We start from the raw sequence: 423,785 nt of genomic DNA on the forward strand, positions 1-423,785 counted from the left end.
AGAGAGAGAGAGGGAGAGAAAAAAATATATAAGATATATATATATATAAATATATATGACACTGATGTTATAGGAAATACCAGTGCCGGACGCTCTGAAATCGCGACGTAGCCCCATCGATCACGGAAATGGACTAAAACTTTTAGCAAGACTAAACACAAAATAATAAGTATACAAAATGTGGATTAGAAACGATGCTGATGTGTACAGAGAACGGTGGTGCTCTGCGGGAATGCGTGCGATCTTTCTCTGCGACATAGTTTGATTGAACGAGATTGAGAGAGTTTAAAGGAAAGAGAGGTTTTAAGAATCGATCATCTCGAGACGATCTATTAGAATTATCTGTTGGCTGGGGCATGTGGTGGATGCACGTATTAAGATTTTCTCGGTCCGTGTTAAACCGTTCGAAATATTTCGATCACGTGACCAGAGGAAGGAACTTGGTTCAGCCATGAGTCGATTTCGTCAATTCTCATATTTCGAATGGAAAGATTGCTCGTTAAACTTTCTTTCGTTTTCCTTTCTTTTTTGTCGTCCTTTTCTTTCCACTGTCATCAAAACTTAAATTGCAACCACAAAAGAAGAGTTTTTATTTACAATTCTCGAAACTTAATTTAAAATGAAGAAAAACGAATTTTGTTTACAGTTAACAGCACAATTTAAGAAATTTCACTATGAATATTAACATAAGAAAATCGTCAAATTTGTTTATGCGCGTAATCGTAATTTAGAAAATAGATTTTGATAGAATCGACTAAAACGATGGCGAAATAACACGAACCAAGTATCTAATTTAATAAAGAGACGGAGCCCGAGTTGTAACGTTTTCTTGGAATACATCACGCATTATTCGACTAAACGTTGTTATTGTAAATAATATTGAATAATAACACCAAGATTGATATGAGATTTTAGTTTTCTTTTCACGGAGATAGAAAAACAGAGTGGCCAGTACTCGGGATGATTTGAATTTTTTTTTTTTTAAGCAAGAAACTTGTCAAGAAGACGTTGAAAAAATTGGTATTGTAAATTTTTGTTTCAAAATTCTCGAAAAAGAAGAAAGAGACAACAGAGAGAAAAAGATACGAATCAAAAGAAAACTCGGGAAAACAGCGAGGAAGAGATAAAGCCAACGACAAAGGGAAACAAAAGAATCATAAGAGAAAGAAAGAACCGCATAGAAAAACGGATTTATTTAGGCTTACTCCACAGCAATGTATTATAGAGAAGCGTTTAGTTAAAAAAAGGTTAAAAGAGGAAAAAAGAAACAAAATGAAAGAAAACAGAAACACATTGCCTATGCATTATGAGAGAGAGGGAGAGCGAAGCGAGCGAGAGTGTGTTGTTTGTAATATCTGTACATACAAATTTCAAGTAAAGTATCTTATTTTCTTACAAACTATATAGTGATGACATTACGAAAGAATACTTAAAATTTTGTTGTAATATTAAGTATTTATTCAGAATTCATGTTGTCCCAATATAGTTTGCTTTATGCACACAACTCGTCTTTTGGTGTAATTGAATAAACAAAAAAAAAAAAAAACTATCGTTTTTATACAAGCTTAGAAGTAAACAAAATAAAAGCAGAGAACAAAAAATGTGCAGAATGAAAAGTAAAAGGAAAGAGGATACAATGATGATGAAGAATTAAAAGGAAAAGGACGGATTTAGTAACTTTCGACAAGGAAATGAACGAAATTATTCATAGGGATGGGGGTGGAACGAGATGAAAGAACAAAGCGAGATAAGAAGCCGGGAAGAGAGAACATTGGAGACCCGTAAAAACGCGCGATCGAGGGAGGAACTTAAGATCCTCGACGGGTTACGCAGCTCTTCGACGATTCGTTTCCTTTGTGAATCGCAGCACATGCGATTTTGACTGTCCAGGAACGAGAGTAACGGCGTTAGTCTAATGCGTGTAAGCGTAAGGCGATTCTCATCGATTGTCCCTAATTCTAGAAAATCAACCGCGCAACTGTGATCTTTAGCGATATTGAAGCGCGGACAGGTGCGTCGCGGTATAATTCGTCTTTTTTATACGTTTATAGGAATTCCATCAGCCATCATCAACATAAAAACATTATCGAAACAGAACAATTCAAGGTATCTCGTTGTCCTGGATGGTCGAATATTATATTCGATACATTCACATACATATATGCATATTCCGGGTCTATGATCTGGTTAGCGAGCCGTTTAGAAGTTATTAATCACATGACACTCGATCGAATCTTCATTGAAAGCGAACCAACATGCGATATCATCGTCCATAACCTTTAGATCGCTAGCTTGAGACGTTTGTGTCCCTACGAGGCAAGTACACGAAGGAAACGAGTCGATTGATCGATGAGTAGCTGCATGAGCCGCGAGCCTTGGTTAACGATCGAAAGATTGCGACAGACATGGATAGAAGGAGAGAAAGATTAGAGATTTTTACTTTCTACTGCGAGAACGTTACCATTTTACGATCATTGTCAATCATTATTGCATTTACAAGTTGGTCGTTCATTTATACAAGAAGAAAAAGAAATATAAGAAAATTGCTGACTGTTCAACGGATAAACGTTAGTCCGCGGAACGTTGGCGAACGATCGCAAACAGAATGATCTATTAGGTGACATACGCTTCTTTCGTTTTAATCTCGATTTAAAGTAGCTTTATTGGGGCCCAGATGTACCTTCATCTATATCTCATCAATAAATCTGGCAGTAAAAGGAGTATGGAATTCATTCGATTAGTTATTAAGAGTCTCAACTATGCTCGCAAGGAATGTACGCGAATGCTGTTTTTTCAAAAATTCATATCTTTTCTTTGTTTAATATTTATGAAATTTCGTTCGTTTTATGAAACCTTAAATTTACGTATTAAATTAATTTCCTTAATCATAGAAATGAGAGACGTTAAAAATTCGCGTACATTCCTTGCTCTTAGATTAGTCGAACGTTCTCGAAAACCGTCGCGAATCCTTAGAAACCCAAAATTCAAAGGTTTGTTCAAAAGAGGAATCAGTATACACTTGCACGAATCGCTCCCATCGATCGCGTTCCCTTTCATCTTAGCCCGTGCCTTTCAACGGCGCGATTCTTCGCCCAAAGACGATCGATCCCGTGTCCGACTCTTTGCCGTCCCGAAATCGTGTGCAATGTTAGAAATTAGAAAAAAAGAAACTCGTAACTAAGCTAACCGAGCGTCGAAGTCTTGAAAATATAATAACTCGCGGACGTCGTGATTCGACGCTGTTCTTGGCGTCCCTGAACGAAGAAAGGGATACGCACAGTTTTCGATCGTCAGGAGAGGAGAGTCGTGCGTTCGTTGAAATTAGCGTGGCGGACTTTTCGATCGATCGTGGTGGTTCGGTCGATCGATACGAAAGGAAAAGAGAAAGAGAGGAGAAAGCGATATGGAAGGAGAGAAGAGGAAAAAAAGCAATTGAACACACACACCTGTTGCATCTACGGTTTGCACGAGAGAAAAAGGATATATAGAGTTGGAACAGAGAGAGAATGAGTGACACGCTACGTGTGAGGATATCGATGGCGAATATTGTTAGACGGGAGGTTCAAAACGACTAAACTAATCGTAGGGAGGAAGATCTTTGACCTGTACAAATGTTCAAGTGTGTACATATTTATTATAAAAAAGAAAAAAAGAACAAAAAAGACGATGTTGGGTTACGAGAAAGAAAATGGCAAACAATGGGAAAGAAAAACGTCAATCGTCCTACAATGCTTGTTGCTATGAAGGATAATAAGGGAACGTGAGGATGAGTACAGTGTGCGTGTGTATGTTTGTGTAGGCGAATACAACGGAGAAATATGATCGTATGAATGAGCAAGGTGGGAAAATTGAAAGCGTTCAATTAAACGTTCTATTGTACGTTGTAACAAACTTCTAGAGAAACGGTATAACAATTATTGAAAAGAGACGAATTGTAAGCAGTTTCTTTCTGCATATATACACATATATAGGCTGACATATATGTGTATATATACGCGGCTCGAGGAGAAAGAAAATCGGAGGGATTATCGATATTGCTATAGCGTGACGTCTAATTAGTAAGAACGAAGATGTGAATGGTAGGTAGCGTGATTGTGAATCATAATGATCATAATGAGCGTGATATCTCATAATGATCGGTGAGAAAGGGGTAGCCGAGGATGTGAACAAAGGAAAGAAGACAAAATACGTGAACAAACAGAAGGATAAAATATGAATTATCAACGGTCGTCGAACTTGATTGATCTATCGTACTCAGCACAGTGCGAGGCACATTTGTATTATAACATTATACATATATATATAGTATATATATTGTATCACCTATGTTTTTGTATTTGGTCATCTAACGAAAGACGAAGAGGAAAGAAGAAAAAAAATCTACAAAAAAGAATATCGAATTAACGAACAGAAGGTTAATAGAAAGTATATTATATATTTGAGTAAAATCGTCGAGAATTGGTATTATCCACGACTGACCGGAAGAGGGAAGCGGGAAATCATCTTTTTCGTTCTTACTTATATGTTTGTTTAAGTTTGCCACTCTTCGTTCGTTCTCTCCGATCTTTCTACGTATGTTTGTTTCCACGTTCAATATATTCATACAGATAGACACACGCGTGCGCGCGCGATCGCTCAGGTAACGTGAGGTTTGGGTGAAGGAAGAGGGTTAATCAATTAATTAATTAATTAGTTAATTAATTATTAACAGTTCATTCTGAGCAGTCGAATAAATTGACGGTCCTGGATAAAGCCAACGCTCTTTTACTCATAACTTATTATGTACATCGTCTGAGAAAAACCGGTACGTTCGTAAAAGAAAAATAAACTTAAGTATATATCAATCGTTCATTTCGTTCATTTCCTCTTGCCCTCCATTATTTCAATTATCGCGCTCGTCCGATATGGCGTTTTTATTTTTCGTAGTTTGAGAAATATGCAAAATCAAAAGGAGAATTTTTGAAAAAGATATATCCATCAACTCGTAACGTTGCGTCGTGTTGTGCTGAGGTCGCGTTTTCAGGATGTGTCCAACACGTTGAAATAATTTTTCAGAGCGGATCCATTTGTATAGCCGACACTTACGCCGTCGCTTTTGATCGCGCGAATTTCCTCGAGGCCGATTGCCAACAAGTAGCACACAGGCTATTTGTAAATCGAAGATTTTAGCGATTGTAAATAAAACAAGAGAAATGACAATTTTTTGGAGTATAGTGATTCGTGGATGGCGGATCGATCACGAGGGATTGTCCTCGTTACTGCTTATGTTCATGGAGTCGCCGTGTTCGTGGATCATTTCCTATGAAAGACTGTTACTATAGGAGAATATACTTTTAGTATACCGATTCGGAAACGAAGTACAAAACAGATACCGAGATTTCGTTCGGCTCTAATGAAGTGATTCCAGAGTTTGGGAGAAGTTCGAACAGGAAGTAAGTACAATTACTGTAAATACCTTGAAGTATGATTATTACGCAGATTATTATACAGAAATTGCGCTAAAGATTCGCCGGTCTAGAAGTGTGCTCGGTTGGTTAATTTATTAAAAATTATAATATTAAATTAGCGGAGGAGTAATGGGAAACATATCGTATATTCTTTAGCCGTAAACATTTGTTTTCTTCCTAAATATGTGTACACATAAGAATTGATCAATTAACCCTTTCAGGATCGGATATTTCTTTAGGAACGCACATTTTTTTTCTAATACTTTGCAAAGAAGGCTTAACGCACTGAAATTGAAGTTTGATTTGTAAAGTGAAATTAGAATTTCAATGGGAGAAATGTAAACTTCGTCGAAACGCAACATCGATCATGAAAGGGTTAATGAAAATAATTGTACTTTCCTTAAGTAAAAGATAGACACCTTTTAAGTTGCGTTCGGGTTATCATAAATTGCATGATTTATTGCTGAACATTGTTTCAAAAATTATAAAAAGATGATGTAAAGTTTACCAATGACAAAACTGTATATTTATACGTATTTTGATTCGCGTTAGTTACCAAGTTACACGTAAACAATAAAACTTGTACGAGTATATACAATAAATTAGGCATACGATAACACGATCGTTTATACTAACGTCTTTTACATTTTTTAATCGATATATTTCTTGTTAGATTTTTAGATCCTCCGATTCTTCGTTCCTCCATCGGATACACCTGTAATACCATCCATATGTAAATAAATAAACAGTTTAATAATTTATTCGGTTACTCACATTTTTGGGACGTCCTTGATATATTGCAATTCGTTAAAACGCATCGTCGAATCTTCTACCCTACATTTCTCTCTCCAAACTTTTGTAGTATCAAACAATGTTGAATAGCTCCTTGCTTCTGCGAGCTCTATCCTTCTTATATTTACAGATTCGCATTTGTTTGGCTTCTTAGAACGTAGAATTAAATTTTTTCTTTTTTTAGTAAACTCTTTGTCTTGCTCTCTGCAAACATAATTTCTGTCTTTTATTCGTGTAACTGAATTTTATTTATACAAATTTATATACTCAATTTCTATTAACTTTCTGTCCTGTTTCTAATGTTCGAATTTGTTATAAATTCAGCATAAATTTTACCTAAATGCTTTGATCAAAGTTACATTGTATGCACATTTTTCTTTAAATTGTTCATCCCTTTCTCTTAAAATGTTTTCCAAAGATTTCTTCTTTTTATATTGTTCCAGAGCTTCCTGGATCTTTTCTTTACGCTTCTTCCTCCTATTTTGCTCTATTTTCTCCTTCAATTTCATTTGCATTTTTACCTGTTCTTCGTCCATCAAACGCTTATTTTCTTTTTCCATTTTCCACTTTTTAATCAATTCCTTTTTCTTGCTTTCGGTCGAACTGGCACTGCTGTTGGTACTTCTGGTTTCCGTTGTAGATGATTTTGTTTTTCTTAAAATACATGTTGCTTTCTCTCTGGGGATTTCATTTAGAAAATCTTCATCCTCGTAACGATTCCCGATTTCTTTATCTATTTCCTCGATATTTTTCTTTTTTTCTGATTCCTTCTTTTGACGCCATTCTTTCACAGCTGCCTTCTGTTTTTCTCGTAAATCTGTGTATTGTTTGTACCATGCCTCGTGGTTTACTATAGTTTCAGTAGATAGATCTGGACACCTTTTTTGGATCGCTACAACCAAAGCTGGTATATTTTCACAACTTTTTCGCGTTTTTAAGAAAAATAGATGATCCTCCATGGTCCAATTTTCTGTGTGTCCTGTTACATATTTAGAGAAATTTAGAAAATTTTGTAATGATCTTCCCAGTGTTTAAATGGCTTTCTGAGTGTCTTAAATGACTCCTGCGATATTCGAATCTTTTTATGTTCCAGTTCCATTTTCGTTTTAACCAAGAAAAGGACATTTAATATTCGAAGAAAATCATTAGCATAATATTGAAACAAGAAGTCAAGCGTGTCAATAATAATTTTTTCATGTTCCCTTGAATTTAAGGAATTTTTAAATAATAATTATAGAAAACTATGATTTGGCCAAAAATGATCTAAAGAATGTAAAAAGGTTAATTAATTTTCTAATTGTTCAACAAATAATTCCGTTACCTGTTACTGCAACCAGAGCATGAAAATCGTCTATGTCTTTGCATTCTGTATTGTGTTGTCTATTTTCAATTTTACTTTTGCATAATAACGATAAACGTGTCCAATTTTTCTGTGCTCTTTCATATTTATCTAAATTAAATTCGAATTCACGTACTTCAGTATTTAATGCAGTTCCTTCCTCCATTAATGTTTCAATAGGACAAGATTTCTCGAAATCCTGCATTTTTTGCGAAAGTTTGATCAATTTTGACTTGTACGTGTTCACATCTAAATGAAAATATGTATAAAGGTCTTATAACTATAAAATTATTACAAAGGAAATTAATCTTCTAACTAGTTTGTTTATTATAAACATAATAGTAAGAAGGTTGCGAAATATTTATATTTACCTAGTTTTTGCAAATCTTCTGGATTGTTCGCCACATGTTTCGCAGAATCCAATTCAGAAGTAATATCTTTAATATTTTTGTACATCGTGTTCAAAAAGTTTCGTCTGCCAAATAGTAAATTAATATTAATGCACAAAATATTAAGAGTCATTAAATTTCTATTACTTTTCCTTTGCTTTTATACTATGAAAAGTTATCATTTATTTAAGAATGGGAAAATTCGAATCTTAATTCAAATTTGCTAAAGTAAAATATGGTCAAATACCTTTTCAATGACAATTCCTTGTGTTCATTTATAATATCGTGTAACAAATTCGAGTCTATTTTCATGTTTTCAATCGCTCCAATAAGTCCTTTATCAAAAATATCTTCTTGTTGTTTCAGCCTTAATAGTGGTCTGATATATAAATCTCGTTGAGCGGAAGTCACTTTCTTCTTCGATGTATCGTACTTCATTTTAACACTATTTCCGCTATTGGCGCTCATTGGCGTAATTAATTATCCGTAAATGGACGTTAATTGAACTGAGAACTTGGTTTTAGCAACCCTTTGAGCTTGACATTTAACGTCAAAGTACATGAAGCAAGGCTCGTTCAACTTCCATTGGTCGACTGTAGCATTTTATGGGTTTCCATAGCGATTCCCCATAACGTAACTTCGTATATACTCGATGCACCTGTCGTTTGGACGAAAAAGTAGTCATCAAAGCTACGTGATAATTACGTTTTCACATGGACTTTGTTTCTTAATTAGTGATTGAGATGATAGGTACATGAATTCTCCCTATAGAATAGTAAATATTTTTTAACGTAACTTACTAATTATTACTGGTAACAAATTTCTTACTAAAATCAATTAGAGTTACACGATATTGTTAAAAAAAATTTTGTTCGTATGTTACATCGTGTTAAATGCATATTAAATTATAAGTAATACCTATAAGATTGTTAAAATATCTACATATTGTGGAATCAATCAAAAAAGGTATAGAGCAAATTTTTTAAATACCTTTTCATGATTGCAATATGAATTCAATAATGTGAATTTAAACTGGAATGAACTTTTTAATGGGTCAAAATTATCTCTCATAAGCTATAAAGAAATCTGACATATCTACTTAACCACCGTGGATAAAAAATATCTTTATAAATACCTCGTCCAAGTAAGCGCTTAAAAACCAACCTTCTTAATTTTTTAGTTTATCTCCATTTCTAGTTATATTTTGCCTATTTGACATTATAAGCTATTAAAATCAGTACCAACTAAAATCTACAATTTTCCACGGTCGATAATGTTATTCTTTTAATTCTTAGATCTTCTTTACCTACATTTCCCACTTTTCCACTATTTCTCTACCAGAACCATAAGCTATATCATGGCGCCCCCTAATGGAAGAAAGCGACAATATTCCCTTCCAAGCTCCCGAACCTACGACTACATTCACGCTGCAGCGAGGCATTTATACGGGTGGAGAGTAACTAGGCGCTTTAGTCTCTAGTTGGGACGCGACGCGTGAGTGTGGGGTTTGAGTGCACCCCCTGAAGGTGTGAACGGTATCGTGCATTGAAAACAAATCGTCGTGACGCGACAGGAAGAAAAATTGTATGATACAGAAACGCGCAGAAACGGACGTATCCTCTGGCCTGGTAATTATCGAGCTTTTGTCTCGGTGGCATCGTACCGTATCGAAGTGAGAACTGTCACTCCGCTGATGTCCGGTGAATCGATCGTATAACACAGGACTAGTTCGAGACGATACGTCGCGATCGCCTTGATGATAATTGGCGGTCTCGCGCGCGACTGATCGAGACGATTTCGGGATTAAATCGTTCGTCGATGCGACACCCGCTGTCGCGTGTGCCTGTCAGGGATACGTGAAGAAGGTTTCCTCTTTGTGGACACGGCTGATAGGTGAGTGAGAAAATATCAAGTGTTTATTGATTTATTTGGTCAGTATTGCGCTGTAGCTTTTTGTCCCGCGTTTTTTTATGTATCTTGCGATCGTTCCATAGCGCAACGGTCAGCTGCGTGGTTCGATTTAACGGTCGCAGTCGATCGTCAAATTAACAACGGCTTTTTTTAGACGTGTCATCTTATAGGTCTAAGAAGATAGATTAAATTGACATTCTTGGATCTCAAATACATACTTAGTTATTCGTCGAAATATTGAGATTGTCGTTAGAAAACATTTGAGTTCGATTTCTATTCGTCAAAATTACAAAATGGCGGAGTTATTAAACGTTGTCTACGAGACCATGTCTGGCAAAATCTTGTCAATTGGTAGAAGTGTTAACAGAGAAAAAACGAAAAACTTTTATGTTACATTGTAATATATTCTCAAGTACGTGTGTTGTGTATGATTCTTTAATCATTTCAAAGGACAAGTGAAAATGTTGACTTTCTATTGAAAAATATATTCTAGAAAGAATAATCTTTGAAAGTATCTAAAAATTTCACTAATAGAAGCATTGAAGAAAACACGAAGTGTGATATATCGAGGTTTGTTATTAATTAAATAAATCGTTCCGAATATCTGTTGCGTGTTAGGATAGAAAGCATGATTTCAAAAAGATTGCGTTTAAAACTAGTTTAATGTAAAAATTTACCTAACCTAACACGTAGCTCTTGTAAGCACTGTAACTTCGCCACTTATATGAATCTCAAAATATTCTCATTCAAACAATATTCTATGCATATGAAGTATAAAGAAACATGCAACAAAATTCCTCTTGTATCTTTGAAGCTAACTAAGCGGTATTCCTTAACCCATTAATACTTAACCTTGCTACGTGTTTCGTTTTGTTACGACCATTCTCGACCTAATTATATTTTCTATTATTATTTGTTTTGATTTTCTTTTAGCTATTTCTTTAAATCATTAGAAACCTTGACTGATTACTAAGATTACAGTCAGATCAAAATATAATAATTCCTACCGTATACACTGCATATACATACATAGTTCAATGTGATAATATTATGACGAATAATACGATCATAGCTTATTATACAATGTGAATGCATGTAATATAGTTGCGTATTAGCGTTTGTATAAAGAAGTATAGAATAGTATTCGTGTACGTTGAACGTGTATGTGCATAGATTATCAAAATTTTGATGGATCGAACAGTGTTGTGGCAGGAACAGGTCAGCGATTTTTCGTATTATCTTGGAAGCCGCGAAGAGAGATAGACGATAGGCTTCTCGATGATTGTGCTTTAAATACACGCAACGTTATATCTCTTAACGTCTGAACTGGTATTATCAGGCCATTGGAGATTATAATAATTCAGGGCTGGATTACTTAATTTTGGAATTCTTAATTTAATTTCTTTTTATCAGAAATCCCTATCACGGTGGACGTAGAATACAAAATAAAATTATTTTCCGTTAACACTAATATTAAGAAGCAAAATGATTTATATCAATATAAAATACTCTAAATTTTACTAAACTAATATAAATTATTATATCGATTTATAGTCTAAGAATACTATTTCAGAGTTGATCTAATCGAAAAAGACACGCTACCGCGAAGGTGTCTCAATCGAACAACGTTTTTATTGATTTAGCGCGACAAATGTTTGCCTTCGCGGTTACGCGTGATTGATCGTCAAACAACCAATTAGGTGTTGCTTGTTCTAACATCCAGATAATTTTTTCTTAATAACAAACGCAAACTCTGATTTTAAGTAGCCTCGAATTACATAATTGTCATAATCCGAATTTTTCGTTCGATATTAATAGTCCTTTTCTTCGTAAATTATCATTATTTATTTTTTAATATAAATCATAAAAATATGTGTCAACAACGATTTCATTAAGTAAAACGAATATTAATCGTGCTTGGTATCTTCTTCGCTTTCTTCTAAATCATTTTCTTATTAGCTATCAAATTTTTAATTCCGAAATATTTTCCACGAAATGTGTGCCTACTTGCAAGAGAAATATTAAGCGATAGAATGGAAATTCGATAAAATATCCTCGAGTAATCTATATTTGATCTATATTTGAATATTATAATACCTGTTGCACAATTAATAGAATTATCTCAGATACCAAACGATCAGATAACAAACGAGAGTACAAGAAAACAATATTGAGACAAACAATACGACGATAAATAACAACGATATATTTCAAGAAGATGTCGAACATATGTAACGCCGAATTTAATAGCGATTTATGCTGGAAACATTCTGTATCCTTAGCAAGATCGTTATTGACGTCTATTTTTAAGTCGCTTTACCTTAAAAGTCTTAATAAATTTTCCGAGAGCGCGACGCTGACTCACCTGTCCTTAGCGCGTTTAAAAAAACACGCTTAAAAGGCAAATGAGGCGATTAACGTATCAACGTGCAGCTAGGCGAACAAATAAATCCCGTACGCAATGACACTTCTTTCCAGCGAATGTAGCGCTGATCTCTACAGTCTGGATCAGATTTAATCACGAATTCTCGTCCTATGGAATCGTCAGGCTTTGTCGCTAGCAGCGATACATTATATCGGTAATACGATCTAGACTTCGTTCCATTGTGAAGTAAACACAGATCGTGGAAGATGGTTTATTTATTTTCGTCGAGATTTGTATCGATGTTTTACTTTAATTCTAATTTATGTTGCTTTTTTTACGGACCTCGTAGATATCGTAGGTTTTATATAAATGTTGTAGAATATTGTAGATATCGTAGGTGAGAAGTTCACTGGTCAAGCTTGTATGTTTTCGAGATTTATTTTTAGGATTCATAGAAAGGTCTGTTTCTTTTAGATTTTTATATGTTTCCGAAATTTTCTTCGATTTCTTTGAACAAATTTTAACGGCTAGATACTTACAGGGTGATGTAGAATTTTCGGACGTTCTTCAAACTTTTTCCGTGATTTTTGCTTCTTTAATGTTTGCTGTATTTCACGTTTCTTCTTTTCGATTTATTTCGATAGTATTCCTTATGAAGTCCCCTATACTTTCTTGTAATTATTTTAGGATCTGTTACAGGCTGTTTTATATTAGGTTGTCCGAAAAGTTTCTTTCGTTTTATAAGGAAATAATAGACGCACCTTATGAAACAACTTAATATATTTTCTTGTGATTTTCCCTCTTAAACTCTACGTTTAAAACTACGTTAACGAAATTTAAATTCAGATTCAAAATTTCTTCCCAAAAGAAACGAAAGATCGCCCATGTACATATAATATGTCTATATAAATATCAATCAAAGTAAATATCAATAAATAACAAGTTGGCTCTTCATCCGTAAAATATCGAAAAAAATCAGCCGAAAGAAACAAAGCGTGAAATATATATCGAGATACATCTATCGTAGATCTTAAACCAGAAGGGGTTGATTCTTCCATGTCTCTCTCATCCCCATCTCTCTCCAAAGCGTCCACCCTCGTCACCGTTTAAACCGATTATCCGACAATCGATGCGACGACTAGTTTTATTGAATTCTCAACTCTAGGTGAAGTTCTCGATGCTGTTCGATGTCGTGGAAATCGAGATGAAGAAGGGAGGACAAAGAGGGAGGGCATTCTCGGTGAGATCTCACGCTGTAGCTCGATGGAAACGCGAAACAAACAGCCGAGATAGTCGGATGATAGTCCGAGGCGCTCGGATGCGCTCGCCAGATGCACTTTTGCGATAATCGAGGACCGGCGCATCTTTCGAAAGCTGCTTGCTTACCCTCCGTGAAATTCGCCTCTAAACGGTGGATGATGAATCACTGATGCGCTATAGCGTGCGGTAATTTGCTCAGTGCTTGATGATGGGGGAACCCGATGTATGGTATTCTTGGATGATTATGGGCAGGGAATAGGGAGAATTAAAGGTTTTCTTTTCACCATGGAAAATCTAAAGGGTTGACTTTTTAAAGTTATGTCTGAGGAACATTTAATATTTCTTTATTTTCTAGGATATTTATTTTGTTCTTTCTTTCTTTAGTAATTTAGTAAGTTGGTCAATTTTTGTTGTTCTTGTGTTTTGATTTTAATTTATTTTTAGATTAAAGTGTATGATATCATAGGCTTTATTTTTGCAATTTTTTTTTTTTACAATTTTTAGCGTAATCTGGAGATTTAAGAACGTTCTTTTTGAATATTTCGCATTGTTAAATGTACTCTGTTACCTCGCAATTTTCATATTTCATTTCTTATTATCGTTAAACTTTATGGTTTTTGTGCTACTCTGGTGTCCAAAAATTCTTCTGTAGTTTCCTTTGTGTACCTTTTTCAAAGTTTTTTTTTTATTATTATTTATACCTCCAGTATCAAGTTTCTGAATAACGTCTGGGTAAAATCATCAACTTCTTTTCCAATCATTCTCGTATTTCTTCTAGGATCCTTACATTTGTTTTGTTCTCGTTTATGCTGTCTCTATGTTGTTAATATATTCTACGAAAGATAATCTACATTGATTTGATCTTCTATTAACTTTCACGATACTTGAGCGTATCACGAAAGTCTGCGTCTGGAAATTTGCTTGGTTCGCAAATAGAAAAAATTTCACGGATCATTATCCTCCGTTGATTCGACGACAATGAAAATTAACGTTCACTCTGAATCACGTATACTTAGGCCGAACAATAACGTAATCTCGTAGGATTCACGTCGGATTACTCGGCACAATAGAGAAAGCGGAAGAGATTAATGGAAACGGAGAGTGAAAATTATAATAAATAGCGATAATAAGAAGAAAGGAGGCGCCGGATGGGCCACCAGGCTCGGTTCTACGAAGATGGATTCTCTGTTCGAGACTTAAGCGATAGAGAGAGACACAGGGACGGGCTATTTGCATATTATGTCTTGATACACAGGTTCCGGGAATGCAAATAAGGCGGTTAAGAAAACTAGTAGGCAACCGTGCGCGCGTAAACAATGGCGATGAAAATATTTGCGCGGCCACAGGGGAAAGTTGCACGAACCGGTAAACACACGATGACGAGAAATTAAATGTACAAATCCCAATGTAATAAAAAGTTGAATACGATTGCATAATATAGCGTAACGCGAAAGGAAAATATACCGGTAATTGAAGTTCCCTTTGTTTGGATCTTATGTCAGTGTTACGTGGTAGGAAATAAGCTTTGGACTTACTAATTCATCGAATCTTATATTATAAATTCTTTTTCATTGTTGATTTTTTCTTAATAATTAATATAGTTTATGTAGCTTACATAAAAATTACTTCGAATACACTTTATGGATATATTGGGTTGGCAACTAAGTGATTGAGGATTTTGTCATTAAGTGTCATTAGTTACCAACCCAATATTTACAGTTCAGTGATCAGTTCAGTTCAGTTCAATGATATGAAGACAGCAAAAGGAAAGCTTTTATGGGAGAATTTACGAGAAACAAATTGGAAGATTTATTTATATATTAACTTTATATATTTATTGACTCATCGCGTTTAAAGTATTATTAATCATATATTGGATTCAGTTAGAGAATCTAATCGTGTAATAGAAGATGTATGATATAATGTAATAATACATGTACGATATAATAGCAATGTATATACATGAGATTAAATTAGAGAACTTAACAAAACATCTTCGTGAAAATGCATCTGTTTTGTATAATAATACATCGTTTATCATTAGGCGGAATTTTTCCTATAACAAACAGATTACAACTAATTTGAAAGTTTTTATCGAGCCAGGCCACCGGTAAATTTGCGATTAATCTAAAAATATGCTCAGCTATCCGCAGCAAAGCGTGACTAGGGTGTTGTGCGCGTGTTCCGGCGAGTCCGGTTTAAAAGTGAATGGAGAAGCGGCTCATTCACAAGATTTTCTGTCGGGCGGTCGGTCAATTTTGCGGCGCGCGCGTATAGGCACGGCGCATGCGCAGTTAAAGGCTGCTGCGCACGCACGCACGCGCAACCGCGGGACTATGCGCGCTCTTCGAATAAATTCCGCGCGTGTCTCTTCGGGTTCGTCGCGAGACGATTATTTTCGACACAGCAGGCATGTTTCTCCTTTTTTTTTCATGGCATTTGTCAACGAAGAACGTTGCTGTCTCTTCGTTCTTTTGTTTTCAGGTTAGAGACGCGATTAGAAGGCTGAAGGTTACTCGAAGGGTTCTCAATTTTTAGCTTTGGGTTGCTAATTCTTAGTTTTCGATTTTTCATCATATTTTAAGTTATTTGGAGGTTCTGTCGTCGGAGATTATGAAGATCAGGAAGTTGTGAACATTTATGCAATACATATATAACTTTTATACTAAGAATACCATATTTTTATAAATATGAGTGAAGAGTATTGCTAAGTAGAATTAGCTAAAACTAATCAGTTAAATAGTCTATCTTCCTCTTGAAATCTTCCTCGAAACTGAAATTCGGTAGATAAAATACTTCCCAATCATCAAATATTCCATTTCTAAGCAATCTCTGTCATTTTTACCACACGGAATTGCTTAAATGAGCGGAAAATGGAAAGCATTAAAAAGCAAAAAGATTATGATGGATTACATAAATAGTGTTGACGTTATCAAATCGGAGCCGTTGTAAATGGTATGTCCTCCGTCGACGAGTTTCTGAGTACTTTATCGCGTTGCATAATTTATAGTCGAAATCAGCGGGGTATTATCAGTAAAAAAAAAATGGGGTGGATATCGATAACATCGGTGCATTCCATATTCGCACAGCGGCTAAATTTGTATTTGTTTACCAGTGCCATGCGATCGATCATTTAAAAACGTGCATAGTTCTAACAGGCTTATCGTGTCGCTGTATATTTTAACATTTTGCCAGGCGATTTTTCTCGTCTTATTCGAGCTGTCGAACACCTTTCTATTTTACAGTGTGTATCTTATTCCGTCTGCATTTATAATGTGTCCAATTCGGCTACGGTCGATGGATTAGCTACTAAAGACATTTCTGTGGAACCAACGACAGACAGTAATAAATTTCTAGAAATAAATTGTGTTTCCGTGACGATGTTGATTGATGTAGTATTCTGTAGAATAAGAGGGGAGAATGTAAAATTAAAATTTCACAACACCTAACATTGGTATAATAAAATATTAGACACGCAAAATCTAAATGCAAAATATTTATTTAAGAAACAGGACAAAATGATATCCGGATATTTAAAGTGAAAAAAGTAGACTTTTTAGAGAATAGGAATAGGCGAAAGCTTTATAAAAGCTAAAACTAAGGTATTTAATAAAAAACTGAAAATTTAATTCCTGTAGGAATTGAAATGGAAGAAAATAATATTCCAAAGGAATATGAATATAGAAAAGGTGAAATATCCTTAGACCCACGAATAGAATAGGAAATACAAGCAGACGAAATCCACATAATTTCGAGAGACACGACAAAAATAATATCCTTAGAAAATAATAAAGAGAGAAAGGATTTCCATAAAGATATAAAAAATAGAAAAAATCTGAATTTTTCTACAAATAAAAATAATCTACCTACAATGAAATAAAACACAATGTTTAGGGGTAAATAAAGAAAAATTCGAAATCTCGGAAAACGATAAAGCATATTCCAGCCTCCGTTATAAAGCATAGGTCCAGCTACGAAACGAGATATTTAATCGAATTACGTCCCATTCGGCGAGAAGTTGCTTGATTTACGCTACTGACAAAGTCGTTAAGATCGAACTTACGATTCCGTGGCTTTTATCCTCTGCTCTCGCGTTCAATTCTCCTGGCTACGATGGTTTCGTTTCAATGAAAACGGAGTCATACCAGCAATACAGACAGATAACGATCTCTAAGCTGAGCGCTGGTCGTTAAGAATAAGGACAGCTTTTGCATAATCCGATTCACGAGCGTAGAACGCTATTCTAGACGCGATACCTCGCTCTAGGAATTCGCGTTTCCCTCCCCGCTGTGCAACTGTTGCAAATTGCACTTGCCACCGCATTAGAATTTATAAGATGGTTGTATGTAATTGTCGGGAACCGAGGTAGGTTTCTAACGAGAGCAATTGAATCTTGGTAGGCTGGTTTCTTGATCTCGAGGACGACAAGCAGAGAGAGACATAATAATTTATACCTGCATGGTGGATTTTTCTCTGTTTATGGGAAACTTAAAGTTTCTTTCAAAGTATCCCAGATATAGTATCTGTATTTTCGAGCTTTCGCGGGGAGACGCGGTTGCGAGAAAACGCGTCAACGGGAGTCGTAAATTCCCGTTACGATTATAAGAATCGACACCACGAATAGATCGATCCCTTATTTCTTATGGGATAATAGGGGTGATTGATGTGATATAACACTGCGATTAACAGGGTTATAAAATTTGTATTTCCAATACTTAATACACTGAAGAGTTACACCGTTACGTATGATATAAATGACGTAGACGATACTTTGAAATACGACACTCCGGTAGATGAGCACTGAATGTTCTTTCGTGGTAGAGCAAGGCCCTTACAGTTGAATATAAGAAGAAGAAGATGAATTTCCTGATGTAGCGGAAATAGCGATTGAACAGACTAAGTATAGATAGAACACCAGTCTAGAGGGATGAAGTGACTGTTCTGTCGTGATGAGAACAAGTTTAGAGCACAAGTTGAGTGTTCTGTAGGCCCGAGAAAGTGAAGTTCGTTCTTGTGTGATTACGGAGGAAAGGTTGGCGTGGGTGTGTCTTTTGAGCTAAGGACGTGGATTCGTTGTTCACACTTTTCGTTAGAAAAATAATGGTAACGATCCGCGATGCCCATTGGTTATAGCTAACGTTAATAAATGAAAATCGGAGGAGTAAGCCTCGTACTGACGTATGGCTAGGGGGTGGCCTTGTTCACGGGAAAAACCGGCAATTGACTTTTCTAAAACCGGCCATAAGCCGAAAACATTTCTAGGATTAGGAAAACCTTCAGGACAAACATATGAACTGAAAAACATGTGTTGAAACAATGACGTTGAAAAGTTAAAGTTTTATGCTGGGTGCTTAGGTTTATTGAGGGTCGGAAGCACGGTACGTGGACCGTCAAGCAACGTGGGATGGAGTGCAGATGTCTTACGCGGCATGACAGTACCTGTTTTAATATTTGGTAAGGCAAATCTCTGCCTAAGTCCAGTTTACTATGTTAGTTGCGCTCATAGAAATATGAATTTCGTGCTTGTAAATATATCCACAGCCTAGTAATTTGTATGGTAGACGTAGATGTTAGGTCGACAAGATTGCAAACAGTATTATTGGAAATATAGAAAGGGAAGGAAACGAGAAAAATAGAATTAACGAAGAATAAGTTGGGATTTTCTATGGATTAGAGCTATTCTGAATACTTAGGAATTGTCGAACGATGTTAGGAATTCATTGGAGGGGATATTATTGAAAATCAATAAACTGAATTAAATTGAATCGGATTAAGTTAATATTTTGTATTGATTAGAGTTGTTCTGGGATTCTGAGTTGTTCTATTTATTCATTTTCGACTAATAATAGCAAACAATCGGAAGGAATATTATTGGAGATGGAAAGGAAAAAATATGTAGAAAGAATGAAATTGACAAGAAATAATAAGTTAAAGTATAGAATCATAGAAAAATTACTTTCATTCCATGTACCATATCTTAATGGAACAAATTGTTAAATTAATCGAAGACTAGTTGATTAGAGAAAATACTATTATAAATACAAAAAATTATTTTCGTTTCGTGTAGGATATTTTAAAGAAATTACTGGCGATTAGAGTCTCATTTGTAAGAAGGAGATTAATATGCAGCAAGCGAATAGTCATCGGTGCGTGTACAATGACAAACGAGTACAGAAATGTTTCGGACGTTATCACCATTCGGTTGATACCGGTTCCAGATATCCCGTAGCCAACAACGAGTTGCCGCGTTCTACGGCATTATGATGCAGGCATTTCGAGAGCTCGGCTCGAGCCTCTAGGCGATTTGCATTCGACGCGCATGCCACCGACGACGTACGACGAAGCAGGTTCATTTTCTGGTCGCGAAATGAATGAAATCGTTGCCTGTTACGACACACACGAAACCTCCAGACACGAGTTTCAATCGAGCTCGTTTTTACATGTACCGGAATATAATTATGGAATACGTTTCCGGTTCAATTCTAATATCATCGTTGTATCTTACGGTTAAAGTGTAAAGTAAAATTAAATGGCTTAATTTTAAAATACATAGTTGTCGCATATGACGAGGTAGAATTTAAAAGCCTGTAGAGTTGAAATCTGTGAAGCTACATAAAAATTTGAGAAGGAAGGCGAAACATAGCAGTTAATAGACTTATGCGTCACAAAGCTGATTGAATGTCACGCGCATCTAGCGCTATTAATTATCGAGATGTCTCTAATCAATAAGTCTACGCTGTAGAATCGCGTCACTGAGAATTAATTTGTTTAATTTTCCGATTTTCTATCCTTATATAATTATAACCGGAATTTTCTAGACGTTTCGATTCTTCTTCCGCCTTCTTCTCTTTGAAGAAAAAGAAGAAATTATTTTGTTTTATATATCGCTATATAATCATCCAGGTTTCAGAATTTTATTGCTGTTGTTTCTTCTTCTTTCTTCACATCCTCTTATTTTCTCGTCTGCCTTTCACAGATTATTCTTTGTTTTCTTCTATATTTAGTATTCTGTGTTACTTATCTTTATTATTCTTGTGCTGGTTTATTTCTTCACTCTCGCTTCTTCTTTACGATACTTCCAATATAGTCGTCTAGATTTGCGCAATATAATCGTCTAGGTTTTAGCATTCCAATTTCAGAATTTCTTTCCCATTTTTATATTTTTCTTCCTTTTCCTTGTTTTTTTTTATTTTTTCACTTGTATTTTTTCTTTCGCAATATGCGTATTCTTATACTATGATCACTTACATTTGGTATTATATAACGTCCTTGTTTTTGCTTTCAATTTCTTCTTCTTCGCTCTTTTATTTTATACACACGTTATCTTACACAATTGTTTTAAATGTCCGCAGTACTCTCGTTCCAACATCCATATACATAAAATTTCTTCGAAAGAAAAAGGTGAACCACTATAGAATCACGTTGGTAATTTACTTAACAGCCGAGTCACGTACTCAATAACAACTTCTCATTTATGACACGATCTCGACGATCGCGGGGCTGGCATTATACCATAAAGATAATTATTACAACGTGTCGAACGAAGGATTACGTGAACCCATAGTCAAAACCAATTATGCAGAATCCCGATAATTTACTCAATTGGGTAGGATCCATAACGAAAAAGAGAACGACAGGTGATAAGGGAAAAGAAATCTAGTTGACATTTAACGGCCAGTAAAAGAGCAAATGACCGTTAATTACGCGCCCGTTCAATTCGATCGCGTTTATACTTTCGTGAAATTATCGATTTAACCGGCGCATATCGCGATTTTACGTTGTTATTGGCTACGGTAAACCGATTAGGAAAATCGATATGATTAATCGAGTTACCATGTTTCAACGTACGCGTACTCAGTTTATCAAACTATATATTACTAATTGACTGTATAAATTAGAAAATTTCAAGTTTCACGGTAGAAAGTTGTATTTTTACAATTTTCATTTCTACCATGCGAGATCTTTTTTAGAAACGTAGAAAGTTGTACTTTTACAATTGTTGGCTTCTTCGATCCGTACTTCTCTTTTTAAAAGGATAGAAAGTTACGTCTTTACGATTATCGATTCCTTCGATTATAGAATTTTCCTTTAATTTGTTCTTTTTTTTCTTTCTTTAATTTCAAATTTTTCTTAACGCGGCAAATTGCATCTTTCGAACTTCTACGATCGTCGATTCCTCTCAATTTCAGTTCTTCTTTCTGCAAAGTGGAGTATAGCATTGTTAGAGTTACCCATCTCTTTCGTTCGCGATTTTTTTAATATTCTAAAGTTACATTGTAAAGACTGTATTTTTTAACTCCACGTTCTTACATAATATTCGACTGGCCATCGTAACAGCTCGTCGACAAGATTCCAATGGATGAAGAAGCAAGTATAGTCGCGCCCGTAGGGTTTTTATTATTCCATTGAACCGCGCGAAAGGGACGGAATATCAAAAGGTGCGTGGCCCTCGGTATGAAAGAGCCAGTTCCTAAGTTTACCTACGTGAGCGTACTTTAAAGGTGTACTTAGCCCGCTGTAACGGTATATCGCGCGATGTACACTACGAGCAGAAAGAAAGAGAGAAGAGTTGTCAAGTGTATGCACGCCACTCGGTGAACAAGTGGAAGAGTAGATAAGAATAGAAACAGAAAAATGAGAGAGAACATTGAGCAACGATAGGTCCCTCCTTCTCCTGCGTCTTGTTAGTTGGCGAATTTCTTTCTCCTCTTTTCGTTTCGTTTCTTACAATTAATAGTAGTAAATAATTATAAAAAATATCTCCATGTTTTTATTCGTCTATTATTATTCACATGTTCTTTTGGTTAACAGTAATAAGAGATGATATAGATATGAACAAATATTTGTTTTTAAATAGGAATAAAAATAGGAAAGTGGACGATGAGGACGTTGAAGAATGTTTCTCTTCTTCATTCAGATGTTCTTTTGGTTAATAGTAATAAGAGATGATATAGATATAAAGAAATATTTGTTTTTAAATAGGAAAGTGGGTGATGAGGACGTTGAAGAATGTCTCTCTTCTTCTTCTTCTGCGTTTTGTTAGTTAATGAATAGCTTTCCCATTTCTATAGTGTACAAGTTTCTATAGTAAATAAGTGGCTTTTCAAATTATTGTTCTATGCATCCCAGCATTTTGACGTTGCACTTCTTTATGCAGAAATTTGTTTGTAAAAATTGTACCTTTTAAGTCGTATGTAATTTATCAGGATACTCTTGGAACCGTAAGTTATATTTTTGCGGATACAAACAGAAAGAGTAAATGAGAAAGGACCTATCATTCAGGTATAGAATATTCGTTTTCAATTACCGGTTGACACAAGAGTTAGAAAATTAAAAAATGATCGATTTGTCATATTTATCCCGACGTTTGATTAAAAAGAATTTATTACTTTTAAAAGAATACCAATTATAAAATAGCGGTATATAGAACAATAGTATAAACAAAAATTATATCGGTTTAATAATATATATAAAAATTATATGAAAATTACAGGCAAAGGAGAAAAAGTAAAAAGTGAAAATAACATGACGAAACTTGTAATAGATAGGAAAAGGCGGCCGAATGCTAATTAGCGTAAGAGAATTGCCTGGAACCCTCTTTTTCATTCATAACAGCTGATTCATTCATCCGTTCATTCATCCGTTCGTTTGTACGTTTCCAATTAACCTCATTACGCGTTCCAGGAGGCTCGAATCTCGAGGGAGAGACAATGACGAGAAACCAGCCAATCTACTTACGCAGAAAACGAACACGATCACGATTTCTTACGCGTTCGCGATTTTTAGTATACATACCGATGTCTTTATTACGCGATAGAAAAGGCCGAAGTAAAAGGAAAAAGGTTGATACGATGAAGTCGAACGAAGTTATGAGTGTATAAATCACGACTGGGAAACGCGAAGGTTATCTTGACGTTTCATAGCACGTTAACGTAAATGGAATAATTGAATTTCTTGCGAGTTACTCACGAGTTTAATCGCACGATGATTGTTTAGTCCTTTAAGAGTTATTTCCAAAGCAATTTCATTGTCATTTCTTCCTTTTCTTATTTAAGGCGTATTTTATTGCAGGAAAATTGAACGTTTCAAGTAATTCTTTTTATGGAGTTTAAGTTATTATCGATAATTGTATTTAATTATACTAAATTTGATATTTAATAAATAAACGCTTTTCTAGAAGTGGGAAAGAATGATAATAAAATTGCTTTAAAAATGAAATTCATCGTTAATTAAATTAGACATAAATCGCGAAATAGTATTTACTGACATTAGCGATACACACTGAGAAAAAAGAGGAAATGAAAAAGGAATTTTGCCAATTTCCATTTCCAACGAGTGTACGTAACAATTAACAATTTTCGCTTATTTTATAACGATATTAAATAATTCTCCGTAATAATTTGCGTAGTATCTTTTTCTCAGACGGTTGTTTTTAAGGGATTTTAATTACTGAGGCAGCGTAATCAATTTCGCAGTGTGTACATATACAATGTGTGTAATGACAAAAACACAGTGTAATTTATTTCGAGAATTTTTATTGTATCCAGAGGAAGGGGGGTGAAAGTTTTTAACATATTGAATAAACAAGCTGTATTTACGCAATATTTGTCTATGATGTAATTTTATTGTTAGTATCATGCTACTGAATACAAGTTACTTTCACTTTATTAAATTGAAACGAATATCGATGTATTTCATCATTGTAAGAAACATCGTTCTTTAGCAATTTCTTTTACGAACACATGCACGATAACTTATTACAATTAAATATTGTAGTATCGTGGACGAAAGACCTAAGAAATATCGGCCGAATTATAAACAATGTCACGAGAAAGCCTAGAAAGAAATGCCGACAGGCCCATCAATGTATCGTCGGTCTTTCAATCGAATAGTTACGGAAAAGACCTGCCTGACCCTGACCACGAACGGTTGTGCAACACGTTGGTGGTGGGGGTAAAAGAAAAAACAAAGGGATGCTAAGGGTGAAAGACGAATTAACAGTCAGTGTTAGTTAATACGTCAGAGAGTGCGAACTGCGTTGTCAAGATAGTGTTGCTAGTGTTGTCAAGAGAGTGTGGCCCGCGTGAGAGAGAGCGTTGGAACCACGATGACGAGAGTTGCAAAGTAATTATTTAGTTGTCTAAATTATTATATTTAGTTCACGTTAAACAATCATCGTTTCCTGTTTAACTAACACCTATTTAATCCATTTTAAATAAAATAATTGTAGTAAGATCCTACAATATTCTTAACAAATGCAACAATTTTGCAACAAAAAAATATTGAATTCCCATGACTTATTTGATCAGGTTCGTTAATAAATTATCTAATTTAGGATTTTAATTAAAAATTTGTATCTCAAAGATAGTCTGAATTATCATATTGAATGCTGTATAGATTTGGAAGCAGTTTATTCCCATTGCTAGTCCTCTGCAACCCGCGTAGCCGAAGCCACTGATTTAGCAACTCCCTCGTTTGGTTTCGCGATAACACGCGCCTCTATTGACTACGAGCTAACCGTAAATTAGAGGCTAAACTTTCCGAGAGCTGAAGCTCGTCCGCCTTGTCTTTCGTTTTCTTTCCCCGCTTCCTTGCCAAGGAAAACTCGTCTCGACTTGCAACCTTTTCATACAGTACCTCTTCTACGAACCATAAACATAAACATCTACGGTGATGTCTTGCGGAGAAATAATCGACTGACGGGCTGTTGGACACATTTTCATTCTTGTAAACATGCGAAATATACTTTGAAAGAACTTGCCTTCTGAATTAGAAAAAGTACTTCATTATCGATTATAACGTAACGCGCGTTTTTCAAGATTTTATTTTTTGAACGGAACCTTAAAGAAGTTTGCAATTTTTAGCGAGATAAATGATAATTTCCTCATTACTTATAGGGTGATATGATACACGATGTAACAGTTTGAAAATTTTCACTGAAAACATAATAATAGTTACAGTGGTTTCGTGAATAATATCGTAGTTCAATTAGCTTTTTATCTTACCTCTTAAACACGTTGAAAATGCACTAACAGATGTAACATTCGATAATTCAGCATCGTAGTTCGATTAGTTCCTTATTTTACCATTCAGAATGAAAATACTTACTTGTTATATCATTTATCATGGTATCGGATTTAAAATTCAATAATTCAATAACTTAAAGCCCGAACAGAAACTCCAACCGCTACCATACGCGATAAACCATAAGATGGAAAATAAATCTGCAAAGGACGGAAGACCGAGTGAATTCGCGACGATCCATAGATCATCGGGAAGCATGGAAACCGCGCGAGAACGCGAAGGGGCATAAATCGATCCGCTCACTGCGCGCGCAGCTGTCCGACTTGAAAAATCGCGCGGGACGATGCGCGCGCACACGCCGCTCGCACTCTCGGGGAATTACCGCGAGATAGCGATCGCATTTTGCCACAACTTTGTGAAAGCGTTGCTCGCTCGCGCCACGCTGGTAGGTGTATGGAAACGAGCGTGCCTCGTTTTACATCGTGACACACCACTTCCTGCATCCTCGCCTCCTCGCCGTGTCCAATTGAAATTTTCCAGCTCCGCGTATAGTTTTCATTGAAAGTAGCTCGTTTTACGAGCCATAAAGTCTTCATATCTTTACACCTGCAGTCTTTGTCACTTCGATGTGAGAAAGTTTTGCGTAGGGTTGATTACTTTGCGAATTATATCGATGGTATAGATATTTTTTTTTAGAACGTTTGAAGCTTTAGGCGACTGAAGTTAAGGCTTTGTGGTAGACGTTTTAAAATCGTTAAATATTAGATGATCGCTTTTAGCTTGGATATTATCTTGTTTAAAGGGCATCAGTATGCGCTGTATTCTTCACTGGTTTGATGATGAAATATTGTACATAATGAATGGAGTAACAAGTTCGTTGGGATTTTCTTAAAAGAGCACGTCTGTCTAACCAAAGAGTCATTTATTTATCTCATTTATTGGTAACCGCAGATATATCTTCATATCATATAAATGATTCTTGCAACGTTCCTCGAAATGTAAACATCGATGAAAAGCTAGTTAATCTTAACATTTCTTAACGTGATCTGCATGTTAAACAGATCTTTAGAAAATTCTACAACCAGTGAAATGAACAATAATTCGAAATTAACCATGAATTCACGATATCACAACCCATGAAATTTCGCTTATATCTGTAGCAACGTTTTCATAGAAAGAAAACTCCTAGAGAGACGTAAGTTTCGCACTTTGCCATTTAAGAAGAAAACACCTGTTAGCACGTGAACCACGGGGTCCCCTGAAGAGCTTACGGGATAGATACGCTGTGTAAACGACGAGTAAATCACGCTTGTTGCAGCCGAGGGAAACACGAGACGGGTGACATTTTAAAGCCACCTTTTGCCAGCCTGTAATCCACAATCGCCGATGTTGGCTCACGAACCATCGACCTCGCCTTTATGATTTCTTCCCTCTCGAGCCGCGTCTCCTTTCTGCTACGTTTCTTCCCTTGCTTCCTTTCCTTCCTTCTCTTTATTCGTTTTCTCTGTTCGTATTTTCCGCCTCTATTGTACTCTTCGTTAGCTTTTTATTGGGATTGATGGTCGGTGAAGCGTTTGTACTGCGATTCTATGACAGTGATTCTCATTGTTCAAGAATTTTTTAGATTCCTGGTCGAGACGATAGGAGTCTGAGGTTAGGGTTGGATGACGATATAATGGAACGATTTGTTGCCTTTTTTTCATTGACTGATTAGGTATCTTTTTATTAACTTGGCCAGGAATCGTTTCTATTATGTTTTGAAATTATTAACAGTCGTTTTCGTTGACTTGGAATTATTGGAAATTTGTTCTGTAGTTGGTGGAATGATTTTTTACAACGGTAACGAAAAATAATTTTTCTTACTTCTGAAATCATCGGGAATAGCTTCCGTTGACTTGAAAATGTTCGACAATTGCTTTCATAGATTGGTCTTACCTTAGAAACGATTGACAATCATTTTCATTATTTGTGGATTAACATTAACTTTACCAGGCCCAGTAAAACGACCGGTTTCAAAATTTAACTTAAAATCGTACTCTGTGTACAAAGAACAAACTAGACAGGAGAGAAGAGATCGTATTTCGTTAACGTAAAAGCACATAGAAAGGCCTGATGGTCCCGTAGCTCGTCATAATCGGCCCTTCAAAGCCGAACGTTCGTTTGGAAAGGGGCAATCGCACCGGCGGGTCCATCGTTTTATGAAACCAATGGAAATTTATAGGGGTAGCCAGGGGAGTTTCGTAAGGGATATGGCACGAGTTTAGCCACATTGTTCGATAGCGTTTTCTGGGGTGGTTTAACCGGTAGTAGCCACCAGAGGGGAGAATTTTCTCTAGGACGATACAAGCAAACGACCAGGCCAGGCCATTGTCTTGCAAATCCCTCGAAATTTTATTGTTCATCGACAATGTGTTTCACTGTGACACGTCGTTCAATCGGTCACTGGTGGATCGTCCGGCTTGGGAAAACGATCAGTCGTATTATAATTGCAAATTGTGTTCGCTGATAAATGATCCTATTGGGATACTTTGTTCCAGCCGGACCTGTAATTATGGTTTTAGCTTTATTTGAGTATTTCTCTACACCTTTATGAAAGGGACACCTTGATGAATTACTTGTTCCCTTTTTAGTTCTTTTTAAATACTTTTTTAAAAATTAATATTTCTATTCATTGGTGTTTAATATTTTTAATACGATTTACTCTGTATTATTAAGTATAGTTTTAAAATATCCTACAGTTAATTGAAATAATTTCTGTATAATTGTATGCGCCCCTTTAACGATTAACTAAGGTCTGTTGTTATTTAACAAAGTATCGATGAGACAGTTAACAAATTTGTTAAGATCGTAGAAACACCTAAATTCGCGTATATGTAATCACGAATCTCACAGCCGATAAAAAGACATTTAAACACCTACCACACAGTATGCACATGCTAACCGCAAAGCCCATAACCGTTCATATTCAATCAGCCGCGACCCACTCGTATCCATAAACCAATCTATAAATAAAATCGGACTGAATTAAACGTTCGTGCTCGATCGACTTCCACTTCTAATAAAGTAAAAAGAACGGACAATTACAGAGAAATAAAGACACAATCATAAACAATATATGTATAATATGAGTATAGTATGTTTGGAAGTGTAGCATTTCTGCGTCATAGTTGAAATGATTAGACAGTAATGATATTTCTCTAACTTTTTCTAATGATGTACTTCTATACTCTATTAATTATACACTACAAAGATATTATTATTTTCTTTAATACTAAAAAATTATATATGCAATTTCATTTATTTTAGCTGTGAAATTTAGTTTCAAAAATACTTTGCGGGCTTCGCAGATAAAATCAAACAACGACGAGTATACACGTCGAACGCAGTTAACTGGTTAATAAACTACTTATTCTGTTAATCTAAATGAAATATCCAAAATGAAATCCACGCACATATATGTATATAGCGTAATAATAAAAATGAAAACAAGAGGAATAATAATAAATAAAGTCATCGCTTGGTGGCTATTATTATTCAAAATTAAATACTTGGAAATTTCATGTGTAATATAGCGACAAAAATTTGACAAGCGTGTGATGAAGCAGGATCAATTGGTGTTTCAGGTATCGACCAAGCAATATGTCGGTGCTACTGGAGGCGAGGTCTTACAGGCCCTTCAAATCCTCGGAGGAGTATTTGGTCGCGATGAAAGAGGACCTGGCCGAGTGGTTGAACGCGCTGTATCCGGAGCTGAGAATCAACGTTGACAATTTTATGGACAGGTTGGACACCGGCGTCGCTCTTTGCAAAGTAAGTGGCCGTAGAACGATTTATACGTTCCCAGAAGTACATATAAACTAGCTCCAACTGTCTATCTTCGCGCGTATGTATGAAACTATATACAGGGTAGACCTAAATAGAACCATGAAACGGATAAACTACCACGACGATATACGACGATATATCAAAATTATGATTTATGAAAGGAAAAGTAAAAGCTGGATACATACGCATAGTTGACTATCTTCTATTTCCAATGAATTTATTAACATTCGTAAGATACGAGTATTTGTTCTAGATCGCGTCAGTTGCACGGCGTAAAATTTAATACAATTTTATAATGAAATAGTAAATAAAAATATCATAGTAAATAAAAATCGATATGTAGAATTTATGTGAGATAAGATTCGATGAATATAATATTGATAGACGTGTGTATAGGAACATTTCGTGTAAAATCAAAAATTAAGTTGGTACGCGCGTGGAAATTGAAAAAATCCTACGCAAATTATTATGAAAGAACGTCAATCTAAGTTTGGCAAGTAAAAATTAAGAGTTTGCCCCCGTTTCGATCAATGATCAATCTTATCTCTTATGTTTGCCAACGGTAGTACCCTATTTATTTATTTCTCCTCTTATCACAGAAAACAAGGTGTGTTCAATTCCTCCACGACTATGAATCGTGAAGTAAAGGGAAGATATCTACATGCACGATGGATTGAAAATGAAATAGGACGAAGGTTCGATTGTAGGGTTTTGTTTCTCAGAAGTGTAACGTTTGACTCACCATGTATATGCGCGTAATTTACAATTATTTGCTTTAGAGACGTATCGTAAAGCGGGTTTATGGTATTGTGAGGACTTTTAGTATTTGTAGGGTGAAGGAAGTCTTGTTAAAAGGAAATTCAATTCCGTTTGATCGTGTCGTAATTCAATTTTATTACCATGGCATTTCCGGTTATTAAGTGATTGCTAGATTGTAATATACCTAGGATCGTGTGTTAAAGAGTACAATAGGAAAATTGTTCGTAGACAGGTCCTGTATTATTGTACTAACAGTTTGTGGTTACAGTATTTCAGGCACTTAAAAACTCGACTTATGGTAGAATAACGAAAGAATAAAGGTTCTCGTTTTATCGCCTTAACGGTTTAAATTTAAAAGGAAAGAAAAGAGGAAAATAGGGGCACCGAGCAGCTCGTTTCAGCCGCTGCTCATCGTGTCACAGAGTTTCTTGCACGCGCCGACTTAATTCATAATTCAAGTGGCGTTGAAGCAACAGCTTCCGGTGGACGTCACACGCATCCTTCTTCCTCTGTTTCACGATCCGCGACCAAACTACGTGCTCCATGCGGCTTCTATGCATTTCCATTTAACACTTCACTGTATCAGTAGCCGTATTAGTATAAGTAGCTGTATTAGTATAAGCGTGTGTATTTGTTGCACGCGTCCTTTTCACGTTACTCACGCACAGAATTTTCAAGAAGCTACTGAGAATCACGGGTTGCGAACCATCACCTCTCTCGGTCTTCTTTTTTCAATTAATAAGTTGTTTCTTATTTTAGAACGTGGCTCGAGATCTTTGAACTTTCTTAGATTCTCTTCTAATTTCGCGAGTAATTTAGCTTCCATTGAAATTGTGCGAACAACGACACTTTTATTCTCATTACAAAAACAACATTAGAGCAACGGTAAAGAGTAAAAGTAACATTAGTTTGCAAACTGTTAGTTCATTACCATGTTAAATATCAAAATTTAGTAAACGTAAAATAAGACTAAATACAAGATAGAGAATGATATTTAACAATCCGAATCGTTCCGTGTAATATTCTAGAATTTTAAGTTTTAAAAGTGGCTCTATCTGGCTCTATCTCTCTAACAACATACAAAAATGAAAAGTGGAATTTTAATCAAACGGAGAAGAATTCCTCGAACGCAACTTTTATTCTTGCAGATGCACTTTCGTTCGTTCCTAAAAACACTCGACCGTAAAAAGTATCGTGGAAAAAATCGAAACGTGAAAATTTTCGAGCGATAGATTGCTAACAGGCAAAACGGTAGCCTCATAATTGGAATTCTTGCACGAGCCAGCGCGTGGTAAAACCGTTGAACGAATTCCCCAGTAAAATAATCAAAGGTCCACATCGAGCTCTCGAAACGAGTTCTCGGCGTGCTTTTGCGCGCGATAAAGCATTTGGAGAGCAAAGGGAGAAGCGGAGAATGTCGTGGCGAGTACTGGAACCGGAGGCGATCATTAGGCCGGATCCGAATGGTCGCGAAAACCGTGAAAAATCAGCGTCTGCAACTGGAATGCCGATTATTATTAACCACGCCACCATCGATATTCGTTTCTATTCTATCGCGTTTTAGTTTAGGGTTACGGGCGAATAGGCGTGCAAAACAGAAACGATATCCGCGTTGCAGAGGGAGGGTGCTGGCTGGAAGAATCTGCGATAAATTTCACGGAATTTACAATCGAGATAAAAGGCGAATTTGCATCGGGTGAAAATAACTGGTCGTCGCGTGGTTGCGATCATAGCGGCGTAACTTAGCTCGGTTTATGGTCAACTGGGACTAGTTTAACGATACACTCGGCTACAGAAGTACGTATCACGAAGACCTGAGAATTTATCACGAGACCATCTTTTAATCGTTGCTATTAAAGTAATCAACAAAACGTCCAGGAATTATTATCTCGTTCGAAGAACTATTCGAAGTCAAACACGTTGTTGGTTTACATGCATCTAATCTTATCGATTGAGACACTCGTGAAAATTGGACAGTTTATTATCAGAATATCTTTCAATCGTCATTAGCAAACTAATTATTATCTTATAAGGTCTCGAACGATTATCTTGTTTGAATATTGTTACAATATCCAATGTTTTATAAGAGGAATCTCACGATAAGTGCAATAATACTCTCGTCAGTTTGATACGCGAGTAATATAATAATAAAATCAACTACTTTTTCTTTGCCTTGTAGCTGTCACGTTTGTTCATTACAATTTCCATCGATTCTGATTTTTCAAAAAATCCATCGATACCTTCGAAACGTCTCAATTGTCGAATTTCGTACGAAGATCATAAGTGTCTTAATACTTACGAATGGGACTGTATCTTGATCTTAATATAAAGTATAGTCGTCCAAATGTTTGCAACGATCGATACACCTATAATTGTATCATTTAGTAAGATCGTGTTCCGCATGTTGGTTTTTCGATGTTTCCCGCTCCGGCAGCTGCTACTACAGGGTGTGTTTAAGATGAACAGATTCGATAGGTCTGAATTACTGATCGAATGGTCTCGATAAAGGTATCTAAGTACACATGCATAATATAACCAGTATGAAGTATTTGGTTTTTATCCGTCGGATATATGTACCTAAATGAGTTAAAAATTTGGATATTGGGAGATAAATAAGTTGTCCAGTTACACGGCTTGAGTTTCTAATGATAATCATGATATTTGCATATCTTGAACTGCCTACGATGTTCATACGATTTTAACGTAGTTATTTCTTCGAAGCAACTTTTATCGAGCTTTCAGAACTTCGTTTATATAATAGATACGCTTGCTATAATTATATCAATATCGACGATATTAATCGATTAACTGTAGAATATAATAAGAGCATTCTTTCAATTTGCAAAAAAAGAAAAAAGAAACAGAAGAGACAAACATGTGGAGTTAACGATCGTTTTTGTTACGAACCCTTCAATTGTAGTCTCTAATAAATATTCGATCAACGTCGTCGCGGCGGGAGGGTTGAAATCCAGCCACCCCTTGATTCTATAAAATTCACGAAAATCCAGCGCGATTAATCAGAGCAACACTGTATGTAAGCTAATCGAAGCGGACAATCGAAGCGTTCGAGCGATGTGCCCAACACGATCTCACCCGATCCTTCGCCAAACTGTCAAACTAAATGTCGAAATTGGAGCCCCGTGGCGTCGCAACTGTTGGAAGGCTGCGTGTCGAAAGAAACACGGGCCTCGTATCTGCCGCGCACGATCGCGTGTGCCATTGAACAGCGCTGATAGAGCAGTCTCTCGTGTGTCGGATTGGCTGTCGGCAGCGCGAGCAGCGAGTAGCTGCTTCGACTTTCACTGATCTACGAGGAGTCGATCGCTGGAACTCGACTCCTCGCGAACTGTCGCGGTTACGCCGCGTATAATCGCCGAATCAGACTCGGAGTTAGGCTCTTTTTACTGATATAGGTGGATTGCGGTTTTTTGTACTTTCCTGGAAGATTTGCGGATGCAAAAGTGCACAGAATGCACTTTGATAGATCGTTCCATGCAGATCTCAATGGACGAATTTTGCCAAGTCGTGTGGGAGGATATTTTGAGCATAGAATGTTATATATGAGTCGGTTCGTTTTCGAGATACGATAGTGAAGTAGAATAGAACAAGTTTGTAATCAGATGCATTCGAGCTATCTAATTTTTAATGCAATTAATTAACATCGCTGTCCGGTGTAAATATTATTGACGAGGTCAATGTTTCCCTCTTATCAATACAAAACATAATCATTATAAAAACGTGCAGCTCATATCAGCGAGTACGAGAATAATGCCCTAACTCGACGACTATCAGTATTTCTGTTTATATCTCGAAAACGAGCACGAATCGTACGTAAAATAGTGCATATGTGGATGTCTGAGAAATCGTTTCACGAGATTTTTTTTAATTCTTGCGTTTTAAAAATACCGGTGCTCATATGCAAAATGCATATTCTCAGAAGTAATATAGGTAATTGAGGTGGATGAAGAGGTTGAATGACGATGAACGAGGAATTGAATTAGGCTTCAATTTAGTTCAAATTGTCAGATAGTTTAATAACGTCGAGAATTCTAAAATATCGAAGAGATAGAACAAGTCCTTTTAAAGCTATGTATTAATACCATATAGAAAAATTGTTGTTAAGTGGTAGAGAATGTAGAACCAACTATGTACATTAGAAGGTTTCATTAAGGTTAGTCCTCGCAAGTGTGCGAGGCTAATTCTGGCAATAAACGTTTCGTATATTGAAACCAGTTATTGGGAAATTTAATGGCACTTCTACTCACACAGTCACTGCCAGAGTATTTTTAGCAGTTTACAACTTCTGTTTAGCAATATCGACTTGTATCGGATCGTGTTAATCGCGAGATAAGTCAGAAGTAAGCTGTAGTGCAAATAGATTTAATCTCAACGAGTTAATCTTTTAACCATCTACTGCCATTACATTCTACTTTTCTGAATAAATTTCACGAATCTTTCAGGTTTGCCATCATCTAACGGACTGTGTGTTAATTTCCAATCGAATACACCAGTACTTTTTCTTCCCTATCAAACTAATTTTGCAAATCTATATTTTTCTCAAAATCGTTGAATCGAATCTTTAAAAATGGTTCTGGTATCAGCTTCTCGGTTTTAATTCTACAGACCCTGTCCCTTTCACCATTGCGATTTCTGTAATCTACTTTTGTTAAATGAAATCAATTCTTTAAATCTTACATCGCTGTTGAACCACGCTCGTCTCTTCTTTTTATCTTCTGTTACCATCGAATCGAACTCGCTTCTTCCTATCTAGCTTTCATGTCGCATTACATTTCATTCTTTGAATATTCCATTGTTATCAAACCAAACTGAAAAACTTCCTCACTTTTCAACTACCGATTCCAACCATCGAATATCAACATTATTTAGTATCAGTTCTGTGCACTTCCTCTACGAATGCATCAACAATCCCCAGTCTACCATTTACGTAGCTCGCCCTTCTCTTCTACCTTGACTGTCGTCACGGCTCGTAAAGTCTACGTAGTCGCAGAAGGTGATTCGCGAACAAGCCGCGAGGATTGGAAATTCTATGCGACTTCGGCCGTATCGAAGAGAGAGAGAAAGAAAGAAAGAGACAAAGATGTCTGTAATCCTTTGCTGGCGCAACGGGGGCGAGTAGCCGATGTACCGACTCGGTTGCCCCTTTGTCTGCTCCTTTATCGCGGCTGCCTACTCTAAATATTTCTCTGGCATGAATTTATAACGACGACAATCGCTAATAACGAGTCACGATAACCGTTGTGGCTGCTCCACAAGTCCACAAGCCGCAACCTATGGCGATCTGCGGTGGACGATCGTGGGCCAAGCTTTAGGTGAACTGTGCTTGGTTGCGTGAAAAGTGCAGGTGCTCGTGGGTGTTGCGTGTCTGCGCGCAGCTTTCGCGGAGGGTTGTTGAAAAGAATCTGAGATATTGGCCGGCAAGAGTACCAGATCGTAAAAGATTTTTAATTCTCGTAATCTACATTTCCTTACTTATTTATTTAATACCAGCCTTGCCAGCTTGTACAGAAATGGATTTAGCTTACAATTGCTTCCATACCGCCGTTCTTGTACTATACCTGTCGTGTTTATATACCAGTTGTCTCGCTATCGTTGCTTAATCAACCGACTGCTTATTTACTCAACTTATTCTACTCTATCATTACTTCTTCTAATCAGTATAAGATTTCTTGGAATTGTCAATAGCTCTTGACATACCTAGTACGATTTCAATTTTCAATCTTTACGATTTGTAATCTTCTTTAATTCCAATCTTTTCAACGAAAAATCTTAATACTTTAGACGACGAAAGATTTTTTATCCTCGTTCCATGAACGAGGTTTATAATTAATTGGACTAAACTTCTGATTATATTTAATTTATTTTTAATTATGTTTTTTTCGCGAATCTCAGTCAGATCTAAAAGGAGGCAATCGCGAACTATTCAAGCTCACCTAACTCGAAGCTTTATTATCTAGTCAGTTTCAATTTAATCACTTCTGTCGCAATAAACAGCAGGTACACGAGACATACCTGGAAGGAAAGTTGGTAAATCGGTAATAAGGACGTCTGTTGGTAAAATAGGAAGCCGTTTCATTAAGACTCTTCCAAGAGAGAATGGCCAGGCATTGGATTAATCAAGCGCAATTGTCGACATCTGCTTTCCTTGTCTTCCTTCTTTCACAGTGAATTAGAATTTACGGCAGCTCCATCGAGGTCTCGACTCGCGTAACGCGGCATGTCCCCCTTTTTCAACTTCCAAGAATCGCTTTCCTGGACGAAGATGATTTTTTACCAATTAGCAGTTGGCAGAAACTCGAACCGACGCCGTAATTGGGATTAAACGACGCTTGTCCTTACCCGATCGACGCGCGAATCATGCAAATTAATTGTGTCACGCTTAGAGGGAACAGGCTAATCACCGCGGATATATGTTGCTTCGTTTTGGACGAAGCTGTCCGATAAATCACTGTCGTCTTAAATCGTGTCGTTTATTTGCTGGAAGCTATTTCGGGATTGTTGCTCGACCAAGAATTATTTTTAGGCCGAGTGTCATTTTTTAATATCGAGTAATTGTGCATATAGTTTCATGATGACATCTCTTTCCTCTTTCCTTGGGATTACTTTTATTGGAATTCATATTGGGTCAAGTATCTTCTTTTAAAGTTTATTATATACAGAGTGTCTCACAGCAACGATGATTCATTTGTTCGACTGGATTCTATAATACGTATGAAAATAATTTAAAAAACTTTATGTTCTTAATAACAGAACTTACATAATAAAAAGTTCATGTAATCATTCAGACATGTCCTATTTCATCCTACTTTCAATTCAAAATAATCTGCTTGCGTATGAACGCAAACCTGCAGACGTTTTATCATCGACTGGAAGTGTTTGCAGGGTCAGAATACAAGATTCAACTTTAAACATTCAAATATTGGATTACGTTTGTAAATAAGTATGCGAGATTAATTCAACTATCTACCTTTCGATAGAATTATTTATTGTAACTTGAAAATATGGTCGAACGTACAAAATCTTTTTATTGTTTCCAAAAACAGAATTCGGGATGCTTTGTATATATTTTTATGGCGAAAGTCTTTATTTTGTTTAGTTTGAGCTTATTTTTATTACTACTAGCTTTGTGTCAAGTGTCTTCTTTTTTTTAAATTATGTGTTTTTTCTTTAATGAAACTTTTCACCTTCTTGAATTTGGGATTATTCTTAGCCCAATTACACAATACCTAAAAAATAATAAATAAATAAATAAATAGGTAAATAATACCTAAAAGCATCAGAAATTGATTTAGATGAGTGATCAATGAATGCAATTAAGGATCGCGAGTTACAATGTCATAGGAATTATTGGGTTGCCAACCCAATATCATAAATTCCTCTACGATTTTATCTTTAGCGATTTAAAATGATTAAGATTGAAAAAACCATTGACCTGAAATAATCTAAAATCTAAAACAGCGGATAAAAATTCACTCGTTCAACCCCGTAATCCACAAACCCACATTTCGAGGCCGCTTGAAACGCGAAATGTCCTCTGACCGGTTTTATCAAAATTTGATCCAGTTCGTTCGTATGGGAAAGAACGGCGAATAAGAAATTCCACGACGTGAAACTGCCACAGGAATCGCGTAATAAGGACACGTGATCGTTCGCGACCCGCATTCTGACACGCGTGTTTCCCTATCTGCCCCAGGATCTCTTGTTTTCCACGTACACCGCTGTATCTACGACTCTAGGCCATTTTACATGCATTTGCATACAAAAAGATATTCAGCCAGTCGTCCTTGCCAACTGATTATCCTTTTCGGAAGGCCAATCTATTTTTGCAGCCAGCAAGAACGAATCTAATCGAAAGACTATCTTTTCTGCTAACTTTTATCAACCCTTCGTTATAGTTTATCAATAGCGTTCATTAACAAACACATGTACATACTTATGCAACTCTGTTGTTGTGGTATACTGAGCTTGATATCTTGTGCATAGCGCGTGCACAATGAAATATATGCTACGATATTATATCTGCATCATTTGCATAATGTATGCGTGCATTTGTAATTTTACATCTGATCTTTTTCTTCCTTCACGGAGAAGTGGCTTTTTTGAAATTACAGCTTCGTGGTTTATAAAATTTATGCAATATGTACGTATAATTTTACTATTATGATGATTTATTCAAATTCTTACTTTCCTTTTCTTTTTTTGGAACAACGTATCTTTTTATGTATTTATTGGTATCCATTATTATTTTAGTTTGCTGATTATTTATTAAAATTGGTATTTGTTCACGGTGAAATTTTTGGAAACGGGTTCTTCAAATTATGGCTTTGTGGTTTATGAGATTTGTGTGGTATGGAAGGTTTTATTGTGTAATTTTATTATTGTGATAATTTATTTAAATTCTTTACTTCTCGTCTATATTTTTTTGTCGCAATGTAAAGTATTTTATAGAAATATTTAAGCGACACTTTTTCACAACGTTGTCTTTTTAATGTTATTCGAATGGTTTCGTCGGCCTATGGGATTTCACGATACACGTCAGCCTTTATGATTTTAATTTCGTGATAATTTATTTAAGTATTCACGTCTCGGAATTGAACCGTTTCTCGAAATTGAAAATTATCCAAATGATGTTATAGCCTTTATATATTTTTGTTTTCTTGCACTGGGTATTTCTTCTCCTGCCTTTGCAATTATTCTAACAATCTGATCTTAAGATTCTAGAAAATCTCGAAATAAATAATTTAAAGCTACCAGTACTTTTCAAACTCTACAAAATTGCCTTAAAAAAAAAAAAAATAAAAAAAAATAAAAATAAAGAAACACCAAAATGAAACAAAACACTCGAGGAAAAGATCTAAGAGATGATAATTCTCTACTCCGGATATGACATCTTACTTTTCCAGTCCTACAAAATTTTACACGACGTTCTAAAAGACTTATGACCCTTGTGAAAGACCTCCAAACGTCGTTACCAGTTCAAAATCGACTGAAAAGACCTTGTACCTATTATCCAGTGGATTCGTCAAAGGAATTCGACTTGGAAATGGATTAAAAGGCAACTAAAGATATGTAAATCCCAAAAGGTCCTAGACAGTCGTGCTCCACTACCATCATGGTCGCTCGACATTCTATTTTGGTCGATTGTTTTTCCAGCGCAGTCCTATGCGCTGTGTTGCATCTCGGGGGAGGAATCGGTATATTTAGACGTGAAAAAGGCCGGATGAAAGGACGACTGACTGTTTATTTCTGCTATTCCCTGAAAAAAAAGGAGAAAAATTCGGCTAGACCAGCCGACAACAAATCGTTTTGCTTCTATTTCCCACGCTCGCCAAGGGTAGCTGAAGTAGAAACACGATTCCAGGGAACGTAGATAGTCTAACAAAAGGTCCTGCTACTTTACAATTCTTCCTATTAAATCTTTTGTGTCTTATTTTTTTTAAAGAAACAAATTTTTAAAAGATAGACACACGCGTGAGTAAAATTTGATAAAAATAAAGGTTTGCTATACTTTCTTAAGTTAGGTGTATTCTCTGGAGTATCATATCTTTGATAAGTTTGATAATCTTCTTTACGTTGAACGATGGTTACTAAACGGTTTACGTTAGTTTTTACGCTTTTTTAAAAATAAATTTGTTGGAAAGTAGAAAGTGATAAGAACATTGATAAAAATACAGATTTTGTACTTTATTTGTACAGGGTTCAGGTTGTTCTATTGTAAATCGTTTCGTATATTTTTAGTAATTTTACGAGTAATAGTATGAAAAGTTTATCGTTATCGGTTATTATTTTTAGTGGATGGGTTTATGGAATAATGAGATAGATATGTCGTGATATACGAAGAGGAATGTTAATTAATACAAGAAGCAATTGGCCGGCAGACATATTGCCGTGTTTGATCTTTCACCGGTTGTTTGTTATCAATCTCCGTTATGCTTCGGTAATTAAGATTAATCACCGTGATCTATGGCAAGTATATTGGCGTACAACTTTTTGCGATTGATCGAGACCCAGTTGGATGTAATAATACGATAGTGAAATCGAAACTGAATCTATCATCTGTAAAAATAATATTTTTTTGAATTCCGTTCTATATCTGGTGTAAAAATAAATGTACACTTGTGATACAGAAATAGAAATTCATTTTCTCTCGAATGCTACAGAATTCAATTTCTCAGTTCGTAATCCGTACAATTTCTAGTTTTGTCAACATTCAATTTCCTCAATTGGCAATTCCATCTCGTTTCTCGTTACCTTAATTGATAATTTACCTCATTCCTAATTCCCTCAATTGGTAGTGTTCCCAGGTCCGGATTTTTCTAGTAGACAAATGCTCGAATTGCCAATGTTATCAATTTCTGAAAGCTGAGACCTACATCAATCAGTTGATAATTTTTCCGATTCACAGCCTCTTCAATTGATAACTTTCCTAAATTTTCCAATTTGCAATGATTTTTCCAATTTTCGAATTATCAAATGGAAAATTGTCTGCTTGTCAATTTTTCCAGCGAGACATTTCGAAGAAATGTTTCAATTGCCAAATTTTTCGCAATCCTGATTTTTCAACTTTACGATTTCCAATCGTTCCACTTACCTGCACTACGCATCTTTCTAACTTTGATTTCGATATAAAATCCTCCGCTACGAATTTAGCTATCGAAATCGGATTTCCAGCGGTCACAAAGTCCTTTGGGCGCCAATTTGTACAGCGCGATATCTAACGCAAAGCCCTGTTATCTCGAGATTAAACCAAATAGCGAATGTCACCGAAACGTCGCGTCGGTGTCGTGTCACGCAATTCACAATGCTCTTGTGACGGGACATTTGAATCGTTGAAACGCTCCGCTTCAAACGCCCGTCGAGACGGATTAGCCGATGGAAAGTGTGCTTTATTCGGTGTAAAGTGCTGGTGGCATTTGCACGAAAGCGAAACGAGACACTTGCATATGCGAAATTTGCTCCAATAGAAACCGTTTCTCCTATTCTTAAGCAGTTCCACTTTATCTAGTTAGTGGATCATCAACCGTTTCCACCATCCAAATCCCAACTAGGAAACTTAGACAACAATTAGAAAACCATAAATATATTTCATTCTTAACAGATCATATCACATTTGTATGAATCAAAATACAGATATGTTAAATTCCCATTATTAATCAAACCACCATACGATATCTGCATAGTTAAATTCAATCATATAGAAAACCTGTTTGTCCCATTTATCTCACCATCCACAGTTACAGTCATTTGCTGATCTTTCTATCTATAATTTTTATAAAAGATATCTGCAAACCTAATCTCAATTATATAACGAACTTGAAATTTATTCCTTTTTCACCAGACTGTCCCATAGTCGTATGAATTCAAATTCGAACACAATATCAAAATCTTCTGACTATCGATCAAACCAGCAAAGATACGTGCAAACCTAACCTCAACCATATAGAAAACTCTAAATGTATTTCTTTTCTACAAAACAATTCTCCCTTCTCATAACGTGGAATTCACATTCCAAACTCTTCTGTATCATCAATCAAATCACCAACGATATCTACAAACCTAACCTAAGCTAACCTAACCTAACCTAACCTTGCCTAACCTCACCTATCACGACTGGACGCTAACTCAATTAACTCTCGAACGCGGTGGTTCTTGGGACGCGTTCGGCTCGTCGAGATGAATCAAACTTGTTGGCAGTCGGTCGATATCGCGTCATAAATATCTATTTACCAATGGGTATTGGTTTCTCCGTAATGTATTGCGGTGTTCGACTGGTTGAAGGCAGTTTTCCCACAGTGTACCGGCCGTCGCGGAGTAATCCACATCAGCTGGCTATTAAGTAATTGAGCGTACAATTGGCTGCGCAAAATAATCCGTAACGTAATTAATGGCTACATATTTAATGGAGATAGTGTATCGTGACCCCTTGTTGGATAAGCGTGACGAGATAATTATGTTTAAAAAATTCAGTCTACACGTGTACCAGCTGCGTATGCATAGGTGCGCGCGACAATATACCAGTCATAGAAAATTGCGCAGCAATTGCACATGTTCTAGCTGTCTCTCTACAATTTCGATTACGTTTGTCTGTTTCATTAAATTCTGTTATTATCGTGGAAAATTGCACGCAATCTAGAATTATCTAGGTTAGATGGCTCTTCATAGAAATTATTTTTAAAAGTTTTACGATAGATCGATGATGAGTGTTAAGATTAAGCTTGATTGCTTTCGATATAAAGTACCTTTAACAATACTATAATGGATGAATCATTGGAAGATACGCGTTTTTAGATATGGGAGAAACTACGGGTGTTAAGTGATTATGTGTCGTAACCTACTGTTGTTAGCGATTAGATCGATACGGTTCCTGTTATTTAATAAAATTGATTAGTAATCGTTTTATTCCATATTTTTTCAATGGAGAAAGATAAGCAGAGAAACGTACGTAGAGATTCGTTTTGAAGAATCTTTTCTTTGATTTTTTAATATATAATATATGAAATATATTTATTTATCTTATCAAGATAGGAGTCTCCACATAAGGCTGGTTTCAAAGTGTGCCACGAGCAACACTGATAATATATCTATTAAAAACTTCTGTAAGTGTTTGAATACTTTCGCAGACTACTGTATAATTTCACAGTAGCGATCAACCACTTGTGCATCCAATTCCTAATCCCGTTGCGATACTCGAATCTTTATGTTTCAATCTTGCTCTTACCTCAGCAAACACAGACATTTTTCAACGCGTCAAGAAAATATTTAACGTAAAATTGAACGAAAAAATGACGTACGTCGATAACAATTTCTTCATATTTTATCGAAGATTGAGATATTGCCTGACGTTAGAGGGACGTCAACCGGGCTGGAAATGATCAAAACGTAATTAATCTCGAGTTGAAGAATTTTGCATGGAAATTCCTAATTCCGGGTCGAAGTGAAAGGAAAATGGAAGTTGGTGGAGAGGATTCGCTCCAAAACGCAAATAACGAGCCTGCCATATAATAAGCACGGCTTTCGACCGTGAAAGAATAGCTTGTAGTTTCTACAACGGGCCAGGGAAAATCTTGTAACGGTAGAACGAGTTAAAAAGCGGATGTTTTCTATTCTTAAGGGGCACGGTGTTTCCTATTTTCACCCATAGACTCGTCTACTTTACAGGAATGCTTGCTTTTCCGACTCTCCTTTTCCCATGCGTAAAAACTACCAATTAAAGTTGGCCATTGTGCGACCAGTTATTTCTCGTGCGCGCTAACAACGACAAAAACGGAAGAGGTTCTTCTCGTCGACTTCCGTGACACGCGAAAAAACCATGCAGATGATTCACGACACGAGTGTCAGCCACAAATTACAGTATGCAACGTGAAAGTTCCAATATTTATCGTCTTTGAGTAGGAGGGATACGCGAATCAAGACTTTTTTGAAGTATAGTTGCCTCGAAGTCGATTAGTGTCTTCCTCATCTTTAGGCTATCTTCCTTTTTTCTTCAGATTTTTCATCAATAGAATTTTTTACATTATTTATTACCAAGTTTATTATTAATTGGTTAGAAAGCTTGTCTTTCCTTACTTGTCCCTTTTTATTTTTTAGATATAAGTCTGATATTGATTTACTGTTCGATTTATCCTATAACAAATTAAATTTCCTTTCGATTTTCTATAATTTCTTCGTATGAGCTATCGATCTGCGTGAGTAATTCATTTGGGAAGAAGACGAAAGAAGAGAAACAAGCAAAATCGATGGAAAACCGAGAGAGGAAAATCCGTACGATCAACGTGCGGGTCGAAGAAAGAAGCGAGTACGATCGAGAGACTTTTCCGGGATTGAAAATTATTTAACAACTTTGCAATTGGGAATTACCGATTGTTTTACAATTTTCCGACCAAGTCTCGAAGAACGTCCAACGAATTTCGTAATTAGATTACGAGCATATACTTGATAACTTGATTAACGAAGATTACCTTGAAATATGCAAGCGAAAAATATTTTACAGCTTCCTAGAAATCGACCATTATTTACAAACGAAGGTTACCGTAAAACCTGTTGACTATAGGACGAAGGAGAAAAGACGGAAAGAAGAAAGACAATTAATGAACACAAAAGAAGACAAGAGACCATAAATAACCCAATGGAAGGAAAACGAGAACAAAATTCAAAGATGAACGAAAAGGGGAAGATCGGACGATCGGTACGGGGTCGAGAGAGGTCGCTTCCTCTTCGCAGCGACAGCGTTCGTGTTTGCGACGAGCAAATAAACGAAACCGCGGTGCGTTACGCTTTTCTCCGTGGCATTACGGTTAACGATGCCGCGCGCGCTTCTCTCCCCTGCGATCGTACGTTGCGCGTCTCTCGCGAGGCTCCGCTCTAATTTACGATGTTGAATGTGTACCAGCCATTTTCATTAAGCGCGTTTGCCCACACCGTCGGCGCGGCCCAGACGACACCATGTCAGAACATGAGAAGAGGGGGGGAGGGGGTCAAAGGCCACATAATGTGACATCCTGCCGTCAAACTCTCATCTGCTCGGTTATATTACCATATGTGGCGTTTCTCTCCTTTTCTACTCTCCTGCACGCTACTCTTCCTCTCTTACGAACCAGTGACTCTCATTTTCACAACCCCTTGTCACGTTCTCAGATACAACGAGAGTGGAAAGCGAGTACAGACATATCGAAAATCGTTGCGTATAGCGTCACGTAAAATTCGTGATAAAAAAGGAAGAGCTGAGCGATAGCTTAACTAGACTGTCCTTTTATATTTTCATATTAAAAATTAGTATTAAAGTATTAAAATAGTTCAAATCGCGGCCAAGACTGTACCCAAGACTAATCTCATGGTCGAATGGCAGTTTTTATATGTTCAGTTTGTAGGAGTTGAGGGGCAAGGAGAGGATCCTGAGTGTCCTATGTAATGGGGAAAATTTGGTGTTGGGCCATGTGCGAACGTAAGGTCGAAGCCTAAAGGTTCATTGTCAGGTAGTGTGAAATGACGTGCATTTGGGTATGGTAGTTGTCGCAATACCGTGGTCGTAGAAAAAGCTCCATAACTTAAAGGATCATATTGGGTTGGCAACTAAGTGATTGCGGTTTTTGTCATTAGGTGGTAATGTCAAAATCCGCAATCACTTAGTTGCCAACCCAATAATACTTGCCGAGAGGAGCAGAGAATGGTCTGATCAACGTGGAATCTGGAAGCAATTCTTTCGATGTAAAATCGACTTTTATTTTCCAGTGGCGTTATCGCGAATTCGAGCGAACATGGTAAACGAATGGTACCTTTTATATGTATTAGTTCGAGGTTGTAAACTCGACGTTCAACGTGATGCGAAGAGAACCAGCTCGCTGTATGGGACGCTAATGAAGAATAAGAGTCGATTTTACATGGAAAGGATTCACTTTCGTACGTACGTTGCTTGAGCATTTCTTGCTCCTCTTAGCAAGTATTATAACCCTTTATTTTATGGGCCCTTCTTTACGACCACTCTATAGACAGTCGGATAGCAATGAAATTTTGTTAAATATATGGCTTGTTTACGCAAGAATGTAAATATTAATTTCAATCATTTTCTAAATAATCTATATATTACGAGGGTGAATACGTAATAAATAAAGCTTAAGTATATAACGCCAGTACAGATGAGATGTGGGACGATGTGGGTACAGTGTGGAGGGACGAGTGTCTATAGAGAACATTGTAAACCAAGTCTGTTCTATGACCCCATGGGGCAACGGGATTACAAGAAATACCCATCTATCTATACGACACTGTTACTAAATTAAATACAAAATTTATTCATTATTCAAAAATAAAATTAATTCATAAAATTATTCCATTATCAATAGCAATGATTCATACTTATATAATACCAGATCCATTTAAATACAGAAGTTATTGACATCGCAAATCGAAAAAATGTAAAAAAGTTGCCATGTAGGAATGCAAATTAAATGGTAAAAATACGTAAATAAAAATCTGTAGATAGGTCAATATTCGACGAATTTCATTTTTGGAAGGTATATACTCGCTTTTGAATCTCACTGTATTTCAATGACTTTCCACATATTTTACGTACAGTCTTATATAATTGATACTTCGAACACTCTGCTAGTGTGACGTTTGTGTCTATACCTGAGTCCTTTTAAATCTCCTGAAGACTTACGGTTATACGGTTATGTAGATTTAATTGAAGACCTTTATAGATAAATTGCTTGATCAAGATAATAAAGTTCATCCTTCGACATGTTGAAAAATTCGAATCTTTCAATTTACTCTTTGAAGCTTTCTAGAATCGAAGAATTTGATCATCCACATTTTGCGATATAATTAAGATGATTGAGAAAATTAATCGATGCATATTGAAGAATTTAGGGCAACTGGATCGTTGTAGACGTTGGAAGGGTTCGTATCTAGTAGTGGCGCGCACGTGGAGCCCATAAGGCGATGGTATGCGAGCGGTTCCACGGCTGGAGCTGTTCAACACTCGTAAAAATTCTATGTAACAGCATCCGGTCGGCCGTCCCGGCTCGATACCTCCCCGAGGATAATATAGAGATTAGGCGAACGTGTCAACGGCCTAACCAGCCGTTGTTCCGTTCGCCTTCGCGTCTGGAAATCCTGCGAATGCGACAAGAGTGGGCACAATCGTTTTTGTCACGCTCCATACTAGTCGAAATTGATTGGTTTTATCGTTGGGTCGAGAATTTTTTAATTGACCATCGTGGTTACAGTTAAATAGGACGAAGAATGTTGTCTTCGTTTAAATTTAATTGCAACTCTTCACGAACCGAAGAGCATTTGATACTCTGTTTTAACGAATCGAATAAGTTGCGTATTTTAGAAAATATATTTTTTGGAAATATTTTAAAGAATAAAATTTTAGCAAATTTTAAGTAGGTTACGTGATAATTGAATTGTTTTATAATTTCTCGACTACGATGAAATGTTTGGAAATTGTTTGTGGAAGTTTCTACGGTGAAATTGGGTTGCTTTCGACACGAAGAACGAAGCGACCGCGTCACAGATCGATTCTACGTCGCCGATTTCGGAAATTTGCCGTTCGCAGGTGAACATTCGGAAATTAATTCGAGAAACAGTTATGTCCTATTCCGATTTCCAGCTGGCCGTCGCTTCTATCGCCCCGTTTCTCGCATTTCGCGGATGTTTGACTTTGGTTTTGGTAATGTGACGCGCTCCGAACCTCGTCTGACGTCAGTACAATTTATTTAGGAATACCATTAACGACGATGACTAGAAATCCTATGTAAATTAATCGAATTTATGTATTAAAATCGTCATAATTCATTTGGTAATAACGATAATTATGTTACAATACAATTCGTTATAAGATACGCTTCAATCTTTGAAATTCCTGAGAATTTCGTAACACTGAATTCACCTCTGATCTATGACAAAAATTCGAAGCTTTGAATTCAGTTATTCGTTAAAAAAAAAAATTCTGCTTTTAAATTTAGTCTTTGGTATTTTGGTAAACTTGGAACTCGTAATTCAGCCTTTGAAGCTTCTACAAATTTTTCAAGTTTCAATTTCACTCTCTAAAATTTTACGAAATCCGGAACAGTGAATTTATCCCTCGAATTTCCAAAAAATGTTTGTCATCTTTCTCAAGTTCCGACGATTCGAACAGAAATTTTGTAACAAAAGGAATGCCAGCAATTATCTTAGGAAAAGAAGAAATATTTGTTCTTTGAGCGAACTGAACAAGACTGGAATATCTACGTAAGACTAGAAAACAAAGAGGATTCTTAAATTGGTTCGAAGAAAGGCTGTTAGACTTGGGTTCTATGCCATCGTCGGGAATTATTGAAATTCATGGTAGCGTATCGTGGCAGGAAATGAAGAATTACGGAACAATCGATCAGCGTCTGCCAGTTGACCTCTTTAACTGCTTTATCAAGTCGCCTGTAGTCGGATTAACAACGACGGTGCCGGCAGATACGCGGCATGAATGGTACGAGAAGTTTGCTCAATAGAAAACGATCGCTTCTGTGTAATTGAGTTTTGAAATGCTCTAATTGCATAACTACCAACTTGATAGGTCGCTTCTGTTCTTAGAAATTCGATCTTATTTTATTTTATTCCTCGAAACTTTAGACAACATTTAGGAAATCAATCTCATTTTCAGAATTTCTTAACGTAGGTGAAATCGCCTCTTGTCGTCGAATAAAACAGCAAAGTGTACGCGTATGAATATTATTATATTTGTAATATCTTGTCTGGAAAAAACTTCTTGATAAATATTATAAAAGGAGCATTTTTAAAAGGAATCGTTGTTTGTCATTAATAAGAAGAAATTTACTTCCTGGCAGAAATTTAACAAAATGAAACCTAAAATTGTTTTTTTATCGTCGATAAAACATAAAAGGTGTACACGTGAATATCATTATATTTCTAATATCTTTCTTGAAGAAACTTCTTGACAAACTGTTCCCTTCTTTTCTTAAACGAAAGAAATATTTAAAGAAGAAAAATGATGCTTAAGATAATCGAGCTTTCGTAAGGAAATTGAAATTCTCATTGACGAGTTAAGCGAAATTTTATTTGACAGTTTCGTCTCTCCGAATTTTAATGTTCTATTTAAAATTTAACTTAACCTCTGAAAAATCGATTTAACTCCGGATAGAGAAATTTTCTCGTATAAACGAAATTTAATTTACCAAATTACATAGCAGAATTGGTAGCTTTAAAATCGCGAACAGCCGAGCATGTGGTACGGTGAAAGTGAGATGAGAAGGCATTAATTCGCGTAACATTGACCTCGTGAGCCCTCGGAATTAGGCAAACAGACGACGCTCGAGAACAAAAAGCAAAAAGAATCGACGCGTCCAAAAATATCGCAAGATATTTCGCAAAAATTTCGCAAGGTACGACTAATTAACTCACTGTCGTACCGCGATCTATTCCTTTCTTTTTTTTTGCCTCTCGATAGAAATAAGGCGAATAATACCGAGTGTACCTTCTGTTGCGGTGGAAACCACATCTGTCGATAGAAGTTTCGTTTCATTGTAGACCGAGTATAAAGTTACTTGTAGCTGATACGTTAATGGAAATCTCTAGCGATACTGGATATTTTCTGGCCACTGTTGACCTTTCTAGCGAATATTTCTTCTTTTTTTTTTTATTTGTTTTATTAAGCTAACTCGAAGTTGATAGAGATTGAAGATAGAAAAGGCGACGCTCGTGCACTGAAATGGACTATGATCACAAGAGGGGAGGATGATATTTGAGTTGATAACGTAAATCTTTCGTTTGACTCATATTTCGAATATTTCACGCATTTCACTTGGTTTCACTGCTACGAATTTGATTTACATCGAACGTTAATGTAATTTCGTTTGGTAGTTTCATTTTATTTCAAGTATTTCTTCTTCGATGAATTTCGAATTTAATCGAGAATATTCGAGTATTCGTTTCTATTTCGATTGAAATTTAATTCCAATGTAGATCTTTTGTCAGCGCGATCCTTTGTGCATCGGCAATCCAATCATAAAGAATTCAGTGCTCACTGTGGCTAGCGAGTTCTTCGTATCGATAGTTATAGCACTGAGAATAAGGGCGATCATTGTTTCTCGCTGAACGGGAGACTTTGAAACGAGATTTCTTTCTTTGGACGTGTGACTGACGCGCCAGGGTGATAAGAAAGGATCGGGAAATGGTTGGATCGATGATTGATTAACAGGAAATTAACAGAGTATACTGGAAGCTTTGCTACAGGCAGAGTTTGAGAATTGTGAGCAATTCCGTTGCTACAACGAGAATTGACTCTAAATTTAAATGAAAGTTGAGATTCGGATTAAAATTCGAATGGAAATTGGTGTTTTATCGAGCGGCCTAATAATTCGAGATTTTATATCTTGATAAATCGTTTCATTTCTAATTAACCTAGAGAAATGAAAAATAGAGAAAAGGGCGTATATAACAGGTCGTCTGATTGTAACAGGCGCACTACTCGATATTAAACGATAGACCACGCAGCAAAACCTGTTATTAGACGTAAGCTCATTTACATCATCTCGATATCCAATTATCAGCCGGTTACTTAAGCAGCTCATAGTCGATGATAAAATCGTATACGTCTTATGAATACATGGACGTTACATCGTGCAGACGTTGAAGATTCCTCGGTGCCTTGTACAATATTTATCGCTCGCGTGAATGTTAATCGCGCCAGAGAAGAAAGGTGCGCGCTGTTATTAATGGAACAATTAGTTTCACGGGTGTTAAGATGTTATCGCTGGTGTCTGTTTGACTGTTTAAATGAGCGCCAGCGAACGGGCCGCGTTCCTACCGGTGAATGCCAGTCGTGTGGCTCTAGAAGCCAGTAGGAAGGAGAATGAGATAGGTGCGAGCCAACTCTATCATTGTTTGTTCAACCGAGACAGATAATTTGAGTTTAATTTGGATTTGATATAGTGGAATGAATTTTAAATAACTGTTACGAATCGTAAAATTATGTTTGCAGATTATTTTCCTCGTGAAATCGAGCATCGAGTCTTTACAAATGGTTCAATTAGTTTCAATGCTTTCAGTGATCAATGGTCAAGTAGCTTCTTATAGATGAGATCAACGCAAACCGAATCAAAGAAAACAATTCGTCTAGATTTACTGACGCGCGATAGCCACTATTTTGGCGGTTGTCAAACAAAATCAAATCAAGTTAAACACAGACAAACATACGAAGATTTGACTTAACATTCATTGACTCATCGAAGCGACAAATTCGTCATTCTCACTGTATCAAACGACATCAAACCAAACTACGATCCAAATCAAATATACGGAAATTCAATTTATTTTGGTTCATTAAAGTATCACATTTGCTGATCCATTAAATCAAAGCAGTTCAAACTAAACCAAATCAAACAGAAAAATTCAACTAAAACCATTACGACTAATCAAGTCGGTATGTTTGCTTCTTTCTTAAATACAATATACTCAAATAAACGAATATCAAATCTCTTCCGGCTCGTTAGAGCATCGCATTTGCCAATTCCATTGAATCAAACCAAAGCAAACCAAGGCAAACCAAGTCAAACTATATCAAACACAGGAAAATTCAATTCAAAACGATCGCGATTCTTCAAACCAGTATTATCCAGTACGTTTGTTGTTTCCTCACGCGCCTCTAACCAGTACCGTTTTATCTTCTGTTTGCAGCACGCGAACAACGTACGCAAGTCGGCGGCCGAGTACGTGGCGCGGCGTCAAGCGCGCAAAATCTCGATGACACGATCGATGACCTCGTCACTGGCGTTACCGATGAGCCAGCTGAGCGACGTGGCCTTCCTGCCGAACGCGAAGGCCGGCACCTTCTTCGCCCGTGACAACGTGTCCAACTTTATCGGCTGGTGCCGCAACAGCCTCGGTATCATCGAGTGTCTGTTATTCGAGACCGACGACCTGATTATGCGCAAGAACGAACGACATGTGATTCTCTGTCTATTGGAGGTCGCCAGACGGGGCGCGAAATTTGGTATGCTGGCGCCAATGTTGGTACAAATGGAGAGACAAATCGATCGAGAGATCGCAGCGGAGAATAAAGCGGCGAACGGAGCTCATGGAAATAATGGAAACGAGGAGAGCGACGACGATTACGCTGATATGCAACAGGAGGAACCGTGTCTCATTTATGGACCCCAGCCGCAGATCGTCACCAATGATCTGAAGAGCCTGGACGAAATGGTGAGTGATCTTTTGTATTTCGTTATTTAGTATAAAATGCTGTGATTTAGCTTTCTGATAATAATTCGTCTTTCGAAACGTCCCACGATGTAATTTCCAAATCTGCGGACTTTTGTTTGAAGCTGTACCAAGAGACTGCAAAATATGTATATAGATATCATAAAAGTGATTTTAAAAGTAGCTTTTGGTTTCAAGCAACGTATATTCACTTTTTCCTGACTTGGATGGAATCAATCAAAATTTATCATATATAGTATAGTTATTTGGAAACGAACTTTCGAAGAATTACTTTTATTAGTAAAATATATATAATAATTTCGATATAATTTTCGATGTAGAATATTATCTACAATATTCTATATTGTTTTTAAGTAACTAGAAAAGTAGTCCAATATACAGCCAACTACGTTTTTATTGATGATTTTATAGACAAAGCGCTGTCTGTTTCAACCCGTGGGATTCCAGAGTCGCAAGTCAGCTTAGGAAACGAACTCGTATTTTTAAAAAGGTGACGCGACTGTAATATTCCCAGACTATGAAAATAACTCGCGCCCTTAGGTCTATCGGAGTGTATTTATGGCGTTGCTCCCCGCTGACCGTGAATATCACGAGATCAGGAATAAGAGAGTGGTTTATTCGTATTCCGGCGTTGAAAGGCGAAAGAAACGCGTGTAATTCACGTTCCATAATTCATCGTTTATCGGTGGCTCTCACAAAATCACATTCCTTTCCCATAAACCCCGCAACAAGTCATCTCTTCCCACAAAGGGAATTCGCTATTCCGCGAAGGAGATTTCCTATACCGCAAAACCAAATTCATCGTCGCGTGCAAGTAAAAATCGAAAATCTCGTCTACGGACGTTTCACACGGAGTCCCGTTTCCATAATTTTCTCACTCTGTAACCTTGCCAAATCCACGCTAAAACGCATACACGTTCGACAATCGCAAAACAAAAATTCCCAACCTTCGTCAAATTGTTCTCTAACCAACACGTGTTACGTGCGTTTCAAAGCGCACCGATCGTCGCAAGTAGCCCGATAATTAAAAAAAAAAAAGAAAAAAATAGAAGAAAAAGAAATCCCTTGCATAAAGCCTTAACCAGTGTTCATACGCTAGGAAACGACGGTTTGAACGTCGCCTTGATAACTCTCTTCCGCTGGCGGCTCGCCACTCGTAAATCGTATTAGCATGACACCGGAGCAAAAACCGTCTCGCTTCCAGTTCCACTTGCGTTTTCCATCTCTAAATGGATTAAACGGCCACTAAATCAGCCGGCTAAACGCAACGCGTTCGCGTCACGTGGGCAGAACAAGCGTAATTGCCCGCCATGCACGTATCGCGAGACCGATTTCGTTTTCGTTGCAATTCGATCGTAAACGGTTGGCGTGTGCTACGTGGGAATCGATCGTTTGGCCCCGACTTGTCCATTTTTCACGCACTCTACCGTCGGTCACGCGTGTTAGAGGTTACCGTACTGCTAGAAGTTCCTCTGAATGGTCGCTAACGGAATTTATAGTCGTATTGTCCGATTCTTGTAACGTTAGAGGCTACTTTCAGACTTTTAGTTAGGCTACATTAATTGAATCCTACGGCTGTGGCCGTTGTTGACTCGAGCTTGTGATTGGCATTATTTTTAGTTGTACTTTGGTCGCTGGATAACTCGAGGGATTAATTTATGTGAGCTATAAAGTGTACCTCTGTAGTTGTATAATGGTACTTGAGACAATAGTTAGAAAAGGGCGTGGTACGTGCCGATGACGGACAAAAGCGATGAAAATGTGATAGACTGAAAGAATTCAGATTAATGTGTTCATTTATATCTACTTCGACGATGTCAATCGAAAGCCACGGCAGATTTATATCTTCGCTTTTACTTCTCCGCTTATCGCTCGCTGTTAGGCTTGATGGAAATTGAATTACAAATTCCATTCATTCTACAAATACCACGTTATATGAGATGTGTACAGGGAAGAGAGTATCAAGTACAACATGTTTCTCACGATCGCAAGAGTTTTAGAATTTTCTCAAGAGTCGGCCGCGTTCTTCTCTCGGAAAAATTAAAATAACAAAGCTGTTCCATTTTCCAGCATTCTTTGTGTAGTTATCCGCGGTATGCGCGTCAAAACACGCTTAGGCATCCCAGGGATTTGCCCGGTTGTTGTTTGAACATAGTCGACCCCGGACTTAATGCTTGCGCGTCGACTGAATGGGAAAAGAGCAATCTGCTGATACATGTTCGCAAGAATTCATACACTGGCGCGGCGCCAACAAATCTGACGTTGTGCCTAACGGCTTCCAGGCTCGCGAATAAAGTTTGCGCGCAAGAAAAACTAATCAAAGATCATACGATAAAGTATAAAATTGAATACGCGATGCACAGACCTGTAATATCGATCCATTAAGAAGCAAAGTTGCGTTAGCGTAATGTTTCATTTGAAGATGATAGGAAAACGTGTAACGAGGCTATTCTCGTTGGTTTTTTAATACCGATGTTACTTGATAACTAAAAGGTTAAAACTATTTTTATATAAAATGGATTATACAGGAATATTTGCGTTTAAATTCACGAACTTTTGCGAGAAGCCAATAGCAAAAATACCTGACAGAAGTTCTTATATCGTAGTTACACAAAGTATCGGCGCGCTATTTATTATAATATCTATACGCTAATTAATCGAGTCATTTATGATTGGTAGTTTCATATGATTACAAAAATTTGATACTGTAAAAGTGTAGAGGCTGACGTTTCAAGCTTCGTTGGAGGATAAGGATATGTGCCGCTGTATATGTAACAATTTTGATTAGGGCCAAGGTAACGATAACCACAGTAACAAAGAATCATTGACCCCAACATAACGACAGAGATAAGGTACGTGAAACGCGATAGCACTAAATACCAAAAGTAGCAATTTTTTAAAGAACAAAGGATACATTAAATCAAACTGGGTATTATTACGTGACAAAGTGTGCGTGTAGGTGTGTCGATAAAAGTTCACTATACATGAGCGACGTTCACCGTGGAGTTCAAAGACTAACCAAGGGAAAATGTGCGGCAATTCTCGGAGAACCGCGCGGCGATAACGTGTCGCGCTAGTTGGAAATTTCTGCGTCGTGAAATGCCGTGTGCTCGCGCGCACATCGCTGTTGTTTGAGAGTCGGCGCGCGAAAAAAATCGACTAGAAGGTGTTTTCCAACGTGTTTCAGCCGGAACTAACGGCGTCTGGCGGGCTTAATGCGACTGAAAGGCCGCGTGTGCTTTCGAAAGCGACAAGAAACGCTCGTTAATTTGTTCCATCGGAACGAATGCAGCCTTGCATTTGTTATTTTACCGCGTGAAACTTTTCTTTTCCGTCTGATTTCATCGTTATTCCCAGGCAGACTCGATACATCGTTTAGATTCTTAAAGTCTGGAAAGTCATAGGGTGTGTACAGGAAGTCTCATAAATTTAGTTGTTAACATTCTGTTGAATTTTCCTTGGCAAATTAAGGATTTTATACAGTCCAAGATATAATATCTAAGTCCATCACTCCTTAATCGACCACCGCTGGTTAAACGCGTGACTTTTGAACGGACCCATATACCCTTTCCAAAATCATGCTGAAATCACCGCGATATTTACCCATACGAAGTGGAAAACTTGTTCGATATTTATCATTGAAAAATCCTTAAATGCAGTCTCTCACAGTGTTGCAACGTTTTCGTTGCAGTCGTGTTGACGTACTGTATAATTTAGAGGATAGAAGAACTCCCCTCACACCTTCAACTTCTATCTCCTCCACTAAGTACCTATAATTTATTAAGCGTTCGGCTTATGAGCCAACCTATTCACCCTTCTCAAAGCTGCATCGAAGCTACATTTAAAACTACAATCAAAATCATCACAGTATCCATAGAAAATAGGAGAAACGTTTCTCCTATTTACCATTGGTATATCATTCTCAGCATTCTTTCACAATGTTGCACAGTGTCACATCTCCACAGCCTACACTGCGTGTAAGGCATATTGACATATCGTTAGGCACTTGATTTTTTGACGAACCTATCCATACTTTCCAAAACGGTACCGAAACTACACGCAAAATTATATCGAAAATCTTTTTCCATAGAAATTTTCAACTTCCATACAAACTAGAAAACGTTTCCCTCATTTAACAATGGAAATCTCTTTATAGTAGTCTTTCACAATGTTGCAACGTTTCCTTCGTATCAACTTACCGTATAAAATAATGGAATATAATCGAAGAGTAAAAAGCCTCCAAAACTCTTTGTTTTCTTCGCACCTCCAACTTCTACCTCCTCCGCTACGTATAACTGGTTAGACGCGCGATTTTCAGACGAACCCAAGTCTCTACTCATCTCATCTCACATCTTCAACTTCTATCTCCTTTGGTAACTACGTGTAACCATAGAGTACAGGACAAGAGTGCGCAAATTTTGAACAAACCTATACACGCTTTCCAAAACAATGTTGAAACTATCACGGTATCTGTACCAAGTAGAAAGACTTTTTCGACATTTATCGTTGGAAAACCCTTGAGAGCGTTGTTTCGTAACGTGTTGAAACGTTCCCGTTGGAGTGAGGTCGTCGCGATACCCCGCGAATTTGCATTCGAGAGAATGGCACGCGTGGCGGGAAACGGTTTCTTATGGAAGGATCGTATACGGAATCGCAGCTGCGTGGCTGCTCGTCCAGCTCGCGATTTATCCACGGGCACGTCCGCATGAATACAAACGGGCATTTCTGCGCGGCGCGATGTCAATTCGCGTGCGCGTTCCATAAAGGGCAATTACGAAAGGGAAATCTGTACAGGTCGATCGGTTTCAGCGTAAAGCGCCTCGTTCACGTGTTCCTGTTCGCCTGTGCAAGTCGCCTATGGCTAATTAAATTGAAAAAGTCGTGGTGAATAGACGCGATACAGCGGAGGCTTCCCTTTTTCGATGGCGCGGGTGTGTCGCTAGATGGAAATGGATTTTAACGCTCATACGGCGTGTTCCAAGCTACGTAGCTGTACTATGTATGTACAGTGTGTTGGCGCTATTAGTTCCCAGCGTTTCTCTCGTAAACGATAAGTACGTGGAAAGAACGAAAGAGAGAAAGGAGACAGCTACATATTTACGATAATATTATTTTTGTAAGTGTAAAAATCCATGTGCATTTTACAGTTGCATCTTTCTTTTTTCAGTAGAAAACCTTCCCTTTCTTTATGCATATATCGTTCATGCAAATATATTTTTGCACTTGTGGAAAAAATATTATTCCGAATATGTAGTTCATCTTAAACTATTCATCTTTTTCCTCTTTGGTTTTTTTCTTGTGCTTATCGTTTACGAGAAAAACGCTGCGAAATAGTAGTGTGACTACCCTGTACATATGTACATATGTGTTTATTTAATCTCGACCTTGCGGTCAAAATATCGGGCTTGGTTTCCAATTTCTTTTTAATTACCATACACACGTATCTCTGTAACACATTCTAATCTTTCTACGTTTACCCCTTCCATCCTTTTTACTCCATAACAACCATACAATTAACGCTATACCTTCTATTGCACATATCATCTATTCTTTGGTATCCATTCCTCGTCTCTTTTTATTTATTTCTTTTTTTATCCTGTTTATGTCCCTAAACTATTCTAATACTTCTCCCACCCTTCTATTCTGCAATATTTTTTCAATACTTATATTTTAATTCTTTCCACGTCTTTGTTCCCATTCTTCCATCCGGTGTTTAACATTCTCCATATTCCTTTGACATATCTCGCGCATCTTCTCTCTTCTTCTTTCTTTCAATATTTATTCCGTCCATATTATGAAATTTTGCTCTAACCATAAGACTTTGACCCGTTTCATATACCTCCTTTTGCCAAGTACTGTGCCATATCTGCCTTGCAAATATGCTTGCACGTTTTATCATATTTTGACCGAAATATCTTATTGTATTGTAATAAACTTTGTTAAAGGTACTTTGGTATTTTGAATCGAAGATAATTAAATGGAATTTTCGAAAGTTTAAATTTTCATAATGTGTCATAATTATACGAGGTTGCAGAAGTATCATGAGCGAAAATGAGATTTAAGACATCATCGATAGCTTGTTATTGCCGAATGAAACAAGAGCAAGAACTTTTAATAGTATTAACGGTCGCGTAAACAAGAGTGCTTACGTAACCCCATAATCACGCAGAATGCTGTATGTGTATCGTTTCTACGATGGAATTTTATTCCTCTGTAGACTCGATAATTGGCTATAATTTAAAGCTAACGACTTTATTGATTCATTAAAGAGTTAAGTGGAAGTGGGAGCGATCGCAAAAAAATTAGCTGCCCCGTTGGATAAATCGTTTAAGTATAAATGATTCACGATCTCGTTTCGAAATTTTATATTCAAACACTCAGACTTGATCTTTGTCACTTTTTTTGTTTCGAGATTTAAACAGAATTAAACATTAGATAGATTATTTCTCAGAGCTAAGATAAAATAGAGTATCGTAATTAGATCGCGGATTTCTGTGCAAATTCATGCTTTCGAGAATATAATTAAGAAAATAGAACCTCGGTAGAAAATTATTTTACTTAATAAGTATTATGAAAAACACTATACTTTGAATATTTCAATGTATATATATATATATACTTTTATACAATTCTGCACTTTCAAATTTCCTATCGATGATTAAAAATCCGCAGTCCAATTATAATATCATTTTTATAATTAATATTATTTTAACAACACTATTCCCTTAAGATAGAAATTTAATTTATACGACATTTAGAAATTCTAGAAATTTTATCTCATACAATCTATATGAACGATCGCGTCTGGATTTTGCATTTGCACTTGGCATTTGCATTTTGGGTCGGCGTTTCGTATACACTGTCTACTTCGAGGGAAACCTGAAACCGTGTTACATTGCCCAAATTGTAAATGCCAAGTGTAAATGTAAAATGGAAACGCGATGGGTTATCCAAAAAAGCTGATATCAAAATATCTCGTAAAAGTTCGACATCCAAAATTTATACGAAATTGTGTTAAAAAAGCAGCACCTTATCTTTCATAATTATATATTATATACCAATATATTAAAAATATTATAAATACCCTGAATACCATGTTAATGTAATGAATAATGTACCGTGTTACGCGAACGTATTCTTAAGTCGCGAATTACGTTGAACACAGAATTAAATACGAAAAACGCCGAGTACTCTAGTGGAGTATCGATTAGGGAAAGGCTGACAAGCGTGCTTGTCTAATCTGAACACGGTAAAACACGCTGCGTTGGTCCTGTTTATGGTGAATCATTGGGACAGCCCAAGCTGGAGTTCTGTGATCGCGGAACAACACGTTGGGCTCTTACACTTTGCTTAAAGATTGTGTAATTGTCAAATGGATAGTCATAAATCAAATAAAGTTTGGCGTAGAGAGTGTTTCAATTTGTTCGTCGTAAAATTGCTTTAAAAATTCTATCGATTTTCTCGTAAAAATCTTCTTTGTTGATATTTTAACATAATTATTGGGTTGGCACTTAGTTGCCAATAGAATAGTTCCTTATAAATATCTTATTTATTGTTGATTTTAAGCCTCGATGGAAATTTTCTTAACAAACATCAATATTTCCCCCATTCGTTTGTCTCTGTAATTGAAATGGTAGTTTCTTATGAATATCGTAGTTATATGTGATACTTGATCAATAATTCTGTATAGTTCGATACACATAGCGTTTTAGAATTATTTCAAAGAATTCAAAGAACGAAATCATAGAAATCTTCATTCATCTATTGTTACAATTGAAATAGTTCCTCGAATACGACGAATATCTTATTTATGCTTCATCCTTGATCATTATCTCGTCTAAGTCTAGAAACTCTTATCTTTTGAAGTGCCTTATCTAAGGAAAGAACCTGCACTTATCTGACAAGCTAAATTACTATTCGTAGTTTATTGCTATTAGTAAGTTAGAATTATCAACCTATTTGCAATGTGAATTTCGAACAATTAACCAAGAGGGAACCACTTAATTTCTCATATTTCACGTTTAAACACTTAACTGTAGTTTCTGCCATATTCTCCTCGTTTGCTACACAAGAATTCCTTTAAAAATGTAAATTCTTTTTTAAAGAAGTCTAAATTTCAAATACCATCGTATGTATATCTTTAAACACATGTTCAAACAAAAATTACAGCTATTTCTTTGAACAAACTTAACTTCCTAAACTCACTGTCACGTTTCAATACTTTTATTCCCTATTCACAGATTCTCCTTCGTTTAAAAGGTGAAACTTTCTTTAGAAACATTCCTATCTCAAAATTTAAATGTCGAATACCATTATAGTAAATTGAAGTTTTGCTCACTTCCGGTCTAGACGTAGTTCCTTGGTATTTATGGCTGCCTATGGCGATTCCCATGCCGATAACAAGCATGGTGGCTCGTAGCGAGCTTGCAGGGTGGTTTCTGCTGGCCATGCCAGCCGGAGCTTTGCCTCGCAAGCGCCGAAAGCTCGTATTGATCGCTTTTAGCCCATTTCGTATCAAGTTCAAGCGCAAAGTCCTTAAGTTTCCTACGAAGGACGAAGCTCTCCTTTCTCCTCGAGGATATCGACTGCACAAAGTGGCCCGAGGGTTGCTCGATAGAACGAAGGAAAAGAGAAAGCGTTTTCTCCCTTTCCTCTTCTTAGCTGTTCCTTCGCAAAGGAATAACGATCCTCGTTATTTAATCGCCATTTCCTTATCAAGTTTTAGGTTAAGTGGAAGTTATTGGAAATGTTAGATCGGTCGGTCGATTGGCAAAAAGGTTGACTCCATAGTGCCGTTACAATTGTTACTTTTTTTTATTATTGTAACTAACTGTTATTTACGTGAAGTTTAAAAATGCAAAGATGGATAGAATGCGTTTAATGTATGAGATATCCAAAGTAGAATAGTCATTGTAATTTTTGGGGAAGTCTGAGTTTATAGTGGTATTATCCTTCATGAGAATATGTTTTATGAAAGATTCCTATTCTTCGCAAAATGACGTTTTCCATCTATTCTCATGCAAAATAAGCGCAGAGTGATGTTACAGTTTAAGCGGCCATGGAATTAAAGTGACGTTATCTTTATTCTCATTGATTAGAGTACATGATTTAACTCGAATTCTTGGTCTGGAAAATTTTGGTTTGTTCCACTAGATGGATAGTGATCCTTAGAGCAACCGCGTTATATCATATACAATTATATAGTTTTCTTTCTTGAAAGAATTCTTTTCTCGCCTTTATTTATTATATTCTTTAGAGAACCGTATTTTAACAGCACATAATACGTACAACCTTATTATTCCAAAAATAGACAGTTTGCCCTGGTTTCTGGCAACTAATGATCCTTCGCTATCATTATAGATGTGTCGAGACTCTGGCTGGTCATTATCTATTCATATATTCGTTAACGATAAAAGCTTGACCGATTTTGAAATCCGCCTCTTATTAAAGAAACGTTTTATTATCGGAGAGAAAATATTTCCTCGATATCCCCAGGTTTTTCTGCGGATATTTGGCTTACGCTTCATTTCTGACGATAAGTGAGAACGTGTGCAAGCATACGTGTTGTCGAATACCTGTAGCCTCTCGTTTCCATGTTTTTTAATACGTTTCCGTAAATATTTGCTCTCGTCGATGTTGAACACATTTTTGCCTTCACTAACAGGTTCGGATGTACACTAAAATGCGTGAATGGAAGGCAATGAATTATAGTAGCATGGTACTTTAATAAAACCAGCGTTATTCTGTTAGAGTGTCCATACTCATTTCAGTCGTTAAAATGATCGAGCTTTAATGTGTACTTAAATATAATTACGTACATAGTGGCAGACGAAAAAGAGTTCAAAAGATAAATGGTACGAAAATTTTCATTTTCATTTTCATTTTACGTAACTGAATTATATTTGACGAGAGCGATGGATATTATTGATTTTATAAAAAGATGTCAATATAATGTCGATCGATAATTTTATATAAATTACTGAGTTTCTTGTAACATCGTTCAATTTTTTTCATTTCCTTCCGCTAAATAATTATAATCGAAGAGACATGATGAAAATAAATAATATAATATATATATATATATTATAATAATATATTCTTGCTTCAATAAAATTCAGTGTTATTTTTGTCGAAAGCATATGTTTAGTAATTGTAAAAATAGAAACTAATCCGAAACTATCGTAATTTCATTGATAAAAATCGTTTTACGATATTCCGCTGTCTTTTGATCGTGCACTACTTATGAAACTTCCTATAGGTACATGTATGTCCAACGTTTACAAATGTGACTGGCGAAAATTACATAAATATACATTACACGCTACAAGACGACAGTTTGAAAACGTTATCGTACAGGAAACGACGGATCGTGTTCACATAACTGATTGATTCATAACATAACCTCTCGATGTGTACAACTACTTCATTTGCTCGTCAAACATACAAGGATTTCCCGTCTACAATTTTCTAAATATAATGAAATAGCAAGAATGCCATTCCGAGTAGCCGTTATTAACAATGACGAATCCGACTTTTCTTAAAATTCGTATGATTCATTTGGAGCATATCTTCCATGGCGTCTAAAGTTAGCGGCCATGCTCTATATTAGTATATCTCGACACGTTTTATCGTAAATATGAATCGTATTTGCCGTGCTTAGTCATCGAAAGAAAGAGTGAACGTTTTCACCGAAATCCTTGCGTATTATTGCGCGTCGCAATCGTTCCGAGTACTTGAAATTGCCATTTATCGTTCCCATCTAATTAAGAGTTTAAGCGATATCGATTTAACGCGAGTAACAAGTTCTGCAATAATCTGCAAGTCCAGGAATTCTTGGCTAACTTTGACGCGATGAAATGTAGCTACATTGAAGTTTGCTTGTAAGTACTTAGAGTTGAGAAACTGGTCTAGTAACTTTCAATTCTCGCCCATAATTCGGAAGATCCTAATTATTATTCATTCGATATATATTTCTATATTAAATGTATTCTGTACATCTATGCAACTTTGTATCTTCCACACGTGCATAAAAAACCGCGGTCTACTGATTTACCAAACCAGCATAATATGCAAATTTCAACAGAGAACATTTTCTGAACGACGAGGTAACATAACCTCAAAATTCCCTAGATTAGTTCAATAATCACCAAGCAACCACAAATCACAGCTGCCCGTCACAAGTCGTGAAAAGCAATTCTCACGCAATCTGAAAAAGCCCCGTGGATGGTCGAGTGGTCGGCGTATTCGCAATATGGAGGCGAATCTAGGTCGTTCGCGCTAACCCATGCCCAAGGCGGCGAGCGCTCTCGTCATTGCTGGCCGTTAATTACTCCGGCGAAGCAAGGGGACGGTTCGTGACGCGATCGAGAGAAGAAATTGAAGAATTCTTTCCCTCCTCTATTCTCCCTACTCCATTTTCCTTCTTCTTCTTCGACGTTTACTTGTTCTTTCTCCCGTTCGTTTAACATAACCTATCGCGATGAGGCGAAAAGAGGAAGAAATAAGTACGAGAGGAGCTTCGTAATGTCGAAGCTGCGTTCTTTCTATTATTTTCGTGTCAAACATATTTTTCCGATATTACGTACCATCTCGAATGAAACAATTGTTTTTGGTATGCATTATGATTTCTCGTTTCGATCGTGTGTTAAACATCCTCTTAAAATACCAGGAACTTGTTTTGTCGGGTAGTAGTAGGGTTGACTATCGCGAATTATGAGAACAGGAAGAAATGTTAATGTACAGGGTATTTCATAAGACGAGCCAGTTTAGAAGTCGGTATGGGACATAAAATCAATGAAAAAACTTCATACAAGCATGTGTCGTGTTTGACCCTGTTCCAAAGTTATAGCCACTTTTGTGTTACGATAATCCACGACAGCTTATCTTGATAAAAGGTGCTCGAAATGACCATCCTCGATTTCTATACCAACCTGCAGTCGTCGTGTCAAACAATATCGCCATCTTTCAAAAATTGTGTACAAATGATACAGACCAAGGGTAGCCATTTCGAGCATCTACGAAGATAAGCAGTTGCTTACAGAGATTATCGAGACACATAAGACTATAACTTTGAAAAAGGGTCAGGTAGAAGACACGAACTTTTTTCACTGCATTTTTGTGTTTCCTGTCCATCCCTGAAGCAGCAGGTCTCACGTGTTAGGGAACAGATAGTATAACAGGGAAATCATCTTGATTTATTCAATTGTTTATTACAATAATGTGACCAACAAGTGCGCTAAGAGACACGAAAGCCATCCCGAGCCATTAGAGATGATGGAGAGTTTCGTAAAGGACAATATAAAAGTGGTACGAAACGGAGGAAACAATAAGCTCGTATTTCGTTAAAAAGAAGGTAAAAGAAGAAAATGAAGAAACATGTACGCGTCCCCTTTGATCCCGCTAGCCTGTCCACGAGAAACTACCATAAATAGCATTGAAGTCTCGAGTCCAGGCGTGTTAGTTATTACGTGCAATTAGCCCGAGATAGCGCGGAGAGAAAAGGCTACCGAGCCGTGCAAGGTCTGGCTGCGGTCTGAGTCTTAGCTAATCCAGTGTTTATCGGCGACTTTCAACCAGCCAGAGACACACACGTTCGTCGTGCCAGCGTTCGGTTCCCTGGCCTCTGTGTGGCTTGAGTCACGCGGCTGCTTTTCGTTGCACTTTAATGGTGTGTTGTTGGATTTGTTGGTAGATTGTTCTTTAGATTAAAAAAGAATAGGATTTGGCTTACAGAACTTTGAAAGTTTAGCTTGAGAAGAATAACACAAGCCATTTTCAGCAGAGAGGATTGCAAATCTTGGTAGTAGATGTTCATAGACTTTGTCAGATAATACAGCTATAAATGTGTTGCTAGATTAGCGGAAGATTATCCAAAGTGAAAGATAATGGGTTTTGTCGGGAAGAATAGATGGGCTTATTTTAGCAATAGGGTGTCGTATCTTAGCCTCGGCTGTTCATAGATTGAAACTGTAGGCAACTACTGAGAAGAGAAACGCTATTTGTATTTAATATTCGTAAACAAAAACTGAAATTCTGAATAGACAATTAACCGAATTAAATGTTTGTGAAGTCAAAGAACCATTGGTTATAACACTTTGAATAAAACGGCCTCGATTAGACCATGTTCTCATTACTGAGAAAAAGATACTTAGAACATACAAGAGATTCATTCATTTAACAAATTTCAACCCCACAAGAATTTTTTGCCACGTTTCGCCCCAGAATCCCCATTCTCGACTTTCCCTCAACGAACACTCGAGTTAAAAGAAAAATCGTGACAGACAAACCGGGTAACCCCCTGTGTCCCGTGTCCCCTCGAGGCTTCACGAGGGTCCTGAAGCGGAATCGACGTGGTTGTCACCTTCCGCGCACCGTTCGATCGACAACATCTAGGTTATTCCAATAAAGTGCACTCGAAGAGCTTCTAAACAGCTTTGATTGCCGACCTGAACCGTGGCATCGAGGGTGCGCTGACCAGAAATCAGATTTCACAGCGTAAGTCGCGATCGTCCACTGGAAAACTGCATCCAGTTCGAAATTTATCGAAACTTCGTCTGTGAAACGAATGATTCGCTTTGCTCTAGCCGAGTGTGAAACGATGTTACGTTGATTGGAATGGTGTTTTTGACGATGGGGTTGCTTTCGTGTGCTTCGTTTATTTTTTCCTCTTTTTGTGTACTTTTAGAAAAATTTTCTCGAAAATTCGTATAGAACTAATTTTATCAGAATAGCTGATCACCAGTCATCGTACCACTATACGCTCGTATTTTATTTTCTGTCTCACTTTACCTCCATTCATATGCTGTGCTATTTCTCTCTTTTGATTCTAAAGAAACTTATGAATATTGATGAATGTTCTGTGGGTTATGAACGAGAAAAATTTAATGGAAATAGAATTTACATTTTCTTTTCAGATATCACGTTTTATCTCTCGCCCTACTTTGTATTCATTTCTCACTTTTACTCCACTATGTTTCATCATACTCTTTTAACCATATATTCTTCTTCTATCGTATTCGTTACATCAACCAATTTCTTCATTCTTAGTTTCACTTTTCGTTTCCAACATCTCGACAAATTAAATGGGTAAAATTGAGCTTCATTGACATTAATCTACGAATAATTTTAATGAAACTCCATTAAATTTAACGTAAATGGAAGTTGAACGAATAAATAAATAAATTCGAAAGATACTATTAAAACAACGTGGATCTTGTCAAATCAAAGGGAATCGAATCGACTAAATTGAGAATGTACAGCGTGCAACCTGTGTTCGCGGGTTTCGTCTTCAACCGAACAAGCTCTATCATCATTCGAGGCGACGTCTCGAGAAATGTTTATTCGATTGTTCCGACAGATATTTTTAAGACTCGGGAGCTTACACAGGCGATTCAATTCGAATCACGATTCGGCCACGATAAAAAGGTGATGTGAAATATCTTCTTTATCAAGCGAATGACAGTTCTCAATAAAGGGCGTGACAAATGGCACTTTAGGTTCGCATCATTGAAATTCACCTTTCTCATTGGCTTTCCAATCTCATACGCGATTTAACATACAATGTTTCGATTTCTAAAAAGCGCGCTGATGAGATGGTAATTTATTTTTAGTCAAATTTTTTAAGAATTATCATTGCTAGCCACTGTTGAATGTTAAACAGAATATGCGAGTACATTGGATGTTATACAGTAGCGTTGAAAAGTAATGGTCCCCGTTTCCTGCCTGGCATTTGCGCTAAAAATATCAAGTAACATGATAAATATGTGATTTTAAATAGCAACTGAATATGTATTGAGTTGGCAACTAAGTGATTGCGCATTTTATCATTAGGTGGTAATAACAAAATTCGCAATCACTTAGTTGCCAACCCAATAGCTGGTTGAGCAAAATTAAATTTTCTCTTCAGTAGGTTACTATATTGTCGCTATTGCAGTATTCAAGAACACTGTAGTTCTTTAAATTATTTATTTCTTTATCTTCCTCTCTTTGCACTGTTCTCATATACAAAATTATTTATTGTTTTATACACTAAATTATTTAATTGTTCGTTTATACTTAGCCTTATGTTTAGAACGATACATTGGAAAGATGTGTGTTAAATAAGAGGAAAAATAAGAACACAAACTCTGCCCAGCTATATTAAAGAAAATGCGAAATTGCATAAAAATTCTTCTTAACAAACGCGTTAGCAAATTCCACTGTATCTCGTTTACGATCAAATTCCAACGTTGCTACTGTCTGGACGCATGTCTCTAGCGTCTGGATGTCTCGATAAATTCGAGAATCGGGCAAATTGGACATCTCAGAGTGGAGGAAACGGAAATAAGACGATCTAGGAGTTAGGGCGTACGCGAAGAGAGCGAACAGCTGAGGTTGGAGCACGCGGAACGTTGCGCCGCGACGTATTGATTGCAGAGACGCCGGCGCCGCGACGCTGCCCTCCGCCATAAAACCTGCGCCGCGGGGCGTCGTATTTGCGGGAATTCACCTGTCCTCCACGCCATCCGATACCAACTGCAAATCGGAAACCACGAAAGTAAGAATATTCCACCGACCGACTTGCTTTCACCTTATTTTCTTACTCTTTACACCAAAATTTCTTCCATATTTCTTCCTATTGTCGTCTTTTCCGTTCCTTTGGAACTCGAGCGAGGAGATACGCTTGGCAAGGAAGAAGGAGGAATAATAAAAGCACGTTGGAAACGTGCCTTCTATTTAACAATTGTAGGTGACTTCTGTGATATTTTTTTAGATTCGTACCATTGGAAAGGATGGGTCTTTCTTCTTCTTCCTTTTTTTTTTTTATATCAGATTGTTCTAATATAAAACTAATTAAAAATAAGAATATTCCAGCGACCGATTTCTTTTCACATTTTTTTTCTTATCTTTGTTAGACTGAAATTTCTTTCATATTTTTCCTTATCATCGTCTTTTGTGGTCTGTTGGAATCCAAGCGAAGAAATACTTGGAAAAGGTGAATGTTTCTTAGAACGTGCTCTTGTATGGACTTCGGTTATCAACGTTTCGTAATTTCTTATTTACTATTTATGAGCGACATTTGCTGGCACTGTGGTAGATTTTTCTAATACCAAATTAATTAAAAAGAAGAATATTTGGTCGATCAATTTTCTGTTGCTGTCTCTTCTGTCTGCCTGTGACTGGGATTTTTTCACGTTTCTCATCTGCGGTATTTGTTGGAATCAAAGCGGGAGTAAGTTTGTAAAACTGTTATTGATTATAACATTAACAATCTGTCAAATGCGAGTTGAAACGTATATTGAAACCTTCTTACCGTAACTTTTGGGACGTTAAACAGTTGTACAGATTATTTCACCTATACATAAAAATGGTGATCATTAAAAATAAATTTCTAGAGAATCTCAGACTTCTAGAAAGGAGCACGTTAAATATATTGGAGGACTCGGGTACTGAAAATTACAAGAAGGTTGCGTACTTTCCAGCTAAGAAACTTCCACTTTAGGTTTGAGAACGCACGGTCTTACATTCTTAAAGAAGTCTGAGCCCGGAATTTTGTATAAGAAATTTACCGTCGAAACTTTGTTTACGATTCCTCAATGTACCATACGCGTGGGTGCAGAATTCGAGGAATCTTGTAGAAAGAAACTTGGTTGAAACACGCACATCTCACAGTTTGTGTCTTACAGTTTTCTAGAAACCTTCGACAACATGTAAGCCAGAGTGGTCGTAAAATTACAGTAACTCCAATAATAAATAAAGAATTCAAAGGTGGAAAGAAGAACGAAAGATCTTCACGAGTTTGCCAGACAAACTTCCAAATTTTCCTTCTTATAGGATTTTCGATCGCCGAAAAATCTTCACAAATTTCACGTCTGCTTCGCATCTACTTCAACAAAATCTCCTAATTTTTGTCGTCTCATTTGAATCAAAAGAGCATAAGAATTAATAAGTAAAATAAAAATACGTAATTTACGTGAGAAGCCAATCATCGAGTCACTGATTCGTAATTGATAACTAAAAATGTATCAAAGTATCTTATCGACTAAGAAAATATTTTTGGTATACTTTTATGGACATTATACTAATGGAACCGATAAAATTTTCATGTTACCATCGTCTACAATTCCACCTAGTGGTCATTTGTTAACTGCGCGTGTTTTTTGCCTGTCCAGCGTTTACAATTATCGACTAATTAGTAATTATACAGGTATCCATGAGCAGCGGCTCGCCTTTAAAATCAATCGATTATAAAACCGGTATGTGTACTGGATATTTTCCTGTGATTTGCATCGGCTATCGTGGCTGTAATTATTATCCATTGACCATGCCGGTCGAGGAAAACCCTGAAAAGATTACATAGTGCGATTTCTTTTTAATGTGTCTTTTTCTTTTGTAGTTCTACTGTTGTATTTTTCTTTCTTTTTTCTTTTATTAAAAAAGAATAGAAAAATAAATGTCGTTCGTGAAATTATAAAACCAGTTGTATAGTTATATGTGCATCTATGTAGTCGAGAAAGGATCAAGAAAAAAAAATAAAAAAGTACGTTTGCGTAAATTTACGACTCTTATTTCATCAGATTTAAGCACGAAAGTGTAGACTTATGTTAACTTATCAGAGATCAAAATATGTACCACTGATTACGATTGTTTATTTTTAGACATCGAATATTTGCGAAACAGGCAAATAGTTCGATGGAAAGCGCAGAGATTTCGTTGCACAGAATATTCCGAACGGTATTTCTGAGGAAACAAGTGGAAGAGATAATTTTAAATGGAAGATGCGCAAAGACCGTAATCTTTGGAAAATAATGTATACACGAATTACTCCTTTCTGAGAATACCAATTTCGAAACTATAATACTCGCAGTCATATCTACTTTATTATTCCGTGAACTTTTTTTCCGTGGTATCGCATAAATCACTATATTCTTTTTCCAACAGAAGGACTTTTAAAATCAATATTAAGTTTCTTAGAAATTTATTAAACAAACGCTATTGCAAGTATCTTAGAGAAATATTGTTACAAAGACAGATACATTGAATACAAGATACGTTAATTTTATGAAGCATTGTGATAATTTAATTAATTTTATTATCATTATTATTAAATATTAATATTGCTGAACATTTAAATTAATCAAAAATTACCAAGCTATACTTTAGCACGCACGGACTAATATTTTCAAATATTTTATCACGGATTAATTTGTTTCGTTGTTTCGACGCGTGTTCATTTAAAAAAAAAACCATACTATAAATATACCATAAATGTTGTTTCAATGAAAAATCTATTAAACGCTTAAAATGAAGGAAAATTACCAAGCCACGTCAAACATGACATTAACAGATTAATTTTTTACAATAATATCTTTGAATAAAGTTGCGATAGAGTTGAATGTTTCGTGAATGGTTGCTTTGGTAGAAATGTCGTCTAGAAACCGTATTAATTAACTCTTGCTACTCTCCATCGTAACACATAGCGTGGTAGGCGAGGTTGCACGAACGTGCCCCATTGTACGGGATCGATCGATCGGCAATCATCGAGAGGAATGCACGGACAAGTACTTGGCGATGTTTTTCACGCAATTCCACTGCGTTGACATGGTGTTTCACGGAAAAAGAAGTCGAGATTCTGTTGAAGAGCTCGGACGTGCACGTGACACAACAGACGTTTCATTATATTTCTTCTCTTCGATTAATGAAATGGTTATCTGCCCTTGCAAATTTTATTCCATGTCTGGTCTAGTCAATGTTAATCATTATTCGCTTTTCATTCCAACAACACCATAAACAGTCGTTTAATAAAATCGTCGTCTGCTCTGGCGAATTCTATTCGATGTCTGGTGTAGTCAATCTCATTCGTTGTTCTTGTTTTCGTTTCGAATAAACAAGATCGTAGATGGCGAAATATCAAACTCTTATATTTTTCAATATTTTATGATTTATAATACATTTTTGTTTTTAAAGGATATCAAACCTTTTGCTGATTTAGAATTTGATTTAGAATGTCAGGATAATCGCAGGAAATTTCCTTCGTCATGGAAACTTTTTCCCAACCATTCTGAAGATTGGAATATCATTAAACCCTCGGAAGCTTCTAAATTATGGCAAATATATACATAATAATAAATATTATTAGAGGTTGGTTGGAGCATTGGCGGGAAAGGGCGTAAAAGTCGATGATGTTACAATTATAACATTGTAATATATATTGTAATTTATTATTATTTAATATTAAATATTATAAGTCATAATATTTTGTGATAATATTTAAGCCATAAGAGTAGAAAATACATGTACAATGATATACAGAATGCAACGTTATATTAGAATACTAAATATATTAGGTTGTCCGAAAAGTGTCTTTCTTCTCCAGACACGTCTTTTACAACGATGCATCTCTATACAAAATTAAACCTAATCTGTCGAACGTTGTGATCTTTATTTTGATAGAACGAAATGGACCATACGTAATTCGGTAAAATAATATAAAACGGGAAACGTTGTGCATCCATTATTTCCTTATAAAACGAAAGAAACTTATCGGACGACCTGATAATTAAAATAGAAGAGAGTAGAATTAGAATTAGAATATGATGTGGCAAAAAGTACAGATATACCATATAATTACGACCCGTATATTTTTACGTTTAATAAATATAAGTTCGAGTTGAGTTGCCTATGGTCTGTGTGAAGTCCCACTTTTCATTCTAATTCTAACTTAGCAAGATTATGAGGGTAGGGAAACAGGTTTTGTGGTGAGAATAGCGCATAAGATGAGACAAGCCAAGATATCGTAAATACGGACACGTAATTGGAAGCTATCGAAAGGCGGAAGACGTGGATCACAAGGAAATAATAAAAAAGAAGTGTAGCGAAATTGAAAATACAATGGGAAAAAACGACACAGGTGTAGGAAAAGGTTGGAAAAACTCAAATAAATAGATATTACTATATCCTCCAAGCTTTGAGAGATATCGCGCTTTCTATATCCTCCTGAAGAATCGAACGAACCACCCCAATTCGAAATCCTCGTCGTACAGTCGCAACATATCGCCTGGAGATATCGACAAAGCAGCCATCTCCACGCGTATACTTTCAATTTTTACCGCCTCACAGAGAAAGCAAGCATACAAAGAAGAAGAAGAAGAAGAAGAATCGAATAGGATCGTCGGTTCGTTCCGCTCGCGCGATTTTTACCAGCCGCAAAAACCGCAACCCGGCCATGGATAACAAAAAGAAGGAGGCGAGAAAGAAAAGGGTCGTGTGGGCGGGCCACGCCTTCGCGTTCGTACGACTTTTAATAATCGGGCCGATTTATCAATGCGCCGCGGCCCTAATTAGTAAGCAGCGCCGTTCTTTTTTCAACATGCTCGCGTTCCACCTTCCCTTCGGGGCCTTTCTTCGCCTGGATCAACGGAAGGAAGGGGTTGAACGAGCCAGCAGACGAGCAACGAACCGCCATTTTTTACTCTTCCAGTTATCGTCGCTTCTTAATTAAAGGATATCTTCCTGGGATGGGTAGAGACAACTAATTGATTTTTATTTAATAGCGAGGTTCGTGGTTGGTGGCTGCTGACGGGATACGGCTGAGGGATGTTAAACGGTTCGATGATTTCTGACGAGTTCTTCTAGAGAGTTTAGGGTGCTTTTTTATTTAGGGGTATTGTGTCTTTTGTACTTAATTGGGAATCTGAATGTTGGGTGTTTTAGAAAGAAACGTGTTGCTTGTTACGCGTTATGATAATCTGCTTTCGTTGTCTTTCTAATTTACTTGTCAGCTCTATCTCTAAAGAAGACAAATAGGAAGTCTATTTCTTTTTTTCTTTTTATGATAAGTAGAAATTATGTGCTTTTGACGTTGTAAAGGCTACTTTTTATTTGTTCCCCTGGTAGGAGTTCTTTTCGTTCTCTCAACGATACATGGAACGAAAATTTACAAATTTTCCTTACCCATTGAAATTGAAAAAGATTCTTCAAACGATACGCTTGTACGAAACACACTGTACTAAAATCCAAACTCTAAATAAAGATATTAAAATTCATGTAAGTTTTTAACAAATTTAAATTTGGTATGTAGACAGATAAATTAAATTTTAGCTAAATTTCAATTCAATACTCGGTTTAACAAAATACAAATTTTTAAATATGTACGTAATTCAGCGCATCGTTAATTTCAAAGATAATTCTAGAGGTCCAGTCACTTGTTCAGAGACATATGAAACACGTAAACAGCTGATGGAACAAATGGTCGCACGTCGAGAATATTTATCAGAAGCAGAAGATAAGGCGAGAATGATCTAAACGGCCAGCTGAAAAAGCCAGATATCCGTGCAGTATACTTTTCTCGGTGCAACTGCGGCCAGATTGTACTTTTCTTATCTAAAAGTTTATCCCAACGGTGTATGTAGGAGGACAAAAGTTCCTTTGTGCACGTCGTTCAACTGGAACAAAGATTTTTTACCGGCCTCTGGTCTCGTCTTTTAATGTGCCATCCCTGAAAAATAGGTCGATGTTTTAGCGAAGTAGGACGTTAAGTAACTTTTAGAGAAAACGTCGAACAAAGATGCCTGCAAAGCTGGGATTATTTTCAATTGAACGTATAACGCTTAATATCTGGGACAAGATTTTCTACAATGGTGGGAAAAATTTTGTAGAATCTAACGCAAATCTTAGAAATTTCTAAATTTCTAGATTCTTGAATATTTAAATTTCTATGTTTCTTAAAAATATCTAAATCCCGAAACGCACAGAGATTCCAAATTCCTAAATTTCCATATTCCCAAATATCCAGCTTCCTAAATTCTTCAATTTCTACACTTCAAAACTGTCAGGCTTCTAAATTTCTAAGCTCCTAAATACACGGAGCTTCTTCCCAGATCCTCAACTTTCCAAGCTTACTAAAATACAAATTTCAAGATTAATAAATCACCAGTGAAACATCCACATCACCGATAATACACATGTACTTCTTTATCCTTCGTCTCAACGCAAGCCCAAAGCCATTAGTGAAACCGCGCTATGTAGTGGGGGGACCGTGCTCGCTATCGACCTTGAACGCCGCTCGATCTCACGCGAGCTATAACGAAACGTAAGTACAAACTCGCAACGACATGATCGATGTCGTTCGGACTATTCCTTCGGGACTTTCATTCTCTCCCCGGAAAAGAAGCGGCCGCTCATTTTCATGATCAAGAATCGCAATCACGGAACTAAGCATCGCTCGCGGTTCCTTCTCTTTCTCTCTCTCTCTTTCTCTCTTCCCACGAGAGCTTCCCCCGATCATCATGGGAAGATCGGCTGCCGGCGATAGCGGCGAGATAGCGATCGAGATGTCGACCGTGGAGGTTCCGTCACTTTCTCCGCCGTGTATACACCGTGTTAATAAGTGTTGGGGACAGTTTTTTTTTTCTGGAGCGCGTCGATGTGACGTAACGATAGAGATTCATTTGTCCGTCTGTCAAGTATGCTCTCTTTGTCAGAATTGACGTTGAATATCGTCCTTTCTTTTCATTACGCTCTCCTTTCGGGTGTGCGTTTCGTGTGTGTTTGGACACGCGTCTGACAGACTGAAAGTCGAGAATCTTTATATGTCGATGTTTATTTTGTACGAGTTTAAAGTAGCCATTTTTTGGCTGGAAGATTCTCGTTCGAGAGAAATGTGGACAATTTTAGGAGAAACATAGGAAATTTGGGGAGGTTTTATTTGAATTAATATATCCTTTATACGCTATGTGAGTTTGGTTATTTATATTTATACTTTATGTACTTTATTTATATTTCACGTCAGTTGAGGATTAGCGTGTTCGTAAGATGAAATAAATTTAAAGCGGGAGGCGTTTCACTGCTGTACTCGGTTGGTACGATAGTGACCTACAGAATTCCACGAAGTATCTTCGATTTCGTAAGTATCGTCGAAAGAATTTTAATGAAAGTTATCGTCTGTCGTGTTCCACGAGAAAGCGGATAGTTCAAAATCATAAAATAATGAAACAAGAATGATCAACTCTAGATGGCCTTGAGCGATCGATTCATCATGGTATATTTGCAAAGGTAACGAAACCGCGACGAATCTTTAATGGAATAGAATTGAAGTCTTTCTTGTTTAACGATCTCTAGATTTTCCACGATTTTACACGTGTAAACGTGTTACGATGATTATCGGTGAATAGAGACCAATATGGCAGGCTCGTTTGTTCGACAACCTTTCGTATCCTTGTCGCGATGGTACTTCCGCGTGTCGACGTGTCCATTAACATAACAACGGCCGTGGAAAACTAATCCCACCGGAATTTAAAAGGAACTTTCCTTCCTTTGAAGTCTGCAGTCTGGTCACATGACCTCGCGTTTTTTCCTACGTGAAATGTCTTTTTCGTGCACTTACCATATTTATGATGGTCGCCGTACGAAGTCTCCTTGTGACTTACAGCCTTCTTAATTAGAGAAAAATGTATTTTATGGTGCTTGGAGGTAACAGTCGAAAGAACGAAAAGGTTAAAGTTGAGTTTGCTGAGAAATAGGAAGACTTGGATTCGTCCAAATCGTTAGGACCTTACGAAAAAATAATATAATATAATGGTAATAATTAATAATCGATTTTGTACCGAACATATTAGTATAATAGAAAGGGAAAGAACGAAGGAAGGAGAGTTTGTTAACTCGTTCAACACCTACGCACACACTAGTAGCGAATTAATTCCCCGATTTTTCTGCCAGCCGTTTCACCTTACTCGCGGAATTATTTCACTTCCGGTATAAATCGCGCGATTTGTTTCGCCCCGTTTCATTTCCTGTTACGACACAATGCATGTACATTATATTTCGTATTAGCGATAAGAAACGCTAATGATGTTTATAAAGCTAAAATTGTTAGGAACTTAAACTACATTATAGAGTATTAAAAATTTATTTGAAATTTTATTAATTTTATCTCTTAACTGTTAGTACCTGAAACGTTAAAAAATATTGTCGCGATTATGATCGTTTCATATATTTCAAAGACACTTGTTTTCTCTTTTTGCTCTGTTGTCTTCATATGTAGAAATTTACGTGAAAATAGTATAATATTTGTAAAGAATTATATATACATAATATTTAATAACATAAATGCTCAAAATTATTTATATTTTTAATGTATCAGATCCATGTAATCGCAGTTGGAGGGGTTAAAACAAAGAGTTAAAACAAAGGACGAGACAGAGTCACCAGAAATTATTCTCAGATTCGATAAATTTTCCATTTGCGTCACGATTCGAGGGAAAGTCGATGCAACGAGTGGACAAAAAAGAAAAAATGATTTCACAAGAAAACGGAAGGCAGAAATTGACGGTAATGGCACCGGGTAATTCCTCGTATAGCCAATAATTACAATTTATGCGATCTCGTGGTGTATAGTTGTTGCGATAACAACTCGGGATTCGTGCATTTTTTCCATTAGCTATCGATCGTTGCTGATGGAAGCTGTCAATGTCAATGATCTTAACTAGAGCTTTGTGAAAATTGAGAAACTAATGCGCCTTTGAAGGAAGACCGACTAGAGCAAAGAACAAAACTCGCAAGAGAGTTAATGCGCAGGCTTGTCAGATTTTCCCCCTCGTGGCCAGAGAAGGAACTAAAAAAATTCACGCGTAGTCTTTAATTTCTGAAGCATTTCGAACATAGGTTATGTTTCTTCAGGTTGCCTGACAGGTGGTTTTTTTCTGATAAAATTGACGAGTGGCTGCTTATGATTAGAGCGAGCTCTCTCTTTGATAAGTCTCTTTTGATCCCAGTACAAGATACAGATAGAGAAATAGGATTTAGAAATTCTTGGAAAGGTTAGGTTTTTGATGATTTTTCGTATTTCATTATACCTACTGCTATATTTCCATATTTTATTCTGTTCATTATATTCGTGAATAATTGTTATTAAATTATTTAATACTTATATTTCGTGCATTAGATTTTTTTATACATGCAGAAATATTTTATATATCTGGAAATCTCTGATATACAATTCCATCTTATTATGATTAGCAAAAAGTCAGATTAGTCTTACTGAGTAAAAAAAAGTAAAAAATTAAAGTAGATTATTGATTAAATTTAAAGATTACAATAGCTTGGTAATTTTATCGATTCCATAATTGAATGTTACCACCACAGAAATAAATTTACCATCTATTCCTCAATTTTTATCTACCTTATCTATGAATGGAAACCTAAATTAATTTGCGAAAGTAGAATTCAAGAATGCTCCACAGAATTCTTAAATGCCTTGCAATTCAGCGTGTTCGTATGACAAATTCGGGGATGATTAGGCTTGCCAAGCACGAGGCTTCTCTTTCTATACTTACGTATTTCCAAACGATTGCACCGATAACGAACCGTGTTCCGTATCGTTGGGTTAGGTTCTGTTACGTAACCCGTGGCGGCCTTGCATTATAGCATCATAACCATTCATCCTGTCCGCTCACCTGCAATGCGCCACGCTGTGTGTTCCAAGCGATACACGAAACACAATGTAGGTACCGACTAAATTGTGGAAACTATCACCGCAGTCTTAATGTCAATGACACTTGAACATAGCCAAAATCTTTAATTTCTACAATTTCTTTTTAAACTTAATTAATAAATTTCATTACTTCTTTTTACGAGTATGTTACTAGACATCTAGGAATAAGGACATTTTTCAAATATCAAACCCATAGATGTACCAAAGTTTAGAAGATTTTATAGAATGCTTTTATTTAACTTGCATATTCTGTTTTTCAATTGTTGAAGCAAGTGGGCGTATTTGTCATGTTAGTATAATTTTTATGTGACTGGTGATTTAAGAACGTACAGTAATATACTTAATAAATTAATAAATTAAAATTAATTAACAAACACTGAGAAATTGATTTCTTGTTTTACATACGACGGATTGAAACGAATGTTACCAAGCAGAAAACATACAGCCTAGAAAGTTACCGAGTCGTAGACAATTGGTGTGTCGCAAAAGCAGAGTAGGAAACGTCCACGCCACGATCGACGCTATTAAAAATTAAAACCACTGTCGCCATACGCATCCAAATAAAATTCTCTTAACCAAAAATTCCATTCAATTCTAAACACAATTAACAACAATTAACTCCAATATCGATTATTATCGACTTTGCAATTTGTAATACACTATTAGCTCGATCAAAACGTTGTTCGTTAACGTTAAAAGCATATATGATGTCCTTTCGTGGGTTAGCATAATCCGGTAATTACTATGGAGTGGACACATCCTGTATGGCCCGCGTGAAATGAAATATTTGGAACGAGAAACGACGTGACGCAAAGTGACCACGTCAACAGGAACAACGTGTACGCTTCAGGAATTCCAATCGACTGTTTGCGCCGATGATTTATCGTCCATCGTTTCCTTTTCCTCGATTATCGTGCTTCACTTTTCTGATATCTGTGCTTGGACAATGATCCCTTCAGATGTATCTGTAATTTTAATTAATACTATAAATTCTTAAGTTATCTCTTTTAAACACTCTGTATAAGACAGTTCAATAGCGCCGTTAAAATTTAGTGTAAGCGATTTGCACGAAAAATGAAGTACAATTTGCTGTTCGTATCCTTCTTACTTTATACTGCGTGTTTCAAAATGGTTAACCAAAATGGCATTCCAGACCACGCCCCCTACAAAATGATAGTTTAGAATTGATACATTACGGATATATACGAGTATATATACGCGATGATATATACATATGATGTACATATGTACATATATACTTATGTATATGTATTTATTTATTTTATGGCTTCGTAGCTTGGTAAAAAGTCTTGGCTTACATATAGTATCTAATTGTCATTCATTCCCATATCCAGCTCTTAGAGCACTAACATATCCAAAGATTCTAACCTATCTATGCATCTAATCCAAACACGTCCGTCCTTTCTGATATCTAACATTACAATTAAACATATATATCTTTATTTCGCTTAATCTATATACATTATCTTATACTTAACCTATATACCGTCACATATTTACCATTGGCTTACAATTAGTTCCATATCTATATTCTTATACTTTTTCCCTCAAACCTCTCAACCAGCTTATCATTAACATATCTTTTTTTCAAACCGCTTCACTTATCCTACTTTCTACTTATCATCTTCCTCTCTTAATACGCTAGAATCTAACCTGTAGCAATCTCAATAAATGCGATTGGGGTTAGGTTGGGGTTATGTTATTGTATATAAGTTATGCTATAGTACAAATATTTCATCGTATCTGTAACAGGCACATCTGTTCTGTGGTATATATCTATTCATTGCTCTTATTATATTTAAATGGATCCTATAAAATTATCATATCTCTTTATATTTCGTATTTTAGAAACTTCCTTTCGTCTGCCACCGTAAAATAATTTTTTCCGGGACTACTTTTTTAATAATATCCCCCAAAACATGAGTTTGCATAGAAATCCGCAGTCTAACCATAATCGATTATCCCGGCAGAAATTTGCACGAGGGGTTGCTCACCGTGAATATCAGAAAATCGCCGCGACAAGCATTTACACAACGCGGCGTAAATCATTCGCGGGGAAAAATGTCATTGGCAGACAGAACAGCAGGGGGAAGGTTGAATTGGCGGCGCGAGCGCCACCACGCTCAAGAATCCTGAACCATGTGGATACGGCCGATCCGGCGATAAATAATTTTCACCGTTCCGCTGTCAAAAGCTCGCCCGTGGGTGTTCGCACGTAAATGATATATATTTATCCCGACCGATTCGCCGCCGCGATAACACAGCGTAATCAATAACGCAGGCGACTTAATGCGCCGGGAGAAGAAAGTCGTGGACTGGGATAACGGAGCTGCGCTTGTCTCCCCAAGTGATTCCAGATAATTGGTTCGAGTCTTTTCTCCCAATTTTTTCGCGGTCTCGTTGTAATTCACTTTGTCTGTATTCTTAGACTCGAGTGTACGAAGTTTGAAACATGGGAAACGAGCTTGGTAGATGAACTTTTACCAGTTTTCTTAATTCTACGTGTTTTAGTTTAAATTTAGTAACTTTTTTGTTGATTGTAAGAAATTGGAAGAGACACAGCTCATCTGTATATTACACGTTAGCAGTAGTACGAAAATTTGCTGCATACATTTCCTTTTGCATTTGAGACTTTCAGTCTTAGGTACATGCTCAACCCCTAAGTAGTGGTGGTCAATTTTGACTCAAATAGAAATGCCTTTGAATAAAATGGAGCATTAAAAGATAGGAGATTCGTAAATAAAGAAATTACATCTAACAGTTTGGGAAATCATATGATGAGTTAATTCGTCTTACAAGTTAAATATCGCAGACAAGCATCAAAACCAAGTCAAATTTTCGATTCGATAGAAATTGTTTGCTTGTAATTTTCGTTTGTAGCTGAGAAGCAATTGCTCGTGAGTTACTATATGACAATTGACAATGTTTAGTGTCCCCTAAACTGTCCTAGGGAATTTTTGATAGGTTAAGTGATTGAACCCATACAAAGTACTAGCATTAATAGTGTTAAATGCGTGAAATACGATCACCATACCTAAGCACAGAAATAATACGTTCTCATGATTTTCTCTCGAGCATGATTTCCTCGAATAGTGGTTCGTTTCTCTTCTGTAAAGGAAAAAAGATTCTAGAGAGATTAAAGAAGGAAGTGTGTGCGTGTTGCTCGTGTCATGGCGGGCGAGAACGAAATTAACAAGCGGTTAAGAGCCGATAGAACTCGAATCCTTCGGAGGGATCTTACGGAGCCGCGAGCGTTTGACGGACGGACAGATAGGGCGCAGTCCTGCTTTCACTTCACTGCTTTGAATACTAGCAAAAACGTAGATATAGCCAAAGGCAAATAGTGGCGGCGCTGTAACTCGGCGTTGCCCGGCGGAAACTGGCGTCCATGTCACTTTTGTTTCTGTTATTGAATCGTTTCGTCTAAACATGTTATTCGAATAATTTTTATGGGTATCATGCACGAACATAAGTCGGGAAGGAAAGTGTGCTGATTCGTATTTTTTCTCTTATTCTGATCCTTTTTTTTTTAGCCGTCGGTTAGAACATAGCGCATTTTCGAAATATATTACGAACGAAACAGGCATTTAAGGTCTGCATTATACAGCGTGTTTGGAGCGTAATTTGGCTGATAAAGTTTTTCGTGTTGGAGATTGAAAGCAATTGTCAAATTAGAGTTTTAATCTGATTTGCAACATTTAGTTGCAAGACAGCAGTATGTAGTCTATTAAATATATGGAGATCAAGAGCGTCTAGTGTTTCTTAGACTGACAGGAGTTTATGGGATTGAGGACAAATGTCAAAATTAAATTAGATTCTTTTATTCGATATGAACATTCTACACGTGGCTTCTAGCTGTAGGGGAATAGCGGACAGATATTTATGTGTTTAATCTAGTCAAGTTTTCCAGGCTTTTGTATCTCTAAACATCGCAGTTTAGATTAGAATCTAAATCTGTCGCACGTCGAAGTACGTGTTGTAAGAAAACGTGAAATATCAGTCGGTCTGATTACGTCCGCAATCTAATTAGCCGAGTATTTCGAGGTCTTTCAGAACGATCGTTCGAGATTCCATAAGAATGTCTTGACGTCAGCTCGGATTTTCCCATAAAACCATACTCGTGCGTAATTGAATAATTACGGGAAATTGAAATCCATTTCATCCAAAGAATTTATAATTTTCTAACAAAAATAAAATACGTTTAAAGAAATATTCTTTATGGCAATTTAAATAATAAACATTACGTATCAAACACGTATCAAAAGAAGTATACATTTTTATATTTCAACGAATTCTCTCAACTTTAGCGAACTTTCAAGAGACTCTTCGTCTGAAAATATTTTTCTTCGACATCCTTTTGACCGAGATTTTCCTATTTTCATGCTTCAGGTTCGAGACTTGGTGGAAAGGTGCACGTGTCCAACGCAGTTCCCCATGATCCGCGTTTCCGAAGGGAAATACCGTATCGGAGACACGAAGGTGTTGATCTTCGTGCGAATTCTTCGAAGCCACGTTATGGTGCGAGTGGGTGGCGGCTGGGACACCCTCAGCCATTATCTGGACAAGCACGACCCGTGCCGATGCAAGACCTGTAAGTGAACTTTCAATACGTGTCACGAATTTTTTTCTCTCCTCCTTCCTTTTTCTCCTTTTTTCCTTCTGCATTTTTTCCGTAAATCCTGTAGGTACTAGTCGTTGAGACAGATAAAAAATATGGGACGTCGGTGACAGTTTGAACAAGGATGAGCTCATTGTCGTTGAAAATAAAGATGATGATCGGAGACTTTCGATTTTGTTACGTGTTACGAGTATGTGAAAGATGAACCATCCTTCTTTCATCTTTTCTTTTTCTCTCTTTCTCTTGGTTACAAATTTACGAAGTGTCAGATGATTTGTGTTTGTCAAAGAAGCACGATGATTTAACGCGTTTCTTTCTTTGCACATAGAGAAAAAAAATAATAAGATTGATGGTTTAACGGGATTTTAATTTGATTTAGCAAATTATGTTTCTTTGAACGATATGCTACTCTTCTTAAATCGTAGTTTTATCGAAAAAAAAAAGGAAAAGGAAAAAAAAATGTTTAATATTCCTGTCGTTACAAGATGCAGATTATGGTCCTTTTAACCTCTCTTCAATTATGATATATGTCACTTTATATTTGGATGTTCCATTACGTCATACGTAAATTACATGTTGCTGAGTAATAAAATTGATGATTTAGTAGAATTTAACTTCGCTTTGATAGGAAATTATGTTTCGTTCCATTATGATACGCCTCCTTTAGTAAATTTAAATTTTGACAAAAAAGCTTGCATCATTCGATGCACAGTTTACGGATCCTGTAATCCTTCAATTATAATATTTTTATTGTATTATAAAACCCACTCATAGCTTAATGCAGCTTTAACCTCGATGATAAATGATATTTCATCGAATGATATGTTCGTTTCATTAAATCACGGTTTTGCTAAAAATTCCAATTCGATTCAATTCCCAATTATTATACTTCTATTATGGAATTACGCTGTGTCACACGCGTAAATTACACACCTATCTCTTCTATTTTCATTATTTCATTCAAATTATCCTTCTTTTATCTACTTTCAATCACTGTATCTTCGTCGAAAACCACGCTACTCAAATATTCCCCTCTCAATTTTTGATCCAAACTTAAGAAGAAAAAGAACAGAAATCTGAGAAAAAACACGAATAATATTTCTATTCGTTTTCCAACGTATTCCATCTCGTAACACGCTTAACTCTCATCCACACGCGTCCCATCCTCAACTTTTCGTCTCGAGGCATTGAAATCTCCATGCTTGCAGGTGCCTATTAACTCTAAACGATGCGACGTTTCAATTATCCTTTAACGAGTATGCAGCGAAAACTGGACGAAAAACGTGTATCGTGGCCGATTGTGCAATCAGAATCACGATGCACGACACTATACATACTCGTACACATAGGCTACGTGTTTTCACCATTTTATTATTTATCTTTTATTGCAGCGCATCGCTCGATGATCTCAGCGAAGTTGATTCAAAAGGCTGGAGGGTCGTTCGACCTTGGCAGCGCGCAGGTGCATTACGAAAGGTGAGTAATTTTCTGCCTCTAACGTGTCATTTGTCTGTCTGCAGTCATTCATTCTAGAGCCGAGATTTTCTGCCGCTTCCTCGATAAAAGGATGCTGCTCGAGAAAATTATGTTGTGCGTCTCTTAGAAACCCAACGATCTCGGATTTAAACGAGCACGGACTGGTCTGCTTGTTTTCTGGACGATGAACTGAGCTTTTATTGTATTTGAAAACATTTATTTTCATTTGCATTTTATCTGAATGTGTTTGATAAGAGATGTTTAATCGTTGGAATTTTAAAGAACTTAAGAATCTCGAGCAGCAATTTTTAATGGACTTCCTTCAGCTTTATATCTTCATCAATAGCTCTTCTTCTTCTTGAATATCATTTCCTTTCAGTATTCGAAATATTTCATTTTTTATGCAAATCCCTCGCAAGTAAAACTGATTCCGCTCTTTGTACGTATGAATGTAGATAGATTTGAAATTTCAAAATAATAAATGTTCTATTTTTATAAATTTATCGCAAATGATAGCATAAATAATTGTACTATCTCTGTTTCGTATTTTTCTATTTATTAAGCTGATCAGTATGTCTGAGTGACTGATATAATCACCTTATCTTATCGCAGTGGACCTTACTCCTTTCATTTCCACTCTAACTTATTATATTTTACACGTATTATATTAATCTTCTTAATCTCTAACAACTAACCTCTAAAGATTCTTGAAATATTAAATTAGAGGTTATGTGAACCGAAAACGCGGCATCCATTTTGTAATGGAGGGGTAGGCAAAGTGTGTGTTGGCCTTGAAAATTGTGAAAAATACCAAAATTCGTTACAAGAAGTATAAACCTGAGAAAACTGTTAAACGCAAAAGCGCCAAATTTCTGTACGTAGTGCAGAAACTTGAAAGATACCAAAAATTGTAAAGTTCGTTGGAAAGATGACAAGAGATGTGTATAGAAACGGCCAGCTTGCATAGTCGTCTGCTCCTAACGCATCCGAAAAAAAATTCGGCTACTGATCCGCAGATCACCTCCTAGAACACGACGGAGTTCGGCGTCGAGCGTCGGTTCGTGCGCAGGCACGATGCAGAATCAGCAACAATCGACGCAGCTGCACGCGGCCAAGAGCGTTTCCAGCAATCGGTCACGATCGCCCACGCCTCACCAGCCTGCCGGCAAGCAACAGCAACAATCAAACAGCGAGGAGCAACGAAAGATCAACCGATCGAGAAGTCCAACGCCACAGAGGAAGTTCTTGGGTAGCCCTAGTCATCAGCCAGACTTTGGCAAGCAACGATCGAGATCGCCAACACCGAAGGCTCAGCTAAGGTCTAGCAGCCCCACGACGAAGCTGGAACATGGAAAAGGTGGATCTTACGTGGATTCGCCTGGCAGGAGTTCGAACGAAGATTCACGTTCGCCGACTCATCATGGAAGGCATCAGGAAGCTAAGGTGGGTGACGAATAAACTGCGGATTTTTGTGCATTCATGGGAAATTTGAAGATATAAAAATGCATAGAATCCACATAATACACAAAAACATATGAAACGTGTCTCAAGAATGGCACTTCTTTCACATATTTAGGGATACAGTTCTAAAATTTCATTTGGACCCACCGCAGATAGAGATGGAGAGAGTTATTTAGGATTGGGTTAGGTTATCTTGGGAATCTGAGAGAGGGAAGGTTTGAGTTAGGTTTGGGGTGGAATTATTTATGGGTATAGTATGGGGAGGGGTAGAGATTTAGGGGATGTTGATGGATATTTGCAGATATTGATAACTGTTGGGGTACGTTTTAGGGGTCTTAGAATCGTTAAACAGGATATAGTTGCTTTATTATATATTCATTGATACTAATGCATGTATTCTGGAGAAAGTTATAAAAATTGAGACACGTATTTGAATCGTTTGATATATAAAAATTCTATATGACAGTAGTAACCTTTGACATGGTCTTTTAAGAAAACGTGAATGAAGTTATCGTTGGACTTGATAGATCTGTGGTAAAAAAATCCCTAAATTTGTCCCTAGGATGCAAAGAAGGACCCCCAAGAGATCCGTACGAAAGTTCCCCTAACAGAGGAATTCACGAAACGATACGTCGTCGACGGTGGCGTAGCGCGTAGAACAGTAGAAAAAGACGACACACCGAAATACGAGCCGACAATTTACAACTACAAGTGTCGCGAGGACTCCAGTAGTCGCAGTCCAACGCCGAGTCCTCCAGCAATTAAAGAAGAGCCAGTCTTGGAAAGTTTCAGCAAGGATGTAACCGGGAATGCACATTACACAAAGTCACCACACGATGGAGAACATTCAGACAATTGCAGCGAAGTATCTGACGAGGGTTATCGAAGCTTGGGAGCAGTTCAGCCAACAAGTGGAAACGGAAATCCCGGGACGTGCACGCAAGGATCGCCCACGGTTGCCGATTGTCAAAGTGAGTATAATTTTATTTCTCTTATAAGGGCTATCAAACTATTAAGGACCAAGCAATTGTTTCTCATGACGTTATTGAATTTAATATTCTCCAAAATTCACAAAATTGTAAAATCCAAATGGAATGTTTTCGTAGACTCAATGTTAAAGAACAGAAATCGATAGCGTCAATTAATTGGGAAAAAATGACGAATGAAATGCGTGGAATTTTGTGACTAACGCAATGTTGGCCCTTAATGAGTAAAAAAACCCTAACAAAATATTTAAACTCAGCAAGGTTTAATTCTATTTTGTGTTTCAAAACTGTTATGACAGTCTGAGTAAATCTTTTATATTACATATGGCTTTTTATACCGAGATTATGAATATTTTTAGATTGGTAATTGCAATTATTATGAATGACAGAATTAATGACAAAAATGAATAAGCCAGAGTTTGACTATTTTTATAGTAGAAAAAGGGAGTTAACGGTAAAAAAAACATGTTCTTTGAGCGCAACTTTAAAAATATAACACAAATATCGATGTTTTGGTAGAATTGCATCAAATGTTAGAATGTAACTAGACATTTTGCGCGAGAGTAAGTCCTGCGCGAAACGATGCGCATTAATGTAAAGCGCGCCAGGTACATTTTACTCTTCGGATCTGGTTATTTTCGACGTGGCGAGTGTTTTTTTCGATGTTCGGTCGCGCGATCCCGTTTATTCACGCGCTGGGATTTATGGGCTGCCCCAACTGCGTGGGTTGGCACGCCTGTTACGCGAGTAGCATGTTGTAATGCGCCGGTCAGATCGAGGCTGCCGCAGGAATTCGTGAATGGCGAAAGTTTTTGGGGGAGTGTGTTGGTGTCTCGATTGTTAGATACTTTTAGATTAGACTTTCGAACGTTAGGAAATTTCTTTATGATTGGATTCTGTTTGGTCTTCTCTAATTAACTTTTAATCGGGAGATTAGAGTTTAGGCAAGTTACATCTTTTAGAACGTACTTGATAGTTGAGAATTCTTTTTACTGATCTTTTCTTTGCTTTCTAATATGAAAATTTCGAAGTGGTCTTTATACCTACAAATTTTATAATGATCTGTTCCCTATTTGAAACATCAGAAAGATTTTTTGATGTGTTAACGAAAATTAAAAATCTTTTTATGAATCTGTTTGACGAATGAGTAATCATTTCTGAAAACTGAAGCATCAGCTTTTATCTTCTTTTTATTTCCAATATATTAAATAAAGTAGAAGAAGCGAAAGAAATGGAAAAGTAAAATAGGTATATACAATACAATTCAAACTATAAATTTCGAAGCTGTACTGCTTTCCAAGGAATATGTAAAGATGCAGGGATAAAATCTGAGAAGTCAGTGACACGTTTCCGTAGAGAACTGTTATTTAATAGAACATGCTCTATCGTGTAATAAGTTTACTTTAAAGACCACTTCTGTCACGACTAAAATCTCTGGTATGAATACATACTTACAATGTATCTGGTAACAGTTGAAGAACTTGGCGAGATTATGATAATGGTGGGAGCGAGCAGCAAACTTCGCAAAATTGCTGATGGTGGGGAGAGTGTCCTTGAGAAGCAAGTTACTTCAGGCGAACTATATCCCACTAGAAATTGTAGATTCACGCAGAAATCTCAATTATATCATCGATCATCATTGACGATTGACATTAATTTATAGTAATATCCAATGATAAATTCTATTAATATTTTTCCAATGTGATTAAATTTTCTTTATAATAAACAGTGAATGCTGTGGATATCGGTACTTGTAAAAGCTGTCCTCGAATATTAAATGACAACGCCAAGTAATAAGACGGGAGAGAAAAGAAAGAAAGCGTGTTGGCTAAATACACTCGTTTAGCGTATAGGTCGTTTCATAACAGGGCTCCGAGTGAAATCGCCTCGGCGATCGCGATAATCGCGTCCCGCTGCGAAGAAAACGCACATAGCTCGCATGGCTTTTCGATCAAAGCCAGTCATTCAGTTTAATACGAGCGTATCAGGGATGGACGAACAAAACGAGCTATTGTGTGTTTACTTATTTTTCTGTGTTTCAACTTTCTCGACGTCTCGTATCTTTTTCATTTCCTTTTTTCTGTTTCTTTCTTCAATAGCCCTTCTAACAGGCTCCTTTATTTTTATTCACACATTTTAAAAATAATCTAAATAAATTTGCAATATAGAATTTGTAAATTTTATCGATTGATCGCTGAATTATAAAGTATCTTAAAAAATGTGGAAAAGTGTAATTACATTTGACTGTGAAACATAGAAAAGGAATTTCATAAATATTTTTGTCTAGTATTTAATTCTATATATTATTGCCAAATCTCATAATTATTATATTTAAGAGATTATTTTATAGTAATTCTCTTTTAATATATACTTTTATATATTCGTAATTCATCACTTAGTGACACGTATAGATAGATTCAATGATTTTTTAGTCATTTTTTTTGAAGATCTGAAGACTTCGGAAGTTGATACAGTAAAACGAGTGTTTATCTGGTAACTTCTATCTAAGATTGTCAAACCTGACAGCGAAGAATTTAATTCGCGTCTGAGCTCGATGAATCTTTGCGATACTGCCCCATCCTTTCAACTCTTTTATACATAACAGCGCATAGAATTGCCTCGTGTGCTTGTTTTTATCGCGTTTTGTCCCATCTAGCCACTCCTCACCGTCAAACCTCTACATCTTCATCTAGAGAAGAGAACTCTATAATCTGTTCTACTTTCTTCAATCATAATCCTGAATCTAGGGGAAAAACCTTCTAGGGTAGTTACAGGAAACTACAAATTACACATTACACAAATAGTAATTTAATGCAGCATCAAGTATGATCAAATTCTAAAAATAAACATTTATAAAAACTGAAACACATATATCTATATTTGACATGGTGACAATACTTCAGCATTTCACACATTTTTAATAAAATTGTCAGATGTTAAAAATACCATCAAAGTCAAATACTCCCTACAATTTTAATTACAATCTTAATTTCCGTGAGTAATTTAAAAAAGAAAAGATTCGCTAGAAAAATACCCCAGTTATCTATCATCTAGAAATAAAAACCTAATAATTGGATTTAAATTCTCGAATTACTGCCATCTTCATTTTAGCGAAACTAACCTACGTACCAATGATTCTTACCTAAAGCTAATCTAAACTAACCTAACTCTCTTTTTAACAATTCTTCCTTCAGAAAGACGAAAGAAATTAAATGTTCAAAGGCAGCCACAGAAGCTATGAAAATAGTAGCACAGTAAACCGTAATATATTCAAACCTAACCTAACCTCCTTTCCAAACAAGTCTTTGTTATGGAAAAGGGGAGAGAAATGAAATTTTCAAAAAGCAAATGCAGAAGCTGCGGAAATGCTAGTATACGAAACCGTAATTTATTCAAATATAACCTAACCTCCTTTTCAAACAATTTTTCGTGATGAAGAAAGGAAGAGAATGAATTTTCAAAGGCAAATAAAGAAGCTACGTAAGCAGCGGTACGCGAAACCGTAATTTATTCAAATCTAACCTAACCTCTTTTTCAGACAATTCCTCGTTACGAAAAAGAAAAGAAAGAAATTGAATTTTCAAAGGCGAATAAAGTAGGTACGAGAGTAGTAGTACGCGGAAACCGTTGCTCCGAGTGGAAAGATCAGAGTATGTGTCAAGTGCGTGAATCACGGTATTCGAGGCAAAGCGTTATCGAGGATCGACCGCTGGTGATTGTTCCGTGGACAGGTTGTTGTTGAAGATCGCCCACGCTTCGCGATATGCGCACACAGATATCTCATTCTTCGTGTAATCCTTCACAGCCAGTTAAATGTCAGGTTAGGTGTATGTATTTGTATACTTTGAATATTAATGAGCTACAGGGTGGTCCAAAATGGGTTGCTCGATTACTATGGACGATGAAAAGAGACGTTGTCGATTACGTATGTTATTGCGCGCGTTTTGTTTACGTTAGAAGAGCGATGGGTGTGGAGCTACCGTGATTGGCTTCTGTAAATGAATCGATTTCCTTTTCGGTTGAGACTGTGGGTGGAGAAGGTTAGGGAGAAGTGATTTTGAAGGAGAAAGTAGATATGCGTTGAAGCGAGCGTATCGAAGGCATAAACATGGAAATGTTAAAATGTTGATGATTCAAAAATGTAGAATTTGTCAGTCTTGAGACGGTAGAAGGGATTTTAGTATTTACAGAGACCAAAATTTTGGAATTTTGCTAATTTGTACAGTTCGAAGATTGGGAATTTGGAATTTTCTAAAATCTAAATAAATATTTGAGACTTGGCAGTGTAAAAGTTTGCGAATCTGGTAATTTAACAATTTCAATAATTTTCAAATACAAGATTACAAATTCTGAAATACTCGGCTATTTTAAGTATTACGTGTCGTTAAAGTATATTTCTGCAAAGAAAATTGTATATAAAATTCGTTTGTATGTCCACTTTGAAGACATAGTTACTTACTTGAACTACTTCACTCGACTAGTCCTGGATTAGACGCACTATAAACAAGCTTATGTTCTTATAAATTCTTTTGTTCAACCGATAAGTTTCTTATCATGGATTATAATAATTTACTTGTTATATCTGGTTCGTAAAAATTCAGTAGTTCGAGTTACTTTTAACTTCAATATTTTCTCAATCTCTTACTTTTCTATTAAAGTCTACAATTCTCTCGTCCGGACTTTCATTTAATTCTCAATTTACGTCTCCAGAGAACTAAAAATTGCCGAAAAATGTGTCAATTATCTTGGAACGCGTCCAGAGCATACTAAATGCTTCTTCCGAAATAGCATTTGTAAAAATTGTTTTTGGCAACACACCGAAGATCCCGCCAGCTATTAAGATGCGTTTTACGATTCCTTCGAACTGGTCCTCGCGACGTAAAACGCATTTATACGTCTGTAATTGGCAAACCTCCACTAATAGCTTCTTTTACGCCCAATAAGACCGTCCCGGTGTATTCCTTTCTTTTAATGAGGAGCGTACACGTGAACGATTCCATGCGCTATTACAGAAATTACGCAATCGTAATTCCTACGATTAAAATTGCACAGTTACACCGAACAAGGAAATCGTAAAGATAAGAAAGTGGCGAGTTAAATTTTCCTCTTCGAGAAAATCGTAATTATATCGGGATATTGCGCGTATTACAGGTAACGATCGATTGCTGAAATTTGTCTTGCATTTGCAAGATACTTTTAATCAAACGCGATGGTATAATTCGATGCTTTCTAAATTAAATCTTATTTCCTTTAAGAAATCCAACATTTAGAACACTCTGAGCAAATTATAGAAAGATTATTATAAATTTTCTATACAGCAGTGTAATTCATTTATAAAATATTTCAAATTCATCAGAATTCAAAAAGACCGAACAGTCATACTGTGCTTGGAAGATAAATATCCTTTTGAATAAAATTATTTTTGCATTTTTTACCGATTAAGAAATCCACGGAAAAATCAGCCGACAATGTTTATTAAATAAAGAGTTGGCGAGAAATGTTATTGGCGATGTCAGCTGGGTAGGGGGGGGGGGTCAAAATTGTGATATAAAAAACTCAGACGCGATTATGTCGACCGTATATTCGGCAGGTTGCCCACGCAGTGCTATGCGATGATCGTCGAATCCTAAATCCCGTCGAAATCCACTCGAGTACGCTTGAATAAACAGCGAGGAGGGAGCTGGTGACGCTCTCTGGTTGACATTTGCATGCGATTGCACGCGGAAACAACGCGATTCGTCGTTACGCAATCGCGATTGCGTATACCGAACGCATTCATAAACTAATTCTGCTCTTTCAAACCAGAATGTATATTTAATGATTTTAGAAGAGTTATAAGTAGAGATTATAATAAGACTTGAATTGTAATGTGAATTTTAAGGCGTTGAATTTTTAGAAACGTGCTTTCAATAATTTAAACAAATCAGAAAATGGAATTTATATTTTATTGAAATTAGAATCTCTTCATCTATTCTTCTAAAGACTTTTATAGAACTATGAACCTATAAATTTAGCAACGCGATATTAAAATTATTTTACCTATGATAAATCCCACACATTATACTCAAATGATATATACAGGCAAAATATCTCTCTCGTTTCTCAAATCCATCTTCAGAAATTCTGCAACAGCTAGGTCGAACCCTATGGACTGTAACGATCTCTACAATAAGATGGAAAATATATTCAATAATAAAAGAAAAGAAGAAACACCTCTTTCTTCCCTTGTTTCAGAGCAACCCGTGAAATCTGAACCTGAGGAGAGGTCCTGCGTGGAGACAGAGAGCATCGAGACAGGCCTTCGAAAAACTCGCATAGGCCCAGCCAGTCCTCTCCGCGCTTCGCCTTCGAGAAGCGTGGCCTCTTCCTCCGGGGACCGAACTCCTCGAGCAAATTCCATCGTACGCGAAAACAGCAACGTCTCAAGAGCTTCCTCAGGCAGTAAAACACCCAGAGACAGCAATTCCAGTCCAGAAGGAAGTCCTCTCAAACGAGGAACCATCAGAAACAGCCTTCGAAAACCTCCAACAGGCAGTCTAAGCAAAGCATCCCCAATACCAAAAACCTGTCAGAGTCCAGTGAGTGGTAGTAACACTTGGAACGGTAGACAGACTCGACAGAGACCCAGTATCCAATCAGACACCTTCCTGAACCCTCAAGTACCAGCCACCTGTGCCACCACCCCTAATTTCACCAGGAAAAGTCCAGCCAGGCAAAGTCTGCCTAGGCAAAACTCCAACGGTGGTATCCAATATGACAGAAATGGAAGAAGAATCAAAGTTACCACTGGATCTCTTCAATCTTCGCCCACCAAGGTGAATCCTCTCCTGGAGCAGATTCTACAGAAGGTTGGCCATTTGCAAGACGAACGCGAAGTGGTTCAGAAGCTTCAGGATCTTTTGAGGGATTATCAGTCGCATAGTTCTGGAGATGGCGTGGCGAATATGGAGTTCACCAGGGCGTGGATCGATGGTAACGGGACCGTGGCGTTGCCTCAGGACAATCAGATGACGGCCAGTCCTAGAAAGGATCCCAAGCCTGTCTCGGAGAGGGGAGGTTTCTCTAGGATACCGGCGCCAGTTTACAAGAGGCCGATGTCTGTCGCGTCTGACAGCATGTAGAGCTTCTCTATGAGCTTCGAGTAACGTTTAGAGGGCGACGATGATGCTGGTTCAGAGCGTGTCCTCGAGGTCATCGGGCTCCTCGATCGCCCATAGGCTGGACTGTGTGTACGCGGAGCCTCGCCAGTGCTCTCGCTGCTTCCTTGCTCGTGACGCCCTAGATTTAGCAGATTCTCTGTTGATTATACGTGGACACGTGACGAGACGTGGGTGTGAAAGGTGTTGCAAGGTGAGAAATGGTGATTCCGAAGGTGTTTAAGTAAGGGAAAGAGTGAGGTTAGGATGATCCTAATTTTAAATGCAGTGTTTCCCGAATTAGCGTAACATTGGTGTCTCTGTTGCATCGTTCAATGATCAACATTGGTCGAAACAGTTCTACATGCAGATTTCCTGAATTAGTATAGACTACTCATCCCAATTGCATCGATAAATGATCGCTGGTCGAAATGGGCCTAACTGATGCTTCGGGGTTAGATAGTTCCCTTTGGTCTAATTCTGGGAACCCTGTAATTTCATGAAACGTGTCTCTATGGTGCTTGGGAGATTTCTTTTCTCTTGGAACATTTTGTAAATAGCAACGCTTTTACTGAAAGAGTTTTAGAAAAATTATTCCCTTTTCTATTGTGAATTATCTTAGAGGAATAGAAATCACGTTCTTTTCCCCCTTGAAGAAGAGAAAATCCCTTTATACCTAAACACCGCGAAACGATGCTTAAAGGGTGAATCAGCCTTTTCTCACCTGTGCACGGTTCACAAAAATCCCAAACATCCCCGTTTTGAAATGTAAAAAAATCCGCGTTTCCACGTGTCGTGCGATAGCAGATCGAAGGTGTCCGATTAGAGTGGAAGCTTAACGGGCCTTAACGGTACGGGGTCGATCAGTTAGTTCGTAGGAGTCACGTGTATATCGAGGTGGTGCTTGGATGGTGCTGAACGAGATGACGTTCGTGATGCAAGTAAGATTATAAGGTGATCAAAAATAAAAATGAAAAAAATTGAAAAAACAGATCAAAAATGAAAAAAAGAAGAAAAAAACGATGGGAGAGAAAGAATGACAGAGAAGCTGAAATGATGACATGGAAGGGAACGAAAAAAAAAAAGAAGAAAGGTAGGTTAGGTAGGTAAGGGCGAGGGAGACTCGTCTCGTCGATGAACAACAACGATTTCGATTGACGAACAACAGACAGAATTCAAGCAGGCAATTAGCTGGTGTACGGCTCTTGCGTTAATGGCTTCCCGATCGATTTGCTTCCAGTCAGTTAATTGCACTCCGGCTGACAGCTCGTCGATTCATCCGAGACGAGAGATTGCACCTTTGCACCGTGGACACACGCGACGCGATCTCTCTTTTTTGTCGTGATACGTTCTTTTTTCCGAGTGTCTTGTGATCGATACTTCGCAGCCTTCCCTTTTGCTTTATTGAATTCTTTTACCGGGAATTCTTTTTCTTTTTTTTTTTTTATTGCGGAGCTAATGGACATTCTTCGACCGAGGAATTATAGGGGGCTGAATATTTATATATTGGAAAAAGATTTGGGGCATGTAATATGGTAATAAAAGAAAATTACAGAAAGTTTTATGAGAGATTAAATATAGAATCATGAAAGTCGTACATGAACATAAAAATTGCATGAAACTTTGCAGAAAAACGAATACACAATCTTCTTCGATATCGACTTCAAAGCTTTTTCTTCAAACCTAACCTAACAGAATCTCACAGATCGATCACAAGTTACATCGAGTTATATCACAACAAGGAAAGGAAAGGAAAAAAGAGAATCACGTCGTTTCGTGATCATTTTCATTAGCTTAGTACGTATAAGAGGTCGACGAGCGTAAATCGCGATCTTCCGACGATCGCGGTCGCTGAAGAAGAAACGATCGTCGGGGGATCGACGAGAAGATCTCGGGTTTCGCAGTCAGAATTTCTACGTTCGATCGTTCACCACGGCCGTCGGGCCGGCGAGAAATTATTTATTTATATAGTCTATCGGTTATATTTATTAAAGACGATTTATTTGCGCGTTGCGAGTTCTCTTGAGGATGGGAGGATAATAAACGACGAGAACAATGCAGAGTCGAGGAGGGAATAGGTTAGAAACGGAGTAGAAGAGAGAGAAACGAAGGTTTCTTAGCAAGAAAGAAAAAAAAAAAGAAATCAAATTCACCCCAGAAAACAGACTGCATTATTGTAGATAGCGACGTGTCGTCGAACAAAACGCCATTCCAATGTTTCAATGTTTTTTATACCAAAACGCGAGCGTAGCGGCATTTTGTATCAAGTGTCTTGAGGGGAAAATGGCGTCCGGGCGGGACGTGTTTCAGTTTTCGCGTGTCAGCTTCATGGAAACTAGAAAAATGAAAGTTTACAGGGAAATTTTTGCATAAGAATTGTACGTAGTGTCCTTGCTGCAGAATTGAACGTCTGTAAATTAATTATATATTGCTCAACAGAATGTAACTCGAGTGAGTGAGTATTTGGTACCTCGTGTGGAAGAGTCAATGTCAATTAGGTTATGTTCTATTTTTAAAGACACATATTCCTGATTCTGGAACAAGGTCAAGAAATTTGATGAATTTCCTTTTCAATTCTACAATTTTTAATTGTAAATTGAAGAGATTGGAAAAATTTTCATAAAAGACATTGCACGTAGCGCTGACTCTAACCTTTAAATCTTCGATCCTAACTTCTCGATTTCGCATTTACAAGAAAAGATCGAAATATTCGAAAATGAATACGAAAATGATTATCTGTTACTTTAAGCTTTTTATACTACATATATTCTAACCTCCAAATTTGTAATTCCAAATTTTCAGTTCTATAGTTGCAAACGAGATTTGGAAAATTTCTAAATATATAGAATAAAGAGAAAAGAATATTACAAAATCTCTGTGTCCACCACCGATTCAAAATACTTCGAGATATCATAATAGCGTTTAATCAAAAATTGTTTCGAAGCGAGACGCGCGAGTGAAACTTAAGCGAACTTAAGATGAAAGAGGCTGAAAGTGTGGAGCTAATATTTTTTATAATAGCCTAGTAGAGAAATCGTGTCCTTACGGCCTAAGGTCGGCCTCTCCAAGTTTTTCGATGTTTCGTTTCCTCTCGAAGATTCTTCGATAAGGACTACGTCCCGCCACGGAAACTCTGGTCCCCGCCGATTACGAATTAAGAGGTACACTTCCGGCAGGAAGACAGAGAAGTTTATTTTGTTGACCAGATGTTCGAGTAGAGATTGTAACGCGAAACGTACGTATGCCCGATATAAGGAAAAAGAAAGAAAGGGAATTATTTTTTAGTAAGACGCGTTAGGTGCACTTCCGGAAGTTACTGTGTGTCGCCTCTGTGACGTTCGAACGATGCGTGGATTATTTTCATTTGACATTTCTTTAATTTTACTGCGTTTTTATTTTAGTTTGCGGGCTGTTTGCTTTTCAAGATTTGTGAATGTAATATTTAAAACAGGAATTTCTTTTAGTTTTTACTTCTTTTGTATTTTTATTTTTTATTTTTTTGGGGGGGGGGGTACATTATGAAATACCGTATGATCTAAAAATTATGTTTCCAATCAGATAGAAAATATTGTTTCGTTTAAAAGATTTCTTCGATACTTGAAAAGCGAAAGGTTCCAAGTATTTTCTTCCTTTTTTCTTTTTTTTATTTTTGATCTTCGGGTAATTAAGATCGGCGACCTATTTGGAATTGAGATCGCTGTTGAAGACGTTTTTTAAACCACGTGGTACCTTCTTATGAAAATTTTCTTTCTTCTTTTATCTCTTTGTTCTATATAATGCATGCCAAAGATACATACTTCGTTTTAAAGTAAGCGTTCTTTATATCGTGGTTAACGAAAAACGTCTTCAAAGATGAACAATATCAATCGGTTTCAAGAAAAATATTTTAACTCCTACTTAGTTATAATTTTACTTTATAGAAGCGCGATTTTTTTTACAAAAAAATGACAGAAAAGCTTGCAAAAAAAATTAGTGAATAAACAAAAATACGTAAAAAATTGCACGTCCAAGAAAATATTGTAAAATATTTCCCGTCCAAAAGCGGTTCTCGGGCAAAGATTTCCAATTCGACAAAGCGCTATTTCCTCGAGGAAATTCCATCGAGGAAACGTCCGAACTGTTCTTCTTATAAAAGAAATGTAAAAAAAAAAAAGGAATAAAGAATATTAGAGGCCACAGTTCGTTCCGGAAGGCATGCTACAAAATTGCTCGTAGATATTCAAAGTCTCGAACGCGGGGGTGAACATCCCCATTCGTATTTTTAAGCCTAAGCTTCATAACCCCATGCAGCTGCGGTGTTTGTCCGCAAAATGACAAGAAATAAATAATATCGATGATTACCAATATTAATATTATTATTGCAAGAATTGCGGAACTATCGCTATTATTCTTATTAAGAATGATCATTATTATTATTGCGATTATTATTATTACGATATTATTATCATCATTGTCAGAGATGGTGACGATGCTGATTGATTATTATGATTATTATACGCAACGTTGAGTATGTTACGTTATATCATTTTATCTACGAGAAGTTGTAAATTGAGAGAAAACTTGCATAAAAAAAAAAAACAATAAAAAGCTTTGACAAAATCATCGTACCGCTTTTTCTTTAAGTAATTGTTCTATTACCGTATGTACATATATAGTTTCTAACATAATTTCGAATATAGTTTATTCTTATGCTTATTTCCATATAAGTTCCAATGTTCATAGCCACTGTCATTTATGGCATTATTTTACTATATATGCTATCTCAAAGTACAAGTACTAAATATTTTAGTTCATATATTATTCACACATACGATGCTATGGAAGATGATACGGTACCACACCTATCATATTTATCTAACTAAATACTTTACTTCAAGTTTTCGTCATCATTACGCAATATTATTTCTCCAAGATACTAAACATAATAATAGAATTCTAATAATTCATACACTGTCACGTATAGAACCGACTATGTTCGCATCAATATCCAAAGTATTGGATACAATACGAAGACCATGAAACATCGGTTACATCCAATACCAATATCGAATTCTTAATTCCCAAAATATCATCAAACACGACACCCAGTAAACATATTTATACGTCCAATACACCAGCTACATCCAATGCCAACACCTGATATCTAAATCTCTCAAAATATCAAATACCCAGTAAACGAATAATTACGTCCAATACACCAGCTACATCCAATGCCAACACCTAATATCTAAATCTCAAAATACCAAATACCCAGTAAACGAATAATTACGTCCAATACACCAGTTACATCCAATGCCAATATTTAAATCTCCCAAAATAACAAACACGATAGCCAGTAAACGAATACTTATATCCAATACACCAGTTACATCCAATGCCAACACCTAATATCTAAATCTAAATACCCAAAGAATACATACATCCAATACACCAGTTACATCCAATGCCAATATTTAAATCTCTCAAAATATCAAACACTCAGTAAACGAATAATTACACCCAATACACCAGCTACACCCAATGCCAATATTTAATTCTTAGTTCCCAAAATAGCGAACACGATAGCCGAAAAATGAATCATCATACACAATGCTTAATCCAGAAAACATTTCATCATTTCAATGACATCGGATAAGGTGTAAAAGAAATTGCAGGCACGTTAACGTGTCAATAGCGAATTTTGTTGCGATAACGCAAGCTCTAAGCGGAGGTAAACAGGAGCGTGAGGTCCGTTACGAGGCCCAATAGACAGGAGTCATCGGCGTCCTTGCCGCATATGGCGAGACGACTCTTGTTCTCGGACAGCCAGCAGCCGCCAACAATGGGCCCAACATTGGCGGCGTGAGTCCGCACGCGTGTATACGTGAGTCAGCACGCGGTTTCCTCTGTGTGTCTGGGGCCTGCCGGCTCCATCCACTATGATACACGAGGATCTCGGAAGGGAGCCATTTTTAAAACGTCCGGCCGCAAGCCGGGAGATTTATGACAGGCCCCGGTAGCCTCGATAATAACAACGACGATTCCATCCGAGGAATCGTGTACACTGCAAATAATGGAGACGATTAGCGAACGTTTTGTGAGACATCGCTGGTAGGTACACACTTTTTTTGGATTGCCGTTGATGCTCCATAGGTTGAGCAATTTCAAGTATTGGGAAATTGGGTATTTTAAATCATCGAAGCGTTCAGATATCGCCGAAGCGTACAGAAACTGAGAGTTTCGAGTATCGAAAGTGCATACGTACAGGAAAATTGCAGGTTTGAGGTATTGGGGCGTTGGGAAATCGGGGCTCTGAAGTACTGAGATTCTGGGAAATTCGGGCTCGTGGTAATTGCAAAATTTAAGCACTGCAAGAGGCTACAATTGTAAATGTAGAATACGAGAACGTAAGGAAATTAAAAGTATTTGAGGAGCGTGGAGCAATTTAGACGTTCGAAGTGTTAATATAATACATAAAATACTCGAAGCTATGAAATATTAGACTACAACGAGAGTAAAAGTTCCAAGTCACCAACCTCAGATCGTACGTCTACTATTTGGTCATGGAATGTAAGAAAATGATCGACTATATTAAAGTAGCAAAAAAAAAAGAAAATTAAAAAATTCTCGCATTGTAATTTTGAATTATTGCGTAACCAAACGCGTATTGAACGTATACGTGCACATATTGGCTATACATATTGGAAAGTAGAAACGCTTAACCACAGAGACATTGAAATATCGATTTCTAGAAACCACTGTAACTGTTTTCCACTAATAAATCGCCATAGGTCCCGATGGTCATTTACAAGCGGAAAAAGTCACCATAAAAACATGTTACACTTCATTCATCTCGTCGTTCGCGTTTATCACGGCAGCGTTGCGACAACGATATAATTCAGTTCGCGGCAAGTTGGTTCACAGTTGCCAGAGCAAATTGTTTACCGGAGCTGACTCGTAATTGTCGATGCAAAGTAACCGCAGGAAAGTAATGGCGGCAATTAGAAAATCCACTTATGCCGCCCTAATGATTCTCATTTAACACGCTGAACGATACGTATGAACGAACGTGGCTGTTCATTTCGCATTCCGTTGGCTACTCCGCGGGATCTCATGGAAATTGCAGCATACGTTCTCTGCGTACGCAAATCCAAACCTGCATACGTATATATTTTCGAGATTCCATGCAGCGATTGCATGTTTGATTTGTCGTCGCGCAACCATTGCCATTTTCTACTAATTTCGGCCCTGAAGGCCGAAAGTGTTACACAAACGGGCCATTCCTTGTACACTCGAAGGTGATTGTTTATGCAAAAGTAGAGCTCTTTCCATGCGAAGCTTCGTTTTTGAGAAAACCGATTTTGAAAAATCGTTGGACACGCGTCTGTGAAGATACATCGTCTTTTAACTTGTCTGAATTTCACTATGAATTTTCGATATTTCTTTTTTGGGACTCACGATGCAAACTTAGATCGATAATGATCGACTTCGAGCAGATTCACCTGGAAAATTCACCTCACTCGCCTTCAAACATATTCAGAACTGTACGAAGATACATCGTCTTAAATTTCTTCTGAATTTTACTGTAATCTTCCAAAATTCATTTTCCATATTCTGCGTGCAAAAAATGGATCAAAAATGTGGAACGAAGCTTGTGCGTGTCAGGCTTTTCGAGAAAACTGATTTTCGCGATCTGTTGGGTATCCGAAGACAGCGTCTACGAAGATACGTTGTATTGAAAGAGGTGCAAGCTTCTCCTAAAGTAACAAAAAATCTCTGGAATATCTTGATGTGACTGATGTTAGGACAAAGGCGGACGATAAGTTGTGACTGGTGCTTGCGTGGATTTGTCGACGTTCGGAATTTTAACGACGGCCGGCATTATGTTTCGCGTTTTTACTCGGTTCTTAATGAACGTTTGAGTGGCGAGGTGAAAGTCCTCCCACGCTGTCGGGCCTGGGCGACCTCACCTCTGGCCAAATTCGATCATTTTCATGTATGAAAATTCGCCAGAAAAAAGACGACCCTCCCCAGGACGTCGGGTTTCACTTACGCAGGATAAATATACTTTATTGCGTAATCTCTACCGTGCATTTATCAACGCGGCCATCTTGCAGACGTGTCTGCTTCAACGTTCAATTGGGAAAACACTGGAGATAGCTTTTTAATTAAAGTTCCACCGCGTTTTGTTTTATTATCCGCGACGTGAGTAAAAACTGATGATACGGTACAGTATGTGTACGTTCGATGTTGATAGTAAGGTCGCGGACAGAATTATAGGCTCAATTTGTCACGCCCACGAAGTGGACCAACACACTATCCAACATTATGGTATGCAAATTTCTTAATAACTTCTTCCACTGTCGTGTCTTCGTTTTCTTCGCTCTTAACGCGCCACGTATCTCGGTCGAGGTGCTCTGCCTAATTGGTCAAATTCTCGACAAATGTTCGTCGATCAAGTTTTAGTAAAACGACGTTGGCCAGGCCAACGTACACTATCGTTCAAAAATATCCTCACGCTTCGCCTATTTGATTTTCTCGAAAGACAAATCAATTAACTCCACTTTCTCTGACTGTAGCGATCTCATTATCCTGATGCACGATTAGTATTCAATTTTTGAGAAATAGGCGGCTGATTTCCATAAATTTAATATGCGATGAATAAGGATGTAGCTTATGATAAATAAAAGTGAATATATATACAAATTGCATGGAGTGTGCAAATACTTATGGATGATAGTGTCTACATTATAAGTGTTCATTATGATAATACGTATACATTAGCAGAATTGCCTAAATCTTTCATAAACGCAGGAAGGAACGTTAACGTGTCTAGAAACCGGCTACCGTTGCAGCCATAAAAGTTTAAAACCTCGATATATCGGATAAATTAAATCGTCAATGCCACTTTTTCTAATCGATTCCTAGGAATTTGGGACAGACCACTACTTTCCTGTCACATATTTCAATCCAGGTGTGCTTGAAACCACTAATTCAAGCTATAAAGTGTACGTAATCTTAGGCAATCTACGTGATAATTACTCGATGTTTATGATTTCCAAATAGCCTAAAAGATATTAAGACTCTCCCCTTGAAAGTCCATAAAAATCTACTCGCAAGAACTTCACAGATCTCGTCAATTAACTGGACCGTGAATGTTCGTGCAATATTGCTCTATTATTTTATTATAATATAATAAAATATCCAAAGGGTACTTGATAATACTTGGCACTACTAATGTTTCACATTTAAGTTTCATTCTTTTTATCTTGTTTCGTTCGGAGGAACGTAATATTGCAATTCAAACTCATTATAGTCAAACTCGAAGATGGTATCCCGCTGGACGTAGCCATCCACATATTATTTAGCAATTAAGTTAGACAAATTTACCAAGTGTACAGCTGGACAAATTGTAAGTTCAAATTAAATAACAAAAAAAATATTATATGCATTTCGTGGATCCTCGCACTCTCAGATTTGTAGCAGCCCATGACCGTGGAGAAAGTTCCAGGATTGAAGGATATGTGTTGGCCACATAACCGGCGAAACGATATCCGAGGACAGCACGTCGTAAAAGAGTAAATCCTGGAACTTACTAAACAACCCATGGGCCTTCGAAGGGAAAACTTATTATTTTATTGCCTATGGACTCTTCTCTTTTCTTCCCACCTCGGAAACAAACAAGGAAAAGCTCGGGAAAGCTCGTTGATAGTGGTTCAGAGTCGTTCAGAGTCGTTCAGAGTCGTTCAGAGTCGTTCAGGGTCGTTCAGGGTCGTTCAGAGTCGTTCAGAGTCGTTCAGAGTCGTTCAGGGTCGTTCAAGGTCGTTCAGGGTCGTCCAGGGTCGTCCAGGGTCGTCCAGGGTCGTTCAGGGTCGTTCAAGGTTGTTCAGGGTCGATCAGGTCCGTTCAGAGTCGTTCAGGGTCGTTCAGGGTCGTTCAGGGTCGTTCAGGGTCGTTCAGAGTCGTTCAGGGTCGTTCAGGGTCGTTCAGGGTCGTTCAGAGTCGTTCAGAGTCGTTCACGGTAGTCGCTGGTAGTCGCGCGGTTAGTCAGACAGACCGATAGTCACGGTTAGTTGGTATCAAGTCTGTATCAATTCTGCATCGTTATCGTTCGAATTTGACGTGCTTCACGTTATGATCTAAAACGTCGTACACTCGACATGGAAATAAACATTGTTGAAGTTAAACACCGGAGTACTTTAACAACACCTAACACGTCCTCACCACCTCAGATTGCCCGCCGAAAGTGCACGAACGCCAGTCTACCGATAACCTTACCGACATCTGTGCAGTACGCTATAATCATCCTCGAATCAACGGAATCAAGGTTTGTATCGAAGCAATTTGTTTCAGGGAGGATGAAAGTTGGATGTTTGTCGAAAATACGATTGCTAATTTCACGTAGTCGCGAAGGAAACGCGTTATTTATGGCCACCCTTAATAACATCGTTTCGGCACCGCCCCCCTATTGGCCATCGCGACCAGCGAGGGAAAAGGCCAGGCAAAGTGGCGCAACGGATGTGATATATTAGCCAGTTAAGGGTTAAGATGTTCACCGTTTCTCGAGTAATATCGAACACGACCTCCAGCGTCTGGGATAACCGGCCCTTGGCGTTTCTCTCCTCGTGGGCGGTGTGCAGGTGCCTCTGACTCCTTTTACAAGTGGTGCCAGACCGCGTAACAACAGCCTACGCCCTTCTTCATCCTCCAGCCTCCATTGCACCTTCGGGAACAGGCCGACTAACAGCCGCGGCTTTACGATCGAACATCGTTTTCTTGCCTCGCGTCGCGTTTTATGTTCCTTTGTTTCGTCCACTTTCTGCTCTCTCAGCTTTCGTTCTGTGTCGAACGAATGCCTCCCGGAGGAATGCGGTTTTCATTCATAGAAACATTGCTATATAGCGCGATATTAATAGGACTGCCGAGACAAAAACGGGTTCCTCGGGCATGAAATAATAGCCACGTCGAGGTGTCTGAATGGATCGGTATGCGGTGTTAGGATGATCGGTATGTAATGTTGCATAGATGAATCTTTAGGGTATTTGGCAAAGTGAGATAACCGCGTGATGTGGGCGAGCGAAACAGTATGAATGAAATTTTGATCTACAGGATAGGTACGCTAATATTTTCTACGTTGCTGTCTTTTGTTTATGACAGTGTCGGGTGAAATTTTATTTGTCTATTGTATAATAAATAACAAGTTAAGGTGATATTTTACTTGAGTTTAGCGAACGAAAATGAAATTTCATATTTAAATAAAAGTCACTTGAACAATGCCAGAAGTAATTTATTTATTATTTATTTGGACTTCATTGGGAAACAAACGATAACACACGAATAAATAATCTTTAGAATTTAAAGTCTAGGATGTTGAAATATTGAAAAGATTGGTAAATTAAAACCTTTGGATATCGAAAATTAAACTACCGCAGTTTTTAAATATAAAATTCTCGAATATCGGAATATTCGGAATTTCTCAGTATCGAAGAATGATATAATCAGAGTGATGAAATTTTTTAATATCCTGGAACTTACTGTAGGAAAACTTCAAATGCAACCAAAAGAAGTTAAAATCTTGTCCAATGCAATAATAACGAAGAAAATTGAGTACAGCACAAAATTTATGAAAACATTGAAAAATGTCTTCGATAAATTTCTTTCAAGGAGATTTTATTGTATCACCGTATACGTGTATAGACATAATTTAATTTCGAAGCATAGGTATAACGATGAATACACTGTTCCCTGTGCCGACCTACGACAAATCGACGTCAACGACCCGCTGTTAATCGACTTAACATGATAATAGGCTGAAGAATCGTGGCACGCTTGCCTCCTCGAGAAAGTTCGATTCACGTGTGCAAGGAAGTCGATTACATGAAGAAGCAAGACTCCGACTTGAAGACCTACGACAGAGGATAGTCCGTCTGTAATCCGGACTAACACGCCATCGCTCTTTCACGACCGCGAGCATCTTTCTATTGCGTGGTCGGTGCCCTCCCTTTCGTACACCCTAGCCATTAGTAGATTGCGGATATTTATGCAAATTCATATTTTAAAGATCATCTGAGACTATTTAAATAATATTTCTTATTCTAAGATAATAACGTAAAAAACAAAAGAAAATATGACCCAGACGTTTGAAACGTGAAAATTGTTTAACGTTGAAGAAACTCTACATCTTGTTTTATTATATGTATATCCGTGACCTATGACCTGGAGACTGCTATTACGCAGAAATATTCTAAATAACGAGAGGTGCATATTATTGTACCCTTGAATATACATTATGTTTTGGGTTGCAAGGTCTAGGAACAAAGGAACTAATTAAACAGATTTCTATTTGTGCTCCCTGTAGCCTCTAGCCAAAGTTACAAGCTCTCTATCTTTCCATTGTCTAGTGAACACTAAGAGTGTAAGGATCTGAATCAGCATAAATTCATACATTATACTTATATCTTTAATTATTTCAATATACTTTTCTATTACAAATTGTCTAGTGAACACTAAGAGTGTAAGGATCTGAATCAGCATAAACTTATACATTATACTTATACGTTTAATTATTTCAATATACTTTTCTATTATAAATTCATCCATTCAATCTCAACATTTAATATATTGAGTATAACGAGGAATACTCTAGGTATTTCAGGTATTTTATATGCTTTTGCATATTATTACTTTGTCCAATAATTTGGTAGTAGAATTAAACAGCAGATACGATACTTTCTTGTTGGAGACAGATAAGAATTTTGATAAACGTGGGATTGTAAAACTGTCCGAAATATGAGAAAAGAATATTAATTAGAATGGACAATACATCATTGGACGAAGATATTTCCTATAATAGAAAGAATTACATTTTATTAACACGTAGAAACTACACGAACTTTTCAGTCTATATATATATACTAGATCATCCGAAAAGTTTCTTTCGTTTTATAAGGAAATAATGGATGCACAACATTTTTCGTTTTACAGAACAACGTTCGACAGATTAGGTTTCATGTTTGTATAAAGATGTAAAAGAAAGACTTTTCGGACAACCTAATATATATTCTCTGTACTGTTGCATTTTCAGATCAGTCTACGAATTAAATCTCTTAAACGTTGCCTTTCTGCGACCGCCATTTACATCTCTGTAATTTTCCCCATAATATATAACATTTTTGGAAAATTGATGACAAAACAAACGAACGATTAGAATGTCGAAACTATAAACTGAAATCTTGAAACGGCGCATTCTAAGCTCCAATATAATGCGATTCTTCGATTATGTGCACACCGAATTGCCAACGGCAGTAGACCAATACGATCGAACGTGACCCGGAAGTGACGCTATCGAAGCGCAGGAAAAAGAAAAGGCGAAGAAATATCGTAGAAAACGAAAGAGACGACGCGCTGAAAGAGGGAAAAATCGGTGTCCCGCAATCGGCGAACTTTACTGTCTGTCGGTTGCACTCAAGTGGCAGTAAACACCGATAACATATTATGATATAAAACAGCAGCTAGCCACGACTCGTATTTTCCAGCGGACTCGTGGGAGAAATGTTTTTCGCGTGTACCGTTCCGCCAATGATCTCTGGCAACGATCTCTGCCTATCCACAAGTGACCAGTGTCTATCCACGATTATTTGCATATCCCATGCATTTCAATATCTGTCCGATGTGTGTAGCACATCTGGCGTTTCGAGGTAAGTATCACAATCTCCTTTGACGCGACACGCGTACACACACTTACACACGGCCAGGTGTCGTTTCCAACGCGAAATCGCTCCCGTTGCGGACGATTGTTTAAGAATCGCGGAGGAAACACAGCTTCGATAAACATTGTTTATCGGTCGTTAATCCGTAGACTTATGCAAGCGATTGGATGATGGATAAACTGCGGATGTTTGTGCATTTATGGAAGATTCGAACGTAGAAGAATTTACAGGACGTGCACGATAATACACAGCAGTGTAGAAAATATACAAAGTATGGATTTACGCGTATACATAGTTTTAGGAATGGAACTTGGATGGAAAGTTGGTTTATCTATTAAGTAGCGTGAAAAGTAGGATACTTTGGATATTTTACGTATTGTACTTTCGCATACTCCGCGTATTCTGTGTATCTTCGCGTCTTCGAATCTCCTACAAGCGTAGCAACGTCCGCAGTCTGGTTATGGTATTTGCAGGATGAAAGAAATCTCTGTTTAGATTCACTTTTTTAAGCGGATATCAAAATTTGAATTTGCGTAAACACGGTCAAGGTGTAACTATGGACGATGTTGAACATTTTTGATTGCAATATGACCTAGAAATTTATCCTGTTTTGATCATTCTAATACCATTAATTCGTAAATTGATCGCAAAATGAACTCGATTTCCTATTGTGTCTATGATCTCTTCCTCGTGTCAGTTGGAAATTGTAGGAAAATCTGAAAGAAACGTATATGTTGAGTAAAAAAAAAAAAAAAAGAAAAGAAAAGAGAAAAGAAATCAGAGGATTTGGAAAATGGGAGATTTCTCCTCCGAGATTGAAAGTTGCAGAATATTAAGCTGTTTACGTGAAATTATGCTGATTTAGTTGGCTAATAACTTAGAGATTTTTTATCGAAACGAGGCTAAGAAAGATAGGTAGTTTTTTTTATTGAATATTAATGATAACGTTTCCACGATGAAATATGATTTGAAGGAATGTTTTGTAGAACAAGAAGCTGCAATACGTTTCATCTACAAAGTAATAATACGTTCGTATAATTTTGCATAAGAGGATCAGCAAACGACGAATAACAGTTATTACTGTACGAGCCTGGCATTAATCGTGGCTAATAAGTTGTTTTAGAGTCGATGCTCGTGTTAATCTTTCATCAGCCACGGCTGAACGACACACGTTTCCACATACTTTTTACAGTTCGGTGAGTTTCTAGTTGTTTTGTATTGCGATACACACGTTGCACCTTTTAAACGATTTTCCACTGATTGAAAACTAGTCTTTGATATTAATGGAGATTAACAGCATGCAAGTTTCAACCTTCTTTTCATACGTTTCATTCTTTCCAATTTTTTGGACGATACAAAGTCACAATTTTCTGTTTCCCACCTGGGAAGAACGATTAACAGCGTGTGGTTTTCAATCTTCTTTTGCCACTTCGACTCGTTACAACTCTTACGTGTGAGAAAATATTAGACGTATACAGATAACATTTTCTATCTTTGACACGATACAGGCGAGTGACGACACGTGCATTTCATTCTTCTTTTGATATTTCAAATCCTCATAGTTTTGAAAACCACGCGAAGATATTGCTTTCTGTCTAATTTTTTGAAAAATATGGCCACATGGATACACGAAGCGTTAACTTGGCAATTTTTCAATCCAAATCTCTTCCTGTTCCTAGTGCATTTGGTTGTCCGAAAAGTGTCTTTCTTTTACAGACACGTTTTTTACAACGACGCATTTCTATACAAACATGAAATCTAATCTGTCGCACGTTGTAATCTTTATCTTGATAGAACAAAATGGATCATACGTAATTCGATAAAATAATATAAAACGAAAAACGTCGTGCATCCATTTCCTTATAAAACGAAAGAAGACCTGATACTATGCATCCTACGAATAATCAAAATTTAACAAAAACATTCCAGAACTTTTAACTCTAAATTCTCTCCTTTTCTCCCTTAGATTTATATTCAACGCTTTTCTCTAATTTCCACCCTAAATTAATTCCACATGAATGCAAGTAAACTTCAGCAAATAAATATTCCCTGTTATATCAAATACCAGAAAGTATAAATATTATACAAAAAATTCTCAAAATCCTCTTCTTTCCCCCCAAAAATTTCTTCCCCTATGGGGAATCATGGATCAGTTCCCTTCGTCAAAAAAGTCAGTTCGATGCCTTGTTATCTCAGGATACTCGAATAAAGCAACGAAAAAAGAAATAATCAAAGAAACAATTAAAAAATATCATGCAACTGTCAGGTGAACAAAATTCCACAGATTTTCTGTTCGAATGCTGTCTCCGGCAGAGTTGTTGTTTCAGACAGAGGTCGTAGTTCCCCGGAGAACAGAGAGAGACTGTCAGGGTCGCCGATGACAGACGGTAAAGGATGAGGCTCGTAGTAGGTTACGTGCTTGCCATATCAGTCGAAAGAACAGGCAACCTTGGGGGTCCTTGCTCGAGCGAAGGCCTACGAAATCGCAAACAACCGGGCGATCGCGTTGCTCGACAAGTCATTTTTTTTTCCACACTCATGAATTTACAATCGTCGAGAGGGCGCCCGTATAACTCATGAATGAAAGAGCCACGTTGCGCCAACAGAGACTCTTTTTTCATTCCTGTTAGAAGTATACTAATCGCGACTAATCGTCCCTTTGTCGGTTGAAATTTCAATGGTAAAAAAGGAATTAACCTTCTTCTCCCTCTTTGTCTCCTTATTGATTCTTTCAGGATAGTTTAAGACCTTTTTTCTATGATCTTAACGCGAATAATAGGGCCATTATTCCGTGGTTCTTTTGTGAAGAAGATTTAGAGATTGGATCATTTCGTTGTCTAGTATAATTAGTAGAATATTGTTGTAGCACGACTGACTATGAGATTGAGCAATTTTTTTTTTATTCAAAGATGAATTAGCCAAGAATATTTCTCATATTTCTTATTAAGATGTTAAGGGTTATACGCGTTCATGGAACACTTTATTCGCGTGTTATTTTCATTATTTTGTCATTCGCTTTGATTGGACGTACGTCATTGAATTCTGCTTTTTATTATTGAGTTTCAAAGTTTATTTTGACTTCATTTCATCCTTCGTCTAGATCCTACGACCTTTTTCGATCTTCTCTCTTCTTTAGATCGAGCAAAGGATATTAATAATATACAGTATAATAATATTTATTGTACTCTAAACTACGTGTTTAAACTTGCACGTCTATATCGATGGTTATTCACCTAAAACTTAATACTTTTCCCTGGGTTCTACTTATATTCCAATATAAGCTGAATTATATCAACAAATTTCGCTGGACGTACATCAACCCGACGAAAGACTTGAATGTTTTAAGAAAATTCGTCCTAGAGAAGATTTAAATGTTCTGATAATAAAATTGAATAAACGAGACAGCAATCTGTCGATTTTTTCCTCCAACGTAGGAAACTTTCTAATAGCCAAAGATACGATTTGGTCAGAAATGAGTGGAAGAAAGCGGTAGAGTGGAGCAATTTTGCAGTCGTGTTGAACGAGAGCGCAGTAGCAATTTTCTGACCACTTTACAGCGGAACTGCGCTATATGGGACCCCATATACTTCAATGAAATATGCGCGAAATATGAAGAGGAGAGACGGTGTAACGCGTTAATAAGAAAGACTTCCGCGAGTTCACGACCTTCCAATTAAAACGTTGACCCGAGCTATCTGTTGGTGAAAATACAGTCGACGGGGGAAGCTGAATGGTCGTAGCATGGTTTCGTGGAAAGCGGTCGCGACGCTAATGAGAAGTTAATGGCGCGACTCTGTCTGAACGGTACAAGTGGCGTTGGTTCTTCAGACTCGGACAACAAGCTACTAAAGAGGCCTTCGAGGACGGTGTACATCGAGAAAGTCATCAGGGCTCGTGTCAGACGAGCGCTGGATACCGGAAACCATCGGTTCGATGATTAAAACTCACGCTATTTATAACTCAATCTTCTAATTAGTCGTTATCATCGATAACAATTGAAGAAAGGATTCATACGGAAAGATAAGGGCCCATAAATTGGGTAAATTGCTATGGAAACGTTGGCCCTAATCAAACATGGTATTTCGTTCTCTTAGCATTTACAAAATACACGAATAGCAATTTTGTGATAATTTGACTATTTTATTAGAAAATAGGATATTATACCTTGTATTACGGTATGAGTATATCATAGTGTAATATTTAAAAACATTCGCATGATCTATAAGCTTTTCTTGAGAGAGTCCCTCAGCTGCAAGTGAGATACTCGATTAAAAAATTGTTGGATTCTGTTTGTGTGGTGACAGTGGTGGATTCTTCAAGTTGGTTGAAATTATTACGCAGCTTAGGGGTTGCATTGAATTCAATTTAGAGCTGTATTTTACTCTGATTATCGTGATATCGTGTAATTCCTTCGAATAGGTAGAATATAAGCAGGAAGGGTATATACTTTGAGAGATAAAGCGTGGAAATAAAAAGTAAATGAAAACGAAGTCTAACGTAATTTAAAGTCAATTTATTCGCGTTCATTTTAAAAGGAACGTTATACGGCAACATGCACTTAGTGATTCAATACGCGTGCATATATTCGTCATAGATTTATAGGTCCTTTTTTCATTGAGAAAACCTTCTCAATTAGGTGTAATTGGGGTACGACGATGATATTTTATTAATAATAAAGTTCGATATGTGTAATCGTGGTCGTAATTTTGGTAAACAAAGTATGACGATAAAGAATGGCTGGCTGCGAGTATATCTCAAATATTTTCTCTTTTACTTTCGCACGATGAAGATTAATAACGTAAGTACGAGTACGTTCAAGGCAAAGGATGATTTTAATTGTAAATGAACGTATAGGTTATAATTAAAAGGGCACGGATCGATGGACGATGGATGATTAATAATAATCGCCATTGCACGTCGACACATACTCGTAATGAACCTTTATGTGGCTTATTGATGACGCGGTAAATTGCAGTGTCTCGAAGGAAGCTTTGCGCGTCACGCAACAAGGTTACAGAGTGAATGAAAAATGGAATGAAAAAGAGAGAAAAAATGGGTGGCGAGGTTCGTTGTTCTCTTTTCGTTCGAGAATGTATACCTGATTTACACGTTCGCCTTCCAGCTCGTAATTCACTTAGACTCGCTTCAATTTATTTTCAATTTGCACACTCGAGTTTCGATATTCGCCTGTTAACATAGATACAGCTAAACCTTGTTTCAGAAATATCAAACAGATCTAATTTAAATTCAATCGTAATTTAATCTGATCTCTCGTACAGCGAACCAATATCTAAGCTGCCATTAAGTAGCAAACTGTGAAATAATGCGCGTAAAAGTAACGTAAGCGCGGACATTATGAGAAAAAAATACATAAATCAAACGGGATATTATTTTGTCAAGATACAAAAATGTATTTGAAACGTAGATGCATTATAGAAACCCACAATATACAGTGTTGCGAATAATTATATAAACTCGAGCGCGTTATTTCTTCGACGTTTCCAAGAAAATGTAAAACCGATATTGTCTTCTTAAAAGGAAAATTGAACGCTATAGAATATCAGACGTCACACGGTGAATTATTGTCTTTGACAACCGAAATAGAAGACGAGAAGAGAATTTTTCGACGAGAAGACGTTCCTATTCGCAGAGTCCTGATCCGATGAGAACCTGTGAGGAATTGTAGGAAGGAAAGTTTACGATCAGGAGAATCCATTTTTCCCCAGACTTCAACGGATTTTTCTTCTATTTGCCCGTATCCACGTCTGTTCTGTTCTATATTATGGTACAAAATCATACAAACGATTCGGTTCATTTTTGTTTTAACGTTCCAAAAAATGTAAAAATAGTTTTCACGTTTTCTATAATTCTTCACGCCCCTGTACGCGAACCAGAAACACGAAAACGAAGCCTACCATAGCTTATAGCGTTGAAAACGCTCTAATTTTTCCGTAAGATTCACATAGAAACACTTCGAGCAATTTCTGCGCAGCCAGGTGCTTTGCAGAATGATTAATACCGTACACGGTGTGTACCACGCGTTTCAACGACGTAGCGGAGGTAGCGAGCGAGATTTCAATGAATATCGTTGGCGTCGTTCGTGCAATTAGAATTGACAGACGGAACAATGGCGTTGGAATCGCGATGGAGCGCGTACTTACGTACTTTGATTACGTCGAAGGAGCCGCTAACAAACATGCCGTGTACCGGCCCACGCGGCGATCGGAATTTTTAGGCAACTGTTCCTAAGCGCGTATCGTAATCTGGTCAGCGGGGCCGGATGTCGACATCCAAGACCCAGTTTTCTACGGACTTCGGTGTGCTAATAACAGGTTCCCCGAGAGATCGTAGGAAGCTGATTCGTGCAATTTTTCTTCCCAAAGAAAGAGAGAGAGAGAGAGGAACGAGACCCGGAACATACTTGGCGAATGAGTATTGGTAGAGGATTAGGACTATCATAAATGGTATCGAAAGTTTGCTGGAATACGCTGGAATATTGCTTGGAGAGATAGTTATGTAGAACGTGTGTGACCGAGGGTTTGATTCGAGTGCACGACTTGGACCTATCATTAGTCTATAGGCCAGTTGGACTGCTGCAAGTTATTCGATCTGACGCTAGGCTGATTTAAAGTAACTTATGTTCAACCTGGTTCAGGTGTAATTTAATCTGACTTTACTTGTCGTATACCTCGATCCATTTAAGTTAGACTTAACTCATTGTATATCAAGATAGAGACATTCGTACGATGCAATTATACCTTATGTGATAGGCATATGACGGTTGTAGCAAATAAAACTCACGGTTCTCAATGGTATCGGGTTCGATCAGGATACTGTCGTATGAAAAATTCAATTCTCTAAATTAATATAACGATAAACGGAATCCTCGATCGGCACAAATTAGATCAGGCCATATGACTAAATTTTTTAATTGCACGCGAAAATTGTTTCTATATCCAAGATTACGCTACATCTAATTTAATCGCTGCTCCTCACGTTCAAATCCGTATGAGAATGGAAGAAAGAATGTCGACCTGGACGAAACCCATGAAATAGGGTTGCCTATAGGTGCAAGTTACTCAACTGTAAAGCTAGAATCTTGAAAAAGTACCACGCAAGACTGTCTTCCGTATACCAGATCGCACCAGATCTGATCTAATTGGTACAACTTCTGATGTACTTACGAGCAACGCAAGGAAAGGGAAGAAAGAAAAGAAAAATTGATTTGCGCGACACGTACGTTCCGTATCGTGTTTGTTAATTAACCAGTCGGTGATATCGTTCATTATTTGCATGCACCGGATCGGACTGTCGCGTCGTGTTGCGTCGTGATTGACGTCGATGATGCATGCTGACGCGCCATATGGACACGCCTCGATTTTGTCGCGCGATATAACCCATATATATATATACGCTGCAACCGTAATAAATACAAACGAGCACCAGTGGCGAGACGACATTTCCGTTTTCATTCGACGCAGACCACTTTTCTCGCACGCAAATCCATCGCGTGCAACAGCCAGTCCAGCGTCTCGCTTCGACAAATCACTCGGTCATGCCTGCCAAGCCGCGGAAAGTCTACCCTGATCGAGTAATTGCTTTGAACTCCGTTTCTCCGATTCGTCGTGCCGATTTGTATCTCGAAAGTAACTTCCACCGGTAACGAAATTCTTTTCGTTATAGGACAGCAGTTCTTCTCATAGACAGCTGCCGTCGATTATTCGCGCCTGTCCAACTCCAAACAAACTAGCCAAATCCAAATTCGATTTTCTCGAAAGCAAACCTTTAAACGAAAATCTCTTATTCTACATTTTCGACCTGTTTTATACGCCATCGATACCGGCGCACATTGTGTAAGATTCTAAGGAGCATCCCCGTCGTCGTCGTTGTCATCGTCAACCTGAAACGCGGCGAAAGAAGCTGGAATTCCTGTGGAGGTGCGCGTGGCACACGCGGAACAGGCCGATTAAAGTTCGCCGTTCTATTTCTGCGTCGCCTCGAACGAGCGCAGCGCGGCTCGATTAAATCGAGCTTGATCGTCATCGCGACACGATGCGCGCGCGCGCGAACATGTTGGCGCCTGTAGAACGCGTATATGGCAGTCGAAGGTCCTGCGGCGTGAAACGATTCGCGCGCGATGACGGGAGCGCGAAACTCCGCGGACCAGGAGGATCAAGAATCAAGAGACACGGGAGGGGAAAAAAGAGGAAGGGACACGCGGAAGTAAGGAACCTTGAAACCGCCATTTCGAGACGTAGTCCTCGTGCCGAGCCGTATAAAGCCTCCGCGTGGCTCACCTGCTGCCATAATCCTGCCTAGAATTAGTTCTCGCGAGGGTCACACCGATGATTTTAAAAAAGGAAGCAATCCGGAACGATTGAACTTCTCGCCTCTTACGGGTCTCGCGAGGATAATGTGCAGGTTATGGCGGTGATCGAGGAGTGTGCAATAGCGTGCATGTTTGGAGGCTGAATATTTGGCCTGCTTGAGAGAAAGATCGTGGGAGTCAGATTTGTCAGCAGACATCGTCATACGTATGAGATGTAAACACTTTTGCCACACATTCTTCTAAGCCTTTTTTTGGTAGCAGAAACATGTGGATGGTGGCGCTAGTTCGTTCGATGCCAAGGATTAAGTTTCGACAACGACTTGAACAATCGATTATATATTCGATTGAATTTGTATTCAGATAAAACCTTACACGAATAGTTTCTTATTCGAATAAATCTTTATTCTTCAGATAAATACTTGTTCAACTGGATATTTATTCATTAGTATCGAATGAAATTTCATTTTTTATTTCTATTCGTTATTTGCTATTCGAGGAAAATTTTGTCTAACATTGGTGCAGAATAGTTAAAAAAAGAAACTACGGAACAAGTTACGTAATGGAACGTAGTTTGTTTTATGTAGTAATCATATATTCAATTAATTAACGATGTAGTATCGTTAATCATACATTCAGAAGTGGACGTTTCGTCGCTGTTTTGATAAATGGACATATTTATCGATTAAATATGAAATCCAATTAAGAAGAAAATTCTTGGAATTCTACAAAATATATGAAAGTTTCTTTCACGTAAATGACGACTCGGTAGGAAGAGAATGAGATAGGTTGTGGTTATCCTTGAATGGTGGCGCTAGTTTGTTCGACCTAGAAACTTAAGTTCGGATGGACGAAATGTTTTATAAACTCAATATATCAAACTTTCGAAAATTAAAATTGCCATTTCCAAGAATAAAACCGCCTATATACAACTTGTCAAACTCAAAGCGACGATATTTTACGATTATCGCAGCGTTTCATTCGCAATCTTGCCCGTAATAGCCAAAAGGCTGAACTATTGAACGAAGTAATGGGTCCATTTACTCGCTTTACATGGTAATTTTTCAATCGTAAACTGAAAACTATACGTTTCATCGCGGCACAGGCGATTTATAAAGCGCGGCGTTACAAAATTCGCCTACCCTTCGCGTGAGAGCATAAATCTCCGGAACGATCGCTTGCCGAGACGTCCCGTTCCTTCTTCGATGCAGAAGGATCGCGCCTCTCGTTCCCTCTCGTCCGGCGTAATAAAAATTTTACGATAACTCGCTCGTTAGCGCGATTTTACGGTTCGTGAAATCGGCCCGCGCCATGTTGAAAGGGACGCTTTCGTGATCCTCGAATCCGTCGCGCAGCCAATTTGTCCAGCCAGTTTGACGTCGTTTACAACGTGAAATTGGGAATTGTTTACTGCCTAACCTCTTTCATAAATTAATAAAACTAAATTGAGGTACTTAGTGTAATCGATGGTTCAACGTTTGTAACGTTAAGACGTTAACTTTGTTGAAAACGTATAATTCCGAGATTTTATTCTCACTTAAATAGTGCGGTTGCGGAAGATATTGACACGTATCTTCTTTCTTCGACGAAGCGGATTTTGTATCGGCGTTTCGTTTTCACAGTATCAAATCCTTGCGATCGCGTGGCTGTACTATGACGTGGTGGATGAAACTTTGTAGGCTTGAAAAGTGACCAAAAGTTATAGAAATAGTAGTCTAGATGTAGATCTGTTACAAGGTCGTTCACCAAATTTGTTCAAGCCCGTGAAACCAGAAAACAAGGCAATTTACCATTTCCTACTAACACTGAAACACGTCGAACATCCAAATGTCCCTCTAAACGTCCAACGAGATTCGCGAAACACGAACTCGAATAATACGAATAATAATTAGGGATACATGGAAAAACTCGTTCGTAAACAAGCTTCTAGCACAAAAGCATCCGACTCAGCTTCCTCGAATCCTCTAAGCCAAAGAACAGCGTAATTTACCATACTTCTGGGAACAGTGAAATGACAAAATTTTCAAAGAGGGATGCTACGAAAGTTACAGAACGTCGACTGCGATGATTACGAATAATGGTATACGTAGTCAGTAGTGGTCAGTAGTAGTGATTAGGTATACGTAGAAAAACACGTTGGTAATCAGGCCCAGTAAGTATGTTAGACCGTGTAACTCGGTCTGTATCGCGACAGACGTTCATTGACGTTTTTACTTTGCTGCTTGATTTGTTATTCGCCGCTGTATGGCGTTGCGACAAGTGGAAAGGACTACGGACCGGTCTTCGTCCTGTACAGCATCGTGTCACCTTCGTGGCCACGGCTAAAACAAGATATTAAATCGGTCTCTTCGGTTCGTACGGAGATATGTTAATTAGGCGGATCGTGCGGCGGTGTAGCAACGCGCGCGCGTCACCGACTTCTTTTTGATCTGCTTTCAGTAACTTATTGCTTCACGGTTAAGGGGGATACGCGTGGAATGATGAATGCGACGCGGACACAGCTGTGGAACACACGCCGTGGGAAACGCCGCGCCGGTCACGTTGTTTCGCCAAAGATCAGACCGAACGATCGACGAGGATTAACCTCTTAATTGGTGTGGACGAGTTAACTCGTCGCTCGAATGTCGGTGATTCGGGATAAAGCAATCTCTTTATCGAACCTTTGGTTGTGTTATGTTGTTGTTGTTGTTGTATCGAGTTTTATTTTACGAGGAAAGTTAGGCAATAAAGAAGACTGGAATGTTCCATTACTAGATTTTTTCCTCTCAAATGTCACTTGGGTCTTATCAGCGAGTTTATGATTTGATCATTGACTTAATTTCAAATGGGTTTTAAAGCTGATGACACGAGTTACTGATAAAATTATGTAACTAGCAATGAGTTATGCTTTTCCTTTTTCTCTTTTTTTTTTTTTTGACGACGTATAACTAACTTTAACAATTTATTTTAGAATGTATACTGACATTATCGCGGACATTTCGCTACAGGTGCGGTTAAGAGGCGCGTTTTAAATTTTAATACTCAGACGGTTAGCATTTATTATATTAGACTATTAGATTAGAAATTTATTTTACAATGATAGTCGGATATTCTGCACCATATGAATATCATATCTATTCCTTGCACAATATTCATTAGGTATGAGTATTGTACAGTAGTTGAATACGTGTTTGCGATGACACAAGAGGCACGTGAAGAATGAGGAAGACTTATGCCGTGCGAAGGATGCATATGGAATGTGAGAGGAAACTAGATCGACTTCAATTTGCAGTTTCTCAAATTACCACCGCAATTGTGCAATCTTTGACTATTGCACGGTGTTCCTTCGTGACTTTAATGAAGCTGCCAGCACGAATCAGCCATTCCAAAATGTTCACCCTTTCGCTGAATAGCCCTCAAAATAGATGTTATTTGGAACAAACGTTCCTCGGTTGCTTCAAATTCCTAGAGATTACCACTTTTACTGCTATCTCATTAAAAATGTCTACTGTAATAATGAAGCATCTAGAAGCTCAGCAAGCCGTAGCCTTGGTCGAGCCGTGTTTTTTTTCGAAGAAAATGAAATGCTACACAGGGAATGTCACCGTATCAGACAGTGTCTGTACTTGAGGCTTTAATTTAGACCGACGGTGCATCATACACACTACTATCCGAAACGTAGCGTCGAGTCTCTTCCGGCACGGTCCATGGCGTGCAGCTGGTATGCCGAGTCGCGATTCGCACTCCTTTTTGTCGTTCCCCTTTTGGCGGACGTGCATACGCCGCAGGTCGAAAGTTCGTGCGACCGTGCTCGATTATTTTCAACCCGGAACGAGCTGGCCTTTAGAATTCCTTGACGTGTCTCGTCAGATACGACCCTATCTTTCGCATCTGCTTCGTAGAGGGCAGGATCGAGCTTATCGATTCGATCGAGATCGCCGTGGCACTCGGTATGGAACGTCATTCGATTATATGAAGAATGAGAGATATTTTTTTCAAATATACCTTTCAACATTTGTATCGATTGTACGGCGTTATGGCTGTCGACGAGGTAGTATTTATTGCGACAAACACACGTTAAAAAGGAACACCTTGTGCCAGAAACACACAAATGGAAATTAATTCGATCGCGCGAACAATGAGAATGTTTGAGAAAATTCTTATGGGAAATTGTTGCATCTTTCAAGACGAGGAAATATTATTTACCGAATTTTATGGGTATAGAATAAATCGACGATTGAATTTGGTAGAGTGAACATTTGAACAAACCATGATATAAAATTAAATTTTGATTATATTCGTGTGATATTGTAAATTTAATTCCTGCGTCAGTTGCAGAGAACTCGTATAAAGAAGATTTAGGTTAAATTCTAAGCAGAACAATTTAAATTAAGACCGAACGCACAAAAAGAGAAACGACCTGTCTTCGTGTTTTTTTCATCTACGAACTATATCCATCGTATTCAACGATCCTGGCCTGCAAATATGGATCACCAAATGATTTGATAAATCTTCCTGTCGTTTTGCATGTCAGCCGAAGATGGCGATTTGGAATTAGTCTGAGGTACTGTACGCTGTTCGTCATTCCTAATATAGCAGAGGAGGGAAAAACAGTCAGTTAGAAGATCTGTGGGTGCAAACGTCCGACAAAGTGAGACGGCAATATGACTGGACAGTTGTAGGGGCACCTATGTAAGGATAACCGTATGCTATTTAACGATTCTAGCTCGAGTTTCCATTACCGATATGCTTGCCCGAGCAAGATTAAAGAAATCTCATAAAAATTTCATGAGGCTCACGCTAAAAAACAGAGATTTTTTTCGAGCGTTGATTGTCAAGCGATAACGAGACATTTGTTTTTATCTGTTCACTTAAAACTGTTATTAGTCGTCCTGTTGATTATTCAAAAATTTCACTTCGAAAGTAACCGCATAGTATACTTTCCACGAATACTTTCATATTTTAAATACGCTGCCTTTCAAGATGTCTTTTCTCTAAAAACATATCTATAAATGCAACTATCCCATACTAATCAAAAATTCATCCACCATTGCCATCTTCCAAATAAACTTTCATATCTTAACTTTCTTTTTTTTCGTGGAAGAAACCTTCATAGGTTAGGTTGGGGTTAGGTTGAGGTTAGGTTAGAAGATTTCCAATATGTCCTCTCCACAATTATAATCCAAATTCCAACCTAACCTCCATATCCTGACCAAACTCTAAGAATGTACCCAAATTAGTGTATCCCAAACTAATTGAATATTCGCTCACCACGGACATTTTCCAAGTATATCTTCGTATCCTAATTAAGCTTGCCTAGTATTCTCTTTCCAAAATTATTGTAAAAGCCCATTCATCATTGTCATGTTCCAAACGAACCTTCGTATCCCCAGGAAATTCTGAAAACGTATTATACTTGAATCAGAGTATTTCGTATTAACAAAAAATCCACCTAACAATGCCATCTTCCAGGTACGTCCTGCAACTTTCACACTCTACCTAAGCTTCTCGAAATAATCTTCTCAGAAATAACCTAAGATCTAGAAATCATCGTCATCTTGCGGACAAGCCACGATATCCTAACGAAACTTTCCAAGACGTCCTTGTCGAAAATTCTCTAGGGACAACTGTGAAAAGGAGAGGATTGTATGGTGTCCAGTAAGTTGCATTTCGTAAGCATTTGGTGTTCCTCGTGGCGGGATATTTCGGAAGTGACCTTCGGCCAGAAACGACCGGTCGTGTCGCGAGATACGCCTTAAGCCATATACGGATCTGCTACGGTGGCGCTAATAGGAAGTGTATCCTTGCCAGGTGATCTGTTCGCGGCCACCATGGGCAATTCCTCTAAAAAAATGCTGCCATCTAGGGGAGTCCTAAGGACCGCGTTCGCTGGCACCGCGGCGTGTCCTCCAGCGCGGCCATAGGAATCGCGGGCAATTCTTAAAAATTAGTCACGCGGTCAGCGCCGTGTGAAGGACGATTTCGATGACTCGTACACCAGCTCTTTAGGACCATTTTTCTACCATTTTTGGTACTAGTTTCACACTATGCTTCGTTCTTTTTTTTTTTTAAGGCAAGACGTTATTGGAAGTAGATCTCGTGAAAATTTAAGGAGATCGTGGTGTTTAACCCTCGGACGGTGACACTGGCATCTGACAGAATTCTGACTCACGCAGATATCTCGCGCTTATTGCATTCTACGTTACGCACTTACGTGTCACACATTTTTTATTCGAAGATATAGAATTGCTTTATTTTTAGCCTTTCTCGCGTTTATTTTTATCGTTTCTTTTACCTTCATTTTATTCTCTTCTCATTCTACGAACGAACCATTTGGCTTCTTATGGAAATTAGGTCGTCGGAAATTAGAAAAAGCTTTTACATCCAACCTGGTATTATTTACTATGACCAGTCGTCGAAAAGAAGGACATGAAGCGTAGCTCCGCTGCGTTATTTCGATCACTTTCGACCCAGCCATATTTTTCTAATGTGAAAACATCATATCTCGCAGAAGTTTGAGTGAAATATGAAAAAACTGTTATCCACTAAAATCATAACTTGTGATTTCTCGTTTCGGTTTTATGTGAAGCTTTCTTTTAAAAATTAGAAACCTGTTTTGTTCGCCAAAATGAGAACACGATTGAAGTATAAAAACGTGGACGATTGCAATAGGGTTAAGAGAATAATGTCGTTTAAGATATGTTTGCTTGTCGTGTTACGCGAGCCAGAATCGTGGCCGCGACGCTGGAAAGGCGGCGCGACGAAGCGCTCTTTAACGAGCGCAGAAATTACTGGCACATAAATTCATACTGCGGTTTACATACCTGGTAGCTAAAAGTCACACCGAGGAATTAAGTCTGTCGTACGCGCGACTTAGACATCGCGTTATTAATATTAAAACGTGTTCGTTGCGTTTGTCTCTTTGCGTGTAAAACATTTCCATAAATTTCCTATTACAAATTGAATAAACAACATTGAGTCAATCTTATCCTGACAAATATGTAAAAAACAGTACGCTCAGTACATCGTTTTGTGGTTTGTAAATGAAACAAGCAATCTTCAACCTGAATATTCAAAAGTGTCGCCCCCTTTGTCTCAAATTGAGGTTTTTCTAAATTTATTGATTTATCTACTTTATTTTCGTGCATTCACATTTTACTATTCCATCAAGCTGACGCTAATTGCAGCGGCCAATTGAATTACAAAAACGAGGAGCGGCTAGTAATTTGAAGTATCAATAAATTTCAAACAGATATTTGTCGAAGGGTCTACCTTCTCAGAAGGAAAATTAAATCTACTTTCAACTAAATATTTCTCCATCTCATCGGGTGATCCGTGTCTTCGAAGAAGCTGAAAAACCGATTAGTTCGTTTATTATATGATACTGTACAAGAAACTACGAGTTTCAACGTAAATTTCGAAGAACAACATCCATAGCATCGTCGTTCCTCTAGTTCGCGATTTATGTAGTTAATCAGCCCCTAATCGACTTTGAGATAAGCTACTACTCAAAAGAAGATCTACATACAACAAGATTTCGCTATACCTTTCAAAATGATAGCTTTTTATTTTCGCCATTAGGAGATCCTCGTTTAGTAGAACCAAACAGGAACACGTATAATCTAGGGGAAGAAAAGTCCTTGTAGCCTCCGCCCTATGTTTAGAGACCCTCCATACAGGAACTTGCTCTATCTTCGAGGCTCTTTAGGGGGAAGAAACGCGTTTGTTACATTAATGCTCGCGTCAGTGACAAAAACGAGGTTCGAGCTCATTACGCTGCGCCAAGTTACACGTTTGCCAGCTATTAAGTATCCCTTACAGTGTGGCAAGAAACGTTCTCCCCGCGGTGGACACCGTGAAACAGAAGACAGAAGAAAGGATGCGGCGGCGTGTTCGAATCAAGAGATCATTTGGAGCCACGTGCGGGTCTGTCGCAAGAAAGTTTCGCGTCGTTTCGTTGGAAATCGTCGTGTCACGGCGCCGACGCCACATAAGGACTTTTTCTTTTTTTGAAGTTCGTTTATTGGCAGGATGCTAGGCAGGGTTAGTCATCATCGGTAGATCGTGTGTTTTCATATATTTATGGGAAGTTTGAAAGTAAAAAGTTGCACGGAGCGCGCGAAATGTCAGGAATATGTAAAATAGAATACTCGTTATAGTGGAACTTGTTAGGTTTGGTTTCTTTAGCAAAGAACCTGTCTATTAATACAGAAATTACGTATGAAGATATCAATTTGTATTAATGTCCACAGTCTTGGTCATTGGAGACAGAACATTAACTCGAGTCGTGGATGACCCGTGAGATTTCTCTAATTTTTATTTGCTGTTTCACGTAGATTACTAGCGTGTATTTAATAGTATTGTAATTTTAATAATTGAGTATTTCAATGTTAATAGGTATAATATAGGATAGTAGAGAGAGAGACAGAGAGAGAGAGAAGAAAAGCCGAAGAGAAATAGGGGATAGTTCCACAACTTATAGCTCTATATTATATTTTTATATTTGTATATTTTACATTATTACAGTTACGTTATTAGATGTTAGTTATGTTACACTAGAGTTATTACATAATTATGAAAATTCTGACGCTGAGAACATGAAAAATAAAGACATAGAGAATGAGAAATATAAGAGGTACATTTCCAAGTTAAGCGTAAGTTGTAATTGTTTTAAACTAAATATGAAGTAATTAAGCTCAGTGATTGGAGAAGTACACCAAACGATACGTAAACCAAAGGGAAGTGTAACTGGATATCCAACCTGTCCCAAGAGGAAGCTTCATGAAAATAAATCAAACGGAAGCTATAAGATACGATATTTCGTTTACCGGTTAAGAAATGTTCAAACAATCGATTTGGTTCCTAGAAATCGCTCGTTAGGGTATTCCGCGTCTCTTTGACAAATCCTGTACAACGTGGAATCCCCTTTAGAAAATCTCACGGTCGACTCGGCATCAGAAAGTCTCCGATGGCTTTTCCTGCGGCTAACGATCGCGATAGCATAAAGAGAGCCAGAAGAAGAAGGAAGAGTAAAAGAGAGAGAGAGAGAGAGAGAGAGAGAGAGAGAGAGAGAGGAAAAAACGATGGAAAGAAGGCGGCTCTGGTTTCTTGCGATATCGGTGCCCTTCAATTACCCGAGTGTATTTTAAGAAACCGCCGCCTCCCTTTTCCCGAAGCATGACTTTTCGCATTCCGCTCGATTAATGGATACACGGAGACCGCGGCGAGCTACCTTCGCGGCCACGTATACCGTTAAAATCGAAATAAAAGAAACGAGTCGAAGAGGCGAGGTGGAGGGGATGAACGTTCGTCAAGACGGAGCAGCGATAATTGGCACTCGCTTTAAGGCTCTTGGTGGCTGAGTCGAGTGCCATTATAATCCGTGAACCCTCGCGCATCGCGACAAATGAGGCGAAACGCCGGCAAATAGTCTTCGTACCAGCAAATAGTAGACACCAGTATGTCTCACTATCTGGCTCCTTTGGTGAGCTACGATTTCAGGATACGATAGTTCATAGGGTACTATGGTTTCTAGATGTTTGTTCTATAGGGTGTTCCGAAGCGTTATTTGATATGACGATGACTTAGGTTTGGACACATACGTATTGTAGTTTATGGATATTCGTCGCACAGGTTGTTCCGAAGCGTTATCTGATAAGACGATAGTTTGGGATACGTTTGGCTACGTATTATGGTTTCCAGCAGATGTTTGCTCTATAGAGTGTTTTGAAGCGTTATTTGATATTATGATAGTTTGGCTTAGGTTTGGACACATACGTATCGTAATTTATAGATATTTCTTGCACTGTTTGTTCCCAAGCGTTATCTGGTAAGACGATAGTTTGGGATAGGTTTGGCTACGTATTATGGTTTCTAGCAGATGTTTGTTTTATGGGGTGTTTTGAAGCGTTATTTGATATTACGTAGACTTCAACTTGGACACATATGTATTATAGTTTACAGATTCGTTTCGTAAGTTGTTTTTGTTTATTTGTTAAGACCCATGGCTTGACATAGGTTTGCCTATGTATCATGGTATTTGGCAAATGTTTGTTCTATAGGTTGTTTCAAAACCTGTTTGGATTCGGCTTGGGTCTAGGTTTGGATACGTATTATGATACAGCAGTTTCAGAAGATTCCAATATCTACTTGGTTTCTTTGGTGTATTATTATTACACAATGTGTTTGTGTTTATTCGTTACCTATTATGTACGTATTCATTAGCAATTTGGATTAGCTTCGAGTACCAATTATGGTTCATAGCAGATATATGTTCTATAGATTGTTTCGAAGTATCCTTTCATGGGATAATGATGATTTGTATTAGATTTGGCTAGATCGTTTATAACTCGACGTGTTTTCAAAATTACCTTCCATGTCTCTAATATGCCTCTAATCTACGTCCGGCAAACGATTCTCTGCACGATTGCAACGATTATAAACGATATCCCTATTGAAGCTTATTGAAGATTGTGTGAAGAGGTTTTCTAGACGAGGTGTCCGGGGCGGCATGGATTAACAGAGCAGCGATATTGCCACGGCATGACGACGATCGAAGCCAGCGATCCATGGACCCGTATCGATATTACGAACAGTTTTGCGGCATCAAGGCCGCCTCCTTACTCGAGATCTTGTCTCTCACGATGACTCACGCCTAGGCTGGCTGCTGCCTCGCCGTGGCACTCTCTTTTGCCTTCCTTCTTCTTTCTCTCTCTTTCTCTCTCTTTCTCTCGTTTTAAATCGCCAGAGTACGGAAAGAAGCGAACAACAACAACAACAACGACGTCAACGGCGACGACGACGTCGACGGGTAAATAGAGGCCGAGAGATCCGGCGAGCGAGACCAAGATCGTGAGAGAGAAAGAGAAAAAAGTGAGAGCGGTTCTCCAAGCGAGCTTACACGTTTAACATAGTTTATAGACACATCGTGCACCACCGTACATCCTCTAACGTAGTTAGATCGATTATGAAACGAACCGACCCGGTAAAACCAAGCTTCGTTCTGCTCTGGGCGCAATTGAATCGAAGAAAATCATCTTTCGACTCGAAGCGTTTATGCCATTAATAGAATAAAAAATTATCTATTGATAATCGATCGGTGATGAATTTTCTCGTACTGTTTGCAATTCGTTTCCTATCTTTCCTATTAAGTTTTCCATTCCAATTTTTCATAACTCCGATAACAGCTCCTATTGTTTTGAATAGAATTCTTAAAAAGAGCTGTATTACTTATGGGATGGCTCTGTATTTTCACTGCTAATACGTGTGCTATTTGTACAGTTTTATTAACGTTAATTACCAAATACTAAAAAATTATGTAACTATCGCAATCGTAAAAAATATGATTTTGATTATTCATGATGATCGATGAAATACGACTTTGATTATTCTGCGAGAAAGCTCAACATTGAATTTCAAGATGTTGGGAAGCTTACACGACTACTCGGATCGTCTTCGGATAGACCTACTTTGCTATAATTTGCTTATAATTTTGCTAAAAAGAATTAAGCTTTCAACAACGCGTTAACGCTAATTTCACACACTTTGTCCCACATTATAAATACACCACAACGTTTAATGTGCGCACTGTTCCTCCGACAATCTGCAAATTAAATCTAAACCATCGGCATCATGGAAAAGTTACTAGTCGACGAAATTTATCTTATTCTCATCATTGTGAATGTAAGGTGGGTCACCTGTGACCATCGTGGCAGTGGACGTGGTAAAAAATCGTGTTCGCGTATTACAGGTTGTATTTCTCTCGTTTGGAGATTTAGAGAGAAACTTTCGCGATTGCAAATCCCTGCGATGATAATCAGTGGATGCAGATTGCTTCCTGATGGGAAATCGGAGCGGGATTTATTTGGCAGCGCGTTCATTTCCAACGGTTGTAAACAAGGCAGCCGTTGATTCGCGATTACGCGGAAAGGTGAAAGTCGCGATTAGCGTCGCCGGTCGGTCGAGTTCGGACTGTAGATTAATCGAAATGCAGATCGAAAAGCCAGGGGAATGTGGGCGGAGATATTATCCTTCGAACCTTCGACTTCTTCGTTCGATGCGCGATTTTTGCGAAACACTCGCGCCGATTTGCCAATTTTTGTTATTAAGTCGAATATGAAATGGCCGATTTCACAAATAAAAAGTGAAATCTTTCGTATAAATATAAAGTATAGCGTGTTGCGCCCTCGAGCAACAATGTTACAAGGATCGCAGGAAGTGAAATTTGCAGTCGCTCAAGGAACCGAAGTTCACCAGGTTTCGAGCAATTTTTTAGGCAGATCAATTTTTAGATCGAAAAATAAATAGTTTTAAAAGGAGAACGACGTGTTTGCTCGTCGTGATTTGTTTTCAGCGAAAGTTTCCTTTTTATGAATATTTTTTTCATCGATCCTTCCAGGTCGGATCATGAAGGGAATTAGAAACTTCGTGAATTTTGAGAGAAAAGGGGCGGATTCATTTCTCAAATTTTATTCCTATATCGTGCAACTATATCGTCTAAATAATTGCCACAATACCACAACTATTCACCAGAATGATATTACGAAGCAACGTCTCGTTAATTGAATTCTCCTATCTTACAGTACTTTTCTGTCAATGTATGTTAATTTTCTGTGTATGTAGGACATATTAAGAGGCTGTTTAAGCAAATAAATCAATACTACTTTCTACAATTCAATAATTGTATCCACTTCAAGCTTGTTCCTCGCAGAAGATCGACTTGGCTGCTTGAATGCATCAACATTGTTGGCTGACCAGGACCAGTCTTATTCTACTTCTTTTTCAGCTACGTCAGGTACTATTTTAAATGAAATTGTAAATAATAATTTTCAAAGAGTGCAAAGAGTTAATTGCATAGAACTTTTGCACAGAATAGAACTGTGCTACTATAATTCTGTATCTAAGTGAAAATCTGAACTAGTATATAAACTAATTTTTATCAATAGCTGAAAAGTTCCATTATATTACGTAATATTTTATTATTATTATTATTTGTATAATTTATAGAAATAGATTCGGCTTACGATTCCTTTCATACCTGCCTTACTATCGCTATTTAACTTATTTAACTAAATGCTTATTTACTTAATCTATTCTATTTCTACTTTATTACTATCTAACCCAGTCTTCACCCTTGTTTCTCTTTCTTTTTCTCTTCTAAATCCCTCAGACGATCTGCCGTTTCTTCCTCCGCTGTTCCCAGGCTGCCTCTTGGTCCATCTACCACCCTAAATTATTTATGGTAATGTACCACGGTTCTCTGCTATAACATCTAATTATGTTTTATTATTTGCTCACTTATTATCATATATTATTATTCAGGAAACTCAACGGATAAGAATTGGAAATTTTAGGATCGTTTTATAGTCGTGCGACCCAGTCCGCGTCTTTTAACGTTCAATATTCCAAAGTTTACCCGCGACTATTGGCGAATCAGAATTTTATGCGAATGTACTGGCTGCGTAACAAAACTGGTGACTGATCGGGAAAAAAGGACACAGTTTCGATCTTCTCGCTTGTCAAAGCGAGAGACGAAGGCGCGCGGATTGCGACAAAAAGGCGGGAAAGTACGCGGCTACGAAGGTTGCCCGCGAAATTTCGTCAAGTGACAGTGACACAGGCATACCGAATTCGTGAAACGAAGCGCGGTGATTTCTATGTTACGGTGGACGAGACGTCTCGCGGACGTGATCTCGCATACGAATGCTTATTTGTCGAAAACCGACGGGATGCACTTTAAAGTGGCGTCTAAGAGAAATGTATCGTTGAAACTAGTTTCAAATTTCCGTTTCGTTTTTAATTCTCCTTCTTCTCTTCTGTTTAACTTGCCACCTTCTTTCACGCAGTTTCCATCCAATTACATTTTTCTATCGTTGACAAATATCTTCATTGTTTGAAGAAAATATCGAGAAATATCCGTCTGATTGGTATGCAGGATTTTATATCGAAGAACATCTTAAAACGCTACAATGAATTTTCTGACGATTTCATGTAGAAAACAATTGTTCACGAAGACGTTCGTTGACATTGCGATTGCGCGACAGAAAAATTAAGCTTACACGTATGTGTTATTATCTGTCGAGAGATTAATTTGATTGGATCTATGCTGTGGATTAAATTGAACGATTACTTTGCTCGATGATTGTAAACATAAATCTACCATTAAGGAAACAATAGAAAATCGTACGCTTTAAGAAAGATAATAAAAAATTACGTGTTACTAATGAATCATTTCGTTCTGTTGAAACTTTACGTAAGCACCTTCTTTCGATCAGAAGAAATAGGATTGTACGTAATGCAGCCACGAAGTAGAAGATGTACACTCATTGTTAGACTTACTTAGTGACTATACTTCATACGATTGCCACGAATCTACGACACACTTCTATTACTGCAAACTATGTCAGCTGTTCGATTCACTTTTTCCATTTTTACCTTGTTACAATCAAAGCTTTTATCATTTTCTTTTATGATGATATATCTAGCGGTTCAAGACAATCAAGGACCTTCCTTATCACAGTGTGTATCAAAGAAGATAATGACAAGCTACACGTTTCCGTCATATTCAGTGAATCATCTTATTTAACGATGCCACTGTGTATATAAACTGAACGATTGCTTAGAAGGTTAATTAATCAACTTTGAAAGCAAACGACTCTACGAACACTGAATCACACACAAAAAAAAAAAAGAAAATGATGTTTCGTGTGACGCAACGTGTGCGTCTCCGTTAATCCAATCTGCTGTCGCGACTTTCTCGCTTCATTAGTAGATATTTATATAATAGTTGGAAAATAGTTGGAAAGAATACAAAAAATCTCTAGATTGTAAATTTCACAAGTGCATGAAGCACATAAAGTAGAATTATTTATATTTATTTATATTTTTTGAATGATTAAAATACACTAAAGGACGTATGAGAATAAGAATATGTACAGAGAGGAGATAAGAATATGTATCGTATTATTTATACAAAATTATTTGCTACACTCACCCAATTTCGCAACTTGATCTTTGATAGTTTACCGTCTTAATATTCCACGACTTAATTATACGACGAAGAGTCATTTCCTTTCATTTCCCAATTTCATTTTTAATTAAACGTTTCTATTGCATCAATCCATTCGTACCATTGGCAACTACATTAATTTACATAAGAATAAAGGTATAATATTGTATTTCCATAATTTTTATTCGCCTTATTATTTGATTCTTAATAAATTAGCATTTTAATTAATACTAATAACATTGCATTCTTCGTCCTTGGTAAATTAACGTTTTAATTCACGATCTAGGTATATCTCATCGGACCATACCGATCGTCAGTTTCTACAGCACTGCTGCTGATACTAATAATATTGCGTTTGCACAATTGTTACGTCTTATCGCGTTATTTGTCTTGCAATAAGTCGACGTCTTAACACTTTACCGACCGATAGTCTATTAATCGGTGTTTTGTCACCGATGTTTACCGACCGATAACCTATCAATCGGCTTTTTGTCGCTAATGATTACCGACCGATAGCCTATTAATCGACTTTTCGTCGTCGACAGTCTTTCTCATTATTTGAGCGGTAATTTGTTATTTAGTACTAAGGTACCTTGCGTAGGTGCGTTGCTTTATAAGCACCCACAATTTTACACCAATTTGAAAAACTTACCGTTCGCGATGAACGGAAAGAATGGTATTGGAGAGTCTAAACCGAAACAGAACCAGGGAAAATCTGCGCCTGAGATACCGGTCGGACGCGCTTATGCTGTTGAATCGCTAGCGGTCGGTAAAGTGTTAAAACTCATCATCTGGCTATATCTGTTCGAGAAACCATAGGAATCGTCAGTTTGTATAGCGGAGCTGCTAGCGCTAGGCTGGAGAAACGGCCTTGCGAAAGGCAAATCGCAGCAGCACGCGGTACAGCCGGATATACGTTCGTAGGCATCGTGGGCAGCCTTGTCGCGACGTTCATGTCGGAAAACACCTGCGTTTCAACGGCCTAGAGCAGCAGACAATCCTTTACGTCGGCGACCTTCCGCGAACCATTGCGAAACCATAGTCCATGGTAACTGCAACCGGCATCCAGATGCATAGGATGCCCGTTCGATTCTCTTTCTAACCAGTCGAATGTCACCGCTGCTATTGTCACCACATGACAACCGACCATTTGTTACGAGACTAGTCCGACGTTTGTTCAACAACGTTAACCGCTAAGAATGTCCTGTTGCAAGCGGAATCTTTAGCTTTAATGATGTTGCTCGATGGTATTGCAGGAACGTTGTGAGATTGCAACGGAGTGATACGTTGGATTTCGAAAAATCCCAAGTTACCTAAGAGTCTATTTATTTACGGTTGCTAACATGATTAACGAGTATAGGGAAGTTGTTTAAACAGGACAAACTGTGCATGCTATCGTTATTGTCGGTCGTTGAATAGAGAAAATTGGATTTGTATATAAGGCGAGAACAGCTGTGTATTTGTGACTATATAGAAATTATTGTAATATTTTTTGTACTTTCAAGTCGTGCAAAAAGCAGAAATGGTACACAGATACTTCTTTGACTTTGTCATTCGGTAAATCGTCGTGTACATTCGCCAAAAATTACGATAGAAACTTGTACTAGAAATTCTCTTATTACGCTGTTATTTTTCTCTAATAAATAAAAACGTATTTTAATTTCAATTCTTTGGATTTGGAATTACTAAATACTGTTTCGATCTATCAAAGACAGCGTTGGACTTGATAAACTGGAAAATATCAATATGATAAAACTGTAATATTTTTAATAGAGTTTCAGAAATTTGTATTTTTAATAAAGCAATACCGAGAGAAAATATTTCTATCTTGACCTCTTTATATCAAGACGTCCAACAGTGTTCATTTTCTTTAATCGAGAATTTACGAGCGATACGCATTAGGGTGCATTTTATCAAAAGCGTTGCTTGTGTTAGTCTCCGGCACCACCCGTGGTGAGAGGTGATTCTAAAAAACTCCAGACAACCAGGATTAAAAGAAGTAAAGAAAAAGCGGTCGTTGCCAAAAAAAGACGCGTTTTATCGGATATAAACGATGCTACGGAAAAATAAGATACATCAATGGGTTCATTATCGATTCGGCATCGGAATTGCTCAATTTGCCCGTTCTGGGACCTACATATGCTTTTGCCCGGTGGAAGTATCTCGGAATAATGTCATGTAAACATGTTGTCTTATTTGTAATTTGTGTCTTGATATATAAAATTCAGTCTTCCTTTTTTCCATGAAAAATGTTCAAATATACAGTGCCGTTCAAAACTTTACAATTGTTCTAGTGCATGAAATTGAAAATAAGATTGAAAACTATGTAATTGAATATGTGCATCGCTTTAAACAGTAGTTTATTAGAGTGATTTTCTGATTTTTCCAAATAGTAGTTTTTTGGCCCTTTTTGATACTATAAGAGATTTTTCAAATTTTTCCAAATTATTTGAAGACGCAGTAAGGAGAGATAATATTCCATTAGATAATTAACTGTCCATTTCGTTTACTGTTAAGTATAGAAGATGTAATATTATAATGCTATTGTAGAATAACATATTATAAGATGTTGTTATATAATGTTATACTATTAAGTACTATATAATGTTACTTGTTGATTTATATATATGCTGACTATTAAATACTAGTTGAGAGTATTAAAGTTGGTAAAACGAATCCCTGAATTTTGTATTGAAATGTTTTGAACATTACCGATCGGTAAGAAATCTGATAAAACTCGGTGTTGCGCGAATGGTAACGAAGCAGCACTGAGAAGAACCGATTGACCGGTATTATCTCGATCGATAATATAGAAATTTAAAGACTCCCTTGCCTTTGCGATAACTAGACAACAGTTCGTAAAGATCTATGTAATCGTACTGTGAGAGGTAGATGGTGCGTGGAGTACGCTTATTTTTAAGTTTTTTTTAGGCTCAGTTTTAACACACGCTAATGCAAAACATAATATGGATAAAATTTTGCTATGGTAAATATTGAAATACTTTTGTAAACCACTGTACACAGAAATATCTATATCCACTATTAACCAATTTCAGTGATCGAATTCGATATATATATTTGTAACAACTCTTTTGAATAATGCTCATTGTTCTAAATCGTAGACGAATTAGATAATGTAAAAACAAATCTAAAGACTATTGATTGTATTCTTTACCTGACATTTAGATGAACTGTTCACGCTTCTTCTTGTTGTGCCTTCTACGATTCCTGTTTAACCATTCCAACTAATCACTCTAAAACTGACGCTTTTACGTTATATCTCAATACGATATATCGATCGCGAAAAATTATATCGATTATTGATTAAATATCGCGATATATAATTGCGTATTTCGTCGTTTCACCGGCGCTGTAATCTTTAGTTAAAAGATGTGCGCGCATTTCATGCATTGTCTAATCTAAAACAAAAAATTTAAAAAACAAGTAATATATATCCAGAGAATATTTTTATATCAAGTTAGAACAGTCTTTATATCAATAAGGTCTTTGTATGAAGACATTAGAAGTATAAACGTGTTTAGACCTTGAAAAGACAAGTTTTGACTCACTCTACCTGTTACTCATTCCATAAACCATGCTACCACTTAAATCAGTCTAATCATCTTTTGCTTTTAAACGCGACCTTCTTTTGTTTGCTAGAAGAAGATCCTGATATTACGAGCTATTAATAATCGCACCATATTTCTAATCATCAACAAAAATAAAATTGTTCATACAAGAACAAATAGTTTTTAAATAAGATTACGACTTTCAAATAATTACACCTAGAAAATAGGATCATTAGAATGTTAGTTTAAATAATTTACAGCAGTAAAGTATGAAAATCAGTAAAAATTTTCTTTTATTAAGAAAAAGGAAATATACAAACACATTATTACATGTCATAAACATTTTTTACACGTACAATATGTACAAATTTTTGGCATAGTCGCATAAATTTTCTTTGCGCTTTTTTGCACGAAAGGGGGCTTAATTATTTCCGCATGCAAATAGAATGATGGAAATTCTTAGTAATTTACTTTGGCGGGAAGATTTTGTTCAGTGGCACGCGACTAAACACCTCGTTGCTGAATTGGGTGAAAACTTGACTGAAAGTTTCCTCGTAGGGGGCCTGGAGTTCCTTGAAAAGCAACTCGGAATTTTCATTGATGAAGCTGTTTAATTGTGGTCCTACAAAAGAAGAAGAAGGCAGGTGAAATATTAAATATGTAATTCGAAATCACAATATTCAAGTCTTTGAAACTCGTGTAAGATTACAGAAATTTTTAATCACATCAGTCTAGGTTATATTTTTGTTAGTTTATTAGGTTAATTATTCCATTTCTTTAATTATCTTAAATGTATTCTTTTCTATAAAATTTAATCCAGACCTAACCTCATTTAACCATTAAATGTTATCATAGATAAAATGTCATTCGATACAAATTTTATTTTAATATTACCATCCTATAATAAAACTATCACACTGTTACGTTTCAATCACTGCAAACGATAATTTTTCTCACTTTTTATATAAAATATTGAATTTCATTCGTGATAGCATTAACCTAATTTTATTTCATGACGATCATAGAGGTAATAACTGTCATTAATTAACAATCCTGTATGATCTGTCATACTTTACATAATCTAACTTAGAACTGAATAAATCTAATAAATAATGCATCGTAGCATCGATAAGATAGAAGATATTTATGTTAGAATTTCCATATAATCATGACTGACTTAGGAAAAGATCAACTGTAAAGGTGAACGTCGTACATAATCATAAATTTATAAGTCTATGCACACGACACATTATTTTTCCTTTATTCGAAATGGTGACCTCGTAAGATAAATAAGATCATATTTCTATTTTTGTGAGTAGCATAACAAGTATCATTATTGTAATCTGGTCATAAACAATGATTCTAATGCATGGTTTTCCTATAATTTTATACAAAATTGTGAGTCACGATGCATTGGACATGTAAATACTACATTAAAAGTTTTCTATAGTATTATTAGTAGATTATCAAATTGAATGTATTTATGAAAAATGTATTATTAGAATTATGAATGATTGAAATAGAAACTTATACCAAAGAAATCCAAATGGAAACTATTTAGAAAACTATATAGCTTTTATCTCACTAAAAGTCCCTAGAAACTCATCGTTGTAAGTTATAAAATTTCTCTGACAAATTCTGAAATTAGTCAAATTGATCGTTCTGCTAGCTGCAATATTAATACGCAAAAATGTATAAAAAGTTCGGCTTTTAGTTAATATTTGATAAATAAAACAAATTTCTGCTAGGATTATGATAAATAATTCTGCTCAAAAGTTGAAATTTGTATAGACATGCGCAGTAATTAGTATGCTGCTATTGTATGATTTTTGATAAATACCTAGTATCTTGTCACCATCGAAGAGGTTGTCGAACTGCAAGTTGATTCGAGCAGGATTGAATTTCACTCCGTATTTCTTGATTTTCAAGTAAGTCTCTCCGTTCTTTTCATATTTCTCGCAGTATATTTCGTTGTGCGATTTCAAGTCGTCTAAATATTTGAATAAAAATAATGATTGAAAGAATATTATTCATTATTTATATTTATCATTTAAACGCAATAGATATAGATTTCTACAGATACAGGAAGAAATACAAATCCTAAAAAACGGAGAGAAGAGAAGAAAATATGAATAAAAGGAATTACAGCTTTGCAAAGATCGGAATAGACGAAAATTTAATTTTTATATTTTCGAGATGAATTGATATCGAAGAGATAGATTTCTAGAAAAGCGAAGAGCAAGAGGTCGTGAAGAATTTGGAAACGTTATTTATCATCTACAATGTTAAGTTTTTTAAATTATAAGATGTAAGTAGATAATATGTAAGCAAAAATATATTTACACATGGTGATGTTTGATCTTCCAGATCCTTTGACAGGCAAGAGTAACACTTTTCCTTCGATCTTGTAATCGGCGACAAAGTCTACTTGAGGATTAATCGAATCGGACGTCAATAAACATCCATTATCCAGATCTAAGCTAAAAAAAAAAAAAACGAGCGTTATCGCTAACCATCGTCTTGGATCGAATCGTAAGATTCATGTATTTTTCTTCAATGCCTATAACGTTCTATTTCTTTATTTACCTATTTTTTTTCTTTTTTTTTCTTTATTTATCTATTTTATAATTTATGAAAAAATATTTCATCTCGTTTAAAAGATTATGCGTTCATTATCATTTACGATGTAAAGTAGCTTCGATACACGTTTCGTGCAATATCTGATAGAACAATCTACTACTACAATTATAAGTTTTTCCAGTTTTTTTACTTTCAATATTATCTCTATATGGTCTCTATATACTCTCGTCAATTTAGAATAAATCTTTTTATTGGTTCGATTTTTTCGAGTTCAAGTTTGATTTTAACGAACAGGACACAACTTTCAATTTTTACCAGGCGTTTCTTTCTCTTTTTCCTTGTTACTTTATTGTACATCGTACCGGTTCTGTCCATATTTGGCCAATTCTTATAATCCGAGCATACGATACATTTCTTTCCTTAAATTATTATGCAACCGTTCTACTGTGCTTATTTATTTTTATTCGATTAAACTTGTCAATGTAATTCTCCGTAATATCATACATAGTACAACTTTTTAACTACGAATTGACTAACGTAATTTCTATTAACCAATCGCACTAAACGTACTTATTCTGCTAAACGTCACGAAAAAGTTCGCCCGCAGTAAAATATTTTCTAATTCTCGGAAAGCAATTAATTGTCCAATTATTGAATATCAAATAAAGCAAGCCTCTTTTCAACTTACTGATTATTGTAGAACTTAATACCATTCGTAAGTCCATGTAACTTAATATTCTTATATTCCTGCTTCAAAGTGACCGATCCTTGAGTTCCTCCAATACTCACGCTGTCCACGGCCAATGGATCAATCGGCAAAATCCTTAAACTCTTCAAGCCTGCGGAAGAAATTCATCTTTAATTTCGATTCACTATGTGATCTTTAACTTTCTTTTTTATTTTTATTAAAAAATGTTTCAAACGCTTGACTTAATGAACGATTATACAATCGTATAATATGACAAGGAACCAGATATATAGCACAACATTCTTTTAGCTGTTTTAAAAACCTAACGTAATAAATAAAATTAGGTTTAGACATAAGTAACATAATTTATCCACAAAGGATGTGAACGAAGTTCGTTCAGGCAGTATTAATAAATTCTTTTAATCGCATGATCTCTCTAGATAGTCAATCGACCGGTCACTAGAAACGATTATATAAAAGTTCTTCCTGTTGCGATTGCAACCAATGAAAAGCACAGTTGCCGCATTTTTCACTTTATCTAAAAAGAAATAAAACTCGAATAGATGTATATTTTAGTTGGCAAGAGTAATAACATGTATTTCGCTTTGAACATTTTCCGCGTGTAATTGTTTTTATTCTTCTTTTACATATTTGCATAAATACATACGGTTTATAGTTTAATTATCAAACGTCAAAGTCTAAGCAAATCTTCACAATTGTTCAGCAGAAAATTAAATTATTCTTCACTGAAATTATTAAATCCTGTGTCTTTGTTTAAGTGAAATGAGCGATACCGAAGTACCAAAATTATTAATTTATATGAATAAGATCTTTGTATAATAATTGTTCCAATACTAGCCGTTCGTATGAGAATTAAGAAGGGTGCGTTAAAATTATTTTATATTTCGAGAATTATGTTTGAAATTATGTTAAGCATTCAATGTTTTGGGTCTTATGAACGAGAGTATGTATACAGGTAAACATGTGTGTGAATTTTGATTAGGGGTCCAGAAAGCGAAGGGAGTCAACTTGAGTCAAGGAGAACCTCTGTAAATTGCCACACGTGATTATACCGGAGAAACTAATGCCAGTTTCAAGGAAACGCAGCGTGCATTGCTCTTGTGAAATCAGCAAGGAGTTGTGCACAACGTTTACCGATGCATCGAAAATTGTGACAAAAATGAAAAGTAGCAATAGGGTCAAAGTCTGTTTCAGTCGATTCTCTGTCTAATTTGAATCCGTGGAAGATATTTTTCTTCAGGTTTCTTTGGACAAACTTGCAAATGTGACAAGTGGTTGTTCAATGATACAGGTTTCTCTCCTGCGTCCCTATGAAAAGTTTTAGCCTCTAGTGAAACCTGTAGAAAACTGAATATCAAATACTGATTGTACTATTTATAAACAAAAACATATTCATTATTAATACTTTCAAAGGAAAGAATAAAAATTTAATAACCAATTCTGATGTTGCCATCTTAATTGTAAACTAGCAGAGGAAATTAATTGTTTGATGCTGATATTTGTAATTAACAATTTAAATAACATTTATAATTAATAGTTTCCTCCAAAAGGAATGAAAACTTAGCCTATGATGTTGCACTTTTGAAAATTTAAGCTTGAAGATATCGTGCGTGGAGGGAGATAGTAAAAATATCAATGAAAAATGATTGATTGCTAATAACATTCATAATATATAATTTCTTTAAAGAAGGGGATGAAAATTTAATAATTCATTTACGATATTACTAGTTCGACTTAAAGAAGAAAATAGAAAAAAAAATGGAAGAACAGATACTATTCTTTCAATGAAAATTACGTTGGATTAGGAAATCACGATCGGTCAGGTGAAATGGTTGCATAATTGTGCAAATAATAAATATTCATCGTAAACCTTATGCTCTCGGTAATGACGATAATTATTTGAATGGTTGATTCGTCTTCCAGAGAATTCAGTAATACAGTAGACGATATCTTTATTCTATATATATTTCTATTAACCAAATTGAAGTTAATTCGATGCATAATGTTTGACGCAAATATGCCACATTCCTTGCTAATGACCAGACAGCATATACGTAAGAATATATTACAAATACTCCTAATAAGGAATAAAATGTTTTTAAAAATTCTTACACTGTTGTAAGAGTTTCTATACGGGAAAAAAGCAATACAGGATGAATACAGATCAAAATAGAGATCAATTTTCCAATCTTCTGATAAAGAAATAAAGGGTAAACCTTACCTCCAGCCAATGAAGTCACAACATCTGTAATAGCCTTGTCCAGGCATTTGCTAAGCTGTTCTGCTGGCAATGATCTGCTACATACCTTCCAATTGCTTGCTACAGGAATTAACGAAAAACAAACAAATAAATAAATGATACATACTGAGACTGATAATGAAGGAAAAAATGTCGCATGCAACAGTTACGTAAACAGTTACTACATTGCAGTGGATCCAATAAAGTGCAACGCCAGTTACGAAGCCGATCTGAAGCTCGGAATTGACTTTCTCTTTCAGACCGTGATCATGTCTCCATGATCTGTAATGATTTTTCGATTGGAAATCTGAAATGTTTCGTCCAGATTCAATAATTTCATTGTTTGCTCGCGGCACGAATTTCTTTTTCATCGACACTGAGTTCAATACTGGCATCTCTTTGGATCCACTCAATGATTCATACGTTTCTACATACATGATACTTGATTTTGCTTTAGTTAAAGTATTAATAAGAGTTAGAAAATTAGTTCTTTTACTTTGAAGTGTTTCATTGTATCTTGTAATATAATTGTATGTAAATTTCATTGTTATTAGATGGTCGTTGAGGACAGATCACATGGAGTTCGTTCGAATACAGAAGAATGGCTAGAATGTCTGAATTATTTTACAGCGATTTTCTTTCTTTGTACTTTGGGAATCGTTCTAAGCCAAGTGTGTAGCAGAGTGTCGTAAGTTAAGAGTTACCAGCCAAACGTTGTAGCAACAAACAATTAGGTGTGAGTGAAAAATATTAAAGCTACTTACGCAGGTCGGCGGCGATGGCCATGGTCAATGACATGACCACGATGAGCAACTTGATTATCGCCATATTTCCCGTGAAAATTTCTATTAGTTTGGTTGAAGAAGTGGTTCTCTCCGGACTGAAAATTACTTCGGACAGTTGAGTGTGAACTGATGGAAACAGTCATTGATGCAGTCTATTTAAGCAGCAGGATCGCCCCACTACTACTTGTCTGATCAAGTACGCGTGCCTCTTCCTTCGAAATTATGCAAAAATGAAAAAAGCCATTAAAACAATACCTGAGGACATACGAAGTAGTGGCGACACATGAGCTCTAAATGTTCAATAAGATTTTTTGTTGTTGTTATTGGAAATTCCATTCCACGATAGAAAATCTTCGATCTAAATCACTACAGTACTTAAAAATCTATTTATCCGACGCAGTCGATGGACAGGACGTGGACAATTATAATTATTTTTCACGTAATTGAAGAAAACAGAAAAATTAAACTGAATAAACAACTGAGACAAACACTTATTCATGCAAGCAATATACAGCGTGTCCTGGCATCGGATAGCAGAACACATTCGAGGAACACATTCGATAAATCGGGCTTTGTGATGACAGTTCAGATAAATGCAGTTCTACCGTATTTATCTACGTGCCTTCATTCAGTAACTGGAACTGTTGTCAGTGGTCAATGTGGACTGGAATTTTTATCCTTTTTTTCTTTTTCTTTGTCGTTTAGATCTAAGGTACAGAATCTTAATCTTCGATTCCATTATTAGATCTTCTCACTTTCCTTTCTGTTCTTACTTCTTTCTTTGTTTTCCTATCTTTCTATTAACAATCTGCAAACAGGTGTTTTAATAATTTAGCTGAAATTCTTTTTTGTTTATACGTGACAATACACGTTGTTCGTTTTCCAAAAACAACTCTGATTTTACTAACTTTCTTGTCCTTTTTCTTCCGAGCCTCTCTTCTTTCTTTGTCTCCTCTTGTTTTCTCAGATTTATAATGTAAATCATGATTCTTTGTTTACTTCTACGTTTTCTCTCTATTATATTTGTTTTTAATCTTGTCTTTCTTCTTTCAATTGTTTCTGTGTTTACATAGAGATGTTGATGAAGATGATTTGTAGAGATGGAATGTCGGTTGTGAGTGCAGTTGCTGTTTTATCCGCTCGTTGAAAGTGTTCACTTTAAAAGTAAAAGTATTTTGCATATACAGGTTTGTCCCTTATCTATATTCCTCGTTTCTTCTTTGCGTTTAAGGGAACAACCTACTCCTCTAGAAATTCTCTTGACAGCTTTTATGGTTCAATTACTCTACGATGCTCTCTTGAATTTATTGATTATAGGTAATTGAATCAGGTATCACGTTTAAGTACATATTTACAATTAATGATATATTCAGTTGGAATTACTCAGAATGGAACTTATTAGAATTTCATAGGAACCTTTGGTAAGATACAGATTTGGTAGGATATAACATCATAAGCTGATAATTATATAATAATAATTTTCATATTTATTTGCAATCTTAATAAGCCACATCATTTTACATTGATTTTATATGCAGAATACATTACATTTACTTAGAAACAAGTTTTTCTCTCTTTGAGTTTAAGCAATCGTAAAAAGTTATTTATTATACTAACTTTTTTAAGGTAATAAAATACCAGAAAGTGGCAAATGATCATGGTTTATAAAAACTTTTGCAATAATTCTGATCTCGGTTCTCCAGCGCGATAAAAGTCTTATACGGAGCATCGACGCACTCGATGGATGTTAAAATTTTCCTTTCATCTACATCTCGAATAGAAAACTCGAGAAAAAAGTCTCTTCGAATGGCTGAGACGGAATTGCTCGAAGCGAACAGCTACCATTTAGAGGCAACAAAGGGAACAACAAAGGGATTGTGGAAAGCTCGCATCGCCATTAACAGCCATCCTGTACGCCTGCCATCGAATCGGAAGAAAACAACCGTATGCAACTGTGTTGATATGAAAAAGAGCAATATTTGGCGACAAACATAGTCAGAAATGTACTTGTTAAATATTGTAAATCTTTTAACATTTTGAAAGATTCAAGTTATCGTTACAAATTACTCTGAATTAGCTACAGGTTTGGTAATTCAGTTAGGTAAAAAGCATTTTCAATAGAGAGATACATTAAGGAGTATATGTGAAAATCAATAATGAGGTACTTAAGTACTTCCTTTTAAAAATAGTAAAGTGAATCTCTGTTCAAAGTTCAAGAGATGGGTAGATATTAATTGAATTTTAATATCTTTTTTCTTTCTTAGGCAATTCTAATTTCTTGTTCGAAAGTTCGTATAAACCAAAATTAAATCATAGATTATTTCTTCACTACTTAACTTTACTTTATTCTCCTCCTAAGAAGAATAATTCTTTGATCCAATGATAAAATCATTCCTCCGCTACTTATTCTTTACACTTTAACACTATTAATCTCCTCTTTTTGCGATGAAATTGTCGACTTTGTTAATATTCACGTGACATTGACTGGATGTTGTCAACCAAGACCTAAATCGATAACATTCGCTCGACCATTCGATCTTTCAACAAAGTGAACGCGTTTGTAAAATACTTTCTCGATAAGATGTGAACGATCGATTAAAAATGCACATGATTTCCTCGAAGACAACTAAGGTTACGCGTTCACGGTCGTCGAAGTTCACTGCTTCAAGGTTCACCGCTTCGAGGTTCACTGATCTCAAAACCGGCACAATTTTCGCTCGAGAGCAAGTTTTTACTTTCGTTGAATACGAAATATGTGAAACATTTAATGCATTTAACCAGTAGTCATTAAACTACTTTAACTGTTTGTTACTACTGACTGATATTACTGACTTATCCGACTATAAGACTATGATCTATCTAATGGGAAGATATCTAGCATTTCATCCAGCGACTTTCGAATTCGACAGAAATATTTAAAAATATTGAAGTTCCAAGGACTTGCTCCGCCTGTTAGATATTGTCATGGCCAATTTAATGTTTGCTTACGTCGACGAATAAGCAATTTCCGTGTAGCGACGACATCTAATAATATTTTGAAGGCTTTGACGTTCATCTATTAAAAAAAAAAAAAAAAAAAAACGAGCAAAAAGAACAAAGATTACAATAGCAGCAAATAAAGTACGTTACTGACATCAGCAATTAGTAACGCTACAAATTGTAAATTTTGAGCGATGACCAGCATGTTCGATTGCTTGTTCAAATAACGACAGAGCCGACAAAGAACCGAACGACAGCTAATTAGCTAACGCAGACTTTTATGGAATTTCGTCAAGACAGACGAACGCATTCGTAAGTTTTTACGATTGTTCTCTTCTCTTTCTTTTTAACGAATCTTGATTAGCTTTGACTATTTTATGACGTTTAATAAGTAACGTTTAATTGTCATTTTGGTCTCGTAATTTCTAACGTAATTTTATGTCAAGATTTCTGCGAGTTAAAAATGTCGAGGATCTAAAACTATAGCTGTTATTTGTTTTCATTTCTTCCAGATTCTTCACATTAATAACGATTGTATTGTAACGAAAGGGTAAATAATTTTTCGAGAAAGCGCATTTTTAGTATCTTTGTTAAGTCAGGCTCAGAAAATTCGACGGATGTGTCTTGCGTAATAACACAAGGGAATAATAATAATATAATAATAATGCAAGGGAATAATAGATTGTATTTGATAAATAAATTATACGATATAAACACGAATGGCGTGATTAGGCTGATTGATGTATTTATTTATGTTAAATGAACTATGTCGCAATCTCTTCTACCTTTATTCTACCGATTAACATTTTGTTTCGTGTCGTCGCTTGCCAGCAGACAGTATCATAATAATCAATGTTTATAATGAATTTACATTCGTCTCGAACCATTAGATTAGATCATAAAACTTGTAGCCGTTTACATGAATATGAAAAATCAACTGCTTTAGAACGAAGCGGTTAAAGCACGAAAAGATCGATGAAAAACGAGAAAGACGATAGGTAATTGGTATGCGTAATCGTAACCAATTTACTGAAAAGAAATCTGCAATTTAGAAACACAATTGTGATTTGCTCGAGTCCAATTGTTACGCAATAATAATATCTTCGTTACTTTTATAACGCACACTCTTCGTACATTCAAAAGAAAAAAAAAAAAAAAAGGAAGCGAGCAAAGAACAAGCAAGTTCTGAAAAAACGGCGAATATTTGATTTATCACTATATATATTCGCTATTTCCTTAATGATCGTTTTTTAAATATTCATGAGACAAAAAGGGGACATGATAGAGATAAAAACATTCCGTGAGAAATATGATATCTGGTTTAATATTATGTGTATTCATTATTTCTCTAATATATACCGTTTCTACGTTAAAAAGAGAGGAAGAACCCGGAAACTTCTGAAATGAGAATATCTTTAATTTGGTATTTCCAAGTGATAAAATCTTATTTTATTTCGCCCATAGCCCTCTTCCTTCGTCATTAAATCAACGTTTGTAGCTCTGTGACCCTGAATCTTCATTTCAAATTATTTACCTACGAATAAAATCCTAAATTTTTTTACTCTATCTCCTAATTACCTTCTATGCTTTCATTAATAAAAACAACCACGAGAACCATAATTATTCGCATATAAATAATCGCTAGAAGATTAATTTGTTTTGAATGGGAGGATAGTATCAAACGATTAAAAAATTATTAATAACTTTAAGAAGAATAGAAGGACGACTATAAATGGTGTAGAAGTAATTTCTGACTTAAAAAAGTTAGAAACATTTACGTGATATCACTTGAACGGTATACTTTAAAAGGAGCAGCAAATGATTACTGAAATGGACAGAAGACAGATAAAATTAAACATTTTTTTACAATTTTTTTTTACCTTTCAGAGAACTTTTTACATTATGAAAGATTTATACGAGACATAAAAGACATTTGGATTTTTTTCAAACACCAAATATCTTCAATAATGAATACCCACAAGGGCAATGAATCTCAAGTGCACTTCTCGTTTCGTGTTTTGCTGCCGTTTAAGGAGACAAAATGATCGTTAAAGTATTCGTGATGTCGTTAATCACGAGGAACTACTGTTGGTATAAAATGACGAAATTTTTACCCTCCTTCCACGTTCTGCATTAAATCAATTAATTATTGGCTACGTCCTCTCCTTCCTTTGCTTGTCCAATGTCTATTGTCCAATTTTTGTCCAATTGCGTGTAATTATTACATGCATGAATTTGTATTTAGAAAACCGTGGCACCAAACATTCGTATTTCTAAGGCTTTAAAGTTGAAAATTTGTTATGCAATTGCAAATCAGACAATTTTCGATATAAACTTAAAATGGATTGTAAAATTCAAGATTTTAAATTCCCAACTTTCCGATATCATCGATTCAAATTTGTAAATATCGTTAAAGCTCGAAACTTTTAATAGTAGATATTGAACTGTAAAATTAATCGTTTGATATACGATAACGCAACCCATCTTCGTTCGCCAATTCCTAAACTTTGAACCTTCATTTAGAAGCGAAATTTTCACGATAAAAATAGACCGATTGTGTACTACGTACAGATTCATGAAATTACTAATTATTGAACTTCGCTTCGTAAACACAGCCCGAATAATAGTCTCTTTTCTTCTATCGGCTCTTAGAATAAACACGCGATTATTTCTCAACTTCTTTGTCCGTTGAGAAATCGAGAAACCAGTTTCATGTGTAAGAAATATTTTTCTTCGATGGCATTAATCTTTCGGTGAAATCGATATTTAATGAGTCTACCAATGCTCGTCAGGTTCAATGTTCTTCGAACGAATATTTAATTACTTCCGTCATCATTCAGATTTTCTGTCATTATTACTCACTATATCATTGTGCTTTATTATACATAAATTTCGAGAAAATATTTTATTTCGTTCAATTTTTACATAGTCTCGAATTACAATATCTAAATAATTAAAAAAAGGAATCGTTTACAAGATTTTCTCGATTTTATGGATTGCGCGCATACTGTAACAAAAATATATTGAAGTTTCTAGAATCTAAATGACTCCGCCTGTGAGTAATTAAAATGCCACATAGATTTTGTAATCGCTTGCAGTTGCATGTTACTTAATTATGCAGTAATCAGGGAAGAAAATTGTTCGCCGAGTTAGAAAAACTTCGAATTTTTTTGTTCGATCGAGTAACATTGTAAACAGCTATAATTCTCATAAATCGAACTATTCTTTGCAATCTTACAATCCATAAATATCGAAGCTGCTTACCTTTCAAATTGAACTTTCTAACTTCCAATTCATTAAATATCCCTTATTTATCTTCTTTTTGCATATTCTAATTTTGCACGAGAATTTGTGAAGTAGCAAGGAACTATATCTTTTAAGTTTCTATGACTAATTCAACAAATTAAAAATTTGTAAAGCTTTCGTCAATCGTTGTAATCGGGTGTTCATAATTTACAGAATGATTCTGTCTGATCTTCTTCCTTTAAATTCCTGAGGTTATATTTTTATTTATAAAAATATGAATTTACATAAACATTCTCAATCCAATAATAAATAATACGTATCTTATGTAGATTATTAAATAAATAAAATTTTATTGGTCTGTTTTAAAGCATGTGGGCCACAGTAAAATAATATTACAAATAAATATTATTAGAATTGTATATGTGCTGTAGAGTTGTAGAATAAAAATCTGACGATAAATGTTCTATAATCCCATCATTTGTTCATTGAAAAATCAGTCAAATGATCTTAGTTAATCGCATTGATAAATGCTTCATGTTTACGCATCTTTTATTCAGTAGAAATTTGCATCTTGTAAACTTGAATTTGTCAAAGATTTCCGACTCATCATGGTCGCAGAAGAGATTTGATTTATGAGATTTTATGTTCTTGTGCGAGATCACGTAGTCCATCATGAATGTACTATATTCTATATTGTACTTCTATTGTCGAGGCTAATGTTTCATTCAGTTACGATCGCATTACTAAACACTGAATCATACTGAAAGCCATGGCTTCTGAAAAATACGCTTTTCCGAGGACATTAACGTGATCATATCGTTGTACTAGTTTCCGATGAAAGTATGTGTCAGAATTTTATTGTTTTACATTCGAAAATTTATAGTAGTTAAAAAAATAGAGCAAAGTAAATGAAACTAATTTTTTAGAAATCCTTGCGGTAATGTTAAAAAATGCAAATGACTAAACCGGAGTTAATTATCAGAACTTTCATTTACTTTGTTTCCTCTTAGAGATATAGTTTTATTTAATTAAAATATTAATAAAAATAAAATTAGTTTTAGTTAAGGCAATCGTTTTTGGTACTTAAGGGCTAAACTGTTCAAGGGAGGTCTTATTTTCGTGATGCCAAGATCTATGGCATGGCCGGTTAGAGGACAGGTCTGACATCGCTTCTTCTTGTTATTTGCGTTACAATTACCCTTTTCTTGACGGACGATGTATCTAGGGAAATAGTGGATTCGTTTTCGTTGTATCGTGGCACAAGCTGGCATTGTTACGACTACGTCCTTCTTGTGTATCCTTCTTGCTGGTTCAGGGAACAGTCTGTCATTTAGTAGACACTGCTCTAAAGAACCAGAAGATTTAGATGACGCTAAAGTATGGCTGGATCCATGGGTGTCAAAATAGTTTTGTTCACGAAATATCTCCAATTCTCTCATTTCTCTATCAGAGAGGTATTTCCTACTAGTTTCATCTGGTAGTTTGTTTGTACAGACTGTGTCTTGATACTTTTCTGAATCAATGTAAGTATCCTTTTCTAATATAGATTTGGAATGTTCTAACTTATCCTTCTGACAACACTGGCATGCTGTGCCAGATATTATCTTTTTACCCTTAGTTGCTACTTTTGAACTAGATTTAGACTTTTTTATATCAGGTACAGATGTTTTAGAGGTAAGAGTTCTTTTTACTACTACTTTTGGCTTGAAGTGTTTCTTCAACGATACTTGAACTCCTGTGCTACATTTCTCTATATCTTCAGCTTCAGAACCTGAATATTCTTCACTGGTTTCTGATTTTGTAGGGACAGATTTTGCTAAGTGATAGCTAGTTTCTGATTTCTTATCATGAGCTTTCAACTGACGTATGGAATCAGCTTTATATATATCCTTCTTGGCCATGAGATCATGATAACGTGGTGATCTGTAACATGTCTCTGGACAGTCTCCTCCTCCTGCTTGCAAGAGAGAAATTCTGCTTCTGACATTGCGTAAGAATTGAGATCTAGGTGCATAATCTATTTTCTGGACTCTCCTCAATGTTTCACAACTAATAGGTGATGATAATGCTGACTTTTCACAAGTATCTTCTATCGTTATAGCAGGAGAGAAGGAATGACTCTTGCATCTTTTACTGGGAGAACATGGCTTATACTGTGTCCTTGTGGGTCTTAGCTGTGCTTTTTTAATTTCAGGATTACAGTAACACTCCTTGACAGGTTTTCGGTGAATGTTTCCCAAGCAATGCTGATTTTCAGAGTGTTTTTTTGAAGATATTAATATCCTCTTTGCTGTTGATGTATTAGGCATTGATGCAGGTGTCTGTTTAGGGCTATTACAGAAATAATCTGATCGCAAGACTTCACCAACCCCACTAGAATCATTTCTCAATTTCCATGATTTGCTGTCTTTCTTATAAGACACACTTGATGCGTTTGCCTTGCCAACATGATTTTTAAAATTATCTCTGAATGTCCTACATTGAAAAATCAGATTATGAAGATCAAATTATATAAGTTTATACCAGATTATCATATAAAATATAATATGCGAAATACTTACAAATTTTCAGAATATAATTTCTTAATTTCGTCTTTAACTTTTTTAGAACTCTTATCTACTTGAGCTAATAAATGCCTGCTTTGTTTACGTAAATTCTCTATACGCTCGTTTAAGCTTTCACCCATATGATTACATGTTTATTTATTAATTAAATAGAAATCTTTTAATCGATATATTCAAGGATTACCCAGGAAGGATTTATGATTCATTTTATATTTGGTGAAGTATTTTTCTATAACATTCTCGGAGATGAATTAATAAACAATAACAAGTCAAGAAGAATCAAGTATTCTGATTAGAATTTCGTGGTCACGTTCAAGTCCTTCTCCAGACCATTAATTATCTATCTTTACATTTTTAACTTCTCAAAATCATGAACAGTACACTCTCGTTTTGACTTCAAGATATCACAAACAAAATGTTTATTTTTATTTTATCAATTGAAGTTTACCGAGCGTCCACTGTAAACAGAGTGACGCAATCAGGGTTGCCATGATAATAAATACCATTTTTTCTTTCCACATTTCTTTCAAATTAAGTAGAAACTATTTAATATTTCACACATATCGCACATATTGAAGGATGAAAATCTTCTTATATTATATAATAAAGAACGTATCCCAAATATATTTTTTGGAATTAATTTTAACTGTTCGAGAAATGTGATTGAATTTTGGAGATAGTGCTTTAATGCAGCCATGTTGGAGCGAGGCATAGGACGCGGCGTACGTTACAATGTGTCGTCGTTCGACAAGTATTATCTAATTTAATTAGCCGTCTCGTGTTTTCTGTCGATGTCTCGTCCGGATATTAGTTTGCGTTTCCACATGTACGAAATATGAAACTAGAAACGTAATAATTGAATTGTTGGTTCGTCGCTCACGACGAAATACTATAGGTTATAAACGTTCGCGTGTTTTAATTGGAAACGCGCGTACCTTTCGAGTCTATTCGCGGTAAAATGGATTTCTCCGGAAACAATATGACCCACGGTGCGCTCCCGCAATTTTCGGAATTAACGTCTCGATCGAGCACGGTTTCCACATCGAAATTCACCAGCAGTGATAATACTCAAGCGGAACAAACAACTGTTACTACAACCGCTGCTGGCCTGAATCAAACAAAACAAAATTTATTGGTAAGATTTATTATTGTTTCATCTTCGTTTATAGCTTTCTTACTTAATTATGTATTTTTTTAAAGATGAATTCAACGAACAAGTATGCAGCACCGATATTGGCATGGCCGGATCCAAATACTTTGATGCAGCTTTGCGAGAAGCAAGGCATTCAAACAATTAACATTCCTAATTACAATCAAAATAACACAATACTCAGTGTCCAATCGAATAGTTTACCAGTAAGGATTATACCTAACGTATACTTGCCATCAACCTCACAATCGGACGTTATAAAGCAGGAGTTAGATACAAAGACTGAAAATGAAAAACAAACATCTACAATGGTACAGAATTTTTCTTTTAGCCAATTAGAATGTCTATTGAGAGATTTATATATTTCTATGTAATGAAATATTAATATTGCAGCAAGATTCTCAAGTCCAACTTCAGCAACAAAGTGCCATGGCAGAGTATTTTCAAAAGTTGCAAGCTACTACTCTTCCATTAACATTGCAGCAATTGATTAAACTCCAAACGGAGCAAGTGAAAAAAGAAAAGACTGAAGAAGAGAAAGTGGAGCACACACAGAATAATATTCTCAACATTCCTAGTGTTCCAGTATTTAGAAATACTCATACACAAAATGGAAATAACACCTTCATAAATTCAGATCAATTGATAGTGTCCATAAATCCTAATGACCTAAATATTCAAGTAGAAAATCAGCAGGAGACTGAGAATGCAGTACAGACTATTAAGGTTGAACAGCAAATACAAACTGATTCGCCAAAAACTGAGAAGAAGATGAAATTCCGGGCGAAAACAGGAGAAATAAAAATCAGTGTTGCTTTGGATGGTTCAACACTTTACTGTTGCCCAGAATGTAATTTAGCATTTCCGGATAAAACAGAAATTGAACAACATATACAAGCTCATATACAAGTATGTGTTCTATGTATATACAAGTGTTTTAGTATTTCTGATTATGAAAATAAATGTAGTATACCAGTATCAACTTCTTTTTATAGGAACGCAAGTATCAATGCAAAGAATGTGGCGCCATGTTGAAACGAAAGGAGCATCTCGATCAACACATGCGTGGCCATTCAGACGAAAGACCATTTAAGTGTCCAGTGTGCCACAAAGCGTTTAAAAGAAACGAACACCTAACGAGGCATTACGTTATTCATTCTGGTGATAAGAATTTTTCGTGTTCGGTATGTCAGAAAGCCTTCTCTAGGAAGGATCATCTGAACAAACACACTCAAACGCACTTAGGAATTAGAAGAAACCGAACGAAGAAGGATTCGTTCTTCGTGGAGCAAAAGGAGTCTTTTGAAAAAGCTACTGAGGTTTCCACGACGCCTAAACAAGAAGTGAGCTTTGTTTTAAAAGATGGGGGCTTTGTGAAGCAAGAGCCTAATTTTCTGCAATATATACAGAATCTTCAAAAGGATCAAAATCTGATCCATACATTCTCCTCGTTTAAGGAGCAAGCAACGGCCGTATTGCAGCAACAGGCAGTAAACATGAACGAGATTCTGCCTCAGAATACAAGGTACTTAATGCCGTCTTAGTCGTAAATGAGTTCGTATAAATCCAAAGCATAAAGGCTGTTCACGTGGGAGCGTCGGGGTTAGCACAAAATAGAAAATTGGTTAGGCATATGTTAGGAATTGAAAACGTATTTTAGAATTTAAATTGTAAAATCTTTTGAGAAGGCAGCACTAGGAAACTGAGGTGCAATTACCAAATGAATATTTATCAGTGGTAGATTGTAAATTTTCATAAAAATCGGCGGTGATCGGGTCATTAAACTGTAACTAGATTTTGAATGAACTTGAGACGTTCATTTATTTTTTTTTGACTCTTATGAACAGTACCTTATGTTTCCACTTTTAGTGGACACATTATGAACCATAAATAAGTTCCGTTATTTGCATGAAATAACACTTAACAATAGTCTACCATAAAGCCTGAATGAGTCTAATAATAACTTTAAATAAATTAAATAAAAAACATACGACGTTAATTTAAAAAGAAATGAGCAACCTATGTAAGAGCACACTAACCGTCTTATTTAAATTAGTTTTAAAGCAAATAGTTTGTTTACTGATTCTAGTCTACGATCACAGATGAAAGCCGAATGTAGTTCGCTAAACTTGAGTTTTTTATTGTGACTTGCAATAGAAAATCTCTTTTTAGTTTTTTCTTTTAATGAAGTCGAGTTTCGTGTATATGTTTGTGACCTAAATTGGAGTACGTTTAAACGATAATCAACAATTAGTAGCATCGAAATTGCCAATCTGTCGCTAGGTTAATTTCGAAGCGAGTACCTATAGTAGGTAATAACATACTGCCAATAAATATGGTTATAAAAGTTTGTAGAATAATTATGTATATAAGTGCTATACAAATTTTACCTGATAAAGACTCAGTAGGTACATATGTTGTTTGATCTCTGATTCGTCCGTGTTCATCTTTAACAAGTATGTATATATATATATAATATATATATACATATATATATATATATATAATAATATAATATTATATATAATATATAATATAAAATATATATATATATATTTTACATAAACATTCATCATCACTATAATTCACCTTTTATTTTTCTCTCTACTTTCTCATGCACGAATTGGACAAACAGATATTTTTTATACGTATAAATATTTGACTATCTTTCAGTGAAAGATATCTTTACTATATGATTATTTTTTATTCTTTCCTTTTACAGATGGATTTTTTTAAGGCAAAAGCAATAGAAATTTTTAATTGAAAATATTTTTACTCTTAATTTAGAAAATATAACTTTATATAGGAATTTTTTTTAGTAACGTAGCTTATATCTCACGTTGTAATTATGTATCATTTTCTTGCAAAGGTTTAAGAAGTGATTTAGAGGAAAGGAAGATTACTTTGCTCAATGTTTCAAGATTTTTTCTTTTCTTGTACCAAAGAATATATATCCCTTTAATAGTGCTCCCGAATGAAAGCAATATATTATTATTTAAGTAACAATGTTTCATAGACTTTTTCTTATGTTTTTTATTTTAGATTCGGAGAAGTTCCCATTATTTTTGACTCACTCGCGACTCATTTTTACTGAAACTCACACCATTATCCACGAAAGAGTTTAGTCACATTCTTCATTTCATACAGAACAAATTTTCCAAAAAAAAAAAAAAAAGAACGTGTTTGTTGCACGCTGGATCTTTTATATTTATTCGATCATCTTTTAACTATGTAATAAAAAGGATATGATAAAAAATTGCTCAAGAATAATTTTGAAATGGAAACGGTAAATTGTCGAAAAATTAAAGTGAATGAAGTTTTACGAAACCAGTTTTAATTCGTCTTTCAGCTTTGATAAAAAGAAAACTTCTATAATGGGACAGTCTTTTAATAATATGACAACATAGTTTAACTATAAATTCTATGTCTTTTCCATTATTTGTTAGATAAATTTCAAATACATTTTGATCTAGTTTCTCTTTTACATTGACTGGTTTTTTGGCAATTTACCGAATTATCTATGGTGGAACATGCTTTCAAACATTTCCACACGCTGTAGGTTTTGGAATATGTGATTACAATTTAATTATGACTAACACCTTTGAAATGTCTGCTAGATACACATGAGATTAGAGTGAATAACTGCGGATGGCGCTAAAGATAAGACTAATAACCCGGTGTAATAGAACCAAAGATCTTCGTGAGAATAGCAGTATTTTGTCTCTTCCTCCTAAACTTCTTTCAACTTCCTGTTTTACTTAGCCCTGGATGGTAAATAGTTAAATATTCTCCTAAATTTTGATGCAGTTTTACTTACGATACAGTGATGAATAATATAATTCGTTAAAAAAGAAAGGAATAATGCGCTGTACAAAATCTATCAATAGAATTCACTGTCCTGGGTTACGAAAACAGCGCTAATGTTTCCACTAAAGTTAATGAAATAGTACGTAAGTTTTCGATGTCCACGTATGTGGCCATTTTTCGTGGGCATCGTATGTAAGATGATACAATAACGAAATATTTTAAAATAGATACGCGTTTGCGGCAAGGTGTTACTCCTCGATCTATTGTTATGTATAGTAATACGATGATTGCCAAAAAAAAAAAGAAAAGAAAGAAGATGAACGAAGAAAAAGTAACACATGTATTTTTCAAACCAAGATATTTTTGAATAAAATAAGTGTAAAGAAAATGTTTACTTGTATTATCTGCGATAGAATTTCATTTATCTGAACTTTCCATTTATTGGAATGATATTTTTATATCAAGTAATTCAATTCCTATTCGACAGGGATTGAACTTTAGTTTAATTTCAATTCTTTAAGTTAAAGATTAATGTAAGAATAAATTATATACGTGTAATACTTTTATATTATATATAATAAATTGTATACTATATACAATATACCTTAACATGTTTTACATCATATGCAATAAATTGACGATATTTTAAATTATATATAATATTCCAATAGTCAATTCTTACTCGAATAGCTACTAAACAACGATCACGAGACAGAAGATTTAGAATTGAATCTATTTACTTTGATAAGTGACAATGAATCATATTTCTTTTTTCAACATAGTCAGATAAATGAAATTCTGCTGTGTCTGCATATTATTTCAGCTCCTGGGATAATCATCTACATTTCCTTCTACTTCTCAATAATCTTTTAATACAAATGAAAGTCCGTCAAGCGGTATAATACATGTTCCTTATAATTAAGAAGCTATCGTTAATTATAATTAATTAACACGTATCGTATTATTGGTATAAATAGCTCTAGCCAATTTAGAATAGACACCATAAGTGATTCCTAAAAGTGATCCAAGCCAATCGACAAGATGACGACTGAGCGTCACCGGAAACTGGAAAGCGGTTCTCGGTGTAATGATCTCCACTTCTCGGTCTCTGTCATTTTCCACTTCATCCTGCAGTTCCAATGGTTCCAATGGTTCTAAGTCTTCCAAAGGTCGAATATCGTTTACCCAATCATCGTTTGATGGTCCTAAATACGTGACTTTTAATTCAGACTTCTTTGCTGAATCTTCTTTGTCCTTCGAGTTCTCTTGCATTCGATTGGACCAGATTAATTTAAGCGCCTCGGCGTCTGGATTCGGTGTATCCTTGGCCAAAATTTTCTCCACGTTACTCGTGTTCTCTGGCCTTCGAAACACGAAGTTGTACGTGGCTCGCAATTTCCCGAGCAACTTATCCAGTGGTTTTGCCTCGGTGTCAGTTTCTTGCCTCGGAGTACTCGTTTCTTCTGGGATCGGGAACAGTCTCGTGATTTGTGGCTTCGATTGCACTCTCAACGTGGAGAGCTGAAATACAGATTTTTACTTTTATTCTTACGGAAACCTTGATAAATTAATATTGGTGAAGAGATTAATGTTTTTCTTTTAAATTCCCTTTCTTTCTTCTTTAGAAGATTAAAGTATTTATCTAGTAGCTCGATTAATTTATTTTTGGAAACTGATACGTTAATTTTGCTGCAAAGAGTTGACGTTTCTGAAGTATTAGGTTGTCGCAGAAGTTTCTTTCGTTTTATAAGGAAATAATAGATGTACAATATTTTTCGTTTTATATTACTTTATTGAATTATGCATGATACATTTTGCCCCATTATTGTTCTATTACTACAAAATGGATCATTCATAATCGAATTTAACGTTTCTCCGTCGCGGCGATCTAATATTTATCGAGCCTTCATACAGAGCGGATGATGGAAAATTATAAAGCGGTTCTTTTGACCACATTTGCATTTCTTATCATCCTCAACTACAATCGCAAGCTTTGTATCATAACTCAGAAATTTCGCCACTGAATTTCTACTTTTAAAACATACGAAACACAAATGTGTCCCTCATCTGGAAAGATGAAACCTAAGAAGACATTTATTATTTATTTATTGTAACTTATTATAACTTTGAATATTTTACATATTTTTGCATCTCGCATACATTTTCCATCTGTATATGGTAAGCGTGCGTATTTTCAATGCAATTTCGTGAGCCAATGTATGAATAAATAACCTGATACGCGAGAAAAAGCAAAAGACGAAAAGGAAATAGAATTCGTGATCGATAACCATTGTGTGATTGAGAAATGACGACAGAAACGTATCTAACAAAATAATTTATTACGATACAAGTTTACATTTGCAGATAACGCAGTGCACTCTTGACCCAATCAGAACCGTCTCGACGAACTGGGAGACCGGTTACCATCTTTTAATCATCGTCCTTTAATCGTTATCTCTCAGAGTGACCGTAGCTTGTACACAGTTTACACAGCTCGTGAACGCTGTATTACGTGTTGTTAAGCTTTGTTTTATTTCAGTTCACACGCTGAAAAGTTAGGAGGTGTGAATCCTATAGTCTCGCGGGTGCCGTAGCGGACAGTTGTCGTGTTTGTCATCGGCGTGTTACGGAGATAAACGCTTTCTGCCAATAAATCGTCGAATAATTGTTCAACAACGCAGTTTTTTTTATACCATCTGGAATTCACCAATAGTGTTGGTTTAGTTCTGGATCTGGTTTGACGCGATAGACCGTATCATAAGGTGCGGACCTTGAATCTTAAATTTTTTATTTAAATGGTGTGATTTTTATTGAGTTGATCGGAAAATTCGTTGCGTTTAGTTATTCGTAAATTGCTGCTGATACGTGTCCCAAAGATATAATTTCAAGGGAAGAGAAAATTAAGTTTTTTTGAAGAAAAGGCACTGATTCTACGGAAGTAAACTATTTTTCGTTTCTTCTTAAATTTCGCTACGAATTTTCTGAACGATGTAGTATCAGTCGCTTGGTTTTCTAAAAAATAGGGAGACATTGGCATTTTATATATTTTATGTACGTGTTTATAATATCAGATTGTAGATTTTTATGCTCCTATGAAAAATTTAAAGATGCATACAGTGCATACAATAAATAGAAATAGATAGAATTTCCGAAGTGTAATTGTATCGGATCGAATAATAAATTCGTTTGTTTTTCACTAACGCGTACATGCATTTCGGAAAACGTAAAAATGCACGTATCGCGTTAATCTGCCGGAAATAATCTATGATTATAGACTGTTACGTAACTAGTAATGGTTAAATAACGATAATTATGGATGGTTACGATAACTGATGTTTCTCATTGATATGAAGTTTCCATTCTATGCAACGTTGCATTAATGTTGCAGTAGAGGCTATTTCAGAGGAGGTGAACATAAAATTTGAAGCTGAGTTCAGTATACAGAAATTGAACAGACACATATCAAGGTAAGTTATCCTTTTTTTAAATTAAGTTAGGTCTAAGTTAATCAACCACAACATTATATGATTTAGAAGTAATGGTAAAGTATAAAGGTATTCATTTACTTCTTTTTTCTCCTTTTCTAAAAAAGACAATTTATCAATTGCAAAAATCTCGTGTACAGGTTATTTCACTAAAAGCGGTCGCCAATTTGTACATTAAAGACAGTCAATTACGCTCCATACTAAAGGAAGATTCCTAATTGAGAAGGTAAAGCAAGCTTTAAGATCCTCGTTACTATACAGGTTGTTACATGAATAAAAACATCGTGAAAATAATACCGCAATGTTTTCATCCTATTTTTCTTCTTTTTTTTCATGTTAATTTACTTCCACTTCAAGGTCTAAGAAGATACCACAAGAAAGATGTTGCGATTTTCTCGCTTTTTCCTCGCTGTCCTCATGCTCGTTGTACTGATGCATATCTCTCAGGGAGAAACGACAACAGAGCTACCCTTATTGTTGGAGAAAATAAAGCAAACCATTAAAATAGGACAGGCTAGAATATACAACACTGTGTTCGATTTAATAACACGCACGACTACAGAGATGACTACTACGACGACGGAAGAAGATGATTTTGAACTGACTAACAGGCAATTAATTGTAGTACCCAACAGATGCCCGTCTGGCTCTGATTTCATACGGGGAAGCTGTCGTACAAGAGTTTACTGAGGTGAAAAATGTAAAATCGAAATTTGGAAACGTCCTATATATCATACCATATACTTTTACAAAATTCTAATAATTTACTTTCTTTATAACTTTTATCAGGAGCGGAATAAAATATAGTAGAGTCGGGATTTTGGAACGCCTTATATCATGTGGTAATATATTTGTACGAATATTCTGTTAATTCTGTTCTTTTATTTCAATTAAAATAAAATATATCAGATAAATAACAGTCGATGTACAATTATATGCATACTTTCGTCTCCATTTTGAAATATCTTGTACTTACCAAAGATCGAACAGCATCACGTTCGATTATCTCAAGGGAGATTGAAGAGGAGACCGGATACTAAATGCGGCATAATTATCGAACACTTGTCTCACGCGAGTTTCATGAAATTTGACAAGAATGTGCGATGGCTTTACTTTGTTACTTTTTTACTTTATGGTTACTTTAAGGTTATGTATCCATTTCTGTCGGCCATATTGTATACAGGGTGTCTAATTGAAACGCCGATGATCCCTCGTGTGAAAAAAGAGAGAGAGATGTACGTAAAATGCGTTTGATTTTTGGGAAACTACGGCTGAGTGTTTCTTGTTGATTTTTTTGTTCTATTACTACAAAATGGATCATAATTCAATGAAATAATATAAAGCAAAAAACATTGTGCATCTATTATTTCCTTATAAAACGAAACTTTTGGCACAACCTAATACTTATTTGAGATGTAATTAAATCATTGGAATTTCTCACCTGGAAGAAATTTTTTTGAAAAATTTTGTTGAAAAATTAGATAACTCTAAAAAATTATCAGGTGGAGACATTTTTTGAAATGTTTATTCGAAGGATCTAACAATTTTTTAAAATCCTTGCTCAATAAAATTTTCCAGAACGATTACTCAGAGTTTTAAAATATAAAGGCAGATGTTCATTGTGACGGAAGCAGGGAAGTTTCGCGATTAAACGACAGGAAGGTTGCGAATGTTGCAAACAGTCTGCCTCTCAGATTCCTTTTCTTCTTCTCTTTGAACTTCTTCCGCTACTTTCATTACTTTAATTGAATGTTAGGAAATTAATCCCTTGTCGAAATCAAAGCTACAACTATCACTCTGTTCAATGAACCAAAACTTGCACAAATTCCTCCGAAAAAATCCAAAGAAAATCAAACTTCTCCCTTTATAATATTCCACCGTTTGAATGTCACATTTAATTAAATCCAATAACTATAATGAAAGAGTAACGTTCTCTCAGGCAAGTTTTATTTTCTAACTGTACTTCGCATTTTGTATTTGTATGCATCTTTGCACACTTACACCTGTCATAAATGCATAAATACTCGTAAAGGTATGAAACCCCAGGAAAATATCTACGTGTTACTAATGCAATTAAGCTATATAAAATTGTCGAATGTTTTCAAGACAGATTACAATTTCGAAAGGAGATATTAAAAAAAAAAAAAGAAAAAGGAAGAAAAAAGCTAATTACTAGACTGTGCATTTTGATGGTTTGGGGAAAGTTTGAAAATGCAGAAACACGCAGGGCGCGAATAATTAAGAAAAATGTAGAAAATATCCAAGGTATAGTAATTTCTATAATATTTAATGGATAAAACAATTTCCTATCTAGGTTCCATTGTTTTAATTATATTCATAAAAATGTGAATTTTACTTACAGAAAGAAGGAAAAGTCCAAGAAGTAGAGTCTTCATATCGTCTTAAGCTGGGTCAAGTGTTCCCTTTCGATGATTCCTTGGGTCGAAAGCGAGGCAACAACTGAAGGACTCATTGATTTCAAAATCCATTTATACGGGCGTGCAATGCAGCGGCGTAGCGTCTCGGCGCATCTAATTCGATCATAGTAGCGAGGCTATTGTTTTCTGTCCGCGCCTCTGCCTGCTGGACAAACCATTGACATGGTGTTGCCTAATGGAAATCGCTATTCGACACACGTAATGCTGCTCCGTGGACTCTGCCAACTCATATTGTTCAACCAATAAACAATATCGTGCCGCGGGTCAAGGTGGATCGAAAAAATTCATGGGATCTGTGGTATGGGTTCGATGGTGTCGATAGATGGATCATAGAACACGACTCTATATTGGTTAGATAAAAGTACATATGGATACTAGGACAGGTATATATACAGTGGCTATAAAAGGCTATATTGGCACGAACCCTTATTTTCCAACGAAGCGTTCCCTTTTCTTTTTTTTTTATCAGATCTGCATTCCATTTTCATACATAGTAGTGAATTTTTTTAACCGTACGAGAGTAAATGTATATACTTGGACCTAGTCAATCAGAATAAACACTGCCGTTTAAAATTTTCCAGCAACCTTTGCTCTTTAGATGAAACGAACTTCTCCATATATTTTTCCGAGAAATAAGAATATTATAATTTTCAGAGAAACATCTGAAAATAATCCACGTTCATCGCATACGTATGTAGGTGTGAATTTGAATTTAATATTGATCAGTATGATTTGGTAATACTGGAAGATTGATAACAAAACGATTCCATGATGTTTAGGTGGATATAATAGGTGGTTGGTAGAAATTGTACACGGATGTTATTGGCATTAATTAGTTCCCTGGCGTTCAGGCGAAGATTTCACTTTAATATTGATCGGTCTGATTTGGTAGTATTTGAAAGCGGATGGTAAAACATGATTCTATGGTTGTTCAGGTAGGTATACATATACATAAGTACGAGGTAATAATAGATGTTTGGTAGGAGTACATGCTATATATATAATATGTATATCGTTTAGAAATAATTTGTTCCATGACGTATAGATGTGGATTTGATCTTCGTTTGATGGATTACATCGAGCTTTGATTTGGGTACTTAATATGTATGTATTATGTAGATTATAGGTACGTATATGTTACGTTAGTTGATACGTATGAGTCAACGTCGTAACGAGGCTTTACCAAAAAATCGGACGTGAATCAACTTCATTGTATTCTGGATTATTGAGTCATCCTACGGATTCTTGTGGTTTTGCATCCTTTTTAGCTTGCGAACGTACACTGTCCTCTTGAAAATTTGATACTTTGATGTACTTACGTTAGTTGCACTCGAAAATAGTATCTTCATAAATATTATTAAGAAAATGGGATCTAAAAGGGAGATTTGTTTCAATACTTGCATTAAATATATTATAACGAGTACTTTATTTTGTATATGTTTTATATTTTTGCATATTATGTACATTCTGTGCGTTTTCGGATCCTTGAAATTCCCATAAATCGTATTTAATATTTTGCATCCTACGTTTAATCTCGCGCAGTTTTTACCGGTTTGAATTTCCTTTTTAATTTCCATTTTAATTCACAAATGCACGAAAATCCGCGATCTAATTATAACTAGACTACAACTTTGGAAATTCATATTTTTCAAAGCATAATTAAAAACGTAGAACCTCGGTAGAAAATCGCTTTTTTCCCATTAAGTAATTATGCAACCTATTATATTGGACATTTTATATGTTTCCTCATAACGTATGCATTCTGTGCAATTTTTTGCATTTCAAATATCCCACAAACGCATAAAAATCCGCATTCTAATTGTAACCACTAACATTTATTCTATTTTCGATATTTCATATTAAATTCGCCATTTCGTATAAATCTTACGCGAGTTTCGTGCATTTTTACATATTATGCATGCATTTTGTGTATCTTTACATCCTTAAGTTTCCCATAATTGCGTAAAAATTCGCCGTCGATTAATCGTTTATCGACACATGTCATAATGTCATGTAACGTTAATGTCGAGCATTATGGGGAATAACGCAAGGGTAACAAGGGTCTTAGGTCTTTGTTCAGCATGCTCGAAGGGTTGTCGAGATCTCGAATAGCCAACGATGTCCTCATTCTTGCGTCTTCTCTCGTCAACTCGTTTCGTTCCAGCAGCTTCGACAGAATCTTCTTCAGCTGTGGTCCGATACCACCCTCCGCGGAACTTTGTAGAGTATTGAGAACATCGTCAGAGAAACCTGTGTATTTCCCGAATCCCTGCTTCCTGGCATCCTTGCTCAACGAGTCGTACAGGTTGGCGAGTTGCTGAAGAGTCGCACTCGGTGGCACCTTTGAACGTCTTAGGTAACTGCTTAGGCTTGGCCTTGGCACTTGCGTCACCTTCTCGCCTAAACGCGTGAATCTGTCGAGGAATTGGTTGAATTGGAAAGATTAGAAAGTTAATATATTCGGTAAATATAATTCAATATTGACTTGGATTTTTTAACGCGTTCAGTCCAGCTTATTTTCTCTATCTTGTTAGTTTATTTTATGATATTCTTTATCAAGAGTTTGAAATTTTCCTTAGTCTTGGGTCACCTCTGAATTGTTGTTAATTAATTTTCTTACCCAGTCTTCTACTTTGATTAACCAAGTTTCTCTAGTATACTTTATTTCTTTTTTCTCGCGAATTAATTAATTAAATTACCATAGGATTTTTGACGATCTATTAAAAAATCGGATGTCCTGCTTATTTTTAAATAATACTTGCATTGTTACAAATTTGCTTCATTAAATTTCATTTTGCTTTAAATTTCTATCAGAGAGGGAAGATGCTATTGATCTCGTTTCTTCTCGATTATTTTGTCAGTTTTTAAATTCTCATGGTATTTGGAATGCCAAATATGGACACGAAGTGGTAAATTATTCGATTGAATTATCGTCGAAATCTCAGATGTAACGTAATAAAATTTTCCATCGAGGATAGACCTTTCAGTTTCGTAACGAGTATTTGTACTCGAAGCATGCTTGTATCTACGTTTAGTTAAGCAGACTTTTCAATGAAATTTGAATTGATCCCGGCAACCGAACGTCGAGCAGTGACAGCCTTGTTACGGCTGTTGCATTAGACTACGTTTATTCTGCATTAAGTTTGCCAAAGTAAATTTCAAACTCGAATGGGCACCAGTTCAATCTATAAACGTAGCACATTTGCTAGACGTTTCTGAGATGTCAATGCTGTTCCGATATCGAGGTATTCAAATTTTTCTCGGAACTTATGACTGCTAATAATACAAAACGAAGTATAATAATAAAAAAAAAAAATACTCAGGCTGCAAATACATCTCGATTTTTAAAAACGAATTACGAATTTAATTTATTCCATCGTAGTTTTATCCTAGCACTTTCTTGCATTGTTCTGTTTTATTAGTAAATCTTTGCACCATCGTCATTTATTGTTTGTTTACGATAATTATAATTATTATTATTTTATAAACTGTATATACCTGCTGCATACCAAATTGTAAATTTTGAAAATACCAAGCAGCTTCATCTCTGTATCAAATCTGTCTTCTCTTTCCAAGAATCTCTTCCATTTCTTATTATTTATTATCATTTCGAAATAGACCAAACTGAATATTTCTTCAAAATAAGATGAGATTGTAAACGAAGATGTTGAAAGACAGGAATTTTTGGACCTCCTTGCGAACGAAAAATTCTCGCAGGATATTTAAAAGCGTCTCTCAAGGGACGAAAAATGTTATTTTAGCCGAAATGTGATGAGAAAGTTGGAAAAAAATGAGTTGGAAAAATGAAAAAGTGCCGAAGCTTATCCGTGTATTACGTTCAATCTTAATTTTCTTCGAATTCTGATCCAGTTACAGAATAATTATTCATCTGTATCGACATAATAATTCCTCGGCGATTCTGCTAATAAATCAATTGCAGTTTGAAGTCGAGTAAATCTGAAGTAGCACCAGATCGTTGCTACGTGAGAACAATGGGCAGCAATAATCTTGTGATACTTTGGATTTGCTCGATTCCAAGTTTCGATTGATTTATCGGCTGAATTTTCAAGGAAATATTTCATAAATAGTTCAGCGTCTTGAGAAGATGAAGTTTAAGCGTAGGGTAAGTTTGATCGCTGCCACTCTTTCATCTTTGCACTCATTTTTTTCAGCTTTCACGTTCCGGACAAATGCTAATAACGTATCTTCTCCTTGACAGATGCTTTCAAATATCCTGCGAGAACTTTTCGCCCTGAGAAAGGCCAAAAAATGGCCATTTTTAACATCCAACCTTCTAAAATGCGATAAATTGCCTCGTAATCGAATCGCGAATTTTTATATATTTATGAAAAATTAAAAAATGCAAAAATGCATAGCGTGCACGTGATAAAAGATATCGTTGCCCTAGTTCTTAACTCTTCTAACTGCATTTCTCGACGATGAAAATTCTGCTTGGGCAGCAACGAATATTCAGTTCTTTTAGCTCCCAACTCCGCGTAATAATATTAAACTTCATAAACTTTAAACTCAGTTTTCTCGTATTAAAAGCTCGCGGAGATAGAACAATCAAGAACCTAAACGAGGATACAGAAAATAGCTAAAGTACATTGTTCGGTATAATATTCTGTGGATGAAGATCTTCCCTACATGAAAATGTGAATTTCTAGAAATATCCTCAGTCTGCTAATCAAGTACCTAACAAACGCTCAGCAAATCCCTTTCTTAAACCCTGTCATCTATTTCTCCGCCAAAAAGCAACAAAATTTTCCAACCAAAGGCTTCACCTTGTCTCGTCGTCCTCCTCTTCCACGTTCTCCATTTTCTCCACGGCAATTCCCGCCACGCTTTTCGATTCCTCGAAATGATCCGCGTCTGCGAACTTGGACGGTTTAGGTTTCAAGATCTGATAGACATCCTGCACCACGCTATCGATAGTCGGTTCTTCCTTCTTGTCGACGTTCGCAACGATCGATTCGGGTCTCGTGGAATCATCAGGATCGCTCGACGCGGTCGTCGTTTCCAGCTTCGTTTCCGTGCTCGTAGGAGACCAGGAGATCCATTCGTGATTCTCCTCGGGGACTTCTTGATTCGTTTCTTGCACGGCGTGCACATGTTCCGGTTCCTCGTAATTCGTCTCCGGCGTCGCGTAGTTGGTTTCTGGCGTTTCCTCGTTCACCTCTGGCGACTCTGGCTGCGTCGAGGGATCCTCCATCGATTGCTGGTCAATTTCACCTGGCTTTGACGTCTCTAGCGCCACCAAAGTCTCCGCGCTGTCCTTCGACGATTCCTCCACCTTGGAGTCACCTGTTCTGTCCTTTGACGCCTCCTGCGTCTTCGATTCGTCCATTTCGTCGGTCGACGTTTCTTGGGTTTGGGATTCTTCCGTCTTATCGTCGAACACTTCTTCGACCTTCGACTCCTCCACTTTGTCTTTTTCCGTTTCTTGCGCGTTTGATTCGCCCGTTTCGCCTTCCTGTGTCTTTTCTGCACTTGGCTCTTCCATCTTGTCGTTCGTTGTTTGTTCTACCTCGACTGCCGAATCTTCGGTTTTATTTTTCGAAGTTTCCTTAATCACCGACACTCCCGTTTTGTCGTTCGACGAGTTATCCGATTTGGATTCGTCCTCCTCCCCCTTTGACTCGTCCAAGGATTGGGATACTGCGATACTGCATATGGTCGAAGGATCTTGAGAAGCGGTCTGTTGATCTTCAGCTGTGAAGCTAATGGGTGAAGTGGAGGGGCTTTCTGCCAAGGTGGAACTCTGCATAGCCTCTTCTGATTGAAGAAGTTTCAGTTGTTCGACGGCGTAAAATATCACCTGCGTTAGAGAAGCGGATCGTTTTAATTCGATCGATTTGATAGTTGTGGAAATTTTGGATCTACACGTGTGTTTTAATATATTCTTCCGATATTAACGTCGAATTGACAATTACCGCGTATTATTATACGTATATTTTACATACCTCTTTATAAATATGGATAGTAAATTAATAATTAACCTACGAGATGACTACAAGTATAATAAATTATTAACTAACATTTAATTCTATAATAACTTGGTTCTGTATTAATGTATAAACTAATAACAATATCTCTGTTTAGTGGGATGTTTCGTATGAAAATATTTCTTCATTAAGCAGCGCTACTTGATATAATTAACGATGATTCTCACCTGCATGGCTGCCGGAAGATAGGAATCCGAGTAATCCGGCTTCGAGAAGGCTGGTGGATTCCTAAGGATTCCGCAAATAGCCTAAAAGGAACAGTTATAATTATCACAAAAGTATCGTCAAAAAATATAAGCGGAAGCCTTGACGCAAAGGTCAAAGGAGGTTCGTGCGCAGGTTTATCATATCGTAACGCGTGTCCTACTTTGGACATATCTTATTGAACATATTTTATCATGTTTTTTTTGTAAATTTTTCCACCTCTAAATTTTCCGTAAATCTAGAAATATTCGCGGTATGATTATAAAGTACAATAGTACGGCGATAAAAGCAATTAAACGTATCTGACACTGCGAAGAATAGTTTTAAGCAGCAAATAACCGCGAAGATCTGGCTATCAACGAACGCAGAAATTCGTGAAAATATATCGGAAACTATGTCTGGAATGGAATGAACGACTTCACGGTTACTTTGGGGGATATAATTAAGAGGGAGGAGCGAGGGAAAAGTTCCGGCTTCAGAAAATCGTCAGCGACGATTCCTGGAGAAACGACGAAACGACACGAGAAACGGCTTAAACTCCGGTGAAACTTGTTCGTGAGTTGGTTAATTAAAAGCCGACCTTTTATCTGCCTCCGAGCAAGTAACTTTCGGTTTACCCTTCTTATCGTAGCGCTTGATTTTTTGGAAATGGCGGAATCGGTCGATTAACGCGTCACGGACTGGCCAATGAAAATTTAACGAGAATATTATGTTTGACGTTAATTCTGCCAATTTGCAAGCTTCAGTCGATTGAAACGAACTTGCTTTTAGAGAATCTAATTAAAATTTAATAAGGACCTGTTATAAAATCTGTTTCACAATTTCCTCTGATCGTCTTCGTAATGGAAAATATCGACGTTCTTTTTCATACTAGAATTTCTTTTCGATAGATTGTTTGCAGTCGCATTAATCGTTAGAATAAATCGTCAGCGATACGTAAATGAGACGATTGGGATGAAATTACGTAGGCGCGAAAAACAAACAAAAATAGTAGAAAAGTTTTAGTTGCGGTAACGCGAGATTTAGAGGGTGAAAACGCCCCTTAAGAGGTAACTCGAAAACGGTTACAGATGGAAAAAGATTTTGTCAACAAAGATCGAATGGCTTCTAACATGTCGAAAGAACATGCTGTGACTGACGAACAATCTTGAAAAATGTATAAAAAATTCCTTATCAAAAGGCTCCTTACATTTATCAGTAAACTCGAACAGATGTTACTTCGCTGAATATTCTACCTTACAAAATACAGATTGATACGATTAAGCAGGTAAAGTGGATCAAACAAATACGAATGAAAGAATAGATTTATGACAAAATATCTGAATCACCTGTCGAGCCAGTAGAACCACCAAAAAGCAGCCAATAGTCTTCATATCGCCTCCTTAAATTTCCAAACTGCGGAAGAGATCTCCACTCTGAAACCTCTGCCAAATCCGCCAAACTCCAAAAGTACTTCGGTAATGCTTGAAAAATACTCGAAAAATATTGCAAAAGTGCTTCGTGAACGTCAGAGATGTTTCACTGATTTCAGGCTATCGTGTTTTATTCGTTGAAAAAGTTCGTGAATCCGCGTCAGAGCGTCGTCGAAGAGCAACTGGAGGATCGAACCGGTCCAGACGAGAGCTCGTTTCGTCCGATTCTTCGATTTTCCACACTTTGGATCAAGGTTCGCGGCCGAGCGTCACCGCCGGACTGGTCTCGAAAAAGGCTTGTAACGGTTCCATCGTCGCACTTGTACATTCTAAGCCGCGAGTAAAGCAAGCAGAAGTGTTAATCGGAGGAGGAAGAGAACGAGAGTCGTCGGTTCGTTCGCGAACGTGAACGCGTGACACTTGAATTAAGTTGCACTCGGTATGCGTCGCGTGTCCGTGAACTGAACCTCGGCTTCCCGCTATGCAGCCGCCTTCGAGAATCGTTCTCCTCCGGTTTCCGGTTCGAATAGTGCGCGAACGATGACTCGTTTCGACCGTTCGATGGGCGGCTCTTGTGAACTTTGGGTGTGTTCCACTTGGTGAGTTGAATGGAAAGCAACGATACAAATATTTTGTTTTTATACTTTGAATGCATATTATATTTTTCCATATTTTAAATTGCATTTGTACGTTTTGTAGGTTTCCACAATTCATCGCGAGGAAATTTCGTTTGAGTAATTATCCCAATTTACGCGACGAATATTTCGTTAAAATATATTAACATTTGTTGGATAAAAAGGTTAAGGATTTTTCGAAACGGGTCATTTTCCATTAGGAATTCTTTCATTTTTCTGTACGTTATCTATTACGATAATAAGTAATATAATTTATAAATAAATAATTCCAATCTACGGTTATACATCTGAAAACGGAGATGCTCGTTAGAATTACAATTGTATGAAAAAGATACTTCAATCTAATTAGTAGAAGCACCATCGTGATTAAATGAACATCGTTTATTTTTATTCAAATTATAGTATCAAACTGGAACATCAATTTATGAAAAATTATACCTATGAAAACGTGAATGTTTAACGCATAATATCAAATCCCAAACATTTATCTTCAATGATTTATTTTACCTCGACGTCCTTCATATCTGGAACCTCTCCGCTTCTTTCTTTTTTTCCCACTTCCTTTAACGACCAACGCTGTATTTCGAGATCGCGCTGCCGCTCTGGGCGAAAGTAAATCACAGAAGAACGATCCCAATGATCGTGACTTTCGTTCTCGGAAGGCTACGACCCTGGACAAGGCCGTTGCGACGATTTCACGGAGGAGCATAAAAAAGGACAGGAACAAAAGCGAACACTGTTCGATGACTGCACCTTCAAGGCGATTGGGTTATGGGTCCCGGTTGAACGCGATCATGAAAAGGACAACTGGTTCTCGATATGTGACTGGATCTCTATTTGTGGATCCATTATTCGTCTCTCTTTTACGAGATTCCTCTTGGACTTTAGGAATTTATTTCATTCGATCTGTTATATTTATTACATTCGAATTTATTATATCTATTAACTTGAAATTTACAGATATGTGAAATTTTTATTATTTTTCTGTTTCTTTCGTCAAATATATTTAGATCGTTGGAACACACGCGATGCCTGTAACGCTATCTGAGGATTCGATTAATAAAATCGATCAAGGGACGATAAGAGAAGAAAAGATCGCGAATGATATGTGAAATACGACGTTTCTTATCGATTGTTAATTCTGACGATTGTTGATATGTATTGTGATTTTTATATGATTTTTATGTATTCGTGATTGTTAACTGTGTATGTGTTTTGGCTAAAAATCTGGAATTTAAAAAGTCATTTTTTTCTACAACGTTTCATCCGTTTTGAGAATTTCTTTCAAAATTACTACCGAGAATTACCACGTTCCTTTCGTTTTCCTTCGTAGGAGTACGAGATATTCTTCTCCAGGAAGCTGCTTAAGAAACATAGTGTTTTGATATTTAGCTTTCGAAATCTCGCTAATTAATATATAGTTTTTACATCTTTAAAGTACGAGCAGTTTGCTTACGAATTTGCGAGGACAGTAATTAGGAGATAAACAAAGACGTAAAGCTAGTTGTAAAATCATACCGCCCACGTCTAACAGATCATGCAAGTTCGTAGAATCCATCTTAATGAACTTTTAGCTTTAACGTAGCTTTCCGCTTCACTAAAGATTCCTTCGATTCCGAGAAGTTTGTTGCAGTGAACGAAGCCCATTTGGCAAACGTGGCGAAGGTAAGAAATCGAATTGAATATTACGACAGAAAGGTGGAAGTGGAGTTTTCACTTTTTAGTTGGGTAGTGACTGATAACAAACGACGAGTTGGCTCGTCTTTTCGATAACGCTTGTGAATATTAAAATCGTTTCTCATACAAATAGAACGCGACTAGAAGAACGAAACTCGCCAGCAGATAAATGTACTTAAATCGCAGAGTGAATTTCAGTAAATAAAAATTGTATTATTAGATTTCAATGTCAACAGATTATTTGAATATTATACCATTAACTATACTTCATATAGATTATAATTATAGTGTTAATAGATTTCAGGTAAACTACAAAAGATTTAAAATAATAATTTTACATAAAAACCAATCTACTGAAAATATATTATTATTGAGAATTTGAATTTTCATTTCAATTTATCAGTTACATGTCCAAAACGACTATAAAACAATACAAACCTTTTGCGATATTCATCTTTTCGAATAAATAGATTAGAGAATTTTAATAAAATTTTCAACAGATTAGATGTACAAAAACAAATTTAGTTTTCGTGTATTTTCTATGTATCTGTCCTCAAGAAATTAGTCACGTCGAATTACGCCCATACTCGGATTATATATTCGATATTTATCTTTCACACGTATCAACAATTTGAAGAAAATTCGTAATGATCGATTTAAATGAAAAAAAGAAATTCTGTAAATATATATATACGTATATTTGATATGATTTATTCAATATCATCAGACGAGCTAACTCGTCTTCACCAAACAAGATAGTTCGTATGTATTGTAGTAATTTAAAAGGAGAAGCTAACTCGTCTTGGTGAGTTAACAGATTTGAACAGGATGGAAAATACGGCTGGAAGTTTCGAACACGCGAAGCATATATAATTTAGTAATAGTAGTGTTATCTAGAAGGTATGAGGGTACCTCCATTCGATAAGAGGAATCCTATGTACGGGAAGCGTTATATATTCAGGCTCCCAGTTGCGGCATCGCTTCACGCAGTTGCATTTCGATTATTGCGCATCGTGGAAACTCCTGTGAACCATTGGAACGTGTTTTCCCTCGACGGAAGTTGGGATTATCGTGGAAATCGATTTTCGAAACGATGTCGCCTGTTTTGCTCTTGATCGTAGTGGTAAGATACACGTTGATCAGTTTCTTTTCTTTCTAACTAAAATTACTTATGCATTAGGCTGTTATCGTTATCGTGGAAATTTTCTAACATTTAGTTAATAATATTTACACGAACAACGTTGTCTTTGCGTCATCATGTTTTATGTATAACAAATTTTGTCGAGACTTTTTCTTCAATTTTAATCCAACCATCGAAATGGCAGATTTCGGATATTTTATTTTCCTAATTATTGAAAATGTGGAATTCTTAGTAAAATTAATATTGATTTTCTAATTAATTGACGTTCTCTCTTACTCTTGAATTATTCAATTGTTGGTATTCACGTATTATACCTTTTTATGTACTTTTTATGCATATAATATATTCAATATATTTCAAATATTACTTTTGAACACCTAATGTACATAAAGCGTTAGTTACACAATAAAGTGTTATAGATAATTGTCTAGACACCTCTATTTTGATAATAAAATATTGTCATATTTATTTTTCTATTCCATTTGTCAAATATATTTAGATTGTTGGGACACACGCGATGCCTGTAACGCTACCTGAGGATTCGATTAATAAAATCGATCAAGGGACGATAAGAGAAGAAAAGATCGCGAATGAAGACTCAGGTGACCCGACAGTTTTCGAACACGTAATTGAAAATGTAAGTTAATACCGAGGATAATAGTCGATGACTCGAATAATATAGATTTAAGTATAACACAGCACGTACTGTAGGATAATTCCGGATGGGATCTGCACGATAAAGCGCACCCGACTTTATAGCCCCTTGTTCGTAACAATAAAGTAAAACACTTCCGGCAGAACTATAAATCGCGTTTTATGCTCTACATAACGTAGACCATGAAACGAGAGCAACAGAAGTTCTTTATACGCTTAAAAAGATCTACGGTTGTTACCTTGAGTTTTTCTACTTCTGGCGTACATCCTTAAAACGGAACCCAAAAACTAAGAGGAATATAAAAAGTTTCTTCGGCAACGATCGTAAATTTCTCGTTTCACGTTAAGACGTGATCTAAATCTAATTGGAAATTTTAAAGTAAAAGTAGTTTTTCTTGCGAAGTAAGCAATCAAATCTAATCTTAGCTCGTGCTGCAATCGATTAGTATAACTCTTCGTTATATATGAATTTTTATTTTTAACTTGTTACTAGCAACTTATCTTTCGACTTTGTTCCGTGCATAGTATTTTGTTTCGATCAAAATTGCTATTAATAATCGATAAGCAAACTCCTATTAGCAATCCAAAAGATGTTCAGCCTTGAAAGCTAAATTCCAGTATTCCAAGAAACAACTCATTATCATATCTCAAGCGAATAGATTCCATTCCAAATTCTTCGTTGCGAACATCGAATCGAGTTTCGCTATTCCAATGAACAGTCTACTTGATATTAATTTTCAGTCTGAGACCAACAACACGACCAAACCAAGCCTACTCGCCTGGTTTCTCACGCCATTGACTCAGAATCTGCAGATCAACCCCCAAACTCTGCAGAACCGTGTCATTCAGCTCAAGGAAGCGCTGAAGAATTTTGGACTTGGAAATCGTAACGACTCGAAAGGAAAGCAATTGAATAACGCAAACAATTTGCTACATGTCGCGAGTGTAAGCGATTCTGGCTTTTACACGGATAGATTGGAACCAGCTGGATTCTTCGGTGGAAATGGCTGGCTGGCGAATAAAGGTGGGATCTTAGGTCGTCCTGGAGCGATTCTCTCTACTGGTAGCATCCTCACAGATTATCCATCGGCGTATAGAAGAAAATAGACGAATTTTCAGAAAGATATTCCTTCGAGTTTGATGAGGGATTAGTGAACTTCGTAGCATGTCAGAGAGAGAGAGATCGCAACGTATTTTATTTTATATTTGATCGAGGGAAATTAACACAGATGAGTTATGTGCAATGTCTTTAATTTAACGTTATTTCTCATTTATTTGGAAATTAGAGATAAGATTTATGTTGCCGTGTTAATTGAAATAAGCGTATCTGTTCAGAAAGTGGTTTGGGGAAAAGTGACTTTTAAGTGTTTGACAATCAGCCGTTGATTTCACATACGTCCGAAATATGAACCGTTATATCTTCAACATAGATACCGCTTTTTTATTAAATATACACATAGATAGATGATCTTTGCGCTACCCGACAGCAATGATTCGATTTAAACGAAAATTGCAGATAAGCCCTTTCGACTTAACACGGCGGAATGATTAACCCAATTTTTACATTTTGTATACTGTAAATGTAATATTCTAATTTTTAAAGGAATAGTCACTCTATTACAAGAGTGTTGTAGCCTGAACAATAGGTACTTTCATAAATTTTTAGAATAATACATAATCACGTTCCTGGAAGGATAGTAAACGCATGTACGCTAGGAGAATAGTGCGAATTGATAGTAGTTTTATGTTGTTTTTTATACTAGAGGAGGATCTTAGATCCGTGAGATAGTATGAACATATATATAGTAATGTATCAGCAACCATTGTTAAATAAAAATTTTATAATTTTCTGATTATTTCTGAAATTTAGCTCATTTCTAACAGCCCAAATTCCTAAAACATATAAATGGCGGTATTCATCGCACGATACATCACTCGAAACCATTCAATTCCATCTGATAAAACTTCCACCAATTCTCTATCTGGTTTTAAGGCTATGCTTTGGCCCACTTTCCACGAATATTCTATATACAGCGTGTAGCAGAACGTGTGCAATCCGCTTGAGGAGATGATTGTAATGAAAAAGGTCCATGAATCATATGCTCGCGATAAACACAACATTTGAGCAATACTACGACGTCCACAAATTTGCCTTGAAACATCGGATGGTCTTCTGAGCATCTTCTTTTTTCTTGTTTTTAAATGTACACTCAGTTGCCGAAGTGGGCCTCACTTGTATTGTTACACCCTGTACAACATCTTTACTCTTTGCAACATACTCAGTTAAGCAAATACTGGGCGTCGAATGAAAAAGAAAAATTGCCCGATTTGAAGTAAGAACGAGGAAGGTAAATGTTCGATATTAAACGAAGTTAAGTGACATTTCTCTATGATCGAAATACGAAGGAAACGAAACGAGGAGGACTAAAAGGTATTGAGAGCAAATAAATTAAAGTACTTAGATAATTCTGGTGGAACGTGCGCGAGAAATTCTTCTGATAACTGGTGGTTCTTAGATCGAGGATGAAGACCGTGGAGAAAGCTTCCGATAAATAAGCAGCTTTCGCGAGACGAAGAAATTCCTTTGGTAGCATTCCCCTTCGATGACATCCAACTCTTTTTGTACAGAAGCTTTACAGTTTCTGCGCGATGCTTCAACGAATCAATAACCTTCCGGATTTTTTCGCTCTCCAAGTTACTAAATGAGGAATTTTGATTTTCAAAATTCGCGGAATTCCTTGTTATATCTACGATATTACGAACCTTCCGTTCGCAGAATTTGCCGAGGGTATCGATTTATTTGAAGTTCATGTAAACCGAGCAGGCATTTTAAATAGGGATTCCAGGTAAACTGTTTTCGTACGTTTTAAACACAAATTTAAGGTAGATCATATAATAAATGATCTTGAGTTGGAAATTCTCGAGAGACGGAGAATTCTGCAGGGATAGGATATTATGAAAATTAATGTGGAATTTTGATATTTCGATCTTGCTCTTATTCTAGTAACAAAAAGGATTTGTAACGTTTTAAGAAAATGTTTAACGTAAAATTGAGACGAAGAGTCACTCATACCGATAACGATCTTCTCATGCCTTGCTCGAATTTGAAATGTTTTTCAATATTGAAAGATACTATTGGGTTGAACATGTCTGAAAGAACAGGGTTAATCAACGAATTCTTCTCGTATACTTGGAATTTGGTCGATTTACAGTAACACTATGAAAAGTTTTCATCGCAATAAATAGCAAATTACGAAGTTTCTACGATTTACAAAATATCGATAGTTGATTTTTCCCGTATGCTGTTAAACCTGATTTCAACTAGATATTTCGACTATAGAAGACGATGTCATTCGAGGCTCTCGTTTTTATCTTTGTAATTTTCGTAATTGAAGATTTGACACGCCGTCAAGAACGGGTATCTATCCTGCTACAGTTTAACAGCAGCATGTGTTTCATTTAACATTTTATTTCACAGATTCAACAACAAACGTATCAAACGCGTTAAAATAATTTTACAGAGGTGAAACTGTTCCACATGAAAGTTTTAACAAGCTATCTGCGGTTTGAAAGTGCCACATCCGGAAATGCGTTGCATAATGCACACGCGTCACTGAATTTCCCTAGAATAGTTATCGTTGATGTTGCATCGTCGAAAACGCGAATCGGGACAGAGGAGGCCTTTGATCATCGGAAAATCATCAGATGTGTGCTCGTTTTGGCTAATAGTCGTCAATTTACTGAATTGTTTCCGGGTATCGCAACATTCAAAAGGAATATCTTCTCCCTTCAATTGGAATTCAATTCGATTAATGGTACGACAGAACGTTTCGTATGATGCCAATAATGATTGATTATCGATTTCTTTGTAATTAAATGAAAGCCAGCGATCACTGTCTTTTTATGATTTTTATTTTGCTTGTTAATTACTTATTATTGTACAATACAGATACAATAATTATTATAAGAGATTATCAGAAAGCCAAAGTTAATAGTGATATAATTATTACATTTTTTAAAAGCAATATCGATTTCATTAAAATCAGTTTATTCCTGTAAAGTATTAATTCTGTGTACGATGGAAATTCTAACATGACCCGGTTAACTGATTGGCATTGTAATTATCCCGTTGTTTTCTCTACCGTGAAATTTTATAGTTAATTTTTTACCATGATGTATTTTGTACATTGTTCATGGATGATGTAGAAAAATGAATAATTTCAATCTCTTGGCATTGGATTTATTTCGCGCAGAAAATTTGAACAAAACAGCCCTCTTCAATTTTAACAGTTGGATCGCTTCTGAATGAAAATATGTAGTATCATAGTAAATCATTATTAAAATGTGAGTTTCAGTTCAGCAAAGGAAAATTATTTTTTTAATGAAGTTTAATTTGAATTTCAATTTCAGTTTCAATTTTAAGCCCAATTTTTTTAGTCTTCTGGGCTTCCAATAGACTTAGGAAACTTGTAGGATATTTATAAATATCACTATTATATGATATCAGTTGTTGCTTAAACCGAAGATTAGAAATTGTGCAATTTGCCTTTGATTATAATACTACCATAATATTGCCATCTCACATATTATTACAGCAGAGTATTGTTAACGTTCACCAAAATTAATTGAATTAATTTAATTACAAATGATATCCGCACACTGTGTAATTACTAAAGCAACCATAAATTACCAGGTTTTTGATATCTTTTTCTGACATGACCACCCATCTCTAATGCTACAAGCATTCTATAATAGTCATATAATAACAGTCTGTAATAGTTCTTGATAGTATCATCTATCTCAGAGTCGTCTCTAATTCAAACTACAGAAACTACTAACCACAAGCTTCTCACCTAAAAGAGAAAAAAAAGAAAATTGGCAAAGAAATGATAACCAAGTCATCTATACGTACAATAAGACAGTATATATTGAATAGTACCTATCTAATACTGTAACAAAACAGTAGAAGTGTTGTATTTGTGCATTGAATAAAAAGGAACAAAACAGTCATCTAGAAATAGTTCATAAGCTATAGAGAGGAAAAATCTAATTTTTGGAATTTTTGTCTAGTTTTCTCTATTGCGTAGTTTAGTGTCCGGGTAAGAAACCAGGGTATATTGCATCTCGATCTGGCAGAGGTCATGCAATGGTAGTTCACGTCGTATCGGTTCTGAAATCGAACCTTTCTATAATTTAATATTTTTACTACGGAGGATGATCTAACTGTTAGTGTAAAACATGCATAGGTACATCACTTGTAAAAATTTGTGCTTGAAAATTATTTTCCATATTTTAATAGTTCACGAGATCGAAGTCGCTGGAAAAAGCTAGGTAGTCAAACACAGAAGAACGATTCCACGTTTACGAGTTACGTTTCGACAGCCAAACTTTATTCCACCCTGAAGGTTTAAAGGGCAGCCAAACTCAAGGAAGCTTACTGCCTTACATATGCAAATGTTTGAAGCCATGGGCCCTTGGCGTGGGGGAAGCGCACTTAAGTGGGGATAGCACGAAGCGATCCTGGCTTTGGGGCGGCAGTCGAGGTTCGTCAGTCGACCAAGTAACACGTATTACGGTGATCGTCGTCGGTAGAAACGCGCGACGAACAACGTGTACGGTCCAATAACCGCGAATCAAAACATCAAACAACGAACATAACCGTGTAACGTTCCGTGAAAATCAATACTTTAATAGTTGGAAATTTTTAACATTAATTTTAGTTCGAAGTTTCTCCGTGATTTCGTATGCGTGTGTTTTTTCGTATCGTTTGTATTGTTTATATACATACATATTTCGTGTGATATCTCGTTTATAATGAAGACTTTACTTGACGAATGACCGTGCTTTTTGAATATAATTCGCTTCCTTTTTGATCGAAGAAGGAGACTTTTCGATCGGAGAAGAAAAGAGACTAGCTTCTTTGGTCTAGTGGGAAGAAGGATGGAAGGAAAACAGCGCGTGTGACGCCGAACGTATCGTATGTGGTAAGTGATAACATTTCGCTTTGTAGTTTGATATTCGAAACTAGTCGAAACTGTGTTTGTTATTGTTTTCCCGGAACACGTGCGCCTACCACGCATACCGTGTTTATATTGGCGAAAACGCACAATGCTCTTAAATCAACGAAGGGCGAAAAAATTATACGTATTTCGCAGATATTTTCTAGATTTAAGATCCTCATCGACAAACCAATATAACTTGTATTTTAACAAATTAGCAACGTAATTGTTAATAACAGCATATATTTGATTGGCAATGGGCGAAACAATTATACGGATTTCAGCAATAAATCAACGACTTATATTAATAATGTACGACTATGTTTATGTATATCTGAGTCTATAACGGTTTAATGATTCTATAATGCACGTTCGCTCGTCTTTGGCGTGTGATCCTATCCCGTCTGTTTTTCTTTTCTTTGTTAACAAATTTTTTTCCAACGCTTGTATCCTTCGTCCCAATTGGCTTCAATTTGATTATTGAATTTGATTTAGGAAGTAAATATGGCGGGTGACAAAAAGCGCGCGTTTTTGTATCTGCTTGTGTTTTTTAGTTAAGTGCGTACCCGCTAGGGGGACGTGTTTTTTATACAGAGAAATAATAAAAATTGATAATATGGAATAATAAGTCTTTTTTAGGAGATTCTTCGAAAAGCAGTGAATTGATTAAGATTGATGGTGTTTTAATATACTTACCATTGAGATTATGATTGTATACATATACATATAGGGAAGTTTCAATTGGCAAATTTTATCTTTATTTCGAAAAGGGAAGTTTTCCTCTTACAAGTTTTAATACGTTAAAGGTCTCGAGTAAGAATTCCATTAAATGGAAATATTAATTGTTATTTTTAGTAAATTCAATGTTATATAAATGTACATATTATATCACATATTATTAATAGATCAGATTAGATTAGTAATTAGTAGATTAGCAATTTGCAAAATTTATCCTATTTACGAAATTTCCGTTATTTTGAGATTTTATTTATTTGATTGATCCTATTTTGTGAGAGAATTTTCGCAAAATTTCGGTAATAATATCATGCAAGAGACACTCAGCCGTGTTCTATCCGGGAAAAAAGCATAATATTGCGTCAGCAGGGCAACCATACATGTCGTAATAATATTATGATGTGTATGGTAGTTTATTTTGAACAATAAAGATAAATATGTAGGTGTAGGATAAGAATTCATTTTTCGAAATAAAATTACGAATGAAACAAAAGAGGGAGGATTATAAATGAGATTTTGGTATTCGATATAAAAACGAATATGTAGGTTTTAGGAGGAATTATGAGATTGAATTACGCGTATGAAATTCCATACAACGAGATCTTTTTCATTGGTCGACGTATTTAACATTACGGTTTATTTAATATTAATAAACGTTCAGATATGCATAACAAATAAAAGTTAGAGAAGGAATTATTTTACATACAATTTTCTCCCACTGATTGAAAATTCGTTATAAAAATTGAATAACTTCCAGCCTCCGAGAATATACAACGAGTGTTATAACTTTATGTTCGCTAGAAATTTGGCCGTTTTCTCAATTTTCATTCCATTTTATCACAACTGAAAAACCATCTGTCTTCCCATGACAAATTTATATCTCTCTGTTCCAATAAAAATCCTTTTAATCCCGATCACTGTCGTAATCAAATTCTTTTTATTCGTTTCTTCTACACACACACACAAAAAAAAAAAAAAAAGGAAAGGAAAACCGCATGATAAAATTCTGAGAACCAAAAGGACCGTTTTGCAAGCGTAACATAAAAGTATTATAAAAAAGTAAAAATTCATCAAAGCTACTCGCTGGAATTTTGCGACTCGGTTTTTTCCCTCCTTTTTACCACAATATGCATTGGGAATTTTTCTCCGGGGAAATCGCGGAACTAGCAAGTTTCGTGTACAAATCGACATTTCATGGATTTATCTCAAGCAACGGGGAGCTATGATTTACGAAAAGGCTTCCGAGAATTATACTTGTTGACATTTATGCATTTATGCAAGTATAAATGTACAATAATATAGAACGGCATGCCAAAATGCACAAATGTACAAATATCAAAAATAAAGTTTCTTTGAAATTATTCTATAATCGGTAATACTTCACGATTCAGTCGGTATCTGCGATTATTTTCAATCTTCGATACATCGAAAAGGGATATCTAAAAAGGTGAAATGTCACAAAAAAAAAAGAACGTGTTGCAAACAATTTCCAATCGCGTTGAAGAATATTTTTTATTTTCTAAATTAATCTTCACTTCAGTACGTCAAAACGTGCGAAAACTCTTATTGGAAGATAATTATTGGGTTGGCAACTAAGTGCCAACTCACTTAGTTGCCAACCCAATAATTGCCAACCCAATATTAGAAAGTAACTAAAATAAAATAAAATGAAATTGATTACTCGATAAAGTAAATAAATACCATCGAAGTAAAATTATTTATTTATCCGATCGTTCGTTTGTAAGCGTTTTGAAAATTTACTTTAGATACAACCGCCATTGGCTAAACGAATATACCAACATGTAACAAAAATATAACACTAGTCATACACGCCATGGAAATGAAGACGAATGTAAAGCGTTTTTCGCATGTTTTTTAAACGTAGGCAACGATTTACAAAAGGTCCAACTGGTGTATGGGTGAGTTGGCGTGTTTACATATATGTATTCGATTAACACAACTATTGGGGCATAGTTGGTCCTGTGGTTGGATGTACAGAACGAGGGAACGAGGATTCTCGGACGAACATTCAGTTTCAACACTAGAACCACCACACTAGTCAAATTAACTGGTTTTACAATTTTATTTTAAAATTCCTACTTCATGCCATATTTTTTTCCCGCAATGATGTAATGACTTTCGCAACGATAACTAAAAGAATAATATAATAAATTTTATTTTCTTTTTTATGTATTCAAATTGAAAATAATTTTGTATCAAGGCTACTTATACCAATACCAGTCAAAATGGCTGGCACTTGTCAAAGTGTAAAAGGGTCCTGCAATCTGTTTATCGAACCGCAATTAACCAGTTTCCTCGTTTTGAAAACTTCACACACGTTTTAAAAACTTTTACCGTGTATTATTCGATATATGATGATATCAGTTATCAGGAAAATTCCGGATCGATCGCTAGATGCTAACATTAGAAATACTACAGCAGTCAAAATGACTGGTCCTACAATTTTATAAATGTGTCAACCCTCGTTTAGGGATCATGGTCGCAGATATATTAATAATACCAAAAACGTACTACATAACATGGAATTCCTTCTGTAAGAAAGTAATAAATCAATGAATATAAAAATATTCTATTATTACGTATTTTTTTAAGACCAGTCATTTTGATTGATTTTGGCAGAAATAATTTCGTGTTAACGATCGGAAGTTTTAGTGTTAATAGCTCCACCAATATAATATATAACAGTTTACAAAGTTGAAGGCGAACGGGCAACATCGGCAACGAGCCTACGCTCTTCTAATCTAAACATTCCGAGAAATGTTAAAAGTGGATCGTAGTTGTGGGAGGTTGTTGGAACGTGTTTATCAATTTTATAGAAAACGGAAAGCAGAGATCGAAATAAATTATCAAAATAGATACTTGAGACTCGTGTCACGTATTACAACACTAATGGACGATTAGCTGAAAATCTAATTACTTAAATATACGTACAAGTGAATTATCGAGGAGTCACGTGGAAGATCGTGTTACTCGCGGAAAGATCGATTCGTCGAGTATATTCGTCGCGTTTTACGATGTAACTGGCTGTTTGATGACACGATGTCTCGCGTGACCAGCTAAATACCTTTACCTCGGATGACGCCTTCGATGTACTCTTGTACAGATTCTATTTGCCAACGAGAAACCTTGAAACATAGACAGAGCATGAAGATCTTTTGCGATGGGTGTTTGCGGGTGTTACCTTGTTGAACGAACAAGGAAACTCGTTAACACCGACGTTACGAGGCTTTGGCAATGAGTTCTGTGTAAGGGTCGTTGAAAAATTGGAAATTAGCGACAATGTCGAAGAAATATAATTGATGAATTGAATGTAGGTAATTTTTGGTTTATTTTTCAAATTGTAAGCAGAGAGATTATATGTACAGTTGGTGTAAGAAGTATTTCTACACCACTGTGTCTATTATTGTATTTATATATCGTAAAGTAAAGAAATATAAGAAAATCTTTATCGATTCACATATTTCGATTTTCCTCTTTGTGTCTTGTTTCATTTTTCTCCTTCATATCTGTTTGTTTCAATCGTATTGAATATTTAACGTATGTTTAAAACTCTTGGCTTGTAAAAACAAGACCAAGACGTTGATATAAAAATTCAAAATTAAAATCCAGAAAATTTAAATTTGCAACACGTACTTTCAATAAAATTATTGTTTATAATGAAAACGCTGCTTACGAATAGCTTGTAATAGCAATGTAATAGCTTGTCGAAATACAGTGTCGTATATACGCAGTGTCAAATGTGAAAAGATTAAAGGCTATTACGATGCCAGGTTCTGTTCGTCTCTCATTTCTCTCGAAAGTTATCAAACTCATCATTTCTTACCCTCTCGTTTCACTAGAAGTCGCGAAAAGCATGACAAACATCATAATATATTGTTTGTTTATAAAGATAATTAGGAAATATACATATTTTAATAATATTTCAGTTTCATTTGTTATTCTGCTTTGTAATTGCATAATTTTATTCCGGTGAAAGAGACGTTGCGTGAATTTTTAAATAAATATCGATTCCACCGTGTATTTAAGTGCTTTTCCCGAGCTTCTGCTGCGAAAAGTTTCCGTTCATCGGTTATCGGTGCGAATATTTTCACGTTCCGTGACACACGTTACGATACGCCAACAGAGAAATAGTACAAATTGCGATCGTATATCCGACGCGCTAGTTCCTGCGCGACGATCTATCAATTATTTCGTTTATTTCAATGTCCGACGAGTTTCGCATTCCCGGCAAGAGAAAAACAATTTTTCGATCGATCTGTTTTCGATTCGTTTCTCGTCGACAGCCGAAGGAACGGCACGGTTCTCTCTGATGCGTATGAATTTGATTAAAATGGATGTGCAATAGAAACTCGGTAAACAATCTGACGCAAATGTGATGAATTTTTGTCAGGTGCCTGTATTTTCCAGATTGGTGAAGAGCATAATTGCATTCCATTTTATTTCCCCAGCTTTTTTTACCTTATAACGTTTCTCTTATCTTATATTTTTTTCTATTCCTGCATTTGTATTTATCGAAATAAATAAATAAATCAATTTTTATGTCAGGCAGTTTCATACAGAAAACTAATCTACGTATTTCTAATTGCCTTCTTCCCATTGTCTTTTCCCATTTTTCATAGAGAGATGCAGCTTCTAATAATTAATATTATACAGAATTATAAAATTTCTAACGAAATAATGAAATCTCCTAATATCGTCCAAATAAAATCAGTTTCATTTAATTCTCCACATAACTGACTCAATGTAATCCATTCAGTTCATCCGTCGAAGACTACAACAATCGTTTCATTTGTCCTATTTTTGCATATTAAGTGCATTCTGTACATCCTTGCACTTTTATTATGAATTTTCCGTAAATGTATAAAAAATGCGCTGTTTGATACTAACATCCAATAAATATAGCAATATATTGTCGAAAGAAAAAGGAAGCGTGATACGTTTAACGAAGACTTTAGTTGGTCCAAACCGTACTTTCACCCCAATAAACTGACCCAATAAAACACGAAGAGAAACCTATAATCGAGTAACCCGATCAACGTCCAACTCTGCTAAAAAAATTAAACACTTATCGACGGCTTGTCTTCGATTTCCCATCTCCATCGATTCTCCTCCTTCAATCCCATAAACTTAGAGCCACTATCGAATCTTGAAAGTATCGACACGAGCTTCCAAGAGAAACGAAGTTTTCTTTAGAAGCAAACTTTCTTCTTCGAGTCACGTTATCCGGGCACACGGTATCACGTTATTTGGTTGTTTAATTAAAAATGCATGGAACACGGATTGGTTTCTCGCGTGAAAAACTTTTCCAAAGTAGAACGTGGGTGGGTGTGTAACTTCCTGTAATCGTTCAGCGATGCGTTTGATGCGCCATCCTGTATATATTTTGGCAACGTGGGTGTCGAATTTTTCCGAGTTCGGAGCCCCGGATGATCCCTTTGTAATCGAGAAGCTGAAATAGTAAAAATTTGAATGACCGGAACGAAGATTATCAATGGAAATATGTAGAAAACCTGAAATCTCGTAAGATATGTATTTGCGATTTTAGATTCAATGAAATTATTTTTGTTCTGGCCTAGTAGCGTTGTAGAATAAATAAGAGATACAATGTTTTACATTAAGTTGATATTTGTATATAGAAAGGATAAGGTTTCCGAAGAAGATTTTCTAAAGAAATGAAATGTCAGAAAGTTTCCAAAATTGTAGAAATATATTACATATTTTTGAAAATGATACGTAAAATTTCTCGAGTTTGCGAAAACTGATTAATTATCTTACGACTCTTAATTAAAATATTACGAGTCATTCCACTACTTACCTAACCTTCGTTCAATAATCAGAAAGCCAGCAAACTGATATATCCATCTATTCATTAAAGTGTCAAGGACTATACAAAAATTTTAAATTAATTATCCCATAATTCTAAAAAGAATTATATCTCAGCCCTGCTTATCTAGCCTTCGTCAAATTAATTCTCAGCTAAACGATACTTAAAATTCCTCCACCGCTTCGTACCTTGAAGATTAACAGACAAGATTACCCAAAAATAAACAACGATCTCGTAACTCCGACTAGCTACTCTATATGAAATTTCCTGACCAACTAAAAAAGAACAGGATAAAAATAGAAGAACTTCGTTTCATGATGGTACGATAAAAATCTGCGAGTTTGACGAAGGTTATCGTGTTGGAGAACCAAAAGTGGTGCGTGAGCCACAGGTATCCACGGCCGATGGACTAACGTTTGACTATCGCTAATAACGCATAGCGTAAAAGCGGATAAGTTGGTTAACGTGGAACCTTTTTTTTTTTTTATCAATTTACAGTGAATTAATCCTGAACCTCGAATTATTTTTATCTACGTATAGCGTGACCGAGGGAAATAAGTCGCGGTCGAAAGGAGCGGCATTTTGTGATCCCCAACCGCGAATTATCGTTCCTTGAAAGACTTTTTTCAGACACGCTATATCCAGACCTCGAGATAACAAGTTCGTGTTACAGCAAAACCTTAAGCACCGATACATAGTTACACGTGTGAATATCTTCTCAGAATTGAAATTCGAAGAAACGTTTTGCGATGAAATGGATCGTCTTACACTTTTATTCGCGTAAATATTTTTCGAATTTTGCAAATTGTTTTTAGCAGCATTGATATAGTATAGAAGTAAATCCAGAGAAGATAGTAAATAATTGGTAAGATATTCTTGAAATATCATACGGATACGATGTATAAATTTATATAAAGTGAGATAAAAACAAACAGAAATTATAAAATTCTATATAAATAAAGAATCTATATATATGTATATAATTGTATAATTCCTAATTTATATATTTGAATAGAATTTTATAATTTAAGTATATAGAATTTTGTAAGATATATAGTATGTTATACAGATTCAATATTGTAACAAAATTAAATTTTGTTTGTTTATGTCCACTGCGTATCTAGACCAGTGCTTTAAGCAGTTCTTGATATTTCTTGATACATATAGAAGAAGGTACGTTTCATTTTTATTTCTTTCAAATTAAAAGGCAAGATTTCTAATTTATATGTTTACAATATACAATTACATGTAATCGATAAGAAATGTATCTCTTATAGAAGGCAATAATGCTATAAAATTACAAAGAGTGGTAGGAAATTAAATCTTGCAAAAAAACTAGAAGATATTTTCTAATTGTCAAAATATTCCTAATTTTTCAAAAATTTGTATCTCACGAAAGTCGTTCGAACCTCGTATCTCATAATCCGATGAAAGTAGACAAGAATCTTAGGGACGAACTTCTCTCAATCTTCCTTGGATTTTCCGCGACTCGAAGAATAAGTCGAGAACTATTTTCCAATTATTAAAATATTCCTAATTTTCCATAAATCTTCATTTTACGAAAGTCGTTCGAACCTCGTATCTCGTAGGATAAGAATCATAGGGAAGAATTTCTCTTACATTTTCTATGATCTTCTCGATCATGTCGAGCAACGTCGCTTACATTTTACATAATATTTTACCGACTGTGCTGAATCGGTCGGAATATTACGTCGTCGTGATTTATCTCGCCATCCTTTCGGCTTTCGTTTGCGTAACCAAAGGATTGTTTGTAGTGGCGACGATCTTACGGAGATATGTTGGAGCCCTCGAAAGGAAGCAGCTCATCCATCTCGAAGATCTTTCGCGTTTCTTCTTCATCGTCGTCTTTCGTGTCCTTTGTATGACGTATCGATTTATAATAAAAGTGGCTATAGTCGAGAACGGGGGCTGATCGATGACACGACATTTTTATCTATTCTCATTTCCGTTGGTTTCGAGGAAATGGAATGACTATCTTTGAGAATGGAACAGGAATGATATTGTTTTCTCGGTCTTCTTTGAAATTTATTGGATGAAACGTCGGTGTCACTTTTTCGCCGAGATGAAGCGGAATTGGGGTTGGTTTTTTTTAGAACTGGAAGCTTCTTTTTTTTCTAGAGATTGCATTTTTCTATGCGGAAATATGTGGTCTGATAACACAGGGCACTGATTAGTGTCTTGCATACTTTGTACAGAAAATACAGTAATTTTCCTTTTGAAATTTAATGGACGTTGATTTTTTTTTTAATTAAACGCGTGTATTTTAAGAAAAGATTGTATTCTACTTTTGACAAATTTATGTCTTGGTGGAAGATTGTAATGAAATTTTACGTTGATATTTGTTGCGGCCTTTTCTTAGGAATCTTTTTCTAAAGAAGACAGGAAGATCATTTTTAGATAGAAAAGGGTAGAAACCGTCTGTTTGATTTCGCTCGAAACATAGTCAATAGAAAGTTAATGTGGATTTTTCTCTGCAGTGAAAAGGAATAAAGGATGATTGTTCAAAATTAGAAATGAAGTGTTCACAGCGAAGACTCTATTTTTCTTTTGATAAATTTTTAGATTGATAACACTTACTGGTATTTTTTATATTAATTATCACTTTAATTAACTCGTAATGCTTGCATTGCGATCGAATAGAGTTTCTTTACGATATGATATGGTAGCGATCATTTTCATTAATTCTTCCTTTAATATTTTTCACTGTACCTTTTTTTTTTCTTTATCTTTTCCGTTTAATCCAATTTTATCTGCAAGCAATTCGGATTAAAACGGAGCTCTCAAACTTCTAATTGAATAATCACGCAGAGACCATTTTTGCCTGTTAGATTTACGAATATTAAAGTTATCCTTTAATCAGACCGTATTCTTTGTTTATACGTAATTACTGTTTCCCTGGATAATGAACGCATTTTAGGAAGCTATGAGAGAAATTCCACTGTCAGCGAAAATATCGCAAAGCCTGGACGAGTAAGAACGAATTTATAAGTTAATGTAGAATAAAAAATATTTTAAAATTGCCTGGAATTATAATAAACAGAAGGGAATTATCATAAAGCATTCAGAAAAAATAATTCATCCAGTATCTTTTTAATTCGACAAATTAAGAATTCTTTTTTCTCCAGCTATTTCCAGATTAAAAATACTAATCTAAAGTTTATCTATACAGCCATCCAATTAGCAATATTTTTCCAGCAAGATTTAGCAATTTTTCTCTTCCCATTTAAAGTCACAAATTTACGAAAATATTCTACTGAGCTTTTCGATTCACAACCATTCGAGCAGACTATTTAATCTCCGATCTTTACGCAATTTTTATGAACAAACGGGCTTCTGAAGAGAAATTCCCGAAGAAATAAGATCGCGGAAAATTGCTAGAGAAACGTTTCTAAAGTTTCTAAACGTTTCGTATATTTTTTGTACAATTTATGCATTCTGAAATTCCGCGTAGATACAAACTCTCGTTCGAAAATAGAACAGTCCGCGATTGACTTTCATCAACCTACGTTTCTTTTAATTCCAGAGACAATCTCTGTTCGATCGGATGAAAAATAAAACGACGAATGCGAGAATGTAATCCGCTGTTAGTATGACGCTCTACAGGGGGCAGCCGATCGAATTCCGTTCAATTATCAATGAATTACGTCAGTCGGCCGCCTATTTGCCGGTGGCAAATGTCAAAACAAAGAAAAAAAACTATTCGTTCTTTGACGCAAGCATCGTGTACATGCGTCTACTCTACGATGTAATTTTGTTTCGCAACAGGGTGACTGTACTTTCTTTTAAAACTGGTTCACACACGGCCAATATCATCGATATTGGTTAGCGATAATCACACAAATTTTTCCTTATCGATAATGATTATCGGTAACCAAAATAAAATTCGGATCATCGATAATAGTTACTAGATAACAAAAAAGAAAAAAAATTCCAGACATTTATATTAGTTACTGATAACCAAACTAACCGATAACTACCAATAATGAAAGAAGTTTTTATCTTTTATAATTGTTATTCCCAATGAAAATTTGTTATTCAAAGATATGATCCATTGTACCGGGACTTGTAAAATTTGCCACAGAATAGTTGTGATGCCTGGATTAATATAAATGAAATGCCGCGTTAATATAAATTAATATTTGACAGAAACGGAGAATTTAATGATTTTATTTATATTCTTCAATCCTTTCGAAGATCTTCCTCTTTGTTGTTTTCGAAAAATATTCAAAGTTACCTGAAAAATAATTTGTATACTATTGCATACGATCATCGAGCATCCTGGTTTGAAATAATGTAAATTCCAATCAGCGACCAGCTGTTGGCTTATTTGATCAAGAAATCTAAAAATTTGGAACGACGTTGCTCTAAACTGTCTGACTAAATTTTAGTGTTCACACGCGACATTTCACTAACGTTAATTGTTTGTTGCCCCAGCTACTGGAAAGTCTTACTCGACTATCGGATTAAAATCTTGGTGTTCAGTCACGGCAAGTTACTAAATTCCTTGCTACTCGTCTGCTGTACTGGTCGTGTCTGAACCAGCCTTTAGAGATTAACAATAAAACGCGAAAGATGAAAAGCTCGACGTGACGGTGAAGGATCCTCGAGGCTAGTAGTTTGATCCGTGCGAGGTCAGACGTGGCTCGATAAGCCTCCGACGGATATGCGCTCGGCTCAAGGTCGAGTGTTTGGAACCTCTTTCTGTAATTGGATTAACTAAACTTTCCACGTTGAAGGAGTGGAAATTTTCTTTTTTAATAAATCATTAGTGGACTGCGGACTTTTATGTAAATGCATATTTTCGAGAATATAATTAAAAAGGTAGAACGTCGGCCAATATACATAGGATGACATCGATACGCTTGGTGCATCACTGATATAGTGCTAGAAAAATTCTTTTAAATTGTTGAATAATTTATAAATTAATCCGTAACCGTGCGTGGAAGATTTTTCTAATCTTTCTAAATTAATCCACCTTACTTTAGTTTAGTTAGAAAAATTGATTTCCAATCAATTACTAATCAATATAGAATTTCCTTTAGTTTGAACTTTTCAGCAATATCGTATCTTTTTCAAGAATATTATTTTAATATACTATCCGCTTATCTCTCTATCTCCTTGAAAATATCTCGCACGTCCATTTTTCAATATTCGTTTAGCGTCGTTTATAGCATGTGCTATATTTTAGATATCTTACATGCTTTTTCATATCATTCTATGCATTTCTGCATCTTCAATTGTCCCATAAATGCATCAAAATTTACTAATTAATCATGTAATTATCAGTGTTATCGAATATTTAATCATCCGATGATATTCATGGAAAGCCAATATTCTTAAAATAATAGAAAACGTGCAGTGTTTTTTTTTTTTGTTTTATTTCGTTTAAAGAAGAAGAGGAAAAAAGACAAAGATAACGAAGAGACAGAGGAAAACTCATCGAACTGATAAAATGTTTGGATAGTTGTTAATGGTGCCTCGAATGACGGAATTCCAGCGTATCGAATTCCCATTTCAGGAACTCGACTAGTCTATCGTTTCACCTGGACGATGGATCACCAAGACAACGTTAACCAGAGAAAAGTTGGATCGAACGGATGTTTTTCTCTCGAATTACAGGAGTAGCTGTATTATCACAGTATCATGCGCAGCATCGAGCAGGAGAAACAAATAGAACGAGATAGAAATAGAGATAGATAGATAGATAGATAGATAGATAGAGAGAGAGAGAGAGAGAGAGAGAGAGAGAGAGCTGGGTTGGTCGAGAATTTCGCTTAGAAATTCCATCCACGGTATTCTTCCGCATTTCGTGACACAGCGTTACGATCTATACCTTTGCTGGATGCAAATGACGAAGTAATATACGTGCTCTGAGATGCATGAGAACGTGCAATAGCGATGACGACATCAAGCAACTCTATGTAGCTCGACAACTTTTCTTAATTTGCCATTCGTTACACTTTGTTCTTTTCTGGGAATTTAAGCGTAGTATTCTCAAGTCTGTAGAGAGAAAGAGTTTCTTCTGTTCATTGTCTTTCTTCTTCTTTTTCTTTCGTTGCAGATGGTTGCACACAAGCAGAACAGTTCCTTCTGAATAATTTTTTATTTTTGGCTTTGAACGATGGAGTAGAAACAGTTTTATATATAGATATGCATATAGTTTGAAGAGAATTTCCCTAGGTAAAAGTTCCTCCTGTTTCTTATTTCTTCGAGCGAACAGCGATCCGCAATGATATTCGTGCACTATTTCTTGCATAATTTCTTATTCTTGAATTTGAAAGATGGAATTGCAACGAACGGGTTAGCGTTCGGTATAATTTTACATACTTTGTTAACTTCCTCAACGAGTATTTCGTCAATGTCAACGAAAAATGTTATGCTTTAAGGGTGTGCGATACGAAACTTGCATCTATCGTCCATTGGATGTATCAAAAATTCCCTTGCGAAGCTGGTTAGCAACTAAGTGATTGCGGATTTTGTCATTAGGTGGTAATGACAGAACCCGCAATCACTTAGTTGCCAATCCAATATATGTACATAGAATATGTATAGGGTTGTCCGGAAAGTGTCTTTCTTTTACAGACACGTCTTTTACAACGGCGCATCTTTATACGAACATGAGACCTAATCTGTCGAACGTTGTGATCTTTATTTTGGTAGAACAAAATGGATCATACGTCATTCGATAAAATAATGTAAAACGGAAAATGTTGTGCATCCATTATTTTCGTATAAAACGAAAGGAACTTTTCGGACGACCTAATACTACGAAAGTACGTTTCCTAAGATTGTAATATTATCTCTTGCGAATGAATGCTATAGGAACGAAACTGGAAGATTTCTTGGAAGCAGTTGGCAATATGTGAAGCATTATTGCTTTTGTTGCAGGAATGTGCACATGTGGATAGACAAATCGGAAAAGAGAACACGCGTATCTCGAACTTGAAAGAAGACAAATGCGTACGTATATTTAAAGGAAAAGAAATTCATATATTTGAAACAGAGAAAATGATACACGAAAGAAGGCGAAGATAACTTTCTAACTAGATCACCAACAAAGGGATAGATACAAGCCTTTGCTACTTACGTTTCACTCCACACACTTGAGGCAGCCACTCGAGGCGCCTTCTGGCTTCTTTGTCGGACATCTTTTTACGTTTGAAAATTAGGTTTCTTGGAAATTACAATTTCTCAGGATTTTCTCCTTACTCTTAGCTTTTCCTGCTACACCACCAATGTTTCTTATTTTGCACATACTATTAAATATTAATATTATATTTTTAGATACACACCTCTGTTCATAATTGTCGATATTAAATAAATCTGAAAGATCTCATGCGATACCTTAAACTATAAAAAATTCATATATTCAATATATATACATCCATAATTTTCGTGTATCAAAAAATTTATTCTAAAAATATTTACAAAAATTATTGCATATTTGTAAGTTACTATAAAGTGCTATAAAAAATATTATAAAATACTATGTAGCGGCATATGAGTCAAGGGAAAATTGGAATATTATTGTGCCTTGGAAAACCAACGTTGTTTTCGTTTGCTAGGTTCAAAGGTAAACGAACTCCGGACAAAATATTATCATCGTTATTTGTGATCGTCAACGGGAGCTACTTTTTATAATAACAACTGTAGGTATAAATAGACGAACGTGCTCTCTATGACAGTTCAATGGTAGAGTAATTAGCGAGTATTACGACAAACGTGAAACCAAGTCTGTGAAATGTCGCGGTGTTTGTCTCAACGAATAAATATGTTCGTAAATAATAAATAAAATAATAAAATGGTTCGTACATAATTCGACAAAATAATATACAACAATATAAAACAACCTTGTGCCTCTATTATTTCCTCATAAAACGAAAGAAAGTTTCCGGACAACCTAATAGTTACAGTGATTTTAATATAACCGACTATTGCAATTTTATCACTCGTCTCTTTATTAAACGAATCGACACGTTTAATCTCAACTGTATCCAAGAACACGTTCTGTTTTTCCAAAGGATGCATTACAGACATCATTTTCACTTATCAGGGTGAAGTTGACTTGCATTTTAGGGATAACGGAATTATGGAGATGCGGTAATTAGAAGTTAATCCAAAGTTATGAGAGCCGAGAATAACTGAGAAATGCAAATTTTGGTTTCGTGTAGCTCTTGGTATTATCGGGCGCGTTTCAACTTGCAACGGGATATCTTTGGCAGCTTCAGACTTCCGTAACTCTGGTTCGAAATTCAACGTCTCGGGCCATCACGTATTTCTGATAAATTGCGTCGTTACAAATTTAAGAGAGTCGTGTTTTATTACGACGTTATTGAAATTTCAAGATGTTTCGCGTAACATACGTACCTCATGCACATAAAATAATTTCGCCAGCTCTAGATACACACAATTACGATTATTACTATAGCTGGTATTTTTATGCATTTATATGAATATAAAAGTAATACCAAATAAATATTATAATATATATATTTATTATGTGTTACTATACTTTACTATATATACGATAATACAAAAAATACAGAATGCACACAATATGAAAAAGTATCTAACGTATTCAAAGAAAACCACAGTTCATAACATTTAATAAGTGAAACGAAGCTGAATTTCAATAAATATCCTCGCTGTAATTATTATGTACATATGTATATTTCCTATGAACCTTTATGAATACGCGACGCCGTGAAATGTTTGAGAATATCGCAAATTTGCATGGAAATTGACGTTAATTGTTGGTATGTTTGCTTCTATTTAATTGTCTGAACTGGCCGCGGTCAGTTTTATTCGCAATTTGTTTGATATGTGTTTGCGATACGTAGCACCAACTCGCGATTCTAATAACGTTTCATTGGCGTTTATCAACCTTGTTCAGCAAATATTAGGCGATCGCGCGTATCTCAACCGCGTTGCCAATGTTATTATATAAGTTGTCGCTTTCATCGTTTCACGAAGCCGTAAAATGTTCGTTTTAAGACCAGAGGAAAATTAAGGAAATAAAAGTGATGGAAAAATAGGAATTACGTACAAGAGATTTTTAGGATAAACGTAAGAAATGTAAAAACAAAGATAGCGCGTATTTTGGTAGATTAAAAGGCAAACGATAAAACTCGCAAAATAACGAGGCGAAAATTAATTAGAAAGTATAATAAAGTTATATAATAACTTTAATAAATAAATTTGTTTCCACAATTATCCTTTTACTTGCACTCGCTTTTACTAAACACTAACTACCATTCTCGACATAGTAAACCTGTTCGATAAATAAATTCGCTTAATTTCTCCTCTTTACGTAATATTTGACATTTTCTTCCTCGAAATAAAACACGAGCGATTTTCCAAAGGAAAAATTACTCCACAAAACCTTCAAATACCACCGACTGAACACATCGCTCAGAAAGGAACGTATGCTTAAATGTAACGTTTGATTTTCCGTGGAGACAGAAATTGCAAGGGGAAAAAAAGGTAGGAAATAGTGCTGCTTGTCAGGCAATCCGGTTTTCGTTGGTATCACGATTGCCACTGGTATAACTGGTCCGATTTGCAGTGCTAAACAGCATTAAAATTCATGAAAACCCCTGGAGTAGCCATGCTTGGCTGCTCGTCTTTGCGCGTATCCCCGTCAAAAGAAATTCAAACAAACGAGTGCCTGTGGCGAAGTGGCTTACACTCGGCTTCTGCCCATAAATTTCCACGCGCACTGATTTTCACGCGCCACGTACAATCTCACGCGGAAACGACCGTCCTTTCCTCGTGTTTTTCACTCATTCACGCGTACGCAACGTTATCCACGACTGAAACGTATAACGCGTCTTTGTAATCAAAGTCAGCCTGGAAAACGTCCGATTCTACTTGAAACAATAAGCCGAGGATGTGGATGAAAATATTTTTACGCGATTTTTCGTTTTCGTGGCAACTGAGTTTGAATATTGTTCGGATGTACGTTTGTTTCACTCGTATGAGGATCAACCAAGGATTTATCCTAACACCGCAAATTTTATAAAATTGTAAAATGTTGGTAGAAGGAACAGCCACGAGGAAAATATTAAGCGAATCCTTGAAACTCTCTTTCATAACCACGATATTAATTAACGATCGATATATATATATATATAATAGCGATGGTGTAAATCGATTGAAGAAGATTGGAAACGAAACGTGGATTCATAATGGGTTAAGGGAAAACGAAGTATAGTACTCGTTTGGAAAGTTCCATCAGTGTCTCACAAGAACAATCTGTGTATCCAATTCTCAGAACTTCATTTTATGTTATAAAAGGTAGAACAGAAAGGAAGAAATTTTAAAGGCAAACAATCGTTCCATTCTCATCCAAAAGATTCATCTTCGAACTTTTTACAACTTCCATTCTTTCTCCCTCCCTCTCTCTCTGCCTCTCTTTCTCGAGTCATTTTTAATTTAATATTTCTCACACCTGGCGTCTTTAAATCGTAGAATAAGACCAATTTCAAGGCCGCTAGCATGGATTCCATGATATCGTCTGGAAGGAAATTTCGAATCAGGAAAACAAAGGCTGCCTCCAGATGTAGCACCTACATTTTTGTCGGCAGTAAAGTATAGTCGATTCCTTATGTAACACTGAAAATATTCTTCGTATTATACGAGTGACACACGTATGTTCTACAAATATGAACATTACGTGTGCGATTGGAACGAACTATTTATGAAAGTTGCAGTTTTTTATTCGCCTTTTTTTGTATTGCAAATAGTTTAATAATCTGTTATAATCGTATCCTGTGTCGTTAGTGAACGTTGCCGATCTGTTGCTTTATAGAAACTGCCTGAACGTTTCGATCGGAATAACGTATTAAAATTATTTCCGAATTAAGAACTAAATTTGTGCAACGTGACGATATAAGAAGTAAGACGCGTTTGTGTTTGAATTGTCCGCGTATTAAAAAATATTGGAGAAGTTTATGAAATTGTAGTTAAAAATACCGAGGCCACTACGAATCATCGTTCTCGTAAAGTGGATATATATCGTTGAATTTTATATACGAGTTAAGAAAGGATGTACATTTGAATTTTCATTTGCATTTTCATTTGCATTCATAATATATTCCAGCCGTAATTTTTCAAGTTTCATTAAAAGATTTGTACTGGAAAGACCCTTGTCTCGTATATCATCTGAAAAATTTAAGTCAGTCAGTTACGTATTTTTCATGTCGTACAATTCGTGAACATTTTTACCATAACATTACAGATATGATACATACTTCTCATACATGGTAGACAAGTCCAAATGAGATATAGCAGGATTCCGCGCGTTAGGACAAAATTGTACTCAATGCTTCGTTAAACAACCCTCGATAGATGGAATCTGCACATCCAAACTCGTATTATTTAACCTGCAATTACTATAGCGGTCGTTATATCACGTACTTCTAACTGGTTCTAATTTGCAAATATCATTAGTAGACTACGTTTATAGGAAATCTAAAACAGTAGAAACGTACAGAGTGTAAAAAAAATACCTGTAATAAAAGGTGATAATAAAAAGCGGTAATAAAAAAAAAAAAAAAAACAGCAGCTGTTATAATCTTTGATGGGCGACATAAATTTTAAAGTAACGTCCCATTGCCATAGTCGCGTCAATAAAAATATGAAATTACACGAAATGCAGTCTGATCTAGCTCACTTACAATAAATAAATTATTGCTCCGGTGTAAACAGATTTCCCTATGTTTTCCGTAGGAATTCCTGAATAAAGTTGTACCTTCGTGATATATACCAGCCGCTTTTATCTCTTTCGTATGTTGCAATTTTTCTCGTTTAGTTTCCTTTCCATCTACCTTTGTTTCCGAATATCTCACTTTGATCCTCCAACCCTTACTTTTTCTACGGTTGCTTCATTCCCTTCTGTCTTCCCTGGCTCATCCCTTTCTTCTTCTTTCGTTCTCACTCAGACCAACTGGTTTCTTACGCCAGCAGGTCCCTCCTTATCTACTCTGACCCGTGGTATCCTTTTTACCGCGTACAATATCGTGAAACGCAAGGAATAGCAACGAGGTCGTGGTTCAAGGCCACGTCTTTTCAACCACACGTGTCTCGCAATTTTTTCTTTCCTTCTCTCTTTTTTTCCCTCTTTTCTCCTCTTTGATACTTGGCGACTTTTATCGAGGTCCTTTCTTTCCTTTCACGTCGGCCATTCGTACTCTTTGTTCGGCCGTGAGGTTATTACCACGCGAGCGAGAAAGGAACTTCTGGTTTCTCAGGCTTTCGCCAGCCAAGAAATGGGTTAAACGAAATTTTTCGGGGCCAACGAAGGGTTTCCTAAGGCTGGCAGATTCTTAAAACAGAAGAAATTTATATACCGCGCTGGATTTTCGACAGTTAAGAGTATCTTTTTTCATTTTTATCCCGTGTTTAAGGTCACGTGCAGCTTTCATGGTTATCGATGTCCACGGTGAGAATGATCGGTGGAACAGAACGTATCGAACTATTAGGTTGTCCGAAAAGTGTCTTTCTTTCTTAAACGTGATTTTTACAACAGTGCACCTTCGTACAAACGTGAAACCAAGTATGTGAAAATAATATAAAACAAAAAACGTTGTGCGTCTATCATTTCCTCATAAAACGAAAGAAATTTTTTGGACAATCTAATAGAATAGACCGTACGAACCAATATCTTGCAGAGCTTGGAAAATATGCAACTTCATTGCCGGAGTCCTGTTTTTGTAGCACGTTGAACGAATTAATTGGGTCATACTGTACTGTCGTACCCTTTTAGTATTGTATTTAGGCAATTAGGATATGTTTAGTAGAATCTAGTAAATGTCGTATTTATATTAACAAAAAGATACATTATTAATAAAATTAAATGTCGTTTATATTTGGTTTACTTTTAGCAATAGGATGTGTACAGTTTGTATGGTCTGTAGTTAAGAATTTTGTTCAAGAGAAATAAAGAAACGAATATTCGTATAAACAAAGATGCAATATCAACGGCCTGAATTTTTGATAGAAATTTCACGGGAATTCCTGGAAATTAGCAGCGGAGATTTTAATTCGAGAGGTTTTCAAAGGGAGAAGGAATTTGCATATTGCGAAAAATTCTTTTGTCCTGAGAATTTTGCTTTTGGGAAAAACGTAGGATGTAAGTAGTCAATTTTTAATCAACACTTTATACAGGAATTTTCTGTCGGAATTTTTTGGATATCAGCGATGGGCATATTAACTCGAGAGATTTTTAAAGGCGAAGGAATTTGCATATCAAAAAGAATTCTCTTAGCCTGAGAATAGTTGCTTCTAAGAAAAAGTAGCAAGAAACAAGTATTCAATCTTCAATGAAAATTTTCCAGAGAAAGTTTAATTTTTTTGGAATTTTTAACTTAACTCTTTATACACAACGCTATATTTGAATAAATTCTTAAATTGACTAAACAGTAAATATATTTTTAATAAAAATAGTTCACAATTTTGTGTTTTCTTTACAGAATCATCCGAAGAAACATATTTCTATTAATAATTATTGAAAAAAAATCTTTTCTTCACAGAGCGAAATATATTTGATTCTGAAAACTATAAATTGTAAAGATATCAACGTATAGTGAAGATTTCATTGTTGTTTCGTTCTTCTCTGACGACAAATATTTATTAAATTATGCACGAACATAATAATAGAATATAACAAAATAGATCATACCTAATTCAATAAAATAATATAAAATAGAAATTGTCGTTCATTTATTATCACCTTATAAAACGAAAGAAACTTTTCGGACGACCTAATATTCATTTTATCCTTCTATGATATCCCGATAGAAACAAAGCGTTCAATTCCACGAGTTTCACGGCCGTGAAATAGTAAGCACGTGAATTTAAAGTTTCGTTGTATTAATGTCACGGGTCAGGCATTTCGAGATTGAAACAACGTATTGTTACGGATCATTGAAATCCTTTCCTGTAGGGTTTTATTTACGTCGAAAGTAATAACAAAATCTAGTTAAAAGAATCTCGCTCGTAGGTGTCGTGGATACAGCTAAAAACAGAAATATTTGATTAAAAAGATCAGTTTGCGTCAAGATGAAAGGTTTGATCTTATACACTTGTTGACATTCTTCCTTTACATTCGTTCTAATAAATACAAATTATCATTGAGATTTGTTTCTCGAGCTGGCTTCAGGCCATTAAAGGTTCGTGGAATTCCATGATAACGAGAGGATATTTAATTTTCACACTGAGTGTATAATGAATAATCATTTCACGTTGCTAGAATATTAAAATGCAACATATTAATTAATTAGCATATTGGAGTTATTTTACGCGTTATACTTCTGAATACCGAGCGTTAATTACCCGATATTTGCCATGTTGCACTGGAATCGAACGAAACTCAATTCAATGTGTTATTGTCTCTCGTTCATCAAAATGTAAATTTCTACGAAGAATTTACGGTCTAATTATTACTTGTTATCGATTTATTCCTATCTTTGATTCCGTAGCATGATTAATTTCTACGTTGTAGATTTTTGTATAAATTCGTATCTTCATGGATACAACTAAAAAGATGAGATCTACCCGGAGATTTGTTTCATCCTATGAAAATTATAACGAGTACCGTAATTTTCATATTTTCTGTACCTCTGTTCATTAAAAAGTCCACAATCCACTAATTATTATTTCCAAACATCTGAACTTCCCCAATCTGAAAATTATTCTCTAAAATTCACCCCAATTTCAAATTCAAATTCTGCCCGCAACCTCACACTGCCATTTACAATGCTGATTTATTTCGAGTTCAAAGATCTTAGCACGGTTATAACAAATTAGCTTCAGAGCTGGAAAACGTTAAGTATTCCGCCCATTTCAAATTCAAATTCTCCCCGCGACATCACACCGCTATTGGGTTGGCTATTTAGCACCGCTATAACAAATCAGATTCACACTTTGGAAATATCAAGTACGTAATAGAGACACCAAGGTATTTCCACGATGAAAGGAAACGACGTACCTACCAGGTACGAACGATTTTCTAAAAACACTCGTGCAACTTAAAATTCACCATCTTCGTACTACTTAGGACTTTCTGACAAAAGTGTGACAAAATTGTCTCCGTGCTAATAGACGCCGGATAAAACCTAATACACGGTGTGCATATCTCACGAGAAACTCTTGTAAAAGTGGCGTTCGTGAACCCATCAAGAATAACCCTGGTCGATAACTATCCCTCAGGATTAAGTTTCGAGGTAAAATCACTACGTAAGTTCCAACATAGTGTATCAGCAGCGTCTTCCATTCAGCTACCGGCATCTTCTATTATGTATGTAGCTCCTAATATCGCGGAACGCTTTTCGTATTCCGCAAACGTTCCAAGTTTGCCGTAAATTTCGACGAGCTTCGGTTAAATAGCCAGGGGAAGCTTCCCTAAAGTACACCAAATGCCTAGGTCCGCTCTGTGCGTGAACATACACGCGTCTCAAACGCTTGCTGATGGCTCGAGGATCGCTGATAATACGAGGGATGCCTGTAGACTCGACGCTGGTGATTTAGAGATTTATTTAACGACTTATGCCACGAACGAGTATCGCGAATAGCTGGCTGATGCTGATCGTGGAAAAAATTTCTAATAGAAACACATTTGTGAAATTTTGTTTCCTTTTCCAACCTTCCATACGACCATTCCCACTCGCCCTCCTGGTCCTCTTCCATAGAATACGGCAGCGAGAGTGCTCGTAGCTCTGATCCCCGAGCAATGAACGCGGAGTACGTCTATTGAGAAGCTGAGAATTTCGATACACCGACCAGTGGTAGAAAATGAAACTGTCGAGGGTGGATCGAGCGATATGATCGCGATGTTTAAATGGAGTGAAAAACGAGCGTTACATTTGTTTTAATGGTTTCACGTCGATCGGTATAATAAGAGTCGTAGGATTCTGTGACTTGGTGTAAGAGGTACCAATGTCGTAGCTTTGCAAAAGTGAGTTAAATCTGATATGGAGTTAGTGACAATTTCAAATTCTATGTAGAAACGACGATAAGACAAATGTCAACGTTTTTCACACAATAAACTTTGCGTGCAAAATACCAAAGTCAACATGGAATACATAAAATAACGTAAGCTTTGATTCACCAGTTTTGTGTTAGGAAAGAGATTTGAAACAACGGAAACTTGTGTGTTGCAAATTACTCGAACATGAATTTTCTAAACATAACTTTAAATATTAATATCTTGTAAATATATTGATACTTCTTGTAAAATTTATGCAACAGAATTTTCTCCTAGAAAAAGTAGAGGCAAGGCACGGTAGCTGATATTAATACAGATATGTACAATATATTATACTCTTCAATATGGAACAACTTTTTCGAGGTTGGACCAAACTTTGTTTGAGGATTTAAAGGGATTAGTTTACCAGATGTCGTGTAAAAACTTGCCCAGGAAATTGCAATTAGTCGGTAGAAGCATAGTTCATTCTTTACAGCTTTTTTTTATCTCAGCCTGTAATGAAAATTTAAGCAACACATTTCGAAGATTTATGATAGTTATACACACGCTGAAAATTTCATCGACTAACCGTCGTAACCTCGACAGCAAAACCCCTGGAAACGGACATTTCTGAAACCTATAGCGTTTCCGTAGAATAATCAGCCGATGGTCTGATCGAAAACCTTTGCTACACGCATCTAAAAATTGCATTGTTTCTTCAACTTCAACGCAGGATTGTGTATGGATAAAATAAGAGTTATTGTCGAAATTCTGTATTTTATACGGGATTAACATTTTTTAAAGTTGGTGTTGCGGAAATCGAGGTTTGGTTAGTTTCACTAAAGGGATTTGCAGGATAGGACGATTCGTATTATCGGGGCCGATTAAAAATAAATATTGGCTCAATTAACGCGACCCAATCTGGCTCAGTTTGAGCCTGTTTCGATAGTGCCAGCTTCGATGAATTTTTGTGTTAATTGGCAATTTTTTAATGAGATCTTGAGTATTATATTCCATCGCTATTTTTTTTTTCTTTAACTCCTGTTGCTTACATTTTTATTACACTATTTTATTATCTTACCATGCTTTTACTATATTGAGAAAGAATTGGGTCAAAAGGGCTCAAAAAAATTGGAGATATCGAGCGAAGATGGAGCTTCCAGGGATTTTTGTGTTAATTGGCGATTTTTTAATGAGAAAATCTAATATTATATTCCATAGCTATTTTCTGTTTTTCTTTTCTTTAACTCCTGTTGCTTACATCTTTATTACACTATTTTATTATGTTACCATGCTTTTACTGTATTGAGGAGGAATTAGGTCAATGTATAAAGGCTCAAAAAATTGGAGATATCGAGCGAAGATAGCCACGAATTTTATGCGATACGGAGATGTATGCCGGTTTGCGGCAGCATTTTTTACAGTCGGATATAAAATCACATAATTTTCCAGCGCTTTTACCGTCTGCTGGAAATTCAACATGTTTATCATTCTGCAAAGGACGTTCCAAAGCAAGGGAGAAAAAAGGACGAAATGCTGGTCGTTTGCCAAACCTTTCAAATCTTTATTCTGATTTTTTTAATAAAATAATACCCAAATTCTGGGGACATTAAATCGATACGAAGAGTAGAATGTAAGGAATTTCATTGAAATACTACCCCGTATATTTTACGTCTGAATTATTGTTGAATCTAAAGAAAAGTTCTTGGAAATTTTCTTTCCATCAAGAAGAATGAGATAAAATGTCAGAAACGTTGTTGGAATATCAATTTACAAATCTTTCGTTCCAATAATTCTAACATATAAATAAATTTGTTGTCAAATTCTTCGCTCTCCTGTGTTTCTCGAATCATTTTTTTTTTTTTTTTTTATCACTAAGGAATATCTCATGTTTAAGGAAAAATAAAATAATTATTACGTTAATATAAAGTTAATAATATAGAGAAATTTTCGTTTTGTTTCGAGATATCGAAAATCTTGTTGTTTCCTAAAACGAGATACAGATTCAGATATAAAAATTCAAAGAAAGTAACGGGGTTCATTTTGCAAACTTGTAAGTTCGTTTAACGAAACAAATTTCTCTCAATGATAATAATATTCCTCTTAGAAAAATTACGAATTATCGAGACATAAAAATTCAAAGGACGTAGCAGCATCGATCCACGAAAGTAACAAATTTATTTAATATTTTATCTTCTTTAACGACTTACAGCAAAATGTGTATCATCGTTAAGCGATAGCGGTTCAAAATGTATATTTCTAACCGCTTTCATTGAGAACCGATAGCGGAAGCGAAGTCACGTCCGGAAATAATAAACGATGAGCATCGTTCGAACACCAGCGGAACACTTTTAACGAGCCACGTTAGATGCTCCGCTTATCAGGATTTACTTAACGACTCGAAAAAGCCTTTCCAATTTTACGCGACACGCGCTTCGGATCCTCGTTCGTTGAAATGTACACGGAATACTGAAAATATCACCGTTGTTGTTCTTCCCTTCTCCCTTATTTCTTAAAGGGAAATATAGTCTGTAAATGTTACTTTGTGCCTCTGGTTTTTCTGCTTTTTCGCCTTTCAAACAATCAATGGAAACGAAAAATGAGCTTGTTTTATAGGAAAGCCTCGTTTCGTGTATCGAAGAAAATAAATAGAAGATTTACGATAGAAGCGTTTGATCACAATTGCTTCCTTTTGACGAAACTAGAATTACAGCGATCTTACAGTCGAATGATGATTTGATGGTTGTTGTAGTCGTGCATATGCTTAGCCCAATATTGTGACGAATGTGCAAGGATAAGTAAAATTATAGGAAATGTGCTTGGGCTTTGAGAACTTTTCGCATAATTTTTCTATCGCGTCTAATTTCTATTTGAGCGCTTATCAAGGAAAAGTGTTATGTCCATGTCGTATGTATTGTTCAGAACATTTGAAAATTTCATTTGCGCTGTAAAAACACACTGTCGTGATTATATCGATCGAGTTTGAAATCAATCTGAACATGTGTACGGAAATCACAAGATATTTAATATAAAATTAGTATACAACATGAGTAGCCAGCTTAATCCTGCATACTATTAGCCTCGATGACTATTGAGGTTTGTTAATGTAATTTATAATTGGCCGTTTAATTATTTTTATAATTTCTACCAAATATATACAACAAATATGTATCCTGTAGTTTGTCATAAACATTTTCATATTTGTTTCAAGCTTTACGAATAAAATCACGATAGTTGAGTCTCGTTACATCGCCAATGGAATTTTTAGGCTTCTGCCATAAAACACAGAATATTCATAAGAGTTTCTTACAAGTTTCGTAGGTAAAGGAAAATTACTAGGATTTGACGCAGTACAACGAAGTACCTTTCGATGTTGAAGCATCGGCAAGTCCCTTTTATTAATAGCAGCATCGATCCTCGTCAATCAACATTATGCACATCGTGGTGCGCACAATCTAACGCATCAGAAATTGTGTGTGCATGATGCGTGACGTAAACCTGGACAGATTCACCTTATCCCGTCGATATACACGACGAACGAACTAAATTCCCGGAATTCCTTTGGAACAAAGCGCCTGGATTATGGTTCCGTGCCTTTTGGTCGAACCGAGAGTCCATTGGATTCCTGTGGCCCAGTTGCCTGGATACTCATCGATGAGAAATGAATAAAAGGCCGGTGTAACGTAATACCTACGACGTCCATCGAATTTAGATGAATTTTCATTTAAAATTCTTAAAGTTTTTTCAGACACGGTGCTTTCAATTTTCTATGCTTTTTATATAAAATACGGCAGAGCTGTGTTTATTGGGGCAAAGTTTTAACGAACGCTCGACGTGTGGTCTTTGAGTTCTGTTTCGTTTGCCGGATAAATTATACTCGGATCAAACGATAAATCAGACAAATTATATTCAAACGCGATTCAGATAAATGAAATTTCACTGTGGCGGATTTTTGAAAGTCTTGTTTCATTTATTTGCCACAGGTCTATTTTTATTACTTTTAGTAGCATACTTTTAGTAGCGTTTCATTGTACTAGTAGCAGTTTGAAAATATGTTTTGTATATAAAAAAATAAAAAAGAACTGAGATCAATTCTTCCTTTCTTCCTTCATAAACGAGCAAGCTTCTGGTTATAGAAGCTTAATTGACTAAGAACCTTGGGATTCCAGGGATTTCATTGATAGAATGTCTGCCAGGTTTCTTTATAAATTTAAACTATTTACGAACTTGCATACGTTCACCTAACATCGTCATCCTAACTTTTCCTGCAAATATTGTCAAAAGTTTCTCTGGGAATATTACCACATTTAGGAATTTTCATTTAAGAAGCCATGCAGCCATATCGGCTTCAAGAAATCTAAATCTAAATCTTTTTTATATCTTTTTAAAGCTGCATATATCTAGAATACCATGGTAAAAGGTAAAAGGTACTTTGAAATTTTAAAAGATACCGAGGTTCCAACGCTGAATACGAACGCATTCTTTTACTTTAGAGGAAGGTTAACTTAAAATTTCGAACACGTTTTTCTCGAAACTATGTTCTTCGACCTTGCACCCAGTAGATCCCCGAAACTCTCCATTGGATTAACTCGAAATTTTTAAACGTTATTCCCTGAATTTTTCCGAATGTTTAAACTTGCCTTTCGTCAATGTGAAATCAAATGTTTTCCTTAACAAGCTACCATTTCTTTATTTTCCCAAACTATGAACAAGTTTTATGCTACATCGAGGATAATCTGTTTTCACCACCGTCATTTTCTAATTTTATGTGATACAAAAAAATACGAATACAGAGTTCAAATGTTGTTGGAAATTTGCTATAAAAATCTTGATCCTTCAGCAAATGTTTGTAGGCGAGAAAAAATGTTAGATTTACCCTACTTTTTTAAGCCTTTGCGCCCTTAAATGGCTAGATTCGCGATTGCACGCAAGAAAGTTTGCAAGATGATCTTTTAAGCACTGTTTTAACGTTATTGTCGCTACACGAAGTCTGGGCGAAGTATTAAAATTCTATGGAACTCGTGTGTTCTTTGAAAACGCGTATCTCGCGGAACACGCAAAGTTTTGACTCTCCTGTGAATATCAATTTGGACTAGACGTTTTAGTAACTTGCTGCTATCTTAATGTTTAAATAAAACTAATATTCTTCCTTTGAGAAAGTTTTCTGAAGTGTGTCGAGGACATAGTTTATTCGTGTACTTTAACCGTAGCCGATGGGAAACGTGTTTCCATCGAAACCATCTAACTCATCTATTTTATATACGTAACACGAATAAAAAGTAAATTGCATTTTCAAATTTTAAATTTCACTTTGTAATTTCATTCCCTAACTTTTACTTACGCAAACGTGTCCTTCTTAAGACTCGGACATTCTTTAAATGTATTTCTAAATTTCCTACCTTCTTGCAAAGAAGTTGATCTAAAGTTGATCGTCCGGCTAGACTCGTGTACGTATTTATTTACTAAATATTCAGATACTTGTTGATAAAATACTAAACGCGACGATGAAAAGCAGATTGTCAAAAAACCGATTCAAATGCAGAAGCCTGAAATAGGTGACCTCGACATTGAACGATCATGCTTACGGTCTCCATTCTACGTCAGAATATTTATCCACTCGCTATACGTATTTCTTCTTTCCAATGAAAAACAACCACTAATTTTAATATAAGACAATAATATATATATATATATCATTCTATGTAATAAATACAATATAACATCGTTTCTTTGTTTCACAGGTCCACAATGAACAGTTCGACCAAGTGTCCGTAAACTCTGCTCCGGCTCTTGCACGACAACCGAATCAAAGATCCATCGTGGCTCTATCGACAGAATCAAAGCGAAGATTTTGCATTTGGAAGGAGGTACGATGACCTTGCAAGAAGCGGAAGGCTCGCGATCGATGGTGACCGAGGGAACTCGCGACTCATCGACTGGTCCGTGTGTCAGCAGCTTGTCGAAATCTTTGATAATTCGATTGTCTAATCTCGCAACGACACGTTGACCATGACGTGGGAAAGGCGTGCGATCGTCGGCACGTTGGTTGGTCGCTTAACGAGGACGAAGAAAGCTCGTGGAGGGAAAAAAGGGATTGTCTAGAGGTCCCTGGTAATTGGATACCTGCGATTTACAGGCAACAGAAATAGAGAGAAAAAGGGAGAGAGAGAGAGAGAGAGAGAGAGAGAGGGAGGGAGAGAAAGTGACATTTCCAGAGAATAATCGCTCGTGTCTCCATCGAGCGATTTGGGAAGGTTCGATTGACGGCTAGTCGGCTGGAACAACGTGGGACCATCCGGAACAGTGAGCACACTGAGCACCGAAATGAAGCTCGGGGATAATATAACGATGGAAGGTGAGTTGGATCGTGTTCTTTTGACCAGGTGATGGTCGCGTGGCAACGGTCGCAAAGAGCAGAGAATGGTTTGGCAGAACGTGGAAATGATATTTTGAATATCAAACGGAAGATATATCATAGATGGAAATAATATGAAGGAGAATATGATGTAAAAATTCTACTTTCTTCTTTGTTTTGTCATAAATTAGGCGAGTAATTGGTTTTTGGGATAAAGTAAGCAATGATAAAAATAAGATGATAATTATCTATTGGAAAATGTCATCAGAATATGTATAGTCGCTTTTTTGGAAAGATTTATTGTCAAAGCTAATTTGTTTGAATTTATAATGTGGATTCGTAGTCAGGTTGCCTTCTGACGGCGAGTGGAAACACAAGCGTAGAGAATAACTAACACGTGGTCGTGGAATGCAAAGGCATTGATTAATAGGATGTTAAAAAGAAAAAAATATATAGGTGTAGAGATATACGTGAAACTACCAGTGTAATGCAATTTTCCATTTTGGAATTTCGTGTTTTCGAAGAGGTTTAAAAAATTCATAAAAACTTTGTTTTTTTTTTATTTCTATGGTATTTTGTTAAATATCCAGACAACAGTTTGTTTCTTCCTTGAATTACATATTTTTGCATATATTTCTTATTTGGAAAAATGTTTTTCTCTAACGCTTTATACTTCAATTATTCTACCTTATTTGTAATAATTTTTATGTTCAATTAAAAAAAAAAAACCCTGGACGTCGAGTGCAAGAATTACAACGATAGAATACACGAAGATAAAAGGGACAATCGTTACTCTTATTATTTATTCTTTTTTTGAAGTGGCATCAGATTGTTAGCGACAAGGGCAATCATATTACATCTTTTTCTTTTTTAATCAATTTTAAATTGAGAAAAGGACGCGCAGTTGCTTGCTATTCAACTCGTTCTTAATTGTTTCGCTGTTATTGATTTCCGGAATGTGGCCACGTTTCCTCGTCAACAGGCTACGATCGTCGCAGTTTGCCTCATCAGACTTCGTTGACATACTCTCGCTCGTTAGCCAAATATTCAGGCAAACTCTGATGAAGCAAACTCCTCTGTTTACGAAACGTTGGCAGAAGCATACGAGACGTGACTACTGTTTCGAGATCAGATGATACGATTCCAACTTCAACGTTCTCTTGTTTTCTACCGTTTGTCTTGATTTCCTTCGCTCGAGAATTCTACACAATTTTTCCTGCAAACGGAGTTATTCGACTACAGATATTTCTGATTCTCTGTCTGCCTTCGTTTTTTGACGTTGGAGAAACGTCTAATTTTATTATTTTTTCCATCCTTACTATAAAGAAAAATTAGAATGAAAATATCCAACAATATTACACAGGAGTCGCCTTTACCGTCCTCTAATTCTCTTTTTACGTTTTCTATCTTCTTATTTATTTGTCTTGGAGCAAATTTTATGATTTTAGTTAGCATAATCGAACAAGTTGTTTTGATATTTTTCGATTTACTCAAAAGTTTATCGTGCGGATGTTTTAGAAGAGAGCAAGAGATTTCGAAACCAGAGAATCGGGTTCGTTAAGATCATCTCGGTTTCTCTTTCTATCTTTGGATTAATTAATACCATTTAATCGACATGCCGAGGAGTAATACATGCCGTTGATTGGATTATCAGTAATCAATAACGACGTTTCATTACGTACGAGTTCATGCACATTCATGAACCAACGCAATGCGGATCCAACCGGTCGCAGTTGATTATTTTCTGATAATTTCGCGAAATGGAAACGGAAGTACGTGATTCCCACTAACCAATTCCTAGAAATACACAATTTCCTACTAACATTTGAATAACCTAATGTCCATTATCCTATATCCTTTCAAATCGAGTTCGATTCGAAACAGAAACGATATTCGCATGCTTTTGCCTACTTATTATGTATCTGTTCTATCATTCCTCTGGTAAAATAATAACGACGTTCACTATCGTATATCAGCGATTCTCATTTCGAATAAAAATTGTGACGAGGATTTAATATGCAAATAAGATGGAAAGAAACTTACTAACTTTCTTTGTTCGTTATTCGTCCATCTTACAATAATATCGATATTAATCATCGTTCCACATTTTTCGTTATTTCTCTCAAACTTCTTTACTAAAATGAAAATAACTTTCTGTTTGATTTTAAACCAATAGGATCTAAACCTCTGTAAAGCCGGTATTCTAATCATCAAAGGATTTCTCCAAAAATTAATAAAGAAATACTACAATTTTCTACAATTTCGTCTAATTTTTGGACATCCTGATGTATTTTCCGAATAAAATTCTTGTTAGACGAAAAATAATCCCTTAAAATAGTTTACGATCAATAATTCATACATTTATGCAAAAACGAATTTCCTGACTATCAGAGAACTTGAGTAAAAAGAAAAATAAAGGGATGGACAATTTTAGTGAATTTTAGGTATCTCGATGAACTGAAAATTGCTGTGCCAAGGGTAATCTCTCGATCAATTTCACCCGATATATTCTAAACCTTCCTATATACAACTTAAACCTCAGCAAATTCGTAGATTTCAATTATAGCAGCTGTGGCCGTTGGTTTCAACCCCTAAACGCAGCGTGCCCTCGGGGTTCGACCAGCAGGAGGGTCGCAGAGGGTCGAAAGAGGGTTGCTTCGTGACTCTTAATCGAGTTTACGTTGATTAATGGAGCTGACTGTCGATCACAGCCAGGCCTTGATATAAGCGCCACGATAAACTCGCCCTAAGCACGTAAACACCGATATCGATGACGATTCGATGCTCGTGTTTCCATGGAATTATCCCACTATTGCGTCGATGCATTTTTCAAACGTTGAAACTTGAAAAGTAGAGGAATTTAGGGATATAAGAATTTCAAAATGTACGAGTTTAGGGATTTAGAGAGATCTAAGCGTGTAGAAATATGGGAATAGGAGAATACAGGAATGTAGAAACTCAGGGATATAGGAATTTGGTTACGCAAGAACGCAGAAATGCAGTAACGTGGAAATGTAGAAATTTAGGGATTTCAGGATATAGAGGTAGAGAAACATAGAGATATGTATAGCAATATAGGGATGTAGGAATTTAGGAATCTAGAGATTTAGAGATGCACGCATTTAGGAATCCAAGGACTTAGAAGTGCAGGGAGTTAGGGATCTAGGGACTTAGAAGTGCAAGAATATAGGAATTTGGAAATATATAAATTTCAAGAGAGAGATATGGCAAGTATAAAAATATTGGAATTTAGAAATTTGACGATTTAGGTATTTAAAAACATAGAAACTTACTAATATAGGAATTTAGGAATCTAGGGAGTTAGAGATGCACGCATTTGGGAATCCAAGGACTTAGAAGTGCAGGAATTTAGGAATCTAGGGACATGGAAGTGTAGAATTTAGATATTCAGAAATATAAGAATTTGGAAATGTATGAATTTCAGGAGAGGGATATGGCAAGTATAAAAATATCGGAATTTAGAAATTTGACGATTTAGGGATTTAAAAACATAGAAACTTATTAACGTAGGAATAGTATATAGATTTAGGAATATAAGGATTCAAGAATAATATTACGTTGTCTGGAAAGTTTCTTTCGTGTTAGAAGGAAACAATAGATGCAACACATTTTTATATTATATTTTATTACACGTATTAATATACTGCACGTAATGCAATATGGATCATACGATATAAATTGTAGGATAAAAAAGCTAATGGTCAAAATAATATAAAACGAAAAATGTTGTGCATCTATTGTTTCCTTGTAAAACGAAAGAAACTTTTCAGACAATCCAATGGAAACATAGTAATGTAGATATTTAAGAATATAGGAATACAGTAAAGTAGACATTTAATACAATAGTAATATAAGCAAAATTAATTTAAGAATACAGCAATGTCTTATATTCCGATTGTTCACAACAGCTAATAGTGAATTTTTAATAATTAATATTTACTTTAATGAAACTACATAAATTAATTATTTCATTTATTTTTTAAAATTAATTCATTTGTTCAATCAAAATTAACGTTCAATCTTATCAATATTTAATATACGTAAATTCTAATAAATTTCTATTTCTCAACATAGTTGACGAAAGTTTTGGTAGTAAGGCGAAATTAGATGGACGATATCAGTTTACAGAAACGACGTTTCATATCGTGGATATATCAATCGGATAATTTGAAGCAACGAAATCTCGGATGAGATGCAGTTATGCCTCTGTATAATTGCGAAAATATTTCATCCGGTAGGATGGATGATAAACGAGCTCGCGTATTCGTTGCCGTACACGCATCCCTTTAATTCTGCAAGTGTGTCAAGGTGATGTGTGTGCTGTGCACACGTACTCGCGCAAATGCTGGCGTTCGATTTGGAAAAGTGCACGTGCCGAGTCGACGATAAACTTAATGGCGAGCAGATGATTTACGAACGTTTCAAACTGTCCATTTCTTGACACGAATATCTGTATCGATATTATTCAAATTTCTTATTTGCTCATTTCGTTCGATATACCATGATCGAGCCAAATTCCCTATCAAATAAAAATACAATTCTCACTTATCTTATTTACTTAAATATTTTTAAAGATAGCAAATACATAAAAAAAAAGAAGAAACATATCAACAGTATTTAGGTTATTTCTTTCGTTGTTTGTCATTTATTTTCGCAACATTATTTAAATTCATTATTTACTCGCTTGGTTCATATTTCACAACTAAAACAATTCTTGTTATCTAATCTACTGTTTCCCCAATAGTAAGATAAATGCATGGAACAGATATATCAAGAGGGAGATTTTCTCATTTATTCATTTCGTTAATACACCGTACGTAAGCGGAGTGTGTATATTTATGCAAATTAATATTCATGTAACATAAATTATATCATCATCAAAAACAACAACAAAAAAAAGAAAGAATTACAAGAAAAGGGAACCTAGGTAAGAAATCTGTTTTGTCCATTAAATATCATAACGAGTATATTCTATTTCGGATATTTTATATATTTTTGCGTCTCAGGTGAATTTCCGCACCTTTAAGTTTCCCTTAAGTGCGCAAAAATCCACGGATTAATCATAATCGATTTAAATCCATTCGCTATCTTTCTATTCCCTGCAACAGGCAAGATAAATAAGTGACATAAGTATATCAAGAGAAAACTGATGAGATTTGTTGTTTGCCCATTTCAGTGAACGAACGAAACGAACAAACGTCTCGAGCAGAAGCCGTGCACGTGAAGTAGAGCGATCGCAATCTTGACAATTATTTTTCCATCGTCATCGCGATCGATATCTCTGCACGTGTGTAGTATATAGATGTGTGTGACTGGAACGATTCCAGCTAAGAGCAGCCAGAGAGTTAGCCGGCACTAGTTATGGACGGAAAAGAGGATATGACCGAGATAATACGAACACAGATCCGGCTCCAAGCGATTCGTGGACCCTTGGCGATTTAACAATTGACTTGTGCCTACGAGTCGTCTAGCGGAGTAATTGGAAATGACCCGCGACTCGTTCTCTGCTCTTCATACCGCTTTTCCCCATTCAATTCTTCCTTCGACAGACGATCGCCGAACGTATTGTTCGCTTGCTCGGTCGAGAGAAGACCAGCAATTTCCACCTTTCAAATTCCTTGCGGCGTTTAACGTTAAATTCCTTCCTCTCAAATTTTCGCCAACGATTAACGTTCTAAAGTTTATTGGGAATCCTTTACTCGTCGATAAACAGCCAGTGCCGTGGTTAGGTCTTTGAGAAGTCGACTGAAACGTTCCGACGTGAATTTTGCAATTTTCTATTTAATTGTTTATACCTTTTATTTCAATGGTCGTCGATTGAAAAACGTAGAGAAAGATTGAACATTGGCATTAATTTAAGAAATTGCCAATTGTGGCTAAAATCGGCATTAGCAACTTCCTAGAATTTCATTGGAAAATTTAAAAAGGTTTCGCGTTAACAAAACGTTAATGTCTTTGAGAAGTCGAATGAAACTTTCCGACGTGAATTTTGCAATTTTCTATTTAATTGTTTATACCTTTTATTTCAATGGTCGTCGATTGAAAAACGTAGAGGAAGATTGGACATTGGTATTAATTTAAGAAATTGCCAATTGTGGCTAAAATCGGCATTAGCAATTTCCTAGAATTTCATTGGAAAATGTAAGGAGATTTCGCGTTAACGAAACGTTAATATTCTCGTTATTATCTCGCGGATCTATCAAGAAACAAGTACAGCAGCTTTGTGGAAACGATAATTATAGACAAATATAAGATTCAGAATCGATCTTGAAATAAACGACTGAAATCAACGTTAGAAACATTGGAATTATTGTTTGATCGCAATAAGAAAATATAAAAAGAAAGATTGCAATTTCTTTGACGAAATTGCGCAATATTATACCTGGAAAACGAGTATGTCCTTCTAGCTTCTAGATATCCCTCTTGTCGACGAGAAAATCCAACAGAATTCTTGATAATGGAAAATACGATGACTCCATGCTCGGTCGAATCTTCCAGCGGAGGGATTAATTATCGTTTAATTATCGTCTAGCGGGTGCATCAGCGCGGTAACGAAATTTCTCACGGGAAACGGGGCAACAGGTTAGCCTTAGGGGCACGAAGGACGCCGACCAGAGACGATGGCAATTTTTTTAATACAGTTAGTTAATGAATCTTACCGGAAGGTAAATTTGCTTGAGTCGGATGGCGTCGTCTGAGAAGTCGATGGCTATTAATCGAGTTAGCAGCCGGTCGAGTCACATTAACGAGCAAAGTGTGAATTCAAATTTACACCTGTCTTGCCCATTCGTTCTGTTATCGTACAAACTTGCTAGAAAAATCGACTTTTCAATTAAAGTATTAATATTTAAGCGATTAACAGGATGTCGCTTTTCCTTGCATCCAATCTTTCCTTTAATTATCTCGTTTATTCTAATTTCTTGCTATAATTGTATTAACTCTTTAATTTCGTTTAATCCATGTCATTTTAGATATTTGTAATTAGAGCTTGAAGGGATATAACCTTTCTGCCTCTCGTCTTTTAAATTTTAATTGGCTGTGCAGCGAGTAGCGTTAGAAGTTTTAATGACTTTATAAAATCAAGTTGTAGAACGGAAGCTGTACGTATAGAAAAGCGTAGAAAACAGTATTATGATGACATAAGTTGATATTGTCAAAATATTCCGAAGCTGTCCTGGGAGAAAGTAATTAAGTTGGAAGTCGATTCTTATCTATCATCGTGTGCTTCATCTAATTTCCTTCGCTTCCTTTAGATCCATCGCCTCGTTCCAATCGGACGAAAAGCTGTCCGGCTTTGATCACCGACCTTTCAATTAATTATCGTTCGCCGAGTGCAATAACGGGGTAACGAAGTTTATCGGTGCACAGAGGGCGAAGAAACCGCGGATAAAAGGAGAAAATGAGCGATTCTTAGCTGCCGAATCTCCATGTCTATGTGACTAGGGAAATTGAGAAACCGAAACTACGTTAGTATGAAAATCGAAGACTTTCAATAGAACTAAAACACAAATATTAGATTGGCAACTAAGTGATTGCGGCTTTTGTCAATAGGCGGTATTGACAAAATCCGCAATCACTTAGTTGCCAACCCAATAATTGTCTGTTCGATTTGTAATGCACTTTAATGATGTATCACCTTCGAACGACTGTAATCTTAAAATACTCTTGTTTTCTATCTTGTAAATCAATCCAGGCCTACTAGTTCTCAAATTAATCAAGTGATCTGTTATTTACTTAACTTGAAGCACGAATTGCTCAGAAGCCATATTGGTTAACTGGATAAATTAAGAAATAGAGACAATTGAATATTAATTTCTTCCGAATTTACGTTTATTTATATAATTTTCTCGCATTAAATAAATTCGTGGAAGTAAATAATCTCCGTTGAAAGGCTCAATATTAATAGGAAAAAGTTGCAGTTTATCGAGTTTTCTCATTAGTCAAGTCACCTGACATCGTGTTCCTTCCATTCGAATAATTCATCACCTTTTTCTTCATTTGGTAAAAAAGATGTTCGATATTTCGCGTAAAACGTAAAGAGGCAAAAGGAAGAAACAAGGAAAACAGAAGGGAAATAAGAACGACAGATGGTAAAGTTCGCGTAAAAACAACCACAGTACCAATTCCCCTGCTCATTAAAAATCGACAACGGATCAGTAATCCAAGCGTGGCAAGATACTTTGTCACGTTATTAAGCTAATTTATCGGAAGTAATCAAATCACGGATGAAATCAAGCCGATGATTGAAAACAGATACTAATCGTGGCCAACGAACCCCAATCTCATCGACATTCATTTACCACTTGGAGCTTTCAAACTTATTGATCCATAACCATCCGCACTTGCAAGATGTTCACATTGTGTGTTATACGAGGAAAATATTCTTTCAGATTTTATTGCAAGATCAATTATTTTAAATAAAACATTAGATTTGTAGCGGCACATCAGTTACAGTACAATTCAAATCATGTTGTTGTTTTGCCTCGGAGTATCAGGATCGTTAGGATACACGTAATCTAAGAATAAATAAACTCCGGGCAAAACGATATCGCTGCTACATGCAACCGTCGAACGAAGACGAATTCAAATTTTCCGATTTCCCTCCGGCCAGTATAAATAAACGGACGCGATCGCGAGCATGAGAGTACATACCGAGTATCTAACAGTATCATCGAGTATCTCCGAGTATCACGAGCGATCTACCGAGTTACATGACGAACATTTATCGAGTTCCCATCCGCGATTTTATTCTGCGATTTGCACTTTGTATTAACGACTCAGTGATTAATGGCCGTACATTAATTTATTATTTTAAATATATTCGACGATTTCAACAACGAGCAATCTCGTGCTTTAAACCTCACGTACCAACCATCCTCTACACGTGAACCTCCACGGATTATTGTCATAAATTCCGACACTACCCAGCCGCTTTCAAGAGCGGGAGGGTGGGGGAGGATTTCCCCACGTATAAAAAAAGAGAAAAAGATTATTATCATAAATTAAATTAATTTTTTTTTACAAAGCCTAAAGAGATACGACTCTGTTTTGTCAATGTGCGACTATTCGGAGAAGCTGTTCAGTTAGAGGTTTTTCTGAAAATGTGCGTAAGGTTATGGTGTAATGTTGAAAGCTGGTGACGAGGTATGTGGCCGATGCTGTGTGGCTAACGTTGACGCGATTTCACGCTCAATTTGTCAAGAGAATAGAATTTTTCCGATTAATTCCCGAGGCATCCTCGCGATATATATATAAAAGCAGCCTCTTAGCTATCTGAATTACGATGCAGCGGTCAATTAGGGAAAAGGCCTTAAGGGCACGAAACTTAGCGACAGCGGAGAAGTGTGACGGTGGCCAGTTTATAAGGAGCCCAGGATCTCAATTGCCAGACGTAATACAAGTCTCAATGTTCTCCTTCTTTTTTTTTCTTTTGCTCTTCCTAAAAGCAAAAAGAAAAATTCACAGGCAAGAAATACAAATTTTGTCGAAATGGAATGTGAATGTAATGAAATTGATAGTTTGGAAAGAGCGACGAGAAAGGAACATATCAAAATCATTTCGCTATATTTCGTATTTTTGGAAACCTGGTCAAAACTATCCAAGTACTCGCGTTCCTAAATTTTATCCCCGACCTTCCTCTACACTCTGCATATGTACACTGTTATTTTTCCAATAAAGAACGCAACGCAATTGTTTTTATTAATATACACGGTCGTTATGTACACGTGTGCACGTTATATACAGGTATTCTTTTTCCAGTGAACATTCAGCCAGTGAAATTTTTTAACACGTTTCCAAAACGTGTCTATCGACATTTCCTTGGTACATATTAAAGAATCACTCAATTGTTATCGATAACATTTTTCCCTTACGTAACCCTGTTAAACTCGAGTTATCGAGTATTTGCCATTTTTTGGCTGATTTTCAAGCCTACGGAATTTCATCGAAATGGAAGCCGGCTCGTTCACGATTTTTCTTCGCCAGTTCGATCTTACGTACGATAACGAGCAGATTCGTGACGATTGGATTCGTTCCAAGATCGGTTTCCAAGAATCGCCATAACCTGATTCGCCTTCTGTGCCCTGTAAGAAACTTTTGAGTTTACGATACCTCTGCTTTCCATCGTCGGAGCGGAAAGCCAAACTTTCCAACTTCTAGCAATAAATCGTGTTTTACCTCGACGAAATTCGAAATAACTGGAAATGCTCTACTAGTCGAAAAGATGATACGCAGCCGAGAATTAGATTAAATCTCGCGATTTCTGCTTAAAACAAGCAACGATTAAGCTTAAGCAAAAATGTGATTTGCATCGGCTAATTTCCTTCAATTGTTCAATTTTTATCTTCTTCTTTTTTGTAGACAATATTTAATATTCTAGATTAAATGCAAGAGTTTATTTTGAATTTAGGTTAACTTTATAATCAGCGTAAATTTTATTTCGCGTTATTTGCGAGCTTTTCTTTGAATCACGCGTAACTTTTCCCCTTTTCATCGAATAATTCCACGGTGAAGAACATTTTGTGCGTGACATAGCTTACGCTTGCACAGCATAATTCAAAGGGATATGAGACTTTTTCAAATGACAAAAGAAAAAATTTTGTCGCAGTGACGAGTACATTTTGCGTTAATCCCCTCATCCCCGGCGGGACGTATGTGTCGCGTACAGTTTCCAGGAAATAATTTTACTTGAACTTTGTCTTAGTTTTATCGTAATTAACTTTAGTCTCATTTTTTCTTTAATTTTAATAACCACCCATTCTGTTTAATAAACTTTGAGCTCTTCACGTTTTTATCGTTTAAATTTTACATCATTTTATATTAATTCCATGTTTAAAATGAAGAAACATATATAGTCGTAAGAAAACTATTTTTTAATTAATAGAAACATTTAAAAAATTCTAATTTTCATACGTTTTGTATATTTGTCCATATTATACGCGCTTTGCTTTAATTTTTATATACTTTCCCATTTGTAACATTTCCACAAAAATGTATGCTAATTAATTCGTTAATACCTTGCCAAAGAAAAATATTGCACCGTGTAGCATCGCCAAGCTAATTTGCAGTGGAAATAAATTGGCCGGATGTAATGTTTAACTCTTCATGGAAGGATTAAAACATAAAAAATGAAGGGTCGCAGTTTAATCAGAGTTCAGAGTTTGGAGCACGGACAGTGGACATCGTGCATCGCAAATGTGTTCAAAGTGAACAGCCAACTTTATAATTAGTAAATGTCTTTCGAGATGAGCGATCGATGAAAGGAATAAAAGTTGAACAAGCGAGCAGGGCATGAGGGAATGAGAGGGCTGATGCGTAACAACGAAGCACAATTAACACGGATATTTCAGTTTTTCGAATCGAACGCTTTCAACGTCAATGTCCGCCTCGATTTTCATCCTATTTTCAATAGCACCGATAACAAACAAGCAATTATCCTACGTTGAAAGAGTCGATCAGGAAATAACTGGACCGTTGCGTTATTTCAAAAAATTTATCACCGCAAACAAGTAGCTTTCTTTTATCTTTCAATTCCCATAGGAAGCTTTATTCAATGGCAATATTTATTTATTTATCACATAAAGTAAGGATTAACACCGGTGTTAATTTTATATAGCTATATACCAGAGTACATTTGATCGGGTCTCATTGCAACAAATTCGCCTTGTTTAACACTAGAAACACCACACCAGTCAAATCGACTGGTTTTACAATTTTATTTTAAAATTCCTACTTCACGTTATATTTTTTTCCACGAGGATGTAATGCCTTTCGTAACGATAACTAAAAGAATAATATAATGAATTTTATTTTGCTTTTCATGTATTCGAGCTGAAAATAATTTTGTATCAAGGTTACTTATACCAATACCAGTGAAAATGACTGGCACCTGTCGAAGTGTAAAAGGGTCCTGCAATCTGTTTATCGAACCGCGATTAACCAGTTTCCTCGTTTTGAAAACTTTACACACGTTTTAAAAATTTTTACCGCGTATCATTCGATATGATGATATCAGTTATCAGGAAAATTCCGGATCGATCGCTGGATGCTAACATTAGAAATACTACACCAGTCAAAATGATTGGTTCTACAATTTTATAAATGTGTCAACCCTCGTTTAGGGATCATGGTCCTAGATGGATTAATAATATCAAAAATATACTACATAACATGGAATTCCTTCTGTAAGAAAGTAATAAATCGATAAATATAAAAATATTCTATTATTACGTATTTTCTAAAGACCAGTCATTTTGACTGATTTTGGTAGAAATAGTTTCGTGTTAACGATCGGTAGTTGTAGCGTTAAACAAATAGATAGCTTGTACAGGTATATACAGTGTGTACGAAATTTTAACGACCAAACTTCTCTCGTTTAGAATTCATTCATCAGAGAATACTTTTTAGTGAGAAATCTATCGCAGGTGATTACGGTGCGATGTTAATTTCGTGGCAATTTCTGGATCGGTAGAATGTTGAAACTTGGAGTAACTGAATTTTGGAAATTCGCTGAATTTGGATATCTTCGAAATTTCGTTCGGCTGTGTCTCGAAATCCCTTCAAGCCGCTGACACGTCTGCGCGTCTAACTTTCGCATACCTTCGAGACTTTGACAGGAACTTTGAAGTTTTGCGAAGTTGAAAAGTCCGCGTGTTAATTCAGAAGCTGAGAACTCGTTAAGGCTGAGCCGCTCGATTATCGAAACTTCACTCCATGACGAAAGCTAATTCGAACCCATTTTAGAATTTTAGCTTCTTTTCTAAATTGTTTCGGACAGCTTGTTTGTTTCAATTTGTGCTTGAAATTCTTGTAGAAAATTTGATGAAAAGCAAAGAGCTAAAATATCGTAGTCGTACAGTTCCAATCGACTTTTCCCATTAGGATGTTAGAAATTGAAAATAGATATCTTTTTACAATTTCAATTGCCTCATTTTCATTCGACTATCGTAGTTAAAAATAAAAATAGCAAAATGAAAATAGATAAATAAATAAGGACAAAAATAGCGTATTACAAATACTACAATTTTGCAATCCCAATTAATTTTCCTTTGATAGAATATTATGAATGGAAATGCGGATATAGTGTTAAAAAATATTGTTTTTTTTTTTTTTACAGCGTACAACATATGGGGCGACGTTCCTGCGCGAAAATGTCGGCCACCGAAGATCGGCGACATCCCAAAGTGAGTACTCTGGTTTTTTTCCAAAAAAAATACTCCATCTCTTGTTTTTTTAAACTAAACATAAGAAGGAAAACGCAGATTTTCAGATGCACGCGCGTCAAAGCTATTTTCAATTATAAAAATGAATCCTCACTGTAACTAGCATTTACAAATTCTCATTCCAACTAATATTTAGAATAAAAATTTTCGATACAAATAGCAATACGGTAATCGGTATTTTAAGCGAATATTCTCTTTCAACGAGAAAACACAGAATTGAAATTGAAATTGCGCGTCGATTTCCGAATCCTTTGGGCGTACAAACTGTCGATTCGTCTACAAATCGTTTAAAGATCGGATCGAAGTCCGATAAATTCGGAAAACCAGTTCTACGTTACCTGGTTATCTGATTTCTCTCCTACACCTACACCGACGATTTATTTTTCGCTCAACGAGAATTATCGACGTTGATCCCGGAAAAAGCATGCAGTCTTCGCGTATCACGATATGTCACTGGAAATCAAGATCGCAACTCGGCTCTTAGCCTTTGAAAAGCGTTGAAAGTATTACTTGAATGATTATTAAAGCGTACATCTTTTATTAGGTAGTTATTAATAGGTAGTTATAGGTAGTTATATATATATAGGTAGTTATTTTTCTGTAATACACGCGTTTAGAGATTTCATTTCGTTTATTAACTTCTATCCAAGTTTAAAATCATAAGAAGCTTAAAATTTCTGTCGGATTGGCAACTAAGCGATTGCGGATTTTGTCAATACCACCCAATAGAAATTTTAAGCTTCTTGTGATTTTAAATTTAAACAAAAGTTAATAAAGAAAATGAAATCTCTAAACGCGTATATTATAGAAAAAAAACTACCTATATCGCGATAATAATTGTAGCAAAAGATTTTGCCATTATATGCTTTGAAAAATAAAAATATTCTCATGACTTCCTCAGCGAAACATGTGATTTCGGCGTGGCAGTCAAAGTGTTAATGTTCATAATCTAAACGATGGTTTTGGCATTACCACCTAATGACAGAATCCGCAACCACTTAGTTGCCAACCCAATACTTCGTTTAGATTATGAACGTTATTAACACTTTGACTGCCACGCTGAAATCACATGTTTCGCTGAAGACGTCAGGGGAGTATTTTTATTATTCAAAGCATATAGTGGATAAATAATAATAAATTGATGATCTAAGACAACATTCTTCCCCAATGGACCGTTTATCTTATTGGTAGTCACGGGTGGCCACCGTGGCGTCTTGCTTACGGTTGATAGCGACATATTATAACGAGGCTTCGTTTATTCCAACAAACCATTCGCATTCGTTATTTTGTCGTAAGCAAAACGTGCAGAATATATTGTTGAAACGTGTAGAAAATATTAGTAAACAGTATTTGCTCATTGTATGTATAATAGTAAGGTATGTTCACGTTTCTAACTTCCATTATATGATTATAAAGCAGCATTTACGATTATTTTCTAAGCTGTGTTTATAATAATATTCGTAGATTAGCCCTCAAAGATATGGATGCAAACACAGTACACCGTTAGATGCAAGATTTGTTCTCATTTTTCTTTTATTCATGTTCTAATAAAAATGTGTAATTGTTCAATGGGGCACTTTTTATTTCAAAGTATCTTCTATTTATCGGTTATATTCAAAATGCCCTAACTGTCAATTTTCATACAATTTTTACAATCGTAAGAACGTGGTAGTCAAAGTGTTAATAACATAAACGAGCTTAATTTATTATTAGCTCATAATCGCTTCGCTTTCATCCTACAACATGTTTCTAAAGATCACTCGATCAAGTTTCATATCAAGTATAAAACAGTTTACTCTACATCAGATTTATTTATTACGTGGATAAAATGCTCCACCGAAATGAATTTAGTCGGTTAATTCAGTTCTGTAATATCACGCGTGATATTATCATGCGAATAAGATATTCGACCACGATAAATTTATTCGTGTAATTATCTTAGACAAACGTTTACTGAAAACAATTCCAATAATGTTGAACTCTGGTTCAGGTAAATACAGTTCTACCGTGTAATCGAATCGCAGTCAGCAATCTGCCTTCCATTCACAAATTTCGCTTCCATTAACATTGACCTTCGTGCAGCTGTGGAACGACCACACGAAAAAAAGCGACACTAAGAGTCAAGGAGCCACATAGCCTAATCTACCATAATGCATCTCGACATGCAAATAGATATTTTTAACCTTGTCTCGAAAGCGATCGATAGCCACGAAGGCGGCACGAAACTCGTCTAAATAATTGCTCCACCCCGATGCCACGTCAGCCGCAGAAACGCTTCTGTTCTTTCACGATTGCATCGAAGATTCCGATATTCTTCTCTTCTTATACCCACGGAACGATTTTCTTTTCCCCTTCGTTCGTCGACGATAGGAAGCTCCGTAGGTGACTGCTTTCTTCTACGACTTTCCCTCAACCGAACCTGTCGTACCTTTTTGCCACCCCCGTTGCACGATCAGCGACGTTTAAACTGGTCGCTTTCCATCCACTACGATTCGTTGTTCGATAGAAAATTCTGAATTATTGCTTGGGCGAGTGTAGAAAAATTACTTCAGGTGGATAAAGAGTCGAAATCTGGGATTTTCGACAATTTATTTCGTCATGTTTTCGTTCTTCGTCGAGAATGATCGTTATTAATATATTTGTTTATCCAAAAAGTATCTCTCATTTTACAGACACGCCTTTTACAACGATGCATCTTTATACAAACACGAAATCCAATCTGTCGAACGTTGTGATCTTTATTTTGATAAAACAAAATGGATCATAGGTAATTCGATAAAATAATATAAAACGGAAAATGTGCATTCATTATTCCCTTATAAAGCGAAAGAAACTTTCCGGAGGATCTAATACCCGTGGAAATAAAGTGCGAGTTAAGAATAACGCATCTGGGACAAACGTGTTTATACGCAGACTACAAATGTCCGTGGCAATTTACATTTTGATGGATATCAATCTATCGCTGGTTTCCTAGAAGAATCGCATAAATTGGGAAAGTAAATTTTTAAGAAAATTTCCGAAAAATGGGCAATTGTTAATAACTTCACCATTTAGCCATGAAATTTTTCTTTCTTTCATAATTTAAGCGATGGTCTGTAGGTTTCGAGGGTCTTCGATAAAACTCTAGAATTAATTTCCTCGTATAATTATTTCATCTAATTAATTCGTATAATTTTCTCATACAACGGGGAGAATTTTCTTCAAGTTTTCCATGAAATCAAAGGTAACAGTTGTCCGTGATAAATGTTCAAATACTTTCGCTAGCCGGTGCATTTACCGACTATATATAGCGGAAGCACAATTTGTAAGAAAACCTGGAAATCGTTATTCAACGACCGTTTCCGGCAGCGACGAGGCATGAAACGCGCGGTGAAAGCTGAAGGATCGATAATTCGGCGTCTCGCGATGCATCGCGTAGCTACGGCGAAATCATTTATAAGCATTGCTGCTTCTTGCGAGCGCGCGCCTCCGAACGCTGAATTATGAAACGTTGGACGATACGCGACGCCCTGAATTATCGTTTCGTAAATGCGATGCATCACAGTTGCAATTCCACGTTCGAACGTTCACGCGGTGAATCCATCGGGAGAAGGACAGAGCTTCTATTGGAAAATCGTCGGAAAAAGTAAGCCAATTATCACCTCGCAATGATCGAATGATATCTCGCGTCTCGCACGATTAGAACGCGATCAAATTTGTCAAAATTCTACCATCGAGCGACTGCTCGCGATACGAACCGGGTTGCCGTGCGTGGGGCGTGTTTATGGGGTTTGTTTCGTGTATCGATTTCAGGGTGTTGCGGAGAAATCGAAGCTTTAGGCGAAGCTTGGTTGCCTTTAGTATACTACCCATGCTCTTTCGCTTTGGGAATTTTTCTTTCATGTTTCTTGTATTTTTAGTACAATAGCATTACCTATGGTTTCATTGGCTTAGGAAATTTTCTTTAGAGTTTCTCGTATTTATAGCGTACGCGTGGCTTTATCGGTGTAGAAATTTCTCTTTCAGTTTTCCTGTATTTTCTTTAATAGATTAATTCCAGGAATTTATATGCCGTAATCGGAAACTTGGAATGATTCTAATCGAATTAGCGAACACTGTTTCTGATAACCGTATCGAGCGAGTCTTAAATTGAAAAATTAGTCGAAATCTGACGTTTGAAGGATAAAAATCAAATAGATAAGTAAAAATTGAATATTTATATGTTAGATATTAAATGGATAGTGTAAGATACTAAAGACACCGAAGACAATAATTAATATAAAATATTAATGATAATACAGTAGTAACAAGAACAGTTAAACGACAGAGATACTAAAGATAATAAGGATAATACGGAGTGGCAATAAAGTAACGAAGTGACGCTAGTAAAGATAACAAAAGCTACGGAAGATAATACAGCTAATAAAAATGCCTACTATGGACGATAAAATTGTCTTAAAAATCTTTCGAAATTTTTCATCCGTAAATGAATCAATTTCTCCAGAATAGATCTTGCCATACGTAGTTGCGAATCAGTAAACTGCTCAAGGTCACATCTCTCAAATCCAATACGACAAAAGTACAAAGAATCGGGAATAGTTAATTCTGTTCAGCGTTATTTTTACCAGAGAAAACGAATAAAAATATTAATGGCGAATGAACAAAGATATTTCTTCGTTTAACCTGCTTTTCATCGCTGTTTTCTCTGTTAGCTAAGCGACTGTATATTCCATTTCCGTCTCAAGGATTTTCCTTCTTCCTCGTACGTCCATATAATGTAGCCTCGACAGAGATAATAACGCGTTGTTACGCGATTGTACATGGTTATCGAAGTTAGTCTGGTTGCGATGGTTTTAATCAGGAAACGAACAGCAACCGGAAGGGACAAATGGAAGGGAGAAGGAGATACGCGCAGCTTAACCCCGTATACGTTTCGTGTGTCTTTTTCCTTTTCTCCAATTTCCCTCTTTTTCTCTTTTCTCGTGTGGTTTTCCATTACTCTTGACCTTTTTATTTTTGCAGCCATTTACTTCTTTCTATGTGTTTCATTTGTCCCTTGATTGCACCGTTGTAATAGGTTTCAGGAACTTTTTAAGGTTCTCAGTTTATCGTGGATTGTCAAGCTCGCGCGTATTTCTTAAATTTTGTAGAACTTCCGTTCTGTCGATTCGCAAACTTTCATTTGTATCGATGGATTTCGAAACTCCTCTACTTTTATCTCTGCAACTTCTACGTTTGCCATTCCTTCAATTATAAACTATCTGTACTTGGCAGTTTCATGGAATTTCCTGCAATCTCCAGCTTCCTCCCGACCCTTTAAATCTCGACAGAATTATTAGCTTGACCGAAAAGTTTCTTCCTTTGATACGGTGATAATAGATGAACAATAATCTCTGTTTAATATTATTTTATTGAATCAAGCATGATCCATTTCGTTCTACTTTTATTATTACGTTCTTGCATAATCCAATAAACTAATATAAAACAAAAAACATTGTGCGTCTGTTATTTCCTTATAAAACGAAAGACAAACTAATACAAACGTACCGTTTCACACGATAACGTAACAACGTACAGCTTCTATCCGATAAAAGGGAAATTTGAAATTCTTCAAGCTGTGCCACTATCGATGTGAAGCAACGATATATATCCTAATACATCTATTGTAGACGATTAGTTTATGACTTCCCCAATTAGCCTCTCTGGGAATATAGAGACAGTCGATACCCACACGAGGTCTGCACTGCGTGAAGCCGAATTTACACTGTTTCAGTTTGCAGGAACACGCCGGATAAACACTGCTTTCGTTCTCGTTTCATACTCGGACGAAAGCAGTGTTTATCCGCCCTGTTCCTGCAAACTGAAACAGTGTAAATTCGGCTTAACGTGAAACGTGTCCATTTCGTCTATCCCGAGGCAAATATACACCCTTAAGTGGATCCTGACTGATTCAGTTGGAATCCACACGTCTCGGCGAATCTTCTGACCTTTCTCTTTACACTTTATATTCATCCCGATAATAAAAGTTATTTGCCCGCGTTATATTAGGTTGTCCGAAAGGTTGCTTTCGTTTCATAACATTTTTTGTTTTATGTTATTTTATTGAATTACGTTTGATACATTTTATTCTATTGCTACAAAATGGATCATACATAAATCTATAAAATAATATAAAGTAAAAAATGTTACAAGAAGAGCGTCACCCATACGTCACCACGGAAGTATACCTGTCACATAGATAAGGGTGACGTGGCGACGAACCTGTTATTTCATTTATGAAACGAAAGAAACTTTTAGGACAATCTAATATGTTGTAATCTCTTCTTTCATGTAAGCTCTCATCGTCCTGCTATGTCTCCAATTTTCCTATCTTCTTATTTCTAACATCGCCACCCGATACTTTCGCCGGTATATCTATTTAACCATCGTACCATTCCACTGTAAGTATTCTTCTCTCTTTCTGTCAGCTAAAAGCTTGGTGAAGGCGCGCTTGGTCGACCCTGCATTGGCTCTCGTGATGCTTCCAGCTCGCTGGACCGCGTTAAAGGGAGCTTTTCACCGACCTGTTCATTCATACGCGAGGTAAATCCTGTTCCAGCTACGTTGGATGCATCGTTTCTATCTTTCACCATCTCTTTTCCTTGTGTTCACGAGTTGTCACATGCAGCTTGTCGTTCCGTTTGATCGAGACGAATCGATAGGTTAGACTCGTGCGATCAAATTCCCTGTTATCGTATCATGAATTTCTGTAATAGCGAGCAAAGGTTTGAAGTTGGAAGCGTAACGTCGCAGGACAGAGGAGAAGTTAATTGGATAATGCATTTTCTGTCAGTCATTTTTGTTACGTACGTAACAATATTTTTCTCCTGGTTATCAGGTTACTGTTTGCTATGCAACACCGTCCATAGTTCCACATATTGTGGCAGACTTTTTTAAACGCGATTTCAAATTATGTCAGAGAAATTTTGCATGACAAAGCAGTATTTGTACGTGGCTTCTTCGCGCGTTGATGTAATGTTTCGATATCGTAGCAACCTTCTAAAATGTGATTTCGAATGAAATCTTCAGAATTTTATATGCAAGAACGCTGTTTATATTATGATTGCTGGTTAACGCGACGAGTAACGCGGAAAAGACGTATTTTTGCGTGGCTTCAGTTACTATTGCATTATTACTACTTTATTATTATCCTAATTATATTAATTACATTTACTAGAATATTGCGTGGCTATTTAATTATAATGAATACATTAACTCATTTTTCGTAAATTCTTTATTTTCTTTATTCAATATAAAGTTCCTCGATATACTCTTTGTTATTATCCTAATTATATTAATTACATTTACTAGAATATTGCGTGGCTATTTAATTATAATGAATACATTAACTCATTTTTCATAAGTTTTTGATTTTCTTTATTCTATATGAGGTTCCTCGATATATAACTAAAACTTATTATTATGTTTCAAAGATCAGGTATTTAGGAGAAATAAAGTGACACAGATACGCGCCACTTGCCACAATATCTTTCAACTAATATGCTCGCGCAAATAAGAAGAAAATAACCACTAGATGCCGATACGCAATATTAAAAGCAATAAAAATTACGAGGGATTTATTAAAACACTGCCGTGTATATGAAGCCATAAAACGCATAAAAGCGTCGATAAATCGGCTGGTTGGCTCGTTGGCCGCGATAAAATGGCCTAAAAGAAATTTAAACACCCTTCACGGCTAGCCACACGTTCGTCTAAGTGAATAATACGACGCTGCCGGATAATTCAGTAAAATTTACGAGCCACCGTAAACTCGAACTCGTGGCCGATCAAGATACGCTGCGAGATCGAGCGGAATACGTGAAATTTCGCGAATTTGCATCTTGCGTGACACTCGTGCGAATTCCACCGCAATTTCCTTCCTTCCTTATGCAAATGAACTCTCATTCAAACCGTGCACCGTGTATCGCACTCTAAAATCACACCAACCATTAATTTTATAATTCAGCCTTTCATAAGTTATCTGTTTCATTTTAATTAAAAACGATCCGATTGCGTAAATCGTTAAGAGAACACGCGTTCCAGACGAAGATCTTATTACGTGTCGTGTTTTTCCTGTTTGCTCTGTCGATTAATAATCAGTAAAGTGTAAAGTAAAAAATTACTAACGACAGATTAGAATAAGTATCGTAATGTACGCGAGTAATAATTATATTTTGTTACTTAGTTATACAATAATTATATATGCAAGTATATATAGGTAATTTTATAATAAAAAAAACACGTGAATTTCATCAATTTATATCTTTTTTCCAAGAGCTAATTTTTTTATGCTTTCATTGATTTCCCGGCCAATTTAACAAACAATGGCTATTAATGGCCAACAAGATACCACTGCGAACGAGCAGAGTAACTGAGTGAAATACATAAAATAAATTGCAAAGGTTGCGCGGATGCTGATACAAACTAAAACAATTCCTATTGTTTTTCGAGAATATGCCACAAGCTGCAGGAATAACAATAGCCGATAAAGTTGCATAGACCGTTGGAATAAACGCGTCATGGTCCAGTAAGTTGGTAGATGGACGTTGCTTTGGTGCAATGGCACGTGGCCAGCAGGGTCGAAGTTGTAAATTCTTCTTCTTTTTTTTTTTCCACCGACCACGAACCTTTTCCACGATTTACGATCGCGCCACGCGATTCATTTCTTGGACGTGGCTTTAATTTCCTACGGATCTTCAACGAAGACAACGTCTGACAGTGTAGTGATACGACTACTTCAAAGTACTGGCGGTAAATCGTGAAGCAGATTTACGGTTCCTTTGTAGCTAAAAGCTTTCGAGCAACGTTTCACGAAAAGTCCTCGCTATTCACTTCGTGGGAATCGTAGTTAGCACCGTTTGGATAATTAGAACGTAACCATCGATGCGGATATTTAAAAAAATAAGGCAAATAAGCTGACGTGCTGGTCGCCATTCTGTGTTAAAATTTCCTTTTGTCTTCTCTAGTTAATATAACGCATATTTTTATTTAGACATATTACAACAGCTATAGTATAAGACACAATTTAATTAAGCTTAAAATATAATTATAAACGATGTCATATATTAATAGTTATGAATGTAACTATAAACATAATTTAATTTGATTAAATATAATTATAAGATACATACAGGACGAGTTAAAAGAATATGCGATATACCGAAGATCACAGTGGTTTGTATTTTATAATTAGCTAGTTTCCCATTTTTGTATAATGTAAATAAGAATTTAAATTCACAGAATAGATATGCCACACCTACACATGCCTCCTACGCTCGCTGTATTTTCAGAAAATATAATTAGTTGCCTTTATGGAATGATTAAAATTTTTGCCCAGTATACTACATTTGTTAAGAACATTAATAATTATCCGATACTATCCTTATACTTATACGAAATACTTGTAGCATCTGAAAGCGTTAAAAGGAAGCAAAACATCCCTAGACCAGTAAAAGCTTTCGTTCCCTAATCTTCTTAATGTATAACGCTTTTTTATCCGTAAAAGAAATATAGCGCTTCTATAGCTTCAAGAGAGTCTTGAGAGTCTCAAATATAGAGATATTTCCCTTAAATCCTCGGTGGACATTTTCCGTAGAAACAAACATTGTTAGCAAATTTTAGATTATCTTCGTTTTCCATCCAAGTTGTATATATTTATATATATATATAACAAGAAAAGTCACTTTTCTGCCTAGAGTAAGTAGGTGTTTTTCCAGAATTTCCCAAAGATGTTGCGTGTTCGAAGGGAATCAGCTTTTGCAAATCCTATATTTCGAATCTGACGTCGGTGGAGCTTATGGCGTGGCTCGTGAATAGCGAGAATGGCAGCTGGATACGGTCGACTTGGCACAATACCCTATTTCCTATCGAAATTCCTACATTTTCACAAAAATCACCGCTAAAGTCACATTTTAAGGAGCATCGACAATAAATGTTCCTTTTCACGCGAAAATTTGAAAGAATAGAAGCTGGGAATTCAAATATTAGATCAAGTTGAAGAGAAAATTCTTCTTCGTTCTTTACACACGATTCTAACTGTCGCGTCGATAATAATTATTCCAGGAAATTGGCTTTAGTCTCATTTCAAACGGAATACCTATGCCCATAACAGAACAGAACAGTCAAAGTGTGAAATCAATTTTTCTGCGTTTTATAACCCGTCAAATACCAAATCATTTTCGAGTGGCTTCCTTTCATTCAGGCTGCGTAAGCCATGGTTTATACAGGAAGATTATACATCGACCTATGATATTCCGAGACATTTCACAATCGAGTCTTGTTCTACAACGGTTCTAAATGGAAAGCCCACGCAATGTTTTATGTGTTAGCCCCTTTTTACCACAGCACGTCACACACGACTCGTCGAGCTGCAAGAACTATTGACCCCACGCAACAAGAAGCAGAGATGATTGATGAAATCGTACAAAACAAGTTTCAGCATTAAAATGTCAAACAGCCAAGCTAATCGCTTTACTTAATTCCGTAAGGAAGGGAAATGGTCCGCTCGTCCCTGTGCCATATCTACTCATAGACACATTCTACTTGCCAAATCTTGGAAAGAAAACGTCACGTTTTAACCATTCATCAGTATCTCCAGGAGAATCTCTAAATCTCCATGATCCAGCTCTTCTAACGTCGAGACCCTGATCAGAGTCTGTCCTCGACCGGTAGATGGTCCACGGTGAGTTCCACGGCCGTTCTATCTTCGTAAGAAAAGAAAAAAAGAAAGAGGGAGCGCAGGTCGATAGGATGACCTTACTTAAGCGCAGAGAAAGATCGTCGAGGCTGTATCATCCGCTCTTTCCTTCCCGTTGTTACGTAATCGGCCTCTAGGAGGCTCGGTTGAGACGCGACGATAGCTTCGACGGACGGCAATGATCGAGAAACGAGGTGGTGGGACGAGCCACGCGGCCGCTACGCGAACAGCGTGGTGGCACGTAGTCCACGAAGAAGAACACCACGAGTCTGCCTCCGATGCGACTGCTGGCCGGAAGTGGCCACTGTGGATCCGGTCACTCGACGTCGATGATACGTGTACTGTGTTTTCATCGGTATCAACCAGATAATCGACGATTTTCTTCAGACGTTGAGCGGTTAGTGAATCGTTTTCTTCGCGAGGACGACGTTTGGAATTGTTTGAAGCGAACATTGGAGTTTGACAGACGACGAAAAATTTCAGACAGCTGGAGGATTTTATTTCTCTTAAGATACCGAACAGTCGGTGAACGTTTTCCCTTTGTGAAGAGAACGTTTGAAATTGTTTGAGGTGGACGCTAGAATTTGATTATCGACGAGGAATTTCCGGCAGTTCGAGCATTTCCTTGCGTGAGAATCGTTTTCTGTAAGATATTGAACAGTTAGTGGACTCTTGGGAACAGTGTTCGAGTTTGTTCGAAGTGGATTTTTCAACCAAGTCAAACTTTGGATAATTTGAGAATCTTTCCTCTTAAAATACTGGACAGTAAGTGAATTCTTTTCGTTGCTAAAAGAGTGTTTGAGTTTGTTTGTACAGCCTGGCATCTGATAGAGGATTTTGAATGGTACAAGGATTCTCTTGATTCGGAATCTCATCCTTTAATATATTAGCAGTTACTGGATTCTTTCCTCAGAATTAATAAGAAGAGTGTTTCACTTTGTTCGATGTGAAGACTAGAATTTGGCGAAAGAGCAGTTTAAACAATTCACTGATTTTCTTGAATAAGTATCTGTTTGTTTAAGACATAGAATAGTTGAAAGATTCCCTAGGAGGAATGTAAACAATTAGAAGATTCCACAGGAAGAATATAAACAATTAGAGGATTCTGTAGAAGTCTGAGAATGTTTGACTTAGATTGAAGTGATCACTCGTGGATGTTCAATTTGGAGGTACACGTTTCTACCTTGGAAGAAAAAGGATGGAAATCTTCGAATACTGAAACGTTGCATGGAAAAGTTGTAAAACAAATCTTGAACAATTAGAAAATTCCCCGAAGAAGATTGTTTATGCTAATTAGAGGCAGATGCCGGCAGACCTTGAATCTCGAAGAACAAACGAGTATCGTGATTTAGGCAGAAGAATGAAAAATACACTGTGAAAATTGCGGAAGAACCTGACGAATTTGAAAAAACAGAGAAGAACATAGTCGTGGTTGTTTTAAGGTAGAAATAATCGAAAATTATTTATAATCTTTTAATTATATAATTTTTGGAGATAGTTGGATAGAGGATGGAAAATTCAGAAAACCAAATTAATTTCACTTTCAGTGAAATGCAATATAACGCATAATCAAGACATTCGCAATCTAAACGACGAGTTAGCTCGTCTTTTCAAGTCGACGGAAAAGGAACTGTCGAGAGAAGGCGAATCTTCCGTCGAATAGAATTGGGATAAAAATACATAAATATAGAAAGAAAAAAAATCTCAATGGAATGTTATGGAAATGTAGAAATAAAATGTGACTAATCTGATAAACCTTGAACTTTGTCCAGTAACGCTGGTCAGTTTTCTGTGATCGATGTCGATTCTCGTTTATCACGAAGTCACGGTGTCACAGCGTTTGATTTAAACAAACAAACATCGTGAACTTTGATGTCCGATCTGAATTTGTCTCTCTCTCTGTGTTTTCTTTTTTTTTTTTTTATTTTTTTGTCTTTGCCTGATTATAAAGTATGATTTAGAAATAACGAAAGACGAATATTGACTCGCGAGCTTTCCTCTTCTCCGAACTTCTTCGGCCAGGTAAACATCATAATTCCTAGAACACGGGTGAGCTGATATTTGGTTTGAATATTATCGAGTAGACGTCGATCAGAATTCCATAATTACGATAAATTTCACAGTCCATTGAAGCTCAGCGAGCAAAAAAGGAATTCTGTATCAAGAAAATTTAAATTTTCACCAGGTATATATCTTTCCTTCGATTTGAAATTTCAATTCACTCGTCGAGATTTCTTAAGGCCCGAAGCCACAAGCGCGTGTATTATTCTTTTCGTGTTTATTGTTCCTTTTGGAATTCTTGACGAGTCGAATGCACGATCGATGTTGGCAATAGAAACGTCAGCTTATTTCATAAGCGTGACGAATAATATTTACGATAATCCGAAACGTTGAACGTCAGTTCGAGACGTCAAACGTCATAACAATTTTATCTCGTCGAGTTATCGCGAATTCTGAAAAAAAAGAAAAGAATTTCTGAAAAAAGAAAAGAAAGAGCAAGAGGAAACGAAGAAAAAAGAAACGAAAGATAGAATCGCTTAAAATATTCGACTGGGTCGGACTGGACGTTAATTTTCGATGATTAAATAAACCCCGCATACGTCACTAAATTGATATCGAAATGTTGTCGGTTTGTTTAGTTTCCCCAGCTGTGTTTAACATATAACGCGAACGTTTACACATGTGTTGCGGATATTCGCAACGAACCGATGCAAATTTCACGTGTAATCGATGGCCGGTACGAATGCCAGAGAAAAACGAACATTGCCGTCTAATGGAACGAAAACGAGGTAATGCGATGGGCAATCGGTACGATACTAACCGACGTGTTCCTACGTGTGAGTAAATCGAAAAATGGGTATTTCCGCGATATGAAAATTTCGTCGCTGGCAGAGATGTCTTTTTTTATCGTTGTTTCTGAAATTGTCAATTAAGATCGTTGTTCACCGTTTACCGACGTTAGAGAGCTTCGAAGCCGTCGCCAACAATTTCTGCGACTCTTCGCGACAAATTTATACCTTTGGATTGTTATCATTGCACATTGACGTGCAAAATCAAAGGATCGCTAAATTTTCCATGAAGAATCGTCGGTTTTTAAATCGTTAGAATTTCGTGAGAAAAGATCACGGTGTATCTTGGATTATTATAGTCCGTCGGTGGCAAACTTTTCATTTAAATTCCAATAAAACGACGACAGAAAATCGTACGTCAAGTTGGACGAACTCGTTCTAAGGGGATGGCTTCGATTTTCGACTTCACGTTGATGAAGAATATTTTTCTGTGTCCACAGAGACGTTTCGATTTGTACAACTTTCGACAAGTATTTTCACTTTCCGATCGGCTACACGACGTAGAAAAGCATCATTGTGAAAAATGTACCCGAGGATCGTTGTACGATTTTCTTTATCACGAAATTGTGACAGTTTCAACGTGGATAATATTTCCTTGGGAATTCCGTGATTTTTTAACTTTGCCACGATGGATTTACTTATATAGTTCGTTTCTCGTTTAATTTTCACGTTTTTGTTTATTCGCGGAAAAATGGCTTGTAATTGACGTAATAATTCGAGGTTTTACGGAGTCAGAACGATTTTATATTCTCGTAATTTTAGAATTCTTTCTCCACCCAGTGCCGATTTACATCTGAATGTTTTGCGATCTCGGTGTCTCGTGATTTTAAAATATGAAATTTCATATTACGAAGATTCATAGCTTGCATATTACCTTAAAGAGTATTCAACGTTGTAGGAAGATGGTGACGCGAAATTTCCATTGCCGGAAGGTTGAACGGCCTGAAAGGACGGAAAACATCTTTGCATATAAATCGATGGTATACATACAAATAAGACGAGATAAATTAGCGTCACCAGCCGTGGATCCTTCAGACGCGCTCTCCGACTTTAATTAATACAGAAAACGAAAACGTGATCGCGAGATAATACGATATCTTCTCGAGGAATTCCTCTCGCGAACCCACCGCGTTGACCTAACCTTTCGATTAGACTGTGAGACAGAGTCGTCTGTTGCGACGAATGAACCGTGTTTTCACAGAAAAAGTCAACCGATATTTTAATTCGACGAGATTTAGATGCAACTCGAACGGACGAGCAATATTTTCTGCCGACAAAGCAACATTCGACTCTTTACGAGTCTTTGAACAACTTGCAGTCGCGATGAATCTCCTTTTCTTTGAACTTTATCGAAACTTCGCAACAATTTGTTTGGATTTTCGAAATATTTTGAAATGCAAAGATATCCTCCGTTTCAATCGTATCATCCGTTTTACATGTTTGCGAAGTATTTACGACAGACGTAAAAATAAATGAAACGAATCTGTTCTACATTTAAGCATTCGAATGTTATTCTAGGAAACGTTGGTTTAAGTATTGCGTTTTGTATGAAAGAAGATGTTCTTGCGAGCTGAAATTTCATGCATAATACATGGAAATGGTAAGTAGCGTGTGCATCGATATCAATCTAATCGGTTCACTGACTGAACGTTATTCAATGCGTTGCATACCGGGCACGATGCCGCTAGGGAAGACAAATGGTGTCACACGTACATACTTAATTGATACGCGTCGGTCTGCCTATGCTAGTTATCGCCATTCCGTGATTTATTACGGCACCAATAAATCGGAGCATAATGCGTGTGACAGTCGACGGGTTAGTGACCAACTAATCTCGAGTTCCAGAATCATACTATTCGAAAGTTCAAATGGTTTACTCTAGAATTCTGGAGTTCTGCAGTTTCTCGCAGCTTTTATAATTGTGCAGTTTAATATTTTTCGAGTCTCAGGATTTTTTAATCGCAGAGAATTCTCGGATTTTAGAATGTCCAATTCTAAAGTTGTAGACCGCTCGATTTTTAGAGTTTAGACGCTTTAGGGTCCTAGAGTTCCCGAGATATCGGGACTTGGTTGCTAGAGTTCTCAAAGTCCAGAGTTCTGATATTCCCAATCAACAATGTTTAGAGTTCTGATGTTGTAAAATTCAAGAATTGCAGATTTTTGAACTCTTCGCATTCCAAATTTAGAAGATTTCAATGTTCCAAAGTTTCGGCTCTTTACAGTACAGAACTTTGTTATTCGAGTTCTAAAGTGCTGGATTCCAGAATTCGAGAATGCAGGCCACTTTAGAATCGTGAAGCTCGAGTTCTAAATTTCCGAACTTCTTGATTTGATAGAACTTTCGAGTTCGGGAGATCAGAGCACTCTAGAGTGCCAAAGTTCGAGTTCCCGAGTTCCAAGGTAACTTATCGAGTTTGACCGTCCAGAGCACTCTGTGGTTCTAAAATTCGAGTTCTCGAGTTCCGAATATCAGATCTCTAAAATTTACGTGTTCGTACGTCCGTAAATTTCGAGATTTTTAGAATTCTGTATAACATTACCTACCTCAAGAATTCAAGATTTATGATTCTAAAGTTCCAAAGTGCATCAACACTCGTGTTTTCCAACTTGTCGTACTCTCGATCAATAGAATTTCGAGCACACGATTGTCGAAGAAACCAACGAACGACAAATTGACCGCGACGCGATTAATCACCAAAACTAATTAACATCGGCGCCTCTTCGATAGCAATCAGATCGATAATTCATTAGTGCAAGGTTGAGGAGAAATGGCGAATGCGTCGCGGCTCTATTATGCTTTTTTCACTTCGTGATATTAATCGTTGGAAACCGGATCAATTAACAGTGCTAATTAGCGTTCGCATCTATGCATCTCGCTTTCAAATTCAGATAGAAAACGATATAATACTTGGTTCTTTGTCAGACGAAGAAGATCGCTGACGGCAAAAATATCTCTTGCACAGAGAGAACTATATTTTGATGGAATTGTTCAACGATGAGTGCGAAGAGAATTGAAATGATCATGCTGGTGGAAAATTTCACTCGAATATTATACCGAATTTGATGATCGTTGCCGGAACGCTTCTCGTGAAATTGCGGCATAAGTTCATCTTATTTCTCTGTAGGTATACAGAAACTTTCACAATGCAGAGTATTTACATAAACGAAAGTGGAATTTAATAATTCTAGAACTCGGAAATTACGGCAGATATTGTACGTACGTCGTACACATCTCTAAAGGTGTTTCTCAAATCTGTTTTTACTTTCCTTTTAGCCATTATCAGCGATGAAATTGGTTGAATATTCCTCTATATTTCAGCAGAATTAAACTTTCCAATAGAGCTTATCATCTTTTGGATAATTTTGACGTATATTTTAACGTTAAACGTAACAAGAGTAAATCAATTGTATCGTAATATATACACAAAGAAAATTTCTTCTGCCTGTGAAACGAAGATTATTCTAATAGCTAATCCGAATAAATGAATATGAGAAAATAATGCAAAATTATTTTCACGAAACTCAAACGATAAACAGTGTAATACAGAAATAGAAGCTACTTATAGCGCTGAAATAGAACTCAGAAATTGTACGCCTTCGAGTGCGCACGGAATTTCATCCTTGTAGACAGTGGATATACTCTCGAGTGCGTTTGTATGTTGGCTCTAAATCTGGATCTCAAGTTGAGCGGTCGATAAGTGCGCGATGATTCGTCTTAATGCGTTTGATCGCTTGTATCGTAACACGGATAAGTGTTCGCTGAGATACAGGCCTGAAACAGATGCACAGAGTTTAATTTTGGAAACAGGAATAAGAAGTGCTAAAACCGGGAGAAAAATTACATTCGTCCATACTCTTTCTACCGATATCGATTCCCTTACTTTTCTTCATGCTGTCGTGTTTTCTCGTTTATTTTCTAACATTAAGAAATATCTTCGACCGGAACAAAATATAAGAAAGACGTTACTGGTGTACACGATCTCTCGCTTCGATCTTAAACATCTTCGAAACGTTACGAATTCCTTTCATAAAACGAGAGCGAGATCGGAATATTAAAATTACAGGATCATGCAGCAACATCAACGTAAGAATTGCCAAATCTTTATCGAAATTCTATGTCATTCCGTGGATTCCAGTTGGATTTTACATACATAAATTAGATTTTACAGACTGAGTTTCAGAAATATTCAGAAAGGACGCGTTCGAATAAATCTCTTTCTTTGCATTTACTCGTCTGTCTTATTACCGAGTACCTTTCGTCTGCTAAAATAAGATCGAAGCACAAAGCTTGAAGAATCGTGGCGAGGCTCAAATTTCAGCATAATTCACAGCTGCAAATCATGGCTTAACCGAATCGCATACAGTATCCCGTATAATCCAATAGAACAACGACAGAAACACTCCATAAACCGTGCAGACAACAAGTCCCAGTGGCCGTCATCCGAGGTCTGGCTTCAGCAATCGCAGGTCAAACTCGGTAAAGCTCGCTCGGATAAGAAACTCGTTAAGGATAAGAAATTCGTTTATTTAGAGAATAGTAGCGTTTCCACTACACAGACCATAGTAAAGAGTAATGTTTATTGCCAAGCAGAGAGAGTTACGGAAGTTGGTTGCAACTGAACGCTCGGAGGGATCCCGCCGTTTAGACGGTCTAAATAGCTGGAACAGCTGCACCACTTCCACCGAGTGGCCGTATATCAAGTTCTTAACAATAGGAGGACAGGAATTCTCTCGGTGCCAGGGATGTCGGATAATGGGTTGGCTGGCCGCGAACTTCCACGTGCGTGCTTTTCCAAGGCTGCCATTGGTAACACTGACTGATGGCAATTAGCTCTTTTACTATCGGAATGGGTTTTAATGCTTGGAGGGGCCGTGTGTTAAGTTTGATCAACTTGCTCTTACAATTTCTTCTCGCCTTCCTGTCCTTCATCTTGCTATTGGTTCACGTACTGTTTCACAGTGGATCATGAGGATATATGAAATCTTTGACGAACGTATCACGATGTGTTGTAACTCCGCGTTCTGAGATTTTGTTAGCACTCTCATGTTTATCGTAGCGATAAAGTTTGGAACTAGAGCGAGAATGAACGTCAAAGCTGCAAGATTGTTAACGTGTCATCAACTGTCGATGATCCGTTAACTGATAAGTCTCGATATTCAACGAGATTATCTTTAACAATGTACAGTATAGTAGTTAAGAAAAATATTAGCACAACGTTGTACCTATTAGAACATTTGTATAGTAATTGATCAGGCCCAGTGTTAAGTTTCATATTTTCTGGTAGTGCTTTTATCCAACTATGAAGGTTTGGTATCACGAAAATGAAATGTACAGAACCGGATGGAAAAACACTGTAAGTGGAAAATAAGGGTAGCACAAGGCGTCGTGTAGGTTTGCGGAGTAAATATCTTGTAGCTTCTATGTAGATTTTCAGATTTGTTTGAAATTCGAACAACATAATCATGACAGTCGTGTCTCATTACAAATCCAATGAAGTTTCAAGATGTTTTCTATAACACGTGCGACCTATACGCGAAAATTTTCTACCGTAACTGTTCAAACACATTGGTGAGTCATTGTATATCGACTTAACCGCAGCCTAAGATTTCCACATGGTCGAAGGAATATTATTAAATGAAAAACTTCTCGTTCAATTGTCTGACCCTTCACGGCGATAGACTTCGTGTCGTAAATGTTTAAACGCGCTTAAGTACACCAAGGCTAACGCCTTTAAGGCTTGACGGTATTATTATTCCCACGGGTATAAGTCAGAACTTTAAACGGTGCTGTATCTATCTAGTTGTCTGTTTAGTAAACCGTTTGGCAAGTGTAAACCCGGCTATCCACGGTTTCCTCTGGAATCAATTTTCCCGTCAGCGTTTTCAGACGTTACAAGCAACCGTTGGAATTTATGCGATGCCATAAAACGTGTGTCCCATAGGGGCCGCTCTTGCGTCAGTATCTGTCGCAATAATCTAGTAACGCGACGTTGATGGCGCGGCGTCTTACAGCGCGGTATTCGAACGAGGATTCGCGACAAAAATCAAAACTCGCGGGCTACGTTGGCAGACCACGTCCGCAGAACAGATTCGCACGTTCACGGACCATATTCGCACATTTTCACGTTCCACTGTACGGCATTTGAATGACGATTCGGGACAAAAGGGCACGTTTGCAATGTTCCAGGCCACGTTCGCAGTTATACGAGACACATATCGGGACATGCATCTCATATATGCGGAAGTAGCGTGTGTTCCGCTGCCTCGATATTGAAAAGGATTCTTAAGCTATTCATATATCTATATATGCGGTATATGGAATTATTCATATGTACATTTGTTTGTTTATTTATTTATAATTACTTAATATATCGTCGAATTATACATGTATAATTTTTAGACACTTTTGCCTCGTATTAACTCTATATATTTATATATTAACACTTTGACTGCCACACAGAAATCATGTGTTTCGCTGAGGACGCCAAGGGAATATTTTTATTACTCAAAGCATATAATGGCAAAATCTTTTACTACAATTATTATCACGATATAGGTAATTATTTTTCTGTAATACACGCGTTTAGAGATTACATTTCGTTTATTAACTTTTATCCAAGTTTAAAATCATAAGAAGCTTAAAATTTCTGTTGGATTGGCAACTAAGCGACTGCGGATTTTGTCAATACCACCTAATGACAAAATCCGCAATCGCTTAGTTGCCAACCCAATACTTCGTTTAGATTATGAACGTTATTAACACTTTGACTGTCACGCTAAAATCACATGTTTCGCTGAGGACGTCAGGAGAGTATTTTTATTATTCAAAGCATATAGTGGATAAATAATAATAAATTGATGATCTAAGATAACATTCTTCCCCAATGGACCGTTTATCTTATTGGTGGTCACGGGTGGCCACCGTGGCGTCTTGCTAACGGTTGATAGCGACATATTATAACGAGGCTTCGTTTATTTCAACAAACCATTCGCATTCGTTATTTCGTCGTAAGCAAAACGTGCAGAATATATTGTTGAAACGTGTAGAAGATATTAGTAAACAGTATTTGCTCATTGTATATATAATAGTAAGGTATGTTCACGTTTCTAACTTCGATTATATGATTATAAAGCAGCATTTACGATTATTTTCTAAGCTGTGTTTATAATAATATTCGTAGATTAGCCCTCAAAGATATGGATGCAAACACAGTACACCGTTAGATGCAAGATTTGTTCTCATTTTTCTTTTATTCATGTTCTAATAAAAATGTGTAATTGTTCAACGGGGCACTTTTTATTTCAAAGTATCTTCTATTTATCGGTTATATTCAAAATGTCCTAACTGTCAATTTTCATACAATTTCTATAATCGTAAAAAGTTCAAGCGCACGGGTCATCAATGATCACAGTGGCGTCACAGGAAAAACCGTAACTGGTTATATATGACCAACGTGGCAGTCAAAGCGTTAACTACGGTTATCATTGTTATCATTATCATCATTATTATTATTGTGATTATTATCGTTATCAGTTTTGTATAACCAAAGCTGACTTCAAAATATCGAGGTCTCAATTTGAAAATATTGCAGAGGACGTTTAGTGGCTCTGATAGAGAAATCTTTTCCGGGACAGGAGCACCAGAAGTTCTCCCTGTATGCGACAGCCGGCCGGAAGGAAACGAAAGGATTGGATGGAGGATTTAAAGAAAAACGGCCACGTTTGCAGGTTTTCACGTTCGTGTCGCGTTCACAAGAACGATACGCGACGAGACGACATCGTCTTTTTCTTCAAATTCTTTGTTCTCTTTGACAGATTCTTCTAAACCAATAGCGTTCCTCGAAATTGGTTTTCTTAGAGCGTAGGTGTGCACCGAAGTATTCGAATCAACAGTATTATTCGTCGCTAGATTTCCAAATTACATGCATGGTCAGAGCAATGGATTTTTTATTTTAATTTTGATAATTGACAAAAATATACAAGCGAATTTTGACGCTGAAAATTTATGTCGATTTTTCTTCAAGTGGAAACATGATTGTGTGTATGTCGTAGTTAATAATTATAACTATTAGTAGTAGCTAACTATAGTTAACAGTAACAGTAGCTAATTCTTGTATGCCAGAATGAATAATTATCGTATAACATGTGGCATAAGTGTTATCAAGATTTCGAGAATTTCAATCTTATCTCTATTTGATGCTGTTTCACTTTGTTAACATTTAACCTTTACCTTGGCAGTTACTCATTTAATTTAGCATAATTGCGATAATATGCATAATTTATCGTATTGTGTTTAAACACGTTGCAACACGTCAACTTTACCAACGTTTTTAAATCTTAACTGTTGCAGTTATTTCTCGTTCTCGTTGAATTTCAACGTTTTATTAATGTTTCAATATTCCAGTATCTTTAATATTTATTTAACCTTAATAACATCGAAATATTTAACGCTTATTTTGATAATAATTCTCAAGACCATTACATGCCGAAGACCATTAACGTTATCATTTTTGCTGGATCACCGGCCGCCTTCCATTATTTGGAGCGACACGACATTAATCAATCTACCAAGCATCAAGGTCACTAATGACGTAATATCGCCAAAATGTGTCCGATCGAGGATGAACGTTATTTGACATTCCCTGATGTCAACGTCGTCGAAAGACACGCTTTCCTTTGCCAATATTTCGCAAGCATTGTCGACGTCCCGTATAATAAAGTTACAGCTTCGAGGTTATCGTTTGTCGCGTTATTCGTACCATTTTAATTAGTTATAATATTTAACGACGCTTCTGCTAATTAATATTTAGCTGGAAAATACAATTTCTTAAATGGCAATGTTCCGTATTACGAATAATCTAATTTCTAATTTTTATTCGAATTTTCTATCTCAGTTGTGCCTACGAAATTCTGTTTTCTTTTCTTCGCAAAAAGATTATCGAAGTCCTACTTATTATCGCAGCAGGTCGCCTTTTTCAAAGGAAGAGGATTAAAATCGATTTGCTTTTTCGCTCGGAAGAATTACTTAAGTGTCACCTATAATCACGCAAAACGACTCACTCCTTTTTCGCAAGAAGATTACATTTAAATGCAATCTGTAATCACACGGAATAATTGTTTCTCTGATTTTTTCCCAAATCCACTTTTCTTCATCTTCCAAAGGAATCGTAGCTCTTCTCCGACGGAGAAAGAAATAATCACGTAAATCGCATAATTTTTCTTCTCCTCGCAAGAACAAGATTATTCGAATACATTTGTAATAACGCGATAGCGAAAACCACGGACGAGACGTTTTATCGCAAGAAGAACTCTATTTCTATGGACATAATGGATCACGTGCAGCCTTATATTGCATGATTCCTCGCATAGTTGGCGCACCAGGTCGTGCAGTTTCCGGCGGAAACACGCGCAATTAGCGCGACCCTCGGCTTTCTCCTCAAATTCGATATTTCATGTCACGATAGTACTTAAACTTGAGTCAGTGCTGGAAAAGAAACATCGAAGAAATGAATCGAGTAAATGCCTCATGGACGTTACACGTGTTCATTGGAGAAAAGATCGATCGTGACCGTGCTTATGAATACTGAAATTTCCATACGTTCGTGGGCGTTCTCGAGCCGAAGTGCGAATAAGAAAAGAAAATATCGTCTGAATTCTTGGAACGTTTTAGGAAAATTGTCCCTTAGGCTCGAACAATTTGTATAAATAAAGCGATCAGCTTGGACTTGGTAAACATGACTGGTCGATCAGAATCAAGCGGAATTTTCTATTCCCCATTATCTTTATGTAGCAGCTCGTGAAAGTGTTTGAGCGATAGTAATTGAGCAGTCAGAAGTTATTGGGTTGGCAACTAAGTGATTGAGGATTTTATCCATACCACCTAACGACAAAATCCGCAATTACTTAGTTGCCAAACCAATAGAATTTTTATGTACGACGTGTCGTAGGAAACTTTTGAAATTTCATTAGCGTCATAATCGATAGACCGCGAATTTTTATGCAAATTCGTATCTTGGAGGATATGAAAAGGTGGTGTCTCGGTGGGAAATTATTTTACCTAGCTATAGCTAGTTTCACCTGGTAAGTATTATAGGAAACACTGTACATTGGATATTCTATGTATTTTTTCATATTGCGTACAAAATTCCTATAAGCATTTCCTTTATAATATAAATCGTTTACCTAACTTCCATTTTTATTAATTGCATTTATGAAAATAAATTTATGAATTTGCGTAACCATCCACGGTCCATTTTGTTATTTATATTTTATTACCACATTTTACTATCTGTAGATATAACACGAAACGTAGGATTGAAGGATTAAATAATAAATTAAATAGCAAACGAAATAGATGTTCTTCTACGCTAAGATCATCGAAGTGACTAGTTTAGAACGACCCGAACATCTTGCAATTGGTATTCCTTGCGAGTGATCCAGCTTTCTGATCACGGCGTCACCACCCACGAGCACGTCGATTAATTAAACGGTGATATTTCCAGACGGCTGACAAGGCCTTGGCGAACATTCTTTTTAATCAAAATTGCGACATGTTTACGCGTAATCCCACGCATGCAACGATATCGCCTTGTTTGTCTCGTTTGTCTGTACGCGTCCACATGAGGCAGGAGGTCAAATTCAAACGTCAAACGTTAAGGCTCGTTTAAACGCGTGCAACCGTTTAGTCGAGTGGCGAGTAATTTGCTAACTTGTTGTGTGTGGGCGCTGAAATTTAGTCGAGTAGATCGATAAAACGATTTAATCGAGTAGATCCATTTGATTAGATTTGCCTGGTTGTATACGGTGCTTCCATCATACTCGCTACTAACCAACTAAACTTGTTACTAAACTCTACTAATTCCAGTTACTTTCTACGTACTAAACTCCAATACCTAACTAAACTTCAATAGTAGTTGCCTTATAATTGTAATTGGCTCGGATCATTGGATGGTGGTTGCGCGTCTGAACAAGATCGCTTAAAGACGATCGATTTAGAAATTTGCCGTGAACGTGAAAAATGAATCGATTTGTTTGTAGTAAAACAGTTTAATCGGAATTTGTCTACCTCAGCAGGCTTCTTCTTTGACCTTACTATTAACCAACTAAACTGTGTACTAATTCACTTTCTATGTACTTGAACTGTTTAGTTAGCAACAGCAATTGGCTACTCGTCGCTCGGCTAAATTATTCGACGCGTTTGAACGGATCTGCACTGTTGACGTCGATGTTAATTATTATTCCATCGTTAGAAATTATCTCGGTGACGCGGCAGAAGCTTCTGGCAGGCGTGAACGAGGTCAGAAAAGCGACGTCACTTTACGGCATGCTTCGCCTCGCCATAGTGGAAACTTTTTGAATTATGTGTTGCGTGAAATAAACACTGACAACTCGCAATTAGAATTTTATTTATAGCCGTACGTACGAAGTAGTATGCTGATACGCGGTAATAGAAATTTATTGCTATGGGAAATGTCATGAAGCCCGACGTTTACAAAGGTTAGCAGAGTGAAAATGATAAGATACGCAAGCTGTAGTCATCACGTTCTTCCCTTACAGTCTTCACCTTCCATATTTCCTATGTAATTTCAATCTCTACGTCATTTATTTTTAACGATCCTCTTTAACGATTTTCTATTTTATCCGCCACACTACTCGATACTTATGTCACCTTCGTTTCGAATACTACGAGCTTGTTAAGATCATGTCGGCCAGATACTCGGAGCCGATCGGATCGTATTTCGCGGCGGATATCGTAAGCACAGGCATCGAAATCACCGTCGAATTTCCTAAGGGGCTTCGTAAATTATCGTTATATATACAGTACTTACACGGAACCAATTCCCCAAAGGGAATTGCCCGCCGCAAGACGTTTGCGCGCCTGTTTCGAGGTCTTCGCTAGCAGCATGTTTCACTCGCCTCCTTGACAAACGCTGCAAATGGCAAATGATTTACAACAGGAACGTTAATCGATTGGATCAATCCATGAGCGATGTACAAAGAAACTTGTTAGCGTTAATTAGTCGAACTAATGAGTTACTATCCGAACGCGTCCAGTTTATTCGTTGCTTTTTGTGTAAACGACTTTATTGCTTTGGTAAAAAGCTATGTATCTTCTCGTGAATTTTACATGGACGTGTTTTAGATGTGGCTGTTTTTGGATTGATATTAAATAGCTGTAGTCGTAGTTACAAATGAAATAAAATGGCTGTATAATTCTTCCATATCTACGTACGATAAAAATTATAATAAAAGATACGAGCAAAAGGAAGAGGCCAACAATTATTAGGTCGTCCGAAAAGTGTCTTTCTTTTACAGACAGTCTTTTACAACGACGCGTCCTTATACAAACATGAAACCTAATCTGTCAGACGTTGTGATCTTTATTTAAATTAATTAATTAATTTAAATGGATTACACGCAATTCGATAAAATGATATAAAAAGGAAACACAAACAGTTTCTTCTGAATAATCTTTTATTTTCGGCTTTGAACGATGGAATAGAAACAGTTTTATATATAGATATACATATAGTTTGAAGAGGATTTCCTTAAGAAAAAGTACCTCCTGTTTCTTATTTCTTCGAGCGAACAGCGATGCGCAATGATATTCATGCACTATTTCTTGCATAATTTCTTATTCTTGAATTTGAAAGATGGAATTGCAATAAACGGATTAGCGTTCGGTATAATTTTACATACTTTGTTAACTTCCTCAACGAGTATTTCGTCAATGTCAACGAAAAATGTTATGCTTTAAAGGTGTACGATACGAAACTTGCAACTATCGTCCATTGGATGTGTCAAAAATTCCCTTGCGAAGCTGGTTAGCAACTAAGTGATTGCGGATTTTGTCATTAGGTGGTAATGGCAAAACCCGCAATCTCTTAGTTGCCAACCCAATATATGTTCATAGAATATGTATAGGGTTGTCCGGAAAGTGTCTTTCTTTTACAGACACGTCTTTTACAACGACGTATCTTTATACGAACATGAGACCTAATCTGTCAGACGTTGTGATGTTTATCTTGATAGAAGAAAATGGATCATACGTATATAACGATAAAATAATATAAAATGGAAGATATTGTGCATCCATTATTTGCTTATAAAACGAAAGAAACTTTTCGGACGACCTAATACAATGAAAAATGACAAAAAGAATCCGGCAGCGTCACGAAACTGTTCATCGGTACTATACGTCATTGCGAAAAATTTGCCAAGAGAAAGACGCGTCGGTTGCAAGAACAAAGGAGCGTAAACGTCTGGTCGAGCTTGTACTTACGTACGACGAGCACGTAACGGACACGGAATGTGCATCACGACTTCTTTGCACCTGTCTGATTTATGAATACCATTCGCGTGTACGCGGATCTAACGTTTGTCCAACGAAGAAAAGGCCTCGTTACAGCAATTAAAAGCGAATGAAAAAAGAAATGTGAAACAGTAAGAAGGAAGATCGTCGTGTATTCTCGTGTCGATCGTCGATAATTTGTCGGCAAATTAACGTCTCGATTTCTCCCTCGTATTGACCGCGTTTCCTGCTTAGGCAACGTGATGATGATTTGATCGCGACAGTGTATTATTCACCTTAGCAAGCTATATGTCGCAACTGTGCAAAAACCGTGAAACGACTGGCGCATTCCATGTTACGAGGGAATGCTGTTACGCGAGACATACGTGCGTCGCGTAACCGATCGAATCTTTTTCGTTTCTGATCTCGTTCGCTGTGTTTCAGTTTGGCCGAATGAATCTTTGTAAAAGTAAAGAACGAAATTTTAGTTGTTGATTCAATCTCTCGTTATCGAATTCCAATTTCTCGTTCGTTTATTTGTTATCCAATTTCACTTGTTTCGTCGGTTATTCCATTTCAATTTTCAAGTTTGTTCTCGAATCTTCGTAAAAATCATCGCAGCATTTCTTAAGCTTCTCGCGAAATACATATTTTGTACTCTACTAAACATTATTATTATACAGAACAGTGTATTATTTGTATCATAACATTCAGTATTACGTTACAGTGCTATACATTTTACAATGTAGTTGTTTATTAACGTGGTCAAATGAGAAGAAAAAGCACTTTACGTAAGCCGACAACAATGTGTTAATATTATACCGTGATATTATACAGAAGAAAATCAATTTAATATAATAAGCGTCTTTCAAAATCTATTCAACATACAATATATAAAATATTACTAAATATTAATCTCCCTAACATCTTCCTTCCATTCGCTTCATACACCCATCATCCGCGATTGCACATCAGCAAAATGAATCCGATTTCATGGTACTGCGCTAGAAAAGTCAAGCTACGAGTCCAAGACCAACGAAACCGAGTCCTGCATTCGAGATTACGTACATTTGGCGAAAGCCTGAAATTTGAATTATCCAAATCGTGGAAATACAGCTTCTTAAAGCATTGGACGCGTTAGTGGCGATTGAGACGTCAATTGGCTATGGAGAAGTGGCCGTAACTAATTGTCAGCGAGTTCAAAGCTGTTCTAATTCAACTAGATACGCGGCGTGATGAACGAGCGAGCTGATATATAACTGTGCGATCCTCCGCGAATGCAGATCTCGTTGTCAGTCGTATTCATTGGCCTAGTTCGAACCGAACAATTGATTCGCCTTGCGGACGTTATTTCCAAGTCAGATCGAGCTTTTGTACGTGTAGGATGGAAAAAGCGGGATTTTTCTGATTCAACGTCTTTTAAAGCAATCGCTCAACACTTTGCTGTTTAAAATTGAGAGGAAAGCGGACCGCTGTTTAGTTCCTTAGTAGGAGAGTAGCTTGTTGGTTGATGTGTTCAAAAATGTACGAAATACTCGTTCAAGCTAGCAATTGTGAAAGGAGAAAGTATTGTCACAAAAGAATGTCCAAAAATTTCTTGGATGCTGATACAATCAAAATTCGGGATGTCAACAAATTCAAAGTAAATTGAGAAACAGGTGCCATAGCTATTGGAACGTTGCAAGTCTTTGAAGAACTACATTAATTTGCGTCAGGCAAAGGGAACGTCTTTTGCTCTCGAAGCTAGTCGTACGTCGAGCTTCAAACAATTCCGTCGCCAATAGCATAGAGCGTCATTTAAATTTCATATTTTCGTCATTTTAACCGGCACGATCTCAATTGCAAATCGCCGACCCTCTAAGGAACATACGCCGGGGCGACACAAATCTCCTCGTTGCGGATTTAATGAGCTTCACACTCCCCGGAGACTGACACTTCTTTGGATTGTTAGAGAAACCAATGGCATGGTCGTTGGTTTTCGAATATACGGCGCAATTCTATCAGAAACTTGATATTTTTGTTATATTTTCACGGTTTCGATAGAAGAGCGTTGCTCTTTTTAGAATTTTGTTTTCTTTCTATGTTCGGTCGCTTGGAAACGCTATGTTGTGAAATGGTTTTCAAAGAAACGCTGTACAGAGAACTCGCGGAACTTTGCTTCCATATATTCTCTATATACATCTTTCTATTTCATACAAAATAATCAAATTCGATGGTTTTCATCGAATGATCATTCCTTCACTCGCCTCTTTGTGATTCTTTATAAAATAACCAACTCATTACACAAAAAGAAAATAGAAAAACCAGAAGAGAAAAAAGATAAGAATGCTATTTGTTTGAGTTAGGAAAGCAATTCGGTGATTTTATAACAGAGTAGATAATATAATATATGGCACAAATAATCTAATGTAAATAGACAATAAACAAAAATCACTGTTATGGTTTGTAAACAGTGAAAGAGAAAGGAAAAAGGAAATGGTCGGTAAAAATTTACTGCGAGAGCATTTCCATCAGTTCGTCAGTAGGGTGGCGTTGAGAAACGAGGCGAGGCCGGGCTCGAAGCGGCGATTAAATGTCAAACGCAGATCGGATTGTTGTTTCGGTGGACTTTGGAGCGAATGCTCGAAAAAGTTGGCCAGGCTGGTTTTCGAGGAAAATTCAATTCAACCTAGTACCCATCGTTGACAGTCTCGTCACCGGTTCAAAACGCGATCTGCTTCTCTCGATCGTATAAAACGAGAGATCTCGAACCGATTGAAATCGTCGAACCCACGCGTGTCGTTTATATGCATTTGCCATTGATCGTTCAATGTTATTTGCTCGAATATATACACATCGCTTCATAAGTATTAGAAATATACATAGGCTCGCGAAAATATCGAAAGAATAATCGTACACAGTTCTTACGAATATATTATATGCGTTAGATGAAATATTTTGCAATTTCATTAATACTCCAATGACTGTCATAATCATGTTCGTAAGATTTGACACAAATTCGAGTACGTAGAAGAAATTGCAAGATATTTGACGGAAGTTTATACGTATTTCGCGTTGTAAGATCATTTAAACGATCAGTTATTCATTATGTTAATGAGACTTAGTATTCAACGAGACCATCTTTAACCGAAAGGTACAAAAGATTAAAATTATTTCAACGAATAGAAGGAAACTACCAAAAGAATAGAAAAATGGAACGTAATTCGATCCATCGAAATCCATCTCATTCGTCAAAAAAATATAATCGCCAACAAAAACGAGCTTCAAAGTGATTTTCGTTTTTCAGACACAGCGCGATCGACGAAGAGTCCCCAAGTTCGATCACCAAGTCGTTGACAGTGGCCACGCCGTCTCCAAGGGACGCCTCACTTGACGATCCTCTGGGTACTTCCACAAACATCAAACAAATTTTCCCATTACACTCCAGCGCTTCGAGCGACCAATATTCTTCGATCCGAAGATTCGAAAGAAAAGCCAACGACCCCATTAGGCTCCAATACCCACAGATAAAACGAGACTCTCAATCTCCAAACATTGTCAAGAAATCCTCTTGTTCCCCGGAACAGACTACTCTACCAATCGATAACTTAGGTCTACTAAAAAAATCGCCACATCTGGACAAATTGAATGACCTGGACAGACAACTACCAGAAGGATTCGTAGATTTGGAAAGCAAAGTGACCATCAAGTTACCTCCCGAAGAAGCTACATTAGGGTCTATAGATCGCGAAGATTCCTTCAGAATCCCGTCAAGCCCCGAAGATACTTCTGATCAAGAAATCGTTGAGGTTAGAAAGGACAGTGCTCTGTTCTTGGAGGAACCTGAAGGTCTGCCCACTCTTCGTGAGATCCTTAAGTCTAGGAGTCCAAAGATCGTCAGACCTAGAAGAGAGAGTAGCGGGTACGGAAGTAATTTGGGAACTTTTGACGAGGATAGAAGAAACTCGTCGTCCGCGGATGTTTTGCAAGATTTGTCGTCGTTTTTGAAAGAGAGACGAAGGTCTTCTACCGGTCCTAAACGGTTGAACTCGAGGGTGATTTTGGGCAGAGCCGAGGAGAGTTTGGCTAAAGACGGTGAAGTTGGAAGGATGCCTACGACCGAAGTTCACAGGAAGCTATCTGGGGCTGGACTCGAGATGCCGAATATTGAGGAGGTTAGGGAAGTTCTTAGAGACGAGGTCCCTTCCAGACAGGAAAGCTTGGATAATCTTTGTAATCTTGTGAAGAGAGTTAGCTCGGGTAAGTTGGGGTGCATAACGATTGGTTGGCTTATAGAATTTTTGTCTTTTTATATTTTTATAGTTCTTCGCGATAACTTATCAAGTTTTAATATTTTACAACTTATGTTTATATCGTACAAAAATAAGTTGTATCTGAAGCTTCTTTTCTGTTCATCAGAAGACTTCTCCATGCGCTGTCGCCTTCTCGGAGATTCTGCGGACCAACGTATCTACCCAAAAGACACTTCAGGCATATCAACCATCAAACACCAAGACTCGTCAGCCCTCTTCGATTCTTCTCTCAGTGATTCGATCAACCGTCTGTCGATATCTCCAACCTCGAAGAGTCCGACTCAACCAGTCGCACGTTCCACAACGCCAACGTTTCTCAGTTCCAGTCCACGAGACATCAACAGGCTCGCCAATAAATCTGACGAGTCTTTTGATCGATCAAAAGACACGAACGCTGAAAGACACAAAATTGTCGCGTCCAGAGTCAACGAAGAATCTCAAAATAAGCTCGTCGCTCTTCAAACCAGAGAGGGAACGGTACAACAATCTGTGCAAAACGATGACCAATTTAATGTTCTTCCACGATCGATCAAGATGTATCAGTTGTTATCCACTCAATCTGAAGATAGATCCGATGGCGAGTTGCATTTGGACAGAAGGATATCCTTTCAAATTTCAAAGCAGGAAGATGTGGCTGCAACAATGATGTCATCGGCGGTATCAATGAACGCATCTCTGAACAAGTCTTCGAGCGTCTTCACGTTGAAAAGCAGCGTTTCTGGAGATAATCAGACATTGACGTCCGGCGAAGCTGTTGACAGCTGCAACGTGAGGAAGGCAGTTTCACCTGGAGAAATTGGGACGAGTCAAAGGTTCCTTGGGGATAGTGGAAACGTATCTGCGAGACCTATTTATCCGTACTGTCCTTACTCGCCCTATGGGAGTCCTCAGGGAAGTCCCAGGAATAGGAGGAGACCTTTGAGAGAGAGTAGGAGAGTTTCTATCGATAACAGGCAGGGAGCTCTTCAGCTGAATCAGTATAAATTGTTGGATAATATTGGCCAGGTAAGTTTCTATCCGTTATGCGACTGTTTCTATGATTTGTAAGATTTGCAATGTCCACTGCACCTCAAAGCTTTATGATATAGTTCATTTTTATTAATCTGAAAGTCAACTCTAAATTAATTCATGTAACCAATTCACAAACACAGATTTAGGTTGTCAGCAAATAAATTACAAACGTAACATAGAAGTATCCGCGTGATTGGTAATTAATTAAAATATTTTCAAAAAATCCACCAATTTAATTCTCTAATTTTCCAAGTTCACCGGTTTAAAAAAACACCAATGTGTTTCGCTTTTATTAACTTTGAGGGTAAATGGGAATTCATGTATGTAATACCAATTCATATTTGTGTGAATATAATTAAGAAACTAGAACGTCATGGAAAATTTGTTTTACCTATAGAAACACTACTCTTTGGCTACCTTTTTATACATTTTTTTAATATAATGTGCATTTTGCGCAATCTAGCATTTTGAAATTTTTAATTTAACCTCCCTTATACATATCTCATTAGTAGAACAACCAGACGAATACCCCTTCCTTAATATTCACCAAAGGAAATTCTACTTTTTGCCCTTATCTACCCACGTAAAGTACCTGTAATAGAACGAAACTGAATATGTAAATGAGAGGCAACCATAAATGAAATATTCTTCAACGGGATCGGTCATAATTTTTGTTCTTCCCTGGCAAAACGTGTTCCGTTTCCCACGGGAGTTTAGTCCGGTGAAACTCATTAATCGCGAGAAATTTTGACGCCAGTTTCGATGCACGGCGATTCGCTTTAATCGCGTTTAATTGAACAGTATCAGGAACTGCGCCGCGGGCGCGTGGAAAATCACGCGTTAGCGTATTATTTGCCATCGAAACCGATTAAATATTCTGATCGATCATACGAGATTACTTTGCAGCCTGATTTATTATTTTCAATAACGTCGCGCTGTGTCGTTACGATTATTATTCGATATTATTCTACATTAATTAAAAATGAATTATGACATTTGTTACATTTATTTCACGCGAAATCATTTGAAAAGATGATTGCCGAACGTGAAAAATGTAATTATCAAATGATTTTTAGTTGATGATAGACGTTGAAGAAACATGGTAAAGGCAGAGAGTACTGTGGTTTCATTTGTTTTCTGCTTCTTTTACTTTCTTTTTCTTTTTCCTTTTCTTCACTTCGAAGTGGTGTCGCGACATCGTATAAATTGCTCCAATTCCCTAAATTACCATTCATTCTCCTTTCCATTACACTTGCGTCGTGATAAAATTCTTTCTCTGCATAAGAAACAGCTGATGAATATATTGCTACAGAGCTTAGATTTTTTTGCTTGAACTTGCCATTACGTCGATAGAAATTGCTTCAGTTATTCGATTATTTTAGTTCTGGTAAGAATGTTGCATTAGAATGTTACACGCAGATTTTTCGGACATTATATCTTTCTAACGTTAAAAAATACCTTCAATTCGGACAAAATGGCAAAAGTTGTTTGCTAGTACTTATCTCGTTATGATTCGAGGGTCGTAGCAGAATCGTATAAATGGAGAAATATAAAATCATGCTATATTACACCTACATCTAAAAAGATTCTTGGCATCCAGTTTGAATTTTCATTTTTGCCAAATTGCTCGTTTTCCTCGTTCCATCGCTTGCCAGGCAGAATAAAAATATCTCACTTTCCAACTAAAATAAAAATAACACAATTCAGCATACAGAGGGTTGAGCAAGTGGAAGAATAAAAAATCTGCGACATATCATCTCCGTTGATTCTACACTTTTATCGCTAACAATTTCTTGACGCCCAGTTTGTATGTGAATTTTCACCATTTCCGAAGTGCACGTATCGCGCGTTCTTTCATTTCTCAAATAAAATAGAAATAATACAATTCAGCACAAAAATAGAATTGAGCAAGTGGAAGAATAAAAAATCTGCAGCAAATTCTACACTTTTATTGCACCTACATTCTAACAGTTTCTTGGCGTCCAGTTTCAATGAGAATCTTCACCATTTTCAAATTGCACGTTTCGTTTCTTCTGCCCACTTTTCCGCCCCTCCAAACCATGCTCCCCCCATATGCACAGTTACGTTGGATCCTAAGTGGTCAGTGCCGATCGACAAGTAGCCGTCATTTGCCTCGCAACGAAAAACTGATTTTCATGGATCGAACGTGGAATTCCATTCCTCCGTACGACACGAACGTCGCGAAAATTAGACGGAGGTGGACAGAACGGGGCGTGGTTTGGTTAGAAGTTGGAAAATTTCGTTCGCCGGTGTAGCGAGGTGAATCCCAGGAATCCCTAGGATCGAGGTAAGAAAGTAAAAAGGAGGAGGCAAGGAGAGTTTGCTCTGCGGGAAGAAACGTCGTTTCACGCTCTTAAGCCGAACGTCGGTTTCGATTCGATCTCCGCCTCGGTCACTTTACTGCTCTTTCTCAGCTACAAAGTGCAGATCGGGATCAAATTTCTGCCAGATACTCGGCCAACTGCAACCTGGCAAATTGGAAATTTTATATTTCAAGTATACATTGTACGATGGAGCTTGTCGAGTTTGATGGAGCGATATTTATGCGACGTTGGTCTATTTTGTTGATACGAACGATGGTAAAAATTATTAGTGCAGAGGAATTTGTTAACGACGAACGAAATAACGTCAAATCAATAACAAGAGAGACGAGAATGATAAATGTACAATGACGAAAGAAAATTGCAACTTTAAGTTAGACATTGTTCGAAATGATCGATTGATCGTCTTGTTTATTAAGAGAATAATAATAATCTCAGCTTCTCGAATAGAGAAGCATATTGGTAAAAAATAATTAATTAAAGCAATGAAAAATAAATTTATATGATTTTTCTGTTGCTTTTACACATTTTCACGATTTATTGGATTGCCTGAAATATTCATAACATGCCCGACAATTAATATAAAATACTACTGCGTATTTAGCGAGACTAAACAGAGGTGAAATTTTTTTATTCCACAACCAGCAGTGCATCGCCGTGAAGAATAAAACACGTGAAACTTTTTAATTAATTTATCTGAATATTTTCATGAAATTTTTTTCATTCCTACGAACGTTTCGTGGAACACGATATACAATTTACGAGTTCTCGGAAACCAGTAGTATATATCAATGATATCACTTTCAAGAGATGCGGATAAACAACTGAGTTCACAGAAAATCTGCACAGAGAACGCTTTCAAAGATTATTCCCCGTATTATTCGTACCGTTTTGTTTCTATTAAATTTGCCAACATGTATATTTTATTCGGCAATAAATTGTTTAGATTAATGGAGAAGGTTTTTTTAAGCAAAAATCACTAATGAAATTTGGTAATTTGTGATCGATCATTTATTTCGTACATGTCACGAAATATCCGAAAATCGATAATCACGGATCCGATTGATATAGGAAATTGAAACCTTCGAGCATCAACTGCTGTCCAGCGGACGCGAAATTTTCCGAAGCAATGGAAAGGATTCTCCATTAGGATCGAACATTGCTAATGAAATCTAATTTTTGTTAATCTATGGCTTCGCGAGGAGTTATAGAATTTCCAAGAATCGATAATCGTTCGTTCAATTAATCAACGTTGAAAATTGAAATTCTGTGTTTCAACGCGCACCGCCAATTCGTCTTTATGCGACAAAGAAATTTTCGAGACTACGAGAGGGATTGTCAAAGAAAGATCGTCAGTTAAATGTAATTATTACTTAACAGTGGCTCCATTTCCAAGAACTGGTCGCTCTGAACGTAATTGGAATTTAAAACTGGACGCTCCTGGACGTGTAAATTTCAATTTATTATCGAAAATTTCCAAAAGAAGTGAAAAGGATTCTGAAAGGAAGAACTTACGATATAATTTTTAGTTAACAATGGCTTTAAAATCTCCAAGAACTGATCGTTCTGAGCGTTGAAAATTGGAAACTGTAAATTTAAAAACCTTCAATTTCTTATCATCCCCCTCCAAAAAAAAAGAATTTCCAAAGCAATCAAAAGCACTCGAGCTTCTCCGACGCATTGAAGATGTCGAGCTACGGTTATCACTAAAATCCAATGTTTGGTTACCCTGTGGTTTTACGAAGGACTGCACGTGTGACAGAATTCCCAGAAATCGTTAATTGCGAGTGTAATTAATATCGAAAATTGAAGGCCACTGTTTCGAACGTACCATAGTTTTCTGTGCCACAAAAGTCAAACCGAAGAGGCAACAGCCAACTAGAAAAGGTAGCGGCGAATAAAAATCTTGCGAGACAACAGCCACGATACCGTGGAAGTTAAGCAACAACGTTACTGGTAATTTAATGAAGGTTCATGCAAAACAATTGTGTTTTGTCGTTCTTTGTTTTCTGTCCAATGTTCTTTTTTCGTCGACATCTACTTTTGAGGCTGCAACCGCTATTTTTCTAATCCCGCGGAAACATCATGCGCGACAACCGTGAAATAAACGAAAAGAAAAAATATTGTACGAAGTTTACGGAACGTGTAGGCACATCGTGTGCTTTCCATTAGAAGCAACACTTCTGCCGGAAGATGTACCTTGTTTTTCTTTTTTTTTTTTTTTTCAGTTTCTTTCTTTTGATATTCCCATGGGAGAAGAAATAACGAAGGGTAAAAGAAGGGTGGTGTGAAAAGAAAGTTTCTGTGGACGTCGACAAGACGAGAATTTAACTTTAATGAACTCGTATTGTCTTGCAAACTACGTTTTCTTTTTTTTCTTTTTTTATTTCGTGAATGCGACATTCAAATCGGGGAGATTGTTTTTTTAATTAGGAATTTTTTATAATTAACTGTCATCCTGTTAAAGAAATGTAATTTCTTCGGATTTCTCGCGAAAAAGTACGAACTGTTGTGTGAAGTGAAAGCGAAGTGACATTCGTTTAAATTTAAGTCCTTCCTTTTCCAGGAATTTTGAAAGAGTAAATTACGAAATTTTCAGGAACTATCTTGTAATTCAGTCATTTTTATACTTTCTTTGGATTTCGTTTAAAAACAAAACGAACATACAAAGCGTACAATGAAATGCATAAAATGAAAACTTTTGCAGTAATAGAATAGAATTGTTAAATCAGAGAAACTTCGTTTAAATTATAATCCTTTCGTTCTAAGAAATTAAAAAATAATTAGGTAAAGTACTCGCGATAATTGTCTTTCAATTTTCCGTATATATTTTCTTTAAACTGCCGGAGACGTGAAAACATCCAAATTCCTTTAAATTTGAATCCTGTCGTTTCCAGAAGTTCTTAATAATTTTCTATCGGTCTACCAAAAGAAAAAGGAACAAATTTTTCCGAAGCACGGAATTGTATAATTCTTCGCAGCAATAAAACTGTGTCAAACCAGGAGAAATTTGTTCCAGGAATTTCTAATATTTACATGTCAATTTACTAAGAAGACAAACGATTATCGAAACACAGAGCCATAATTATACCTGCAACAATAAAAAACTGTGTCAGTTCTTTAAGATTCTTTTAAAATTTGAATCCCTCTATTTCCAGAAACTTTGAATAATCATCCATCGATTGGCTAAAATAAAAAGAACGTGTCTTTTCGTAGCACAGAACTGCGTACGATTCTCTGCAACAGTAAAATCGTGTCAAATAAAAAGAAATTCGACTAAATTCAAATTCTTCCATTTCCAGGTTCTTTTTTAGTGTCGACGATCTCATATCCGTCTTTCTTTTTTTTTTTTTATTTTATTTCTCATGTTATAGGGTTCCTACGGGATCGTAAAACTAGTTTACAACGAGGAGGACGAGACTCACTACGCGATGAAGATTCTCAGCAAGAAGAAACTGATGAAGAAGGCGGGAATCTTCGGTAGAATGGCTCCAGGGAAGAAGGGTGCGGCTAACCCTTTGGCGAAGGTCTACAGGGAGATCGCGTTGTTGAAGAAATTGGATCACCTAAATGTCGTGAAACTGGTGGAGGTTCTCGACGATCCGGACGAGGACAACCTTTACCTTGTTTTCGAATTGGTCCAGAGGGGCGAGGTACTTCAGGTACCTACCGATAAACCACTCGACGAGGAAACTGCCAGGAAGAATTTTCGTGACGTTGTAATGGGCGTCGAGTATCGTAAGTGATTTATGAGGACTTAATTAAATACGTTGGCTAACCATAGAGAATCTAAGAAACAATTTAAATTTAACTAAATTTGGTAAAAATGTTTCAAGTGTTTTATTTTATTATTTATTCAAATATGTTACATTGTTACTTTATCAAATACTTTAACCTTAGCAGGTGAATTTCTAGCGTGAAACACAATTATTTGTAACTTGAAAAATAAACCGCGAAAGATAGTTTCGTATAAGAACTATTTTCATTGTTTCAATGTTTCAAGTCGACCACCTAATATCTTGTGACACTCAGTATAATTACTAGATTACGAATTCTTATGCAAATTTATATTGTTATGAATATTAAAGAAGCGAAACCAGATTTCTTTCACGTGTACATATTATAGTCAGAAGTTTACGTTGCATGTTTTGCCTGCTCTTTTACAGAATACATTCTCTGAACATTTTTATACATTCAAATTATTCATGGATGCATAAAAATCTGCAATCTAAAGCCTCGCCTCCACCGCAGCAACATCGAGCAGCCTTTTGTCGCCTCTTGTCACTGCCCGTGCCAAGTTGCAAGAAATTTCCGACGAACAGCAACCTATAGAGACATTTTGTCCACAACGAACAAGCGGCTATCTTTTCAAGAAGTAGGAGCAACAACAGAAAGTTGCTCGATGTCGGTACAATGGAAACGAGGCTCAGCCCCACAGTCCACGAGGCTAAGCTTCGTACACGCGTATTAGATGCAACAATGCTGAGAGTAGATACGCTTCCATTCAGCGGTCATTGTAGCGCACACCTGTCCACGAAACCGCAGCGAAACCGTCTTCATCGTGACAATTGGCGTTAACATTGCGTCAGTACGTTGTAACCTCGCGTCATAACACGACGTCAGTGGCGAGACGCGGGCTACAGCGATACAATGAAACGTGGCGATGAGTCAATGCCTCCTCGTCATCGTTTGATATTTTCATAGCGATACAAAATGTATTTTACTTCACGCTTCGTACGTCAACGATTGGAATACAATTGTGGCGTAAACGTATCGCCGTATCTGACCCATTTGCATCGTTGTCCTGCTTAAGACGACTGGTCCCTATCACCTCGCGCGGTCGGTCGTAGGTGCAGTAAATGACATCCAAATTCTTCATGGAGAGAATTTACTGTTCAAAACGATTCACAGACAACGTTACTTCGCAAACATCGCATCTTACATTCTTCGTAACAGAGGAAAAAAGTAAAGATTATTTATTTAAAAAAAATTATTTAGATTAAAATGGAAATAAAAAGAAGCAGTTGCAGCGCGCGGATTAATCCGCGCTTGGATGCAAATAGGCTAATAAACTTCAAATAGGCTTCTGTAGGGCGACGCTTCGTGGACAGTTGGTCGATAATTATATTTAATTATATTTAATATATCTCGTGGGTGTTCTTAAAGTTCATTGACCTTGCATTGCCGCTGTTGTTGTTGCTGTTTAGTGCACTACCAGAGGATAGTTCATCGTGACATAAAGCCGAGCAACCTGTTGGTAGATAGCGACGGTCGCATCAAGATCGCGGATTTAGGTGTCAGCGCGGAACTGAGAGCATCCGGAGAATTATTGTCCGGACCAGCCGGGACTCCAGCGTTCGCGGCACCCGAAACAACCACGCCTGGCGCCCATTATTCTGGAACGGTAAGTACCATCGGCGTACGAGGCTATCGTCTGATCGATTTTCAATTTCGCCCCGTATTTATAGGCGGCGGAGAATTATGACGCCGGCTCTGTCCCTCTCTCTTTCTTTCTCTCTGTTCAGTCGTGTCGGTATCCTTGGCTGCCATCGTTCCACTTGAATTTCGCGATGCCAATTGTGATCGTAAATGGAGGACATCCATGGCCGATCTTCTTTAGCAAGTGAACATAGGAAAAAGGATATGATAAGTCACATTTTCGGTTGTTTGTAATAGGATTTGGTGTAATTTTATTGGGTCGTTCGAGAGGCCTTCTAGGATGATTTTTATTAAATAGCTGTTAAAATTGGTTTTGTAGTAAATTTTAAAAATTAAATGCGAAGTGCGATACTCTATTTGAAATGAGACAAATGAGATTTGAAATGAATTGTCCGGGTAAATCTTATTTGAAATAAAGGCTATTATTATGTAGAGGATTGGCTATGTTAAATAAAATAACAAATAATTTGCATTTCAAATGTCGTATTTCGCACGCATTTGAATAACAAACATTATTTCGCAATACGACAACGTTTGCTCTCAAAACTGTTTTCTTTCCATTTGCTCATAGTTGATACGACTTTTTAAGATAAACATACAACAGGTTGTGCAGTTAAAATAGTTCACTGTTTCAAATGGTTACTCTTTATTTATTTCTAAAATAAAACTTAACCATCCACGTCGTTGAGCATCAAATTGATCGAAGAAACAAACATTTACTTTTGGAGTTAAGCATTTTTATCGTCCTGTTTATCAACACCTCAAAAATATGTTTATAATGTTTGTGTCTTTTTGTAAAATTCCATACATCTACTGTCCAGTTTTAAAAGAAATCTGTATCTTTGTGTAACTGATCTAAAATTATTCCTTTTCTTAATTACGTTGCATTGACATAATTAGATTATGACGTTAACAGCGATATCGATTATGCCATATTATCTATTACCGTATTAGCGAAAAACCTGTATGATCACGGAATTAACGGTTAATGAAGACAAAACAACTTTAATTAAGAACGTTTGGCATAAATGCACGAGTGTACGCGAACTAACTCTGAAAAGAAGAGACGAAATTTGTTTTACAAATGATACGGTGCACGTGCTTATGCAAATGTGTAATTTATAAAAAAAAAAAAAGAAAAAATCTAGGAATACTTTTTCCCCACATACGAGGAAAGTGACTCTGGGAATCTGATTATGTAAGGTAATTTACATAATACAACTGCAACAGCGAACACGCGAATCTCAAGTGAATTCGCTTAACTGCTTAAATAAGAAAGAATAGAATTTTCCATAGACGTGTCATAAGTCTTCTGCTGGGTCATCATCATTTGGAACTCGTCAACAAAATCTATCGATCGTATAAAAGACAAATAAATCTTAAGATATTGTAAAAAAAAGCCAATTTGCAAAATGTAGTTTAAAAGAAGCACGATCTTAAATTTTTAATTCATACAGATATATCATTTCTTTAATTTAACACGTTCAAACATAGAATCCTGTGTATGTATATTTCTAAAATTATCATCTACACTGTCAGAAAATGCGAAAAAAGAAATGTTATATTTTTCATAGGTTTACAGCTCAATACCACGTTAAATGCATAGGCTGAAAAGCATGATCAAGCTTTGGCCTAATTGTCCAATCGGAAACGTTTCATTGTACTTCAAGGTCACTTGCATATTTTACGAACAGTATAAAAGATCGATGTCGCTCGTACCACGTACTGACTTCGGTTTGAATGAAACCATGTGAGCCTGACCAAACAACCATAGATAGTAGATTTGAATTTCTTTTTTTTTAGCTGTGATCAAATTTAAGGGGTGAAACTACCCTCCAAAGTACGGTCCTTTAAACGTGAACTTGGGAAGGTTTACGTAAGCGGGACAAATTTTTTTGAAGGAAAATGAAATGATTTCTAACATGTTGAAAGAAAACGCTGTGATCAGTAAAGGATTTTGAAAAATATATAAAAAATATTGGTCGTTCAAAAAAAAAAAAAAAAAAAGAAGATAAGAAAAGAAGGAACAGTAACTGTGTATAAAATAAAAAAGATGGCATTCTTTATTGCACAAACAACGATGTACACACACGTAGTGAATATAAAGTTGACTCGCTGTTTGTATATGTGTGGCCACGTTACACGTACCCTGAAACTTTTTGATAAGAAAGTTGGGTCACATAGGGCCACGCCATTTTACTTAGATTGACCGTGACACGTTCGACGTAACAATTGTGACATCGAGTTTAATTTAACTTTCTTTTATGCTGAATCGTGCCTGAATTAACTTTGAGTCCAGTTGATAAGTCGAGTCCAGTTCGGTTGATATAGTATTTTTAACTCGATTAATTTTTCATTCCACCTACATTCGACGATCAAACTTCGAGTTACTATAAATTGAAACATTGCTAGGTTTTTCTAACGTTCTCCCGTGTAACATAAAAATTATAATATCATAAATTATTGTATTAAAATCGTATTAAATATTATCAATATTATTATTAAATACAACATAATATTTCTCTTGAAAACGTATTCGGTTTTCAAGAAATAGATAAATCACCGCCTACAAAAGTATTAACTTTAATTCTAACACCATTCTCTTTAATACCATTGACTCGTCCAGATCAGGTCCACGAACTTAAATGGAATTAAGATCTTCGAATCTCTTTAATAATTAACCAATAATTAACCTAATTTAGAACAATGTGGGCGTACTTAAACTAGCTACGGATTGTTAATCTTTGGCTAAAATCAGAACGGTGGTGATACAAGAGAACGATATAGATATATCTGATTCAACTTAAACAGTAAGATAGGATTGACGATCACAACACATTATTACGCCCTCTGTCATACAAACGACCGAACGTGTAATTTGACGTAGACTGGAGTAATTTCATCCCTTTCATGTGTATTTCCATGATTACAACGGGGACGTATCGCGTGACCTTATCGACAAGTCGATCGATCTAGCCAGTGGAGTTGTGGAAAATTCAATGTCCACGAGAGTGACACGTTACCCAATTCATTAGCTGTTCAAGAGCTGTAATTACTAATCAGTTTCTTAACTGACGATCTTCGAATTTTTGTTTCGTCCTAAAGATAAAAGAGAATTTCAATGGTTTGATAAAAATTGAATTCACATTTTATGTTTTCTTCGAGCAATCGGGAAGAATTATAATATTTGAAGAAAAAGCTTAATCAACCATATGATCGGCAATTCTTTCGAAAGTTACGAATATTTAAGCATGAAGTATATATTTTATGACACGCTGTCCCGGAACAATTTATAATCCACATTTTGTTGAAACTTTACCAACTCTGTCATAAAGAGAGCCAGTGAAAATATTTTATGAGTCTCTAACATGGAAAGCTTCCAGATAATAAATTAGTGGGGATACCAACATTAATCTTCCTCGCTAAAAGCTAAAAAATAAATGGAAAGTAAAATAAAAGTGGAATTAAAAATTGGAAGCATTTAAGATAATTTTTCATTAAAAATGAATATTCCATGTGTTTCAGTTATGTGACGTATGGTCAATGGGCGTGACACTCTACTGTTTAGTGACCGGAAAAATCCCTTGGGATGGCGCTGGGAGTATAATTGGTGTCCAAGCGGCGGTACGCAGCGAGCCGTTAAAATTTCCGGAAAAACCCGTCGTTTCGGAAAATCTTCGTGAATTGATCACGAAAATGTTGGCGAAAAACCCAGCTGAGAGAATCAAGTTATCAGATATCAAAGAACATGCCTGGCTGACCAATTGTGGCACTGAACCACTGCCAAGCGAGGCTGACAACTGTCGACTTCCGGTTACTGTTACAGACGAAGAAGTAGAACGAGTGGTCACAAGGATACCCAAACTCGACACGTTGATTCTTATCAAAACTATGTTGAAACAGCACAGTTTCCAGGTAAGATTCTATCGTTTAAATTTGCCGCTATTTCTAACTTGTTGACTTAATTTATTATATGTAAATAAAAATAAATTTCACAATTATGTGTGAATGATTCGTGGCATAGCCAGCTTTGCTTAGTATGGTTGAGAAAAAGAAAATAATATAATTCGATAATTAATGTTTACAAAAACAGTAAGAGGAGGTTAATATTTTATATTTGGCGCCATTAATACACTATTCAAATAATTTGGCTCGCAATTTGTGAATAGCAATTATCGATATTCGATAAATTGTAGATTAGTTCTAGCTCGTACAGTGAAAACTGCTATGGCGCGGATCTGCCAACCAGTATCAGGCTTTAATTAATAAATCCCACAACTAGTTTGAAGTATTATGCCACTGATTTAGCCTTTGACAATCCAATTATAATTTATGTGTTCCGCTTTACTCGAACATAAAATCATGCAACAAATTGCATTTAGTTGACGCACTATAATACCCTTTGTTTCCACGAGTGTTCTATCTAAATATCTTCTAACTCGTGGCTATCGGTAAAGTAGAGATCGTCCATAAGTCACATATACTTTTTCATGTAAGATTAACAACTTTTTATGCATTTGTTCATTTATTTAAACGTCGTACTGCACTATTTATAAACACTTCGCATTTTTAAAAGTACAAAGAATTGATATTCAATTATATTCGCTATTACAAGGTATTTATATATTAAACTATAGCATTCTAACATAGACATCGTCTTTATAATATCATAGAATTCATTAATATAATATATTTTATGATGTTATTGAAACTATCTTTCCTTCTTTCTTTTCAATAAAAGAGTTATGACGAATCTTTTAGCTGTTTCTTACTTTGATAGTTTTAAACTCTCATATTAGTAGAGAGACGCGCGCATAAATTGATCCTGACAAATGCTCGATTGTTAGCTAATTTCTCTAAGAGGAAAAGGTTAGAAGGTGAATTATTATTGATGGTCCCAATTGACGAACTTTTCTATTCAACTTGTAAAACTTTTTTTGCCATTCTTTCCTTTTACTTTAATGCTCGAGGTCGTTAAGGCGCCGTTCTATATACCGTGACAGTTTTCTTACCCCACCCTGGTTATCTCTTCACCGTAGTTTGGGTGATATTAGGACGAAGCGCTAGTTATTGCCAGCTTGTCCCGTATAATTGCATTAAAGGGAAATGGATCCTTTACATTCGCGTGAGATTCTTCGCCCTTCACCATGGCCAACTGTACGTCGATGCGATAAAAGTCGGAATAACGCAGACCTCGCCGTTAAAGTGCAGCCAACTGTAAAAATTCACTTGACTCTTCGTGATTCTCCGAATATCCCGCGTCGGCTGAATACATAGATCCTTCGTGGCTGCAAATGAAGCGATAAAATGAAAATACGAAAAAAAGTGGTAGATATCGTTCGAATACCGTGAGACCTTATTTTCCCATTTGCGATTAACTTTAACGAATGAAAGATTTCGAAGATATGTAAGCTAGAAAATAATAAAAATCGATTTTTTATGTTTTTATTAAATAATTGTGAAAACTCGAATCCCAACTTACAGGAACTTCCCAATTCTGCAATAGTCAGTACCAAATCTTTTTATTGTCTCCGAAGCCCCTATTTTATAATCGTCAGTGAAAAGTTATGAAAGGGCATATAGAATTCTATGTGGTGGGGATAGTAAATGCTCGACGACCTTAAACGATTCAAACTTTGTCGCGAGCTATAGATAGACTGGAAATCGTCGTCGATTAGGCAACTCCCAGATTCGGATGGGTATGAAAATGAATTTTTTCTCCCATAGAGGCTTTTCATCGAGCACATTAAGCACATTTGGAACAGTCATTCGCGATCATGATAGAAGGCTGTTAGTAGGAATTTATGAAATGGGAAGTGTGATGAAGACAATAGCAGTTCAGTGACTTCGATCTGTTAAATCTAGAAACTAGTTTCTTTTTCTATAGGGACCTCAGCTTGAGTACTATGAAGTCGTTTAGATCAATTCACTCCTAACCATCACAAAAGTTCAGCAATAAACACAAGAGATATAAGAATCTAATCTGTAGTGATGGCTTGGCGATTTTGAGTGCATTAAACTTCGTTACCAGCTATAGAATCAGTGCAAATTGGGATTAGGCAATTGAATCAGACCTTGTTGGACCAGAGTTCCTTCTCACAAATAGACTGTGCATCGAGTATCATAAAATCGTTCAGAGCAGTTCGGTCTCCGTTGCGATAAAGGAATCGGCCATTGAATTTCAATTGAGACCGACATTTGATCTCGCGCTTGGGGCGGCGAGCAACGGGAGGTCAAGCCTCTCTGTTTCTTTGTTTATGACGCGATACTGGCCGCTCCCGTAGCGTGGAAAAGCTACCTCCTGCTCTCGCCACGGCGCCACGTCTCTGGCCTTATTATTTGACGAGCACAGTCAGTCGATATCAGCCGAGTTCAAGGAAGGTTGACGGCTCCGTAAACACGGCAATAACGCCGGTGGAGTGTCGATGTCATAAAAGCGTAAAGCGTTTTTCTCGCTTTATTTCTCTCCCTCTTCTTATCTTTCTTTTTTGTTTTTTCTCCTCTTCTCTTATCATCTTTCACCAAAGGTTCAAACAATCTCGCGAAAATAGGTCGGAAATTCGCAAAAATTTCACAAGAGGTCCTTTGAAATCCTACCCTTAGAATCGAGAACAATGTTCGAGCAATGGTATTCAGAATTAAACGTTCGAAGGATTATCTGCTCCTCGAGAGGTCCTTTTTATTTCTGCTCACGTTTCGTAAACGTTGTTGTTCAGTGGAGTTGCGAAGGAATCGAAGCGTGAAAAAATTATCTATTCACGTGTGACGTTTTTCTCTGATTTTCTCATTGCTTCTACAAATTGTCACGACTCTATTTCTGGTGCACTAGCGCTCAGAAGTATCCGGACGCTTTGGCCAATTTGTAGCAACACTTTAATCAATTTGTGACACGGAATTGATCGTTTTGAAGAATATATTTTTGAATAATGTTATTTTCAAATTGTCAGGGTTTGTTTTCTGATGTTTAGAATCCCTTCCTGCCGAAGAAAAGTGGGAAAACGACGGGTACCGATGTAACGGTGGATAACATAGAACTATCCTCATCAGGAAGAGCTGAGGAGACCTCACCAGCGAGGAAAGCCATAAGAAATGCAAAGTCGGAACGATTTCAGAGAACGGGTAGAAGCAATTCCGCGCCAGATTCTTACGATTGGCAAACAAACGGCAGGTAAATTATTCACGATTCAATCTTTTCGATATCTTTGCTCCAAGTTCTCCAAACCTGATTGATTATGGTCCAAAATTAATTGATTGTTCTTGAATGATGATATTTTATATCAATGTTTGCTATCTATATATTTCGTATTTAATGACTCTTCTGTTTTATCGATCGAAACTGGATATGTTTCACAATTTTCGGGGAAAATTTCGTGGTTGTACTAATTTACGCCCGTAATGTATCTTATAATTGAAAAGGTTATAGTTGAAACAGTGGTTCTCGATCTCTCTAATTATCATTTATTCGTTTAGTTTAAAATAAAACTGCATCCATTTATAAAATTATTGTCCCAATTTCATTGAAATGTATGATAGTTTATTATTCTTATTTTCTCGTCTGTGTTTTTGAAAAAAGTTTCAGACAAATATCCATAGACAGTCCCCTTCCTCCGGTGACGGAAGCAACCAGCCAAGAAACAGAGGTCGAAAAACGGTGATATCTTTAAACAAATCGGATCAACACGTCGAAGAAAACCACGATCAACCAATCGGTTGATGAACACGGTATGAGCCGACTTAACATTCGATGATGTAATAAAATTGTTAACTAGTGCAAGATTCATATTATATTTTTGACTTGGAATGTTTCTTTAGGATTTTGAACAGCTAAAAATTATTTAAAAAATCTTTTTCGATAGTCGTTGTTCCAAAATATTTTAATGGCACAATTTTACATAAATTTAAAAAAACAGCGAAAGTCTTGAAATAGCTTGGAAACGGCTACTTTTCGCGAGGACAGTTCGTTTCAAAAACAACGTGTCGCGAATATTAAAAATTATAAAATAATTTGTCGATCATGTACCAAACCGATTACTCGGCTGTACGATTTAGAGTCGACAGACGGTCTGTTTAGAGGCGGCGTCCATTTGCGAATTCGCCTTAAACTCGACAGATGGTACTTCCTCGATTTGTGAAACCTGAAAGTAACGAATTTAGAAATAACTCGTTGCTACAGTTCGAAAACAGCTGGAGAAAAGACAAGCTGAAATTAATTTAAGGAAACGCTATGAAACTGTCAACGTAGACAGTCAAATTAACGAGAATAAAAACCAGGTTGGACTATTCTCGGCTGAACCAAATTTTCGAACGTAGATATAAGAAGGAACTTAAATATATGATAAATATATTTTCAATTGTCTGCTAACTTCTTCGGATGATGTTCATTTCTAGTCTTTAAATAAATATGGTATTGTAAAACACTTTTAAAATACTAATTATCTCCTGTGTGCTCTTGGAATGTTATAAAATATTTACAAAATTATTTCTGTTTAGTTTAATAAATAGCAAATAACTAGGATACTACAAAATATTCCTATATGAATATTTATGTATTTGAAATATTATTGGAAATATTTGCGATGTTACATTTTTTAAAAATCTCAATCACCACGACCAGTGATGATACTTCATTGCGATTTAAATTAAAATTCTCTAAATTTTGTTTTGCATTTTTCTGTGATTTTAATCAACTAAATTTGAGGACTACAGTTGGATTTAATAATTAGTTTATTTTAACGAATTAATTCACACACTATTCTTCATTAAACTAATTTTTAAAATAAGAAAATTGACAAGAGATGAGACAGTGAGACAAGAGATTTCTAAAATAGAAAAAGTTTTTCTCATTTATACTTTCAATTAAAAAATAGAAAGTTCGTTTAAATTGTAAAGGATTTGGTCTGAAGAAGTTAATGAGACACTTGGAAGCCAGATGGCGTTTTACTTACGAACTTTAACTAATTGTAAGTAGCGTTAGGTAGAGGGCGAACTTTGCCAGCTGAATGCTGATAGAATTAACCGTATTTTCTATCCACGTTAGAACGTAAGGGGCTCGAAAGAATAGCCTGTTGAGACAACGACATCGTTTTAGACTCACGTTATCACGAGAATGGAACATTGATTCTCGGCGAGCTTTTTTATTTTTATTCTTCTGTGATGTAATCATGCACATTTTCGTACTTCTACGTGATTTAAGCGATTCGATAAAAGTCTTTTTCGTAATACATGGTTTAGGTATCAACATTTCCAAAAAAAAAAAAAAAAAATTGTAATTCTATGTTCGTTTTAACCTCTATTCGTTACGAGGATGGCAGTTCCTTTACGTATTTTTATTTAAGTTCTATAATATGTAGTTTGCTTTTGTGTATATATGTATCCTCGAAAAATTCAACGCGGAATCGGGAAGAACGATCGTGCGATCTTTTAACGAAAATCATAGCACGTTAACCCTCCTGTGTTCTTTGGGCCATTTTCGACCGAACATTGTGTTTTTCTATCGTTAAGAAATGTTTGATTTTGAGAAAATTGAGATGATATCATTATTAATACGTGGAAGAATTCGATGATTGCGGTAGGATTAATACACAGAATATCTCAGAAGCATGATCATATAGCATAATAATATTAAATTTAATGAAATTGAAAGTACCCCTTATAATTATACCATTTTACCTAATGTAATCAGCTGATCGTAAGTTCTAACCTCGAATCGCAAGATCGTCTTTCCTAGCCCAAATAAAACGAAGCCACGAACAAATTGATGTGACCTGTATATAAAAAGAAACTTATGTCTCGCGGATAGTGCGAAGCACGCGACCAATCGAACATAACCAAAGTCAGATTCGTGATTTCGTTGGACCTTACTGATATCCGGGGGACCACAAATGTGTATTTGAATTTAATCGATAACCGTCGAACCTCACGACCGGATACATTCGATGATCATATCATGTCCTGATCTCACGAATTCTCCTGAAACGACAGGATTCACAAACAAGCCCATGTTGGCGACTAGACATCCGTTTCCTGATGTTATCAACGTTTATCAGTAGGCTGCGGATTTTTATGCATTTATGGGCAATGTGAACATACAAAAATACGCAGAATGCACGTAAAACATACAAAGATACATATAATATATAAAATATCTAAATAACCGTTAATAATAATACCCGTTGTTTAATAAAAGAAAAAGAAACAATTCTGTTGGAACTCTTAGCTTCCATTTTTTCAATGATATTCATAAAAATATGAATTTGTATAAATATTCGCAGTCTATTTATTAGCAAGTAACAGTAGCTGTAAGAGCAAAACGACGTCAATAGATCGTCTACCGATGGCTAATATTTCATTTATTCGTAAAATTTTGAAATAATCTGTAGTGCAGTATATATTTTTATAAATAAATAGAAGAATGTGACGAAGAAAGTAAAACTACTTAAAATTTTTAAATATCTGTTTCGATGATATTGGTTGATATAGAGGATGTTTCATAACTGTGGGGCAAAATGGATGACGAATTGTTTGTATTTAAAGAGTTAAACTTTAGATCGCGCTGCATTCGCACTAAGAAGGTCTCAAAGGAAGACATGTGGTGCATCGGTAGGCCTTCTGCGTCTAATTGTTACGGGTACGTGTATCATAAAAAGACTAGAATCTTATATTTACGATATTTCTGATGGTATGTAATATTTTGAGCTGAAAAATTTCATCCAATCTTACTCTAAACATAATTTGCTTTCTATGTATCAAAGCTTACACTTTCTTCCATCTTGATTCTACCCTAAAAAATTTTTGAAATTTTACCTCGAAGCATGATATAATAATCTAAAAGCGAAACAAAAAAAGAAAAAAAACCACACAAAAAAAGATAAGAATTTTCATCATTATCTCCTCGAGCTTAGAGAATTTCGATTTAGATTACGATTGATAATATTTACAAATTTTCCACTGATCTCGAATAAAAATATTACGTATCCCCAGAAATATTTCTCGGACCGTCCCGTCGTCGATAAAAATCTCCTAAACGTTATTCAATGGCTCAGGTTTCGATGACATTTTTACCCACGGCGGTACATTTTCGTGTATGATAATGGATGTATCTCACACGTTACGAATATTCTTACGAAATGCACAAGATATTTTGTACTTCTTATTAGATGCGCACTATGTTTCTTAATCTACTTGTAATAAAATAAACCAAATCATGTGTAAAGTAGGATTGGCCCTCAATTGACAGTCAATTTCACTCGACGAGTTAGATTCCCAAACAAAAGCAATGAAAATATCCAGTAATTCATTTAGAGACAACTAAATAGCTTATAATATAAAACAGATAAATCTCGAAATCTTTGAAAGTCTATTCTAAATAGAGTAAATCGTAAATTTTTCATTTGAGAACGAGAATATTTCAAACGATCGTCATAAATTGGCCAATTGAGGGATCGATTATCGACGATCGTGTTCGTGATCAATGTCTAACGCGAAACAAAAGAAAAATCGATCGTTGAAGCCGCGAGAGGTCGTTAACTGACGCTGTGACCAAATCCAACATGGCGATTCAAGTGAAGTGAGAGTTGGCTGACGTTTTCGACTAGTGTATTGATTTTTTCGACAATCAATCTCACAGATGATTTTGGTTCGTTATTTTTAATAAACGAAAGAAAAAATAGTCGGTCGGTCGGAAGTGATTACGTTTAGTCGTCTACTGCCATAATATTGACCAGTGAAGACGAGCAAGGAGCGAAGTATGTATCTATGTAGTACTTTTATCGATAATTCACGGGTCTAGCCGATGTACTTGGTAAAGTGGACAGGTATTTGTGAATCATGTGTAACTCCTTTTTATATAATTCGTAGGCGAATTTATGATTCTCCCCCTTTTTGCTCTCAGCTCGAATTTGTCGTTGTTGTTTCCAATTCTGTAATTTTATTCGACTGTTGTAGAATGTCCTTTTGTCAATAATAACAATCTTTATAAAGTTCATGCTCTGATATTTTAACCATTGTTTTAATGAATATGAAATGAACGATTCATTGATATTCACAATGAATATTTTATGTACAATTTTTGAAACATCCTGCATACATATATAAATACATTTCTTTAACTATTAGTGGCATATGGTATTAAGTTTGTATGTTTTCTTTCCATTTTATCATTTACAACAATATTATTTTTTACTAACAACTTTTAACAACTTTTACGATGAATGTGACCAGTAACAAGCCTAATCACTTTGAACGATAATAATTGAAATATTACATTCTTCCTTTGTCTTTCATAATATTTAAATATTTCATGGATCTGAATAAATCATAAATGGACGGTTGATGCCATTTAGATAAAATTCGCATTGCTATGTCGATGCAATCTCCTGTGAACAAAATGTTTCCAAGTTCAAAATTAAAGTACTGTAAATTTGAGATGGCCAAAAAGTCTGATTCCAAACTTCCGGTATCAAAAATTAGCGATTTCAATATTTCAGAGCCAACAATTTCTACATTCAAAAGCACAATAAAAGGAAAGCTTGACCCTTAAATTTCTATGTTAAGAAATTCAGATTTTAAGATTTAATATTACAAAGCTCTAGCTGAAAAATTTCGATAAGAAGAAAAAATTCAAATATAAAAATTTCAGGATTACAAATTATCTTATACCTGTCGCATTTGTTGGATAAATTTTTCTGGAGAGCGTAAACGGTTTTTCAACTTCTTTGAAAATCCGTTCGTTGATCCTCGTGATATTCAAGCTCGTTCCTTTTGTTAGACTAGTAGTAAGCGCATCCAGGAAAATAGCCCAGCGAGGTTTAAAGTAATCCGAGACAATTCCTGACCACTGTTTGTTCGCGTAATCTCTAATCTCTCCTCGTGGTCCCCACAGAGTAATCTGATTCCTCGCATTGTACTCATACAATTTCGACTCGGCATCGTCAGTAGCCAGATTTTTCGCCATTTCTAGCCATGTTCCCAATAAAAAGTCTTCACTGGATGCTAAGATGGCTTCGAGGTCATCGAACAGTTCCAATAGACGATCAGCTTGCAATCTACATGTATGATCAATCATAATTTTAGAATGAATCAAAGACATTTTCAGGCTAGAGATCTTTATGCAAATTTATACCTTTTTAAGTAAATTAGTTCTTTAACATTTTTTATGAATATTTTATAGATCCCCAAAGCTGTTTTACCTTAGATAGCTTACATGTGTATTTCTGCATATTATGCAAATTTTATTTTTACGCCTTTAAATAACGCATAAACGCATAAAAATCCTTAATCTAATAATTAATAATATTGAAATGATACGAAAATTATATGATAATATATCTCTTTGAAATTTGATGAATTATGGAATTGCTAGAATTTATCTAATATCTATTGTAGGTAGGTGTCATGTACTATCTGTTGTAGGTAACAGAACTTTCAACCTATGATCTACCGTAGATAATACAACGTTTAATCTACTCGGTAATCTCATATCCAGAACTTACTTGAATGTTGTCACATCCTTTTGATTAAACGATTCGACTAAAGCAGAGTAAATTTTATCCGCTTTTAGTTGAAGAGCTTGTCTAGTTATATCAACCAGGTCGTGTCGGTAGAGGGTGCTGTTTTGTCTTCCATGCCTCGCTTGGAGGAATATGTACCAAGTAGAATAGAACTTCTCCGGATCATACCAAGTCTGTGCAATGTCCCATATTATACATATTTAATAAATAATTGAAAAGACTAGATCATTTTTATAATAGTTAACACAACGTTGGCTCTTAATGGATTGATTGAACATTATATTAATTTTCTAACCGGTTCTGGTTATTAGATAAACTTTTATCGAAATTGTATACGTGAAATAATGATTGCCTCTATGTTAGCAGAACTTTGTTCTCTTTTAAATTACGATAGCTGCAGCTTTGGAACGGTATAGGGAAAAATCTGGTAGAACTTCAAAGAGAATAGTAATTAAGCTCACCAGTCGAGCGAGATTCAAACTCGGTCGCCTGGTAATCACGTATTTCCCTCTAATTTTCGAAATACCTCGGAAATTGTATACAGTACTACCCAAATTCTTCCATGCTGCAACCGCGTACTCATTCCATGCTCCATATCTTCGACTAGCATAATCTTCGAACCTGAAACAGTGAATGTTACAATTTATGAATACGTAATTTTGTATGCAATTATTTTTCTAATGGAAAAGTTAATAGATATTTGTCCACCAATTATCCAAGTTGACAGGTTCTTGACGATAAGCCATCTCGTTCATCAACTCGTAAATAACATAATTTTGATTTATGCCCTCTGGTGTCAGACCTGTCCCGATCATTGTACTTCCTTCCATGTTTCTTCCTTCGAAAACTCGCTAAAAAACAATCGGTAATCACACAACAAAATTATCTCATTGTTAGTTAATCGTGATTGAATTTCTTAAATGAAAAATTCAAATTTAGATAATTAAAGAACTATTACAAATTAATTTTGGAAAGTTAAGACTGAAGGAATCTTCCACTCTTTTCAAATGTTAAATACCTTTTAATGTTGTTTTACTATATAATTTGAATCTTCTTTTTACACGTGTTGAGGTTATGTAAGGTGGTAAAAGACAGCGCCATTTTGTGAACGAACACTCAGAACATGGCGCACGTGCACCAGTGATGAAATTTGAGAGTAGAAGATTGTAGAGAGTACATTTTTATAGAAAACTTACGCGATTAATAATTTGAGCAGAACCAAACATTCCAAGAGTCCCACCAAAATTGTGCAACATGCACCAAATAAATGGCTGGCCATAATAGGACTTTAGTTTACCGTATAGCGGGAATTGTTCTGATTGAAGGTCCAATACTATCAGTCTTCCCTAAATTAAAAACCGAGGATCACAAAGAAGATAAGTATTGTATGAGCTTTTAAAACATTCATTCAAATGTCTGTTTTAAGCATATTCACCAGTGGGACTGAGGTTAAGAAAGTCTTTATTCTCGGCTCTGTCCAGAACAAAGCATCATGAACAAAGAGCCATCCTTGCATTAACCTTGAAAAATAATTTCACTTTTGTGTATCAGAAAATAGTTTCAAATTTCGTTATAATACTACTTTGTATTTTCTGCAAATTATCCCATAAAGAAGATTATTAATGTAATATATATCTACACATGCTACTGATTAAAAGTTTGGAATTATTATGTCTTCCAAAGATTTAAAACATTTTCAACTCAGATTCTTGACAATTTAACATCTGCAGAATTAATTTCCAATTAATAACTAGGAGAAATAAGATATCAGTGAAATGAAGCAACCTATTTCAAATTTTCCATCGAAGCTGTAAATTACCAATTATTATTATTAGATTAATAAATGATTACATTAATAAACTGTTAACAGATTATTAATATACGTTAATATACGTTAGTATATAATATTAATCTAATATATCGTGATACCATATTGCTTGTGGATCGACACTCAGCATAGTTTGAAAAATCGAATGTCCTACGTTCCTCAAAAATTTCAATTCGCTGGTGGGGGGTTCGTTTTCATTGAAAGTATCGCAATTATATATGTGATCGGTTCCAAATTCCTTGATATACTGGAAACCACGAACACAGAGGTGGAAATATCCTTTGGGAGAATTTTAGATTTCACCTACCGTTCTCAAAAATTGATCTCCAATTTTATGAAACAGGGGATCTGTAGGTTCCAAAAGATAAGGGCTGAAAATAGATTTATATCTTCATTCAGAAATAATGATGTATAGCATAAAAGTAAGAAATGATAATCTTGACAATGTTTAAATGCTTATCATTTTCTCTAAATAATAACAATCCGTTATCTCTGAACGATAAAGCTGCAAGTAAGCAAGATTTAATCGATGATACAGATTGAGTAATGTATCAATACATCTTATCATTGATTAATTAATATTATGTACATTTAGATCCAAAATATCACAAAGCAAATATTCATTGTTTCTTAACTATTTCATTATCAAAATTTCGTTTGCTTAGAAGAAAGAAAAGATGACAGTTTATCGCAATTTTTTATTACGATCTGAAAAATTAAAAATCAAGTAAATGGTACCAATAATTGTAAAATTCAATAATACGATGATAGATATGTAACATAAGATTCAATAAATGTAGAGTTGAAGTGATGTCAGAGGGATAAGAAATTTTTTTTCTTACCAACAATATTTGTCCGAAAACGAATTCCATGTCGCACTTTTCGTCACGTTGGCTTCTGGAAATAGTCTGGGGAAAGCTCTAGGTACGTGCCCAGTAAAAGCAGGAAGAACAGGGATTATTCCTAATTCCCTCATCCTTTGAAGGATTTTGTGCTGCAGTTGGAGCGATCTTTCGTGCCAGCTTGAGGTTAGAGGACCACCAAAACCTCGAATGTTACCCATTCTCGACCTAATTAAAGGATTAGAATGAAAATTGCATGGAAGAACAACTAACCAGTCGTTTAAAAAATTGCGATAGATCAGTTTCTCACATTTATTAGTTCTCTTTTGACTTGTAGGATTCCTAAATGAAGTAGCATGTTTTGGGTAATTAGGAGGCAATTTGAAACTAATTTCGAAGATTGGAGACTTTGAAATCTCTTTTTTACTACAATCTTTAAATCAATTTTTTAATACAAAAATTAAGTTTCAATAAGAAGAATTAGGAGGTAATTCTAAAACATTAAGATGTTAAGTCTTCCCCATTTTTCTGCTAATTTTAAATTTTAATAGATTTAGCACAGTTGATCACGGCCCATATTTTTTTTCACAGAATCAAGTTTCAGACAAAAATAATGAACTAATTTCCAATTTTCCCATTTTTTTAAGTTTTAGACGATGGTTGAGTGGAGAACCAAGTTTCAAATAGCCAAAAAATGATTGAAAACTTAATAATTTCCATGATTGAAGAAATTGTATAGTAACCATGAAACTTTGGACCTATTGATTGTACTAAGACAAGGTAAACGGATAAAGTGTCTTCTCAACGATTCGTCAAATAGATAATCCTTCCAAAATACCAGAAAGTTATCGATAATTCTACAATGTTTTTTGTTCCGAGGAAATCAATAGTTAAATACAAACAGTTTCATAATTAGAGCAGATTTTCTAAGAGAGATAAAGAAACAGATAAAGAAATGTTTCATCGATATACTGCAGATGTTGATGGATTTATAGAAAATCTCAAAATTCAGAAACTATAAAAATATGAAATATGCAAAATTATTCATTATAATAATAGCTATAGCTTCCATTAAAACTGAAATAATAAACTTTATGAATGAAATAGGCTGCCATTCAACTTTCATATCTTCAGGTATGTTCACAAAGATATAAATTTGCATAAATACCCGCTGTCTATCTATAAATGAGCACCTGCAGAATTCATTATATATTATACTTCAGAAGTATACTTGGAATTATGTTACGAATGTCAGGATTCCACCACGATTATTGTAACGGAAAGCATTGTAAGGGTTACCAAGGCAAAAATGCTGGCCCGGCAAAGTGCTCATTAATCTCGTCTGAAGTGAAATTCAATTGGAGGTATACTCTCTGCCAGATTGCCTCTTGCCCGTTAAAAGCAAGAGCCAAATTGATTCCATTAAGGGCCATCCAGTCGATGTTTCTTTCCCACTGATCCCATTGCCACCATGCGAAAGTGTAACCCAGAGTGCATACGTTCTGATAGTACCTAAACCTGTGCAATTCATGGATTAAGTAGCATAGGAATGAAACAAATATTTATTAGAGAACTTAAAGACTAGACTAGACGAGAAGGACTAGATAAATCAATTTTTGTCAATTTTCGAATTTTCATATTACATTTAGCGTGACATAGTCGAAACAAGAGCAATCTGTTAGGATCCAAATTGAATATAATTTAATGAGTAATTTTAATTTTAATAGTGACATTCAGATGTTCTTAAAATGTGCATTACGTATAATACTTGATCTGTTCTAACTAAATCTAATAATATGTAAATAATCCTACCAAGCCTAATTCAAGAATTAAATAGTGTCGAAGAGAAAGACAGATGAAGATTACACAGGAGCAAATGTATTTGACAAATGCATTTTTGTCGATGTTCATGTATATATTTTGTCTGGAAACCAAATTGCAACATAATTTGGTAATATAGGTTTCATTGACGTTGCAGTGAATTCAGCAATTGCTGCTTCGTACAAAATATGACTTATCATATTCATCCCTTGCGGTTTACGAGTGGTTTCATCTTCTTTGCTTGAAACTTCGTACCTATCATTGGACGTGACTTTTACTCGAACATCTGGTAAAGTCTGAGGAAGTTCAATCTGATTCCCCTCCCATGAAATGTGAACGTTGCAATAAGTCTTCAGGTAGTAATGCAAGCCCCAAGCTACAGCCACGCCGGAACTGCCAAAGATCTCCACTTGATCCAAGGAGTTTTTCTTGATCTGGCAATTAAGTTGAATTTGCGGTTGCGCAATAAGTAAACTACTGATTTTTATGTATGTATGGAAATTTTGAAGGCACAAAGGTACGAAAGAATTGCAATTCTTTGCTCTTTCGAATACTTATAGTAGAGCAAACTATTCATAACTCTGGAATTACCATTATTATATTAATTCCATATTATATAGTCTGTATATCTGGATAATAGATATATATATATCTATGTATCTATACTAATAAGACCATACAGTGTCAAGTGCAAGGTCGAGGTCTTTATCAAACTTGACAGCGTAGGTTGGAAGCTTGCGGACACAAATATCTATTCATATCTAGTGCTGTGAATAATTATAAATCAAAATCAGTATTTCGCATTATATCTCCAATATTTCCAAGAAAACATTGCTCGTGCCTGGATACGTTACGTGAACTCGTCTTTGTAAAGACAAATTGAACGCTATAGGATATCAGGAGATCTTACATGGCGAATTATTGCCCTTCTGTAACTGAGATAGACGACAAAAAGGTAATTTTTCAATAAGACCATGCCCCTACTCAAGAAGGCAGCCGCTACAAAAATGTGATTTCAAAATTTTGAAATAGGATTATTACCATAGCCATCGTTCAATCCTGATCTAAATCCGATCAAGTATGTAAATCCTGCGGAGGATTCTAGCAAAAAAGTTTACTATCAGGAGAAGCTACCTATAGAAAATATCGTTGAACGTAAAAAAAAAGAATAAAACCCGGGTAGGTGGATATTCAAAACGAAACTTTAACCGGTTAACTGCGTTTGACGAGTATACTCGTCGTCACTTGTGTTTACCTACGCACTGCACGATCTAATACCACGAGAGATTTCTAAAACCAAATTCCGCAGTTAATTGGTTAAAAAAATTATTGGATAGCGTACCTAACACTATGAATAACAAAAGCAATCAGAAATAAAGAAAAATGCGCTAAATATTGAACGAGAAGGTAATGAAATTCACAGAGAGTTTATGTTCTTTTCACAGCCGAGAACACAAGTTTAAAAGAAAAAGTTTAATTTCTTCCAGAGTTCGAAAAAAGAAAATTTTCGTTTGTTGTATCTTCAGTTTCGGTTTGTATCGTAACATGAAATTATACGAACGATCCTGTCAACTATTGTTTCGATATTGTGAAAAATCTAGAAACAGAATTGAATTTACAATTATTCACGGCACTGTGCTTATCTGTATAGAATTATAACTTGATATACGAGTTACCAAGAAGGTATCTAGTCCAGTAGGACCAAGATCAGGATTCACCACCATTAGGAATTTTGCAGCACGTTCGCGTCCCAATAATCTTTCAGCGACACCTCTGGCAGCCTCAGCCTGCACTTCCGGTGAAGTCCGAGGCTTAATGTGACCCAAAGTGTTCTGAAACGCTGTTCAAATTTCCATTTTTTAATCTTTTTATATTATAATTATATTTAACATATTATATGACGATCATGGGAATAGGATAATGAAGAAAAATTCTGCTTACCGTCTGGCTTTGGATCGCGACAGAAAACTGTCAAAGATCCGGAAAGAAAAACGATGGACGCGAGTAACGAATGGATCAACATGATGCATGAACGTGTCGTGTCTGGAAGACTGAAACTATTGAAAGAGATGGTACTTGTGAACGTATTACTATTTATAGTCTCCCTACTCTTCTACCATTTCTCTTTATCTAACATGTCCTCCGATTACCATTTATCTACTATGCAATTACTCTCGCGACCATACACCATTCGTCTCGGAGTCTTCGTTCGTATCACTCGCGAAATAAGATTTCAGCTGATCTACAAACTGTTACAAGATATTTCTACTTGGAAGATATAAGCATGAAAAATTGTATACACATTTTAAAAACAAAGAAGAGCAACGAAGAAAGTAAATAAAAAAATGTTCATCTAGTTGTTTCAAAGGTGATGGTGTTTTGTGAAATTTGTGAACGTTAACTGCTGTTCCTTTAAATCTTCAACTTTTTAGTATGTATTGTATTGTCTTTAATAGGAAATTAATTTACATCTCTGTATTAATTTCATATAATATTATATATCATTTCTTGCTAAAATAGTTAATTCTTCTTCAAGGTAAAATCACAAGTAAAATCATTTTCAAACTTAGCTTGGGTTTCATTAAAAAAGGAAAGTAATGGACATGGACTTTGTATAACAATCGAAACTTTATTTAGCATAACGATTTTTAAACATTATCTCTGAAGTGCCCTAAAATACATGAATTGAGAAACACCGATGCAAACCAGTGCCACTTATTTTAGGACACCTAACATACATATACAATATATAACAATTACATAGATTTGAATTGACAAGAATCGATCGTACAAATGGCGCATTTGTATTGTCTTGAAGTCTTTCGAATCTTCTAGAAATTACTCGATTGAATCGTTCGCCTGAAAATACTATATTCCATAATTGTTCATCGAACATGAACGTACATATATATCGGTATCTTTTTTAACGCACGAACTTTATCTATCTTGAAATAGAAAGGCCATCGAAAGCGAATTAGTTTTCAATATATTTCTTATCTATCTAGGATTTTCTGCTTCCCGATGATTCAATTCTACCGACGAATCATTGGATCGATGAATGAACACCTCGTCGCCGATCTTCACTCTTCCAGTAACGTACAGTCCACAATATATCCCCATAACTGGCGCCTTGCCCTCCAGCGAGATTCGTTCTGGGTCAGTTGGCTCCCTGAAACTGGAGAAGATTAGAAATTGATTGAATAAAGGCGAATCTCTGACGTACAGTGGCTCACGAAAGTTATTTGTACACTTATGGACACTTTCAATCAATGTATTAGACATGTTACGTGAAACATTTTGCAATTTCAAAATGTTTTATATGACACACACAATATACAGAAAAAATCAATTATATGTACAAAGACTTTTGTCAACCAGTGTAGTTGCGAGTTCTTGGTTTATCCATGTGCTCGATGAAGATAGTGTATCTCGTCGTACGATTTCAAAGTCTTCAACGGCTCCTCCTTGTCCATCACACCGTTTTCTGGATTCACGCCCACTAGTTTGCACCTGAAATATGAATTGCATTATTCAAGTAATCCGTAACTTGAATTCTACATTTCGGGAAACAGTGGATAAATGTTACACTTAAAATTTTTAAGATGTTAAGAATCTTATGGATCGTACATCGTAAGCAGAGTATATTAGCGTTATATGTGTTAACTATTAATGCAAAGTATACATATTTCTTCGCGTAAGAATCTTTGAAGGATCTTCGCCTAGAAACATAGCAGAAACTCGCTGTTATAGCGTTCTAAATGAATTATTCACGGAATATGTAATTTTGAAATGTCCTGCATATATCTATTTCGTTTATTTTATAAATTTACTCGTCGTCGTTCTAAATATTTGTTTTTAATTGTAATATTTTGATGATATCAGGGATACATAAAATTAATCACTTAAGAAGGCATGATAATTAAAATATGTTTACTTTACCGTGAGCACGGTTTGACGTTCCTAATCACGACACGTTCGCCAATTTTAATCCATTCCCATTCATCTTCTTCGAATGGTTGTTGCGTAGAGACCAAAATATTTGGACGGAATTGTAGAGTAGACACTGGTGTCTCCAATTTTTCGTTCAGTTGTTCAACGGAGCTTGTGGTCATTAACATATAACTGGCTAGGTCACTGAACAGCCCCTAGAAAACATCCCTTCGATCGGCAAAATATATGAATTTCCCGCTTAAAGGAAGACAAAAATTGAGATAATTACGGTGTCTTCGCTTCTAAGTGTCCGGTATACTTGAGTGAATTTTTTCCACGGATCGACGAAAACGTTTCTTCTATCCATCATCGTGTACCCCAATCGAAGACCAGAAGTCGTTCCAGTCAGGAATCTTCAAAGAAACGTGAGTCTTATTAATGAAAATCAATATGAATTAATTGCAAATCAATATCAATAATGAAGATTAATAAAAATTTAGAAATCCAACAATTTAATTTTTTAAATTTCCAAGTGCATCAGATGTGACAGCTCCGATATATTTCATCTGTATCAATGTCGAAGCCAAGTCAGAATTAATTTATCCGACTAAAAATCAATAGGACACATTTATCATGGAGTAATAGGGGAAAATAAGATTTATCGAGAAATTTCTGTGCGAGTTCATATTTTTGAAGATATCGTTTCATCTTCCGAGTATTGCAGAAAGCATTCTATTTTGATAATATTTTATGTTGTATTTAGTAATATTTATATTTCTTCGTATTAAGCGCAACAATTTCACGTTTTCAAATTTCCTAAAAGTGCGTAAAAATTCATAGCCTATTTACGAAGTAGAAAGGGAAGAGATGCAAATACGAACCTCGATAGCCATTCGGCGGGTTCCGTGCCACAATCGATACACTTCACTGGCTCTCCCCACCACATTTTGCACTGCACGGCTTCAGACGCGTCCTTCAAGTTCTTTGGAACCTCGAAGATCACGCTGGGCATCCCTACAGCCTCCAACTTCACCTTGTTCTCATCCACCGTCGATAAACTCACTAGGATCAAGGTTGGGTATTGTCTTCCGGTTTGGAAGCGTCCAGTTTCCTCGTTGTACACTAGAAACATTCTGATGAACAGCAGGGGATTCATCTTTGGTTCCTTTGGGAAGGGGTCTGTAGGATTTAGTTATATGTCGTTGTTGTTAGTTATATGTATTGTAATACAATGTTGTTGTATAGTGAAGCTAATTTATTGCAGTGCAGTGAAATTTCTGTACAGTGAATATAAATGATGTTTCAGTGGAAGTACATGATTGAATTTTATAATTTTATTAAAACGGAGCTGAAAGAGTTGGAAATGTTAATAGAATATTGTGAAGGGAGTTTGAAGATGTTTGATGACGTTTTATTGAAGAAACAAGTATAAATGTTAATGATATAATGAAAATAATGCATGCTTTCTTGTTTTTTAATATTTTCATAGTATAGGTGTTAAAGGCTCTGTGGGATAATCACTGGAGAACGTGAATTAGGATGAGTTTTATGACTGAAGAATGATCCTAATACTGGACATTATTTTTTTACAAAAGCTTTGACATATTTATCCGACAGTGGAATTGCTATAATAGAATTAATTCTCAATAAATGACAAACAAATTTTCTACACAAAAAATTCATCGTTTATCAAAACCAAAATGCACTTAAGCAAATATAAGAACTAAAAAACCTAAAGAAGCTAAGAAAAAACCTAATATAATGCAACGTAACTAATCTGAAACACGATAAATAACATCTTTACTATATCCATGAATATACCATGTTTAATATTAAGACCAAAAAACCAAGGTACATGAAATCGTTAAGAAAATTACTAACAAATAAAATTTTCCCTAGAATTGAAGATCATATCTAGGTGAACTATCATATAAAGTTTGCTTACCTGTCTCTGAGGGTGAACTTTCCTGCATCGTCCAATTTCATTCCATATTCGGTGAAGTCACATTCCCTTACATTCTTTCCACGTCCAGACTTCAATGGATACATATATAGTTCTTGAATCTGGCCAACCTTTTCCCATTTTGGATCTGGTAATTCGGCAATCGTATCGTCTTTTGGACATTCCTCATCGTTTGGACGTTCCTCATCGTTTGGACGTTCCTCATGGTTCGGATATTCCTTATCGTTTGGAGATTGTTTGTCGTTTCTTTCCTCTTTTTCCTCCACATTTACATCTTCTTCGCCAGTTATTTCGTTCTTGTTAGTTATGTTGCTCTCGCTATTAACATTCGCGTTCACTTTGTCTGGCTCTTTTGAATCATTTGTTCGAGACCGCTTCCGTTTTTCATGAGAAGTTTTCCTTATAGTCCAAATAGCAGCCGCGAAGATGACCACGAAACTGCACGTTATCGCTATGGTTGAGCGCCAGTACTAGAAAAAGATACGACCTTGAGTTAAAATGGAACAGGGTCTAATGGAATGGCTGCTAAAAAGTGCTCGTGGAAACGTTAAAAACGTTTCTAACGAAGCTCTGCATTTTGATAAGAAAAAAATTTTTTTTTGGAGGGTGTTTTTAGTAGAGGAAAAATAATAGTTTAAATTTAGTTGTAATACTTTTGGATAAAATGTTCTAAAATTTGGAATAGACATTTTTTGAAGCCTAGAAATTTTGAATTTTGATTGCAGTTGTTTTGTATAATTTAAAATGTTGACTTATATTTCGGTCAAAATCCTTTCTTGCATAATTTCTCATAGAATAGAAATAATAATTGAAATGTAATTAGAGCGATAAAAATTTGTCGGAGGTTTGGATGTTTGAATTTTGATTGAAATGAAATGAAATTGACTTGAAATTCAAGTTCGATTGAAACTATGCTAAAGAAATTCCAGGATTCTTAATCCATTTCGTTATTTATCAAGTTTATGAAATTCCATTATTATATCTTAGCTCGTCGTAATAATTAAAATTGAATCACGTCATATGAAACATATAAATTTCTAGATTTTTAACTCGCTTCCATATTCCTAAAGTCCATTAATTCGTTTCAGTAAAAAATCCATTTTCTTGTTATTTATTGTTTCTTATCTACGAACATATTATTTTTTTACGATTCTGCCATTGCGCCTTAGTCACTGTTTTATGTTAAGTTTATCTAAAGACTTATTGTGACAAGAAGAGCATCAGTAATTTTCCTCGACGAGATTAGATAAGCATCGACTAATCGTCAATCTCTCTCGAATCACTTTACAGTCGACTTATATAGCAAGTTATATCCAAAATTCACGTAGCTGTTAGAGTCACGCGGCCATCTAAGAACAATGCTCGTCATCCGAAAAGTCGAAGCTGCGTCGAACACGTGCAGTAACAATCGAGCATAATGCCATTGTTTCCTAATCGAATTCCTGCTACAAAGAGGCTTAGCGCGGTGTGTTTGCTCATAGTTTTTGATCGTTCCATCTACTAACATTCTCGAAGATATCGCTGAAAATTCATCTATTTTACTCACTTTCAAACATTGCTTTCATCAGATATCGAAACACAATTATCAGTTCAAACAACGCCATACTCGCAATCAATCAAAAAGATCAATTCTTTTAATTCAGCTCGATCCGTGGCCTTGGTATCGTATCCAAATTCTCTAACTTGGTCTGCATCACGGGTACCACTCACTCGCTGTATTCTCCTCAATGTGAGAACAAATCCAATGTTAATCAGCGAAAATCTTTATCAGAGTTGCTACGTTAACACGTTGTTAGTAGTAAGTGTCTGTGGAATCGATTTTATAATTTTCCGATACTTTTTGAAAAACATCGACTCGCGTCTCAAATGAAAAACATCTGCGTCGCGTAATCCACGCGCAGTGCATAATCTCATTCGAATGCAAATGCCATTTTAATCGATGGAAATTTATTATCTTTTGTGTTAACACGTTATACGTTGTGAAATGTATTTTGTTATGTTCGTATAAAATATGTCAACGTTTATGAAAAGTGTTGATTCACGTCTTCTCTCATCGTTTAATGAAAAACTGAAATATGTATCGCGCAAGCAACTCGTTGCATTCGTGTTTATTTGGAGATAAATTCGACTTTAATCAACGAGAACCTTATTACAGTTTCTACATTAACGCATTGTGTGGTGCGAAAGAAATTTATACGATTCTCAAACATTTTTGGAGAATACGCCGATGCTCGCGAAGTGAAAAACGTCGATTCTCACGAACAATGTGTTCATATGGAATAAAGAAAGGTGTTTTATCGTGATAAATACATACCGGGTGTTCTTGCATGATCCTCGCGGTTCTGGCACTCGTGCAAACCGTCGTTTCGGGCTCACAGCCGTATTTTCTTCATTCCGGAGTATCCGTGCTGTGTCGCTGCTGATTGTATTATGCAATGGCCCGGCTGCGTGTGCCCCTTCTCCACTTCTTATCGGCGCAGGTCTATGGTGTCGCCGATTGTGCGCTGTGAACGCGTCAGTCGTTGACCAGGAAGCGTTAAATGCGATTTGCTCGTGACGAACGTCCTCCTTTATCCTTCTTTTTCTTTTTTACCGCAGTTTATGAGTCGACTGATAACTTTTTCCATGGGATGGAACAACCGCGCTGAAATCAAGAGACAACAAATTTTAGCTATGCTTATTCCACCATGTTAAGTCGAAGGGGCGTGTCTACAACTTTCGCTTAACACTAGGTTTACGGGACCCGTCAATTTCACGGATTTCGAACTTCGAAATGAAATATCTGAAAAACCATAGCACCAATTTTAACCATTTTGCATCGTAGATTAATCATTTCATCTAAGGAATTTATACACAAAATTACTTTTTCCTAGGCTTTCTAATTTTTTGAAATCTGTATGTAGTATACCTATCTCTACTAAAGTATATACCTATTTCCACTAAAGAAAAGACTTTTTATTTATTAATAATTTATTTGAAGCCTAATATTGTTTCGTTCACACTTAATTCGAATAAATCGACTTTTTAAAGAAAAATGCGTATTTTCGTTTAGCCGTCAATTTGACGGGTGCTCGTAGAGATAGGTATATAGGAAATGCCCGTAAACCTAGTGTTAAATATCGCAATAGGTACTCCACATTGGATATTCTATATATTTGTACATGTTATGTGGCTTTTGGAGATATTTGAAAGCTTACATTTTCCAAAAGCGTTCTGACGACGACTAACGTTAGGTTATATTTAGGTTAGGATTAGCATGTCGTTAGTGTTACAAATGTCCATTCGAATTTAGATTTTTATGAATACGAGAAATAGAATTTCAATAGAGATTTATTTTGCTCGTTGAATATCGTAACGCGTTGCCGTATTTTGGATATTTTATATACTGTATTTTTGCATTTGCTAATTAGCTAAATATATATAAAAATCCATAGTCCATTGATGATACAACATCGATATTAATACATCGAATAGTAACGACGCGACCATTTGTTATGAATTGCAATAATGCTAAATCATCCCGATAATTATATCGCGAAACTTAGAAAAGCTTGTCTTACATATCTACGTAATATATTGTATATTCTCATTTATCTATATCTAATATGTATGCAGATTTTATGCTAAATTTTGAAATAGAAATTACATAGCAAAATGGAAAGTGGAACCTCGGTTGTCCGAAATCGGTTTAACCGAAGTTCCGTATTATCCGAACTACTTTAATTTTTGCCATAACTTCCTTTCTCCTTTTTCTTCTTCCGAAATATTAATACAAAGAGTACGAAAGTGCAAACACAGTCCGGTGATGTGAAAGCAGTCGATCAAACTTTGAATCGATTAAACAATTAATTAAGCCTAAACGCACGTACAATATGACGTTATCTAAATGTTTTCTATTATCTTATTATGCGATTTACGAATACTGATAAATCTTATCTAAATCTAATCCGAGATAGCTGCATCATTTCGGATAATCGAGGTTCCACTGTAGTTTTTATGGGAAAAATTTATAAGAAATTCACAATATAATTAACGATAAGAAAATAATTAATTGGTACTTGTATTTGCTAATATGCTTATTTTCTAATTTCACTTTATTTTAATTGATCCTATACTTGGTATAATTTGATATGCGTTATGTAAGTATTTCACGTCAGGAACTGTTAATATAGAATCTTCACGAAGCTTCAGTTTCTAGATATATGGACTAATACAGAAATTACGATAATGACACTAATTTGAAGATAAAGATACACGAACGTGCCATCAATTTTCGCTGAATGATATACACATTGGATATGTTCTTTCTATCACGGCCATAAACAAGTATGATACGAGTGAGGTTATGATAAGGGTTAGCATATTTCATTTAACCTTCGCCTTGTCAGTAATTCTCGGCGGGAATGTAAATTGAAGCGATTAAATAAAATCTCGTTTCATTGATTATTAGCATCGTATTTACAGTTATTCGTTATCCATTCGCAGATATTAATATTATCGTCTAAAGCGACCAAAAATCGATGACAAGTGAGAAGTTATAAAGTTGAGCAAAAAATCTTGAACAATTGTGCTAGAAATGTCTCATAGGAAACGTTTCATTAATAAAGAAAATAAATTTGGCATGTTACATATCGGCGGACAAATAAAGTCTACCGCTGGACAAGTGGAAACAGGAGAAACACGATTTTTCTAGTTCGCCGATTCGTTTTGCAGCGAATCGATAAGGGGGGTTAACAACCCCAGACTCGGAATATAGAAATCTGGGCAGCACTCGTTGCTCATCGTCGCTTCGTTTATTTTGTCCGTGCCCGTGCTGACGAACAATTTTTTAAATCCACACATAGCACCGAATTTCATGTCTGTCCCTATCCTGAAACAGAAAAGAGAACGATTTATATCAGGCGATTAAAGATCGAGTAAATGATTCATCGTGACGTTAGAAGCAACACAAATTTTCTTTGAAAAATTGTAAACGCTAGAACTAAGAAACATGGATTATACGAAAGTATATTTACGAGTCGCCGATGATTAAACATCTGCTTGGATCTTTCACGTTGCATATATTAAAAACATAATCTTTTAGATTTTCACTAGGTTTGGCAAATTCTAACGGCGTTCTTCCGCTCTGTCTGCTAATTAGATCGATCAAGGGACCAGAACCTGCAAATAAGGTAATCGTTGTAAACCCGTTATGTTTGTTAATTAATTTGCTACTTACTTTTATACCTAATAGATTCCACTTTATTTAGTGTTTTATTAAAAGGTGCGCGTGATGCAAATGGAATAACAAAATTACAATAAAATAATTAGAAATTAAAAGCAGTTAAAAAGTTCGATTCTAGATATTTATTTTAATATTTATAGTGGAAATAAGAAAAAAAGATAAAGATGCAAATAATAGGAAAGTTAAGTCAAACAACAACATTTGTATGCAAATACCTAAAATTTTCTTATTGCCATGATAAACGAGCCATTCCTCTCTACAACCGCACATATAAAGAACTTCTTTTCTATCCAAGCAAGAAATGGCTAATGCTAATCTTGTCCAATCACAAAGAGAACAGAAATCGACGATCACTGCTTTAATAGCTGGATCATCTTCGATAGCCTTTAGTCCCTCGTATCGTTTATGCTCTATGATCTGAGTTTTCTGCAAGTGAATTTTAAACATTAGCTTCCTGACTGCATTGTACAAAGCATGTTCGTATATCCTATAAATACATAAAAATCCGATAGGCAGTGAGATATATTTTTCTAAATAATTCAAAGAAATGTTTATCTCGATCGTAGGCTTTGCTAATGTTACTCACTTCCTGTGGTACGAGTTTAAATCCATCGTCGATTAAAATTTGTCGGAATTGTGTCGTAGCAATCACGAAAGCTTCGCCCGAGAACTGAATCTTCTTCAGATACCAGCTAATGGTTTTCGCGGTGTTTATTATTTGTTTCTGTAAAATATTCGCTATGAAACGGAATGCGAGATACAACGGAACGGAAAATTCTAAAGGGGAAATAATTTATTCGAGAGTAGGAGTTTCGTTACATTTCTATTGTACAATTGTTTCGTATAACATGCGTGACATATCCAGAAAAAGTTTCTATAGGTATTCAAATATGTGCATACATACATAAATTGGTGTTATCTACAATACCCGCTCTCGATACTGAATGTATCTACTATATTCTCGCGCATCTATTTTACCTACAAATCCGCATACTTCGTGTATGTATCTTCGATAAACTAATTTCTCCACGCACTGGCAAACGGAAATCGTCATCGATAGCATCGAAAACAATACTCACCGGTTTGATATCTAATCCATATGAATCCAGTCGCTTGCGTAATTCATCTATGGTTATGGTACTGTTGTTGCTTATTAGATACAGCTGCTTGCCTAGTTCCTGTAGTTTACGAAGCGTATGCGCCGAGCCAGGGACCGGTTTGTCAAGAAACCAAAGGACACCTAAGGATACACGTCAAGTTAGTACAATCGTCTGTGATTCACCATATTGGTAAACAGGTGGTTGTTAAATTCTCCGTTTCGGACTACTCGAATATTTTCATGGAAATGGTACTTAGCACCTTGTGTATGTGTGCGTATAGGGATGTATTTCTCGTGACAAGAATATACGTAGATACGTAATTTCCTATGATCACGACGATTAATACGAGACGTATTAATTTGAGCGCATGAGGACGCACAGTTTCTTTCGCAAAGCCAACAGAATTTAGGAATCGTTGCATTGTAACGAATCTTGTAAACGAAAAGTATTGGAAGAATTTGAAAAAGAAGTGTCGATGTAAAATACTTATGAGACGGATAAACAGTGGGAACTCGCCATCGCAATCTGATAAGACGATGTCAAATGAATCTAAAAACTGGCGCGTTTGCTCTATGCTCCCGTTTTCCAAGTTTATTGTGCCGGTTGCCATGGCGATCTCTTGGGGACTGGTAACTAGTTGTAACTGTGTATCACGCTAAGCTTAGAACTTCGCTGTAGACTGTGTCGAATGCTCGCTGGGACTCGACTGAGAAAACAATCTACTACCAGCAAGCCACCACCAAACCTAAATATGTAAAATAAATTTTCGTTGCCACACGTGACACCAGTACATAATACTCATAACATACACAGCTTTCTATATGTATTCTTAACGTTATTGTACACGTGGAAAATTTTTGAATAAAGCAAAGAAAAAAATATGTATGAATAACGACAAATCATGACTTCGTGTTGGTTTCCTAGATATGGTAAGTATAATCGACTAAGTAACGTATATAGTTCAAAATATCGAAGCATGTATTTAACGTAATAAGAGTATAGGAAGGTCGTCCAGAAAATACTGCTAACACACTTTTTCCCTCGCATCATTCGAAAATTGATAATTGAATATCACGTATAAAACGAGCTGCGTCTTCGTCTTTTTCGCTTGCACTTGACGAGTCTATTTCGAATTTCTTTTTGATAGGTACGTTCCTACGTACTGATATCTACGTGGAAGAACGAAATTATGTATCGAATAGACGAACAAAATTACATATGATAGTTAACGTTTCAATAATCGTTGCTTCGAATGATTAGTGCATTTAAATTAGTTGAAGATGACAGTAAATTAACGAAAGAAATCTTGATGTAATAATTTTTTAAATATAATTACAAGTTCTAGTCGATAAATTACAGAACGAAATTACCACATCGGAATATGGAAATCGAAGCAAAATATTATGCTTCACCAAAAGTAAATGGTGAAATTACACACACGTTAGATGTTGCAATACGATTTCAAATACTAAGAAATAGTGCAGTATGCACTACTGGAAACGACGAATTTCTTCCACTTTGATATCATTTAGCTAGCTGCATATCTATTTCAAATCTCAATTGCAACTTACAGGCTATAGTACTTAACAACAAAGAATGATGGAGAAACGAAATTTCGGCCTGTTAGCCTAAATAAAAGTACTAAGAATAAAATATTATTAAATTATTGCAAAGGTTTAATGTAAATAAAAGGTCTTCTATTGTTAATTTACTGTCATTTCTCAGTATTTTAAATGTATTTATTATTTATAATAATGATTATTAAAATATTAACTGTCGATTTAACTTTTATAACTTTATTTAAATACTATGACCTTTAAATACGGATTTATCTTGTTTTTCAATTGTTATTGATCCGAGTTATCGTCTAGTTTACGTTCTTGACCGTTGCTCAACAGTCAAAAGACGCGAATTCGCAAATTCAATATGACCATGACACATGTTACCTAATCATAGTCACAAAGGTACTAAGATTTATTAATATATTCCAGTTAGAGATAATGTGAAGCTCGATATTTATCTTAAAGCAATGAATTTTTTCGTGTTAAATTATTCACGTACTGACGTAAACAAAGTGCAGTGTTGTTCGTTGTAAAGGAGAAGATTCTTCCATCTTTAAATCTATGGTGATTTGGGTGATTTGAATTAGTCATGGTGCTTGGTCCAACTTCCAAAGTCTAAAGAAAATCTAGAGATTTTCCAATTCGCATTGTCAGTTTAAACGTGTGATAGAATAACGACATTAAATATTTAAACACAAAATTTTGTATGCTTATGTCAATACATGAATGGAACTAGGTGAACTTCTATAAGTACATTCCATAGTTTCATATGGCTTCTATATGTACGCATACTTTCTGGTTGTCATCATATATGTATTTTTTGCTTTGTATGAACTTTTATAAAACATTAATTATACGTCCTTATTACTAATCTTTCAAGGTAATTGTATAAATGTTGCTAAATTAAAAAATTTATTTAGTCTTAGACAAATACTAGAAAATCTTTCGAGGGACAGAATTTAAGCATCTCGTTTTATTATCGCTAACTGTAAAGAAAACGAACGAAATTGAAAGGTAAGTAAATTTATGTACTTGAATAGAAGGAGAAACACCCACAAGAGGAGAATTGGAATAACAATGGAACACGTTTGGGTTAATAGAATTTCAATTTATTAAGTTTTTTTCCCTAGCCGTCGGTGTCTTGATTCTCATTTACAAAGGTATTATATGACTGTAGTGGTATTTTTACTAATAAATCGACGATGGTAGCAATCAATTCAATAACCGTAATCATAATAATAAGAAGAATAATCATAAGAATTACAATAATAATAATTAATATATTAATTCGAAATCGTATCTTATAATCGTCGTCTTTGTCATTGCTTGACATGTTGTTAATGATTAGATGTTTATCGCTCGATGACGAGCCGCGCTCGACTCGAAAAGCCAAAACTAAAGACAGGAAGAATGGATCGAAACAAAGGTAGAGATAGATACGATGTAGAGAAGAGGAAAAACATTTTACATATTCACAACGATGAAATATGATATCTGTCAACGTAAAATTGTGTATAATCATAACCTGACTAGAAAACCAACTTCCTTGCGCTCTTAACACGGCGTTACCGTACAATAATTCGTAGGCGAGGGCGGATCCATTCGATGGTGGGGAGAAATGGCGGGAAACGCTGGCGTGTTCAAAATGATAATAAGATTTATTGGCTACAACTGATTAAATTTAATTACTCTGTATAATCGGGACTGTACCGCGTCATTAGCGACTCAGCGATGGTATAACGGTAGAAATTGAAAATTTAAGTTACCATTCCCTCCAGCCTTTGTCATCACGAAACTGGATCCGTCCCTATTTCGTAGGCTATCAAGTTAAAGTTGTACACGTACATAGAAACATTCGTCGCACAACAAGCATGGGAACACGTGATGGACGTCGCCATGGAATATTTCCAACGATTTTGATAAGCTAATGCAGGTCGTTTCGTATTTCTTCGCCCTCGTATTTCTTCTTTTGATTAAACGTGGCTTGGATGACCCACTAATTAAATTTTTATTAAACGATCTTTTGGAAATGAAAATGTTCAACGTTTAGACTGATACATAGTGATTTTCGAGAGGATAAATGAATTTGGTAAACCATCGATAAGATAAAAAGAAAACAAAGCTGTGGTTATAGTAACTGCTTTTTATTTGTCCGGGCGACGCTCGAAACACGTTTTTTCTTTTTTTTTTTCTTTTTCTTTTTACCATATAGCTTTCTAGATTCCAAGAATCCGAGATTTACACATAATGTTCGTTTACACTTCCTTTCTGCACCAAGCCTCAGTCCACGACCGACGTAAAACGTTCGAGATAATCGTTACACGCTGTTACAAGCGATTTCACGACCAACAGGAAACGAATCGGGCCCAAGAATCGTTGTTCCGTTAACCCTTGATCGTACTTTCTGTAACCCTTTATGGGTTTAATTTACAGTCGTTAAATGTTAGATTAACGCTATAATAATCGGGACTAAAGCTAGGCCCTGTACTAGCACAGGACCGTTTAATACGTCACCGAGGTCAACACTTTCGTTTAATATTAAGGTTATGTTATATACCGAACTATAAGTGAAATTTCATCTGAACTCTATGGTGAATTAAGTTTCATTTCTCTCTTTTAGGCTATGTATATATCGCGATAGGATTAAGTTTAGGCCTGAGTTAAGTCTTCGTTTACCTTTTTCGTTTCGAGTCTGAATGACAAACTTAGACTAAGTGTGGTGTCTTTAAGTTTGGGATTAAGTTGAGCTAGGAACTATGGTCTATAGAGGGCCAACAAGAATTTTCAGTCAGTCGATCACCTTGGACGACACGATCGGTTTCGCATTGGTCACAGCAGTCTCATGATTATACGTGGGTTAATCGTGAGCAATGGATAGAAACGAATGTTCTTCAGTTCGGCCAGAGAACGTTTCGTCGAGGAGACTCGATACTGGCGACTGAAGGAAGAATAGGGGGAAGGAGGAGGAAGGACAAGATAGGTAGAGATGATGAGCCTAATGTTAGTGACATGACTTCGTGAAGTCGGTAGAATGTCAGACATCTTTGAGACTATCGTCTTAAGATAAACCTCTCTGATCCTTTATACTCGTCTATAAACTTACATCGATCTAATCTATATTTCACACAGATTTCATCCACAACGATTCCTATAATTATTCCACCAAATGAAATATACATATGTAGATCAATCAATGGAGTATAAAGGATCGTACCATTGTGACGTACACATTCACAATTCCATATAGCCAAGTAAAGCCAAAGTAACGTCAAAGTAACGTTCAGAAAGTAACAGAAATTATGTCCACCCGTAACACGTTTGTCTAGGTCGACTCGATGAAAACAGCGGGCTCGAATGTACGGCAGTCGAAGGGTGATCGGTACACACTGGAAGAACGAGGTTCTACGTTTCCCATTCGTATAGTTCGACTTCGTTTACCGACGTCATATCACCAGGTAGCGTACACCTATATGCAAAGGGCGGCGTAGGCGCAAGCTCTCGATTTCGTTCCCTTTCGATGCCTTATCGGTTCGATGCCTGTCTCTCGATCCGCGATCCACGATCTCGATCGATGTGTACGATGAAAAGAAATGTCAACTAAAATAACCAGACCCCATTCGATATCGCATTGTGCCCGTCTAAACGACAGCAACAAGATTTTTTTTGTAGTAAATAGACGAGTTACAATGTTAGTTAGTAGAGAGCTCGTAGTTAATAATTAGAAACTTGACGTCCACTCGACGTGTCGGTCGCCTGTTTCCTGATCGGATGATCGAATGAACGAAGATGACGATGATAGTCCCGGCAGTGACAATTGCGCCAGCCACTAGCATGTGTATCGAGAAAGGTAACACTAGCAGCCGTTCGCTTGGCTCATCTGATTCGGTGTCGCGTGTGGTTGCACTCGACTGGCGCTCGGCGGCGCTGCGATCGCTCCAATGGCCGCGAAACGCCGCAATTATAAATCTGTGCGATTATACGAAAGGCAAAAGTTACAAAAAAAAAAGAAGATGTTTCATTCTATAGAGAGAATACTTTGAAAGATGTGAAGTTTAAAAAAATGCTGCCTCGACGTAATCAGCTTCTTGTTTGAAACTTTTTTTGGCAAGTATCCAGGTGAACACTTCTAGTAAGTCACGTTTCACTTGCTTTTACGTAGGTTTTATACAGGCCACGGGAGGCGATGCAGATGCTACCGATCGCACACGACGAAATCGAACGAAATAGTGACGATGACGGTAACAATTAGTGCCAGTAGGTAGTAACGGTAGAGTAACATTCTACGTGTTAGCACAGATTAAAACTGGGACTAGGCTGGCTGTAGTTTAGATCCTCGTTAATTCTCCTTTAATTTAAAAGCGCTTACTAGTTAGTCGTTGTGTAGTTAGTTACTTCGGTAATAAGTAATTAGGCGTTAACTAACGATAGTCAGGAGTAACATGGTAAACTGTTATTAATAATTAGGTAACACTATAAAAGAAGTCCACTGGCTGATTTCTCTCGCTGTTTTTTTTTTTTTTTTTTTTTTTAACTACTTTTTTCCTCTTCTTCTTTCCACGAGGATATCCGTAGTCCATTTTAGAGCTTCTTTTTTCTTCTTTATTTCCCTTTATATCTTGTCCACTGAAGGTAGGTCTAACTACATACCATCGTTACCGGTTGCCGATCTTTTGCTTCAATTCTTTTTTTTGTGTTTTTCTTTTTTTGTGTGGGGCGGGGGTCGAGTTCATCCAAAGTACGAAGAGCAACGATTGAACACTATACAATTAGATTCATAATGGCACGCGATATTAACGCTGCTTATCGCCGCCCTGCTTTCGGATATCTACCTACCTACCGACTTATATCTTCTACTTATCCTATCTACCTCATTACGAGACCTGACTTGTCTTTCTTGGCTATCTTGCCTATACGAACGAAGGACAACGCGCGGATAATGGTGTATGAATACCACGTTGCCAGATTTAATGTCAATTCCTCAGGAGATACTTATGATTACGTTATGGCGTTCAGTGATTTTAAAAATACTCTTTCTTAGAACTCGGATACCTCAGAACACTTTTGTAAAATAGATATTATTTCGTGAATTAGGCCAAACTGACTGTTTTTGTTCTCCTCCATCATATGAAGGTGAGATATAAAAGACGAAGTGAGCTAACCTGTTACTTAACCCTGAAATACTATAATGGAATACTGCATTCCCACTCGTTTTTATTTCAGCTATTCCTAAAGAGATTCTAACCGCTTTGTTACTTACGTCATGCGTATAATTTTTTAAAATAGGAGGACTAAAACTATTTTGTAATAGATTTGTTTGAAACGATTGCTGTAATCTCGTAAACCTAATCTCTATTCTTATTGAGTTCCATAATCTGAACTTAGTTTGAAACGTTGCTCGTAATATTTCAAGTCTAACCTCTAATTTTATTGATTCTCAAGATCGAGATATTGGTTTCTAGTCATGCCATATTTAACGTTAGAGCGGTTATGTAGCATTGCAGGGTTAAAGAAGAAATTCCCAAGACTCTGAAACTTAAAGTTTGCGATCTATCGGGCCAAGCAGACTTTCTCGAACGATCTTAAACTACGATACACCAGGATACGAAAATATTATTGGAACAAATACTGGCAACGAGGCATCCTACTCGTCTTCTCTTCTCCTCTTCTCCTCTTCCGGCCACGCGGGATTACATCTAACGAAGTTACACCTTTAATAACTAGTATCGTCTGTAATAATCGACGACCCCTTCAGATATTTTTCATCATCTTTTGTGCCAAACGCATTTCCATCTTATATATAATATTTAGGCTCGTCCTTCCCCGTGTTCTCCCCGCTCCTCGATATTAACTTGTCGTTAAATGCTTAACACAATTATTTATCGATAATACAATAGGTAATACGATTCTATTTATTTATCAATTAATTGTATGCTAGTTTACGATACGACGCGGCGATCTCTTCGTCCCGTTCTCGCCTCGAAACTCTGAGGAACGTTGCAAAGCAAGCGGGAGAGAGAGAGAGAGAGAGAGAGAGAGAGAGAGAAAGAGAGAGAGTGTGTGTGTGTGTGTGTGTTTGTGTGTATATAATAATTTCTAGATCGATTCAGAGAGAAAGAAAGAGAGAGACTATTTTCTGAGACAGAAAATACAATTTTGATATAGATTTTGGAAAAGTTGATAATAGTTATTAATTTCGACTGAAATAATTGAAGACCAATGCTTCGAATCTCTCTCTCTCTCTCGTCGTCGTTCATCATCCTTCATCATCCTTTCGTCGTCCATTAATAGATCCATGTCAAAAATGTTAGTACTGGTGTCGTTAAGATGTTAATTCATAGTAATCGAAATCGCACGGCGAATAGCCTCGGTTGTATAATACTTGTTTGTGTATATTGTGTATGCATGTATGTATAATACGTCTCACTAATAGGTTTGTCACTCTAACAATACACATCCTATATACAATGAGAGCAACGCAGTGTGTTCATCGATCAGTTGCTCGACAATGACGATTAATTTACGATTTGCTCGACCCAATGCACGCTTCTCCGTTCATTTATCGTTTATGCAAGTGTATAGTATTATGTACCCCTCTATATAACACGCGACGAAGCGCACGAAGCTCGTTGCCCAGTTCTTTTTATCTCGAGGAACTAATAGCGATCTTCTCATTTTCGTTTCGGCACCACGATGGAAAAACTATACATTCTTGTATACAAAATGTTGGAACGAATCTTCGCCACTTCGTACACGTGCTCGGAGCTTTGACGTCGCGTGGCTGGCCACCATGTTGTGTCGACGAATTCGTTGTGTCACGTGATCAATGAGATACAAAACGGCAACCTTAACCAATTAAATTTCACTGTTATGATTGAAGATATTCTTTCAAATTTTCGCTGAAGGTATCTACCCTAAAAGGAAAATCAGAGGAAATCTGTATTAATGAATGACGGATAAATATAATGATAGAGGGCAGCGGCCACGCGACTCGTGTAAGTTTTACGTTAATGAGAATCCTCCTTCAAACGTGGAGCAGCATTGATACCGCACGACTAATAGGAGCCTTCTTCACAAATTAAGCCATATGTTATTGCACATTGAACAAACGATTACGAATGCATGTTATATGAGTCCCTCTCAGCACGCTTTATACTTCGCCAGGAGTTTATTTATTAATTGATTAATTTACTCGAGTGCTTCACTTTTTTTCTCTCGTTTCCATATGTATACGTACATGTGTATATATGTATATTCCTGCCTCCTCTTCATACTGTACCATACAGCAGTTTTAGACCATCTATGTTATTGACCTCGAAGTAATTCCTATATATGTTGTTACATAAAAATGGATTTTTAGATATTTATTTCATGACATTGCTAGTTAATGATTCTGTCTTAATTTTAGGACATTACAGAACATACATTTCACACAATTTCGCACAATTTCGAAGCACCAAAGATGACATTATGTATATATAAAAGTGAGAATTAATTTTTTAAAAATAACTATTATTGTTATGGAAATAATCTGAAACTTAATTACCAATAATTACTATTAATAATTCTTAATTTACAAGATTTAAAAAAGAATTAAAATAATAGCAAATATTCTTATATTCGTTCACAGAAACGAAACACTTCTAATTGATAGATGATCTAAGACTTTTGCACAATACTGTATATATATTTGTATGTATATATATATATATATATTCATTCATTTATTTTAATTATTTACTTTTTCATCCGTTTCTTGCTTCTTTAATTAATTATTTATCCACATCTTTCTTTGTTCGTTTATTTATATATATTTATATATATATTTGTGTTTCTCTCATTTTAGTGCCTACTTATTGTTAATCAAGGAGGAATGTAGTCGTAGTGGTCGCGTTGGATTGAGCGAGCTAAAGAATCGTTCGAGGGAGCCGGCACGTTCATCGTCCGGTGTAAAACTAATAATTGAACAAGAAACCCAATTGCATCAATGAAAAATTAGACATGTATTCTCCATTTTAATTCCAAAATATGTGCGAAAATGCCTACATATATTGGACTATTTGAAATAAATTTAAATCGACCTGATTTCGATTTGTCACTAGTAACCTAACCCCGAACGTTTCTAACCTGTTAACCGGATCATGCCTCAATCAGAGAGTCCTGTAGTCATGAAACTAGCAGCTGATATAGAGGAAGTATTCAATTTCTAATTTTAATTCTTCGAAACAGAAATGTGTTGTAATTTATTTTCAGTGCAAATGAAACGACATATTAAAATAATGAATCCGTAAAAAATTTAATAATGAAATATTGGTGCTGAAGATAATTTAATCCGCCTTTCGTTTCATTTAAGTAGTCTATGAACTTATCTAATTTGACTGAAAATTATTAAAAATTATTGAATAACACAGATGTAGCATGAAAAATGTTTCATACGAAATTTAATCATCAAGTATTAAGTGAGAGAATTTAAAACTGGAAGAAGCAGATAAACACGTCTAACCTTTCATCGCGTAAATAGAGCCAAAGTTGAATGGCTAGTGAATCCGCGGAGGCACAGGTTGCACTCTGTATGAATCGACGCGTGTGGATCAGGCATAAACCAATCAGCGTTTTAGAACCAGAGAAACTGAACCGGCCTGTAATGGTTGTCTAGAAAAAAATGACATCGCTATCTCTCTCTCTCTCTCAAAGTCTCCGCGAGAATCGGAATCTCAGAATTACCCTAATACATAACGATGACTCTTAAATGATAACGTTTCAAGCGTAAAGACTATACGACGTTTCTTATGTCCATTTCTTTTACCTTTAATTAATCGTCTTCATCCCCGCGAAGAAAACAGGAGCTCTATAATATCCATGCGATAGCTTTACCACAACCCACGGTTGTATATCGCGTCACGAGATATGATCCATAGAATATTCTTTTTTTCTTTATTACGTGTATACGTACGTGAATTTTTATAATCGACAAGATCGATCTCGATTCACATCACTTTATAAATAGAATCGTCAATATTTCACGCGTAATTCCGTATATCGAATATACATCACGTATATATATATATATTTATATATTTGTATATATCATTAGTAATATATAGTATATATACATACATATACATATATATTCGTATATCTTAATAAGTATATTACGGAGCTCTTCTATATTTAGTTCAATTATTATTTCCTTGCTCTTCTCATTGGGATAATTCAATTCCTTACGATAAAGTACTAATTTCTATCATTTTACATTTTCCTTGTCTTTCGCTTCGCCGTGGAAGCAGAAACACGATATTTAAATTACATTAATTACGTAATTACAGATTAGATTTCCCGCTGACGAAACGATGACAAGATCTCTCCGTTTTTCCCTTTTTTTTCCTTTTTCCTGTTTATAACTTTTATAAGGCCCAAATATTGTGCGCTACCTGTTCAACATGGAAATTACGCCAAAAAAAAAGAAAAAGGAGAAAAGAAAAGGAATCGCGAAAGCGTGTGATTCGGTGCTGCTTTGTGTTGAGAGAACGCCCCGGAGGACACCGCGCGTCATGGGTTCAGTTTCTCGATTCTCTCTCACTTATGTGTTATGCTTGACCCATTTAGTCAGATGCGAGGAAAGACGCTTCGTCCGATCTACGATCAACGACAACGACGGACTCACCCTATGTTGTCGTTCGATCTCTTTCGAGGACAAACGAAAAGAAACCAAGCAGAGGGAGCGCGAGTCAGGTCCGCGTATGTCATTACTAACAGAAGATCTCTGGTGTTGGCAAGCTCATGATTTTGGCACACCTAATATTCCCCAAAAATGCAATCGGTCGATCGTTTTCCTCGCTGAACACCGTGTCCTCGAAGCGTCGAGCTTGGCAGACCTAACCTAGACCTATCGAAGCTCGAGTATAGCCTCTTTCTGTCGTGACTCAAGTCAGCCAACCACAGACCACGGATGATGGGAAATGTCCATTAATAGACGATCCAATGATACGCGGCGATCCCTGGAAGCTGGGCGAGGATCGATCTCGTCGAGGAAACTGGACGTTCTTCCCTAATATCGTCATCTTCGTTGTCTACGATCGTCGACAAATAAAACGGATTTAGAACTAGAATCCGTTTGTTATGCTTCTCTGTGTTGCTTCGTCTCGTAGTCGGTTTTCTCTTGTCCCGTTTAGTGCGCTCGTTTCCCTCGACGACACCCTCAATCAGGCGATCAGGTGACCATAGAGAACGCTTCTCCGAACTCGCTCCTACGTCGGGCCACAGCCCACAGTTGCCGTGCTACACCCCCTGGAATGCGTTGCCAGTGTTCATTTCTTTCTCTTCTAGCTGTCCACAGAAGCGTCAGCCTCAGGTGGCTTCACTGTCGCGTGCCACAGACTCCCTGGCCTCGCTGCGCCGGTGGCGACCTCCCGTCGGCGGGGGTTGACGGTAACCGCTATTCGCGACCACGCTCTCGCTGGTGGCGCTGCTGCTAGTTGAGACGTTGTCCGCTTGTGGGTCGAGGCTGGCGCTAGAAGGCGCCAGCATCGCGAGGGATGGCGAGGACGACGAAGGCGACGACAACGAGGGTGAGGAGGAGGAGGAGGTGGAAGTGGAGGACGCATTGGTACGTTGACGCAAGCTCCCGAGACCTTTGGATGACTTGGTACGTTGACGTCGCGACGTAGACGCCTGTGGCTTGGCCTCGTGCTTGACCGAAGCCTTAATCGTCGTCGTCGACGACGTCGACGTGGGTGTAACGCGTTCAGATGTCGACGACGTCGTCGCTGCTCCAGAGGCCAGCTGGTACCTGGCTGTCGGTAGAACTTGTTGCTGTACTTGCGCTCTGGCGCGATGGTCGTCCCTGTGTTGTTGGGATGGACTTGGCAGGTTGTTCTGCAAAGCCCAGTGATCTTTTCTGACGGTAGACCCACCAGTGGCGACGTTGTTGACGGACGAGGAAGAAGACGAGGCCGACAGAAGGTAAGTGCTGGTGACTGATGTCGCACCAGCGGAGGTGGAAGCGGTAACCGCTGATAGAGCTGCTTCCGGTGTACCGTCAGCCATCGGTGACCCCGCAGGGCTCGGTAGACCGCGTATGACAGGCTCAGGAACAACGACTGGAGGACGTTGCTGCTGCCCGTTGCTGTCCAGATCGCCAGCGCAGCCGTAATCGTAGCTGCAGCATAGCTGCCCGTCCTACGGAGAGGTTCGTTGGATACTGGGTTAGCCAACGGTAGAACGAACCAAGCGACTCTATCATGTTCGCCTGACTTTCGCCCTCTTCCGTTTCTTTTTCATTTTTTTTTTTTTTTTTTTAATTTATTTTTCCTTTTTTTCTCATTTTTACGCAGTATCCGTACGCGGGTATTCCCCCGTCCGCGTGAAAAGTCTTGGGACGCGCATGCGTGCTGCCATCTGTCAAGTGCGCGGTGCGGTATAAAGGATGACCAGAAGCGGGAAATTCGAATTGGGCAAGGGGATTCTGCTATCTGCGTTGTGGTTGCGTTTTCATCTGATTAGCAAGTGTCTTCTGCAGATTTTGAAAGACGGTGCACTGTTTTCGGCGTGAATCTGAGTTTGTGAACGTGTGCACAGCTACGTCATGATGTTAAAATGTTACACAACTAGAAGTAACTTTATAGATCGATAAGAAAATATTCGTCATCAATTTCTCATGAAAGAAGCGTGTAACGAATGAATCCGCGAGCTGAGAGGAGTCGTTATAGATGTCACCCTGGTCGAATTACGACGTTGATCCAAGACTTTTCGCGTCGCTTGGGGGGATACTCAGGTAATCCTCCACATAATATGTAATTCATTGTTTAATTGAAACCGCATACGTTGTTCTGTTGTGGTGATAATCCACGTCCTCCATTCGCAGATGACCCAGGTTCGACGGCCTTTTCCTCTCAACCGTGCACGATCGGTAAAAATGTTGGATTTTACGAGCACAAATTACAAGGACTCGACTCATGACAATCATGCTCTGACATTCGGGGGTCAAAACAATGAATTTCCATAGTATGTATCTGACACCTTGACGACATCGTGTCTAGGTTACCACTACTTCCATCTACGATTCTGACAGAAATCAATTTTATTGTCAAATTTTACGTTTTATCATTTTTCGTATACTGTAAAAAGTTTCAAGGTAAATCTGCAATTTGTTAAAATGTGCTTATCAAGAAAAATAGTTTCGAAGATGTCATTTGAAAATTATAGGTTCGGTCATATGAAACTTATAAATTTGGTTTGTCCCAAACCATCATGTATGATCTTTTTCATTCTTATATCATCTTTTTAATTTCATAATTTTTTATTTAATTTTCTTTTTTGTCAGAATCGTTACAGGACAACACTCGATAGACAGAGAGAAAGAGACTCTTGGTGCTTCTATCGAATTTCGAATGCAGATCAGAGAAGGGTGCAAAAGAGGCTCAAGTGTAACGAAACCATAATAATAATAATAAATAATAGTAATAGTAATAATAATAATAATAATAATATAATAATAATAATAATAATAATAACAGAAAGACAAAAATGAATCAAAATGCAATCTGTGTGTGTATGTGTGTATGTGTATGTCTGCATGTGTGTGCGTGCGTGTGTCTGTTGTGTGTGTGCGTGTCTGTCACCACGTGCGTCGTGCGCCCGACCGATACCAAATATGTAGGAAATTTTAATTTCTTTCTCTTCAATTTAACGACAATGCATCTTCAAATGTGCGCTCTTTGAATTTAGTGATTTTGACGTTAACTGAATTATAATTAGTTAGAAAATAACATGGGGTGAGTCGGTGCATGCGTATCCATTGTAAACGTGCATTTGACTACCTTAATTGACCTCAAGGATCGTACATTTCTTGATCGACCGATCGACGCAACAATCAATTTTTTAATTACGACAATTATGACATAATAGCTTGAGTATTCTTCTTTCCTCGTAAAATATGCAGTTGAATAATACTAAAGTTAACTCAAAAGTAGCTAAAACTGTATATTTATTCTTGTATATTTTTATCATTCAGAGTAACTAATTTTCACTTTTTTTATACTAAATAAATTTTACTTTGGTCGAGTTCGTAATTTTACAATATTTAGCATTGATGTTTGAAAACATTACGAGATAATAACATAGTATTTTTATTCATGTCAAAGGTAATCTCATATTTATAAAAAATTGTCCTCAGATCGATCAAGAGTAATTCTGATTACAATTTTTAATACAGAACATGCGTACGTGCTCGCGATTCACCCTGAGAATTAGATCTTCTTGCCACACGTCTATGCCACACGCTGTCATATAGATCATCCACATATACTCACTAATGCGTCATCTGCAAGTGCTTTGTCAGCTGTACCAACCTTGCCCAGAAAATTACTTACTAATGCAAAGTTATCGAATAACCAATAGAAACATCGTCACACAATTATTCCGATTTCAACTTGATTCACATCTAAAGACTTGCAAGTCTACACGTGGCATAGACGACCAGAGTGGATGTAATCGAACGCAAGAAAAAGTTGAGAAATTTGATGCCTGGTGACCAGCGTGCGGCGATCAACGAACGCAAGAGACCTCTATGAACGAATGAACCAGATTACTCTCTCTAGTGGATTCTAAACGAACGTTACAACACAGAGAAATGTAAAGTTTCAAACGAAGATACAAATAAGAAGCGAGTGGGGTTGGGGCAGCGATAGCTAGAGTGGAAGAGAAATAAAGTTACCAATGTGCTATCCGATGAAGCAGGCAGAAGGAAAACGAAAGCATTTGAGAGCTCGTGGGCGCTTAAATAAGTGACAAGTAAGAAATAGAAAAAAGAAGATAGAGAGAAAAAGACATTAATAATAAATAAAAAAGAAGAAGAAGAGGCGGGTAGAGAAGATTATAGGTGAGGTAGAAGTGACGTGATTACCGATGCACACAACACGCGCTATTGCTCACCAATTGGGCGCAGTACGGCACCTGCAAGGATACCCATCGTTAGGCTAGTCAGGTTAGTCATTCACGGCCGATGTGTGTATTTACGTATGTTATGAAATGGCATGGGTTATTAAGAATTTTCACAGCATGATTACACAGCATACGTTTTCGTTCTTTCTATGTTAATTAACAGATATCCGCTCAACACATCAGCTCATCTCTCCTCGCCGATTCATTTTAAACATATGATCAACTTAACCACTTTTTCTCTTTGAAAGGCTCCACATATCACTCTAATTACTTTTACTGATTCTTCTTCTTTCTTCCTTTTTTTTTTTGTAATTATAGATTATCAAGCTATATTAAATATTACGTTGAATATATTTTATATTAAGGACTGTGGTATTATAATGTTGTTAGTTTTGTTTTTTTAATAAGATAGATTCTAATGAATCGACGAGGTCGAGGTCATGCTACACTCGGTCGCAATGAGATATAGGATCCACTCTCGATTAGTCGTTGTCAGGCGAATATGTATTGAATACGATCCATGCAGGGCCGACCCGAAGCAGTGAAAGTTTTCAGTTCGAATCTCACGAGAATCGGACGAAAGTTGGATCAGAGCTTAACATCTTGCGCGCGCGATTTGAATTATTTCTCGCGGCAGTGTTCAATTTGTGTGAGACCTAAAACACCATCGCTAAAGTTCAACGCAAGCTAACTGTTTATTTACCGAAAATTATTCCATAGATTTCTTAAACAATTTTTAAGCTATACATATTTGTATATATTTATAATAATTCAAGCTATTTAGCATCTGGTTTATACAGTGAGCGAGGGTTAAACGAAAAAAAAAAGAATAATTATACAATTGATCAAATCAACTGTTACTACAAAAATAAATATATAGATATATATAGATATATATCAGTATATAACAACGATAACATTAACATTAATAATGATCCTCGTTTCTACGTTACGTACAGCACGTGATTACTCTGATCATTAAATAAACATGCATAGTAAATACATATATGTATATACGGTGCCGAATTAGGAATCTCGTCTTTCTTATTTAAAGTGAAGGACTAGTAATAATAATAATAATGAACACTGCCGCGTGCAAGGCAGCCAACGAAAAAACATTACACATAAGAATAGTCTAGGCTAACTTAGGGACGCCCCTGAACGTGTCTCGTACGCTGGTATTGCCAGAACAGACAGATCCAATTGAAGTAATTTACATATGGTGAACACAGCTTTAGACAATTAACATAATGGCAAGAACTATAGCACGACGCAATAGTTAGCTCACGCCGAGAGAACTTATATTTAAAGAATTAAAATTTTGTTTAAGAGAGACTTCGTTCAGCCTTTGAAGTCAGGGTGTCGATAATCCATACTTTTATCTACTCTAGATTAGGTTAGCCTTAGACCTAAGATACGTTACATTAAGATCGAATCTTTCTCCTTTTAAATTCTAGATTAGACTAATTGCTAGCTTCAAACAAATTTTAAACTCAGTTAGGTATTCTAAATCCAGCTTACATCTAGACTAATTCCAAGTTAGATCTAAATATAACAGTTAATTTACGTTTTAACTAAGCTGTAATTGAATATTAGTTGGATTTAGTCTAAGTGTGTGGCTAAGCTGGATTAATCTAAGTTCTGTGTAAGCTAGGACTGTACTATATCTATGACAAAGTGAGGTTATGGGACTCGTGAACTCGTAGATTACACTTATACTTCAAAGACTTTAACGAAAATGAGTGAAATATTTTGATGAAATTTTTTTCTCTCAGCGTACGAAAGAGCAAGATTTTATTAGCGCAGATAGCCTTGCAAGAAGTTGATTCGCGTTATACACACCGCAAAAATAAATGGCATACTGGAAATAAATGACAGTCAGTATATAGGTACCTTGTATTATAGGGTTACCTACTGACACTGTAAATAAATGACAGCGAGACGAAAACAGAGAAACAAAAGTGTGAGAGAAAAATAAATATATTTATATGCTGACACGTGTGACTCTAAACACGTGGCGGATGTTACATTGCGAAGCTCGAATCTCTGAATCAATTAAAATGATCAGCTACGATTATTCTTTTATATACTTTGCACACAAAGTTAATAAAATACTTTTTAGTTAATTAAAAAATATTAGTAAATATATTTACAATTATTTCATGGTTTACATGTATCTTAAATTAATCACATCAATACTGATGACCGTCCATGCAAAATGCAAGCGATGTTAGTTCAGCGTTTGAGTTTACTGCAACTGAAGCAGAAATAGACATAAGAAAAACAGAAGAATATTATATTAAAGAAAATGTTAATCCGCCACGTGTGTTATGTACATCAATGTTTTTGGAATGATCGCCTGCCGCACAGCAACTGGTCGCGCCTCGTCGGAACATAGTGAATGTAATTGATTAGACGCATGACAGAACCACGGCTAAATGAAGGCGACATTTAGTTTTTTGGTTATTTACTGACCTTGAGCTCTTGATTTCGCGGGAAAAGAGAGCGCGGTAAATAGAAACTTCTGGCCACGATGCTTATTTACGTTAATTAAAGCGCCATATTTAAAACGTCCTCTATATATTACCAGAAGAGAATTTACTGAACAGCATCTTATTATAAACTAACAATTTTTATTGAATATAGGAGACATTGTATAAAAAAAAGTAAAAGCAGAAAGAATATTCCTACGAAAATTTAATATAAATCAACAGTTTCATCGCTATATCATCTAGGCCATAGTTCCTCCACTATAATTCGCGAATCTCTTTCCTCACGGACCCCCCTATTCTATCCGTATCCTGCGATACTGATGATTCTTCGTTCCCCCGATGTGACCGAGGCCAAACGTCCTCCTTACCTTGCACTCGCACGTGGTGCACTTGTCATTGGGATCCTGCCAGGAGCTGCCACTGTCGTGGATAATCCCGGAGTAGCTACAGGGTCGTGGTCTGGTCAGTACAGAGAGGGAAGTGCCATTTCCAGGCAATTCTCTCGCGCAGGGATCATCTTCGCAACGAGGACAACAATCCCCATCCTCTGTCACAGGGTTCGAGCAGGTCACTGGTGGACACTCCATCTGCCAGCAGTCTATTTCGCCATACTGTAACGTATCAGATAGTGAATTTGTCAAAATCTATGTTCATTTGAGATGATCGTCAGCGAAAAAAAATGTCACTGAATTTAATTACACTACGAAAGATGGAATTTCGTGATCATTTGGGATACTTTTTTGTCTATTATTTGAGCAATATATATTGTATTTGATAATAATTGTTCTATAAAGAATAAGGGGTCAGGTTAGCAATTTTTGAGCTTAGCGCTGTTACCAGGCATTCGCAAGTCTGACACTGGTATATCCATCGTTCGCCACTTCTGAAGACTAGGTGATGAAGCTCTTGATGTCTGCAAGAGGCTGCAGGATCACATTGCGGACAACATTTGTCCCTATGACTTCCAGGGGCGCTGCAGTCGCATATAGGGTCTTTGCATGTGATAACGCCATCTTTACAAGTGCATCTTCTGCAGGGATTCCCAGCTGGCGCTAGAGTCTCTCCGTTTCTCACCTCTCGATTCTCGAACCAGCAACCTGTCAAAGATACAAGCATTTTTATTCTATTTTAAATATTTCTCGAGCTCTTCTCATTGAAATTCAATGAACAACGAGTATTTTGTATACTTGACAAAAAGTAAACAATTCTTAAAAGACGGTAAAATAAATTAAGATGTTATATTACATTTCTGTACGAAAATATACACTTACTCAGCCTACATTCCTCCATAGTGCGATTGTCCTCCTGAAGTGGACAAACACATTCATAACCTCCTTCGGTATTGACACATTTAGCACTAGGATGACAGGTGTGCCTCCTTTCGATCGTTTGATCGTTGCACTCGTCGATATCGACACACTGCGTACCCTGAGTACTATCGTGGAGGGCGCTTCTGTAACCTGGCTTGCAACGACAGTAGTACCAACCGGGCATATTGAAACAAGTCGACGACTGATGGCATCGATGCAAATCACTCGCACACTCGTCAAGATCTAGTTCACAACTGTTGCCGATATAACCTCGTCGACAGGAACACCTTCCTGGCGCCACGCACTCACCGCCATTTTGACAGGTCTGATTGCAGACAGCTGAAAAGAACAAAGAAGGTATTCTTATAATGACGTATAGGAATTATTTCGCCTTTCTGTAAGATTCTCTAGTTTTGAGCCATTCTAAAAGAGTATAATTCTTTTTTAAACTGAATATTTTATCTCCTTTTCTTTACTTAATCATATTTGACCAAAATCAGATGCAGTAAAAACTGGGAAAATCTTTATGATAACTTAACACAGGAAAATGAAAAGAAGGTTAAAGAAACAAACATACGTTTGCACGTGTAACCATCGCCAGTGTAGCCATCCTTGCAGATGCAATAGTAACTTCCCGCAGTGTTGACGCAGGTGGCGTGTTCGTCGCACGCATGATGACCAGTCGCACATTCATCTAACTCGGCACAGTTAAATTTGTCTACTCTGTGATAACCCGGAAGACACTCGCACGTATAAGAACCGATCACGTTCACGCATTTTGTGTTCGCGTTACAGTGATGCCCCTCAGAACCACCTTGCTGCTTGCATTCATCTATATCTGCGGTGCCAAAGTATTTATTTAATTATTCCAAATTAATTTCCTCTGTTAGGTGGACTTTCAGATGACCTTGAGCAAATATAGCTTATAAACGAATTTAGTGGTAACTTTGTAATTTAATGAACCATCTGAGTTATGAACTCTTACAAACAACTCTAATTTAGTAATTTTGTGAACATTTTCTTCAAGATCACTTAAAGTTCAAAGCGATGGTGATAACCTTCCAAGGACTAAAAAATAGCTTTGAGAGATGAATATATTTATTTTCATTATAGAATTGCGAAGACGTTTGCGTGTACTTTATTTTAATGCGTACGTAAACTATGAATACATGTTATCGCATGATGCTCTTTTGAAACTCATTAAACCGTCTATCAATAAGAATTTCGAGTAGCTATCTGCAGACAATAAGGCGAAAGCCGATTCTAATTTGACTGTAACAGAGACATGAACGCAACCATGTTACCGCAATTCTGTAACCGCAATCGTCGACGACCTGGCTGTTCGACGTGACCATCGACAAAGCCACGAGTAAGCAAACATGTTGGGATTGGCCACGTGTGCACCATCATCGATCCTCTACATATTTTACGGCAGAGGATCGATCGACGCGAAGCATCGCGATCAACCTGCCATCTCGGTAAGTTCGATCGAACTGAAGGTTGTTAAGCACCGTTCAGATTAATCAAGTTACTCGAATCAAGTAGCTTGAATTCGAGCAACTTAACTAATTTGAACAAAGCTTCAAACGTCGACATAAAGAAAAGGAGCATGAGAAATAGAAACATGAAGAGGGAGAGAGAGAGAAGTTAGAGAAGCATTAGGTACCGTGACAGTTATGACCATCCCCTTGGAAACCGATATCGCAGTGGCAGGCGTACGTTGTCTGCAGGTTCAGGCAGGACGCGTTAGCGTGACACTTGTGGCCCTTCGCGCAGTAGTCCACCCCTGGTTAAATTGGGTTAGCCAGGCGGATGCAAAGACAGTTAGAACATTCGATTATTGGCATTGGATCAGGTTCTTTTCGACCTCAGGCTCAGTTTAGTTTGCTCGTCTTACATGCCATTCGACATGCTTTTATATGATAGCAGAATATAGCGGAATTTTCTTCCAGGGACATTTTCGTATATAATGTGAGTACCATGGAATGACATGCAGCGTTTTGTTTACTAATAGTTATGGGGTTTTAATGTTGAATTATGGCTGAATTATAGCATTGAGTACAATCCTTGGCAAAATTTTAATTGATTTATGATTACGTAAAGAATTAAAATTAAGGAAACGTGAAAAGTAAGAAATTGGAAATTTCTGGCATTAATTAATTTATTATCTCTTTTAATTCCATTATGTTACTAGAACTAGTACCTTTCAATATTTTTAATACTATCAATATTTTCTCCACGGATTGTACAATTAGTAGGTTAATCGAATACTGTATGGTACAAGCGAAATTTTATGAATGATTTTTATTAAAATGTTAAAATAAACGTCACTGAGTAATTAAGTATTATCATCGTCCGCTAAACATGTACGATCATGATTTACTGTCAGCTGGACGTTCATGAATTGTCATAAACATCGAAGAATATTGATCAATATAATAAGTATCATAAAATATTTAGTTATTCGAAATATGCTTGTTTGGATAACTGTACCTGGACAGAACTTGCAGCATTCTTCTGCCACACTAATCTGCTCGCTCGGTGGACAGGGCAGTGGCGGACATCTTGTTTCCGTATCGAACCTCTGACAGGTGAAGCTGCCATCGAAACAGTCACATTCTACGCACTGTTTCGGCGAAACTTTCTCACCGTGATCGTAAATAACTCCGTGCAAATAACATTGTTCTAAGGATAATAATTAATCAGAGAACATTAGTAAATAATAAGCGAAAAATGGATATGCAAACTACTCTGAAGCTGTTTCCACAATTTAGATAATATGAAAATTAATTAATTAATTAATTATGCAATTAAATTAATCTTTAAAAATTCGCTAATTAAGATTTAAAAATTATACAGAAATTAGAATTACAATTTGAGTTAAGTAGAATACATACTTAAGCAAGTGGGACAGCATTGTCCTTGAGAAATGACAGGATTCTTGCAGGTGACAGGTGCACAGGGTGTCGGTCTGCATTCGATCTCCCCATGGACGCAGGAACATTGTTGGCAGCCCTTCTCCCAGGTCGCACCATCCTCGTGGACGGTGCCGTTTGCCCTGCATGATTTTTGGCACTCGCACTCCTCCACTCTGCTTATCCTGCCCTCTGCAGCGGCTAGCTAAAAGGAAGGACGTGAATAAGCGAATACAACGATTGTCTAGGGACTTTTCAAGTAAACCCCTAAATTAGGCAGATATTTAAATATCTATCGAAAAGTTTTAAAAGCCAACCTACTAATTAAAACTAAATCTGTAACTGACTCAACTTTCCCTACTGTCTCTGATGGAGATCCTTTACATAGGAGGATTTCTTTGACCAGAAAGATCCTCAATTATATTCAGAAATATTAATGCGTATAAAGATCCGCGGTCCAGTCATAATTCTAACAAATTTAACCAGACCACTGCTGACTACTCACCCTATGCGTCAGCTCGTTAAGGTTATGCATCAGCTGTTCCACCGTGTTTTGTAATATAGAAAATTGACCGCAAGTGGGACATGATGAATCGAGCTGAGGACACTGTGACAGGTAGCCATGGGGGCCTGGTATCAGCTGCACATCCTGCAAAGCACCCTGTGGCGCGACAATCGTACGAACTTATCTCAGTTGATTGAAATTTCAAATTCTTAAAAGATTATAATTACATTCCGTTTTTTATTTTTCGCCTCTGATCAATTAGAATAGTAATTAAAATTGTATCGAAGGAAAGTATAACCTCGCTGAAGGATCTTAGGAAAGTTATATTTGTATTTTATTAAGCCTTGCTAAAAATAAAAGATAAGACTTTTAAGTCTTGAGATTTTAGGACGGGAATGTGGGTAAGAGAAACAGAATTAAGAAGAAGAGGAGGTCGTACCTTAAAGAGAAAGTGCCTGGCGTTTCTCTGTCCAACCCAAAGTTGAAGCTGTGGCAGAGTGAAATTGGTGTCAGGTGGTCCAGGCCTAAGCAGCCGCCTGTACAAGGGATGACAGTCGACGAGCAGCTCGACCTGCGAGCCGCTTACACTGAGGGCGACCTTGTGCCAGGCGGCGTCGGCCAGACGGAAAGGAAACGCCTCCACGTGGACGTTACCGTCCCGGCGCGATACGTAGTGAAGTCGAAGCTCGTCCTTACGGCCGCTGCTCTGCAGCTCCAAATATCTGCGAATTCATAGAAAACAGTCTGATCGAATCCCAAGTCATTGCAGTTACTGGCCATTCTATTTTATCCTAATAACTAGTAAATATTTAAGTAGTTAATCATACATATCATCGAGCGATTATGAGAATAATTTCAAATGAATTTTCACTAGGGATATTTTATTATTTTAACAATCATTAAAGTGATACTTCATGTTTCATTATTTTTTCTGATTTAGGTTAGGATATGGTATAAATTGTGTGTGGCTATAGTATAATTGGATTTGACTCGGGTTATAAGATTAAATCTCTGTTACTAGAAATTTACTAGATACTGGTTACTTAATCGCATGAAATTGTTTAATAGCAGCCTAGCAGACCAAGCGGTTCAATAATGCAATTACAGAATGTGGTACACGAGCCGCGTCTGTAGGTCGATTAAAATCAGCTGCAGTCTCTTAATTGAAACGTGTACACGGAATTAAATAGATTACGTGATCGAATCAGAATAGAATTGATGGCGTGTGTGTACCGCAATTTCCGTTTCACGCTTATCGTCTATAACGGGTTGTAATGTGGAACACATCGACATTAGCACACTGTCCTTGATAATAAATGTAATCGACATTCCAGTTCCAGGAAATATCTAATACCATATAAAATATGTAAAAGATTACAGATTTAGGTTAAACTCCGATTCATGAAAATCTCTAGATCAGATTTACGAGTCGTAGGGACATCAGATCAACAATTAATTCCGCTTAAATTCTGACAGTGGTTTCTGCTTGACGAAGCGTGTTAATTACTGTCTAAATACGCAGATACGTAGGTGCACACATCCAATTTGTGTCAGCCAGGTCAAAACGACTAGACTGCGTTACTCGCGTTCCAACAAAGGGTGCAACTACTTTGAGGTTAAGTGCTCTCCTTCGTTCCCGACTCAACAATTGACACAGTAATTTCCTTAAGAATGTGTCTTCCTACCTTTTTCAGTTGGTCGATTCTATTAGACCCCGCTAACTCGTTTTCCGATCGTAACTACGTCTTCAATCGACTGGGATAAAATGGAGGGTTTAGCCATTTCTGACTAATATCCTTCGCTCATTCTATTTCGTTATTTTAAGAAAGTAAAAATATAGTAGGCAGGACGAAATGGTATTCAGATGACTCACTTCCAGTTTATTAAAAGATTCTATTAAAAGTAAGGCGAGTTATGTTATTAAAAATAAAGTTAGTTCTTTAACTACGATATTTTTAATCCTGATGAAGAGTAACTGACTTTATTTCAAAATAGAGCTGTTCATTCCAAAAATAAACGAAAGAGAAGATTAGAAGAAATGTAAAATAATAAAAAAAAGATAGAAGGAATATGTATAGAATGCTGCAAAATATATAGGGGTTATTTATAAGGTCGATTCTATACATCGACGCAACGAAAACTGTACACATATCTGAAAATAAATAAATTTCTTTTAAATGATTTATCTGTATCTAACCTGATTCGCAAAAAGGAAAAAAATATTGATTGTCGATGTAAACTAGGATCATCATTTAAATTCATAACATTTAATTTTTCCATAAAGAGAAACAGCAAAAGTGAAAAAAAGCGAAATAAAAGCGTCAATAAGCGAAATAAAGGGATTTAACGCCATACTCTGTTTATGCATCGCGTGAACGCCACCACGATGGGGTCGCTTTGAATCGCGAATGAAATGAGAGGAACGAAATTACGCGTGATCCCTACCTATTGTTCCCATGTGAAAAGGCGACGATCGTCCCGGAATTGGCCTCCTCTTGTCGCAGAGCGGCGGCTATAGTGAATTCCGGAACCTGCCGGAGTAGCGTGGCCGCTTGTTTGAAACTCGCCTCGTTCAGTCGGAGCTCCCTCTCCTCGCCTGAAGTAGTAAAACTCAATCATTCCTGCGACCCACTCTGCCATTCTGTGATGTCGCTACTAATAACTCCGACGATGTAATTTCATTTCAAGAAAACGATTATGCACGAATATAGACTAGTAAGAAAATTTCTAATTCAAATAGAATTAAATTCCAGAATTAAATATGGTAGATTAAGAAAAGTTTAAAGCAAGTGCTAGTAACTTTTGTAGTAGACATTTTCATAATTATAATTTCTGTATTTTGCTACAGGAAATAAAATACAACTTTTGATTTATTAAGTAAAATTATGTTGTCTCTTCGTATCATTTAATTTTTCTTTTGTCTGTAGTAGTGGGCTATCAGTATACGATATAATATATTGCAGCGCGAGTAACGTGCACACTCAAAGACAAAAAGCCTGTAATTTGATTAATATATAATGGTAAATATAGTGGTAAAATAAAAGAATAATAAATAAAGGAGACCGGAATGATTAATGTTGATTATAGTAAGGATTTGGCCAAGTTTGTCAGTGCTGCCGCCTAAGTAGAGTTTCGCAAGTTGGCAACAATGGATAAAACTACTTGTAAAGTCTGCTAGATGCGATCCATCATAGAATAGGACTGGTAGAAGTTCGGGAACATTGTTCGGCTCGACAAGGGAGGATTCACAGACCTCGTATGTAGGTCAACCGAAATTTTTGGTGGGTCGCATCGATTAGTCTCATTCACGGTTCCTGCTCGCATAGTTACGTAATCTCGTGGACATGAGAATTCGATTGCTCACAATTGCTTCATCCGTTACGTCCAGGAAAATTCTAACAAACTTTAATGTCTCTATCTCAAAGATTTCTATACGATCCCTCTCATAGAAATTAGATAATATACGCAATATTATATGAATTATCTTATTTAATCCTACGTAATCCGAGATTTATCAAAATGTATCAAAAATTTTAACAATCGAATATCAATAGAAAATCGGTCTTTAACTTGCAAATTTAATTTTACTATTCTACATATCTAAAACATTTAAGAAACTTTGATTAAATTATAACCTTACATTAAACTTCAAATTCTATAATACTTCTCATAAGTTTCTAATCATGATACAAATGGAAGAGAAAAAAGTCATATTGCGTATACATATTCGCCCATTAATTCCACTAGAGTTATACCCTAGTCACGCCATCTACACCGGCTGTAAGACGACACCTTTTGCACGGTACGATGGCTCATTAGCTGGAACAAGGCACGAGCGATAAAGTTTCGCTGGAAGCGGGATAAAGCGTGGTTCCTGTGCAAAGCTGATCCTTCGTTGTTCGATTAAGCGCACTAGCAGAATTAATTGTTCGCGTGGGCCTCGCCAGCGAACCGTGTAATCGGACGGGGCCCGCGGCGATTGCGCGTCTGCCCTAAGGATCGGTGTGTCGCCACGCATGAATGCAGCGCGCATGCGCCAGGCTTCTCGCATGGGCCTCGAGTTTCAGACGCGGCGCGCGAGCCTTAATAAAAAGTAACCAGACACCAAGGGCCTATAATGTACACCCGAGGGCCATCGAACGCTATACCACGTTCAATTATCCAAGTCCATGGTTTGTTAACGGGTAAGTGCACGTAACAGACCCTTTTAAGCCGTACGTAATCGTTTTGCACCAACTGGCACACGTATCGATGACTTCTGGTCGGTGACACTGAACGGGCGATGTAGAAGATAAAGGTAGATTAAGGCGAATTTACACTATTATACTCTGGATGTACATGGTAGGTGATTCATCTATGTTGAACGTAAAAAATGAAAGCTGCAATGTTTATACGAGTGTTCATGCAATGTTTCATCTCACTGGTCTTCAAAATGTTTGTGATTGGAACAGCGTGATTGTTTCAATTAAGCAACTCAAACCTATAGAAATTCTAACCTCTAATTAAATGCTACTTCACTTAAATTTGCTCAAGACCAAACATCATCTATAAATGCAAAATTCGTGAAGAATTTGCGAAATGTTCCACATTAAGATGCAAACACAATTCGCCAATACAAATCTAATTCAGCCAGATTCCCATATCGGAAATCGATAACACAGAAGAATGATCAAAGGGGAATCCTAAACCAGTAGCCAGCAATAATTTAGCATCTGCGGAGATAGTCGGCGAGAAAGTTATTCGTTTCGCAAATAAACAGCGTATAGATTAGATCGGGTATTCCCCACAGATGGGATAGACATGGGGTCGAGCAATTTTAGGACCAGAGTGGTACTGGTTCCCCATCGAACTACAAAAGGGGGATCATGAAATCTTGTTTTCCGTGTTCAGAGAAAACTCTGACACGTGTCAGTGTATATCGTTCGAATCCTTTGTTCAGTGATTACAATGGTCTCCCAATACGAACTGAATGAACTGAATTTCGGGGGTGCTTTCTCTTCCTCAATCCACTGTCCAAAAGGATATTTATCGAGGGTGAACACATGACAAGAAAAATAAGAACTAAGTGAACAAACACGTGTGTAATGGAAAAATAATAAAACATCGATGAAGTATCCATTTTACCCAAAGAACCTAACCTTAACTGCACATAAAAATTAATTACTATGAACAAATACTTATGACCTAAAGTAAATAGTAAAATGACTAATTCACCTTGTATTTGAAACAGAAATGTATAACTGAAGTCAATAGTCAATAGCAAAGTAATGGGACATATAGTACCTAACCTTAACTATACCATAAAATTGATTACTAACAGAAAGGTCATTTATCCTGTACGTCAATCATAATTGTATTGCTAAATTGAGTATCATAACCTCATTTTTCTAAATCAAGCTAAACGAAATAGTTGTTTCATATCTCATTCATAATTGCGTTATTCAATCCCAATTTCTCTGACTCAAACTAAGTAACTATAAAATTTCTTCATATCGTACCTCAACATCAGAAATATGTACTACAAATTATCTATTCCAATTCAAATTAGATAATAAAGTAGTTCATTGATTCCATATTGGTTCAACCAAAACACTAAGATGATTTATTCGTCCCATATATCAACTGTGATAACTGTACCTCAGATTCAGCTGTGCCAAGAACAACCACTATAACCAAACACTCCTGACTCAAGCAGAATAATCAAATGATTCATCATTCTTTAAGATTCTCCGTTACAACCACTCGCAATTCCATAAACCATCTTCTGGATCCCAATGCAAGCAAACTTTAAAAACAATCATGATCGTCTGCCAAGAACTCATACTAAGGCAAGGAACGTCTCAGTCGAATAACATCGACGATTTCGACTCGTAAAAACGCTCATGCGCGAAGACAGAGAAACGAGCGAAAATAGGGTTGTGCAAGGGGTTGCAGTGACGAAAGGAAAGCAAGAGAAAAAGAGGGTTCCCTTTGGTTCGACGTTGCAAACCGCAAAGAACGTTCGGTTACTTCCGCGAAACCATCGACTGAGGGCGCAGACCGGGCCGGTAATTGAAATTTCTTTCGGGGAAACCCCTGCTGTCGCCCTTGGGCCAACCACCCCCCATTCTATGCTCGCTTTTCGCGGACGTTGCACCGTCGCCCACGCTTTTAGCCACGGCTGTGTGCACGTTTCTCTGACGTTGGATGTTCGGGGGAAGGGGAGGTCGGGTATTTATTCGCTATACAGGGTGTCAGCATATTCTCGATTTCATGTGGAACGTAGAACTAAACTTCGTTTTAGGGGACTTTAAATTGACTCATTTTCTTTCCTCTTTCCTTTTGACTCATAGAACTCAAATATGTCAGTTTTAAATGAAGCGAATCATGGGATCAAATGTCGTATCAATATGTAAAATATTACAATAACGATAGCGTGAGATATGTTATATTAAAATTATGATAGATAGATTATATTATCTAATATCGCGAGTCTGCGGACCAAACGTATACATTAACTGATTAAAAACTGTTACATAACTTTAAAAAGGATTATCGCATGATGGAAAGAAGAGAATTGCTGTTGCACGTTCATAGAGTTAAAAGCCGGAAATGCCGCGAAAATGCCGGGTCAATTCGCTCGAAACTTGAAAGGACAATCGATACTCGCAGACCACGAGGGAATTCCCTCCGGAGGTCTGCCAATGGAGACGACGCGGCTATGAAACTGACCTTTCACAATATCGATTAATCAGTCGTTATGTAACCATCTCAGTTCAACTGATCAGGGCCAATTGTTTTTCCAGTTGATCACTGTATCGCACGAATTCGTTCCGTTCCGAGAAATTAAAACGCTTTTTCGAGAGTAATTGGAAAAATTTCATACATGAAAGAACTTCATTGGCGAGATAAAACTTGAAAAGAATAGAAAATTCATGAGTTTTCCTTATCTAAATCTGATTCAATTAAATACCGTGTTATTTCGAATGTAGCATTTTTATTTTCGATATTAACTCATTACACAACCTCAAAGATCATACGGCTACACCCTTTACTCTGTTTCGACTTGTTTCTAAATCGTTTTAATTCTGGATTTTGACATTTTTTCTTTTTTTTTTTTTTTAGAAACTTTTATTGAAAATAATCCCTTAATGAACACATAATTAAATTTAACGAAATTTCCTGTATAATCGCTATTTAATTCCATTCAAGTCTCCATGTACACAGTGATCGAAAAAAACGTAATTTACATTACCTAGGCACTAAAATTAATTTTTGTTATTAACGAAACATATTTTAATTTTGATCAAAGTCTAGTCAAAAATGTACCTTATGTGCTTGAACCTCGCTAACTTCTTGACATTAAAAGAATATGAACTTACATTTTTGTGACCTCTAATCATCGATCGTTCATCTTCGATCACAAAATAATGATAAAAGGACTGTAATTTATTATACCTCAGAGTAACATATTGATAACTTTGACCCTGCACAAATTTAGTTCTAACCTTCAATGATATATACATAAAATCGCAAAGCACCTACATATATTTCCAATGGCGAATACAAAAAAGGAGGGCGAGGTAACACGCGATACGCAAGAAGTAATAATCAACTTTATGACTGACGATGATTGCCAGTCGCAAAACTCTATAGGAAGATAGCACGCGGACAAAACTGCTCTCCGATATGCAAACAGGGCTATATTCGGGTTAAGAGAACCTTCTACAGATACCCGTTTCGGTTCCTGCACCACTCGTGAAATTTACTGCGTCCCGTACAATCTGCACGCAATACCGTGAGCCAGTGTAAATTGCGCGATATGATTTATGCTCGTTTCACCCATATTTCGAGCTGCCACGTCCCAAATATTGACACAAGTCGTCAAATTCTTCGCTTAAGTTTAAGTCTTCGGAAGAAATAAAAATTGTCTTTAAAAAATGGACAAATGTCTTTTATTTGTCTAATGAAAGCATGTACGTTGTTTATATATGAGAAATATTGAGACAAGTGGAATATTTTGGACGAAATTAGATTATTGAAGGTTCGAAGTAAAATTGAGTTAAAAATAGTTGATGGTCTTTTTTATTTCTCTAATGGAGTAATGTACGTTGTTTGTATAGTATAGTATATTGCAGAAAATTAAGATAAATATGAAAATGATACTTGAAGTTCGAATATATTTAACCTTTGGACAATAAAAGATTTATCTGATACGTCATACGATTCTCAGTACAACGACGTGTTAAAAGTGTCATTTAACCTTAAAAATCATCTTTCTCCTAGAGATTTTCCGCTAGACCTTTAAACTGTGATTCTCAAATTGATCTCTTGACGTAAACGGAATAGACTGTTAACCCACTGGCATTAAATAACGTCTCTGGCTCGTCATATGTGTCTTATACTAAAGTATACAATGCTGCACGACATCAAGACGTTGACTATACACGTTCACATTGCAGTTTACGTAAAAGAATATTTTAATTTCAATTAATTATGAATTCTTTTTTTCAAACAATTTCGTTCAAAGATTACAGTTTACAGTGAATGATATATAAAGATCATAGTCAATACAAAACATGTTGGCAATCTTTGAAACCATAGAAACGATTCTATCCAAGAAACTGTCTCGAATGACAAAACAATTTGTAAACGACACTCACCCTGAAGATAATAGGCTGGCTTTAACCTAACCAGTCCTGGCACCTGTGTAACACCCTGCCGCGTTGTATTGTGCAGCTGTAACGCTTCCAAGAGGTCTATACCTCCACCAGATTCGCTTCGTGTCCTGGATCTGGTCCCCAGGACATCGGTGGTCTCCTCTGTGACACCAACAGTGGCCACCGCCGTCTCTTCCTCTTTCTTGTTTGTCGTGCCAGACACTGCAAAACAAACCGATCGTTAAACGTTTTCCAACACTCCACAAAGGCCAGTCATAACATGGAATTGATTTATGAACGAATTCATCGCTGTTCGCTGTACATACAGAACGAATTGATCGTTTGTATATAATCGTTTATAAAGCCACTGATGAATAGGCCTTTGGAAGTTAGGGATGGGGGATTTTTGATAGGCATCGTATGTTCAGGATTGTTTGCAAAAGGGGTTTATAAAGCGAGCGGCGATTGTGAGAAAGGAAGATAATTGTGGAATGTTTAAGATATCAATCCCTAAAGCGAATCATTAATAAGTGATGGCAAAAAGAAATATTGGATATAACATCAGAAACTTTGAATAATCTGTCCTAAAATATAATAGCGATTAATTTTGAAAGTCTATAAAACGGAATATTGATAATTTCGAGAATACTAGGAAAGTGTTTCTGCGCAGGATTCCTCTACAAAGGAAAGATATCCTTTCAAAACTTGTTCTTAGAGAGAACCAATTCCAAGAAGAAGAGTGTTCGATATCTTCTAAAAGAAATACCGATAACTTAAAGAACCCTCAAAACCGCTTGCAAAGAAAGCAACGTTCGTCAATTGTAGAGCCCCCAAAAAATCCTATCCCAGCAGCACGAAACTTTAAAATCCTCTTATAAAGCTTCAAAAAGAAAAAAACCCAATCCCCCAAACGAAACCGATGCTCCATTCACATCGAAAACCGCAGATCTAAACGAAGCGATTGAAACACCCAGTACAGTACCACCACACGCACCGTGCAACAACCTTTCATGTGGCTCGTCAAACGAGGAAACCATCAGGGAGAAAAAGAAAGTAACCACCCGTCAGCCACCTGCCAGAACTTTCAATTCCCCAAACGAGCCGCTCCTCCTGCCCTCTGGCGGTCAGTCATGGAAAAAGGACACTTTTATTAGCCATTCCCCATGATCGAGGGAAGAAGATATTGACAGGTCTACCAAAAACGTCAACCAAAAGAGAAAGAGAAAGAGAGAGAGAGAGAGAGAGAGGAAAAGAATCAACTTGTGAAAGCCTTTTACACAGAGGATTCTGTCATAGTTCAGCGAAATGGATTTTTCATATAAAGCTCGAGCGAAACGATCCGCTGTTTACGAGTGGTAGAACGAGAACGAGGAGGAGATGAGTTTGGCGAGAGGAGATCGAGGATGGGGAGCTGAAGGGAACGAGAAAAAGCGTAGAAACACCGATAACGAGCGTCGACCGTGAAGAGTCGATCGATACCAGCACGCTACTTCGAGAGGTTACCTCGCCGCCTCTTTTCCCTATCCTTTCCTTATCTCTCAGCTTCTTCCGTTCGATCGGTTCTCGTCTGTCTCCTTTTCTCTTTCCACGTCTCTTTAGTATTCTCTCGCCTCGAGAATGGATGCTCGACGAACGGCTCTCAACATTATTCAGAGGACAGTGAGTGGAAATACACCATTGAACTTTATTGCTGTTCGAGTGGAGGAGTCCGCGGAAACGTGGCTCGTTTCTCCAGACGAAATGGCGAGGGAATATCGAACTGTTCTCTGTAGTTTTACAAAGCAACCGGGAAATGGAGCATTTAAGAGGCGGAGTTATTGAAATCTTGCATTCGGCTGTCGATTCGTCGTGTTCTGACTTTGATGGGATGTTGCTCGAGAGAAATCGGAAAAGTCTTTGTGTTTGACATGCAGGAAGTACAGGGTAACGTAGGTTTGATTTAAGGCTAGGTAAATTGTACGTTGAAAGAAGATAGGGTAGAGGTAAAGTAGGGTTGGGAGAATGGTAGTTCGGTAAAGATGGTCATAGAATGTTGCGAAAAATAGTAATTTAGAGTTGAAGAGTGGTATAACAAGCATAAGTAGAATGGAAAGTTAGGAGAATAGTAATTTAGTAGAGACTGTATAGAAAGTTGGGAAAAATAGTCATTTGCGACTGAGAGATTAAATAATTTAATAGACATGCCACGTCAAATTCAAAGAGATAATTTAGGAGTAAGAAGTATTAGGATACAAGGAAATAGAACAGAAATAAAATAAAAGTAGAAAAATAATTTGAAGTAGGTATACGTAGGAGAGTGGTGAATAAATATAATAAGGGGACTATTTAGCATAAAAGAATATTTCAGACAGAGTACGGCAATTTTGATAAAAGAAAGTTCTTACTCGAAGTCGAGCAACACAGCGACTATTTTATAGATGCTCAATGTACGACCGGAAAGTTGGCGCCACATGGGTTATAGCACAGGCGCTTGCGATGCTAACCTATCAACGACGACAATCTACCCAACTAACTTGATGAAACTAAGAATATAATCGTTTAGAGTGCCGTGCTATGATTGCCACTTTTTTTGTTGTTTATAATCTTTTGTTTTCGCATTATACTTCCTCAGAAGTTCTATGAAGTTTTCCAAGTTCTCCAGTTTCAGATTTGTATCGTTGGATCGTAAAAAAATCTGGGAAGTTCGCATTAAATTACCTTTCATCTTAGAGTCCAATTCGATTCCTGTATGTTAACATTTATATTTACGAAACAGAGGTTACGACCACAATTACATAACTTCTAAGTCAACTTTAATGGAAACAAAATTATGTGTGGTCCAACATAAAGACTAATTTCTCTGTTATTTTCTCCCTTTCTTGCTTTATTTATTTATTTATTTATCTGCTGTAATAACAGACTTAGGTTTAGAGAGGAACTTGATATAAAAAACAGTTATTAAAATTTACAATATACGGAGATCTTTCTTTCATTTTCCGCTAATTCCACAGAAAGATGAACTCCCCTTTGCATTCCAACCTCAAAAAACGTCAAATATTTTCAATCGACCTCTTCGATAACGAAAATCCGATAAAAAGTAAAAGAGCACGAAAGAGGAAGGGAAAAAGCATACAAAGAGACGAAGAAAACGAGCTACTTAAAAATTCCAACTCGAATTCTAAAGGCTCGTTCGCTAATTGACTGGGAAGGCTCAGTGACGAATCAACGGGACCATTGAAGAGTTGCGAGGAACGGGACCAACAAAACGTAAACAACACCCGGCGAATGCTTCTAAAACGGTCCGTGAATCGGTTTGCTCAGTGGAGGAACACTTTTTTAATTGCGTAACGAGAGACAGTAAAAAGAGACACCGTGGAAAATCAGCATTTCCCTTTCATCCGCGTAGGAAACACAATCGGAGGATTTTGCGCGCGAGACACACTGCCGCAGACATTAATCGGGGCAAATCGTCCGCTAAATTAATGGCGCTGCTGGTACGGCAGCATTCGTGTCTAAAAGCGGCCCGATTCGCCAAACGCATGCCTCCTGCGTCTTTGATCCATTGGCGTATCTCTCTTTGTCACGCTTTACTTTGCGTTTCCAGACTAAAAGTCCCTTTGACTTGCGTGAATCCGTCATTAATCCTACAGAAATCCTTAACTTCAAAACTGAAAGTCTTTCCATTGTTGCTTTTTTCATTTTTGGGTTAGATATTTGGAAGCGTGCTGACTGAAGATCGTAGCAGTCAATCATTTTCTATTTTAGGGTTAGAATGTTTCGTATTCCTTCTCTAACGATTTTGCTTAGTAATTTCGTTTCTAAAAATCAAAATTCATGCGTATTTTTACTGTCAATAATTAAAACAAATTACTTTCTCAAAATCGGTGACAAAAAGGTAATTTTCTACAAGTCCTTAAACTACGAACGACCTAGAAGGTAATCTACACATTAGTTTCCAAAATTCGTCACCAGAGGGATACCACCTTTCCAAGATTATTCGACCCAACCTAATCATTCGAAAACCGACTTAACCACCAAAAAAAAAAAAGAACTAAATATATCCTACGAATGCAATTAATTTTCATAACCTGTCTTCCACTACATTTCTCAAATACCACGGCGAGAAATAAATGCGGAGAACGTTCTTGCCAACTATCGCTCGTAACAATCCCGACGCGAAAACTTCCAAAGCTCGCGAATTCCCCTACAACCCACTGGTAGGGCGCATAAAGTCGTGGCAAACAGAAAAGTGGTGCAAGCCCCATCGATTCGTCGCAAAGGGTTAACGAACCGAGCGAATTTCTGTGGGGTGACGCCAATGCTCATCTAAGAGCGACGACGCTTTTTTGCGTCCGAAAACACGCGCTATCGTGCGCCTGTGTACGTGTCTGTACGCCCTTATACACCTATATACATATATATACGTGTGTATGTGTGTGTGCCCGCGCGCGCGCGCGATAGCCCGACGCCGAACGAAACTGGATGGAATGGAACGACGGTGGCAGACTGCCGGGCGTCGCGACGCCCGCTATCGAACCGTACGCGGCATTATCGTTCTCTTCGAGCAACAGAGACAGGACGAGAGAGCAGGGTGGAGCACGAGGATGTGCACAGCTCGTAAACCGACTCCCACATGGTCAAATACACAGGCCAGATGCAAGTATGAATGTCTCGATGCTGGTGATGATGATTAACGAGCCTGGCCACACGGATTCCTTCGATATTTACGACTGTGCACCTTACACGGGACTTCCGTGTGAAGATCGACTCGCAGCCTAGGGAATGATTGGTGGTGCTGGTGTCAAGTTCAGTGTGCACTGATGAGTCTGAATGGGCATCCGTGGATCGTGTGTCGTTCCGTTCGGCCGCCACTCTCTCGGTACTATAGGTATCTGTCTTTTTACTAAAGGTTTTTTTGGACATTGGAAGAAAGATCGTTTAACGGTCCACGTCACCGATGTCGTCTGTCTAAGTAGATGTCGCTGCGGATGTTAACGGCCGTGTCAAAATCACGCGACTTTTTGTAGGCGTCAGTTAAGAGAGTTGGAGGATCCTCTCGCGGTTACAGATTGCTTGGTTAAGGATTGCTTGGTTAAGGACTTCCTTTCTTTTTTCTTTATTTTGTTAAGGAGTGTTGCTAGAACGAGTAACGGTAGTAGTTCAGATTGAATAGGTGTTGATAAAGTGGTACGAGGGTCGTATATTATTTTGGCCAAGTGGTACTTCTGTTTTGTAGGACTTTCGCGTGCGTCAAGTAGTTAGATGGAATTTTATCTTTGTCTTTGATGAATATTGTTGTGAATTCTTTTATTTAGGTCGCTTGGACGTCTAGAAGTGAATGTAAAATGTCCCCGGTCAAATTAACGATGCATCCAATTGTGAGCTTCAATTTAGATACAGTAGGTTTCTTCCTTTTTTTTAAAATCATCTTAAAATCATCTTTCGTCAAATTTAAAGTTAAGGTAGCTTCTGATAAATTTTGGTTAGAATTATGTAAAATAAATGTTGACACAAAGCTCCGTAACGTAATCTTTAAATTATTTAGTGCGAAATGTCCCTAGATTAATTAACGATATATCGAAGCTGAAGTGTCTCACTTACAGTCACGTGTTAGCTTATCAAATTACTTCGTCATCATCTTCGTTAATAATGTTATTATTGGAGAATATATATTATTAGGACTTGTAACAATACTGCAACACGTGAGCCGAATGAACCGCGCGAATGCCTTTTAATGAACATGTTCTACACGCGAGGATAATGACCTTACCACGTTCTCGCGCGCGTAACGCCCACATTTATCATTCATAACGTTCCCTTTACGATACAATCCGTACGCTTAATCGTTATTAACGTTACCGAATTTTCCAACTGGTACACGCCGCGAATTAATCCGTTTCGTTTTAATCGCGATTGCAGCGTCCAATATCGCAGCCATCGTGTAAACGAGATTTTAGTATCCAAATTAAAGCTTCGTTTTCAATCACGAGATAACCGTATAAATTTGGATATTGATTATTCGCTGTTGATAAATATACAACTAGAAATAATTAACACTGAATTCAATATTGAATTACGTTCAATTGGTCTGTAGAAGTAACATTCGCGATTAACGAAACACAATTAATAAACGACACCGAAACTGTCCGATTTTCATTATAGCTCGTTTCAATTACATTGGTACTGTGCCCAAGAACATAGAATTCCATTTATTTGAATCTGTCGAAAGGCAAACAGTAATTCTCTGCTGTCTGATACATCGTTACTACCTACTGATTCTCAGCGCTGCTATGTACTTATAATTAATTCCAAGCCTGTTAGTTCACATTCAGGTAAGTAGATTGGAACAGAGGTTCGTTAATTAAAATTCCATAGTTTAGATAAATGAAGTGGTAGCGCAACGATGATAGCTGGTATACGGGTTACGATATAGCAAGGTCGTAAATAAAATTATCGAATAGCGGCACTAACTGGTTACATGGGACTGAAGGCCCACTTATACAGGTATATATATATCTGTGTATATACGCTGCGTTCTATTTTATATTTTCTTGCAATAGAAAAGAAAATGATGAGTATAATATAGCTTATAAACCACGATACCTCATTTATAAGTAAAACGTTAAACGCGCAGTTAAGTATATTTCTTGAGATTTGTAGAAATTTTTAAGTGATTTTTGAACTATTTTCAATATCATGTTAATTAATATAGAGGGTGTATCTTTATCGAATATAAAGTATAACTTAGACGACTCTTTGAAAACGAATAAGAGTCCTTTGACAGGATTGGCAGCATACAATCCTCATTTTACTCATTAAAGCTGCAGTCTTATACAACATTTTAAAGACACATTAAAAGACGATAAAAAAAATTCTCCAAACTGCCAGCCAACATCAGCTTCATATCAAACGTAATACACGCGATTCCCATATTATCGATACCATGTATGAAAAGTCTAATCCCCATAGAGGCTAATGGCAGGCTCAAATCATCAATCTCGCGGGGTGGTATTCTATTTTAAGCTGGCTGCGTGCAACGCGCGCCGCATTTTTCATTCACAGTAGACCGGTCATAAGGAAACGAAACGCGTCGACGAATGCCAGGGACTGGCGTCGTCGAATCGATATCACACGGCGGTCAAGCATCGTGTCCGGCGACGATACTGTTCCACGACCTGTTTCATCGATCCATCAGCCACGGGTCGAAAGCGGTTCCCGACTCTATGGGGGTCGCAGCCCCCGGAAACGTCGATGAATTTTGCTAGATACGAGCGTCACGCGGCTTGGACGCTCCTGAAACTCGTCGTTGGCAAGCTCACGGTTTCCTAGAACTTACGGCTCATACCCTCGATCACGCGACTGCCAGACGTCGGTGATTATCGTCATTAGCGCCAGTGTATCGACGGAGAATCGGGGAACTATGGATTTTTGGTGAAATAAGAAAAATAAACGACTGAACAGAGGAAAAGTGAGCGGACGTTTTTAGGGATTTTGATGTCATTTGGTGTCTTTGGGTGTTGGAAGGTGAAAAAGAAGTATAGTTTGTAGAAGAAGAGGATTAGACTTTTCTTTAGACTTCCTTTTAAGCGAGACACGTGTATAAGACGATTATTGCAATAATTGCAATGATTCTTCGATACAAAGTGCTGGTACATTCCATATGAAATCCAGTAAAATTTAAAATTTTGTAAATGTCAATAAAATTCCAATATTCTGAATAAAAAAAATCTTAGATCGAAATACTCGATAAGAAAATGCTGTATTGGATACGTGTTCAATTTTTAAATCTGAAATACATTTTTAACTGACATGAAATTTTCCGAAGGTTTAATCGAGCTCTTGAATGTTTGACCGTGTCTTCGATAGTTTATTACACTACTACTACTAGATACGCGATATACATATTATGCGATTTTCTATTATCGTTTTACGTAGTCGATGGGAATAACAATTGAAAGCACAATTTGTTGGAACACGAAATTTCTTGGAAGAACCGATGAAACGTAACTCGTTCAATTGTACGAGTGCATCGATCCGTATATTCGGCACGCAAATTTGAAGAAGTCAATTATCGTTCTCAGACGTGATAATTGCATGAAAATTGTACGAAACCGAACGTACGAGTAAAGCTTACTAGGCAAATAGAAGCAACAACGATTTGTTAAAAGTTTGCACGATTATTTGAAACGATAAATTGTTAAATGGCTCGTGTTACGAGGAAATTCGTTCGATTCGAGTTTACTCCTATTCACGATGGCAATTCATTCAATAGTTTTCAATTATTCACAACTATGGCGTGTACAGTAGTACTCAGTTACAATGACGAGCCATTCAATGCATCGAGCAAACGCATAGGCGTTCGTCGTTTGATTGTTTCGATCAGTCATGTTTTAAACAGAACATTTTTTATTATATCAATTATTTAATTGATATTATATATTCGTCCATTCCAAGCTGCTAACCATTTTCTATTATTTCCAGTATATTAGTTATCTAATTAATTAGTTCCAATAGTAGTTTCACAGTTTTCAATTCTATACAACAAACATTCCCTCTGCCAATTCGATAAATTCATTTTTATAAATTTCCTGTAAATGTGTCAAAATTCGCGATATATCCATTTTAAATTATACGAAACCAGTGATAATAATTCTTCAAGTACTCACCTTTAACCGTCCAAAGAATGCCCTGCGCGCCCCCAAGCGTTAAACCGATTGGTAATAAGAATAACCAGCACGAAGAAGCACAAATTATCAAAGCAAACGAGATCGACATAACCAAAGCGCGATCGTTCTCGTGGCAAACGCGACACTGATCAAGCATCGAAATATGGGGAGTCCCCGGTTGCTAGCAGCACGCGCCACATTTTCGTTTCGCGCGGCGGCCAGGATCGGATTTCGAGACCACGCGTTGTTTTTTTTAACGTGGCGTGATTTTACGCGTAGGATTACGCGAGATCATTGAAATTTCTCGTAACAGGCCGCAACGTGAGGAAGGTGGATATAAGATATTCTTGAACGTCGATGGAATTTAACCATAGAATACCATAATGCTGACAAAAATCGGCCTCCTCGTGAGAACTAGCGAAGTTCGATCATTGGTGACCAGGGTCAAGGTCGTTGTGGTTAACTTGCCCTGGTCGATAGTCTTGGAATATTACTCGCGTCGCGGCGCCACGCGACTTTCGTGCCCACATTATGGTTTTCCCCATGAATATCAACATCAACCCTTTTATAGTGTGGTAAGAAATGTGAATTTTAACTCTTTCATAATGGAAGAAAAGTAACACAAAAATAATGAAAATTTGCTCGGCAGGATATTTTGACGTTAATATATTTTTATAAAATTGGAATCTATTCAAATTACTTTATGTATGTACGTACATTTTGTCGATGGATATTTTACCATTTTAAGCGAGTTGGAACTCGAATACTCTCAGCTGAAGACTATTACCGGCGTTAATTTCGGAAGTTTTGGCAAGCTCGCATGAAATTAACACAAAGGAAATCATGTTTCCGCGATGGCGACGATCGATCGCGCCACGCCGCACAAAAGCGCCGTGATTGAGGAAAGTATTAACGTTAAGGCGGCCTTTTTCAGGCTGCAAAGGCGATTAAACAGGGTTGTGCCAGTTGGTAGTGGCCTTGTCGACGCCGTTTCATCAATTGTCGAACGCAAAGACGTTTAAACAAAAGACGTCGTTGCATAATCGAAAACCGAACATTAAACTTTTCAATACAACTCTCTCTCTCTCTCTCTCTCTCTCTTTATTCCATCTTCCTTCCCAAACCAAAATTCCAATTACATTTTGAAAATCAAAAGATATTATCCTACGTTCAATGATATTCTCCGCTCTCCACTTTTCAATAATATTCAACGAAATCTCTAAAATAAATCCTAAATCCTAGAAAGAATTCCCACGGTTACACCTAATTCCAGTTTCCTCAAACAAGGTGGTAGCCCGGTGGTCAATATCCTGAAAGACGAAAAGTCAAACAGTCAAATAATAAAGAAAAGGACCTTCTTGCTTTTACCTAGCGTTTACCTAGACGTTATCAACCTTCGAGGTTCGTTATCTAAGGAACGCCACACCAGACTACGATAAGGATCTTGAGATTTTTAAGACAGAGGTTAGAGATTAGAACGAAAGATAAGAGAGGTATGGGAACAGGTACATGTTATACAGGTCTCTTGTAGCGGTCGGACGAACGGTATTTAACTTGACGTGTCAATATTTGGCGATAATCGGCACCTGTGTACACGTTTGCCTAAAGAGATTAGGCTATTTTACCCCGTGGTCGAACGTGTGTTCGCGAGTTTCAGTCAGGTGCTGCGCCACGACGAAGGCCCCACGTATATTTAAATCCACCATGTGCTATTCTTAATGGAGGTGTTGCTCGATCGGCCAGTCGCGCGGGAATTCAGCCTTTGTCGTTCCTTTGGTGTTGGGCTTCATGGCATTTCGAGCCATTGCACGACCTAACCTCAACATTTTCTATGGTTACTTCCAACCGAACTATTTTGCTTGAATAAACGATACAAATCGTTACATACAAATGGCGTGTGAGTAAATATGTTTGACTGAACCGTTGACTAAGGTAATAAAAAACTAGATTTCGAAGTATTCGTGGATTTCTCGCGTGCTTCAGTTCGCTATCGTTAGTTCGTGGATAATTACGAAAGTTTAAACATGGTTTAGTAATAGACTGTCGATCTTTACGCGATTATGGAATATTTGAAAGCGAAAACATGTAGAAATGCAAATAAATGAAACATAACAATGATATACAAATTATAATACTTGGTAGAATATATAGTACGTAAAATAATTATTATCCGTTTCAGTTCTATTCAAACGAGATTAATGAGTTGTAATTTAGAAAATTTTGTTACGAAAGAGTTAAAAATGGTACGTTATACAGGCTTTTCTTTTACATTAGTGTAATTTTACTTTACTTACTATGATGATATTAATTGGAGCCTTAATTAAATTTGTTCAAATATCGTTACTACCACGAATCATAGCTATGGCGTAGAACAGAATAAAAAGTTAAACTACGTGTTTTAAAATTCGGCAAATTCGTCCCAAAATTATTGCAGCGGCCTGTAATCCAACGGTGGCAATTTGTGGTTAATAATACGGCAGAATACATAAACATCGTTGGAAAAATGTTCAAACTGGACTTGAATTCATGGCAAGGCTGCTCGAGAAACATCGTGTGTCAGAGTCGAATTTTTATCGTGCAATCCACTCTGCGGTCGCGTGCCACGTTTACGTTAAAGAGTAACACGAAAACTTTGTGTGTGAAAAATTTATGACACGTCGTTACGTAAATCAGCGGTGTATTTTCGTCTATACGATCGATGGAATACCCATACAGGAAAGAACTTGCCTCGAAACCCCCATTAAGATCGCATAGTAACAGTTTAAATTCTTATCTTCTACAAGAATCAAATCTACATTTATTTCCCACTATTCCACTATTTATAGATTAACAAAATGAGACTACAATTTGTTTGTTTTCATGATTTTTTACTATCTAGAATAAAAAATGATTTTTATTTAACACCTATTTCCACGTTATTAAATTTCACACGAGCCATAAATTTTGATAATCCGTTCGGAAGCCATATTGATCAACTATATAACCTCAAAAGTGGAAACAAGGAACGATATTACAAATATTATTTTGGGATCGATTATTGTCCGTGTAACTTTCTTACGATAGACAATTTTATGGACTATAGACTTTTTTATTTTGTCAATGTTAAACATTAATCGTGCATTCAGTCGATAAAATTGAGAAATTTATAAAAGTTAATAAGTTTGGTTATTCTAAGAGATTCATCGTCATCACGTAAATTCCTTATAATACTTCTTTTCTTCATTTTCTTATTTTTATTACGTAAGCTGATATGTATATCGTACAAATATGTGTCAACTCGAATTAGGAGCACCCTAACCTATAAACTGCTACCATCGTATCGTACTGACTCTACGAATCTAATCGATACTCCCCTGACATGGCATAATTTTGAAAATCACTATGCCACGAATAAAATCGCCAAAATCAAAACGACAAATAAAATTCTCTCGATAAAGGGGTTAGAGTCGCGAGTTCCTCGAAGGGGTTGAAAGGTCAAAGTCACCGTGGCGCCAATGGCAGAGACGCTGGCCGTCAGACAGAAAAGAAAGGCGACGAGACGCGACAGAGACGACGATGAGAATGCGTGTTTCACAGGCGCAACAAAAGACTTTACGAGCCGACTACTATTTTCGAGGAGCGTGCGCGACCGCGCCAGCGTCGAACAGCGTCGTTTGACGAGAGGACACAGAACACCGGCCGTGTCGCGATTCTTTCCTCTCTATTTCCCAAAATGAAACCATTTCGACACGAGAGAACGCACGCCCCTTTTCCATCCTGCTACTATTCGTGGTACAATCTGTCAGTTTGTGAATCCCTGCAACCTTTGATCTACATATTTCTAGAATGGATTCACATCTGGAGCAAATGCATTATCTTTTGGCATTTAGTAGCACCGATATAAACACGTACATGATTTATCGTACAGAAAGAACATTTCTAACCTTCTATAAATGAAACTCCTTCTCTTTATAAATGTTTTCAACCGTCTGAATTGAAGGATTAGAGCAATTTGCACTTCCAATGAATATTGATGGAGTTTGTATTGGAATTAATACGGTATCGAGAGATGCGCAATTCGATCATTGGATGTTGGATTTTTTCAAAATAAATCCGAGTAAATAAGACCGTGATCTTGATAACTGAATTGCGATTGAGTTAATACCGTACATCTTAACATATTCGATCAATTAACACTGAAGTTTTTCGTTCAGTTGGTCAAATCTTCTAACATCACATACGTTGATATACAGGATGTATCATAATCGCTTCAGCAATAGACAGGGGGTACAGAAACAATGAAAATGATTCATAGGAACCTGTGTCCTTGTTTCAAAGTTATAGCCATTTTTGTGTTTCAATAATCCGGAACTGGTTACCTTCGTAAAAGGTACTCGGAATGGCCACCCACGATCTGTGTTATTCGACATACACTTGAAATTTTTGAAAAATTGCGAAAAATTGACACGACGACTACTGGATTGCATGCACGGACCAATGCCATTTCGCGCACCTTTTATGAAGAGTAGGCAGTTGCAGATTATTGAAACACAAACGTGGCTATAACTTTGAAACAAGGATATATGTTCTTATGAACTTTTTCATTACTTGTATGCCTCCTGTCCGCTTTTGACGTGGGTCCCCCATCTTATGATACACCCTGTATAGTGTTATTAGATGTATTTAGTTTTGCTGTCAGTGTGCATAACATTGAAAGATCGTCTTGTAATTGATGAAGATAGATTGGCATATCATAAGGCAACATGTGTTTCAAGTTTACAAAAATAGAAGTTACTTTATCATCAGTTAACTTTGAGGTTAGGTTCATTAGGTAGCTCTCCATGTTGGCGTCTCAATTGGTCCTGATTATCCAGAAACCACAATTTCTTCGATGAATTTTGCACGCTGAAGGGATTTAACTGTCGTTCGAATGTCTACACAATGTCAAAGCCACCATATCGCGTCGATTCTATCGGTACTCTTGTTCCGTCAAGATCAGAGGCGAGTCCCAACGATCCATACACACCAGCGATCCATAATTCGCGTCAGGCGCACGTGCCGTTGCAATTGGCTGGTCTGCGTTACCCTCAGGATCTCAACTCTGTCACGAGCACAGCAACGAGATATCGTAAATTCCAGCTTGTCACCGACAACGAATAAACCACCTCTGTATCCGTAATCCCTTCCTTATTCCCTCGTTTCTCATTTCCGTCAGTGTACGCGATTTTTCCAGTCGTTTTTTCCTGCCCTATATCAACGTTGACGTTTCGTTCAATTGGACAATGTAGAATGCATGTTATTGGTACGTGACGATGCAGCGTAGAACTCGTCTTATTGAAGATCTTTCAGAGAATTTGTTGGATTTGCAAATTTAGAAATGAACGAATTTTAATGAAATAACTTCTTTCTGTTAACACGCGGAATATGAGATTCTAGTTGGTAAGAATAATTTATAGCGCGTCGTGACTCCAGTTTCGTTTAGATCTGATTTAAGTGAAACTTTTCTTACTGGAGATACGTAACAGAATTTGTTGAATTTATCGATTTAAAAATGAATAAAGTTCTATTAAATTTCCCAGATCATAACGCGAGGAATGTGTGTTTACGAGTATTAACGGTAAAGTAGTGATTTATGGTTTTATGATTTCCTTGATAGAGGTGTTCGGTAACTGCGTGCGTAGGATAAAATTAGGAGGAAAAATATGAGGCGATAGACATCGAGACGTGTGGTTTTATTAGGCGTTCGAAATAGGTCGTTCACTTTCAAACGATCGACATCGTGGGAATATTTTATAGGGATTTGTCACGAGGAACCATAACAAGACATTGACTTCCAATCGTACTGTCAATCAATAAAATCTTGCACGACAGGGAATGATTTTAAGCTGTCATAAAATCTATTAATAATAATCGAATTTTAGCAGGTAAAAATTGATCATAGCTTTTGTAGCTATACAATGATTTTCAGATGGTCGTATCTTTTATATCGGATTAATAACTACAATTTCATCATGAGATCGATAAATTACACAGACGACAAGTGGAATTTAATATTGGCGTCGATCTTAAAGAGGGATGGCTATTGACCAAAAATCGTTTCTTAGGCGAGAGCAATGAGAAGGAAAAAGATATAAAAAGTTTGGAAGACCTTTTAATGGGTCATAACGGGTTCATTGTATTTAAAGTGGCGAAGGTTATCGCATCTTATTAATAGCAACCCATAAGAGATTAAGCGAAACTCGTTGCCGGAACGTGAAAATAGCGACTTCTTTTCGTAAACGTTAGAATGGATCAATCGATAACGAACAAATTATTCTCGGTGTCTTTCAATAAATTACGTATGACTTGCTATTTCTCAACTTATTACCATTTTAGAAATATTAAAAATAAAATGTTCAATGGAAACAAAGATAAAGTACTTTTCGAAACATCAAAGTTCAAAAAGAATTTCTCTGACTTCATTCGTGAAAGATAAAAAATCAATCTAAATATCTCGTATATTTCGAAAGACGCTTTGGAATTCTCTATAGATGGTGGAGTTTCAAATTCGCGGTTTCAGCCATTTAAATAGTCCTCTAGCCACGGAATCGAAGCGTTCGTCACAGTGATCGATTTCTATCGGTCAATTTTTAAACGTCTCTCAAATATTTAATCGCGTAGCATACGTAACGCGTATCGACGACCACGATGGAAGTCCGACAGTTGCGCCGATTTTATCCACGGCCTTGCACGAAATACGAGAGCCATTCTCGCGTTGAAACACTAGCTGGTAACTAGATTTCTGGTGACAGAACGGTCTCAGTAATCGTGAAACGTGAAAACATTCAGAATGGACGAAGATATTCATATGAAGATGAGGAATCAAATCTTCTCTGTTCTCTTTAATAATTTATATCAGAATTATTCAATCTAATTAAAAATCAAATTAATCAATTTCACTTTCCAAATATTTTTTATTTGTTGGTTGACTTCTTGTAAGTTTATGTAACTTGAGAGTCATACGAGTATATGACATATGAGTATATGTTTGAATTTTTTCAAATTTTATTTTATGACTGTATTATCGTTGGTATCAAATGATTTTTTTTTAATTTCCAGTTCCTATATTTCAGATTACATTAAAAAATTCTAACAAATTGTAACATTTTTTTAAATAAGAATCAGACTTCTATAAAGTTTACATTTGTTTCTATTAATGTATACTGATATATACTAATAATATACTATTTTATGTTATCCGCCTAATAAGATTATCTTTTATATTTCGCATTATTTTATTTCTAGGAAACAAAATGGCTAACTTCAAAGAAAACGATCAGTTTAGCTTGTACATAGCTCATCGTTATCCTCTGCAAACGCAATAGACACTGTGTTTGACATTACCAGAATGATAATCACAATCAAACACAGCTTTGATGTAGATAGGATGACAAATAGCGCAACCTTAATTCATGTACATATATTTCAAAGCGTGAAACACAACCTAAATTCGTTCGTAGGTAAATTCGTTTCGTTTTCGAGCATCAAGTTCGTTATTAAGTATACAAAGTTGATAAATGCGTTTTTCCCACTGGCAAAATTAGCTAGACGATGACAAATTACTTTCTTCCTCAGTGAGGGTACACTGAACGGGATATACTATCGCGATAGCAACACTCTCTGGGTAGAAGTATACTCGATACTCGTACGTGAAAAGATACGTGTGTTCGAAAGCAGTTCACTTGAAGCACGGCCATTTGGAACTTGTTCATGGCGTAAAAGGAAAGCACTTCCGGGGAAGGAGTCAATCCGGAAGCGCGCTAAAAGCCTGCTTGGAAATTGAAGTACGGCATTCCTTTAAAATCTTCTCTATGATTACGCTATTCCCGCACGTTCAATAGCGACGCTACTCGTCGAATAAATTTGAGAAACTCAAAATCATTATTCCCTCTCTCCCGTCTCCCGTCTCTCTGTTTCCGATAAACAGCTGCGTTAAAATTAAATCAAAGAAATTCGAATTAATTTTTAATTACGTGTAAAGTCATACTTCTGTGACTAGATAGACATTTGTTCCGTCTATTACGTGCAAAACAATGTGCGTTAAATAAATAAAATTTGTGATTCTACCAGCTAGAATAAATGTCGTGGTATATTACAAAATGTTGAACTACTTCAAGAAAAACTCTACATCTTTATTTATGTATATTCGTGACCTGGAGACTGCTATTACGCAGAAATATTCTAAATAAGGAAAGGTACATATTATTGTACCCTTGAATATACATTATGTTTTGGGTTGTAAGGTCTAGGAATAAAAAAACTAACAAGCAGATTTCTATTTATGCTACCTGTAGCCTCTAGCCAAAGCTATAAGCTTAACTTTTTTGGTAATGTCCTTTTGCTATAAATATATGAACTAAGAGAGTAAGGATCTGAATCAGCATAAACTTATATTTATACTTTTAATTATTTCAATATGCTTTTCTATTACAAATTCATCCACTCGTTCTTCAATCAGTCAACCTCAACCTCAACAAAAAATGATAGAGCAATAATAATAATAATCTATCCAACACCATGGTTTCCAAATATAACAATGATTATACTATGTACTGCAGGATGCATCATTCACGCGGCTTCTTTCCTAAATTCGTACGAATCACTTCCGCAGCCTTGCCACCCTCGTATTTACAGTATCGAAACGACATAGGGGAGTGAGACTTGCTCGAGGGGGTGGCTCGATTGATCCCGTAGGATGAACAAAGTGGAAGTCGTCGCTTAAAGGTACCCTTCAAGAAAATCCCCATGGAGGAAGCGACCGTACGCGAAAAAGGGAGCGATGGAGACAATTTTCGCGCGATTCATTCCTTCCCTTGACGAATCCACGGCTTCTCCAGCCCCTCTTGCCGCTTGTAAGAGAAAGAACACCAGCAGAGGCTCTCTTTATTCCTCCAACAGCAACGGTGAAATCTCGAGCGCCCCCTCGACGCGCCCTGACCACTCGATAATGAGCAATTCGCTCTCCATTTCCCAGCCTTTTGTGCCGCCCTTGGTTGACGCGTGCCGCGTGTCCACACCCCTCCTGTGACGCTCTGACGCTCCTCCTGGAACCGCCGTATGTTCGTTAGCCCGCTTCGTTTCGTTTCATTTGGGGCGGCGCTGCCTGAATTTCGGCGGATCAGCGGGAATCCCCGGTGGATGCATAGTGGCAGAGATTATTTTCTGGCAGATTTTTGGTAGAAACGAGGCTTCCTTAAGGTTAAAGAGAATTAGGTTTCTTTGTCTGTCTTCCATTTTATTCATAAGGTAGGAAGGAAGCGAAGGATTTGTAGAATTTTCTCTGAAACGAGGCTTTCTTAATTTTGCCAAATTGTTGGGAATCCCCGGTGAGCTCATAGCATTAGAGGTTATGTCCTGCAAGATTTTTGATAGAGGCAAGACTTTCTGGGAGTTAGGGTGACTTACATCCATTTTCTCCTTTACATTTGTTTATGATTGAAGGGAAGAATTTTTTTAAGTGTAGAATTTTGTTTAATCTGAATTTTGGTAGATTGATGGAAATCACCTTGTAAGATCGGAAATCGTTTCTACAAAGCTTTTAGTCGAACTGGATATTACGCGTGTTCTGGCTTTGGAGATTACACAGAGTTAGGCATTTTTTGTATTTCAAGATCAAATTCGGAAAGAGTAGAGTTTCGTTACAGATGATACTATCTAAACCTCGATAAATCAACGAGACTCCCATTAGATGGATAGCGTTAAAGTTTTATCCTGGTAGGATAAAAGCTTCTAGGGATTAATGATACTTTTTCTTAGTGATGGCAGCCACGTAAATATTTTCTTGCCCTCTAGGGTATAGCGAAAGAAGTTTATAAAATGAAGGTAAATATCGAAGCCTTAAAACGTGAAGCAAAATAAACTGTATGATTGAGTGACATATAGCCATCCAAGAGACTTATTTGAATATTCTGTTTCTTGTGACACATTCTACTTTCCCTTGATATACATTTCATAAATCTACTAAACAATTCAAGAGAAAACAGCGTGTTCAAGTATTAAGGCCCGTTTCCAAGTAAATTGCCCCGATAAAAATCAATGAAAGACTCATCACTGACAGACATAAAATAAAGCAAGTTCTGAAAAGAACGTCATTCCTCTACCTTCTGTTTAATCTACGTACATCAATCTAACTTTCAAAGATCACAAATCTTCTTTCAACATTCGTCATATGAATTTTACATTCGAGCAACGACAATTAAATAGTCTTTATTTTATTTGATCCTGCCGTTTCTATTAGCTGTCAATCATAGTCGATGTTACACACTTCAGAGTTGATTGAGGACAGTCGATGAGACACTCGAGGACGAAGCCACTGCGACTCGCCCTTTAAATAATCGACAAACCTGTCCCTTCAATAATCAATGCCGCCCCACGGTGGTTACGTTCACAGAAAATGTTCAACGAGACCGAATTAACCCTGATGTGCTAAAAGTGTCAGCGTGAAATCGTAATGGCTTGTTTTCAATTGGCGAACTTGAACTAAGGATACTCGATGAGTTGCATCGTGAATTACTAAAATATCATAAATATTTCACGATTATTACACATAACGAAGTAACGTTAATCGATTGACGGTTATTAGTTGAATTGACTATAATAAAATTGTCGTACATGTTGTACAATAATGATTGCAATTTCTAATATTTATTTTAATTCGAACTTAAATTCTAATATAATCATAGTTGAAGAGTTGGAGTGATAACTTACGTAATGGTCAGAAGTAGAAATTTTCCACACGAACGAAAGACATATACAATTAATTGTGACGCGTGTTTATCGTGTCAACAGATTGAAATTGATAATGATTAAATATATTGAAAATAAGATGTTTATTATAACGTTTAGACGATCACAATTTCGATTCTATTTTTTCATTTGTATTCATAAAAATTTGAGCTTACATAAATATCTGTCCAAGTGTAATTAGAAATGACAGAAAAGTTGAAAATTATGCAGCGAACGATTGAACTGGTTTCAAGATAATTCGCTTCTGGTAAAAATCGAGTTTCTCGTTCGTTTCTTTTACACGCGCGCATATATCCATACCGACGAGATTTTTAACGAGAAAATTTGTTTGCTGCGAGGCTGAAAAGACCTGTGCGCGCAATTATCGAGAGCAGTTCGAATCCTTTTCATCACGAACACCCGTGTTAACCAATTACCTCGACCTTGACCCAGGCTTAGGGTAGTGGCACTCGAATTGGACGCGGAGTGGCGTTCTTCAATTTTTCACGCTACTCCTCGCGAATTTTGTTCGCCACCTAACCTGAAATCCGTTTCGCGTTTGAACCTCGGAATGTAAGTCGCTGATTTTTTTCATAAGAGTTCTCATCCTCGTGGTTTTCAGATGTATTTGAGGTACTTGTACATATTTCCAGCCGAGGGACGAATTATGTGGAACTTAAATGGCAAAAGAGTTTTAAACAGAAATCATTTGTTTAATGGAAAATAATATAAATTTCATCAGACAGATTTTCTGCACCTATCTATGTGAATGATCGTTATGTATCTGCACCTTGTACATTCTTTTTGCATTTAAATTGCCCGTAAAATTCCTCAGCCTAATTGCAAGATGAGAATTGCAGAGAAACGAATAGTTTCCATCTTACTGCATGGAAACAGTTGTAACATTCCCATGTTATCAAAATCGTCCTTTTACTTCATTCTAGGGCCAAACGTGTGTTTTTCCATCCTCCTTGTGGCTTAAAAAATATTACATACCGTGATATAGAAATATCCTTTGTCTTAATAATCTAATAATATAATAATAATATCTGTTCATCTAATAATATCTGTTCCTATAAAATGGCAACTACACTTTTAGACGTTAGGGTCTAGAGGGTTCCCTCTCTTTTTTAGTTATTTTATAATTCGAGTAAACAAAACCTGTTCTTTTCCTGTCATAGTTTGACAAAAATCTCTGTAACGCTAATAGAAATAATGATACACCAGACTACATAATACGAAATTGGAGTTTCGTATCACGTAGCAGTGTTGACTCGCCGTGAGCGGAGGAGAGGCCAATTAATACGCGTGAGTAACCCGTTTTACAGGGACTTAACACCTGTTCCGAATTACAGTGGCGCGTAAGGAAGAGGATTCGTGACAGGAAGGGAATGAAGGGTCCCATCAGGCACGTGCCAAGGAGAAAAAAGTACTCGAGAGGTAACGGTGCGTAAAGCTGGATCCCCTGGCACTCGTGATCACGGATTACATTAGATCGTCGATCATAATAATGATAGCTCCCGAGACTCTTGAGAAACCTTCCAAAAAGGAAATTTATTCTGCACCATTTCTCCTCAGACATTTTATAAGCACCTATTATATCTACTGTCTGCAAGAACTTGTAAAAGTATAATAAAATAATTTCCTTAGCAGTATAACATGTAAAAGTGTGATAAAAGAACTTTCTTTTAGTGTCTTTTTCTTCTCTCTTTTTCAGATAATTTAAACGATAGTTAGCTGTAATTAATTTGTCTGTATTAACATTTCTTTAAAAGGCAAAATCGGGACATAAAAATATGTTATACATAAAAGATTATAAGACTACTTATAGTTATAAGTATAGAGATATGATAAAAAAATATATATATGTATCGATAAAATTCAACGTTAACTTGGTAAAAATCCCTTCATATTTTTAACAATTACAAGGGTTGATTCTGACTGGATCATTTTGACTGGTTTGGTCGTTCCAAGTGCAGTATTTAAAAACGAAACGAAGGGGTAACGAAAGAATCGATATAGTTGATGTGAACGTAGTTATCCGTAAGTTTAGCCGTAAGTTTTTATGTTCATAGATATGCAAAACCAAGTCCAATTCCTGGGCCATTTGGCTGAAATAAATAGATACATATACATCATCATATCTCATGTACAAAGACTAAAATCGGCTTAACTACAATTGATTACAATTGATTAACTGCACGAATTATTAATTCTATAATTATAGAAATTTTTAGTTAATAAATGGCCCGTTAAGCGTATTCGAGAGTCTTACAACTGAAACTTCGCAAACGGAGCGACGCAAGACGTCAACGCGTTTGACAATCGGTTGTTGCTCGAACAATCCAAAAACCAATCGACAATGTACGGTGACTGAAAACCAACTGGATGCTTATGTACATGTTTGTATGCGGCTGCGTACGTGTGATTCAACGCGCCGGGGAAGGGTGCGCCATGTTGTCTGGCCGCCCCGCATTGCGCCAGTGAACTCGGCAAAATCCGGACACAACCCGGCCGCCCGTATCTTTCACTCGCTGAAATACCCTTTCACAGATCTATTATCTCTTCTATACTTCATGCAAGAAATATAGCAAGCTGTTCTAGGCGCGTTCGAGTGGCATAGAAAACGATACCGTGCCAGCCATACGGTAAATGCATAGCCATTCTTCATGGGATGGATCTACACACTGAAAATAAGCAGAAAACGTCCAACGGACATACGTCCTGCGTACCTTAATTTTCCTGTTACGGATGCGTAAAGAAAAAGCGTTTAAAGTTTCCGTCTCGTTTCCCTTTGGCAGTAAGAACATCCCTTAACAGGGAGAGATGGGACCATTGCATGGCTATCATGATCTAAATCTATTAGGTCTTTTTTGGGTCATTCAAGATCCATCGTGTGTTCAACGTAAGCGAACAGTGTACACGATTCATGAGAAGGGATACAAAATAGACATTAGGCTACTCGGAGAATACCTGGTACTTTCGAGCGAGTACGAAACTCAATGTTCAGACGTACAGTAAGCCGCGTTGAGACACGAGGCGGACACTTGGAACATTTTCTTCGATCATTCGTAATTCGAAAACTAATTTATCTAGGACATATGTCTATCAGATATATTTTACTTATTCAGATATCATGAAAAACTAAAATTCTCTGTTACAAGTAACTTTACGTTATATATTTTAATCTCTGCATCGTGAATATTGTTATTTTATCGAATATATGTGGTTCTATCCTGCTGACTACTTTGCTGGCTATTGTAGAACGATGAATGCAGCAAAAATTTATCATATCCTCGGGATAGCAGAGAAAAACGAAAAATTCCCTATTACGAGCGATTTTACGTTACATCATCCATCAATGTCGCAATGTACCTCGTTCCTTTGCCGCAATTACGATTCTTCCGTTGCGGATGCAGCCTCCTGCAGGACTCGTCCTCGTTTCCGCACTATCAACCTACTTCCTCGAGCGATGCAGGTTGAACGCGACCGATCGTTGTCGGATTTTAGGGCATCTTCTCTTGAAAAACGGCGTCGAAAACAATTTTGCCGTATCAGTCGTTGTGCAATTGTTGCGGCTGCAGCGGTTCCAGCCAGACTGAAGCTGTTTCCGTGGTACCGGTCACGGTTACGCCAATGGAATTCTCTTTTTTGTCCTCGTTGTAACAGTCGATAGCGAGGATAATTGATCGAGGACAAATTTACACCCTTATACGTGTATTTATTTCTCTTTCATCTTGGCTTCTTACTCTTCTTCTCTTCGAAACATTAAATCAACGAATTCCGCAGTTTTATCGGTTTACTATCATCGTCAAGATAACTTATCGTCTTCTTATTTAATTTGCGATCGCGTGTAACACAATGGATTAGAGAATCTATAAACGAAAAACAAGTGGATACTTGTGAATAAATATTTGCGAACAAAATTAGCAACTTGTGACGAAGAAGCCTGCAAAATATATAAAAAGCCTGGCCGTCGGAGAATACTTTCAAAGAATTCTAGAAGTAATATAATAAAGAGAAAATAATAAATCTTATATGAGCACGATGAATCTTGGCTCTAAAAAGGACCCAGACAAAATATATACGTAGGATACAAGTTACACACGTGGTATGTATTGTTGATGTTCTGCTGATTTAAATAGAAATGATTATTCTACCGACCTTGCAAAATAATATTTCACCTCTAGCACCCGCTTTAAAAGCTTTTATTTATAGAAGTACTCGTACACCCTGATTTAAGGACTAACATGGCCAAATTATGGTAGCCGAAAATTTTATTTACCTTCCAGCAAGACATAAGAGTCTTCCTCGTAATTAGAGTTCTAACGAGGCAGAAATGTTAGTTCCTGTTATATTTAGCGGTAAACGGATGGGGAGAAGTTGTCATATGGGGAATGTATGGGGCGCCAGGTGTTGCTACGAGATCTCCTTTTGCAACACCTGCCTCGCGGGAGGTATTACCTACGGAATTCGAATAAATTAGACGTTTCCGCTAACCACCAAACAAACAAACCTAACCCTGTCGCAAATATTTTGTATCTCAATAATAATTTCCTAATTATTCCACAATCTTTTCGTATTTTCCTCGCACCGAAGGAATAATTTTCTAAAGAAGAAAATAAAACTCGAAATTGCCCGAAGCAACGCAGTAGGTTGGCATATTTTCCAAAGCCAACCTGGAACTTTCCTTTCCACGTAAAGAAAAACACGAAAACAAATTAGATTCGGATATTCGAACGAATGTCCCCGACATCTGTCAACAATTTACTCGAAACAAGATAAATTCGGCTATTTTAAGGAACCCCGCGGTACAACTTCCAGACACCCCATAAGAATCCCGAGAAAAACAGTTTAAAGTATGTAGACCGAAAACGCCGACAAGGACGAGGATTGAGTTCAATTTATCAAACGCATATATAGCAAGCCCTCAAGCCTAAAAGCAACAATCGGCGAAAAGAGAGTTTCAACTAAGCGAAGAGAAACTGGGAGCCAAAAATAATGTTCCCTCGAATTTATTCGATGCCATCGTCTCTTTTTTCTTCTTCTATCTCTTTCTGTTGAAAGTTTTCTCTTCTTTCGTGATGGCAAATGGCCGCGAGTGCCGCGGGGAAAGGAAGAAGGAAAGAACAGAGGAACAAGGCGAACGACAACCAACGACTACGACGAAAGTCAAGAACGTGGAGTGCCTACGAATGTGGAGAAGGCAAATTGAAGTAGGTCATAGCTTCTAGATTCTCTTTGCAGGCCGGAATAATCCTCACCTTCCCTCTTTCCTCGAATCGTACGGCCAACACGGTAATCCCCCGGGAGCACACGGTAGGAACGGGGCTTGAATTCATTATTTCCCGTTTCCACGGCCCCCGTAATTGCATTCGCTTTCGTTCGACCGTAATTTGCCTAGCGGCCATCTTCCTTCGTACCGGCCTCTCCCTCCTTTCGCCACACATCACCTGAGAGTCTGTGTGCTTTCGTTTCTTTTAGATTTTTGGATGATTCCAGCAAATGTTAGATGCAAATTGTTATGTTAAAGAAGCGACGAAATTGGCAGTATTCTTTAAATCTTCTTCTTCGAATCTATACTGTCAGTGAGTTCTTGAAATATTAGAAGAGGATAACGTTTTCTATTTATATAGAATTTAAGGAAATAATAAAAAGGTAAACTGAAGCGTAGGGAACAAGCCAAAGTAACAAAGTAATGAGAGTGGAATAATTATAACTGCTCACTAAGGACATTTCAAAATTCCTAGCAAAATTCTTCAAAGTGGTCTTTAATAATAAAGGGGAAACTTAAATAATTCTAAAACATCCAATCGTCTACATTGCATGCGAACCTAACCTACAATCTTTGTAAATGAGACTAGAGTAACTATAATTCGTCATTGAATACACTTCGAAGTACTAGTCAAATATTTTCAAACGAAATCATTCTTAATAATTAAAAACAAACTCGAATAATACTGTGACATCTATTCACCCGTTACATGCAAACCTAACCTTCAAACGTTATAATTCCATGAGAGGAACCTCATCTAATAAATGTATGATAATTCGAATAACAACCGCGACAATCTGGCGTCCCTTCGCGAAGATTTTCCCAGTAGTCGTCAGATCCCATCCACAATACCCGACAATCATCTGTCCTCGTTGAAACAAGCTACCTCGACCTTGACAGTAAGAAGAAGAACTCGATGGAAAATTGTGGTTGACGAGGATGCTCCCATTTTCTCGGTGGATCCTGTCGATTCATCTTGTATTTTGTTTTCTTCCAGGATGCGAAAATCTCGAAAAACCTTCGCGTCTATTACCACGATATGGATCGTCCTTGATGAGTCGAGGTCGCTGGTGAAACGAGATCGTCGATCCCCCAGGGTGATTGTTGTGTGTTTGACATCAATCATAACCATTTCTCCGAAGGGTTCCGCGTTAAAAAACTTCCAACGAGTTCCAACGATTCCTTTAGTCGGCCATAATAAGGTAAAACGATACGAATGTCAAGGCTACCGATATTATCGCGGCTTTGTCGACTTTGATTAAGGTTCTTGTATTACAGAATCTTGACGAGGCAAGGTAAATACTCGTAAACTAAACGTTTATCATTTGAAGGTATTATCTTTTGAATGTCGCATCTAGTAATTTCTGTCGTTTGTAAGTACATGTCATTTTCTGAATATCTAAATCTAGTGATTTCTGTCGTTCGTGATCTAGGGAATTATTAATTTTTAAGATGTACGTTGCGTCGATCTAATTATTTAAAGGAGTACACTACCCAGAGGGTTTAACAAAACGAATTTTTGAAAAATTCTCTCAATATCTTAGGCGTATAGAATATTATATCGAAGTGGATTATTAATATCCAATTCTTCGAGATAGCTACAGGTATGAATATTCAAACTGTTTGTATTTTATTGTTTAACATTTGTATGTTTAATTTTTGCACGTCTTGGAGAAATAACATAGTAAAAGCAGCGGACAGTGCTAAAGCAAAGATGGTTACTTAAAATGAAGACATTTCTGGTGCAAAAAAGAATGCAATTCCAAGAATAGGTATTTTAGTAGCAGTGAATGTGTTAAGACGAACATGTCGCGTTGGTAAGTGTCGATCGTTGGGAGTAGAAAAATTCTTGTTTTCGCGCGATTGTACCGAGACAACGTTCCAGAAATTCGTCTCACGAAGATACTTCGAACGAGACGAACCGTCCTTGATGCGACGCCACGAAGACATTCGCACGTTCGAAGGCAGCGGTCGTCGTGTTTCACCTCGGCGGACGTTGTTGGATGAAAATCGGTGGAAATATATATACATCGAAATAGCGTTCGACGAGACTATTTTAAGCTGCACCCCGTCACCAATTGAAATAATGATTTTGCGAAAATTTATAGAAATTGGTTTCGGCGTGGGCAATTTCTTTCGAAAATTTTATGCCCTCTAATGCTTTCATCGTCGATCTAGGTCGTACAACTTTTCGTTTATTTCCTTATACCATATTCAAGTGTTTGTTAAATATTAAATTTGTGAAATGCATTAGTATATCGAATACAATGTGACCAATAAGAATAAGGAAATTATTACGAAGAATAGAAGAGCAGACATTAGTGTCGATTTAGAAGCAAAGTGCATACAACTTAAAACGGATAAAACACTATGTATTAAATAATCAAATAAGCAGAGATACTCTAATTATTTCAAATAAAGCGTTTTTCACCACACTTTTCATCGATAAAATCCTTCAGTCGTCGAGGAACAATCCTTCTAGAAGAGTAAAACGAAAAAGAATAAGAGGAGAAGACCATAAAACAGTGAAAGAAAAAGAAAAAAGAAAGAGTCACGATGGATCTGTTTATTGCCAGCCGGAATAAAAATCACGGTGCTGGGTGGGTGGCGCGTGGTTTCGCGACGAGGAGCAACGTGGTAATGTCAACGGCTCTTGTATCAGCTAGAGAGCCACTCGCCCTCTTCCACTGTCTTCTTCCTTTCAGCCTCCTCTTCGGGCCTCACCTCTCTACTCGCAAAAGATGCAATCAATTATGACGACTTTACAATTCCCTTCTTGTCGTCCGCGTCGTCTGCCACTTCATTCGCTTCCCCGTCATCTCTTCAACCTTTTTTTATTTGTCTTCTTACCACGGAACGTCTGGCGGATTTAAATTTCGCGCGCGTGCGACCGCTATGGGCCACTCGATAATTATTATTGAACGATTAGGATATCGGTGATTTTTTATAATTTCTGGCATTATACTCGACTCCATATATAATTTGTATTATTATCTAATTAATTGTCGGATTAATGTCGATGAATTATTTGTAACGAATTTTAATAATTCAATTACACGTACTCCTCGTCGTACGCAATGTAAGTAAAGTTTAAAATTAAAATTTGCAACTCCGTGTTCTTTCGTTGGTTAAAATGCTTTCTTGAACTGTTATTAATAGATAACGAAATAAAAATATTTGAATAGATTTGAATATTTATCGATAAAAATAGGAATATCAAAATTATTTTGATTAATTAAGAATATTACTTATAGCAATCCCATCTACATATATCTAATATATTCTATGACTGATAATAAATTCAGTAAATTCTATCTATATTTTATTAATTTTATTATTAATAATAAACTTGATGTGTGTTATAAACAATTAAAGTAACCACGAAGCAATTTAAAAGTTCCAAATATTCGGTTAAAGAATAGAAAGAAAGGCGCGAAGAATAATCATAATGATCATAATGGGAAATTTTATATCGTAACACTGTTACATATATATTCCCATGAAAAATACTGGGTGGTCCATGTCACGAAATTGGTCAGTTGGTACGTCGTATTTTTAAATCAGGCAACGGTAGTCGACTACTAGTAGCAAATAATTTTTACTCGGTGCGACACCGGCGCCGTTTCAGCTCGCGTAGGCGAGGTTAGATTTACTCGCGCTGAACCATTCGCGTCTGGCCGGCGTCTGGAGTCGCGTCTCGCTCGTAAAATCATCAGTCGCTCACAGAATTGGCCGGTTGAAATGATTACGCGCTTTTTACGATACTCGACTTTCATGTTGTCTCATTTTCGTGAGCTTCATTGTAACGTTGTCGGATGTATGATGCTGTCATCGATGACACAGTTCTTCCCCCTTGGCAAACGAAATTTTCGTTTGTGTGATAAAGCTAACAGATTAACGAGGCATTGACGGAATATTTTGCATCAACTGTTACAATATTTCTCAACGAAATTTTCGTTTTTCGTTTCTATTTAAATTTCGATTCGATATTATAATGTATATCTGTAGTATATATGATTAACATGAAATGAGCAGAATATCTTACATGAAGTATTAGAATTTTCTCTCACACTGTTTTGTCGCAAATTTGGTTTCAATGTAATTGATCTAAAGATCACGTCATATCGTCTATTATAACATAAAAAACAAATTACCTTAAACCAGATGACAGCTACCACCATAATTCTTCTTACATGATTCACTTCTTTCTTGTTTGCATGATAAAATTGACGGATTAACAAGAAATCTTAATCTCTTTTTAAATATCGTTCGAAATAACAAAACAAACAACATCTACCCACCAGTAACACTTCCACAAGAACTTTTATTGCAACACGAAACGCTATTTCAGTCGCCATGTTTGTTACAAATCGAATTCGACCTATTCAAAAAATCGATTGTTCTATTGGTTATCGACCATGTATTCGAGATACATCCCTTTTTCGCTTGTATAGTAAAAACGCCAAGTTAAGGAGAAACTGTTAAAAAGTTTTATATGAAGCATCAGAATTTTGTAGCTTAAACTCTCTTTGAAAATAATTTAAAATTAGAAACAACAAATAACACGAACTATGCAACACGTCCGCAAGAACTTTTGCAATATGAAACGATATTTCATTAAAAATAAAATGACAGATTAAGAGACCGATGGAAATGGCACATTAAGAAATCGATAGAAATGACAGATTAAGAAACTGATAAAACACATATCTCTTCAAATATCATGCGACGAATACATAAAATGAATATCTATTCATTTAACATCTCCACAGGAACTTTGCAACAGTCGCCATGTTTGTTGGGAGTTGGATTCGACCCATTAAAAAAGTCGATTGTCCTATTGATTATCGGTTCTCTAATCGAGATATACCTCTTTTTCGCTTGTATAGTAGGAACGATAAGTTAAGAAGAATCTGCTAAAATATTTTACATGGATCACCAGATTTTGTAACTTAAAATCTCTTTCGAGATTATTTGAAATGGGAAAATAAATAACTACTAATATTGAACTATGTAATACCTCCGTGAGAACTTTTGCAACACGAAACGCTATTTCAGTAATAATAAAATGATAGGTTAAGAAAGTGATATAATACATATTTCTTTAAATATCATTCGAAGAATGCATAAAATAAACATCTATCCATATAACATTTCCACAAGAACTTTTGTTGCAACGCGAAATGTCATTTCAGTCGCCATGTTTGTCACGAGTCGGATTCGATTCATTAAAAAAAATCGATTGTCCGATTGGTTATCGATCTTGTACTAAAGAAATCGAAAATTGCGGCGTGGCCAGTAGGAAGAAGACATCGAGCGTGCTGCCACGATGTGGCTATCGCGTGTGCAAGTGTGTACGTGCGTGTAACGTAGTGGTCTATCAATTTCGCGGGCCCGGACGTTTACGAGTAGGTCGTAAAAGCGGCGTAATAGGCGCACACGGTCGTATATGCCGTCGCCGGGTGGCCAGGAAATTCGATCGAGCGCGAAGGGTTTTACGTAAGTCACGAGGTCCTTCAATCGTCCTCTGCGTGTCGCAGCGTTCTTTGCAGAACGTTACAGTACGGTAGACATAACCTCGAAACACATCCTTCGAAACTGACATTCGCTCTAATAGCGAGATGTCGCGAATGTACGAAACATCGAGAAGTAAGTTGTTCGTCTTACTTTACGTTCTCGTCTACCAGTTATTGCACGCTGGATACGGCCGGATTCGCAGCAGGGAGGTTAGAAATGATGGTCATTCAATTTCTACGAATCAAGATCTCAGTTTTACTGTTGCACAATGTTCATTGGGATTATGCTACGTGATTTGACTCGTGATTATGTTTAATAGGTTATGAGGGATTTGAGTACAAGAATTTTGAAATAAGAATTTGATCTGGCGTAATTGAAACAAACAATATCTGGTAATTAATAGCAATCAACCTAGCAACTAATTGCAAGGACAATGTAATGATCAAAATTTTGTCTCATATTATTCATAGTTCAACAACATTCAAAGAAGATAATGAAGTCTTTTTAATCATTGAAATATGCTTACCATTATGCTAGTCATTTCTTCTTGAAACGAAAGTTATTTTTACACCTATTCACTTCATGTTAGCTCCCCTCTTTCCTATAGATAATATTTTAAACGTACCAGCCCGATTTCGTTTCCACGCGTAGCTTTAATCTGCATTTATTCTTTTCCCCAAATTGCAGTGCAGCCGCTTAGGCAAATAAAGAAAAGAACAGAGGCATAATTTCCCCACATTTCCTCAGCTCTGCTGCTTTATATTCATTATCCGTGCTCTCCACCAACGCAACGATATCGAAATCCTCGTTACAGCCTCTGCAGCGTCAAATTGAAACGCTCGACGAAAGTAAAAGTGAAATAAGAGCAAAAGTAAATTGAAAAAGCTCCCTCCACTTTCCATGGGGTGTAAATTCAATACGCGGATATATTTATGAGCGAAACTCAACGATCTTGAAGTAAAACATAAAAATAATGTTTTGGTCATATTGATACGACAAATTGAGACACAAACGTAACCTAATCTAAATACGTATTTCCTTTTCCTATTTATCTTTGTTATGTAATCAAATACATTATTTATGACTTATTATTGTGTAACTATATATTCCTTCGACTATGTCTTACTCTTTAACTTTGTAAGATGAACTTTTCACTCGTATAACAAACTAAATTATTTGTATATCGCTATTGATCTTTCCTTCTGTATATCGTAACTGATTGTTTCGTGTATATCATTATTTTTCCATTTTTATCGTGTCATCGCGTTCGTGTACACGATGATTACCTTGACACGATAACAGCAAGCCAGAAAACAATGAGTTCTCAGAAATAGTATTTGAAAGAACGTAGCGGGGTGGCCAGCTCTATTACCGGTACTTTATTAGCCTAGCTGGAAACCACGTGGGCTGAAACAGCGCTAGATTTTTCTAACGTTCGATGCTAAACGACCGTGCCAGAAGTCGAATGTTATGGTGAAATGACATTTTCGCGCAAAACTTTACGTATTGTTGGTTACAACCAAGACTTCCGGTATAACAATGTTATTGTAATTCATACTTCAATCAATATGAAAAAAACTTCCTATAAAATCGAATACATATGATACTGCATACGATACTGTGACACTATCGTAAAATGATAATACGTATCATAAAGACTTCCATTCTTCATACTTTGCTATGATAAATATTACACTAACCTAGAAACGCAAATCGAAAGCTCGTACTCGATAATTCCTTAAGTTCTGTTACTCCATATTTATTTTAAGAAGGAGGAAGGATAAAAAGCGCAAAAAGAGAAATTCGACGCGTCTCTCAAATTGTCCTGCGGTTTTCAGGCTATTTTTAACGTGACTGTCGCTTAAAATAACTCCTCTCCCTTTACAAATATTCCCACCTTTTTCCTTCCGAGATTAGAGACACAATGAGATATTTGTAAACTCGAGTATTACGAAGGAGATTGTTGGATAAACTTTAAATAAACAAAGAATGATACAGATTAATTTCTACAATTTTATTTATTATATACATCCTGCTGATAAGTCAAATTTATTCACCTCGTAAATTGTTTGACAACGTTATTATTAAGTTGCAAAAATATTACTTGTTATCTGTATAATTCAAGAAGAAGACATTAAGTTATCGTTTATTACAAGATTCTAGAATACCAAATCATTTTGAGAACCAATTCGTTGTCTTAATAAATTAATGTAATTATGAAAAATAAAACGCATTATATTTCTACACCAAAATATTCGAAGAAAGCAATTTATTTCAAGCAATCGGCCTCAACGGATCTTTGGCAACGATCTCCAAAACGATTCAGGAAATGTCAGTTGGAAGCAACGAGATTAAAGCGCGATTTCACGAAGACTCGAGTTTATCGAGGGTGAAGCGTTAGAATCGCGCCGTTTTCGAGGCATCCGGCCACCTGCGGAGCCTCATCGCGAGCGTGGGCTGCCTAGTGCAAGAGGAAGGGGCGTTGAGAGCGAAACTCTCGAGAACGAGCACACGTCGACGCATATGGTGCCACAGTAACGACGATGAGTACTACATATGCACACAGGACTTTTCTCGGGGAAACTAGTACAACAAAAAACTGTGAAGATGATTAAACAAAAGAAATGTTGGTCTGATTTGGTTATTTCTAACAGACTCAAAAGAATCAGGGAGACAAGCACGCACACTGACAGGAAGTGTCATATGTGCAAACAAGACCATATAGCAGTGATCCTCAACTTGTTTCATTTCGTGACACACATAAACCAATCACGGTAGAGAAACAAAGATTTCTTGGATCGGTGACTGAAATTTGGAGATTTCTCGGATCATTGAATCAGGAATTTCTATTATTACAAATTTCTCCAATCTTCGATTCCGAGAGACAAGGACTCCCTTAATTTACCATACGAAGTTCAAGGTTTCCCAAAATTCTAACAGAGAGTGTTAGAGATTTTTTGAAGATCTGTCAAACTTCTTCCAACTTCTCAAATGAAGGATTAGAAATTTCTTGAATGGACGATTGGAAATTACAGATCTCTCGGACTTCGTGCGAAGGGTCAGAGACTTCTCGAATGGTCGATCGAAAATTACAGATCTCTTAAACTTGGAAACGAGGATTACAGGTGTCTTGTATCCTGAATGGAAAATACAATTCTTTCGAATTTCTGATCGAGTAATTAGATATCTTGGAAATTTGTAATCGGGATTTGGCGTATGGTTCAGCGCGCGGCATGCCGTTTAGCACTTCCGGTCGCGGTATTTGGCGGGACGCGGCCCTATATATGGCTCGCGTCCGTCACGCCGAGACGGATACGACGCACGCAATTTTCTAGGTCGACACGACGCAGCAGGGAAGGTCAGGATTGGTTCAAGTCCAAGCGAGTGGTCGTCGCGCGGCCGTCGACGGCTACGCGTTCGCCTCGTCGCTAGTCGATCTATAATTAGCGAATTTCCGCGGACCGTTCACTGGAAAGAGATCGAACAACGCTTCTCTTCTTCGTTCATCGTCTCTTCCGATCGACATATCGCTTCGAGTACCCTAATAACACGAGGAGAAGATGAATCTTTAACACTCTGCTTTTTAACGCAGGCTTCAATCGTCATTCATAAACGATCTGTAACTATTAGCGTGGATTATGGATAGTGCAATGCTTCTTAAACGTTCTTCATTCGCGAGCCCATCTTGCCTGTAAAAATTGTACGCTACTTCAGTTGTATATGTAAAAAGCTACGTATAATAAATGAAACATCAAACGATGATTAATGGAAGAAGTTTAATTTTAAACAATTCCTAGTTATGTTTATAATTCTTATCGCTTGTTACCGCTTATTACGACAACATTAAATTTGCATATTGATGAAATGAGTGTGCTGATGACGACACTAAATTTCCATATCGATGAGATAACAACGTGCTTGTTTATTTTTGTGTAAAGAAAATCTCGACTGAATATTCCATATGATATTTAACAGAGTATCTTCAACGTTAATTCGTGTTAATTGATATTTACAAAGACAAAGACGTGGTTCTGCAATAGATATGGGATGGACAATATTATAAATGTGCTGAAGACTATTATGCAAACTGTTGGAAGTTCTAAGCCCTGATTTCATCCCATTTAAACGATTTTTTAGGAAATTGGTGTTTTCTATTTATGTCGATTCATACCTTGGTGAATTCTTCCTGATCCTTGGAAAAATTCACGCTTTTCATTTCAATGGTCCGTGGAAATTTGGTCGTTCCAGAATTTTCCCAGCTATCATTATGTACAGCTATATAAAGGAAGAACAGAAATGAAATCACTTGCATAGAAAATTCCCACCCACATAACTCCGTTACGCGACCAGTGGTTTAAGAAGAAGTCTCGGTCGAATGCAACGACTTGGATGTTTTTCGGCATACAGCTAACACGTGAACTAATCACTAAAATTCTGCAATTGGCCAAAAAATATATTATATTTAGCTCAAAGTAGAACATTCATATCAGACGATTGTTGCTGTTTTAGCTGTCGTCATTTGACGATCTAACGGAAATGAGATCAGTGCTCCTGATTAAATATTATAGTCAAGTATTGCATATTTTCAAAATTCTCGTGACACACTGCTTGAAAATCGCTGATCCAGTCTGATGATCAGTTGATAACTACGACACCATTAACACGAGACACGATATCGTGAAAATTATTACACAAACGATTCTATCAATAAATTATTCAATCTGAATCAAAACTGTATCCTACGTCATTGTGTACAGCTATTATAAAGGAAGAACAAAAATGAAATCACTTGTATAGAAAAACAATGAAACTTCGGTTAGCGAAAATCGATAAAAGCTTCGACGAATTTTAATAAATAGTGTGGATGAATTTGAAGGTGAAAGAAATTTCAAAACGATAGAACCATGATCGTCGAAAGACCAGAACCAGCAACAACGGAAGGGACGTCGATAATGAAGTTCTGCAACTTGATAAGCGACAATAAAAACGTGTAATATATGTTGGAAAATCGTTTGCATATTGCATATCTAACAATACTGGGAGGGGGGAAAAATGTAGTACAGATACAGGATATTTACCGGTATGTAAATGTAGATTCACCACCCTCATCCGTGATATGACGGTACTCTGACAGCCCGTGCAAACATTCTACGTGTATTACGTACGTGTATACGCGAAGAGTTATCACGGTACCGTGGCGTTTCCGCTTCTCATCTTTCTCACGTTCGATTTTATGCGATCATGTTCCAGTTTCGATAGCCTTTTCGAATCGATCGTCTTATACGTCACGCTTGCATAATGTATAGCAAGCGTGTATACGATGGAAATTCATCGTGACATACGCCGAATTGATATAAATTCATATGCGCGTTTCCAGGAAGAACGCCGCAGGAAACTTGGAAAATCTAACTGTCGCGTAGCAGTGGCATCGAAGATGGAAAACTTTGATAACTTTGATGAAACTTTGTAAACGGCGCGGAATAATTGAAAAAGAAGAAAGAAATAAAATTAGTTTGAAAAAGGCAACGCTAATGGGAAATATATTAGGTTTTCCGAAAAGTGTCTTTCTTTCGCAAATGCGTTTTTTACAACAGTGCAGCTTAATACAAACGTGAAACCAAATGTGTGAAATGACACGGTGTTTATCTCAACAGAACAAAATGGATCGTACGTAATTCGAGAAAATAATGTAAAAGAGAAAACTTCGTACGTCCATTATTTCCTCGTAAAACGAAAGAAACTTTTCCGACAACCTATTAAATACAACTGCGAAATAAATGAGCGAGAAATCTATAAATTAAGAGAATAAGAAATCTCTAAAAGTGATTTTCAATTTTTCCATTCTGTTCTCCGTCGAAGGGAAACGATTTAATGGAAAATCCTCGAAAGCAATTATTTCTTCTATCGAAGAGACGAATATTGAAAATGTATAAAATCGTTATATATCTTCGTAGAGAAAAGTAAAAGAAAATGTAAACCTATGAGATTAATATTTCTTCCCATCTATCGGATAAAAACAGCCCGATAACGTTTCCATTTCCTTGTGCAGTCAGCGTTTCCGAATCCCCCATGAAAATTAATTTCCGGTTGGCCTGTTGGAAATCGTCCAGGCCGGTCGCGAGCAGCTTATGAAAGAAAAGGAATTGGGTTGGAATGGAGCGGCAGCAGTTGCACAAGAGTGGTCGTAGATACTTTGCCGCTGAAATTTCTAAGGCTCTTGTCGCGACGACCGTGACCTTACCGAATGCGTGTGTGGGCCGAAGAACAGCGTGTTGAAAGCACGATGGCGGATGGTGGCAGCCGAAACGAGCCTCAATTGAGGAAGATGCGTGCCGCTAATTAGCAGCAATTGCCATCACCGACCAGCCGACGTTAATATTCGGCTCATCGATATCAGACCCGGTGACCCTTCGGGATCGCTCGCTCTCTCTACAAGCCCCATCGATCGTAATTTTGACGACGCCCGCGAAACTAATGGCGGCCTGGCATTGCTAAATAGATGGATCTTCGTTCTGGGATGCTGAGAATGTCTCCTTGGGGAGGAATTTTTTTTAATAATTTATCAAAGCGTGTGCGAGACTTTTGGAGGGCAAGTGGTGTTAGCGATGGAATATTTCATCTGGAAATACGGTATCACTCGTATAACGCGACTGCAAAATTGTTTAAGATGACTCTGTGTACAGTAAACGTGGACAGTAAATGTTAGACGCGCGACAGCATACTTTTGTATAAGTTGGAATAAATTATTGTTTACTAGTTAATTTTAAAAAGTCGATGAACAATAGAGTAGTGAAATTTAAGAATCGTGAGTAGGATGAAAATTCCATATAGAGATTGGTAGGCTTCTAAATCTTCATAGAGATTTGGAAATTCGTGGAAATGTTCTTTAGAGAAGGTACAATGTGTGAAGAACATGTATAGAGACCAAATGTACAAATTCGATTGTCTATATAATTTTTAAATATAATTCTTCTATGTAGAATATCGGTATAAAATTCTTTAAGAAAAAGAGGATACTATTATACATAATTATTTTTTAGGGAGGAAGAAAAAATTATAGAATTGTTAGAAGGAATTATATCTGAAAATTGGAACTGCAAGGATCTCGAGAAAAATTTTGTAAAATCGTAAGAGTAAATTAGGGTGGAATATTAGAAGCGTGAATAAGGACTCTTTAGAATTTTCGTAATTGCAACGAGTTTCACGGGTTTAAAGCGAAGAAGAGCGAAAGAAGGCAAACAAACATTTGTTTTTCTCACCCCGAGAGAGAATGAGCGTGAGCGATCTGGAAGAAAAACTAATTTCGATGGAAAGTAAGGTAGACTCACGCTCGGCCAGATACCGGAAATGGAATAAGGGATGAGGGGAGAACAAAGCCGTGAAATGAAACCTCGCTGTTTGCACGAGATAAAGGGCAAACCGACGTTTTGGCTGTTCAAAGGACTGAAAGAATGCTGAGAATGAAGGCTTTTCGACAAAAGTCTGCACCGAATGTGAATTCAAACATTTCAGTAATAATTCCTACAACATTAAAAATAACGTAATATTAGGTATTAAATCACAGTGACAAATGAGATGCTTCTAATTTATTTTTACTCTAAAATTTCGGTTTCAAGCTTCCAACAAAAATATTTTTAAATATTAATAAATATATTTCATTCAACACGATCGATATAACACAAGTTATGAAAAGAGGATGTTCCTATTGATATACTCATCAACGTGTATCTATTCATTCTTGTAAAGTACAAATCCATTTGTTAATATTCTTCGATCCGTATATTAATTTCTCGCAACTTAAAATAATATTTTCCGACGTTATAGCGATACTCGCGTAAATCAACAATTGGAATTTTCTCCTATCGACGTTATTACTTTCTTTCTTAAAAGCAAATCTAAATCAACCTTAACACGTCGCTCACTCTAATTACAAACAGATTAAAGAAGAATTCAAATTACCACCATCGGCAGTCAACATTTTATCCTGTTCCTACTTTGCTTCGACTTTGTTCTCAATATATCCATTTCCAGTAATTAGAGAACTTATCTATGAAAAAAAATCACGGTAACGAGATACAGGAAAGAAGAAAAAGTGAGAAAGAGAGCTTCAGCGACGTGGCAAGAGCCCGATAAAGAAGAAAAACTTCGTTGGGTCGTAGCAAAGGAGAAAAGGGAAACGAAAAAGAGAAAGGAAGAAAAGTTATAAGAAGAAGATAGAAGAGTTAGTGTCGAGGTAAGAAAGCATTCGGGGTTTTAAGGGATGGAAAGAGGCAAGATGGTGTACGTATATGTGTGTGTGTGTGTGTATGTGTGTATGGCAGGTGTGGGTGATTGGGGGCGATCGATGAACCCCCGAGAAAAAGCTGGGCTTGCGGCGGGGGCATCGGGATGGAGGGGGCGTTGCCGCGGGGGGTGGAGAGGGGCGTTTGCCACGAGGGTGCCACGAGGAGAACGGTGGATGTAAGGGGTGATAGGCCGGGGGCAGCAGGTCACTCGACTCTAGCTACACCTCGCCTATGCGATTCCTTTCTACACGAATATTATTAACCTTCCTTTAGGAAGTGAGATTCTTATCCGAATTAATTTTCTGATTTGGTAACAATATCTTTTCTACTCGAATATTGTTAACTCGTTTTTCGAGGGTGAGATTCCTATTTCAATTAATATTCCCATTTAGGAACTGGAATTTATTTTATACTCGAATATCCTTAACTCTTCTTTAAAGGATGAGATTTTTATACGAATTAATCTTTAACTTGAAAATCAGAATTTCTTTCTACTCGATTATTGTTAACTCTTCTTTAAATGATGAGATTCCTATTCCGATTAATATTTCCATTTGGGAACTGGAATTTATTTTATACTCGAATACTATTAATCCTTTAAGGAGTGAGATCTTTCTTCGTATTAATCTCTGATTTGGGAACCACAACATCTTTCTGCTCGAGTATCGTTAACCTATCTTCAAGGGCTGGGATTCTTCTTCGAATTAATCTTTGCATTTGAGAACGAGACGTTTCTGCTCGAATATTATTAACCCTTGTTTAGGAGGTGAAATTCTTATTCGAATTAATCTTTGATTTAGAAACAAGAACTTTCTTTTCATTGTTAGTACATTGCTTTTCAGAGTTATCGGATCACTAGTTGTCAGTGATCATTGGCCTACGAACATTTGCAAATTCATATTTTTGTTACATGTTTCAGATGCACATTAATTTCTTTATCAATCACCTGTTTGTAATAAATATCTTGTAACTTCTATATTCATTTCCAAATTGCTTTCAAATATTACCAGTACGATAATCCTCGCTCTAACTTCATCATCGTCTCATTATGGCGCCAATGAGAACGTTTTATACAACACAGACGATATCTACGTAAAAGATTTCTGATGACAAGCGTTCAAATACTTCGGTGAACGACTCTGTATGAAAGACGACGAAACAAAAGAAGAAGGCGAGATCTACGTGTGTGGCCAAGAGACGATAATTGCACTGCTTAACAGGAGGACCAAACTTCGGTGGTCATCGAAAAATCGCCGGCAGACGCGCACAATCGACCTTTGTGTCGGACCTGTGACCCATGGCGTATATATACGTCCTCGCCTGGATGTCATATTACTTATTGATATCGAAGGAATCCGATGAACGTGGAACGGCCATGACGGTGCCCGCTTAAATGGAAGTAATATTGGCCGGTTGATTTGGCAGCAGATCAAACGCGGTCTGGCGGTGAATCAAGCCCCCCTTCTGTGCGTGTGTCGCCGCCCGATTCGAATTCGAATTCCCCGCTGATGATGTCACATCGTCATCTCGCGTTTCTATATTGGCAATTTCGCCAGCCCGTGAGAACAACCGACAACACCACGTTCCGTGCCCCCTCAAAAGGTTCGCGGACCTGGCCCCGGTATATTGGATTGATCATCGACTCGATTTCGGACGCTTTCGGACCACTGCACTGTCTCGATCATTTCGTCAGTTATTAGTTGCTTGTGATTAGACTACGATTCCTATGCATTTATAGGACATTTTGAAGTACCAAATTGGACACAATGCATGTAATATGGAAAAATATACGTGTTCGATAGTTGGACAGTTTAATTTAATTTAGAACATTTGGTATTGGAATGGGACATCGAGGGAAAGAATTTTATTCCTCGACTAAATGTTCAGAAGATAATTTCTTCGTCTTTTTGTATCATTTTCTGTTTCTCTATGCTACGATCGAAGCTAACAATTAGAGGGACATTAGGCATAATTTAAACGAAACTAGAAAAGTAATTTAGATCGGAATAGAATTATCCGAAGGCAGAATTGTACCTTTCCACAAATTTCGATGATGAAAATACTTTTCCTTTTGAGAAGATGAGTCACCACGGGGGAAGATCTTACTTTCTTATCGTAGAGGGGAAGAGAATCGTTCAACCAATAAATTTCTTCTCCCTAGTTTTGCTACCATCGATGACTTTCGTCTTTTACCGTCCGTATCGTTTCTCACTATGGCCAAACAACCATCCGCTCTATCTTGACTTTTCCAGCTCGTTGAACCAAAATTGCTGGATGACATATAGCTAAGATGTAGGTTCTTGGATAAGTATTGGGTAATTAAACCTCCTTTCAATAATTCATATTCAATATGCTTTCGAGCACACCCTCCAGTCACGGGGTGTGGTCAAAAATTATAGAACCTGCAAGAACCTAGAAGAATTCTTCCCTGAAAGACAAAAAAGTACAATTGCAAGCCATTTTTCAAATCCAATTGAATTGAAAAATGAAGTTGTTCGTCCAAATATTCTATTTACCAAATTGTTAAATTCTTCTTTGTTGAAGTAACTATTTCAAGAAAAACTCTACATCTTTATTTATGTATATCCGTGACCTGGGAGCTCCTATTACGTAGAAATATTCTAAATAAAGAAAGGTGCATATACCCTTGAATATACATTATGCTTTGGGTTGCAAGGTCTAGGAACCTAGAACTAATCAACAGATTTCTATTTATGTTCCCTGTAACCTCTGGCCAAAGCTATAAGCTTAACTTTTTTGGTAATGGAAATTGAAATACGCCATTCCTCTAAAATTTTCTCTGTGATTATGCTATTCCCGCGCGTTCAATAGCGACGCTACTCGTCGAATAAATTTGAGAAACTCAAAATTATTATTCCCTCGTATCCCCTCTCTCTGTTTCCGATAAACAGCTGCGTTAAAATTAAATCAAAGAAATTCGAATTAATTTTTAATTACGTGTAAAGTCATACTTCTGTGACTAGATAGACATTTGTTCCGTCTATTACGTGCAAAACAATGTGCGTTAAATAAATAAAATTTGTGATTCTACCAGCTAGAATAAATGTCGTGGTATATTAAAAAATATTGAACTACTTCAAGAAAATCTCTACATCTTTATTTATGTATATCCGTGACCTGGAGACTGCTATTACGCAGAAATATTCTAAATAAGGAAAGGTACATATTATTGTACCCTTGAATATACATTATGTTTTGGGTTGTAAGGTCTAGGAATAAAGAAACTAATAAGCAGATTTCTATTTATGTTCCCTGTAGCCTCTAGCCAAAGCTATAAGCTTAACTTTTTTGGTAATGTCCTTTTGCTATAAATATATGAACTAAGAGAGTAAGGATCTGAATCAGCATAAACTTATACTTATACCTTTAATTATTTCAATATACTTTTCTATTACAAATTCATCCACTCGTTCTTCGATCAATTAACCTCAACCTCAACATTCTTAAACCCTGAAATTGTTAGCACTGTACAAAAAATAATAGATTGAAAAATACAAAGGATAAAGAAGATGTTTCTCGACAGTTCGTAGAGGTTAAGAAAACAGAGGATAGTGCCGGTAAGGATTAAGGATCGTCTACTATAGATGACGCCCTAGTTACGTAACATCCTTTCCAAGAAACGCGATTGTATAACGTAATCGGAAGGGCATTGACTTCGTCGAGCTTGCAAATCGCCTCTGAGCCTGTAAATCGACCGTGTGATATCACGTTTCGCAACCCGTGACTCGGCTACGCAAACCAGCTTGCCCTCAAAGGGATGAAACGAACGTATTCAATCGATTAGTTCCTGTTAACTGGCGATGCAGCTTCGATTGCATCGGTTCAACCTATTACCCGTGGAATTATACTATTCTTACTTTTATTCTAGACATTTTTGCTCTAAATATTTAAATAACACATTTCGTATACTCTGTAATATGTACAAATTTGTTTCTTAAAGATTGCTATATTCTGCACAATATTCACGTACAGTCAGTATTTTATTTTATTTTGTTTTTTACCTTTTTTTATTTATTACAGTCAGTATATTAGTACAATACAAACACAGAATAAAATAGACAAATATAAAAATATAAGACAAAAATAGTAGTAGTAGTATAATATGACTGTATAATAATAATTTCATCTCCCTTTCATTGTTTGATTTACTATTATACTCTACTTTCACCCAATTGCAATTGGAAAGGGATGAAATAAGCGTTTTCGGTTCCATCGATACGGTGTTCAGGTCGGGGAAAAGAGACAGGTCACGCGAGCTCAATGGACATGCCGATTTCCTGGCCCAGGGAAATTTAGTTCTATCGTGCTATAAAAGCAACTACAGCGTCATCGTCGATCGATACGCCTGGGCTCAGAATTCCACGACTGTTGCCCATGGCAGATCGAAGTATTCGAAGTTTCTTAGCGATAGTGTAAATTACCGATATCGATTATTACCTGTAATTAATTTGAAACGAATAAAGTTGGAACTGGTTAAAGAAGGAGGCGGCTGTAATCGTAAATGAAGGGTGAATTTCCTTTCTTTACCTTCGTGGCTATTCAAATGGCACTGTATAAAAGAAAAATTGTAAATAATAAATCTATTTTATATCTAAGAATTTTCTCATAAATTTAGTCTAATTACAATATCATACTCTTTTACTATTTTACGATACTCTTTAGGCTAAAAAATGGTTTAGTCCAGCTAGCGTTGGCTGTCAGGAAAAGCCGTTTGAAGGTGAAACAGGTGAAAGAAGCAGACGATCCTAATGGTAAATGCCCAATGAATTTCGTTCCTTTCTTCCTGACCATTCAAATGGTTCCGTGTAGAAGAGTTATAAATGTACGTGTCTTGGCGTTCGCTAAGTGCATTAAGGGTGTACAAACAGAAGAAACGACGACGGGGAGAATAGAGGAAACAAACGGATAGCTGAAAGCTCATTGCTCGTTATACAACCCTTATTCGACAAACAGCCACGTTATCGCCACCCTCTGCTGATGTAACTTCGTTGCAATTCAAATACGCTCGGTTATTGTCTGTGTATTTTATTCTTCGCGACGAATAAAAATGGCATCGGACTCATTAAGAGTAAAAGACCGGAACAGCGAAACTGTTTACCTGCGTTTGATATGAAATTAAGTATCTGTGATCAGTAGACTGCAACGTTTATGCATTTATGCGAAATTGCTAAAGCGTACAGATACACAGAATACACGTAACAGGTAAAAAAGGTTCTGAAGCGTGCAAAATATCTCGTTATAACGTTCAGAGACTTTAACCAATTTCTATTTATGTTCTGTGTTTCTTGAAAAATTCCTGAAAGTATGAGATCACATTGACATTTACTGGTCTAGAGATTAGATCGAGATTGTCATTAGAAATAAATGTTATCGATGACAGGATTGATATCTACTGTTCTTTTACCACTAAGTTAATAAACGAGTTGAAATCGAAGAGTCTTTACTTAAACTTGATCTGAAGCTAAAAAAGTATTATAGATCGTTAGTTGATAGTTGATAGTAGAAACTGAAAAAGTAGTAGATTGACGTTATCATTAGGAATAATGCCAAAGGTCGTTAGAGTAATACTAACAAGCAACTGACCTCGATTCAGTGAACAGAAATTTTTCTACAGATAAAAGTGTGCGATTGGATTAAGGTTATTTATGATTAAGTTTATACAAACCCATTTTTTGCAGTATAAATATATCAATATCACGATATAGTATCTAATAGTCGAAAAAGATGCGCTAATAATTTGTCCAAATTAGAACAATAACTCTGAGATATCTACGCACGTTTTATTAAAATTATCCAACAGTTCCTCGTATAGAAAACACTATGAAAGAAAAGAAGGAAATAAACAGAAAGCAACGTCCACTTTTTACCATGAAAGAATCAAACGCACGAGAAATAGACCTAAAGAAACCACGTTTCCAGTCTCTCGACTCCTTGAACACCCTCAAGTCACGAAAAGCTTCAATTTACCAAAAGCAGACAATATCGCTTCCATTAATTTCTCCAGCATCCCTCGATAAATAACAATAACCCAAGAGGCCGCAAATTCAGGCGCACGAACTACCCTCGACCATCTCACGTTCCTCGCAATTTCCCTTGAATTTCTAGGTTTTCTCTGTGAGCAATTTTCCATTCTAGCGCGTACACTGCCGCTCAAAAGTATCCGGAACACTTCCTTATCTTTGACAGGATGGATTTTAATTAGAAAACTGCGGATATACGAATCGAACTACAACAACGTTGTTCTTTATGATCGACCTCGATGACTGCGGATTTTTATGCAAATTTATATCTTCACGGGCACGACTAAAGAAATTCGCTATGGTTATATTTTCAGTAGATACCTTCGATTCACAGACTGATGGTTTTAATTACTGGTCCTAATTACTATTTTGCCATCGATTTGTACACTTTCCTAAAATTAACGTTATTTCTGCAGATCAACTAAAGCGTACAGATACCTGTGAATAGACTACGAATATTATTTTTCCCGACAAATTCATATCGTCGAGAATAAAATTAAAGAAGCAGAATCTCGGTGGAAAATTATTTTACGTAGCAAGTATTATAGAAACCGTCATACTTTGGATATTTATGTTTTTCATGTTGCAATGAAAATATATTAGATTATGATGCAGCAGAAAGAATAGATTTAAGATATGTACACGTTCATATTTCATATGTCCAAGTTAAATTGAATTCAAATTACAGTTTATGTGAAATTTACTTTTGGTTTGAATTCTAATCTGATGAGACCATAAGGGTAGTAAGGTAAGTTTTACGACTAGAATGATACGTAAGACAAGAGAAGATATTGTAAATGAAGATCTAATCAGAAGCTATCGAAAACCAGAAGGCATGGGCCACAGAAAAATAATATTACCTGCATTTTGTGCAATTGTACATTTGCAAATTTTCTGCAAATGCATAAAAGTCGGTAGTCTACTTATGAACGATAGTGTACGAGCACGAGAAAGGAGTGGTACTTCAATCGTACCACGCGATAATCGGGGAAGAGTAACGAGATGCACGGTCGGACGAGTTCCTTGAGTAATCCCGAGGGTTTAAGCGAAGAGACGAGCAACGGGCGCGATATTAGCAATGGGGGAGGAAGCATAGCGTAAGAAACGTAATGCCTCGCAAAGTCAACGCCCTGATAGCTCGATGCTCGCTGTGTATTATGCAACCCTCCCGGAGCGGCCACCGAGAACCGCCCTTCACCGCCGCCACCGCCTCCTCCGGAAACATCACCACCATCAGCCGCAACTTTAGCTACGACGCGATCGCGTGGCCAACCTAGTAATCCTCGAAATTCATGGAAATACGTTCATCTCGAACCGCTGATCCATTTACAAGGGTTGCTTGTAGCTTCTCTTCCTTTTGCTTTGAATATCGGGACGTTTGTGATTGTGATATTTGTGAAAATTGACGCTAGGGAGCTGTTTCAGTGGAGAGGTAGATTTTGAAGAGTACAAGGGTTGTAGAAGGAGTACTTGCTTTGCTTCTTCTCGATTGCAACGTTGCAATCTGTGACATTTGTGAGAATTCGTTCTGGAGCATCGTTTTGCTTCGACTGATCGTGAGAGATGCTTTGGAAAAGTTGCTGTGATTTAGTTTAGAGTTTAGAGTTTAGAGTTTGGAAAGTTATTGCAGCTCCGTGTTTTGGCATTTGGAAAAGCTTGTGCAGGGGAGAATTTGCTATTTACAATAAAAGTAGCACGAGACCTAGGAATTGGAAAAGACTTACCAATTCTTTGTCCAGATCCGATTTAAACCTGCGTATATGTAGTTAGATCGAGGTTATTGTTAAAAATAAGAAAGAAAAAGACAACTTTCTATGATGACTTTAGCAAGATCACTTTACATGTATCAAAGAATCCAGAATTTCTTAGGTTCGAATTGAAAAGCCTACAGAATGAGCGAACTTACTTACACAATTCCACATTTTCCATATAAACGATCCGTACAGAATATCACTGTAAGAAACTAAGCCGAAGACCCTCGTAGGTTGTCAAAAAATTTTTCATAAATTTCCAACATCCCTTTGGATTTTTCCAACCCAAAACTCTATCTCCGGAGACAAACAGTAATTTATAACCTGGCAATATTTACCCGCCCCCATGAATACTTCCAAAATCCACTAACCCTCTGTCCAAACAACAAATCTTTCCATCTCTAATCCAACTCAAACACGCAGTCTGTGCGCAAACATCCACCTTCATTGCAGCGTCACCTTCATCGCCCTTTCATACCCTTCCAAAGCAACCAGCGCACGCTATTCGAAAAAAAACCCTCCCCTAACTTTTCACCGGTGGCACCATAAATCTCCGGGATCATGTACGCGCTTCCATTTAATTACCCGCGGTGTTGCCCCCAAAGAATAATCTTCCACCCCAATTGTCGCAGCGCGTTTATCGACCCAGGGGCCATCGTATCTCTCGCTTCCAATTAACCAGTGATTCACGCGCGACGGCCTTGAACCTACGCGTACACTACCATACGTAAACACGTATGTGATCACTCATTCGTTACATTTTGTTTGTAAACTATAACAAACACAGTTGGTTTATTTAAGAGGGAAGAGGATGAGAATATGGGGCACCAAGGTTTCGATATGTGCAACATCTTTTCGTCTATGTAAATGAAATGTCACGTAGATTACGTGACGTCCTCCTACAGCGGTTCTTCGTTCTTGTTCTTTTATTTGATCAATACTTTTTGAATTTCATAAAAAATCAAAGGATGTAGATATTTGGTGACTTGAAATTTTCTGAAGACTCTAACAAAGTCATATCAATTATAATATTCGATTCAGGATGATGGTGCAGGTGCAGAAAATGGAATTGTAAAACTAAACTGACCTTGACAACGCTGTTATATTTAACACCTGTACGTCGTCAGAACTTTTACATTGTATACATTCTTCAGTCTTACAATTTATTTTTCTCAAAAGTAACACTCTTTACTAGCATCGTTACTAAAATCTGACCCATTTTCCAATAGCAAAAGATTCAAACGTTCCACCATGTCAGGATATTTACGTTTATTCGTTTACTTTTGTTTATTAATGCAAAAATAAAAGAAGTACCTGCAGCACATACGACGCGAATGAAGTAACAAATTTATGATAAAATGATTAAAAAACAAAATTGCTGAAAAGTGAATGAACTTGTGATCAGCATCAGCAAGCGTCGTTGTACGTATGAACTATTGGATTGGCAACTAAGTGATTGCGGATTTTGTCAATATCACCTAATGACAAAATCCGCAATCATTTAGTTGCCAATCCAATATTAAGGTGTATCCACACTGTCGTTAATTAATGACCTTCGATTAAAGAACAGCACAGGCGATATAGGGTGGAAAGAAAGGCAGCGCATATCAAAGGGGGCGGATATGCAAGGGGACCAACACCTGCGAACAACGAGAAGCGTTTTGCGAGAGGAAAAGGCGATCGTGGGTTTCGTATGGTGTGTGAGAGCGTTTATGGCGGTGGCACGACCGGTACATGACAGCTGCTGTCACGGCTGGTGCTTCGACCATGTGCTCGCCGCTCTACGCACCCCCGTTTATTCTGATGATACAGCGAACCGCATCTACGCTGAAATTCTCGACGATTCGAGAGTGTAATGGTCATCGATTTTTCAAGTAGATTGTTTTTATGGGGAGTGGCCCGTTTATGGAGAGATGGTGAATTTTCATGGGAGTGAATCGTTGCTTCGAATTATTTAGTGTTATCATTGTACGGTGTGGACGAAAAGTTTTGGAATAAGATGATTTGGAAGATTTTGTGCTGATAGAAAATGTCAATGTACATAGACAGAATATCCAATGTGAAATATTGGTTATGATTTTTAGAGCAATCTGATGAGTAGAGCAGGATATTTACTAGAGCAGGAAATTTATTTTAGATTTATTTTAAATTAATTTTGCAACGAGGAAATCGTATGTTCGAAATATCAAGCCGTAATTTGAAAACTTACGAGAGATTAAAAAATCTACTTTTAAACATTGCCGATTATTTGTTCAAGAAGTTAGTAAATTAAGAAAAAATTCCACAGTCGATGAAGAATTCTTAGAATATGAGCTGAACTCGAGGTCCCGCCAACGATGCACGCAGCGTTTCCATTTCGAGGCCACGTAAACCTACGATTCGGCTGGTGAATTTGGGTCACTGTCTTTTGTATAGGCGAAAAGGGTTGCCCCTTATTATTTTGAAACCAGTTCAGAGGAGACCTGAGCGGCGCGACAATGGAAGAAGAATCGTATCCCTTTCGAATAGAGTGAAAACCGCGATGACAGGTACGATAATGCCTCTTTTAGAGAAAGTGGTAGTCCTTTCTTGTACCGCAAAAGTTATACGCTTTTACTCCACCCACAAAGATCCCAAGGCACAGATATTTTCATTTTTAGGATAGTCTCAAAGGAAAATTTTCATTCGTTACGTTCATTCAATTTTTGTGCTCAATATATTCGAAATTAACATTACTTTCAGTTATTAGAAAATTATCTTTTTAAAAGGCATGCTAATGCTAATAAAATGAAATTATACTTTCAACCAGTCGTTAATTATCCTCCTCGTACTATAATTATGTAATATGTTAATAGGTCTCTGATTATTTTTCAAGATTATTTTTTTTAACAAAAATTATTTTCCCACGTTGTACTAACGTTAATAAAATAAAATCGATAAAGTGGAAAATTAATTAAAATTATCTTCAACCAGAGAAGGCAGAATCGCAACATCTCGAATATTTTTCTTTGAAAGACGTTACACTGATATTTTAATCATCAATGGAAAAGCTATTTTAATCATGTCGAACATTTCTGGCAGTGCTGACAAATCGCTGAAAGTTAAGCTCCAGCCGACCTGACGTAATTTGAAGTGACGCCTGCTGACACAGTAACTGAACGAGAAACGCGTGCCGTCCAGATCAGCTTGATTATACAACAAAAATTCGCTCATCCGCAGTAACTGAAACACGTGAAACCCTCGCGTTCGCTGATATTAATTCGCCTTCGTATCAAACGTAACGAGTGAAAAAATTTTATTAGTGAATTCACTTTTACGATTCCTTTTATCCTCTCTTAATTCTCTTTCCATTTTCACAGGTTTTTCACTTTTTAAATAAACAAATTCCTGTAGATCCGTAGCGTATTTTCGTATTACGAAATTTTCATTAGTTTCGTGAACATAGAAAAGCGAGGTTCGCTTTTAATTTAAACGTAGCTAATATTACAAATCTAAAATTAAAACCTCTAAAACAATCTACTGGCCATTTTTGCCAGAAAATTCCTTACTCCTGATCTTCGATTTTTCGTATAATATTCACTACATAAATTGATTATATCTATTTAACAAATCAAACTGATTTATAGATAGAGAAGTCTATATTTACAAACATTAATGTATTATTATATTTTTATTAATGTATAAATAAAACACATAGGGAAGTTACGTTAAAGGCAAAAAGAAATGAGAAAATATAATTATGAAGAGCTGAAAGGAACACCGCGATTATGAAATCCTGGCGTGGGAAGCGTGCGTGCTTCGTTGCTTCTGATACGAGATTGTGTGAGTACGATGGGGTGGAAAGAGGATGAGGAAGCACAGCAACCCCGGAAACGTTCAAAGCGAAACAGTATTTCACCACCATCTTGATATCCAATACCACTATCACGCTGTTCCATTTTACAAGCAAAAATTCGCGATACCTAGCCAAGATTTTTATCATCAAACGAAACAATTCTCAACTCGACGATCTCGCAAACGTTCTACTCTTTAAGTTTATATGCGCACGTATAACATATGTTTCTTTATTACCATTCTTTGGCATTCATTTACCTAGAACTACACGCCAGATTTTCCGAGACAGTGGAAACAATCGTAGCGAAGAATATTTTAAACAGCGCCTTTGTCTTTGAAACTTCGACAGAGAGCGAGCCCATTGGCACGTTTGATGCGCTGTGAAGCAATTAGCGATGGAATCTGAAACACTTGGAATCGTTTCGAATTTGTATATATGGCAGAAAATTCGAAGCATTTGCAACATGATTCAAAGTATTAAAACTCTCGAAAGTCTCGATAAGCCTTGATTCTTTATCTTACCTTAATATTTAAAAGTCCCGAAAAGTCTTCTCTCGATCGAGATGTCTTCGCGGCTACTCGGTCGATCCAAACTTTCTTTGATATTTTACGTCGATGATAGCTTTCGAACAAGATCGATCGAGAAGTTTGTAAGATACGTAAATACTCAGCAAACATTCAAAAACTATCGAAACTGTTGAGATTTTCAAGACTCAGGACCTACCAACACTCGTCAAGAGTTTCAAGAATTTTAAGCCTCGGATCACATTCCAAGTGATTCCGAATTTCTCGCCATCTATACAATTGAGATTCAAAGCGATTCCAAGTATTTCAGATCCCATCACTAGAAACAATATTACGATAAAGCGTATCTCTATATTGCATTGTACCAACCTAACATTTCGTCTCTGTGTAAAAGTTGTCTCTATGCGAAATTAAGGTGTATTCACACTTGGAGCTCGTATCTAATCGCGCCTATTATTGCCGACTGAATTATGCTCGTTCACCGATTTTACTGTTCTCGCGAGACGGAATAGTACAATGATCATACTGTGAATGTACGAAACCATTACAATAAACCGGTCCCATTGGCTGGTGTCTGGCGCCTGGCCTCACAAAGCCCGCCCTTAAGCTTGTCGGGAAAAGTTCAAGAACAAGGAACATTTGTCCACTGTCGCAGATACTTAACGACTGCTAGTAATCGTGGTCCAATTACTTGTACGATATACACCCTAATAATTTACGAAAAACATGGATTTGTTTACTCGTTTTATAGTTATGTTTACGACACTAATGGCGTGTATTTCGTTATGAAGACGTGTCATAATTGTTCCAAGTTCGTTTCACAGTTTTATGACTGTGATAAATCGAAGACGTACTTTTCAATATTTTTTACTCCTTTTATTCGTATTAAAATCCTTTCTTCTATTGGATAATAGATTTTTATCTGCTTCGTTCATATTAGATAGCCAATTTTTAATTAACCCAGAAACTTTCATGACTCTAGCGGAATACTAATTTTGGTTACAGCATCGCAAAATAATTGCAAATAGAAATATCCCATAGCTGTTCTTAAATTGCTTGAAGGTATTTTAGTGAATTTATTCAGTGTTCTTCGGGTATTCAGAGTGAGCGAAAATTACGCCAAACCTGAATATAAATTTGTGTGGTAGCCCGAAAAACAATTCCAGGATTAATTCACATCGGATAGGAATTTTCTGATAAAATTTCGTAAGATACTATATCAGCAGGTAAACAATTTGTAAAAATACTGTGCGCACCTTTTACGTACATTTTTGAAATGATATCGAGCCAGTCGGTGGAAAAACAGAATTTCCGTGAACACGTCGAATTTTGGCCGAGAACGAGGCCACGCTGAACTTTTCGGGATGATGGATGCAAAACAACTGCGGTAAAGCACCTCGAGAGAGAGAGAGAGAGAGAGAGAGAGAATTGAGAACGTCGAAACGTTGAAACTTTGTATGCAATTTTATTCGAGTATCCTGCAGAAATATACGAAATGTATATTATTACACTTTAATTAAAAACGATTAAAAACAAGTGATGAACGAATAATCTATTTCAACCGAGTTTATTCATGCAGTTAGTCGACCTTGACAATCGAGAACTTTGCTGACTCCGTTGCTCTGATCTAGAAATTAAGTCATCGTCAGCTGTTTGTTGCATCGTTTCATCTCGATTTCCTAATTTCGTGTTAATAATTCGTAACGTCGTATTTCTCGGAAATCATTACATAAAATACATAGGAATTCATAGTGAAATATAGCGAAGTGTAAGTGTGTAAATCTGTGCAGTTGGCAACATGTTCATCCTCCAAGTAATGTATCTTCTTCTTTATCATACGAAGACTATGTATTTATTTATTTATTTATTTATTTATTTATTTATTCACTCACTGTGTATTTTATTTATGTGCCCGCAAGTTGACACAGTACGAAATTAAAAATTACGCGTTGATTAGAGGGACACGTATAGGGACAAAGACGTAATTGGCGTAGCTGTAAGCTTCGAATTAGAAACTCTTCTCTACAAATATAGTAAGTATCTTTGTTTTCATTATAGCTAGAGTAGGAAATTAATACGTATGTTGTTATAAGTTGACACAGTACGAAATTAAGAATTATGCTTTAATTACAGTGATAGATATAGGGACATAGAACGGAAAGGTATCGATCTGAAAAGGGACCGGATCTAATTTACGATAAAGTAAAATCGGGAAACCGGCTCGTGTCTCATAAGATAGGGGAGCGGTGATGGTCTCTGACTCACCCTCTGTGAGAAAGAATTACGAGCATGGAATGTTCTTCTCATAGAAGTTCTAGGTTTTTCTTAGAAGTCTACATTTACCCATGTCGCGTTTGTCTCATGGGAGCTCATGAGACGGAAGGAACTCTGCTTATACTCTCTTCGATTGTGCAATGCTAATAGGAATCATGGCAGATTCGAAGGAACGATCACCTATTTATACTTTGCGCTGCATTTCATAAATTCGAAAGATTCTTTAAACTTTTTCTGTTTATTCCATATTGATAAAGATTAGATACCGAAGACCTCTTTCGTTGATTTGTCTTAGACTATTAGATGAAGATACTGTACCAAATTAAATGAAACAAAGAATATTGAGAAGAATCACAGTTGTCGATATATCTTCCTTGAAAGTATAATAATTTTATCAAATGCTTCTACACATTTTTAATACATTGTAAACAAACGAAAAGTTAGCAACTCCTAACTCTATTCTATTATTAAAAAAGAACATTTAATCGATACTTAGTAGCTCATAGACAAATAGAAGAAAGAAAAAAGCCTGTAAATATCTCATCTCGTTAATTCCACCCCGCAAGAAGCTCGAACAATAAAGACGTCTTAAAAACGAATATTTAACTGATCTTTAATATCTATCTTAATATTCGGTACCTTATAAGCAAACACAACGAATTAAAAACCCTTTTCATTAATTCCGCCCTGAGGTCAAGCTCGCCCAATAGAAATGCAGAAAAGAGAACACGGTCAAGAAACATTAGTTTCTCCTCCATATAGACGTATCCCCTCTCCACAGCAGAGCTTTGCAAACTTTGCACGCCACAGTGTGGCTATCGATCAGACGCCGTCCAGAAAATGATGCATTACGTAAAACTTCTCTCAACTTCTCCGCCTCGTATCCCGCAATAAGGCTTTTAATTTGCAGCCCACAACCGTGTCAGTGATCCAACGTATCCCTCGACTATTCCCAACAACGAGCAGACTCGGCTCGGTTCGCCTTAAGGCGGTAATCACCAAGAAACGAGCAAAAATTTATCGCAGCCAGGTGTCGGCGGGGGACGACGCGAGAAACGACGCAGAATATCTATTATATCCGTCTTCACGAGGATCGTGCGGAAGAGAGAGACAGCGATAGATCGTTCCTCTCTACGATATCTAAATTTAAGAAGTGGCACCACCACCGTTTCCTTCGATACGATTCGTGCACCACGACCGTTTGCTTCCTTCTAGATCGTGGAAAACACGACAACAGCTCGAAAGAAGAAGGTGACGAAGAGGAGAACGAAAGGTGGGCGGTGGCGATTAACGCTAAAGGTAGCAACAATGAGGAGAATGATCGATTCGTGATTTTGTCGCAATAATTTGGCTACGCTTCGGAAATTTCGAACGATTCTTTACAAAATATACGGAACGAAAGTTTGCCTTTTACCTTCAACTATGTATCTTCTTGCTATTTCTTTCGTCTTTCTTTTTCTTGGATATCGTCCGTTTTGATTTCTTCGATACGAGTCTCGCATTTTAATCGTCGGCGGTTGTAGCGTTAAGATAGAAATAGACGGATAGACGAACAGAAGGAAGATGGATGGCGGGGCAACGAGATGAAGAGGAGGGCAAAGAGATGCGACGAAGAGGTAACGGTATGCGAAAAAATATACTCTTGGCACTTGGCTTCGGCAGACGACGAGATAAATAGCGCGCGTGGGTGCGGCTCGCCGATGTCTACGGGCCACACGCCACGTTTCCACCGGAACGCGTCAGCCACGAAGACCGAGAGAATGAGAGGGAGCCGAGGAAAACACAGCCGGAGGTGGCCGTCGAACGGCCTGCACGTTTTCCACGGAAAATATCGCTTTTTCACCGTCTTTTGTCGCATTCACCAGTCTCGCACAATGCATCCAAACGTGTGTATCTAAACGGTTCCGTTGCTTGTGCAGTGCTTTAGAACGTGGTTTTTGTGAACACGGTTTGCAGTTACTTACGTGGATCATACGTTAAAACAACTAGCACACGTTAGTGCGGATTTTTATCACGTTTGTGAGAAATTTCAAGATATAAAAATCGACGGAATATACAAGAATATATAAAATATACAAAATAGATCATACCGCTCATAATATTTAACAATTTAAAACAAATCTCTATGGAAATGGTATCTCCTCAGTTGCATTCGTAAAAGTATTAACAGTCGATGAAAAGAAGTTTCTTCTAGTCGAAAAAGAATTCGTCGTTGGGAAGATTAATGTTAAAGTTCGCTTAGACCGGACTAAAATCAACGACCGAGCTTCCTGCACATTTAAATCCCACCCTGTGTTAAGACGAACGCTGAATAAGCAGATGGTCGAGTGATTCGATCGACGAAAATCGCGGAAACTAAGGTGCAGAGGGCGAGTCTCGTGCAACAGTTTCCTCGACACTGGATTTTGACGCAATGCGTCACATGCTTACTGTCACCACTTGCCACTTGACTATTCGTCGAAGAAAAAGTCGACCTAAAAAGCGCTGAATGCACACCTAGCTTTCTGGCCCATCCGCGTCTCTTTTTCCACTTCCCTTCGCTCTTTCAATTAATCTTCCTTAATTTCCTCCGATTTTTTTTCACCGATTTTTTCCACGACGAATGAATGAAACGAGAGACGAAAAAATAAAAGGGAAGAGGAGAAACCGGATAAAAAAAGAACGAAAAAAAAAACGAGAAGAGAGGGAGGCGCGTAACGAATCACGAAACGGAGCAGCAGCATTTTAATAATACACGTATCTGCATGCTCGAGTGGAGACGTTGCAGGCGCCAACATGCCTGTGAATATTTCTCTTATTTTCCCGGCGGACAGGCCGTGCTGTTTACTTTTCGTATTTCGACCAGCCGGTCAGCGTGCTTCGAGCTTTTTGACAATAACTATGAAGGTATGTAGGAGTTCGTTGATTTAATAGGTTACCCTTAGATAATCCGCAATAATGCGCCAAGTCTCGCGACACTTTCAAAACGTTGTCACGTAGATTATATACAGTGAACAGCAGAAGTATTTTTACACCATTGCATTTACTATTGCATTTATATAATATTAATATTAAATGAAGCCCAAGTATAAGTATAAGTCCTTCATATTACCTGACAGTTCTTTCATATGACTACGAGAATTTAATGCTATGAAAATTAGATGCGCATGATAAGAAAGAGCCTGATTGAAAAATAAAGCTGTATACAAATGTGTATTTGGTATTTGTATAGCCATTGTAGTCGGAACAAATGCGAATGTAATTTTCGAGTTGAAACAATCGGTATGTTCCCATGTCAATGTTCATTCGAAATGAGAAATATAGATTAGATGATAAATGATTAGAAGATGGTTAGTAAGAGAGAAAGAAGACTGAGGATTTTGGTGCATTTAGAGGAAATTCGAAGGTGCGAAAAATATTTAATGCGATAAATATTTAGTGGTAATATCGAATTAAGTTGCACTTTTTTTAATTACATTCGTAAAGCGATGGATCTGCATAAATATCCGCATTCAAATGATAAAGATTAACTGAACGATAATTGATAATACCTTCGGTACTTTACGTCGTTTAGAAATAGAAATAAATTATTCGCGAAGATTAAAGTAATTGATTTTAACGAGACAAACTCAAACGTCTCGATGTAATTGATATTTAAGATGATAAATAGTCAAACGTGGTAAAGTGATAATGAATGATACCTTTCATCGGTCTTTGAAAAAGTCTTATTTCAAAGACAGAAACTTCTGTTATCTTAATATGCTTATTGCTGATTGAATTTTCGTTAGCCACAGTGTTATATTCTAACAAGTAATTTTCTCAAATGAATTCCATAAACACGGTGATTAATTATATAAAATAGCATATTTGAAGTTTCTTTACTTTCGTGTCGAGGAGCAAATATGATGACAAGATGAATAAAGTTATACAAGATTATAAAATCGTTTAATCTTGTGAAACATTATCAAATATAATTCGTAAGATCTTACAAACTAGATATTACCATTCATTGCATGTGCGTGGTATGATAAATTATTAGATTTACAAAATTTATTCATCTGTAAGTTATCCTGCAACTCTCATTCTAATCGATTATGCTATTATCAATTGTCAAGAAGAAGAAAGTTTCTTTCTTGAAATTTCACGAGCTCTTATCCACCTTCCTAGTCTAAGTCACATCAAATCGATGCCAAATGTACTTCGTAAAAAGTACGTGCCAACTCCGGTGCAAGACTTTCGCAGAAAACATGTTAAACTTATTGGAGGTGGGTCGCGACCCCCTAGAGGGAGAAACGGCCTTGAGCACCGATTGATTCCGCAGAGACTATAGTCTCACCGATTCTCCAAACGTTCTACTCTACTCCACACCTTTTAACCCATTCGTGTAACATTCAGCGTTTTATCCTAATTAATTTACAATAATCTACTTTTAAGAATTGTCCATAATTTGGCTATATTATCACGTTATAGATACTCCGTGTTTCGTATCTAGCAAGCTACTTCGTCTGCTCTATTTAATGCTACACATTCGTTGGTTGCAATACTCGAATACCAGAATTTTTCAGATTCTCCATTAAATTCTAACAACGAGATACTAAATTATACAGTATAAACGTCTAATCACAAACTATACAAAATACAAATCCGGTCTCTTCTCTGTTCCATCTTTCGGAAGCAAATTATCATAGAACAAGGAACCACAAATTTTCCCAGGACTTACTAAGAATCAATCTGAAGAAACAATCGAATCTCCACGGAATCAGAGAGACAGTGATTGAAATAATCTTAAAACTTACCAGGAGAGACGGCGAGTGCGAAGAAGGCAGCGGCAGTGGCGAGTAGCAGTATCCTAATCGCGTTTCCGCCGGTTCGTCTTCTGCCAGGCCTCGGAGCGGCGTGACAACCAATCCGATGACCATTTTTCTCGTTCGATTGCACATCGAGGACAACGTACGCCGGCTCGTGATACTGAAGTTCGTCCTCGTTGTCGGCGTCGTCCGCGACGCCGGGCGCCGCGGCAACGCGTCTACGTCGTCGTGGCCGTGGTGATCGCGGCTGCTGAAGGTCGCTGGCACTGCAGCTGCTGCCGATTGTACGGTCGATTACCGGACCGTAATACATGGCCTGCAGGAGCGACCACTGCCGTGCCACCGGGGGCTGCACTCGTCAGCGTGTCCTCGTCGCAACGACGCCGTACGAAACCGGGACTGCGGCTCCACCAGCGGTGTCCTTACCTACGACACCCAGCGATCTCAAGGATCCGCGGCCGCGAGGCATCACCACAACCTGGCGCAAGCCGAATCACCACCAGCACACCCGGCACCAACCACCAACTCGTGATCCTTTTCTCTTCTTCTTCCTCTTCTTTCCCTTCAGAATTTTTACAGAAAGCTTGTCTCTCCCTTCTTCGTTGTGTGTTTCGTTCTTACAGTTTAGGATCTAATCGATGAACTTGTGTTTCAATCGTTTTTTTCAAGTTATTCGATGCTTCTTTGATGTAGGTTATTTATATACGTTTTTTAATCAGAATACATACATATACATATATATATATATAGGTTGAGTTTTAGTATTCTTATGGGTGTTCGAGATAGATCACTGGTGCTTTCATTTTTGTAATTGTTTCGCGTATTAGTGTACGTATACGTTGGTTTCACTTGGAGAATCGGTGGAAACACGAATGGAGAAGGAAGTAAGGTGTAGACACCCCGACGGGACTCGACGTCGATGAAGAGGAGGCACCGCGTGCGACCCGGCACTCCTACGCGCGTCGACGTCGGAGGGAAGAAACCCTCTAAACGAAAGCGTACACGCTATATTACCGGCGACACGTCGCGGCTCTCGCGGTATACGTGCACGAGTGTGCGGCCCCGTGCGTGTAAGGGAGTAGCGAAAGGGTTCGTCGCACTCGCTAGTCAAACCCTTTTTCCTCTTTTTTCCTTCCTCTCCTTTTTTCTTTTCTTTTCGTTGCCCACGCGAATTCTTTTTCTCTCCCTCTTTCTTCCTCTGTTACACTAACAAAAAAAAAAACGTTCTTCTCGTACAGTTGAGAGCCGTAGTTCACAGAGCACCGTGTGTGTCACGCATCACCTTCTGTCACACACTTCTACCTTCTTCCCTTATCAATTCCCTTCTTTCTTTCTCTCTTTCTTCCTTCGTCTCCTGTTCCACGGCCGGCTCTTCCACGTCTTAATCCTCACAACGTTCGAACAACGGCAGCAGCGACCGGCTGCGGCTCGTCGTGTGTCCAGCGCGCCTGGACACTACCACCGTCCGGCAGGAAGTGTCGACTGCCACGAGGTGGACACCTCTGCGAGCCTCTGCCAGCGGCAGCAGCACCAGCGAGACAGCGGCGACGACGACGGCGGCAGCGCTAGGCAGCACCGCCGGTGCTGGTAGCAGTGGCGGTAGTAGCGGCACTGGCAGCTGCAGCTGGTGGTGCACCGGCGCATCCGGATACACCACGCATTCGTATACGAAACTCAAGTCACGTCTACCCGTGTCTATCTCGTGTCTAACGTCTTCACTTTGTTAATTGATCAAAACCGCTTCACTTTGCCATTTCATTCCCTATTATCGTTCGATTATTCTAAATATCTCTATATATAGTATCTTCCTTTTTAGCTCGTGTGCCTCCGAAATACCAATTGTTTCATACGTTTATAGCTATATTTATGTATACACGTGTATATTTTTATTGAAAGAAATTCGACGAACTTGAAAATCGTGACTCGAAAGAGAAACACGAATGCCTGATCCGTTCTGGCGGAGTCTTCCAAGTGTACTGAGCCGGTGTGGACACACTGGCCGCGTGTCGTGTCGTGTGCGGCAACGTCAGTACCAGCCAGTAGTAGAGGCCAAGTCTGTCGCTGTCTAAGCCAGGCAAGGCACTCGAGGCTGGCAGCACCACGACGCGGTGGTCTCTGGTCGCGCGACTGCTAAGCGGTTCGGCTACGTCCGTGGCGAGCTCGTGCGAGGCCCGCAACGCTCTCTTCGGCCACACGTTCGACTCGCGCGCAGGCGGCAAACACGAGCGCGCGCGCGCGGCTCAGCTTTCGTTCTTTCTTCCTCCAACTTGGTAAGATGAAACAGGATAGGCAGTTTCGAGGTTGGAGTGTGTATGTATCGTTGGTGGTAGTTGGAGATGGCTCGAGAACGGAGAGAAGCGCGGCTCTGTCGGTCGACTCGTACTTTCGGGTATACAGCAGCGCCGCGACGCGCTCCAACAGCACGTCGGGACGCCCCTCGATACCCCGCCGATGCCATCGGCCTGGCCCGAAATCGATGCCCCGCAACGCGACGTCTCGAAACCACCCCCTCGTTGCCGACCTGTGTGCCATCAAGCGCTGCTATACTCGCACTCTCTTTCTTTCTCTCGTGTTATCTCCTTACGTTTCTTTTTTACATTATACGTATCTTTACGAGCCGCTTGCTTTTGTTCTTTCCTTTATTTTTTTGCTTTTCTTGTACGTAGTGTTGTATTTTTTTTTTCTCTCTCTTTTTTGTCTAAGATGTTCTTCTTTACAGTGGTACGTAGCCTTATCTTCCAGTGCAACATTTTTCCATCATACCTCTATACGTTTCATTCTGTAGTATTAAATTTTTTGAAGACAGGATACTTACGAATAAGAGGAAATTTAATATACTTGGATCTAATTAATTAGTAACGCTATAATAAATACATCGGTGTAACAGTACTTTCTGTAGCCATTGTATTCTGACTGAGATAGTTTCTTAGATACATTATATCATGTTTCGCTCATTTCTTACATTCAGCTCTTTCTCTTTCTCTCTCCTTTACATTGTAACTTCTATCTTTGCCCTTCTAGATCCTATTACATGTTAATATTATTTTACACGTTTCTTACCATTAATTCGTCGACTAGTGCTGCCTTGTTCATCTCTATTTTTTCCTTAGAATTTAAACCATTTCTATTTTCTTACCTGCTCCTTAATATCCTCTCTGCAATTTCTTAGTTCTCTTGATTGATTAGACTCTTTCCCTTTATCGCACTATAACTACTACCTTTCTTCCCCTAAATCCTTCCGTGGTACTGAGATACATCTTGATGTAGCCTTTCTTATGTTTCTTTCATTTTCTTTCTTCCAATTTTCTTTCCTCTCACTATTGTCTAACTTCCTTCCTTCGATAATACTGTCTTTGTCTTAGTCGAGGTTCAGAGGGTGTGTAGATGTGGTGGTTCTGACCGTTTCATAGTACCTAGACAGGGTCGTGCCTTTTCTTCGTGGACGAACGGATACGTATTCTCTTTTTACAGCAGGATACATGAATGGTGTACCATGAACGGCGGTGTCGTGTGACACGGATCGATCGCGGAAACTAATAGCCTGCATCGATGAGAGAATTGCGTTGCAATTGGCATTTTGTAAAATTCGCTTGTTCCGGGGGATGATGTTGAATAATCATCCATTATTACGTCGCAATATCCACATACAATTTTATGTAATCCCTTGTTTTATAATCTTTTTTGATAGCTATTTAAAGCAACGTTAATTGTTAACTCAGATGAAAAATTATACATAATTTATAGTTAGAAATTCTTGGCCTGAAAAATTGCAATTGAAGTTCACATTCTAATCAAACACTGTTGCAAACTCAATTTGCGTTTGTTTTCCACGTTCCTTAAAACAATAACATAATTTCTTTGTTCGAGTATACATTGAATGGATTAATTACATTTTTTGCATCAATTAATAAATAGCCAAACGAGATTATTTTTCCTGTGAAAAATCTAATCGAAATTTGTAGCGTGCGATAAGGTTTTTTCAACTTATGGAACAGTACATCTCAAGGTAACTTTTAAAAAGACTATAGTGTCCTGGGGACTACTATAAGATTCCACTGTAAACGACTGCATATCTCATTGTAAAATGTTTTATTCAATTTATTTCGTTATTAAAAGAAAGATCTATCACATAATCGTATATATTGGAACATTTTAATTAATTGGTATAATGAACTTATTACTACGTGCACTGTTAAACTTGGTACTTTAGATGCGATAAAGTTATTACTGCGGTAAATAACATAATTCGTACTTAGGTCAAAGTTGACCGCGACCCATAAAAATCTGTCGCAACTTTTTGCCCATTTTTCCCGGAGTTGGCACACGGTAACCGGCACAAGTGAAACGCCTTTTTGTCGGATTGCCTATTACGAACGATGTATTCAAGTCTCCAGAAAATGGCTCACCGGCGAAATAAAATGATGCAATCAGTCGAACTCAAACTCCAGAAGCGACCAATTATAAAACTCTCGTAACTCGTTATCAAGCATCTCCATAACAAGCCATACCATAAATCACGGTATTCACAAAAATGAGCAGTTCCATTCGTCACAAACCACGTTTTGTACCTGCAAGACGTGCAATCAGTCACAAAAGTCTACACACTGTACAGCCCGTTTTCGAAATATTATAACTGGTCTGTGGATCTTTGTATCATGTTGCAAATTTATGTTTTTACAATCACACCCCTTTAAATATTACAACGATCATTTTATCTTTCCATAAATGCATCAACATCCGCATAGAATTTTTCTCAACGGAGTTTGGATCCAAAGATTGCGAATCTTATTGTAAAATAATTAATTATTTTTCTCCTGACTCTTGTAGATGACTTTACAAAACTTTTACTATGTATTCTGGGCTTCTTTCACTTGCATAAAAAAATAATTCTAGTCGAGTAATCAGTCCCTTGATAATCCCTAATAGTTATGAACGTGTAAAGCGTGTAAAATTTTGTAATCTGACGTAATCGTGACGAATGTTTTCTGCAATCTGACGTAATCCAAGAAAGGACGTACCGTTCCAATCTGAAGCTAGGGCAGTCCAAATATTTTCCTCTCACATCCTCCATCCTCGTTCCAGAAACCACTTCCGTCTTCTATAAAAAAAATTTATTGAATTATACTACGTACTTTTTCTCTAAACAAGAAAATATATTGCAGAAACGTTCTCAGACTCTGCGGAACGTGGCAATTAAATAGGAACTGTACGTATAGGACATCTAAAACGTAAGTAATACGCAAAACTAGGCAAAATACTTTTTTCCTTAGAATCAAATTAACACGAAGCTGAAAAGTTTTCAAGGTGTTCTCCAAGAAATTCTCCAACTACTGAGCTGCAAATACGTATGCAGATTTATATTTTTATGAATATAAAAAAATTATGAAACAATAAAAAATTATTTTGCCTGTTAAGCATCATAAAGAAATGCTATATTTTGGATAATTTATACAGTTTCCTATATTCTCTGCATTTGTACACGTTTAAAATTCTTATAAATGCATAGGGATCTGCAGTAATTAGTAATGTAGCAATTACACGTTCCAGCACTGGAACGTTTAAACCTTAACTGCCCGTCTAAATTCATTTTATAGCCACGCTATATCGTTTCCTCCTACAATGCCAATAAACCAAAGAGTCGCCAGCATCAGGAGAACCGTCTGTTCTCCCGCGAGATTTCCGTGGAAAGCGGGACACGCCGCGCGTTCCATCCTGAGTCGCCTTGGAGATGCTCCGAGCAGCCAGAGGAGTCAATAGACTCTACGTTGCGGCAGATGTACGTATCGATTTTGGAACGTTGATTCGCGCGTGTTCCAGAACGATACCGTTGCCCCCCAGTGCCATAGACAGGGACGTACAAGAGAGATACACGGTGTCTCGTGATCATTTTTCGAACGACGATCCTTTTTTCCCAATGAACGACAAAGTTCGCAGTTTGGCAGCAGGCATGCGGGACGAGACAGGGGGTTTCGAGAGCACCTGGAGGCCACTGGGTGGCCGGCATCGCCCTCGCCAGGTGGTTGCAACTTGTTGTTGCGGCTGCCAGAGTCTATTGTCACAAGGACTCTATGGTGTCGCAATATTCGCGTGCTTGACTCATTGACTGGCGATTCTGGTAGTTTGCTTGTTGGTGAATTAATAACTGTGATTTGTCGATTTTCAGGCAAACAGGGAGATTTGAAATTGCTAAAATATATATAAATATAAAATGTCGAAATACCTGGATATATGTATGTGTATATTGAAAATATGTAGATATTTTGGTATTTATGAGACGTTTAAAGGTACAGAAATACATAGAACACACGCAATGGCTAAAGATAAGGAATATCAAAATTATTTAAATATATTCAAATAATAAAGAAACAACAAACGGATAATACATAGAAGCAGAGAAAGTATAGTATCTATTCTAATTATAATACTTCATTGGTAGAACAAATTCCTATTTAGATCCCGTTTCTTTAGTCGTGTTCATAAAAATATGAATTTGCATAAACATTCACAGTCTAGTGATCAGAGTTTAGATTTAGTTTGGTGATATTTGGGTTAGCGACGGGGTTAGTGTCCTTAGCAATTGAAGTATGGATTTTCTTGATGCGTGCTGACGACTGGAAAGCCGTTTCGACGATAGATGGTCCTGATTAAGAACGAGAGACTTGTTTATGGCGTTCCGTTCCTTCGCCTTGCTTCACTTGCAGATCGGAATTTCTGTACGTGATTTCTCTCTTGGAATTAGCTTGCTGGTTACTTTAGTTGCATACAGCAGTCTCTTAATTCTCTCTCCATCCTCTTCTTTCTTACTCAATTTTTAAATCTCTTCCTTCCAATCGTATTACGAACAAATGCAAGATGGTCAGCGACGTATGTTGAAAATCACGCATTTAAGGAAGAAATTTCGTGGAAATGGAAAGACACGCGCAGCTGTGTTCTATGGATCATTTACGATGCTCGTTGCCTTCGGCTGTGAGTTGATACGTCCTTCGGGCACGATCCCATTGTCCATGGTGAAAGGAATACGTGGACTCGATCTTCCGCAAAATAAAAAGCAGCCACGGTGTGGTCACCCTTCGTGTGGCACGCGCCACGATCCACCTTTCTTCTTTTCTTTCCGTTGTGCGGCCAGCCGTCGCCTTTCAGATCCCCAGGATAAGGAATCCTCCCTACTGTGACCGAGGGAACTCTTTAGAACGTACGGTTACTTGGTCTGTGTAAGGACGAGAGATAGACAGAGAGGTCGTACGGCGTCTTTGATGTTTTCGTCACTGCCAATGGCTACTGAACGTTGCAGAACTCATTCAACTTCCTATTTTCTTCACTGGTATTGCCAGAATATCGTCACGGAGGCGTCGATTTATGTAGAAAATTGGCCCTGGCATTTGGCGTTCATACACTGTGACTCACAAAAGTATTCGAATGCTCTTAGAAACTTTGTATCTACATGTATATATATATTATATGAAACATATTATTGCTAGAAAATGATATCACCGCTTAGAATATAATTTGGTGTATAACGTAGAAAATTGTTCTTGGCATTCGGCGTTTATGTAGATTGGAATTTAGCTCGAGTAAAGTAAGTGCAGTTCTACTGGAATATTTTTCAAATCGATGATTATATAGCGGATTCACTCACATATTTCAACATTTGATATTTAAAAGTACCAGCAATCTGGAATATGCAATCTCTTTAAAAAACATGATCAATGTTTTACAATAATAAGCATAGAACATACCATTTTATGAAAATTAGAAGTGATATAGAGTACTATGATCTTAGCGCTCATATATAATGTGTGTTATACAGAAATTTGGTTTAATCTTGGTTGCTATTGTTCAGATGTTTATTGTAGTTTCACGTGTTATTATTTTATAATTAAATTGCAACATTTTGCCTGTACTTAAAAACAAGAATACAGGTATTTACTTTGTTTGAAAAAGAAACAAAATCTTCTTGTAATTAAATAGATAAAGGGAATGAACAAGCCGTAAGGAAGAAAAAACAATGTATGTATTATTCCTTAGTGCACCCTATTGGTTAAACATTGCGTCATATTTCGATATCGCTATTTCACCAGGGGGTGTTTTCCTCGCTGCTGCCCTTGAGGATTTAAAGAAACTGGGATGAGCGGCATCCCGCTTTACGCCTATTCCACAGGCCGGGTCGCGACTCGCCCAAACGTCTATGATTGAACACACAAAGAAAGACAAACAACGAGACTCTCGAGGGAGCAGGTGAAAAAACCGCTGTTGCTTTTAAACCCGCGTTCGAATGTCATAATTGGTAGCAGGCTTCCTGTGTGCTCATTAAATTCACCGAAAGAATAGTAGAAAAACAGAAGATACATAATAGCCCTATTATATTGCCAATATTTGTTACAATGTATCTCAAAAAATATTCTGAGATTGGATTTCAATCTTTTCCAATATATCTAACGCTATAAGCATCTTAAATTCAATCTTTGAACATTCAGGAACATACGAATTTTAACCTACAACCATTTAAACTTGGAGACATTTCATCCTGGAGAAATTCTAGAAATTAACAAGTTCCGGTCTTCGGCAATTTAAAATTTTACAAATTCCAAACTCTGACAAGCGTAAAAATTGAAAGATTGCTGCTTTCAAGAATGAAAGATTCTACAAACTCCAGCCTATAAAAATATCAAATTCCAATGTTCTAAACACTTACCAACGTTAACATTTAACGATTGCTAATTTCCCACGAACTCATACATTCTGCTAACATCTCGTATTATTAAAACAAATCGAACAAGGTGTTCACATAACTTATGACCAATCTCCATGCATCTCGAAGGAAAGAAAGTTGTTTCGCTTTGAGAAGAAAGAAGAAGGGTGTAGGAAGGGGCTCTGCGTTGGGGGATGACCGATACAAGTGGGACATTGAAGAAAGGGGTTAGGTCTCATACAGTGACAACGGCAAAACTCGAAACGACGTCGTCGGACTTGGCTTCCGGCCATTTCCCAGCTATCGATCCACGAAGCGTTACGACGAAGCTGCCCTACGCGCAATTATAGGTGTATCGTGTGTATAATACGACCCTGGTACATGCATAGCCGGGGGATAGATCGCCGTCGGCGTACAAGGACGATCCCCGAAATTCGGCCGCGACACCGGAATCGCGAATTCTTCGATGGCCGTGCGAGGAACGCTCTATCGAGGACAGTTATACTGTTGCTTAAAACTGTTCCACCCAGGAGAGTTCCATAAACGGGTCCAATACCATCCATCTAAACATATTACTAAACATATAACACCTATTTAAAGAAATATAAATTACTATTAATTATGCAAATATCTATTTCTTTGTACCCAATTAGGCAAATGGAATCTATAAAATTTATTTCTCCCACTAAATATTACAATGAGTACTACACTTTTGGTATTTTATATGTTTCTGCATATCACGTACATTTTATGGATTTTTACAATTTTAAATTTTATCAATTTTGTGAGCTTATAGCCCCTCCCACCCAAATATTCAAAAGGACAAAATTGTTCAATTTATTCTGTAGATAAAAGACGATTAGTTAAGTGTAATGAATGATCGCCGTCTTACACAATGGAACTAATATGATTAATGAAATTTTGTAAATTGTAAGTTACAAATTATTTATGTTGATAAATTTTTCTATACAACATTAAGAAGTTTAATCATAGAACAAATTAAATGTTAGAAGTAAAATTGAATATGAATGAAGAAAACTTGTAGCTTCTGATTTTATGCGTAGTATCATGAAATTACCTTTATCATGAAGTTATTGAGTATCATTATAACTCTAGACTTGATTGTCAGGAAACAATATTCATTTCGCAAATTTGAAATTTAATCGATATTTGTAGTTAATATAGATAAGACGATTAAAAGTTTTAGGAGATCTTTATAATAATTTTCTTATTAAATGTTGTTAATTTTACAACTTTCAAAATAATTTATCTTACTGAATATAAAAATATAAAGATTGGCACGAAAGAGAAATTTATAACGTACAAATTGTACCTTGTTAATTTACTAATATTATTAAACGAAATTATATCATTAAATTATTATGCAAAAGGACCTGGGAGTCATACTACAACCGTATTAAAATATTATAATTTAAGATTGTTTATTCAATTATTTGTATGAATAAAACGGAATTATCAACAATGTTTATACTGAGAAATTTTTATAATAAAAGTTGGTAGAATGCAGAATTCTGACTGTAGTGATTATTTCTCGTAACATATTTTGGGTGACGCGGCGTGTAAGAAAGACACAGTTCACCCACCCTACGAATGCAACACAACGGTGCGTTTCCACGTATGCGTGGAATCGATAACTGGGAATTAGTCTGACAGGCTGTCTGCCAGAACCAAGTACGTGCATCTACGTGAAAAACCTTGCCAATCATGTTAAAGTAATTACATCGTATAGGTAACCAAGTTAAATATAACTGGCAAGTACACTTGCTGAATGGAAAATTATTAGATTAATATTGTTTTCCGATTTATTTCACTGCCTGAAATGATTTTCAATAAGAGAATGTTCCTAGGTGAAGAAATATTTTTATTCAAAACAGTCGATAATGTCGTTACTTTAGTTATCGAATCGAGATTAAAATCTAGTTCATTGAATATATACCACGTTTATAAATTCTGATGTATAGGCCATTTAAAATTAAGTACTGTACATTAAAATTAATTTATCATTTCATTATTAAATAAGATATTGAAACGATAAATACATTAAATACCTCAGATAAAAATGAATGTTTTTCATTGTATGTACTTAAAATTACATAAGAAAAACGGAGTTCCAACTGAAATTCAACGAACTTCGATCAATAATTCCACAATGGAAAATGAAGATATAAGGCTCCACTCAGAACAAATAAACGATTTTGAAATTAGGTTATCATAACCAGTTAACTCGTAAAAGTTTACCTTTCTGTATTTTCTGTATTTTCGTGGCTCCACCTAAACACACTATCATCCGTGTCGTACCAGACTGAAATGTACATGAAAAAAATGCCAGTCCACAGAAAGACAAACTACGGAACAAATAAAAATATGTCCGCACAAACTACGCCGTGAAAGCCAGTACGAGAAAGAGATAAATAGAGGATCATCGTAGTCGGTACCGAGGATCAATATAATATGTCACAACCACGGTCATAAATACACAAAGGCATGAAAGTATATATAGCTAGTCGATACATACGATAAATACTTTGTATGTTTCGTTCCCCCATGGTTCCGCTATAAACCGTATCGACCATTTTTCGATTATCGATTATAAGAAAAATTTACATTTAGAACTACATTGAGGTCATGAACATTATTCGTTATTAATACATGTGAGTTTCTCATGTCTTTTAAGTTAAATAAATAATATATATTTTTCGTTTGGAATAAAATTGACGTAGTAAAATACATTCTTCCACAAGTATTTATTATTACAATCAAAAATAAAAATGTATAAGTCATTCCACGTAAAAAACAATTTTGTTAAGAAAGAATATACTTCGTTTTTGTTTCATACATTAATTATTAGTTACTAGTAAAAATTGATTGTTTTATTTGTTTTGTTATACAATAGGTGTCCAGCTTTGAGAGTTTTTGAAAAATTGCAATTAGACGTTTTGATAACATCGATTAATTCTGCACTCCGCGAGTGGCGCTGAAATCAGTACATTAAATATCGCGCCCTTTTTCGCACGGGGAATATTCCATCTGCGACACTGAAGGTTTTTAACGGTTGAATATTGTTGTCAGTTATTAACAAATTATATTATATCTTTCTGTGATAGTTAATTAATAATACGACTCAATTCAATTCAACATCAAGATATTAAAAACTATATGAAGACGCACTTCACAACACGCACAAGTAACATTCAGTACTATCCCCGTCATAATAGTGAAACATGGAAAGGCACTTCGTAACCGAACTGGTGAGTACTTTAACGCACGATAAGTAGTATATCAACACCATTTTCCAATTGATTTTTCTTCTTTCAAATATTTTAATTAAAACGTCTTTTCAATATCAGTGTAATATGAAATAAGTTCTTTAGTTATTCCAAAGTACAAATTCAAATATTCAATATAAAAATGACTAAAGATCTAAATTTATACAAAATCATTGAATTATTCTTTCTTCAATCATACAAAAATTTTAAGATATTAGAATTGTAAAAAAAACAATTGAATAATGCGAAATATTAGCACCGTATCAAGCAAATTGTTATTATAAAGCATATATATAAACCTTTTAATATATATCATAATAAACTTCACGGTACTAAAAATACCTTCTTTTAACACTGACCTATATACATTTGTTCGCGAACATAGATACACGTGAAATCATAAATGTTATTTTGAAAATTTTCCTATACTTGTCATCCCATCCTCACCACTCATTTTTCCCTAGTTGTCCATAGCAATATTTTGTTCGTGATATTGCATTCTTTCGTGGAAATATAGTCACTTAGAGATATGATTTAAATGAAATGTAGATTTCAGTTGAAAAAATCTTCTACCTCTGCTAGTTCCCTAGCTCGGGCTTGTTGATGAGCCCAACGTTCTTCTGCAAGCTTATCGCTTACACCCCATTTTTCATGATAGATACGTTGTTCACATGTAGGACATTTTTTACCCCCTACAATAGAATAAACAATATTATTTGAAACTAAAATGTGTGCCTTCTTTTGGAAATATAAGTGTGTAAAAATCTACAAAATACATATAATATATAAGTATATGTAAAATATAGGAAACAAAGTACTTATTACAATATTTAGTAGATGAAACTAAGTGCTGTCTAGGTTATACTTCTTAATTATATTCATAAAAATATAAAATTGCATAAATATTCGCGTTAAATAGTCTATCCATTAGTATTACATCACATTAATGTGAAAATTGAGATTCGATGCAATAATAGAAATTACCATGGAATGGAGGAGTCTTCATGTATGTCACAAGACAGCGTAGGTGAAACAAATGTCCACAGTAAAGTCTCTCTACATGCATATCTGCAGTTTCGTTGGTTTCTGCATTTTCTGGATTCTCTGGCAGACATTTTTGTTTGCATGACTGACAATGCTCTTGTGGCAAACTCTTTACACATCTAGGTGATATAATTTACAAAAAGAAAAATATTAAAAAAGAGTAAGAATGATATCAATATAACATGAACATTGTTAAATAGACATACTGTATAAGAAAAGATGTAACAACTTTCAAGGATGGTGAGGGAATAAAAGGAGTGTGTGATTTCTTCCTAAGCGGTGGTTCTACACACTGTCTGGCTAATTCCTTTCCTTGACCTGTGAAATGGCGTGTAAATAGTGGAGGAAAATTTGTATCTATGTCTCCCAATCTACAAACAAAACAATTATTAAAAAGAAATACAAATTTCTTGTTTATGTCTTTAGTCATCATTGGTACGTACTTTATACAGGCAACTGGATAATTATCTGGTACATCGATTTTAGCTTTGAAATAATATAACTCTTTCTTAATCTTCAAACCAATACAAGAATATTTTTGTTTCAATTTTATTTCATCATCGTCCCCTAAGAGTTTTTTTATGGTTGAGATTTCATCATAGCAACAAATCAAGGGATTTTCATCAATGAAATTACGGATAAATTTCAATATTGGTAACACCTACAGTATTAATTAAAATTCATATAGTAAATTCATATAAATAAGAAACTGTTCGATTTGGTAGATTCAAATATTTACCTGTGCCTTTCCCAACAATTTCTTGCATTCCTTTTCACAGACTTCTGTTAGACCATTAAGTAACTTCACAGATAAAGTTTTGCTCTTCAATTCAAGTAACAATGGGCAATTAGGATAGTTCTTCGCGAACTGCATGCACACGACGATGGTCTTGAACTTGGTTTTCCTATGACGTTTGTAAATAATAGAATTAATTAGGAAGTTATCTGGTAATAGTCAGTCATCATAAACGCTAGAAGTAAACTTACGTTATTTCCACTCGCACCATGGTACAAACACAAGAAACGAGACGGCTACCATCAACGACATTTTGACAAAGTTTTGATACCTCTTGTAATTCATCATCGAGAAAGCCCATGAGAAAATTGAAACAAATATTACTTCACGATCTAGTAACCTCTTATCGGTTTTGTTATCAGGTGGAACCGATCATCTAAATCTAAAATAGACTGATATAGCAAAACCAAATTTTTAAAAAAGGTTTTACTAATGATTCTCCAAGATTAGGATTACGTCATATAAATACTATTATCTCAAGGTCAGTCAAGGAAGCTCTGCTTGATACACTCATCTGTTTTGAAACATGAATCATCAACATTGATACTTCCTACTATGATGTAACATATCTTAAGTAATTGAATGGAAAATAAGTATCGACAAATAAGATTTTGGTAAAGGAAAATTTCATCGTTAGTTTATTATTTATAATAAAATATCAAATATATACAATCATAAAATTATTATGGTATTATTGTATATATAAGTTATTCGTTTCATAAAAAATACGCTAAACTAAAAAAATTTGTTAAGAAAGATCATTTATTCAGTCATTATAATTATTTAAGCAAAAGATTTTATGGGAATGAATGATACTTGAGAAGTTATACTGTCCAATAGAATCGTTTCTGTACTACCTAAAATAAGTCTCAACTAGTGACTCTAAAAGCGCCATGGTTTATGGTGGAAATCTAACCTAGTGTGACGCACGTGTTTACAGGAAAGTTAGAACTCGACTAGAGAGGATACTAGATCGAAGGAAAAGATTTATACCAAAATATGTTAAGACTTAAAATAACCATAATCAGTTTTTAAATTTAATAAAACTATAATAAAAATGTCGCGAATTGCCGACACGAGAGAAGTGATTTTAACTAGTGACAGTAGCGGTGAACATTGGAGTGCAGCTGTGTGGGATCACCGAACTGGTTCAATTTTATCGACTTATAAAAATGCTGGTGCTCTCAGTCATAGAACTCTTCAACTTTTAAGCGACAGTTATATAGTGGGTGCGGATTTAACGAAACCACGTATACATGTTTGGCCATTGAACAGTCATTCTCCCGTATCTAACCTGAGACTGACAACACCGGGAAAGGTTACTGCTCTGAATTGCACGCCCAATGGCGCATACATGGTCGCGGCCATTTCCGAAAAACTATTCGTCTGGCAATTGTGTAACGGGCGTTTGTTAAAGAATTTATCGCAACATTACCAAACAGTGACCTGTTTGACGTTCACCAAAGACGGTTCCATTTTCGCCAGTGGCGCCGAGGACGGATTAATTTTCGTGTGGTCGTTGTATCGTGTATTGAACGAGGAGCATCCTACGCCATTGCACGCATTCTCTCATCACTCTTTGCCAGTGAAGGACCTACAATTTGGACATGCTGGCGCGCGAGGAAGACTGTGCTCCGTATCTCTCGATCGAACATGCAACATTTACGACCCAGGCTCCGGATCGCTATTGCTCACCCTTGTGTTCGACGTGCCACTCACTTCCGTTTCCATGAACGCACGCGAAAGTGATTTATTCGTGGGCTGCACAAACGGTGACATATATGGATTCAATTTGCACGAGCCGCCACGTGGAATAGAGCATCATGTGCAGGTACGGAATGACGGAAATTCGGATGGAGTGATAGTTTTCCAGGGGCACAAATCGAGCGTAGTATCATTGTCGATATCGATCGATTGTCGATACCTGGTGTCGGGCTCGACCAGCGGCGAAGTTCACGTCTGGGACATAGCGAGTCGTCAGATTCTTCGTACGATCGATCACAAGGGACCAATCACCGCTGCATTCTTCGCGAAAAACTACGACAATTTCCGGGTCACCGACCTTAAGCCGCGTTTACAACTATGTAATTTACATAGGATATCGGACGATAGCGGAAAGGAAAGCTTCATCGAAGTGATTTCAAGGGATCGAAATACAACAGACATTTTAGATTTTGATTTGTATACAGAAAAAAATATCGATATGGCCGGATCAAAGGACGTAACCTCGAAAAAGTTTTCCGAGATGAGGGATGAGATCGATAAATTGAAGAAAATCAATGCTGCTATGTATCAGTACAGTGTAAAACATATTTTGAATAAGTCGAATATAGATTTAACTTAACTTAAGTTTTGTATAGATATATAATTTTTATGTCAATTGTTAAGTTATTTGGTAAAAGTTCTCTCATGAAAACTGATCATAATAAAGAATACTTGTTGCACGCTGTAAATAACGTAACTTATCTTACCTATCTTTCACAATCCTTCTTATTCTGTTTGAAAATAGGTTATGTGGCAAAAAATGAAATTGCAGTAATATCCAATCAGTTGTAAAGATGAGTAAAATGCATTGGTTACAGAGGGAGTTAAATATTCTATACATTTTTATTTTGTATTTCTAATTCGTTTGCTTTTTGATTGTATTAAAAACGAGAACGAAAAACATTTAACATGAATAGAATAAAATGAAAAATAAAGTTTATTATAAATTTTGAGATTCACACAAGGTTTATATAGAGGAATTTTCACTAATTGCCGAGAATAATTTCGCGACAGTTAAATGAATACTAGAGCATATTCCTCTTATGCCAATATCATGAACTCGTGGTTCGATAAATTCACAATTAATTCGGTACTTCATGATTGAAGGTAAAATGAACCTTGATGATAAATGGTAAAATGATAATTCTACAGATCATAAATGAAGCTCAGACCATAATATACTCATAAAATTAGTAACAGTTTTGGCATAAAGTAAGCAGACAAAGAAAGGCAATTCGTTTAACTTTTTAAAAAAGTGGAAAACAGAGGATAAATTTGCACATTCATGGTTTTGACATAAGGAGGACGATATTATCCGTGAAATTTATATTCTCATAATATTAGAGAGATAAATCATCGTACTATACAGAAGAGAAAATTTAAAAATTGCTCATGAAAAAAACATGGAAATAATAATGAAAAACTGTTTCGCTGTTTCACTCTCTGTCACCGTGGAAAAACATTCTATAAAGGGTATAACTTGTTCATGTCGCACGACGATAAAATGATTAACTCGCTGTGATACAAACACGTTAAATGAAACAAAACGTGGCTGTTTCTCGGTTTAATGGCAAGCAATATTTCAGCTATGATCGTCCCCGAAGAGCTAATATTCGGATCGAAAATTCAGCTTCGAAAAACGATTCATGCTCTTTATTCTAGTTTTTGAACTTGCTGCATAGTAATTTATTTCCACGACCCTAGAAAAAATATTTAATTTCACGATGAACAAAATTAAAAAACTGATATACTGATGAAAATAATGGATGTAGTCATAATTCAATCCGCACACTACATAATTTTATTTTTGCGAATAAATACAAATTTTTTTTATAGATAGATGCTTCCTTTTCCATAGATTCTCTAAATCGTTGTGCAAATAGGTCGCGTTACACGTGGGATTCGCGTTACATGGAATAAAAAACGAAGTAAATCGAAGCATTTTTTAATACGGAGATCTCCTTTCTTGCGTCTCTTTATTTCAAATTATTTTCGTTTCGATAAAAAGTTCGTTTTAATAAAATATTGGTCGGTACTCCTATATTAATTATTCTCGCATCGATGAAAGAATTTGAATTTATATGAAAAATTCGACGCGCGTCCGATTAAATCAGACCTTCATTTTCATACGTTTAAAATTGTACTGTTCCTGCAATTTTTTTTTTTTTTTTTTTTTTAAGTGGGATGGATACGTCGGTTTATTACGAAATAATTATTCGAATCTGAAATTACGTTTTACGTGACTTTTACATGATACTTTCATTCCGTTATATTTTTGTACGAATCTCTGATAATATTTTGCTTTCTGTTCTTCAGAAAAAGCTTTAAAACCTTTCGCTATGGCAAATGAGAAAATTTTTTGGTATATAAATTGTAACTGTTCTTTTCTTTTTAATAAGAGAATTATACGTCACTAGGTATTTGAATACTTTATACAATTAAATATAAATTTAGTTGACGCGTCAACACTCCTGTTATCTCTAAAATACATTTTTGATTTAATAAAACGTTAGTATACGTGTATCGAGCAGATTTTTAGAATCGTTTTCTTCGAAATCGATTTGTCTCGTATGTAAAAATATTATTCTACATTTTTAACTTATTTTTTCACGAGGAATTACCTTTGGCACGGTTGCTTCTACCACCAGTTATCATACATCTTGCCCACATTATATACTCGTAGTGGAAGAAGAAGGATTATTTGCAGTGACTACAAAAGATATTGGCACATTATTGTATTTATTACAACATTTACGTACTAATTAATTAGTATGTCCAAGTATATCACATTTCGTATTTTATGTGTATGGCTACAAAAATTTGGTACTCTAGAAATGAAATTTATAGAACTTGATAAAAAAGATGCTTTATTAGAAAATAAAGGTGATGTGATTACTTCTTTTTTTTTGTTACTATACATATGTTCCCCCTACAAGCTTCTTTATCTCAAATTAAAACCGGAGGACCTTTCTATGGTGAACTTTTCAGTTAAATCGCCAAGGAAGCTACCCTCTTATCCTCCTCATCCTAGCTGTAGTATCATAAAACGTATCGTGATATCGCTCAACGTCGTTGAAGAATGGGATTAATTATTCGCCCAGCATTAGTCACCATCATAATATCCACGGTGCGTAATTTTCCATCGGCGGATCACGGGATTCCCCCGCATTTTTCACCCCATACTGACTACTAGCGCTCTTGCAAGCCGCTCATCTCGTTTCAAAAGCATCGGTTGATTTTTACCACCACTGTAAATTCCGCTTATAATCTCGCATTGTTAATTACTCATCCTTCACGACGTAATCTCGTGTTTTAAAAGAGAATCCTCGGTATAATTATCGCAACTTTGGGCGATTTTAAGATGGAAGATCGCTTCTGATTTTCGCTCTTGCTTCAATCAATTTCTTTATCATTTCTTACAGTGATATTCAACTTCCCTGACGTTGTACGAGATGATTATTTGAGAAAGTTATACAGAATATCTTCAAATGAAAGGAAAGTGCTATCTGTTACTCAACAGTTGGTTTTCATCAACGTAGAACTTACTTTCTGTTAAAATGTGTATTATAATATACATACTTTTTAGATCAAAGTTTAATGCCGTATCAACAGCGTGGTTTTACATTAAATGGTATTCTATTGACTAACCAGGTTTTCTTGATGAATTTTACCAATTCGTGGATTTCTTCATCCGCTAGATTTTCCTTGAAGGAAGGCTTCACTGAATGTTTTTCACGGAGTATGTTTTACTTCCCATAACTCGGAAGATTGAGTGATCTATCGTGCTTCGAGTGTTGCACTCTTCGCATTGTGGAGTTGATTCCTTTCGTAGAAGATACGAGTGCGTGATTGTAATATAACATATCATTTGGTCATACGAAGATACAGAATATTTCGAAAATAATATTATGTTAATTATATGATGACATACTTAGCGATAAAGTCCTTGTACGAAAATCTGCTGAATTTAGTTTGTAATTTTCTCTTGAAGAAACAATCTTGAAAGTTCATATGTATAGTACTTGAAATTTTATGTCACTTAATTTTTCGGAAACAACTAACACGTTGACTGCCACGAGAATTTTATGTATTTTACTCTGAGACCCGCAATAAATTAAAATATATTACACCGTAGCATTTAATTTTGACAAAGTATCATATTCTGTATTCGCGCTCTTTTTCTCTGGCAATGTTATCTAAAGCACTCATATTGTTCAACATTTCTCAGTCCACGAAATTTATCTTACTCTAATCATTTCAAAAAAAAATCTAGTAATCGTGAACAGTCATAAGAAGACCAGATTTAGTGACCAATGTCTTAAAAAATTGTTTAAAACTTTTTAAAAATTCCTCATTTATACACTCGTATAAGTATGTTAAGTATTGTACACTTGTTTTATCTGTATATTTATTTCAGAATATCGCATTTAGGAAACTTTGTCCGTCTATTTCATCGTTTGATGCTTAATATGTTAAGAAAGAATCCATCAGTGCCAAGCTGTCTGATCACTAGTGTCGCGAATCCGGCAGAGATATTGGCTATTTAAAATATTTACATGTTTACCAAAGTGTGATGATATGCTCCATCTTCTTGAAAAATGAAATTCCTCTTAGTTCAGAGGCGGCATATTTTCTAATAATTCCAGCAATTTATTCTCAAGTATACGCGTGCTCGATGAGCGTTCGATATCGATTTACTCGAGATACAAAGTTTCTCATGAGAGAATGTTAGCTTACATTTTCCAAATATTTGTGCATTTAGCGCGCGTCATTAGATTAAATGCATATTCGAATTCTTTACGCAAATGGAATAAATAAAATTGAATCCGTCAACACGTATTTCCAGTTAGCAAACAACGTGAATAATAATAAATTTACGCGGTCCATGTCCGCGCACAGTTTCGTGGAATAAATCAATTGAAACGTACATCAGCGAAACGAACCTATAATTATACATTAGACTTACTCAGCATCAGGATTAAAGCCCCGTTCGCACCTGATGAATCGTTTTCTTCGCGCCAGTGATTTTGAATTTCATTTTATACCAAAGTTCATTTATTTGGAATATTCACAAATTTTTCGAATTTAACGATACGGAAATTATTATCTTTCAAGTTATTCGTCTTGGGTTCTAAATGCTGAAGGTTTACATATTCTGTATGTAATACGAGAAATTCAGAACGAAATCTTGACGATATTTGTAGGAATAATTATTTTATTCCATTTATTCAGAATTCTACACCCCTTTCTGCCTTTTATATTTCCCCTGTAAACCAGATTAACATTAATTCAAACACAAAGACAGAAATTCTCATAACAGGCAACTGAATTCTGAAAGCTGAAATTATTTTTCTACTTCATTGTAGTTTGCGCATTTTTCGTACCTAACATTAAAAATGGAATAATAATTTTTGATAATAGAGAAATTTTCCATGTCATAGAATCACACGGTGAAAGGTTAATATACCATGTATTTCTCCACATTCCACAGTACTCGTTTCAAACATTTTTCGACATCTCCCATGCTCTTTTCATTCAACTAAATTAATGTCTTAAAATTTTTAATGTTCACGTTCGTGGTACTTCGGTTTTCCATCGTGTTTTTCATAAGTACATCGCGCTACCGCAAATACGATAAATTAGTATTGTTCCTTAACGTAAAAAGAAGCTGGTAATAGAGTCTTACAGTTTTGCTGTAAAAAATCATGCACGATACCATGCAAGAAATAATTCAGAATATTCAGTAAAATTGACGATGCACGCGAATGAGCGGAATTTTCTTACGGTGTTGCTCGAGGGTAAGGGAGGAAAAGAGAACAGAGAATTTACTATTCGCCGTAAATTTGTTTCGTTGCACGCTTATAAGCCCCGGTTACGGGATCCTTTGCTAACAATAATGGAACTTTTCATTGTGCCTAACACAATGACCGGCTTGTTTCTCGTCGAAGAGAAAGGGGAGGGAAGTTTAAGCGGCACACGGGAACCGTGCCTGGAAAAATAGACGAGACAGCTCACGGAACGACTAGCCGAGAGAAACGTTTCAATTTTCAATCGTTTCTCACGAACGCGCTATATTTACCGATCTTCATTGAATCGAAGAAAATTTTCTCTAGTGAGACCAATATGATCGTGTACAGGCTATTACTACAACGTTGATAGTTCAATAAATCCTGCGTAGGTGATTTTAATATTTGGACGCTATACATGATATAGAAAGTAGATGGGAAAGATAAATAGGAAAGAATAGATGTCTTCTTTATGGAGCTATTTCTATTATATTTTTTCCTGACCCATAAATTTTCTAGAAATTTAGATTAAATTAAATATTACAGCACATATTCTAATTTAACTTGAACGATATGAACATCATACGTTGCATTGTAGTTTCCCCTGATCCATAAATTCTTTAGAAATATAGACGAAATTAAACATGACAAGATATATTCTAATTTAATTTCAATGATATAAATATCGTGCATTATATCATTCAGCCTAATCCGTAAATTCTTCAGAAATACAGGTCAAAATTAAATATTAGAAGATGTATCCTAATTGAAATTAAACGATACAAACGTAAACCAATCTCAATGTTACAAACATAAATTACTCTAAAGTAAATTATATTTTCTAATTAATCTAACAAAATAGATCCTTACTCGAGGTTTCCATTAGATTCGTGAATTAAACATCTCTCAAGGAATGAGAACAAATTTAAGACATCAAGCATCTTCATATTCATTCGTAAAAATGGAAAATTTCCATTTAGTGGATAGCTTATGACTTTTTCAGACAATATATAGCAACCGATGATATTTGCATGAGAAGTAGCAAAAAACAATGGAACGAAAGAAAGAGAAAAGAAGAAAAATTCGGTAGAATCCGCCGAGATCATCCTCTGGCATCGATTCTCTTTCTACCCATTCCCATGCAAATTCTCTTTCTAACACGAAAGAAACCCCCTACTTCTTAATGTCCTGTTCGGCCATCTTAGTTCTAATTTAATCTCGCACGCATCGGAAACGCGTTTCGTAAAACGTACCTCGTTTGCATTCATTCGCGATTCATTTGAATATAAACTGCGGGCTGATACCAGCGATGTGTTCAAGATCGAACACGAGTATGTTTTTACGTTTTAATTAAACGAACTGTACCACCGGTAGAAGATAGTCGAGGATTTAAAGCTTCGTATATCACACACATCTCACGCATTTGTTGCTGAGAAAAAAGAATTATTATAAAATATGTCCTGTTTAACTGGAAACGCTGAAATATTTGCGAAAGCAAGAATGATACGAGGAAATGTTTCAAAGAAAAGTTATACGGTATCGAGGCAGACATGCTGTGCTTTTATCTGTTTTATCTTACGACGGCCTTGAAACGTTCTGTAAAGATGACATACAAATTCTTCAATGGATATCTTTATTTTTGTTAGCACACGCTCCGATAACTGTTATTCGGACGTTCTCAGAACACTGCAAACTCGTGTTTTCCGCATCATTCGCCAACTTTCAAATTCCACAGAGCAGATACAGACAACTCCCTGAAGCGACTGATTGTTTTGAAAACATTGGGGAATTCCAATTCTGTGTTCAGGTAGTATCATACCAATGGTAGGATTATGAGAAATATCTTTATGTATCCCGCGGTCATGCGTTGTGTATGTACAGTAACGCTAATGTCGGTAGCATGGCACGTCGGATTTGAATTTCATATTTCGATAGCGGATGAAAGGCACGAGTTGGTGATGTTACGGAAATGTCTCAATTTCAGCGACGAAAATATGTAGATTTAGAAATTTTGATCTAACATTCACAGGACCTTTTAAGGTCATCGGAAGGTCAAATGGATGAGAATATGGTATGTCCTTCGTCGATATCATACAACTTTTGCCTGAAACATTTTTTCATGTTATTTTTCCATATATATCAGCGTTTTCCAATTGAACAGGACATGTATATGTATACTAATTTACAGGCTATAACGGAGAACACGTGGGGTTTGTACAACTACAAAAAATATAGAGTTCGTATGAACATATATTCTATCCATTTTTGTTTAGGAGATATAACGAATTTTCTATTGAATTCTCTTTCCATTTTATATTATGTAATTACCCTTACAGAAAATGTTTAAACTGACCAACTTGCATCTCAAAGCAAACCTGTAGACGTCTTGTCACGGATCCACTTACATCCGAATGTTTCCTGGTATTTCCCGAATTTGTTGCGAAGCTTGTTCTATTCTGAACGTTAGTGTTTCAACATTTTCAATAGATGTTGCGTACACAATAGATTCATTGTGTTTCATAAACGAAGACCAATAGACAGTGTGCAATCAGTTTCTGAAGTGGGTCTCACGTGTCCTACTACAAACTGTATATTATCTTTACTAAATATTGATATACGATAAATGTTGATATTATGCTACTGTCAGTATACATTACATATATGCAAAATATATATCATATAACGTAAAGTTTGGCACACTATGGATGCATATATTTGTTACTGAGGAAAATATATGTATACCTAAACATACACAATATATCTGAAAATATTTCATAAAAATATGATTAGTTGCTCTTACGAGAAAACTAGTCAAAATGACTGGTCTTTAAAAAATACGTAATAATAGAATATTTTTATATTTATTGATTTATTACTTTCTTGCAAAAGAAATTCCATGTTGTGTAGTACATTTTTGGTATTATTAATCCATGATCGGAGCCTAAACGAAGGTGGACTGGTGTGGTATTTCTAGTGTTAGCATCTAGCGATCTAGCGATCGATCCGGTATTTTTCTGATAACTGATATCATCATATTGAATGATACGAGGTAAAAATTAAAAAAAAAATAATGCTAATGGAGGGGGATGATTTGAATTTAAAGAATTGTTAATCGAGAAGCGTTTAATGGTTGAAGTGAGAGTGAGTCGAAAGATCAGAGTTAATCGAGGAGTCGAAGAGTAGAGTTGTTAGCGTTGTCGTGTTGCGAAAGGTGTTAGCGTTGTTGAGAGTAGAGTTGTTAGCGTTTTCGAGTTGCGTGAGTTGCTAGCGTTGTTGAGAGATTGAGTTGTTAGCGTTGTCCAGTTGCAAGAGTGGTCGAATTAGAGTAAGATTGTTACATTTAGTTCCAAATTAAACAATCATCGTTTTCGGTCTAATGAATATCTGTATAACTAATTTATCGTAAATAAATTACAAATCATAAATAGTATTAGGAAAAATATATACCTAAATTTCCACGATACTACATTATATTACTCTTTTAGTTATCGTTGCGAATGTCATTACATCATTGCGGAAAAAACATAACATGAAGTAGAAATTTTAAAATAAAATTGTAAAACCAGTCAATTTGACTGGTGTGGTAGTTCTAGTGTTAAGACTTTTGCAGAGTGCTGTATTGATCGTACGGTTTTGACGTTTTTATTATGCGCCTCTCTCTCGAGAAAGCCACGGATATCGGCCGAGGGGGTGATGGCGAATCAGTGAAGTATTATTTTGTATCGAATAAGTTGAAACGCGACGTTATCCGAGCTGAATCGATGCCACTCTACGGCAGAGAGTATCGACGTGTATCTGTTGCATGCGAAATGAGTATTCTATACTCGCCGTCGAGTAGATATTGTTCGCGTGTAATGTTTCGAGTAATGTCGAGGGTCGTTTATTGAGGGGCGATGAATTTGTTGGCGCATAAGGTCTTTTTGATTGCGCTGACGACGGAAAATATCGGGGGAATCCAGAGTTGCAGATCCTACCAATTAATCGAACCAGTTTCAATTACAAAGAATGTGTTTCAACAAGACAACTATTTTTCATCTACTCTATATTTTATTCTATATGAAGTACATTCTAATATAAATTTAGATAGCATATTTTTAATTAGAGTAAGTTTCGCGTGATTTTATGATTTTTTTATTCTTCTCAATGATTACATAATTGTGTTATCCTTTCTATTATGAAAAAAGTTGCAATATTCCAAATATGTTATTTCGTATCGCGTTGCAGATTGAAAAGAGAAACGTTGATGCCAAAGGCATACAATGAAATTGTTCTCGAATTTCAGCCATTCGAATTAATGTAAATCGATTGGTTTTAATGAAATTTTAGCTGAACCGTTTGAATTTCATCGGACAAGATAAAACATACTTTTTAGTCGCGATACGTTTTGCCGATATAAAAAGTAGAAGTTTCTACCTATCATTCACAAGAAATATTCAATCTGTCTCCCTTCCACTTTAATAGGAAACACGCATAAATCTTTTGAATCATACATTATCAGATATATCTCTTCCCGTGTCTGGTAATGGGACATGAATTTACAATCTGTAGTTGTAGGTCACCAGTTACAACTGGATAGAATGATAATGGAATTATGGAACATGTTATCGACGTGAAATAAAAAATTGACATTAATTATCGGTATTATCCGCGTAGTCTATTTAAAGGTGAACGATTGTAACGATTATCCAGGATAATCCAAATACACAATGGTGCGTGTTACCCGATCATAGGATCGCGCGAAGATTTATAAACACGTGAGATGTTCATGATGAGGCAGATTAGACTGAATCAATATCATCCTACGAGTTCCTACGACGTACAATACAGGATGCTTCGGCTCCTTTGATTTTTCATCCACGAGATCTATCACGTTCGTTTGGTATCCCTTTCTCGAATCCGGGTTAATTCCTCTTCGATATTCGATCAAACTTTCTTCGGTTATATCAAGTTGGTGCAAGTTGGTGAAATGTCCTTTAGACGAAGTTCTAAATCGGCATACGGACACTTTTGGATATTTATGGAAATTCAAATTTTTATGATGACGAATGCGGCAACATAATCTAAGCAGAAATTTATTTCATCCGAATATGAAATTTTAAAATATAAAATGTATTATAAAGAACATAAAATGTAGTTAAATATTATAATGGACGTTGAACTTTGCATATTTCATATACACAGGCACCGTTGTACATTATTTGCATTCTGTGCATTCTTCTACATTTAAATTAACCGTAAATGCGATCTATTCGTAATTTATATAAAATAATGAATTACAAGAGGCGAAAGCCGTGTGTTGATTATTAAGAGGGTCCATAATAAAGCTGTTGGAACTTAGAACTCGATTCTCTCGCGTCGTGTATCATCGCGAGATTTGCGTAACTTTTTCACGAGTTCCAGCTTGGAAAATGCAATATGAAAACTGTTGGAAGTATGAATCTTCCATTCGAGGAAGTTTCTGTAGATGTAAGGGTAGTTCTGCGTTGATTTGTAGAATTCGAGATCGAGATGGTCTTTTGTTGCTGGATGAGTCAAGGAAAAGGATGAGGAATGATTATGGACTACAATATTTTTATAGAAATTAGTAAAAATAATTCACGATAAACATAATAAAAGAGATAGTATTCTAAACGAAATAAAGTCAGTGTAATTAGAAAAAATACAAAGAATAGACTAATGGATGCCGTGTTAGTGAAGCGATACGTGGAATGAAGATAGTCACTTCGTTATTTGAATGGAATAATTAGGATCAGAGTATGAAATTTTGTTATAGCCTGTCCTATTCCTCTGATCTCGCGGATTATTGTCGTTTCAAACGTTCAACGAGAGCAATTTGTCAATTTATATCCTGTTTTAATCCAAGAATCTGTTTTAATCCTCTATTAATAAGAACTAAGAGCATCGAACAATGTAGCTCTATATAAATTATTTTAAATAAATATGTTTGAAGTGCCAGATAAAGAAAAACATTTTATATGCAGTAATTTAAAAGCAATAAAGATGAAGTTTCACTATATTAGAGTAGTTTCTCTATGTAACGAAAAGAGACAAAAATATATTTTTACATTTTAAAATATCGAGTAAAATATTGAATATTATTTGTTTCTTTCTATTCGGGACATTGTACGGCTTAATGAATTTTGAAGTTGGAAAATTTTGAACATAATGGAAGCAATAGCAAGGTATGGAATACGCTTCATTCGTTCCTCTTATATTCCTCGATATTTTTATATTTTCCCTCAATTATTTCTATTTGGAGTTTGTAGAAAATGATCCCGATCAAGTGGTACTAAAAAATAAACGTTCTTCCTTCTATCAGAAAACGAACATTCATCTCGAGTTTCCTGGTATTGTTTCGAAAACGTAGTTTGATTTACTTTTTCATCATTAAAATATCTGTAGCGGCACTCGACAGCAAACTTTCCAACGGTTTCTACCCCGCACGACGGCAGCACTGTGGTTAGCGTAATTGGTTACGAACGCCCCAGACCCAGGCTCGAATCCCGGCACTCATACTCCTGTTTTTCACGATTCCTAGATGAGAAAAAGGGAGTGGTCCGGATGGTTGGAAGAAAATCCACCCCAACCTGGATGAAGACAAGAATCTTATACACCAACAGTACCTATCACGACCTATTTACACCTGTCTACCACAAACCCCTTACTTACGCGTTCAAACAAAACATTATCGAAACATTACTACCACATGAAACATCAAACTAACATACAATATTTCTACATCGGAATAAGATATACACAGTGGCTCATGAAAGTATACGAACACTTACCACTGAATTCTTTCTATGAATATATTATGTATATTAGACGAAAGTTTTGAAAATTTCGTTAGCATCGTAATGACTACTGTGATTATAATAGTGGGAACATTCTGGGAAGCGGCGAGGTAGTGTCGGATTGCCAACTAAAACCCCACGGTGGATCGCCTGACGCTCAGCTGGGATGCCTCGGGACCTCTTTCGAATTACTGCCGGGGCACTCCTGCATCTTTTACTGTCTGAGGGAGTCATTCCTTAGTTCGGGTCTTGGGAGGGACCACCCCTCTCAACGCTATCCCCTGGGCCGTCGGGCAAGTCTGAGGAGATCCAGATCCTCCTCGGCATGTCGGCCCCTATAACCACCTAGGGCGGCGCAGGAACCCTGCAAGGGTAGAATGTTCTCACGCTCTCCCACTTTATTCGTTGCTTTACGAGCATTACGCCTTCGCAATATGGACGAACTGCGAGAAACTCTTGTTTTCCCATTAGCTTCACAACTGACGAGGGGTCTAATCTCTCGCCAATGGCTAGCCATAGGAATACGACGTGGGACCTCCCACGCAGGACAAAATTCCAACGTGTGCTGGGCCGTGTCCTCGCCCTCACCGCAGTGGTGACAGATATTCGTCACCTCTCTTCCGATTCTCTGCAGGTATTCCACGAATATTCCATGTGCTGCGAGCATCTGCATCATCCGGAAAAACAGCGGAAGTCTTCCACGGTCCCTCCAAGCCTCCCAATTTGGCAGGACCGATCTAACGGCCCGGTGGTCACGGACCTGGTCTTCGCCAAAGTCTGGAGCTCGAACGGAGGAGACACCGCCAGGACAGTCGTTGACGCATATGATATCGTCCAGTATCCCCTTACGATCCTGATGGCGGTAGTCGTATGAAGCCTTCTCAGCAAGAGTAGGCTGCGATGACTTGTCATCAGATCCCCTGCCTACATGCAAACATACGCCTAGTCAGAAATTATTATCCAGCAGAAATAGTAATCCTAAACCTGCAATTAGTGTCAAAGATGATCTCATTAAATATTGTAACTTATTAATATCGCGAATAATTGACTGTTCAAGTATTCTGGTTATCCAATAAATATCTTGCAATTTCTGCATACATTTTCAGACGTATTTCAAATGTTATCAATATAATCACGAGATAATCGTATCTCGTTTTGTACAGAAGAAACAAAAGATGGAAAGATAATTAATGCAAGAAATAAATCCAGTCTTTCTACGATCAAATATACTAAGTATGCTTTTCACGATATCCGCTCATATATCTCCATCTTTGTGTAATAAAACACCAAACGTAAATCTGATCTTTGCGCGATCGTCTTTCCAACATTCGTCGTTACGTTTCGACGAACATGTTCGCCTTACGTCGAGCTAACTTATTTCTCACAATTAACAGATTTCTGACTAAATAAATTCGCATGAAGGATCAGAGCCAAGTTAAGGAAAAAAACGCAAAGCATTTCGAAATGAAACGATTCGGACGGCACGGCCGTTAGTTCCTACGGGGAATTTTCCATCGTCGTGGCGAGTGAAGATTTTTCCACGAGTAATTAACCGACGCAATTCGCCGCCGACTCGTAAACGCCTAACCCTTTGCTACGTGAAGAATAAACTTTTTGTTTACGGCCGTGAAATAATTGCATCGTGGAAACTTTGAACATTTTGGCGACTGCCGACGAAACAGCTAACAATAAAGTATCGTTCCGACGATTTTTACGGCCACTGGCCTCGAGTTGCTGGAAATTAAGAATCGCATTTCATTTGAAACAACGAGGATTCTGTTCTTTTTTTTACGCTCTCGAAAGTAACCCGATTAATCACAGCACAAGTCAACGATCTCTGGTTAGCTACAGTAGAGCTTCCCGTATCTGAACTAAGCGATACGAAAGTGTCAAGATAATGGAACTTTCGGATAAGGAAACAATCGTTTCTCTGATATTAAATTCCATCCGTTCAAATAGAGATCAAGAAAATTGTCAGTTTGTTTTAACATATAAAGATCCATATTCTTCTTACCACTACTTTAAACTACATAAAGATATTATTACATCGTTCTTCTTATAGTTTTCTTACATATCTTGCCTGTAATTTCGAAACTGAGGAAAAATGAAGCTTTTCCATCCCTCCTGTACTTTTATTCGATTTAAAACATGTAATCGTTATTTCGCCTCAGTCTGCATAATAGGTATAACTTTGCACAAAAGACAAAGAACACGGTGAACTTCAAATATTTGAACACATTTTGGAAAAGAAGAAATTTCTAGATATTTTAACTTTGGAGGCTGCTACACATATGTGTAATGAAACAAAAAGTAATGTTTTGCATGTAAAGTGATTTTAAGCCAAATTACAATAGTAACGTAATGAGAAAAATAGAAGTGGCCAGAGATTTTATAATCTCTAGTGTATTTTCAAGCTATCGCAGAGAGATGTGGTCGCGAGAAAACGCCTCAACAGGAGTCGTAAATTCCCGTTACGATTGTAAGGATCGACACCACGAGTAGATCGATCCCCTGATTTCCGTTAAGATAATAGGAGTAGTTGTTGGAGTATAACACTGCGATTCACGGGATTATAAAATTTATTTCCCACACTTTGTACAATCACACAAATTAGTAACGCCGTTGATTAAGATACAGGTGACGAAGAAAAGGATTATTCGTAGATGAGAGAATCCGTGTATATATTGACTTTAACTGTTCGTTGGTTATGAGAACCAGCAGAGTGATCCTCCTGATGGCGTAGAACAAGTCGGAGCAGTAGGAACAGTAGGAACTGCAGGAACCGTAGGAACCGTAGAAACTGTGAGAGCCGAAGGAACTGCAGGAACTGTGAGAGTCGTAGGAACCCTGAAGTTCGTTTTGATGTGATTTCGGAGGAAAGCTAGGTATGGGTGTGCCCTCTGAACGAAGAACGCGGATTCGTTGCTCACATTTTTAGTTAGGAAAGTGAGGGCAATGATCCGCGATGCCGATTGGTTATGATCAATGTTGGGAATGAAGATAGGAGGAAGAAGCCTCCTACCAACGTGGTTCATGGGCGACATTGTTTATGGGAAAAACCAACTTTTCCGTTAGACAACTATTTGGTTTTTTTCCCATTAGGTAACTACCTGCTTTCTCCGTAATTTGCAAGAACGTAGCTAAGGATTTTTTAAATACCAATTACAAATCGAAAATACTTGCAGGATTAACGGTTCCTGCGGGTTTATAAGACTTTATTAGATTATTGAGGGCCCTTCTATGGGTGCTTGGGCCTTGACGGTCAGACAATGAAGGACGTCGCGCGGACCTTTTCACGCGACGTAACATCTAGTTTATAGTTTGGGATGAGCAAAGTTGCGTAGTTGAGTTTAAAATATCATAGTCTAACTATAATTAATTCCAATAAATGATACTTCGCTGTCCATGCATGTACAATAATTGTTTATAACACGATGAAAAACAGAGAATTTTATTTATTCAATCAATTTATGGTAGCAACGTTCGATGAGATAAACAGACAAAATATTTTTACAAAAAACACGTAAAAACTTTTAACAACGCACGAACCTGCCTAATCCTTTAAAAAAAAACATACATTTCGATTTTTATTTAATTAACTCTTGATATTTTTTGTTTTTCGTTCGAATATCTTTATTTCGCAATAGCAGCAACGATTTTCATGGTTCGTGCAGCTTTTGTATGCTCAGCTTGCGCAGTCGATGCATTTTATATTTCCTTTTGCTTTTATTAGAATCTTTGCTACATCCAGCACATTCGTCTTCATTCGAAGATACAAAGCTGTCGTCTTCTGCGAAACTAGGCTCTTCAAATGCCCCTTTCAAGAGAAATAAGTCACGGAAAGAAACAGATTCAGAACTATCTTGTCCCTTTCTTGTCTGCCTTTTATTTCTTCTCCTCCCGCGAATCTTCTAGCTTGCTGCTTTTTGTTCCTGCTTCTTTCTCTTTTCGGTGCATACACCGCTTCTATATTCTTCCAGCAATAGCACTTCTTTTTCATGGAAATCATACACTCGAACATTTTTCAATTCATTCGCTCGTTACACTCTTTTGATCAAAAATCCCTTTTTTTTCGAAAAAATGCCGTACAAATGTCATATGCTATAATGGCTTTCTTAATAGCTTTAAAAATGTCGGAAATACAATTTCGTTTGCCACAGGGTAGAAACAGATTGGCGATATTTTCATCAACTTTAAAATGTTGGAATGCAAAAATTGATCCCATTCAATTGCGAATCCTTTTGCAAATTTATCCTTTAATTTCAGCGAATGAATTGCAAATTCTTTCAATTAATTCCTAACGCTATTAATCTTTGCTGCGTCAACTTTTTCTTTTAAAGCTGCCCACAGGCAAAAATTCGGTAATCTATTTAGCGTTAATAGTAATGCACTTAGTAGTACAGTTAGTAATAATAAGCATGTAAATATTCAATATTTTAGAGCTTATGCAAATGGTCCGCCTCAGGTGTAGCATCCGACACTGGTTGAATTATCTTATTGGAAAGAAGAAAAAGTTTGCGAACATAATGTGCGTGAAAAAGTTAGTTCCTAGTAAAGGAAACAGTTGGTGGGAGTAACGGTGTTCCGATTTTATTTTAGCAGCACCATTATCCTCTCCTTTCTCTTTATTATCTACAATTAGCTTTTTTTTACTGCACGAATGAAAATTTTCTGTCTTTTAAATTTATTTATTTAAAGTCGGGTATTTCATAAGCTTACAAAATATTAAATTAGCTTGTTATTGTTTTTCTTTTTCATGAAAATCATACACTCGGACATTTTTCAGTTCATTCGTTCGTTACACGCTTTTGATCAAAAATCTGTTTTTGCAAAAAAATTCCGTACAAATATCACATGCTATATTGGTTTTCTTAATAGCTTTAAAAATGTAGGAAATACAATTTCGTTCGCTACAGGATAGAAACAGATTGACGATATTTGTATCAACCTTAAAATGTTGGAATGGAAAAATTGTGATTGTACAATACTTACATTGTATTACTTACTTCTCTGCGGCTACATTTGTTGCCAAATATCTGGGTTTTTCTGCTTGTAAGAGCCGCTTTATTTCTTCCTTCTCCTTTATCTTCTTTCTTTATTTTCTTAAAGTTGCTTAGAATGTTGTGCTGCTGTCTTGCGTTTTGAAATATTGGACACTCAGTATATATTTTACAGTGATTTTCACGTTGCTTATGTTACACTTCTTCGATTCTTTCTTCGTGAAAATTAAAACTTTTATTCACTGATTAGACTTGGACTTAGAAACGATGAAAATTATTATTGATATGTCTAAAATGAATTTCCAATTGACATTAAAATTGGCATAAGGCAACGTACAGTTGCAACAAGAAAAATAACTCGAAAATGTGTATTCGATAACGCACGAGGAAGATTGTTATTAATTCTTTGCTTGGCGAGCAAATGAAGGAAAATACGAACAGCAGGTGGACGAATTTCAAGTAGCTGGGAAATGGCGAATGGCAAATTTGACCCGCTATTGAAACAGTTCGTGAAATTGTTTGCCCGTTTCGTTTCACGTAATGGGAAACACCATCGTGAATGAGAATTACCGTGGTTTAATTGCTTTAAAAAATAAGAACGACATTCGTGCATATCGTCAAGGGACAGACATAGCTAATTCAACCGGCTACGTTATGGAAATCGCGACCGCAGATTTTAAATATGTAATCGCGTGCTGACTTAATTAAACTGGTTTCAATTCTCGCGTTGTCCTCGTGTGTATTCTGTTATAACTGTACCGCGCACTTCTATCGCTTGATTAATTTCTTGTACTCTTGAGAAAACTTCTTGAAAACTCAACTTTTTGAAAAAAAAAAATCTTTTGCTTATTCGTTAATTATATTACTGTTATCAGTAGATTAATACGTTTACTTTTGCTTGCCTCAGGCTTTATAACTTACGTTACGTGTTAACAGATATTTCTTGTTCAAACTCTATTTCTGTATCGTAAAATTTTACGTATAATATAAATATATAATATCAAAGAACAATTCGATGTTACAAATTGTTTTATGGAGTTTTAGGATTAAAAAAAAATCATTGTATTTTGAGTTGGAATCAAAGCAGGAATTATCAAGTGGACCATAGAATACAGAAACACGAAATTAAAGTCAATTTAAAATTCTGAAAATTCTGTTAGAATTTCGAACGTAATTTTAAACATAATATTTGATCAAATAAATTTCCATTAAGATGAGAAATCAAATTGACAATATCTACTGTTATTTTAAACGTTCAAAAAAGTATTCTTTGCCTTCTAAAAATTCAGAACTAGCCAATAATTTTATTTGTCAGCGAAAGTAATAACTTTTATTAATTACACTTTTTTTTACCCAATTGCTTTCTCTGGTTTAAACAAGTTGGAAAAAAATTCTGCCGGTCAACCGTAATTCAGGTGAAAAATCAATGCGTGGCTAACTCTGTAATTTCTATATCACGAATAACGATCTTCTGTCGCTGCATTAAATACAGAGAGTTGCACAAGCGGTTTCTGCCAATTGCAAAATGGAATTTATGGCGAAACATCGAACGATTTGGTCAACATTAATCGCAGTTCCGTCTGTTTACATGAATTTCAACGCACCCTTTTATTGCGTATTATACGGCTATTTGCATTTATCCGTGGCTCTCATTAGGGAGATTTTAACGCCACACTTTTTGTTCGTTTCATGTTTATTTGATATTTAAACGTGTTTCATACGTTTTAAAACATTTATTTGAAAAAAAGAATCTCAAAAAACGCATCATTGCAGATTCGTAAAGTTTCTTTGAAAAATTACAAATTGATCATTTTCATTACTCTGATAATCGCAATGATAAAATATAACTTACTTTTGTATCGTCGAAACGCTATAACACTATACCATTTCATTCTGAAAAATTATAACGTTTTTTCCGTATCACTTTATTTCCTACTGTACATGTAGACCGTTTCCCAAATCCAAGTTCTCCATCGAAATCCATAAACTCCATCCTTCCTTCGTCAATATTTCACAACCAACCTTTCTCCTTCACCAACGAATCAGGTTAAAATCCCAGAAAATCTCTAGAAATCCTTCCAAGTCTCTATCATCCCCCCCAAAATACAACACCCTAACCTCAACGATTCCGAATGCTAACCCATTAAAGTCCAACGTTGCGTTAACGCAATATTTCTTTTTGAAATCCTTTTTTTTTTCTCTCGATCAATTTACCATATTGAATTCGGTTTTTGAACATCGTGATGGTAGAAGGGAATTCGATGAATTTGCCCGAGCCTTTGACTCTCAATGGTGCGCGTACATTACGATGTATTTTTAGTTATTAATTAACTAAATGAGAAATTTAACTTGTTTGTTCTTGTTTACAAAGATATGCTTCGGAAATGTTTTTGTATTATTAATAAAAATGTTTTTTTATCATTAACAATCGTTCAGGCAATATTTCATTTGCGATATTTGCAGGAAATTTCAATTGTACGCATGAATTTTACTCGTTTAATATCGGCAGTTTTTAATTCCCGGCATGGGAAATACAATTTTAAATTGCCCCATAGTGGCGAAATTCGACTGCAGAGTATTAAGAATGTTAAAATAAACGTTTCGTCGAACTATTAACCGGTTTCAAATATCGGTAGAATTAATTACGATGGTATTTTTATCGATTCGATAAGACCTCCTCCGTCTTATCTATCTTATCCTGAGAATTCCATTTTTGACGTATAGTATTAGGATAGTATATTTATAATTATATGCACATTTATAATATAACATTATATACAATAGAATATTAAGGTTAAGGTTAGACAGCAGTATAAAGCAGTAAAATAGTCAAGAACTATCTGTTGCGTGTAAAAGCTCAAATTCTATTAGAAACCTACATACAATGTGCGCGAATATACAGTAAATCGTCTATATGTATTACGTAAGAATTTATAACAGGCAAATCTTCAACGTTTAATTAAAACTCAAACAACCAGATTTGAGTGTATGATCAAAAATGCAAAATAATATTACTTTATGCAGCACCACCCGTTTAACCAGCACGGGTACAGACAAAAGGCAGCAATGTGTAATATATGTTAGCCTACTTGTCCTGTTTTCATTAAAATTTGACTTATACCCTTTTGTCTGGCCATCAGAGTATCCTCACGTTTCATGAAGCCAGCAGGTGTCCTAATACCTACGAACAGTGGTGTAGATCGAATGTATCAGCAGGATGAAGAAACAAGGCGTCGAATCACCATACCGATCGTGTAGAGGGGCGAATGGAACGAGGCAATGTGGAAAGAGAGGGTTGAGAAGGCGACCGGGGGTTGGGCTGGCAACCCCCGTAGTCGGACGAGGCGCAAGGTATAAAATCAGACGTCGGATACCTGGGGGCATTCAGTGTCGAGCGAGATACCGTGCTCTGCTCAGTATCGCTTCATCGGATTCTGATCACCGTGTGATTGAACGATCGCCATCGCGATGAGAAATCACCTATTTGTATTCTTGGTCGTTCTAATATTTTCCACCTCTTTCAGCCGTAAGTGCAGTGCCCCTTCCGGCCTCCGAGTGGACCGGAAGGGGATGCTTCTTGTATGTTCTGGGGTTCTCTTGCACAATCGTTTCTGTCAATTGACGACATTGATAAATAACGATAGCAAAACAAACGGCAATGATATCGGTGATGTTGGTACGTTGAAGAGTTACGTTTTGTAAGTTACAGTCTTTGATTTTGCATTATTAATTTTGAAAGTAGAATGATGTTAACGATATGAGTAAATTGGTAACATCGATAAATTGATAAGTTGTGGTTATGTAGTAGATTATGAACTTTGATTTTACAATTTTATGATAAATTTTATGTTTCCTTACGATCAACAATTTAGTCTCGAACAATAAAAAATAAGACTTAGAATCTGTTATCTTGTGGTAACAACGTAGTAGTTGTTGCAAAATTTTCTTTTATCGAAAGTTTCATCCATTCTTTGCCTGACTATGAAACTTGTTGATGCAAAAGAATTTAGCAATATCAGTGACTCGTGATTTGTAAAATTTCATTAGTGCAATTGTGCAAAGGGTCCCTGGTTTCGCGCTATCGATGGGGTTCGCCATAAGACATTGCCATTATTCTTCTCCGCCTTTCAGTTTCCTGCTTTTTCTTATTTGTCTGTGGCGTTTTTAGACTTCTTGATTTCTTACTTTTCTCTTATTTAAACTGGATCATTGACGATTTAAGTAACGTTTCAAGCTTAAGTTTCTTTGAAAAGAATTTTTTCGTTTCTTCCGAGTCTTCGAACAGTTCTGACGATCGGTTTGTAATTCAATTTGTTTTTTAGTCTCCCAATGTGGGCAACGTCGGCAGTTGCAGTCTACCAAAGGCAAGACATTCGCATGAGTATCATAATTGTTTTGAATTCTTTTCAACTTTCTTTTCGGACACTTTTGAAAACTTGACGATTCACTTAAACTTGCTTGTAGAATTCGATAATGCAATTAAATGTCTCTATCTCTGATATCAATCTCCTGTCGTTGCTTTATTAAATTTAGTCGTACTAATTTTTCTATCAATTTACCTAAAATTTAGTAATGGAAACCCATTTTTCTGTTTTCAATAATAACGTAGTCTTATTGTTTTTAGAGTTTAGTGATGAAAATCAACTTTTCTATTCTTGATACTAATTCGTCGTGATAACACTGTCCATAATACGAAAACGGTATCAATGCATAAAAAAATTGCATTAGATATGTAAATATAATTCGTAACTGACTCTCTGCTTGCTTGTTTAATCATAAACTACGCAGGATATTTCATTTAATTTAGTCGTTATTTTTAATTAGCCTTTTACCAGCTTGGTCGAAATTTCTTTGAATCCAAACATTACACGACTCTGAACATTTTTATACCAGGAACGCTTCCTACTATCTTAACCTTCCCGTCCTTTTCATTTCTAATTAACCTAAAAAAAGAGAGAGAGAGATCATGTTACCCTAAAAGAGGAAAACTGAATCCTCTGACGTATTCACTAAAAAAACTGAAACACGCCCGCTTGTAAAAATTTATTATGCAATGATGCAGAAATATTCGTAAGATACTGCAACTAATTGGATGTCTATTCATTAAATGAAAAACAAATGTCACATTAATTACTTCCATTAAAAATATATATGCTTCTATTTGTCCTAATACAAGTTGCATAATATTATTTTCAATTTTTCTTCGATTCTCCTATTTAACCATTTTAACCTACACACATACATATATATATACAGGTTCACGAAAGTATTCGAACACATGTATATATCTTCTAAGATCGTATTACGTCGTCATACGAAACATTTCGAAGTTTCATTAGCACAAAAGTATTTGAACAAGTAATTATTCGCTATATTATTAAATGTTAATATTCATTGGCACCATCTTTAACATTTAATGATTTTTCAAGCTTTATACTAATTGTCTACTCTAAATATTTGCTTCCAATAATATTCTTTTATTATATGTAGATTTTCAGATTAATTTCAAATTTGACTATTTATAGGAAGATACCGTGGTAAGAGTTGGAATAATTTCGTGCGCCAGTGTAAATTTTTATTCAATTTTGTTTGCCGCATTAATTCTTAAATGCTTATCAAGCATTTCAATTTCCGTCATCTGTTACGTAATATATTTCAGAGGGAGTGAAGTTAAAGTTGAATGACAGGCGAGCTTCTGGTCTGATGGCGTATCCGAGGGTCGGTCGATCCGACGTGCCGATTCCTAACCTAAATTTCAACCGTCGCCACGCCATCGAACCAGACACAGATTTCCAATTTTACAGCCCCGAGTTTGACTCCGTCTCCGACAAAGATTACGAAGGTGAAGTATCGCCAATAACATTGAAACGTGCATTCGCATGCCATCCCGCAATCCCATTTTACGTGTAATTTATCTTGCCCGGTGAAAGATGGCCAATAGCCCGCGCCATTTTGCGTGCAGAACGTTCCACTTAGAGCGTGGCAACCGGCTCCTCGTTCTTCTATTCTTCTACGTGCAATTTCGACCACCTAAAACAAAATGACGAATCGTTGTATCGTTTCGTCCGTCCGACAGATCTTTCATAACAGCCATTTTTTACAGAGGTCGCTTCATTCCTCGTGCGGAAATACGAAACTGATGTTTCGAAGAAATAGCGTGACAGATCTATTTTTTTCTTTTTTTTTTTTGCGATTATGATGCGATCGTAAAGAACTTTAGTTATCGATCGAAAATTGCCAAATTTACGGTGAGAAATTAGAAGTAATTATGGCTGACATTTTTACGCGTTTGTGTGAAACTTAGGGATGGAAAATAGACAGAATGCATATTATATGCAAAAGAAAGTTTATAAAATAAAACGTGTAAGAACATACAATAATTGTACAGAATGGATTTATATTTAATTAGGGCAAAGAGTAACTATAAATTCTTTAGTATTATACGAAAGTTACTAAAGTTCATAGTATATCAATTTTACATTTTCTTTTATTCGCCACTGTATATGAAATATCCAAGGCAGAATACTCGTTAGAATTTTTAATAAGTAAAGCGAGTCTCTATCGGAACGAGTTTATATCGTTCCAGCTTCCATTTGATTGCACTAAAATTTATTTGCTTTATAATATCGATATCCAAATTATATCGAACGATATAGTAGTAAGGTAGATTAGATTGAGCTTCACGGTTCCTACGTCATGTTAATATTTAACATTTTCAGTATACGTCTATGGCGTACGTAGACTTTACGCGAATACTATATAGTCTGTCACACTAGGTTTATTCTACTTGATCTCGGTGTGTCTCGTTCGTTCTCTCCACCGCACAATTCCACTTACGTGATTCAAATTTGTAGATACGATAGTTTCGATCAATAACCAAAATTCATGTGTCCTATATCTATAACCGTATCGAATATGCCGATGTTAATACACTGTGACCACACGTTATGGATTTACTAATTTCGCTAAATATTAAAATTCGTTACAGATCAATAGTGAAATTTAGTCAATTCTGGCTTTATAATTGTGTTAGACAAATTTGTTAGATGAGTTTGTTACATTATAAACAATCAGCTGTTCATGTTAAACTACGTACTTTCTATACGTTAATTCTTTAGAATCTTGTAAATATGATATGTTTGGCTAATAGCAAGAATCCAGGTGCTTATCGTTTATCAATTTGAATAGTTTGTCTTACGAGAGAATTGGTTGTAGTTGTGAGTAAAACGATCTGTGCACAACTTTGGGAAATTGAAATTTCCTTCCCTAAAGTCTAATTCAAAGGATAGAAACACACTTCGAGCTAGCGTAATCGCATAAATTACCATACAATTTGCAGACGTTCGCAATACAGCTCCCGGATCCCTTGGGAGATCGATGAACCTTAAACACGCAGACAAATTTCCAAAGGAAGCATCATGGTTGATTTCAGATCGTATCCGTTCACCCAAAGATTATCAACTTTGGCAAAAGATCGACGATGGAAGATTCGTTTATCCCGGCTCGTTGCTACTCACTCGAGGTATGAGATAACCTTCTTTACGTTAGAACATTTTTAAGGTTTATATCAATTGATCTTTGATCGAGTTACACAGTAAACAAACTGACCAACTTCGTTAACCCTGCAGCGTTCTTTCCAATATTTTCAATGCAATTGTATTTTTCTAATATTAAAAAATATCTCGAGTTTGAGCAGAATGAAAAGATTGCCATCGTAATGTATTTCTCAATAATTTCTCAATACAATTTAATACCAGATATATCCTTAAACCTTAAAGAACACCATTGAATTATAAAAATTCGGGAATCGCAACAGGGTTAAGATCAATTATTTGATTTCCAAAGAATCAAATACCAATTGTGTATAAACGATTTTCAATCACAAGCATACTTCCACTTCGCATATTCTTCGTGTCATCTATCCATTGACTTATCCCCGTTACATTCTGTGTAACTCTTCCTGTATAAATATCGCAGTTTAATTATAAATATCCGATAACAGTTAACAAGACGCCTCATCCATCGACTCAAAGAGGCTGAAAACAGAAGAGTGTTTCTATAACCCACGCCACTCGTTCACACTTTATTTCGTGCCATATAAACTGCCCATCGATTTATCACCGTTTCGTCGTGTACAGTAGGTCGGTTATGCTTGAAGCATTCGATCGTGATTCGAATCCTTTTTTTCGGGTTTCGTTGCCAGTGTTGGAACGTTTCGCTATTTCGATATAGCCACGCGAAAATCCCAATCCCATTGATACGTGATCCGGGAACAAAAGCTCGAGCATTCGTCGCGAATGTTCTGTTGATGCGCGGCCCAAATGCCAATTTAATTTTTCCCCTCGTACTGATACTATTTCACTCCACCTCTCTGTCTTGCTGTCAATGGCACAGGATAACGCGTTCGTAAACGTGCATGCCAGATTTCCAAAGAATAAAACGCTGTTAATGCGTTATTTATACGGGGTGAGCGTAAAAACTCGATGGGAAGATGTTACACCTGTGATACTCTGTGAGCTAATATTTAATAGACGATTTTTCCGACGAAAATTCAGATTTCTACGCATTTTTAGAAAATTTTAAAGTCCAAAATTACAATCCTCGTCGAACAAAAGTCATCATTTTACCGCGGGTTTCATTTATAGGAAATTAGAAATTGCGAAAACGCACAGAATTCAAGTATCCAAAAGAGCTCTATATATCATATATTCGATCACATTCTATAATCTAATCGAATACTCGATCTTTCTTCTCATCTGTAACAATTAAAATGTAAGATCGATCAGTTGCTTTAGCTGCTTAAACACTGTGAAAGAAAATCACGTTAATCCTATCATCTCGAGTGAAATTTTATTTCCGCAGTATTCAAAAATGTAAAAAAATGGAATTAATCGATTTGTCATTATTTAGTAGTAAACAAAAACCAGGGAAGTTGTCATTTATAGATTATATTATCACGGTACGATAGTGTTAAAACGATATTTTTATAGGCTGAGATTTCATCGATGGCCTTTAAGAGTTAAACATTCGCATCGAATTTAAAGAAATTTACACAAAAGAGAAAGTAAAGAAACTTAATTAAATCGAAGTATTACGTGACTAAATAAAATGAAAAAATAAGTCTTCCTATAGAACAATTTGCTCACTTAATATAACCAAGCTTCAAATCCGAGGTTTGTTCTTCAACAATAGGAAATCTGTTGATCCTCGACATCAATGATCGGACTATTTGCATAGAACTATATAGTCTACGACTATTTGTGCCTTCGTTGTTGACTAATTTCAGGTTCTCGAAACATTCAACTGAATGGTTACACGCCAAGACTTGGTCGTGAAAACGACGACGATCGAACTGTCTGCAAATGATCTTCGAGGATCTTCAGCTGCGACTCCATGGAACTCACGCGATCTGACCTAACCTATCTCTAGCCGGTAACCAGCTGCCCTCAACGATGCCAGACCTAACTTTTCTTTAATATTGCCAGGAGGTTATACAAACAACAAAACTACGTGTCGATTCTGCGTGTAACACACAACTGCGAGAAATATTGTTCGTAGAGGATTTATAGAAGATTGTTCTACATGTAAAGTGGTCCATAGAATTTTCGCTGACACACGAACGGGTAATAAAGCTGGTGAAACGATGTTTCGTTCTGAACAGATATCTTCTCCCCTCTATGAACTCGTCCCATTCCTCCTTTAAAGAATTTTCTTCCCCTCGTCGTTATCGATGTCGAATTTTTCCGTTTTCTTTTTGGAAGAACTCCTCAGTTACGACGTAATGTCTCAGTATTTTTGCTTTCGAAATTTTTGTTCAAACGAGTTGACAAATTTCTTTTACTTTTCATTAAGGTCCTCTATGTTTCTTCATCTTGAACAATTTATCAGAGCATTTGTTTGGGGAAGAAAAAATTGAAAATTTGTTAATTGGAAATTTGAGGCATTCCTTAATTCGTAGTCTTCTTTTCTTTGATTTCTTGACGTTCTATTTGGTAACAGAAGATGACAGTAGAATATTCAACGATTTTGCTTTTTGTAATCTGTCATGTAATGGAAATAAGCTCTTTCTCTCTCTCTCTCTCTCTCTTATGTATTGTTAAGTTATTATTAAATATCTTTATTTTTATACCCATTATATTTTATGCATTTTGGAAAAGATCGAAAAAGTTTGCAAGTTTTCATCATGTTGTTTTCTTTAATTCTTTTGATGTTATATACTGATAAAAGTTTCTTTACAAAGCTCCCTTTACAGCTTTAATATACAAATTAATATCGATTGTCTTTTTTTCTAGCCGGCAGGCTAGAAAATAAGCTAAATTACAAATTTATATTGCTCTTCTTAAAATTTATCACATTATTCGTTTGTAATATAGTCCAGAAATGAAATTTCCCTTTGATCATCATAAGAGGCAAACAGTGCATTGAATTATTAATTAACGACGAAAGAGGATATTTCGCATCGGTGTTAATCGAGTGATTAAACCCATAGGAAGGATTCTGACCAACTTTCTCCGGAAGCTTCTGGCATTTTAATGAAGTTCGTTTAATCCACGAATCACCAGGGAATCAAGTCTGGAAATAAATCCTCATATCTCGATCGATTATTCCTTTCTTTTTGTTCTTCATCGCAGCGTGAATTATGGATGAATTCGTCGACACGATTATAAAAACATATATATAACGATTGAAATATTAATTTTTATATTCAGTGACGGAAAATACGATTGCATTTCGCGAGAATTATCATCTAGTTCGAATATTGTAATTAAAAAGCTGTTCACAATTTTGCTACGGTTTTAACATTTCGAAACCAACAACGTGTCTTTAGTCAACAATTGTATACTAAAATGTTCATTTAAAGATAAGTGTAATTTTCTTGATTTTCTGACCTTAATGCCATTTTATGTCGTTTGATGTCACGATGATGAAGAATAATATTTTAATGCGACAAAGTCAGTTTGGTCCAAAAGTCCAAGAAGTGGGACTCTTAAAAACAGCTTCTAAGCTGATGAAATTTTACAGAAAGGTACGAGTGTTGATATTATGACCACAATTACTTGTAGACTGATTATGAAAATACATATTTAGCTCAAATAAAAATCAAACAAAAGGACGATTTTGCTGCAACGATGTAAAAATTGCTTTCTGAATATTCAGCTGAATTTTTAAATCGTTAACAAGATTAAAAAGACACGAGTTATCATGTTCTTTTTTGGTAATCCGTGTACTGAGGTAACAAGTTGTATCATGAGGTTTCTCGTCTAGCGGTAATTATCACCGAATAGGAATATTAAGCCAATTTATATCTGTTCGAATCGAAACTATTCACCGCTGCTATGTATATTTAGTGGATACAATGCAACGATTTAGCAAACAATGCACGTGTTACTATCGATGCAAGTTCAGATTTCTAATTTCTGCGGGTCGAATGCAACGAGCGGAGAACGATTACGATCGCCCTCGTCGATTCGGCCTGTTCGGAATTTCGTTTAATCTCCGGAATACCGCAGTAATGCGGCTACCATCGGCTATTCTGCTAATAATTGCCTTCATTAATTAAAGAGTTTCCTACCAGTTTTAAGGAAATCTAAATAAATGTCTTACTTAGGTATTCTGCGATTTCAAATAAATATTCTTTGCTTTTCGAGCCAATTTCTTATTCTTCCAATCTAGAATTATAAAAATAATTTACGTAAAAAGTATTTAAACCATCGTTCGTACTAGAACTATTTGAAAGTAAATTAATTCAGAATGGAAAGTAAATGTTCTATTGATTTCGATTGGATAAATATTCTATCCATATAAATGAAATATTCAATTTCGTCTTGACAATTTGCTATTAGACTTTTTAATTAAATAAGGTTAGACTTCAGTGAGTACATAAATTAAATTATTTAATTAGATATTTAAATCTTTATATTATATTCTAGAACAGGCATAGCGAACTTAAACAATAAAGGGTGAACGTTAAAATTTCAAAGAAAGAAATTTACGAACCATTAAAAA

At 36.6% G+C, this 423,785-nt stretch overlaps 16 protein-coding genes and 7 long non-coding RNA genes across 37 annotated transcripts; 11 read left to right on the forward strand and 12 right to left on the reverse strand.

Annotated features, from left to right (window-relative positions):
* Positions 1 to 5,995: 5,995 nt before the first annotated feature.
* On the reverse strand, positions 5,996 to 8,564 carry LOC105666009 (coiled-coil domain-containing protein 112-like). The gene is made up of 5 exons (XM_048408081.1): positions 8,215 to 8,564; positions 7,950 to 8,053; positions 7,561 to 7,827; positions 6,576 to 7,218; positions 5,996 to 6,443 (listed from the first exon to the last, which is right to left on the reverse strand). Exons 1-5 carry the CDS (start codon positions 8,433 to 8,435, stop codon positions 6,218 to 6,220), a joined length of 1,461 nt encoding a protein of 486 aa, XP_048264038.1. The 5' UTR covers positions 8,436 to 8,564; the 3' UTR covers positions 5,996 to 6,217.
* An 854-nt stretch (positions 8,565 to 9,418) lies between these two features.
* Positions 9,419 to 97,611, forward strand: LOC100643453 (GAS2-like protein pickled eggs). 2 transcript variants are annotated; one of them, XM_012311123.3, is made up of 8 exons: positions 9,419 to 9,860; positions 29,151 to 29,337; positions 51,301 to 51,825; positions 81,722 to 81,923; positions 83,342 to 83,426; positions 84,443 to 84,869; positions 85,450 to 85,858; positions 92,108 to 97,611. In XM_012311123.3, exons 2-8 carry the CDS (start codon positions 29,167 to 29,169, stop codon positions 92,992 to 92,994), a joined length of 2,706 nt encoding a protein of 901 aa, XP_012166513.1. In that variant the 5' UTR covers positions 9,419 to 9,860; positions 29,151 to 29,166; the 3' UTR covers positions 92,995 to 97,611. The 2 variants fall into 2 exon arrangements, with proteins under 2 accessions (XP_012166513.1, XP_012166514.1); XM_012311124.3 differs by having other exon boundaries at positions 84,455 to 84,869.
* Positions 77,524 to 80,030, reverse strand: LOC125385546. The gene is made up of 4 exons (XR_007224955.1): positions 78,833 to 80,030; positions 78,544 to 78,743; positions 78,420 to 78,474; positions 77,524 to 78,276 (listed from the first exon to the last, which is right to left on the reverse strand). It is a non-coding gene; the product is annotated as an uncharacterized LOC125385546 (long non-coding RNA).
* Positions 97,612 to 133,846: 36,235 nt separating the features above from the next.
* On the reverse strand, positions 133,847 to 140,039 carry LOC100643577 (protein takeout). The gene is made up of 6 exons (XM_003397243.3): positions 139,871 to 140,039; positions 139,089 to 139,187; positions 136,847 to 136,997; positions 135,922 to 136,058; positions 135,419 to 135,568; positions 133,847 to 134,200 (listed from the first exon to the last, which is right to left on the reverse strand). Exons 1-6 carry the CDS (start codon positions 139,932 to 139,934, stop codon positions 134,046 to 134,048), a joined length of 756 nt encoding a protein of 251 aa, XP_003397291.1. The 5' UTR covers positions 139,935 to 140,039; the 3' UTR covers positions 133,847 to 134,045.
* Positions 135,976 to 138,238, forward strand: LOC125385545. The gene is made up of 2 exons (XR_007224954.1): positions 135,976 to 136,110; positions 137,850 to 138,238. It is a non-coding gene; the product is annotated as an uncharacterized LOC125385545 (long non-coding RNA).
* Positions 140,040 to 145,760: 5,721 nt separating the features above from the next.
* Positions 145,761 to 149,280, reverse strand: LOC100643698. The gene is made up of 2 exons (XM_003397244.4): positions 148,678 to 149,280; positions 145,761 to 148,591 (listed from the first exon to the last, which is right to left on the reverse strand). The coding sequence occupies exons 1-2, from the start codon at positions 148,800 to 148,802 to the stop codon at positions 147,178 to 147,180; spliced, it is 1,539 nt and encodes a 512-aa protein (XP_003397292.2). The 5' UTR covers positions 148,803 to 149,280; the 3' UTR covers positions 145,761 to 147,177.
* Positions 149,281 to 149,387: 107 nt separating this feature from the next.
* Positions 149,388 to 154,025, forward strand: LOC100643812 (zinc finger protein 37). The gene is made up of 5 exons (XM_012311125.3): positions 149,388 to 149,815; positions 149,881 to 150,141; positions 150,224 to 150,739; positions 150,826 to 151,355; positions 152,873 to 154,025. The coding sequence occupies exons 1-5, from the start codon at positions 149,639 to 149,641 to the stop codon at positions 152,922 to 152,924; spliced, it is 1,536 nt and encodes a 511-aa protein (XP_012166515.1). The 5' UTR covers positions 149,388 to 149,638; the 3' UTR covers positions 152,925 to 154,025.
* On the reverse strand, positions 153,824 to 159,620 carry LOC100643939. The gene is made up of 2 exons (XM_003397246.4): positions 159,483 to 159,620; positions 153,824 to 155,158 (listed from the first exon to the last, which is right to left on the reverse strand). The coding sequence occupies exons 1-2, from the start codon at positions 159,516 to 159,518 to the stop codon at positions 154,580 to 154,582; spliced, it is 615 nt and encodes a 204-aa protein (XP_003397294.2). The 5' UTR covers positions 159,519 to 159,620; the 3' UTR covers positions 153,824 to 154,579.
* Positions 156,040 to 160,988, forward strand: LOC105666003. 2 transcript variants are annotated; one of them, XR_007224952.1, is made up of 6 exons: positions 156,040 to 156,399; positions 157,026 to 157,104; positions 157,263 to 157,348; positions 157,480 to 157,813; positions 157,912 to 159,387; positions 159,485 to 160,988. It is a non-coding gene; the product is annotated as an uncharacterized LOC105666003 (long non-coding RNA). The 2 variants fall into 2 exon arrangements; XR_007224953.1 differs by lacking the exons at positions 157,912 to 159,387; positions 159,485 to 160,988 and having other exon boundaries at positions 156,084 to 156,399; positions 157,480 to 157,821.
* On the reverse strand, positions 160,968 to 167,488 carry LOC100644137 (microtubule-associated protein futsch). Its single transcript, XM_048408082.1, has 4 exons — positions 167,098 to 167,488; positions 165,733 to 165,813; positions 164,345 to 165,378; positions 160,968 to 161,974 (listed from the first exon to the last, which is right to left on the reverse strand). Exons 1-4 carry the CDS (start codon positions 167,140 to 167,142, stop codon positions 161,593 to 161,595), a joined length of 1,542 nt encoding a protein of 513 aa, XP_048264039.1. The 5' UTR covers positions 167,143 to 167,488; the 3' UTR covers positions 160,968 to 161,592.
* Positions 167,489 to 170,424: 2,936 nt separating this feature from the next.
* On the forward strand, positions 170,425 to 173,144 carry LOC100649140. Its single transcript, XM_003397123.4, has 3 exons — positions 170,425 to 170,616; positions 171,134 to 171,271; positions 172,030 to 173,144. Exons 1-3 carry the CDS (start codon positions 170,587 to 170,589, stop codon positions 172,393 to 172,395), a joined length of 534 nt encoding a protein of 177 aa, XP_003397171.4. The 5' UTR covers positions 170,425 to 170,586; the 3' UTR covers positions 172,396 to 173,144.
* Positions 173,145 to 176,816: 3,672 nt separating this feature from the next.
* LOC100648209 lies at positions 176,817 to 271,367 on the forward strand. 4 transcript variants are annotated; one of them, XM_048408095.1, is made up of 11 exons: positions 176,817 to 177,272; positions 190,777 to 190,848; positions 205,594 to 206,207; positions 219,343 to 219,409; positions 249,589 to 250,541; positions 250,701 to 251,599; positions 257,322 to 257,685; positions 259,155 to 259,351; positions 262,912 to 263,301; positions 266,355 to 266,554; positions 266,960 to 271,367. In XM_048408095.1, exons 3-11 carry the CDS (start codon positions 206,177 to 206,179, stop codon positions 267,039 to 267,041), a joined length of 3,183 nt encoding a protein of 1,060 aa, XP_048264052.1. In that variant the 5' UTR covers positions 176,817 to 177,272; positions 190,777 to 190,848; positions 205,594 to 206,176; the 3' UTR covers positions 267,042 to 271,367. The 4 variants fall into 4 exon arrangements, with proteins under 4 accessions (XP_048264052.1, XP_048264051.1, XP_048264053.1 ...); XM_048408094.1 differs by lacking the exon at positions 190,777 to 190,848; XM_048408096.1 differs by lacking the exon at positions 190,777 to 190,848 and having other exon boundaries at positions 250,704 to 251,599.
* Positions 271,368 to 271,419: 52 nt separating this feature from the next.
* LOC100649382 (alpha-N-acetylglucosaminidase) lies at positions 271,420 to 279,448 on the reverse strand. Its single transcript, XM_003397125.4, has 14 exons — positions 279,327 to 279,448; positions 279,062 to 279,225; positions 277,641 to 277,819; positions 276,864 to 277,082; positions 275,565 to 275,792; positions 275,030 to 275,093; positions 274,824 to 274,969; positions 274,330 to 274,414; positions 274,091 to 274,240; positions 273,603 to 273,745; positions 273,356 to 273,515; positions 272,877 to 273,067; positions 272,044 to 272,429; positions 271,420 to 271,760 (listed from the first exon to the last, which is right to left on the reverse strand). The coding sequence occupies exons 1-14, from the start codon at positions 279,406 to 279,408 to the stop codon at positions 271,645 to 271,647; spliced, it is 2,313 nt and encodes a 770-aa protein (XP_003397173.2). The 5' UTR covers positions 279,409 to 279,448; the 3' UTR covers positions 271,420 to 271,644.
* Positions 279,436 to 279,967, forward strand: LOC125385550. Its single transcript, XR_007224960.1, has 2 exons — positions 279,436 to 279,816; positions 279,922 to 279,967. It is a non-coding gene; the product is annotated as an uncharacterized LOC125385550 (long non-coding RNA).
* A 27-nt stretch (positions 279,968 to 279,994) lies between these two features.
* On the reverse strand, positions 279,995 to 285,748 carry LOC100649504 (mitochondrial amidoxime-reducing component 1). 4 transcript variants are annotated; one of them, XM_003397126.4, is made up of 7 exons: positions 285,593 to 285,748; positions 283,261 to 283,748; positions 282,197 to 282,448; positions 281,605 to 281,728; positions 281,325 to 281,530; positions 280,824 to 280,895; positions 279,995 to 280,554 (listed from the first exon to the last, which is right to left on the reverse strand). In XM_003397126.4, exons 1-7 carry the CDS (start codon positions 285,605 to 285,607, stop codon positions 280,383 to 280,385), a joined length of 1,329 nt encoding a protein of 442 aa, XP_003397174.2. In that variant the 5' UTR covers positions 285,608 to 285,748; the 3' UTR covers positions 279,995 to 280,382. The 4 variants fall into 4 exon arrangements, with proteins under 4 accessions (XP_003397174.2, XP_012166519.2, XP_048264055.1 ...); XM_012311129.3 differs by having other exon boundaries at positions 279,995 to 280,560; XM_048408098.1 differs by having other exon boundaries at positions 280,319 to 280,554; positions 280,745 to 280,895.
* Positions 285,749 to 287,307: 1,559 nt separating this feature from the next.
* LOC100649627 (4-nitrophenylphosphatase) lies at positions 287,308 to 290,419 on the reverse strand. Its single transcript, XM_003397127.4, has 6 exons — positions 290,119 to 290,419; positions 289,582 to 289,742; positions 289,089 to 289,226; positions 288,718 to 288,928; positions 288,294 to 288,438; positions 287,308 to 288,148 (listed from the first exon to the last, which is right to left on the reverse strand). Exons 1-6 carry the CDS (start codon positions 290,210 to 290,212, stop codon positions 287,968 to 287,970), a joined length of 930 nt encoding a protein of 309 aa, XP_003397175.2. The 5' UTR covers positions 290,213 to 290,419; the 3' UTR covers positions 287,308 to 287,967.
* LOC125385552 lies at positions 289,703 to 292,397 on the forward strand. The gene is made up of 2 exons (XR_007224962.1): positions 289,703 to 289,799; positions 289,883 to 292,397. It is a non-coding gene; the product is annotated as an uncharacterized LOC125385552 (long non-coding RNA).
* Positions 292,252 to 380,838, reverse strand: LOC100649734 (protein kinase C-binding protein NELL1). Of its 4 annotated transcripts, none has more exons than XM_048408091.1 (14): positions 378,608 to 380,838; positions 320,967 to 321,185; positions 314,770 to 314,920; positions 312,764 to 313,046; positions 312,325 to 312,480; positions 311,802 to 312,024; positions 311,398 to 311,589; positions 310,571 to 310,690; positions 309,482 to 309,742; positions 308,866 to 309,243; positions 308,432 to 308,691; positions 307,963 to 308,205; positions 305,065 to 305,114; positions 292,252 to 302,339 (listed from the first exon to the last, which is right to left on the reverse strand). In XM_048408091.1, the coding sequence occupies exons 1-14, from the start codon at positions 378,930 to 378,932 to the stop codon at positions 301,484 to 301,486; spliced, it is 3,717 nt and encodes a 1,238-aa protein (XP_048264048.1). In that variant the 5' UTR covers positions 378,933 to 380,838; the 3' UTR covers positions 292,252 to 301,483. The 4 variants fall into 4 exon arrangements, with proteins under 4 accessions (XP_048264048.1, XP_020719830.2, XP_048264050.1 ...); XM_020864171.2 differs by having other exon boundaries at positions 305,094 to 305,114; positions 378,608 to 380,837; XM_048408093.1 differs by lacking the exon at positions 310,571 to 310,690 and having other exon boundaries at positions 378,608 to 380,837.
* Positions 350,926 to 354,905, forward strand: LOC125385551. Its single transcript, XR_007224961.1, has 2 exons — positions 350,926 to 351,535; positions 351,831 to 354,905. It is a non-coding gene; the product is annotated as an uncharacterized LOC125385551 (long non-coding RNA).
* A 1,853-nt stretch (positions 380,839 to 382,691) lies between the features above and the next one.
* LOC125385549 lies at positions 382,692 to 389,581 on the reverse strand. The gene is made up of 3 exons (XR_007224959.1): positions 389,568 to 389,581; positions 383,638 to 383,717; positions 382,692 to 383,187 (listed from the first exon to the last, which is right to left on the reverse strand). It is a non-coding gene; the product is annotated as an uncharacterized LOC125385549 (long non-coding RNA).
* Positions 389,582 to 390,054: 473 nt separating this feature from the next.
* LOC100650040 lies at positions 390,055 to 393,045 on the reverse strand. The gene is made up of 6 exons (XM_003397131.4): positions 392,627 to 393,045; positions 392,379 to 392,544; positions 392,083 to 392,300; positions 391,846 to 392,010; positions 391,580 to 391,758; positions 390,055 to 391,287 (listed from the first exon to the last, which is right to left on the reverse strand). Exons 1-6 carry the CDS (start codon positions 392,734 to 392,736, stop codon positions 391,148 to 391,150), a joined length of 978 nt encoding a protein of 325 aa, XP_003397179.1. The 5' UTR covers positions 392,737 to 393,045; the 3' UTR covers positions 390,055 to 391,147.
* A 148-nt stretch (positions 393,046 to 393,193) lies between these two features.
* LOC100650158 (WD repeat-containing protein 18) lies at positions 393,194 to 394,888 on the forward strand. Its single transcript, XM_003397132.4, has one exon. It carries the CDS (start codon positions 393,493 to 393,495, stop codon positions 394,777 to 394,779), a length of 1,287 nt encoding a protein of 428 aa, XP_003397180.2. The 5' UTR covers positions 393,194 to 393,492; the 3' UTR covers positions 394,780 to 394,888.
* Positions 394,889 to 414,596: 19,708 nt separating this feature from the next.
* Positions 414,597 to 421,423, forward strand: LOC100650284 (CAPA peptides). Of its 4 annotated transcripts, none has more exons than XM_020864118.2 (5): positions 414,597 to 415,305; positions 416,102 to 416,143; positions 417,439 to 417,621; positions 419,119 to 419,301; positions 421,066 to 421,423. In XM_020864118.2, exons 1-5 carry the CDS (start codon positions 415,248 to 415,250, stop codon positions 421,143 to 421,145), a joined length of 546 nt encoding a protein of 181 aa, XP_020719777.1. In that variant the 5' UTR covers positions 414,597 to 415,247; the 3' UTR covers positions 421,146 to 421,423. The 4 variants fall into 4 exon arrangements, with proteins under 4 accessions (XP_020719777.1, XP_003397181.1, XP_048264020.1 ...); XM_048408063.1 differs by lacking the exon at positions 414,597 to 415,305 and adding an exon at positions 415,312 to 415,455; XM_048408064.1 differs by lacking the exon at positions 414,597 to 415,305 and adding an exon at positions 415,312 to 415,455 and having other exon boundaries at positions 419,212 to 419,301.
* The last annotated feature ends 2,362 nt before the right edge of the window (positions 421,424 to 423,785 follow it).

Source organism: Bombus terrestris, chromosome 8 (assembly GCF_910591885.1).
Source record: "Bombus terrestris chromosome 8, iyBomTerr1.2, whole genome shotgun sequence".
NCBI lineage: Eukaryota > Metazoa > Arthropoda > Insecta > Hymenoptera > Apidae > Bombus > Bombus terrestris.

Bases quoted from the DNA above. Each gene is read 5' to 3' on its own strand.
- LOC105666009 (XM_048408081.1), bottom strand. From the start codon at position 8,435: ATGAGCGCCAATAGCGGAAATAGTGTTAAAATGAAGTACGATACATCG. The intron at 8,054-8,214 runs GTATTTGACCAT...ACTATTTGGCAG, and splicing joins AAGGAATTGTCATTGAAAAG to ACGAAACTTTTTGAACACGA. The intron at 7,828-7,949 runs GTAAATATAAAT...ATTTTCATTTAG, and splicing joins AGAAGATTTGCAAAAACTAG to ATGTGAACACGTACAAGTCA.
- LOC100643453 (XM_012311123.3), top strand. From the start codon at position 29,167: ATGTCGGTGCTACTGGAGGCGAGGTCTTACAGGCCCTTCAAATCCTCG. The intron at 51,826-81,721 runs GTGAGTGATCTT...TTCATGCTTCAG, and splicing joins TGAAGAGCCTGGACGAAATG to GTTCGAGACTTGGTGGAAAG. The intron at 81,924-83,341 runs GTAAGTGAACTT...CTTTTATTGCAG, and splicing joins CCCGTGCCGATGCAAGACCT to CGCATCGCTCGATGATCTCA.
- LOC100643577 (XM_003397243.3), bottom strand. From the start codon at position 139,934: ATGGCGATAATCAAGTTGCTCATCGTGGTCATGTCATTGACCATGGCC. The intron at 136,059-136,846 runs GTAAGTTGAAAA...TTTTTTTTTTAG, and splicing joins ATTAAGTTCTACAATAATCA to CTTAGATCTGGATAATGGAT. The intron at 134,201-135,418 runs GTATTTATCAAA...CTTCTTTTGTAG, and splicing joins CGATGGTGACAAGATACTAG to GACCACAATTAAACAGCTTC.
- LOC100643698 (XM_003397244.4), bottom strand. From the start codon at position 148,802: ATGGGTGAAAGCTTAAACGAGCGTATAGAGAATTTACGTAAACAAAGC. The intron at 148,592-148,677 runs GTAAGTATTTCG...TTTTCAATGTAG, and splicing joins AAATTATATTCTGAAAATTT to GACATTCAGAGATAATTTTA.
- LOC100643812 (XM_012311125.3), top strand. From the start codon at position 149,639: ATGGATTTCTCCGGAAACAATATGACCCACGGTGCGCTCCCGCAATTT. The intron at 149,816-149,880 runs GTAAGATTTATT...ATTTTTTTAAAG, and splicing joins AAACAAAACAAAATTTATTG to ATGAATTCAACGAACAAGTA. The intron at 150,142-150,223 runs GTACAGAATTTT...TTAATATTGCAG, and splicing joins AAAAACAAACATCTACAATG to CAAGATTCTCAAGTCCAACT.
- LOC100643939 (XM_003397246.4), bottom strand. From the start codon at position 159,518: ATGAAGACTCTACTTCTTGGACTTTTCCTTCTTTCT. The intron at 155,159-159,482 runs GTAAGTAAAATT...TCTGTATTTCAG, and splicing joins TTGGACTTTTCCTTCTTTCT to CTCTCCACGTTGAGAGTGCA.
- LOC100644137 (XM_048408082.1), bottom strand. From the start codon at position 167,142: ATGAAGACTATTGGCTGCTTTTTGGTGGTTCTACTGGCTCGACAG. The intron at 165,379-165,732 runs GTGAGAATCATC...TCTCTAACGCAG, and splicing joins ATCTTCCGGCAGCCATGCAG to GTGATATTTTACGCCGTCGA. The intron at 161,975-164,344 runs GTGAAGCCTTTG...ATTCCTCGACAG, and splicing joins GAGGAGGACGACGAGACAAG to ATTCACGCGTTTAGGCGAGA.
- LOC100649140 (XM_003397123.4), top strand. From the start codon at position 170,587: ATGTCGCCTGTTTTGCTCTTGATCGTAGTG. The intron at 170,617-171,133 runs GTAAGATACACG...AAATATATTTAG, and splicing joins TTTTGCTCTTGATCGTAGTG to ATTGTTGGGACACACGCGAT. The intron at 171,272-172,029 runs GTAAGTTAATAC...ATTAATTTTCAG, and splicing joins TCGAACACGTAATTGAAAAT to TCTGAGACCAACAACACGAC.
- LOC100648209 (XM_048408095.1), top strand. From the start codon at position 206,177: ATGAAGCTCGGGGATAATATAACGATGGAAG. The intron at 259,352-262,911 runs GTAAGTACCATC...CATGTGTTTCAG, and splicing joins GCGCCCATTATTCTGGAACG to TTATGTGACGTATGGTCAAT. The intron at 263,302-266,354 runs GTAAGATTCTAT...TCTGATGTTTAG, and splicing joins TGAAACAGCACAGTTTCCAG to AATCCCTTCCTGCCGAAGAA.
- LOC100649382 (XM_003397125.4), bottom strand. From the start codon at position 279,408: ATGTTGATCCATTCGTTACTCGCGTCCATCGTTTTTCTTTCCGGATCT. The intron at 279,226-279,326 runs GTAAGCAGAATT...AAATTTGAACAG, and splicing joins TCGCGATCCAAAGCCAGACG to CGTTTCAGAACACTTTGGGT. The intron at 274,970-275,029 runs GTAGGTGAAATC...CGTGGTTTCCAG, and splicing joins GAGATCAATTTTTGAGAACG to TATATCAAGGAATTTGGAAC.
- LOC100649504 (XM_012311129.3), bottom strand. The intron at 281,729-282,196 runs GTTCGTATTTGC...GTTTCTTTGAAG, and splicing joins CCCGCCGAATGGCTATCGAG to ATTCCTGACTGGAACGACTT. The intron at 281,531-281,604 runs GTAATTATCTCA...GATGTTTTCTAG, and splicing joins CACTTAGAAGCGAAGACACC to GGGCTGTTCAGTGACCTAGC.
- LOC100649627 (XM_003397127.4), bottom strand. From the start codon at position 290,212: ATGGCAACCGGCACAATAAACTTGGAAAACGGGAGCATAGAGCAAACG. The intron at 288,929-289,088 runs GTGAGTAACATT...ATTCACTTGCAG, and splicing joins TTAAACTCGTACCACAGGAA to AAAACTCAGATCATAGAGCA. The intron at 288,439-288,717 runs GTATTTGCATAC...CCTTATTTGCAG, and splicing joins TGGCAATAAGAAAATTTTAG to GTTCTGGTCCCTTGATCGAT.
- LOC100649734 (XM_048408091.1), bottom strand. From the start codon at position 378,932: ATGTATTACGGTCCGGTAATCGACCGTACAATCGGCAGCAGCTGCAGT. The intron at 312,025-312,324 runs GTGAGTAGTCAG...CCTTCCTTTTAG, and splicing joins TTAACGAGCTGACGCATAGG to CTAGCCGCTGCAGAGGGCAG. The intron at 308,206-308,431 runs GTAACAGCGCTA...GATACGTTACAG, and splicing joins GTCAGACTTGCGAATGCCTG to TATGGCGAAATAGACTGCTG.
- LOC100650040 (XM_003397131.4), bottom strand. From the start codon at position 392,736: ATGGGCTTTCTCGATGATGAATTACAAGAGGTATCAAAACTTTGTCAA. The intron at 392,545-392,626 runs GTAAGTTTACTT...CAAACGTCATAG, and splicing joins ATGGTGCGAGTGGAAATAAC to GAAAACCAAGTTCAAGACCA. The intron at 391,288-391,579 runs GTAATTTCTATT...ATTCTATTGTAG, and splicing joins GAAGACTCCTCCATTCCATG to GGGGTAAAAAATGTCCTACA.
- LOC100650158 (XM_003397132.4), top strand. From the start codon at position 393,493: ATGTCGCGAATTGCCGACACGAGAGAAGTGATTTTAACTAGTGACAGT.
- LOC100650284 (XM_048408063.1), top strand. From the start codon at position 415,350: ATGCTTCTTGTATGTTCTGGGGTTCTCTTGCACAATCGTTTCTGTCAA. The intron at 416,144-417,438 runs GCAAGACATTCG...AATATATTTCAG, and splicing joins GCAGTTGCAGTCTACCAAAG to AGGGAGTGAAGTTAAAGTTG. The intron at 419,302-421,065 runs GTATGAGATAAC...GACTAATTTCAG, and splicing joins CTCGTTGCTACTCACTCGAG to GTTCTCGAAACATTCAACTG.